This window comes from Podarcis vaucheri (genome assembly GCF_965113315.1).
Source record: "Podarcis vaucheri genome assembly, chromosome: 7".
Classification (NCBI taxonomy): Eukaryota; Metazoa; Chordata; class Lepidosauria; order Squamata; family Lacertidae; genus Podarcis; species Podarcis vaucheri.
The window spans coordinates 88430873-88991072 of record NC_138765.1 but is presented as its reverse complement, the minus strand read 5'-3'; the positions used below and the strand labels follow the sequence as shown (position 1 = coordinate 88991072).

The 560200-nt window shown below is 46.1% G+C and overlaps 10 protein-coding genes and 6 long non-coding RNA genes across 22 annotated transcripts; 11 read left to right on the top strand and 5 right to left on the bottom strand.

Moving 5' to 3' along the window:
• Nucleotides 1–45839: 45839 nt before the first annotated feature.
• RPH3A (rabphilin 3A) lies at nucleotides 45840–165739 on the bottom strand. 3 transcript variants are annotated; one of them, XM_082230047.1, is made up of 20 exons: nucleotides 165441–165739; nucleotides 124444–124539; nucleotides 112062–112205; nucleotides 104028–104157; nucleotides 100909–100995; nucleotides 100160–100310; nucleotides 98070–98111; nucleotides 88256–88417; nucleotides 81800–81886; nucleotides 79032–79091; nucleotides 77517–77747; nucleotides 73556–73635; nucleotides 72236–72310; nucleotides 67819–67928; nucleotides 66311–66437; nucleotides 62742–62798; nucleotides 56816–56967; nucleotides 54312–54393; nucleotides 52535–52631; nucleotides 45840–51278 (listed from the first exon to the last, which is right to left on the bottom strand). In XM_082230047.1, the coding sequence occupies exons 2-20, from the start codon at nucleotides 124518–124520 to the stop codon at nucleotides 51148–51150; spliced, it is 2082 nt and encodes a 693-aa protein (XP_082086173.1). In that variant the 5' UTR covers nucleotides 124521–124539; nucleotides 165441–165739; the 3' UTR covers nucleotides 45840–51147. The 3 variants fall into 3 exon arrangements, with proteins under 3 accessions (XP_082086173.1, XP_082086172.1, XP_082086174.1); XM_082230046.1 differs by lacking the exon at nucleotides 165441–165739 and adding an exon at nucleotides 138956–139053; XM_082230048.1 differs by lacking the exons at nucleotides 88256–88417; nucleotides 165441–165739 and adding an exon at nucleotides 138956–139052.
• On the top strand, nucleotides 161842–164830 carry LOC309536569. Its single transcript, XR_014221631.1, has 2 exons — nucleotides 161842–162328; nucleotides 164602–164830. It is a non-coding gene; the product is annotated as an uncharacterized lncRNA (long non-coding RNA).
• Nucleotides 165740–181835: 16096 nt separating the features above from the next.
• LOC309537600 (uncharacterized protein) lies at nucleotides 181836–184327 on the top strand (the record flags this gene model as incomplete). The annotated part of the gene is made up of 4 exons (XM_082232494.1): nucleotides 181836–181903; nucleotides 183128–183301; nucleotides 183410–183469; nucleotides 183916–184327. 4 exons carry the CDS (start codon nucleotides 181836–181838, stop codon nucleotides 184226–184228), a joined length of 615 nt encoding a protein of 204 aa, XP_082088620.1. The 3' UTR covers nucleotides 184229–184327.
• A 514-nt stretch (nucleotides 184328–184841) lies between these two features.
• On the top strand, nucleotides 184842–186340 carry LOC309536551. The gene is made up of 3 exons (XR_014221610.1): nucleotides 184842–184860; nucleotides 185667–185713; nucleotides 186217–186340. It is a non-coding gene; the product is annotated as an uncharacterized lncRNA (long non-coding RNA).
• A 5605-nt stretch (nucleotides 186341–191945) lies between these two features.
• On the top strand, nucleotides 191946–198308 carry LOC309538054 (nonsense-mediated mRNA decay factor SMG8-like). Its single transcript, XM_082233296.1, has 4 exons — nucleotides 191946–193921; nucleotides 194555–194700; nucleotides 195720–196586; nucleotides 197816–198308. Exons 1-4 carry the CDS (start codon nucleotides 192031–192033, stop codon nucleotides 198011–198013), a joined length of 3102 nt encoding a protein of 1033 aa, XP_082089422.1. The 5' UTR covers nucleotides 191946–192030; the 3' UTR covers nucleotides 198014–198308.
• LOC309538055 lies at nucleotides 198309–199200 on the bottom strand. Its single transcript, XR_014222093.1, has 2 exons — nucleotides 199020–199200; nucleotides 198309–198398 (listed from the first exon to the last, which is right to left on the bottom strand). It is a non-coding gene; the product is annotated as an uncharacterized lncRNA (long non-coding RNA).
• Nucleotides 199201–215237: 16037 nt separating this feature from the next.
• Nucleotides 215238–243862, bottom strand: PTPN11 (protein tyrosine phosphatase non-receptor type 11). Its single transcript, XM_082230110.1, has 16 exons — nucleotides 243689–243862; nucleotides 236586–236708; nucleotides 235472–235666; nucleotides 231488–231680; nucleotides 230061–230177; nucleotides 229005–229118; nucleotides 227712–227808; nucleotides 226163–226242; nucleotides 223990–224148; nucleotides 223580–223711; nucleotides 222310–222464; nucleotides 221928–221995; nucleotides 219804–219955; nucleotides 219425–219537; nucleotides 217151–217254; nucleotides 215238–215999 (listed from the first exon to the last, which is right to left on the bottom strand). The coding sequence occupies exons 1-15, from the start codon at nucleotides 243700–243702 to the stop codon at nucleotides 217182–217184; spliced, it is 1785 nt and encodes a 594-aa protein (XP_082086236.1). The 5' UTR covers nucleotides 243703–243862; the 3' UTR covers nucleotides 215238–215999; nucleotides 217151–217181.
• A 4145-nt stretch (nucleotides 243863–248007) lies between these two features.
• On the top strand, nucleotides 248008–260529 carry RPL6 (ribosomal protein L6). Its single transcript, XM_082230557.1, has 6 exons — nucleotides 248008–248184; nucleotides 248929–249027; nucleotides 256246–256389; nucleotides 256902–256950; nucleotides 258308–258492; nucleotides 260324–260529. Exons 1-6 carry the CDS (start codon nucleotides 248035–248037, stop codon nucleotides 260474–260476), a joined length of 780 nt encoding a protein of 259 aa, XP_082086683.1. The 5' UTR covers nucleotides 248008–248034; the 3' UTR covers nucleotides 260477–260529.
• A 374-nt stretch (nucleotides 260530–260903) lies between these two features.
• LOC309536558 lies at nucleotides 260904–262091 on the top strand. Its single transcript, XR_014221617.1, has 2 exons — nucleotides 260904–261832; nucleotides 261868–262091. It is a non-coding gene; the product is annotated as an uncharacterized lncRNA (long non-coding RNA).
• A 6287-nt stretch (nucleotides 262092–268378) lies between these two features.
• Nucleotides 268379–379343, top strand: HECTD4 (HECT domain E3 ubiquitin protein ligase 4). 4 transcript variants are annotated; one of them, XM_082229627.1, is made up of 76 exons: nucleotides 268379–268895; nucleotides 285851–286368; nucleotides 291728–291817; nucleotides 292656–292786; nucleotides 294361–294469; nucleotides 294740–294878; nucleotides 298025–298195; nucleotides 298801–298993; nucleotides 299368–299529; nucleotides 300776–300889; nucleotides 301774–301914; nucleotides 302903–303135; nucleotides 304422–304567; nucleotides 307160–307230; nucleotides 307938–308043; nucleotides 310125–310245; nucleotides 312134–312256; nucleotides 316586–316710; nucleotides 317768–317921; nucleotides 319248–319348; nucleotides 320339–320537; nucleotides 321430–321549; nucleotides 322617–322721; nucleotides 323355–323518; nucleotides 324321–324554; nucleotides 326202–326394; nucleotides 326579–326683; nucleotides 328802–328890; nucleotides 329125–329300; nucleotides 330355–330490; nucleotides 330601–330742; nucleotides 331697–331863; nucleotides 332514–332660; nucleotides 334225–334409; nucleotides 335312–335465; nucleotides 336726–337006; nucleotides 338059–338248; nucleotides 338333–338414; nucleotides 338647–338849; nucleotides 339811–339946; nucleotides 340330–340512; nucleotides 340741–340911; nucleotides 341652–341821; nucleotides 343084–343199; nucleotides 344560–344663; nucleotides 344863–345045; nucleotides 345187–345335; nucleotides 346072–346151; nucleotides 346258–346421; nucleotides 347449–347686; nucleotides 349507–349643; nucleotides 350476–350602; nucleotides 350982–351119; nucleotides 351732–351868; nucleotides 351979–352139; nucleotides 353365–353546; nucleotides 353747–353952; nucleotides 354898–355028; nucleotides 355359–355564; nucleotides 355939–356118; nucleotides 357654–358957; nucleotides 360616–360823; nucleotides 361560–361783; nucleotides 362007–362158; nucleotides 363640–363746; nucleotides 366603–366726; nucleotides 367494–367684; nucleotides 367852–367998; nucleotides 368566–368685; nucleotides 368826–368981; nucleotides 369960–370063; nucleotides 371781–372002; nucleotides 374516–374682; nucleotides 374807–375002; nucleotides 375310–375532; nucleotides 376469–379343. In XM_082229627.1, the coding sequence occupies exons 1-76, from the start codon at nucleotides 268704–268706 to the stop codon at nucleotides 376603–376605; spliced, it is 13293 nt and encodes a 4430-aa protein (XP_082085753.1). In that variant the 5' UTR covers nucleotides 268379–268703; the 3' UTR covers nucleotides 376606–379343. The 4 variants fall into 4 exon arrangements, with proteins under 4 accessions (XP_082085753.1, XP_082085751.1, XP_082085754.1 ...); XM_082229625.1 differs by having other exon boundaries at nucleotides 312134–312262; XM_082229628.1 differs by having other exon boundaries at nucleotides 268380–268895; nucleotides 312134–312262; nucleotides 344884–345045.
• A 1806-nt stretch (nucleotides 379344–381149) lies between these two features.
• Nucleotides 381150–395541, bottom strand: TRAFD1 (TRAF-type zinc finger domain containing 1). The gene is made up of 13 exons (XM_082230131.1): nucleotides 395405–395541; nucleotides 392980–393047; nucleotides 392309–392377; nucleotides 391221–391356; nucleotides 391080–391133; nucleotides 389755–390160; nucleotides 388708–388965; nucleotides 387662–387729; nucleotides 386210–386431; nucleotides 385964–386096; nucleotides 384828–385137; nucleotides 384173–384230; nucleotides 381150–381984 (listed from the first exon to the last, which is right to left on the bottom strand). The coding sequence occupies exons 3-13, from the start codon at nucleotides 392356–392358 to the stop codon at nucleotides 381937–381939; spliced, it is 1743 nt and encodes a 580-aa protein (XP_082086257.1). The 5' UTR covers nucleotides 392359–392377; nucleotides 392980–393047; nucleotides 395405–395541; the 3' UTR covers nucleotides 381150–381936.
• A 690-nt stretch (nucleotides 395542–396231) lies between these two features.
• LOC309536548 lies at nucleotides 396232–400551 on the top strand. The gene is made up of 3 exons (XR_014221607.1): nucleotides 396232–396547; nucleotides 398649–399132; nucleotides 399799–400551. It is a non-coding gene; the product is annotated as an uncharacterized lncRNA (long non-coding RNA).
• A 4272-nt stretch (nucleotides 400552–404823) lies between these two features.
• On the top strand, nucleotides 404824–442505 carry NAA25 (N-alpha-acetyltransferase 25, NatB auxiliary subunit). 2 transcript variants are annotated; one of them, XM_082229938.1, is made up of 24 exons: nucleotides 404824–404949; nucleotides 412493–412578; nucleotides 414846–414984; nucleotides 415735–415853; nucleotides 417088–417162; nucleotides 418721–418828; nucleotides 420222–420300; nucleotides 421192–421303; nucleotides 424025–424114; nucleotides 425815–425984; nucleotides 430396–430508; nucleotides 432951–433158; nucleotides 433975–434064; nucleotides 435020–435200; nucleotides 435342–435441; nucleotides 435678–435829; nucleotides 436300–436425; nucleotides 437751–437994; nucleotides 438203–438326; nucleotides 439457–439519; nucleotides 440011–440108; nucleotides 440225–440335; nucleotides 441659–441805; nucleotides 442213–442505. In XM_082229938.1, the coding sequence occupies exons 1-24, from the start codon at nucleotides 404889–404891 to the stop codon at nucleotides 442333–442335; spliced, it is 2919 nt and encodes a 972-aa protein (XP_082086064.1). In that variant the 5' UTR covers nucleotides 404824–404888; the 3' UTR covers nucleotides 442336–442505. The 2 variants fall into 2 exon arrangements, with proteins under 2 accessions (XP_082086064.1, XP_082086065.1); XM_082229939.1 differs by having other exon boundaries at nucleotides 439454–439519.
• On the bottom strand, nucleotides 440247–443041 carry LOC309536512. Its single transcript, XR_014221546.1, has 2 exons — nucleotides 442970–443041; nucleotides 440247–440651 (listed from the first exon to the last, which is right to left on the bottom strand). It is a non-coding gene; the product is annotated as an uncharacterized lncRNA (long non-coding RNA).
• A 6242-nt stretch (nucleotides 443042–449283) lies between these two features.
• On the top strand, nucleotides 449284–460360 carry ERP29 (endoplasmic reticulum protein 29). The gene is made up of 3 exons (XM_082230552.1): nucleotides 449284–449459; nucleotides 454896–455034; nucleotides 458930–460360. Exons 1-3 carry the CDS (start codon nucleotides 449316–449318, stop codon nucleotides 459433–459435), a joined length of 789 nt encoding a protein of 262 aa, XP_082086678.1. The 5' UTR covers nucleotides 449284–449315; the 3' UTR covers nucleotides 459436–460360.
• A 4930-nt stretch (nucleotides 460361–465290) lies between these two features.
• TMEM116 (transmembrane protein 116) lies at nucleotides 465291–504186 on the top strand. Its single transcript, XM_082230382.1, has 11 exons — nucleotides 465291–465404; nucleotides 468537–468583; nucleotides 469819–469882; nucleotides 473574–473714; nucleotides 483571–483675; nucleotides 489884–489933; nucleotides 490454–490537; nucleotides 493045–493171; nucleotides 496491–496635; nucleotides 498807–498880; nucleotides 503405–504186. The coding sequence occupies exons 1-11, from the start codon at nucleotides 465339–465341 to the stop codon at nucleotides 503612–503614; spliced, it is 1113 nt and encodes a 370-aa protein (XP_082086508.1). The 5' UTR covers nucleotides 465291–465338; the 3' UTR covers nucleotides 503615–504186.
• Nucleotides 504187–560200: the final 56014 nt, after the last annotated feature.

Below are 560200 nucleotides of genomic sequence, written 5' to 3'. Positions count from 1 at the left end.
AATGATGTTAGAATAGTCCAGATAGTCCAATAATGTCTCATGCAGCTTCTTATAAAATTCTGATTTCCCCTCGTTTGGTGCATAAATTCCTAATATCAAAATTTTCTCTCCTTGGGTCGAAATCTCAATAGCCAGGATTCTTCCTTGTTCATCTTTAAACAAAAGTTTCGGTGAAAGAGTCTCTTTGGCGTAAATCACCACGCCTCTCTTCTTGACTCTGTCTGATGAGATGAATTCTTGGCCTAATCTTTTATTTGTTAACACCTTCCTGTGTACCCTTGTCACATGGGTTTCTTGCAAACAAATTATATCCAAATTCTCTTTCTTTAGGATATGGAAGATCCGTTTGCGTTTTTCTGGGGAATTCGCGCCATTAATGTTCCAACTATACAGCTGCAGAGACATCTTGTATCAATCTGTTGTTACTCTTGTGGGGTGTCCTCTTTTTTGTCCGAGTCCGAAGGTGGTAACTCTTTCCCTAACTCTGGTGGTGGCCAAATAGCTGCTCCTTTCTGTAGGTCTTCTCCGTGATCGTGTAGGAACTTCTGGCAATCCTCTTTCGTTTTGATTTTTATCTTCTTTCCTTTGTATTTAAATAAGACACCTTGTGGGAACTCCCACCTGTAAGGTATTCCGTTACCTCTCAAAAGTCCAGTTAGGTCAGTGTAGTTGGCTCTTAGATCCAGTAATTGTTTAGGGATATCTTTGTAAATTTGTGCTCTTCTATCCTGGATCACAAGTGCTTTATTGAAGTGTAGATCAAGTAGCTTGTCTCTCTCCTGTTTAGTCCTTAAAATAATCAAACAGTCTCTAGGCCTGTCCTTCCCAACGACTCTTCCCAATCTAAATGCAGTCGTTATTTTGAAATCTGTGTCTTGGTTTATACCCCAGAATTTGGAAAATTCTGCCGTTAAAAAGCCGGTCAAATCCTCTTTCTCAATCTCTGGGATAGAGCGTAATCTCAGGTTATTTTCCCTGTTTCGCAGTTCCACCAAAGACAGGTAGGCCTGCTGGTCTGTAATATGTTTGTGGAGCGGTCTTACCTCTCCTTTCAGTTCCTCCACTCCTTTGGCTGCAGCCTCTGCTTTTCCAATCGCAGCCTCCGCCAATTTTCGATTTTCAGATGTTGCGTCGTTTAAGTTTCCAATATCTTGTGAATGCTTGGCCACCTGTTCCGAAAGTTTGGTAATTGAAGATGTGGCTAAGTCAATTTTTGCAGTTTGATCATCCACTTTTTTGTTCAAAATTGCGAATTGTTGTAACATTTCCTCTAAAAGAGTGTTAGATCCTCCAGATGCCATATCCTCACCTATTGGTTGTTCAGCTTCTTCAGCTGGTGTTGTTGGCGAGGGTGCAGTCTGTAAAACAGCAGGGACTGAAGATCTACGTCCCTGAGAAAACAGGGTTGTTTGTGTCAGTTTGCCTTTCCCTGCCTTCGACGCAGCTCTTGTTTTTACCCTGTCGCTCATTCCACACCTGTCTTTGGATTCAAGGTCAGACTGTCAAAAGTTTCATGAGAAAGGCAGGCGCAAGCGTAAACAATCTAACCACAGAAAGACAAAGCAAAGTTGGTTCTCAGGAAATTGTAAGTCCCAAGTTCCACTAGAGGGAGTAATGTTGCAATTCAGGGAAGAAGAAACAAAATTTCAGACGCCATTAAAGTTCCTTAAGTTAAGTAAATTAACGATGATCCTTGGAAAAGACCTTTTCCCTCTAGCAGAGCTCTCACAATATTGCCATAAGTTTCTTAAAAGGTGCAAAGTACAGTTGTTTAATTGTATCCAACAGTAATGCCTCTAAGTGTCCATTTCAAATTTATAAATGTATCCGCAAAGTAGCCTTTTGTCCCACTGCAAGTCCGGGACTGGGGGTTTTAAAGTCTTTAGAATTTAGAAAAGTCCAGTAGAGGAGAAAGTCCCCAAATAAGGTACAGAAAATAGCAAGGAAATAAAAGTAACTTGCCTGCTTCAGTTTCCGACTTTTCCGAACGTATGATGTCTCACTTTAAAATCTCTCCGCACTGCTTCCAGCTTGTCAAATCTTTGCTTTTGATCACTAGCATCCTCGGGAGACGGACTTCCTTTTTCTCGCCTCCCGCTTTCAGCCAAATTCATAAATTTGTAATCCAATTTTGAGTAAATCTTACTCACGAGTAGTTGGTTTGTAATCCAATGTAAAAGGAAGAAAGGTCGGCGCTCATCCGCAACAGCCGCGCGGCTTCACTCCCGCAGAAAGAGCGATGAATCCACAGCACCGCTTCCCCTCCGCGCTTCCGGAGCCCCTTACGGGGTCCCTTCTTCGTTTTGGGGGTCGCTCTAGGTGCCCGCCGGATCCCACGGCCACGAGCTCACTCTGCTCGTGGTTTTTCTTAGTGGGTCGTCGCTTTGCCGCAGCGAACGACCCTTTTCTGCGGAGCCCCTCTTCGCAGCGCAAAGAGGACCGCCATTGCTTGCTTCGCGCCGCCTCCGGAAGTCCGAATCACCTGGAGTTTGGCTAAAGAAGTCAGCCAACTGGGTGGGAGTCTGCATGTCAACATTATAGCCCAGTGGTGGGAAGCCTCCACATTTTGTAGGAACAACTCCCATCAGCCTCAGCTAGTGTGGCTATTGGCCAAGGACAATGGAGTTGCAATCCAAGATTCCCGATTCCTGTATAGCAGGGGGATTGGATTTATTGACCCTTTGGATCCCTCCCAACTCTACAATTCTATGAACACCCAGTGGGCCACAGTTTCCCCATCCAGGTTATAGATTAACTGTTATTAGGATTGCTAGGTCAGGATCATCCCAGGCCCTGAAGTTTCACAGCCCAAACGTGAGACATAGGAGCAGCCTCTGGAGATGGAGGTTAATTGGGAGAGGGGAGAGGAGAAAGGCAGACACCCACCCACACACCAGGGTGTCTGTGTTATCATTTGCAGCTAGCTCCTACTGGAGGGAAGCTTGCAAACTGCACACACAGTCTTTCTTAAGAATTATTATTATTATTATTTAAAGCAGTCTCACCCTCCTGGGAATCAAGATCTCCCCCTGACAGCTGGGGGGGGCAGGGAAAGAGAGAGACATGTGTGGGGCAAGCAGGGGTTGGAGCCTGTTGCAATGTTCTCCCTCTCTGCCCCATTGTTGTTGCACAGAGCCTCTCCTGAAAAGGGTCTTACGAGGAGTGAAAGATGAGTGGAACAACATCCGAGAGAATGCACGGAAATATATTAAGCCAGAAAGGGCATCATCTAAAATTTAAATAGCTGGCTCGCTGCGTTCCCATTCTCCGTTGCTAATGAGCTGGAATGTATTAAAATAGGTTTCCTTTTGAAGTCTCTGAGCCTTTTTGGTGATGTGAAATGTCAGCCTTTTTTCAAAATAGACATTGTTATTCTGGGAGGTAGATAGTTCCTTCTAAGTACGTAACACTTTTAGTGTTGAAAAACTAAAACCGTACTGTTGGCATTTCCAGTGATCTGATTTCTCTTGGGGGGGGGCTGGACTTGGGGGCAACAGAAAGTTGGGGGAGGAGAGAACATCATGTGAAAATAGGCCCCTCCCCTTTCCACCCCCACACTTTGATCTGAGTCGCCGAAGGAGCTCACCACAACTTACCACTAGGATTGCCAGCTTTCAAAACAGCCTCCGTTCCTGTTCCTTTCACATCTTCCCTAAACAATAGCCTGGCATGCAAAAATGTCGAGCAGGGAGCTTTCCTTATCATTTTTATATCCATGCCACGGAAAAGGCAGCTCTTAAAAGCTCTCAGCACCCTTAACAAAATGCATCTCCCAGAATTCTTTGGGGAGAGCCATGGCCATAGCTGTCAACTTACAGATTTGAAATTAAGGGACCAGCAGCCTCGAAAATAAGGGATCAGCAGCCAAAATAAGGGATTTCAGTCAACCAGCTGAAATACAAAGTTAAAAGGGACCAGATAATTTGGGAGAGCAGCGCCGGTTTTTAGCCCTTCGTTTCCAGAGGTTGCTGCTCAAGACACCAGCCGATGAAACACTGCAATTAAATAACTACAAGCAGCAACCACTTTTCACGCAAAACGAAGTCCAAGCTACAAAGATGCTGCTGCAGTTCTGTATCTTTTCTCTCGTGCTCCATCTGCAGCTCTCAGTTCCATCAGGCGGGGCGGGAGGAGGGGGGGAAATAGCGCCTGAAGTAAACCCACAGATCAGACCATCTATGCTAGTCTACCACTACAAATCTATGGGAGAAGCACTTGCGGTCCTTCCCTTGTAGCCTTGGAACACCTGCCCGTGCCTCTGCCTCCTCCTCTTCCTCCTCTCTCTGAACTGCTTTCTCTATGGTTGCCCTCGCTCTCCTCTCAAGGCTCCTCAGCAATTCATAGACCGCACCAGGCTGCCCATCTCATCTAGGTCCTTCAGTGGTGCAGCCGCAGTACAGCCTAGTGGGAGCGGCGGCAGTGGCGGTGGGCAGAGGGGAGGCCCTAGACAGAGACGCTCGGTTTGGCGGCCGCAAGGAGGATGGCGGCGGAAGGGCCCGAGGCTCCCGCCAGTCCCAGCAGTGAGGGGCTCCCAGGGGCTGAGGCTGGTGAGAGGAGACCGGAGGGGGGCGGGCCGGGCAGCCAAGCAACACAGTTGGAGCCTCCCTCCTTTGAAACCCAGGAAATTTAAGGGACATCATCAATAAGGGACAGCAGCGGGACATGGCACTGGGATAAGGGAGTTTCCCGCCAAATAAGGGACGGTTGACAGCTATGGCCATGGCTGTTTCAAGTAGCATCATAGCGCTTAGAATGTGTGGTGTGAACATTATCCGAGGCTCGCTGAAGGCATTCGCCAAGGTTGTGCTGGCTGGGAAAGAGGCTTTGCGCATTCCCCAGCTGCCCAGCCTTCCCATCTCATCAGACTTTAATTGAGTGGCCCCTCTCCAAATGGGATACGCCTTTAATCGGATCTGCGGAGACACCTGTCTGCACAGACGTGCAGATTACGCAGCCTGGTAATGCTCTCGCCGTTTGCCCTTTTGCAAAGTGTCACCCTGGGACCTCCTGGACTCCTTAGCAAACATTAATTAATTAAGCCCTGAGCCACCGTTGCCAGGAAAGATCATCCCTCCGCTACAACCATCGATGCGCCGGGGAAGCAGGGAGCGTCCAAGGATTTCAGCTGCATCACAAGAGACAAGGCAGCAAATGCAAGAGTTCCTTGACAGTTGAGAGAGGCAAGGGAGGGAATGTTTGGGTAGAGAAAGGGAAGCAGTTGAGATAACACTCCCAGGTTAGGGACCTGACGAAATGCTAGAATGACCCATTAGAAGGAGAAGGAATAGAGTCCTGACTGGGTGCTTCATTATCCCCTATCCTTCTAGACGATCCCTGCTCATTCTGAAACCTGGGAGACGTCATCCATCTTCCAATAAGCAGTGACCAGGCCTGCAAATTTCATCCACTTCTGGCAGAAAATGAAACAGATTTTCCTTTGTTCTTTTTGTTTTAAATCAAACTTTCTTTAACTGCCTTCCAGTTCAGCATACATTTAAAGCAGCATTAAAACACTTTAAAAGGTTGTGGCTTCCCCCCCAAAAATCATGGGAGCTGTAGTCTAAGGGAACTGAGAGTAGTTAAAGGTAAAGGTAAAGGGACCCCTGACCATTAGGTCCAGTCGTGGCCGACTCTGGGGTTGCTGCACTCATCTCGCTTTATTGACCGAGGGAGCTGGTGTACATGGCCAGCATGACTAAGCCGCTTCTGGCGAACCAGAGCAGCGCACGGAAACACCGTTTACCTTCCCGCCAGAGCGGTACCTATTTATCTACTTGCACTTTGACATGCTTTCAAACTGCTAGGTTGGCAGGAACAGGGACCGAGCAACGGGAGCTCACCCCGTTGCGGGGATTCGAACCACCGACCTTCTGATCAGCAAGTGCTAGGCTCTGTGGTTTAATCCACAGTGCCAGTAAGAAGGCCCTTTATTCCTATCCCAGAGCTACAATTCCCAGATTTCCCTGTGAGGAAAGATTAACTGTTAACCATGTTGAAAATTTTAGCTCTGTACCTCACACACACCCACTCGGCCCCCAACCACCCACCCCTGCCAAAATGTCACCTGCAGGGGTCAGACAAATGTTGTGTTTATGTTTTGAACTTCCCTGAGATCTACGGGTGGAGGGCGGTAAGCAAATTTAAATAAGTAAATAAGAAGCTTCCTGTGAGATCCCATGTGTGTGGCTAAGATGTGAGAGAAGCGCTTAAAAGGCAGATTCCAGATCTCAGAAAGTACCTTTCAAATAACTTCCAAGCGGACCCGATTCTAAAGATTTCCTTTAGTGGCAAATTATCTATCATTTTGAAATAGCTCCGTAATGCAATATAATCATGGGGGTGCAGGAGTCTGATGTAGCAGGCTGTATCCACATTACGGAATTCACTGGGATGGGTAGATGGCTTGGGAAATGCATTTGGCAAATGTAGAAGGAGGAGGATAGTCCTGTTAAGAGCTCTTAGACCTGATTTCCAGGGAAAACCTCCATGTTCAATGGTAAAAAGGTAAAGGGACCCCTGACCATTAGGTCCAGTCATGGACGACTCTGGGGTTGCGGTGCTCATCTCGCTTTATTGGCCGAGGGAGCCGGTGTACAGCTTCCAGGTCATGTGGCCAGCATGACTAAGCCACTTCTGGCGAACCAGATCAGCGCACAGAAACGCCATTTACCTTCCTACCAGAGCGGTACCTATTTATCTACTTGTACTTTGACATGCTTTCGAACTGCTAAGTTAGCAGGAGCAGGGACTGAGCAATGGGAGCTCACCCCGTTGCGGGGATTCGAACCGCCAACCTTCTGATTGGCAAGTCCTAGGCTCTGTGGTTTAACTCACAGCGCCATGTTCATTGGTAGTCTATCCCTAATTCCCAGGCACTGGGGGCTAGACAACAGGAGAAGGCTCTTGCCTTTGCGCCCTCCTTGTGGGCTTTCCAGTGGCATTCAGTCAGCTACTTTGGGTTGCACTCATTGGATCTTTGGGTTTCATCAAATCAAATTGTGAATTGTGGAGCTGGAAGGTACCCCCAACGGTCATCTAGCCCAACCCCTCTCAATGAAGGAATCTGAGCTAAAGAATCCCTGGCAGGTGGCCATCCAACCTCTGATTAAAAATCTCCAGTGAAGGAGAGTCCATCTCCTTCCAGGGGAATCCATTCCTCTGTTGAACAACTCTTACTGTAAGAAAGCTCTTCCTAGCGTTTAATCGGTATCTCGTTTCTTGTCATTTGAATGCACTGATTTGGGTCCAGCCCCATACCCTCCAACTTTTCTCCGATGAAAATAGGGGTGTCCCATTCCATGATGATGATTTTACTATATATACCGCACCCATCTTACTGGGTTGGACCAGCCACTCTGGGCAGCTTCCAACATATATAAAAGCATAATAAAACAGAAAACATTTTAAAAAACTTCCCTATACAGTTATACCTTGGTTTACAGATGCTTCAGGCAGCATTTTTTCAGGTTACAGACACACCGAAACCCGGATGTATGGATTACTTCCAGGTTTTGGCGGTCCCACATGCGCAGAAGCGCTAAATCATGCTTTGCGCATGCGCAGAAGCGTCGAATCTCAACCCGCATGTGCACAGATGCAGCGCTGTGGTTTGCGAACGCTGCGGGTTGCAAACATGCACGGATCACATTCGCAACCCGAGCGTCCACGGTACAGGATTGCCTTCAGACGGCTCGGGGGTTGGATAATTCCATACCCTCCAACATTTCTCCAAGGAAAATAGGGAAATCCTAAGGGAAAGTGGGACATTCTGGGTTCAGATCAGAAATTGGGATTGCTTCTCTAAATCAAGGACATCCCTGGAAAATGGGGACACTTGGAGGGTCTGTAGCCCTCTGGAGTAGGAGAAAACAAGCAGATATTTGAAGGTGAATTTTCTATCACCTCTCAGACTTCTCTAGGTTTTGAATATTCACAGACTGGACATTGAGGTGGTTTTCCCCTGCCAGTCCCAACTCCAGGAACCTCATTTTTGCTGCTGCTCCTTTTTCGCAGGCGTTCGAAGCTGCTGATTCATTCCTTCTGGCTTGCTGGGGAGGCGACGCCGGCTGCCTCCCCCTCAAAAGTAATAATAGACCAGAATTATGTACTGCTAGGAATGGGCTGCCTCTGAAATATGATCTTACCTGCCCAATAAAACTAGCCCGATGAGCTGTGATGAGCGATTGCCTTATTAAACAGCGCCCAATGGTAGCTGTAGGTTATTCCGAGGCATTATCGATGAGGCCCGTATCGATCAGATGGGAGCTGAGTAAAGCTGCCATTGCACAAGGAAGGGGAGGCAGAGGCGGCGAGGAGAGCCGCGGCAGGTCAACTGCAGCAACACTCCACTTTGACAGAAACAAATTAATTGATTCTCGTGGGTGCAGCTGCTGGAGCAGCAGCAGATCAGCGGGTAATCGATTAGGAGTCCGGACAGACAGTCCCTGAGGGAAGAGGTGGGGGCGAAGGGTTCAGTATTTCCCGAGGAGACTCCTTCAGACTTGAAACACAACGTTAAGCAAAAGCCTGGCATCCGAATGATGGGGCAGGTGTGGCCAGGTGAGACCTCTTTAAAAAGGTAAAGGACCCCTGGACGGTTAAGTCCAGTCAAAGGCGACTATGGGGTGCGGTGCATATCTCGATTTCAGCCCAAGGGAGCCGGCCTTGGTCCACAGACAGCTTTCCAGGTCATGTGGCCAGAAGGGCTAAACCGCTTCTGGCGCAACGGGACATCGTGACAGAAACCAGAGAGCACAGAAACGCCATTTACCTCCCCGCAGTAGCGGTACCTATTTTTCTACTTGCGCTGGTGTGCTTTCGAACTGGTAGGTTGGCAGGAGCTGGGACAGAGCAACGGGAGCTCACCCTGTCACGGGAATTCGAACCGCTGACCGTCTGATCGGCAAGTCCTAGGCTCTGTGGTTTAACACACAGCTCCACCCGTGTCCTTTAAGGGTATAAGAAGCACCCGGATGGATAAGAAGAAAGTCTTACCAAAGAAGAAAGTCTAGTCTTACCAAACCCAGAGCCACAGGATTGCAGCAATGGAAGAGGCTCCAAGGGTTATCTAGTCCAAACACCTGCAAAACAGGGATCACAGAGAAACAATCCTTGACAGATCGCCATCCAACCCATGTTTAACAGGGTGCAGTTTATTATTATTTCTTTTATTTAGACCTGCTCGATCAGGCCAACGGCCCGTCTAGTAGACATCCCCTGATATATTTATTTTTAATTTTAAAAAACCCCAACATTTACAGTGTTATTCTATTCATTTTATTTATTTCAATAAAATGTATATACTGCCAGAAAGAAAGAAAGAAAGAAAGAAAGAAAGAAAGAAAGAAAGAAAGAATCCTCAGAGCGGTTTTAAAAAAGAATAAAGTGATAGAATGATCAGTAAAAAAAAAAAACTGTTAAAAATAGCTCTAATGGTTCCAGGGGTTGCTCATGCGTAAGCCGGTTGCCTGAGTGAACCTTTCCTGTCCGGACAGCCACTCACCCGTGGCTGTCTCAATCGCTGGCAGAATCCGTCAGTGGGTGTTTCTTAAACTTCTTCCAGCAAAGAAGCTCTTTGACGCCTAGTCTCCTCCTACTCTCTGCGCGAAAGCCTTCTGCGCAAGGAGGGCGTAGGCAGCGGAGGACCTCTACTCTCCCCACTGGTCCCCGGCAAGGAGTCATGGGACCGCCTCGCCGCTTCCCCCATCTGCCCCCCTTCTCCACTGGTGCTACACTGATTCTCTTCCCCAGAAGATGGGCTGCCTCTCCCAATCCCGGGATGATCTCTGGAATCCCTATGGATTTTGCTCTCTCCCTCCGGCACTGATGGCAGTTCCCTGAATAGCAATTTAGAACATTTGAATAAAAATTAGAGTCAGCGGTACGTCAAAAACAGATTAAATGCATATATGCAACCTAGGCCTGTCTAAGCAAAGATGTTTTTAGCAGGGGCCAAAGAGTGTAGAGTGGTACCTCGGGTTAAGTACTTACCGTATTTTTAGCTCTATAAGACGCACCAGACCACAAGACACACCTAGTTTTTGGAGGAGGAAAACAGCAGTGAAAGCAGCAATCCCTCTTGCTGTTCTGGCTTCTGTGATAGCTGTGCAGCCTGCATTCACTCCATAAGATGCACACACATTTCCCCTTACTTTTTAGGAGGGAAAAAGTGAGTCTCATAGAGCAAAAAATACGGTAATTCGTTCCGGAGGTCCGTTCTTAACCTGAAACTGTTCTTAACCTGAGGTACCACTTTAGCTAATGGGGCCTCCCGCTGCCACCGAAGCACGATTTCTGTTCTCATCCTGAAGCAAAGTTCTTACCCCGAGGTACTATTTCTGGGTTAGCGGAGTCTGTAACCTGAAGCGTATGTTACCCGAGGTACCACTGTACAGTGAAGACGCCTGCCTGATGTCAACAGGCAGGAAGTTCCAAAGCCCAGGTGCTGCGACACTAAATGATCGATTCCTTACAGATGTGGAACGAGGATTATGTGGCAGCTGGAATGCTGCCAGTTCTGTAGATTGAAGCTTGAAGCTGGAGCACTTGCTCTGCATGAGGAGAGTCCCGAGTTCAAAGTCCGACATCTCCACAGCCGGCTGGAAACGTCCCCTGTCTGAACCCCTGAAGAGCTGCTGCTGCTGCTGCCAGTCAGTGTAGACAGTATTGACCTTGATGGACCAGAGGCTTAATGAGACAGTTTCTTTTGCTCCTGGTCCGATCCATAAACAAGGTGGAAGACATCAGCTGCCCATCATTTCTCCCTCGCCTCCCCGCCCCATGCAAAAGCAGCAGCTAGTAATCTTATATTGATCAAGCACCTGAGAACTGGAAAGGAGCAATTGGAAGCTCTTGGGATTAATAAAAACGTACTTCTCACCCAGGTCGTAAATCTCTCTCTCGCCTCCAGTCTTGCTGCCTTTGTCTACCATTTCCTTAAGCAAGCTATTGATTTGTTTAAAAAAGTGCACCACTGAAGGAGCCAAATGAGTCCACACTGGCAGATAGGTAAAAAGGTGGAGAAAGGAGTCAAGTCTGAGTTCCTCATATCTCCAACCAAGGGAGATTGTCTTTTTTGAAAGAGAGGGAATACTGGCCACGTGGGGAAAACTCAACCCTGAATACCTGGGAATACCCTGGAACACGGCTGCATGTTGTTGTTGTTTAGTCGTTTGGTCGTGTCCGACTCTTCGTGACCCCCTGGACCAGAGCACGCCAGGCACTCCTGTCTTCCACTGCCTCCCTCAGTTTAGTCAAACTCATGCTGGTAGCTTCGAGAACACTGTCCAACCATCTCGTCCTCTGTCGTCCCCTTCTGCTTGTGCCTTCCATCTTTCCCAACATCAGGGTCTTTTCCTGGGAGTCTTCTCTTTTCATGAGGTGGCCAAAGTATTGGAGCCTCAGCTTCACGACCTGTCCTTCCAGTGAGCACTCAGGGCTGATTTCCTTCAGAATGGAGAGGTTTGATCTTCTTGCAGTCCATGGGACTCTCAAGAGTCTCCTCCAGCACCATAATTCAAAAGCATCCATTCTTTGGCGATCAGCCTTCTTTATGGTCCAGCTCTCACTTCCATACATCACTACTGGGAAAACCATAGCTTTAACTATACGGACCTTTGTTGGCAAGGTGATGTCTCTGCTTTTTAAGATAACATGGCTGCATACACCCCACAATTCCATACTAGCACAAAATACCATGCTGAGCACAGGATTTCTTAGAATTTTGGTTTGTCATTTTGGGGGTTTGGGATGTTCTTTTTCAAGTTTCTAGACCTTATGGATGCAAAGCAATAGCCAGCTTTAGAGTTTTGGGTTTAGAGTTGTGAGTTTTAGTACTGAACATCAGGTTGAGGGTACATTCTTTTATATGTGGTGGGCCTGTAAAAGGGTAAAAGAGCATTGGGAATTAATTTATAATGAATTGAAACAAAATGTTAAAAAAAAAACCCAACAGAGTCCTTTTTGTTGGGGATAATTCAGATGGAAATTCCCAGGTGTCAAAAAAGGTTATTTATGTATGCCACCACTGCGGCCTGTGTTCTGTTAGCCAAAAAATGGAAAATGAGTGAGGTTCCAACGAAAGAAGAATGGGAACTGAAACTGATGGAATATGCGCAGCTTGCGGACCTAACATATAGAATAAGACAGGGGTCTGCAAACTAAGGTCCGCGGGCCGGATCAGGCCCAATTGCCTTCAGGATCCGGCCTGCGGACTGTCTGTGGATCGGCGTGGGGATTCTGTTCGTTTGGACTATGCCATTTCTTTACTCTCTCCCTGACGCACCATGGCGGCGCCTCCTCCCTCCCTCCCTCCTCCTGGCTTCTCCCTGCCCTGCCTAAAGGAGGAAGGAGGCTGGACTGAGCTGGCTGAGTGCCATTTTAAGCAGCCCCTCTCCGGAGCCAGACCTTCCGTGCCGTTCCTCTTCCCTCCGCTGCCATGGTGCTCCCGTGAACCAGAGAGTGGAGCGGACGAGCTCACTCTGCCTATCCACAAGAAGAAGCAGCGGTGGTGGCAGTGGCAGTGGTGGCAGCGGCAGCCCCTGGGAAGGTAAGCGCAGCGGCTGGGATTAGGGCTGGGGGCTGGGGAGGAGGCCTACTTGCCCCCCTCACCTCTTCTTCCAGCCCCCCCCCCCCCGGGGCTGCTTCTCCAGCCCGCCACAAAGGTCTGAGGGACAGTGGACCAAGGCACGATTTTCCATAAAAAGCAATGCAAAACGGATTGATCCATTCCAGACTTCTAAAAACCAGTGGCGTAACGTGGGTTGTCAGCACCCGGGGCAAGGCAAGTAATTTGCGCCCCCTAACCCGTGGATTTGCGCCCCCTAACCCTAACCCCCAGATGTTGCGCCCAGTGCGGCCGGCCCCCCCTGCACCCCCACCCTACGCCACTGCTAAAAACAACCCCTAAAACAGCAATTTAACATAAATTTTACTCTCTAATGAGACCACTGATCCATAAAATGAAAGCAATAATCAGTGAACTGTACTATAAAATAAATAAGACAGAATTGTAGGTGATAGGTGTTGGTGCTGAGCTTTAAAGCCCTAAACAGCCTTGGTCCAGTATACCTGAAGGAGCGTCTCCACCCCCATCGTTCAGCCCGGACACTGAGGTCCAGCACCGAGGGCCTTCTGGCGGTTCCCTCCCTGCGAGAAGCCAAGTTACAGGGAACCAAGCAGAGGGCCTTCTCGGTAGTGGCGCCCGCCCTGTGGAACGCCCTCCCACCAGATGTCAAAGAGAAAATCGACTACCAGACTTTTAGAAGACGTCTGAAGGCAGCCCTCTTTAGGGAAGCTTTTAATGTTTAACAGACTACTGTATTTTAATATTTTGTTGGAAGCGGCCCAGTGGCTGGGGAAACCCAGCCAGATGGGCAGCGTATAAATTTATTATTATCTACCCACTTTGGAAGAATGGCAGATGAAGGTGATGGACTATATGGAATTGGCAGAAATGACTGGCAGAATCCGAGACCAGGGAGAAGAGTCGGTGGAAAAAGACTGGAAGAAATTTAAAGACTATCTACAGAAATATTGTAAAATTAATGAATGATAGAATGATGTTGGATAGCAACTAAGGGGTTTCCAGCTGTAATGATTTAAGGGAATATGAAAAAAGGGTTATAAATGGGTTAAAATCTAACAGTAAGGATTTGCTGAACCAATAAATTGAAGTGGAATACAAAAAAGGGAGGTATGAGGAGGTCCGGGAAATAAGTTAAAAGAAAATAAGTAAAAGGAAGAATGTATGTTTTTAACTGTTTTTATTTTGTATTTTTCTTTTTTCTTTTTCATTTTTACTGTTATATTTCAAAAAAATAAATAAATTTAAAAAAGAAATTTATTATTATTATTATTATTATTATTATTATTATTATTATTATTATTATCATTACTTTTTTTCTTACCTGCACTGATGATAGTCATTGTTTGGGTGGGGGGCTTTTATCCACTTCCGCAGTCACACAATCAGTAGCTGAACTGGGTTCCACACAGTGACAAAAACAAATGAACCGAAAAAGCCTCAAAAACAAAAACACAAAATAAAGAGCAAAAACAAAAGCGCCAAACATAATCCGTTCCGGAAGTCCGTTGGACTTCCAAAATGTTCGAAAACCAAGGAGCAGATTCTGATTGGTGCAGGTGCCCTGGAAACAATAGCCAACAGCTGCATTGGACGTTTGGTTTCCGAAAAATGTTCAAAAACCGGAACACTTACATTCAGGTTTTCGGCATTTGGGAACCAAGGTGTTTGAGAACCAAGGTACCACTGTACCTATATTGCTGGGGGTTCGGCTAAATGACCCTCAGGGGTCCCTTCCAACTCTATGTTTCTGTGAGAGTTGATGCCAATCTGAGTAGTCAGTAACTGGACTCAAGGGAGAACTATTCTGACCCAAGATAAAGCAATTCCCCATGCTCTTAAGGCAAGGACCCTGCCTTCCAAAGTCACTCCCGTGGCAACCCGGGTTACAAATCCATTCAGACCCGCCTAATATGTATTTAGTGCCTATGCCCCATTATCACCAATCAATATAACAGTTATTACTTAATGGGCTTCAAAATTGAAATTCTGGTCTCTCCAAATCTGTGCACAACATCGCAGCTAATTGCTGCGGAACTTATTTTGGGATCTTAATGAAAATGCAAATGCGGAGGCATTAATCAAACAATTATTTCTTAACCACGAGACAGGCAATGCTCAACCTAATTAAGAAATAAACAAAGTTAATCAGGGAGCCGACAACATCAGTTAATCGTACATATGCGGCATGAAAAGAAATATTACACGACGATTTATTAACACGACCCTCCCCGCATCTGTTCTCCTGCTGTAGCTCCTAATGAAGCAGTGATGTAGATGTAAGGGAACAAAACGCTTGCATTGTTTTTTTTTTTTTTTTGTTATTCACAAGGAATTTCATTCCTTTGAAGGTCTAGCTGGCAGCGGAGAAAAGAGAGCGGGAGTGAAGAAATTGCACAGACAAAATTAAGAATCGCAGCCATCTACCGAAGCAAGCCTGAGATATGGGGGCACGTGCAGAGAAGGGAGACCGAGAAGATTAAAGGCCTGGAAACTTTATAAGGTATGGCTGAGGGATTTGGGTATGTTTGGAGAAGAGAAGATATGAGATATGATAAAGGTAAAGGTAAAGGGACCCCTGACCATTAGGTCCAGTCATGGACGACTCTGGGGTTGCGGCGCTCATCTTGCTTTATTGGACGAGGGAGCCGGCGTACAGCTTCCGGGTCATGTGGCCAGCATGACAAAGCTGCTTCTGGCAAACCAGAGCAGCGCACGGAAACGCTGTTTACCTTCCCACCGGAGCGGTACCTATTTATCTACTTGCACTTTGACGCGCTTTCGAACTGCTAGGTTAGCAGGAGCAGGGACCAAACAATGGGAGCTCACCCCGACCTTCTGATCAGCAAGCCCTAGGCTCTGTGGCTTAACCCACAGTGCCACCCGCGTCCCTATGAGATATGATAGCTGCCTTTAAATAGCTCAAGGGTTGCCCCATGGAAGACGGAGCAAGCTTGTTTTCTCCTGCTTCAGAAGGTAGGACCTTGTTATGTACTGAGTTGAATAGGATCCAAAACGCAGCAGTCTGATTGGTCCTAGAACAATAGGGCCCAGAATGCAGCAGTCTGATTGGTCCTAGAACAATAGGGCCCAGAATGCAGCAGTCTGATTGGTCCACAAGAGCCACCCAACCAAGCTCCAGGTGGCAGTGAATCCGCAACCTGATTGGCCTGCAGGAGAATCCCGGAATTAGCCAATCACGTGGGGCCCATTGTGTAAATAATGTATATAAAGCAGACGTTCTGAGGGAACTTCCATTCCTCCTCACCGCTATGAGGTGAATAAAGAGCATGAAATCCACTTTGGACTCTGAGTATATTTCAGACCTGAACCAATAGATTCAAAGGACAAGGGAAGAAGATTCTGACTCAACATCAGCAACAACTTTCTGAGGGTAAGAGCTGATCGACAGTGGAATGGACTCCCTTGGGAGGTTGTGGACTCTCCTTCCATGGAGGTTTTAAACAAAGGTTGGAGGGACATCTGCCATGGATTGGGCTTGAAGACCCTGTGGGTTTCCAACTCTTGTTGTTTAGTCATTTAGTCGTGTCCAACTCTTCGTGACCCCCTGAACCAGAGCACACCAGGCACTCCTGTCTTCCACTGCCTCCCGCAGTTTGGTCAAACTCATGTTCGTAGCTTCGAGAACACTGTCCAACCATCTCGTCCTCTGTCGTCCCCTTCTCCTTGTGCCCTCCATCTTTCCCAACATCAGGGTCTTTTCCAGGGAGTCTTCTCTTCTCATGAGGTGGCCAAAGTACTGGAGCCTCAGCTTCACGATCTGTCCTTCCAGTGAGCACTCAGGGCTGATTTCCTTCAGAATGGAGAGGTTTGATCTTCTTGCAGTCCATGGGACTCTCAAGAGTCTCCTCTAGCCCAGAATTCAAAAGCATCAATTCTTCGGCGATCAGCCTTCTTTATGGTCCAGCTCTCACTTCCATACATCACTACTGGGAAAACCATAGCTTTAACTATATGGACCTTTGTTGGCAAGGTAATGTCTCTGCTTTTTAGGATGCTGTCTATGTTTGTCGTTGCTTTTCTCCCAAGAAGCAGGCGTCTTTCAATTTTGTGACAGCTGTCACCATCTGCAGTGATCATGGAGCCCAAGAAAGTAAAATCTCTCACTGCCTCCATTCCTTCCCCTTCTGTTTGCCAGGAGGTGATGGGACCAGTAGCCATGATCTTCTTCTTTTTTATGTTGAGCTTCAGACTATATTTTGCACTCTCCTCTTTCACCCTCATTAAAAGGTTCTTTAATTCCTCCTCACTTTCTGCCATCAAGGTTGTGTCATCTGCAGATCTGAGGTTGTTTAGTCGATTAGTAGTGTCCAACTCTTCATGACCCATGGACCAGAGCATGCCAGGCACTCCTGACTTCATGATAATGATTATTACTATTTAGAATTTATATGCTGCTCATCTGACTGGATTGCTCCAGCCACTCTCGGCGGCTCCCAACAAAATATTAAAAACACAATAAGACTGATGTGATCCACTTTATTGTCTAGAATAAATAAGATTAAATAATATATATAAATAATATATATATACTGGGGGGGGGGCGTTTTGGAGCTCGTAAAACCGACCTCAACCAAGAGGCAAACTTTCAGTCACTCAGTTATTCTCCTGCTCAGATCAAAATCCAAAACAGAGGAGGATTCCCAGCCTCCCTCCAAATTTGTGTTTTTCAAATTTCAAATTACCTCACAGGGAAAATCCTTACCATTATGAAACCCCAGTGGAGGAATCAGGCAGTACCGGACATCTTGAGATATATATATATAAGATCAGGGAACAAATGAATTTGATGGTCTGGGGGTTAAGGATGGCTGAAACTAATCTCAAAATTGGTTGGCTTTGCATCGCGGCAGCTGTTCGTGGCTTCCCTGGGCGGATTTGAAAGTCAGCCCATCGCAGGCAGAAGCAATCTCTAACACGCTCGAGAGAAAAGGACGGAGCAAGATTTAAAACTGTCTCAGCTGGAAGGCTCAGCCTCATGAATACCTGGAGATGAGGCCCATGGAAGACTCTCCTCCATCCGAGAGCCTAGTCTGAAAGGAGGAGGTGCCATTTGTTCAGTTCCGGGGAATAAGAACTTCCCGCTTGCAACAGAAAGGCAGCTACTGTTTGTTTCTCTAGACCAGGGACGGGAGACTTTTTTTAGGACTCCGAATTCCTGCTAACAAGACTTGTGGCAACGGGGGCAGATGGAACCCAGCAATGCCTGGAGGGGCTCCCAGGTACCCCACTCTTGGTACAGGCCAGGGGTTACCCTCTGCTCCGAGGGCAGCCTTCCCCCTTGGCACACACGAAAACACCCTTGGCACATAAATCTCCCCTCCTCAGCTGATCCACGCAAACAATCTTATTTTTATTCATTTCCTAAAATTCGTATACTGCTTGACTATAAACCAGGGGTCAGCAAACTTTCTCAGCAGGGGGCCGGTCCACTGTCCCATAGACATTGTGAGGGGCCAGACTATATTTTGAAGGGGGGGGACAGAACGAATTCCTATACCCCACAAGTAACCCAGAGATGCATTTTAAATCAAAGCACACATTCTACTCATGTAAAAACACCAGGCAGGCCCCACAAATAACCCAGAGATGCATTTTAAATAAAAGGACGCATTCTACTCATGTAAAAAAGCGCTGATTCCCAGACCGTCCACGGGCCGGATTTAGAAGGAGATGGGGCCGGATCCGGCCCTCGGGCCTTAGTTTGCCTACCCATGCTATAAACCTTAGATGCGTTTACAGAAAGGACGGAACATAAAAAGTTGTCCATGAAAACAGTGGATAACAGCTATTTAAAAATTTCAAATGATAATTAAAATCCGCAATAAGCTAAAAACATATTGAAACTTGTGTCTACATTCTGTTTATTTATTATTTCATACCACTTCCATGGTTCATTTTACATATCATAAATCCCTGCATATTTTACAAAGTGCAATATTCCATTATTGCATCCATCAAAACTTGTTTACACTGTTGATTTTATCTTAATGCTGCCAGCATTTCCAGCTGTACACAATTATTTTCCCCATATTCAACAAACGTTTTCCAATCTTCTTTAAATGTATGTTCTTCTGGTTCTCTTATTCTATATGTTAAGTCTGCGAGTTGTGCATATTCCATCAACTTAAGTTGCCATTCTTCTTTAGCTCCTCGCTCCTTTTCCATTTTGGGGCTAACAAAACACGGCCGTAGTAGTGGCATACATAAATAACCTTTTTTGACACCTGGAAATTTCATTCTGAATTAACCCCAACAGAAAAGACTGGGTTTTGAGGGGCAAAGTACTTTTAAACAATTCAATTCATTATGGACCATTTCCCAGTACTCTTTTACCCTTTTGAGAGTTCCATAGTTTAACTAAGCACGGCATTAAATTTTTTTCTTCTGTCTGCCCATTTGGCCACCATCACAACGCACACCTTTTCACCTTAATTTTTCTGATGTTCTTAACAATATCTGAGGAGTCCCTGGTAAGAAAGATAGAAAACAGACATGGAGAAAACAGAAATCCACAAACCACAGGGCATTTCTCCTTAGGACTCAAAGGAGGCCTACTCTCAACAAATGAGCCCAATGGGAAATTTTAACCCTGATAAATATCTCTTTCCAATTAATGGGATGGTGCCCTATTCCTGCAGAACCAAAGCTTTCTATCTTAGTATTGCATAACTGCGTAAAATTGATCCACCAGCATTAGACGTTCCATTTGGGAGATTAACCAGGCTGGGTATGGAATAATTTCCTGAGAATCATTAACCTAATGAGGGCGGCTTTCCATAAACTGCTTAGCCAGGTTGCAGGAAAATGAATCCAGATTTCTTGGGGGGGGGGGAGTATTTTTGGAAGAATTGTAAAAGGTTCTGTGCCATTTGTGACCATCACCTGGTCACTGCTGTGATTGACCTGTGAGAGAGCTACTTATATTCCTCAGGGAGGGACATCAAACTGGTCATTCTGATGAATTGATTTATTGCAATAAAGCAGAAATCAAAAGAAGTATCAGATCATGACATTTCTGCCTCTTGCACTTTGAGGGCTGACTCAAGGTTTTGTAAACAGTGGGTAATACTTGACTTCTTTCTTTTTATTATTATAGTTAAGAACAAGCCTTGTTGAAGCAGAACCAGCATGAACTACTGCACACATTTTGCAAAGCAGGAGTGGGGAACCTTGTGCAGCTTGAGGTCCACATTCCCTTTAGGGCAACTTCCATAGGGCTTTAATACGAAAATATGCCCTTACTCCCTTATGGGGGACACAAGAGCCCTTATAGAGTCCTTTGTACGTTCTCCATTGGTCGGAGGAAAAAACCAGAGGCCAACCAGAGAATACAGTGGGAATGAGGCATCTGATCAAGGCCTGTATTTTAAAATGAGCTTAAAGATATATTTGCAAATGTTTGTATGTTTCATGCCAGGCAGAAACCAGCTGGCTAAGTACTTTGGCAGTTGTTTATCTTCCTGCTCTCCTGAACAAGCCCCCCCCCCCGATTTATAGCAGTAGCAGGAGACAAGTTTCTCAAAGTTGTAAAAGGGAATTACAGGCTGGGAGCAAATGTTACACTGACCCTACATATTACAGATCAAGCTGCAAAAACACTAATTAAGAGTTGGTAAATAGTAAGATTTATTGTTTAACAGAAAATAGTACCATGTGCCTCCCATCAGACTCTAGCCACATTTTCCTAAGGTTTAAGGTATACTGAGAGAGTTGAAGGGCAATAAATTTTGGGAAGAGGGTGGCGCTGTGGGTAAAAGCCTCAGCGCCTAGGGCTTGCCGATGGAAAGGTCGGCGGTTCGAATCCCCGCGGCGGGGTGCGCTCCCGCTGCTCGGTCCCAGCGCCTGCCAACCTAGCAGTTCAAAAGCACCCCCGGGGTGCAAGTAGATAAATAGGTACCGCTTACCAGCGGGAAGGTAAACGGCGTTCCGAGTGCTGCGCTGGCTCGCCAGATGCAGCTTTGTCACGCTGGCCACGTGACCCGGAAGTGTCTCCGGACAGCGCTGGCCCCCGGCCTCTTGAGTGAGATGGGCGCACAAACCCCAGAGTCTGTCAAGACTGGCCCGCTCGGGCAGGGGTACCTTTACCTTTACCTTTAATGGGAAAAGCAGCTGGCTGGAAAAGGGGGGTGTAAACTGAAGAGGCTTCTTTTGAAGCTGTTTTTACTGAGTTCCTTTTTTACTTTGCAAAGGCCTTTTCTTCTAAAAAGCTATCTATGTTATGTATGAGATTTGTTGGCTTAATGTAATTATGCAAAGTATTTAGAAAGTAAGAAATGTTAGATTCTTATGTTATTGATGGCGTGTGAGAATGTGAACCCAAGATCTCTGTTTAGATAGAATTTAATACCATGAGCCATTTGTTTTTAGCCATTTGTTTTGGAATGCAAGGGCAACAAGGACAAAAGGTGATCTGGTAATTAAGGTGCCTTGTCGAGGCAAATGTAAGATATAGGGCTACTTGTCTGCCATTTATGGATAGAAGGAAATATAGCTCTTTGTCTCCCATAAAAGGTAATAGGAAATGGGTGTATCTTTTATGATTGGTTCTAGCAAACAGCCAGTAGGAATTTCAACCAGGCTGATTGGACAGAGGCAGTCAAAGGAGGAGCAAGGGGGCTGGGTTGAGGAAATATAAGTGCTGGCCATCAGGGCTGGAGGGGGGCAGAGCTTTGGTAACCACATACCACTGTGCCTATCATTTATTTGTCTGACAAATAAATTATTATTTTAATTTCTCTATTGCTGCGTTGAATATTTCATTCTAGCTAAGCGTTAACCACAAGCAGGGTGCTACAGTACCTCGGGTTAAGAACTTAATTCGTTCTGGAAATCCGTTCTTAACCTGAGGCACCACTTTAGCTAATGGGGCCTCCCACCGCCACCGCCGCCGTGCGATTTCTGTTCTCATCCTGAAGCAAAGTTCTTAACCCAAGATACTATGTCTGGGTTAGCAGAGTCTGTAACCTGAAGCGTATGTAACCTGAAGCGTATGTAACCTGAGGTACCACCGTATTCAGAAGCAAAGCAGCTTGTAAGCCTGATCTTTATTGAACTGTTGCAACAGGGTGCTCCCTTCACACACTGGAGAAGGAGGAGGACCCAGAACCAAGGTGTGTCCGCCCTTATATAGACATTTTGAATTACCAGCCCTGGAGTCCAAGACCACCCCCAGGAACATCATACCTACATCACAGAAAGGGTGGGGCTAAAGCAGAAATCTGAGTGGGTTGTTTACCTCCTGACTGGCAAGTTACCTATTAATGCTTACTGGATTGATACTCTGGGGAGCCTGGCCAGTCTTTTGTAATGATAAATACCGTATTTTTCGCTCTATAACACGCACCCGACCATAACACACACATAGTTTTTAGAGGAGGAAAATCCGTAGGCATGCCACCCGTAGGCATTCCCTCCATAACACGCACAGACATTTCCCCTTTCTTTTTAGGAGGAAAAAAGTGAGTGTTGTGGTGCAAAAAATACGGTACTTAGTTCCTGAGCCAAGTCACAGGCTCACCCTATTCATACACAGACATACCCTTAAGACAGGATTAGTGAAGGAAAAGACAATGGGGAGGCTCCTCCATTTGACCTTGCAGAGAAAACACCTGGTCAGCCTGGGAGTCAAAATGGCCCCATGGCTGCTCTCCTGTGCAGCTTCAGACATGTGGCCTATATATTTATGTACATGTTTGCTTGGTACATTTATGAACCTTTATTATATACATAAGACCTTCATTTGTTTATTTCAGGCTGCATATCAGTTGTGGGTCAGGGGGAGGACAGAGGCAACAGTAGCACATCCTACTCCTACAGACTCCTACTCCTCAGAGTAGGCTGAATGATGATGAAGTTATTTGTACCCTGCCCATCTGACAGGGTTGCCCCGGCCATTTTCGGCATCTTCCAACAAATATAAAAGCATAATAAAACTTCAAGCATAAAAAAACTTCCCAGTACAGGGCTGCCTTCATATGTCTTCTAAACATGGTGTAGTTTATCTGTTTGATATCTGATGGGAGGGCATTCCACAGGGAGGGGGCCACTACCGAGAAGGCCCTCTGCCCGGTTCCCTGTAACTTCACTTCTGGCAGTGAGAGGAAATCCCAGCCACAGAAAAGTCAAATGTTTATACACATAGACACACTCACCCACCCCTCACGTTCCAGTCTGGCCAAGGCACCCAGGTGAGGAATAGAGGAGGGCAGGTGCAGAGTCCAACCTGAGGCTTTGGAGCATGAGCTCTCCCAGGCTTGTTTTAATGGGGCAGGGACCCCATTTCCTTTTTGTATCTGATCACTAGGGTTCACCTGTCAGGAGCATACCAGCCGCTGAGATTTCAGGACCCAAACCTGAGGTGTAGGGGTGGTCCCTGATGATGTCACAGGGATGGGCCCTGGAGATGGAGGTTAATTGGGAAAGGGGAGCAGAGGAAGGCAGACCCCCGGCTGAGAGTGTCAATGCCATAATTTGCAGCCAGCTCCTGCCAGGCTGAAGCTGACAGGCTGCATGCACACTCTGTCTAATAACAAAGGTAAAAATATTTTAAAGGCACTCCTGCCTGGGAATATAAAAAAGTAAAGAACTTCTAGGAAATGATATATAATGAGATGAAAAAGATGTTGAAATATACATTTTTTAAAAAACCAGAAGCATTTTTACTTGGTATTATAGGTCAAGACATTAATAGGCAAGATGTTAAATTGTTTTTATATGCAACAGCTGCAGCAAGAGTGTTGTTAGCCCAGAAATGGAAACAAGAAGAAATTCCGACGAAAGAAGAATGGCAGACGAAATTAATGGACAAAATGACAGGAAGGATTCAAAACCTGCGGAACCAGAGATTTACAGCAGATTGGAAGAAGTATATGAATTATTTGAAGAGCAACTGTAATCAAGAAATTGCGCTAGTAGGATTACAAGAAGTTTTGTAAGGAGAAATATACGGTGTTACAAAGTAGAAAAAGATAGAGATATTGGTTATGAGTTTGAAATGTAATAGGGAAGATAAGAAATGCATACTGAGAGATTAGATTGGAAAAATTTCAGACAGGATTGGTGGAAGTCAAAAATTTGAATAAGATGTAAAAGTATGTTTAATTATTGTTGAAAATGATGTGTTAAAAAACTAATAAAAAATTATATACAAAAAAAAGGCACTCTTGCCCCGCTTGCTACCTGGAGAGGGCGAAGCAAACCCGAAATCTTCAGGTCAGCCATGGAGGTCTGGCAACTTTACTGATCTCCCTTTCTAAAATTTGATGGGCCCTAGCGACAGCGTTCTCTGTCTCTTCCTCCAAAGTCAACGCCCCACCGCCTCCTCCCCGTGAGCAGAAAGGATTCAAAAGCAATCAGTGTCTCCCTTGCATGTCTTCTCAGCCACAGAAGGGATCAGCAGTTCAACCTCTGCTTAAACAACCTTTAATGACTAAAGCTGGGGCTTAGTTCCTTAATAAGGACAAGCCGGGGCGAAGCAATATCCATTGCATCCAATATATTACCAAGCAGAGAGAAGCTCATATTTAATTATTCAGATTGAACGGGGATTGGGGAAATGAGATTGCAGGGAGTTTAGGGTCTTTGTGCCAGAGAGAGGAGATGGGGGAGGAATCTAGCAGGTCACTTTGAACTCTGATCAGTCACAGAAAAATCACGCACAATTTGTGTAATCCTCGGGAATGCGAGCCGAGGCCTTGTTGAGCAGTATTTGTAAATGAGTATTGACAGACAACAAGAATTGTACATATAGAAAGATTTATTTGTTTACAAACATTTCATGGACAAAAATTGAAGAAGAAGAACTACCGTATATACAAAATGATAAAGACAATGCGAAAAGTTAAAGACAACACAAAAAAGCCAGAAGAAGGAAGGAGGGAAATCAGCTCTGGAGAGCAAGAACAAATGTAAAATGTAATGTAATATGTGTATGTATAGTATGTAATTTAAAAAATCAATAAAGAACATCTTTTTTAAAAAAAGAACATCAAGATACAATTTCCAAGATACTGGAACTCGAGGACATGCGACGAAGCTGAACATTGGAAGATTCAGAAGAGATAAGAGAAAGTCCTTCACGTAGCACATAATTAAACTACGGAACTCACTCCCACAGGAATCAGTGAGGACCACTAACATGGATGGCTTAAAAAGAGGATGAGACATATTCATGGAGGAGCAGAGGGCTGCTGGTGGTGTGATAGGAATTTTATGGTCTTAGATATATGTTAATGTTCATAAGTGTACCAACCAAGCACATACATAGATCAGCACAGGAAGACCGACCTGGAACCATTTTGATTCCTAAACTGAGCAAATGTTTTCTCTGCAAGGTCAAAGTGGAAAAGCCACCCCATTGTCTTTTCCTTCACAAATCCTGTCTTAAGGGTATGTCTGTGTTTGAATAAGGTTCCAGTAGTAGATAGGTAGCCGTGTTGGTCTGCCATAGTCAAAATAAAAAAAAAAATTCTTCCAGTAGCACCTTAAAGACCAACTAAGTTAGTTCTTGGTATGAGCTTTCGTGTGCATGCACGAAAGCTCATACCAAGTGTGTGTATCTGAAGAAGTGTGCATGCACACGAAAGCTCATACCAAGAACTAACTTAGTTGGTCTTTAAGGTGCTACTGGAAGAAATTTTTTTTTTTATTTTGAATAAGGTGTGAGCCTGTGACCTGGCCAGGAACTAAGTATTTATCATTACAAAAGAATGGCCAGGCTCCCCAGGCAATCCAATCAAGTAACCTGCCAGACAGGAGATAAACAAGGACAGGAGAAAAACAATATTAAAATTTCTGTTTTAGACTGCCTTTTCTGTGATGTAGGTGTGATGTATCTGGGGGGTAGTCTTAGGTTACACCCCTTCTGTGATGTATGTATGATGTTTCTGTGGGTGGTCTTGATCTATAGGGTGGGAATTTCAAACGTATTTATAAGGCCTTGCGCGCCATTGTTCTGGGTTCCTCCTCCTTTCCTGCTTGTGAGGGGAACACCCTGTTGCAACAGATCAATAAAGATCAAGCTTACTAGCTGCTTTGCTTCTCAATATTCTCTGGTTGGCCTCTGTTATTTTCTCCTACCAATAGGGAACCTATGTAAGGACTATATATGGGCTCTTGGATACCCCATAAGGGAAAAGGGCAATTTTTGTTTACAACAGTGGTTCCCAGCCATGATGGCTCTGCTCCCTCCTTGAAACCTGGGCAAGCTGCTGCCAGTCAGTGTAGACAATACTGCACTAGATGGACCCATGCTCTGGCTTGGTATAAGGCAGCTTTCTCTGTTCCTCTGCTCTTTTCAAAATCACTTGACTTTTTAAAAATTCATCGCGAAAAGGACTCTGTCCTCACAGCCCCTTCTCAGCTGGAAGGATCTAGGGCTGAATTATTTAGTGGAGAGGAGGCAGAGGGGGAAAGCAGTGGATGTTCTTCAGGTGCACTCCAAAAATCAGGCCAGAGCTGTCCAGCATCCTGCCCTCTCCCTCTCCACCTCCTGTGATATGGATCTTCAGCATCTAAAACCAACTGGGGCTGCAAGCTCTTGACAGCGATGCAGGAAGATGGACTGGGGGGGAAACACCTATTCCTCTTCAAATCTGGAAGCAAGGAAGAATGCCATTGGCTGTTGCTTAGCAACCACTTACAACATCCCTCACTTCCTCCCTGATGGACCAGATGCAAAGGAGAGCATCAGGACTCTTGTAACCTTTGAGGGCTCTACATATGCGAGGGGGGGATTTTAGCCTAGCATCTGCCATCTTCTGGTGTGGCAACTGCCCAAATAATGTCAAATCGCCCCATTCTGCGCCCCCCCTCCACCAGCACAGCCCTTCCTTTCCCCCCTCTGTTCCCCTTAAAATTGGGAATTGTGTGCTAAAATTGAGGAAGAGTCTTTTGCACAAATTTCACGCCAGCAAGATGTAAAATCACCACCATTTCTCCCATTAAAATCCCTTATTATTCTGAAGGGTCAGTGTGGGAACTTGGAAGTTTAAAAATCTGAACATCATTCTACACCCTTTAGTTTCAAAGATATAAGGTGGAAGGATTTCTGAATCTACTGAGTTATTCAGCCAACCATCTCCCTCTCCCTATAGATCCGGCCAGTTGATGCAAAGCAAGCAGCCAGTTCACATTTTTCCATAATGAGATACCTTTAACTTAAGCTCATTAGACAAGGTCATTTTAGTGTTTTGCTGTTTTGTTTATCAGATTGCAATGCCCACACTCAGGCAGTGACCCCACAATTGCCGCCAGGACTTCTGAACTCAAGGACTTCTGAAGGTATTACTACCTTGGGAGACAAGGCTTTGGAGCCTTAGGCAGGGGAAAAAAACACATTTTCAATAGCACGGCTCTGTTCTGGAATGCTTTGCCATAAGCCAAAGCAAGAGCTTCCCTAAGCATGTGAAAAGGGCAGTTATCTTAAAAAAACAGTTTTCTTTACATACCCAGAAGCTGGAGGCAAAAGGAAAGAGTATGGTTGTCTTGGCAAAGACACAATGTAGTGTAGTGGTTAGAGTATCAGACTGGGAGACACGGGTTCAAATCCCCTGACTCAGCCATGAAGCTTCTTGGGTGAGACCATCTTGGAGGAAAAGGAGGATATTAATGCAATAAATAAATAAATAAACTCATACCCTCCAACATTTCTCCGATGAAAATAGGGACGCCCCATTCCATAACAATAATTTTACTCTTTACACTCCACATATCTTATTATTGGGTTGCCCCAGCCACTCTGGGCAGCTTCCAACATATATAGAAACATAATAAAACATTAAACTTTAAAACTTTCCTATACAGGATTGCCTTCAGACGGCTTGTGGGTTGGATAACTCCATACCCTCCAACATTTCTCCAATGAAAATAGGAACATCGTAAGGAAAAGTGGGACATTCCAGGATCAAATCAGAAATTGGGATTGCTTCTCTAAATCAGGGGCGACCCTGGAAAATAGGGGCACTTGGAGGGTCTGTAAACCTATGTTTTCCTCCGGCTGCTAGGTTTCCGAGGAGAGTCTCCAGGAGAGAAATTTGGCAACTGTTACCCCGCTGCAGATGGGATGCAGGTGGCGCTGTAGTCTAAACCACAGAGCCAAGGGCTTGCCGATCAGAAGGTTGGCGGTTCGAATCGCCGTGATGGGGTGAGCTCCTGTTGCTTGGTCCCTGCTCCTACCAACATAGCAGTTCAAAAGCACGTCAAAGTGCAAGTAGATAAACGGCGTTTCCGTGCACTGCTCTGGTTCACCGGAAGCGGCTTAGTCATGCTGGCCACATGACCCGGAAGCTGTCTGCAGACGAAGACCAGCTCCCTCGGCCAGTAAAGCGAGATGAGCGCTGCAACCTGTTACGGAAAAATCTGGGTGCGTATTTACCCTGCCACCCAGCCAATCGGACCAAGTCCGTGGATTCTAGCGGAAGAAAAGGAAGCTCAGCCAGACGCAGGAGCAAAATGCGAAGATCCAAGTTTATTGCGCAACAGGTTCAAGGCGAGATTGAACCCCGAGAATGGGGCGACATAAACTTTTAAAAGTTCCCTCCAAGTCCCATAACACAGTGCGCGGAACGTCATGAATACATTATGGGAAGGTTGGGTTTCATGGATTACATCATGAATATATTACACACGTCATGAATATCTCAGAGAAAGGTGGGGTTACACTAATTTACATTTGAGGGAAGGGAGGGGGGAATATGCAGAGCGAGGGTCATACACAAATACACATTTCATGAGTACCGGTGGCGGTGGGACAATGGGTTACTGATATGCGCTGTCTGCCACCTGGTATTGCCCGGGGGACGGGCTGGGCAGAGCGATCTGACAGGATTAAGGAGTTCCTGTGTACGTGACTTGCCGTCTCGAGGATTATGGAGTCGGCCAACATCATGGAGTCCTGGGGAAACTGAGTCGAATGACACCAAGAGCAAGAAAATTGGAGCTGTGGTTGATTTTATATGAATTTTGAAAGGTTCTGATGACTTTCAGTCCGTTCCGTAGCCTAGATCAAAAGCGGAAGCAGAATGTATCCATTCTTGCAGAAATGGATACATTGTAACAAGGGTTTGACAGTTTTACGAGGTCGGGAGTTTCGGTTCTATTGTTCTCGCCGTGGGGGGCCGTCAGCAGCTCGTCAGGAGGTTAAATGAGGCGTGCAAGAGCTCCCTGAGCTAGCTCCTGCAGGACGAATGCATGGCTGTGATTGGCCAAAGCGCGGCCATAGGAATAAGCGGAGAAGGGAAACACTCGGTCTACTCATTCTAAGTATGGAGCGCAGATAGGCATAGGAAAGGATAGGGAATATATATATATTCGAGCTTATTTCGCTCGGGAAAAGGTCTGGGGAACGTGTGGTGCTTGTGCAACGGTGAAGGGGGTTCGAGGGTGGGTGTGCGGTGGTACCCTTGAGGTCATCGCCTCGGACAGCCAAGAAGAAGGGGGAAATAGGTACCCCCCCCTCGGTCCGTATCAGTCCCCCATTCGGAGATAGATTTGCATTAAAGTTCTGTAAGAACTTGCAAATCCTTTCTCCGCACCATTTGAGCGCTAAATTTCGGTGATCTCGTATTCACCTTCTCCTAAATGCCTCATCTGTACATAGTCTGGGAAAGTGGGAGCATGTCGGGAGCGGGCATAGGCTCGAAGAGGAAAGGAACTAGGAGAAGCAGAATGTCGGAGGAGAGAGCAGCAAGGGGTAATACAATGCATAGTGCAACACAAGATAGAGACACAAAGGAAGACAGTTAAAATGATAAACAACACGACTTTCAATAGTTGTCTGAACCATCCCAGCTTGGGCAACCATCCCCATAAGTCCACATCGGATAGCCCCTCATGCTGGATGCCGTGGAGCTTCCCTGCTAGCTCATGGATATTATTCAAATGTCCAGTTATATTTAAGGTCTGGTCAGTCACGTATGTGCAGCACTCTGTGCCTATTAATGCGCAGGTGCCTCCCTGACTGGACAAGAGGAAGTCTGTCGCGATTCTCGTCTGTAGGCTCAATTGTCTTACCTCGGATAGTTCCGACATGAGAGAGTCTGTGATCTGGGTCGCCTCCTGCATGAACTTAAGGAGGATGTCGGTGAGTCGGAGAATATCCACGTGGTTTGAACCGGCACCGTAGGCGGGGAAGAGTGCTCGGCCTACGGTCTCTCCATTCGCAGCAACGTCTGACAGGTCTGACAGCTCCTTTTGCTCCCTTTTGTTCCGTTGTCTTCCAGGCGGTAGGTGTGGTAATATTCTAATTCCGGGAACGATGTAGCCGATGAAGCAGGATCCGGACATGTGTGGGCTCACCCATGTATAAGCGCGGTGCCCACACACCCAGAATAGGCCGCTGAGGTAAGATTCCATTCGGCCTGAGGCAAAGGTTTGTAGTAGCATGGTGTCTGCGGGTTGTGGCTTCCAGTCCAAGGGGTGTCCAACCGCAGCGGCCCAGGCAACAGTAAGGTTAGGAAAAGTTCGGGAGTCCCTTGTGTTAGAGACAGTGACCAGTCCAGTTGGTAGGATTTCCAGAGTGTTGGTGCATGTACTGGATCCGATGAAGGTTCCTTCCCCTGAGAAGCTGCGGCAAAGGGGTCCCTTCGTAGGGCCGGTGAGGTAGAGGTATTGATGTGTTAAGTTGAGTGCGGTCAGGTTCCAGGAGGTAACATTTCCGGAACGGAACTGTTCTAAGGTCACTGGTACAGGGACCAGTGGGAGGCTCTGTTGGAGATGGCTGGGTGCGTGAGCGCAAATCCAGCAGTCCGGGTAGGGTGACTCCTTCGCCACCTGGCTGAGAAGCTTAATATAGGAGTTTTGCTCCCAGGATGACAGGAGGTCTTCTCCCGGGAGTGCCGGGTCGGCGCCGAATTGTCGGGGTGCTGTGCCAACCGGATGGAGGGGGTCGGTGGTGTTCAGTAGTCGCCTATCCCTGGCGATACCGCCACATCGCAGGGGTCCGACGTGGTCCCATGAGGGGGAGCGCGAGGGGTGTAAAGAATGGTGCCACCCTTCGAGATATTCAGCCCCTCTCCACTCATGAGTGACCCCTAAGTCCCATAGACAGCAGAACCGCCGTAGGCAGAGTCCTTGGAGTTGGGGCTTCCGGGTTTCTGGGGTGGAGCGGAGGCACTGGAAGCCGAAAATCAAGTTTCCAGAGGGGTGGCTTGATTCCGTATAAGCGTGAGTAGCCCCTCCTGTCTCGACTTCGGTCCAGTTTGGGGTTTGCGAGACCTCTCCACTCTCGTAAAGAAGGTAAGTCCCATTTCTGCAGGTCAGCCGGTAAGAGGAGTGGTCAAGAGTGAGAGCCGCAGAGCCGATACGATGTAAATCCTTGTTTCGGATGAAAAGTTCCCAATATTCGTTTTCGGCGAGTTGGGGAACTAGGGAATGGCGCAGCAAGGTCCGGGACTCGGGAAGGCAGAAATCAAAGTCCCCCATTCGATCAGGGTTAGACCTTCCCGTCTCGACCTCATGATAGTCCAAGAAGTGGTAGTTTGTTCGTAATCCTGTGCAATGGTCTGATGAGGTAGACGTGACCCAGGATAAGGTGGCGAGGAGAAGGGCGGTGGTGACCAGGCGCATGGCTCGGATGCGTGAACGAACGAAGGCGCCTGTCAGGGTGAGGCTGTAAAGCGAAGGTATCAAATAGCGCTGTTGAACGGAGCTGTCAGATGAACTGTCAAAGGCGAAGCTGTCAACGAAGGAAGTAGTGAATGGAGCTGTCAAACGAAGAAAGCTGTCAATGGAGCTGTCAATCGAAGCAAGCTGTCAATGGAGCTGTCAAACGAAGCAAGCTGTCAATGGAGCTGTCAAGCGAAGCAAGCTGTCAATGGAGCTGTCAAACGAAGCAAGCTGTCAATGGAGCTGTCAAACGAAGCAAGCTGTCAATGGAGCTGTCAAACGAAGCAAGCTGTCAATGGAGCTGTCAAACGAAGCAAGCTGTCAATGGAGCTGTCAAACGAAGCAAGCTGTCAATGGAGCTGTCAAACGAAGCAAGCTGTCAATGGAGCTGTCAAGCGTGGTTGTCGGCGCGTCTGAAACGTAGCTTGATGGTGTTGGTATCTGGGATGATTTCGGACGTCCAGTTGGGTGTCGCGGTGTCTGGTCCGGTCTGTTGGGCCCGACTTTGGCCCCGATCGGCTGGTCCGGTCTGTTGAGCCCGACCTTGGCCCCGATCAACTGGTCCGGTCTGTTGAGCCCGATCTTGGCCCCGATCAGCTGGTCCGGTCTGTTGAGCCCGACCTTGGCCCCGATCCGCTGGTCCGGTCTGTTGGTCGTCGTCGTCAATATATGAGGTCGGTAAAGCCGGTGGAGTCGAAAAGGTGAAGTCCTCGCCGTTGCTTTCTTCCGTCTCCTGTGGAGGGGGTGAGGACTTGCACCTAGTGTGATGTAACCAGGAATTCTTCTCACCTACTTTCACGGCGGTTGGCGATGTCAAGAGTACTTGGTAGGGACCTTCCCACGCGGGTTGGAGTGGTTCTTTCTGGTAGACCTTGACGAGGATCCAGTCGCCCGGGTGGAAGGAGTGAGCGTGGACGTCGATGGGAAGATTCTGTCCCTCGATGGCCGCGTAGTGGTGGAGACGCTGTAGCTGTGTCTGGAGCTGAATAACATAATTAGTAAGTTCTGCCTCCCCGAGCTCCAGTTCCGATAGTGGGAATAGAGTGTTGTAGACGGGAGGAGGTCTCCCGAATAAGAGTTCGAATGGGGAGAGTTTCAAACGTCCGGTTGGGGCGCTGCGGATGTTATGAAGAACCAGTGGGAGTGCATTGACCCATTTTAGGCCAGTGAGCTCGCAAAGTTTGCCCAGCTGTATCTTTATTTCCTGGTTCATACGTTCCACTTGGCCAGAAGATTGTGGGTGGTATGGGGTGTGGAGGTCCCATTTGATTTGGAGTGATTTGGCCACTAATTGCACCACTTCTGCAGTAAAGTGGGTCCCTCTATCGCTGTCTAGGCGACGGGGTATGCCATAGCGGGGAATAATGTCCTGTAGGAGGGCCCTGGCAACTACGGATGCGGTGGCCTTTCTGCAAGGGAATCCCTCCACCCACGAGGAGAATTGGTCAACTATAATCAAAGCATGCTTAAAGCCTTGGCATTGGGGCAGATCAATGAAATCAAGCTGCAAGTTCTCAAAGGGGACAAAGGCCCATGGTCTGGCTCCTGGCGGCCTCCTTGGTTCACGTTTAGGATTGAACCGCTGGCAGGTAATGCAATTCTTTGATGCTGCTGCTGCAGCAGCAGCTATCCCGGGTGCGTACCAAAATCTAATTACATGTTCCATTAATCTCCCTTTTCCCCAATGTGTCCGCTGGTGAAGAAACCTCACTACTTTTGGAGTCCAGGCCTTTGGAAGGACGGTTCTTCCATCGGGGAGGACCCAGATACCTTGTTGTTCGGTGGCACCTATCGATTCCCACGTAGCCTTCTCATCCCCTGGGGCAGATTTGTAAATTTCTGTGAGGTCTAGGTCTGCTGGCAGTTGGAGGGCTTGGAACTCGGATTCGTTGTTAGGGGTGCGTAAGGCTGCCATCTGTGCGGCTTTGTCGGCTCGTCTGTTTCCTTTAGAAACTGAGTCCCTGCCCTTGGTATGGGCCTTGCAGTGGACAACGGCTATGGCGGCAGGTAGGTGGATCGCTGTGAGAAGTCGCTCAACCAGGGCGGCGTGCGAGATTTGAGACCCGGCAGCGGTTAGAAAGCCTCTTTGGAGCCAAATTTGGCCAGTTGTGTGCACCAAGCCGAAACAGTATTTACTATCCGTATAAATGGTTATCCGCTTCCCTTCACCAATCTCGCAGGCACGCAGCAGCGCAATTAGCTCGGCGGCTTGGGCACTGTACTGAGAGTTAATTGGATTTGACTCTAGTATTTCGAAGTCGGAGACCACCGCGTACCCGGTCTTCCTAACCCCGTCGATCACTTTAGAGCTACCATCAGTATATAATATTAGGTCCGGGTTCTCCAGGGGAAGATGATCTAAGTCTTCACGGGGCTTTTCAGCTTGCCGGACTATAGTGGTGCAGTCATGATGCGGGGTGCCATCATCGGGAAGGGGTAGTAGGGTAGCGGGGTTTAGCGAGTTGACACGTTTAATGGTGACATTGGTTGGGGTTAGTAGGAGGGCTTCGTAGCGGTTGAGGCGGGAGTTTGAGAAATGGTGACATCCTTTTAGGGTTAGGAGGGTTGAGACTGAATGGGGAACGTGGAGGGTGATTTCGTGGCCTAGAACCGTCTCTTGGGCTTTCTCGAGGAGGACAGCGGCGGCCGCAATGGCTCTGAGGCAACTGATAGCCCCTTTGGCAGTATTGTCAAGTTGTAGACTATAATATGCCACTGGCCTCTCTTGGTCGCGGAATGGTTGGGTTAGGACCCCAGAGGCTACCCCCATTTGCTCGTGGATGAACAAGTTGAAAGGGATTCGGTAGTCGGGTAATCCTAGGGCAGGAGCAGATCTGAGTTCCCGTTTTAGTCGTTCAAAAGAGCTGTAAGCTTCATCTTCCCAGACTAAGGTGTCTGGGTGGTCCTGGCGCGTCATGGCAGTTAAGGGCTTCGTTATTTCACTGTAACCAGCGATCCATGCCCGGCAGAAGCCGGCCATGCCAAGGAAGCCGCGGAGCTGTCGCTTTGTTCTTGGGAGGGGAATTTTAGTGACTGCCTCAATCCTGTCAGTGGCTAGACTTCTGGTCCCTACTCCCAAGATGTGTCCGAGGTACTTGACTTCTTGCTTACAATATTGGAGTTTCTTAGGAGACACTTTATGTCCCTTCTTTGCTAATTCTGATAGGAGGCATTTAGTATCTATCTTACACGCCTCCTCACTGGTAGAACATAATAAAATATCGTCCACGTAGAGAAGCAAGGTGGAACTGGCCGGTAAGTGGATGTCCTCTAAGTCCTGATGTAACACGGCCGAAAAAATGGCGGGTGACTCTACGTAGCCTTGGGGCAGTCTGGTCCACGTTAATTGGCTGGGCCCCCAGGTAAATGCAAAAAGAAATTGGCTGGCCGGATCTAGGGGTATGCTGAAGAAGGCAGAACACAGGTCCGCAGCGGAGTACCAAGTCGTCCCTGCTGGAATGGCGTTTAGGAGGGAGTTCGGGTTGCCAACTACCGGGTGTCGGGGAATCACGAATTGGTTCACTAATCTCAAGTCCTGCACAAAACGGTACCGTATAGGTGCCCCCTCCTTAGCGGGCTTCTTGACCGGGAGAACTGGGGTATTACAGGGCGAAGCGCATGGGACTAGAATCCCCTTTTCGAGGAAGTCCTCAATCATGGGTGTTAGGCCTTCTATGGCTTCTTTGGGCAGAGGGTATTGCTTGGTGCATGGGAAGGGTAGGTCGCTTCGGTAAGTGATCTTGACCGGAGTGGCGGAGAGTAAGAGTCCCACTGAGGTTGATTCAGTCCCCCATAGGGAGGGGGGCAAGTCGTTTTCGAGTTCTAAAGGGAGTTCGGGAAACTGTCGGTCCGCTTTAGATTCCTGAACGATACCCTGGAAAATGGGAATGGAGTTCCCTGGCATATGTAGGTAAATGCCATCCGGGGAGCATTTTATGGTGGCATTAAGTTTGCAGAGGAGGTCTCTGCCGAGGAGGTTGACTGGGCTGCTTGTTAAAAGGAAAGTGTGTTCCGCTAGTAATGGTCCGAGGGTGACCTTGGCCGGTCGCGAGAGCGGGCAAGTGCGGGGTATCCCATCCAGTCCCATTACTTTCTTGGTTACTGTCCCTGGTTCCAGGTGACTGTCGGTTAGGGTGGAATAGGTGGCCCCTGTGTCCAGTAGACATTGGTAAGGGTGGCCGTCTATCTCGATAGTACAGACCGGGTCTTCGGGTGACAATGTAAGGACAGGGCAGATGGTTTGGGTCTGACTGGGATCCCCTTCTAATTGTCAATAAGTGTTCTGATCATCGGGAGGTGGTTGGTTTGGAGGGTGCAAGGGAGGAGCAGTAGCATTCGCCCAAGGGTGGGCAGGCTGGTCCATGGCTGGCAGTTGGGTGGCCGGCATTTGGGTCCGGGGTCCCGGTTGTGGTCGGGATTGAGGGATCGGGTTCGAGGCCGCCGGTGGGGTATAAGCCGCTGGGTTGTGGTTGCTGTAGCCTGGGGTTACGTTGGCTTGCGGGGAGAAAGGGGGGTGGGTGATCCGTACAGGGAAAGGCTTAGGCTCCTGTCCCCCGTAGGGTGTCGCATTTAGGTAGGGGCAGAATCTTTTTATGTGTCCCTCTTCCTGGCAGTAATAGCATCCTCCAGTCCCCGGTCCCCATTGCCTATAGGGATTTGGGGTTCCTCCTCCACGGATTCCCTTTCCTCGAGGGAATCCCCTGCCTCGATTAGGACCATAGGCAGTTTCCATGCTTAAGGCTAGTATTTGTTCGACCTCGGGCTTCGTTTCCTTCTTCTTTCTTTCATCCCGAGAGTTGTAGACAGATTTTGCGATGGACAAGATTTCACTTACGCTCTTTCCATCGTATCCAATTTGGAGATTCAGAGCTTTCCTGATATCTGGGCAAGCCTGATCCTTGAAGAACCCTTTAATGATTACTTCATGCTGTGGGTTGTTGGGGTCTATTCCTCCCCATGTTTTAATGGCAGAGACCAATCTAGTGTAATAATCGGACGGGTGTTCATTTGGTCCCTGCATGACCGACTGGACTTTGGTCCAATTAACGGTGCGTTGTCCGGCGGCCTTTACACCGTCCAAAATGGCCTTTTTAAATAGGTTTAAGCACCAAATACCGTTAGTGGTATTATAGTCCCATTCTGGTTCTACTCTGAGACATTGTGCTGTGAGCGCTTGCAATCCCTGAGGCCGTCCCCTTTGGTAGTCAGGTAGTTCTATGGCTTCCCCAGCTTTAGTTAGAATGTCCGCTTTCTCCGCCTCGTTGAAGAGGGCATTCAGAAGGACGTGGACATCGGGCCAGGTGGGATTGTGTGTGGAGAAGATAGCGCTGACCTGGCGGTGGCATTTGTCCGGGTCATCCCTCAATGAGGGCATCTGGTTTGACCAAGTTACCAGGTCTGAGGTATAGAAGGGTTGATGCGTGTAAACCATCCGCGGGGGCCCATCAGGTTCGAGAGGAGGAATGGGCAGGGCCCTTAAGGGCATCTGGACCGCAGTAGAACTCACGGTGGAGCTTACTTGGTCAGAAGTCCCCGGAGTCTCTTTATCGCGGCCCCGGGTCCCTTTTTCGGAGCCTTGAGGTTCCGTGGGAGCGGGTTTATTCCTGACTTGGGTAGAGTCCTCAATGGTGTTGTGGTGAGTAGAGGAGGGGACTTTAGTTTTAGCTTGTCCGGGGTTTTTAACTTGTTTGGCCCCTCCCTTGTCCTTTTTCGCTTGTAGTCGTGTGACCCTCCTATTTTCGGTGTCTTGTGCCTCATCCTCCTCCCCCGTTTCCTCCCCACTACTGGAGTCGCTGTCGCTGGATGTCAGGGCTTGCGGCGGTGGTCCTTGATAGTAAAAGGGGACCAGGGTCTGTCGTACATCGTCATCTTCGTAAGGGGGGGGCATTGGCAGTCGCCCGGGATTTAATATAGGCAATTGGTAAGAGGTTGTTCCCTTTGGGGCTTGGAGCATTCTCCTTACGGCCTCAAAGGTGGCCAGGTATTCTAACTGGCGGGGTTTTTCTTCTATCAGGGCTTTCCTTAGGTGGTTCAAGCGTTCTTCATTAAACGAACCCCCCGGTGGCCACCGCAGTTCGGGTCTGGCGGAGGCAGTCCTGGCGGGCCAGGTTCCGGAGCAGAGGTCCTCTAGTTTTTCCTTAGATAACAATTTGTGGCCAGGAATCGACTTCCAACACGCGATGACAAATTGAAGAGGGGAGTCGGGATCCTTCTGGGAACGGGATGGCTTCCGGGAAGCCTTCCTCCCAGAATGAGTCCGCTCGTGTTTGGAAGCCTGGGTACCCATAGTATATTTCACGCGTGTCTAGATGGGAAAGAGGAAAGAGGAGGGGGGGTCGATAAGGATTTGTGGGTCTAGGGTTATTCGACAAAGGACTAGTAAAATGAAAGGTCTTTAGTCGCTTGGCAACTTCCTAGGGAGGTTTTTAAGAGCTCTAGCTATCCGGTATTCCTTACTTCCTTTTTCCTTAACCATTCACCTGGGGTCCCTTTTCCACTCTGCCGATCCCGCCCAATTCCTCATGGGCTATTCCCTCCTGGCAACCTCCTACCTATCGTCACAACTCAGGAAAAGGGGCCCTACTGAACGCCCGCACCGTGCGGTGCCAGATCGGGTGGTCCCTGGACAGAGGTTTGGGTCGAAAATCCCCCTTGCTTTCGGAAGCGGGCTTACAGTACACGTGGTATTGTAGCCCGACCGGTGCGGCTGGGATTGGGATAGAAAGCAAGACCACTTCCTGCCCCCTAGAAAGGACGCTCGGGAAGATCGGAAAGAGAGCTCCAACCCCTTGCTTTCAACTGGGATGCCCGTTTGCGGAGAGTCGGCTATCTTTCAAGTCGGGTCTCTCCGTCTTACCCTTCGGGCTCCCAATTGGTGCGGCTGGCTGGAGGGTTTAGATAAAGAGATAGAGCTCAGAACCCCCCTTTCGGGTCGAGCAGCGGTCCACGGTCTCTCTCACTGACTGGACCAAGAGAAAGGCAAGAAGGTACGATAGAGAGGAGGGCAGAGAATTCAGTTGCCAGGAGACTTCCACCCCTTCCCACCAGTGCACTGGATTTTCCTATACTCACGCGTCTTCCCGTCGATCCGATCCCGGGATCGATGAATGAGCCGGCTGGATCCCTTTTGCTCCCCGGCTGAACTCCTGGGGCTTCCGATTACCGCCCGGGAGATGGCCGGAGGTCCAAAAGGGTCTTCTCGGGCAAATTGGCCCGCAGCCGGCTGAAGAATTCGGGGCCTCCGGTCAGCAACCCGGGAGAACCGCTCTGCCCCACGTTGGGCGCCAAGCTGTTACGGAAAAATCTGGGTGCGTATTTACCCTGCCACCCAGCCAATCGGACCAAGTCCGTGGATTCTAGCGGAAGAAAAGGAAGCTCAGCCAGACGCAGGAGCAAAATGCGAAGATCCAAGTTTATTGCGCAACAGGTTCAAGGCGAGATTGAACCCCGAGAATGGGGCGACATAAACTTTTAAAAGTTCCCTCCAAGTCCCATAACACAGTGCGCGGAACGTCATGAATACATTATGGGAAGGTTGGGTTTCATGGATTACATCATGAATATATTACACACGTCATGAATATCTCAGAGAAAGGTGGGGTTACACTAATTTACATTTGAGGGAAGGGAGGGGGGAATATGCAGAGCGAGGGTCATACACAAATACACATTTCATGAGTACCGGTGGCGGTGGGACAATGGGTTACTGATATGCGCTGTCTGCCACCTGGTATTGCCCGGGGGACGGGCTGGGCAGAGCGATCTGACAGGATTAAGGAGTTCCTGTGTACGTGACTTGCCGTCTCGAGGATTATGGAGTCGGCCAACATCATGGAGTCCTGGGGAAACTGAGTCGAATGACACCAAGAGCAAGAAAATTGGAGCTGTGGTTGATTTTATATGAATTTTGAAAGGTTCTGATGACTTTCAGTCCGTTCCGTAGCCTAGATCAAAAGCGGAAGCAGAATGTATCCATTCTTGCAGAAATGGATACATTGTAACAAGGGTTTGACAGTTTTACGAGGTCGGGAGTTTCGGTTCTATTGTTCTCGCCGTGGGGGGCCGTCAGCAGCTCGTCAGGAGGTTAAATGAGGCGTGCAAGAGCTCCCTGAGCTAGCTCCTGCAGGACGAATGCATGGCTGTGATTGGCCAAAGCGCGGCCATAGGAATAAGCGGAGAAGGGAAACACTCGGTCTACTCATTCTAAGTATGGAGCGCAGATAGGCATAGGAAAGGATAGGGAATATATATATATTCGAGCTTATTTCGCTCGGGAAAAGGTCTGGGGAACGTGTGGTGCTTGTGCAACGGTGAAGGGGGTTCGAGGGTGGGTGTGCGGTGGTACCCTTGAGGTCATCGCCTCGGACAGCCAAGAAGAAGGGGGAAATAGGTACCCCCCCCCTCGGTCCGTATCAAACCCCAGAATCGTCCGCGACTGGACCTAATGGTCAGGGGTCCCTTTACCTTAACCTTTACTTGTACCCTGCTGCAGAAATTGGCAGTTCAAGAAAGGGGGTTCCAGCTCAAGAAAGGAGAATCCGACTAAACATCAGGAAGAACTTTCTGACAGCAAGGACAGTTCAACAGCAGAATGGACTCCCTCAGAAGGTGGTAAACACTTCTTCCTTGCATGTTCTTAAACATAGGTCTTATGGCCATCTGTCAGGGATTCTTTAGCTGGGATTCCTGCCTTGCAGGGAGTTGGACTAGATCATGGGTAGGCAAACTAAGGCCCGGGGGGCCAGATCCAGCCCAATCGCCTTCTCAATCCGGCCCGCAGACGGTCCAGGAATCAGCGTGTTTTTACATGAGCAGAACGTGTGCTTTTATTTAAAATGTATCTCTGGGTTATTTGTGGGGCATAGGAATTTGTTCATTCCCCCCCCAAAAAAAATATATAGTCGGTTCCCCCACAAATTTTGAGGGACAGTGGACCGGCCCCCTGCTGAAAAAGTTTGCTGACTGCTGGACTAGATCATGGGTAGGCAAACTAAGGCCCGGGGGCCGGATCCGGCCCAATCGCCTTCTAAATCCAGCCTGCAGACGGTCCGGGAATCAGCGTGTTTTTACATGAGTAGAATGTGTCCTTTGATTTAAAATGTATCTCTGGGTTATTTGTGTGGCATAGGAATTCGTTCATTTCCCCCCCCCCAAAAAAAAAAATATAGTCTGGCCCCCCACAAGGTCTGAGGGACAGTGGACTGGCCCCATGCTGAAAAAGTTTGCTGACCCCTGGACTAGATTATCCTTGGGGTCCCTTCCAACTCTATAATTCTATGCTCCACACCAGCTTTGGAGCCATGAGTAGAGTTTTCTGGAAGCCAATTCCAACTGCTCCCTCCTTTACTGGAGATTTCCAAGGGCGGTGCCAAACCGGAAAATAAAGCACTTTCCACTGTATATATTTCCAATAAAATCAGCACAATGCATGGTTAATATTCAGAGCCTGATTAATCAAAAGCCTGCATCCCCCCCCCCATTCTTCCACTTACACTTGCTGTTCACCTTCAACTCCCGTCTTCTTTGCTTGTAAACACGGAGTCAATTGCTACCCTGGATTTATGGCAGAAGCTGAAAGCTACATTCTCTGGTGGTAATAACTTATTTTCCTATTTATGCAGCATACAGTTCTTTTAATAATAGTAAAAAGCCATCAGCAACAACCCATCCAGCCCTGATATTTACTTCCTGGGGATTTGAAAAATTCATAGAGGCACACCTAGCAATTAACTGCATGGGTGTTTATATTTCACAAACGCCGTCAATGAAATGATGAATCTTGTAGGGGGGTGTTGTCTGCACTATTACTCACACCTCAAAATTTCACCCCAAAGGTGTAGCTCCTTACAAAACCAGCCATCAGAGGTTAATAATAATAATAATAATAATAATAATAATAATAATAATAATTTATTATTTATAGCCTGCCCATCTGGCTTGGTTTCCCCAGCCACTCTGGGTGGCTTCCAACAGAATACAGTGGTACCTCAGGTTAAGTACTTAATTTGTTCTGGAGGTCCGCACTTAACCTGAAACTGTTCTTAACCTGAAGACAACTTTAGCTAATGGGGCCTCCTGCTGCTGCCGCACCGCCGGAGCCCGATTTCTGTTCTCATCCTGAAGCAAAGTTCTTAACCTCAAGCACTATTTCTGGGTTAGTGGAGTCTGTAATCTGAAGCGTATGTAACCTGAAGCATATGTAACCTGAGGTACCACTGCATTAAAAACAGAATAAAACATCAAACATTAAAAACTTCCCTAAACAGGGCTGCCTTCAGGTGTCTTCTAAAAGTCAGATCTTTAACATTTGATGGGAGGGCGTTCCACAGGGCAGGCACCACTACCAAGAAGGCCCTCTGCCTGGTTAGAGCTCTGCCAGAAATTTCTCCTGTGCTTATTCCCAACAATTCTCAATAATGAGAAAAGAAATTGCTTCAAAGGAGAGGGGAAATTCTGGTGAAAATCTCAGGGGTGGGATGGAGGGGGTTTTATCGTGTTTGTCTTATGGTTGCGATCTCTGAGTGGCAAGAGACTCCAGGGGTGCCTGAGAGTTTCCCACGGTTCGGTTTCTTTGGAACCGAACGTCAACAGATATATGGTAATATAGGATGTATGGTCTTACGTATATAGTTGGCTCACATCTTATGCTGGAGTTCAGTTTCAAGCATAATGTATGTATGTAAAAGTTGCATATAGCTGAAATCAGGGCTAGCCCAGGATGTTTTAGCCCTTGAGGAAAAACAGAAAATGCTGCCCCACCCCCAGGGATATATTTACCTATTTATTACATCCAAGCAGCTCCAGGTGTGCGTGTGATTCTACCTCCTCCCATCTCCTCCTCCCAGCAAACCTATGAGGTAGTTTGAGCTAAGAGGCAGCGAGTCAACCAAGGTTGAGCTTCATGGCAGAGTGAGAATTCGAACCCCGGCCTCCCAGGTCTTAATCTAGGAGGAGTCTGTGCACTTTCTAGAATTTTAAAGAAATTCTATGAAAATCAAGCAGGGGGGGGAATGCCTTTCTTAGGGGAAGAAAACTTGAGAAATTGATGTGCAGATTTCAGTATCACTGAGCCCTGGAGACAGAGGTTAATTGGGAGAGGAGAGAAGGGTGCGCCACCTTGAAATGTCTATGGAACTTTCAGAGATTGATGAAATTATTTGGGAGGAGGGAGCAGGGAGGGAGGCAGACCCTTCCGAAACAGAGTGCATGCAACAATTTGCAGCCAGCTCCTGTAGGACTGCAGCTGGCAAGCTGTATGCAGTCTTCTGAATTAATGAGATGTAAGGGGGGGCAGGTGATGCCACAGGATCATAGCTGTCAACTTTTCCCTTTTCTTGCAAGGAATCCTATTCGGAATAAGGGAATTTCCCTTAAAAAAAGGAAAACCTTGACAGCTATGCACAGGAGGGGCCCTGGAGACGGGGGTTAATTGGGAGAGGAGAGCAGAGCGGAGCAGATTCCGCCGAAGAGCGTCTCTGCAACAATTTGCGGCCAGCTTCTGCTGGGCTGCAGCTTGCAAGCTGCATGCATAGTCTTCTTCATAATCTTTTACTATCACCCACCTGGAAATTCAAGCCCTCCACCTGCCCCCAGAGGGGGCCAGGCAACCTGGAGACTTCTGGTCAGCTCTGAGGTTTGGAAACCTGAGTCCAGCACTAACCAGGACTGCAGATCCTACCTGCTTTGGCATGGTGATAAGAATATGGGAGAGGCACCAGGACAGGTTGCTGCACAGAGGGGAGGGGGTTTCCTCCTCCTTCCTGCCATCATCAAAAGCAAAACCTATGGGGGGGGAGCCCCAGGGGGAGGGCTTTTGCTCAAGGGGCGTGGCCTTCTCTTTCATGGGCCAAAGGCCAGAGTCAGCGCCTTCTTCATATCCTCAGGCAAAAGTATTTGGTCCCTTCAGTGGCTGGAGCTGCCCTCCGCCCCAATGTAGCAAGAAATTGGCTTTTGTGTCCAAACCGCTTAGCCGCCGGTCTGCTGCTCAGTCCCCCGCCTGCCCCAGGGCCTTTACAACCTCTCAGCAAAGAGCAAGTCTGTATTGATTTCCAAGCGACTAAAACTGTAAATTATTAGTCGTGACAACCGGCTCAGCTGGCTCCAAGATGAGATTCCTATCGATTGGGCCAAATCACATTAGTGCGCAAAAAAAAAAAGGAAGGGAGGAAAAAGGTGTTGGATCAGAAGTCAAGTGTTGTTGGGGAGGGGGTGTCCCCAAAAATGAGGACTGCCCTTTCATATAAATGCAATTGGGCAACATAAGTTAGAGGACTCTAGGCAGGAGCAGGTTGAGCGATGAAATGGCAATCAATGCATTTTGAAATATGGCTGGAGTTTTCTTTGTGGTAAAATCCTTTCCTATTGTGCCCAATTCAACATCCTGGGAGTTTGGGGCTGGAAGTCTTCTCATTTCACTTTCAGTTAAAATTAGTGTTGTATTTCTATGGAAGTCATACTTTCATTATATACGAGGCAGCCTACTCAGAAAGGCCATTAATATTTTTAAAGGAACCTTAGCGCCTGATTCCAGCAAGTGGGCGGCGATCACTGATTAAGGAAGGAAAGGCACTTTGCATAGGCTCAGAGACACCTTTGTTTTTGGCCGTTTTAAATTATATGTCGCTTGTCTGAGTCCTGGTGTTGAAATCAGGTTCCAAAGATGAGCTCTGGTGAGAGCAAAGTAGACCTTGATCCCATTTCTTCTGTGCAACAATGCGAGCGCCACCTGTCTGTCAGAAACATCCACGGCATTAAAAGGTGTCTGAATGCAAGAAGAGTTTTCTGGATCAGGCCAGAGGCCCACCTGTTTTCACAGCGGCCTGTGAGAAACCCAGAGGCAGGATTTGAGCACAATAGCACTTTCTCCCTTCCTGTGGTTTCGAGAGACTGGGATTTAGACGCTGCCTCTGGCTGCATGAAGAAGTCCTTTCAATGTCCTTTTTGAGGCGAGGCAACCAGAACTATATACAGCATTCCAGCTGCAGTCATGCTATAAATTTACATAACAGAATTATGCTATCGGCAGTTTCGTTTTCAGTTCCTTTCCTAGTGATCCCTAGCATGGATTTTGGCTTTTTCGTGGCTCCCACCCACTGGGCTGATTATTGCAGAGCTCTTCCATACCCCGCTGCGTATGTGCACCTGTATGGCTTCCCGGATTGGTGCCTTGCCAGGAAAACTGGACACACACACACACACCATCCCGCCACTGTTGAATCCTGCCCCCCTTCACGCGCTGCTGTCCCAGAGTTTTTGCTGACAATCATCATCGTCTTTTGAGTGTTACTGCCATCTGCTGCACGCTTAAGATGATTACAACAAGGTTCTGATTATTCCTCCCAGATTCCCGAAGGTTTGTTTTGAAAAAGCTCTACCCAAAGTTCTCTTTAAGCAGATTTGAGTTAAATAGGACTCTTCTTCGGACGGGATGCATGTATTTCATTTCAAAAGCTCACATATCATGGACCAACACAGAGGTGCCAGCTCAAGGGTGGGGGGCTGAGCTCTTGGGGGGGGGCTGGGGCTTTTCTTCAGCGGGAACTCACCAGAACTCAGTTCCAGCACCTCTCAGGTGGGTGCCATTGCCATTACAGTGGTACCTCGGTTTATGAACTTAATCCGTTCCGGAAGTCCGTTCTTAAACCAAAACCATTCTTAAACCGAGACGCGCTTTCCCTAATGAGGACTCCTGCCACCGTTTGTCTTCCATTCTTAGACCGCGGTAAAGTTCTCAAACCAAGACACTATTTCTGGTTTTCCTGAGTTTGTGAACCAATTCGTTCTTAAACTGGCCTGTTCTTAAACCAAGGTACCACTGTATAAGAGAACAAGGTGTTCACGGTGGGTTCTGGCCAGGGCCTCTTTCCTCGACAGCCCCAGAGAGGAGGAGGTGGAACCAGGAAGGAAGGAAGGAAGGAAGGAAGGAAGGAAGGAAGGAAGGAAGGAAGGAAGGAAGGAAGGAGACTGAGAGACAACGAAGAAGAAGAGAAGTTTGGATTTGATAGCCCGCTTTATCACTACCTGAAAGAGTCTAAAGCGGTTAACAATCACCTTTCCCTTCCTCCCCCACAACAAACACTCTGTGTGGTGAGTGGGACTGAGAGACTTCAGAGAAGTGTGACTAGCCCAAGGTCACCCAGCAGCTGCATGTGGAGGAGCGGGGAAGCGAACCTGGTTCACCAGATTACGAGTCCACCACTCTTAACCACTACACCACACTGGATCTCTTGGTTATACTGTAGAGTTATACTGTAGTGAGCCAGGCCTCAGACAGGATTGGAAGACTGATCAGATACCTTCCGCCCCACCCCACCCCTCCAACGATCTTGGATCCATCTTATTTATCTATTGAATTTCTAGCCCACCTCTTCCTCCAAGATGCTCAGGAAGTCATCTACATGGTTTCCCCGCTCCACAACCGCCCTGCGAGGTAGGTGCGGCCGAGGCAGTCAATGGCCCTGGGACACCCGGTGTGGCCAAGTGGAGATTTGACCCCTGGTTTCTCCCAGGTCCTAGTCCAACACTCTTTAACAAAACTGCACCGCCCTGGTTCTTGGGAGTGTTTCCACCTCGACTTTTGCCTCAGGTGCATGTTTTCGAGAAATGCAGGTGACAAAAACACAAGGCAAAGTGAGGTTTCCCCCCAGGTTGTTTTCACTTTATTAGGTATGACATGAAGAAAAGTGTGTGTGTGGGAGGGTTTCTTACACCTGCATGCAGCAGAAGGGATTAGGTTTTTGTGTTTTTGTTTTTAGTACTGGTGGTAGGTTGGCTGTTAAATAGTTGTAAACTGTTTTTATTTCTCTGTGAAGTCTCATTGCATGCTTGAGAGAATGCAATTGTCAAGAGAAGGAAGAGGCGGGGGAAGGGAGGGGTGTGTACCATTCCTGATCTAAGATGTTCATGCTTTATTTACAAAGAACGAAAGCGGGCACATTACAAAATGGTCACAAACTGCCAAGAAGTTGAAGGGGTGGAGAGGGGGTGGACATCCGTGAAAATCTGGGAGGGCGGATAGGAAAAATGCAGGTCCTTTCTTGTTTTTTCCCCAACAAGAATCTTCACACCGCGCTGTGCAAAAACCAGACTTTGGAGGAAAACAAACCACTTGCACAAAGAAGGCGTCTCCAGACGGCATGTGAAATGGAGGAGAAGAGAAACGCTGGCGCCAGAGGGGAGGAGTCCCTGTCTGGGCAGTGCTTGAAGGCCTTTGCTCTGCATCTAACCTTGGCATTAAATGAGACTGGCATCAGCCTTTGGGGGGAGACTTGCAACAGGTTCCTCTTGATGTGTATTTTGGAAAGAGACGACAGGAGCAAAGAGAGAAGAGTGCCACGCTTTGCACTCGCCTCTCCAACACCGTCCCAACTCTCTCCAGGGACACACACACACACACCCCACACACACACCACCCTACAAGAGTGCGTTGGCCTGACAGATGCGCCCTTGAAAAGCAGTAATGCATCTCACACGCCAGGATGGAAGACGAGATATTTCTGGTGGGAGGGGTGTGTGTGTGTGGAACCTCTTACATGTTTGTGAAGCTGGAATGTTGCTCATCATACAAAGTTCTGAGGCACCTCTGCTGACTCACTCGTTTTGGCTTCTGGCTCCCACCCTCCGTCGGCAGGTGAGCCCCAGAAGTCTGCCCACATATGGTGGCCCTTGGATCAAAAAACGTTCACCGCCCCAGTCTTCATCCATCTGATGTCCCAACCATCTCATTGCCGTTCCCCAGAATTTAAATGTGAAAGAGAAAACATGCTTTCCTCACATGAACCAGTGATCTTGGTTACATTGGAGGGAGAGCACTGTGAGTGGAAGTCCTGTGTGCTAGCAGGTCCCAAAGATACACCAGATCTGGGACCTTGTCACCAGCATATCACAAGGGATCCATTAGCCTAAAGTTCTGCCAGGTGGTCAGATGGCTACCAGCACAGATAGGCTGCTGGATGGTTCTTGCTGTCTACAAAAGGAACCCAAAAAAATTCCCAGTACGTTTTATGAAATCTTAGAAGATTTGTCTGGACAGATGATTAGATAGACAGAGTTGGGGACGGACGGACTCAAAGAGTCATCTAGTCCAACTCATTGCAATGCCGGAATGGATAGAGAAATAGAGTAATACTACAAGGTCAAGGTAGGTAAATAGGTTTGGCTGCACCAGAACTCTGAGGCTGTGACCTTCTGACAGGCCAACAAGGAAAAACAACACCCTGTTGAAACTCTCATCCAGGACAAGACAGCTGAGACATCTTTCATGAAGCTGTCCTTCACAAATGTACAACTAAGAGTCTATTGGACAAGGAAGATGAGAGGAAGATTTGCTACTGGAAACCACAGGGAAGAGAGGCCATTGGGGCTCTGCTCTGAAACAGCAGACCACTGTCAAGAACTGGGCAGCGGAGGAATGGCAGAGACCATCTCCCTCAAATCCTGACCCTTCCAGGGAGGAGGAACACTGGTTTGCGGGAGGTCACAGAGGCAGATGAGGGGGAAAGTTGGGAAATAATGGGAGAGGAGGAGGCAGAACTGGAACGGCCAGTCTTTAGAAAGCATTCCAGACTCTCCATCTTCCAGGACCCGGCGAGCCTTAAAAGTAGGACAGCAAAGAGCTTAAAGACAGAGGTCACGGAGCAGGACCCGTAGAAGTGACAGATGAGGAAGTGGGAGAGATTCACTCGGGACAATGCCATTATCCAAGAGGCTGGGTTCTCTTTAGCCTCTCTCTGTAATATCGGAATAAAAAAGGACAGTAAGAAACTTTCCCTTGTTTTTATACTTTTTTGGGCAACCAGCCGAAAGCCGCTGACAGCATCCGGACCACCACACAAAAATGGCCCAGGTGCAAACTCGCAGGTGAAGGGTAACGGAACCAGCACTCCTGAAGGTGAGGCAGGTGGACGAGGAAGCGACCACAGCTCAGCGCCTACTTTTTACACAGAAGGTTTGAAATTGTGCCATGCTGAATCCTTCCTGTCCGTTTCTAGATCAGGGTGGCCAGTGATTTGCATGGACTGGGGTTGTGTTGCACGCCTAAAGTCCCAGGTTCAGGGCTCAGAATTGCCAGGTGGGGCTGAGAATGTCCTCAGCCTGAAACCACAAAGACCTGCTGCCTAAACAAGGTAGACCAATGGTCTAATCAATGTTCCTATGTTGTTGGACTCTGTCACGTTCTCTGGTGCTGATGGGGGTCCAGCAACATCAGCAGAGCACCAGGTTTCCAATTCTTGTTCCAGATCATCTTCATCCCATGTGAAAAAGGCTAGTTATCTTCTGACTCTTTCTTATGACACTTGAGGTTGGGGCTGTTTGGTTTGTACAGTTTTGGTTTAGCGGGGTTTGCACTTATCTTACGTACGAGGTGGCCGAGATGTGTCAGGAAGATGTCCTCTTCCATTGCTGGATGAACATCTTTTGATGTCCTGCTGCAACTCTCAGCCACAGCTTCCAGTAAAGCCCCATGAGGTCCTTGGCAACGCTTTCCAGGAAACACAGGGCCTTGCGGTAAAGGTTTGAGAGCCCCAGAGAGATGGCCTGAAGAATGCAAGGACATCAGCAAAGATGACCTCAGCCACCTTGAATGAAAAATGCAACCGTGACCAAAAAAATGCAACCATCAAATGCAACCATCCATGAGAATTCCACTGGAATCTGCCCCTTCCAAAAAAGATTTCTTATCAATGGGGGGGGATTTAAAACCAGAAGCAATTCTAAAGTTCGACTCCTGGCACCTCCAGAATGAACGTACTCAGGAAGCATCTGATGGGAAGGACTGGATCTGGGATGGAGATCCCAGAGCTGCTACCCATTGGACGATCCTGGGCCAGGTAGACCAACAGTCTGAGCTGGTGACGAAGGCAGATCTAGGGGAGCACAGCTGGTTTGGTTGCACTGGGCACGGATCTTCTGAGACACCATTATTTCTGTCTGAGAAAAGTGGAGGGGGTGCCATTTTGTCCTTTGTCTTGAGCCAGGTATGGCTGCCTGAAGTCAACCTAGACCACATCATCCAATCAAAGCGTTGTGATGCCACTCTGAACAGGCGTGGCTTCCGCTAAAGAGTTCTGGGAGCTGTAGTTAAGGGTCCTGGGATTGCGAGCAGACCCCTATTCCCCTAACAATTGCCATAGCTTCCTGGGAAGAGGGATTAAGCCACTCTGGAAATTGCAGCTCTGCAAGGGGAATAAGGTCCTCCTAACAACTCTCAACACCCTTCACAAACCACAGCCCCCAGAATTCATTGGGGGGGAGCCATGACTGTTTAAAGGGGCATCGTAGTACTTTAAATGGATTGTGAACGTGGCTACTACAGCATAGCCCCACATAACACCTAACCAATGCTTTTGTGCTATGGGGTTTTTTGTTTTCAAGTTTCAACACAGGTATAAGACCTAAGAAGTATGAAAATGTTGTATATCCATACAGATGCATGCCGGGTTTGAAGCCACAGCGAACGTGACCTGGGAGATTTCAGGTGGGCATTTTGACGGTGCCGCCACCAACAAGTCCAAGCTAAAGGAGAGGGCTTTAGGGAGAACTAGCTCAACAAGCAAGGAAATCTCTTGAGTGGCAGATAAGCCACATGGCGCTGCCCCTATTTCGCCAAAGCTTCTGGGTCAGGCTTGCTCTTTGCTGTGCACAAGAAGGGCCCTGCACAAATATTGCAAATGCACCACCGCTCCAAGCTGCCTCTACCTCTGAACGTCTGAACCTTAGATTCTGGGTGTGCTCCAAAAACAGTAGGGCATGGTCAATGGCAACACCTCCTGGAACTTCCATGTATCATTGGACTCCAGATCCCATCATCCCTGACCATCGGGCCACGCTGGCTTCTAGGGCTCATGGGAGTTGGACAACACCTGGAGGGTACCAGAGCAGTAACAGCTATCCTAGACAGGCCGCATTAACATGAACAGTACTTTGTCCAACAGCACCACACAGTGGGTGGGAGCAGAAGCACAGCATAATTTCTTTTTTTTTACTGGCCATTCAGCCCACGTAGTTGCCAAACCAGGAAGGACGAAGGTGGTTCTTAAAAGTGTCCGAGATGGCACCAAGCAACGCTGAGAAATGAATCTTGGCGGAATTACATCTATGGCGGGTCACAGAAAAAGGCGAGACCAAAGTGAGGCTAAGAGTCGGAAGCCCAAGCTTTCTACAGCGCAGGCGTTGGTTTCCGAAAGACTTGCGCTATCTGGCTGGTTTGGTCTGGTTTCGTTTCAGCCGCCCCACATGCTCGGAGCAGCCGGATCAAAAAACCGTAGCCGTGCATTTTCCCATGAGCGATGCACAGAGTAGTTTGAATGTGCAAAGAGGAGAATGAGCGCAACCTTCCACATGCCCAGGTGGAGACTGGAGGAAGGTGGGCAAGGAGGTCAATTCAAGGGCACTTAAGAGTACAAAGAGCTTTTCAACAGGTCGGGGAGAAGCACGGCGAAGTCGGGTCAGGTCGGGTGGGTGGGTGTCATTTAGCTGTCAGGATAAGCAGAGGCCAAACGTAAAATATTTCCAGTGCTGGGCTATTGCTTGAAAAAGTCTATACATCAATGCACCCACGGCAGGAGAAGGTGGCGGTGGCAGGAATGGGTCACGATACAAAACATAAAAGAGAACCTTTATCCTTGGCATGGAGAATAGAGGAGAAGCAAGAGAGAAGTTGCTTCCCGGAAGGAGGCAGAAAAAGAAAGGGAAGGAAGAGAGAGAGGGGGACGAAGGGAGCAGCAGCTGCTTCCTGAAGGAGGCAGGAGACGATGGAGAAGAAGAAGGAAAACAAGAAGAAAAGGGAGATGATTAAGGAGGAGGGAAGCCTCTCTTGCGAAAGAGGCAGGAGACGAGAGGGGAGTCTTTTCCCCAGCAGTGAAAGAAAGACATCTGGGAATCTACAAGGAGTTGGGTGGAGGAGGGTTCAGGTATGGTGGGGTAGGGGGTGGTTTCTCCTAATCGCTGGCCACGTGGTTCTCGTTCTGTAAGGCGTGCCAGCGCTCTATCTTCTTGTCCTTGTTCTTCAGACACTCGTACCAGTGTTTCAAGCGCTCGCCTTTGGCTGTGATGCCCAGCTGGCACCCACCTGCAAGAGACAGAAAGGCAGCTGCAGAGAGAGGCGTGCCGTGCATCATAAGGTACCCCTGCCCGTACGGGCCAGTTGTGTCCAACTCTAGGGTTGTGCGCCCATCTCACTTAAGAGGCCGGGAGCCAGCACTGTCCGGAGACACTTCCGGGTCACGTGGCCAGCGTGACGAAGCTGCTCTGGCGAGCCGGCACCAGCGCAGCACACGGAAACGCCGTTTACCTTCCCGCTATAAAGCGGAAACTATTTATCTACTTGCACTTTAGGGGTGCTTTCGAACTGCTAGGTGGGCAGGAGCTGGGTCCGAAAGACGGGAGCTCACCCCGCCGCGGGGATTCGAACCGCCGACCATGCGATCGCAAGTCCTAGGCACTGAGGTTTTACCCACAGCGCCACCTGCGTCCCTCCGTGCATCATGGCGGGCCTCAAACCGGGACCCCACTTCCAGGTTATCTTTTTTTTTCTTAAATCTGACAGTTCAGATCTCATTCAACAAAGACTCAACAGTTGCCCTGGGTTACCTGGCTGAGATGACCCCCTGCAATGCCCACGGTCCCATCAAAGATCCGGTGCCACCTCCCCTAACTGGGTTCCCCCTCCCAGGGGCTGTGGACTGCAACTCCCATCAGTCCCCAGCCAGCAAGGGCTGAGTGGGGCTGCTGGGAATTGTAGTCCAAAAGCATCATTGGGCGGAGGAGGACCAGGAAGACCTTGCACTGAAGATTGTACTGCAAAGCACCTCTTGGTCTCAACTAGGGCCAGGGCCTTTTCAGTATTGGCCCCAACTTGGTGGAATGCTCTGTCACAAGAGACTAGGGCCCTGCGGGACTTGGCATCTTTCTGCAGGGCCTGCAAGACAGAGCTGTTCCGCCTGGCCTTTGGTTTGGATTCTGTCTGACCCTTAGTTTTGCCTCCCCTTATGGTTTTGATCTATGGGCTACTATTAAAATGAGGGTGCATTTTAAATTGCATTTTACCCCGTATTTTTAATTGGTTTCCCCCCTGCCATTATGTTTTTATTGTAATTTTACTGGTGTTAGCCGCCCTGAGCCCGGCTCTGGCCGGGGAGGGCAGGGTATATTAAAAAAATATTATTTATTATTATTATTGAGAAAGAAACCCAATAAACAACCCATTCCTGGATATCCTAAGAACCTAAAACTCATTTTTTTTTACACACCCACACACGTCACCGTGGTTTAATAAACCCTAATTAAACAAGCTGAGAGTCCCCCATTGTTTCTGATAGCACTCACCAATATAATCATTGGATTTGCCAATGTCGTAGTCCCAAACCGATATGTCGAGCTGCTTCTTGGCTAGGTCGCTGTGTTTGATATCGTAGAAAAACTCCTGCCAAAAAGATAACACTCTCCATCAAGGATCAAGTGGTGGAGCTTTGGGGAGGGGGCAGAGAAGGCCTTGGCCCGCTAGCCTCCCCCTCCTTGCTCAAAGCAGGCTTCTGTCGATAACCAGGAAGAAGAAGAGTTTGGATTTGATATCCCGCTTTATCACTACCCGAAGGAGTCTCAAAGCAGCTAACAATCTCCTCTCCCTTCCTCCCCCACAACAAACACTCTGTGAGGTGAGTGGGGCTGAGAGACTTCAGAGAAGTGTGACTGGCCCAAGGTCACCCAGCAGCTGCATGTGGAGGAGCGGAGACGCGAACCCGGTTCCCCAGATTACGAGACTACCGCTCTTAACCACTGCACCACACTGGCTCTCAAACTTCGTTCAGATGAAGCAAGGAGTGGGTTCAGTTCTAGGGACGGATGGAACTGAGCACAGGTGGGTTGACGTGAAGCCAGCCCAGCATTCACTATCTACAATATATACACCACAAACTCATCCCTGTTTCATCACTGCCCATTTCTGGGGATGCCTCTAAAGTACTGCCTTCCTGACCACTGGCTATGTTGACTAGGGCTGATGGAAGCTGGAATCCTATCTGGGCCGGGTTGCAGCCCGGACTTTGGTAGCAAAGGGGTGGAAGGAAGAAGAAGCCCCAACAGTAACGGGCTGGCATAATAAACTACACGAATTTGCTGAAATGGCGCAGTTGACAAATAGCCTGAGAGGCAACTCAAAACAAAAAATTATGGAAAAATGGGATAGATATATGTTCAAAAATATAGTAAAGGTTTGCTATCTATGCTAGCGTTCGATAGACGTTGGAGAGAAATTGAGTTGAGAAACATGATTAAGGGTACATATTGATATAGGAATGTATTAGATAAAATGTAAAGAAATATACAATAATAAGAGTACATTTATTTGTAAAAAAAGAATATACGAGATTGACAGGAAATCCGTAGTGCTGGTACAAATATTATTTTGAAATGGCTTTATGTCTTTGTTTCTTTTTTCCCCTTTTTTTCCTTTCTTTAGGTACATAAATTTGGTATATAAACTTTGTATACATGTTGGAAATTATATTATAATATGCCCTGTAATGTAATATGATAATGTATACATATGTGACATAAGAACGTTAATAATAATAAGGAATCCTATCTGGGCCTTTTCAGTGGTGGCTCCTGGCTGTGCAATGCCTTCCCGAGTGAGGTGCACTGGTACCTCCCTCTTTATTGGCTTTCAGGAGGACTCTGACAACATTCCTGTTTTCACCCAGGCGTTTGGTGGCTGAAAAAGTACTGGATGGAAGAATGTTTTTGAACTTTGCAGAAACTGATTTTAGATGTTTTTAACAGTGTTTTCAGAATGTGTTAAACTGTTTGCTTTGTTTGTTTGTTTTTTTAATGGTACATCTGTTTGTCACCCAACTCCTTGGGGAGGAAGAGCGGAAGGTTAATACAGCACATAGATAATAATGATGAATAAATAATCTGGAGAGCATCAGGCTAGGGAAAGCCGGCGTGTGTGGCAAGCAGGCTCTGAAAATCTCAGATCCACGAATGCACCACATGGAATGTGAGAAGAGGCCTTAGAATCATAGCGTCGTGGAGTTGGAAGGGACCACAAGTATCATCTAGTCCAACCCCCTGAAACACAGGAATCTTAGCCTTGCCTCACCTCATTAAACTCCGGGTTCAACGTCTTCTTTTTAATCTGCGTCTTCTGCTTCGCTTTCTTCCCCATGTCCGGCTTTAAGCATCTGAAAAGAAGAAGATGAGAGCGTTTTTCTCCAGAACTTGGAGGATTGTGAAAGACAGCTGGAAAGCTAAAAGGGGCAAGCATCAGTCCATGCGGAAGGAAAAAGGGTCTCTCTTCTGACCAAGTTTTTGGGATGTAGCGGTGATGCATAATCGTGGAAAGAGACAGCAGGGAGGTGGTTTGCTGAACTGTCAAGCTACCATATTTTCCGCACCTTCTCCCTTCTAAAAAGTAAGGGGAAATGTGTGTGCGTCTTATGGAGCGAATGCAGGCTCCACGGCTAAGCCAGAAGCCAGAACAGGGAGAGGGAGCGCTGTACAGTGCTCCATCTCGCTGTTCTAGCTTCTGGCTTAGCTGCGCAAAGCGTCCGTAGGGCAGGGGGATGAAGGCACCCCGCTGCCCTGCGGAGGCTTCACAGGCTGTCCCAGAAGCCGGAACAGCAAGACGGAGCACTGTGCAGAACTCCGTCTCGCTGTTCTAGCTTCGGGGTTAGCGGAGCAAAGCCTCCGCAGGACAGCGGGCTGCCTTCATCCCGCTGCCCTCCGGAGGCTTCACGGGCTGTCCCAGAAGCCTCCGCAGGCCACGGGGATGAAGGCTCCCTCTAGCTGCACAGCACTCCCTCTAGCTATTCTGGCTTTTGGATGGCCCCGCAAAGCCTCCGCAGGGCACGGGGATGAAGGCTCCCCGTGCCCTGCGGAGGCTTCGCGCAAAGCTAGACCAGCTATCCCAGAAGCCAGATCCCTCTTGCTGTTCTGGCTTCTGGGCTTCAGAATTTTTTTCCCCTTATTTCCTCCCCCCCCCCAACTAGGTGCGTCCTATCATCTGGTGCATCCTATAGAGCGAAAAATACGGGTAATTCTTTGGGGGAGGGGGGAATGAACAGAAAAACAGATTATCCCAGAGGTGATGAATCTGTGACTCTCCACAGGTGACAAACATGTTGGGCCACCGCTCCCACCATAGAAGGAGCAGCTGCTTGGCATGGAGATGGTTCAACACTCCTGCCTGAAACCCTGAAGAGCTGCTGTCGTTCAGTGTAGACAATGCTGAGCTCATGCTGCTGCTTCCCCTCTGCTACTCCTCCTCCTTCTGGCTCCATCTCCTCCCAACAGGGATGGGGCAGAAAGTTGGTCCAGTCAGCATTTTAACCAACCCCATTCAGAGTTCCCAAAGCAATATGCGAACCAGAACACAGCCAAGCCCTAAAATGTGCACTTTCCCATATTTTGTGAGGCGTCCCTCCAGCCAAAACAAATGAATGTTTGCAAACATGGATATTTAGAGGAAAGCGTGCATATAAATGCATGTAAATTGAGGGGAGAACCCAATGTTGCTCTGCATTCTGCTTGGAGAAATTCAGCTTTTCCTATGCTAAAAAGTCCCAAACACTGAAGCCTTTCTTCGTAGGGGAGCCACACCCTTGCCTGCCACTTCCGTCCTGGAAAAAATGGGGTCGGATCGCAACATTTGCCAAGAGTTGCATTATCTCACACTGGTGGCCAGCGGAGCTGAACGATTTGGTAAAGCGGCGAGATTTAGTAGGAATAGGGAAGGTAATGCAAGATTACATGGCAAAGCACCGAAATTCTTGAGGAAAGAGGCACACTTTTCCTGAGCGCACTCAGAATTGCAAGCGACTAAGTAATTAGGGACGTGGGTGGTGCTGTGGGTTAAACCACAGAGCCTAGGACTTGCCGATCAGAAGGTCAGCAGTTCGAATGCCCGTGACGGAGTGAGCTCCCGTTGCTCGGTCCCTGCTCCTGCCAACCTAGCAGTTCGAAAGCACGTCAAAGTGCAAGTAGATAAATAGGTACTGCTTCGGCGGGAAGGGAAACAGCGTTTTCGTGCGCTGCTCTGGTTCACCTGAAGCGGCTTAGTCATGCTGGCCACATGATCCGGAAGCTGTACGCCGGCTCCCTCGGCCAATAAAGCGAGATGAGCGCCGCAACCCCAAAGTCATCTGCGACTGGACCTGATGGTCAGGGGTCCCTTTACACTTTGCCTTTACTAAGTAATTGACAGGGACGCGGGTGGCACTGTGGGTTAAACCACAGAGCCTAGGACTTGCCGATCAGAAGGTCAGCGGTTCGAATGCCCGTGACGGGGTGAGCTCCCGTTGCTCGGTCCCTGCTCCTGCCAACCTAGCAGTTCGAAAGCACATCAAAGGGCAAGTAGATAAATAGGTACAGCTCCAGCGGGAAGGTAAACAGCGTTTCTGTGCGCTGCTCTGGTTCGCCAGAAGCGGCTTAAACCTGCTGGCCACATGACCCACAAACTGTACACCGGCTCCCTCGGCCAATAAAGTGAGATGAGCGCCGCAACCCCAGAGTTGGCCACGACTGGGCCTAATGGTCAGGGGTCCCTTCACCTTTACCTTTACCTAAGTAATTGACAATGCCCAGGTGTTTGTGCCCAGGACATACATTTTCACAAAAGGGTCAGAGTAGCCGTTGGCGTCCATGGCCGCTAAATGGACGCAACGCACGATGCCGACGACAAGGCCTCCTTTCGGAGTGCTGTACATGAGGGACACCAGGATTTTGCCCCGTTCCTCCACGTCGCCCGCTTGGCCCATCTGTGGGGGAGAAAGAGAGAGTCTATATTTTGGGATAGAGTCACAGAATCACAGAATTGTAGAGCCACCTCATGAGCAGAGAAGACTCCCTGGAAAAGACCCTGATGTTGAGAAAGATGGGGGGCATAAGGAGAAGGGGACGGCAGAGGACGAGATGGTTGGACGGTGTTCTTGAAGCTACCAGCATGAGTCTGACCAAACTGCGGGAGGCAGCGGAAGACAGGAGTGCCTGGCGTGCTCTGGTCCAGGGGGTCACGAAGAGTCGGACACGACTAAACGACTAAACAACACCAACAAATGGTCATCATCCGAAGCCCCTGCAATGCAGGAATCACCACTAAATCATCCCTGACTGGAGGCTTGCATATGTCAGTCTGCATTTCTTAGTGCAGAAAGCATTACTTCAAGAGGGTTCTGGAAGCTTCTGGAAGCTTCTCTGTGTGAAGGAAACAAGCAGAAGCTTCATGATGTTTGGGTTATTCCTTCAGAGAAGCTGAGTACAGCTGCTTTAAACTGGTTCTCTTATCTCTTTCTGTCAAGGTGATACTGGCCATAAAAGAAAGGCCATATGGGGCATTCTGGTGTGGTGTTCTGTATACAGTGATACCTCAGGTCACAGACGCTTTTTCCTTCTGGTGTGGTGTTCTGTATACAGTGATACCTCAGGTCACAGACGCTTCAGGTTACAGACTACACTAAGCCAGAAATAGTACCTCAGGTTAAAAACTTTGCTTCAGGATGAGAACAGAAATCGGGCGGCGGTGGCAGTGGCAGCGGGAGGCCCCATTAGCTAAAGTGGTACCTCAGGTTAAGAACAGTTTCAGGTTAAGAACGGACCTCCGGAACGAATTAAGTTCGTAACCCGAGGTACCAGTGTATAGTGTTAAGGTTTAGCCTTATTATAAGTTATTGTAAGTTTTAAGTTGTCTGCTGCAACTGGATTTCTTATAACACAGTGCCAATCCTGAATGTATTGGATTTGTGACCCTTAGGCTCATTTGCCTTCAGTAGCAATAAAGCTCTGCTGGATGAAATATTAATTGCCTCTGGTCTATTTTTGGGGAATCCTGAAACGTTTTTTAAGTTGTTACTCTGCTAACTATACAGTGGACGCTCGGGTTGCAAACGTGATCCGTGCGGGATGCACGTTCGCAACCCGCAGTGTCCGCAACCCGCAGCGGCGCGTTTGCGCACGCACGGGTTGAGCTTCGGCGCGTCTGCACATGCGCATGCACAAAGTGCGATTTAGCATGCACGACCACCGAAACCCAGATGTAACCCGTTCCGGTACTTCCGGGTTTCGGCGGTCCGCTACCTGAAAAAACGCACCCTGAAGCGTCTGTAACCCAAGGTATGACTATACATTGGAATCTGCTCTGGATCAGTATTGAGTAGAATTTCCATAACAAAACAACCTCTACTGAGAAACTTCCAAGGGAGTCCTGTTCTGCTGTCAAACAGTTCTTCCAGGTACTTTAGCTGAAATCTCCTTTCTTGTAATTTGAATCCATTGGTTCAGCTCCTCCCCTCAGGATCAGCCTAAAACCAGCGCTCTGGCTTTGTTGGAATCTGCCCTTGAACTGGATGGAGGAGCGGCAGCTTTAGAAACCTCTAACTCAGCGGTTCTCAACCTGTGGGTCCCCAGATGTTGTTGGACTACAACTCCTATCCTCCTTGACCACTGGTCATGCTGGCTAGGAATAATGGGAGTTGTAGTCCAACAACATCTGGGGACCCACAGGTTGAGAAACACTGCTCTGACTTCAAGCCCCACCCCCCACTCGCATGCGGCCCCTGGAAGGCTTGCCTTTTTGGCAATGTGGCCCTTGGGCTGAAAAAAATGGTGTAGATCATCTAGAAAGATATCAATACGGATTGTGTATTTGAAGAAATGAGCATTAATTTGCAATTGGGTTGGGGGTTTTTTGCCGGTTATTTTTGTTGATTTCCCAAATTGTTACAAATTGTTGCCAAATTACTTCAATTTAATACAATTTCCAATTACCGGTAATCTGCAATGGTGCAAATCTTCTAGGAATTTTTTTCCCCCTGATGGATTTCAATATGAATTGTGGTATATTTAAATCTATTTAATAAACTGATGGTTTTTTATATCTAAAAATTGTTTTTTTAAAAAAAAAATCTGCATAGGGAAACACATTGTCTGCCTGGGTGGCCAAATTCAGTTCTCCCTTCAGTCCAAAGAAGCTTGGGTTGCCTTCACATTGTCATGTTAATCAGATCTACTCTATAAACTACCAGATCAACCGTGCAAACATGAGAACAGCTTCCACCATCTGCTTGGAAGTAGCCATTTGAAAGCTTCATTCACAGGAGCCGGCATGGACATTTCACATACAGTGGTACCTCGGGTTAAGTATTTAATTTTTTCTGGAGGTCCGTTCTTAACCTGAAACTGTTCTTAACCTGAAGTACCACTTTAGCTAATGGGGCCTCCTGCTGCTGCCACGCTGCCGGAGCAAGATTCCTGTTCTCAACCTGAAGCAAAGTTCTTAACCCGAGGTAATATTTCTGGGTTAGTGGAGTCTGTAACCTGAAGCATCTGTAACCTGAAGCATATGTAACCCGAGATATCACTGTATTCAGGTTGCCATTTGAGTGCTGCAGTCATCAAGTGACGGTCTCAGAAGCGGATTTAGGGGGTGGGGTGCCAAATTTTGGTGTCACACGTACCGCTGCTGAAATTTGAGGCCCCAAGATCTGCCACTGATGGCCCGAAAAGCACAAAACAGACCCTTGGGTTTTCAAAGAGTAACTCAGAAAATGCGGTGAAATGTTAAGTGTGACCACATGAGGGCACCTTGTGCAAAAAAAACAGTTCTAGGGCAGGAGTAGGCAACCGAAGGCCCGTGGGCCAGATGCAGCCCAATCGCCTTCTCAATCCGGCCCGCAGATGGTCCGGGAATCAGCATGTTTTTACATGAGTAGAATGTGTCCTTTTATTTAAAATGTACCTCTGGGTTATTTGTGGGGCCTGGCTGGTGTTTTTACATGAGTAGAATGTGTCCTTTTATTTAAAATGCATCTCTGGGCTATTTGTGGGGAATAGGAATTCATTCATTATTATTATTTTTCAAAATATAGTCCGGCCCACCACATGGTCTGAGGGACGGTAGACCGGCCCATGGCTGAAAAAAGTTGCTGACCCCTGTTCTAGGGGGAGTGGGATTTGCTCAGCAAGATTGCCCAGCCACCCTCCTGGCACCCAACTAGTTGGTTTCTGTCCTACTGACCCAGGCTTTCCTCTCCAGATTAAAAGAGTCCTAGATCTCTCCCCCTAAGCTTCACATTTTGCAAAGCCAGTCCACAATCCTCAGAAAAGCGAGGAAACAGGAAAGAGACTAACAGCACTGCAGTCGGGAATTACTAACTGGGAAGACTAAACTAATTCATTCTTCCCCGCCCCATGGATTTCCAAATGTTGAATCTTCCAAAGACCAGCTTAGAACTGGACAAGCACCATTAAAGCATTTTGGACTGCCGTCTTTTAGGAAGGAAATAGAAAAAAAGAACTGAGAAATTGCACAAAACAAATGAAATACCATGAAAATCCCTGAAACGAGAAGTAACAGTCTTTAACATCAGCAGTAACACCTAGACCATGGGAGCGTTCCAGCCCTGTTCTTGAGTTTGTTCAAAATCTAAAACAGCTCTATCTCGTATTCCTTTCTTTGAATTTGTGCAGTTTAGGTTTTTAAACCTTTTTGTAAAAGCAGCACTAGAATTTTCACAGTTGAGTCCTCAACCCTTTATTATTGTGCTTGGCTTTCTTCAAGCTGGGCTTTGTTTAAAACTTGCTATTTAGGTTTTCAAACCTTTTTTGTAAATTCAGTATTAGAAACTGTACTTTTGAGTCCTCATCCTTTATTACTGCGCTTTGCTTTACCTAGCTAGGATTATAATACGTCAGAATTTTTGGGGTTCTACCCTTGTTTGAATTTTGGTCATTAAAAGTTTATGAATAGTTCAGTGAAATGAGGTTTGTAGCCGGCATCCCGTTAAGGCTTTGTTCTATTTTAGGTTTTTCTAAATTTTTTCCCTTAAGCTTTTTGATTTTATTATTTAGTTGATTTCCACAAGATATTATTTCTAGTCGATTACTTCTCGTTTCAGGGATTTTCATGGTATTTCACTTGTTTTGTGTCTTTTAGAAAGGAAGAATACAAAACAATCTGTTCAATGCACTCCACAACTGGCCTTAAGGATGAATAGAAAGACCTTCTCCCCAAATAACAGATCACCTTTCTACTGGTTGCAGCTTGTCTACTGATTGCTCCAAATCTGAAAAGTTTGGATAATTTGCAGTTGTCTGCTTGGAGATGAAAGGTTTGGACTCTGTGGCTCTCAAGGAAAAGCTGCCTAAACAGTTAGCAGCACTGAATGGAAAATGAATGGAAAGCTGTTCTGTAGAAACAGGGTATGCCTTTACCTATCAGAAACTGACTCTGGCCTGCAACCTCTGGCATGGAGGTCCAGGAGGGCTGAATTAACCATTAAATAAGCATGTGCTTGGGACGCGAGTGGCGCTGTGGGTTAAACCACAGGGCCTAGGACTTGCCGATCAGAAGGTCGGCGGTTCGAATCCCCGTGACGGGGTGAGCTCCTGTTGCTCTGTCCCAGCTCCTGCCAACCTAGCAGTTCAAAAACACATCAAAGCGCAAGTAGATAAATAGGTACCGCTCCGGCGGGAAGGTAAATGGCGTTTCTATGCGCTGCTCTGGTTCACCAGAAGCAGCTTAGTCATGTTGGCCACATGACCCGGAAGCTGAACGCCGGCTCCCTCAGCCAATAAAGCGAGATGAGCGCCGCAACCCCAGAGTTGGCCACGACTGGACCTAATGGTCAGGGGTCCCTTTACCTTTACCTTTTTAAGCATGTGCTTAGAGCATCAAGGGGCTGGAGAGCCCCACAGAAATTTTCCATTGCCAGATTTACCATGGACCATATGGTGCCGCTGAACAAGGTTCCACAAAAAAAGGCTCCCACAATAAATGAAAAAAATACATACATAATTACATTGAAAAATAATAATAAAATAGCAACAATAAAATAGTAATAACGATCAATTGTACTAATGATATACATTAATCTTGGGGATACAACAAAATTAGAATCTAGTAACTGGTAAACTAAAGACGCGGGTGGCGCTGTGGATTAAACCACAGAGCCTAGGACTTGCCGATCAGAAGGTCGGCGGTTCGAATCCCCGCAACAGGGTGAGATCCCGTTGCTCGGTCCCAGCTCCTGCCAACCTAGCAGTTCAAAAGCACATCAAAGTGCAAGTAGATAAATAGATACCACTCCGGCGGGAAAGTAAACGGCGTTTCCATGCCCTGTTCTGGTTCGCTAGAAGCGGCTTAGTCCTGCTGGCCACATGACCCAGAAGCTGTCTGTGGACAAACGCCGGCTCCCTCGGCCAGTAAAGCGAGATGAGCACCGCAAGCCCAGTCATCCCCAACTGGCCTTAATGGTCAGGGGTCCCTTTACCTTTACCTTTAACTGGTTAACTGCCACTCGGACCACTGAGGCTTACGTGATCATTCCAGGTCTCCCAGGTCCTGATCTAACCACTGAACCATCACTGCCTTCCCCTGTCCTGCACTAACAGTCTGATCAAGGCCCTGGAAGTAAAAAATATGCTTCGGTCTAAGAGGGCATCTGCGCAGAAAATAATTTAGCGTTTCTCCTCAGCAGCTTAGTTGTGGCCATGGAAAACGAGGCGAAACCTCCCCTCAGTCTAGGTAATGTCTTACCTCATCTTCGTACAACGCCATCCCTCTTGATGATCCAGTTGTACCTCCACGCTTCATCTTGGGGTTAGCGGTGAGTGAAAGATGGGGGAGGAAAAAAGGGTTTCCTTTAATATTGTCCAGAAGGTAGCTTGAGAGACCCTGGGGGACCTGAATTAAGGAGTTCCTGGACCACTTTTTCCTCCTCAAATGTAGCATATTTTTCGCTCTATAGGACGCACTTTTCCCCCTCCAAAAATTAAGGGGAAATGTGTGTGCGTCCTATGGAGCGAATGCAGACTCCTTGGCTTCAGCAATAGCAACGCGAAGCCACCGAAGCGCAGAGGGAGCGCTCCCTCTCGCTCTCCATGCTTCAGGGATAGCCGCCTGAAGCCTTTGGAGCGCAGCGGGAACTCACGCTGCGCTCCGAAGGCTTCGGGTTCCTTTTGCTGAAGCCGGGAGAGCAAGACTCTCCTGGCTTCAGCCGAGAGGGAGAGCTGCGCAGCGCCCCTTCAGCCAAGCGGGAGGAGAAATGGAAGGGGCTCCGTTTCTCCTGCCGCTTCGCTGAAGGGGCGCTGAGCAGAGGGGGGAGATTTCCCCCCCCCCTTGTTCTCTCCCTCTAAAACAAGGTGCGTCCTATGGTCGGGTGCGTCCTATAGAGCGAAAAATACGGTATCTATGACTTTCTCTCCCCCCCAACAACCCCCCACAACCTGTGTTTGAATGAAAGCAGTTTTATTAAATACGCAGGCTGTGGCCCCAAACATTATCTCCCCAGAGGAATTTTCCCACTGAGTTCAATGAGGCTTCCCCCCCCCCCACGTTTGTGTAACGGAAAATTCCTGCCTTAGCTAATTAATGGTACAACTTTCACAGCGCATGCGTTCGCTCACAAGGAAATCCCACGTGTTTCAATGCACAGAGCCACTACGTAAAGGTGCTGAAGACCGCATCCTGAACACATAGCGTCAGAAGACCTCCCTGTAGCTGGATCAGGCCTGTGGCCCAACTGGTCTAGAATTCTGTTCCCACAGTAGCCAACCAGATGCCACAAGAGTCCTCTCCCCAGCTTGTATTCAGACTGGGCACAGTTCGCCATGATCGTGTCTAACAGCATTCTCCTCCATGAACTTGCCTAAACCACTTTTAAGGCCGGCGAAGTTGGCAGCCATTGGCACATCCTGTGAGAGTGAGTTCCATAGTTGAACTACCGTAATTTTCGTTCTATAAGACGCAACAGACCACAAGACGCACCTAGTTTTTGGAGGAGGAAAACAAGAAAAGAAATATTCTGAATTTCAGAAACCAGAACAGAAAGAAGGATCACTACACAACGAAAACAGCAATCCCTCTTGCTGTTCTGGCTTCTGGGATAGCTGCGCAGCCTGCATTCGCTCCATAAGACGCACACACATTTCCCCTTACTTTTTAGGAGGGGAAAAGTGAGTCTTATAGAGCAAAAAATACGGTATGTGTTGTGTGAAGACTCCTTCCTTTTGTCTGCCCTGAGTCTTCCGGCCCCCAAATTCTACATTATAAGAGAGGGGTTTTCTGGCGCATTTTTTCCACACCATACAAGGATTTTTCCACACTATGCAAGGATCACATCACCTTGTACTCGACCCAGGGGATGGATCAAGGCTACAGCGCTTGGGACTTTTTACTTCAGATAAAAGGCAAGTGAACAGGTGATAGCAAAGAAGCTTATAAAATTATACACGGCATGGAGAAAGAGTAAAGAGAGGGAAAAAATGTTTTCTCCCCCTTTCACGGTGCTGCAAGCCACAAGCATGCAATGAAGCTGAATGTTAGAACATTCAGGAAGGGCAAAAGAAACTACCATTTCACACAGCACAAAGGTAAACTATGGAACTCACTGCCACAGGAGGCCGTGATGACGGCGACAAAGTTGGACGGCTTTAAAGGAGGACTTTAATTCATGGAGACGAAAGCTATCTAACTCTTGAGGGCTATGCTCAGCCTCCACAGTTGGAGGCACCAGTGCTCCTGATTATCAGTTTGTTTGCTTGCTTGTTGATTGAATTTATATGCTGCCCTATACCCGGGAATCTCAGGGACTCACAGAATAAAATCAAGATATAAAACCACAAAATACATAATAAAAATAAAAACAACAACCCAAAAGCCTCCCCCAAAAAATAACATTTTAAAAGGGCATAGGATGTAAATCAGATCAACTAACATCCTGGTTAAAAAGGAACGTTTTTGCCTGGCGCCTAAAGGTGTATAATGAAGGCGCCAGGTGAACTTCCCTGGGGAGAGCATTCCACAGACGGGGAGCCACTGCTGAGAAGGCCCTGTTCTCGTGTGGCCACCCTCCAGACCTCTTGAGGAGGAGGGCCTCAGAAGATGATCTCAGGGTCTGGGTGGGTTCGTATGGAAAGAGGTGGTCCTTGAGGTATTGCGGACCTGAGTTGCTGGAAACCACAGGAGGGGAGAGGGTTCCTGAGCTCAGATCCTGCTTGAAGCTTCTCAGTGAGGCGTCTTGTTGGCCACTGTGAGAACAGGGTGCTAAAATAGATGGGCCATTGGCCTGACCCTAGCAGGGTCTGCTTATGCTCTTATCTGTTAGGATATTTCCGTTCCACCTTAAAAGGGAGCAGGATGTTTGTGTCACAGCCTGCGTATTTCCTGTTCACAGGATGTTTATGTTTTGCTATTGCTTTCGTTTCTCAGTCTGTCGGAGACTCTGACGCAGAACAGTCATGTCTCTCTTTGTTCTGATCAACACTGAATAAAGCTTGTAAATAATGCTCTTCTGCAGTGCAACTTTTGGCTGTGCATTATCTGCTGATAAAGAGTGTGCACGAGCCCTGGAATGTGGCAAGGTATTTCCAGGAAACTCGTGTCGCTAGAAGCTGCGTGACTACAGGGATCGATGGATCGTCCGGCAGCCGGCTTGGGGCCATGATGGACAAACAACATCCTGCAGGATCCATCTCACCCGGGATACAGTCTGTTTGCACTACTGCCTTCTGGCAGGAGGTATAGAAACATCAAGTCTAGGACAAATAGACTGAAAAACAGTTTCTATCCAAGAGCTGTGGCCTTTTTGAATGCTGTAACTCGATAGTGAGACCTGGGAGTTTGATGGGTGTGGGTGTGGGTGTGGTTGGAAGGTGGTTTGTTTGGTTGTTGCTGTTGTTTTGCTTTTGTTGTTTTTAAGGGTTGGCATTCAATTTCGTTGCACTTGTGCAATGTTGCACTAGTGTAATGACAATAAAGAATCTATCTATCTATCTATCTATCTATCTATCTATCTATCTATCTATCATCTATCTATCTATATCTCCCTGGCAGTATCCCAACATTATCTGTCTTTAATCATAGATGGCCAGTGATGAAACTGTGGATAGCATTTGCTTCCTTCTCCTTAACCCGCCGTGTTGATTCTTAGTTGGAAAAAGCCATCCTTCCAACTGTCTGCCCAGCAGACAACCTCTCCTACTCTTCCCAACCCAGATTCCCATCCCCTCTGTGCTACAGAGCAGGTCCAAACATGTTCACGTAAGAAAAGACACACAAACCATCACAATGAATGGGACAAGAACATAGACGACGGTGAAATGTACCGGGATGACTCTTTCCAGACAGATGTTAAAATTCTTCTTCTGGTTGGCCTTCACTTTCTTCAGGGCCACCCTCGTCTCACCTATGAACTCGTTGTGGCCAAATTTGTCCTCGTCACACACAGAGATCCTGAAAGGAACAAACATGCATGCTCTGGATATCTCCCGCTTGGACTACTGCAACATGCTCTACGTAGGGCTACCTCTGAAGGTGACTCGGAAACTGCAATTAATCCAGAATGCGGCAGCTAGATGGGTGACTGGGAGCGGCTGCGAGACCACATAGCACAGGTCCTGAAAGACATACATTGGCTCCCAGTACATTTCCAAGCACAATTCAAAGTGTTGGTGCGGACCTTTAAAGCCTTGGCCCAGTAGACCTGAAGGAGCGTCTCCACTCCCATCGTTCTGCCCGGACACTGAGGTCCAGCTCCGAGGGTCTTCTGGCAGTAACCTCCCTGCGAGAAGTGAGATAACAGGGAACCAGACAGAGGGCCTTCTCGGTAGTGGTGCCCAACCTCTGGAACACCCTCCCATCAGATGTCAAAGAAATTAACAACTATCTGATGTTTAGAAGACATCTGAAGGCAGCCCTCTTTGGGGAAGTTTTTAATGACTGCTGTTTTAATGTATTTTTAATCTTTTGTTGGAAGCCACCCAACTTGGGGAAACCCAGCCAGATGGGCGGGGTAGAAATAATAAATTATTATTATTATAAACAGCTGACTGGTAGCAGCTCTCCAGGGTCATAGAATCATAGAACTGTAGAGTTGGAAAAGACCTCAAAGAGTCATCAAGCCCAACCCCCTGTGATGCAGGAATCTCAACCAAAAGATCCATGACAGGTGGCCATCCAACCTCTGCTTAAAAACCTCCAAGGCTGGAGTGTCCACTGTTAGAATTCCTGCTCCATGATTGCAGTCATGGGATTGTTGTCTTTCACATGACGGTATATGTTTTGACTCCACAGAGTGGGAAGTGACGGAGACAGGATGTTTGTGTTACTGTGTTCCGTGAAGTGGGACTATTGTCCTTTGTTTATTTGCTGTCTGATGCTAGAGAGAGAGGGGAGCCATGTTGCAGTGCTCCGTGTGTGTTTATATGTAAATAAAGTAGATTAGCCAAAATGCTGAGTCGCTGAGGTCTGTCACGCGCATGATGCACAAAGTCTGCGGATCCCTAAGTGTGCCAATGTCTGTTGGCATCGGTCGCTGTGATGTTCGGGCTGAAGAAAGCTTTTGAAGCTCCCAAGCGATCGACCAGGAGGGAGAGAACATGCCAGTTGGGCATGTGTCTCTTCCAGGGTCCTACTCAAGTGTAGGCTGAACTCCTGAGACTCCAGAGGGAGACCAATCCCACTGTCACAACAGCCCTAGTTCCCGCCCAGCCCCATCTCAGAAGGACCTTTGAAGACGCTTTGCATCAGGTCACCAGAGGTAACTTTGTGGGTGTAAGCCGGAACGATCCCATCATGTTTGATTCAAAGTTTGACGCTTAACCCTTTGACTTGCCTCAATGTCTTCCTCTGCATGTCCTCATCCGTGATGCCATGGTACACCAGGGTCTCATTCCATGCAGGGTTCCGGGTGTTCCTCAAAGTCTTGGTCCTCAGCTTGTTTGACTGGAAAACAAGCAGAACTATTAAAACATGTATGAGTCTTTACAAACCTCCCTGATCTGAACGCCTTTGAATGGGCCATCGTGCCTGATGGACTATATCAAGCCATATTGGAGTGGTTTGGGTTTGTGTTCGCATACAAATGCGCTATATTTTAATAGGTACCTTTATTCTGCAGGATTTATCAAGGCGGTCTGAGTAAGACACCAGGAGGAAACTTGCAAAACAACCTTGATCAATTGACCCAGCTGAGGTCTTATCCCCATTTAACTTTCCCCTGCTCAGTCCACAATTCAAAGCTCTGTGCCTGAGCATTTCAGAAAACTCACTGGCATTTCCTGTGGGTGGACAAAAAGTTTAAATTTGTTTGGCAAAGGGAAACGCCTCCTTGCTTCAGACTGGGACAATCCTGTCCTCCCTAGAACTTAGTTGCATAGAATTCCCCTTGCCCCACAGAGCACAGCTTGGCAGAGCTGCTCTTTGATACAGCAAAGAGGAAGAAAATCCATTAGAGGAGTTGAGTCACTCGTCAGCAGGTGCTCCTTTTTTCCAAGGTACCAATTAGACCTGGATAAAAACCTTCGCAGCAAACCAATCTTTTTAAACCCCCAGTAATAATTAGATTTTCGGGCAGAGGCTTCACCTCACGGTAACAACGCCACTTTCTAGACCCGCCATTCTCATTAACCTGTTTCCCCCACAGAGTGCAGCTAGGAGCTTTGACAAAGGCTGTGGAACAGGCACGGAAAACTTCAGCCCCCAAAAACTGGGGATGGGGAAAGGTGTTGAAGGGGGGGGGAGAACTGCATTTAATTTAACCATTAACAGGAGTCAGTGGGTGGATATTCTGGGTTAATGAACACAGATGAAATAAGAAAAGCCTGCAAGATCAGGTCTATGGGGTCTCATCCAGTCCAGCATCCTGTTTTCACAGGATGGCCAAACAGATGCCTATTATAGGAAACTCGAAGGCAGGACCCAAACACCAGAGCCCTCTCGCATCCTGCGTTTTCCAGAAACTGGGATTCGGAAGTATTCTCTAGTTATCTCCTGCTTGGACTACTGCAATGCGCTCTCCGTGGAGCTACCTTTGAAGGTGACCCGGAAACTACAACTAATCCAGAATGCGGCAGCTAGACTGGTGACTGGGGCCGAGCACATTTCAAAGTGTTGGTGCTGACCTTTAAAGCCCTAAACGGCCTCAGCCCAGTATATCTGAAGGAGCATCTCCACCCCCATCGTTCTGCCCGGACGCTGAGGTCCAGCTCTGAGGGCCTTCTGGCGGTTCCCTCATTGCGAGAAGCAAAGCTACAGGGAATCAGGCAGAGGGCCTTCTCGGTAGTGGCATCCGCCCTGTGGAACGCCCTCCCATCAGATATCAAAGAGATAAAACAACTACCTGACGTTTAGAAGACATCTAAAGTTCAGGGAAGTTTTTAATGTGTGACCTTTTAATGTATTTTTCATCTTTGTTGGAAGCTGCCCAGAGTGGCTGGGGAAACCCAGCTAGATGGACGGGGTACAAATAAATTATTATTATTATTATTATTATTATTATTATTATTATTATTATTATTATTATATTTCTGTCTCCAGCAACGGAGGCAGAACACAGCTTCTATCATGACTAGTAACCACTGAGGGCTTTCTCCTCTGTGAATTGGTCCAATTGCATTTTAATGGCTTCCAAGTTGTTGTTGTTTATTGAATTTATATACCGCCCTATACCCGGGGGTCTCAGGGCAGTTCACAGAATAAAATCAAGATATAAAACCACAAAATACCTAATAAAAATAAAAACAACAACCCAATAGCCCCCTCCCCCCAAAAAAAAATAATTTAAAGGGGCATAGGATGTAAATCGGATCAAAGGCCTGGTTTAAAAGGAACGTTTTTGCCTGGCACCTAAAGGTGTATAATGAAGGCACCAGGCGAACTTCCCTGCGGAGAGCATTCCACAGACGGGGAGCCACTGCAGAGAAGGCCCCGTTCTCGTGTTGCCACCCGCCAAACCTCTCGAGGAGGAGGCACACAAAGGAGCGCCTCAGAAGATGATCTCGGTTGGTTATCACTATTTCCTGTGGGAGCCATTTCCACGGTTTAACTATGCGACGGGTGGAAAGGTCCTTTCTTTTATCTGTCCTGGACGTTCTAAGATCTGGGTTCGAGTTCTCGCCTTATAAGAGGAGAAAGGAAGCTTCCCTCATGTCTGTCTCTAAACCCTTTATCTGCCCCACCAGCTCTTGAAATGTAAAAGCTGAAAACATGGTGGCATAGATTTCTGCTCTCCTAGGTGAACAGAGTAACCTGACAGGCAATTAAGCTCCTTCTGGAGGTCAGGTGAGCTGGGAGGAATGCCCTCCCTGGTCAGGGTCAGCTGACATCTCTGCTGATCAGGGTCATGTGCCCCGTCAAAAGTGTGTGATTTGCTCGGGCTTTTAAAAGCCGGTTTTAGTACTACCTTCGAGATTTCCTTTATTGCTATGGTGTGTCACTGTGACACTGTGTGCTGCTGTTTGGCTGATTCGACTAAGTTCATAAGTGCTGTAATTACATCGCAGTTGCATGTGCTGTGTTCTGATTTTGGAAAGGAGGGAGGATATTGGTTCATGCCTGCTGCTGCTTTAGGTCTTGGAGATTTCCTTCTCCCCATCTCCGCTGAGATAGGAGTTCGTGCATTTCCCCTTAATTCCTCAAAATGTTTTCATACAGTTTTCATACAGTCAGGGACGGATTTAAGTTTGACGAGGCCCTAAGCTACTGAAGGTAACGGGGCCCTTTATATGTCCAACTGTGCTTTGTCAACAACAAACCGTCGTTGTTTTTTGGTGTTGAATATATGCTATATGGTAATTTATGGACCTAAAGCCATTTGCGCATAACAAAATGTGTATTTTATCAAAGTAATTGTTGAACTGAAATACAATTAAGAAGTATATTTATAGTGAAATACAATTAAGAAGAAGTATATTAATAGTGAAATAATTATTAAGCTCTAACTGTATGTTTTATTTGTTTTTTATCTTATATTTTGGAAATGTACATCCAGGGTGTTTTTTTCCTTTAAATTTTTTGGGGGCCCTCAAGAGAGTGGGGCTCTAAGCTATAGCTTGTTTAGCTTATCTTCTTCTTCTTTGGCGATCCCTCGTAACCAAGTAAGATTGTCTTCCATAAACATGGTTTTAACAATGAGTCCGTAAGTGACTGTGGAGGCCAGTTTTGGATCCACACATCCTTCCACAGTGGGGACATTGGTTTCCAGGTGGGAGTTGATCACGGTGAGGGTTTGCCAAGCGTGCCTTCCTCTTAGCATGTTTCTCCCTTGCGTCCTGAGTTCGAGTGTATTCAAAGCCCATGACACCTTTTTGTTTTTTATCTTATATTTTGGAAATGTACGTCCAGGGGTTTTTTTCCTTAAAATTATTTTGGGGACCCCAAGAGAGTGGGGCCCTAAGCTATAGCTTGTTTAGCTTATACATAAATCCAGCACTGCACACAATCATAGAGCTGGATGTGATCCATAGCTGTCAAGTGTCCCTTATTTGAAGGGACAGTCCCTTATTCCAGCGTCATGTCCTGCTGCTGTCCCTTATTGATGGATGTCCCTTAAATGTCCCTTAAACGATGTCCCTTAAATTTCAAAGGAAGCAGCTCCTCTCCCTCCCTCCCTGCCGGCCAGGGAGGAGGGAGACTCCAACTGTGTTGCTTGGTTGTGTTGCTCACCCAATAAGAAGTCTAAGAACGACTGGGAGGTGGAGCTTGCGTGCCTTGTGTGTGGCTACTTAATGCAAGCTGAGGGGGTTTTTGAATGCTGGACGCCATTTTGTTACATGTGCTGCTGCAAACTTTGCAGTGCAAAGCCAGGCCGGGGAGCCATCTTAAGTTGAGGCTGCATAGGCCTTGTGATTCAGATTCTATTCAGCTGAACCTCTGGTTACAAAGTTGGTTGGACAGTGTTCTCGAAGCTACCCGGTATGAGTTTGACCAGACTGCAGGAGGACAGGAAGACTGGAGTGCCTGGAACAGGTGACGCTGCAGGTCCCTTATTTTGGCTGCTGGTCCCTTATTTTCAAATCTGTAAGTTGATAGCTATGATGTGATCCCTCGAGTTATTTAGTCCAACCCCCTGAAATGCAGGAATCACAACTAAAGAATCTCTGGCAGATGGTCATCCAACCTCTGCTTCAAAGGCTTGGTTTCCAGACCCTTGACCATCTTGTTTGCCCTCCCCTGCACACCTCCCGGCTTGTTGTCCTGGAGACAGTTGCCTCTTATCAAAGGAGGAGGACGAAGGGACAAAATTATCTTACCTTACTGGCCCCTGGCAAAAGGTGCAGCTTCACATAAGGGTCTGCCAACCCATTGGAGTCCATCGGTTTCAAGCCCTGGGCAGGAATAAAATCAGAGCAGGCTCATTAACTCCGCCAGAGGCCAAGTTGTCTTACTGTATTTTTCGCTCCATAAGACACACCTGACCATAAGATGCACCTAGTTTTTAGAGGTGGAAAGGGGGAAAGCCCCATATTTTGGGGGAATCAGCTCACAGTTGTGCAGCTTCTTTTGCAAAGGGAAAAGTCCCGGTTTTTTGAGGATCAGCTCAAAGTTGTTGAGCTTACTTTGCAAAGGGAAAAAATCCTGTTTTTATGGGGTTCAACTCACAGTTCTGCAGCTTCTTTAGGAAAGGAAAAGGAGCCCTTTCTACAGTTTCCAGACAGATAATCTATTCAGCCAGTCACATGTTGCTGGGGAAACAAACAGCCTCCATCTGCAGAACATTCAACAATGGAGGCCTGGGCAAGGGGCCGGGGCCGGAAAGGGAGCCAGCGATTGACCACACATTCGCTCCATAAGACGCACAGACATTTCCCCTTACTTTTTAGGAGGAAAAAAGTGTGTCTTGTGGAGCGAAAAATACGGTAACTCATGCAATGATCAAACGAGGATGGAATAAGACGGGGTGGAGAATCCTTTCGGCTCTGTGGGCCAGATCTTTATCAGGATCTGCATAATGGGCCGAATTTGACGCTGTGGTGGGTCATCCACCTATTAATCACATGACTTAATGTGACTGACAGGCGGGCGGGGCTTTTTGCTCCAGTCTTAATGGTGTGGGGCTGCTTTAAAGCACTTTCCCCTGTGAGAGGGGAAAATCTTCTCTCGCTGCCCTCCGCTGCTGCTAGGGATAGGGTAGAAATTCAATTCAGTTTGCACTGGAAGGCAGATCTATCAAATCTGCACTTTCCAAAACAAGCAGCAAACTGAAACAAGGCTACCCAGATTCGCACCCCCCCCCCCCGTAGAACAACTGGAAAGGTTTGTGCAGAAGACAAATAATAGGCATTGTGGGCCCCCCTCTGAGCCTGATAATCTTCCAGTTCTCTAGCTGATTTCCTCTTGAAGGACCCCAAGGGTGGCGCCAGTCCTGTGGAACACCCTCCCATCAGAAATTAACAACTACCCGACTTTTAGAAGACATCTGAAGGCAGCCCTGTTTAGGGAAGCTTTTAATATCTGATGAATTACTGTATTTTAATGTTTGGTTGGAAGCTGCACAGAGTGGCTGGGCAAATCCAGCCAGATGGGCAGGGTATAAATAATAAATTATTGTTGTTGTTGTTGTTGTTATTTACCTTTGCCTTGATGAGGGTGCATTGCAAAGAGCTGTTCTCCTGGTCGTACAAAAGGCTGAATTCCAGAGCACCAAGAGTAGCTGGGGAGAGAGAAGGGTTAATGCTGACAACATGGTTGGGCCCGTGGTGTTGCAGGAAGGTTAGAGGGAAACAATTCTAGCATTTGTTTTCCAGGAAAAAACGACTTTGGTGGTGGGTGTCCCACTCAAAAACAGATACAGTGGTACCTTGGTAGTCGAACAGCTTGGCTCCCGAACAAATCAGCTCCTGAACGCTGCAAACCCAGAAGTGAGTGTTCCAGTTTGCAAATGTTTTTTAGAAGCCAAACGTCCGGCGCGGCTTCCGATTGGCTGCAGGAGCTTCCTGTGCTCAATCGGAAGCCACAACTTGGTTTTAGAACCGTTCCAGGAGTTGAACAGTCTCCTGGAACGGATTGAGTTCGAGAACAAAGGTACCCACTGTAGTTGGGCATAGGATTTGGTAATAGTTCACCTGTGAGATCACCTTACCCCAAGTATGCCCTCTCAACCGCACCAGTCTGCAGAACTGGCACTATTACAGGGGCCACATAACACCCGTTCTGCGCTGGTAAGAAATCAGTCTTTTAGTATGCTTCCCACAGCCTGGATCTCCTTGCATACCCACTTCTGTCTGCTCCATGTGCCTTTGCATCTGCCACTTCACCCTGCCTAATGGTAGAGCCGGCCCTGAACGAGAGGCTAAGCCAAAGGCTGTGCAAGAGAGATGCGTTTTGGGGGATTTGACACAACTCTGCAGATGATTCACATCTCTTAGGTAAGTCCGAAGATGGAAGATTCCAGTTTTTGCCTTTCACCTCGTGGGGCTCCCCACCCCCACCCCGCGAAAGAGCAGAGCTACATAAGAATGCCTGCAGGCTCCTGGATGAATAATTGAAATCTTCCAGCATGGGTGGGTGTTTTTTGTGGGTGTGGGCAGAGATGGGGTTGTCATCTTCCACCAGAGGAGAAAAACGGTTGCACTCCACCATTCCTCTCCCCAATTACTTATTTACTAACCATTAAAAGCACTTTGGGAGGTTCTGGAACGATGTCACGAGCCCCCAAAGGAGGGCAGCCACCATTACTCTGAAGAGGACAGCAGCCCGAGAAAATCTAGCACACTTTAAAAGTATAATCCAGCCATGAAAAATGCAGGAGACAAAACTAGGGAGCGCAACATGGGACTTCTGCAATGGCGTCTCCCATTGCATCACAAAAGCAAGGCAGTTCAGAATCTTGCATTGAATCACGGCAACACAACCACCAACTTCAGCTTCTGTTCGTTCATGTTGCAGAAATAAACTTTAAAGGCTTATTGGTAGGAGGCTTGGGGAAAGCTCCCAGGGCAGAGAGGCATGGACATTGGGAGATCTAAGAGCTCTAGGATCCCTTTCTGATCCCACCCACCACATCTACAAAAGAAATCAAAGTGATCCGTGTTGAGACAACCAAGATTGCATCTTAGGTGGGGGTTCAGGTCCAAGGGTCCCATGTATATGCAAGAACGCATCGTATTTTTCGCTCTATAAGACGCACCAGACCATAAGACACACCTAGTTTTTTGAGGAGGAAAACAAGAAAAAAATTATTCTGAATCCCAGAAGCCAGAACAGCAAGAGGGATCGCTCCACAGCAATCCCTCTTGCTGTTCTGGCTTCAGCAATAGCTGTGCAGCCTGCATTCGCTCCATAAGACGCACACACATTTCCCCTTACTTTTTAGGAGGGAAAAAGTGGGTCTTATAGAGCGAAAAATACGGTATATACAAATACTCCATAGGGGTATATATTCAAACTGCCCCCATGGAGTCACCGCCTATGTAAGCATCCCTAGCCTTCCTGAGCAGGTGCTCTGAAGGGGCCTTGCCCCCTAGCAAGGCAGATAGCTTAAAAGCTCGAAGCAAAAAGAGCTTTTGAGCTTTCTGCCTTGAGTTTAACTTGTGCGATTTCAGCCGGCCAGCCTTCAACCTTATGCGGTTGAAATCCTGGGAGTTAGATGCGTGTAAGAGGCAATGGGACGCGGGTGGCGCTGTGGGTTAAACCACAGAGCCTAGGATTTGCCGATCGGAAGGTCGGCAGTTCGAATCCCTGCAACGGGGTGAGCTCCTGTTGCTCAGTCCCTGCTCCTGCCAACCTAGCAGTTCGAAAGCATGTCAAAGTGCAAGTAGATAAATAGGTACCGCTCCGGTGGGAAGGTAAAGGGCGTTTCCGTGCGCTGCTCTGGTTCACCAGAAGAGGCTGTCATTCTGGCCACTTGACCTGGAAGCTGTATGCCAGCTCCCTCAGCCAATAAAGCGAGATGAGCACTGCAACCCCAGAGTCGGTCACGACTGGACCTAATGGTCGGGGGTCCCTTTACCTTTTTAAGAGGCAATCAGACCGTATGCTCAGGCATCTGTGTTTGCAAGGCATATATTCCTGGCCTCTTTAGAAGGAGGCACTGCCCTGTAGGCTAAGGAAGAGCTGGATAAGTATGAGCCACTTTGGCTTAGAGTCATGTGGCCCGTTTTATGTGCCCTGCAGAGATAGGGTGCAGGGACAAAGAAAGGAGGTGGCATGGTGGATCCCTGCCATGTTGCAAATTCCATCCTCTTCGACTCTGGTCCCACTCACAGCCAGTGTGCACCCAAACACCTCGAAGCTTGTGACTCTTGGCAGAAATCAGGTCACCTGACACAAAAGTTGCTCATTCCTGCAGTTTTCTTCTCCAGTTTTAAATTACCGTATTTTTCGCTCCATAAGATGCGCCCGACCATAAGATGCACCTAGTTTTTAGAGGAGGAAAACAAGAAATATTCTGAATCTGCGCAGTGCATCTCCAGCAAAGCGGGAGGAGAAATGGAAGGGGCTCCATTTCTCCTCCCGCTTCGCTGAAGGGGCGCTGCGCAGTTCTCCCTCTCTGCACAGTGCCTCTCCAGCGAAGCGAAGTCAGAACAGCAAGAGGGATCGCTGCACAGCGAAAGCAGCGATCCCTCTTGCTGTGCTGGCTTCTGGGATAGTTGCGCAGCCTACATTCACTCCATAAGACGCACACACATTTCCCCTTACTTTTTAGGAGGGGAAAAGTGTGTCTTATAGAGCGGAAAAATGTGATATAAATTTCCCGAATAAAAAAGAAAGAGTCAAGCCATATCCTTGAATCTTGAGTTGCCTAAGGAAGCAATCTTTTATCAATTGGAAATCACTAGAGACTAATCAGTGGGGCAGGTAAAAGTAAAAGGTAAAGGACCCCTGGATGGTTAAGTCCAGTCAAAGGCGACTATGGGGTTGCAGAGCTCATCTCGCTTTCAGGCCGAGGGAGCCGACATTTGTCCACAGACAGCTTTCCGGGTCATGTGGCCAGCAGGACTAAACCGCTTCTTGCGTAACGGGACACTGTGATGGAAACCAGAGCGCACAGAAATGCCGTTTACCTTCCCGCCGCAGTGGTACCTATTTATCTACTTGCACTGGCGTGCTTTGGAACTGATAGGTTGGCCAAAGCCGAGACAGAGCAACGGTAGCTCACCCCGTCGCGGGGATTCAAACCGCCGACCTTACGATCGGCAAGCCCAAGAGGCTCAGTGGTTTAGACCACAGTGCTACCTATGTCCATGATTAGTGGGGGCAATTCTTAATTGGCAGGTCTAAGGTTGGAGCACTTCCTTATCTTTGAAGCCGTGTGCCTCTTATGGGTTCCTCTTACACAGTCATGGATAAGAAAGAAGAAATAAAGAAGGAAAGAAGGAAGGAAGGAAGGAAGGAAGGAAGGAAGGAAGGAAGGAAGGGAGGGAGGGAGGGAGGGAGGGAGGGAGGGAGGAAGGAAGGAAGGAAGGAAGGAAGGAAGGAAGGAAGGAAAGAAAGAAAGAAAGAAAGAAAGAAAGAAAGAAAGAAAGAAAGGGAAATGGCCTCTTTGCAACAAGAAAAAATGGCCTTAGCTCAGTCGTTGGAACTACAACCTACTTGCTTCGTCCGAGTCGTAGCTGTTGGCCTCATCTTCCTCCTCCTCTGGAGGAGGCTGCCGTTGGGGTGCAGGTGCAGCAGGAGGGGCAGCAGTTTGGCTGTAGGGAGCCACCTGGCGCATAGGTCTCTCCCCTGCGGGTGACGGATATCCAGAGGCAGCTTTCTCATCCCTCGATGTCCCAGCGGCAGAGATGGGGGGATCAGCTTGGGGTGGAGCCATGGAAAGACTTCCTATGCAAGCAGAGAGAAAGACAGCGAGAGGAAGGAGACTGGTCACAGGTAAGAGTTCTAGGGTAGATTTCTTTCATTTTTTCTAAAAAAATATATAGTATAGTATAGTATAGTATAGTATAGTATAGTATAGTATAGTATAGTGCAGTGGTACCTCGGGTTACATACGCTTCAGGTTACATACACTTCAGGTTACAGACTCCGCTAACCCAGAAATAGTACCTCAGGTTAAGAACTTTGCTTCAGGATAAGAACAGAAATCGTGCTTCGGCGGCGCAGCGGCAGCAGGAGGCCCCATTAGCTAAAGTGGTGCTTCAGGTTAAGAACAGTTTCAGGTTAAGAACAGACCTCCGGAACAAATTAAGTACTTAACCCGAGGTACCACAGTATAGTATAGTATAGTATAGTATAGTATAGTATAGTATAGTATAGTATAGTATAGTATAGACAGAATCCAAAAGGAAAAAGGAAAAGGAAAAACAAGACATGGTCAGGTTAACAAATACAGTCATACCTCATGTTATGTTTGCTTCATGTTACGTTCTTTCAGGTTACGTCCCGTGGCAACCCGCAAGTACCGGAAAGGGTTACTTCCGGGTTTCACCACATGAGCAGAAGTGCTAAATCGCGCTTCGCACATGCGCACAAGCATCAAATCGCGCCGCGCAGCTGCGCAGATATGGCACTTCAGGCTGTGCTGTTTTCATATTGTGAATGGGCCTCCGGAACGGATCCCGTTTGCAACCAGAGGTACCACTGTACTCAAGACGGCTCGTGCACAGATAAAATAGAACTAGCTAAAAACAAAGAAAAGATCTTTAAAATGTAAACAAACACCAATAGTATTCAAATAATATAAAAAGGTCCGTTAAAAACACAGGCAACAATTTAAAAAACTATCACTGCATCAACCCTTTCCTCAAAAACATTCAGTCCCTTGTTGTTGTTTAGTCGTTTAGTCATGTACGACTCTTCGTGGCCCCATGGACCAGAGCACGCCAGACACTCCTGTCTTCCACTGCCTCTCGCAGTTTGGTCAAACTCATGCTGGTAGCTTCGAGAACACTGTCCAACCAATTCAGTCCCTAGAGCAGTGTTTCCCAAAGTTGGGTCTCCAGCTGTTTTTGGACTACAACTCCCATCATCCCTAGCTAGCAAGACCAGTGATCAGAGATGATGGGAATTGTAGTCCGAAAACAGCTCGAGATAACAGTCTTGGGTAACACTGCCGTAGAGGCCAGATGGAATAGGAATTTGTTAATATACAAATCAAACAGTTTGTACCTTGTCTTTCTGGAAAGCGACCTCCAGGGCCTGTCCCTTGCCTCCCCGCAGCAGCTGGGCCTGCAAAGCAAAAGTCTGCACTGAACTATAGGTATTCCCAACAAGGCACTTCTATTTCTCGCTCTTTACATCTTACATTTCAAAGAGGTGCGTTTAGGAATATCCTAAGGCACGGCCGGGGAAAGGGGGTCGATCTTCTATGGGACAGCCCTTAAGATATTTGAAGATGGCTCTCATATCTCCTCTTTGTCTCCTCCACCTTCCAGGCTAAGCATACCCAATTCCTTCGACCATTCCTCATAAGGCTTTGCTTCCAGACTCTTGATCATCTCTCTATATATATGCACATAGTTTTTCAAATTAAAATTTTACATAGATCTATCAAACATAAATCATAAAAACAAGATTCCAAGGAATCGCCTGGACTTCCATTCTACCCTTTGTGGGTCCTATTATTAATCATTTCTTCCCGCATCTTTGATGATGATCCAAATCTTTTACATCTCCACTGTGTCCAGAATTCACCCTTAAACTACAAGTGATATTCCAATCCTACTAGCAATTTTAACTGTTTACAATGGTCTTTAAGATAAGTTATAAATTTTCCCCATTCCTTATTAAAATGTTGGTCTTCCTGATTTCTGACTCTTCTGGCCATTTCAGCATAGTCCATCAACTTCATCTGCCATTCTTCTCTGGTAGAAACTTTATCTTCTTTCCATCTCTGGGCCAATAACATCCATGCAGCCATGGTCACATACACAAATAGTCTATTCTGCTCCCTTGATGACCCTTGATCATTCTGTCCGCCCTGCACTGCACACCTTCCAGTTTGTCAAAATCCTTGCTGACAAACGGCTCTCTGTCCTTCCTTCATCCAGGTGACCAGAGCTCAAGGGTACATTTCAGCTGGGCAAAACAGTAAAGCAGGAAGGGAAGGCCAAGAAGGGAGGCGGTTTGGGGAGGGAATAGCCTCCAGAGTGCCCCAGGGGGCAGATAGAGAGGCCGAGGGGGCAGTTTTGGTCCTCTATCCCTGTCCTAAGACCAAGGTCTCAAAGGGACATTTCAGCTGGTCGAGGGAATGGGGGTGAATTTCATGGGGCCTGGCATGGTGCTGCCTCGTGAAGCTGCCTTGCCCCAGGGCGTTTGTAGAGATTCAAAATGGCAGCCAGCAACAGGAGAAGAAGAGGGTGTGCCAATGAGTTCACCTGCCTGCCCTCAAGATTCAGCCCCAGCACCCCCAAAAAAATACCTTGGAAGAATGGCAGATGAAGGTGATAGAGTACATGGAATTGGCAGAAATGACTGGCAGAATCCGAGATCAGGGAGAAGAGGCAGTGGAAGAAGATTGGAAAAAAATTAAAGACTACTTGCAGAAATACTGTAAAATTAATGAATTTTAAAGGGATGTTGGATTGAAAATAAGCGGTATTGGTAAAAAGATTAACAAGAATATGTAAATATGGTTTGATAATGGTGGAAAATATATATTTATAATAGGTTAAGATGCTGAGTAATGATAAATGATAGAGGGTAAGGACTTGCTGAATTAAATATCTGAACTGGAATACAAAAGGGGAGGTGTGAGGAGGTCAGGAAACTAGTAAATGAAGAATAAGATATGAAATTATTGATTTTTCTTTTTTCTTTTCTTCTCTTTATGTGTTAACTGTTTTCTATTTTGTAACTTTCATGTGTTTCGTTTTTACATTTTTGTAATTCTTTTTTATTATTATTATATTTAAAAAAAAATACCAAGAGGGCAGATCTTAGCCTCTGTTTCCTTACAGAGCTGCACACATACCATATTTTTCGCTCTATAGGACGCACCGGATCATAGGAGGGGGAGAATGGGGGGGGTATTCTTCTCCCCCTCCAAAACAAGGTGCGTCCTGTGCATTCAAGGTGCATTCACCCAAAGCCTCCGGAGTCCAGCGGGAGTTCCCACTGGGCTCCAGAGGCTTTGGGTTCCTTTCGACCTGCTCTTTGGGACTGGCGGGGGGGCGCGGCGGGGGGGGGAGACCAGGCAGGGGAGCAGCGGGAAGGCGGCGCTGCCCCCCGAGCTTGCGGGGCTGGCGGTGAATGGAAGCGCTGCTTTCCCCCACCGCCAGCCTCCAAACCAGGTTGGAGAGCAGCACAGAGGCGGCACACAGCCTTCCCGCTGCCCCCAGAGCTTGTGGGGCTGGCGGTGGGGGAAAGTGCTGCAGCCTTCCCCCCACCTTCGTACAGCCTTCGTAGCCTCCACAGGGCAGCGGCGTGAAGGCACCCCACTGCCCTGCGGAGGCTTTGCGCAGCTAACCCCAAGCTAGAACAGCGAGACGAAGCGCTGCGCAGCGCTCCGTCTCCCTGTTCTGGCTTTGGGCTTAGCCGCACAGCCTGCATTCACTCTATAGAAAGCACACACATTTCCCCTTAATTTTTGGAGGGGAAAAAGTGTGTCCTATAGAGCGAAAAATACGGTATATCAGGGCATTCAGCCTGGCAGTGAAAACAAGAGACTCTATCCCAGACTTCCTCAACTTCAGCCTTCCAGATGTTTTTGGCCTACAACTCCCATGATCCCTAGCTAGCAGGACCAGTGGTCAGGGATGATGGGAATTGTAGTCTCAAAACATCGGGAGGGCCAAGGTTGAGGTAGCCTGCTCTACCCCTTGTCCAATCCAGTAAGGAAAAGCAGCACAAGGTCTCTTGTTCCAATTTATTCTGGTTTTAAAAGGTACTGTTGGAAGGAGAGAAATACCCTGGAACTCAACAATCACCAGGCATACCTTGTTCTGCTACCTGGGCAGGTGGATTCTGGTGAGAAGCCAGAGACCTAGCACTTGCAGCCTGGGCAGAAGCAGGTTGCTTCACACCTTAAAAAAAGAAGAAAGTATAGTTGTCAGCATATCACAAAGTTCCCGGAATTTGTGTTATTGAATCTGTATTTAAATGAGAACCAGGACCTGGCAGATAAACCATTTTTTGGGATTCTCTTAATGGCAGCACAAAGGGTTAAAAAAAGGTGCATTTTTTATTTTTTTTTACTAACTTTGTTGACATTTTTAAAAACAATTACCAAGCATATAGTGTTGCCTTCCAGGACAGATGTTAAGCCTTGTGTGCAATCATCCTCATGGGCATCAATACAGAAAATCTTAAAACATTTGAAAACTTGAACACTTGATTCAGGAGAGTATGGGACATTGTCGTTAATGGGGAAATTGACCCACAAATGAAGACTGGCAAGAGGAACAAAGCACAAGGATTGCCTTTAACAGTGAAGCTTTATTTCGTTCATAAATTCTCCAGAAAACCCACAGGATTAAACTAGCTTGTGGGTCACTTAATAAGAATGTGTTTTACAGATGTATATGGCTATAAGTTGTGGTGCATGTACAGGAACACATAGATAGATGAGAATAGAAATTGTGCTCCGGCAGCGCGGCAGCAGCAGGAGGCCCCATTAGCTAAAGTGGTGCTTCAGGTTAAGAACAGTTTCAGGTTAAGTATAGACCTCCGGAACGAATTAAGTACTTAACCCGAGGTACCACTGTATGTAAATCTTGCTAATAATCAGGAACGTGACACACCTTGACCTGCCTGGCCCACTGTAACTCCACCAAATGTGTGGTGTAATTTTGACATTTACCCAATGACTCTGACTGCTTTCTTGTAACATCTCCTCAAGTTGTCTTATGAGGAAAGCGACCCCAGACTCAGTGGGAGTTCTCCAAGTTGCCAATCTAGTCACTTAAAAATGAAAACTGATTATCCCTGATCTGTCTGTACCCCCTGAGACTTTGGTCTCATCCACAGATGCCTAGAAAGCACTTTTGCTTGTCCTGAGCTTTCTTCAGCACGAGACCAAGCGGTTTTGAATTTGCTCCGCCACTTTCCCCTGGAAAACCCATTCTTTAGCACTAATCGGAACAAACAGCAATCTGTAGGAAACCCAATTGCCATTTGTTCTGATTCAGCACTAAAGATCAGATTTCCCCAGGGGAAATCAGCAGGGGAAATGGAGGTGTGGATTAGCCCTCTCTCACTACCAACGGGGCTATACCTGATGTGACTACAATTGGATTAAGTCCCAGACCCTTTGGGGGGAAAAATGGATAGCTGGGTGCGGTTACCTGTGGAAGGTGGGGGGGACACTTAACACAATCTCAGAGGCAGTCATGTTCTGCCTATTCTAAAGGCTGACTCGTGGAAATATAAAATACTAGGTTTTGGAGCACAATATTAAGCCCCGGGATTTAGCTACAAAACTGTGCAGTTTTACTCCTAAAGAAGGCAGAAAATAATCTCTCGCTTCCCCCACCAGATAAATAACTCAAGTGGGTCAGCTATATTTAGGATAAAAGGAATAAAAATACAGCCAGCGATCAGAAACTAGGAAGCGGATGAGAGAAACCATGATCAAAAACACCTTTTTAGGTTGTTGTTGTTTTAAAAAAAATATCTGCATCCATTACTCTGAAAATCCCTGAAGAAAAGATTGAGAGGTGAGATGAGAGCTGTGATGGCCTGGGACTCGGGCTTGGACTCGGAACCAGAGGAGACTCAGTCTGCACCGGATCCTTTGCCTCAGGCATCATCTGAACCAAGTCTGGGGCCTGATCCTGAAGAGTCCCAGTCTGCACAGGTTCCTCTGCAACAAACACCATCTGGGCCGAGTCAGGGGCCTGAGCCTGCCCTGGCTCCAGATGCGGGGATTACCTCGTTGCCTCCAGATGGGCCATCACTTACAGCTGCTCCACTACCAGTTGGGTCAGGGGAGGCTGAGGTGGCCCCTGGGTCTAACAACCCACCCATGTCTCCCAAGCTGCAGAGACTCAGGTCTGAGAGAAGGAGAGACGTGAGTACACACAGGAGGAGTGCTTGTATCCGGGCGAAACAGGGAGGTGAGTCGCCAGGGGATCAGGGCCGGCCGTTACCCCGACAAAGATAAAAGGCTGTCGGACTCCCCCCCCAGGTTGTGGGAGCAACATTGCTGTATGCCAGATCCTGCCTGAGATCCTGTACCTGTCCTTGCCTGGTTTCCTGCCTCATGTCCTACCTTGCCCCTGTCAGACTGACTCCTAGAGGAACCTTCAGATTCTGGACTGGTCCTGGATCGCGTTTTTCGGGTTACCACTGGGCCCAGCACAAGAGCCATCTTCAAATATCTGAAGGGCTTTCTCATGGAAGATGGAACAAGCTTTTTTCCTCCTGCTCCAGAGTCTAGGACTCGCACCAGCAGACTCAAGTTGCAACCTTAGCAAGAACTTTCTGGCGTTAAGAGCTGTTCGACGTTGGAGTGGTCCAACTCAGAAGGTGGTGGACTCTCCTTCTTTGGAGGTTTCAAAGCAGAGGTTGGATGGCCACCTGTCATGGATACTTTAGTTGTGATTCCTCCCTTGCAGGGAGTTGGACTAGATATCTCCTTGGGCGTCCCTTCCAACTCTCCAATTCTGAGTCTAAACAGAAACCCCATCAAAGGAAAGGAAAGAATTGCCCAACAGTTTGGTTGTTTTCTCCACCCACCCACTTTCTCAGACTTCCTCTATGCTCACCTGCCTCAAACAAACTTGAACGTGTTATTATCACAGCTAATGAATCCCTGACAGGCGGCCACCCGTCCAGCTTAAAAACCTGCAATGAACAAGGTGGAACGGAATGCAATTAAAAGGATTGATGGACCAGATCTGTAGAGAGGGAGAAAGGTGCCAAAGTGGATTAACTGGGGAAAGACTTTCTGTCAAGAAAAAATGAACTGTTTTCAGCCTGCAAGCAAGATGCTTAGGAATGTGACCCTGTAAAAACAGCAGCAAAGGGAACGAGAAAAGGGACCCAATATCCCTCCGCAACAGGTCTGAGAACATGGATTTGAACGACTACACACGTGAAAGGGAAATATGGAAAACAAAGTGAATACTGTTTGTGAAGTTGTATACAGTGATACCTCGAGTTACATACGCTTCAGGTTACATATGCTTCAGGTTACAGACTCCGCTAACCCAGAAATAGTACCTCGGGTTAAGAACTTTGCTTCAGGATGAGAACAGAAATCGGGCTCCGACGGCGCAGCAGCAGCAGGAGGCCCCATTAGCTAAAGTGGTGCTTCAGGTTAAGAACAGTTTCAGGTTAAGAACGGAGTTCCGGAACAAATTAAGTACTTAACCCGAGGTACCACTATACAGTGGACACTTGGGTGGCAAACCTGATCCATGCAGGAAGCACATTCGCAACCCGCAGCACTGTGTCTGCGCACGCGCAGGTTGCAATTTGGCGCTTCTGTGCATGCGCAAGCATCAAAACCTGGAACTACCCATTCCGGTACTTTCGGGTTTGGCGTGGTGCGCAACCCAAAATTGCGCAATCCAAAGAGTCTGTAACCTGAGGTATGAATGTACTGGCAGCTGTGAGAATGCTTTACATCTAGTGAAGATTTCAAGCGGATTTTAAGAAAAAAGGAAGCGGCAACAACAGACGAGATTGACATATGTTGGCAACAGTAGTGGGAAACCTGATTATTATTTCAAGTATTAAATTAAATAAATTAGGCTTGATTTGTATCAATTTGGAAAACCAATAAAAATTATTATTATTTTTAAAGTAAACTGGAAGCAAAAACAAAAAAACAAAAAACCTGCAATGAAGGAGAGTCCACCACCTTTTGAGGGAGTCTGTTCCACTGTCGAACAGCTCTTACTGTCATAAACTTCTTCCTAGTATTTAGTCAGAATTTCCTTTCCTGTCACTGGAATCCATCAGTTCAGGTCCTGCCCTCTGGAGCAGCAGGGGAAAAAGTTTGCTCCATCTATTATGGGCCAGCCCTTCAGATCATTGAAGACAGCTCTCTGAGATACCTCTCAGTCTTCTCTTCTCCAAGCTAAACAAACCCAACTCTCTATACAGTGGTACCTTGGGTTACATACGCTTCAGGTTACAGACTCCGCTAACCCAGAAATATTACCTCGGGTTAAGAACTTTGCTTCAGGATGAGAACAGAAATTGTGCTCCGGCGGCGCGGCTGCAGCAGGAGGCCCCATTAGGTAAAGTGGTGCTTCAGGTTAAGAACAGTTTCAGGTTAAGTATGGACCTCCGGAACGACTTAGGTACTTAACCAGAGGTACCACTGTACCACGATTTACCCGAAGAGAAGCCCCTGCGGAACTCTAGAGAACTTTTTATCCCCAGCGGACAGATGCAGGATTGTACTTTAATTGAGTTTGCACTGTGGCAAGATTTGGACAGGAGAGATCCTGGCACACAGTCAGCCAGTTTGCTGCCCCAGATCTTGAGATAATGAGATCAAACATTGCAGCATCGTTTTTTGCAATTCAGCCAAGATGAAAGCCAGCAGTCCATATGGCAGGAGGCGAGGGGATTACATGATGGGTATATCTCTTCTGCGGCAGGCTGTTTAAACATTCCCTCCATCGCGGAGGAATCTTGGGTCCTTTCCAGTTTGTGTTTAGCTCACAGGGCAAAAACCTACCCTCTTGGCTCCCCCAGCTAAGACCCCATCAAAAGACCCCGTCATTCCTACAGTTCCCATCTAGGGAGACTCGCTCCTTGACAGATGCTGTCCATCAGCTGTTAGCTTTTTTCTGTACCAGGGCAATTTCCAAGGCCATAGTACACCAAAGTCTAAAGAGACAACGCAGCTGCGAAGCGGGGAAACACAACTGACAGCATCACAAACACAGCAGCTGTATTAATGTCAACTTGTGAAGCTGCAGTCGGTACAGAATGCTGCAGCACGATTGCTGGCAGGAATGAGACCCCAACAGCATAGAACACCTGTGCCCAGAGAGCGGCGCTGGCTGCCAATTTGCTACTGGGCCAAGTCCAAGGTGTTTATATTGGTACATAAAACCTTTAACAACTTGGGACCAGCTTACCTGTGAGAACACCTTGCCTCATATACGCTCCCTCGACTGCTTTGATCTGCAGAGCTGGCATCGCTACAGGTGCCACATAATCCTCGTTACACATTTATAAGAAATCAGTCTTTCAGTATGGCAGCACACAAACTTTGGAACTCCCTCCATATTGACATCAGGCAATCACTTCTTTTGGCACCTGCTAAAAACCTTTTTCTTTAGACAAGCCTACTCAGGTGTTTACAAAGTCAGCGAGAGTTTTAATGCTTTTAGCTTCCTGCTGATGTTAAAAATCCTTTTTCCCCTGTTTTTCAAATAGCTGTTTTCAACTGCATTTACTGTTTCATTGTTTCTGTAAATTGCTTTGAAATTTGTTTGGGGTTTTCTTTTGCAAACAAGTGGCATATCAATTTATTAAGTAAAAATAAATTAAGGCGTTATAAAGGCATTTTTCCTAAAAATCATAGAATTGTAGTGTTGGAAAGGACCCAAATAGGTAGAATGTGAACCTGTGTTTTCATCGGTTTAGGGTTTGCTGTTGGTTTTAATTATTATCTGAATGCTTTAAATGGCTGTTTTTAAGATGGTGACAACTCTTGCCTGCCTCCAGTCTGTAAAGATCTCACCTGTTCTCCCAGGTGAGCAGCATGGGGCTTGGCTTGGGGCACTAGAATATATTATGGGTGGAACATTCTCACATGAGTGCAGGTACCGTATTTTTCGCCCTATAGGACGCACTTTTCCCCCTCCAAAAATGAATGGGAAATGTGTGTGCATCCTATGGGGCGAATGCAGGCTTTCGCTGAAGCCTGGAGAGCGAGAGGGGTCGGTGCACACCGACCCCTCTCGCTCTCCAGGCTTCAGGAAGCTATCCGCAAGCTTGCGGAGCCCGGCAGGAGTTCCCTCTGGGCTCCGCAGGCTTGCGGATAGGTGCTTGCAGCCCGAAGTCCGGGGAGCGCGGCACTGCACACCCCAGGCTTCGGACAGCTATCCGCAAGCCTGCAGAGCACGGCAGGAGTTCCTGCCGGATGCCGCAGGCTTGCAGATAGCTGCCCTAAGCCCGGGGTGCGCAGCGGGCTACAGCGCTGCACTCCCCGGGCTTTGGATAGCAGCAAGCTCCGGGAGCGATGGCGAGGTTGAGCGCAACCTTGCCTTCGCTCCCGGACCCCCAGCCCCGAGGCTAAAAACGAAGCCAAGAGAGCTAGTGGGATCAATCCCGCTTGCTGTCATGGCTTCTTTGCTCTTTGGGGCTTGGGGGGGGGAAATAATTTTTTTTTCTTATTCCCCCCCCCCCAAAAAAAGCGCGCCCTATGGGCCGGTGCGCCCTATAGGGCGAAAAATACGGTAGTTCTCTGCCTGCTTCTCGCTCACCTCCAGGGCTTTGACCAGCTTCATTCTCTCTAGTGTGTTCCCAGTTTTGGGTGTCCTCACTAATATATTCGCTGCCACCAGGCGCCATCTTGGCCTCAGAAGGTTTGCGGCTAATTTGTGGATAATTTCTCCGACTCGAAGCAGCTGTGGTTGGCTCAGCGCCTGCATAGACATCAGAAAAAGAGGGGCAGGGGCACAAACAGTAGGGAAGTTACTTTCCCATCGGAACAGCAGATGCAAAGAAATTCAGCTGGAAGTCATGACAACTGCAAGCAGGAAGGAAATGCAAGAAAACTGCAGACTGCAGAAAGGAGGGCTATTTGCTTCCTGGAAGCTCGCCAACTGACCTGCGGTGAAATCACAGAGAGGGCTTAGCATCCAGTGATGAAGGGAAAGTGTTAAGTTGTGGGTGAACATATCAGACGACACAGCGATTCTTCAAACAGCTCTTGTTTATTCACAGGCCAGAACAGAACTGAACTGAAGGGTTCAGCCAGCCTGCTTATATAGAGCTCCAGTACAACGCAACTGTAACACTTTCTGTAACTATCCAATCACTGAACGTCACTTTCAATCCCTTATTTGCATATGTGGACCTGAGTGAAAACTATCTACAGTATCCCCCTGCTGGTCCAGGGTGAGAACTTCAGTACATAACAGAAAGGATCAGTTGCAGAATGCTGACAACAAACATGACTCCAGTGCAGTGCGAATGGACAATATTTGGGCCGGGGGAATATCTTCATATAACCCTGTTCTAAAACTGTTTACTTTACATATTGCTCAGCTTGAACTTTAGCATATAAAATAAGAGAACAGGAAGAACATACATTTAGAGAAGATTGGAAAACGTTTATTGAATATATGGGAAATTATTGTGTACAGCTGAAAACGTGGACAACATTAAGATAAATTCAACAGCGTAACTAAGTTTTGATGGATGTAATGGTGGAATACTGAATGGTTTAGTTTTTGTAAAACGTGCAGGGATTTATGCTATGCAAAAAGAACCATGGAAAGAGAAGAAGGGAAGTCACAGATATTTTAAGGACATGAAAGTGAGTGTTTTAAATTGTATCACAGAAAATTTAATAAAAATTATATTAAAAATTATATTTTATATATATTTTGGCCTGGGAATAAACAAGTGTGAGTTGATCTCCTGTGCTGTTTCCTCGCTTGGCATGTTGTGTATCTTAAAGTCATTGCCTTGTTTTGTAGGACGCCTTACCCCCAACCTGCAAACTGCCGGTTCTGTAGAGGTCGCTTGTGGCTTTTAAGTTCTACGTGCAAGGAACTCTGCATAGGCCCAGAGGCTCAGCTCTGGCACTGAAAACGGGTTCTAGGGCTAGAGCACTTGGGACCTCTAAGTTCTCTCAAAATCTCTTTTCTGATGAGAGCAGCTTTTGCATCTCATTTGGAAACCAAGGACCCAGAGTCTGGAGGAAGAATGGGGAGGCACACAATGCCAGATGTTTGAAGTCCAGTGTAAAGTTTCCACAGTCTGTGTTGATTTGGGGGGCCATGTCATCAGCTTGTGTTGGTCCACTGTGCTTCATTAAGTCCAGGGTCAACACAGCCGTCTACCAGGAGATTTTGGAGCTCTTCATGCTTCCTTCCACAGATGAGCTTTATGGGGATGCTGACTTCATTTTCTTTTTTTTTTTATAATAATTTTTATTGCATTTTTTCCAAATTACAGAAAGAACAAAAGGAAAGGCAGAATAGAAGAAAAAAAGAAAAAAGAACAGAAAATCACAACCATTTCAACAACTTATTTCAAATTTCCATTGGACTTCCCCACATCTCCCACATAATGCATTCTTGATAATAAAGTTATCAGCAAATTATACCCTTATTTCGTGTGTTTCTTTATATTTTCAGTTGCAATTTAAGTTTAAATCTCTTATTCTCCATTTACTCTAAAAATATAACATAATGTCATTTTTACCCATTTAAACTTTGATTCTTTCATGAATGTTATCAATTTCATAGATAATTAAATTTCATTGCTGGGGCTAACGTTCCAAATCGTACGGCATCTTATGTTTCATACAACTTATAATACTTTTGCAAATAGTCTTTACATTTTTTCCAGTCCTCCTCCATTGCCTCTTCTCCCAAGTCTCGGATCCTTGCAGTCATCTCGGCCAGTTCCATGTAGTTCATCAATTGCGTCTGCCAATCCTCCAGTGTGGGCAAATCTTGGGTCTTCCAATGCTTAGCGATAAGGATTCTTGCTGCTGTTGTAGCATACATAAAAAAAGTTCTATCCTTTTTTAACACCTTCTGGCCGACAATGCCCAGAAGGAAGGCCTCTGGTTTCTTGGGGAAGGTGTACTTGAACACCTTTTTTAACTCGTTATAGATCATTTCCCAAAAGGCCTTCACTCTTGGACAAGTCCACCAGAGGTGAAAGAATGTCCCTTCAGCCTCCTTGCATTTCCAACATTTATTGTCAGACAAATGGTATATCTTAGCAAGCTTGACTGGGGTCATGTACCACCTGTATACCATTTTCATAATGTTTTCTTTCAAGGCATTACATGCCGTAAATTTCATACCGGTGGTCCATAACCTTTCCCAGTCCTCAGACATAATATTGTAACCAATGTCTTGAGCCCATTTTATCATGGCTGATTTAACTATCTCATCCTGAGTATTCCATTTAAGCAGCAAGTTGTACATTCTCGATAATACCTTGGTCTTTGGTTCTAACAACTCTGTCTCAAGTTTCGATTTTTCCACCTGGAATCCTATTTTTTTATCTAGCTTAAAAACCTCATTAATTTGGGCATAGTGTAGCCAATTTTGCACCTTATCCTTTAATTTTTCAAAGCTCTGCAACCTCCAATTACCTCCAATGTTTTCTATTATTTCCCAATATTTCGGCCAATATGCCTCCATATTGGATGTTTTCCGAGCTTTGGCCTCTATTGGTGAGATCCACCTCGGAGTTTTACTTTCCAATAAGTCTTTGTATTTTTTCCAGACCATATATATTGCTTTTCTGACAATATGGTTTTTGAACATTCCATGTGTTTTCCCCTTGTCATACCACAAATACGCATGCCAACCTAACGAATTATTGAAGCCTTCCAGATCTAGGACATCAGTGTTTTCCAATAAGATCCAATCTTTCATCCAGCAGAAGGCCGCAGCTTCATAATATAACCTTAAGTCCGGCAGGGCAAACCCCCCTCTCTCCTTTGCATCAGTTAGTATTTTAAACTTTATTCGGGGCTTTTTGCCCTGCCAGACAAACCTAGAAATATCCCTCTGCCACTTTCCAAAACATTCCACTCTGTCCACGACCTGCAAGGCTTGAAACAAAAACAACATCTTTGGCAAAACGTTCATTTTTATAGCTGCAATTCGGCCTAACAAGGATAATTTCAATCTTGACCAAATTTCTAGATCTTTTTTGACTTCTGACCAACGTTTTTCATAGTTATCTTTAAATAGATTCAAATTCTTAGAAGACAGATTGACCCCCAGGTATTTCACTTTTTTAACAATGTTTAGTTCTGTTTCCTTCTGAAACCCCTCTGTTTCAGTAACCGTCAAGTTTTTCCCTAACACCTTAGTTTTTTGTTTGTTCAGCTTAAAACCCGCCACCCGACCAAATTTCTGAATCAATTCCAAAACTCTTTTTGTACTAGGTTCTGGCTCCTGTAATGTTAAAACCAAGTCATCTGCAAATGCTTTCAGTTTATATTGTTTCGCTCCGACCCGTATTCCTTGTACCTGCCGATCCTCCCTTATCATATTCAGCAAAACCTCCAGGACTGAAATAAACAACAGAGGGGATAGGGGGCACCCCTGGCGTGTTCCTTTTTCAATATGAAGTTCTTCTGTCACCACATTGTTCACTATCAACTTAGCTTTTTGTTCTGAATAGATTGCCTCTATTCCATTCTCAAACCCCCTTCCCACTCCCATCCCTTCCAAGTTTTTCTTCATGAATTTCCAAGAAATGTTGTCAAAGGCCTTCTCCGCATCAATAAAAATTAACACTGCTTTGGTGTTAATATTTGTTTGTAAAAGTTCCAGAATATCGATAATATTCCTGGTGTTATCAAACAAATGTCTACCTGGGAGAAAGCCTGCTTGGTCCTTATGGATTACTTCATTTAATACTTTTTTAAATCTGTTAGCCAAAACATCCGCAAATATTTTGTAATCCACGTTTAGGAGTGAGATGGGGCGGTAGTTCTTAAGTTGAGTCTTTTCAGTTTCCACTTTAGGTATCAGTGTGATGAATGCTTCTTTCCACGTATCTGGTGCCCTCCCTCCCCCCATAATCTGGTTACAAACCTCCATTAATGGTTGTATCAAATAGTCTTTTAACATTCTGTAGTACTTGGAGGTGAGTCCATCAGGGCCTGGAGATTTGCCTAGTTGCATATTCTGAATGGCATCCTCGATTTCCTGTTGTGTTATTTTACAATTCAAGATTGATCTCTTCTCTTGAGATAATTTTGGTAGGCCGTTGTCTTTCAAGAATTGTTCTATCTCAGTTGCTTCCTCGGATTCTTGTGTGTACAGTTTTTTAAAGTATTTCTGGAAACACTTTCTAATTTCTCCCGGTTTCTGAATGTTTTTCCCTTCAACTTCTAAGTTGGTGACATAATTTAATTTTTGTCTCTTTTTCAACTGCCAAGCTAGCAGTTTCCCACATTTGTTCGCAGATTCAAAAGATCTTTGTTTCATTTGTTTGATTTTCCATTCCACTTCTTGGTTAATCAATTTCGCATATTGTGACTGGTGAAATTTGATTTCTCTTAAAGTCTCTTTTGATTTTGGATTCACTCTTAATTTTTTCTCTCCATCTCTTATCTTCTCCAATATCTTGTCTTTTTTACCATTCCAAAGTTTTTTCTTGATCGTATTCTGTTGTATCAGAAACCCTCTCATAACAGCTTTGCTTGCGTCCCAGATTATTCTTTTTTCCACCGAGGTATTCAAGTTAATTTCAAAATAGTCCTTTAAAGCTTTTTGGGCCTTCTTTACAATCTCTTGATCTCTTAACAGGTTGTCATTCATTTTCCATCTGAAGGAGTCGGCAGTAGTAAATCTCATTTCCATTTTCAGAGCGTTATGGTCGGAGCAAGTCTTTGGGCAGATTTCTATTTTTGTAGTCTTAGGTGCCAGCCCTCTAGTTGCCCAAATTTGGTCGATTCTTGTCCATGACAGGTGGGCCTCAGAGAAGAAAGTTCCTTCTTTACCTAGGGGGTTTCTCGTCCTCCATAAATCAATTAGGTCCATATTGTCAGTTAGTTCAAAGAAAGTTTTTGGTAGTCTTCCATCTTTAGTCAGATTCTGATTCTGTGACTTATCCATAAAAGTAGAGACGACCCCATTCATATCTCCCATCATAATGATGTTGGAATAGTCCAGATAGTCCAGTAGTGTCTCATGCAGCTTCTTATAAAATTCTGATTTCCCCTCATTTGGTGCATAGATTCCTAATATCAAAACTTTCTCTCCTTGAGTCGAAATTTCAATAGCCAGGATTCTTCCTTGTTCATCTTTAAACAAAAATTTTGGTGATAAATTCTCCTTGGCGTAGATCACCACGCCTCTCTTCTTAACTCTATCTGATGAGATAAATTCTTGGCCTAATCTTTTATTTATTAACACCTTCCTGTGTAACCTGGTCACATGGGTTTCTTGCAAACAAATTATATCCAAATTCTCTTTCTTTAGAATATGGAAGATCCTTTTGCGTTTTTCTGGGGAATTCGCGCCATTAATGTTCCAACTATACAGCTGCAGAGACATCCTGTATCAATCTGTTGTTACTCTTGTTGGGCGTCTTCTTTTTTGTCCAAATCCGAGGGTGGTAACTCTTTTCCAGACTCTGGTGGTGGCCAAATAGCTGCCACTCCTTTCTGCAAGTCTTCTCCGTGGTCGTGTAGGAACTTCTGGCTGTCCTCTTTCGTTTTGATTTTTGTCTTCTTTCCTTTGTATTTGAATGAGAGGCCTTGTGGGAACTCCCACCTGTATGGTATTCCGTTACCTCTCAAAAGTCCAGCTAGGTCAGTGTAGTTAGATCTGAGATCCAGTAATTGTTTAGGAATATCCTTGTAGATTTGTGCTCTTCTGTCCTGGATCTCAAGTGCTTTGTTAAAATGTAGGTCGAGTAGCTTGTCTCTCTCCTGCTTAGTCCTTAAGATAATCAAACAGTCTCTAGGTCTGTCCTTCCCAGCAGCCCTTCCCAATCTGAATGCAGTTGTTATTTTAAAGTCTGTATCTTCGTTTATACCCCAGAATTTAGAAAATTCTGCTGTTAAGAAGCCAATCAAGTCCTCTTTCTCAATCTCTGGGATAGAGCGTAATCTCAAATTATTTTCCCTGTTTCGCAGTTCCACCAAAGACAGATAGGCCTGCTGGTCAGTAATATGTTTATGGAGCGGCCTTACCTCTCCTTTCAATTCCTCCACTTCTTTAGTTGCTGCTTCTGCTTTTTCATTCGCAGCCTCGGCCAATTTTCGATTTTCAGATACAACGTCCTTTAGATTTCCAATATCTTGTGAATGCTTAGCCACCTGTTCAGAGAGTTTGGTAATTGAAGATGTGGCTAAGTCAATTTTTGCAGTTTGATCATCCACTTTTTTGTTCAAAATTGCAAATTGTTGTAACATTTCCTCTAGAAGAATGTTAGATCCCCCAGCTGCCATATCTTCACTTGTTAACTGTTCAAGTTCTTCAGCTGGGGTTGTTGGTGATGGTACAGCCTGTAGAACCGCAGGGACTGAAGATCTGCGAGCCTGGGAAACCAGAGTTGTTTGTACCAATTTGCCTTTCCCTGCTTTCGACGCAGCTCTTGTTTTTATTCGGTCGCTCATTCCACACCTGTCTTTGGGTTCAAGGTCAAGCTGTCAAAAGTTCCATGGGAAAGACAGGCCTCAGAGTGAATAACCAGACCACAGAGAGACAAAACAAAGTTGATTCTCAGGAAATTGTAAATCCCAAACTCCACTAGAGGGAGTATTGTTCAGTTCATGAAAGAAGAAACAAAGTTTCAGTCGCCATTAAAGTTCCTACAGTTAAATAAATTAACCAATGTCTTTAGAGAAGACCTTTTCCCTCTGGCAGAGCCCTCTCAATTTTGCCACAATAGTTTCTTAGAGGGTGCAAAATACAGTTGCTTAATTGTATCCACCAGTAATGCCTCTAAGTATCTGTTTCAGCTTTGTAAGTGTATCCGCAAAACAACCTTTTGCCCACTGCAAATCCGGGACTAGGGGTTTTCAAGTCTTTAAAGTTTTTAAAAGTCTAGCAGAGGAGAAAAACCCCAAACAGAGTAAACCCAATAGCAGGAAAATAAAGATAACTTGCCTTTCCCTTCAGTTTCCAACTTCTCCAGACGTATGCTGTCTCTCATTTAAAAACCCTTTTGTACTGCTTCCAGCTTGTCAGTTCCTTTGCCTTTGATCACTAAGCACCACCGGGAGACGGACTTCCTTTTTCTCGTCTCCCGCTTTCAGCCGAATTCACGAATTTGTAATCCAATCTCAAATAAGTCTTACTCACGAGTAGTTAATTTGTAATCCAATGTAAAGGAAGAAAGGTCGGCGCTCATCCGTAACAGCCGCGCGGCTTCACTCCCGCAGAAAGAGCGATGAATCCACAGCACCGCTTCCCCTCCGCGCTTCCGGAGCCCCTTATGGGGTCCCTTCTTCGTTTTGGGGGTCGCTCTGGGTGCCCGCCGGATCCCACGGCCACGAGCTCACTCTGCTCGTGGTTTAACTTAGTGGGTCGTCGCTTTGCCGCAGCGAACGACCCTTTTCTGCGGAGCCCCTCTTCGCAGCGCAAAGAGGACCGCCATTACTCGTTTCGCGCCGCCTCCGGAAGTCGGGATGCTGACTTCATTTTCCAGCAGGACTTTGGCACCTGCCCACACTGCCAAAAGTACCAAAACCTGGTTCAATGCCCATGGGATTACTGTGCTTGATTGGCCAGCAAACTCGCCTGACCTGAACCCCATAGAGAATCTATGGGGCATTGCCAAGAGAAAGATGAGACACATGAGACTGAGCAATGCAGAAGAGCTGAAGGTTGCTATTGAAGCTTCCTGGTCTTCCATAACACCTTAGCAGTGCCACAGGCTGATAGCATCCATGCCACGCCGCATTGAGGCAGTAATTGATGCAAAAGGGGCCCAAACCAAGTACTGAGTACATATGCATGCTTCTACCTCTCAGAGGTCCAATATTGCTCTATTTGCAATCCTTGTTTTGCTGATTTCATTTAATATTCTAATTTTCTGAGATTGTTAATTTGGAGTTTTCATCAGCTGTACGCCATAATATCACAATTATAACAAATAAAGGCTTGACATATCTCGCTTTGCATGTGATGAGTCTATCTCATATATTAGTTTCACCTTTTAAGTTGAATTACTGAAATAAATGAACTTTTCGATGCTATTCTAATTTTCCGAGTTTCACCTGTAAGAAAGGTATGAGCCTGGGGGGAGCAGTTACCCTTTATTCCACATGGGAAGGAGGGAGGGAATTTGGAATAGATTGACTTTTTATAGATTTTTAAAGATTTCTTTTTAGATTTTTAGATTCTTACTCACATCAAGCGAATGGCAATTTTACTGGCTCGCTGTGCCAAGGGGGAAGGAGATTCTTCGCAATTAGGAAAAGAGACTTGGCTTTCCAGCTGACAGCTAAGAGCCAGGCCACAATTGCAGTGTGCCAGCGCTTGCGTGCATCATCTGCCGCCACAACGAGCAAACTAATGACTGTCTTGACGGCATCAATCACCCAGCCAACGCCTGGCATTCCCGTGGGTGCCAGGCTCTTCCCTGCGATTTGCAGGCTGATCCAGATTTTAATAATGGGGCAATCACTCAAGATTAGCACCTCCTGATGAGCAGCTGACAGCCCCTCAGAATGACAGCGGAAGACAAAAGCTCATCAGTCTCTCAGGCCCAAATGGTGGGAAGAAGGAAGCACCAGGGAACTCGCCCCCAGTAAAACAGTTGCGTAAGGCCAAACTGGTCCAAGTTACTGGTTAGTTTGCAAGGAGAAAGAGGTGCAGGGGCTGCTGAAAGATGCTGAAAAGTCAGGATTTCACCCACTGAAGCCAGTAGAGAAAATTCACTGCACAGAGGGAGGAAGGGTTCTGACAAGTTCAGTTCCTGTTTCTTATTTTTCTGATCTTAAGCTAGGTTCTCAACATTTTTGCATCAGTTTGTTTAAACTCTTTTAGTGCACTTTTCTCCTAATACATTGGTGCCTTGGTTCTCAAACTTAATCCGTTCCGGATGCCCGTTCCAAAACCAAAGCGTTCCAAAACCAAGGCACGCTTTCCCATAGAAAGTAATGCAAAATGGATTAATCTGTTCCAGACTTTTAAAAACAACCCCTAAAACAGCAGTTTAACACCTAACGAGACCCTTGATCCATAAAATGAAAGCAATAAACAATGTACTGCAGTCACACAATCACTCCATCAATCAGTAGCTGAACTGGGTTCCACACAGTCACAAAAACAAAAAATCCACAAAAAGCAAAATAAATAGCAAAAATAGACAGACCTCAGTGTGGCATTCAAAACGAAGGCGTAACACTCAAAATGGAGCACATTCAGCTTCCAAAAAATGTTCGCAAACCAGGACACTTACTCCCGGGTTCACAGTTTTTGGGTTCCAAGTTGTTTGAGTACCAAGGCGTTTGAGAACCAAGGTACCACTGTACATTCATTTTTGAAAGCAATTTCCCCACGTAGAATACATTGGAAAAGATACAAATGCAATGAAGAGGAATAAATATGCCAAAGAAGTAAGATTTCTTACCATAGGATTCCTGCTCGATGGGGGCAGCTGCTTCAGCTTGACCTTGGAAACAAAAGGAAGGGATTGTTTATTGAAAGGAAGTGAACAGGGCTGTCTTAAGCTTATGCGGCGCTGGGGTGCAAAGCTCCACTTGGCGCCCGTCCCCCTCCCTGGTTGCCCAGTCCCAGGTGCGCAGGAGGGCAGAACCGGCCGGCTGGCTGCCTCAGCATCTCGCTGGCTCGGTCGCCCCCAAACTTGTGGCACAGAGCCGCTCGCAGCAGAAGAGCCCGCCGTGGCACTCCGACTGACGGGTGGGCTCTTCCCCAGACTCAACTCTCGGGCCCCGGACTCTTGGCCTGGTGCCCCTGAAATCCTGGCGCCCTGGTGCTTATGGGTAAGATGGCACTGGAAGCGAATTCATACAACAAAAAGGGAGTTTCAGTCCTGACCAGGTGCTATTGGAGGCAGAGCAAGCACTGCTAAGGGATGCCCAAAGGTACCATCTGTAACTAAGCAGAGCCAGCACACTCTTTGAATGCTGTCGATCGGATCTTTTAAAATTATTGAAAAGTCAATGTAAGCAAACTACTGCATTTGTTCATTTATTTTTCTGAACACAATGATAAATTGCCTTCCATTTTGGAACAACACCGTGGTTTCCAGAATGAAATCAGTAAAAACTGTAAGAAACTAAAAGCAAATGTTGCAGATATACAAAATTTTCAATAGCCAGTACAGTGGTACCTCAGGTTACATATGTTTCAGGTTACAGATGCTTCAGGTTACATACTCCACTAACCCAGAAATAGGCTTCAGGTTAAGAACTTTGCTTCAGGTTGAGAACAGAAATCGTGCTCCGGCGGCGTGGCAGCAGCAGGAGGCCCCATTAGCTAAAAAGGTGCTTCAGGTGAAGAACAGTTTCAGGTTAAGTACGGACCTCCAGAACGAATTAAGTACTTAACCTGAGGTACCACTGTACTAGAGAACGTCATGGCAGGTAAAGGTAAAGGACCCCGAACAGTTAAGTCCAGTCAAAGGCGACTACAGAACTCACCTCGTTTTCAGGCAAGGGGAGCCGGCGTTTGTCCACATACAGCTTTCTGGGTCATATGGACTAAACCGCTTCTGGCACAATGGAACACCATGACGGAAACCAGAGCGCATGGAAACTCTGTTTACCTTCCCACCGCAGTGGTACCTATTTATCTACTTGCACTGGCGTGCTTTGGAAATGCTAGCAGGAGCTGGGACCGAGCAACGGGAGCTCACCCTGTTGCGGGGATTCGAACCGCCGACCTTCTGATTGGCAAGCCCAAGAGGCTCAGTGGTTTAGACCACAGCACCACCCGCTCCCTGCATGGCAGAACACCATTATCATAGGCGCCACAGAATCTCTAGGGGATGGTCATGCCACTGCATGGGGGCCACTGCAGAGAAGGCGCTCTCGCGCTGCAACACCAGGTGAATCTCTGCCAGGAAATGACTAGAAGGGCCTTCTCCAACGATCTCAGGCTGGATCTACACTGATCTAGAAAACGTTATAAAAAAAATAGCTCTCAATGCAATTTCCCATTGGTGACAGATCACTGCTCTACACTGCCCTCTGGTGTCACATTTTTAATAACACATTTTTAGTCCTCAGTGAATGGGCTAGACCAGGGTTTCCCAGACTTGGGTCTCCAAGTGTTGTTGGACTCCAACTCCCATCATCCATAGCTAGCAGGACCAGTGGTCAAGGATGATGGGAATTGTAGTCCAAAAAATGGCTTGAGACCCAAGTTTGGGAAACCCTGGGCTAGACTAAACAACAAGTGTACAATGTGCAGATCAAAACATGTGCACCAATTTTATAAGCAAGGCTGAACATTTTCAGGAAAGGGAGGAGCTTAATATCGAGCCAATTTCAAATCAAGCAGGGCGGGGCACCACAATTTTTAACCATTGCATCTCCCATGCCTCTCTTCTTTCTTACTGCATAAGTTTGCATTGTAAACGCCTTGCAGCAGAGACTTATTATTTTGGAGTTTTTGTTTTTTAACCTATGCTGAAACCTAATCTAATGATATTGTAGATTATCAGCGGTGCAATAATCAGTAGCATATTTTGCCTACCGCGATTCTGCTGGCGAGGATACGGCTTCGAGTCCTGAGCAGGGGCGGCTGCCTCGCTGGGCAGCTGTTTGCTCTTGCTGATGGGCATCGGTTCGGGGAGCATTTGCTTTGGCACCCCCTTGAAGAACCACGCCCCAGAGCGCTTCCATACCTGAAAACAGAACAGGACAAAGACGCGTGAGAACCGTGTGTTCAGAGACGGCTGATGCTGTACAGTTTGGTCACCTGATGGAATGCTCTCGATTCCAGCATTGCAGGTAACTCAACTAAATGATTCTTAATCCAGAATGCGACAGCTAGACTGGTGACTGGAAATGGCTGCCAAGACCTACATTGGCTCTCAGTACATTTCCGAACACAATTCAAAGTGTCGGTGCTGACCTTCAAAGCCCTAAACGGCCTCGGTCCAGTGCACCTGAAGGAGCGTCTCCACCCCCATCATTCAGCCCGGACACTGAGGTCCACTGCCGAGGGCCTTCTGGCAGTTTCCTCTCTGCAAGAAGTGAGGTTACAGGGAACCAGGCAGAGGGCCTTCTCGGTAATGGCGCCCACCCTGTGGAACACCCTCCCAATTTTAAAAATTGCCCGGGGTAGTAGAAGTTGTAGTCCATTGAAGCTGGGGAGGCCAGGAGGTCCTGACTTCTCAAATAGGCATATTAGGATAGACCATCTGAATGAGTGTATACTCTTTGCATCGTTCATGTATTTCCCAGGAAAATGCAGATCTAACAAGCCACTTCCCGACTGACCTCTCTCTGTTCACAGCAGATCTTACACAACCAGATGGAGTGAGGCCGGTTGTTGCTGGTCTGGGTGCCACATTTAGTGCAGACGTTCTGCATGGGAAAGAAAGATACAAAACACTGTGAAAACAGCCAGAAAAGCCCTTATCAGAATGAAGATGGACTTCCATTATGTCTCTGTACGGGTGTCTAAACAGCCCACGTTGGTCTCCCAGATATGGTGCTGGAAGACAGACAGTGCCCATAATCACAACACATATTTCAAATGCTATGGCACTGCTTTAAGCAGTGATGGCTTCCCCCAAAGAATTCTGTGAAAAGTGTTTGTTTCTGTTCTTATCACTGTGGAGCTGCATGGAGTCACAGGACTCTGTTTACATTCCAGACACCTTGCAGTCTCACGGGAAAGGGAGACGGGATGTGACGTTAGTGATTTCCTGTTTCCTTTGTTCAGTTGCTCTCTGCTTTCATAGAGAGAGGATGTCTTTTCTGTTCTGCGTAGTTTAGAAATAAAACTCTTTACAATGTAGCCAAACCTCTCGACTCTTCCCTGTGCTGGGAACCCTGCTGGATAGAATGTGCTTGAGGCCCTATCAAAGGCTCAGGTCATGAAACACGTCGGAGGCGATTTCAAAGGCTCAGCTCGGAGGAAGATGAGGCCTTATCGGCTTGGCCGAGCGGAGGGATTAACTGTCAAACTACTCTGGGAACTGTAGCTCTGGGGGGAGGAATGGGGGGGGGCCTCCTAGCACCTCTCAGCACCCTTAACAAACCACAGATCCCAGGACTCTTTAAAGTGGAATAAGAGTGCTTTCAGATGGGCCAGATGGCCAGGGCATAAATATTGGCATTATTATTAGCAGTGCTTTTTTCTGGGGAGGGGGACGCAGGGGTACGCACACCCCTAAACATTTTGTGAATCTTTGTCCATTTACTGTATTTATTTTTCCCAATTTGAACTACAAAATGGTGACTTTTGGCAAAATGAAAGTACCCCTAAACATTTTTTTTAGAAAAAAAGCACTGATTATTATTATTAATATCATTAATATTATTTGGATGCGGCCTGTCTGAAAGCTGTGCACACACACAAAAACACACACACACTTTCCAATAACAACAATCAAGGAGAGTCACGTTTGTGACAGAAACGGCGCCAGACATTTTTTTGGCCCGGTTGCAGAAGATCGACTGCAGCAGATGGGGGAGCCTTCTCGTGCCATCTGTGCCATGCAGCCCTGGCGCTGCCACTCGCGCCCTTGAGGGGAGGCTGCCTCCAGCTTAATTAAGGATGTCATCTTTCCACCAAATACCTGGCACAGCGAAGCTTGCTTTCGAGATGGCGGGCAAGGAGGACTGCCTGGCCATCTGAGCGAAGCCGCTCTGAGGCTTTGGTGAGGAATACAGGTGGAACGGTCCAAGGCGCAGGGGGCGCTTCCCCCTCCAAAATAAATAAGAACACAAGGAGAGCATCTGCAGGATCAGGCCAAAGGTCCACCCAGTCCAGCATCCTGATCTCACAAGTGCGACTCTGCTCTCTGCCCACCTGTGACTTCCAGCAACTGGTATTCAGAGGCATGGCACTTCTGGCAGTGGCGAAAGATCTGTCAGTTTGCATTTCTTAGTGCAGAAAGTATTGATCTGATGTGTAGATCCTATTCTAATTAATTCCAGAGGGTTCTGGAAGCCTCTCTGTGTGAAAGAAGCAAGCAGAAGCTTCATGTTGTTTGGGTTATACTTCCAGAGAAGCTGAGTACAGCTGGTTCAAACTGGTTCTCTTATCTTTTTCTATCAAGGTCATGCTGACTATAAAAGTAGGGCCGGAAGGAGCCTGCGTTTCACTTTCTCTATCTCTCTTTCCTTCTGGTGTGGTGTTCTGTATACAGTGGTACCTCGGGTTAAGTACTTAATTCGTTCTGGAGGTCTGTTCTTAACCTGAAACTGTTCTTAACCTGAAGCACCACTTTAGCTAATGGAGCCTCCTGCTGCCGCCGCACCACCAAAGCACAATTTCTGTTCTTATCCTGAAGCACTATTTCTGGGTTAGCGGAGTCTGTAACCTGAAGCATATGTAACCTGAAGCGTATGTAACCTGAGGTACCACTGTACAGTCATACCTCATGTTACGTTTGCTTCCAGGTTGCACGTTTACAGGTTGCATCCCGCAGCGACCCGGAAGTATCAGAAAGGGTTACTTCCGGGTTTCGCTGCTCGCGCATGCGCAAAATGATATCACGCGCATGCGCAGAAGCAGCGAATCACGACCCACAGACGCAGGTTGCGTTCTTTTCAGGTTGTGAACGGGCCTCCAGAACAGATTCCGTTCACAACCAGAGGTACCACTGTATAGTGTTAAGGTTTAGACCAGGGGTAGGCAATCTAAGACCTGTGGGCCTTATGCGGCCCAATCGCCTTCTCAATCCGGCCCATGGATGGTCTGGGAATCAGCGTGTTTTTACATGAGTACAATGTGTCCTTTTATTTAAAATGCATCTCTGGGTTATTTGTTGGGCATAGGAATTCGTTCATTTTTTTCCTTCAAAATATAATCCGTCCTATCACATGGTCTGAGGGATAGTGGGCCAGCTCACAGCTGAAAAAGTTTGCTGACCCCTGGTTTAGACTTATTATAAGTTATTCTAAGTTTAAGTTAAGTCTGCTGCAACTGGATTTCTTATGGACAGGGCCAATCCTGAATGTATTGGGTTTGTGACCATTTATGCTCATTTGCCTTCAGTAGCAGTAAAAGCCCTGCTGGATGAAATATCAATTGCCTCTGGTCTATTTTTGGGGAATCCTGCAATGTATTTTAAGTTGTTACTCTGCTAACTATACATTGGAATCTACTGTGGATCAATACTGAGTAGAATTTCATGACAAGATCATCCCCATCCTTAGTGTTTAAAGGGCAAAATGCCTCAGGCCCCAAGTATTTGACAGACCGCCTCTTCCCTCCAGACCCTCTTGGGTGCTGAGGTCGGCTGAGGGTGCCACCTTGGTAGTTCAGTCACCCTCAGAGTCCTGCCCTTTGTCCCAGAAAGCAAAAAAAGCATTGGGCCACCCCTGGAACAAAGCATGCGAGGGCAGGGGGGCCGGAAAAGGGAGCAGAGATTTGGGTTCCTCACCTTTTTGCAATCTTCACACACCACACAGGCTGACCCCAGGCGCCCCAGCTGTTCGCCGCACAGGATGCAGCGGTTGACCCCGTCACCGGCCACATTTCGGCGCATATCTTCCAGGCGGTTCATGAGACGCCTAAAGGCAGGGAGGCAAGGCAGCAGGGTCAACAACAAAAAAAGGGTGCTTTTGGCCAAGTTAATTGATTAAATCAGCCTATTTCCAACCCAGAAGATCCTGTTGCACTAGTAACTACCATCAGCCCAAGGCTGCGTAGCTATGCTCCCACCAGCCTTAGGAGTCACATGGCTGTGCTCAGAGCCGTCTTTCCCACTGGGTTTACTGGCACATTGCGGTTGGGATACTGCCAGGGAAATAAAGTCCATCATGGCCCCAAGCCGTCTGCCGGACGATCCATCGATCTCTGGTAGGCACGCAGTATCATCAATTTAGCGACATGAGCTCCAGAACATTCTAGGAAATATCTTGCCACATTCCAGAGCTCATGCACACTCTTATCAGCAGATAATGCACAGCAAAAGTCGGACCCAGGAGAGCATTATTTACAAGCTTTATTCAGCGTTGATCAGAACAAAGAAAGACATGACTGCCTGCGTCAGTGTCTCCGACAGAGAGAGAAAAACGAAAGCAATAGGAAACATAAACATCCTGTGAACAGGACATGCACAGACTCACTAACTCACAAAGCCTGCTCCCTTTTAAAGTGGAACGGAAATATCCTAACAATTGCACCAGGGCGCCGGCTTCTCAGGGGCGCCCCAGCGAGTGGGGGAGCTGCGCGGCTTTGCCAGCGGCCTCCCCTTTCCTTCCTTCCTGCACACCCGCCAGCTGCACCCCATCAACAATATGAGCCAGTGTGGTGTAGTGGTTAAGAGCAGTAGACTTGTAATCTGGTGAACCGGCTTCGCTTCCCCGCTCCTCCGCATGCAGCTGGTGGGTGACCTTGGGCTAGCCACATATCTCTGAAGTCTCTCAGCCCCACTCACCTCACAGAGTGTTTGTTGTGGGGGAGGAAGGGAAAGGAGATTGTTAGCTGCTTTGATACTCCTTAGGGTAGTGATAAAGCGGGATATCAAATCCAAACTCTTCTTCTAGGATCTAGGAGTCTTGGTTGACCACAAACTTGACATGAGCCAACAGTGTGACGCGGCAGCTAAAAAAGCCAATGCAGTTCTGGGCTGCATCAATAGGAGTATAGCATCTAGATCAAGGGAAGTAATAGTGCCACTGTATTCTGCTCTGGTCAGACCTCACCTGGAGTCCTGTGTCCAGTTCTGGGCACCACAATTCAAGAAGGACACTGACAAACTGGAACGTGTCCAGAGGAGGGCAACCAAAATGGTCAAAGGCCTGGAAACAATGCCTTATGAGGAACGGCTAAGGGAGCTGGGCATGTTTAGCCTGGAGAAGAGGAGGTTAAGGGGTGATATGATAGCCATGTTCAAATTTTATTGTTATGCATGTTTTTATACTGTATTTATGCTGCTTTTACAATTAAGTGTTTTAAATTTGTTGTTAGCCGCCCTGAGCCCGGTTTTTGAACCGGGAAAGGCAGAGTATAAATAAATAAATAAAAATTAATTTATTATTAATGCTATTCTAGGCTGTATCAACAGAAGTCTAGTGTCCAGATCAAGGGGAGTCATAGTACCACTCTATTCTGTCTTGGTCAGAATACTGTGCCCAGTTCTGGGCGCCTTAATTTAAGAAGGATGTTGACAACCAGAGGAGGGCAACCAAGATGATCAAGGGCCTGGAAACCAAGCCTTATGAGGAACGGTTGAAGGAGCTGGGTATGTTTAGCCTGGAAAAGAGGAGACTGAGGGGATATATGGAAGCCACCTTCAAATATCTCAAGGGCTGTCATATGGAAGATGGAGCAAGCTTGTTTTTCTCCTCTGGAGGGTAGGACCCAAACCAATGGCTTCAAGTTACAAGGAAGGAGATTCCGGCTAAAGATCAGGAATAATTTTCTGACAGTAAGACCTGTTTGACAGTGGAATGGACTACCTAAGAAGGTAGTGAATTCTCCTTCAATAGAGGTTTTTAAGCAGAGGCTGGATGGCCATTCTGTAGCTGAGATTTCTGCATTGCAGGGGGTTGGACTAGCTGACCCCTGGAACCCTTTCCAACTCTACAATTCTGTGATTCTATTTTTAAAAAATGGCATAACAAGTGGCATATCAATTGATTTATTGAAAAAAAAACCCTTCAAAGCAATTTAAAGAAACAATGAAACAATAAAATTACAGTGAACAGAGTTAGAAACAGCTGCTTAAAAAACAGAAAAAATAGTTAACACCAACAGGAAGCTAAAAACAGATTAAAACTCGAACCAGCTATATAAACATCTGAGTAGGCTTGTCTAAACAAAAAGCTTTTTAGCAGGTGCAGAAAACAGTACAGTGAAAACTCCTGCCTGATATCAACAGGGAGGGAGCATGTGCTGCCACACTAAAAGATTGATTTCTAGCAAAGAAATGTGGAGCAACGATTGTGTGGCACCTGTAACAATGCCATTTCTGCAAATCAAAGCGGTCAAATGAGCATATATGAGGGTAAGAGGGTCTCGCAGGTAAATTGTGCAAGGTGTGCTCCTGAGATCTAGTATGTAGGGGAGCAGGGGATTTCAGAGAATACGCTGTTCATCTTTCCTTGCACCTCTGTGCATTTGTGGCCAACTAGGGATGAGGGTGGCGCTATGGGTTAAACCACAGAGCCTAGGGCCTGCCAATCAGAAGGTCGGTGGTTCGAATCCTCGCAATGGAGTGAGCTCCCGTTGCTCAGTCCCCTGCTCCTGCCAACCTAGCTGTTCGAAAGCACGTCTAAGTGCAAGTAGATAAATAGGTACCGCTCCGGCGGGAAGGTAAACGGCATTTCCGTGTGCTGCTCTGGTTCGCCAGAAGCTGCTTAGTCATGCTGGCCACATGACCCAGAAGCTGTACGCCGGCTCCCTCAGCCAATAAAGCGAGATGAGCGCCGCAACCCCAGAGTCGGCCACGACTGGACCTAATGGTCAAGGGTCCCTTTACCTTTACTGCTATGCAGCTTAGACTAGGAGGAAGAATCCGACCAAGGCAGAAGGTTCATTTGCCTTTTTCCATTGAGAAACAAACTAAGTAGGGCTTGCAGGGGGGCTGCAGCTTGCAAAAACCCCTACCCCACCTGCCAATTGCACAGGCAGCCCCCTCTGCCAGCAAGGTGGGAGCTTTACAAACGCCCCCAGCAGCCTCTCTCCCTGCAAGTTCGGTTGGGCAGGCATGCTGTGTAAAATCCCAAGCAGATAAAAATAGTGCATGCAATAAAAAATCTATTATTTATTCTGTTCTGAAGGGAATATATAAAGAGAAGGCGGGGGATAGCGGGGAAAAGAGAAGCCCTCTGGAGAGGTTTTCCAGAACATCCAGCCTGCAGGATATTTCATCCCCTCCTGTCGCGGTGTGACCCAAATCTGACAAAACCGTTAAATCAGTGTGCGTTATTTGGGGAAGTGTTGTTAGTGGAGACACACTTGCCTGAGCCAGTCAGCTTATGAAATTAAAACAGGAGCTGCAGGTAAAGGCTTTGCACCAATCCTGACTTCAGTACTGGGCTCAGTTCAGCTTATTTCGCAGTTCTAAGCACCCCCCGTGCTGAGCACATTATTAGCAATAAATGAACAGGTGATTTTTCTCATTATCTGTTCCGCTGATATAGGCGGACCATTTTCAAATAAATCAATTGCAGACTAATTGATTCATCTGAAAATGGCTTACCTATATTAGCAGAACGAACGAGGAGGGAAAACGTGGAATGCAGGATGTAAATTAGCTTTTACGTTCATCAAACAGTGCATTTTTTAAATAAAATTCTGAAGTTAAACGTTTCTGAAGTTTAACATGATTTGAAAAAGGTGGTTTTACATACAAAAGAATATACAAGATTTATTATATAATTAATGAGTATAGAGGAGTTTAGAGGATAGAACTCTGTATAACCGCGATGGGAATCTGATCTGGGGACAGAGATAGCGGAGGTAGATCGGAATAATTTGTGGGCTAAACCACCACCCCACCACCACTAAAATCAGTATCAACTCAGATATGAGGAAATTCATTTACATTATTTATTTAAATTATTTAAATACATTTAAAATGTTACACCGATGGCACTAGGTCTTCCCAGGAGGCCAGTAAGGGGACCAGTTTCTGTCCTCTAGCATCTGTCTATTTTTCTGACTTTTATTATAACAAAAGGTCTCGTAAAGGGACGCGGATGGCGCTGTGGGTTAAACCACAGAGCCTAGGACTTGCCGATCAGAAGGTTGGCGGTTCGAATCCGCGTGACGGGGTGAGCTCCCGTTGCTCGGTCCCTGCTCCTGCCAACCTAGCAGTTCGAAAGGACGTCAAAGTGCAAGTAGATAAATAGGTACCACTCCGGCGGGAAGGTAAATGGCATTTCCGTGCACTGCTCTGGTTCGCCAGAAGCGGCTTAGACATGCTGGCCACATGACCCGGAAGCTGTACGCCGGCTCCCTCGGCCAATAAAGCGAGATGAGTGCCGCAACCCCAGAGTTGGCCACGACTGGACCTAATGGACAGGGGTCCCTTTACCTTTACCTTTAGGTCTCATAGACATCCAACAAAGCTGAAATTTGGAAGATTCGGGACAGAGCAAAAGACTATGCAGCGCATAGTTATAAACTATGGAACCCCCTGCCACTGGAGGAAGCGATGACCACGAACTAGGATGGCTTCAAAGGAAAATTAAGCAAATTCGTGCAGAATTACGCTACTGTAACATGCAAACAAGACCGAAGGACAAGAACACTTTCTTGCGGTTTCCAGAGACTCCTTCTGTGGTACTCAGAAGGAGTGCTGAGCTTCAGTTGTGCAACGCTATTTGTGCGAGGTCGACAGCAGGAGAGGGAAGCCGGTTTTAAATCAAACGTGTTTGCAAAGAGAACACGTAGTTGGCGTTATGTTAAGTTGCAGCAGTGGCAAAATGCCCCCCTCCCTCCAAGAGTCTCTCCCCCCCCCTTTTCAAACAATGTTTCTTAAGCATCCTGGCAAATTCCCATGCGTCCCAGAAAGAAGTCGTTTCCCACTCCCTGTTCCTCGTGAGAAATGGTGCACTGCAGCAGCTTATGGCTGGGAAATAAGTCAAGCGTACCAGCTCCTCCTTGCTGACTGGGCTGCTGGTGAGCAAAGGAGATGGGAGGCCTTTTGCAGAAACACACACAGAGGCCACTCGTCCCACCTATGAGCTCCCTCAGTGACAAAATTCTACATCTCCTGGTGGCCTCATCCTGGGGAGGCAGGGAGGGGTGGCTTCCAGCAGTGAAGGGGATGGGAACTGAGTTCGAGGGCCCCTGAGTTCCCTGTGAAAAGGGACTGGTTTTTAAACCACTCTGGATACTGCAGCTCTCTGGGGGAAGATAGGAGTTGCACAACAAATATCAGCACCCTGGATAAATGACAGGTCCAGGAGTCTTTGGGGGAAGCCAATACAGTGGTGCCCCGCAAGACGAATGCCTCGCAAGACGGAAAACTCGCTAGACGAAAGAGTTTTCCGTTTTGGAGGTGCTTCGCAAAATGAATCTCCTATGGGCTTGCTTCGCAAGATGAAAATGTCTTGCGAGTTCCTGCGGGGTTTTTTCCTTCCCCCCCCCCTTTTCTAAGCCGCTAAGCCGCTTATCAGCTGATCCGATAAGCCGATAAGCCGCTAAAAGCCGCTAAAAGCCGCTAATAGCGCTAACCCGTTAATCCGTCGATGGGCTTGCTTCGCAAGACGAAAAAACCGCTAGACGAAGAGAATCACAGAACGGATTCTTTTCGTCTTGCGAGGCACCACTGTATTTTTTTTTAAGTGTTCTCATAGTGCTTGAAATGCATGTATATGGCCCAACTCTGCATTTTCTCGCTTGCTCCCCTCTCCCATTTTGTTCACATACCTCCTGAAATAATAACAATGGCAATAACAATAATTACAGTCGTAAAGGTAAAGGTAAAGGGACCCCTGACCATTAGGTCCAGTTGTGGCCGACTCCGGGGTTGCGGCGCTCATCTCACTTTATTGGCCAAGGGAGCCGGCGTACAGCTTCCGGGTCACATGCCCAGCATGACTAAGCCGCTTCTGGCGAACCAGAGCAGTGCACAGAAACTCCATTCACCTTCCTGCCGGAGTGGTACCTATTTATCTACTTGCACTTTGACGTGATTTCGAACTGCTAGGTTGGCAGGAGCAGGGACCGAACAACATGAGCTCACTCTGTCACAGGGATTTGAACCGCCAACCTTCTGATCGGCAAGTCCTATGCTCTGTGGTTTAACCTACAGCGCCACCCACGTCCCAATTACAGTGGTACCTTGGGTTAAGTATTTAATTCGTTCTGGAGGTCCGTTCTTAACCTGAAACTGTTCTTAACATTGAAGCACCACTTTAGCTAATGGGGCCTCCTGCTGCCACCGTGCCACCGCCGCATGATTTCTGTTCTCATCCTGAAGCAAAGTTCTTCAACCGAGGTACTATTTCTGGGTTAGCGGAGTCTGTAACCTGAAGTGTCTGTAACCTTAAGCGTATGTAACCTGAGGTAGCACTGTAATTTGTATGCTGCCTGTCAGGGAACTGACATCGGAGCGAGAGGCGAAAGGAAGGCTCCCAGATGATGCTGGCGAAGGACCCAGCAGCAGGGGGAGAAACAGCTCAGTGGAGGGGGAAGCCAATCAGCGCAACACCAGGGATAAAGGGGGGCAGACGGGGGAATTGGAGAGAGGGCTCCAGGACTCTTCACTGGACATCAGTGAGGAGAGCCCAGGTCCTCCGCTGCCCACGCCCTCCCTGCGCAGAAGACTCCCGCGCAGTGAGAGGAGGAGGAGACTGGGTGTCAAACAACTTTTATGCTGGAAGAGGTTCAAGAAACGCCCACTGACGGATTCTGCCAGTGACTGAGGCAGCCATGATGAGAAGGAGCTGTGCAGTCAGAAAGGTTTAACAAGGCAAATTAACCCAGAAAGGGACCAGTTTACGCACGAGTAACTCATACCTATTACACTGCCCATCTGACTGGGCTGCCCCAGCCATTCTGGGCGGCTCCCAGCAAAAATAGGGAAAAAACACAAGACAACATCAAACACTAAAAACTTCCCTGACCAGGGTTGCCTTGAGATGGCTTTTAAAAATCTGGACTACAGTGCCCATCATCCTTGTCTGCAGTCCATGTTGCTAGCAGGGGATGAGGGGAGACGGAATACAATGACACCTGGGGGACCCCAGGTCACCCACCCCTGTTTCTGCTTCAGGCAGAATTGGCTTGTAGTCTCCTAGCTCTGGAGCAGAGAAGACCAGGAGTGCAGAACACACAAAGAGAGAGGTACAAGCCCTCCAACAAAGCAAGCTGCCCAGCACCACAGAAAGGATGTTGGGATGGTAGAATAGTAGAGTTGGAAGGGGTCCCCAGGGGTCATCCAGCCAAACCCCCTGCAATGCAAAGATGCAAACAAGACCTTATGGCCATCCAGATGTTGATGGAATAGAACAAACACTGGCCATGTTGGTTGGGGCTGATGGGACCTGGTGTCTGGGAACATCTGGAGGATAACTTCCATTATCTCCAACCACTGGCCATGTTGATTGGGGCTGATGGGACCTGGTGTCTGGGAACATCTGGAGGGTAACTTCCATCATCCCAACCACTGGCCATGTTGGTTGGGGCTGATGGGACCTGGTGTCTGGGAACATCTGGATGGTAACTTCCATCATCCCAACCACTGGCCATGTTGGTTGGGGCTGATGGGACCTGGTGTCTGGGAACATCTGGAGGGTAACTTCCATCATCCCCAACCACTGGCCATGTTGGTTGGGGCTGATGGGACCTGGTGTCTGGGAACATCTGGAGGGTAACTTCCATCATCCCCAACCACTGGCCATGTTGGTTGGGGCTGATGGGACCTGGTGTCTGGGAACATCTGGAGGAATGCAGATTTGCTACCTCCAGACAAATGCACACAGACCACGACTCCCAACTCACGTGGCCTCCTTACCCAATGCGTTCCTGCTCCAACTCTTCCATCTTCTCGGCGCGAGCAATGACCCGGTTGATGATCTCCTTCTCCTCATCCGTCAGCTCTTCGTTCTTCCTCCCTCGGTCTGGCTGGGTCCCGTGAGCTGACCAGCTGCCGGGGGCTCTGCAGTGGGCATAGGAAAGAGGGGGATCTGGTCAAGGAGGGCATCTGAGGAGGACATGAAAACTGCTGCAAGTGGAACCCAACACAACATATGGGCCAAGGCGGACGGATACCTTCATAAGGGCATCGAGCCAGCTTAAAAAAAATTTTTTGAATAAACTTCTCTACCATTTAATAAAATATAGAAACTCTCCCAACAGGTCACAAGGAATCTAAGTTGTTGACATTTCTGCTGCTCTGCGCGAAGAAACATATTTGATCTCAAAAGGGGACGGTTGAAAGGGGGGGTACCTCAAGTGGCCATCTAGTCCAACTCCAGGACAATGCAGGAAATCCACGACTGCGCCATCCCTGCAAGGTGGCCACCCAAATTTTGCTTTCATGCACACGGACAGCTATTACAAACTACAGGTTTACTTCTAGGACCAAACAAGATGTGACGGCAATGGAGGTGTGTCACTGCATTGCGGTCTCATTTTATTTTATGTTATTATTGTTTTTATTTTATTTATTTTAGGATATAGTCTAGGAGGGAGGGCTACCCCCTCCCACACACTGCACTCCTGGTTCCAGATTGAACCCCCCATTCCCCAGTGCCTACTACCGGCAAGCAAAAATCAAAAGAGAAAGATGCCTTTATGCATCTTTGTTACAGTGGTACTCTGGTTCTCAGACTTAATCCATTCCGGAAGTCCGTTCCAAAACCAAAGCATTCCAAAACCAAGGTGCGCTTTCCCATAGAAAACGATGCAAAACAGATTAATCCGTTCCAGACTTCTAAAAACAACCCCTAAAACAGCAATTTAACATGAATTTTACTCTCTAACGAGAACATTATCCATAAAATGAAAGCAATACTCAATGTCCTGTACTATAAAACAAATAAGACAGTATTGTAGATGATAAAAATTAAAATCATTTTTTTTCTTAGATAGTCATCGTGTGGATGGGGGGGGTTTATCCATTGCCGCAGTCACACAATCAATCAGTAGCTGAACTGGGTTCCACACAGTCGCAAAAACAAATGAACCGAAAAAGCCTCAAAAAACAAAAATGCAAAACGAAGAGCAAAAACAAAAGCACCAAACTTAATCCGTTCCGGAAGTCCGTTTGACTTCTGAAATGTTCAAAAACCAAGGCGCAGCTTCTGATTGGTGCAGGCACCCCAGAAACAATAGTCGACAGCTGCATCACATGTTCGGCTTACGAAAAATGTTTGAAAACCGGAGCGCTTACTTCCAGGTTTTCGGCAATTGGGAACCAAGGCATTTGGGAACCAAGGCATTTGGGAACCAAGGTACCACTGTATTATTATTATTACAGTGGTACCTCTAGATACGAACGGGATCCGTTCCGGAGCCCCGTTCACATCTAGAGGTAAACGTAACTAGCGACACGCGCCGCTTTTTGTCGCTTCTGCGCATGCGTGTGACATCATTTTGAGCGTCTGTGCATGCGCAAGCGGCAAAACCCGGAAGTAACACGCTCCGTTACTTCTGGGTTGCCGAGGAGCACAACTTGAATGCACTCAACTTGAAGCGTATTTAACCCGAGGTATGACTGTGTTGTTGTTGTTGTTGTTGTTGTTGTTGTTGTTGTTGTTGTTGTTCCCTTCACCCTAAAGTCCCAGGGCATGTGTCAGCATTAAAAACAATGTAAAATACCATTTAAAACAATTATAAAGAAAGCCTAAAAATAATTCAAGTGCTTTCATGCATTCCATATTGCCAGGCCTTCCTTTTGCAAGCTGTGAGTAACACACCGCAGGACCAGAGGCGGATGCCAAGAGGGTCAAGGCCTGGGAGACAGAGTTGTCACTCGCCTTTGCTTTTTCCTCATTCAAGGCTTTGCCAGCCAAGGGGTGGGGGGAAACTACCACCAGCAAAAAGGGGGGGAAAGGAAGGGGGGCTGAGAAGCCGCTCAGCAAAGTGCAAAATTACTATTGTTGCCACAAGTCCGTTTCCTTTTAATAATCAGTTTGTCCTCTTGGAATAATAAGCAAGAGCATTTTGGCCGAGGAGCTGTCAGCTTGTTTCCCTTGCGATGGCAGCCTATATTTTGTCGACTATAAGGAGAATTAAGTCTGCAGCCCAACAGCGCCTGCTGCCAAGGAACTCAGGCAACGAGGAAGGGGGTTTGCTGCAGCTAAACTGAGTCACAACCAAGGCAGCGGGCCAACAGCAGAGAAGAATGGCAACACGGGAGAAGCTCCTTCACAACTCCTTGCTAAGTCAACATCACAGAGCAAAAGAGAAAGAAAGTTCAGGGCTAGCCCCAAAGCTAGACACAGAAAGGTCCCAGCTTTCTGGGAGCTCAGGGTACGAGATGCCCATAACTTAAAGGTAAAGTAAAAAAATTCCTTCCAGGAACTAACTTAGTTGGTCTTTAAGGTGCTACTGGAAGGAATTTTTTTATTTTGACTATGGCAGACCAACACGGCTACCTATCTGTTAAAGGTAAAGGTAAAGGGACCCCTGACCATTAGGTCCAGTTGTGGCCGACTCTGGGGTTGCGACATTCATCTCGCTTTATTGGCCTAGGGAGCCGGCGTACAGCTTCCGGGTCATGTGGCCTGCATGACTAAGCCACTTCTGGCGAACCATAACGTCCCACCCATAACCTAGGCACATTTAAATTGTTGTGTGCAATCAGCTTTACGCATATGGAAAGGGGAAGGTGTTCCGGGAGGGGGGGTGACTTTGGCAATCCTACCCATCATTGGACTTTTGGCTATATGCAATTTTGACCTTACTCCCCCTGTGTAAGTTGTGGGCTGGGACGTGGGTGGCGCTGTGGGTTAAACCACAGAGCCTAGGACTTGCCAATCAGAAGGTGGCGGTTCGAATCCCCGTGACGGAGTGAGCTCCTGTTGCTTGGTCCCTGCTCCTGCCAACCTAGCAGTTAAAAAGGACGTCAAAGTGCAAGTAGATAAATAGGTACCGCTCCGGCAGGAAGGTAAACGGCGTTTCCGTGCGCTGCTCTGGTTCGCCAGAAGCGGCTTAGTCATGCTGGCCACATGACCCGGAAGCTATACACCGGCTCCCTCGGCCAATAAAGCGAGATGAGCACCGCAACCCCTGAGTCGGTCACGACTGGACCTAATGGTCAGGGGTCCCTTTACCTTTTAAGTTGCGGGCTAGCTATCCAGACCCTGCAAGTGTCCCTATTTTCCAGGAACAGTCCCAGATTTACCGAAACTGTCTCGCTTTCCAATTTGATCCTGCAACGTCCCGCTTTTCCTTAGAACATCCCTATTTTCACTGGAGAAATGTTGGAGAGTGTGGAGTTATACAATAACCTTATGAAAGAGGCTAGGCTGAGAGGCAGGGACTGGCCTGAGGTCACACCCAGTGTGCTTCATGGCCAAGTGGGGGGGGGAGTTGAACCCTGGCCTCCCAGGTGCTAGCCTGATGCTCTAACCACTGCACCACGCTGTCACTCCCCACATGTTGTTGCACATGAGCTGTGCGCCTGCTCCTGAGCCCCTGTATGATATTAGACCAGCGAGGGAGCCTCCCACTGACCCACCGTCCAGAAAACAACCAGCGTTCCAGGAAATGAGAACATGAAAGGAGCTGTCTTTTTGCAAAAAGACAGGCGGAGAGAGACTGGGCTCGTTCTCCGGATCTGAGGCTGCTCACGCTTTTCATCCTGCAGTGGGATTTGATGCAGCAATTTCCTCTGCAATCCGGGTTGAGAGTGTCTGTGAAATGAGCCAACAAGGTTCTCTCGCTCCCACAGCGCAAGGAAGAAAAAGGAGGAGAGGAGGAACTCCACGAGGAAAACATCTGCCAGCCAGGCATGAAACGCAACACTTCCTAGCTAAGGAGGCCGGTGCTGTGAGCATCCCAAGGCCTTTTAGGACCAAGGCAGGTCTCATGCCTGGAAGAACCTGGCCAAAGCTGCTAGCCCTGCCAGAAAGCAAATTCCTTGTGTTATAGGAATTCTAAGGTCTCATATAAGGGGCGCGGGTGGTGCTGTGGGTTAAACCGCAGAGCCTAGGACTTGCCGATCAGAAGGTCGGCGGTTCGAATCCCCGTGACGGGGTGAGCTCCCGTTGCTCAGTCCCTGCTCCTGCCAACCCAGCAGTTCGAAAGCACATCAAAGGGCAAGTAGATAAATAGGTACAGCTCCAGCGGGAAGGTAAACAGCGTTTCTGTGCGCTGCTCTGGTTCGCCAGAAGCAGCTTAGTCATGCTGGTCACATGACCCGGAAGCTGTACGCCGGCTCCCTCAGCCAGTAAAGCGAGATGGGCGCTGCAACCCCAGAGTTGGCCACGACTGGAGCTAATGGTCAGGGGTCCCTTTACCTTTACCTTTAAGGTCTCACATACACACACACACACACACATAGACATATATATATATATATATATATATATATCCGGGACGTGGGTGGCGCTGTGGGTAAAACCTCAGTGCCTAGGACTTGCCAATCGTATGAATCCCCGCGGCGGGGTGAGCTCCCGTCTTTCGGTCCCAGCTCCTGCCCACCTAGCAGTTCGAAAGCACCCCTAAGTGCAAGTAGATAAATAGGTACCGCTTTATAGCGGGAAGGTAAATGGCGTTTCCGTGTGCTGCGCTGGTGCTGGCTCGCCAGAGCAGCTTCGTCACGCTGGCCACGTGACCCGGAAGTGTCTTCGGACAGCGCTGGCTCCCGGCCTCTTAAGTGAGATGAGCGCACAACCCCAGAGTCGGACACAACTGGCCCGTACGGGCAGTGGTACCTTTACCTTTACCTTATATACCGTATATCAAATGTTGCTAAGGCAAACACATACATAAGTATATAAACTATGTGTCTGAAATAATACAGGAGAGCAATCCTGAAATCATTTTGACTCTCCCAAATTTACCTCAAATGTTTCTCTGCAAGGAGGAAGGAAATGGGAAAGCCTCCCCATTGTCTCTTTGCTCGCAAATCTTAAGGGCGTATTTGTGTATGAATAGGGTGAACCTGTGACCTGAATTCAGGAACTGAATATTTACCATCACAAAAGAATAGCCAGGATGCCCAGGTAAAAGCAATCAGTGACCATTATCAGGTGTCCTGGCAAACAGGTTTTCTGCTGTAGCCAGCCTCCTTCTGTGATATATGTATGATGTTTTGGGGGTGGCCTTGAGCTACAGGGGAGGCAATTTTCAAGTGTCTATATAAGAGCTTGCACACCAGTGTTCTGGGTTCCTCCTCTCTCCTGCGTGTGAGGGGAGCACCCTGTTGCAACAGATCAATAAATATCAGGCTTACTAGCTGCTTTGCTTCTCAATATTCTCTGGTTGGCCTCTGTTATTTTCTCCTACCGACAGAGCAGTGGCGTAGCATGGGTTGTCAGCACCCGGGGCAAGGCAAGTAATTTGCGCCCCCTAACCCGTGGATTTGCGCCCCCTAACCCGTGGATTTGCGCCCCCTAACCCTAACCCCCAGATGTTGCGCCTGGTGCGGCCGCCCCCCCTGCACCCCCCACGCTACGCCACTGCGACAGAGAACCTACTTAAGGGCTCTTAGATACCGTATAACGGAAAGGGAGCAGTATTTTTCTTATAACACTTGAGAACAACATTTCCAGATTTCCATTAAGAAGCAGCCCTCGTAGCGGTGCTCTTCGCTAAATCGCTTGGGAAGGTTATCGCGTTGCTTCACATTTCCCCTTTTCCACTCTGGTTTGTGTCTAAAAAGTCGGTATTTGCAAGGAGACAAACTCTCTGGTGGAAGGAGCCAAACCCCACGTCTCAGTTTCAAATTGCAAGCCAAGCCTTTGGCTGCAGCTCTTATCGACCAAATTGTATTCCATGTACAATCATGCCGTCAATAAATCTCTCCCCACCACACACCCTGCCTATTCCCAGGCCCTCATCTTGGATTACCAAAGTAAGCAGTTTATCCGGCAGATCTTTGTAACCGAGCAGAAATCCCATCAGGTGTTTTTCTCTGTTCCAATCACTAAACCATCTTTGTTTGGATTCCTCGGTTTATTAGATACTCCTCAGAAGGGCAATTAAAAAAAAAACAAGAACGGGTGAACATTCCTGGTCGTAACAAATAGGTCGCAGCAACAGAACCACAAAGCGAGCTGTGGTTCAAGCAACATCAATGGCTTTGGGGCCAAAATCTACCTGAGCAATTGTAGCTTTCTCAAAGCCATAGGTAGGCAAACTAAGGCCTGGGGGCCGGATCCAGCCCAATCCCCTTCTCAACCCAGCCTGAGGACGATCTAGGAATCTGCGTGTTTTTACATGAGAATGTGTCCTTTTATTTAAAATGCATCTCTGGGTTATTTGTGGGGCATAGGAATTCATTTCCCCAAAAAAAACTATAGTCTGGCCCCTCCCACAAGGTCTGAGGGACAGTGGACCGGTCCCCTACTGAAAAAGTTTGCTGACCCCTGCTCAAAACCAGTGGAATCAAGGGCTTTTTTCCTGCCCTGATGTGGATCACTTTGCCAGACCCTCCTAGTATCCCTATTTTCCAGAGACAGTTCCTGATTTACAGAAGCCATCTTTGGTTTCTGATTTGATCCCAGAATGTCCTGCTTTTCCTTAAGGCATCCCTATTTACATCCGAGAAATGTTGGAGGGTATAGAGCTATGTGGACCCCCCCCCCCGCCCGCCCTCTCGAAGCCAAAGAGATAAGTACAGTGGTACCTCAGGTTAAGAACTTAATTCATTCTGGAGGTCCGTTCTTAACCTGAAGCACCACTTTAGCTAATGGGGCCTCCCGCTGCCGCCGTGCAATTTCTGTTCTCATCCTGAAGCAAAGTTCTAACCTGAGGTACTATTTCTGGGTTAGAGGAGTTTGTAACCTGAAACGTCTGTAACCTGTGGTACCACTGTAACTAGACAACCTTTGAAAGACATCTGAAGGCAGACCTGTATAGGGAAGGGTTTTTTAATGTTCAATGTTTTGTTCTGTTTCTATATATGTTGGAAGCTGCCCAAAGTGGCTGGGGCAACCCAGTCAGATGAGTGGGGTCTTGTTGTTGTTGTTGTTGTTGTTGTTGTTGTTGAATAGGATGTCCCTAATAGATCAAACCTCTCCATTCTGAAGGAAATCAGCCCTGAGTGCTCACTGGAAGGACAGATCCTGAAGCTGAGGCTCCGATGCTTTGGCCACCTCATGAGAAGAGAAGACTCCCTGGAAAAGACCCTGATGTTGGGAAAGATGGAGGGCACAAGGAGAAGGGGACGACAGAGGATGAGATGGTCGGACAGTGTTCTCAAAGCTACGAACAGGACCAAGCTGTGGGAGGCAGTGGAAGACAGGAGTGCCTGGCGTGCTCTGGTCCATGGGGTCACAAAGAGTCGGACACGACTAAACGACTAAACAACAACAACAACATTTTCATCAGAGAAATCTTTAAATTGAACTGCATTTTCCATTTTATGGTCACCTTTACATCTCCGTACCTCCTTTCTGAGAGGAGGCGACCAGAACTGTAGGGAACATATTACTGGAGACACCTCATAAAGGGGTACGGATGGCAACCCTCCAAATTCTCTCCGCCTACAGGCTCCCGTTACAATTGGGGAAGGCACAGGGATGAGATCTTGCCCACCCTGAGAGGACAAAGCCCCTTGGGAGCCCCCTCGCAGATCCACACCCACCCAATTGAGCAGAGCGCCTACAGATGGAGCCCGCCCCGCCCCGAATCCAAACTGCCATCTGCATTTCTATTCTGTCAGGAACAAGCAGAAATTTGCAGCTGAATCGAGGAACAAAAGCCAGCCTGCGCAGGCAGGGAGCTAAATAGGCCACGTATAAATAGTGCCAATTGTTCGTGCCCGCTGCTCACATCATGAAATTGAGGGGGGCTTTGAAAGGATCTCGTCTCCCATTCTTCCCCTCGCCAAGCCGAGGCGAGGTAGTTTTTTTTTGAGGGGAAATCTAGACAGAGATGCCTCCTCGCAGGCTGCCGGCGTTAGGAGGGGGTTGGCAGATGAATTTCCCCATTCAAGGAGGTTGGCTCCTTTCAAAGTCTGGCTACGTTCTTGTGATGGCATCCTGGACATTGAGCCAGACCTTTGGTTCATCTACATCAATGTTGTCTACCCGGAGGGCTTGTCCACGCTTAACTTTTGCCCTGCTCTTTCCAGACACAGATCCACACTTTACAACTCCAGGTTCACTGGTGCCATTTTAGGTGGCCCTGATGGCCCGAGTACCCACCCAAAAATTGTTGTGGGTGCTTGGCACCCGCACAGCACGGCCTCCAACGTGACTTCTGGTACATTGCGAAGCACCGGAAGTCAAGTCTGAAGCCACTCAGGGACTCAGAGGTGGTGTCTAGGGTAAGGTTACCAGATTTATTTTCAATGAATCTGGGGACACTTTTAAACTTCAATGGATTTTGTATGGGGACTGATTTGGAAATCCAGGGACTCTCCCCGGAAAACAAGGACATCTGGTAACCTTAGTCTAGGGCCTTGAGAGGCCTCAGAGAGGGAGTCCCAGGACTCACAAAGCCTTCTGACGCAACTTCACACCCTTGATTTGCATACCAAATCAGAGCCTAGGGCTTGCCGATCAGAAGGTCGGCGGTTCGAATCCCCACGACGGGGTGAGCTCCCGTTGCTCGGTCCCTGCTCCTGCCCACCTAGCAGTTCGGAAGCAGGTCAAAGTGCAAGTAGATAAATAGGTACCGCTCCGGCGGGAAGGTAAACGTTTCCGTGCACTGCTCTGGTTCGCCAGAAGCGGCTTAGTCATGCTGGCCACATGACCCGGAAGCTGTACGGCGGCTCCCTCGGCCAGTAAACGAGATGAGCGCTACAACCCCAGAGTCGTCAGCGACTGGACTTAACGCTCAGGGGTCCCTTTACCTTTATCATGGTATTATTTGGCAGTTTATTTTCACTTCATTTCCTACTGATCTGTAACACTTGTGTCCCCATTTTCATCAAGCTATCAATCAGTCCCCACCCACCAGATGCCATGAGTGTATATGTGAACTAAATGCACAACAGATAAACAGAGGACTTACTGTTCTTTTCCACTTCAAAGCAGCATGGGGGGAGGAAAGGAAGAGGAAAAAAGTCAAATACATTATTGCACCAAACAAAAATCATCAAAGGACGCTAATATTTCTCGGCCACAGCTGAATAAGGGGAGGCTGATCAAGTCCTGGACACACGTCTGCAGTTAGTGGTGGTCTAGGTAAGGGCCAATCAACCCAGTCTTGGCTGGGGAGGGTGGGGTATAAATACATGATGATATTATTATTATTATTATTATTATTATTATTATTATTATTCAGAAACATTGCTGACTCCAGCTGTAGAGGAAGGGCAGAGCCATCCTGGCTGGTAGCCATCAATAGCCCTCTCCTCCATGAATTTGCCCAAGCTGGTGGCCATCACTGCCTCATTTCCTTTTATGTGCCCTGACTCTTCTAATATTCACTTTCTTTGGATGTCCATGAGTTCCAGAGTTATCAGACTTCCCCCTCTTCTCTAAACTAAAAATTCTGCAATATCCCTTTCGAAGGGAGGCGGCCAGAACTTTACACAGTTACTCCAAATGCAGTCGTACCATAGATTTGTATAATGGACCCCTGACTTCCAACCTCTGCTCAAAAACCTCAAAAGAAGGCGAGTCCACAACCTCTTGAGGCAGTCTGCATTTCAGGTGTCCATGCAGGAGCCAGTCCCTGTGACCAATAGGACTTTGCAGCGCGGCCTCACAGGTGAGGCCGATTGGTAACTCACAGCACCTGGTGTCAAGAGCTGGGAAGGGATATAAGGTCAGCATTTTCCCTTTGGCTCTTTGCCACAGCAACACATTCCCTGCCTTGCTACATTTGGCTCCTTGTCTCCTTGCTTCTTGATCCTCGGACCCCTGACTTCGTGGCTCCTTGCTTCCTGACCCTCGGACCCTTGGCTTCTTAACTCCCGGCTCTCTGATCCTCGGACACTTGGCTTCCTGACTCCCATTCCTGCTCCCACCCCACCATCTTGCCCCCAGTCCCGACTTCCCCAGCCAGGACTTTGATCGCCCGTGAACCGGACCATGATAGTGTACCACTGATGAACAGCTCTTGGTGTCAGAAAGATCTTCCTGATGTTTAGTCTGAATCTCCTTTCTTGTAAGTAACTTTCTGGAGTAGGAGAAAACAAGCTTGCTCCATCTTCTACGTGACAGCACTTTAGATATGTGAAGATGGTTATCATATCTGCTCGCCGTCTATTGGCAGTTTTATTTTCAATTCCTTGCCTAATGATCCCTAGCGTGCAATTTGCCTTTCTCCCCCCCCCCCAAAGTTGCCACACACTGTGTCAACATCTTCACTGAGCCAGCATGGTGTAGTGGTACAGAGAGGTGGACTCGTAATCTGGTGAACAGGGTTTGATTCCCTGCTCCTCCACATGCAGCTGCTGGGTGACCTTGGGCTAGTCATACTTCTTTGAAGTCTCTCAGCCCCACTCACCTCACAGAGTGTTTGTTGTGGGGGAGGAAGGGAAAGGAGAATGTTAGCCACTTTGAGACTCCTTCGGGTAGTGATAAAGCGGGATATCAAATCCAAACTCTTCTTCTTCTTCTCCTTCTTCTTGTCTACTGTGACCCCGAGGTCTCCTTCCAGGTCTGTCACTGCTAGTTCAGAGCCCATGAATGTGCACATTGGAACTCTGGGACTCCCCAATTAAACCCACGCCAACTTGGCATTTCCCCACGGTCAACCAACAACATCATGGCTATCAGTTTCCTTACGTTCTGTGCCCTCTGACAATGATCTGCAAACAATTTAACATCTACTGGACTCTGTCTCTCTCCCCCTCCCCTCGGGTCATTAGCTGCTCCTGGAATCCAGTCTGATAAGGAGCAAACACTTCTGGCAAGGGAATAGCTGCATACATTATTTAAATTTAATCCCGCTGCCAAGCTGAGGGATGACTTGAGATAGATGGCAGTTTAAGGATCAGAATTAACCGGCAAAATTAAATTAGGCCATGGGTGGCTGGGTGAAGAGAGACTCGCGTCACAATTTTAGCTTTTCCAGCAACGCTTCTGATCACTGCTGGTGGAACAGAGGTGCTGTCGGTGTTTAAGGGTCTCCTCACTCCATACACACACACACACACACACACAGACAGTTGCTGTCAGGACCTGCCAAAGCTGGAATTAGCAAGGCTCTTCTTGGGGTCTTCTTTGAAAGGTATCAACATCCTGCAACCAGACAGGCTTAATTCCGCAACCTGCATTCATGATCCCTGTTTCCTCTTCTTTTGCACAGTGTTCCTACCAATTTGTGCATTTTATTCTGGTTTGCTTTGCTTATCACAGGAAGGAAGAAAGAAGCTCTGCAGAGCACTGAAGAACACACACACACACACACACACAAGCTCCCTTGATCAACTACCTCCTCAGGCTGCTGATATTTCAAAAGGTGACAGCCATAATGCATAATTCAAACAGATCTTTGCAGCATTATAACAACCGTTAATGCTGAGAACTGCTGCAGGAGCTCACTTTTCCCCTCCTCCCTCCCCATCCCCTTTTCCTTGTGTGCCATGTCTTTTTTATTGTAAGTCTTTACAACTGATCTTGCAAACCACATTTTTTTGGCTAAAGAGTGGGGTGAAACTGGTTCTCTAAAGAAATAAGCCTTAGAAACGAGGAATGAAACCTCTGATTCTCTGGCAGCTAAATTACGCAACTGATAGCACATTCTTCCAGGTCCTGTGCATGCCTGTTGAATCACAGCAGGCACAAACACAACACACACATTATTAAGCAGTATGATCATATCTTATGCACAACTAACTTGCACAACTTCAACCTTGCACAGTTGAAAACTGGCCGGTGCAAGGCGGAGAGCTTAAAAGCTCCTTTGCATCGGGTTTCCCCCACGTGGAAAGACCTTTAAAGCTCCCCACCTTGCTTTCCAGGCAAGTCCCACTTGGAGAGGAGCTCTGGGATGCTCTCACAACATCCCATGGGAACTCAGACGGCTCCAGGAAATCTCATGAGAGCACCCCAGAGTCTGTGCGCTGAATGGGCCTTGCCTGGAAAGCAAGGGGGAGAGTTTAAAAGCTCTCTGCCTTGCCTGGTGGGGTGCAGGGATAAGGCCCACTCAGTTTGCCAGCTCTGGAAAGTCAGGACGGGGTGTGCGATTCGGGTATATGTGTTTTTTTGTATACGTGCCACCCCCGGAACGTACGTTCCACACAAGCTGTGATATAATATACAAATCAGCTGGCAGGTGGTTGGCGGAAGTGGAGAGAGTCAAAGGCCAGGAAATCCTCTTACCCGCCCCGAAGAGCCATCTGTCTATCATTCTGATACAACCACTGACCAGTGCTGTTGCCAACGACCGTGTCCGTCATGGCTGAATGTTGAGGCTCCCTGAAAGACAGAAAAGCAGCAAGAGCCTGTAAGTCAGCAGCGAGATCAAGGGTTGAAGAGGTAATGATTGCAGCAGCAAAGAAGAGGGTGTGAGCTCTTCAGAATAGTTGGAAAGGGACTACGAGGGTCATCTAGTCCAACCCCCAGCAATGCAGTGATCTTTTGCCCTACATGGGACTCGAACCCTGAGATTCGGAGTCTCGTTCTCTGCTGACAGAGCTACAAGGCAAGAAGCCCTTTAGGCAGAGAAGCTCCCAGAGAATAATCTTCCTCTTTCATCCCCGTATTTGCAGGTCACTAACAGGTCCCTTCTCAAAGGACCATTGGGCACCATAAGTGGATAGGAAATAAACTGCCTTTCTGGTCTAGAGATATTTTTCCGAGTTGCGATTTTGTTCACAAGGTGGGCTTCCTGAGGGAAAGCAGCACGGGACATTTTATCTGAATCTGTGACCAAGTTAAGGGTGCTATGTGAAGAAATAGTGACAAGGCTACGTCTACTAGCTTGGATATTTTATAGGTTTCATAAAATTTATATACACTTGATCGTAAGGAGGGGGGAAAACCTAAAAGCTGTTTACAAAAAAGAATAAAACAGGAAATTATCGATAAAACCAGTTAAAGCAGCTGTTGAAATAATGCAGTGATGATTGCAATTAATGATCAGTGAAAAACAGATTAAAACACTTGTCAATTTTCTGTGTATCTGGGCAGGCTTGTCTGAGCAAGCAGGAGCCAAAAAGAGTACTGTGAAGGTGCCTGCCTGGTAGCTCAGTTGGTTAGAGCGTGCTGCTGATAATGCCAAGGTTGCAGGTTCGATCCCCCAATGGGACACTGGCATATTCCTGCATTGCAGGGCTTTGGACTAGATGATCTTCAGGGTCCCTTCCAACTCTACAATTCTACGTTATCAATAGTGCGGGTGCTAGCATGCTAAAAGATCAGTTTCTTGGCAACACAGAACAAGTCTTACATAGCAGCTATAATAGAACCTGTTAAGTTGTGGGTGAACATATCAGACGACACAGCTATTTTTCAGACAGCTCTTCTTTATTCTGAGGCCAGAACAGAACTGAACTGAAGGGTTCAGCCAGCCTGCTTATACAGAGCTCAAATACAAAGCAACAGTAACAACTTTCTGTAACTATCCAATCACTGAACGTCACTTTCAATTCCTTATTTGCATATGTGGACCTGAGTGAAAACTATCTACAGTATCCCCCTGCTGGTGAGAACTTCAGTACATAACAGAACCAGTTCCGTAAATCAAAGCGGTCAAGTGGGCATTCATGGGGTAAGGGGATAACCTTCCATCTTTGAGATTTGCAGTGGAGGTGGGGGCACTTACACCAAGCCAAAAGGATTTCCCACTAGCTTACATTAGGAAGTATTATACCAGACCAGAACATTGGTCAACGGAGCACAATGACATAGCCCAAAGGATTTCCCAACCCTCTTGACTAAGCTCTTGTTCACTGGACATGCCAGGAACCTTACATTAACAAAAAATAAAGGCGCTCTGCTCTCTGTGTGTTTTCAGTACAGTGGTACCTCTGGTTACATACTTAATTCATTCTGGAGGTCCATTCTTAACCTGAAACTGTTCTTAACCTGAAGCACCACTTTAGCTAATGGGGCCTCCCGCTGCTGCTGTCGCGCCGCCACCGCGCGATTTCTGTTCTCATCCTGAAGCAAAGTTCTTAACCCAAGGTACTATTTCTGGGTTAGCGGAGTCTGTAACCTGAAGCGTATGGAACCCGAGGTACCACTGTATTGTAAAAACTATATTTACACATCTTCACTTTTCTTTTACATACCAACCGTATTTATGATGCATGTTTTTGGTGGTGGTGGTGTTTTCCAAAGATGTATATCCATACATACAACCTGAGCAGAGGACAGAGGGACTCACAGCATTAAGGCCTCAACAGAACATGCTTCCCCATTAGAATCATAGAGTTGGAAGGGACACCCAGGGTCATCTAGTCCAACCCCTGCAATGCAGGAATCTCAGCTAAAGCGTCCATGGCAGACGGCCGTCCAACCTCTGCTTTTAAAAACCTCCAAGGAAGGAGAGTCCCCCTGAGGGGGACTGCTCCACTGTCAAACAGCTCTGACTGTCAGAAGGTTTTTCTGTATGTTTAGCTGGAATCTCCTTTCTTTTAACTTGAAGCCACTGGTTCGAGTCCTGCCCTCCAGAGCAGGAGAAAACAAGCTTGCTCCCTCTTCATTGTGACAGCTCTTAAGATATCAGGGGTCCAGGGAAGCCTGAATTCACATCCCTTGAGTCCATCACAGAGCAAAACAGGCCTCAGGCCTCTGCCTTCTCAGCTTCCAGCACTAGCCAAAAACTCACGCACACAAGTCTCACATACAAAGCCCTCTTACCATCGTGCCTGTTGGTCTCCATCTCAAGATCCAGGCAGGTGAGTTTGGAAAAGACCCACCCATTTATCTCAATAATAATAATAATTTATTATTTATGCCCCGCCCATCTGGCTGGGCTTCCCCAGCCACTCTGGGCAGCTTTCAACAAAATATTAAAATACAGTAATGCATCAAACATTAAAAGCTTCCCTAAACAGGGCTGCCTTCAGATGTCTTCTAAAAGTCTGGTAGTTGTTGTTCTCTTTGACATCTGGTGGGAGGGCGTTCCACAGGGAGGGCGCCACTACCGAGAAGGCCCTCCGCCTGGTTCCCTGTAACTTGGCTTCTCACAGTGAGGGAACCGCCAGAAGGCCAAGGCAACAGAGCAACCTCTTTGGTAAGTAGCAGTATTTACCTGGTCGGCCAAAGCCAGATTGGACTGCTTCTGCAGTCTCTAGATTTTTAACATCACTGGATGCTGGCTTACAGGCTTGGAAGGGACCCGGGACATCATCCAGACTGACCCCGCAAACCTATAACGGTTTTGTCATTGGAAGTGCATGGGGTGAACAGGTGTTGTGTACATGGGGTGCAGAAGCAAGCCACAAGGCCTGCACAGCAGAGCCCTGAACTCTAAAAACTTACGGGATCTGTGAAGACATAATCAAGTTGATTAATTGGGGGGGGGTGTTTGAACAGCTTCTACTGTGAAAGGGGGCGGTGCACACTTCAAACCTCAACCAAACCTGCCTTCCATCCCTGCCAGGTGAGGATAGCTTTAATTACCTTGCAAAGTAGCTTTGGGGGGAAAGCCCAGTTCACTTTGTGACATTCTCACCCATCCAACAACTTTTGTACTTTGCGCCATGGAATAGCAGAAACACCATTAATACCCTCTCCATCAAACAGCAGCAGGAGACATCCTCACACATGGATCATTAAAAGAAAAAGCTGCCAAGATTTCACCAAGTATCTCGTTTCAGGCATGTGAAAAACATGATCAAAGAGGAAATGATGTTTTCCTTTTGTTTTCTCCGTTCCTCAAATCCCCAGAGTGGGGGGGGGGCTCCGGTTTGCTTCCTGCATCTTCAGAGAACAGATGTAAAGGAGGAAGGAAGGCAGCATCTCTGAGTGATGCCAGCTCTGTGGGGAACAGCCCTACATCTTGCTTCAGCCTTTCTGACCAGCGTCAAGGACTTGGGCTCCAAACTCTTCCATAAGGCAGCAATGGCTGCAGGTTGATGTAAACAAGAAAGGGGGCAGAGAGAGCCTGTGAGAGGGACCAAGTGATGGTGGCTAATAGCCAAAGCAGAATCCAAAGCCATGTTAAAATGGCTTATGGATAATAGTCACATAAATGTAGAATTGTATAGCTGGACCATAAAGAAGGCTGATCGCTGAAGAACTGATGCTTTTGAATTCTGGTGATGGAGGAGACTCTTGAGAGTCCCATGGACTGCAAGAAGATCAAAGCTATCCATTCTGAAGCAAATCAGCCCTGAGTGCTCACTGGAAGGACAGGTCCTGAAGCTGAGGCTCCAATACTTTGGCCACCTCATGAGAAGAGAAGACTCCCTGGAAAAGACCCTGATGTTGGGAAAGATGGAGGGCACAAGGAGAAGGGGACGACAGAGGATGAGATGGTTGGACAGTGTTCTCGAAGCTACCAGCATGAGTTTGACTAAACTGCGGGAGGCAGTGGAAGACAGGAGTGCCTGGTGTGCTCTGGTCCAGGGGGTCACGAAGAGTCAGACATGACTAAACAACTAAACAAAAACAAAATAGCTGGAAGAGACCCCGAGGGTCATCTAGTCCAACCCCCTGCGATGCAAGAATTGCAACTAAGGAATCTAAGGCAGATGGCCCTCCAAACTTTCTTTAGACACCTCCAATGAAAGAGAGTCCATCACCCTTTGAAGGAGTCTGTTCCACTGTCGGAGATCTCTTATTTTCAGAAACATCTTCCTAATGTCTAGTCAGAAACTCCTTTCTTGTGATCTTAATCCATTGGTTCGGGTCCTAGCCTCCAGAGGAGGAGAAAACAAGCTTACTCCATCCTCCATGTGATAGCCTTTGAGATATTTGGAGATTGTAATCTCCTCTCAGTCCCCTTTTCCAGACTAAGCATAACCAGCTCCCTCAACTGTTTCTCACAAGGCTTGCTTTCCAGACCCTTTATCATCTCCCTCCTCCTCTGCACACCTTCCAGCTTGTCAACATCCTTCTTAAATTGCGGTCCCCAGAACTGGACACAGGACCCCTGGTGTGGTCTGACCAAGGCAGAAGAGAGAAGCCTGTACCTTGGTTCTCAAATGGAGTCCATTCCAGAAGTTCTTTCGATGCCCATAACGGTTCGAAAACTTAGGCGCGGCTTCCAATTGGCTGCAGGAGCTTCCTGCACTCAATCGGAAGCCGCAGAAGCCACGTCGGACGTTCGGCTTCCAAAAAACGTTCGCAAACCAGAACAGTTGCTTCTGTGTTTGCAGAGTTCGGGAACCAAAACATTCGAGTTGCAAGGCATTCCAGAACCAACGTATGACTGTATATTGATGATGTTGGTGGTGGTGATTTAACTACCCTCCGCTGAGAGACCCAACTGCTTAAGACTCCAAGAGGGAGCTTAACCTGGTTGGGAGAATGCCAACACCAGCAGCATTCCCACAAGACTAAAGAGAGGGACAGCTTCCACAGCAGTTAACTCTGGGGAGGGTCTACTGCTCAGGATGTCTGCCTTGCATGTCTGGCATCTCCAGCTTAAACAGCTGAACTGAGAAAGCCTTCACTCTGTTCACAGTGACATGCCAAATGTCTGATGCAGTGGAGGCAGTGTGGTGTAGTGGTTAGAGGGTCCGCCTAGGACCTGGGAGAGACCAGGGTTTGAATCCCCACTCAGCCATGAAGCTCACTGGTGGGTGACCAGCCACTGCCTCTCAGCCCAACCCGCCTCACAGGGTTGTTGTGGGGACTAAATGAGGAGGGCGAGGACCGTGCAAGTCATCTTGAGCTCCTTGGGTGAAAAGGTGGGAAGGAAATGCAATAAATAGATATCATAAGCTTGCCAACCTGGTGTCTTCCCGATGTTTTGACTACAACGCCCATCAGCGCTAGCCAGTACAGGCTGATGGAAGCCTGCAAAGAACATTAGGAAGAGCCTGCTGGTTCAAGCCAATGGCCCAGCCAATCCGGCATAGTCTCATAGTCTCACCAACCAGTTGCCCAAAGGGAAACAAGCAGAAGAGCCCCCTCTACTGGCATTCAGAAGCATTGCTGCCTCTGACCATAGAGGCAGAACATCAGATAAAGCGACCCCTGACCACTAGGTCCAGTCGTGGCCGACTCTGGGGTTGAGGCGCTCATCTCGCTTTATTGGCCGAGGGAGCCAGCGTACAGCTTCTGGGTCATGTGGCCAGCAGGACTAAGCCGCTTCTGGCGAACCAGAGCAGCGCACGGAAACGCCATTTACCTTCCTGCCGGAGCGGTACCTATTTATCTACTTGCACTTTGACGTGCTTTCGAACTGCTAAGTTGGCAGGAGCAGGGACCGAGCAACGGGAGCTCACCCCGTCGCGGGGATTCGAACCACCAACTTTCTGATCGGCAAGTCCTAGGCTCTGTGGTTTAACCCACAGCGCCACCCGTGTCCCGAACATCAGAGCCAGGAGCTATAAGGCTAGATGAGCTTGAAATGGGAGTTGCTTTTCCATTTTGCCCTACCGAGAGCTGAGCAGTACCCAGACCCTTGGCACACCCTGGTCCCGTAGGAAAACCTGGAACTTGGGCAGGGGTGCTTCAGGTGCAGTTCCTGGGCACGGCATTTCCAGAGTGGGAGCAACCCGGCGACCAGCTTGTTTCCATCCCTTTCCCAGCTCTGCAATGCAGCTTTCTTAAATATTGAACAGGCTGGCTGATGCAACTCCGGCGGGTAAAGCCAAGACTGAGGGACTGCTTGGCTTTCTTTTCTTCCCCACGTTGAGGAAGCCTGAACGCAATCAATCTTCATTCAGGAAAAGAAGGGGGAACAACCAAAGAGGACGTGGCGAGAGGAGAATAAAAGCAAGGGGGAGAGATCCGCAGAGCCTCTCCCTTTGCACGTGCCAAGAAGGTGTACAGAGGGGCAGGGAAGGCAGTCGGCTTTTTCGGGGCCCATTTCCCTGCGAGGAGAGGGGCACAGGGCTGGGCGACCCTCCAGATGCTGGTGGACTCTCAGGGATGCTGGGTGTTGGGAACTTCTGGTTCACGAGGTTGTTATATAATAGGTTTATGAGAAAATATGCAAGCTGAGGAGCAGGTAGGCACCCAGATGGGCAGCGCTGGGCTTTTAAAGCAACTTCAGCTCCGCACAAAGCGATCTGCCAGGCTGGCTCCTTGCCACCCACCTGCAAAAACACAGAGGCATCTGCATTGCAGGGGGTTGGACTAGATGACCCCCGGAGTAGCTTTCAGTTCTACAGTTCTATTATTCTTCAAGGTGGCGCTGTGGTCTAAATCACTGAGCCGAGGGCTTGCAGATCAGAAGGTCGCAGTTCGAATCCCCGCGACAGGGTGAACTCCCATTGTTTGGTCCCAGCTCCGTTCAACCTAGCAGTTTGGAAGCACATCAAGTGCAAGTAGATAAATAGGTACCACTCTGGCGGGAAGGTAAACGGCATTTCCGTGCACTGCTCTGGTTCGCCAGAAGCAGCTTAGTCATGCTGGCCACATGACCCGGAAGCTGCCTGCGGACAAATGCCGGCTCCCTCGGCCAGTAAAGCGAGATGAGCACTGCAACCCCAGAGTCATCCACGACTGGACCTAACAGTCAGGGGGTACCTTTACCTTTATTATTCTTCACTGGCTATGTTTAAAAGAGCTGAATGCCTTAACTGCAGCCTCCTGAACCCAACTGGGAGAGGGCTTGCAGGAGCCCCCAGCCCCCATTGAATCCCCTCTCCCCACTGTCAGCTATTAACGCCGGAAAGGTAATGTCCACACCTGTTATGACCTTATGGGCATAGCAGGATGAGTTCAGGTCAGCAGATAGATGGTCTTCGGGGGAGAGGTGGTTGCAGGCAAACTCCATGGTCCAAATCTCCCAAGAGTGGGGCAATATTTTCAGTCTGAGGACAACATTTCCTTGTGGGATAAAAAGGTAAAGGTAAAGAACCCCTGGACAAAAGTCCAGTCAAAGGCGGCTGTAGGGTTGCGGCGCTCATCTCACTTTCAGGCTGAGGGAGCCGGTGTTTGTCCACCGACAGCTTTCCAGGTCAGGTGGCCAGCATGACTAATCCACTTCTGGTGCAACGGAACACCGTGTCGGAAGCCAGAGCGCATAGAAACACCATTTCATTGGCTCCCAGTACGTTTCCGAGCACAATTCAAAGTGTTGGTACTGACCTTTAAAGCCCTAAATGGCCCAGTATACCTGAAGGAGCGTCTCCACCCCCATCGTTCAGTCCGGACACTGAGGTCCAGCGCCAAGGGCCTTCTGGCAGCTCCCTCACTGTGAGAAGTGAGGTTACAGGGAACCAGACAGAGGGCCTTCTCGGCAGTGGCGCCTGCCCTGTGGAACGCCCTCCCAGCAGATGTCAAGGCAATAAACAACTATTTTACTTTTAAAAGACAACTGAAGGCAGCCCTGTTTAGGGAAGTTTTTAATGTCTGATGCTGTATTGTTTTTAATATTCAGTCGGAAGCCACCCAGAGTGGCTGGGGAGAACCAGTCAGATGGGTGGGGTATAAATAATAAATTGTTGTTGTTTTGTTGTTGTTGTTTTATTGTTGTTGTTGTTGTTTACCTTCCCGCTGGAGTGGTACCTATTCATCTACTTGCACTGGCTTGCTTTCAAACTGCTAGGTTGGCAGAAGCTGGGACTGAGCAACGGGAGCTCACCCCATCACGCGGATTCGAACTGCCAACTTTCCGACCAGCAAGCCCAAGGGGCTCAGTGGTTTAGACCACACCACCACCCACTCCCTTGTGGGGACCAGGCGCTCATGATGGATAGAGCCAAAGGCAAAGGAGAGGGGTTAGGCAATGGATGTGACTCTTACCTTTTTAAGGAGGCAACATCACAGCCATGCAAAAGCTTCTGCACAGAGAGACCTGCCTACCTACATCAGGGCAACAAGGGGCATTATCAGCCGTTCATAAGTACATTCCAGGCATGCAAAGGCCGAAGAAGGCATGGAGCAGGGTCACTGAAGGTCATGACTTGGGGACAGTCCCAACAGCAAGGGCAAGAAGGAGAGATCTGCTGCCCAATGGCTACTAGCCAGGATGGCTCAGTTTTGCCACCACAGTGGGAGGCAGCAGGGCTTCTGAACAGCAGCTGCTGGAAACCACAGAGAGGGCTCGTGTGCTCGCCTTCTGCTTGTGGGAACAGGATCTGAGAACAGGATACCTGGGTTACGGGCGCAACAACTGAATGTCTACGCTCTTTTTTAATTACAAGAATACAAAGCTGAAAATGAATGAACTGCAGCTAAAATATTATGTTCCTTTTTCATATGGTCTAGTCCAGGGGTCAGCAAACTTACCGCGCCTCGGGCCAGTGTCTCCAGCGCCCATCACGCGGCAGGCCAGAGGGCGGGAGAGCGCGTGCCCATACGCATGCGCACACGCTATTTCCGGCGCACTTCCAGGTCGGAGGAGCACCGGAAATAGCTTGTGTGCCTGTGCACGGCCTCCTCCGACCCGGATGTGCACCGGAAATAACGCTTGTGCATGCGCAAATAACACATGCGCACAAGCTATTTCCAGTGCTCCTCTGACCTGGAAGTGGGCAGCCGTGCAGCGCTGCGCCGGTAAGAGCAGGTAGCGGGGGTCGCCGCGGGCCGGATAAATGAGTTCTGCGGGCCTTATCCGGCCCACGGGCCTTAGTTTGGGGACCTCTGGTCTAGACCTTCCCCTGCTCGCCCCCCATAATATTCTTAAAAGGGTCTCTTCTCCAGTCTTCAGAGAGTAGCTGGAAGTGGGGAGGCAGAAAAAGGTCCTCCTTTCCTTCCACTCTGCAGTTTTAATCTGAAATCTTAAGGACAATACTGTGCCCAGAGCTCAAAAACTGCTTGCCCTAATGAAATTCCCAGTCGCAAAATGCACCTAGAACAATGGGAGTTTCGAACACTGGGCTGGACCCGATCCTACAGGCTCTCCTTACGTTCCTAACCCCAGTCAGAGGCGCCAGCTTCTCAAGATGCTTGAGGGGACCCAACAAGACAGCCTGATGTCACGCACACAACATCGTGAAGAGCCAGGGCGCAGAGTTGAATGCCCTCTGAACATTGAGGGGACCTGGCCCCCTCCCCCCCCAAAAAAAGGTTGTGTGGAATGAAATGCCTCAGCTTCAGGAGCCGGCGCCTATGCCCAGAGCCAACCCATTTGGGTAACTGGAATTTCTGCAAAAACAAAACAAAGCTGTTCTCTACTTCCCCAAAGGGAGGAAAGACTCAAAGAAAGGGGTGTAGCATGGGGGGTACCATGGGAGCTGTGGTCCCAGGCACACAATTTTTGAGGGGGCTGAGCCAGGTGCCCCCATGCAGGTGGCCCCAGCGCAGCCTGGCCCGGTGCTCCTCTCCGCCCGCCAAGGGCTGCGTCGCAGGGGGGGCTCAGCACAGCCCCACTTTGCTCCAGTGGGGGTGGGGGTCACTTCAGTGGCAGTGGCAGAGAGGGCTGGGCTGGCGCCCTGCCCCATCCAGCGCACAAATGACCCCCCTCCCCGGCCCAGTGTGCAAACACACACACAGATGCCCCGGGCACCAGCAATGGATGCTACGCCACTGCTCAAAGACTGCAGAAGAAAAATGAGCATCAGCTGCTCTTCCTCCAGTATGAGCTGGGCATGCAGGCATCAAACCCAAATCCTCTGACTGCTTTGCTATCAATCTCTGCCCAGCATTTTCCCAGGAGCTGGGAACAACCTGCAGATTTTGCCAGTGCCAACACTCCTCTCAAATGGGTGGGGGAGGGCCTCCTCCATAAACAGCCCCCCTTCCTCCTCCTCCTCTTCCTCCTCACACCCTAATTCTTAGTCACCATCTATTCCAGGCACAGGAGGTATCTCAAATTGGCTCTCAAAGATGCCCCACAGCTCCCAATTAGCAATTTAATAAGCCGTTGTCTGGTGCATCCATCTAAGCAAAAAATGTATTTCAGAGAGCACAGAGGTTTCGAGGCCTATCAGCGCACGGCATCTCGCTTTTAATGATGCTCCAGCTCCTCTATCAGAGCCGCGCATCCCAATTAAAACCATGCTCAACAAAGACCCCCTTGGCAGCGAGGGCAGCGGCGCAGGGAGGCATTTGCTGAGAACACAATGCCAAAATGGAAACAGCCGTCAATAAAAGCAGATCAACAGCACGGCAGGACCTGGGGTGCAATTGTCTTCTCCCATATTCTCAGCTGGGCGTTGGCTTGACGTGATTGCTCAGTACCCAAAGAAGGCACTCTGCACACGCTCCTTTCGACTGCTCCACACCGTTCTGCCTAGGCATCTGCCCTTGCAAAGCCGCTGCTGTAGAGGTGAGCAGAAATAGATAAGATATGCCCAAAGAGCTTGCTTGCCAATGGCCCACCTCGTCCAATCTTTGTCAACCTGCTACCCTCCAGATGTTTTGAATTACAACTCCCATCAGCCCTAACCAGCACTGGCTGATGGGCACCTGTCACCTGGCAAAGAATATCAGAAGAGACAATGACCCATCCAGTCCAAATTATGTTCTCACAGTGGCCAACCAGAAGAAAAAGAGTTTGGATTTGATATCCCGCTGTATCACTACCCAAAGGAGTCCCAAAGCTGCTAACAACCTCCTTTCCCTTCCTCCCCCACAACAAACACTCTGTGAGGTGAGTGGGGCTGAGAGACTTCAGAGAAGTGTGACTAGCCCAAGGTCACCCAGCAGCTGCATGTGGAGGAGCGGGGAAGCGAACCTGGTTCACCAGATTACGAGTCCACCGCTCTTAACCACTACACCACACTGGCTCATGGGATGTCCGTGGGAAACTCAGAAGCAAGACCCAAGCGCAAGAGCATTCTCCCTTCCAGTGGATTACAGGAAATGGTTTTCAGAAGCATTCCTGCCTCTGAACAAGAAGGCAGCGCAGAGCCATCCTGGCTAGCAGCCATCAATAGCTTGGGCTACTGCAATGTGCTCTACGTGGGGCTACCTTTGAAGGTGACCCGGAAACTACAACTAATCCAGAATGCGGCAGCTAGATTGGTGACTGGGAGTGGCCGCCGGGACCACATAACACTGGTCCTGAAAGACCTTCATTGGCTCCCAGTATGTTTCTGAGCACAATTCAAAGTGTTGGTGCTGACCTTTAAAGCCCTAAACAGCCTCAGTCCTATATACCTGAAGGAGCGTCTCCACCTCCATTGTTCTGCCTGGACACTAAGGTCCAGTGCCGAGGGCCTTCTGGCGGTTCCCTCACTGCGAGAAGTGAGGTTACAGGGAAACGGGCAGAGGGCCTTCTCAGTAGTGGCGCCCGCCTTGTAGAACGCCCTCCCCTCAGATGTCAGGGAAATAAGCAACTACCTGACTTTCAGAAGACATCTGAAGGCAACCCTGTTTATGGAAGTTTTTAATGTTTGACTTTTTTACCGTGTTTTTAATATTCTATTGGGAGCCTCCCGGAGTGGCTGGGGAAACCCAGCCAGATGGGCAGGGTATAAATAAAATTATTATTATTATTATTATTATTATTATTATTATTATTATTACATGAAGGACTTCGCTTTATCTTCCAATATTCAGCTTTACTGCTGAATTCAAGTGCTATGAGAGAGGGAGAAAACCATTTTCGCCACAATCAACTGGCCCTCTGGAAGACACTAGGCATGCATTTAAAGAACGTCCCACGCGCATTCAAAGCACATGACTACCCCCAAAGAATCCTGGGAACTGTAGTTTGCTATGGGTGCTGGGAATTGTAGCTCTTTGAGCTACAGTGTCCAGCTTCCAGTTGAATTTATGGTGTGGATCTACCCATAGGTAAATGAATTACGTTGCCCAAATTAGAGGCAAGTTCAATGTGTCAGGATAAAGTATGAGCCCCAGGCCCTGTTTTGTGCCCCTGTTGCTCTCTTCCTGCAAACACAGAAGATGGCGGGCCTGGAGTTGCAAGCCAGTGGTGGTGTGGTGTTTAGAGTGTCCGACTAAGGCCCGGGAGATCAGGGTTCGAATCCCCACTCAGCCATGAAACTCCCTGCAATTAATGCTCGCGACTGCTTTGCACTGGCGTTTGCTTTAGGGAAAGAGGTCGCTTTGCTAACAATTTCATGGCATCGCTTGAGTTTGATTTCCTGAGCACTGCCGCGAGCAGGTGTCTTCTTGTTCCAGCGCAGCGCAAAGAGCTGGAAGGGACTTTAAGGGTCATCCAGTCCAACCCCCTGCAATGAATGAATCGCAGCTAAAGAACCCCCGTGTTCCTCTTCTGAACGCAATGCAATCTGGGAGAAGGAGGGGCTGGAATGTGGGGTTAAACCCCTCCCTTCTGCACCATGAAGCCAACAGCAACCAAAGGACTGGCATCACCTCCAGTTTGTTCCCAAGGTCCAAGGATGTGTTCATGGAGTCCTCCTAAATGTGGCCCTCAAGGCCTCTTTCTCTGGCCCCTGGGTCCCCCCCTGGGCCACGACCCTTCCACAAACCACACCCCCTTCCCTGCCCCTGTCACGGGCTGCCCTCAAGTGTTTGTGCCTGGCTGGAAGGTGTTCCTGAACTGCTGTTTTGCCTCTCTCTTGCCCAGATGGAAGACACGAGAAATCCCGGGGGAAGCTTAGTGCACAAAGGGAAGAGTTGTACCTGATGCTCCACCGGGTCTTGCGTCTGGCCCCACCGACTGCAGGCGTTTGTCATTATTTTGCATTTACGTATTTATATCCTGCCTTTCTCCCAAGCCAGGATTCAAGGTGGCTTACAAAGTTTAAAAGTGTTATTGCAAAATATGCATTATTTTATATATATATGTATCTATATGTAATAAAAACACAATACAGTCGTACCTTGGATCCCAAACAACTTGGTACTCGTACATTTTGGCTCCTGAACACTGCAAACCCGGAAGTGACTCTTCCAGTTTGTGAACGTTCTTTTGGAAGCCGAACGTCCGACAGGGCTTCCGCGGCTTCCAATTGGCTGCAGGAACTTCCTGCAGCCAATCGGAAGCCACACTTTGGTTTCCAAATGTTTTGGAAGTCGAAGGGACTTCTGGATGGATTCCGTTCGACTTCCAAGGTACGACTGTACATTTAGAGCCAGCAGTTAAAGTGAAGTTTGCCCTGACAGCAGCCCAGCCGTCTGCACTGGATAACAAGGAGGGAGCTGGTCTGCCCTCTCCTGGGAGCGAATCCCAGATTTGGGAGCAGCCACAGAGAAGGCTCTCTCGCGTGTCACCACCAGCCATGCCTCTGATGTTGATGGGACAGAAGGAAGGAGCTCACCCAAGGATCTTAGCACCCAGGCAGGTTTGTAGAGTCATGCCTCGGGCTACAGATGCTTCAGGTTGCATGTTTTCGGGTTACAAACATGCTGAAACCCGGAAGTACCGGAACGGGTTACTTCCGGGTTTCGGCGCTCACGCATGCGCAGACGCACCGAATTGCAACCCGCGCGTGCACAGGTTGCGGACGCTGCGGGTTGTGAACGTGCCTCCCACACGGATCACATTTGCAAACCAAGTGTCCACTGTATAAGGAAATGCCTGGGCCCCAGCCCGGCCAGTGTCCCTGGGAAAGTGCCCCATCAGGGAATGTGGCCCTTCATCCGAAAAAGGCTCTCTGCCCTAGAGCCGGCGGGAGTGGGGTCCTTTCCCTCTTTCCTGGGAGCCAACCACACCCTGGGCAAACCCCAGTTACACTGCAACAGCAGATCCCAAGAAGCTGAGGCACTTCACGCGATTCCTGAACGGCTGCCCAGCCTTCCTTCTGCTGCGGCAGAAGGCGTCTCGGAGCTGCGCTCTACTCACAGAAGGGAGAGGCAAAATTAAACGAAAACAGCGCAGGAGCTTTTCAATGAAACGCAGCCTTCTTTCCTCCTCCTCCCCCCACTTCAAAGCTCATTCACAACTCACGTTCCATTCTTGAGAACGAGGAATCCAGTGTGTTCCCGTTCCAGTCCGTTGTTGCCAAGAGAGAGCGTAAGGGAGCCGCCTCTGCTGCAATGTGAATTTCCTCCTGCTTGGTGCAGACATCTGCAGGGTGGCGAGCAAATTCGCCAGGCGTGCCCACCCCCAGAAAGAAAAGGGGGGGAAACCCTGCAATTGGGAACGGCTGCAGAGGAGAAGCAAAGCACAGCTCCCCGGCAGGTAGATCGCAAGTCGCTCAGGTAGAGCAGCTCCAACTCCTACCCCAGCCATCATTGCAGGCAATGGGAACATTGGGCATCACAGCCTTTTCGTGCAACCCCCTGCCTAGAGGAGAGGTCTATCAATGGCTACTGCTAGCCTCTGCCTTCCACAGTTGGATGCAACAGTGCTCCCAAATCCCAGTTGCGGAAGCCACAGGAAGGGCTTGTGTTCAAATCTTGCTTTCTGGTTTCGCACAAGCATCTGGGTGGCAGCTAGGAAGCTCGACTAGATGGGGCAGGATCTTCTTATGTTCTCCCTTATGCCTGGAATCCCACCCCAGAATACCTCTGCCCACTTCCACCCCATCCATTCCTACAAGCACCTCAATGTTGGCATCTGTCTGCCTCAATAATAAATAATAATAATAATAAATTTTATTTATACCCCGCCCTCCCCGCCAAGACCGGGCTCAGGGCGGCTAACACCAGGTATAAAAACAATTGATTGAAAGACAACTTAAAAACAAGATTAAAATACAACATTAAAATGCAGCCTCATTTCAGTAGGAACTCAAATCAAAAACTTTTTTTGGGATGAAAACATCAAGTCTTCACCAAGGCCAACTATCCAGACTGGTCCAACGTAGGCCAGAAAAAAGCCAGGAAAGAGGGGAAGGAGATCAAGTTGATTCCAAGCCAAAGGCTAGGTGGAACAATTCTGTCTTACAGGTCCTGCAGATCCCACAGGGCCCTGGTCTCATGAGACAGAGTGTTCCACCAGGCCGGACCCAGTGTTGAAAAGGCCCTGGCTCTGCTTGAGGGTAATCTGACTTCCTTAGGGCCCAGGACCTCTAGGGTGTTGCTATTTCTGGACCTTAAGGTCCTCCATGGGGCATACCGGGAGAGGCGGTCCCGTAGGTACGAGGGTCTGGAGACAAGTCAAACCACTGCATTAGCAGCACCAAAGTGGCAAGTTTGGACAGGGTGGGCAGCCCGGCCAGTCAAAGCTGCTCCTACCGTGTGGCTGCTATCGCATGCTGGCGGTGTCTAGCAGCCACAGGGGAGAGCTGAATGGACCAGAGGGAACCACAGATGGACAAAGTACCCCAGAAGAAGCATTACATGTCCCCTAGCAGAAGGTGAAAAAGCTAAAGGACCCCTGGGTGGTTAAGTCCAGTCAAAGGCAACTATGGGTTTGCAGCACTCATCTAACTTTCAGTCCGTGGGAGTCAGCGTTTGTTCACAGACAGCTTTCAAGGTCCTGTGGCCAGCAGGACTCAACCACTTCTGGCGCAACAGGACACCGTGACGGAAACCAGAGTGCACAGAAACGCCGTTTGCCTTCCTACTGAAGCGGTACCTACTTTTCTACTTGCACTGGTATGCTTTCAAACTGCTAGGTTGGCAGGAGTTCCATCCGTCGAGGGGATTCGAACCGCCGACCTTCTGATCGGCAAGCCCAAGAGGCTTAGTGGTTTAGACCACAAGGCCACCCGCATCTGTTGTCCCCCAGCAGAGGTACTACCCCATCCCTAGTACGCCATACGCCCCCTCTACAAGCACCAATCATTACCAAACTTCAGTCTACTAAAATCTTCCCTCTGCTGCCTTTCTCTGGACCTGAACCCCCTGCTTTTCTCTCTCTTCCCGTCCCTGCCACCCAGATTTGGGGCTTTCTGACACTTTACGCCAGGGGTAGGCAAACTAAAGCCCATGGGCCGGATCTGGCCCAATCGCCTTCTCAATCTGGCCCAAGGGCGGTCCAGGAATCAGCGTGTTTTTACATTAGTAGAATATGTGCTTTTATTTAAAATGCATCTCTGGGTTATTTGTGGGGCCTGTCTGGTGTTTTTTCATGAGTAGAATGTGTGCTTTTATTTAAAATGCATCTCTGGGTTATTAGTGGGGCATAGGAATTCGTTCATTTTTATTTTTTCCAAAATATAGTCTGGCCCCCCACAAGGTCTGAGGGACAGTGGACCGGCCACCTGCTGAAAGAGTTTGCTGACCCCTGCTTTACGCTATGCTGGAAGAAGAAGGCATCCACTCACCCCAGCGCAGAGGAAATTAAGCCTTAGAGATGCAGGACATTGACATTATCCGTGAGGCAACCTCTTTCCCTAAAGCAAACATCATCACAGAGGAGCCATGAGCATTAATTACAGGGGAAACAGAGCAGCTCTCAAAGTACCTGTGTACACAGGTAGATAGGAAGGTAAACAAACAGATGTGAAAAGGAAGAGGTAGATCTAGAACAGGAGGGAGGGGGGCACTTTATCCAGGATAGCTAGACTCTTTTGCAATGGGGGGGGGTCCTCAGAATGTGCACCACGACAGCAGCACTGCAGCATTTTGGGGAATGCCCTCGTCTAAGCTCTCCAGCGCACGGTTCCTGGAAAATACCGTATGTCTCTGGAAAATGTGTCTCTGTGGACCTTGAGTCCTGCAGGGTGTTTTGGGCACCCACTGCAGCGAGAAAGCTGTGGGTGCAGGGCAGCCGGCAGCGGTGGGGGGGGGGGACTCACTAGGAATTAGCCTTAAGGTCTTCAAAATGTCCTAAGGCAGGAGGAGAAAGGAAGCAAAGTCTGCAGTTTTAAAATAGTGCTTTGCCCACCCTTCTCAGGCCCCCCAGCTGGGGAAACAATTAAAAATCATTTTTTTAAAGTGACAGCTGGACCATAAAGAAGACTGATCGCCAAAGAATTGATGCTTTTGAATTATGGTGCTGGAGGAGACTCTTGAGAGGCCCATGGACTGCAAGAAGATCAAACCTCTCCATTCTGAAGGAAATCAGCCCTGAATGCTCACTGGAAGGACAGCTCCTGAAGCTGAAGCTCCAAGACTTTGGTCACCTCATGGGAAGAGAAGACTCCCTGGAAAAGACCCTGATGCTGGGAAAGATGGAGGGCACAAGGAGAAGGGGACGACAGAGGACGAGATGGTTGGGCAGTGTTCTTGAAGCTACCAGCATGAGTTTGACCAAACTGCGGGAGGCAGTGGAAGACAGGAGTGCCTGGCATGCTCTGGTCCATGGGGTCACGAAGAGTCGGACATGACTAAACAACTAAACAACAACAAATACACCCAAATGGCAAGCAGTACAGTAAGCATAAAAATCCATTACGGATGATGAGGCCACCACACACACCTTCCCAAAGCCAGGATGAAGACCTTATAAAACAGCTCCTGGTGCCCCCCCCCCATACACCAAAAAGAGAGAGAACGTCATATGCAGCACTCAAGCAGGCAGAGACAAAGACAGAGATAGTGATGTTATAAGAATTTAAGGTCTCAAATATATAAATTAAATGTTCATAAATTTACAAGGCAAACACATACCTAAGTATGTAAACCACTTGTCTGAAACAGTACAGGAGAACCATCCTGAAACCATTTTGAGTCTCACAATTTTGCCATTTTGGCATAGTCCCTCATCTTCAATAGCCATTCTTCTCACAGAAATAAGGTGGGTCGTGAAAATGGACACCTCCAGTGTCAAGAGCCAGGGTGAAGAGATGTGTCTTCATCAACCTCTGAAAGCTGTGCACTGAAAGCACCAGGCGTACCTCTGTGCAGAGCGAGTTTCAAGGCTCAGGGGCCACCGCAGGTTTCCAAGCAGGAGCTGATCACGGTGAGGGTTTGTCAAACGTGCCATCCTCCTAGCACGTTTCTCCCTTTCGTCCTGGGTTCGAGCATCTTCAATTGGAGTCCTCGCAGGCCAGTGTTACCCAGTTGTCAGGGTTTATACTACATTTTTTTTAGATTTGCCTTGAGAGAGTCTTTAAACCTCTTTTGTTGACCACCAGAATTACGCTTTCCATTTTTAAGTTCGGAATAGAGTAGTTGCTTTGGAAGACGATCATCAGGCATCCGCACAACATGACCAGTCCAACGAAGTTGAATAGTTTTGATGGCACATATATACAGAAGTATGGGACGCAGGTAGCACTGTGGGTTAAACCACAGAGCCTAGGACTTGCTGATCAGAAGGTTGGTGGTTCGAATCCCCACAATGGGGTGAGCTCCCGTTGCTCGGTCCCTGCTCCTGCCAACCTAGCAGTTCGAAAGCACATCAAAGCGCAAGTAGATAAATAGGTACCACTCCGGCGGGAAGGTAAATGGAGTTTCCGTGTGCTGCTCTGGTTTGCGAGAAGCGGCTTAGTCATGCTTGCCACATGACCCGGAAACTGTATGCCGGCTCCCTCGGCCAATAAAGCGAGATGAGCGCCGCAACCCCAGAGTCGGCCCCGACTGGACCTAATGGTCAGGGGTCCCTTTACCCTTTATACGGTGGTACCTCTGATTACGTACTTAATTCGTTCCAGAGGTCTGTTCTTAACCTGAAACTGTTCTTAATCTGAGGTACCACTTTAGCTAATGGGGCCTCCCACTGTCGCCATGCCACTGCCATGCAATTTCTGTTCTCATCCTGAAGCAAAGTTCTTAGCCCGAGGTACTATTTCTGGGTTAGCGGAGTCTGTAACCTGAAGTGTCTGTAACCTGAAGCGTCAGTAACCTGAAGCATATGTAACCCGAGGTACCACTGTAGAACCCCAGCATAGGATGGAGGGGCTCACAGCAAGAACCCCAACAGATCTTGCTTCTCCACAATAGTGGCAGCTATGGATCCAGCACGGAGCAAGCAGGTCTCTGCTGTCTCTAGCCTCCAGTTCACTCTCAACTCTGCTTTCTCACACACAACTTTGGCTATTGTGCTGCTACCTAGGAGCTAGAACAACTCCTTTGGTTATGCTAGTCATGGTGGCAAACACCATTATCAAAGGGGCTTGTTCAAAAAGCTTGTTCTCTTTTGTTCTAACAGCCCTCCCCATACAGAATCCCCAAAATCAGAAGGGACTTGAGGCATCATCCAGACTTGACTGCCCCCAAACCCACAACCTCTGGATCTTTTTTTAAAAGGGGTGGGAACTGTTACAGATCACTGCAGATGGTGACAGCAGCCACGAAATTGAAAGACGCCTGCTTCTTGAGAGAAAAGCAATGACAAACCTAGGCAGCATCTTAAAAAGCAGAGACATCACCTTGCCAACAAAGGTCCGTATAGTTCAAGCTATGGTTTTCCCAGTCGTGATGTATGGAAGTGAGAGCTGGACCATAAAGAAGGCTGATCGCCGAAGAATGGATGCTTTTGAATTATGGTGCTGGAGGAGACTCTTGAGAGGCCCATGGATGGCAAGAAGATCCAACCTCTCCATTCTTCAGGAAATCAGCCCTGAGTGCTCACTGGAAGGACAGATCCTGAAGCTGAGGCTCCAATACTTTGGCCACCTCATGAGAAGAGAAGACTCCCTGGAGAAGACCCTGATGTTGGGAAAGATGGAGGGCACAAGGAGAAGGGGACGACAGAGGACGAGATGGTTGGACAGTGTTCTTGAAGCTACCAGCATGAGTGTGACCAAACTGTGGGAGGCAGTGGAAGACAAGAGTGCCGGGCGTGCTCTGGTCCATGAGGTCACGAAGAGTCGGACACGACTAAACCACTAAACAACAACAACTGTTACATCAAGGATAGCTTACATAGAGACATGCCAGGCGCACGCATAATCTCTCTCCAGCATTTATATTTATGCCACAGAACGCAAACAAAGTCCTTGGCATTAGCAATTGAACCAAATTATTTATCTGTTATCCTCTTAATAGCAGGTGCAGATTGTTCCTCTCCTCGCTGGAGAATTATGTCCTTATTTTGTTATGATGATTAAACCAGGGGGAAAATCCCATTGTAGGGGAAATTCATCACAGAAGAGCACCCCCCCTTTTTTTTTCTCAGACGGCACGGCAGCAGCAGAGTTCAGAAAGAGAGAAAATAAACATTCTGCTGCTCCATATGCTTTGGATTTCTGAAAATGGCAAAGCAAAGCAAGGAGAAAATTCATGCTGGGGTACAACTAAAGGAATACTACCTGTGCAAGCAGATCAGCCATAGCTCAGTGGCAGAGCTCCTGCTTGGATGAAGAAGGTCCCAAGTTCCAGTCTTGGTGTGGTTGGGAGAGACTCCCTGCCGGAAGCCCTGGAGACCCACTGCTGCCTGTCAGTGTAGGCACAAGGAGCTAGACCAGTGTTTCCCAAACTTGGATCTCCAGCTGTTTTGGGACTACAACTCCCATCATCCCTAGCTAGCAATTCCCATTGTAGGGCCATAAGAAACCCCCCCCCCAAGGCCTTTCTGAGAAAGGAGAGGTCCGTCAGGAGAACAAGGCTGGCATAGATGGAACAGGCTCAAATGTTTATTATTGAATGTTGTAAAGAGATAAGCAAACTCAGGAATGCACATGGCCATGGTGTTGTTGGGGGGGCGGACATGGCAGGGAGGAGGGAGATTGCAGGAAGGAGAGAGGCCAAGACCTTAGATGGTAATAGGAACTTACTATAACTTTCGATTTCCCAGAAATCAGGTGGTTTACAAGAAATCAGGTAGTATTGTATTCTGCAAATGTATAAAAAGCTGGCTCGCTCAGAATCCGGGGCGCAGACATCAGGCAAACGCTTGTCTGTACCATTTTTGTCATGACAAAATAAACGATTCTGTTACTGCTGTCATTTTGACTCTTTGAAGCAACGCCCTGATTGCTCCGAGGATCCCAGGAAAAAACAAAACAAAGGAAGGGTCCTTCACATCATCAGAGGTCCTGCTCCCTAGTAGAGCAGTCTTTGCCAACCTGCTGCCCTTCTGATTTTGTTGACCTACAACTTCCATCAGCCCCAGGATGACAGGGCAATGCCGGTTGGGGCTTATGGGTCTCCAGCAGAGAAGGGTCTTCTTCCCCCTGGTACCTTGATCCATGTGTGAAGTGGGTTCTTGGCCTTAGAGGTAGGCTCCTTTTTTTGATCCACTCACACGTCAGGAAGTCCTAGGTGTTCATAGAGGAATGGGGCAAAACACGCCCCCTGAATTTCAGTGGATCCAGTGTCTGGGGCAGGGGGAAGCCCCCCCCCCCAAAAAAAACCTCCACTCATTCCCAAACTGCAGCCTCTGCAATTTGTCCCTCCATGTTCATCATCATCATTCCATAGCATGGCTGTTGAGGACACAAGACAGAGCCTTCTCTGTGGCGGCTCCCATTCTGTGGAATTCCCTCCTAAGGCTGGCTCCCTCTTTGCTATCCTTCTGCTGGCAGGCTGGGAGCTTCCTTGTTCAGACAGGCGTTTGAGGGTCAGAAAATGCTAAGCAGTGGACCGCAGTCAAGTTTCAAAGACTTTTTCCCTGGAAGCTCCCAGTAGATCATGGGAACCGCTGAATTTTTACTTATTCATTTATCTTGCTAGTTCTAAATGTGTTCCGATGCATTTTCACTGCTGTTTTTAACTTGTTTTGCTCTGCGTTTTACAACGATGCTTAATAATAATACAGTGGTACCTCGGGTTACATATTCTTCAGGTTACATACGCTTCAGGTTACAGATTCCACTAACCCAGAAATATTACCTCAGGTTAAGAACTTTGCTCCAGGATGAGAACAGAAATCATGCTCCGGCAGCAGCAGGAGGCCCCATTAGCTTAGGTGGTGCTTCAGGTTAAGAACAGTTCCAGGTTAAGAACAGACCTCCAGAACGAATTAAGTTCTTCACCCGAGGTACCACTGTAACGACATCCCTATATTCATCAGAGAAATGTTGGAGGGTATGTAGTGGTGACGCCAGAAAAACATTTGGAGTGGGGCTCAGAAGGGACAAGTATGTGGGCAAGTTGTGTTCCACATGTGAATATAGATCTCTGAAGTGTCCATTAATGACAGGTGTCCATCGATGGAGGGGAGGGGAGGGGGTGAGCTCCTTTGGGGGGGACACCTTGCCCCCCTCCTCTAGCGCTACCCATGGCCACAGATCTCCAATCATGTAGCCTGTCCCACAGTCTATCTTGCAGCCTCAGAGAGAAGGCAAAATTCGAACCCAAGACTTCCCGGTCTAGCGCAGGGCCCCTCATTCCAGGCCTGAGCCTCGTCTCTTAATAACAGCACAGTCCTAGAGTTATATAAACCCTTGTGATACGCTGCGCTTTCCGAAACACAGCAGTGACCTGGCGGGGGGGAGGGGGGTCTGGAGGAAACCCAAAAGCTGCCACATTGCATCTCTATTATCTTTTACCCCCCCCCGTCGCCGTTCCGAAGGGCCCACCGCCCTCTCCATCCCAAAAGAGCTTCGGAGACAGCCTCACCATGGCAACCACATCCACTCCTCCCTACCGCCCCCCCCCCCGCAAGCCAGTGAACCACTAAATGCCAGAGAAAGCCAGGCGGAGAGATGGAGAGCTGTAAAAATAACCCACGACGACGGGGCTTAGAAGAAATTTGACGCGCTGCAAATCTCTGTTGAAAATCCAAAAAGCGGGGCACTGAATACCTGCTGGGCTGAATTTTAAAATCCATCACAGGCAGTTAAAAGGGGAGGAAAGTGAGGACACCTGCTGGCTCCCCCTTCTCCTCCTCCTCCTCCCCGCTGCACCAATTCCTGAATTGAGCCACGTATCGCATTGCTAAAGATTCGACCAGCAAACCTTCCCAGCTTCGGATCCTCACCTTCCAATGATGGCAAGAAGGAGAGGTTTCAGTTTGTATCCACCTGGTTCGCCCTCCCCCAAGCAAAGCACACCTCTCCTTCAAAATCCGAACCAGTCGAGATTTTTGCTGCCAAGAATAATGTATATAATAATCGAGGTAATATGTAAAAAAATGCATTATATTAGGGAAACTGGCTTGCAAAAAATCTATTAGGCATGGTTCCATTAGGATGAATGCACATGAAAGCGCAAACAAAATTCCACTTTTAAAAAAATAACGAATGAATGCAGAAATTGGGGGAACTGGGTTTAAGATTAGGAAAACGGGAACTGGAGGTATAGAAATGTTCTTCCATCCCTGTCTCCAATCCAGAAGATTATTCTGGATAATAATTTGCTTAATTTGCAATGCTGCCTCCAAAGTATATAAGTATAAAAGGAGAAAGATACTGGAATGGAGAGGGGGTAGGATCCAGCAACAACAGTATGAGAAGCCAGCAATTGAGCAATTAAAAGGAGAGCTAAAAACTTTAATGAGGACAAAAAGGCTTAAAATGCCAAGAAACAAAAGCAAATTAAATGAGGAGAAGGGATCTAAAAACAAGACATTTCAAAGCAGCAAATTTTAAAAGCCTGGGGAAACGTAAAAGTCAGCAGACAATAAAAAGATCTTAAAGGAGGGATGGACAAACGCATCCTTTTCAATCTCTCATATTTCATAGAATCATAGGTTTGGAAGGGACCCAAGGGTCATCTAGTCCAACCCCTAAAATATCTTCATCAGTCTGTGATATATGTTAGTCCTCATGAAAATTCAACCCACATTTTAAGGCACATGTGCAAACAATTTCCCCCAACAAAATTCATTTGTGTATGTTATTTTCATCACCATCTACATATATGCCACTTTACGCATTTTACCTGAATATACATTTTTGTACACATTTGGAGGTTGAAAATTCAGAGAAGCGTGGATTTCAAAGGACGCCTGCTTTGTTTCAGGAAGTACAAATTGAGCAAGTCCACATTAAAGTCAACTGAGCAGAAATGGAGCCACCAGCAAGAAGGCCCTTTGCTTGTATTGCAGAGATCAGCCTGCAGCAACCTGATGCCCCTCCAGATGTTTTGGGAATTGTAGCCTGCATCTGGAGGGCATCAAGTCAGTCGGTGGAATCTGGTACTTGAACGGCTGGATCAAAAAACCTCAGAGGTATTTACTTTTAGGACTAACCGATCAACAATTCCATACCTTTAAGAGGTAGCGTGGTGCAATGGTGAGAATGTTGAGCAAAGGCCTGGGGAGACCCGAGTTCAAATCCCCCACTCAGCCATGAGTATTGCTAGATGGAATTGGACCAGTCACAGGCAGATCACATTACTGCACAGGGTTGTGTGTGGATAAAATGTGACCCTTGGAAGAATATGTGAAGCAATAAAGCAGCAAGGTTAGGTATCACACTGTTTGGCCCTTCCCCATCTCCTTTAGGAATTCTAGAAACACAACACTGGCAAGCCCCTTCCCCACCTGTGCTGCGTTTGGGGGGCTGCGTCAGACAGCTGTGCCTGCAACAGTTTGCTGGATGAGCTCCGAGTTCAAATCCCTGCACAACCGTTACACACGAGACAGAATCAGAGAATTGTAGGATTGGAAGATACTGCATGGAGCATCTAGTCCAATCCCCTACAATCTCAACTAAAGCATTTACGTAACCTCTGCTTAAAAATCTTCAATGAAGGGAAACCCACCACCTTCCAGAGCCTCTTACAGCCAGAAAGTGTTTTCGTAGGTTTAGCCGGAACTCCTTCCTTGTAACTTGAAGCCATTGGTTTGAGTCGCTCCCTCCAGAGAAGGAGAAAACAGGCTTGCTCCATCTTCCAGATGACAGCCCTTCAGATATAGGAAGATGGCTACATATCATCTCTCAGTCTCCTCTTTACCAGGCTAAACATACCCAGCTCCTTCAACCGTTCCTCATAAGGCTTGGTTTCCAGAACTTTGATCATCCTGTTTGGATTCCTCTCCTCAGCACACCTTCCAGCTTGTCAACATCCTTCTTAAATTGGCCGTGCTCACTATATTGGATGCCCCTGAATTAAAGGATCAGTCAAATTTATGGTGGAGATCCATCCATAGCTATGAGCCTCCAGATTCTAAAGCACTATACCTCCAAGTACCAGCGGGAACCAAGAGGGGAAAGCCATCTTGCCATTGTACCCTGAGCTTTCACGGGCTTCTGGCTATGAACTGTTGGAAACAGGCCACTGGACCTTGATTTGAATGAGTAAAGCAATTATTAAGTCCTTTGAGGGGACCCTTGCCATGGATTGATTTTCGGGGTGGGGGGGAGGAATGAGTGGAAGCAATGGGAGTTAAAGCCCATCAACATCTGCAGGTCCATAGACTACTCTCCTGTGATTTGTTGCATGCCCTTGCTCTTAGCCTCAGTTCCCCCAGCTGTGAAGTGGGCATAAATAATGATGCCTCTAGCCCAACAGATGGAGAATTAAAGATAGATAGATAGATAGATAGATAGATAGATGATAGATAGAGATGATAGATGATAGATGATAGATGATAGATGATAGATGATAGATAGATAGATAGATAGATAGATAGATAGATGATAGATAGATAGATGATAGATAGATAGATAGATAGACAGATAGATAGATGATATAGATAGAGATGATAGATGATAGATGATAGATAGATAGATAGATGATAGATGAGAGAGAGAGAGAGAGAGAGATTAGATAGATGATAGATATAGATAGATAGATGATAGATAGATAGATAGATAGATAGATAGATAGATAGATAGATAGATAGATATAGATAGATATAATAGATATAGATTCCAGCCTCCATCAAGCACTTCCACAAAGATGAACAAGAGAGGCCCTTTTATTTTATTTTTGCTGTGGAAACAGTCATTAAGGCGCCCCTTCTTTCCCCCCCCCCCAGCAACAAACTGATTTGCACAGAAGAAATTTTCAGAGCTGAGCTCCTGGGAAAGAAACCCACATTCACTGAAGGGGCTTTTTGGCAGCGAACGCTCAGTCCATTTTCGGCACTGTACATTCTGTATGTGTACAAACTAGTACTAGCTATGTGCGAGTATCTGCATCCATTAAGGGACCCATTTAAGAGCAGGGCATCTTAGAGAGCAAGCAATAGCGCCATGTAGCAAGCCAGATCGATTCCACACTCCTGATGTACCAGAACCACCCCGTAGCCTGTGGCACAAGACCTAGGGGGACCTGCGTGGAAATGTCACGGCTAATTCTGAAATGGATTAAAGCACCTTTCAAGCTCAGTTAGTAAGTGATGTCTCTCCGGGATGAAAAGGGGGAGCAAGCGGTAGCTGCAAGGTTCAACTCGGCCCCTAATTCGTTAGGTAGCCCTAGCGCAGATGATGCTGCCACACACACAAAGACAGCAGTACAGTGGTACCTCGGTTTGAGAGCAGTCCAGTATAAGAACGACTTGGTTTACAAACTCCACAAAACCGGAAATAGTGTCTTGGTTTGAGAACTTTACCTCGGTCTAAGAACAGAAGCCGAACGGTGGAAAGGCACCGGCAGCAGGAGGCCTCATTAGGGAAAGTGCACCTCGGTTTAAGAACTGTTTTGGTTTAAGAATGGATTTATGGAACAGATTAAGTTTGTAAACCAAGGTACCACTGTACATCGCTCAGTCCCCAGGTAGGGCTGGGACTGAACCCTGCTTGAAGCTTCATGTGATAGCCTGAGACAAGCTACTCTCGCTCAGCTTCAATTTCACCATCTTCAGCATTAGAGATCAGAACATCCACTCACTTTACAGCAGATAAAAGGTAAAGGGACCCCTGACCATTAGGTCTAGTCGTGGCCGACTCTGGGTTTGCGGCGCTCATCTCACTCTATAGGCCAAGGGAGCTGGCGTACAGTTTCCAGGTCATGTGGCCAGCATGACTAAGCCGCTTCCGGCGAACCAGAACAGCACACGGAAACGGCGTTTACCTTCCCGCCGGAGCAGTACCTATTTATCTACTTGCACTTTGACGTGCTTTCAAACTGCTAGGTTGGCAGAAGCAGAGACCAAGCAACGGGAGCTTCTGTTCGGCAAGTCCTAGGCTCTGTGGTTTAACCCACAGCGCCACCCGCGTCCTTTTACAGCAGATAAGAACACTTTATACAGATGTTGTTGGACCACAACTCCCATCATGCCTGTCTACTGGAGATCCTGGTTGGGTCTGATGGGATTCGGACTTCAACAACAGCTAGAGAACCACAGCCCTGCTTTGCAAGGCTGCCGTGAGGGTTGCAACTGGATAACACGCATGAAGCACTTTGAACAGTCGGAATAATTATTGCATTCCGTCTCCATCACGGAGTCCCTTGGGCAAGCCTCGGTTTCCCTTCCGCGGTGTGCAACCACCTCAGGCCTTTTTTTGACACAGAAACCCATCCTTTTAATCCCAGATGTATTCTTTCGCAGAACTGTAGCACTGGAAGGTGCATCGCCATTCTAATCCAAGCCCCTGCAATGCAGGAATCGTGGCTTCAAAAATCCCTGACGGATGTTCAAAAACCTCCATTCAAAAACCTCCGAGAAAGGAGAGTCTTCCACCTCCTGAGGGAATCCATGCCGCTGATGATCTGCTCTTACCATCAGAAAGTTCTTCATGTTTGGTCGGAATCGCCTTCCTTGCCATTTGGCTCCACTTGGTTTGTGTCCTACCCTCCGAAGCAGGAGAAAATAAGCTTGTTCCATCTTCCATGAGACAGCCCTTCAGATCTTTGAAGATAGCTATTCCATCACGTCATCCAGGCTAAGCATAGCCAACTCCTTCATCTGTTCTTTAATGTTATACACCCCACCTTTCTTCCATTGGTAGATGGAAGATGGCATACATGGTGAGGCCATTTGGGGGTTAATTCCCAACTGGCCTCTCATTCAGACAATGACCACCCCATCTGCTTAGCTTCAGGAAGGCCTCTGCACTACAGTGGTACCTCGGGTAAGTACTTAATTCGTTCCGGAGGTCCGTTCTTAACCTGAAACTGTTCTTAACCTGAAGCACCACTTTAGCTAATGGGACCTCCCGCTGCCACCACATGATTTCTGTTCTCATCCTGAAGCAAAGTTCTTAACCCGAGGTTCCATTTCTGGGTTAGCGGAGTCTGTAACCTGAAGTGTATATAACCTGAAGCGTATGTAACCCGAGGTACCCCTGTACACACATTCAGGGCCACCGTCTGTGACATGGGCTGTGGTTCCTCCACGGGTGAGAGGAAAACACACTCTGTACATCAGGCATGGCCAAACGTGGCCCTCCTGATGTTTTTGAGACTACAGTTCCCATCATCCCTGACCACTGGTCCTGTTAGCTAGGGATGATGGGAGCTGTAGTCCCAAAACATCTGGAGGGCCGAGTTTGGCCATGCCAGCTGTACATGGTCAGGCGCATCCCAGAAACAAACTCCAGAATCCAGAGCAGGGCCCATGGACAAGCCCACCCGCTAGCTAAGCCTTGCTGCTCTGCTGTTGGAAAGACCACTGCCGTATAACTGCTGCAGACTCCCGTGACAAAAAAGTAGAAGAAGAAGAATATCTTTATTGTCATTGCCCCCTTCGGGGACAACGAAATTACTTGACTGCTCCATAAAAACACTAATTAAACAATACGATATAATACAGCAAGGGAGATTAGATGACTTTCAAAGTCCGGGCTTCCCATTCAGGGCCGAGATCGCTCTGGAGAAGAAGCTGTTCTTAAGACGGCTCGTTCTTGTCTTCATCGTCCTGTATCTCTGTCCCGACGGCAAGAGCTCGAAGAGACAGTGACCAGGATGCGATGGATCTTTTACTATGTCCAGTGCCTTCCTATGGCACCTTGTGGCATAAATCTGCTCTAAGGTGGAGAGTGGGCAGCCAACAATGCTCTCTGCTGCCTTAACAACTCTGCACAACCCCAACCTGTCCTGGGCAGTACAGCTTCCGTACCACACACATAAGCCATAAGTGAGCACGCTCTCAATGGCACAGTGATAGAAGGCAAGCAGCAGTTTCTGCGGAAGATGGTTTTTCCTTAGTATTCTCAAAAAGTACAGTCTCTGCTGCGCCTTCTTCACAAGCCCCCTTGTGTTGACACTCCAGGACAGATCCTCTTGTAATTCAATGCCCAGAAATCTGAACGTTGTTACCCTCTCCACACAGACCCCATCAATCAAAAGTGGCTGGACGTTGCTCTTCTGTCTCCTGAAGTCCACCACAAGCTCCTTTGCCTTCCTTGTATTTATGAGCAAGTTGTTAGCTCTGCACCAGCCAGGCTCATCGGCAGCCTTTTGCACAGTTGCCAACAAGCAGGCGAGGAAGTGTTTCAAAATCTTGAGGTTGGTCAGGAAAATCAGGGCCAGAATTGACAGCTATTGCAATGAGCTCCTTGCTCTCCATGTATGCGCACACAAAGCTTATGACTCCCCAGAGGATATGGTCCACAGAGCAAAAAAAAAACCAAACCCCACAGGTGTGATTCTCAGATGCAGCAGCAAGGCAACAAAGTGGGTCACATGTCATTGTCACGCAGACACGACTTCCATGCAGGGCAGGAGCCAGGAGCCTTTCCTCTGTCACCTGGGGACAGGTGAATTTGTTGGGGACCCAAAATTAGAGCAGAGCCACAGCAAAGGGGGTCAAGGGAATCTCACAAAAAATCTTTCATGTTAGGGTTAAAGACCAGCATCACATAGAACACATTGTCCAAAAGTGTGTCGTAGGATAAAATAAGAATAAAGTCAGGATATTAGGAAGGGCATTGAAGGTGTGAAGAGGAGGACAACCGAAAGGATAGACGGTCTGGAAACCAAGCCCTGGGAGGGATGGTTGGGGGAGCTGGGGGTGTTGAGCCTGGAGAAGCGAAGGCTAAGAGGAGAAGGGCTGTCCCATGGAAGATGGAGCAAGCTTGCTTTCTGCCGCTCCGGAAGGGAAGACTCGAACCAATGGCAAGAAAGGAAATTCCGAGTAAACATCAGGAGGAATTTTCTGGAGGTGGGAGCTGTTTTGACAGTGGAACGGGGTCCCTTGGGAGGTGGTGGACTCCCCTTCCTTGGAGGCATTTAAGCGGAAGGCTGGATGGCCATCGGTCAGAGATGCTTTAGTTGAGATTCCTGCATTGAAGGGGTTGGGCTAGATGGCCATTGGGGTCCCTTTCAACTCGACAGTTCTGTGATTCGTGAAAATAAGATAAAAGGCAGGGAAAGCTTTTTCCTCTCATTTGCAGGGGGCTTTCCCTTCCTTCCATTATTCCATCCATTTCCGTTACCACCCACCCCCCATTTCCCTCTCCTTCTCAGAGGACCAAACAAAACTGATTGCTTGCAGAGGACTTTCCTCTCTTCCATTACTCTGTCCATTTGGGTTTAACACCATCACGACCCCCCATTTCCCAGGGTTCTGTTCTGCCTCCCATTTCCCATCTTCATGCAACTTGGCCAAGGCTCGGACCAGTTTCCCCGCCTAGCACAGAATATCTTTTCCAATATTCTTGCATTCCTTTTTTCTTTTCTTTTATGTATCTGTTAACTCTGCACGAATCCAGTTTAAATAGGAATTTGCCTTCTATCGCACACGCTCCCATGTTAATCATTTCTGCAGAACACAATGCGATGTACAGGAGTTCCCATCGGTTCGTATTGGAGCTACGAGCACTAGAATGTAATATCCAAACCACATTGCACCTGGGGTGCATCCCATTTCCAGCAAGGGCCAGTCAGGCAGCTTAGCCCTTTGTTCCCAGTAGACTACCCCTAAACAGGGAGGCTCCATCCTTAGGGGCTGAACCCCATTGACAGACCTCACCTCTGAGAGTTTGTCCAAGTCTTTACAAGAATTTCCTTGCTGGATCCTAGCAAATGCCCATCTAGCCCAGAATCCTGCAGCCACCAGTAGCAGCCAGATGAATACCTCCGTAGAGCCCAGAAGGCACACGCACACACACCCTTCGTTTATTTCTACATGCCCATTTGGCAATACAGACGCACCTCCTTGGCCCCAGGCCACAGCCACCTCCTTCAGAAAGCACTCAGTCAAGGAAAGAGGGTGGACAGGGCTCCCGTATCATCAATAGATGTGAGGTGGGCTGCTTGCCATTAAAGGTGCAAGAGCCCCGTTCTATTTTATACCTGGCCGCCCATCAGGAAGCTGTCCACCTCCATTCCTCTCAAGGCATTGCAGATCACAGCCTCCTTCATCGTCACCCCTCAAACATATTGCCACTCCAGGTGTACCTAGAATGGGATATGGGCTTTGGCCCTTTCTCGGCTCCACAGCTCTGCGGGCCTGGGGATCAAAGATGAGCAGGGAGGAAACTGCAAGCCCCAGTAAGTCTGCAGCAAAGCGGGGGGGCACCAGCCAAGGCAACACACACCCTCCCGCTCATTTTGAGGGACACAAAGCCAACCTTCCACACGCTTTCCCAAAGCAAGAGAATTTGTGCTTTTTCCTTTCCCATTCACATACCAGAACTGTAGTTCCCCACGCCCAGCACTTCAGCCACAGCACCCTCAACAAACTACTGTTCCCAGGACTCATTCAGGAAGGTGATGCACTTTAAATGTATGGCAGATGCGCCCAGGGATTAGGGAGCCCTTTGCCGCCAGCTGCCACCTGAGACTTGGCTGGCTTTGTTGTAACAGGCCGACACTGTTCAGAAACCTGGCTTGAGATGCTTAATCACAGGGTCGTGGGTTCAAGTCTCACGTTGGGCAATATATTTCTGCATTGCAGGGGGTTGGACTAAATGACCCTCATGGTCCCCTCCAACTCTACAATTCTTTAACACCTGCAGGTCAAAATCTCACTGATCCGCCCCCCCCCCCAGCCCAGTTCAATCAGGTTTCGGGCAATGGAAGGCAGTTCCATGCCCAGCCAGCCAAGAGCCTGTTGCTGGCAAAGGCTTCCTGCGTGCAGAGCAGGCATTGAACCCCAGCGCTAGGACCCCTCCCCATTTGAGGCAGTGGAGGGGGGGGGAAGGAAGAGCCACAAGAAGCCACTTGGAGCATCTGCCCAGTCTATCACAGCAGATCTGCCTCGTATATTTAAAGCACACTCGACGGGAATTTGACTTTCTCTAAAGAATCCCGGGAGCTCCAGTTTGTGAAGGGTGTTGGGAATTGTAGATTGGTGAGGGAACTACAGATCCCTAGATACTTCGGAGGAGCTTTCAATGGGTGTTGAGTGTGCTTCAAATGCTCTGCCCCCCCCCCCAGCCAGACGCCTGCCAGGGAGCCCGCTCTCCTTTGGGGGGGGGGGTTGAACTGGATGACCCTTGGGCCACCTCTTCCAACGCTGTGATTCTTTGCAGGATACCGAGGTGAGGTTGCTGAGCTTTCCCACGGCGGGAACCATCCCGCAAGAAAGACCGTTCCCGTGTTTTCCAGCAGGAGGCGGGTTGGGGAAGAAACGTGGGAATGTCCCTGCCCGCGACCCGCGCCCAGATACCTCCTAAGCGCCTAGCGGCGTCGCCCGACCCGTGACACCCAACCGGCCAGCCAGCCCAAACAGGCGGGCGAGAGCGGCTTACCGTCAAGGCAGGCTAAGGCTCTCCTTGCGCAGCGGGTCTGCGGCAGCGGTTCTGACCGAGGGAGGGAGAAAAAGAGAAAGTCCTCGCTCGCTGGCTGGCGCGCTTGTTCCTCGCTCCCTGCTGAGCCGAACGCGGAGATCAAAGGGAACCTGGAGAAAGGCGAGCGGGGGAGAGGTGACGTCGCCCGGGGGAGACGCCCGTGCGCAGCCGAAAGGGAGAGTGCATGCCCTGCGCGCGCCTCGCCGTCCAGCTGTGGCGCGAGCCCTCGCCTTCCCCGCATGCGCGAGCCGCCCGGACTAGTCGCAAGAGGCACATCAATCGCAAGCCCTGCCCCGCCTGCCAGGCGAGGCTCCCACTGCGCAGAGCTTAGGGGGGGGGGAGAGAGAAAGCGGGGGGGGGGGCGGAGGGACTGGCCAGCCGCGTGGGAGGGGCTGGGGAGGGAGCAGCTGGACAGGAAAGGAACCCGGGCCGGGTGCAAGGGAAACCACAATATACGCGCCGTTCCGACGTGACGGCCAACACGCAGGTTCCTCACTCTCCCGCGCAGGCGGACGCGTAAGCAGTTGCTGTCCTCCGCCGGAGGTTTCTAAGCAGAGGTCAGGCGGCTACTAGCTGCCAGGTATTCTTTAGTTTAGCTGCGATTCCTGCACGGCGGGGGGTTGGAGGGACTGGCCAGCCGCGTGGGAGGGGCTGGGGAGGGAGCATCTGGACCGGGTTCAAGGGAAACCACAATATACGCGCCGTTCCGACGAGACGGCCAACACGCAGGTTCCTCACGCTGACGCGCAGGCGGACACGTAAGCAGTTTGTGTCCTCCACGGGAGGTTTCTAAGCAGAGTTCAGGCGGCTACTACCTGCTAGGGATTATTTAGTTTAGCTGCGTTTCCTGCACGGCGCGGGGGTTGGACTAGATGACCCACGGGGTCCCTTCGAGCCCTACAATTCTGGGATTCTAATTCTGGGATTCTAAGTGCACGGTGTTCACAAACAGCCGTTGGGCTCTTCCCTCGCGAAGGTTTTTTTAATGGATCACACCACATTTCAGCTTTCCGCAGGACGGCAGGTTTGGGGAGGGGAGAGCGAAAGCAGAGGCTGTAGCTCAAGGGGAGAACATTTTCCTTAAATGCGGAAAGTGCCTGGTCCAATCCCTGATGGCGACCCCAGCCTGAAATTCCGGAGAGCTTCTGGCAGTCACTGTGTAGACAATACTGCGCTAGGTGGACCAAAAATCCGGCTCAGTGCATTATACTGTATATCCTAAAAGATCGTCTCAATGTGTCTCAGAAACCCCATCCCTCATTTTTGCTAACTGTGAAGCCTCCTTGGATATATATGGCTTCACAACATATATTTTGCAAAATCTTGGGGAACGTCCCGCCCAAATTCTCAGGCAAATTCTGTCTAAACTTAGACGGCGTCCCTGCCCACAATCTTCTCTCTTGCAACGCTTTCATCCTCCGCCACCCCCAGGTCTCCTGCTGTCCCGCTGCCCCCACCCCTAGGCTGCAGGCGCCCGCTGTTAACTCCTCCATCCTCCTTCCCTGCTCTCCAACTGCATTTTCTTGCATTCATCCCGTTTCTCTTGTCTGCGTGGGGCTTCTCTTGTGCTTGATCCGGAAGCTGCAGTTAGTGCAGAGTGCTGCAGCAGGATTGCTGACAGAGGATAACACCTGTGCTCGGGAACCTTGCACGGTTTGGCTGTTCGCTGCCTGGCAGATTCAAAGTTCAGCTTGGGACCAGTTTAGCTGTGAGATCAACACACCCCATAGATGCCCATTGAACTGCTTTGATCAGTGGAACCGGCGCTGTTACAGATGCCACATAGTACCCATTCCACTTTTGAAAGAAATTGATCTTTTGTGCTCTTTGGAACTCCGTGCCACTTGACAGCTGGCAGGCACCTTCACTATCTATTCCCCCCTCTCCCCAGGGCTTACTAAAAACATTTTTTGTTGAGACAAGACTACCCAGAAATGCAGAATGTTGCCGTGTCTTAATCCGCTTTTAGCTTATCACTTGTTTTAATTATTTTAAAAAAAATATTTAGTTGTTTGTAATCAGTGTGTGTGTGTGTTGTAAACCATACTGAGGTTTTTTCTTTTTTTTACAATCAGGTGGGGTGTTTGTATGGCAGCCATGAAACTTTGTGGTCCCGATTTTAGGGATAGAAAACAGCCCCTTTTAAAAAAAAAAAAAAGTGGGACTTTGTTGCAGAGGGAATGACAACAGCTGCTGCTCCCCCCCCCCCTTTTGAATTCAAACACCTGCCAGTTTTCACTGCAAACGCCTGTTTAATGTTTAGAAATAAATACGAGAGAAAACAGAAGCAAGTAAGGGAATGTTAGCTGCATGGGGACAGAAACCGAATGGCCAAGTGTTACAGCCACAGGCAGTGTGAGGGGGGGGCGCTTTGAGACTGCTACCCTCTGGCTTCTGAACTGTGGTGCGACCAGCTAACTTTAGACAAGGGGTCAGCAAACTTCTTCAGCAGGGGGCCGGTCCACTGTTCCTCAGACCTTGTGGGGGGCCGGACTATATTTTGGGGAAAAACATGAACAAATTCCTATGCCCCACAAATAACCCAGAGATGCATTTTAAATAAAAGCACACGTTCTACTCATGTGAAAACACACTGATTCCCGGACCGTCTGCGGGCCGGATTTAGAAGGCGATTGGGGCAGATCCGGCCCCCAGGCCTTAGTTTGCCTACCCATGATCTAGTCCAGGGGTCAGCAAACTTTTTCAGCAGGGGGCCAGTCCACTGTCCCTCGGACCTTGTGGGGGGGCTGGACTATATTTTGGGGGAAAACATGAACAAATTCCTATGCCCCACAAATAACCCAGAGATGCGTTTTAAATAAAAGGACACATTCTACTCATGTAAAAGCACCAGGCAGGCCCCACAAATAACCCAGAGATGCGTTTTCAATAAAAGGACACATTCTACTCATGTAAAAACACGCTGATTCCCGGACCGTCCGCGGGCCAGATTGAGAAGGCGATTGGGCCAGATCCGGCCCACGGGCCTTCGGTTGCCTACCCATGCTTTAGACCCTGGGCTCAATAGGTTCACAACGATGCCCCTTTAAATAGCTTGGGGGGGTTAAGGAAAAACTGCAACAATTTGTTGCAGACTCACCTGCAAAGTCATGGGCCAAGCCAGGAGCCCAGGACCAAAGGATAAGCCAGAATGGGAGGACAAACTAGGAGGCAGGACCACAGCAGAGTCCAGAGAGACCCTTTGGGGTCCTCACAACTCTGTGGAACGGTTGCAGTGTTTGGGGTTTACGGTTTAGAGAAAAGGCGAGTAAGAAGCGAAATGGCAGAAGTAGATAAAACAATGCCTGGCACGGAGAATCGTTTTTCTCCCTCTCTCCTAACGCTTAGGACTCATGGAGACTGAACGTCGGAAGATTCAGGACAGAGAAAAGAAAAGACTTCTTCCTGCTGCGCTTAGTTAACCTGCGGAACTCCCTCCCACCGCATGCAGGGAACCTGAATGGCTTTCAAAGAGGACTGGGCAAATTCACAGAGGAGGAGAGGGCTCTCGATGGCAACTAGCCATGATGGCTATGCTGTGCCCCCACAGTTGGAAGCAGCAATGCTTTCAAACTCCAAATTGCTGGGTGCCACAGGAGAGGAGAAGGAGAGCTGTGCTCAGGTCCTGTTTGCAGTTTTCCCACTGAGGCGTCTGCTTGTCTCCAGTGAGAACAGGATCCTGGACTTAGATGGGCTGCTGGCCGGATCCAGCAAGCTCTTCTTACGTTCTTAATGCCCCCTTGAAATTGTGATCAGAATTTTGAGGTCTTAGATATACAGTGGTACCTCGGGTTAAGTGCTTAATTTGTTCCAGAGGTCTGTTCTTAACCTGAAACTGTTCTTAACCACTTTAGCTAATGGGGCCTCCCGCTGCTGCCGTGCCGCCAGAGCCCGATTTCTGTTCTCATCCTGAAGCAAAGTTCTTAACCTGAAGCACTATTTCTGGGTTAGCGGAGTCTGTAACCTGAAGCGTATGTAACCCGAGGTACCACTGTATGTTAAATGTTCATAATTGTACCAACCAAGCACATAGATCAGCTCAGGAAGACCAACCTGAAACCATTTTGATTCCCAAACTGAGCAAATGTTTTCTCTGCAAGGTCAAAGAAAATGGAAAAGCCTCCCCATTGTCTTTTCCTTCACAAATCCTGTCTTAAGGGCACATTTAAAATACGAATAGGGTGTGAGGCTGTGACTTGGCTCAGGAACTAAGTATTTATCATTACAAAAGACTAGCCAGGCTCTCCAGGCAATCCAATCAAGTGACCATTAAACAGGTAACCTGGCAGACAGGAGGTAAACAAAGCACTCAGATTTCTGCTGTAGACCGCCCTTTCTGTGATGTAGGTATGATGTATCTGGGGGTGGTCTTGGACTCCAGGGAGGGAATTCAAAAGTCTATATAAGGGCTTGCACACCATTGTTCTGGGTTCCTGATCCCTCCTACGTGTGGTGAGTGAGGACCCTGTTGCAACAGATCAATAAAGATCAGGCTTACTAGCTGCTTTGCTTCTCAATACAGTGGTACCTCGGATTACATACGCTTCAGGTTACAGACTCCGCTAATCCAGAAATAGTACCTCAGGTTAAGAACTTTGCTTCAGGATAAGAACAGAAATTGTGCTCTGGAGGCGTGGCGGCAGCAGGAGGCCCCATTAGCTAAAGTGGTGCTTCAGGTTAAGTACAGTTTCAGGTTAAGAACAGACCTCCGGAACGAATTAAGTACTTAACCCGAGGTACCACTGTACAGTGGTGCCTCGCAAGACGAAATTAATTCGTTCCGCAAGTTTTGTCGTCTAGCGAATTTTTCGTCTTGCGAATCACGAAATCCCATAGGAATGCATTGAAAATCAATTAATGCGTTCCTATGGTCAAAAAAAGTCCAAACAAAGCCAAATTTGTTACAACAACAGTTTATTAACTGCTCTTTAAAGTCACACATACTGTAAAGAGCAGTTCAAAAATTGAAGGGAAAATAAATTAACTTTATAAACATGACAGAAAAACATTTAAAAATCAACCAAGTGCACAGTACAGTACATACATTTTCTAAGACTCTGGGGGACCACTCGAAGAAGGCTCCTCTTCCACTCTTTGCTTCTTGGTCAAGAACCTGTCCATAGTCTGCTGCTTCATCCGCCTTTTCAGCAGCTCCCTGAAAGGCGACATGACCCTCATATCATAAAAGTTCCCAGCGTCATGTGCCATGTGCTTCTCAGGGTGGTGTAGATCTGCAAAAGTCTGCACCTCCTTCCACTTCAGGCAAATGTCCCTCAGTTTTTCGGAGGACGGCCGTTCCTCAGTTGCTTCCTCCTCTTCCAGTGAGGCCTGCTCCTGCGCAGCCTCTGCCTGCAGTTCGACCAGCTCCACGGTGGTCAGCTCGTCGTCGTGCTCCTCCACCAGCTCGTAGACGTCCTTCTCCGTGACCTCCAGGCCCATGGTCCTCCCCAAGGCAACAATGTCCTGCACCACTGTTGACTCTGGTGCATCAGAGTCACTTGGTGCCACACAGTCCGGCCACAGGCTGCGCCAAGCGCAATTCAAATTTCTCTGGCTGATCCCGTTCCAGGCCGTGGTGATCATCTTCAAACAGGTGACGATGTCGAAGTGGTCCTTCCAGAATTCCTGCAGGGTGATGGTGGTGCAGTCAGACACCTCGAAGCATTGCCTGAAAAGCTCCTTGGTGTAGAGTTTTTTGAAATTGGCGATGACCTGCTGATCCATCGGCTGGAGCAGTGGCGTGGTGTTAGGCGGCAGGAACATGATGTTGATGAAGCTGAACTCCTCCAACAAGTCCACCTCAAGGCCTTTAGGATGGGCAGGAGCATTGTCCATCAGAAGCAAAGCCTTCAGCGGCAGGTCGTTGTCCAGCAGGTACTGCTTGACAGCAGGGCCAAAAGCAAGATTGACCCAGTCCACAAACAGCACACGTGTGACCCAAGCCTTGCTGTTGGATCGCCACATGACACTCAGCCGCTCCTTGTTGATCTTGTGTCTCTTGAAGGCCCGTGGGTTCTCCGAGTGGTACACCAGCAGGGGCTTGATCTTCAGGTCGCCGCTTGCATTGGCACAGAAGAGCAGGGTCAGATGGTCCTTCATGGGCTTGTGGCCAGGCAACTTGGACTCCTCCTGAGTGATGAAAGTCCTTTTGGGCATCCTCTTCCAAAACAGCCCGGTCTCGTCGCAGTTGAAGACCTGCTGTGGAATGTAGTCTTCACAACCTCCAGGAACTCCGCTGCAAAGTCTTCAGCCGCAGGAACATCAGAACTGGCAGCCTCTCCATGCCTGACCACGCTGTGGATGCCAGATCTTGTCTTGATCAAACCAACCTCTGCTTGCCTTGAAGTCTTCTGGCTCGGCTGAGGTTCCTGGCTGCTCCCGGATGAGGTCAGCGTGCAAGGCCTTGGCCTTCTCACAAATGACGGCCTCAGACACTGTGTCCCCTGCACGCTGCTTCTCTTCTATCCAGATGAGCAGCAACTTCTCGACCTCCTCCAGAACAGCTGGGCGGTTCTTCACGATCCTGGTGACTCCCTTGGCTGCATCAGTCGCCAGGATCTTCTCCCTCATCTTCAGGATGGTCCCGATGGTTGATGGATTCCTCCCGTACTCCCTGGCGATGTCCGTCACACGCATTCCGCCGTCGTGCTTCCGGATGATCTCCTTCTTCATTTCCAGCGTCACCTTCTCCTTCTTCCTCTCGCTGGCCACCGCAGCAGCAGTCTTCTTAGGTCCCATGGCAGCACAGCTCTTACCTTCGTAAACTCAGAAACAGAAAAAAAAATCAGTGATGTGCTTCAAATCCAAAAAATACAAAAGCACCCAGCCACCCACCACACAGAAATTAAAACCCAGAACCAAGGCCTTGAATCCCAAGCACCCCAACCCAAAATCCAAAATCCAAAAACCCCCAAAAAAGTTTTAAAAGTTTAGCTTACCAAATGGATGAAAGAGAAGTTCTGGAAAAGCTTCAACAATCAATCACCGAGGTCTTCAGAAACCTCAAATGGCTGCAAAATAAGTTTTGGAAAAGCTTCAAAAATCACCAATGTCTTCAAAAACCTCAACTGCTCCCACAGACACCCACCCACCCACAACACAGAAATTGCAAACCCCTCCCCAACTGCTCCCCCAGCCCCTCCCCAACTGCTGCAAACCCCTCCCCAACTGTTCCCCCACCCAGACAAAAAAAAATTTCAAAAAATAACAACATGGCCAGCACTCAGAAATTCAAACTCAGGAAAAAATTTTTGAAAATAAACAACCTTGCCCAATGGTCACAGAAAATCATAAAAATTCCCAAAAAAAGGCCCACAAGCCCACAGATTCCTGCAGAAACCTCTCCAACTGTTCCCCCAGCCAGCCAGCACTCAGAAATTCAAACTCAGAAAAATTTTCAAAAATAAACAACCTTGCCCAATGGTCACAGAAAATCATAAAAATTCCCAAAAAAGGCCCACAAGCCCACAGATTCCTGCAGAAACTTCTCCAACTGTTCCCCCAGCCAGCCAGCACTCAGAAATTCAAACTCAGAAAAATTTTCAAAAAAAATCACCCTTGCCCAATGGTCACAGGAAATCATAAAAATTCCCAAAAAAGGCCCACAAGCCCACAGATTATCGCAACCCCCCCCCCACAACACCAAGTCCTTGAATCCCAAACACCCCAACCCAAAATCCAAAACCCCCCAAAAAAGTTTTAAAAGTTTAACTTACCAAATGGATGAAAGAGAAGTTCTGGAAAAGTTTTGGAAAAGCTTCAAAAGTGAGCAAAGTCTGAGAAAAGGCTACCAAACCACGTGCTAACAGTTGCTCCTCGAAGTCAAGTCGCAACTCCAGCTGTTCAAGCTAAGCACCCTTGGTTTTAACGGTTTTTAGACAAAGGAAACAAAGTCGCGAGACGTTTTCGTCTTGCGAAGCAAGCCCTTAGGGGAATTCGTCTTGCGAGGCAAATCGAAAACGAAAAAACCTTTTGTCTAGCGAGTTTTTTGTCTTGCGAGGCATTCGTCTTGCGAGGTACCACTGTATTCTCTAGTTGGCCTCTGTCATTTTCTCCTACCAATAGGGAACCTATGTATGGACTCTATATGGGCTCTTGGATACCCCATAAAGGAAAAGGGCACATTTTTGTTTATAACAAAGTACCCACCTGAGCTCTGTTTTGCCCAAACACACCAGAGGCCTTGTCCTGCAGATACCCTTGCTTCTTCCTGCATTAATATTCAGCTGCTGCTCCTTCAGCGTGCATCGACTCTCTTCTCCCCAAGAACAGGGCGTCTGAAATTACTTGGCACCCTCCGTAACAGATGAGGCATTGCTTGTCTTTGCTGAAGAACCTCTCCATGGGACCAGGAAAGGCAAGGGCATAGCAGGATGTCTGGAAGCCATGCTGGGGGGGGGGGCGTGGAGTAGAGAACAACAAACTTATAAGCAGTGCCGGATTAACATATAAGTCAAACAAGCTATAGCTTAGGGCCCCACTCTCTTGGGGGCCCCAAAAAATTTAAAGGAAAAAATACAACAGCAGCAAGAATACTCATAGCAAAGTATTGGAAGACACAAGATCTACCCACCTTCGGAGAGTGGCAGACGAAGGTGATTGACTATATGGGACTGGCTGAAATGACTGACAGAATCCGAGACCAGGGGAAAGAGACGGCGGAAGAAGATTGGAATAAATTTAAAATTTATCTTAAGAAATATTGCAAAATTAATGATTGCTAAAATGTTGTGGTTATATAAAGTAAGGGATTACAGCTGTTAAAGATTAAGTAAAAGTAAAGAAAAGGAAAAAATCGGATAAAATCAAGGGGAAGGAGTTGCTGAAATAATTTTGGGAATTGGAATGCAAAAAGGGGAGGTATGGGGAAGTCGATGAAGTAAGTTTAAGGGGAAAAAAGGAGTGGAAATTATACGTGTTTGTTTGTTATTGTATGTACATTTTGTATTGTGTGTGTTGAATGTCTTTTTAAAATTTGTGAAAACTTAATAAATATTTATTTAAAAAAAACAAAAAAATTAAAGGGAAAAAACCCGGGATGCACATTTCCAAAATATAAGATAAAAAAACAAATACGTAAAATAAAACCTACATGCAGCAACAGTGTTTTGTGTTGTGTAGGCTCCTATGATGTAAGTAATGGGCCCCGCCTGCTAGCCTGCTCCCTAAAATATCACATATTTTGTTATGTGCAAATGGCTTTAGATACCTATTAGGCCAGTGGTGTCCAAACTTTTTTCAAAGAGGTCCAGATTTGATGAAGTGAAAAACAACCAGAGTTGTTGACCTTTTTCTAGGATTAGGATTCAAGTTGTTGAGGGTTTTTTTTAAGACCTCAGGAAATAAACTGCCACAGGGGCCGAAACGGACTTTGGGCATGGCTATATTAGGTCCATAAATTACCATATGGCATATATTCAACACAAAAAACAGCAACAATTTGTTGTTGACCAAGGACAGCTGGGCATATACAGTGGTACCTCGGGTTAAGAACTTAATTCATTCTGGAGGTCCGTTCTTAACCTGAAACTGTTCTTAACCTGAAGCACCACTTTAGCTAATGGGGCCTCCTCCTGCTGCAGGAGCACAATTTCTGTTCTCATCCTGAAGCAAAGTTCTTATCCTGAAGCACTATTTCTGGGTTAGCGGAGACTGTAACCTGAAGCGTCTGTAACCTGAGGTACCACTGTAAATGGCTCCATTACCTTCAGTAGCTTAGGGCCTCATCAAACCCAAATATGGTCCTGGTTATAAGGCAGGATTTTGCAAAGCATTGGTGCAAAATCCCAGAGGCCTGATTACGCTTTCCCCCACCCTGCCCATCCAGATACAGTGAGAGGCTAATGAGAACCGGGCACCATCAGGATTTCACCACAGCTGTGGTTCCTGCATTGCAGGGGTTGGTCTACATGGCCCCCGGGTCCCTTTCAGCTCTTCAGATTCAGTGCTCCCAAAGCATTTCTTGTTATGCCTTTGCCAAGTGTCAGGTCTCATCTCTGCACACAAGACCCAGCTCTCCTTTGAAGCAGCTTTTCAAAAGGAAATCTATGCGTGGTTTGACAACTCAGTGGAACTGGGTTGCTGTCCTCCCCAACCCCCCAACACAGGATTTTGCATTCCTGTTGTCAATTAGGAACTCACAGCAGCTATTTTCATGAGACTTAGCCTAGAAAAAGGATTTGGCATCTGTCTGTTTCTCATGAATAAGGAAGGGGGGCCATTCCCCCCACCCCGTACCGCTCCCCCTGCAAGGATGTGTTATAGGAATCCTATGGTCTCACATATATAAAAATCATATGTTCATAAATGTACAAGGCAAACATATACATAAGTATATAAACCACATGTCTGAAATAGTACAGTCATACCTCGAGTTAAATACGTTTCGAGTTGAGCGCGTTTGAGTTGTGCTCTGCGACAACCCGGAAGTAACGGAGCGCGTTACTTCTGGGTTTCGCCGCTTGTGCATACGCTCAAAATGACGTCACGTGCATGCGCAGAAGCGGCAAAAAGCGACGCGCATGTGCGCAGACGTGCCATCGCTAGATACATTTACCTCTAGATGCGAATGGGGCTCCAGAATGGATCCGGTTCGTATCTTGAGGTACCACTGCACAGGAGAACAATCCTGAAGCCATTTTGACTCTTCCAGCCACCTCAAAAATTCTCTGCAGTGAGGAAGGAAATGGGGAAAGCTCCCCATTGTCTCTTTGCTCACAAATCCTGTCTTTAGGGCATATTTGTGTATGAATAGCGTGAGCCTATGGGACGTGGGTGGTGCTGTGGGTTAAACCACAGAGCCTAGGACTTGCCAATCAGAAGGTAGGCGGTTCGAATCCCCACATTGGTGTGAGCTCCCGTTGCTCGGTCCCTGCTCCTGCCAACCTAGTAGTTCGAAAGCACATCAAAGTGCAAATAGATAAATAGGTACCGCTCTGGAAGGAAGGTAAACAGCATTTCCGTGTGCTGCTCTGGTTCGCCAGAAGCGGCTTAGTCATGCTGGCCACATGACCCGGAAACTGTACGCCGGCTCCTTCGACCAATGAAGCAAGATGAGCACCGCAACCCCAGAGTCGGCCACGACTGGACCTAATGGTCAGGGGTCCCCTTTACCTTTACCTAGGATGAGCCTGTGACTTGGTTTCAGGAACTAAATATTTAGCATCTCAGAAGGAATGGTCAGGCTGCCCAGGTAAAGCAATCAAGTGACCATTATCAGTGTCCTGCCAGACAGGATTTCTGTTGTAGACCGCCCCCCTGTGATGTATGTATGATGTTTTGGGGGGTGGTCTTGAGCTACAGGGTGGGCAACTTCAAAAGTCTATAGATGGGCTTGCGCACCATTGTTCTGGGTTCCTGATCCCTCCTGCGTGTGGTGAGTGAGGACCCTGTTGAAACAGAAGTATTAAAGATCAGGCTTAATAGCCGCTTTGACCTTGGTTGATCTCTGTTTCCTTCCTCCGACCGATAGGTAAGCTCTTAGGTTTTCCCGGTGAGCCTCCTACAGGCAGGGAAACAGGTTTACTAAATTCCCTTTTTAGTTGTATTGTCTATAATATTGAGTGCATCCCAGATTCCAGGCAGGGAAAGATTTCACAGATACCTACACCTTTCCAGAGTGCCGTTCTTTGGAATGAACATAAATGAAGACGGCGGTGACTTGAGGACATATAGTTTTTGTTTTTCATTATTTAGTTCATATTATTGATTGCCAGAAAGAAATTAAAAACCTCAAAGCAGCCTATTCATAGGATGGAGGGGTTCGTCAGCATTAATATTGCCGCTTCCCTGTTCGGTTTTCTTTTTTTTAAAAAATATATTTTTATTAGTTTTACAGAATTTTTTAAGACAATACTAACATATAAAAAGACATACAAACATGTATAATTTCGTAGACAAATTTTCATGAACTTCGTTTCTCAGACTCCCCCATACCTCCCCTTTCTGCATCCCAATGCCCAAAGTTTTTCAGCAACTTCTAACAGTTCTGTCAAAGATATGTCTTACTAGTATTTCCTTCAATCTAATATTATCTCGCTGTAACCCTTTCATTCTGAAAGCCTTGACATTTTAACCTTCATCAAGTTTATAATAGTCCTTCAAGTAAGTTTTAAATTTCTTCCAATCTTCTTCCGTCGTCTCCTTCCGCTGATCGCGGATTCTGCCAGTCATCTCCGCCAGTGTCATATAGTCCATCACTTTCATCTGCCATTCTTCCAAAGTGGGTAGATCTTGTGTCTTCCAATACTTTGCGATGAGTATTCTTGCTGCTGTCGTAGCATACATAAAGAAAATTCTATCCTTCTTTGACACCAATTGGCCGACAATGCCCAAGAGAAAGGCCTCTGGTTTCTTAGAGAAAGTACATTTAAGTACCTTTTTCATTTCATTATATATCATCTCCCAGAAAGCCTTAATCTTCGGGCACGTCCACCAAAGGTGATAAAACGTACCCTCAGTTTCTGTACACTTCCAGCACTTATTGTCAGGCAAATGGTAAATTTTTGCAAGCTTGACTGGGGTCATGTACCATCTGTAAATCATTTTCATAATATTTTCCCTGTTCGGTTTTCAGGGAAGCCGTAGGCTCACAGCTTGGGTTCCAGCTCAGAGCAGGCCTGCATCTGCGTTCCCTCAGCTTCTAGCTGCACCCCAGTGAAATAAATTACCGGTATATACTGTAATTTTTGCACCACAACACACCCTTTTTTCCTCCTAGAAGGTAAGGGGAAATGTCTGTGCGTGTTATGGAGCGAATGCCTACAGATGGCGGGGGGATCTGTTGCAGTCGTCCCTCCTCCGTGGCTCGCTTTCAAACAGCAAAGCGGGAGAGGAGCCGCTTACACAGGTGTAAGCGGCTCCTGTCCGGTTGGCTCCTTTAAAACAACCGTGCTCTCTGTCCCTCCCTCCTCCCCACGCAGCTCGTTAAATAGCAGCAAAGCTTTTCAGCTCTCTAAGCCGGGGAGGAGGGAGAGAAGCAGAGCCTGCTTGTTTTAAAGGAGCAAAGCAGGAGAGGAGAGGAGCCTTCTCCCTTATACCCCTCTTCTGCATTATTAGCAGCATCCTTCTCCACATGCCCCACGAGTGCTCCTTGTCCCTTGAGTGCTTTTCCTTCCATCCCCACTTAAAACAAAGCACGGATCCACATGGATCCTCAGGATTTTTGCATTGGGCTACCTCAAACTCACCGTCATATCACATGTCTGTGGCCACAGCATGAACCACAAAAATCATACATCCACTGTTTCGTTTAGAATATTTTTTTTCTTGTTTTCCTCCTCTTAAAACTACGTGCGTGTTATGGTCAGAAATATGGTATATGACATTACGTCTTCAGAGCATGTGGTACCAAAGTTGGGGGTGTGTTTTTCTATTTACAGTAGGAGCATCCAGACGCTCAAGCATGATGGCTGGGGGTGCAGGGAGTCACTTCACAGGTGATTGAGTGAGTCATGGGGCCAGAATCCAGTTTTGCATTCTGGATCCCACCCACCCACCCACCCTCGCCACTAACCACCGCCACCCCCAAAAAATCCACAAAGAATTAGTATAGTTGATGCATGTGGCAGCCCACACAAGAGACACGGGGAGACAGTGATGCCAAAAGGCTCAGTCACAACCATCTGGCTAGCAAATTCACAACGAAGGATAACTTCACAGAAATTGTAATGAAAAACCTGAACTCTCGACTTATTTCCCCCTCCCTCCCAATCTACTTCCCTTTTGTGTTGTGTCTTTTAGATTGCGAGCCTGAGGGCAGGGACTGTCTTTTCCTTTTATTTGCGAGCTGCTATGTGAGCCTTTTTCAGCCCAAAAGCAGGATTGTGTGTGTTTTTTTCAGACAAAACTAGAAGTAAATAAATAGAAATCGTGTTTCCTTTTATACATTTAATAAACGAAGTGTATGGACCACCAGCAAGACAAACATCATTCCAGACAGATCTACTCCCTTGAACAGGAATCTACTAACTTGAAATGGTTTTTCACTCAATTTTGAACAACGGAGGCCAATTGTACTGATTGCTTTTATTGCTAAACAAGGAAGTTTACAATGAAAGCTATATATTTAAACAGGACATGCTCAGAGGCAGATGGGGCTCGTCAACCATATAAGGTAGCCGATCCAGGAGAAGGGAAACTCTCATCCTAAACCACTGCTGTCTTGCGGGTGAAATAAAAAAATTAAAGTCTTATATATATAATAAATGTTCATGGATATGCCAGACAAAAGGTAAAGGGACCCCTGACCATTAGGCCCAGTCGTGGCCAACTCTGGGGTTGCGGCGCTCATCTCGCATTATTGGCCAAGGAAGCCGGCGTACAGCTTCCGGGTCATGTGGCCAGCATGACTAAGCCGCTTCTGGCGAACCAGAGCAATGCATGGAAACGCCGTTTACCTTCCCGCCGGAGCGGTACCTATTTATCTACTTGCACTTTGACGTGCTTTCGAGCTGCTAGGTTGGCAGGAGCAGGGACCGAGCAACGGGAGCTCACCCCGTCACGGGGATTCGAACCACCAACCTTCTGATTGGCAAGTCCTAGGCTCTGTGGTTTAATCCACAGCGCCACCCGCATCCCTAATGCCAGGCAAACACATACATAAATGTATGGGCCACATGTCTGAGGCAGCACAGGAGGGCAGCCCATTTTGGGTCCCAAACTGACCAAATGTTTTCTCTGCAAGATCAAAGGAAAATGGAAAAGCCTCCCCATTGTCTTTTCATTCACTAAACCTGTCTTAAGGGTATATCTTATATCTGTGTCACTAAAAAAGACTGGCCAGGCTCCCCAGGGTATCCAATCAAGTAAGCATTAACAGGTAACCTGCCAGACAGGAGATAAACAATGACAGGAGATAAACAACGCACTCAGATTTCTGTTGTAGACCGCCCTTTCTGTGATGTAGGTATGATGTTTCTGGGGTTGGTCTTGGACTCCAGGATGGGCAATTTAAAATGTCTATATAAGGGCACACCTTTGTTTCAGATCCTCCTCCTTTCCTGCGTGTGAAGGGGGCACCCTGTTGCAACAGTTCAATTAAGATCAGGCTTACTAGCTGCTTTGCTTCTCAATATTCTCTGGTTGGCCTCTGTTATTTTCTCCGACCGATGGAGAACCTGCACAGGACTCTATAAGGGCTCTTGTGTCCCCCATAAGGGAATAAGGGCAGATTTCCATTTATTACACGGGCCATCTTATGGAGAATAAAAGGCGAAGGAGTAAACCTGGCACAAATCTGGAGTGGAGTCCCTAAGGTGGGCTTCATTAGTCTGAGCAAAACCTTATCACAGCGCAATGACATATTCCAGCCAGGCCAAAGCACTGGAGGAAGTGCACAGAGCAGGGCCACTGATTAAGGAGTGTGTCTTGGGAGAGTCCCCGGGGCCAATTAGAGAGGTCTGAAGAGCCACAATCTGCCCCCCCCCCCAGGACTGAGAGCCAAACCTTCTTATTCTGGGAGTTCAGCCTCGCCACCACTTTTTTCTATCTGATGCTGCTATTGGAGGCTGCTTTTTAAATAAAGAGTTTATTCAGCATGCCTCCAGGACCCTGGGCGCTTGCATGATTTAAAGGCAGCAATATCCGCACCTTGAGAATACTAAAAGGGAAGTCTCAAAATAAAATGAAAGGACATCTGGTTCCTTGCAGGCCAGAAGGAATGCAGGAGGAGAATATATTAGAAGACAGCTGTCCCTCTCTCCATAATTATTAAATAAAGTTTCTTTTTGGATGCATACAAATATACTGTTGCACTTACCTCAATCTCCAAACTTCAAGAGACCCCGGCGCTTATCCAGGGTTCAGTTTCCTTGGAATGAAGGTCATTGGAGACTGTGGTGTCTGGTTTTATTTACACATGTAAACAGTCAGAGCAGAGGGTGGCATACCCTCGAACATTTCTCTGAGGAAAATAGGGAAGTCCTAAGGAAAAGTGGGGGGACGCGGGTGGCGCTGTGGGTTAAACCACAGAGCCCAGGACTTGCTTACCAGTTTTTTCAATGGAATAAGCTCATAATCTTTTTTCCCTTTTTAAAGACACACACACAAACAAAACAAAAAATTAAATTGAAAAAAAACTGATTGGGGAAAGAAAAGGACTCTTGGCGGAACCGGTGCTAGCCAATCAGTGCTGTGCACAGTCAGTTTTACTTCATTTCCTCCCTGGGCAGACTGGCTGAGCGAATAAAAAATGTGGCAAGCTTCCATCTGCAGTTTCATCCACCTAGACCCTGCACTCTCATTTTAAATCCCGCTTCCAAAACCATAAGGACTAGGAACCCACTTGGCTTTCAATGATAATCAAAGATTCAGAAGGATGGATTCAGAGAGCCTTATTATGCACGCAAGGCACACTCTCCTTGAACCATTAGAGCTGAATAGGTGGGCTGCTGCTGCTGCTACTGTTCCACATGCATTTTGGCTAACATGCTCTCATTTGTTCTGTTGCCAACTGCAAATTATCAGTAAGCTGTTCCCACAAGTAGGATGAGCATGGCAAGAGACGTCGGGATTTATTGCCATCAACGGAGAAAGAAGGGGAATTATTCCTGGTCTGTTTATGCTGGGTGGTTGGTGACTTTCCAGAAAGCAGCCACTGAGGCCCACGTCACCTGCTAAGATCACTATAGTTTTATGACGCAGACCCACTCCGAGCACAGATATTACCCTAGCCTGCCCCAGGAAAGGGAGCTCAGGAAGGCAGACTAGCTTAGCTTGTTTTCAATATGCCCTTCACATTCTGTGGCCACCAAGCAAGCATCTCTCTTTGTCCTGGCTGCCTCCACCTATGGGACCCGGCCAATGCACTGTACTCAGCAGAGCAGGGAGGTGATTTTCATATTTTCACCTGACAAACTCGGTTCATGTTGCTGTTTAATTACATTAGCAAGTTTCCCGAGAACTTTTTCTGATAATTCAGCAATAAAGCAAGCAGATATGGAGAGGTTCCAGAGTTAAGCAATCTGCAATTATCCTGACAATTGCGTGCAGTGAAGGCAGACCAGAAATTAAACGATCTCTTGGAAACACTTTCCAACTTTTTATCATTAGCATCAGTCGTTTTAGCCAAGGATTTGATTGCTGAAGTCATTGCTCTTTCTGTCTTCTGAGGAAGGGGACTCGGAGGCGTTCCTTCTGCTGAATTTTCTGTTTTCCTGGTTGCGTCCGCGCTTGTCTCCTTCTTTGGATGAAATCACCCGGTCTCTTAGGCCACATCCACACCAGATATTGAAAGCACTTTGATACCGCTTTAAACCCTGTTCCCCTCACTGAGCTACAATTCCCAGAGTTCCCTGTGAAGAGGGGTTGATTGTTAATCCATTCTGGGAATTTTGTAGCCCTGTGAGGGGAATAGTGGTCCCCTAACAACTCTCTCTTTTTTATTTTTAAAGATTCTTTATTACAAAACAATTTACATAGAACATAAACACAACAAAAACTGACATAAACAGACCATAGACACTGACTAACAACACCTCATTTGACATTACATTAGGGACGCGGGTGGCGCTGTGGGTTAAACCACAGAGCCTAGGGCTTGCCGATCAGAAGGTCGGCGGTTCGAATCCCCACAACGGGGTGAGCTCCCGTTGCTCGGTCCCTGCTCCTGCCAACCTAGCAGTTCAAAAGCACAAAGTGCAAGTAGATAAATAGGTACTGCTCCGGCAGGAAGGTAAACGGCATTTCCATGCGCTGCTCTGGTTCGCCAGAAGCGGCTTCGTCATGCTGGCCACATGACCCGGAAGCTGTACGCCGGCTCCCTTGGCCAATAAAGCGAGATGAGCGCCGCAACCCCAGAGTCGGCCACAACTGGACCTAATGGTCAGGGGTCCCTTTACCTTTACCTTTTACAGTTCTGGATAATTCTCTGCCCATCGCTTCATCAGCTTGCTGCAGTTTGTGAGGATTTCTCCCAACAAGTTTTGCAGTGGTGCAGTTTTCCCGCCTGTTGGGCCAAAGACTTTCTTCATGAAAATACTGGAAGACACAAGATTTGCCCACCTTGGAAGAATGGCAGATGCAACTGATAGACTACATGGAATTGGCAGAAATGACTGGCAGAATCCGAGACCTGGGAGAAGAGATAGTGGAAGAGGACTGGAAGAAATTTAAGGACTATTTGCAAAAATATTGTAAACTGTATGAATGTTAGAATGATGCAGGATATAAAGATAATATGGCATTAGTGACATAGCTGAAAGGACTGTGAAAATAATTGGTTTATAAGAACAAAGGTGAAACGTGAATAAAATTATGTCAAGCTTAAACATTTGATAATCAAGGGAAAAATTGGAGACATAATAGCTGAAAAGTATAAATTTAAAATAAGTTTTGAGATAAGGTGAAGCATTGCTGAATAAGATTTTCAAAGGGGAACACAGAGAAGGGAGATGTGAGGAGGTCGATGAAACAAGTAAAAGAAAGATAAAGATATGGAACACTGGATATGTGTTTTAATGTTATCGTGTGTTTTCACGTTGTATTGTTGTATTGTTTTTTATGCTTTTTTTCCAATGTATTGTAATTTCTTTGTTGTTTTTCTTTTTTTCTTTTTTCTGAAATCTTTAAACCTCTAATAAATATCATTTATAAAAAAACAAAAAAAACCACAAAGACTTTCTTCATGTATTCATATAAAGTGTGTTTTTGTCTTTTTAGTTAGAAATCTAAAAATGTAACAGGCAAATGAGGCAAGGGCGCATTTAACAGCAGGTGCGTCAATTTAGAACAAACACCATGAGCAAAATGTAAATTTGGCATGGATAACTATCTATTTTATGACAATTTGAACTTGAAACTATTTAGCGTGTTGGAAGACTTGTTAGTTTTTCCTTTCCTTTCTTTAATTCAAATATTCTTTCTGCTCCTTGCTTTGTTTGCTTGGAGAGAAACACACACACACACACACACACACACACGACTAGAGTGAAGTAGAGGGTTTGTTCTAATATATTCCCCTTCAAAATACTATTTTATTTTTTTAACATTTGGATGGTTGGGGGCCAGATACCCTTTCACTCCTCCTTCCAGACAGTTAAGAAAATATGCCCGTAGAATGAAAACAATGAGTGTTGTTTAATTGGCAAATAGGCAAATAGCTCAGCAGAACAATAGTACCACCATGGTGAGTTTTGTTCATATGTACAGTAGATGGAACCGCCAAAGGCATGTAAGGGAGATGTCTGGATTTTGAAAAGGACAGGAGAACAACAGTGCACGCATGCTCATTAATATACAAATGTGTATGCTAAAAATGGAGAGGAGAGTCAGTTTTATGGATGGATGATTTGTATTTATATTTATATTCCACCATACCTGTTTCTTCTCCCTCCTAGAATCATAGAATCATAGAATCATAGAATCATAGAGTTGGAAGAGACCAAGGGCCATCGAGTCCAACCCCCTGCCAAGCAGGAAACACCATCAGAGCACTATTTCATCCCCACAAAAACGCTGTAAAGTAGGATGCAGCAGGCCAGGATGTCTTCAGCAATCTGCAATGAAGGAGGGTGCCTGGGCGATTATCAATGCAATGAGCACCCATGGGGAGGAATAACTCTATTTCCAGTTGGGAAAAGTGGTCAGGTGGCAGCCTTTGGTCTGAGCCAACCAGGTGATGAGCATGTACCATATTTTTCGCTCCATAAGACGCACCAGACCACAAGACGCACCTAGTTTTTGGAGGAGGAAAACAAGAAAAAAAATATTCTGAATCTCAGAAGCCAGAACAGCAAGAGGGATCGCTGCGCAGTGAAAGCAGCAATCCCTCTTGCTGTTCTGGCTTCTGCGATAGCTGTGCAGCCTGCATTCGCTCCATAAGAGGCACACACATTTCCCCTTACTTTTTAGGAGGGAAAAAGTGAGTCTTATAGAGCAAAAAATATGGTACTTAGAATCATAGAATCATAGAGTTGGAAGAGACCACAAGGGCCATCGAATCCAACCCCCTGCCAAGCAGGAAACACCATCAGAGCACTCCTGACATATGGTTGTCAAGCCTCTGCTTAAAGACCTCCAAAGTAGGAGACTCCACCACACTCCTTGGCAGCAAATTCCACTGTCGAACAGCTCTTGCTGTCAGGAAGTTCTTCCTAATGTTTAGGTGGAATCTTCTTTCTTGTAGTTTGGATCCATTGCTCCGTGTCCGCTTCTCTGGAGCAGCAGAAAACAACCTTTCTCCCTCCTCTATGTGACATCCTTTTATATATTTGAACATGGCTATCATATCACCCCTTAACCTCCTCTTCTCCAGGCTAAACATGCCCAGCTCCATTAGCCGTTCCTCATAAGGCATTGTTTCCAGGCCTTTGACCATTTTGGTTGCCCTCCTCTGGACACGTTCCAGTTTGTCAGTGTCCTTCTTGAACTGTGGTGCCCAGAACTGGACACAGTACTCCAGGTGAGGTCTGACCAGAGCAGAATACAGTGGCACTATTACTTCCCTTGATCTAGATGCTATACTCCTATTGATGCAGCCCAGAATTGCATTGGCTTTTTTAGCTGCCGCGTCACACTGTTGGCTCATGTCAAGTTTGTGGTCAACCAAGACTCCTAGATCCTTTTCACATGTACTGCTCTCAAGCCAGGTGTCACCCATCTTGTATTTGTGCCTCTCATTTTTTTTGCCCAAGTGCAATACTTTACATTTCTCCCTGTTAAAATTCATCTTGTTTGTTTTTGCCCAGTTCTCTAATCTGTCAAGGTCGTTTTGAAGTGTGATCCTGTCCCCTCCCAGTTTTGTGTCATCTGCAAATTTGATCAGGATGCCCTTGAGTCCATCATCCAAGTCGTTGATAAAGATGTTGAATAAGACCGGGCCCAAGACAGAACCCTGTGGCACCCCACTAGTCACTCTTCCAAAAGGGACAAGCTCTTCCAAGTAAATTATTCTGAGCTAGTATTTTGAGAGCACCTCAAACGGGAGATGGATCAGGGTGTTGCACTCCAAATCTCTTCACCACTGACCATTAGCCATGGAAGTCAGGGTTCTTGGTGGGAGAGGAATGCAGGCATTGGTAATAATCGGGGGGCAATCATAACCCCATCATTGTGATTCTCTTTATGAAGAGGTACACGTTCATTTGCTGTTGTTTCCCTGAAATGCCCAGCATATGCGGGAAATTTTGTGAGCTGAAACAGTTTCCTTCTCCCCTAGTTCTTTGCTCAGTGCCCTGAAATCGTTGCTATGGAGACTCCCGCTGATTCTGGCCTGATGAGCAGCGAGCAAGAACGCTGCAAGGTACCTTCTGATGGCACATGAGGGAGCATCAGCCACAGGGCCCAAGGCCTTGCCCAGACAGCGGTAGTAACTGGGAATTCAGCTGTCTGGCAGGGAAGGTAGAAAATTACAACGACAGCTCAATTATTGTGGGAAAAGATCGGCAACTTTGTTTCCTCCTTCAACTTAACCCTCTGGGAAAAGCAACAGCCTGTGTGCTGAGATTAAGCCAACAAAACATCCCCATTGCTTTGTTTCCCAAGAAGGAAAAGAACCAGGAGCGTGTTAGGTCAGGGACTAACAACTGTCACCTGCCATCGTACCCACAAAGGTTATCTTTGGTGACCCTGAGCTTTGGTGACCCTTTAAAATAAAAAAGTTAGGAAGCAAAATGTGGAGGTTGGTGAAAGGTGCTGAGAGATTTTAGAAAGCCCCTATTCCCCTCATATGGGATGCGGGTGGCGCTGTGGGTTAAACCACAGAGCCTAGGGCTTATCGATCAGAAGGTTGGTGGTTCGAATCCCCGCAACAGGGTGAGCTCCCGTTGCTCAGTCCCTGCTCCTGCCCATAGGCGCCGACTCCATGGGGCTTGAGGGGGCTCGAGCCCCCTCAAAAAAATTTTTGGGGGGGCTCAGCCCCCCCAATAATCTCGGGCGGGCGCCCTTCCAGTAGAGCGCCGCCGCCGTCCCCCGCCTCCTCCGCACCTGCTCCTTCGCCAGCCAGCCAGCCGCGCGCCCTAATCGGAGAGCCCCGGCTGCCAAGGCACTGCCGGAAATCCCGCGAGAACAGGGGAATCCCGACTGGCCACACCTCCCAGCCAGCCAATCGGCTGGCTGGGGGGGCGTGGCTTGCCCTATTTAGGGCCGGAGCCACTCTATTTGCATATTCATGAGCTTATTTATTATTCATGAGCTTTCCCGGGCCCCCCCAATATTTTTTCTAAGTCCGCGTCCCTGCTCCTGCCAACCTAGCAGTTTGAAAGCACGTCAAAGTGCAAGTAGATAAATAGGTACCGCTCCGGTGGGAAGGTAAACGGTGTTTCCGTGCACTGCTCTGGTTCGCCAGAAGCGGCTTAGTCATGCTGGCCACATGACCCGGAAGCTGTATGCTGGCTCCCTCGGCCAATAAAGTGAGATGAGCGCCACGGCCCCAGAGTTGGCCATGACTGGACCTAATGGTCAGGGGTCCCTCTACCCTTTACCTATTCCCCTCACAGAGATATACCATAATTCTCAGAGTTCTCTGTGAAGAGGGATTGATTGATTGATTGGTTGATTGATTGATTGATTGATTGATTGATTGTTAAAGCATTATGGGGAATTATAGCTTCGGGGAGGGAATAGGGGCCCGTCTCAGCATACTTAACAAACTATGGCTGTCCAAATTCTTTGGGGGAAGCCATGACTGCTTAGTGCAGTATCGTAGCACTTTAAATATATACTGTGAATGTGACCTTAGACCACTCAGAACATGTGCACTTTGCATTTTATATCATTTATTTAAGTATTTTAAATTTCTAAACTGCCTTGGGTGCCGTGGCAGAGAGGTAATATACAAATGCAGAGAACAAATCAATAAAATTGACTAGGCCTCATTATAGGATACTGCAAGGCTTCCCCTTAAACCTTGAACTCTTACTGAGCAAGACTCACATTTACTTTTGTTTTATTTTGTTAATTTTCACGGTTCAGTGTTTTCCACCACCCATGCCGAGCATACATAAGATATTATTATTGTTTCACCACAGCTAAGGCAGCATGTTTCCCCAACAAACACCATCTAGTTCTGACCCTCCAAGTGTCCCTGTTTTCCAGTGGCGTAGCGTGGGTTGTCAGCAACCGGGGCAAGGCAAGTAATTTGCGCCCCCTAACCCGTGGATTTGCGCCCCCTAACCCTAACCCCCAGATGTTGCGCTCGGTGCGGCCGGCCCCCCCCTGCACCCCCCACGCTACGCCACTGCTGTTTTCCAGGGACAGTCCTGGATTTACAGAAGCCGTCCCGGTTTCTGATTTGATCCCGAAATGTCCCGCTTTTCCTTAGGACATCCCTATTTTCATCGGAGAAATGTGGGATGGTATGGTAGTTAGAGAATAAGACTACCCACCTGCCTGCCTACCTAAACACACTCAGGAGGGAATAATCTATCGATCTCCAGTCTATGCTAGATGCTGAGAAATCATAAAATAGGAGCAAGTTAAACTTTAATTTGGACAACAGTGCTGTATCTGTAAATTGCAAAACTAAATCAAAGATGCTCGTGGAGCATTAAAACAACGCATCAATTGGCACACAGCCTTCTGGGAAAAATCTGATGGTGAGAAAAACTAAACTGGACTCAACTACAGTGGTACCTCAGGTTACAAACGCTTCGGGTTGCAAACACTTCGGGTTACAGATTCCGCTCACCTGGAAGTAGTACCTCAGGTTAAGAACTTTACCTCAGGATGAGAACAGAAATTGTGCAGCAGCAGTGGGAAGCCCCATTAGCTAAAGTGGTACCTCAAGTTAAGAACGGTTTCAGGTTAAGAACGGACGTCCGGAACGAATTAAATTCGTAACCCGAGGTACCATTGTAAAGTAAAGGGACCCCTGACCACTAGGTCCAGTTGTGCCCGACTCTGGGGTTGCGGCTCTTATCTCACTTTACTGGCTGAGGGAGCCAGTGTACAGCTTCCGGGTCATGTGGCCAGCATGACCAAGCCACTTCTGGTGAACCAGAGCAGCACATGGAAACGCTGTTTACCTTCCCGCCGGAGCGGTACCTATTTATCTACTTGCACTTTGACGTGCTTTCGAACTGCTAGGTTCGCAGGAGCAGGGACTGAGCAACGGGAGCTCACCCCGTCGCGGGGATTCGAACCGCCGACCTTCTGGTCAGCAAGTCCTAGGCTCTGTGGCTTAACCCACAGCGCCACCCACGTCCCACCGTATACAGCTGCAAATAAAACATTAGAAGTGTGTTGTAAATTGCATTATACAAATGTGACACTAGATGGCGATGGTGAGCTATGGCAACTTCAATATATATTTTCACAATGTTTTTTTAAAAAGCATTTTCACAACGTTTTTTTTATATGTGTCTAGATTCCACCTAAGTCTCAAAAGCAGCCACCAAATCACCACACAATGAGACCATATCTTAGGGCAGGGGAGAGGAACCTTTGGCTCTCCATGTTGTTCCCATCAACCTCAGCCAGCTGTAGCCAGTGTGTCTGGGAGTTGTGGTCCAGCAACAAACGGAGGGCAGCAGGTTCCTCATCTGTACCTTAGGCTGCATCCCATAATCATTTGCAAGAAATACTGACATCCCAGCTAATGCCTGGAGGATGCTTCTAATCGTGGGAAAGTTCCCAGAGAGTAGTAAATGTGAAAATCACTTCGATTTCATATTCCGGTGATCAATCTGGCATCCTCCTAAACATCCACAGGAATTTCCCCAGGAGCTTATTTAGCAGCCGAAGGGCAAAGGGTCTCAGTTACAGTAGCCCTCTGCAGAAATTACAGCACTAACACCCACTCTTCTTGGGTCCATTACTGTGCTGGAGAGAAATCCCACTTTCCCCACTGAGCAAAGCAGCTGTCAGATAACCCCAAAAACCAAATAGCCCCAATTGCTGCCATTAATAGGAAACCACAGTCGCTGTAATTAAAAGCCTCCCGAGAGAAGGGTTTAGGAGAAAAGGAAAGTCGTTTTCATCCTGACAATGGAGCTGGATTTTCTACAAAGCAGAGGGAGGCGACTGTCTCAGGCAGCAGATGCTGGGATGGGGATGCAGGATGCTGCCTCCAGTCTGCTGTTCTGGAGCCTCCCAGTCATTCCTCATGTGGGATGTAACATAAGTAGTCAAATACAACATTTCCTGTTTGCCTGGAGTGGATATGCAGGGGAATGTTGGTCCAGCAAGTTGAACTTCCTGTTACACCTGGTCTGGAGCATCCTTCCTTTGCATGTGACCAGGTAGGTGTGGGCGTGACCATTCCAGACCTCACAAAAGGTCCGGTCACGCAGCCACCTTCCTCAAAAGGTCCTCACGCAGCATGTGGGATGAGTTCCTATATATAACACATTGCAGTAATCTAACCTAGAGGTTACCATAGCATGAAGAACAAAGGTTTGGCTATCCCTGTCCAGGTAGGGGAATAAATTATTTTGAATGGCAAGTAAGAAATAAAATAAAAACTTGAAGCATGGGAAGTCCCTATAAAAAAATTATAATTTAGGCAGAATATTTGGACTATTTGATATGTATTTGTATAATTTGGAACATTCGATGTGATTTGATTGGATTGTTAAAATGGGAAACTTAATAAAAATGATTTTTTAAAAAAAGAAATAAAATAACATAACCAGACCTCAACAAGCAGTTAATTTCCTACTGTCCTGAAGTCACCAGCAGTTTAAGCTATTTAAGGTTATGTCCAAACTTCAAGGAAATGTGGGGTTGGAGAGACATATTGGTAGGGTTTATTTAGAGCAGAGGGATCTCCGCAGGACCAATCCGGCCCAGGCAAGATAAACCTTGCCGACCCCTGATTTAGAGGATAAAAACAAGAATAATGAAGAAGGGAAAGGGCCCAAGAAAAACTTTGTGCCCCCTTGATAAAATTCCTCACAAAGGCTCTGTGTTGAAGCTTCTTTCAGAAGGTATGGTGCAGTAACGAGTCTTTCTTTTCTTCAGAGGAGATCGCCGTTTGAGAGGCGCAAGGCATTAATTACCCTCTCCGACTTGCAAAGCATCAATCTGAAATCCAAAGCCTCAGGACCACAAGCCCGGGTTACAAGTCACTTGATGTAAGGCACCTCTGACCTTTCTGCAGATTTTATGTGCAGCATTAACGTTTGTCCACTTAGGAAATCTGTATTTTAATTTTCCTGTTTGCTCTTCTTTTCCCCCTCCAGCACTCCTAGCAGAAGCAGCTTAGATTTCCGGAAACACTTGAGAAAAGTCGCTATTGAGAGGTAACCATCTATATAGGGAAGTGGGGGTCATTCTCCCCCTTTTTTCCTTTCTTTTAGCTCACCATATGATCCTGCCCAGACCCCAAGGTCATCATTTGAGTGAGTTCCGGGGTGAGGACAATGAGAGAACAGGGCCTTCTCTGTGGTAGCTCCCATTTTGTAGCATGGTCTCCCCAGGGAGACCCACCTGTTGCCAACCTTGCCCTCACATCAGCACCAGGCAAAGGCATTATTTCTTTCCTCAGGCATTTGGGCAGAACCAATAAATGGAGGCTTTCCCTCTGTGTCTTTGACATATTTTTATGAAAGCATTTTATTATTCCTGTAAGTTGCTTTAGGATATGTCGCTCTGAGAAGCAAAACATGAATCCAGTTAACCGAAACACAAGTTTATGGCTCCCAGCATAGACCGTGTACCCTCTTTATTTTTCCTTCCGCCGCCCCAGGAGCCCAGGTGGAACCCCTTTAAGCAACAAAGAGAACATGGAGACTGGCACAGGACTGACACCCATCATGACCCAGGCTCTGCGGCGCAAATTTCAGGCAAGGATCTCTGTTGGGTTGGCAAAGCAAGTGTTGAAAGGGGGCTTTGAACGCACAGTCCCATCTTCCCAAGTCAGGGGTGGGGAACCTCGTCCCCACAAGGGCCACATTTCCCTTGCAGGGGAAACCTTCCGCAGGCCATATGCCGGGATGGGTGGGGCTAGGGGCAAAATTGGGAGGAGCAATGGAGGTGTGACTTGTACTTTTGCACACTAGTCTACATTCCAACTGCAAAAGACAGAGGCTTTTTGCACGTCTGTATATGTGTGTGTATGCTTGTGTGTATGCACACACACACACACACACACAGAGGCAACCCCCCATTTGCACAGGGGTTATGTTCCGAGGCACCCCATGTTTAATAATAATAATAATAATAACAATAATAATAACAATAAATTTATTATTATTATTATTTTATTATTATTTTATTATTATTTATTATTATTATTTTATTATTATTATTATTATTATTATTATTATTATTATTATTATTATTTATTTATTTATTTATTTATTTATTTATTTATACATACCCCGCCCATCTGGCTGGGTTTCCCCAGCCACTCTGGGCAGCTTCCAATCAAACACTAAAATACAATAACCTATTAAACATTAAAAGCTTCCCTAAACAGGGCTGCCTTCAGATGTCTTCTAAAAGTTTGGTAGTTATTCTTCTCTTTGACATCTGATGGGAGGGCGTTCCACAAGGCAGGTGCCACTACCAAGAAGGCCCTCTGCCTGGTTCCCTGTAACTTGGCTTCTCACAGTGAGGGAACCACCAGAAGGCCCTCGGCGCTGGACCTCAGTGTCCGGACAGAACGATGAAGGTGGAGACGCTGCTTCAGGTATACTGGACCGAGGCCATTTAAGTGAATACCGTATTTTTTGCTGCATAAGACGCACTTTTTCCCTCCTAAAAAGTAAGGGGAATTGTGTGTGCGTCTTATGGAGCGAATGCAGACTGCGCCGCTATCGGTGAAGCCAGCAGAGCAAGAGCGAGAGCTGTGCAGCGCCTCTTGTTCTGCTGGCTTCCCAGCGAAGCGGGAGGAGGAACGGAAGGGAGCCCTTGCTCCACTGGGTTCAGCGATAGCTGCGCAGCTTCCTCTGGCTTTTCAGGGAGGTGGGAGAAGGGACGGAGGGCAGCCCGTCAGTCCCTTCTCCCACCTCCCGGAAAAGCCAGCAAGAGCCGCTCTATCTTTAAAGAGCCACGCCGAGCGAGCGTGTCTTGCTGGCTTTTCTTGTTTTCCTCCTCTAAAAACTAGGTGCGTCTTATAGTCGGGTGCCTCTTATAGAGCAAAAAATACGGTATTTGAAACGGCATTGAAAAAGCCTACAAGCAGTGCTTCCCTCACCCCACCCCTTCCCGTTCCGCTCCTTTTTGTGACATTTTCGGGTCACTTCTGGGTTTGGCGTAATGCACGTTCACATTTTGAACGCGTGTAAATGCGGGATTGCCTGTGCACACTTACTCACAACCCTCCCCATCCTCCCCCAGCCCAAGCAAGAGGTGTTGCTACAATTAACATGCATTCTGCATCTGTACAAAAGAACTTGAGGGCGGGGGCTTTAGGAAGTGTGGGCAGAACGGCGCAAAAACTGAAGTTACAGCCAGAAGGAAAAGTTGAAACCTCTCTCTCTCTTTTCTTGACAGTTGGCTCACCCAAAGAGTCCCTCTCCATCCCTGTTGCCTAAAGCAGTGTTTCCCAACCGGGGTTCCGCGGCACACGAGTGTGCCGTGAGACATCGGCTGGTGTGCCACGGGATACCTGGAGGGAGGCGGGCGAGTCGGGCGGCGAGAGGCGGGGCGGCGGCGGCGAGGAGAGGCCGTGCCTCCTGCTGCTGCCTGGCGCTCCTCCTCGCAGCCGGCAGCGCTGCCTGGGCGCCTCCGCGCGACTCTGCCTCGCTGGGTTTGGTCTCCCAGCAGAGACGGGTCACACGCGCCCCTCCCTCCCTCCCTCCCTCAGCCTGCGCGGAGGGAGAGCCAGAGAGAGGCATCGCTCCTGCGCTCCGAGGCGGATTGAGCGCAGCTGAGAGGAGCTGCCGAGGGAAAAAACTTTCACTTTTGTGCGTCCCTCCCGGCGTGACGCTGCGCGCTGACGTCACGGGGCGGGGCTTTAATGGTGGTGTGCCGCGAGATTTTTTTTCAGTAAACAGGTGTGCCGTTGCCCAAAAACGTTTGGGAAACACTGGCCTAAAGGAAGCAGCTTTGAGGAGCAAAGTTAGCAGTGCATCTCCTGCCTACCTACAGTTCCCCATGCTGGTTTTCTGGACTCTGCTGATGGGCACTACTAATGTGGAAGGAATCTATTTTTCAATAAAATACACTGGGAGCAGGGAGGGGAAAAGAAAGGATGATCTTCATCGTCCTTTAGAATAGAACTCACCATCCCCAGGTGAAACACACAATGGAGAGACAGTATAAGTATTTTTTTCCCCAGCCTACATGCTGATTTTTATTCCTTTATGGATAGGGAAGCTGTGGCCCTCTGGATTTGTTGAACTACAATTCCCAGCAGCATCCAGAGAGCATCCCTCCTTGCTTGACACCATATTGGCAAATAAGAGGTTATCACTATAAAACACCTTTAGGATATAAAATACCTGCATGGGGAATTGGGCATTCCTAACCTTGTTTTATTTGTAACTTACTTGAAATGTTTATATATATATATATATATATATATATATATATATATATATATATATATATATATTTAAAGTATTTACTATTTTTAAAAAAGATTTGGGGACAGTAACATTTAAAAAAACTCCCAGGTTCTTAAAATTCAGAAGGGTGGCAGTTAATCTTGGAAATTTCATCTAAAGTGGATGTGTACACATGAATTTGTGTATGTTTTCTCCATAATAAAGAATACCTTTTTACCTTCTCTTAGAGGGGGGAAGTATATGTTTTCCTCAATAAGGGAAAATGCCCCTTTCTCTGAGGGGGGAAAGTGAATTGCAGAGGAGGTCTAACATGCCTTTGTACCGGAAGAGGCTGAATGTTCAGCAAACCTCAAATGAGGTTTTTGCTTCTGGTTTGAGATCCTGATGCACGTTGAGTCGTTCCTGACACCCTTTTGGTCTGCTGAGAAACAATGAGGTTCTGCCATGATGGAAGAAGTTGGAATCGTCAGCTGGTCATTCAAACACTCCTTTAAAAAATGTGAGTAGCACCTAGAGCTATTTACAGAGTGTACCATTATGTACAGATTGTATCTGTAAGATGGAGACTAGCTTCTGGTTGAAGATGACAGCTATTGTTTTCAAAGTGCTGATGAAAGCGGCTTGTCTTCGGGGGTACAGACTTCTCATCAGTCCTACTCTCTTCGGTCAGACTGGGTTTTGAAGAACTTCAGAACTTGTTTAACTGGAGAGTCATCAAACAGAGGAAAGCTAGTGAAAAGGCCATAGCAACTCAGCTAAAAAGCTGCATCGGCAATCTGAAGAGTGTATTCTTTGCCTTGAGTCTGCTTGCAAGTGCACTAAAAGGCAAAGTAAATTTGCAGGACCCGAAAAGGAAGCTTCAGCTCATTAGTTTTCCAGGGCCGTTGACATGCTGCTTTTGCATCAAGCCCATGAGCAGCTCAAAAGGGCGCCAGCATCAAATGGCCTTGGCGGTGCAATGGAAGGAAATGCCTTAACTTAGATAGCAATCCTTTCAATTCAGACACTGTGGTAAACAACTCTTGGGCGCATAACTCTTTTTAACGTTTATTTCTCCTTTAGATGCAGTTGGGTTAGATCCACACTATACATGTAAAGCACAGGTGCTCCCCACCCGAAAAACACAAAGAATTCTGGGAATTGTAGTTTATCCCCACAGAGCTATTATTCCCAGAAGTACAGTTCCCAAGATTATTTGTGAGAAGCAATGTGTTTTACATGTATGGTGTAGAATGTGGCCTTAGTGTTTTGAAGGGATATTGTGAGCATTTGTGCACAAGTGGCGCCAGTTTTCTCCTGATATGCTTATGACACATTCTTGCATAGCTTGGAATATTGGAGATTGTTCATCTGTGCAAGGACAGGGGCCTCTTATGAGCATCCTCACAAAAGTTCCCAGGGAGAAGCTTTAAAAAATTTGGGGGGGGTGAAGCTTTGTAGACAAGGATCTGGACCCTGTGGTCCTGCCAGACAGTGTTGGACTACAACACCCATCATTCCAGACCATTGGTTAAGCTGCCTGTGGATGAAGGGAGTTTGAGTCTAGTGACACCTGGAGGACCATAGACTCCCCAGCTTTGCTGCAGAGTAAACAGACACCCTTCAGACTGTCCATCTGAAACATGGAGCATTCCAGAAAAAAAAGATTGAACCTTTAATGCTAAGGTAGAGATGGTCAGTAGACTAAAGTGTTCCTAAATGTACACCTCTACATATGCATGCTGCATTATACAGCTGTAACCCAGCTCACCTAGTTACAATTACTTACCAGTTTACACTGTGTTTCTGCATCCGTTTCTTACCCATTACTCATTTTATTGCTGTTTGTTACGTGTCTCAATTCAATAGCTTTGCTGCCTACCTCCTGCACATTTCAAAGACAAATAGCTTCTGTAGCTACCTGTGGCACATTTTGGAGCAACTTGAAACTAAATATTGTAAAGCTGCGCAGACTGAAATCGGTTCAATAAAAAATAATATGGCAGTCTGCTGGCTTTCTTGTTCTGCTCCTCATTCATGTTCTCTTTGCAAAAGCGTATTTTGTTATTGTTCAAGATGATGGGTCTCATCAGAAATGTATTACCGTATTTTTTGCCCTATAGGACACACCGGCCCATAGGACGCACCTAGTTTTTTTTGGGGGGGGAATAAAGAAAAAAAATTATTCCCCCCCCCAGCAGCAGCTTCAGTGCGCCCCGCGCTCTGGGCAGCAGGCTGCGGATGTCTGCCCGAAGCGCGGGGCGCTCTGCTGCAGCACGCCCAGCACTCCAGGCAGCGGGCTGCTATCCGCAGCCTAGGGAGCCCTGTGGGAAGTGGAAGCTGCACGAAGCCCGAAGCTGTGGAAGCTGCCTGAAGCCCGAAGCTTGGGGCGTGCTGAGCTCAACGCGCCCCAAGCTTCTGGGTGCAGGCAAGCTCTCCGCTAGCCGTGGGAGAGCTGCGCGACTTCACGCAGCCCTCCCACGGCTTGCAGAGAGCTGCGCTAAGCCCGAAGCCTGGGGGGGCGCTGAGCTCAGCGCGCCCCCAGGCTTCGGGTGCAGGCACCTCTTCCCCAAGCCGTGGGAGAGCTGTACGACTTCGTGGATAGCTTCCTGAAGCCTGGAGAGCGAGAGGGGTCGGTGCGCACGGACCCCTCTCGCTCTCCAGGCTTCAGCGAAAGCCTGCATTTGCCTCATAGGACGCAGGCACATTTCCCCTTCATTTTTGGAGGGGGAAAAGTGCGTCCTATAGGGCAAAAAATACGGTAAGTGGTAGCCAACGACACCTGGTAGTCCATTTACATGGTTGATGTATGCTTCAAGAAATGGCTGTAGCTCGGTGGTTAAGCAATCAGCGCTGCAATGCAGAAGGTCCCATGTTCAGTCCCCAGCATCTCCAGATAGATGGGGGGGGGGAGAGGAATTTTAGTCTCAAACCTGGAGAGCTGCTGCCAATCAGTGAAGAGGATGCTGAGTTGGCTGACTAATGTGTGGTCAGAGTCAGCAGGACAACAACAAACCTATGGTTACGTAAAACATACTCAATAAACACTCAAGACGTAACCGGCTGTACTTTTGAATAAATAAGGTATACTATTCATTGAACTTTATGAGACTTCTGTTGAAATCTACAATACAATGAAAAAAGCACAAGACCCAGTGGATCAGTTCATTGTCTAGTCAGTTCATGCATAAGGTCCATACATGTAAAAGTATCTCTTCCACCTGTCTGTTCAAAGACTCCAATAATCCACATGAAGGGTTGTTTCAGTTCCACAGAATCCTTTCACCAGTCTAAGACAAGGATTTCTGGAATATTAGCCTTGTTTCGCCATCCTAGGCTTCATCATTAGAGCAGGCTCATATGTAATATTACAGGATAGTGCATCTTTTAGCATAGTAGTGATTGCAGTAAACTTTATGAGACTTCCATTGAAATCTACAATTCGATACAATGAATAGTATATCTTATTTATTCGAAAGTACAGCTGGTTACGTCTTGTGTGTTTACAGAGTCAGCACTTCCTATGTGCTATAACCAAATAGTGGATAATGGGCTGCTGCCTACATAAGAGGTAAGCAAACTTTTAGACTTGTGGGATACGCTAACCAGAGCCACATGTAAATCGGTGGCTTGGCTCAGGTGAGCGTTGCTAATCTACTGTTATCCATTGGCATAACATGCATGCCTCTGGGCCAGGCACCCCCAACTCCCATCATCCCTGACCACTGGTCCTGTTAGCTAGGGATGATGGGAGTTGTAGTCCCAAAAGGGCCGAGTTTGGGGATGCCTGCTCTGTGCAGATCTGCACTTGAGTTATGACAGCTCACCAATTTAAAGACAAAACATTAAAGGTGGCCAGTATAGCGACGCAACAGGCATGGTGAAAAGCAACCAATACATATTTATAGTCTTACAGGAGAGAATCATGGAGGTTGATAGGCATTTGTCATAAGGCAAGCTGTGCTGGAGAACTACTTTACTTGCTTTTGATAAATTGTTGGGAGTTGGAACCTAGTTGCTGCACTGCAGATCGTGCAGAGTTCTACCTTTTTGCTCAGTCTGGGCAAGATACGTAGCCTCTGTCCCCTATCCACCGTCTTCGGACCTTTCTGTCTTGCTTCTAAGGTGGTGAACTGTAGCGCTGTAGGTGTTGGACTACAACTACCATCATCACTGACCATTGGCCATGCTAGCTGGGACTGATGGGAGTTGGAGTCCAGCAACTTCCGGAGGTTCGCAGGTTCCCCACCCTGCTCTTAAAAAGTACTTTAATGACAATCGCCGAGCACACATCTGCATCTGTCAACAGGTGCGCGGGAGGAAATAAGTGGGGAATTCATGGAATTTAGATCATATGTTGCTAGCATATGAAAAGCTGCACAAGGCTATACACGTGTGCAATGCTTAAGGGCCCAATCCTGTGCACGTTGACTTAGAAGGGAGCGCGCTTACGGCAACACCCCGCCTGTAGCAGGTCACGCGCTCCATTCGGAGGTTCGCAGAAAGAGGAAGGGCAGTTCCAGGACGCAGCGCCTTCATAGTGATGTCTGAGCATGTGCAAGGAAAGAGTCCTTCGCCTCCCTGCCCTCACTTGTTTCAAACGTAGACTTTAAAAGCAGACTCTCACAACGTTTCCACCTTCTGGCTTGACTTTGCAGACCTTTTTTTTCCTTTGTCTCCTGCCTGCTGTGTTGGCAGCAGGATTTGGGAGGGTCCTTGGGGACGGAATCCTCGATCCCCGTCCCCACCCCGCGAAAACCAAGACGTGCAAGCGAATATTCCTGTTATTTATTTATTTTAACCAAAATAAATAATATAATTCAATAATTCAATAAGGTAGCTGGGCTGCAGCTCCCATCAACCCCGCATTGCAAGGGGGTTGGGACTAGATGACCCTTTGGGTCCCTCCCTCCCTTTATTTATTTATTTATTTATTTCCATTTATTATTATTAGAATTAGAATTCCATTAACCCCTGTCAACCCGTTCAGTGGTGCGGAATGATGCAGTCCCCGCGGGTTCTCCTTCCTTTAATGGGAAGCCCGCGGGGCTAGACACCTAGTAAGCCTGCCTAGAGTGCAACCTGACAAAACGAAGGGGTGGAGTGTGGAAACAACAGGGGAAATCTCGCCTTCCGACGCTGGGAGTATCCCGCTTCACTTTTTCCCATCTCCACGTTCGCAGAAGGCCTTTTCTTTCTAGCCGCGGCGGCTTATTGGCTGGTGCTTCGACACATATCGCGCTCTTTTTCCTCCCCGCGCCTGCGCAGTTTCTTCCTTCGTGCTTCCCGGGCTTCGGACGGCGGCTGCTCCCGGGGGGCGACAAAACAGCCCTGCGGGGAGGCTCGCAGTGCCGTTGCAAAAGGCGAGGATGGTGGGCGCGACGGCGGTGCAAGGCCCCGTGGGCTTGCATGAGTTGCTGCTGGCTGGAGCGGAGCGGGGAAGCAGCAGCAGCAGCGCTGGCATTGCTGCCGCCACCCCCGCCGCCGGCACTGCAGCCGCTGCTCCTGCTCCTGCTGCCGCTGCCGCCCCCGCTGCTCCTGCCACCAGCAGCAGCAGCGTCGCCCCCGGGGTAGTTACCCCGGGGGAGGAAGAGGAGGTCTGCGTGGTGGGGATCTTCGGGAAGACCGCCTTGCAGCTCAGCTCGGAGAAGGCGGCCTTGGTGAACACGGTGTGCGACAGGCAAGTCTTCCCCCTCTTCCAGCGCGGCGGCGAGGCCAGATCTTCCGCTGTAGGAACTGATAGTGGAGGAGGGGAAGGTGGTGGCGGCGGCGGCGCAGACCCAGGAACCGTTTCCCCCTCGGCTTCTTCCTCCTCTTCCGCAGCCTCCTCTTCCCAGGGCGACTACAACCTCCTGGAAGCCTATTACAGCCAGGATTGCAAGGTGCTCTACCTGGTCCTCACGTCCATCTGCGACAGTCACCAGCTTCTGCAAGCCTGCAAGGACCTGGATGCCATAGGGGACGCCCGAGGGCCTGGCAGCTTGGGGGCTCACCTCCTGGCCCCGGGCGGCTCCCAGCTGCCCCACGCCGAGGCCCACGAGTTCTGGAAGCACCAGGAGAAGCTCCACTGTCTCAGCCTCCTCTACGTCTTCTCCGTCTGCCACATCCTGCTCATGGTCCACCCCACCTGCTCCTTCGACATCACCTACGACCGGGTCTTCCGAGCCTTGGACGGCTTGCGGCAGAAGGTGCTGCCGTCTCTGAAGGCCGCTATCAAGGACTGCCCTGTTGGCAAGGACTGGAAGCTCAACTGCAGGCCTTGCCCGCCCCGCCTCCTCTTCCTCTTCCAGCTCAACGGAGCCCTGAAGGTGGAGCCCGCGCCCGGCAGGGGGCAGGAGTTCTGTGGGCACCTGGAGAAGCCCCCCGCAAAGAAGCACTCTCCCAAGCGGCGGCTCCAGCATGCCTTAGAGGACCAGATCTACCGCATCTTCCGCAAGAGCCGGGTCTTGGCCAACCAGAGCATCAACTGCCTCTTCACCGTCCCGGCCAACCAGGCCTTTGTTTACATCGTGGCCGGCGGGGCGCAAGAGGGCGACGACCCCATTGCTGTCTTGCTGGACCAGCTGCGGAGCAACTGCACCACCCGGGAGGCGGAGGCCTCGCTGGCGCCTGCCTTGGCTGGGCCTCGGAGGTACCAGGCCATGCGGCACGGGAGACAGCAGCTGTCTTTCCACGTGGAGAGCAGCAGCAGCAGTTCCAGCTCCTCGGGGCAGCTGGTGGACTGCACCTTGAAGGAGTTCCTCTTCCAGCACGTGGAGCTGGTCCTGGGCAAGAAGGGCTTTGACGACAGTGTAGGGAGGAACCCACAGCCTTCCCACTTTGAGCTGCCCACCTACCAGAAGTGGGTGGCCACAGCCCTGAAGCTGTACGAAGTGGCCATTGAAGGCAAGGACAGCGACCCATCTTCGGCCATTGGGGAGCTGACCTCTAAAATCATGGGGAGCATCAAGGTTCTGGAAGGCTACCTGGACATTGACAGCAAGTTCTCAGAGAACCGCTGCCAGAAGGCCCTCCCCATGGCCCACAGTGCCTACCAGTCCAACCTGCCCCACAACTATACCATGACTATCCACAAGAACCAGCTGGCCCAGGCCTTGCGGGTCTACAGCCAGCACGCCCGGGGACCAGCCTTTCACAAGTACGCCCTGCAGCTGCACGAAGACTGCTACAAGTTCTGGAGCAACGGGCACCAGCTGTGTGAGGAGAGGAGCTTGACCGACCAGCATTGTGTGCATAAATTTCACTTGCTTCCGAAATCGGGTAAGTTCAGGTCACTCAGGGTTTAGAAGCTCATGGTCTGGACTGTCTTCCTTCCTCCACTCCCAATTTTCTATTTGTTTGCATATGCATCTCACTTAATATACACTCACACAAGTTTGGAATGGGCTCTGCCAGATCGCACTAGGCAGGAAGGCAGAGTCTTTTTGCTAATCTTTTAGGTTTCTAGCCCTCATTGTCCTTCACAATATTGTTCAATCATTTCCTGCTACATGTTCAACTTCCAGAGTGGGGGATCCCTAACTGAAAGGTGAAACTTTCAGCATGTCACATCTTTCTATATACACATATATGGATGGCTAGATAGACACACACACACACACACACACACTGAGGCTTAGGGGTCTTTAATCTGTCCTATCTGCATTAGAAGCAAGTACAAAATATTCAGTATAATGACAAGCACCCTTTTGAATAAAATCTGTGGCAACAAATGTTTTCCGGGATAAAAAGGGCTTGCATCACTTCCAAAATACATGGTTTTTTTGGACTGCAAAAAAGTGGGGTTATGATTCTCAAGTTTCTGGATTCTGTGTTGTTCAAAGCTTTTAAAGAAGCAAAGAAGTCAAAGGAACCAACTGATGGAAGTTTTCCTTCTGTGGCTCTCTTTTTTAGGGGAGAAACCTGAACCAGACAGGAACCCCCCTGTCCTGTACCATAGCAGCCGAGCTCGCTCCACTGGCACCTGCAACTGTGGGAGGAAACAAGCACCCCGGGACGACCCATTCGACATCAAAGCAGCAAATTACGATTTCTATCAGGTAATTATTTGTCACCTTCCTCTTGCCGATACAGTTGTTAGATAGATGGGTAAACTAACAGCTGAAGACTTGTCATTGTGTGGGCCTTTTCATCCCTCTTTAGAGCCACACTCCTCCTGGGGTAATCTGTCAGGGGCTGCCTTCTGCAGCTGGAATCTGGGCCGCAAGTGGGCAGCTTCCTGCCTTTCTCTGTTCCTTCTGCCGGCCCACCCCTGTGCTTTTCCTGCTTCCCTCTTCGTCTCCCCCCAGCAAGTTGCAAGGAAAGGGTTAGATTGCTCTTGCCCAAAGCTTTAAGCCGATTGCTTACAGAGGGCTTTTGTACTTAGGCCAGAGGCAGTAGATTTCCCACCCCTTTTTGAACTAAAGAGTGGGGCCAGGTGCATCTTCCCTTTGCTGCCCAGGAGGGAGAGGGGCACAACCTCCCAGCAGCCTTTGGATACCCAGCTTCCAGGCCTTGGGCTTTTACACAGCATGTTCCTGGAGGCATCTCTATATCGCAAGGGTGGCGAGCCTGTGGCCCCAGGTCCAGGTGTGGCTCTCTGTGTCCCTCTGTTTGGCCCTCAGGACTCTCCCCGAGTCACCCCTGTCCCTTGGGCCACATTCCCATTAGTTGTTTTTGCCTGGCTTGAACGCATTGTTGGGCTGGGACAATTGTTATTATAATTGGGGCAGTTCACAGAATAAAATACAAGATAAAACACCAGTAAATAATTAAACCGACAACCAAAGCCTGGTTGAAGGGGAACAATGACCCTTGCTCACCTAGAAGGATGGAGGGGTGTGTGTCTGTGTGCAGGTTTGGCTGCCTTATGCATGACTGGGCTATGGCCTGTGTTACAAAGATAGGAATCTCATCCATTGCTCTAGCTGCTTTTGCATCTGTTTTGCATCCACCACTGTTATGCAGCCCCGCAGAAGGTTACCTACAAGGAAACACAACCCTCAAGCTGAACAATGTTCCTCACCCGGCTCTAGGTTGCAAACCTTCTCATTTCTACCCCTTTCTTTTGCTTTCCTAGCTGCTGGAAGAGAAATGCTGTGGGAAACTGGACCACATCAGCTTCCCCATCTTCCAGCCAAGCACTGCAGAACCAGCACCGGCAAAGAATGAGACGTCGCCCAGCCCTCCAGAGGGCGAAGCCGAAAAGCTGAAGGAGAAGGAGCCGCAGACTCAGGGGGAGAGCACCAGCCTGAGCTTAGCGCTCAGTCTGGGTCAGTCCACAGACAGCCTGGGGACCTACCCAGTCAACCCTCAGGGCGGAGGGAACAACACAGAATCTCACGGGCAGGCAGCTGACTCCAAAGGAGAGAAGAGGCCCAGTTTGGTTGACCGCCAAGCCTCGACGGTTGAGTATCTGCCAGGGATGCTCCACTCCAATTGCCCCAAGGGCCTCCTGCCCAAGTTTTCCAGCTGGTCGCTAGTAAAACTCGGCCCTGCCAAGGCTTACAACTTCCACACCGGCTTAGACCAGCAGGGTTTCATCCTGGGAACGAATTACCTAATGCCTTGGGACATTGTCATCCGGACACGGACAGAAGAGGAGGGGGAGCTGGACACGAATTCCTGGCCGGCTCCTAACAAGGCTGTCCCCGGGAAAAGGAGCGCAGTCGTCATGGGCAGAGGGAGGCGGCGGGATGACGTGGCCCGGGCCTTTGTGGGGTTCGAATACGAGGATGCCCGCGGCCGGAGGTTCATGTGTTCGGGCCCCGAGAAGGTCATGAAGGTGATGGGAGGGGGGCCCAAAGAATCGGCTCTCAACTCCGACATGCCCCTGTACATCCTGTCGTCCAACCCGGGGCGGGGGCTGAAGCCGCACTATGCTCAGCTGATGAGACTCTTTGTTGTGGTGCCTGATGCTCCACTGCAGATAGTACTGACGCCACAGGTGAGAAGATTATAGAAAAGCTGGAGTGTATTGTGCTGAGGCCCTACTTTTGGGTTTCTGGCATATGTTAGAACAGGATGCTGGACTAAATGGGCCATTGGCTGCTCTTAGCACACATGGCAGGGTCTGGTTCTATAGGTCAGGGGAAGGCTGTGCAGTATAATAAGTCTTCACAAGATAACCACAGCAACTGACGTATCAGTATTTCAACATGTGTTTTAGTGAATGTTCTTAGAACATGAATAGTAGTAATCCATAGCAGCAGCAGAATGCTAGGCCTGTACTAAATGTCTTTCTTAGATTTACATCCTACCTTTCCAAGGCTTGTGGTCAAAGTTCCCCTGCAGTTTTTATCTTTGCACAAAGTCGGTTTGGCTAAGAGGGGGTGACTGGCCCAGGGAGTAGGGCAGTTCTTTTGAAGCGGAGGGCAGATCAAATAGCTTTGTGAATTTTGCCTGTTTGGAGGCACTGATAGTCTTGCCATTTCAGTATCACACATTGTGGCTGGGTTTGGGAAACTTCAGGTCCTGAAGTGGACCTAAGACCTCCAGCTCTCGCTCTCTCTGTAGCCTTTGGGGTTCTCTCTCCAGGCCCCACACCCTTTGCAGTGCTTTTGCCTGACTGGAATGTGTCCTGGGAGAGTGGCAATACCTCTTGTTTGCCTGGATAGAGTGGGCTTATGTAGAAGCCCCTGACTTTTGCATGGCTAGAGTGTAGCCTGAGAGTCACATCCATAGATCACTCACTTTTGCCTGTGACCCCACCCACGACTCACATGTGGCCCCTCAGAAGGTTCCCCACGAATGAATGTGGCCCTTGGGGTGGAAATGCTTCCTTGCCCCTGGTTTATGTCATGTGACCTTTATTTGTATTCAGGGTGTCTTTAGACCACTACCCTTGATCTTAGCCACAAGGCTGAGAAGTGGATAGCTTTAAAAGAGGACTGGGCAAATTCATGAAGGATAAGGCTATCAATGAATGGCTACAAGCCATGATGGCTATGCTCTGCCTCTACAGTTGGAGCAAGTAGTATGCTTCTGAATACCAGTAGTGCAAAACCACAGGAGGGGAGAGTTGCTCCTGTGCTTGAATCCTGGTTTCCCATAGGTATCTGGGTAGCTATGAGCCATTGGCCTGATCCAGTAGGCTTTTCTTATGAGAGACTTGTCATTTTGCTACAGCTACCTGCCTGGAGATTTTGTTTATGTTTGTTTCTCTTTCATTCCTAGGTTCAGCCAGGGCCACCTCCTTGCCCTGTCTTTTACCCTGAGAAACAAGAGATAAGACTTCCTTCTGATGGACTGTGGGTTCTTCGGTTTCCTTATGCCTATGTGACGGAACGTGGACCGTCCTTCCCTCCAAAGGAAAACCAGCAACTGATGAGTTACAAGGTGCTTCGAGGAATATTAAAAGCTGTGATACAATAGGACTTCCTTGACCACACAAGTTGAATTGGCTTTGGAATTTAGTATTTTCTTTCCCTCCCCCCAATCTAAATGATGGATTTTGATTACCAACAGCTGGAATTCACACAGCATCACGGCTTTGGTTTTATTGCACTTAAAAAGTCCTGGTGTTGAAACCATATGTATGTGCCAAGTCCTATCAGAGACACTGGATTGGTGGGGTATATTAATGCAGGAGCCAAATTAAGTTCTAGTTTGTAAAGGTCTGTGGATCAAGATGAAGAAAGGAAAAATAAAACATAAGACCTGCTCTTAAGTCATTACTGTTTTATATTGTATTCAAGTGACTGCGACAACATATTGAAGTATATCCTGACTCTGCTGGCTGGGGCTGATGGAGTTTGCTCTTAGTAGGATGGGGATACAAAGAGATGATATGAAAAATCAGCTAAAATGTGCTGCATTAAAAGGACGTTCTGGATGCTATTTATTATTATTATTACTATTTAATGTTTATATCCCACTCTTTTACCAATAAATACTCAGAGCCGCTTTAAAAAAAGTGGGACACAATGATGTGATAAAGAACAAATAAAGCACTTTAAAAAGGATTAGAAGCAACCAACCATAAAAGGCAGCAGTTAAAAACAGCAGCAGAACTAGATGGTAAATGCCTATTTGCATAATTTCTGTTCCTTTCCGGAAAATGTCAGGGCCAGGCAAGTCACCACAGGGAGGGCAATTCAAAGCATTGGCACCACTACTGAAAAGGCCCTGTCTCTTGTGTTTAGTCACTTTGATCATTCATGCAGGGAGCGGGGCCTCCAAAATAGATCTTAAAATGTGGGCAGCTTTATATAAGAATCCTTGTGGGTAATAATTGGATCTAGCACAAGTCTAGAATTATATTCTCCAGTCATCAGGTGCCCCTAGTAATTCTGGTCACCTCCCTTTGGACCAACTGAAGTTTCCAAATCCTCTATCCAGTTTCCTGGGAATAAATGCCACTGAATTCAATGAAACTTACTTCCGAGTAGACAGCCAAAGGATTGTACTGAAGTGTGGATGTCATGTCCATCTTCTATAAAAGGTGATTCAATCAAAGCTGCTAAAAGGCAATCTTGGCTGAAGCTGGTAAAACATACATCTGGCAGCTAATTGTCTCCTGCTTGACAAAAGGGGAAGGGGTGAGAAGGAAAAACACAGACCATTAGTATATGGGATGTGTTATGTACTGAAGTTCTCACCCTGGGCCAGCAGGGGGATACTGTTTTCACTCAGGTCCATATATGCAAATAAGGAATTGAAAGTGGCATTCAGTGATTGGATAGTTACAGAAAGTTGTTACTGTTGCCTTGTAGTGGAGCTCTATATAAGCAGGTTGGCTGAACCCTTCAGTTCAGTTCTGTTCTGGGCCTGTGAATAAACAAGAGCTGTCGTCTGATATGCTCACCCACAACTTAACAGGATGAACTCAAACCCTCTTCTGTAACTCTAAGCTAAAGCCTGCCTTCAGGGATGCAACTGCGAACTGAATGTGAGTAAACTTCTTACTACTTTTAAAAGAGGACTATTGTGTCTTTATTCTTTTGGGGGGGGGAGTCAAAGTGGTCTCACCAGGAATAATAAAATTTAAGAGATTCTAATCTGCAACTAGCTTTCTGCTGTGTAAAGAGGGGAATGTACTCTGCTGTATGAATAAACTTTCTAGCGTGAGTGAGGAAGGATACTATCTAACCAATATATCCTCTCCTGCTACCCACAGCATTCCCACACCCCATTCATTGGAGGACAGCCCGTCCTGAGCCCCCTAAACTGGGCGGCCACCAAAGCTGGAGAAATATTCAGCTAGCTGCCGCCCTATCTGTTTTATTTTTGGGGGGTCTGGGAAAGAGGTGCCATTTTCTTCTTTTTCACCAGAGGGGGCAAAATGTCTTGGGTGAATCCTGCCTAGCAACCAGGCCGCAGTCTCCCCAGCTACCCCCCGAAACATTTTTTGTCTGCTGCAAATAAAATGCCATGCCTACATTTAAAATATTGGACTGATAAAATCAAAGAGCTAATCCAAGATAAGCCAAGCGAAAGAAAAGCACAAAAGCAAGGGCTGTGATTCTGAGATGTTTTAAAACGACTTAGATATTGGGCTTTAATTGTTGTTAACTTGCCCTGAGACCTTAGGGGGGTGGGTAATTGATAAATAATAGAAATAATAATTGGAAACCACTTCTGTAACACAAATGGAATAAACAAGCTTTTAAACCAAAAGCCATAACAATTTGGTTTTTTAAAAAATGGATACAGAGGCTTTCTTTTTTGCAGAATTGTGGGGAAATTTTGCAGAAAAACCAGAGGGAAGTGGGAAGATGTGTCAAAACCACCTGCCAGAGGCCTGAGCTACCAGTTATTGGAACCTGTTATAAGAAAAACTGCTCTGGGGTATTCCAGAGCCCGTATAGAGTCCTTAAGTGGGTTCCCTATTGGTAGGATGAAATAACAGGCCAACCAGAGTATATTGAGAAGCAAAGCGGCTAGTAAGCATGATCTTTATTATATTGTTGCAACAGGGTCCTCACTCACCACATGCAGGAGGGAAGAAAACCCTGAACAATGGTGTGCAAGCCCTTATATAGACTTTTGAAATTGCCCACCCTGTAGCCCAAGACCTCCCCAAAAAAGCATCATACATACATCACAGAAGGAGGCGGTCTGGCCATTTTTTTGTGATGGTTAATACTTTAGTTCCTGAGTCCAGGTCACAGGCTCACCCAATTCATACACAAACACATACAACATATACTGCGAGAAGCCAAGTTACAGGGAACCAGGCAGAGGGCCTTCTTGGTAGTGGCACCCACCCTGTGGAACGCCCTCCAATCAGATGTCAAAGAAACAAACAACTACCTGACGTTTAGAAGACATCTGAAGGCAGCCCTGTTTAGGGAAGTTTTTAATGACTGATGTTTTAATGTACTTTTAATCTTTTGCTGGAAGCCGCCCAGAGTGGCCTTACCAGCACCATGCTCCAACCGACCAGTGGCGTAGCATGGGTTGTCAGCACCCGGGGCAAGGCAAGTAATTTGCGCCCCCTAACCCATGGATTTTAGCAGGGGGCAGAGAGCTGCAAGTACGAGCGCGCCCCCCCATGTTGCGGCCGGTGCGGCCGGCCCCCCCTGCACCCCCCACACTACGCCACTGCAACCGACCAGGAGAGATGTCTGTTTCTAATTCCATCATCCCATTTCCCTGAGCGCTCATTTTGTCTTCTCCTTTACTAACCTTGCTAGTAAAAACAGCCGCACACACCAGCATGTGGTTGCTTGAGAGCAGGGCGGGGGGTGGCGGGTGCCGGAGAGAAAGCTCAGGTAAGTGTTTTGTGTGCATGTTTGAAATTGCTACAGCATTTAATTGGTTTTCTTAATTGCCGCTTTCCTGCCTGCCTGCTGGGAGTTAATGTACAATGAAACTGGCTTCTGCTCCTCACTGACGGACGGGAGAGATTTTACGCACGCTGTATTCTTTGCAGCAACCAGCCTCTTCTAAATGCAAGTTCTCTGAGCCGCGCTCTGCTCACTCTGCCTTGCAGACAAAGCATGGTGTGTTGCTAAATATACCCCACCTTCCCTTTCTCGGTTAAAAAACAACAACACAAATAAAAACGGTTGTTATGAAATTGGTTGGAAGCTACAGACCATAGCTGTCAAGTTACAGATTTGAAAATAAGGGATCAGCTGCCCAAATAAGGGATTTGGCTTAGTTTATAGAGAAATCCGGCACTGATGGAGCCATGCTGCTTTTGCTGCGACTGACTGTGTTTTGCAGGGGATTGGACTACATGATCCTAAGGGTCTACAACTCCGACCAAAGAAGAGTGGCAGACAAAACTGATGAACGACATCGAGATGGCAAAGCTTACAGGCAGAATTAGAAAGCAGGAAGAGGACCTCTTTAATAAAGAATGGGAAAGTTTATAATTTATTTGAAAAGCTATTGTAAAGAGTTACATGCATTGGTAGGATTGACAGAAAACTTGTAGTAAAAGATTGAACTTTAGATGGACAAATGATTTATAAAAATAGTGTTATGAAAGGGATGCAGAGGGGGAAATCACTACATTAAGATGCTGCACTGGTTGGAGGGGATGCTAAGCAGCACGTCGGGGCTGCCGTCGTCCTGGCGCGAGGAGTTCCATCGGCCCTTCCCCGCCCGAGAGGGAGGGAGGGAGACTCTTGCCCATGCTACCTGCAAGCCCGGTATGAGGTGGTTGCAGTGCCGCGGCGGCCACTGAAGCACCGCCCTTCTGTGTCCTCCCCATCCCTTCCTCTTCCTCCTTCCTCAGGCTGCCGCCTCTGGCAGTGCGGCGGAAGTCTCACAAGAGAGGGGCTGCCTGCCCACTGGCCGCTACCCGTCTCCTCCCTTTCCTCCCCCGAGGGGGAAAAGGGAGAGACAGTGACGCAGCAGCTCGTGCTCTCTCTCTCTCTCAATCTCTCTCTTTTGAGGCGGAGGACCCCGAGCCGCTGCTTCCCTCCTGAGCCGGGCGAGCATGAAACCCAAGAAATTTAAGGGACATCATCAATAAGCGACAGCAGCGGGACACGGCACTGGGATAAGCGACTGTCCCGCCAAATAAGGGACGCTTGACAGCTATGCTACAGACAGATTTTTTAAAAAAAGGACTTTGTCATGCAGCACGTAGTTAAAACTATGGAACTCATAGTGAGGCCCACCACCAACTTGAACAGCTTCAAGGGAGGACTGGATGAACACACGGAGGAAGAGAAAGCTATTTGGATGTTGTCATGGATGCTTTAGCTGAGATTCCTGCATTGCAGGGGGTTGGACTAGATGACCCTGGGTGTCCCTTCCAACTCTACAGTTCTATGATACCACTAGCCACCATGGTTACGTTCCACCTCCACCGTTGCTCTTGTGTTCAGGTCCTGTTTTTGAGCTTCCCTTTGGAGCATCTTTGGCCCCCTCATGAGAAGACTCCCTGGAAAAGACCCTGATGCTGGGCACAAGGAGAAGGGGAAGACAGAGGACGAGATGGTTGGACAGTGTTCTCAAAGCTACCAGCATGAGTTTGACCAAACTATGGGAGGCAGTGGAAGACAGGAGTGCCTGGTGTGCTCTGGTTCAGGGGGTCACGAAGAGTTGGACACAACTAAATGACGAAACAACAACAATTGGAGCATCTTGTTGGTCAGGCTCATCTTATGTTCTTACTTTTGATATAAGTAAAAAAGAAACCTGCTCCTTTTTCCTTTATGGGGTATCCAAGAGCCCGTATAGAGTCCTTTTGTAGGTTCTCTGTCGGTAGGAGAAAATAACAGAGGCCAACCAGAGAATATTGAGACGCAAAGCAGCTAGTAAGCCTGATCTTTATTAACTGTTGCAACAAGGTGCTCCCTCACCCACAGGAAAGGAGGACCCAGAACAAAGGTGTGCAAGCCCCTATATAGACTTTTGGAATTGCCCACCCTCAAACTCCAGACCACCCCCAATACATCATACATACATCACAGGGGGTGGTCTAAAACAGAATCCTGTGTGTGTTGTTTATCTCTTGTCTGGCAAGTTACCTGATTGCATTATCTGGGTTTTGGCCACTCTTTTGTTATTATAACTACTTAATTCCTGAATCTAGGTCACAGGTCACACCCTGCTCATATCTTGAATGTGCCCTTAAGACAAGATTTGTGAGGAAAGAGACAATGGGGAGAAATATTTGAGGTCAGTTTGTTCAGGACCTAATCTGTGGCATAGCTGTCAACTTTCAGATTTGAAAATAAGGGATCATCAGCCTCACCTGTCCCAGGGACAGTCTACGGATATCTAACAATCTGGGATAGCAGCGGGAAACGGCACTGGAATAAGGGAATTTCCCGCAAAAAAAAGGGAAGTTTGACAGCTGTGATCTGTAGGGTTTCAGACATGTGGTTTATATATACAATTATGAACATTTGATTTTTTTAATATATGACCTTAAAATTCTTATAACACTTTGCAGATAGGTCAGCAGGATGGTGGATCAAGGATTGTGGATGTGGATGAACAGAATATTTTTATTTTTTATTTAGCGGGAGGAGGCCCTGCAGACCTCTTGTTTGCAGCTGAAGTTTCAAGCCTCTTTCCCAAGGTCTAGAAAAAAATAACTGGTACCAAACCTACCAGGGACGCAGGTGGCGCTGTGGGTTAAGCCACAGAGCCTATTGGGCTTGCCGATCAGAAGGTCGGCGGTTCAAATCCCCGCGACGGGGTGAGCTCCTGTTGCTCGGTCCCTGCTCCTGCCAACGTAGCAGTTCGAAAGCACGTCAAGTGCAAGTAGATAAATAGGTACCACTCTGGCGGGAAGGTAAATGGAGTTTCTGTGCGCTACTCTGGTTCGCCAGAAGCGGCTTAGTCATGCTGGCCACATGACTCGGAACCTGTACGCCGGCTCCCTCGGCCAATAAAGTGAGATGAGCGCCGCAACCCCAGTCGGCCACGACTGGACCTAATGGTCAGGGGTCCCTTTACCTTTACCTTTACCAAACTTACCAGTGGTCTGGTCCTCTCTCCCTGCCACCCTGCATGTTCTCCCCCGCAGGGCTTTTGTAGGTACTTCATGGCCTCAGGGGCAGAGTCTTATGATGCAAAGTTGCATAAGTATTTGCATATGCTAATTAAGATGAGTTGTAACCAGAGTCTCCCCAGCACTGCACTTTGCAAAGGGCCCCAAAGCACCCTTTAAGGAAACTTCAAAAAAGGGGAGGAAGAGAAATGAGCAGGAGACCTAGGACACAAGCCCACCCCCTCCCTAACAGCACCCCCCCCCGCCTCACTCCTTTCCCCTGTCATTGCTTCCACACATGCAAGACTAGGTAAAGCAGTTTTGGGTTCGGTTTTCCTCTTCCATCCCTACTCCTTTCCCCTTGGCATTTTTTATAATAAAATTGTTTTAGATTGTAAGCCAGCAGGTGGGGACAGCCTTGTTTTCGATCACCTTGCTGGCTGAAAAGTGGGGCACAAACATCTCAAATAAATAAAGCAAACCAACCAACCACGTTTTGCGTTTATGGCATGTTTAAAAATCCCTTCGGGGGCGGGAGAGGTGTGTGTGCGCGCGCATTGCTTTCCCCAGAAAGCAATTTTGCAAGCTAGGGCCAAGGGTCTTGCTGGCAAATCTGCAAGCTGGTGCCGGCATCTGGCTCTGCAAAACGTCCTATTTGTTGTCACCCCTGCCGCAAGGTCTAATTTATCAGTGTTGGCTCTTCAAACAGAGAGGCATCAGTAAAAAGGGACTGGTCTGTGCCCCAAGGTGACATTTCAACAGGGGTCGGGGGCAGGATTCCAGAGGTGTAGCTGCAGTAAAGGCAATTCTAGGTATAATAATAATAATAATAATAATTTATATTTATACCCCGCCCCCTGGGTTTCCCCAACCACTCTGGGTGGCTTCCAACAAAACACTAAAATACAATAACCTATTAAACATTAAAAGCTTCCCTAAACAGGGCTGCCTTCAGATGTCTTCTAAAAGTCGGTAGTTATTTTTCTCTTTGACATCTGGTGGGAAGGCGTTCCACAGGGCGGGTGCCACTACCAAGAAGGCCCTCTGCCCGGTTCCCTGTAACCTCGCTTCTCGCAGCGAGGGAACTGCCAGAAGGCCCTCGGCACTGGACCTCAGTGTCTGGGCAGAACGATGGAGGTGGAGATGCCCCTTCAGGTATACTGGACCAAGGCTGTTTAGGGCTTTAAAGGTCAGCACCAACACTTTGAATTGTGCTCGGAAACGTACTGGGAGCCAGTGTAGGTCTTTCAAGACCGGTGTTATGTGGTCTCGGCAGCCGCTCCCAAGTCACCAGTCTAGCTGCCGCATTCTGGATTAATTGCAGTTTCCGGGTCACCTTCAAAGGTAGCCCCACATAGAGCGCATTGCAGTAGTCCAAGCAGGAGATAACCAGAGCATGCACCACTCTGGCGAGACAGTCTGTGGGCAGGTAGGGTCTCAGCCTGCGTACCAGATGGAGCTGGTAGACAGCTGCCCTGGACACAGAATTGGCCTGCGCCTCCATGGACAGCTGTGAGTCCAAAATGACTCCCAGGCTGCGCACCTGGTCCTTCAGGGGCACAGTTACCCCATTCAGGACCTGGGAGTCCTCCACACCCGCTCACCTCCTGTCCCCCAAGAACAGTACTTCTGTCTTGTCAGGATTCAACCTGATAGCAAGAGCCAGCATGGAGTTTTTCCTGGCCCCACTGAATTCACTCCATCAACCCCAGTCCCTGTGCAGTGCTCTTCCTGTCTTCCAGATAAATAGAAGTGTCAGTTCCAGGTTAAACAGGCCACATCAGAAGCGGGAGGACAACATTGCCATGGCAACCAAGGGACGTTTCTGCCACTGGTATTCACTGACGTTAAATGAAGGCATGAAATGCTTCTTCCAGCCATAAGCAACTATGCTTCTAACAAAAATAGCAGCTTGTTGTTGTTGTTTTGTCGCTTAGTCGTGTCCGACTCTTCGTGACCCCATGGACCAGAGCACGCCAGGCACTCCTGTCTTCCACTGCCTCCTGCAGTTTGCTCAAACTCATGCTGGTAGCTTCGAGAACACTGTCCCACCATCTCGTCCTCTGTCGTCCCCTTCTCCTTGTGCCCTCAATCTTTCCCAACATCAGGGTCTTTTCCAGGGAGTCTTCTCTTCTCATGAGGTGGCCAAATATTGGAGCCTCAGCACAATGGGTAAAAAAGCAAGTTTAAGGACTACAGGTAAGTCAAAACAAAAGAAAACCAGGAACCTGCTAGGTAGGTAAAAATATGTATTGTTATGAGTTTGGGGTGTGTGTCAGACCCTAAATTGTTGTATCCGGTAAGTATTAGAGTTAATTCAAGCCTCCTAAACCCCTGAATCTATCAAGGGTTAAAATAAAAGCCAGGCTAGCTTCCTCATGAGGGAATCGCCTGAAAGGTGAGCCATTCAGAAAACAAAGGGCAGGTGATGGTCCATTAAGAAAGCTAAGGAGAGGGGGCTCTGTGCCAGAGGGCAAATGAGTGGGGGCCCTCCTCAACTCACAGTTAGTTAGAAAAGAGTTTAAAGCACAGTTTTAGAGCTAGCTGTGGAAAAAACGGGGGGGGGGGGAGAAAGAGGGGGAAAGGTTGCAGGCTGGCAAAGGCGGCAAGCTGGAGAGTTGGTAAGAGCATGATGGTTTGAATCCAAGGCTGCGGTGATGGGAGAAACAGGACCCTTGGGGCATGTTGATGCCGTGAACCGTTCCATCGTAGGCTCAGGTTGTATAGATGCGTAAATAAGCCATATATCATAAAGACCCCTGAGTCTCCGCTGTGCCTCACTTCCAAGAGGAAACACAGACGTCTGGAACCTCTAGAATCTCACACCGCCCAGAAATTGGGGTGGCAGGCCCCCACAATCCAAGCGGCAAGAGACTCTTGGGGTCCCAGCACTAACTCAAGGCTGGGTTTCCCTGGAGGTCAATGGGGGCTGTGTTGTCTTTAGGATATATGGTTTTCTTTACACATATATACAAGCTGAACGTAGGATGGAGAGGCTCGCAGCATTAAGACCTCATCTGATTCCCTGGGAGTTCCAGGGAAACTCCCAAGTCACAGCTCTTGGGAGCGGCACATGGCAGACATATCTTTCTCCAGATATCAGCATCAGCCCAGCTGATGCAAACTACTCTCCCATACACAGCCCCTTTCCTCACCTATTGTTCTCCATCCTAGGATGAGGTGGCATCCCACCAGGCGAGGTGGGAAAAGGCCCACCCACTTGTCTCTAAGGCAACAGAGGTCACTCTTGGGATACGGCAAATGGCAGTACAATGGTACCTCAGGTTACAGACACTTCAGGTTACAGACTCCGCTAACCCAGAAATAGTACCTCGGGTTAAGAACTTTGCTTCAGGATGAGAAATCGTGCTCTGGCGGCGCAGCGGCAGCAGGAGGCCCCATTAGCTAAAGTGGTGCTTCAGGTTAAGTACAGTTTCAGGTTAAGAACGGACCTCCGGAATGAATTAAGTTCTTAACCAGAGGTACCACTGTACTTAACTGGCCAGGTGAAGGCCCATTAGCTTAATAAAGACACTGGTTTGTCTTGTTCAGCTGCCTCTTGTTCTAGGTTTTAAGCAGGACTGAAAGGGACCCATGGTTTCATCTAGACTGACCCCCGCCCAAGATAACCCTTGGGGTCTCTTCCAACTCTACAATTCTATTATTCTGGGAAATGAAACACCTCATCGAATTTCTTCACACTCTGTATAGATTTCATAAGCCATTTCTGCATTTTTGTCCAGCTCTAAAATGTCTCTTTTTTTTAAAGCTGAGGAAAAACGGAATCTTACAAGGTGTTCCGGACCTTAGCTTTTCATATTTCTGCCCCCACCCTTCAAAGCAAGTTCGTAGCCTTCAGGGCAATGCTTGGAGATGTGCGGGAAACTGTGGGGTCTAACATTCCCAGTCAAGCCCCGATGATGGAGTGAGTGTTGTGTTTTAATAAGAGGGTTTCTAGACAAAGTGGAGTTTGCACTTCCCAGGAATACTGGATTTCTTCCAGTTCAGTCTTGAGGGCTTGCTCATTCAAACCACCCGGTGGAACTTTGCAAGCCATTTAAAAAACGCCGCACCAGAACCGGTCCAAATACTGGGCAGGTGAGACATGTGTCACATTGTAGATGCTTCTTCTTAGTCAAGTTTCCAAATTGGAAGGAAGGGAAAACGAGGCCCACAGCTCTCTACAACTTCACCAACATTGTCAGTGTCCACGTTTCCTTGCCGTCATGCTCATTTTGTTATATCCTGTCAGGGAGCAAAAGATAAATCTGCCTCTTTCAGTAGAAAGCATAAAGGAGGTTGCCAAGTTTCTAATGCAATCGCTAGATGGAAGATCGGGTACTCATGCCAGACGGGCCGTTTCTCATTTCTGGCAGACAGTAAAACTGGCAAACAATGGTGAGGGCTATGTAAACCCTCAGCTTTAGCTAAAATAAAAATAAAAGTACAATTTGTAGGCTGAAGTCAGCCAAATTTGCTGATGTGGAACCAGCCGCAACCTAAGCCCCAGCCTTTTGTATGGTGTACTGCGAATTTATTCTGGTGTTGCAGTAAACAGAGAAGCAACTCTACTTCTGTGAAGGCCCATTCAGTCTCATGCACTGCTGAAGTATTTTCCTAGCCATGAAGGCTAGAAACTTTCATAGAAACTTGCTCTTTTCCTTTATGATGCTAGCAGGTATCCTCATTCTGTGGTGAGATTTCAGATTCCGCTGGACAGAAGCAGCCCTGTCTGTAGCTCTCAACTTTTGCTGTTTGAGGGATTGTTTCCATTCAGGGGGGAAAAACCAATATCACCCTCTCGGCTTTTGCTGTTTGAGGGATTGTTTCCATTCGGAAAAAACCCCGCAATATTACCCTGTACAAAAAGGACTTTTGGCCAACTATCTTTGGCCAAAGCCCCCACATTAAGTCAAAAATTGAAAGCGAAGACGAGGTTTATTATTAAAAATGGGCATTCGTTTATCTTTTGATTTCAAAAGAGTTTTTAAAAGATTCTAGTCCTCATGACTTAAAAGTGAACAAGTAGCCTGGAATAAACCATTTCTTACCTTTCCTCAATATAGCCTATCCCTCCTGCATTCAAGGGGTTTGAAACCAACCCCACCTCTTTTCTCTCACTCCATGACTACAGTGGTGCCCCGCAAGACGAATGCCTCGCAAGACGGAAAACTCGCTAGACGAAAGAGTTTTCCGTTTTGGAGGTGCTTCACAAAACGAATTTCCTATGGGCTTGCTTCGCAAGACGACAATGTCTTGCGAGTTCCTGCTGGTTTTTTCCCCTTTCCCCCCTTTTTCTAAGCCGCTAAGCCGCTTATCAGCTGATCCGATCAGCAGATAAGCCACTAAAAGCCGCTAATAGCGCTAATCCGTCAAAGGGCTTGCTTCACAAGACGAAAAAACCGCTAGACGAAGAGAATCACAGAACGGATTCTTTTCGTCTTGCGAGGCACCACTGTATTTACATTCCCAGCCCAAATGCACCAAATTCTCCATAAGAAGAAGAGTTGCATATGGGAGAAGTATTTCCATGTAAGAATTCATGTGAATGCACAAGCGCTGTCTAATTTATACCAACTGCATTATCGGGAGTTTTCACGCAGAATTCCCACAGACGCAAACTAACGCCACCCTGCACTAGCGATACAAAAGCATTCAAGAAACAGGTATAAGAAAATGGATTTTTTTTATTCCTATATATATTTTTTAAGTTCTGTTGTTTTACAAATAATGCTTTTACTCTGGATAATAAGCCTTGGAGCAATTGAAAACAAAAGCACAGCACAGCCAGCGACGCAGCCAGATTTCAACACCCATAAATACAGGCTGGGGACAGACAAGACAAATCAGTAAGTTTTCTACACGTGATCTTTTTTCTTCCTTTTGCCTTTTAATGTCACATGATTGCAAAAGGGTCTACAGGATACATGGGCACCGAAGGCAGTGAAGACGAGGGCTTTGAAACAGCGTGGGGGGCGAACCTGCAGGCTTGGCTGGGGACGGCCCAGGCCAAGCGCCTGGCTGTGAGCTGTGCCCCTTCTGGAGAGCAGAGCGCATCTGGAACATGTACACGATTCACATAAAACCTGTTGACGTATGCATTCCTTTTAAAGGAGAAGGCTGAGGTCCTTTTTCTCTCTCTTCCCTCCCCCCTCAATAAAATATTACATTTCATTTAATACTCTGGTACAATACTTCATACATTGCTGGAAGAGGGGGAAGAGAATAAGGAAGGGGGAAAGCTATTTTTCAACCTAGATGAATATAACAGAGATCTTCTCTCGTAGAGCCGTTAGCGTCGTATTTTTTTATATATATAAAAAAAGTCACAGGGTGTTCATAAATTAAAGAAAGAAGACAGGCATTAAGGATTAAAATTTGGAGGAAAAAAGAACAAAAACACAAGACAAAATTATGATATAAAGCCTCCACCCCATCCTAGTATCTGGGGCTGAGAAATACGTCAAATTGCTCAAAATTTCTAGGTTGCGAGTTTTCCAGCTCAGCTAGTTCCCAGTTATTTCATTTATCTTCTCCCCACATAACTTTATCAACAGAAGCTATCGTTTCTCACTACAGAATAACAAAGTAAAATCGTTTTAAACACGAAATTTAATGGGGGGCGGAATAAAACATTTCGTTGAGACTGACAGGGGCTTTCTTCTAAAGAGTCAGTGAAAAAATGGAAGCATGTTATCATCAAACATTCAGTAAGCAATGGCACACCGGCAAGGATCATCCTCAGAGGCCAGGGCTTCCCAAACTCTGAGGTAATACTTTTCTCTTAAATTAGAAAAAAGGAGACATTCTTCACTCACAAACTCCAAAAGCCTTAGAGTATGTGAAAGAATAAGTGTTATCTGCCCTTAGAAGAGCACCAGGCCCCTCGGTATGAGTCCCTGATCTGGAAGTGCTGCCAAACTCATGCAGAGACATGACAAAGAGCCTCCTCTGAGCATGGATAATTTTTTTCTGCCTTGGCAGCAACTGACTGATCCAATCACCCCTGCTGCAGACCTAGCAGATTTGCCAGCAGGTAACTAGCCTGTTACCGTACAGTCCTCAAGAGTCTGGGAATCACTGCCTCTGGAGGGGTCACTAAATTTCACTCGCATGGAGTCAAGGTCAGGAAAATTGGCCATGGAGAGTTCTGAGTGCTCTCCCCCAAATCAGGAGGAGGCGGGACCTGCGCCAGACCAGGGAAATGCAATTTTTCAGTGAAAATATTCCACGTCTCAGATTTTGCAACTTTCCACTTAAAGAAAAGACAGGGCAGACTTTTCAAAAGTCAAGACAATTCCAGAATTAAAGGACATTCCCTTGACCTCCAAAATATGTAAAAAAAAATCTTCCCCGACATTTAAAACTAAGTCATTAGAACCCTTGAAGCCTTTGGCTGTTTCAGAGATCAATTTAGGAAGGATCGTTTAAAATACATTCGATAACTGTTCTGATTCCTCCATGCGCCTTCCATTTGCAAGTCCACAAAAAATCGTCCAGAACTTCTAAGATACAATATCTATGCAGCCACCCCCTTACATCCTGCTACCTGTAGGTCCCATCCCTGGGAAAGGGGGTTGGGTGTCCCTATTGCTATGGAAGTTCATTTAAGTTTTGCTTCCGCAAAAGGGCACTCACAGCGAGGGTCTTTATATTTAAAAGACAGCTTTTTAAAGAAACAAACAAGAACTACAAGAACAGGTCTCCTTTTGGTTTTCAGCAAGGCCCAAAGATCTTATTCAAGTTCTCATCTCAGCACAATCATATTAGAGTTTGTTTGTTTTTCAAGTTTCAGCAATGACATTCTGTAATCACGTGCTCTGAGAAAAATAATAACCGCACATTCAACATGCCACGTTTCCTACTTAAACCAGGCAGGCGACCGAAATCCTAGTTGCAAGAATCACACAGTGGAGATCTTCTTGAACCGTATTCACTCAGGCTGGGGGAGGGGGGCAGATATAAAGATGGGGGGGGGAAACCATTGCATGTATTGATCCTCCTGCTTTAAAAGAAAAGACAAACGCTCTATGTCAAGATTATGACCACCTTGTCAAGAGCCCTATAGCATTTGTGTGCCTGATGGCATATTTTAGCCAGTGGTCTAATAGACATCTAGGGTGGGGTGGGAGAGAAGGGAAGGGAAGGGAAGGGAAGGGATCACAGAGCACTGCATTTTGGAAGGAGATGCCAGACCCGTCAAGTCTTAAGAAAGATAGGGTTGCATCAATGTTCCCTAGAGGCTCCATGCTCAAGGTGGAATTCTGTTCCTTTAAAACTCTCATTTGACAAGCCTTCCAAAACAACAACAATAATAGTGACTGTTTCAGGGAGCAAAAGGGACCGTTGGGAGAAGAGGGGGCAGCGTTCAATGACATCACCAGCACTCCACTCAGTTCTTTGCAGGTGGGAAGGAAGGAAGGAAGGAAGGAAGGAAGGAAGGAAGGAAGGAAGGATTCAGCATCGTTCTTCTGGAAAAAAATAAAATATGTCCACCAGAAGAAGCGCTGAGGATTCTGTGGAGTCCCTTCAGTCACCCCCCCCAAAAAAAACTGAACAAGGTTTCAGCCCCCTCGAAATTGAAGTCAAAGTTCTCAGGAGGCAACACGACGCATTAAAAAGGTGGCAAGCAACAAAGTTCAGGGCACTCTTTTTTTAAAAAGATATCCATCCTATGGGTACGCTTTCACCCATTCCCATTGAGAACCACCTATCAGAAGAAACCCGGGGTGCTGATGCAGGATGGAACTAGGCGCTTCCCAGGAAAGTGAGGTGGCAGCCAAAATTGGCGTCCCCGTGTCTAGTTCTCCCTTCATAACACGCAGCCAAACTGAACTGCGCCCTGGGGTCGCTACAGGTTTCCCTGCCAGGAATACCCAATTATTTATTTTTTGCCGAGCAAAGCACAGCCCACAGGGAAACTTAGCACTGCGACACCAGGAAACAGGTTGAGGTTTTTACTCCGTATGAGGAAGGGAAGGAGGACAACATGAAGCGAGGACCCCGCCTTTGGTCACTGCCCCAGGTCCATCGTAAGGCATGGCCCTGTCCCTTAGCTTGGGTAAGTGGGGTTCAGCTCCTGAAAATTGCTCTTGTCCAACTCTTACACCTCCAGGAGCTTCCTCCACCAGGACCAAATTCCTGGCCCCACCCCAGTACCATCTGCTTGTAGGGACAGATGGCACCATCTGTCCAATGTTGGGGGGCTCTGCCACACACCTTTCTCCCAAACTCTTGGCCACAACTACAACAAAGTCTTTGCTAATGCTAAGGTGAAATTTGAGGACAAGGCAGAAAGGGAGCTTCCTCTGTGGCCCGACTAGACTTAGGCGTAATATGCAAAACTTCAGGCATAGCTGGTTACAGGAGTTCCCAAATTTGAAGTCAGAAGATAGGGCAAAAAATGTGTTTTTATTTTATTTTATAAGGACAGTAAATGTTGAAGATTTCCACTCCTCCTGGCCTTCCATTCAATCAAGCTGAACTCGTAACGAGCATGGCTGTGTGCACACTGTGATACTGAACATGTGCTCCCAACCTCTTGGCCGCAACTACGACAGGGGAGAAGGATTCAACTTCAAGAGAAGCTTTCTTTTGAAACAAAACAAAACCAGACAGGTTTCTAGTCCTCAAGTGCACAGGCAACACAAGCTGAAATCTCAGAACCCCAGTGGGGGGCAGGGGAATCTAATAGCCCCATTACTCTCTCCATAATCAGCATGCCAGTAAAAATTGGGGATGGGGGGTGTAGTTAAAACTATGGAACCAATTATTAGAAGTCAGAGAAATTATGCAAGTTTGCTCCATTTACATCGTTTAGACTGCAGGATGCAGTTTGTCTGGGTGCACAACTTTTTAAAATCCTAATTGTATTTAAGAATGCTGTACGCACAGCCAAGGCAACAAGAGGCTGATTTTCCAACAGCGCTGCCTTAAAATTAGGTTTTTCCAGCACTGACCTAAGCAAGTTAGCTTCCCATGCAGCTTCAAAGGGAAAAGCAGCCCTTGGAGGACATCTCTGGCTTATGCTGCCAACCAAAGGCCTCCAGAAAAAGCCTCCCCACCTCACCCCACTGATCAGAACCTGCCACCCCCCCACCCCCAAACCCTGCAAAGGCTGGCCAAGGAAGGGTGCTGTGCTGCTTCCAGGATGGGCTACAGTTTCGACGGCCGCAAAAGGACCACTTAGAGAAGCTGAACGCCACTCCACCGACAGGAGAAAAAAACTACACCAGCTGGGGAGAGATGCTTTCGAAGCTGGGAGGCAGGAGGGGAAAGGCACTTTGAAATAAAAGGCAGAATGTTAACCACAGAACATCTACGCTTAACGGAATTCGCTGCTAAGACATTTTGGAACCCAGATCTTCCTCCGCCCTCACAAGGCAACGTGAAGCAAGAGCTCCCCTTTCACACGGCCGACGCAACATTCAGGGAAACGCAACTGCCAACGATCTGACCGCTTGCCCCTCTTTAAGGAGAGAGGGCGGAGAACGCAAGAAAAATCCCAGTGGGTCATTCCGGAGGTCAGTTTAGTTCAGTGTCCTGCTTTTAACACACCACCTGGGATGCTCACAGGCAGGGCAGTAAAGGAGATTGCTCCTCAGACGAGCCTCGGATAAAGAGGCTGGGCTGCTTACTCCAGAACGCCACCAACATTGTGACCACGGTATCAGAGTTTAGCTACCTCTCCCTTTCTCTCTCTCTCTCTTTCTCTCTCTTCCCCCCAAACACCCGAACCGAAACACTCAGAATTCAGCAGCAACCATCTTAACAGTTGCCCAGCAGGCTCTAAGAAACAAACGAGTTTTCTCTGGTGCAAACCATGCATCATTGGCAGTTCTAGAGAAGCAACGTCGTTTCCAAGAAAGACAGATACCATGAGGACTACAGTCTTGAACAAATTAACTGATCAACCTGCCCTGTTCCAGAACGGTCACTGGCTCCTCACCAGAAGCAGGGCCAAGAGTAAGGGGGGCAGAAGGGGAGGAACAAATGTCTAATTAGCACAACTGACACACACACACCTCCAACAACAAAAAAAGGATTAGTTTATCACCTGACATGCTACTTGATTTCTTTTTTAAGTATAAGAAACGGATTTTCCTTTAAAAAAAAATATATCTAATTGGAAACAGCTTTAAAACCTCAGCATCTAGGAGAGAGAGAGAGAGAAAAAAAATGTTCAAGTACAACAGAGTATTGGTCTGCACTGGAGGCAAAAGAACCGCAAGTTGAATGGAAACAAAACAAAATCGGGGACTGTAGAAATCAGACAATGTTGAGAAAAGGCATTAGGAGTTTCTCCGAAAGATAGTCTTAAGTTCCGCTTATTACTGAAGGGTTAAAAACACCATAAATAAGAGGCTCTATGCAGCTGTCAAAGTCCACTCCTCTTCATGGGACACTTCTCAAGTCACTTGGCTTCACTTTCTTAGAAAAGAAAATGGTATTTCAGTTCTGTAAAGGGAGAAAAGAAAAAAAGAGCCTTTAAACATATGCTCAGGCTCATCACACACAATAGGAGAGGAACTAGAAGTGGTTCCCAAGTGGCTGACTGGAGCTCAAGTTTGGGAGCCAGGAGGGCAAAACGGGGATGGAGTATTGGAGTGAGGCTGGACAGACCCAGGTTCAAATCTGCACAGCAACAAAGCATGCTGTGTCGTCTTGGACCAGTCTCTCTCGCCCTAACTTACCCCACCAAGTTGTTGTGAAGCTAGGAGATACTACCCTGAGAATAGGGAAGGTAGAATCGCACAAATGCTGGACTACCTCATGCTTCTCTCCATAATACACAGAGAGGGCGCTATAACAGGGGATTGGGGACTGCAACTCCCATACAGCTCTGACCACAGGTCGTGGATGATGGAAGTTATATTTCCAGCATCATCTAGGTGGCCACTCCTGTCCTAGAGCTGTCTGAGCTTTGCAGCTTTAAGGACTGCCACCCTAACCTATGGAGAACCTGCTTCATCTTGAGCCAGATCAATGGCCCACCTCATCATCAACATCATTATCATCATTTATTATTTAAACCCAGCCCATGTGGCTGGGCTTCCCCAGCCACTCTGGGCGGCTTCCAACCAAATATTAAAATACAGTAATACATCAAACATTAAAAGCTTCCCTAAACAGGGCTGCCTTCAGATGTCTTCTAAACGTTTGGTAGTTGCTGTTCTCTTTGACATCTGGTGGGAGGGCGTTCCACAGGGAGGGCGCCACTACCGAGAAGGCCCTCCGCCTGGTTCCCTGTAACCTGACTTCTCGCAGCAAGGGAACCACCAGAAGGCCCTTGGCGCTGGACCTCAGTGTCCGGGTAGAACGATGGAGGTGGAGACGCTCCTTCGGATATACTGGACCAAGGCCATTTAGGGCTTTAAAGGTCAGCACCAACACTTTGAATTGTGCTCGGAAACTAAAAACTAGCAACATGTCTTAAGGGTGCCAGCTGGAAGTCGTTCCCAGCCCTGCTCCCAAGATTCTTTCACTGGAGCACGTGAGAAGTGAATCTGGAAATGCAAGGATGTAGTTTGATTGCAGCCTGCACACACCTGATCCCCATTAATGTGCAACCCTCTGCTATGCCCCGCCACAACCCAAGTTGGACTTGCCTTCCTCACAAGGAACGCTGCTCATTTCATCTCATCTGAAGCTTTTCTGCTGCTGCATCAGACCAACGTTTTCATAGACTCTCATGGCATTGTCTTCCCTCATCCTGGAGGGAGAAGCAAAAGGGTTTTAAAATCCACTGGGAACAGAGAAGAAACACAAAGACAAGGTTGCCGCTGATGCTGTTTCCGTTTGTTTGTTTGCTGGATGGCTGGGTCACTCAGAACAGACTTCGCCAATCGGATCCTCTCTAAATGTTTTGGACCACATCCCCCATGAGCCATGCTGGCTGGCGCTGATGGGAATCATGGTGCAAAACATCTGGAAGGCTCCAGGCACAGAAGAAATGTGCTTTATGTGTCCTAAAGCAAGAAAAGCAGGATTTAAGCTCAGTAAAAAAACTACAAACTTTGCATTTATTTGTTTTTTTTAAAAAAAGCCTGCAGAGACACAGAAAATCTTTCTGTGATGAGACCATTTGTTTGCAAACTTTTCAAGGCACAGGTGTGGGTGGGTGGGTGTTTCCCTGCCCCTTTACATTATAGCTCCAAAAGGTTTGCTCTTCATACAGTGTAAGAGAAGCCTTGCCAAATCTTTCCATGTGGATAAAGCCACAGTGCCTAGGCATTTGGGTAACAAGGAAAGGCAGCCTCTTAATGGTGCACAAGGACAGGAATGAAGCAGGGGAGCCCACCTAATGCATTTTTGCATCCAGTGCAATCCTGGGCCTTCCTCCGCATGGATAAGCCCAGAGCAGTGGAAGATGAAGTCCTCCCAGTTGTGAAAACTGCAAATATACAGCCTTTGAGGTGTCAACACCTGAGGAAGACCTTGGAAACAGAATCTTACCTCAGAAGACCGGGAGAAGTTTATTCAATATTTGCAAAAACTAAGTGATAACCAGAATACATTTGTAAGTTTTAAGGAAGCTCTGTGATGTGAAAATCTAATAATAAGTATAAACAATGAAATTGAAGCTACCAGAATAAATAATAATAAGTAGGATTGTGTTAAAAGTTATAAAATGAAGGAATGCAGACAAATTGAGGGAAGTCAAAAAATGGAATTAAGAGGTAATTAAGAAGTTTGAATGTGCAACTTTGTTTTCTTTTTTTTGTATTTGTAAACCAATAAAAATATAATTATTTTTTTTAAAAAAGGAAACAGAATCTTACCTGGAAGCCTGTCTGTTTTTTATCTGCTTAGATGAAAAACCTCATAACAACAACAACAATACAATAATAAATGAGCCTATATTGGTTCCTTGTAAACCTTGCTGAAATTTACACTTTGCAATTGCAATGGTATTTTGCCATCCTTTGTTGGAAGTTTCTTCTCCTCATTGATATACAGTCGTACCTTGAAAGTCGAACGGAACCCGTTCCGGAAGTCCATTCGACTTCCAAAACGTTTGGAAACCAAGGCGCAGCTTCCAATTGCAGGAAGCCACGTTGGACATTCGGGTTCCCAAGGCAGTTCGCAAAACGGAACAGCCACTTCCGGGTTTGCAGCGTTCGGGAGCCAAAACGTTCCAGTCGCAAGGCGTGCGAGGTACGACTGTATCGCTGTCACAGTCGTGTCACTTGCCGTTGTATCTGGGGGCTGTGATGTCGAACTTTGCCCTTGCATGTGATCTTGGAGAGGGAAGGAGATCATAAAAAAGCCAATGCAATTCTGGGCTGCATCAATAGGAGTATAGCATCTAGATCAAGAGAAGTAATAGTGCCACTGTATTCTGCTCTGGTCAGACCTCACCTAGAGTACTGTGTCCAGTTCTGGGCACCACAATTCAAGAAGGACACTGACAAACTGGAACGTGTCCAGAGGAGGGCAACCAAAATGGTCAAAGGCCTGGAAACAATGCCTTATGAGGAATGGCTAAGGGAGCTGGGCATGTTTAGCCTGGAGAAGAGGAGGTTAAGGGGTGATATGATAGCCATGTTCAAATATATAAAAGGATGTCGCATAGAGGAGGGAGAAAGGTTGTTTTCTGCTGCTCCAGAGAAGCGGACACGGAGCAATGGATCCAAACTACAAGAAAGAAGATTCCACCTAAACATTAGGAAGAACTTCCTGACAGTAAGAGCTGTTCGACAGTGGAATTTGCTGCCAAGGAGTGTGGTGGAGTCTCCTCCTTTGGAGGTCTTTAAGCAGAGGCTTGACAACCATATGTCAGGAGTGCTCTGATGGTGTTTCCTGCTTGGCAGGGGGTTGGACCCGATGGCCCTTGTGGTCTCTTCCAACTCTATGATTCTATGATTCTATGATCTACTTACTCAGGGCAGGTCGGAGTTGGAGTACAGGGTGGAAGAGGACTCTGGTCTCCACTGGCCTGGTCTGCTAAAGAATATTTAATGTTTGTGTACTCGTGGCCTTTTCTCTTACTCTTCTGAAAGGGAGAGAGACAGGCAAGGGAGGTCACTTATTTATCATATAAGTTTTATTAATAATTAAATTTACCAGTTCCTTTTTTTTTTAACCAAGGTAACTAAAATACACTCACAATACGTAAACCAACAAACACAGATGCTAAAACCAGAATACGAAGGAAAATCTGAAAGACAATAATATTTCTAAAAGGCAAGACTGGAACTTCCCGCCCGCTGGGCCCTTAGCCAAAGCGGCCCCACTTCAAAGCCCAGCTCGTGGCGTTACCTGCTCCTCCTCGATCCGACGCTGTAGCGTTTCGATGTAGTGCTGCACGGCCATGTAAATGAACCGGTACTGGGCCTCCGTCTGCACCATCCCCGACCGCTGGGACCGCACCATTTGGATGGTTTTCGGGACGTCAATGTCACAGTCGACGCCTGGAGGGCAGGGAGTAAAAAGGATCAGCAGGAGAGGGATGCCCAGGCAGGACCCGAGAGAAAACCCTTCCAGCTCCACTCATTCCAGCTGAGGTCACACCTAAGCTCCCAAGCCAGCAGCAGCTTATGCTGGCAGCGAAATACTTCCACTTCTGCACTGACATCCGAAGTTCCTGAAGAGCAGCAATCTAGGCTGGGCAGCGTGGGAGTGAGGAGGCAAGGATGGCCTTGTTGGGTCAGACCAAGGACCCACCAAGCCCTTCAACCTCTTCTCCACGGTGACCAACCAGAAGAAGCCTTGAGGAAGTGCCTGTAGGACTTGGGGCTCAAGAAGATACTGCTCCTGGGCCTGGAGGCTCCATTTCGTTCTAATTTCATTTGTTTGTAGGCTCCATTTGAAGCAGCTACAGCACCGTATTTTTCGCTCTATAAGACGCACCCGACCATAAGATGCACCTAGTTTTAGAGGAGGAGAACCGGGGGGGGGGGGGGATTCTCTCCCTCTCTGCTCAGCACCTCTCCAGCAAAGCGGGAGGAGAAACGGAAGGAGCTCTGTTTCTCCTCCCGCTTCGCTAAAGGGGCCCTGCGCAGATTTTCCTCTCTGCGCAGCACCCCTTCAGCGAAGCAGCAGGAGACGCGGAGCCATTTCCATTTCTTCTCCCGCTTCGCTGAAGGGGCGCTGAGCAGAGAGGGAAAGCTGCGCAGCGCCTCTCCAGCGAAGCGAAGCCAGGAAAGCAAGAGGGATCGATCCCTGTTGCTCTCCTGGCTTCAGCAAGCGCAATGCACAGCTCAGGAGGATTCGGGCGGCTATCCCTGAAGCCAGGAGAGCAAGAGGGATCGGTGCGCACCGATCCCTTTTACTCTCCTGGCTTCAGCGAAAGCTGTGCAGCCTGCATTCGCTCCATAAGACGCACACAGATTTCCCCTTACAGTGGTACCTCAGTGTAATGGGAATTGGGCTTGCTTGTGCGTAAACTGCAAACTGCTCCAAGCTAGTCGTATAGCTAAAACTTTCCCTGGTTTGACAGCCCTTGAAACGCGACTGTCTTAGTCACTGGCAGAATCCGTCAGTGGGCGTGACCTAAATTTCTTCCAACATAAAAGTTGTTTGACTCCAAGTCTCCTCCTAGATTCTCTGCGTGGAAGCCTTCTGCGCAGCGTGGGCGTGCCAAGCGGAGGTCCTGTGCTCTCTCCGCTGATTTCACTGGAAGAGTCTCAGAGCATCCCCTCCGCCATACTCTCAGCCTCCCCGTTCTCCCTGGTGTCCCCTGGATTTCCTTCCCCCGAGGAAGTTCTCTCTCTCTCCTTGCTAGTTCCCTCCCCTGCATCACTGGAGCGTCTTACCTCTCCTCTTCCCTCTGATGGCAGTTCCCTGACACTCAGGTTACATACACTTCAGGTTACAGACTCCGCTAACCCAGAAATAGTACCTCAGGTTAAGAACTTTGCTTCAGGGTGAGAACAGAAATCATGTTCCGGTGGCGCGGCAGCAGCAGGAGGCCCCATTAGCTAAAGTGGTGCTTCAGGTTAAGAACAGTTTCAGGTTAAGAACGGACCTCCGGAACGAATTAAGTACTAAACTCAAGGTACCACTGTACTTTTTAGGAGGGGAAAGGTGCGTCTTATGGAGCGAAAAATACGGTAAGTGGAACTGCGAAGTATCTGGACTTTGGAGAATTCAGGGTAGATAAAAGGAAGTCCTTTCTTATGCAGGGCATAGTTAATCTCTGGAACTCAAACTCAGTCCCACAGGAGGCAGTGATGGCCACTAACCTGAATGGCTTTAAAAGAGGGTAGGAGAAATTCATGGAGGAGAAGGGCTATTGGTGGCCCTTCATGGCCCATCAGCCCTTGCCTCCAGAAAGCCCATGCTCCCATCTGCCTCAGCATCATACAGCTGTGTTGGCTGGGAGTGATGGAAATTGTAACCCACCAGGCAGGCAAAGGCTGACACAACAGCAGTGGGACTCACCTTTCTCTCTGATTATGTCAATGAGAATATCTATCACAATGAATGTTCCGGTCCGGCCGATTCCAGCACTAGGAAGGAGGGGGAAAGAGGGAAAAAACGCAGACACACAACTTATATTTATGCTTCTTCCGGCTTTGAAAAATGTTGTGCTTAAGATCAAAGGCATAGCCCAGGGGTCAGCAACCTTTTTCAGCCGTGGGCCGGTCCACCATCTCTCAGACCTTGTGGTGGGCCAGACTATATTTTGAGGGGGGAAATGAACGAATTCCCATGCCCCACAAATAACCCAGAGATGCATTTTAAATAAAAGGACACATTCTACTCGTGTAAAAACACGGGCCTTAGGTGGCCTGCCCCAGGCAGAGCCCAAGCATCACGGTACCTGCAATGGACCACGACTGGGCCAGCATCTGAGATGTTTTCTTGCTTGTGATGAACCTCTTCTAAGAAATCTAGAACTCCTCCAGGATCACTGGGGACTCCATGGTCAGGCCAGGTTCTGAAGTGATACTGCCAGACTGTTCGTTCGGTGTTGCCCTGGAGAGATGGCAGCCAAATATCTTTTCCTGCCTTTTAAGGAGCACTTTGAGGGTGGGGGAGGGTGCGCCACTGGAGATGAGGAGGAGTCATCTCAACAGCAGCACCCCAGTTACAGAAGAAGCCCCTCCCTCAGGAGATCAGACTGCCCACCCCCCAACATTATATGCATTCCTGGCAAACCAAGACCTTTTTTCAGAGGAGAGATTCAAGACAGATAAAACAAAGTCCTTCTTCACACGTTGCATGGACTACGGAACTCACTCCAAGAAGCAGCAATGGCCGAAACTCGGAGGCTTTAAAAGAAAATTGGACCAATTCATGGAGAAGAGAGCTCTCAATGGAGACTAGCCCCGATGGCTATGCTCCGCCTCCATGTTTGCTGAAGGAGCATCTTCACCCCCATCGTTCAGCCTGGACACTGAGGTCCAGCTCCAAAGGCCTTCTGGCGGTTCCCACACTGTGAGAAGTGAGATTACAGGGAACCAGGCAGAAGGCCTTCTGGGTAGTGGCACCCGCCCTGTGGAACGCCCTCCCATCAGATGTCAAAGAAATAAACAACTACCTGACGTTTAGAGGACATCTGAAGGCAGCCCTGTTCAGGGAAGTTTTTAATGTGTGATACGGATAGTGCCGAGGGTGGATTTTACAAAGCCCTGAACAACTTAGCTCCAGGGTACCTCAGGGACTGCCTTATATTCCAGTTCAATCTCTGAGATCACCTTCAGGAGAACTGTTGATCGTTCCCCAAGTTGGCGAGGCTTCTTTGACAACAACAGTGCATTTTGTGGAACTCCCTGCCAATGGAGATTCAGCAAGCGCTTCGTGGTTCAACTTTTAAACAACTGCTAAAAACTTTTCTATTCTGCCAGGCCTTTTCAGGCAGTTAAGGATTTCCAACCGTTAGCTGACTTTTGATTTTATCATTTTTATATGGTTTGGGTTTTTGTACAATTGGTACAAACTGCTCTGATTTATTTTTTTAATGATTAGCCGTATGTAAACAAACATATATGGGACAGAAACGGGCTCTTCTTTAGGTTCGGCTGCTACCACATTTGAAGAATACAAGCCAGAGGCTGACCAGAACTAAAGAAATAACTTCACAGACTTACCTGCCCAACCTTTGAAAGCTTGAGTTCCCGTAACGTGTAATCATGAGCCGCACTCTCTTTGACATTTCGGACACGCATCACACCGTATTCTTTTAGGGCATGTTCATCTGGCCAGTATTTTACGCACTTGCTCTGGAAAACAAGACAGGGTGGTGGTGGGCTCCTGGTTTCGTCAATGTCAGCCAACTAAAGTTCTCCGTATGTATTGGGCTACAACTCCCATCATCCCCAGACAGAGAGGCCATATGATGTGGAGGCTGATGCAAGTAAATCAAATCCACCCTGAGAAGAAAGCTCATACCAATAACAAACTTAGTTGGTCTCTAAGGTGCTACTGGAAGGAATTTATTTTGATATGCTCAGAGGCTGATCAGCATTGCAAGATCCCCTGAGCGGGCTGGGCTCCTTACCTTTCCCCTCTCGACTTCTTTCGTCGTCATAACGATCACGCGCGAGTTCTCCTGGAACACCATCCTCCAGAAGTCGTTGACGGTGTTCTGCAAGCAGCCTTGGGTGGCAATGTAGCTCTTCTTGGGCTTTGCATTGTTGCACTTAGTTTCAAACTCCGGCTGCAAAATAAGAATAATAATTAGGTTTTAAGCCACTTGTCACCTTAAGGGTCTCCAAGCAACTCACAGTGGAAAATATACCGTATTTTTTGCTCTATAAGACTCACTTTTTCCCTCCTAAAAAGCAAGGGGAAATGTGTATGCGTCTTATGGAGCGAATGCAGGCTGTGCAGCTATCCCAGAACCCAGAACAGCAAGAGGGATTGCTGCTTTCACTGCGCAGCGATCCCTCTTGCTGTTCTGGCTTCTGAGATTCAGAATATTTTTTTTCTTGTTTTCCTCCTCCAAAAACTAGATGCATCTTGTGGTCTGGTGCGTCTTATAGAGCGAAAAATACGGTATATGTAGGCATGAATACACTGTCTCATAGAAAATGGGGCGGAATCATATAACACGGGCATGTCCAACAGGTCGATCACGATCTTCCGGTCGATTGCGTTGCATCCATGGTCTTAGTCTCCCCTAACTTTTGCTCCCCCTAAAAAAAGCTCAACAAGTTTTCCTGGCAATGACAATGGGTAGGTCACAGACAGCATTTTAATACTGTGAGCAGATCGCAGTCTCTTGGGAGTTGGACGTGCCTGATATAGCATATTAAATGTTCCATACACCATACTGAGAAAACAAAACACCAACCCCTGCTACAGTAGTAGAAAACATTAGAAGCCCGCAAACACTAGACAGAACAATACTCCCACCCTCTAACTGGAAGATTAAAATGAAATACAAACCTCAACACTGACACCCACCTCCATAGCCCCCAACCATTCCCTTCACAGCCTAGGACCCTCGTACCTACGGGACCGCCTCTCCCGGTATGCCCCACAGAGGACCTTAAATAGCAACACCCTAGAGGTCTCGGACCCTAAGGAAGTCAGATCAGCCTCAACCAGAGCCAGGGCCTTCTCAACACTGGCTCCGGCCTGGTGGAACGCTCTGCCTCATGAGACCAGGGCCCTGCGGGATCTGATTTCTTTCCGCAGGGCCTGTAAGACAGAGTTGTTCCACCTGGCCTTTGGCTTAGAGCCAATTTGATTCACTCCCCCTCTTCCTTTTCCTTTCTCCTGTGATGAGGCTGCATTTTAATATTTTAATGTTTCGATATTTTAATGTTGTATTTTAATCTTGTTTTTAAGTTTTATTCATTCAACTTGTTTTTATTTTTGCTTGTTAGCTGCCCTGAGCCTGGCCTCGGCTGGGGAGGGCGGGGTATAAATTATTATCGTTATTATTATTACTATTATTATTATTATTATTAAATCACTGAGACAAAAGCCTTCAGGCAAAAGTTTGTAGTTTGTCTTAAAAGGGCAAGGCGCAGCCTGGCTGGGCCCCACATCATGTCCCGGGATAGAGACTCAGGATACTTCCACGTGAATTCCCATGACATTCAAGAGTGGAGCAGGGCAGGATTTGTTTTGGAAGACTCTGCCACCAGAAATCTTCCTTCGCACACCTGTGCCACACCTGTCCCAAAAGCAGCACAGTATTCCGGAACAGAATGTGTTCCTGAGTGATGATTTCCAGCAAAGGAAAGGATATTTTATTTGCTTGTTTGTCTCTTGGACAGTGTTCTCAAAGCTACTAACATGAGTTTGGCCAAACTGCGGGAGGCAGTGGAAGACTGGAGCGCCTGGCGTGCTCTGGTCCAGGGGCTCACAAAGAGTCGGACACGACTAAACAACAACAAAATTTTAACTTATCCCAGGATTGGCCCTCCCCTACCCACACCAGACAGGTAATAATGTTGGTGTTGTTTAGTCGTTTAGTCGTGTCCGACTCTTCGTGACCCCCTGGACCAGAGCATGCCAGGCACTCCTGTCTTCCATTGCCTCCCACAGTTACGTCAAGCTCATGTTGGCAGCTTCGAGAACACTGTCCAACCAACAGGTAATTAGGGTCCACTAACTATCTGGTAGGGGATGCCCCTCCAGACTAACCCCTCCACTCAACAGTAAAGATTAAGTCTGCAAGTCTCCCAGAGGCAGGGGGGGGTCCCCACCAACACCCTTACCATGATAATATTGGCATTTATGTAATCAGAAACAGGCTCATTCGGATCACCGTCATGAAGGACAACTCTGGTATGGTCAACTGGAAGGAGGGAAGGGAAAAACAAAGACACACCTTATTAAACAGCTACAACCAGCAATTACTTAGTCAGATATTATTTGTCCACTGCTACCCTGCTGGTTGCCTCGGGCGAACCACAGTTGTGCCCGGGCAACCAGGGAAAAAAGCATTACAGAGGTTTATCCTCTGTGTTAGAGAGAACGTGAGCTGGAAATTTCTCTCCAGGCAAAATGAGCTAATTACACGCCAGATTCCGTGCTAAGTTGAAAACCAGCCTTACCTGTCATGGCTGGCTGAGGTTAGGTGGAATGGGAAAGCAGACAGGAGGAGAAACTGCCTCATTTCTTTTCAATTTCTCCTTCCTCCTCCTACCTGCCTTCCCATCCCTACTCTAAGCCAGCCTGCGATGGTCAAATGTGATAGCCACACACACCCCTCCCAAAGTTACACAGGCCAGAACCTTGTTAGTATGAGTCAACAGTCCTCGGTCTTGTAAGATAGCAAAAGCTTTCTGGGAAATGATTTACAATGAATTGAAGAAAATGTTTAAAATAACTTTTATTTAAAAACCAGAAGCTTTTCTTTTAGGGATAATCGGTTCAGAGTTACCTAAAGACCAAAAAACAAACAAACCACCCCACCCCTGTTTATGTATGTTACTACCGCAGCCGGGATCATTTATGCTCAGAGATGGAAAGAAGATTCTGCACCAACCAAGGAGGAGTGACAGACTAAATTAATGGACTATGCAGAAATGGCAAAACTTTAGGGAGCAATAAGAAACCAGGAGAACCAAAAAGCTTTATCAAAGACTGGGGAAAATTTGTGGATTATCTGAAGTGTTTTTGTACACATATGTTCATTAGCAGGATTAACTTAAAACCAAGCAGTTGAAATTAATGTTAAAGGAAAACCAATTGGCATAATGAAGGAAATGCAGTGTTACGAATTTTAGAAATATAAGAAACTGCAAAAGGGGTGCGGGAAGTCAAAATATACATGTTTATTGGGAAAATATTGGATTTGTATCTTTGTAAAACTTCTTTAAAAAACTGGGGGGGGGGGAATATTTTTAAAAAAATATTTATGAGTCAACAGTCTAACAGTTTGGCCTCGTCAGCAGTCTGGCCACAGCATTCTGGACCAGCTGAAGTTTCCACATCCTTTTCAAAGGAAATGTTTGACCATTGCTTGGCTCAAACTTCCATTAACTCCAGTCAGCATGGCCAATGGCCAGGGATGGTGGGAGCTGAGAGCCCCAGCCACATCAGGAGGGAACAAGGCTGAAGAGGGCCTGCCCACGGCTCTCCAGAGTGGCATGGAAAGGGGCCTCTCCTGCTAGCAGAGACCCTTTTAACTGGAAGTGTCAGAAAAGAAGGCTGCACATTCTCACCAACAGACGTGAAAGCTCAAAGGTTAACCGGGTGAATCTTACTGGCCAGGAATCTTGGCTTTGAGGAAGAGGCAAGGACAGAGCATTCAGTACTCACAGGGCAAAATATTCTTGTATCTGTTCTTGTTCTTGTTCTCCTGCCGCTGCCCCTCTTTACGGCTGTAGAGGAGTTTGCATTCTTGCTGCTGGAGAGTCTGAACAAAGAACAAGGAGGATTCAACAAATCGTGCAAAGTGTTTACCGCCTCCTCCACCAGCCCCAGCCCCGAATTTCACCTGCATGTGCCCACGCCCACCCATCGTGGGCCAAAGACACAAAGGCAAGTGCCAAAGAAAGACGCCACTATGAATATCCCTGCGGGGATGAGGGTGGACCCTGCCTTGTACGCAGCAGCTGGATAACCATGGCCGTGAACCGACGCTAAGCATTTTATAGAATTCCACGGATTCAGCCGCCCTGAGAACATTTCTGCCTAAAGGGTGGGATAAAAAGGTAAAGGGGACCCCTGTCCATTAGGTCCAGTCGTGGCCGGCTCTGGGGTTGTGGCGCTCATCTCGCTTTACTGGCCGAGGGAGCCGGCGTCCAGCTTCCGGGTCACGTGGCCAGCATGACTAAGCCTCTTCTGGCGAACCAGAGCAGCTTACGGAAACGCCGTTTACCTTCCCGCCAGAGCGGTACCTATTTATCTACTTGCACTTTGACGTGCTTTCAAACTGCTAGGTTGGCAGGAGCAGGGACCGAGGAACGGGAGCTCGCCCCATCGCAGGGATTCGAACCGCCAACCTTCTGATTGGCAAGCCCTAGGCTCTGCGGTTTAGACCACATGTCCCCTGGTTTGCCTCCTTAACCAGGTTTTAAAACAAGGTCCTTTTTCGGTCACAGAAAACCAAAATGCTTAGTGGGTCTTTCAAGCTGGGCAATAGCCACTGAGTCTTTAGGAAGAAGAGCCCAGAGAAATCCATCGGTGCCATGGCTCCCTCTAGTGGTGCCACAGCGATGCTATGGAAAGCTCTTACCTTTCCACCTACAAACCAGCAACCTCACCCAGAGGCAAAGAAAGCGTTGGGAGGCAAAGTTCGTTCCTCAGAAGTGCCTAAACTCTAAGAGCAACTCACAACCATTGTTCCGAGTTGCACTGAAAGACTGAACATGCACAAGAAACAAACTGCAGCCCAAGCGACGAGCTGGTAAGTTCAAGTCAATGGCTAGATCAGGCCAATGGCACTTCTAGTCTAGCATCCTCTTCTCACGGTGGCCAACCAGTTGCCCCAATGGAAAACCCTCAAGCAAGATTCAAGCACAACAGCCCTCTCCCCTCCTGTGGTTTCCAGCAACGTGCATTCAGAAGTACTTACTGACTCCGACAGTGGAGGCAGAGGACCCCGCTTACCTCAAATTCTTCCCAGAAGCCTTGTTTAACTTTGTCGGTGGTCTCTGCCAGCTTGCTCAGTTCTTTGACACGGCTCTCAATCTCTGCCGCATTGATGCGGGTGGTGTTGAGGGGCTGTGGAGAAAGAAAGAGAGGCAGGTGAGCATAGACGTTTTTGTGTATAGGCACCATCCAGGGGAGGGACACGGGTGGCGCTGTGGGTTAGACCACAGAGCCTAGGACTTGCCGATCAGAAGGATCGGTGGTTCGAATCCCCGTGACGGGGTGAGCTCCCGTTGCTCAGTCCCTGCTCCTGCCAACCTAGCAGTTCGAAAGCACATCAGAGTGCAAGTAGATAAATAGGTACCACTCCGGCGGGAAGGTAAACGGCATTTCTGTGCGCTGCTCTGGTTCACCAGAAGCGGCTTATTCATGCCGGCCACATGACCTGGAAGCTGTACGCCGGCTCCCTCGGCCAATAAACCGAGATGAGCACTGCAACCCCAGGGTCGTCCACGACTGGACCTAATGGTCAGGGGTCCCTTTACCTTTACTTTACCATCCCTGGGACAGAGCTCCCATGTAAGATCCATTCATACTGTATGGAAAATGTTCATGCGCTCCAAATGATGCACCTATTTCCAAGAGTTTGGATTCAAGACCCATTCATCCAGTTTGGGGGCTGTAAGCAAAGTTGGGGGGGCATGGTGGCACCTGGCCCTTGCATTGACTTCCGAAGCGGCGATATTTATAGCCCTTTCTCCAAAGTCAAGATCAGGGCAATGAGGGGGGAAACGTACATTTAGAACAGCATGTTCTATGAATGTAAAAAAACTAAGTTTCAACTGATACTGTGCTCTGATAGGAGCCAGCCATCAAACGCCAGGGATCTGGGACCTTCTGCAGGCAAAGCAATGCCCTGCCGAGGATCTGAAGCCTGGAGAGGGAAGGGATCCACACGGAAAGGCTCACTCTGCAAACAAGAGCACACAGGCACACGCGCACACCAGGGCCATTGCAGAGGACTGGGGCCGATCCCTCTCCAAAATGCTCATTACCGGGAGTTTTTCTTCTCACCTGCTTCAGTTGAAGGACAGTCCCCAGGGTTTCCACCATCGGGTTCTTCTTGTAATGCTCCACAAGGTCTGTCAAGGAATCAAATCTCTCCCCTCCACCAACGTCATACTTCATATCCTTGGAAGGAAAGGAGAAGAGACAGGCGCTAGTTAGCTATGCACGCGGGTGCCCTGTATTTGCATAATTTATTCTAGGCCAGTCACTTTTAGAAATTATTTTCCATCTATCAATAAAATCAATTCAGGCTGCATAAATCTGCATATGACTAAAACCCCAGCCTCAGCACACACCAAAAAGCACATTTTTTGTTCTTTAAAGATGCAGTCTTAGGAGGAGGATTTCTCTTTCTCTTTCCTTTTATCTTCATTATTCTTTCTTTCTTTCTCTTTTGTTTTCCTTGGTCTCCTCTGCTCTAGGTCTTTATTGGGATTATACAGACACAAAGGTGATGTATGGTGAGTGAAGGACACTGGGTGAAAGATCTCCCAGGGAGGGAGGCTCAGAGAAGAACGAAAAACTCCCAGGTGAGAGCTGCGAGGGTCCACCCTTTCTGTCTGAGACAAGAACGAAGAGCTCCCTTCGAGAGAAGAATCTGCATTTTCTTTTCTTTAGCTGTTTTTATTTAGATCAGCTTGTTTTTGATTGTCTTCTATTATAAAAAAAACTTAAATAAAAAAGGGGGGATACAGTAAAAAAAATCCTCCACTACAGTCAAACCTCGGTTGTCAAACGTAATTCATTCTGGAAGACCGTTCGACTTCCGAAACGCTCAACAACCGAGGTGCGGCTTTCCGATTGGCTGCAAGAGCTTCTTGCACTCAAGCGGAAGCCGTGTCAGACGTTCAGGTTCTGAAAAACGGTACACTTACTTCTGGGGTTTTGGCGTTCAGGAGCCGAAATGTTCCAAAAAAGAGGCATTCAGGAACCAAGATTTGACTGCAATTAGATGCAGAGAGGGAGGCGGGTGGCACTGTGGGTTAAACCACAGAACCTAGGACTTGCCAAGAAGGCCAGCGGTTTGAATCCCCGTGACGGGGTGAGCTCCCGTTGCTCGGTCCCTGCTCCTGCCAACCTAGCAGTTCGAAAGCACGCCAGTGCAAGTAGATAAATAGGTACCACTCCAACAGGAAGGTAAACGGCGTTTCCGTGCGCTGCTCTGGTTCGCCAGAAGCCGCATAGTCCTGCTGGCCACATGACCCGGAAGCTGTATGCCGGCTCCCTTGGCCAATAAAGCGAGATGAGCGCCGCAACCCCAGAGCCGGCCACAACTGGACCTAATGGTCAGGGGTCCCTTTACCTTTACCTAGATGCAGAGAACCAGAATGCAAACTTTCCACCTACATTAAAGCACACCCAGAAATTGCTCCAGCAATTTCCTCCTCCAAGCTTACAGCTTCTTTGCCTAACCCACATCCTCATTCCTTTACCTGGCACCGGATCATGACATGAGTCACTTTGGACTTCCCATCGTTGCTCTCTCCTTTATCATCCCCCGTCCGAACGGAAAGGACAAAGTCTCCCGGGTGGCTCTGGCTCTCGCGGACAAGAAAACTCCCATGTTTCCCTTTTTCTGTCAACAGCTTCTCCGCTTCTTTTCCAGAAAGATGCCCATGAAACCACCTTTGGAAAGGCAGCAAAATGAGGTGAGTCGCATCTGGCCAACACACTGGTTGCCTGCACTCAGCCAGTGTTAGAAACTGGGATAGAAAAGCTAGGAGCCAAATGGCTTCCAGGACCTGGGTTGTGGGCGCCAAAACAGAATGTCTAGTCGCCACTTGGGGGGGGGGGAGTGATGCAATTCACATAAGTGACACAGTTTTAGCAGAAATTGTTAATGCATGCTTAATTTGGTGTTTACAATAAAAATATTGGTACCACAGTTCAGTTTTCAAAACACTCTATTCTTTATTGTTAAACTCCTTAATATATTGTCTATCCTTAACATATACCTCTCTTTTAAATCAGAACCAGTGAAGGCGGTGAAGGTCCTGCATGAGTGTCTGGAGGCGGTTGGAGGATGGATGGCGGCTAACAGATTGAGGTTGAATCCTGACAAGACAGAAGTACTGTTTTTGGGGGACAGGAGGCGGGCAGGTGTGGAGGATTCCCTGGTCTTGAATGGGGTAACTGTGCCCCTGAAGGACCAGGTGCACAGCCTGGGAGTCATTTTGGACTCACAGCTGTCCATGGAGGCACAGGTCAAATCTGTGTCCAGGGCAGCTGTTTACCAGCTCCATCTGGTACGCAGGCTGAGACCCTATCTGCCTGCGGACTGTCTCGCCAGAGTGGTGCATGCTCTGGTTATCTCCTGCTTGGACTACTGCAATGCACTCTACGTGGGGCTACCTTTGAAGGTGACTCGGAAACTACAACTAATCCAGAATGCGTCAGGTAGACTGGTGACTGGGGGCGGCCGCCGAGACCATATAACACCGGTCTTGAAAGACCTACATTGGCTCCCAGTACGTTTCCGAGCACAATTCAAAGTGTTGGTGCTGACCTTTAAAGCCCTAAACGGCCTCGGTCCAGTATACCTGAAGGAGCGTCTCCACCCCCATCATTCTGCCCGGACGCTGAGGTCCAGCGCCGAGGGCCTTCTGGCGGTTCTCTCATTGCGAGAAGCAAAGCTACAGGGAACCAGGCAGAGGGCCTTCTCGGTAGTGGCGCCCGCCCTGTGGAACACCCTTCCAGCAGATGTCAAAGCGATAAACAACTACCTGATATTCAGAAGACATCTTAAGGCAGCCCTGTTCAGGGAAGTTTTTAACGTGTGATATTTTACTGTATTTTTGGTTTTTATGGAAGCCGCCCAGAGTGGCTGGGGAGGCCCAGCCAGATGGGCGGGGTATAAATAATAAATTATTATTATTACTTCGAAGCTTCACATACATCACATACATTTCAGTAATCCTTGAGCGTCGGCCAGGCACTAAAAAATGGCACCCAGACTTTTGGAGGTGCTCGCAAATGGAGAATCTTTAGGCGCAAAATGCTCCTGGCACCCTGCTAACTTCGAACCCTGCGCTCAGCAACTGTTCCACAAACAGGTGTGACGTAAGGGTCAAAGCAGAAGCGCCAAAATTTATGATACATGACGCACAAGCCTTTTAAATATACATTTCTTTTTAAAAAGTGGTTGCTGAAACTGGAAGGTGCACTTAACTCTTATGTAACAGAGTCGTGCACCGGTTGCTGATTTGTTACCAGGCCAAGTTCAATCTGTTGCTATTAATATACAAAACCATTAACCACTTGGGACCTATTTATGTGCCAGATGGACTTACTCCACATAGGCCCACTACACCACTTCAATCTGCAGAACTGGCCCTGGTACTCACTCTGCAGTTGTAAGAAAGCAATCTTTTAGTGTGTTGGCAACTACACTTTGGAACTTCCTGCCTGTTGACATCAGGCAGCCACCTGTACAGTGGTACCTCAGGTTACAGACGCTTCAGGTTACAGACGCATCAGGTTACAGACTCCGCTAACCCAGAAATAGTACCTTAGGTTAAGAACTTTGCTTCAGGATGAGAACAGAAATTGCACAGCGATGGTGCAGCGGCAGTGGCAGGCCCCATTAGCTAAAGTGGTACCTCACATTAAGAACAGTTTCAGGTTAAGAATGGACCTCCAGAATGAATAAAGTTCTTAACCCGAGGTACCACTGTACAGTGGTACCTCTGGATGCGAACGGGATCCGTTTCTGAAGCGAACACAACCTGCGTCTGTGAGGACGCGACTCACGATTCGCCGCTTCCGTGCATGCACATGACGTCATTTTGAGCATCTGCGCATGTGCGAACGGTGAAACCCAGAAGTAACGCGTTCCGTTACTTCCAGGTCGCCGCAGAGCGCAACCCGAAAATGCTCAACCCAAAGCTACTTCAACCTGAGGTATGACTGTACTCCTTTCAGCGCATGCCAGAAACATTTTTAGGCAAGCCTATTCAGATACATATAATGCAGACACTTGTTTTAATCTGTTTTCTGTTTATCACTGATTTTATTTTTTAAAATGTTTTAAATAGTTGATTTATCTGTTTTTACTGATAATTTTTTTCTCTTTTCCTTCATGCAAATCACAATCAAGCGGTACATAAATTTTAGGAAACAGCTAAATTACAGTAAGCCCGCAGGTTACCCGGGGGGTTACGTTCCGGGTACTGTGCCTAAAGCCAAAATCATGTATTGTCAAAACACACAGGGTTCGATGGCAGATGGAATTGCCGAAGTCTTTTTCCCAGGCACCCGTCCTCTCTTTAAAAAAATTATCAACCGTATTTTTCGCTCTATAAGACGCACCAGACCACAAGACGCATCTAGCTTTTGGAGGAGGAAAACAAGAAAAAAATATTCTGAATCTCAGAAGCCAGAACAAGAGGGATCGCCGCGCAGTTGTTCTGGCTTCTGGGATAGCTGCGCAGCCTGCATTCGCTCCATAAGACGCACACACATTTCCCCTTACTTTTTAGGAGGGAAAAAGTGAGTCTTATAGAGCAAAAAATACAGTATTTGTTTGCCAAGCATGTAAAGCTGAATGCACACAAGTTAAATGTGTGTAAGTTGCGGGCTTACTGTATAGCTAAAAATATTTTAAAGGACATAAAAGCAAGGTGAAAAGGCAGTGCATAAGCAGGGTGAGCTACCGCCTGAGTTCTGCTTCGCTGCAGAGCCACCACTGAGGGGCCAAAGGGTGGTCCTGCAGCGTCAAACTCAGGAGGAATCAGATGACCCAAGAGAGCAACAGGGTCTCTCCTAGCCCTGTAAAGCTGCTGATGGGCTTGGTTTACCAGTAGGCCTGACTCAGGGAGAAGCTGGGCCTGCTTGCACCTAGACCATTAATGCTAACACTGGCCACACCCAGAACTTGCAGGGGCTACCTTGACGCCAGGGGCGTACGAAGTTGGGGGCGGGCCACCCCGGGTGCCATTCGGGGGGGGCAAGATGGCCCCTGCATCCCCCCAGCTGTAGATTGGCTGATGGCGTCCAGCATCCGTACGGGCTGCCGCTCTCGAGCACTGTCCATACAGGCTGCCTCACAGCGACCATACAGGCTGCCACGCATGCGCACTCCGTGCAGGATGCCACACATATGCAGTCCGTACGGGATGCAGCACATGTGCAATCCATATGGGATGCCACTTGCGCGGCAGCCTGTATGGTCGCCATGCAAGCGGCACGACTGCGCATGTGCGGCATCCCGTACGGAGTGCGCACACACAGGATGCTGCATGTGTGCAGTCTGTACGGGATGCCACATATGCGCACTCCGTACGGGCTGCCCCACCCCAGGTGCCGGAGAGGGTTCCTCCGCCACTGCTTGACGCCACCACAATCGTCATGCCCTATCCCCAGGAAATCATCCTGTTTGGTGCCCAGCCGCCTCCTCGCACAACTCCCGGCTTTCCCACCTTTCAGACGTGGGGTCAGCACAGTTGAGCGGATACTTCAGCTCGATCACGTCGCCGTTCTTCTCCTTGAGCTGCCCGTGATGTTCCATGTAATACTGCACCAGCTCTGCCAAGGTGGCGAACTTCTCCCCTCCATAGAGGTCGTAGTAGTCGCCTGTATTCTGGATCTTGATGTGGGTGACTGCTCCATTCCGCCTGGTCGAGACAGCAAGAAAGCCGACTTACACAAATGCATATATGATCACATGGAGCTGCCTTGTATCAAGTCAGACCCAACTGTCCCCGTCAGGGCCGGGCTTGGATATGGGTGAAGAGGCCGCTTGGGGCACCAAGCTGAGCTCAGTGCCTGTGTTTTCTGCTTTTGTTTTTAAATGTACTGCCTGCAGTGAGCGAGAGCGACAAAAAGCAAGTGTCTTTAACCTTCTCCCAAGGTTCTACAAGTTTTTTGGGTGCTAACGACAAAGATGATTCTCCTGCAATTAGTGTTCAAGTATGTTCATAGAATAAATACAAAAATTATAGAGTTGAAAGGGACCCTGAGGGTCATCAAGTCTGACCCCCTGCGATGCAGGAATCCAGCTAAAGAATCCCTGACAAGATGGCCATCTGACCTCTGCTTTAGAATCTCCAAGGAAGGAGAGTCCACAACTTTTCAAGGGATACTGTTTAACCGTTCTTACTGTCAGAAAGTCATTCCTGATGTTTAGTCGGATGCTGATGGGAAGGGGAATCCAGCCACACTGGGAAGGCGGCAAGTTTCCCACCGCTTATCTAAATTATCTGATTGAATCATAGAGTTGGAAGAGACCACAAGGGCCATCGAGTCCAACCCCCTGCCAAGCAGGAAACAATTGGCAGTGGCTCTCAAAGGCCTCTGAACTCAGGCCAGGCTCCCTCCTCCCGCTTCGCTGCCCTCTTCAGAAACTGGGCTTCTCAACCTCCAAAGGGAGAAAGGAAAGGGGTTGCTGGTTCACCACACAATGAAACTATGGCTATATTTGCATACATATACTCTAGGCCAACCACCTGATGAAAGAGGTCTTAGTAAGGTTGTCAAATGGAGATTGAATGGGACTGACCCTAGGATCTCCTGCATGCAAAACTATTGACTCACCGAACTGAAAGGGTGAAGTCCCCAGGGTTGCTCTTGCTGGGCCGGGCCAGAAAGCTGCCATCTACTCCTCGTGTCAGCAGGAGGTTCTCTGCCTCCACTCCGGTAATATTTGGGTGAAACCATCTAAAAAGAGAAAGAATGGTGGGGAGTGATATAAATAGAAAGGAATGTAAGCTCTTTTTATATGCAGTAACAGCAGCAAGAATATTATTGGCCCAAAAATGGAAGCAAGAAGAGTTACCGACGATTGAAGAATGGAGGATGAAGTTAATGGACTATGCAGAATTAGATAAACTAACAGGAAGGATTCGAAACCGGCAAGACCAGAAATTCACAGAAGACTGGAGTAAATTTACGGACAATTAGAAAAGTAATTGTGAAGAACTGACAACATTTGTAGGGTTGCAAGACGTTTTGTGAGGAGTATTATTAGAAGTATTGTAAAAATGGATAAGGGGGAGGATGATTTGTTAAGAGATGTAAAGGCAATATAAAGTTAAGAAATGCGTAAGAAGTGGTTAAAACGGTGGATCATCAGAGGTGCTGATGGAAGTCCAAAAAGATTGTATAAGTGATAAGTTTTGTGGTACATTTTATAATTTATATGTTAAAATTAATAAAAAATACCATTAAAAAAGAGAGAGAGAGAAAGAATGGGGTCCCTCCCGCAGGAACAAAAAAGCCACGTTTTAGCCATCTAAGTCATTAGCAAAACCGAACAAATCCTCATACTACTAGTCCTCTTAAAACAAAAACATATTCTTTACACATTGAATATGCTTGTGGCCCATCTGGTTCAATATTGTCTACACTGACCGGCAGCAGTGCTCCAGCATTCCAGACCAGAGCCTTCCCCAGCCCTACCTGAGACGCCAGGGATTGAACCCAGGTGCTTCTAAATGCAAAGCATTGTGCTTCCACTGCAGCACGGCCCTTCCTTTACTTTTGTGTCATCTATGGCACGCTGAAGGGACGCGGGTGGCGCTGTGGGTTAAACCACAGATCCTAGGGCTTGCCGATCAGGAGGTCGGTGGTTCGAATCCCCGCGATGGGGTGAGCTCCCGTTGCTCGGTCCCTGCTCCTGCCAACCTAGCAGTTCAAAAGCATGTCAAAGTGCAAGTAGATAAATAGGTACTGCTCTGGCGGGAAGGTAAACAGCGTTTCCGTGCGTTGCTCTGGTTCACCAGAAGCGGCTTAGTCGTGCTGGCCACATGACCCGGAAGCTGAATGCCGGCTCCCTAGGCCAATAAAGCGAGATGAGCGCCGCAACCCCAGAGTCGGCCACAACTGGACCTAATGGTCAGGAGTCCCATGGCGTGCTGATAACCTGAAAGGAAAGAGAACCAGCCCACCTGCCATTTACAGATGCTCCCCTGCAGGTAGCACCTGATCGCCACAGGCGAGCAGCTGTTTGCATGCCTGAGTAAAGTAAATGCAATGGCAAGACTATGTGGGGCAAAATCTCCCTTCTCTCTCTCTAAGTTATAAGGCTTTCATTTGTGGGAGAAGCCCCATGAAAAGGATTTGCATTGCCAACCGAGACTTCAAACAGAGTAAGACAAACCAACAGGGAAGTTACAACCTCATGCTTCACAAATGCAGCCGCGAAAGCTGATGGGGAATCCACTCCTGCCTTTAGAAGGTTCAGCTCCAAAGGATTCCTCTGAAGCGTTGAGCTGGCAGACTTCGCAAAGACTCAATGCCATCCCAGCCTGGGAATACCTTGCAAGTGCCCTCCATATATCCTCTTGGTCTTAGCCACCCACAACCATCCTTTCCCGTGACTAATATAGCACCTTGCCAGCGAAGGCCTCCACGCAAACAGCACCTTTCACCCAGCGTTTGCCGCCTATGCTGTCAGGGCTGTCTGACTTATTTTTAGAAATACGGCTAACTTGAGCCAACATTTTGGCTTAGGCTGCACTTCCCACCCTGGGGCAAAGACTCAAGATTCCTGAAAAGCCTAATGAGTTATTCTCATTGGTAATTAAGATATTTATATACTGCCACCATTGTGCAGTGCTTAGAGCAGGCTTTCTCAACCTCAGCCCTCCAGATGTTTTGAGACTACAGTTCCCATCATCCCTGACCACTGGTCCTGCTAGCTAGGGATCATTTGTAGGCCAAAAACATCTGGAGGGATGAGGTTGAGGAAGCCTAGTTTAGAGTAACAGAACAAAGCGCCAGGTCCCTGCCCTGATGAACTTGCAATCTAGATTTAGACTTTGGGGATGGGGGAGGCCAGCAAGAACCCTGTTTAAAAAAAAAAATACTACCAAGAAATTCATGCAAATGGAATCGCACAGGGAACTCTACACTAGCTATGTGTGCTCCCCGGTTCTTCTCTCTTCCTTTCTACCCCACTTGTCTTGGGCTTCCACCAGTTCAGTGGAATTGCTTCAGATTTAAAACCAAACCACGGTTTCTCTGATTTTTGAACCAGCACCATCGGGACACGCAGGGGGTGGGTGGTAATGACTTGTAAGTGTATGCCAAACCAGGATCTGAAGCCACAGCCCCTGGAGTTGGCTTGCAGTCCTTTGGGCCAAGGTGTGGTTTAGCATTAATCTAAATTGTCAATCCATGGTTTGAAATGTTGGCTGATATTTGGAATAGGATCCAGGGATCTTTGACAGTGGGTCTTGGACTTTTCATGATGAAAAGAAATGAATGATTCTGAGACACCGTTACTTGAAGCAAATAACAGAAAGCAGAGAAGACAGATGTTAGCATGGATTGAATGATTTAAACACGCCTCTTTTTTATGTAACTGGCAGATGTAAAATTGGAAGTTTTGTTTTTGTATCTTTCTCAAATGTTTATTTTTCTTTTGGCTTTTAAAGCTTATTTTCTTTTTCTTTCCTCTCTTCTTATTATCCATTTCCTTCTTTATTTTCTTCTTTCTTTAGAGTCCTATGTCTGTGGCCTTTATTAAGGTTCTAATTTGTATACTCATGAGCTGATGGAGGGCCCTGGATGAGAGATAGGAAAATGACGGCCTCCCAGGGTGCGAGGCTGGGAGGAGAAAGTAAAGAGTTCAGGTAAGAACTTCTGTGGGTGGTAAGGGCTAAGAATTTCTTTTAAGAAAGGACTTTTTTGTATTTTTTGTACCTGCTATTTTACTGTTTTATTGGGGGAGATAATAAAAACCTCATTAAAAAAAAAGGATCCAGGGATCCTCATGGAACGAAGAGCGAAACTATTCAAGCCACGTGGACCACAAACCATAGCTTAGAATCAATCATTGTTATTTGTTTGTTTGTTAATTTATTTATAGCATTTCTATCCCACCCTTTACAGGATGCAGGTGGCGCTGTGGGTTAAACCACAGAGCCTAGGACTTGCTGACCAGAAGGTCGGCGGTTCGAATCCCCGCGATGGGGTGAGCTCCCGTTGCTCAGTCCTTGCTCCTGCCAACCTAGCAGTTCAAAAGCATGTCAAAGTGCAAGTAGATAAATAGGTACCACTCCGGCGGGAAGGTAAACGGCATTTCCGTGCGCTACTCTGGTTCGCCAGAAGCGGCTTAGTCATGCTGGCCACATGACCTGGAAGCTGTACGACAGCTCCCTCGGCCAATAAAGGGAGATGAGCGCCGCAACCCCAGAGTCGGGCACGACTGGACCTAATGATCAGGGGTCTCCTTTACCTTTTTATCCCACCCTTTAGACAGAAACGTTCTCAGGGCGGCTTTCAAAAATCAAGTGTAAACCATGGGTAGAACAAACTCTGGTTGGAAATTACCGGTAATCTGAACTGGTCAAAACCACATTTCATAAAACCTCACCAGACGTTCCTTGATTACAAAAAGGAATCAGCAACAGCAGGCAAGCTTCAGCTTGCCCATCACAACCAATCTACCAATGCTCAGCATCAGTCTTTGCCAACCTAGACTACAACTCCCACCAGGCTGACGGGAGGGCACCAAGTTGGCAAAGGCTTCTCTATATGAACCACTGAATATGCACCTCGGAAATTCCTCATCATCCTCTGTGGCCTTCAAGACTTCTGATAGACAAATGTTCTTCAGCAGGCAAGTTGATGCAAAATGGGGCTGTGAGGGGCAGGGGGCAGCTTGAAAATCACTTCTCACCATTCCCCACACTGCCCATTCTTTTTCAATACCTCTTTTCCTCTGACCTTCTACCACCCACCATCACAGCCCACCAGCAACATTTTTCCATTTCACAGATTATGAAATGCAAGCTAACAGCACCTGGCAAAATCTTAATGGCTGCCACAGAATTTTGTGGGGGTTTGGCTGTGGGATTTAAAGGAGCCATTTTGAAAACCTGAAGCAGAGACCATAAAAAGCCCCAGACTCAACCCATCTAATGGAACCCAGAGGAAGAATGGGAGTTCCGGCAGTCACTGGCCGAGGTGGCTGCTCTATTTGTAACTTTTGTCCCGAGGCTATCTGGGGCTCCAGGTATATTTGGCTCAAAGTGGGAAGCGGCATTTTGTCAATGGCCAAAAATAGAAGGATTTGGGGGTGTATCAAGTCAGCCGTAGGCCAACAAGTTATGCCAAGTGGTTCCGGAAATGTGATCGGAACAACAGCACTCAGACGTCAGACACTCATTTAAGGCTGATATACCACCCTGATTCTAGGGTCTGAGGCAGGCTATGCCATTTTACAAATACAGAGAAGAAGAAAATGGTGGCGGGCCTGCAGGAAGCATTTTTTTGAAATTATTTGCTAATGTAATCCAATGTATGACAGGTTATACCTCACCTATAATGGGGAATATAAGGAAATATAAAGGGCTCTTATCAATAAAACAAGAGCAGGAATTAAAAATGAATATGCTTGGCAATGCCGGAGTAGAACTGGTATTTAAAAAGAACTGAGATAGCATCCAATCAAAAAATGTGACCAGGAGGGTATGGAATACAAAACTGACAAATTTTAGTATTGGGAGGTGTTTGAAACGAGCCATTTTGCACCTGGCTTTCAACCACTTACAACCAAAATGCCTGGGCACTGTTCTCATTTGCCCATAAGACTTTAATGGCAGCCCTGAAAGATCAGACCAAAGCTGTTTCTGGTCCATCAACCTACTTCTCAGAGTTGGCAGAAAGATGACCACAAGACAAGGCAGGGCATAAGCACTCTCTGTTGTCCCCCAACAACTGACATTCAGGACAGACTGCCTCTGAACCTGGAGATTTCACACAACCATCACTAAAATAATGTGTGGAGAAAGTGTTTATCCAGCTCTCATAACATGAGAACTTAGGGCTGTCCAATGAGGTCAAAAGTACCGTAGGTGCTTCTTCATACATCACATAGTCAAAACTATGAAATTCATTACAAGATGTAGTGATGGCTACCAACTTGTATGGCTTTAAAAAGGGTACAGTAGTACCTCGGGTTAAGTACTTAATTCGTTCCGGAGGTCTGTTCTTAACCTGAAACTGTTCTTAACCTGAAGCACCACTTTAGCTAATGGGGCCTCTTGCTGCCGCCAGAGCCTGATTTCTGTTCTTATCCTGACGCAAAGTTCTTAACCTGAAGCACTATTTCTGGGTTAGTGGAGTGTGTAACCTGAAGCGTATGTAACCTGAAGTGTATGTAACCCGAGGTACCACTGTATAGACAAATTCTTAGAGAATAAGGATATCAAAGAACAGTCATATTAGCTATGTTCTAATTCCACTGTAGGAGGCAGAATGCCTCTGAACACTAGTTGCTGAGAATCACAAGCTGGGAGGATGCTGTTGCACTCAGGCTGTCCAGAAACATCTGGCTGGCCACTGCGAGAACAGGATACCTTTGTTACAGGAGGCAACATTCCAGCAATACAAAAGTCTGAGTTTTCAACACTCCAATAACAGACAAGCGAGGGGCACTATGACAGTTCAATGACACATTCCAAATTGTTCAAGGCATCTGGCTGCCCATTATGAATAGGATGCTAGACTAGGTTAGCTTTTGCAGGGTTCTTCTTCGGTTCTTAATTTGCCTAAAATCCCCTTCTACAGCTAGTGGTCACCACCCCATCTGGCAGTGGGAAATTTTATTAAGACATTTCCACCCTACCTTTTAGGGCTTCTGGGAAATATTTAAAACACCGAAAACACCCAGCACAACAATACAGCAAGAAACAGATTCATAGTTTAAAATTCCACAAATTAGTAATGCATTGCACGAAGAAGGATCAAAAACAAAACAGCCAACCACATTACCAAAACAAGAGAGCAAAGAACAGCCATAGACATTTAAAGATGATAGCCACATCTTGCAGTGAGGAGCTTTTCTGTGAAGAGGCAGGGCAGATCTGCACCATGCCTTTAAAGCACATCCAACACACATTTAAAACACATGACTTTCCCCAAAGAATCATGGGAACTGTAGTTTGCTGAGGGAAACTTTTTGGTGTATGGTGTAGTAGAGACAGGTGAAGTGATAAGAGCACACTGAATTATGCAAAAGATGAGAGAGGATGTAGATTCCCAAAGCCACCTTTCCTTGGAACATGGGTTGCTTGGCTGCCCGTGAACCTTTAAGCCTTGTAAAGCCCCTGGCTTATATGTTCTGGGAACATCGGTGTTCCTGGCCTCCAAAGTCCCCTCCCTCCCCTACACACAGTCCAGCAAGGTCCCCACAAATCTCTGCAGCTGACTCGGCCAAGGAATCTGGCTGCCGACCCACATCAAGCACACATTCAAAGCAAGCACACCATGACTTCCCCCGCCCCCAGAAGGAATCCTGGGAGCTGCAAGTCCAAACACACAGAGAGAGCTACAATTCCCAGCACCCTGGGCAACCTGCAGTTCCCAGGACTATCTCATGGGCTTTAAATGTGGCGTTGCATGTGCTTTTAAATGCATGGTGTGGAGAGACAGAGTACGAGCTCGCTCTCTTCGCCAGGCTTGACCTGGGGGTTGTCTTAATTGCAGGGGGAAGGAGCCTCTCTGCTTCTCCGCCCCCGTATAGCCTGTCCTGCGGCAAAGGAAAGGCCGCCCCCCACCTCACAACTAAGGACCTGAGGGATTGGGGCTACCCCCACCTGTCCCCATGGCAACAGCAGTGGGGAGGGGCCAAGCCCCCATCCCCCACAGGAAGAGCGGAGGGGCGGAGCCTGCCGTTCTTCCCCGCTCACCTCCTCGAGGTCATCTTTCCGTCTCCGGCTTTCTCACATGGGGCCCCTTCGCCTCACGGGGAGCCCGGCCCGGGAGGTGGGGAGCAGAAACCAACCCGGGCCCGGCCGCATTCAGGGCCTGGGAGGGAGAGCCACACAGAGCAAAGCGTCGCAGCCACTAGCGCGTCACACGCCCGCGACGCGGCGGCGGCGGGGCCCGCCCACAGGGGAGGAAAAGGGACGCCTCCTAGAATGACCATAGAGACAGCCGAGGGCAGAGAGGCACGCAGCGCCTCGAGTTCTGGTATTCATTGGGAAGCAGCCGCTCTTGGCGGAAAGCTCTAGACAGCAGCATTTCTATGGTTGGCACCCTTTCCATACTTGCATGTTTTTTCCCTCCTAGTTTGCAAATCTGGGTGGTTCGGTTACCAGCGCCTGATGTGAATGATTTCCAGGCTTTATTTGCATGCGTGAAAGCTGTAGCAGAATTGCTGCAGCCCGTGCTTTTTGCAATTTGGCTTCACTGCTTGAACTTGTCCTTACACCTATATATGACTCTAGATTCAGGTTGGTAGCCGTGTTGGTCTGACGCAGTAGAAATAAATAAAAAAACTAAAAAATCGTCCAGTAGCACCTTAGAGGCCAACTAAGTTTGTTCTGGGTACTGTATAAGCTTTCGTGTGCATGTGTATCTGAAGAAGTGTGCATGCGCACGAAAGCTTATACTGTACTGTACCCAGAACAAACATAGTCTTTAAGGTGCTACTGGACAATTTTTTAGTTTTTTTATTTATTTTGACTATATCTGACTAGCTTCCTAACTTCATATATCTGATAAAATCTACTCTCGATCATGAATACTCAGGCCAATAATAAGTGTATGAGTCTTTAATGTACTATTTTACAATGTAGGATATGAATATAGTATAAAATGTATTTTAATAAGTTAGATTTATTATATATATTCCATAATTTACAAAAATAATATTCATCCATATATCTTTCAGTAATGAACAAAACGCAGCCAGCTTTCAACATTCAGAGAACTGCCAATTTTATTACATTTACTCCCCACCTTTCTTCCATCACAAAACCCAAAGCAGTGGTTCTCAAGCCGTCAACTATCCAAAGCACCAACCAAAAGCTCTCAGACCACACTCTCAAGACCAAAAATTTTGTTATTTATATTGCGTTATGATAAAAGAAGGAAACTTATCATAAAGCATGTTTTATGACAGATGGCTCCTTTTGTAATATTTTGTAATGCTGAATAGGAAAACAGCAAAGACTCTTGTGGAACCCTGAAAACAACCAAGCGTGTTATAGTACAGTATAAGGCAGGTATGTCTGAAGTCTGTTTCGGGGGCCTAATCCAGTCCGCCGGTGGGTTTAATCCAGCCCCTGTGACAGTTTATTTCCTGGGGTATAATCCTAAAAATACCTCAACAACTTGAACCCTAAAAAAAGATTAACAACTTTGGTCGGCCCTCACGGCCCTTCACTTCATTAAATCTGGTCCTCTTTGAAAAAAGTTTGGACACCACTGGTGGTTTTCATGAACTGCCCGTAGTTCCCTGTGACCTGTGGGAGATTTTCTGCCGCAAGTTCCAAAGATCTCAGAAACACGTTCTGCAGTAACTCAGAGCAGGGCTTTAATGTGGCTGTCCCTGTTCTTAGGAAGAGCATCCCTCTTGAGATCGAAAGGCACCCATTATCTACACTTTCCAGAAACTATTGAAGTTTTTTTTTGTTCCAACAGGCTTTGTCAGCTGGATAAATGGGTCTTTACCACTACAGTAGTACTTCGGGTTAAGTACTTAATTCTTTCCGGAGGTCCATACTTAACCTGAAACTGTTCTTAACCTGAAGCAGCACTTCAGCGAATGGGGCCTCCAGCTGCTGCCGCTGCCCCGCCGGAACACGATTTCTGTTCTCATCCTGAAGCAAAGTTCTTAACCCGAGATAATATTTCTGGGTTAGCCGAGTCCGTAACCTGAAGCGTCTGTAACCTGAAGCGAATGTAACCCGAGGTACCACTGTAGTGTCCACTTGTTTGGATTTTAGTCTGGTTTTAAATGCATTTGCTGTATGTATGTTTTAAACTGGTTTTATGTGTAAATTTATCTTATGTGCAAATCGTCTAGAGACGGTGGTTTAGAAGGCAAGTAATAAATTAATTGTAATAATGGAGATGTCGATCCAGTGTACAGCAACCGGGGGAAAGGCAAATTCCTTGCTAAGGATCATCAGGCAAGGAATTGATATCATGCCTATCTATGCTCCTTTCGGAATAGCAGCTACGACCACAAAGTTAGTTGGCATCCGGCTGTCTCGGGACACAATAGTAGAGTGAGCCTTTGGGGCTGAAGTCAAACTGTGCGAAGGTTACAGCACAGTAAACTACATCCCCCAGAATGCCTTGGGTCGCGCGGTGACGTCACGCCCGCTTTCTCTTTACCGCAGAGGTCCCGGATATTGCCTCTTTTTCCCTTCTCCGAAGGTAAGTATGGCGTCGTGGTGGCTTTTCGCTCCTCAGGCCCGCCGTTATAATCCGCTGCCATCCGCCTTAAAGAGGCACCGAGCGAGGTGCGGGTAGGAGCAGGCTCCTCGGCGGACGTGCGGCGGGCGCTGCGGGGCTGTTTTTCTGGTCGGCGGGGTGGGATTCCCCGGCAGGCGCCGCAGGAGTTTTAGGCCGCCGCGGATTCATTCGCTTGGCAGGCCGGTTCCTTGCAGAGGGCTGCCGTATGGCACCGAAGAGGCGCGCGGCTCGGAGGAGGAACACGTGTCACTGATCTTGGGTGTCTTGCGACGGGGGGTGGGGGGGGAGCATCTCGGACCCAACAGGTCGCTTGAAAGGTTTTTCAACGGGAGGAGCTGTCGGCTTCTTAGCCGCAAGTTCTTGAGTCCTTCCACGATCTTGCAAATGGTTCTCGCCCTCTGGGGTTGGTCGTGGCTACGTGGGAAACACTTAACGCGTGTCTCAGGTGTTTCTCCAGGGTCGCGCTCGGCCCATCCTAATACTGTCTCTTCTGGGCCACGATTTCACCAGCCTCGATGTGTGGCATGTTTTGTGGGTGGCCCTATATTGGTGCATTGGGTTGGGTCTTTGAGCATGAGAAAAGGGTCGTGTGTTCAAGTTCGACCTGGGAATGTCTCTGTAGACCAGTTGGCCAGGAGTTCTTTGTGACTTTTGCCACCTCCTTAAAGCGTCTTTTTAATAGTCAGCTGACTTCTTATTTATGAAAAGCAGGAAAGTGTCTATAGGATGCCAGTCGTGAAGTGGGCATTTTGTCTAAATATAATATTTTTAAACCTTTTGGACCAGTGGGGAAGAGTGCTGCTTGCGGGTTTTCCCATCCAGCAGGTTATTCTTCTGTTCTTATAATTCATTGAGGAGAAGGCTATCAATGGCTACTAGCCATGATGGCTATACTCTGCCTCCACAGTTGGAGCAGCAATGCTCCTAAGGCAGGAGGGGAAAGGGCTCTTGTGTTTTGGTCCTGCTTACAGGCTTCCCACAGCAATGTGGTTGGCCACTTTGAGAACAGGATGGTTCCAGCATGCTCTGTTTATATTCTTTAAACAAGCCTGAAGTCTTCCCTCTCCTCTTCTAGGAGACTAGAGCTGTAAGCTTGCTTGGGAAACCTAAGCTTGCTCGGGAAAGCTATCATCAATTACTTTGCTGGTGGTATAAATAAATTTGCATTGGATCTGACTGTGTCTAGCATAGGCATCAGCTCAGGGGGTAAGCTTCATGTACATAAGCTAACTGAAGTACATAATTAAAAGACCAAAGGGGGACTCTGCAACATATCTAGTGTAGCATAGACATCAGTGGTTCCATGGCCACCATATATTTAATGCACATGGCTTCCCCAAAAGAATTCTGGGAACTAGAGTTTACTCCACACAGAGCAAAATTCCAGCACCCTTAACCAACTACATTTCCTGGGGGAATTTGTGTGCTTTAAGTGTGTGGCTGTGTACACAGCCAATATTGCAACATAAGTTTTTGTGGATACAGTCTGCTTCATAGTGGATAATTGCCACCACATACGTGTGTGTGTGTGTCAGAATATATCTGAAAGTTATGATAACACTAATGGAAGAGGCCTGTTATCATTAAAGAATGTGGTCTTTGTTTTATTTCCATGCTACTACTGTAGCTCGTTTTTGATATTTCAGAACTATTCTTTATCCCAATGAAGCAATGCTGTATTGATTGTAACTGTTGTGCAATGTTGAGGGCTAGAAACTTTTTTAAAATTAAAAAAAACCTTAAATGTCTTTTTCCATTGTGCGATGCACTTTTCCTTTTTCTTGCTTATGTTCTGCAATTTGCTAATGTTGATTTCTCTGCTTTCTAGATGGCGGGCGAGAAGAAAGCAAAGAGGGTTCGGAAGGTTCATGCCAGCCGCAACCCAGTGCTGGCCCGGGGAATTGGGAGGTATTCCCGGTCTGCCATGTATGCTCGGAAGGCCATGTACAAGCGCAAGTACAAAGCTCCAGAAACTAAGGTAGGGGGAACTAGCAATCTTTCAGAGCTCATAGTAGGTAGAGCTGCATAACTTACAAGCTGCCATTTAACATACAGAACATTTGCTGGCATGCAGCTTGATGAAGGCTTTTTAAAGGGGCTAGATAGATTTCGTTTTTACCCTGTTGTTCAGTGGAAAAGGAGAAGGAATGAGGAATAAACCCAGCTCGGACACTGGCTCTTATAAGTGATCTTCCTGGCGTGGGGAGGGGAGCAAGACCTCTGCAGCGTTCTCTTTTTTGACCAATCGTTGGGGCCCTTACTGTGATGTACTTCCTGGGAGGCAGGGTCATTCTGGGTCTGATGGCAGATGCCAGAGTTTGCTTTCCTTTAATTCTGCAATTCCTGGCCAACTGATGAGGCTGAATGTTCTTCTACCTGTGAAGGGAGGAAGAGAGCTTGTAGTTGCACCTCCTGTGGCTGTTGAATGACGTCAGGTTAATCTCCCTGTAATAATAAATTCATATCTTGACAGCTGTTGGCCATGTTGGTGACATTGAACCTCCATATTTAAAGGCAATGTACCTCTGAACATCAGGTGCCTGGAACAAGCAAGAGGGGAGGGCTCTGGACTGGGCTCAGCTTTTGTGGACTTAGCAGAGGCATCTGGCTGAATCTCAGCCAGGTCCTAAGTATGAGGCAGCAGAGCTTCTCTTCTGCATTGTATTGAAAGCTAGTTTGCAAATATATTTCTAAAGTGGTTTGTGTTTTGTTTTGTCTTCAGATAGAAAAGAAGAAAAGAGAGAAAGAGCCAGCTACTATCACGAAGCCTGTTGGAGGTGATAAGAATGGAGGCAACAGGGTGGTCAAACTTCGCAAAATGGTAAGAACTTGTCTGCAAGCTGGTGCACTGTAGTGGTTAAGGCTTTCAAGTTTGAACGTGCCATGTCTGGTCTCAAATTACAGTATTTTTCACTCCATAAGACGCACATCCCCCCCCAAAAAAAAGGTAAGGGGAAATGTCTGTGCGTCTTATGGAGCGAAGCCAGCAAGAGCTGCTGCTGATGACACTCTCTGTGCAGCTCTTCCGGCTCATTGTAAAGCCAGCAACAGCCGCTGCTGCTGAGCTGAGCCATCTGTTCCTCCCTCCTCCCCCGTGGCTCCCTTTGAAGCAGCAAAGTGGGAGGGGAGCAGCTTACACTCGTGTAAGCAGCTCCTCTCCCACTTTCCTGCTTCAAAGTGGAGGGAATCTGCTGCAGTTGCAAGCAGAGGATCCATGGCTCCACTTCCTTCCCTCCTCTGTAGCTTGCTTTGAAGCAGGGGTGCAGGGGGGAAAGAGGGCAGGAAATAGATGCTGGGCAGGAAGGCACAACCACACTTTGACCACTGGAAAGTCCACCTCAGCCTCCCCAGATTTCCACTGAGACGGCCAGGCTAATCTCAATGGCCATAAGAGCTGGAAACTTGCATGGGCTGTTTATTTAAAGACGAAAGCATGCATACACATGAAAGAAATCCTCCCAGGTTCCTGGACACAACCCACGCTTGATATTCACACAGGTTACATGGATGGCATTGGCAATTGGAGGAGCAGCATGGTGAAAGAGCAAGTCCTGGTTTCAAGCTTAAGATCAGCTCTTTCATGGTGGCCTCAAACAATCTTTTGGCTGCAAGGGGAATCCCTCCCTCCCTTAATTCAGGATGCTACAGCAGTGTTTCCCAACCACTGTTCCGCGGCACACTAGTGCAGTGTTTCCCAACCTTTTTTGGGCAAAGGCACACTTGTTTCATGAAAAAAATCTCGAGGCACACCACCATTACAGCCCCGTGACGTCAGCGCGCAGCGTCACGCCGGGAGGGACATGAATTGCTAGCAAATTACATAATCACCTCCTTGAGGGCTGGCTCATCTTCTCCGAAGGCAGAACCCCATTAATTAACAGCACAGACTCACACCATAGCCAAGACGAGGGGGGAAAACCTCAGTCATGCACAGTCATGCACATGTGGGGGCTAAATGAGGATGAAGACCGGGCAGAGAGCAGGGTTCAAATCACCCCACCTGGCCAGAACAATCCCTGGGTGCTCCCTTGGGCCACTCGCCTGACCCATCTCGCAGGGCTGTTGTTGCGAGGATAACACGGGGAGAACCACGCGCGCCCCCGGGAGCTCCTTGGAGGAGAAAGCGGGCGATGAATGCAATGCACGAAATATATGAGAGGCGACCAGGTTTTGCAGGTGAGGGGCCCCCGCCAGCCTCCGCTTCCAACACCCGGCGCAACGACGCCGAAGTTTCCCCCCGGGCTCGGCTCAGGGAGCAGCGCTTCTCCCCCCCGGCTCCCCTTCGCCCTCCCGGCCCTCTCTGCCACCCACTGGGGACCCCCTTCACCTGCCAAGTCCGGAGCGCCGGTGGAAGTTGCATGCATGCATGCAGGGCGCCGCGTTGCCATTGCATTGCACTGCACTCCATGCAACGCCTGCACGCATGCATTGCCTTGCACGCCCGCCAAGGGGTCTCCCCGCGGTCCGATGCGTCCCCTCCGGCGCGGATGCAGCATTGCAAAAATAAACACACACCCCCCGACGCAGCCCTACCTGGGGGGCAGCCTCCGCCGCTCCGCCTCCGCGGGGATCCCCGGGCTCCATCCTGCCGCCCGATCTCCGCGGGGGCGCAGGCAGGCTGCGCGGGGTCTGCGCGGAAGAGCCCCTGCCCGGTCGCTGCACTCATTCCATGGCCGGGAGAAGAGCGCTTCAAACAAAACGCCCGGGCCGCCAGGCCACGCTGGGAAACGTAGTTTGCGCACCCCGCGCGGGCGCGGAGCCCAAGGGCGAGGGGACTACGGATCCCGGCAGCCCCCGCGGCGGGGACGGAGGGGGAGAGGCCGGGTGCAGGGATGGAGGGACGGGTGGGCGAGCGGAACAGTGGTTGGGAAACACTGCACTAGTGTGCCGCGAGATGTTGCTTGGTGTGCCGTGGGAAAAATTAAAAAATTCGAAAGATTTTTTTTTTAAAGTCAAATTTTCGATTGGGGCGCCGTCACTAGATGACCCCTGGGGTTCCCTCCCTCTCTGCGCCTCCCTCCTCCTCCGGGGAGGCCCTTCCTGGCTCTCGGCCAAGGCTTGGCGGCTGCCACTCACTCACTCGCTCGCCCACCCGTCCCTCCATCCCTGCACCCGGCCTCTCCCCCTCCGTCCCCGCCGCGGGGGCTGCCGGGATCCGTAGTCCCCTCGCCCTTGGGCTCCGCGCCCGCGCGGGGTGCGCAAACTACGTTTCCCAGCGTGGCCTGGCGGCCCGGGCGTTTTGTTTGAAGCGCTCTTCTCCCGGCCATGGAATGAGTGCAGCGACCGGGCAGGGGCTGTTCCGCGCAGACCCCGCGCAGCCTGCCTGCGCCCCCGCGGAGATCGGGCGGCAGGATGGAGCCCGGGGATCCCCGCGGAGGCGGAGCGGCGGAGGCGGAGCGGCGGAGGCGGAGGCTGCCCCCCAGGTAGGGCTGCGTCGGGGGGGTGTGTGTTTATTTTTGCAATGCTGCATCCGCGCCGGAGGGGACGCATCGGACCGCGGGGAGACCCCTTGGCGGGCGTGCAAGGCAATGCATGCGTGCAGGCGTTGCATGGAGTGCAGTGCAATGCAATGGCAACGCGGCGCCCTGCATGCATGCATGCAACTTCCACCGGCGCTCCGGACTTGGCAGGTGAAGGGGGTCCCCAGTGGGTGGCAGAGAGGGCCGGGAGGGCGAAGGGGAGCCGGGGGGGAGAAGCGCTGCTCCCTGAGCCGAGCCCGGGGGGAAACTTCGGCGTCGTTGCGCCGGGTGTTGGAAGCGGAGGCTGGCGGGGGCCCCTCACCTGCAAAACCTGGTCGCCTCTCATATATTTCGTGCATTGCATTCATCGCCCGCTTTCTCCTCCAAGGAGCTCCCGGGGGCGCGCGTGGTTCTCCCCGTGTTATCCTCGCAACAACAGCCCTGCGAGATGGGTCAGGCGAGTGGCCCAAGGGAGCACCCAGGGATTGTTCTGGCCAGGTGGGGTGATTTGAACCCTGCTCTCTGCCCGGTCTTCATCCTCATTTAGCCCCCACATGTGCATGACTGTGCATGACTGAGGTTTTCCCCCCTCGTCTTGGCTATGGTGTGAGTCTGTGCTGTTAATTAATGGGGTTCTGCCTTCGGAGAAGATGAGCCAGCCCTCAAGGAGGTGATTATGTAATTTGCTAGCAATTCATGTCCCTCCCGGCGTGACGCTGCGCGCTGACGTCACGGGGCTGTAATGGTGGTGTGCCTCGAGATTTTTTTCATGAAACAAGTGTGCCTTTGCCCAAAAAAGGTTGGGAAACACTGTGCTACAGTCTACAGATGCTGTGGCTGCCTGCCCTTTTCCCTGAGCTGTAAAAGCACCTTCAAGAGGGTGATGGGAGGTGACACAGTTATCTTCCAGATGTGGAAAGAACCCCCCCCCCTCTCAACACTAAACATGACAGCAAGCCTCACACTCAGATCTGAAGCATAAATGGGAACCTAGGAAGCTGCCTTATAAGGAGTTGGACCCACTACTCCATCTAGCTTAGTAATGTCAACACTAACTGGCAGCAGTTTGCCAGAGATTCAGGCCGGGAGAAGCCGGGGATTGAACGTGTGGTGTTCTGCATGCAAAGCCACTGAGGTTATAGCTGTTCTCTTTAAAAATAAACTAAGACTGTAGTCCTCATGGTTCTGAAGAAAGGGCTAATTTAAACAGGAACAGAGGGACCTTCCCTGTACCATGTCAGGACCCCTCAGCCCATTTAGCTCAGTTTTGTCTTCACTGATGGGCAGAGGCCCACCAGGGTTTTAGGAGACACACCCTCAGCCCTACCCGGAGAAGCTTTCAAGGACTGAACTTGGGATCTTCTCCATGCTCTCCTCATTGAGCTATGATGGCTCCCTCCCTTCTCCTCCCCTCCTCTGCAGGAGGCCTGTCTCGGCTTGTCATTATAATGTATATATGTCAAGGGCTTTGAGATGCATATAAAGTCAGGCTCAGCATTATTAACTGGACTTAGATAAGCCATGGTTCCCCTTCCTACCCTCCTCTGAGGCTTGCTTTAAAGCAGCAAGGAGCTGCCCACTTTGCTGCTTTAAATAGTTGAGTACAACATTTGCTTCAGAATATTTTTTTTCCGTGTTTTCCTCCTCTAAAAAGTAGGTGCGCCTTGTGGTCAGGTGTGCCCTATGGAGCGAAAAATACGGTACACCTTCGCTATACACTTGCTGGCTGACCACTTTCCTTCTTCCTGTTGCCACTCCCACATAGTAAATGGGGAATAAAAAGTAGGTTGCAGCAGAATTTTTTGCAGGAGGAGATGTCAAGCTACAGGTGCTTGCATGTCATCCATTAAATGCTGCAAATCCCTTATTAATAACTAAGCACAGCAAAAATTAATCAGGCTTGAAAACAGCCACTCGCTTTGCGGGAGTACATTCTGCCTAGTGGGAGCTGTGTGCAGGTGAGCAGCCAGGGTACAGATACAAAAGTTGGTTCTTTTGTTCTTTTTAGGCATAACAGATGACATAATCTGTGGGTAGGCTGACTAATAAAAAAACCAAAAAATTACTTTAGGGTGTTCTCAGTGCTATAGTTCTCTTCAAATAGCTTGATTTTTCCTCTCAAAGAAATTTGGCTGCTTCAACAGTCTGTATGGCAGTATTGGGCCACGGTTAGATCAGGATCTACTGGTAAATCTCTGGAGAATCTGCCGTAGGTTGGCAAGGGCTTTAGGTTCCCAAGTACCCTACTGGACACAAAGCCACTTTTGGGCTACTGAAGTGAAGTAAGTGAACCAGGAGTGGACTTTGGCATGGAATCATTCTGAGCTCCATCCCACCCTGTTAATGGTACAGAAAGCAAATTCTTTGGCTCAGAGTGTGCTAAGAAGCACCCTGTTTTTAAATGATTATTAATACTATTTTTTATAAAACAAGAAAGGTGAATCAAAGGGAGGAGGGATGCAGCAATGTGTATCCACATATAAACACGCATTTTCCAGCTCACAGTGCTGCTCCAGGCAGACAGATTTAGATACACAGCAATATACTTCTGATTACAAAGAAAGTCAGCTTAGGCATATTCAGTAGATGCTCACTATCCAGAACTTGCTCTCTTGTGACAGGCTGCACATACAGATACAAGTGCTTCAGCAAGGTTCTCGCTCTATTACTTGCTTAACAGTTGGCAGGAGTTTGTCCAACTGGTGTTATAGGATCAATCCCTCTGCAGAAGGCCCTTGGATTCCTTCGTATGTTGTCTTGTTGTTAGCTTCCACAACGATAGAATGTAGTCATGTTTCTTTATAAAGTTGATATGGGTTTTAATCTGTTTTTAGTCTGTTTCACTTTTTGAAGGTCTTAAATTATTGTTAATTTTTGTCTTATAATTTTATTTGCAAACTGTTTTGAAGTATTTTTTTAAACAAGCAGTGTGCAAATTTTTATGAAATAAGATACATAAATAGCATACATGCCTAAGATACTTTGGTTCTTCATCCCTTCTATGTTTCCTGTTTTCGATTTTGTTGCTCACTTCGTTTTGTACCTATTGAAAAACAATAAAATAGTTAACAAAAAACAAATTATAGAGGTGTGCTTGAACCTTAAAGCAGTATTTAGTGCCATATTATTGAAACCTAGCCTTTTCTCAAAAGAAAGCAATTACAGCAGGGGTCAGCAAGCGTTTTTAGCAGAGGACCAGTCCACTGTCCCTCAGATCCTGTGGGGGGCCCGGGCTATATTTTTTTTGGGGGGGATGAACTAATTCCTATGCCCCACAAATAACCCAGAGATGCATTTTAAATAAAAGCACACATTCTGCTCATGTAAAAACACGCTGATTCCCGGACCGTTCGCGGGCTGGATTTAGAAGGCATTTGGGCCAGATCTGGCCCCCCAGGCCTTAGTTTGCCTACCCATGAATTACAGGATATGACAAAATTTGTATGTGCCAAATTTGCCTGATCTGTGCAGACTCAACAGCTGATAGCCAACTTAGTAATATTGGATCAAGTGTAATTTAAGTCCCACAGAAACCTTCTGAAATCTGACTGAAATCTCAACTAGTGAACACAGTGCTTATTCAAACTTCAGTAGAATAGTAGCACAGTCTCTGTTCTTTAATTCTGCTTATGTGTCTTTTGTGCCTGAAAGGGGAAGAAGATCCCATGAGCCTGAAATCTGCCCCCTTCCCCCGCTGTGTGCAGGAAGGAGAATAGCATGATAATAGGAACACATCTGGACTTGACTAATTAGGAATGATACAGTGGCCTGCTGCTGTTGCTGTATGATTGTGCAAAATGTGTACGGATGATCACAGGTGGTCTGCATAAATGTTACTACATGTAGCAGGTGACACTTGAATCAAAACAACTGCCTGCTTATTCTCTTGTTTAAGCCATGGGGGTGGGGGGGCAGGAAGATTTGTCCCTCTGGGTATTGTCAGACTCTATCTGCCATTAACCCCAAACTGCATGATCAGTGAGTGTTTGCAGTCCAACGGACAGGTGGCAGGCCACACCTGTTGTAAAGTATAAGTGAGAGCTGAATGTTTTAGGTCCTTGAAGTTAGGCCCTACAGTGTGGTGAATGCTCACCTAATGTTCTTCCTTTGTAATAAGATACATTCCTCCCTTGCAAATAAGCTCAAAAACAATTTGAGATTTGTGCAGACAATTATCATTAAATATTGCATTATCAATTTTCACCATTCCTGTGCAAAGTAGAAAAGGGCCCTTATCTGTGCAGGTGTCCACCTGTCTGATTTTGTGCTCTGTAGGGGTGTTGTCTGTCTTTGCTTTGATATGTTTAAAGACAGATGAATGGAAAACTTCATAGGCAGCTTTCTTTAATTGCATCGGTGCTGTGATGCTTTGCTGCGCGAGAACACATTCAGATCTATAGATTTCAGCATTGGTTGCATACGTGCCAGCACCGTCTGCTGGAGAGGCTGCTAGACCTTTGGGCTGTTGGGCAAACACATGGCTGGGGTTTTTCCACATCAAGCAAGAATGAGTGCTTGGAAGAAAGGGGGTGCTGAAGTCAAAGCTAGACTGCGAAAGCTGATAATTCCTCTCCTTTCAGCCAAGGTACTACCCAACAGAAGATGTTCCCCGCAAACTCCTGAGTCATGGCAAAAAGAATTTTGCCCTACACAAGAGGAAGCTGCGGGCTTCAATAACCCCAGGAACTGTTGTGATCCTGCTCACTGGTCGCCACCGAGGCAAGGTAAGGGGAACTCTGTGAATGACCCACAACGCTGAGCCATTATCTGCTTATCTAAAACAACCTGCAGTTCATAAACCATGGCTTCAGATTGTGGTTGTTAGCAGTAAGCGAGCCAAAGTTCAGCTATGGGCAGTTTTCAGACAAAAGGTTAAACAAGAAAGGTAAAGGGACCCCTGACCATTAGGTCCAGTCGTGGCCGACTCCAGGGTTGTGCCGCTCATCTCACTTTATTGGCCAAGGGAGCCGGCTCAGCTTCCAGGTCATGCGGCCAGCATGACTAAGCCGCTTCTGGCGAACCAGAGCAGCGCACGGAAACGCCGTTTACCTTCCCGCCTATTTATCTACTTGCACTTTGACGTGCTTTCGAACTGCTAGGTGGGCAGGAGCAGGGACCGAGCAACGGGAGCTTACCCAGTCGCGGGGATTCTAAGGTTAAACCATAGTTTAGTGTTATTTGCAGGTGATTGGTGTTCCTTCACCCTATTTACAAACCTCGTCTGTCTTGCTTCTAGCGTGTGGTCTTTCTGAAGCAGCTCGGAAGTGGTCTGTTGCTTGTAACAGGTAAGCTAATCTTACATTGACAGCTTGGTCCTATAACATTTGCTTTCCTGTAATCTCTGCTCACCTGGATTAACTATTTGATGCATTTTGTATCTTGGGACTCTTAAATAAATTTCATTTCCTTCATTAAAACAAATACAGGGGTGAAAGTAGCGGATATAGTAAGTACACCTCAAATATTACCACAATAGTAAACACATAGAGCTCTCTGACCTATTCAAAGAACTTTGCTAACTAGTTGTAAACCTTACACCAGGCATGGGGGACCTGTCACCCTGCAGATGTTGATGAACTGTGGTTTGCTGGCCATGGACCAAGCTGGCTGTGGCTGGTGGCGGTTCAGAGTCCAGCAACATCTGGAGGACCATGTCATGCAACAGCCCCTAAAGGTGAATAACTATTATCCCACATGATGTGAGAGCAGGGGCTGAGTTTGAGAAAGAGTTCCATTTGGTGACTTTGTGCCAGGGGCAAGGTTCAAACTGGGGACCTGCTATACACCAGGCCAGGACTAGCCGCCTGAGAAACAGTTTCTACACAAATGCAATTCTGGTTCTAAACGCAGCATAAGGGGTCTCTAGTATAGTGTATTCTAAAATGGGGTTCCAGAGTTTTTAGGGGCTTTTGAATGTTTTATGTAGTTTTATGTAGTTTTTCAATTTCATTGTTCTGCATGGGACAATGACAATAAAGATATCGTATATATCATATACACACTCGGGAACAAATTCTGTTGATCTCAGTGGAATGGCTATCCAAATAGACTTGTAGCATACTAGGTATCCCTCAAATACATTTCTTACAGTAAACAAATCATGGAATCCCACTATTGTGTGGTGAATCTTAATGGATTTTACACCTCATAGCCCTTTTTTAGCATCAGTGTGCACTGCTTTAGAAAGTACTGTGCAAAAAGCAGTAAATGTCACACCCAAACTTGACAAATGGCACTTCCAGGATTACTTTCAAGACCCAAAGAAACCACACCCCAACAATATCTTGTGCCTCTTCTGAGTTCTATTTCTGTTTCCTTTTTTACCCTGAAATCCACTCTGGAAGTTCTTGAACTAAGGTGGAGTAGCAGGTACTTAGCAATAAATGTGTATTATTATTTTTTAAAAAGGGTGTTTTCCTGTCATTCTCAGGCTGTTCTGCCAGTTTCCTGCGCTGGCTGCATTTTTCTTGAGCGTATTGAATAGCTGGATTCGCTTGTTTTGTTTTTCTTTGGGATGGGCAGTCAGTTGATTCCTTTGAGCAGAGCAGCAATGTTGTGTCCCACTTGAATGGCAGGAAAACACATACCAGTGTGCCTCAAGGCCACCGTATGTCATTCACTTGTCCTGTGTCTTGCCTGCAGGTCCCCTGACCATCAACCGGGTCCCCCTGCGCAGGGCTCACCAGAAGTTTGTCATTGCCACTTCAACCAAGGTTGACATCTCCAGTGTGAAACTTCCAAAGCACCTCAGCGATCTTTACTTCAAGAAGAAGACGCTGCGTAAACCCAAACACCAGGAGGGGGAAATATTTGACACTGAGAAAGAGGTGGGTGTGTTTTCTGGGTGAATGAGATGGGCCAAAGCGTGTGTGGGGGTGTGTGTGTCTGTCTGTCTTGAGCACCCACGAGTTAGCAAATCTTGGAGAAAAAATAGATGTAGATTTGCAGGCCACCACATCTTTGTACAGTGGTACCTCGGGTTACATACGCTTCAGGTTACAGACTCCGCTAACCCAGAAATAGTACCTCGGGTTAAGAACTTTGCTTCAGGATGAGAACAGAAATCATGCTCCGGCAGTGGGAGGCCCCATTAGCTAAAGTGGTGTCTCAGGTTAAGAACAGTTTCAGGTTAAGAACAGACCTCCGGAATGAATTAGGTGCTTAACCCGAGGTACCACTCTATTACCAAGTCTCCAGCAGGACAAACAATATCCCCCAGATAGCATGTCAGAGTGGGGTTTGGCACACCTGACAACTCAAGTAACACCTTGATTAGAACAAACTGCCAAGCTCTGCTGTTGTTCAACTTATTTGCTCTAACCACAGAATGTAAAATATCAGAAGGGGACCTGAGAGTACTTTGTATGTATCTTTGATATACCTAAGTTCATGATATTTATTGAATGAAGAATATACCAGGCTAAAGTGGTGCTTCAGGTTAAGAACAGTTTCAGGTTAAGAACGGACCTCCGGAATGAATTAAGTACTTAACCCGAGGTACCACTGTAGTGACTCTTGGGGGACTGCTGAACAGAAGTGAGTCCAGCATTGTGCATTTGACTGTTGTGATGGTGTTAGTGTGATATATATAGTTTTCTCCAACTTTGGGCCCTTTGCATGTTTTGGATTCCAGCTCCCAATGCCCTGGCTAGCAAAGATGGGAGATGTAGTCCAGCAAAATATGGGGACCTGGCATTAGCACAGTTGGGTTGCCTACCTCCTTCAGAAAAAGACTTGCCTTCCACAAAATAAATAGGACCGGGTTTTAGGTGCAGATTTTATCCGAAGCTTGCAGTAAACAAATTACCTTCTTATGGCAGGGATCAGAAAACTTTTTCAGCAGGGGGCCGGTCCACTGTCCCTCAGACCTTGTAGGGGGCTAGACTAATTTTTTTTAATATTTTTTTTTGGAGGGGTGAACGAATTCCTAAGCCCCACAAATAACCCAGAGATGTGTTTTAAATAAAAGCACACATTCTACTCATGTAAAAACACCAGGCAGGCCCCACAAATAACCTAGAGATGCATTTTAAATAAAAGGACACATTCTACTCATGTAAAAACACGCTGATTCCTGGACCGTCCGCAGGCTGGATTTAGAAGGCGATTGGGCCAGATCCGACCCCCGGACCTTAGTTTTCCTACCCATGTTCTATGGGGATTCATTGGCTTGCAGAGCTCATGCTCGTCTTATTTATTTTTTTACAGAAAAATTAGCCTTTAATCACATAGCTTGGTTGGGAGGGAGGGCGGGCAGCCCAGCACACAAACACCGCTGCTTCCTGTTGTCCTGTGCCCAATTCTTTTTCCTAGACCACGACATATACACAGGTGTGCCGGTACAGAAAGTGAGTTTCCCACCATAGATGGGGAAATAGCAGCCTCTGCTGCTGCTTCCCACCCCCAAGGGAGCTTTTGACAAACAGAAGGGTTTCAGAAGCATTTTGTGAAATGGCATTGGCAAGCGTGTGGAAAGGAGGTTTTCTATTTAAAAAGAATTAAATGTCACTGAGTGTATTGAAGTAGTTCTTTGCATCCTGGTCCACAGCAGCAGCCTAGAGGAAGTGGGAGGTGTTGTAGGCCCTGGGGAGGCTCCCTGTTAAAGCAAAGGGCACTAAAGGGTGAACAAATGATTGACGTGTTGTCCTGCTTTTTCAGAAATACGAGATAACGGAGCGACGCAAGGCGGACCAGAAGCACGTGGACTCCCAGCTCTTGCCCATCATCAAGAAGGTGCCTCAGCTGCGAGGCTATTTGCGTTCAACATTTTCGCTTTCCAATGGCGTTTATCCTCACAAATTGGTTTTCTAAATTTTGTCTGGAGACACCACAGTAAAGTTTGGAGAAAAAAGAACCCTACAAAATAGTTTTACTGGCCGTACTTCCTTTCTATAGACTTTAATTCTGCTTTATCTTGACTTAAAACAGCTAACTATCTGAATATTTTCCTTTTCATTCTCAGTAGACCTACGCTGGGAACCAGCAGTCTCCTTACGGATGGCACTCTTCCCAACTGCCCTCCTTTCATTTTGAAAAGCCTTTTTCAAGTGGGCATGGTCAGAATTCTCATACTCTCATTTCAGTAAACTGAAGGAAAGTCTGCATGGGTGATTCAATAAGGAGCGAGGGAGCTATGGTCTTTGTGGGCTGTGGGCCTACATTTCTCCAAAATTGCAGTTTGAGTCCTGACCCTGAGGGTTTTAACATCACAACCACACACTGCGTCCTTTGCTATTTCTACATTCTGGGTTTTTCTTAATACCTAAACATGATGTGGCATATTGCGGGGTAGCTGTAAAGAGTGAGATAACGGCTGGTTGAAGAATCTTCCTTTGTTAATCTATTTGTTCAATAAGATTTATATGCTGCATAAAGGTAAAGGACCCCTGACCGTTAAGTCCAGCCGCAAACGACTCTGGGGCTGCGGCGCTCATCTTGCTTTACTAGCCGATGGCGCCGGCATTTGTTCACAGACAGTTTTCCTGGGTCATGCGGCTGGCATGACTAAGCCGCTTCTGGCAAAACTAGAGCAACACACGGAAACGCCGTTTACCTTCCCACCGGAGCAGTACCTATTTATCTACTTTCACTTATTGGGGGTGCTTTCAAACTGTTAGGTTGGCAGGAGCTGGGACTGAGCAATGGGAGCTCACCCCATTGCGGGGTTTCGAACTGCCGACCTCCTGATTGGCAAGCCCAAGAGGCTCAGTGGTTTAGACCACAGTGCCACCCGTTTAATTGTAGAAAAAAAATCTCAAAGGGGAAAGACTGATTCCATGCGATCCTGCTTAGTTTACAAGGCCAGCAGTGTCTTTGTAGCAGATCAAGACGTGAAGGAGATAAGATTTCACAGCTGAAGTGGAAATCTCTGCACTACTGTACACAAGGGGTCTGAAGTGTACAGAGGGAGGGGCTGTACCTGTGAGCTATTAAAATGAGGGCCTTGAATGGTACACAGTGTTAGTCATACTCAGGGTAGACCCATTGCAGTGGGCCTAATCAGCATGTGGCTACCACTGAATACTGTCTGTTGCCTTTTCTCTTACTTCAGATCAACTCTGCCTTCATGCTTTCACCGTGTTCCAGCAGTCCAGCTCTACGGTGGAGAGCAAGATTTAATTGCCAAAATGTGGCTGGCCACAATTTGTCAGTAGAGGGAGCTGGTGTGTGTAGCGTTTTGTTGCAGGTGCGCCTTCAAGAAGTAATCTATTAGAACAGGGCAGTCCAACAACTCATACCAAGCGGGCAGCAAGAATAATTTGACACGGAACCCACAGGCCACACACGGAATTAAATTTCCATATCGTTAATTATAAAGTGTTTGCAGTATAGTTGGTATTATTTAATATACATGATATATTTATGTATGTATAACTACATAACTAATAGATTAGATTTAATTTATTAAACAAGTTTAATACACAAACACAGGGTGTGTCACTGGCAGAGAAAGATGCACAGCACAGAAATATAGAAGAACCCGGGATCAGGGTTTGTGAGAGAATCTTGAAATCCCACCCGAGGAAGATCTGAGGTCGGGTATAAGAGCAGCCCTGAAGCAATTGCCACCATGTCCCATCTCTCCCACTCAGTTGCAGTCCAGCCTACCTCTCTCCTTGCCCATCCTGGAGAGGATGGAGGGAAGAGGCAGAAAGTCACAGGTTCAAGATCCTCTTTCCTTACCAATTAATAATAATAATAATAATAATAATAATAATAATAAATGTTATTTATTCCCCAGCCAAGACCGGGCTCAGGGTGGCTAACAACCAATAATAAAAACAAGTTGATTAAAATACAATTTTAAAAAAACAAGATTAAAATACAACATTAAAACATTCGGATGCAGCCTCTTCACAGGAGGAGAAAGGAAAAAGAAAGAGGGGGAGGGAATCAAACTGATTCTAAGCCAAAGGCCAGGTGGAACAACTCTGTCTTACAGAAATCAGATCCTGCAGGGCCCTTGTGTCATGAGACAGCATTCCACCAGGCCGGAGGGGTCTTTGGTAGGGACCATGACATTTATGGTTTTAGGCACAGTTTTGGTTCCCAATATGAGGGTGGGACTCTGTAGCCTTCCACTTGAAGTACAACTCCCACTATCCCTGGGAGCTGATGCAACATGGGTCCGACAGCATCCAAAGTAACTATCCGTTGACATTATTGCTGTGCGAGAGGTGGGCTTCCCGCCATTCAGAAACGCTCCATTTTTTAGCAGTGTGGTTTAATCTGTAAAATTGTGAAGACATCCTTCAGTTGGGATGATTGGCAAAATCAAGGTAAACACTGCCAGAAATTGTGTGAATGCATAAATGGCTCTACATGGGCAATCATTTCAGGTCATCTGCTTTTTTTGAGTTTTGGCTGCTGCCCAGTTTAGCTGACTCATTGCTTTTCGCCGAGCACAGAATGGCTACGATCCTCCCCACCACTACCACCCTCCTCTCCAGCCTTGGGACAGCTAATAGAAAATGTTAGAAAGGTATCTGCTCCCAAAAATAGATGCAAAAACTCCCTGGTGTACTTCATTAACGTCAGATCTGCCTTTGGCAAAACATCTCACTTAAAACAGCAATCGAGGGCAAAGGGAGGAGGAAGGCTGGATTGCCTGAGGAAGCGATGGGAGGGAAGCTTTGGATCAGAGAGGACAGAAAAAGAGCAGCTAAATTATTTTTCTAGTTAGTGTAATTGGTTTTGGTAGTCAACAGGGAGGAAATGTGCTATGGAGCACTTCTTAAAATTTCTATTTGTTCGTCTGCAAGTAAAAGTGGACATACTTAAGCTGTGAGCCCACTAAGCACAGATTTGGTTCAAGAGTGGATTGCTGGGCAGGAAAGGATTGGATCTGACTACCACATTTTTAGACATGCACACTGGGTGATGGCCACTGTGAGTCACAATCACCCAGTGGTTGCAAGGTGAGTATCTTGCATCTTTACAACAGGAGATACAGTACAGGGCAAGGGCCGGAGCCTGAATACAACCCTTAAGTCATAAATAAAATGATGTAACAAGCTGATGTTGCCATGTTGATGAGTCCGGAATGTTGATGAGTCCGGAAGGTTAAGCTATCATCCCTGTGTATATAGGAACGAACATTAGCAAGATTATTTGAATGAGGCCCTTGTTAGTCATCATTAGATACACACACAACGCCTTTAATTTGAGAATTTCAAGGGCAAATAAGTTGAACCTCATAGGCTGCCTGTGTTGCTTTATACTCTTTGAATACCCCAAGGGCAAGGGCAGGAAAATCCAAGCATGAATAAAGATTCAAATACTGTAGAACAATCATGTTTGATAAGAGTAAGAATTGAGAGCAATAGAAGAACCTGATGGATCAGGCTAATGGCCCATTTAGTCCAGCATCCTGTTCTCACAGTGGATGAACAGATGCCTATTCTGGGAAACCAGCAAGCAAGACCCAAGCACAAGCACGCTTTCCCCTTCTGTGGTTTTCAGCAACTGATACTCAGAAGCACTGCTGTCTCTGACCATGGATGGATAGCATTGCTACCATGTCTAGAAGCCAGCAATAACCATCAATTTCTCAAATACTCTGAAAGTCATCCATGCCAGTGGGTCTCTTCCGAACCTGTATGGGAGGCTAGAATCTATAGGAGGAAGCTTGCTGAACCAGCCAGGCTGGTTCTTTTGTTCCTTTGCCTTAGCTGCTCAGCTACCGTATTTTTCGTCCTATAAGGCGCACCGGCCCATAGGACGCACCTCATTTTTTGGGGGGAAAATGAATTTTAAAAAATTATTCCCCCCCCCAGCCCTGGCTGCCGCCCCAAGCCTTGCGCTCGCCTGCCCAAAGCAGGGGAAGCCCTCCGGAGGGCTCCCCGTGCTTCGGGGTGACAGGCTGCCGCCCCAAGCCTCGCGCACCCGGCGGGACCTCCTGCCGGGCGCGCGAGGCTTGCATTCGCCCCATAGGACGCACCCAGATTTCCCCATCATTTTTGGAGGGGAAAAAGTGCGTCCTATGGGGCGAAAAATACGGTAGTGGGGCGAAAAATACGGTACCCCCCCACTTATCGGCTAATGAATGGGGGTGAAATCTTGCTCAGTTCAGCAGGTTTCTATGCAAATCCCTTTTGTGATTCTTTATCTGTTCTGCCAGACCTATGCAGGCAATTAAGAACACATATTTCTACAACGGTTAACCAATATCTGTTTTTAAGTTTTTCTGTACCATTTTAACAATGCTTTTATGTATTTTTGTTGTAAACCACTTCAATATTTTTAATGAAATACTGGCATATAAATATGTTTATGAATAAATAAATAGTTAAGGAAATGTTGGGGAAATGGAGTGAACTGCTTTGTGAATCCCCAGGAACATGACATTATTTATCTGTTTAGCTGCAACTTTGCTCGCTGGGGCTGATGGGAGTTCTGAGCCCAAAACAACTGGAGGGCACCAGATTGGCAAAGGCTGGTTTAACCCACTGGGCATCAGGGACAAAGGAAGGAATGCTGAGTGATTAACTTACACATTTTCAAAGGTTGGACTCTGCCAAAATGCATCTCACCTTTCCAACTTGAGCACTAATTTGCACATTCTCATTAATAAAATGCCAATAACTATTATATTTCCCTCTTGCACCCCACTTTTCATCACTCAGGTACTGCTTGTCTTGCATTTATCTCAAATAACTTCACTCAAGTTTCTCTCATAATATATATGGTGTATAAAAATACGTTGTAATATGATGCCGGCTATTTTTTATTTTCCTGTATATTTCTGGCTTCAGACTTGTATACTTCAGCCTTGGAAAGACTGCATTCCCTCTGCCTCTGGGAGAGAGTCTTGCAGAGCAATAAGCCTGTTATCAGATGGCACTTTGGAGATTTGTAAAGCAATTTAAGCAAAGCAGGATGAGAAAACCATCTAAGGTACCTGATTCTATCGCAGGATCGGTTCTGCTGTGTATTGGAAAGAGTCTCAACATTCTTACATACATACTAAGAGCAGCCCCCTCAATTGCAATAGCATGAGATGAAGCAATAGCATGAGATGAAGTAATAATAATAATAATAATAATAATAATAATAATAATAATAATAATAATAATTATTTATTATTTGTACCCTGCCCATATGGCTGTATTTCCCCAGCCACTCTGGGCAGCTTCCAACAAAGATTAAAAATACCGGTACATTAAAATGTCACACATTAAAAACTTCCCTGAACAGAGCTGCCTGTTCAGCAAGAAGATATTGAAGTGTGAGAGGAAGACCTAGAAACCAAAGGCACAGGAGGAAAGGATAGCTTTGAAGTGAAAGGAGGAATCTAGCTAATTTAGGACTACCCTCCTTCATCTGGAAGATGGAAGGCTTTGAACCTAACCAGACTTATCTGGGAATAAGCCTGTATGAAAACCAGCCAACCTGTGTAAGGCAGTGTTTGGCACTGTTTGAAGCATCTAGAAAGTTTTGTTTAGTGATGCTGAGCTAGAAATAAGAAAGGAATCGAGTATAGAACATGATAGGGAAATCAACACAAATGGGAAAATGACCAGAAACCATTCTAAACCAGGAACAAACGATGACATCAACTTAGAGCAAAATCCTGCCTTTTCTAACCTGACGCCCTTCAGGTTGTTTTGGACTATGACTCCCAAAGCCTTTCCAATACCAGACAAGAGATAAATAATAAAAGTTTATTATAATACTAATAGTGATAATAATTTTATTATTTATACCCCACCCACCTGGCTGGGTTTACAGCATATATAAAACATACTGTAACATCTACATGAAGCCGTTGGGAGAGATCATCAGGGGATTTGGGCTGGGTGTTCATCAGTATGCAGATGATACCCAGCTCTACCTCTCTTTTAAATCGGAACCAATGAAGGTGGTGAAGGTCCTGTGTGAGTGCCTGGAGGCGGTTGGAGGTTGGATGGCAGCTAACAGATTGAGGTTGAATCCTGACAAGACAGAAGTACTGTTTTTGGGGGACAGGAGGCGGGCAGGTGTGGAGGATTCCCTGGTCCTGAATGGGGTAACTGTGCCCCTGAAGGACCAGGTGCGCAGCCTGGGAGTCATTTTGGACTCACAGCTGTCCATGGAGGCACAGGTCAAATCTGTGTCCAGGGCAGCTGTTTACCAGCTCCATCTGGTACGCAGGCTGAGACCCTATCTGCCTGCGGACTGCCTCGCCAGAGTGGTGCATGCTCTGGTTATCTCCCGCTTGGATTACTGCAATGCGCTCTACGTGGGGCCACCTTTGAAGGTGACCCAGAAACTACAACTAATCCAGAACGCGGCAGCTAGACTGGTGACTGGGAGCGGCCGCCGAGACCACATAACACCGGTCTTGAAAGACCTACATTGGCTCCCAGTACGTTTCCGAGCACAATTCAAAGTGTTGGTGCTGACCTTTAAAGCCCTAAACGGCCTCGGTCCAGTATCCCTGAAGGAACGTCTACACCCGCATCGTTCTACCTGGACACCGAGGTCCAGCACCGAGAGCCTTCTGGTGGTTCCCTCATTGCGAGAAGTGAGGTTACAGGGAACCAGGCAGAGGGCCTTCTCGGTAGTGGCGCCCTCCCTGTGGAACACCCTCCCACTTGATGTCAAAGAGAGCAACAACTACCAGGCTTTTAGAAGACATCTGAAGGCAGCCCTGTTTCGGGAAGCTTTTAATGTTTGATGTATTATAGTATTTTAATATTCTTTTGGAAGCCGCCCAGAGTGGCTGGGGAGGCCCAGCCAGATGGGCGGGGTATAAATAATAAATTAATTATTATTATTATTATTATTATTATTAGAGGCTCAAACCTGCAAAATTGGCATTATCAGTGCCACGCTCTAACCAAACAGCCACCCAGGCTGACAAGAATTTTTAAAGTTGGCATGTACAATGGGAACAGGATTTATTGGTTTGTGTTTTGTTTTTGCTTTTGTTTTTATCATGTATCTAGTGTTTTTATCTTGTGTTTTGAACTGCCCTGAGATCTACGGGTGAAGGGCGGTATAGAAATTTAACGAACAATACAAATACTAAATGAAAATTTAAAAGCATGCCCATTTACACAAACAGGGGTGATCGGAACTTTGAAATACATAACTTATTTACAACCCGTTTGGCTGGGGAGAGCCGTTTTGTGGGTTATGAGACTCACTATGAACCCTGGAAGCATATAACAGTATTGTAAAATAAAAAATAATGCCGGTGATGACAGCTAAGTGACAAAAGGACAAAATTTTTATTATTTGCGCTGTGGGGCATGTAGCCTGTGAGGTGACAGAGACATATTTGGAAGCTCCTTGAGGGCAGGGACCCTCTGCACACGGAATAGGTACAAACAGGGAGGACGACGGTTCGGTGGAGAGGGAGAGAGACAAAGAACTCTCCCCTTGGGCCAAGCCGAATTTTTTTAATTTTCTGAGGGAAATTAAAAAAGAAAAGCAGCGAAGCCGCCGCAGGGAGACCAGGCAGGAGGCGCCTGAGGGGAGAGAGGTGGGCGGAGCCAACCGGCTCGAAAGGGGGCGGGCTCCTTATTCCCTGGCGGCCAGTGAGCGGGCCCGGTCGTCGACGTCGTCGTCGTCGCCGCCGCCGCTCTTCTCCCCTCCCTTTCGGAGCGCGCGCACCTGTCAGTCACTCCCGCCCGCTCGCTCGCCGCGGCCTCCCGCTCCCCTCGCTCTCTTTCTATCACCGTTCGACGCGCGCGGTGCATGCTGGTCCCTCCGCCTCAACCGCCCTCCGCCTCCAACATGGCGTCGCGCTGTCACCTGTGTGTGTGAGGGAGAGGAGAGGGGAGAGGGGAGAGAGGCACCGCCTGACTGACTGGGCCCCCCCTCGACCCTCATCACCCACCCCACCCCCCAAAAAAAATCCCTTCGCCCCCCGCTTTCCCCTTTCTCCTCCTCTCCCTCTTTCTCCTTGGCTCGGCTCCTCCCCGCCATGGCGGGGGGCTGAAGGGATCCGCCTCCCTCCCTCAGCAACAGCATCCCTTCCCCTCCCCTACGCTGAGGCAGGTGCTGTCAACGCCGCCGCCTCGGCTTCACCCGCCACCGCCGCCGCCTCCTGATGGGGTCCCCGGCAGGCGCGTTGGGTTCGGCGGCTGCTGTGGCAGCGGCCGCCGCGGCAGACTCTGCGCAGTGGCTGTCGGTGAAGGAGGAGACCATCTTCCTCCACGACGGGCTGATCCGGGTCACGGACCTGGCCGAGCTGCCCAGCGAGATCATCGGCGTGGCCGAGCCGGGAGACGCGGAGCTGGAGGTGAGGAGGAGGGAAACGGGATGCGGAGGGCGCAGGGGGAGGGAGACGGGGACTGGACCTGGCTGCCCTTCCTCCTCCTCCTCCTCCTCTTCAACAATAAGGTGGGGCAGGAGGGGGGAATCTGTTCTTCACCAGCGCCACAACTGTAAACACACACTTTCTCCCCCCCCCCCCCCAGTTTAGGCTTATAAATGGAGCGTCTATGGGGCGAGGAATCAGGTCAGCATCCTCATCCCTGCAATTTAGCGATGGATTGTGTGGGTGGGGTGGAATTTGGCCTCCTCCTGCTTCTTCTTCACCATCATCTTCAGGGCCTGCTCACCTCCGCAGAGTGGGCTTTTAACAATAAGATGTGTCTGGCCTTCATCATCTAGTCTACATCATTATATTCATTGCTTCCCTGTGAAGTAGCGTTAAGATTAGGGGAGTATCTTGTCATAATCATAATTGGGCTTTAACAATAAGATTGGTGGGTGGGTGGATCTGGCATTCATCAGCATTGGTTGTCATCATCATCACCAACATCTGACCTCCTTAAAGGGGCTTTAACAATAACATTTGGGAGGGGATGTCAAGGTGAATGGGGTGGTAGAGAGGGGAGAGATGCCAAAGGGTCATAATGAGGCAGAGGATAAAGAGGAATCTATTCCCCCTTGTATTTCTTTTCTCCTCTCAGTGATGATGATGATGTTTTTAATCAACAATTTATTAAGATATTTCAGAGTTAGGGGGTGATTTTGACATCTTTTACAACCCCAAAGGATAGGGATGGCGGAGGAGTAAAAGACGAGATGTTCATATGTGTATGCAGTACCCTAAATCAAGAGGTTAGAAAAGACAGGGTATCAATTCGGGGGGGGGAGGTGTCTTCAGAATTTGTGATGTTGGGAAGAAATGTGGTGTTGGGAGAAGTGTCGGAATTGGGGGTACCCCCAAATCAAGGCTTTGGAATAAGGTAGGATGTGAAAACTCTGGTATGGAGGATAAAAAATGGTGGGTTACTGAAATGGAGAGATTTGAAAGAATGAAAGAGGACAGAAGAAATATGTGACAGTGGGCATTAAGTTGGAAGGAATATGGGGAAGGGGAATAAAAGAAAGGGTAAGGGATCACAAAGAGCAGTAATTGAAGGTAGGGTGCCAGTTAGTAAAAGGTAGGGTAAGATTGAAGAGAAGGCCAAAAGGGGAGTGGGGATAAGATGAAGAGTCAAAATGAGAAGGGTATAGGTATGCTGTTGGTTAGTGAGCAGACTGGATAAATTGCCTTTAGGCTTTGGTAAAATGTGAGGAGCAAGAAGAGTGAGGAATGGGTGAAAGGAGCTTAGGAGAAGCAAGGTGAAGGTGATGGAGGATATACTGTGAAGTAGTAGGGGATTGTGGTTACTAGATGGAGGATGGGGAGCTGTGAAATCTCAGGTGCAAACTCAATAAGGGGTGGTGATGAATGGTTTTGGGTGGGGATGAGAGAGGAGCACCTGACTGTTCCAAAAAAAGCCTTGATGCGCTAGGATCATAATTAGGTTAGGGGGGAGATTGATAGATAATTAGGAGAGAATGAAGCAACAAGTCATACACATGCCTGCCAGGTCTGACACCCAAATTTGTTGAAATGATGATGATGCAAAGGTGATTCAGCACCAGGGAAGGTGCAGGATGTAAGATGATAAGGCTTTCAGAACCTTGTTTTGAACCAGGAAGGGCAAACCCTCCCTGTCTTCATTGCCCAGAGAGCAGTCTCTTGAAAATTGATGTTATGGTGTTCTTAATTATTATTATTTTGTTATTTACCAATAATTATTTTCACAGTGAAATATCTGGGGTGTTCTTAAGTACTGAGTATCTAAACTAGAGGTTATAATGACTGTTGAAAGGCCGAGGGAAGTAGCTATGATTCTTTTCCACTTCAGCCTCCTACTCCAGTAAATATGGGCAGTTGAACTGTAGTTAGAGAGCAATTGTGTGTTGTTTGAAATATGTAGTTTGGGGAAATTGCTGTCAGTCATTTCTGCTTGCATCTCTTCCCTGGTCTGCATCTCTTTCTCATGCACCTCCCTCCATCACCCCGCCCTCTCCCCCAGCAGTGTGGCTTGCAGTGACACAGGTTCTTTGTCAGAAGCCGGGTGGCGTGAACCGAATGGGGATGGTTCAGCAAGCGCTGCATTGAATGCTTATATTTGATCACCTGCAGTTGTTTAGGGGCTCAGCAGAAGGTTATTTCTTATTGCTAAAAAGAATCCTGAGCAGTAACAGATTTAGTAGCAAGCAGCCTGGACAAAATTATTACTGTACTCTGATGATAGCAAGGTTAATTCCTTGTTCATGCCCTTCAGCTTAATGTGGAAAAAAGACTTAATATTTCTAAACATATTTTCTTTTACTGTTGTGCCCACCCCCCGTGTTATTAAAGTGAATTCTACTAGCTCTGCAAGGCTATGCTTTTGTTACTGACATCTGCTGTTTCTGGGGGAGTTAAGAATGCAATGATTAATTAGTCTTGTGGTCTGGAGTTCATTTTTTTGGTAACAGTACAGCTTATTTGCAAAGATAGAGTTGAACCCATTAGTTAAGCAAACATTAATGGTCAAATCGCATGTCTGGTAGTTGTTATCTGGGCTTATCCATGGCATTCCTATCCATAAGTTGATCATGGACTGTGCCATGATTCCAAGGTTTGCTTAATTAAGCCTCCTGCTGTCCAGGCTTGAAAATTTATGTAAAACTTGCTACAGAATCAAAATGGATATGTGAGGCCTTTTGGTAAGGTGAAAGAAACTGCAGCTGACAGACATTTCACTCTTGTACTGTATAGTATGGATTACGAATTCGACATGGGTTTGTTGGAATAACAACATTAAGGGTTATTATATTTATCTATCACCCCATGATTAAAGGAAGCCATGGAAGGAAGGAAGGAAGGAGTAAATTGGCACCAGATGGAAGAGGTAGCATTGAAGCCCACCAGACAGAGAACAGGAATATTGTGTCTAACCTGAGCCTAAGCCAGATAGTGCTAATTTTGGCACTAAGGTTTGCAAAGCCACTGGAGGCTTGGGATAACTGACAAGGATGGGGGTGGAGTGTCTGATGGTTGTGCCTTGGGTGGGGTTGGGGAGAGTTGACTCTTTTCAGCTCTGTGTTACAGACAGTCCATTGACTGACTACACTACGCCATTGGTTCAGCTTATCTAGAACCTGAGACACTCCAGTAGCTTTCCATTGTACACATAGTATAAACCCTTAAGTGTTTTGTCATTAAATGTGTTTGCTTAAAATACGCCCCTCGCAGCACTTTATGGTGTATTGTTGGCCACTTCATCTTATTTCTTTACTATGCATTTCATACATTGTTTCTGTAAATTTTGTTTGAGCTTGCCCCAGTACACCACTGACACACACTTTGGCAAGAACTTGGGAAAGTTGCCTCATTAGATAGGTCACAGTTAATTAGAGCTCTTTGCAGCCTGTCTCAGTAATTGTGTCATGAAAAGTATTTAAATGGAATAACAAGAAGCTTCAGAAATTCATTCAGGCAAAGAAAGAGTTAGAAGTGATGGTGATGGAGCCAATTCAGGCTTTCACGTATTGGGGGGAGGGGGAGAAAAGGGTTTGGGCACATATGGTTGCAAAGATAAAGCTTCCAAACATTGGCAGACTGTAAATTGGTGCAGCAGCATCTCACTGCCCTATTGTGGTGATATGGAGAGCCCTGGTGGTCTCCCATTTGTGTTATTCATATGCTATGAATTTCAGAAAGAGTGGAGGAGAGTAATGGGACTATTTTGAGGGCAGGGTGTTGTAAAATGGAATAGAGATTACATGTTACCACAACAAGGAGTATGGAGAAATAACACACTTATAAATAACAGATTCGCAGTGTACTAGTCAGGAATAGAGGTTCTCACTCGTAGTAGCAAGCAATGTTGGAGTTTCATTTGAAATATGTTAGTTTCAGGGCTTCTTCAGATGGATTGTAAACAATAGATTTAATGTGGTTATAGCCTGCTATCTCAGGGAGGTCAAATGCACAGTAATAGTGTTTACTCCAGGATCAGAAACATGGGAAATAATAGCAGGAGATGAATATTGTGCTTATGTCCTGCTTGCTGACTGCCCATAGGTATCTGATTGCCCACTGTAGGATACAAGATGCTGGACTAGATAGGCCTTTGGTCTGAAAGGCTAATAAAAAATTGGTCCTTTTTTACTGTCTCAGGGGTCAGCTATGCTTTGCTATAGGTTCATAATCTAGAAGCGACAAGAATGCTCAGTTGTAGCCTTATTGAAAAGAAAATAGTTCTTGGCCAGTAGATACTTGTTTTTGACCCAACCACATATTACCATATTTTCCCGTCTATAAGATGCCCCCATGTATAAGACGCCCCCTATTTTGGGGAACTCCGATTAAAGAAAATGGGGGAAGATGGCCCAGAGTATAAGATGCTGCCTAATTTTTGACATTATTTTTTAGGGGAAAAACCTAGTCTTATACACGAAAAAATACGGTATATTTATGTGAGGCTGTTGGACCTGAAACAATTTTAGTCTATCCCAAACTCCTTAATGTGACTGTGGGGAACCTTTCGCCCTCCAGATGTTGCTGAACTCCAACTCCCTTCAGCCCCAGCAAGCATAGCCAATGGCCAGGGATGATGAGAACTATAGTTCAGCAAAATCTGGAGGGCCAGAGGTGCCCCACTCCTGCCTAAACATCTCAGAAAATGTGCATAGCATATACTGATAACTCCCACACCAAAGGGAAGAAGGTATCTCACACTTTTGTTTGAATGTATGCTTATAGGAGCCTAGACATTTTTTAAGAGGAGCACCTGTTCTCTGGACAGCTCCTAGGGAAGATCAGATTGACAGATACCAAATCCACAACCTTTTCAGTAATGAATCCAGAACTGCAGAATAGCTTTCATGGGAAACTCCTTTAAGTGGGCTTTGAAGCAAGACTTATGAATCTTGGGCTTATATTTTTGTATTAACAAAATACCGTAAATAATATTGTTTAGAAAGACTTCTCTCTTTTAAAGGTAGGATTTAAATGATCAAAATGAATAAATGCCTACTGCATTTGGGCACCCTGTCATTCATGGACCTGTCCCCTGTCATGTGTGTTCCTGAAAATTATGCAGTGATAGTAATTGTTCAGCAGTGCACATAGAAGTATGTAGCCAAACTTGATAACTATGCCCTGGTATATTCTTCATTCAATAAATATCATGAACTTAGGTATATCAAAGATACATACAAAGTACTCACAGGTCCCCTTCTGATATTTTACATTCTGTGATTAGAACAAATAAGTTGAACAGCAGCAGAGCTTGGCAGTTTGTTCTAATCAAGGTGTTACTTGAGTTGTCAGGTGTGCCAAACCCCTCTTTGACATGCTATCTGGGGGATATTGTTTGTCCTGCTGGGGACTTGTTAATAGACATTTCATGACTGACTACAATGTTCCTTGTGAGGAACAGGTTTAGACAGGCTTGGTGGTAATCACAGCCCATCTGTTGAGGAGCAGGCCTGTCATCATCTTGTTCTATACAGTGGTACTTCGGTTCATGAACTTAATCCATTCCAGAAGTCTGTTCTTAAACCGAAACAGTTCTTAAACTGAGGTACGCTTTCCCTAATGAGGCCTCCTGCCGCCAGTGCCCTTCCGCCATCTGGTTTCCGTTCTTAGACCGAGGTAAAGTTCGCAAACTGGGACACTACTTCCGGTTTTGCAGAGTTCGTAAACTGAATAGTTCGTAAACAGGGCTGTTCTTAAACCGAGGTAGCACTGCTTTGCGTCTTCGCTCTCACCCTTTTGTGCTTCTGCCATACTTGCACACATCCTGGATAGTTTATCAGTTCTGTGCAAAACTCTGGTGGAGTTCCAGTGTACACATGATGTCCCCATGCAAGTAAGGAAGAGCTACCCTGTTTATTTTGTAGAACTGTTGTCATGCACACAGAGCTGCTTCCCATATGGACAAGGGAGCCTTTGTTCACATGGACACATTTCCCATGCGATCAAGAAGCCTCTGGATTTGAGGATTTTAAATGCAAGGGAAGAGCTAAGTGACAGCGGCTACCACTCTGTACTTGGTGATGCTAAGCATCATTTAAGGGTAAAAAACTAATTCAGAGGAGCCAAATGAGTACCCTGCAAGTGTGTAAGATGGCCATTTCTAAAAACTGACCTAAACTTTGTTCTATTTCATTTAATCAAAGTCAGTGGTGCATATTTACCTGGAGCTGCTGTAAGCCCTAGGAAGCTTTCATGTGCCTTAGAAATTACTTTTGCTACTAACTGGTGTGGCAACATTCTCCAGAAGTTCTCACCGGTGATTCACCTTTTCAGTAATGGAAGACTGTACAGGGAGGAAATTATAATTTCTTAACTGGCCTCATTTGTATCTCTTTCTTTGGGTGGCAGCATGTCAACCCACCAATTATTTCATTAGGATTTAACTGATAGGTGTCTAATGACTAAGCAACCTGTGCAGATGGAAACATGCAGGAATGCTCTTGGGCAAACAAGGGAGTGATAGTTCAACTGGAAATAAAGTTGAAGATGCAAATGACTTTTTCATTGTGAAAGGTGTAAAGAAGTTTATGACCGATTTCTTAGCAAATATATTATAATCTCTGACTTGGAGTGGGTCAGATATTTTGAGAAATGTTTAAAGTAGCCATTTTAATTTTATGGTGTTTGTGTCTGTCATTCCAGAGGGAAAAGCAAATAGCCCTTTTGGTGCATGTAAGCTCTTGGCCACGTCCAGCTCAGCTCTTTGGATCCTAGCCTTTGTTTTTCTCCAAAGAATTTCATCCCATGTATTCATGTCATTGTCCTTTTTAGCATGTGCTCCATTCAACTGCCAGCTTGTGCAGTGTAGGTTAACTGAAATGTATGAGCATAGACGAACCTTCTTGTTCAGTGCTGGGCTTGGGATGTTGCCAGAGCTCCACAGAGATTATTCTGGCACCTGGGAAGCATCCATGATGGATTAATTCTCAGGCAAAGGCTTCCAATTGCAAACTTCCAGCTGAATGTTAAAAGGTGGCACCATTCAAATTAGTAAAACAAAACAATTGTTGAGAAGGCCAGTTCTGCTTCTTTGAACAGTGGTTCTCTAAGATTAATACATTTCCTATTTGGGAGTGTTTCAGCACATAAAATGAATGAAATATGAAGAAATGGGAAGGGGGGGTGTACCCTGTACTAGACAAGAAACTGTCAACTTGCAAGCTCCAGAGATCTTTTGAGCTGCCAATTGATGAATCCTGGTGAGCATTACCATTATGGAGGAGTTGTGAGTCTTGCGTCCTAAGCACTGTGCTAAAAATACACCTCTTCGTAAGTTGCTGTTTCTTTCCAGGTTGGGATGAGAGAAGCTTTAAGTTATTCTGCTTGTATTATTTTTTTTAATACCTTGGCTTAGCATATGCTTATAATCAATTGCTGCCAAAGTGACTTCACATTGGGTTTCAGTATTTGTGACTTGCTGCCTTGCACTTTGTAAGTGGCACTTCTAAAAATGCTGGTTAATACAGAAGCAAAAACCAGAATCTGCATCTACATTTAAGACCAACCAGTCTACTGGTGTTCCAGGGGCAACACACTTCCATGCTTTGGGCTTACTGAAAAAGACACAGGGTTGTAACAAGAGGAAAGACAATAAATAGGAAAAGCAAGCTTTGTGCTAGGCTTTTCTGCCAGGGAGCCTTGCGTGTTGTAGAAGTGTTCTAGGCTGCACAGTCTGTTCAGGCATAGTGCTGTCCAATCCTCTTGTCCCTTGCTGCAGTGCCATGTGAGTATTAGGGCTGTACTTATTGCAGGCAAATTTTAATAGTATTATGAGTTTTCCAGGAAATCTGTATACCATCTTAATATTGCATAGTGTTGATATGCTAGCCTACCATGAGTGGTTAAAAATGTGGGCTAAAATCCTTTGAAAATAAAATACTGTACTAAATTACTGATAATCACAGAACCCCAGGGTCCCCCAAAGAAGTTGCTGCTCGAGACCCTGAGACAATTTGGTGGTGTGTGTGTGTGTGTGTGTGAGAGAGAGAGAGAGAGAGAGAGAGAGAGACGCTTTCTCTCAGCTTTTGAGATCTCTGGAATATGTTAAAATTATATCTTAAAATGTCCTAAGCTGCATTGGAATCACATGGTCAAAAAGTTGGAGCCATTGGGCATTGTAGTGTCTCGGCAATTTTGTCACGATACAGAGCACAGTTTAATATCTTTCAGCACAGAAGTCTCAGTTTCATGCATGTTTGATGTTTAAGTGCCACAGTACCTAATTATCCGTCCCCCTTTTCTTTTGTGTCATGTCTTTAAATTGTAAGTTTGAGAGTAGGGACTGTAATTTTTTTATTGATCTGTAAGTTGCTCTCGGAGCCTTTTTGGCTGAAGAAAATGCTTTCAATCAATCAATCAAGGCTGCAGATTGTTTCCATAGTTTTTAGACAGATAGAGCTCTAGTCCCCCTGTTTCACAGTTAATGAAGTGAAACAAGTGTCTTTCAGTTCGTCCAGGACAGGGATGGAAATTAAAACTGTCTATCCATTGAGCTAAACATCTAGAGAATCAAAGTGCATAAATCAAATGTGAAATGGGTGTTGAAATGTGTAGACCACCGAAAATATTGACTGTCACTAAGTCCATCTATATTCAGTAGTGGTTCTTAAATTTCACTGGATCCAGGATGAGGAGGACCATTTGACATACCTGAATGAGATCTGCCACCTCTGACATTCATAGAAGTATATTTAATAGCTTTAGAATTTGTGCAGACCCCTTTTGCTGAATTTGGCTAACAGCCCATGGGATGCGTAATCTTGGGAAAATATTGTGACACCAGTGGTAGTAGCAGCAGAGTCACTTGCAGACCATTAGTACAAAGCCTCTTTCAGGAAAAAAGGCATCCCATGCAGGAAGAAAAACCTTGGTGATACTTTCACCATTGAGAGCTGGAAACTGTTACAATTTTGTTATTGAATTTCTTGATCATTTTTTCTGTGGTGTCTGCAACACATACATAGTTTCCTCGTTTTGTCGCTGTCAAAAATGCAGTCTGCACTCATGGTATCAGTAAAGAAAAAGAACTATTCCCCCTCCATTCTCACAAAATTCCTTGATGGCTTTTCAGCTCTCCCTTTTCTTTTATGGCAAAGTGGGTCATTGAAACTTTTCTTCTCTTTTTAGCCTAAAGCATTTTTATAAGCTGCACACAATATAAGCCACTAATTGGGCCATGTTGCTGCCACCAGGGAATCTATTTGCTATGGCCCAGTGTTAGCAGAGTGGTAGCACCTGTTACTTTGTTAATTTCAGTGTGTGCAAAACTGTGGCTTATTTAGAGCATCATTCAAACCTGAACTGAAAGATGTTTAACCATAACTTTAATTAAAATATGGAATGAAAATGAACCTTAATAATTTTGCTACCACATTTTCCCAGTGGACTATTCTTCGTTTTCAGAAGGGGGCATGAAACCATTTAGTATTGTGCTTACCTGGTACAGAACCTGGAAGGTTGCATACCCAATAAAATCTGGCAGAACAGATTTGTATTTAAAGAGTGCCTTCTGGGCTACACTTTTTTGCAGGCTATCTATCATTCAGCATCTTGCCTATGTTCCAGATACCTTTCTTTCCTGTGACACTGAAAAGTCATCAGGTTTGGGCAGGCTTGGAAAATCGTTTGATTTAAGCCATTAGCTCTCTATAAAGCCTCTCTTTTACCACTGTAGGCAGTATCATTTATTTATTTAATATGCTGCCCTGCCTCTCCTGTGCTTGAAGCCCCTTAACAAAATGAAATAAAATGAAGTCCTAATTGGACAGTTTCAGCAGCAGCAACCATCATCTCCTTGCTGGCTTCGAAAGTCGTTTGTAGATGTTCCTAGGTGTAGATGTTCCTAGGTAGATGGAGTTTAGAACATAAGAAGCTGCTTAATAATAATATTATTATTATTTCCCCAGCCACTCTGGGCGGCTCCCAACAGAATATTAAAAACACAATAAAACATCAAACATTAAAAACTTCCCTAAACATACTGTGACAGACCATTGGTCCATTTCGCTCTACACTGACTGACAGCAGCTCTTCAGGATATTAGACTGGGGTCCTAGCTCGAGATGTCAGAGTTTGAAAGTGGACCTTCTACGTGCAAAGCATGCTCTGTCACTGAGCTACAGGCCTTCTCCTAAGTACTGCAATCCCTTCTTGAAAGTGTGTGCTGTGTGTTTACCAATTTACCTTTACAAAGTGACCAATGACTGAATCTGACCAGTGCAGGACTGGCCAATTTGCAGAAGTGACTAAACTGTAACTTGGAGTGGCAGCATATTTAGAAACAGCAAGAGGAAGACTTGAGATCCCTTATAGAAGCTATTGGGGCACAATCTCTAGGTCGTGTTTAGAGGTTGCAAGGAATCTTGGCAAGATTATTGAAGGTGTGGTAGCATCTTAGGCCAGGTTCTGGATGAAACCTATTGGACCCATTTCAAGCAGGTCTAATTTTGAGACTGAGACACCTTTGGTCACCTTGGCAGGTAAACGTGTCAGGAAGTAGATAGGGGCAGAATGTCTGCCAATTTTGCTTCTCGACTGGAGGGAATGGGCTTAGGTGGGAAAGTATCTGATGGCTTTGGTCCTTGCTTGGAGGCCAGTTTCAGTGGATGATGTGGGATTCACCTTGGCCATTGGCGCATAATATCGCACAAGATTGATTCTTTTCCCAAGTTTGAGGGGAAGAAAAGAAGCTGGAGTGTATATATATTGGTTTAGCTGGCCAGTTGAAGCCATCTATCATCTCCTAACAACCCATACACCTCTTTGTCTGGATTAAGCTATACTGTAGTTTACCTCTGGTGGGGGATGTGGCATGCTCCTTCTGGGGTAGTTTGTCTACCTTTGGTCCCCACCCTGTTCTCAGCTCCTATAAGCTGTCAGCATGCAACAGCAGCCACATCCTGAGAAAAGGTACGAACAGGGGATACAAATAACAGAAGGAATCAAGAGAAAAGACTCAGAGAGGAATCCAGAAATGCCACAAGCTGGCTTTCTGTACCATCCATTTTCTAAATTACTTGTTGGAGTAGCAGTATTCACAGTCATCCTGTAAAATCTCTAGCCAGGTACCAGATTATATTGCGATCTATTTAGGTGGCACAGAGATGTAAGTGGAATGTAATTGCACACAGCTGGAAGAGTTGGGCCTATTTCTCACCTTCTGGGATGTAAAATGGGAATCCCTTCTTGTTTGCTTTAACATGACCTTGTAAACAATATAGGCTCCTGTGTGCTTAAGACTACCTGTCTTCTTACTGGACTACTGCTGAAACTTACAGCTATGAGTTTATTGTGAAATCAGTGTTTCTCGTGCATGCAAGTTTTTCACAGCCTCCGTATGACTTCGTTGTCATCAAAATGCTAGGCCATACTTTTTCCATTTAATGTGGATTTCCCCTTACTGTGGAATATCCAATAAATAACTCATTATGCATCTGCAGCCACTGCTGGTGTGGAAGGTCTTTTTTCCACATGTGACACTTTAGTGAGTGACCTTTATTACCACACCTTTGTGTCCATTTGCTCCTCAGCTGAGTACAACCTAGTCATTTTGTTTCTGGGTGATTGCAGCAGGTGATCCCATGTTCATTGTTGTCAGCTCATCAGCTGCTTGTTTGGTTATTCTTCACACTCATGGACTTTAGTTGGTATGGAGCCTCAGACACTCCAGTAATCATTAATTGAAATACCGCTGCTTCAAGTATTTTCTGGTCCTTTTATATATATATGGAAGCCGTGGAAAAGGGGATGTTGAGGTGCTTTGCCCTCCTGCCAGTTCCCCCAAAAGCACAACCATTGTGATGTAGTGGTTTGAGTGTTGGACTAGGGCCTGGGAGACCAGGGTTCAAATCCACACATTGCCATGTGAAGCTCTCTTGAGAGACCTTGAGGCAGTTGCTGTCTCTCAGCCTAACCAACTTCACAGGGCTGTTGTGAGCATAAAATGGGGGTGGAGGAGCTCTTGGGATGAAATGTGAGATACAAATGTAGTAATAAACACAAAGTAAACTATCCATTTCCCCTGTTATGCAACATGCTTACAACATTTGTTCTTTCACTTGGACATTTATTGTAGGTCTTTTTAAAATTTGCACTCACAACACCGGAACAGAGATACCTAAATACCTGCCCAGAATGGAAAAGCTAGTGGAGTGCAAGAAAGGAGAGTGATTGAGGGGAGGGACACAAAACACAACTTGGGGCCCTTCCACCTTCATTTGATTTCAGAGTCACAGGTCTGAGAGGGTTTTTTGTTGTCCCACTGCTTTCCCTGGGAAAACCAACTGCTGAATCGGAACTGGGGAAAGTGGCAGGACAAAAAGAAACCCTCTTGGACCCATGACTTGAAATCATGGGATACATTCTGTCAAGCTCCTTCCACTGGCGTGGATGGCAAGTAGCAGAATTGCAATGAATATGATGACTAGGAAAAGGGGAAGTGTGTAAACACTTGCATGACAAGTGTGCACACAGAAAAATCAGATCTGAACAACTCATTAGCAAGAGAACTCCTCTGTGTGGACACGACCAGTCTTCTGATTGTGAATTGGAAACAGGATCCATAGTGCAAATTCAACAGCACATAGTTACTTGGGCTGTGTTTGGGCAACTCTGAAGAGGTGCAATTTTCTTTCTTTTTTTTAAATAAATTTTTATTGGTTTTACAAAAATTTTTAAAACAATACAAACATATAAAAAGACATACAAACACGTGCAATTTTCTTGAAACACCAGCATTTGCTTAGTAATGTATGAGATGCAGAGAGCTATTTTAGTCATGCCTAAGTCTTGTGCAGATCAGCTAGGCTCTTTGAACAGCAGGTCCCTATTCGTTTGGCTCTTCCTTCAGTTTCAGAAGTGGTTTAGCATATGGTGGGCTGCTGTTCAAGAAATAGAAGTCCAAAGCCCTTTTGGACTTAATCAGTTGCACAATTAATCTACCATCCTATCTTTTACTTGGCCAACAAATTAAACGGGCCTTGTTATTCTGCCATGGTATTGCCTCCACTAGAGTTTGCTTTTGTCTCATTCATTTGTCTCTATGCACGCAGAAAATTCCTAGGCTCCTTCCTCTCTTTGAATTTTATTGTCCTTGGGATAGTTTTGGCTAAGGGTCTTCTGTCACTCTCTGTTCCAAGAATTCTGTCTTGAGAAGATGACAGCTGAGTATCTGGAGTATGTCCAGGCCCTTTGGTGTGTACAGAGTTCAGTATCTTGATCAACCGATTATACTGTTTTTTTGCTCCCCTGACCCTGTACTCCTGTGTAATTACTATTTTGATTTCTCCTCTCTGCTACTTAATTGCCTTCCTCACCTTCATCAGCTTTCAGTTCTGACCACTGCTTTCGTCTCCATTGCCATAACAATCTGGCAGGCTTGGGTGGAAAAAGTGAAGACTGCTGCCTGCTAGAATTTGCATTCCTACACTTTTTCTGTACATCATAGTCGGGCTATGACTTTTAATGGAATGGAGTTCTTTCAGGAATTGTAAGATTCTTAGATTTGAAAATGGGGTATAGGGCCACCTTGGGGAGAGCGAAGTGGGAGGTATTACTGTTTACCTCCAATAAAACTGGCTAGTTCTAGAACTGACAAGGTGCCACTGCAAATTAGTAACGCTTAGTACCGTAATGGATTTTTAAAAGCAATTGTGAATTTTGGGCACTGCTAAATCAATACTTGCAGCAGTTGCTAAAGAGTGTACACCAGCTGATTTCATTTGGTTAATTATCCTTGAAATCCTTTCTAGATAATCCAATTTGTTGTTTGTTGAGTTTGTCCTTGAAAATTATTTAGAAATAACACAAAATGCCATTTAAATTGTTCTGGGGAAAAACCTTGGTATTGCATGTCATGTAATCTCACCTACAAAACCAAAAGAGCAGCTCTTAATGACCAGAACATTGTAAATTCAGAAGAGATAAGATAGCCCTTTAGATATTTGAAGATGACTGTCGCATGAAAGATGGAGCAAGCTTGTTTTCTCTTGCTCTGGAAGGTAGGACCTGAACCAATGGTTCCAAAAAAGGAGATTCCAACTAAACATCAGGAAGATCTTTCTGCTGGTAAGAGCTGTTCAGTAGCAGAGCTGACTTCCTTGGAATGTGGTGGACTTTCATTCCTTGGAGGTATTTAAGCAGAGGCTGGATGGCCATCTGTCATGGATGTTTTCGTTGAGATTCCTTCATTTCAGGGGGTTGGACTAGATGACCCTTGAGGATGCTTCAAACTCTACAATTCTGTGATTCTATTATTATGTTTGTGAGTATGGATCAGGATCATTAAAGAGAACAGGAGGGGAAATCAGCAGAAGAGTTCCCCCCACCCACCCCACTCCTGCAGCTCTGGTTTTAACTGCTTAGCTATTAAGGCTTAGTGATGAAACTGGTGAGGTCAGGAAGTGAATTAAGCTTAGGTGCTTTTCCCAGGGTGGGAATAAGTGGTAGAGCAGGCGTATAAGCAGTGGCCAATCAGTAGCAGGAAATTAGTGTGGTTTATGCAAAAATTATTTGTTTTCTTTTCTTAAAAAAAAATTCTATAGAAGAACAAGAAAAAGATACAAAAAGTGTCAATTTACACAAGTAGTGGGGAACCTCTGGCTTGCGGGTCTAATTAGGCTGCAAGATTTTGAGGGCTGGCCTGCCAAGTGGTTTCAGATAAACCACGCTTACCTAAAAGGAAAATAGGAATCGATTGAAATGGTTTACTCATTATGTGAACACTTGCGTAACATACGATTTCCTGAAAACGCATTGTGTTCAGCTAACGAGACCTGCATGTACAGTGGTGCCTCGCAAGACGAAATTAATCCGTTCCGTGAGTCTCTTCGTCTTGCGGTTTTTTCGTCTTGCGAAGCACGGCTATTAGCGGCTTAGCGGCATAGTGGCTATTAACGGCTTAGCGGCTTTAAGAAAAAGGAAACAAACTCTCAAGAACTTGCAAGACGTTTCGTCTTGCGAAGCAAGCCCATAGGGAAATTCGTCTTGCGGAACGACTCAAAAAACGGAAAACTCTTTTGTCTAGCGAGTTTTTCGTCTTGCGAGGCATTCGTCTTGCGGGGCACCACTGTACTATATTGATACCTCAGAACATTATGAGTGATCTTATCCTCTGTATTCAATAAATGGCTACCAATATATCTTACATCATTTTATTGTCTCTCCCCCTCCTTTAAAACGAATAATAATAATAATAATAATAATAATAATAATAATAATAATATCATAATAATAATACCCTGCCCATCTGTCTGAGCTGCCCCAGCCACTCTGGGTGACTTCCAACATAATAAAAACACAAAATCAGTTCTATAAAGGCGTTTAAATGATACATATGACAACACATTTATACTATGTAAATTGCACATTGTTCTGTTGGTCACGAGCTGTTTAATATAAAAAACATTTCAAGTAATATATTTTTTAATGCTAAGAAATTCAAAGATGGGGATAAAGATAAAACACAGATTTTTCCTTTCATTTGTTTGGGTTGGCAGAGTACGTGTTTTTGTGACCAACATAATTTGCTAAACCAGTATGTGTTGCATTGTATTAAGCTTATCAGATTTTATTTTTTACTTAAAATTTCTTCTCCGTATAGCAAATGAGAAAGCAAAACTGTCACTAAATTAAGTCTCATTAACCTATTGTCTATTTTCTTGGTGAGGTGTTTAGCTGAAGATTAGAAAAAATAGAGAAATTCTGCGTCATCTTTCATGTAATGCTTCTGGTTGTTTTACTCAACTATAAAATGCCACTTTGAAAAACTGTTGCCAGTTAATGAAACTTTGGAAAACTAAAATGATATATGTAGGATATGTTTATTATAGATGGAAAATGTAGTTTGACATACACCACTATGTCATTATCTTGTAACCCTTTGTTTTCGGACATAAAAATATGTGTTTCTTTCTATAGAGTTTCTTATGTCTCCTATAGAATATTTCCCCCTATATTTAACACCTGCTTTATCATGAATCCTTTTACTTGTTTAGTTACTGTTCTATATTTTAGGAGTATTTTATGTATTTTTGATAATATATATTTATTTTAGTGTTTAATTTCTCAATATCTGTTAATTCACTTAATTTACTCTGTATTTGAGCCGGAGGAAAGACCTAAAATACAGTTTTGATACTTAGCAAAGCTAGTCTTTGCTCAGAGGTGTAAGCATTTGCATCACTGTGCTGTTCCAACAAGACAGCTAGCTATGGCTTAATTTCTAAAAAACAGAAACAAGCTAATTAAAGAGGAAATAACTTCCCATGTTGATTCTCTGTTATAATCTTCCATATCATTTTTCTTTGAAGTGGTGTTGCTTGTTCTCAGGAGGAGGGAGGTATGTCATAGCATCTTGTATCTGATGGGAAGCTAGCTGAAGTGTGAGGCATAATGTACAGCTTCAAATCTCATAGCTTTATTTGTAGTGCACAAGGAGAGAAAGTTCTGTCCATGAGTTTTCTCCCAGTGCTAATTAACATGTAGGGTGCAAAATTCTTGGAGATTGTAGCTAGGGAGAAAAGACTAAAAACCTTCCTTCCTGTGTACTGTGATCTGGGTTGCAATCCCCCTTACCCTACATGCTCAAATTTATTTGATGTAAATTTAATTTAGTAAGCATCTTAAAACATTTATTAAATGTGATTACAAATCGTGTTGCAGTTGTTACCTCCTAAAGTGCACAATTTGTTCAGTTAGTCCTGAATTTAGATGACTTGATTCATCTGAAACATATGGTTTTATTTTATTAGAACTTTCTTCCTTTGTGTCATATTTATTTACACATTAGGTACTGAAAGCAAGTGCCTTGACTTGTGCAAAAGTTCTTCTAAAGGCATCCTGCCACATTAATTCATCAGCATGCACTTCTTTTCCCTGCCTAGATCTTAACATTTGAAACCAAGAATCCAACGGAGCTATCAGAGCGCCTGCGTTCTGTCTGTGGAAATCAGAGCAACGCCTATGCCCGCCTGCTAGAATACCGCTTGAATGCTCTGCGGGGACTCTGGAATGCCCAGCGCCAGCTTGCCTTGGAGGAGCAGCATGAACGGGAAAACTCTGGGGATGAGGAAACCCTTGCCTTGCTCAAGCGGCAAGGCCTGTTACAGCAACCTGAACAAGCACCTTTCACTTCGCGGATGGGGCTGCTCTTGGTCTTCCCTCTCATTGAGTCCCAGAGCAGAACAGACCCTTCCCTTTGTAACATAACTGCTGAGGTGCTCTTGACTTGCCTTCGTGACTGTCAGCCCTTGAGCTTGACGAAGGAGCCTGTGGACTGTCTCAATGGCATTGAGTCCTTGCTCTGCTCATGGCTGGAGGAGACGTCCACTTCGGGCCAACAGATTCCACAGAAGCAAAAAGAAAACGCTGCTGCTGCCCTTGTTGCCTTGGCTTGTGCAAGGTAGGAGAGGCGTAGGGTGGGAAATTTGGGCGTGTAGATCTTTTCATTGCTCACCTTTTGTATGCCCACGTTAAACTGTGACAGAAATATTAAGATGTGCCTGGAATTCAGGACTGTGCTCAGGAATGGGTATTTGGCCTTGTTGTCCCATTGCCTTCTTTTCTCCTGTTCCACCTTGCCACAACTTTTAATTTCTAGCAGCAGAGGGAAGAATGTGTACTGGCATGGATTGAGGCATAGGTGGCAGTGCGAGGACGTTGTTTGCTTGAGGATTGGTCTAACACAGCCTTCCCATATCATAAAAGCAGGGGTTCCCCATCAGCTAAGTACTGCGGACCGCCTGTTTTTCAAAAGCCAAGCCATGGACCCCCTACTTTTGAACATTTTGTTATCTCTGTGGTAGTTTTTGTTATGTGAATGGTGCTATGCAGTGCTTTTTTTCTAAGAAATGTTTAGGGGTACTCTCATTTTCCTACTCATATTGAAATACTGCCCCTCAATGAGGCCAAACTTAGATTCACAAAATGTTTAGGGGTCTGCGTCCCCCCAGAAAAAAAGCACTGGTGCTATGGTCCTGCTGGGTGGGTTAGACGAACCCTCAGTTGGGAACCACTAATTTAAAGGAACCTGTACAGTGAGTGGGATTTCTGTTGTTTTGTGGGTCAAGGAATCCATTTGTGAATATTAAAGTACACTAAGGTCCCGCTTTACAAACACAATGCATTCCCAGGAAATCATTTGTAAGGTGAGCATTCACATAATAAACCAATGATTTCCTATGGGAACTTTTGTAATCTGTGATATATCTCTCTCCCGTCTTGCCATGGTTTCTCCTAAAATGGCTGTAGCCAATCACCAAAAGAGAGACAAAAGAAAAAAAGACTTGGTCATGTGAATGTTTTGTTGTAGAAGAGCTCTCTATAAGTAAAGGCATAAAAATTACAAGTAAAATGTAGCTTCCCACATTAGTATACACTGTGCAAAAACAATTAGCAAGTTTTTTAATATTTTGAAGACCAGATGAGTAGAACTATGTTTTCTTAAATGTTTTATAACTAATATAGGCATGTTCTTTGCTCCAGCTCTTTTTTATTATTCATTTTTATAATCCTTTTTTATTATGCTTTTGAGCATCAGTAGGTTCTTTGGATGCAAATGCTAGTCTGACTTACAGATAATGTGTCAGAACGCTCAGGTATATGGGTAGACAGTTCTGAGAAATGGCACATACTAATAATCTATTGATTCCAAAAAAAAATCTGGTATTGGATATTCCTTAGCTGCCTTAGTGCCAGGGAAGGGGCCTTTAGACCTTGGATTGGGATCGGTATTGACCTTGTTGCCCCTGCTGGGATTCCTTTATGTAGCATCACTGGATCTTGTGAAACTGATGGTTTGAACATTGGCTCAGAGAACATGAAATTTCCAACTATGCATACATGGGATTAATGTCATGTAATAATCCTGTGGTCTCATTTTTAATTATTTTTCAGAAGTAGACTAGCAAAGTAGTTTTTTGTTTTTGTTGTGCTTCCACCTCATTTATGACTTAGCAGAAAACAAAACCATAAAGCTATATTTAGAGAACATGATGCCATCATTTTCCAGCCGTGAACCGTAAAGATCGCAATAGATACACAATTTGTATTATACTCAAAATGTTTAAATAAAAACAAACTTGCAGAAAGGGTTACAGTGAGTTGTGCTGGCTTTTATTTGAGTTGCAAAAATTATTAGATAGAAATGGTTGAGAATCCCAGCACTTTTAATGGGCAAATTGAGAACAGCTGTCAAATTAAAATTCTCCCCCATGTTTGTCTCACTGCATTGCCAGTATTTATTCATGGACTCTTCCTGGAATTTTCACTGTCATCTGAATAAAGCACGACAGAATCATTTGATATGCCTGGATGTATGCAGCTTCTTCAAACATTTTAAAAAGTAATTTTTGAGTATAATACAAAAAATGCAGGTAAACCTCAAAACCATGGGTAGGCAAACTAAGGCCCAGGGGCCGAATCCGGCCCAACCGCCTTCTAAATCCGGCCTGCAGACGGTCCGGGAATCAGCATGTTTTTACATGAGTAGAATGTGTCCTTTTATTTAAAATGCACCTCTGGGTTATTTTGGGGGCCTGCCTGGTGTTTTTACATGAGTAGAATGTGTGCTTTTATCTAAAATGCATCTCTGGGTTATTTGTGGGGCATAGGAATTGGTTCATTTCCCTCCCAAAAAATATAGTCCAGCCCCCACACAAGGTCTGAGGGACAGTAGACTGGCCCCCTGCTGAAAAAGTTTGCTGACCCCTGCTCAAGACAATTACATAAAGAAAACAAGAAGAGAGAGACGGGGGGGGGGGCACAGGTCAGTTTCACAGTTGACAGATAACCTAAAGTAGAATTGGGGTAAAAGGAGAGGAGGGAGATCAGGAGAAGGATAACACAAGAGTTCAAGTTCAATGAGTTTTTCAGTGGCTCATCTGAGAAGATGGTGGAATCTGTCCTCCTACAGAATCACTGATGAGGGAGACCAAGGGGAACCAAGCTGTAGCAAAAGCATCAGATTTTACACAATTCATAGCAAGCCAGATGGCATGAGTCAGTTTCTCAGGTAAAGCTATGAAACAAAGGGCTTATACATGCCCTCCAGGATAAAGTCTGAGGACATTTTCCAACTTCCTGCAATAGTCATCCAGACTGCTACAAGGAGAAACATCAACAGATCCTTAGGGAGCAATTTAGGGCCAGTAAAAATGATAACGGAACAAGTACAGGAGACTTAGGAACAATTTGCTTATTATGTTATTATATTATATTATATTATATTATATTATATTATATTATATTATATTATATTATATTATATTCGTTATAGTATAAGCGGGAATTAAATATATTATCCCAGAAATGCTCAACGTAGGGAAAAGCTGCCACACATACAGTGCCTCAGTCCTCACATCCACTCCAACACTTAGGTGACTGTGCCATAATTTAAGCAGTGTGAGGTACCAACAATGAATTAGCTTAAGAGAAGCTTTTTTAATTCCTGCAGAAATTGTCTTAAAAGGGACATGAGTCCACATGGCTGGCTAAGAGTCCTACATTCTACCTATCTTTACTAGAGCTCCTAAACAGTTGTACAGTTTGTGCTGTGTACATCTTATTAAGATCTCCTGCTTTGAAGGTAACTTCCATATAATTTGCAAAAGCTCTCCCCGCATGTTTGTATTGTGCCAGTCTTTCTCAATGGACTTCTAAAACCCAACCAAATACTGGTGCTGTACTTTGCATGATATTTAGCTTCCAGGGCTTTGCTGCTCTTCTGTTGTTAATTCATTCTTATCTATTTTAATATGAATTTTCACAGAAGGTGCATACATCTTCTTTCTGGTGCAGGTTTGACCTCTCACAAATTTTGTCAAATTGTTGAATAACTTCCTCTTTTCCCCATTTTTTCTCTCTTTTAAGTTTAGTAGAGTTGAACCGATTTTTTTGGCCTATTCTTTCTGCCACTTAGATTTTCTTTGAGGCTTATTTTTCATTCTGATGTGATCTTTTAAAGAGTTCTGAATATCACTGCCTGTAGCTCATCTATTGTGGTTGTCTGTGGGAATGTAACCTGCATTGTGTGATTCCTCATTAGTATTATTTGCATGACAGCACAAAACATTGTGTCATTTGAATACTGATAAAGAATGCACAATTATCAGTCCAGAGATGTATGCTGGATATTTCTCCCAGTTATCTACCAGAATGGTTTCACAGACCAGTTTAAAGTGTTGTAGTGTCTTCAGCATTATTACCTGTTTTGAAGGGTTATGTCATCAACTGTCACAATAAAAAGAAAGAAAAAAGAAAGAAAGATACTATGAATAAGATATTTAGGTGAAATGTTTGTTTTAAAATTAATGTTATTATAGTTAATTTAATGTTCACAGATGGATTCCTCAGCTACAGAAATGACTCCATATGTGTTCTCATATGGAAAGGGTTACATGCAATAAACATTACCAAAATGTTCTTATCTGGCTGCCATATTGGAGACAGTGCATTTCCTAATATGATTCTACATCTGATACATTTTGTAAAAAGGATATCTGTGCTTTTGCAGAAGTGGACTCTCTTTACACAACTTAGGCTAATTATTGGCTACAGAAATGTTTTGGGGCAGTGTTAATTTCTGTGTACCTTTATGCTTCCTATCTTAATTATGTTTACAGTATGTGGTAGATCTTAACTGTATTGTAACTGCATTTGTATGATACAGAAACCATACAAATTTTGTAGTCTCAATGACTGAGACTGCCCTTCTGCCCCCCCCCCATTTCTTTATTTGAATGCAACTCAAGACATAAGGCAAGCCAATTCCTTCTAATTCAATTTTCTACAGTTTCATGCCCTTGAATTGATTTTGCTCTGAGTTTATGCTCTGGAAGAAAACTCCTTTGAGTAGGGCTGCACCTGCCTTCCATACTGAAATTCTGTGCTGTGGACATTCCTTTGAATTTCTGAGTTTTGACTGCCCTCAGCCTTACAGGTGCTGCCCTATAAGGTAGCCAGTGTTGATTCCTTCCCCTATGTCTTATCTACCACTGTCTTGCCTTCACTACTGGTTATTCTTTTGTGACAAGTGGGAGCAAAGGGAGTATTGGCTCTGTAGTATCCTTGTGTCTGTACATGTGCAAATCTGCCAGTCAAGTTCACATCAACTCTTTTGTTGTTGCACACATGAGTTTGCACAGTTCACACCATTCTGCTTTGCATTAGTTGCACACCCAATTTTTATCACTGGTGGAATAGCTGCTGCAGGCCAATTTGCTGATGTGATCACCGTACTGGGGGCTGCATGGGGTACAGAACTGTTGTTTTGATGGATCCTTCCATACCAACCATGATATTACTTTAACAGTTCCACTCACGTTCTACCTTGTCGCTTCAAGCATAGTAAAGAGGCAACCTAGGAGAAGAAAACTGATCAGGGTGGAGGCGTTAGCCTATTGTTAAGTGTGTCCATTGTTATCATCCTTCCATCCCAAATTATAATAGAATCTCAAAGGCAGGTGAAAGCCTCCAGGCTCTTCTGTGAAACCGGTAAGGTATCCTGAAGCTTTAGATAATGAAGGTTTATGTAAAAAGGATCTCTGGTATACAATATGGCTATCTACCCCATGTCATTGGTGTTCCAAGAAATTTGGTAAATGCTGAAACACACTCAGAGGAGGTGTGCTCTAAGTTGTATTTCAGGAAGACATATTGAGGCTTTGAACCAGTAAGAGATTGCTTGACTTTTTAAGAGCATCTGTTGGTGTCCTTCAGTTTCCAAGAGTGACTGCTGCTTTGTATTTTAACTCTTTCTTCAGGGGATCATTGAAAACGTTTGTTCACACAGTACACCTTTTACAGAAGCAAACAGAGTTGGGATCCCTGCCTGTAGCTGATGTGTTACACAGGTAGGAAGAAGGCTTCTGGGGGCAATCACATTGCTATAGATTAAAGACTAATCTTAAAAATACACGCATGCATCAATATTGGGATTTTTTTAAAACTTAGAGTGAGCAATTAGAAAAGTCCATTCCCCACCCTTAGGTAAAGGACCCCTGACCATTAGGTCCAGTCGTGACTGACTCTGGGGTTGCGGCGCTCATCTTGCTTTATTGGCCGAGGGAGCCGGCGTACAGCTTCCAGGTCATGTGGCCAGCATGACCAAGCCACTTCTAGTGAAACCAGAGCAGCTCACAGAAATGCCATTTACCTTCCCACTGGAGCGGTACCTATATATCTACTTGCACTTTGATGTGCTTTTGAACTGCTAGGTTGGCAGGAGCAGGGACTGAGCAACGGGAGCTCACCCCATCGCAGGGATTCGAACCGCTGACCTTCTGATCGGCAAGCCCTAGTTTAACCCACAGCACTACACGCGTCTCTTATTCCCCACCCTTACCCAGAGCTATTTCCAAACCGGAACTACACTAATAGTCCTTACTGTTCATACATATGCCATCCACCATTTAAGTAAAGTATTTTTCCATGTATAAGACTAGGTTTTTTCCTAAAAAATAATGTAAAAAATTAGGGGATGTCTTATACATGGGGCCATCTCCCTCCCCCCATTTTCTTAAATCTGAGTCCCCAAAAATAAGGGGGCGCCTTATACATGGGGGCATCTTATAGATGGAAAAATACAGTATATTTTAATGTGCACTGTATGTCTGTCTTTAGCTAATTATTTCCATTTCATAGAAGCATTCCCCCCATTTCTAAACTTTACTTTGTGTTCATTCTCTAAAGGTTGTTGCTTTTGGAAGGGGGGCATGGATCACCCTCTTGTTTGCTTGGGGGCAAACACATAGTGTCCTGGGGGTTTGAAGATATGTTGCCAGCATCTGATGCCAACCCGGGCTCAGGCTCAGAAAATAAAGGTGAGATTTGTGAATTTAAAGAACAATAACATTTCTGCATTGGGATTGCCTTGCCTTTTAAATAACCACAGTCTGAAGTTGTAAGGGTAGACAGGTGACAGCTGGTGCTGCGTGGACAGTCAGAAGGTATTTATTTGTTTGTTTGTTTGATTGATTGATTCATTTGCATCCTGTTATTCAGCCGAAAAGGCTCCCAGTGTAGCTTATGTGGAAAGCCCTTTTTGTGCACGAGAGCAGTCCACTGCAGCAGACACACATGTTAAAATGTTGTATGTACAAAGGTGGGATTTCACCAAGTAGACTGCTAGATATGGTAAAGTTGTTTCCCAGTCTGTAATATGAAAAATCATCAAACAAGTAGGAGACAAATATTGTAGCACTCCTATTCAGGGTTCCAGCTAACCAGCCATGCCCTCTTCAAGGGTACACCATTCCATTTCCCTTCCCACCCCTTTCTTTTTCTGTGTGTTTCCCCTCAGACAGTCAACCAGCTTTCTGTGGCCACTGAGTACGTTCAGTCCTTAGAGAGCTGTTTTGAGAGAGGAGTTCCCTCTCTCAAGTCAGGTCTGGTGTGGGGTTTTTTGTTGTTGTTGTTTGCTACTTCTGCTTTTTTATATACTAATTTTTATTAATTTTAACATATAAACTATAATACATACCATTGCTACTTCTGCTAATACCTTCTGTTGTGTGTGGATGATGCCTTCTTGGCTGCCCAAGGATCAACTCTCTGAGGATGAGCTCACAGTTAATAGGATGATGAGTGCGTGTGATAAACAGGACCTTTGAATATTGGCCCCTGCAGTGTAATTTTCAAAACCGTTTGATGTATGAATGAAGTGTGTGTATGTGGTTTTTTGTCCTCTTTCATGGTCTAGGGCAGCTTTACGTATTGGTACTGAAACTGATACTCAGTCCAGAAGTTGTAAGTAATCTGAGTGAAGTACAACACATCAAGGAGTCTTCTTCTAGCCAGTAGTGTCTGTGTTGTCCCAATAGTTTGAATGGGAAGCTGCATCTCCCCCCGCCACCCTCAAAATATTATGACTTTGGAAAAGGTTGTCTTCTAAAGGTTTGTTTCCAGTGTTCGAAACTCCTATTGTTCTAGGCGCATTTTGCGGCAGGGAATTTCATTTGCGCAAGCAGTTTCTGAGCTCTGGGCGCAGTGCTGCGCCTAAGATTTCAGATTAAAATTGTGGAGTGGAAGGAAAGGAGGACCTTTATTCTGCCTCCCCACTTCCATCTACTCCTTGCAGATTGGAGAAGTGATGGGGGGGGGGCAGGGGAAGGACTAGACCATGTGAAAAATGAACATAATATCTTAGCTGCAGTTCATTCATTTTCAGCATTGCATTCTTGTTATAAAAAAAGCACGCCTAGACATTCCATTGTTGTGCCCATAACCTAGGTTTAAGGTGTCATTTAGCTCCTAGCTTTCATATCTCAGTTTCTTTTCTTTCTTTCTTTTTGGATTTGTTCTTATTATTTTATTGGGTTTTATAAACAAGAATAATGTTATACAAACAAGTATACCAAGTTTTCTCATGTTTTTCTAACACTGTTTCCTCATACAGATGCAGACTTAGGACGCTGCCTTGCAGCAGATGGGCTTTATCTTTATACAACAAACTCAGTTGGCAGAGGAATAAGCAAATTAGGATCTGGATTACATGGTACTTTACGGTAAGCTATGGCATCATTAAATGCTCAGTTTGTTTATATTGTCAATTACTGTATTTGTCATTCCAAACACAGGACAGCAAATGGTGTTGAGAGTCATGTCTGCAGCAGTCTTCTGTTGGTAGCTGCCCAGAGTGGCTGGGGTATAAATAAATTATTATTATTATTATTATTATTATTATTATTATTATTATTATCATCATTCTGATTCTGAACTGTAATAAATAAAGGTGCATCATAATTGAAGTGTAACTTCCCTTCTTTTCCCTTCAGAGGCTTTGTGTACTGCCGTAATGAAGAGTTGGAACCAGGGTGGGTTGCTTTTGGCAATGGCAAGCTTCTTCACAGACCCGTCTCTTTTGATAACAAACCTCACTCCCTTTTCCAGGTTATTGACCAGAATACCCTGCAGGTAAAGTAAAAAATTGGAGCAGCATCTTTAATTTCATATGCATGGCATAGTGTTTTTTTGAAAATGTTTATCAGAGATTTTATAGTCCATCCAGCCACTTTTCTCTGTAGCCACACTTTGCAAACAAATTCTCCTTGATAACACAGTGTTCCAGGTTCACATCAAGACTCTAGAGACCTGCTGCTATTTCCCATTACCCTAGAGCAGAGCTTTCCAAACCGTGTGTCGTGACACATTAGTGTGTCGGCTGCATTGTGTAGATGTGTCGTGCAAACGCTGGAAAGGGGTTAGTTTAACCTTTGGTTTGCTAGTAAAACTGAATTACTGTGTCGAGAAATGATGCATGAGTAAAGTGTGTCACCAACATGGAAAGTTTGAAAAGCTCTGCCCTAGAGGGTGGCTTTGATAACTTGCAAGGCTGCCATTGGGGTGGGAGTGTACAGGTATTCCCCTGATAAATAAAGAAGATGCAGGACATGCCTACTTCCAGAAACCATTTTCCCCTTGTTATTTCACCTTTCTGTCAGTGTCCTCTGGAGACCGTTTGGAGTTTCCAAAAAGAAAAAAAAGAAAAGGGCCAGTGTATGTGTTATCTTTTCCTGTAGAACTTCTTAATCTAGCGATTTAAAAGCTTTATTGACTTTTGCCTTGAAGTGAAGAAATATTACTTGGATCCTGATAATTTCCCCCCACCGTGTGTATTTCAGAGATTACTGTAGCAGTTTCTCTTTGAAGGGTAGAAATCCAATATCAAGAACATCTGTGGCTCAGCAAAATATTGCATGCTAGCTGTATCAATGACTCATGGTCCTGATCCTAAGTCTTGATGTATCAGCAAACAAGTCACTAGCATGTGGTATATAAACTGCTTTGCCTGCATAATGCCTCCAAACAAGATGTTATGTCAGAGGTGCAGAGGAGAAATTAAGCTGGTTTTCCAGGCTGGTATTCCTGTACCAGAGTTGGGATGCGGGTAGCGTTGTGATGTAAACCACTGCACTTCTTGGGCTTGCCAATTAGAAGGTCAGCGGTTCGAATCTGCACGACGGTGATGAGCTCCCATTGCTCTGTCCCAACTCCTGGCAACCTAGCAGTTCGAAAGCACGCCAGTGCAAGTAAATAAATAGGTACTGCTGCAGTGGGAAGGTAAACAGCGTTTCCGTGCGCTCTGGCACTCGTCACAATGTCCCATTGTGCCAGAAGAAGTTTAGTCATGCTGGCCACATGAGCAGAAAAGCTGTCTGTGGACAAACGCCGGCTCCCTTGGCCTGAAAAGCAAGATGAGCACAGCACCCCATAGTCGCCTTTGACTGAACTTAACCGTCCAGGGATCCTTTACCTTTACCTTTTTTTTACCTCAGTCTAGGATGAGGGGATAAATGATTGCTGGTGTTTGGGGGTCCTCTGTTGTTGCTGCTTTTTCTGTCATGTTAGTTCTGTGCTTAGATTCTGTACTTAGAACTTGTAGCCACACATCTCTCTGGCTGTCATCTGCAAGTCTAATTTGAAAACATATAAAGCATTTAAAATCATATTAGTTATGTTCACAGTCAGTCTATTTATATACCTCATTTTGCACAAATGCATAAATGAAGAAGCAAGCTGATCATTTCCCAAATACTGATATTTACACTCCAGCTACCAAAAATTACATCTTCACTTGATGGAAATAATTTTCTCCAGTTTGTCCAGTAACAATCAATCCAACTTTAAACTATCAGTCATGGGCTCTTCATTTTTGTTTGCTCCTTTTTTGTGAGGGTGGGGCTGGGCCAGTGAAGCAGAAATGAAGCAGTTGGGCCTTTGGCCTGATGCAGCAGGGCTCTTCTTATGTTCTGGTTGATTAAATAGAATTGTAGTATTGTACTTGCAAACTGTAATTGCTGTTGGTCGTATAAGAATATGTTAGATACCTCATATATGTTAAAGATACTCCTTTTCCAGTCAAAATGGAAATCATGCAAAATGTATATAGTGGGATGTGAGACTTGGTTGTAAAAATGAAGCAATAGAGTAAATACTCTATTTAGTCGTAAAACAACATGATTTAGCTGTCGGATTTGCACCATTTTCTTAGTAAGCATATGAAGTATCAAAGGGAGACTGATGTAAATAAAATCTTTTTCTTGCTTATTTAAATCATCAAGTCTTTCCCAGTTGTTCCTGGAGATGCTGGGAGCTGAACCTGGGATTTTCTGTTTGCAAAGTAGGTGCTTCACATATCGGCCCTCCCAAGTTCAAGGAAGTCAAGTAAAATCGAACATTGTGAGGATGTGGGAATTGATGGGAGTGCTTATTTGGTTATTGAGTGAATTTTTTTTTAAAAAAAACCCACCATAGCAACATTTCAGTGTGCTTGATTGGCAAATGTAAGTTTGCAAAATGTGAGTGCTTTTGTTTTGTAACAATTTTAGCAAGGTATCTGGACAAAGCAAATTTGGTTTCCAGTACTTTCCTTTATAGTAATACCTCCGTGAACGTCCGCCTTGTCTAGCGTCCATTCCGGTGAACATCCGTGGCAAACCCGGAAGTACCGGAACGGGTTACCTCCAGGTTTGCCGCTTGCACACGTGCAGAAGCGCAAAATCACGCTTCATGCATGCGCAGAAGCGCAAACCACTCTGTGCGCAGACGTGGCGCTTTGCCCTGCGTCCTTTTTGGCTAGTGGCTTGGTTCGCTGGAACTGATCCTGGCCGCAAAACAAGGTACGACTGTATAGGTAGGTATGTTCAACAGTCCTACAAAGCATAAAAATTGGCGTTAATTATAAAATGAGTCTTTTGCAGAATTGCTCAGTGGTAATGGCTTGGCATATTATCTGGCCTCAAGCCCATGGCTTAGATCTCTCTGGATTAATTACAAGATGGTAACCATGAGAGTGTATAGTTGATGGCTCATGGTTTGTCCATGAGAGCTAAACCGTGAGCCAAAGTTTGGATAACATATTAAGCCAACCTATAGCTTGGTTCAGGACAGCACTGCAACAAATTGACCAGGTAGGAGTAAAGCACTTTAGCATTACACATAAACTAGGCCAGTTTATCATGTCAGTGTTCATGAGAGTTAGTACAACATATTTTTTATCCCTTCTCCTCCCGTCTTCTCTCTCACCTTCCTGTCCCCTTTGCTTTTATGCGATGCTACAGGTATGTCAGCTTCTCCCAATGCCAGCAGATCACTTTCCAGTTGGCAGCACTATGACCACTGTGCACCTTTCTTCGGATGGCACCTACTTCTATTGGATTTGGTCTCCTGCAAGCTTGAATGAAAAAACACCAAAGGGACACTCTGTCTTCATGGATGTTTTTGAGCTCACAGTGAGTGCTGTTACAAAGTGTGTGTTTTGGGAGGTGGGTGGGGGGGTGATAGGAATTGGGCTTTACTCTGTAACTTAAGTTAGTGCCTGAGCTTCCTTTCCCCCTCCTCCCTCCTGGTCCCTTTTCCATTTGTGTCGTCTTAGATTGTGAGGGTAAGGGACCATATTGTAAGCTGCTTTTTTGGCCAAGGAGCAGGATGCAAATGCCTTTAATGCTTAAAGCTAGTTACTGCTTGTTGTTTACAGAGTACTTCCAATTTACAAAATATTTTCCCTTCTACGCCTTGTAGCTGTGACTACTCCATCTCTGTCTTCCACTTCTCCATTTTTATTTATTTGCTGCTGAATGTGTGTCCTGTGTACCATTTGATATTTTATTTCTCATGTGTTCATCCCTTTGTTTCATAATTATAAAATGCCCAAAGCCAATATCTTTCTCGTTGCATTGTGATCAACGCTGATGCTGCTCAGGATGGGCAATCTGCGTCTCATAATTAAAGTTCATCCCTCCCCCATTTGAGCCTGTGCTCAGGGACTAGAGTTTGGGGTGCATTCCCCCCCCCCCAGACGTGTAATGCTCTGTGTTGTCTTGGCTCATTGGACTAGGTGGAAAATGGCGCCTGTGTGGCCAGTCCCCTCCAAGAGCGGATAATACTCATGAGGAAAGAGGGGGATTCAGCAAAAAGCATCAATGAGATGCTTCTGAGCAGGCTTTCAAGGTACAGAGCCTCTCCCTCAGCAACCTTGGCTGCCCTGACTGGCTCTACCATCTCCAATACACTGAAAGAGGACCAAGCAGGTGAGGAAGGGGTTTGTTTTAATGATTTTGCACCTTGATTTGCTTTGATAAGCAGAGTCCAGTATTAAGGATAATTTTGCTTCTCATGCCCTATGTGTCAGAGCACACCAGGAGCATCTCCTGCACGGTCTCTGCTGGAAGTGTGGGGTCCTCTTGCTTCAGATGAAGGCATTATCTTGGTAGATGGTGTCTCTTCTCAAGATCCTACATTGTAACACAAGTAACTGTAGGCTTCTCTTTGGGGTTTGAATCTCGCTTGTCCATCCATCCAGCTTTCATCCCAGAATTTAGCTCCCCCCCCCCTTCTGCCTTTTTCATGGGCAACCGCTTTTTTTTTTTTTTTGCTTATCATGATGTTCATCTGATCTTTTCAGCTGCTAACACTAGTTGTGGTCTGCCTCTAAAAATGCTACGAAAGACTCCAATATACACATGTGGGACTTATTTGGTGATGTTAGTCCCACCCCCGGGTGCCTCTGGCAGCTCTGCCACGCGGTCGCTCTTTGGTGGAACAAGTGGCTTGTCATCCTTGAAAAGTAAGTCCTCTCCAGCCTGCCTTCTTGCTCCCTCTGAGTTGGTTTGGTTTTTTTAAAAAACCCAGCAAACTGATTTGCCATGCATCTTGCGCGGCCTTTCCGCTTGGTCCCTAGATAATTCTCTTAATGTATCCAGTGCCATTATATTTATTTATTGTAAACCATTATTTTGCTCCATCTGTCCACCTTAAATAAGGCACTTCTTCCAAGTTTATTTCTCAGTCGTTGATTTGAGCTAGCTGGGTATAGCCTTGAAACCTACCGTATTTCCAGCATAGGGCTTAGTGTTCAAATTTGATGAAAATATATGCCCAGTTGACATATAAAATGGGGGTGAGGGTATGCTTTGATGCAGCAGAGTTCCTTTTCTTGCAGTCGCTTTTCTTTTAGCCCCACTCTGATACTGAAAGATTGTCGGGGAGCTGTAATTGCTTGGGGCAGTGAGCACAGCAGAGGGAAAGAGGGGTGGGTTTCATTCCTCTCATCTCCTTTTCATGTAAGACTAGACACTCCTCCACCCTTGCTTTGCATGTGAATGTGACAGTCACATGACTAAAATACATATGACTGCCCTGCCCCTGTTGAGAGCATAGAATTGTAGAATTGTAGCGTTAGAAGGGACCACAAGGGCCATCTAGTCCAACCCCCTGCAATGGTGGTGCTACTGTTCCTGGACAACATGCTTATATAGTACCCACATTTTTCAGGCCAAGGGGCACCTTCCAGAAGCTGCATATCAGTAGTGGGTGTAGTCAGAGGCAAAAGTGGGTAGTACGGTGGATGTGACTCTTACTGTTGTATAGTAGGCAGGGGTTTCTATGCATACACCACTCTCTGTTCAGGCGAACAAGAGGGATTATCACAGCTCAAGGAGACATTCCAGCCAGGCAGAGGCATTCAAGGAGGTTGCAGAGCTAGTCTGGGCAGAGGGCTTGGCCTGGGGAGAGTCCCAAGGGTGGATAGAGAGCCCGCAAGGGCTTCTTTTGGCCTGTAGGTCTGACCTGCAACATATGGAGGGAGGCTTGGGGTTGCCAGTGACCTGTGGGGCTTCAGCTGAAGTTTGGGAAAAGCAGGTAGTTTCCAGGGCAAAAGGCTTCCAGTTAAGTACAAGCCTCGGTATCTCGATTCTCTCACTGTAGAAATTAAATAACTGTCTGTGTTTAACAATTAAGCTCCTGTGCATAACGCACAGTTCAAATAAATATGTGAGCTTTCAAGGGATTGATTGTAGGCTCTCTGTTTAAAGTTCTGGCTTCGAGTCTGGTGTACAATATCTCAGATGGACAGTTTACAAGTCGAGCGGATCTCATTGATGCTGCTGGGACCTCACTTGGACGTGGTGCTCTTGTTCCTGGTCTTGGTAAGGAATTAATATGCAGTTTTAGATGCAACTTGGTAATGGCAATAATGGCATTTGATGCCCTTGCTTACAGGTTTCTCTGAGAAGTATCTGGCTTGCTTTAAACAGCTAATCTGTTCAGACACACCTCTTTTTTTCTTTTTTAAAGTAACAGAAATAATCTGCCAAAGTAGGAGAAGGCTAATAAAGTTTATAATAAGAGGCAATTAACAATATATGTGTATAGGAGAATTGCTTGAAACTGTATATTTGCTCTAAACCTTGGCTGACCTAAGGTGCCATTGGCAGGGTAATGGTGGTGGGTTTTTTAAGTTAGCATTTGTGGATCATGGCAGAGGGGAGTTCAGAGAGTTGTTTCTTGCTTTATTTTGTACCATTGATAGCAATATCTATAAATCTATTTGCAAAGTAAACACCAGCCTTGGAGTGGTGGACACTGGAGTGCTTGCTGTGGTTGAATGAAGGCAAGGGAGGCAGTCCATTAAAGCAAGCAGATCTACAGGGGGGGGGAGTGCTTTTATCAGTTTCCCCCCAAAATCAGGTAAACTAGAAAATGTGTAAAAATCTGAGTGGCACATAAGCTGCTATCTTGGAAGCATCTCTTATTAGATGTAAGATTCATTGCAAGAAGACCTCCCTAGCCGTTGGCTTAGCTGCTGAGTTGTTATGGAATGCTTAGGAACAGTCTTTACTTCTGAGGAATAAAAACAAAGAAAAGTCCTTTAGGACCAAATGAAGCTGTTGGTGAGAAGGGGTGCAGAGGAGGGAGGAGGTGCATGTGTATGTTAAGAGGAATTGTTACCAACCGTAAAGGCATCTGTCTGGACCTGTTTTGCATTATAAGCCACTTTTGATAAAAAGAGCTATTGATTGTTTTTGTTCAGGAGCGTGCTATGATGCTATGAATAACATGATCTGGACATGCTCGAATGACTATATTGATCATTGGTGCAATCCAGGGAACCAAGCCTTCCATCACGTTTGCCAGAGGCTAGGAGTCAGCCATATAATTGTGGAACCAAAAGGTGAGGGGGAAATCAGCAGTCAGCACTCTGTACAAAGTCATTGTTAGTGAAATGTGAGATGGACAGCCTGGATCAGTGGGCATTGCCTTTGAGCCATGCTGCACCTGACTGAGAAACCAGCAGGGCAGAACAGCTCTTTCATACAAGGTTGGTGAGGGTATATATAGAACAGAACTTCCTTTGATCAGAACCAAAATAATAATCAGGGTGTTTGAAGTTCTCCTGCTTTTGAAGTTACAAACTACAAGATGCTGGGATCTTTCCTTTGAATTTCTGTGGAATTCCGCTGAAGGATGGCAATTGACTATTACAGCTGCAGGAGAAAGCCACAAAACGGTGCTTCTCTGAATGCAAACATTAGCAGTGAAATAATCAGGTATTGATACCACATCATCAGCTATATAGTACAAATTGTAGTATGGGGCAAACTTCAACATGTTTACCCTGTCGAAAGTCTCATGAAGTAGTTTGTTAATTGTCTTCCATTTGGAAAAAAAATGGGTTTGAGAGGTGGTGGCTTGCAAAGGCCAAACCAACAAATCCACGTTAGAGGGATCCAAGCTGTGCAAAATACCCTTGCATCAGCACTGCATGTATGGTTGCTATTCCCAGTTATTTAAAACTTGTGGGCAGCTACACTCAATCTCCAAGCCCTTCTCTTGCTTCCCTTCCATCCATATAAATATATGAAGATGCTTTACTGTCAGACCATTGGCCCACCAAGATGTCTACCTAGTGTTGCTTATTCCAACTGAGAGTGTCCCCCCGAGATTGCAAGCACCAAACCTCACCATTCTACTTATAACCTGGAAACACTGAGGATCAAACCTGGGAATTCTCTGTTTGAATTCCACACAGTTATTTGAATATTTGGGGGTGGGAAACCTTATGTTTTAGACTAGGCACAGTTGAAAGGCACAGAATGAATAAACCTTGATGATACCTTGAAATGCACTTCCAATTTATAAAACGTTTCTTACTGCTTTAGGAGATGCCATAACCACAAATGAGGTTATCAATCAATTACTGCACCATGTTGGTGCTATGTGTATCCATCAACTCAACCTGCTGGCAGCGAGTAACAACCTTCCAATCACAAACTTTCTGGGCAAGCAACACCCAATCGAGGGCCATCATCTTAGCAGCATTTGCGACATTATGGAGAAAGCTATGGTCAATGGGGACACCTGCATTATACGCTGCATCTTGGTTGTCTTCCAGGTGCGTGCTATCCTAGTGTAATTGTGCTATCCTAATGTAATTGTTTGCTTTTGGATTGGGGGTGTGGGATACTCAGGCAAAGTACCGTATTTTTCGCTTTATTGGACGCACTGGACCATAGGAGGGGGAGAACAGGAAAAAATTTTTTTATTGTTCTCCCCCTCTAAGTCAAGGTGCGTTCTGTGCGTTCAAGGTGCGTTCACCCGAAGCCTCCGGAGCCCAGTGGGATTCCCGCTGGGCTCTGGAGGCTTTGGGTTCCTTTCGACCTGCTCTTTGGGGCTAGCGGGGGGTGGGGAGCGCTGCCTCTCCCCACCGCCAGCATCCAAACCAGTTCGGGGAACAGCAGGAAGGTGGCGCTCCGCCTCCCCGCTGTCCTCCGAGCTTGTGGGGCTGGCGGTGGGGAGAAGTGCTGCTTTTCCCACCGCCAGCCTCCAAACCAGGTCGGGTTTGGAGGCTGCTATCCGCCGAGCTTCCCAGGCTTGTGGATATCTGCTCAGTGTGCCCCAGGCTTCGGGATGTGGGCACTCCCACCGAGCTCCCAAGGCTTGCGGATAGCTTCCTGAAGCCTGGAGAGCGAAAGCCTTCATTTGCTCCATAGGACGCATACACATTTCCCCTTCATTTTTGGAGTGGGGAAAGTGTGTCCTATAGAGCGAAAAATACGGTGCCCTTAGTGGGAGTGGTGGGATATGTAAGGATTTTCTCACGCTTCCTGTGAGCAGAGTCAGAAGTGCTGGAACTGAATTGGAGCATTGGCGGGTTCTTTCTCAGTCATGGAAGCTTTATCCAAGAGAGGTGTTCTTGATGGTATTCTGCAGCAATTGTTGTAAGCATTATCAGACCCACCTGTTTCAGCTAACTTGTGTGGTTACGTCAGTAAAGGGCAGCGGAAATGTTCACATTTTATTCTGTTTTTTCTTGAGGGACTTTTGCTTTTTGTCCCTCACCTTTGGCCACTGGAATGAAGCTGGTGAGAGGGGTTGTCCACCTTTTTTGAGTGTATGGTCACACCTGCAAACTGAAGCAATTGTTACAGGCATCATACATGCGCTCTGCTACCAACCACACACTGCAAACTAATCTGTTGGCTCCAACTCAGTGCTTCTTTTAAATCTCCTTTCAGTGAGAGTAGGGACCCTGTGGTCATGGCAGAGACTGCATAAATTATATTAATATCAATAAGTAAACCATCAGATTCCATATGCTCTTTTTATGGTACTCTGTTTCTCATATCTGACAATTCAACATGAGCATTTGTACAAACAGTCCCATGTTTGTCTTTGCAGGTGGTTTTTAAATTTTTCTTCAGCCCTCAAACCGAGAAGAATCGTGACATCGTAAGACGATCCGGCCTCTTGCTTTGGCAGTTACTGATGGCACCAGTGGACCAGATCAGCCCTGAGATTCAGAAGGAGGTCTGCCTGGCAATCAGGTATGTCCTCTTAGCTCACTACAATCAATCAAATCCTAAAAATCCTGTAGTCCTTGTGAAGATAATACTTTCAAGGCCTGACTTGGTAAAAACCACAGAGCAGCCATTCTAAGCTTCATTATAGTGAAGCGTGAATTTTCTGTGCTTTACACTAGGACTTGGCTGAACCTAGCCCAAAGGAAGGCAGCTAGTTTGGTCACCAGTATATGCTAGGCTTCCTCCCTGTCTATTCCAGGTCACTGGGTGTTTTTTTGGGAAGGAACTTCTACTGTCACTTTCCAGCCTGCTTCTTGCTAAAGGTAAAGGGACCCCTGACCATTAGGTCCAGTTGCGGACGACTCTGGGGTTGAGGCGCTCATCTTGCTTTATTGGCCGAGGGAGCCAGCGTACAGCTTCTGGGTCATGTGGCCAGCCATGACTAAGCTGCTTCTGGTGAACCAGAGCAGTGCACAGAAACGCCATTTACCTTCCTGCCAGAGTGGTACCTATTTATCTACTTGCACTTTGACGTGCTTTCGAACTGCTAAGTGGGCAGGAGCTGGGACCAAGCAACGGGAGCTTACCCCATCACGGGGATTCGAAATGCTGACCTTCTGATCAGCAAGCCTTAGGCTCTGTGATTTAGACCACAGCGCCACCCATGTCCCATTGCTTCTTGCTAGCTGAGGTTAAAAATCTTAAAATGAGAGGAGGTTGTGGGTGGGGTGGATATTTGCCAGACAACATCCAAGCTTTGTCATTGGGTTCTGTCTTATACAGGACGCTTGCAGCACACAGTAGTAGAGAATGTAAACCTGTTGTTTAAATGCATAACTTCAAAATTAACCAGCTGGCCAGCCTATTTCCCAGCTTTGGGCATTGCACTCTTAGGAGGCCATCAGTTAAAATGGTCAGAAAGTCCTAGATAGTTGGTATCGGCTATATAGAAGAAAGCAAGCATTTCTACCATCTACTTTAGGGTGACTTTGAAGTTCTGTTGAGAGAGCTACTGCTGCTGGTGCTGGTTGGGCATAGTTCTTTTGGCTAGTTGTAGTTAAAAGGTTAAAGATGGTCCCCACTCTTCTATCTGCCACTTCTTTCATCTTTTGGCCAAAGCATGGGGAGCGTCACAGTCCTGCGTTAAGATAACCAGATAATGTACATCTAAAGGGCAAAGGGCATTCATCTTGGGCAGGCATAGGCAAACTCGGCCCTCAAGATATTTTGGGACTACAATTCCCATCATCCCTGACCACTGGTCCTGTTAGCTAGGGATGATGGGAGTTGTAGTCCCAAAACATCTGGGCGGCCGAGGTTGCCCATGCCTGATCTTGGGCGTCGCATTTTCCTGTATATGGGACACACTCCAAAACTTGAGAACAAAATCTTCTAGAGTAGTTTGCAGATCTATATTTATGAGGCTCAGTGTTCTCAGTTCTGGAATAATAAAAGTGTATTTTGGATCCAAAGCCTGTTTTTTTTTCAGCCATGTTGATTGATGTTAGAGAATTATTAACTGGTTGCTGCACTGTATGACCAGATAATGTTGTTGAGGAAACTTGGTTTAATTCTACACTGGTGAAGTGTAGAATTAAATTTTCAGAGTGTAGAATTAAATTAATAGCCACCCAGCTGAGTGCTGGACTTTGATCTGGCAAACTTGAGTTCAAATTCCTCCTGAGCCACAGGCTGACTGCATAGCCTTGGATAAATTGCAGTTACTTAGCCTCAGATCCTCTTCTATGAAATAAGAGTATTCTTAATTTACTTCACTGGGTACCGAATGCAATAGAGATTGCACATTGTGTAAGTTGCTAGCAAACATTTCAAGAAATACACAGGTAAGCCTTAAGCTAAAATATAATTGCTTCTGCAGTATGATTTCCTTGCTCTTTGTGGCACAAGCAGCAGCAGCAACAACAACAGATAATTAAATAAAGAGGAAAAAATGTGTGTTTTCATTCCTTTAACTGTAGAAGCAATTGCTTGCTTGAACCTTATTTCCCATAAAATAATTCTTAGTTTGAGTCTGGTTACATAAGAGGGTGGAAAAGACTTCCTTTTGATATCCAAAGAGGCCCTTTTTGAACATAGTGGTTTTCTTTGTATATATTATTATTACATTTACGCCCCACCTTTCCTCCAAGGAGCTCAAGGTAGTATACATAGTTTTCTTCCTTGTTTTATCCTCGCAACAACCCTGTGAGGTAGCTTAGTCTGAGATAGTGCAACTGGAAGATTACCCAGTGAGCTTCATGGTTGAGTGGAAATTTGAACCCTGGTCTCCTAGGTCTTAGTCCAGCCACTTCCCCAAACTGTCTGTTGATGGCCTTCTTGCTTAACCATAAACATTCAAAAAGCCCCAACATTCCCGACTTTTCTTTTATACTCAGGAAGCAAATGCTAAAAATTTTCAGAAAGGTAGTCTCAATAGTCTGCAGAAAGGAAGGAAGGAAGGAAGGAAGGAAGGAAGGAAGGAAGGAAGGAAGAAGACAATGTTTATGCTACAATTAATCTGTTTGATTTTAAAGTACCCCAATACTCTGTTGTTGTTGTTGCTGCTGTCTGTCTTTGCAGATACTAAATGTTACCTTTTCTTTTCTCTTCTTTAAGCTCTGGTCTAAATAACCTGTATCCTGGAGAAGTGGAAATTAATAACTTGCTTAAGTTGGTTTTAACAGAAGGTAAGTGTTTTCACTAAGACTGTAATGAAAATTCATTGTAGACAGCTTCCACACTGATATTTTGCTCTAGAGTAGCCATGTTTTCCTGACGTTGTCAACAAATATCTCCCTATCATGCCTTTCCTGTTCAGCTTCTACTGTATTTCAGAGTGCCAAAAATCCACCTCTTTCCCCCCTCCAGATGCCCCAGATGTAGGTGGCCCATTGTGCTGGCTGGTTGTGACCTGTATAGATTATGCTAGCCATCTCATTCTATGGAAATCAGATCTATCAATGTAACCCTTCCTTTTCCAAATCCATGATTATGAGTACAATGAGGCGAGAAGGGAGTACTTAACCATTATTATTATTACTATTATTACTATTATTACTATTATTATTAATTTATTTATTATTTATACCCTGCCCATTGGTTGGGTTTCCCCAGCCACTCTGGGCAGCTCCCAACAGAATATTAAAGACACGATAAAACATCAAATGTTAAAAGCTTCCTTAAACAGGGCTGCCTTCCAGTTTACAGCAGAGCAGCAATGCTTGGTAGCTGCTAAATCATCCACATCGAGAAGCATCTACTGGCTAAAAGTATATGGTCCAGAAAGCATAGTCTGCTGCACATTTAATAAGAAATATTTTCATCTAGCATGAATTTACAGCTGAGGCCAACATTTATATATAGCCAGTTTCCCGCATGAATTATTTCCTTGTAGGAGACAGAAACAGTGGACTTGCTCAGCTTCGAAATGTGATCATGACCAACCTGGCAGAGCAGCTTCAGAACAACAGATTTGGCAGTGAAGATGATGATCATTACAGGTAAGTGACATGGGTCTTCCTGCATGTAAGGGATGTAATTTGCCTAGTGCACATGCTGAAAGCTCTGGATCCTATCCAATCAAGACTTCTCTCAGAGTTGCTGCTTCTGTCGTACAGCTTCCAAGTGTTTCATCACAGCTTGCTTGGGGCAAGTGGCCCCTTTAAAAAGGAATGGAGATGGCACAAATCCTGTGTCTTACTAAGCAACAGAAAAGGAACAATTAGTAACGGTTTCAAGAAACAATAATCACAACAACAGAAGCCTACAAGAAATTGTTTGGGGTTGTTTTTTTTGTAGCTTCAGGCCTGTTGATTTTCCCCTCAAGAAGAGTGTCTAAAAATTGAGTTCAAATCCCAGAGAAGATTTGGCAGTAAGATAAATAATATGGTACATCCTCCAGAGAGCCAGTGCTACAAGGACAGAATCTCAGAAGCTCGGATCATAATATATGTTTTTATTATTTATTTGTTTATTTACTGCTTATCCTTCACCCTGAGGTCTTGGGATGGTTTACAGCATTACAATACAATATTAGAAAAAGATTAAAACAATCCTAAAAATATACACCTCAAGTGTCAAAGCCATGGTAAAGAGTTGCATCTTCAGCCTTCTCTGGAAGCTGTATAATGAAGGTGCAATTCTCTGTGGGGAAGGAGTTCCACAAAATGCCCTATCCCGGGTCCCCAGGGAAGAGGAACTACTAAGATAGCCCCCTCTACCAAGAGGGTATGTAGGAAAGGAGGCGTTCTTTCAGATATTTCAGGTCTGTGTCGTTCAGGGCAATTTATTTTGAAAGTACCGTACTCCAGATCAAAAGAGATACTCAAGCCCTAGATCTTTACTTGCTATACTTACTCTCCATGGACATAACATAAAAACATGTGACTGAAAAACTATGGGTAGTATATTAAACAAACAAACAAACATTAGATTGCAAGACAGATAAAGGAGAGCCAGTGTGGTGTAGTGGTTAAGAGCGGTAGTCACGTAATCTGGGAAACCGGGTTCGAGTCTCCGCTCCTCCACCTGCAGCTGCTGGGTGACCTTGGGCCAGTCACACTTCTGTGAAGTCTCTCAGCCCCACTCACCTCACAGAGTGTTTGTTGTGGGGGAGGAAGGGAAAGGAGAATGTTAGCCGCTTTGAGACTCCTGAAGGGAGTGAAAGGCGGGATATCAAATCCAAACTCTTCTTCTTCTTCTTCTTCCATTTGTTGCAGTTTTAGGAAAGCACATTTGGACTAACCAAACAGAAGTTTGAAAGTGTGAATTTGCAGTCCTCAGCCATTAAATGATGACATAAAATGATCTGTTTTATATTTCCCCAACCACCACCACGCACAACTCTCTTGTGCACAGCAATTATTTGCAACGAGATCCCCTTTGGATCTCTATGGGCAGTGCAAACTGTCAGAAGGCCCAATCCACAGGGAGTTTCCTCTGCTCAGGCATTTGCTAGGTACGCGTTTGCCTGCATCAGAAAGCTTCTCATAAATTTGTGCTCCCATTTCTGGGATCTAAAGAGCTGCTTCAGGCACTTCCGAGTGCTAGAGTGCACCAGTGGAATTTTGAGCTTGGAAGCACAGACCCCCACACCACAGCTAGGGCCAGCCCACCCATGAAGTGGGGTGAAGCAGCTGCCTCGGGTGGCAGAAGCCCCCAAAGCAGCCTCACCTGTGCCTCTGACACTGGCATTGGTGCTGAGAGATCTTATGAGATATCTTGCCTAAAACCAGCTTTGATGCTGGCGCCACTTCTCTGACAGCAGAGACAGGGGTGGTGCTGGCAGAGGTGGGTGGCATGGCAGAGCAAGGTGGCGCAGAGCAGCAGTATCAAAAACTTTTGAACCCCCCCCCCCCTTTTAAGGAGTTGGTTGTAAGGCATAGGGTCCTGCTCTTAGATGTGTGGAACTGTCCTGTACCTGTAGACAGAGGTAAGTTAAGTAAATACAAACATGGTTGTGTCTTTTATGGTAACTACTAGTTCACCATTACCAAAATACTTAATATGCTTGCACATGAGTGTTTTTGTTTCCAGTACTGAACCCTCACCATTTTGCCATATATTTCCTACATTTTTAAAGACTAAACGATGAACTTTTGCACTACATTCTCAAGATCGTTGTCCGAGAATCATGTATCTTAATCACCAAGTGCCAAACTGTATCCAGAGATGAATTTCAAAGGCTCCTCTCAACTGTGCCTGTGAGTAACACCTCCTAGCTTGCTCTTTTTTCCAAAAGGCCCTCTTGTTTTATGGGTACAGCCAGGATAGGGGCAGTGCAGCAGTCTCTGCAAGGTTTAAGGGGAGCATTTGGATTGTCAAATGTTATAGATGAGCCTGCAAACCTCACTGATTGTTTTCTGGATGCCACCTGCATGCCGATGTACTGACACTCTCCTACACAAGAGAAACAAGGACTTATGTACCTAGGAGAGTTCGGAACTTGTGATTCAGATTGTACTAAGGGGCAGCAGCTGCTGATGCTGCTCTTCCAGTTTCTTTCCCAGCCTCACCTAGGAAGAGCAGTCTTATACTTTGTCCTGCCATGAAATTGAGCACCTGGCTAAACTGGCATGAACCTTTCCATGCTGTCTGCTGTGAGTGTTTGGCCAGGTGTCTGATAATGCCTTGCATCCCCATGTTGCCCTGCTCTGTCTCCCTGCCACTTACTTTGAACGTCAACCACAAAAAATAATAATCTTAATTAAGAGCTAATGTTAGCATTGGTAGTTAAAAGTGAATGGCATGATGGGAAGTCCGGTTTAAGTCTTGGCATTAGTGATAAAACTCAATGAACAAACCAGTGTTGATTGCTTTTAATGTGATTTTTTATTTTAGATTGTATTTTAATCACTTTCAAGCTGCTTTTGGTTCTGTCTGTAGAAAACTGGGGTATAAATAAAAACAAATGAATGGATCAGAATCAAACCAAGCCAGTCTGTTTTAGCCTCAGCCCTCACTGTAATAGTGTTTATCTTGCTACATTTTTATCCTGCCTCATTTGCTCAGAGCTTCAGCCTTCCTGCTCATTTCTCTTTGTAACAGTCATGAGAGGTAGGTGAGTGTGAGTAAATGACCCAAGCTTATCCAGTGAGTTTTGCACCTAAATGGGAAACTGAACCTAGTTATTTCCATTGTTTTCTGGCACAGTTTTGCCACTATACCATACTGGCTGCATAATGAACATAACAATCCTGACCTGCTTTACAGGAAAGTCATGGGGTTAGGAAGAAGCAGCCTGAATATTTGGGTTATGACTATTTTGGAAGAATAGTACAAATGGGTACTGGCGTGGGAAGTAGTAGGTGGGGCCAGATTTAGACCAGTGTACTGTGCTAATTGAAATGCTGGGCCCAAGCCATCCAAAGTCTGCACCAAGAATAGCAGAATTCTGTGTCCTCTCTAGGTATGCAGATTTGCATAACTGCTTCTATTTTGCATCATTTTGGTTTTGCCAGTTGTGGAGGAGGGCTAAGGAGTTAGGCAGAGTATTGGAGCTCTCCTGCTCTGTTACTTTCTACTTTCCACTCCTGAGATTTCATCAGACATTTCCTCACACTTTGAAGCATATCTGAAGAGCCAATAAGGGCTAGCAACTTGCTTTAAGTAAAAAAATGGAAGCGTGAGGTTTTCAGGAAGCTGAATTCAATTTAGGTTTTCTGTGCCCCCATGAAATCAAAGCATAAACTATACAGCATTGTTTGAAACTTACAGTTACACTGTGTACTGCAATAAATATGTTGAGATCCCATTCCCACTCTGTTGACCTTTCTAGAATGTATCCATTGATCCCTGTGAATTCAGCTTTGTTTTAAGAATTAATTTGACTGTTACTTGCCTATGTGTCAACTAAGCAAAATTCAGCAATTTGTGACACATCTCTCAAATTTTAGCTTGAGTTAGTGACTCTTTTGTTACATTCTTGTAATGCACTGCAGAGCTGTGACAGTCTAGCAGGGGAATGATTTGACATTTCCCTGTTCGTTTTCTTCCTTTATGTTTCAAAAATAGCACACAACCTTTTTCTGTACTGATTTTCTAGTTGAAGTGTTGAGATGATAATGCAAATGGTGCTCATTTATATTAAAGGCTGCCTCTTCTTGCCTGCGGTATCTGATGGCCGTACAGAACCATCTTCTGAGTAATACAATTTTGATTAAGCCTGACGAAAACGATGACAGTGACAGCTCCTTGCAGGGAGAGACATTGAAGGTACAGGTAAACACCAATATTAAATTCCAGTTCTGATTTCAACAACCCATGCTCTCTTCTGGCCCTTGTATCTCTGCAGTTCAGCTGATGGGTATACCCTCTCTGTGCTGTCTTGTCCCTTCTTGTTGTCTCAGTGTAATTTTGTGACAGCTTCAGCTAGAATTCTCAATGGTGACCTCTTCAGGAGGGAAGGTGCTGTTGAAGCTATGTGTGCCCTAATTCAGGAACTCTTGCGCTTTGCTTTGCAATGTGTGGCTAGGCTCCCCTGTTGACCTCAACCAGAGTAGCATTCAGGAAGACCAACAGAGATTATTGTGTGCTGCTGCTGCCGCCGCCGCCGCTGCTCTCCACCAACTGCAAGTTCAGTCCAGAGGTGGCTGTTCCTCAAGAGGGCCTCTATTTTGAACCAGCAAATTAGTCTGCACTGAAAGACTATCATTACCAGTAAATCATTGGCTGTGGAACTTTTTTTCATAGGATACAGTCATGGCCACCAACTTGGATGGCTTTAAAAGAGGATTAGACAAATGAATGGAGGTACCGTATTTTTTGCTCTATAGGACACACTTTTTCCCCTCCAAAAATTAAGGGGAAATGTGTGTCCTATGGAGCGAATGCAGGCTCCTTGGCTTCAGCGATAGCAACGCGAAGCCACCGAAGCGCAGAGGGAGCACTCCCTCCGCGCTCCGGAGGCTTCGTGTTGCTTTCGCTGAAGCCTGGAGAGCGAGAGGGGTCGGTGCACACGACCCCTCTTGCTCTTCAGGCTTCAGGGATAGCCGCCTGAAGCCTTCAGAGCGCAGCGCGAGTTCCCACTACACTCCGCAGGCTTCGGGTTCAGCGAAAGGAACCCAAAGCCTGCGGCGCGCAGCGGGAACTCGCGCTGCGCTCCGCAGGCTTCAGCTTCCTTTCGCTGAAGCCAAGAGAGCAAGACTCTCCTGGCTTCAGCAGAGAGGGAGAGCTGCACAGCGCCCCTTCAGCCAAGCAGGAGGAGAAATGGAAGGGGCTCCGTTTCTCCTGCCACTTCACTGAAGGGGCGCTGAGCTGAGAGGGGGAGATTTTTTCTCTCTTGTTCTCCCCCTCTAAAACAAGGTGCGTCTTATGGTCCGGTGCGTCCTATGGAGCGAAAAATACGGTGCATAAGGCCATCACTAGCTGCTAGCCGTGATGGCTGTGCTCTGACTCCACAGTTGGAGGCATTCTGAATACCAGCTGCTAGAAACAGTAGGAGGGGTGGGTGCTTTTCCACTCGAATCCTGCTTGCTGGTTTCCCACAGGCAACTATTTGGCCACTGTGAGAACAGGATGCTGGACTAGATGGGACATTGGACTTATCTAGCAGGCTTTTCTTATGCCAGAGTCTCCTTGTTTTAGAGAAAGAACTGTCGCAGATAGTTCTGTATTCCAGGCCTTGCTACAGGTTTTTTTAACCTATAACATTATACTTTATTCCCATTCATTTTAGAATATATCCATATATGGGCCTTTAAAACTTCTACAGTATTTACCTGCCCCCCCCAATGAAATCTTTATTTCTTAACTTCTAAAAGGGTGCTCTGGGTGTTCACATAGAGCAGGCCTCAGGAACCTGTGGCCTCCAAGATATTACTGAACTTCCATGGTTCCTGAGCATTGCAATGCTGGCTAGGGCTGATCTAGAGGGCCGCAAGTTTCCCATCCCTGGCATGCAGGGTAGCTGTGCATTTTCATCGCTTTTTATTCCTGGAGCTGCCCTACCCCCTCCATGGAACCCCGGAGGGAGCCTTTGTCTTGGACGGTTCTACATAGACTTAAACAGGTTTATCTCACGAAAGGTCATGACTTTTCTCACACCTCAGACCTTTGAACCTCTAAATTGAGAATTCTCTGCACCTTCAGAAATGCTCAGGGTTTCCTGAAAGAAGCTGTGCTGCCTAGGGCCAAACTACACATTCTGATAAAATACTCTTTTTAAAAAATGCCCTTAAGCAAGCCTCATTTAAGTTTGAAGAAACAGCAACGGTGGGGCCCGGATCTGGAATTTGCTCCCACTCCATACTGGTGTCCTGCTGACCCCTGAGTAGCAAAGAAGCTGGGGGGATTTTTGACAGGAAACGTGCACAGGACTCTGAGCACTAGTAGATAGTGTGATCCAAATTGAGACCCTTTTTCTCAAAACAAAAGTAAAAATGTCAGGGAGGCCGATTTAAGCCCCCTTTCCCTAAAGGTATGTTTACCGTATCATATGGTTTGGTCCTTAAGTAGGTTTCAAACCTGTTTATGTCTGTGCTATGGATGCCCCCATCAGCAACTCTTTCACCTTTTGACTTACTCTAAGTCAGTGTGATAACCTCTAAAAACTTTGATCCTAAGTGGTTGCTGCCTCAATGCCATTCTAGATGGACCTCTTTACAAACGTGACCGGGTGACTGTCCTAGAGCTATTGCTTTAACTGAACCACTGAGTATTCCTGATAAGGGAAAGCTATCCCTACAGTTTCAAGTACTTTGAAATTTAAACATGTTGCTAGCTGTACCACTCAGGGGGATCTGTGTTCAGCAAAGCAGTGCTGTAGAATTTCTGAAAACATAATCAACTTCACCGCCACTCTCTAGGGAATATTACTTGCTTATCTGAAGAAATGGGGCAAAATATGCTTCTATGCAGGGCCTCTGCTACTTTTCCAGCTGGCTTTGCATTTATTATCTCAGCTGCTTAAGGGAGGAGCAGTGAAGGAAAGGCAGCCCACAGCCCAAGGCTGAACTCTTGGGCTGGAATATAAGAGCAGCTTCCACTTCTTTCTACAGGGCCCTCACAGGAGGCCCATATTTAGTTTTGCCCCTTTATTTTCAATTCTGTCAGTCTCCTTTTTGCTATTCTTTGGCGTACTTGTGTACTTGTATGAAGTAAATGCTGACTGTGTCCATGCCATCTTTCATCCTACAAACACGTTTTTATTTTTTCCAGTTCTTCTCTGCAGTTCGTATCATCCTCTCTTCCCTTCTAAGACTGTCTGTTTCGTTCCTTGTCTGGCCAGCAGACAGGGCTGGATAAACCATTCTGATAAGTACTGTATGCAGTCGGGGCCTAGCCCACTACAGTCCCTTGTCTGCAGTTAAATAGCTGGAGTTTCCCAAATGCAACATGCATGTTTTATTCCTCCCCCCCCCCCCACTTAAAAAAAGAATCTAGGGGGCAGGGAATGACTGTTTCAGTCAGCCATAGGAAAATATCAAACAACGTTATTTTTCTGCAGTATAAATAGCATCATCAGATCTGCAGAAGATTTGCCAATTGGGCAGGATGGTGAGGACAGAAGAAGGGGGAATGTGTGTGTGTGTATGTTCCTGTGCCCACTAAGGTTGCTGCAAAAAAAGGGGGGGGGACTATCTAGTTGTTGTAAAAGGTTTAATGGATTAAATCTGTGTCATTTTGCATAGGAGGAAGAGCAGTCATTCTGAGGGAGGTATTATTTTATTTGGTTTTGGAAGTAAACAGCATCTTAGGAATTCCACCACCCCTGTGTGTGAGAGTGAGAGACAGAGACAGAGACAGAGACAGATATACAAATATAATCCTTCTGTTATGGGTGCCTGCTACTTATATATTTTTTAGTATTTATATTAAAGAAAAAAGTTAACATTTTTTTCACAGTCTGCTGCCAAATGACTTTGGCACTTAAAAAAAAAATCAGTTAATCAAACTTGATTCCTCACTAGAAATTGTGGCCCTTGTGCTCAGCTTCATACATAGACATTGGAAGACACGTTGTGTGTCTGAGAAGGAACCTTCCCTACTTCAAAAATGACCCAATAGGGCTTCCATGTTGTTTTTATCAGGGAGCCCTCCTGGTCAAAATATGTCCTTCATTTTCTGCATAGTGCATCTTGCACTCTAATTAATTAAATTTTTCCTAGTACTTTGGAGTTTAACCTTTTAAACTTCCAGCTGACACAGGAAAAGAGAGATTGTTTCCCTGCAGAGTCAAAAGTGGAGCCATAGCAGCTTCTGTTTTCATGGTGTGTCCACCCATTTCTTGTGTCCCAGTTACATCTCTGATCAAGGTGGATGAGTGGGCATTCTAAAGCACAGCAAAAGACCGCTGGATGGAGATGGGGACCACAAGCAGTGGTGCCCCTCTGACCACCTTCAGTTGTTTGAAGGAAACTATTTATCTCCAGTCACAGTCCTGGAGAGATCTGTTGGTGCCGGCTTCATTGTCATGATCATCACATAAACTTCGGAAGCCCATGCTTATTTTTTTTGTTCTGTTTGCTTGCTTGTTTGTTTTTAAGACCAGCTGTTCCCTTGGTCATGTAAACACAAGTTTCTTTTTAACGTTTTTGTGCCTAGGAGCTTAAAGCTAGTATCTTGGCTCTGGCTACTCAGATGCTTACGGGATGCGATGAAGTTCTAGAAATGCTGCAGCAAGTCACCACTGCTCTGATAAACAGCGATATTCCAGACAGGGAGCAGCGGTAAGTTCATGTACTTCATTTGCTTTGGAGATCCACGCCCCACCTTTATTTTGAAAGGTCCTCAAGGCAGTTTGCAACAGACTGCAAAGCATAAAACAAAAAGACACACAACCTGATACCCCTCAGCTGTCTGGATGAAGGATGGGATCGATATGTGCTTCCAGTCTGTAGTCCCAGGACACTGGCAGTTGGTGCAGAGTGATCTTTCTGGGGAGGGAGGGAGGGAGGGAGGGAGGGAGGGAAGCAAGCTATCTGCAGCTGTCCTTTCTCTGGATGAGAGAAGTAGCCATGCTGCTATTCCCTTTTCCTGAATGAGAGAGGGAGGTGTAATAGTCCAATGGCCCTTGATACTCTGCCTAATAGATGGCACTAGAATGTGCTTCCTTTCAGTTCTGCAAGTTTCTGTCTGCTTCCTTGGCAAAGGGCATTCCCCAGAACTTGCACCGTTTTGCTTTCTCTCTCTTTATCGTTGCCAAAATCAGGAGATTTGGGGAACTGTCATGCAGTTTTTGTGTGTGCTGGAGGACGCAAGCTAAGGCAGGGTCTGAGTCTCAAACTAAAATGTGCAGGGAATAAGAAAAGTCTGAACCAGGGGCATTGTGAGCAAGGATTCATCCTTCAGAGGGTGGGAGAGGTGAGCTGTGTGAGAAGGAGATGTTTGACAACAGCAGCAACAAGGGCAAGCTTCAGGAGGTCCAGAAGAGATGGTGGAAAGTTGGGAGGTGTCAGGGATCTGGGGAACAGCACCTAAGAGAGCTTGTTGCACTGTTGAAGATGGAGATAGGATGTATTTGGGAGGTTAAGGCAGGCATAGGCAAACTTGGCCCTACAGATGTTTTGGGACTACAACTCGCAACACCCCTAGCTAACAGGACCAGTGGCCAGGGATGATGGGAGTTGTAGTCCCAAAACAGCTGGAGGGCTGAGTTTGCCAATGCCTGGGTTAAGGCAACCTGGGGTGGGATTTTCACAGTAAGCCAGTTGTGTGTGGCAAAGCAGGACTGGTAAGTGAGCATGGCAGCAAGATGCTCTAAATCCAGAGGGCCTCTCATTGCAGGTTAAAAGGCCTGGAGCAGGTGATCAAAGCCACCATGCTGGGCCATTTGCTTCCGGTTTTGCTGACCTCTCTGATGCACCCCAATCTCCAAACATTGACCATGGCCGATGCTCTGATGCCTCAGCTGGTGCAGCTAGTCCTCTACACAAGTCAGGTATGGCCTCCTTTTCTTCTGCTGGTGGTTTTCCCCTCCTCCACCCCTCCAAATGGTTTTGTGTTTCTTTTCCTTCCCTTGGAATGATATTTGCTACTGAAAATATTCTTGTGCAGAATGGAGATATTGTTACATTCTACCTTGTAACAAACTTTTTATAATGCTTATTGTCCCACTGGGTTTGCCATAGGGGGTTGCATCCATCCTTTTATGGCAAACAGTATCACATCATTTTCTTAATGTTCATCCCTGTAAAATTTGAGCTCCCACAATGCATTGAGGACACTGAATTACAAAGACTTACACATAGCCATAATACGGTGCTATGTGGAGCACAGTTCAAAATCTGCCAATAAGCAGAACTTCAGGCTGCATCTAGATGGGTGGCTCCTAGCATGACCCAATTATTGCTTTTTCATTGTAAGATATAAGTGAAATTGCAGCTGATTTTCCACCCTGTTGAGTGTCTTGTGCATTTTCTGTGTGTACATTCCACTGTGTTCTGTCCATACCACACCTTCACTAAACCCCTTGTGGTATGTTATAACTGCTGTTTGTTTTCTGACCCCCTATTTATTTCCTTTTGAAATAAATATTTTAGTTATCACTTTTCTGACTATTTTTAAATGAAACATAGCTAAAGCATTATAACACTGTAAGCTATAATATAATTTATCATGATGCTATGGTGTAGTAATATAGTAACACTATACTAAAATAATGCTTTAGCTGTGGAGTGTTGTAGTTCTTTGCATCTTTCATTAATATAGATGGAGAAACATTTAAATAAATACCAAAATAGTAATTAAAAAGGGTCATAAAACAACATTCCCCACAAGTCTTATAATGAATGTGTGTTGAGCTGTGAGACTGCACTGTTGCTTTGTTCTTCCTAAAAGTTGGAGTTTTTGTGGTCTAAGAAAAGATGGAAGAACCACAGGGCAACTACAGGATGACAATATTTAGGTGATAGAGTTGTGTGGGTGCCCTGTAAAAAATGAGTGAAGGAATCATGTTGATGTCATGCTAAATGCCTATTGAGGAAACATCCTCATTCTCCTTCCAGGCAGTAATCTGGACCGGGGAGCTGTGCTATCTTTGAGGGCAATAGCGAGGATTGACAGGGCATCAGTAGCAACAGCAAGTCATAGAATTGTAGAGTTGCAAGGGACTCAAAGAGTCTTTGAGTCCAACCCCTTGCAAAGACAGTCTCTCTCTTTCTCACCTCCCTCCCTGCCTCTCCAGTTTTCCCCCCTTCCCTATTTGAGAGATAGCATTATATACTACTTTACTAATCACAAGCAAACCATATTCATTTTGCTACAGACAGCCTTGCTGCTGAAAACCCAGTCTCCTGTTTTCTCTGAAGCGGGCAGTTCTACTGGAGGGGCATCAGAGCAGAGGAGCAAGCTATTCCCTGATGAGAGGTAATCAACGTAACATCATCCGACTGCCCTTTGACCCTCATCCTTCACTACTTTAATATGTTGAAGGCACTCTCTCATATGCTTGCTGGCAATGTTGCTTCTGAACATAAATCATTATGGAAGAATGATTCAGAGCAAGGAACCCCACAGGGTCCGCGTTGCATTGCTCTGTAAAATTGCTTTGTAGGCTTATGGGGGGGGGGGAATTTCTCATAAAGAGCTGAAAGTTATAGATCCAACTGAAGGTGTTTCTGGAGAGCAAGTTACAGCTTTTATTTCTCCTCCCTTTCCCTGCCACCTTAAGGGTTCTAGAGGAACAGCAGCAAAATTAGAAAAGGTTGAGATTGTTTCAAGAGCTTTATGTTTTAATTCATAATGGGCACAATGTATATTACCTGATCCTGCTTTTAACAACTTATGTCACAAGTAGATGGGATGTTGTGAGATCTGTTAGTGAATCTTGTGTGGTTTTGTAAAACTGAACAGCAGCCATGGGGGTCCCATTACACTGCAGCACTGGGGTAAGGGGGTTAACTCTCCCCGCTTTCCCTATATTCCCAATGGCAAGGACCCTCAAATGCGCTCTTTGTTCTTCAGGAAAAGCTTGTATGTGCCTGTATGAAACGTGTGTGGTTCCTCTGCATGGTAAATATCAGCTTGGAAGTAGATTTAATATTAAGGATGCATTGTTTGAACTGCCTTCCTCATCGATGGAAGTGGCATTTTATTTGTACCCACAGGCTTTGAGGTCCTTCTTGGGTCCATACCCCCACTAGATGGGAATTCAGTAAGTTGAAAAACCTGCCAAGCAAGCCTCTTGAGCAGAGCTGAGCGATTCCTCTTTCAAACTGCCTTCAATTGTCACAGTTGTCTTCAGCACAAGGCCCTTCTTCACATACCATGTGTTTGCTGTTGTGATAGGTTTGTTGTACAAATTCTAGGTTTTCTCTGCTAATGTTTGTCTCTTTTCACTCTTTTCTTAAATGCTAGAATGCTAGAAGAAAAAGAAGAGCCAGGTTTCCTTACTGGCTTAAAGATTCCAGCTCCTTGGGCTGCTGGGAAGACAGTAGAGACAGTCCACCCTGTCAGAGACAATTACAAATTTAAGGAGACAGTGCATATTCCGGGAGCCCGTTGTTTGTACCTGAGGTTTGATAGCCGCTGCTCTTCACAGTATGATTATGATAAGGTTAGTAGAATGCTAGAAAGATCTTCCCAGTGGAAGACAACAAGTCAGTACTGTGGTGCAATTTCCATTTCCTTCAGTAGAGTTTGCACAGGAGTTTGCACTTCTGTCCCTTAATGCTCTCTATCTTTATCACGGACAATATGATTATTGTTATTTATTAATTGCCTTCCACGTGTGTCCAAAATATGGTTTTTTAAAGGAAGAAAATGGCCTCAGTTGTTTCCAGAAAGTGCAGATCATGCCTATCAGACATATTTATAGCACCGTTTTTTGCCAGGAAGAAAAAAATGGGGAAGGTTTTGATCCCAGCCTCTGTGTGGGATCACAGAAGCTAGGAGTGTGTGAAGAGGAGATCCCTTGCAATTAATTTATTCATTGCTGAATGGTGACCGCTAGTTGAGGGCCAAATTAGATGTGGCACCATATATGTCATTAGCCAGTGGCTTTTTTAAAAAAGTGTAAACACCTGCAAAGATAGGATGGAGTGGGCTGTGATCTGGATCAAAATTTGAACTGGGTGTGGCAGAGTGTCTCTTGCTGTGACCCTGATTGGGACTGAAGTGTCTGCACCTGATGTTTGCATTGGAAGGAAAACTTCAGTTGCCAAGGATCAGATCTTTCTCTTGCATACAAACAGCAGTCCACAAGCTCTTATCCTGATCAGGATAATGGGGAGTGGGGTTCAAAAAGGAAAGTGGCCTTTCCTGCCAGGTTCCTGATCCAGATCAGCCATTTGTATTATTGCTTCAGTGATTTGTGTGTAAAACCAGGAAGCCACCTGCTTGTCTCCTTCACAACAATTTGGAATTAACTTTAAATATTCAAACTGCCGTAAGTCTGCACGTTGTATTTATCTTTATCCCACCTAACAGTTTATTTCATGTTCTTGAAGTTGGTGATCTACGCAGGCCCCAACACAAATAGCCGGAAGGTTGCTGAATATGGGGGCAACACCCTAGGATATGGGAGCCGGAGTGTCTTAGGAACTGGTTGGCCCAAAGACTTAGTAAAGGTACGGAGTAAAGATTTTTCTTTTTTAAAATAACAGCAACAAGATTTCAACCAAATCTGAATGTTGTTTGGGAACTACTTTATAGAAAAATGGTTTGTGTTTTGTTGTAGACTCATAAAAAACCATGCAAGGAGGACTGTAGCAGCTGAGTTCAGTATTTATTTTGTAGTGTTAAATGAGGAGTGGTAGGAGGAGGAGGGAAAAGCAAAGGAACAGCTCCAGGACTATAATTGTTGCTGATCTGAACTTCTGATACAGTTATAACTTGAAATGTACAGGGAAAGGCTGGCTATTGTCTTTGTGTTTTTTTAAAAATCCTTTTTTTTAAAAAAAAAAGCTAGTGGTCATTTTTAAAAACAAAATTATGAAATAATAGTGTCATTGTAGTTAGGTTTAAGCATAATCTCTTGTAAGAGAGATGGATTCATAGGCCTGGAACAAATGCAGTTACTTCCTTGTCACCTCCAGTCCTTGTGTTTTCCACCTTTGTCATGGTTCCATGGTCAAGGACCTCTACCTGTTGCAACCTCTGAAATCAGATTATGTATGCGAGTATTATTTGGGTTTTCCATCTCATGTCTGGTCAACCAGAAGAAGGGTGGTTGGCTTTTATATCCAAAGCCAATTCTTGCCCAAGAATGTCCAAGTGCTTTGGCAAAGTCTCTTAAAACACACATCCATTTATTTAATGTTCTGCATTTGCCTCCTACCTTTCCAGGGAGCTCTGAATTGCATAAATTCTTCTTTTCCCTACCTACCTACCCTCCCTCCCAATTGTATTTTCACAATCCTGTTAGATAGGTTCCGTTTGCAGTGCTGGCTGGGAAGACTAGCCAAAGGTTACCCAGTGAGCTCCATGACTGAGTAGGGATTTGAACCTGAGTCTGTCCAATGTGACTTGCTGTGATTTTTAGAGCCATTTCAGTTGTTGTAATGCCTTGCTACCCCACCATACTCCTGAGACCCCCATGGAAAGCCTGCGAAGATAGCAGTGCATGAAAGAGGGATTGCACCCTATCTTTAGCTGCTTGTTTAACTGTTTCTCCTTTGCCCTTTCAAAACATAAGGTGGAAGGGGACACCGTTACCTTCTCCTTTGAAATGCGGAGTGGCCGAGAACACAACACCCCAGACAAAGCAATGTGGGGCTTTGCTTGTACAGTTCGAGCACAGGTATAATAATAATAATAATAATAATAATAATAATAATAATAATAATAATAATAATAATGCTATTTGCTTATTTATACATACCCCACCCATCTGGCTGGGTTTCCCCAGCCACTCTGGGCAGCTTCCAACAAAATATTAAAATACAATAGTCTGTTAAACATTAAAAGCTTCCCTAAACAGGGCTGCCTTCAGATGTCTTCTAAAAGTCTGGTAGTTGTTGTTCTCTTTGACATCTGGTGGGAGGGCGTTCCACAGGGCAGGTGCCACTACTGAGAAGGCCCTCTGCCTGGTTCCCTGTAACTTGGCTTCTCACAGTCAGGGAACCACCAGAAGGCCCTTGGCACTGGACCTCAGTGTCCGGGCAGAACGATGGGGGTGGTGACACTCCTTCAGGTAGGCTTGTGTTAGGTTTGTATATGGGACATTAATGGAGATTTGCTGTAATAACTAAATATGCTGGATTTGAGGGGAGAGGAAGAGGGACAGGCATGTAATGGTACTGCCTAACATATTGTGGGCCCCAACTACCTTGACTACACATTCACATGTCACTCAACTTTAACACTCTTATAAGTATATAAAAACCAATAGCATTAATTGTTGTGTGTGCTCTTTTGCCTTTCTGTGCCGAAGGAGTCATCAGAAGACGTGTCGGGAGGATTGCCATTCTTGGTAGACCTTGCTTTAGGCTTGTCTGTGCTGGCTTGCTCTATGCTGAGGATTCTGTACAATGGACCAGAAATAACCAAAGAGGAGGAAACGTGCCAAGATCTTCTGAGATCTAAACTTTTACAGAGGTAAATAATATATGGATGAATGCAAGGGGGCAGGATGTTAATTCCTTGTCAGATGCCAGAAGCCTTCAAAGCCTTTTTCCCTTGTGTGCAGGTAGCTTAGGACCAAAGCCCATACAAAGTGGTACTCTCATGCTTAGGAATCTCCCATGTCTTCTTCTCTGTTGAAAAGCAGCTGCTGGGGAGGGGGATTGTGGGAGAAGAATCATAAAATCATACAATTGCAGAGTTGGAAAGTTAACATTTCGCCCCTGCACCTTTTACCCAAGTGAAATCACACCTAATGGCAGCTTCGGTGTGTGGTTGATTGTGTCAGGACCAGTCCAGCAGGAAAGGGTTAACATACACACACCCCTTCAGTGCAACCAAAGAAAAACGCATTGGGAATTTGGGTGAGAGACCTCCCAAATCACATCCGGATTGGCTCTGAGTTACAGCAAGGTTGCTGAAATTTGTGGAAGATGGTTGTTTTTCCTAAATTCATGAATCAGATGAATAGCTGAATTGCAAACAAAATGGGAGTAATTGCAAACAAAATGGGAGATTCCAGAGTGTGCGAGAGGGCCCTCATAAGAGATGTCAGAAAGACTCTTAAACTGAAGGCCCAGTTGGTGTTTGTCAGACAGCTTCATGGTGAAGCTGTTTTATGGTTTTTAGAGTTGTTTTGAGGAATAAGTGTGTTTCTCTGCTAGGAATGTGCACTTCAGGTACACTGTCTTCTAATCTGCTTTACTTTGAAAATGATAGATCTTGTTTTGAGGCCTGAAAGGAACAGAAGACTTCCTCCCTCTCTTTCCTTTTCCAGGTGCCAGTGGCAAGTGGAAGCCAATGGCGTCATCTCTCCAGCCCTCACCCCAAGCCCCTCCCCACTGCCTCTCACCATTGATGAAGACCGAGAGTTCACTTATCCCTCCGATATTCTTGTGCCTCCTGTTGGTCACTACTTTGACTTGCCAAGGATCAGGCTCCCTCCTGGAATCATGATCAAACTCAGGGAAATATCTGGTCGAGCTCGGCCTCAGTTCAGACCCAGCATCAGGTGTGTAACAGCTTTTCTTACTCCTTTTTTTCCTTCCAGTAGCACCTTAAGGTAAAGGTAAAGGGACCCCTGACCATTAAGTCCAGTCGTGACCGACTCTGGGGTTGCGGCGCTCATCTCGCTTTATTGGCCAAGGGAGCCGGCATACAGCTTCCGGGTCACGTGGCCAGCATGACTAAGCCGCTTCTGGCGAACCAGAGCAGCACATGGAAACGCCGTTTACCTTCCCGCTGGAGCAGTACCTATTTATCTACTTACACTTTGACATGCTTTCGAACTGCTAGGTTGGCAAGAGCAGGGACCGAGCAACGGGAGCTCACCCCGTCACGGGGATTTGAACCGCCGACCTTCTGATCGGCAAGCCCTAGGCTCTGTGGTTTAACCCACAGTGCCACCCGCGTCCCTAGTAGCACCTTAGAGACCTACTAAGTTTGTTATTGGTATGAGCTTTTGTGTGCATGCACACTTCTTCAGATACCCATGCACACGAAAGCTCATACCAATAACAAATTTAGTAGGTCTCTAAGGTGCTACTGGAAGGAATTTTATTATTTTGTTTCGACTACGGCAGACCAACATGGCTACCTACCTATAACTAGAACTTTTTTTTCTTGTTCATTTTGGATCATATGCACTTGTAACAAATCATATGTTTAAAATAATCTCATTTTAAGCAAACCGAGGGTGGGTTTATTTAATTATTCAATAGCTGTCATTTCATAATATGTCTATGATATTAAGTATGCTTAGTAGTTGGATTTTTGAGTTTAAATGTGATTTTTAAATAAATGGTTTTGATATGTAGGTAGATACTACTTGAGACACTTTTAGGTATGAATCATCCCCTTCCCCCACCACACACTAATATTATTAAAAACTGACCAGTGTTGTTGGTAGATTAAAAAGTAAAGGGACCCCTGACCATTAGGTCCAGTCATGACTGACTCTGGGGTTGCGGCGCTCATCTCGCTTTATTGGCCGAGGGAGCAGGCATACAGCTTCTGGGTCATGTGGCCAGCATGACTAAGCCGCTTCTGGTAAACCAGAGCAACGCACAGAAACTCCGTTTACCTTTCCTCCGGAGCAGTACCTATTTATCTACTTGCACTTTGAGGTGCTTTCGAACTGCTAGGTTGGCAGGAGCAGGGACCGAGCAACGGGAGCTCACCCCGTCACGGGGATTCGAACTGCCGACCTTCTGATCGGCAAGTCCTAGGTTTAACCCACAGTGCCACCCACGTCCCTGTTGGTAGATTACTGGTCCCTTATACAATAGAACTTCGACTTACCACCGCTCCTACTCGCAAACAATTCGACTCGCGACCGCAGCAAACCCAGAAGTAAATACTGGGTTTGCCACGATTCATGCATGTGCAGAAGCGGCTGCTGCTGTCTGCACATGTGCAGAATGGTGCCGCCTAATGCACATGCGCAGAACAGCACTTCTACCAGCGACCCAGATCGACTCACGAACGGACCTCTGGAACGGATTCCGTATGTGAATAGAGGTTCCACCGTACAGCCCTTTCCAACCCTCACAGTGGACCCACACTCTCAGGCCAAACGAATCTACAGAATTGTCATGCCCATTTGCCAAAAAACCTTTTTACCAACTTTTCGTTTTTGATTCATTCTTACCTTCAACAGAGAGGTCATCCAGCCGGACATAATGGAAGAAATGGTAGTTTCGTGTGTGATCAAACATTTGAACCTGGTTGATGCACTCCAGTCCCTCATAAACTTCCAGTATCAAGAGGAGCATGCAGAAGAATATGACTTGCTTTGTAAAATTATGGGAGAAACGTTTAAGAAACTAAATGCCATGGAAAGACAATTGCAGGTAAAAATGCTACAAAAAAAATAAATTTCCGGTGTAGAGAAAGAAGATGGCGGTCCCTTTATAATTAATATGTATATCTCCAGGGGGACCCTTATATTCTTAGCACACTGAGCACATTTCCCCTTACCTTTGGTAATGATGCTCCAACACTTTCACATCCCCCCACTTTTTCTTTTTCGCCCAGAGTGTCGCCGAATTAGAACAGAAATGGCAAAGTGAAGTGGAAGATGCCATGCATGGGAAATTGGAGAACAATGTGCCCTTCTTTTATGATTATCATTTTAACGAGGTGAGTATCATATGTTGATCCCCTTCAGTGCTGGTAAGAACAGAGGAACTCAGGCAATGCTTTCTCTGAATTGCTGTACTCTTTCCCTCTTCCTATAAAACGTTGTGCTGGCTTTATTAGTGCCCAAGAACAAATCATGGGCACTTTGAAGCAGACTGACTGATCGACCCTGTGCTGGAAATTAAGCTGCAAATGCTGATTGCTGTTTCTTCCAGGAACAGCCGGGTTTTGCAGGCATAGAGGTAAGTGAAAGGCGTCTCCAAAGGATCCGAGGGTTTCCTCAGTATGTCAGGGTAATAAAATCGAGCAACTGGAAGCGAGCAGTTTGAGGGAATTGCAAACATAGTTGCCAGTGTTCTACTCCTGCCAGACAATTTAGAAAATGGGTCTGGTTCTGGGTAATTGTTTCAGTATAATTCAAATTCTTTAGACTGAAGGGGAAAGGGAACCTGCAGGTTTGGTGAAGGCAGAACATTTGCCTTGCATGCAAAAGGCCTGGGTATCTTTAGAAAGGCTGGGAAAGACTCCTGCCTGAAACAGTTGAGCTGGGGGCTCCTATGTAGCACCAAGGGGCCCTTGTTTTGTCTGATCGGGGGAGGCTCAGGAGTCGTGGGCAGCTGGCTGTTGCCCAGATTTTTAAAAACTCTGCACATTTATGTTTCACAGGGTGCAAAAGAAGGGCGTTGCACCTTACCTGGCAGAGAAACCGCACGCCTTGCACCCCTCCTGGGCAACGGCCGCCCACCCGCAATTCCGAAGCCTCCCCCAATCTGTCAAAACAAAGGGGGAAGGTCGCAGGAAATCTGTATCCCCGGACGTCCCCGGTTCCCCCTTGGCAATGGCAGTGGCAGCAAGTAGTGAGCAGCTCCTGAAGCCAGCCAGAGCCAACTGCGCTACCAAGCTGGCTCCGGGCTGCTGAGGCTGCTGCTGCCACGTTTCCCAGGGACAGATTTGCAAATCTGGGGACATTCCAGGGACAGAATTTGTCCTGGGACAGATTTGCAAGTCCGGGGGCTGTCCCCGGGAACCGGGGATGTCTCATAACCCTAATGTAGAAGGATGTTGAAGTCAATTAGAGATCTGTTGGTAAGGGGAAGGTGCTCTGCAAAGGCATTGTCTGTGCATTTAGGGCCTAACTAATGTCTGCAGATATGTATTTCCTTTCCAGCTAATATTTGGTGGGAGTTTCCTGCCTTTAGCTACCTGGAGCGTCTTTACCCTTTTGGAACCAGATTCTCTTCCTGATATGTGCTAATCTAGCCTTCCCCAACCTGACGCCCTTTACATGTTGTGGACTCCAGCTCCCATTAGCCCCACCACGATGGGAGATGTTGTCCGAAAGAGCTGGAGGAAGGGGCGGAGGAGAAAATTGTGTTGGTCCACTTTTAAAGTTTACTTTCCTAATTCATACTTCCTGGAACAATATTTTGAACCATAGTGCAGCTGTCTTTCAAAATTCACACTTCTTCAGATTTTGTGATGGAGTTCTCCAACCAAAGAATGTGTACAAAAATATGTGATTTAGAGGAAAACATGCATTAAAATGCATATATTGGTGAAAATAGCATTCAAAATACAGTATATTTTGGGAAATGTGTATAGTAGGAGAAATTCACACTAAAATGCTGGTGAATTTTTATGAGGATTTTTTTTTAAATTGTAAACTGATGCAGAAAGTGTCAAACTGAATTTAAGACTAAAAATATGAGAAACTGGAATTGACTGAATTTGTCCATCCCTATTTGAAGACCACCAAGTGGGTAAGGCTGGGCTAATCAGTCAGGTTGATTCTTAGTTTGGAAATGAAAGGAACTGAATCTTGATGCGTTCTTTGCTTCCTAATGCATCCGGTGTAACTAGCTCAGAGCACCAATGCTGTGCTGGATTTGTCCACTGAAGAGGAAAGATGGATTTTATTTCACAGATGGAAGTGGAGATTTCCTGTCCACATAATCAACAAAAAAATCCACATTATCTCCTGAATCAGATATATTCTATTCTATTTATTCGTTAAAAAAATAATAACCATGCTTTCCTATAAAATATCGCAAGGCACTATACAACCTAAAAATGCAATATCTGGCCTCCCTTTTCAGTATATTTTCCCCTTCTCTCTAGAGCAAAATGAAAGAATTGGAGCTTTTGTGTTCAATGAAAGAGATTTCTTTTGATGGAAGTGATCTCGAGAATATGGTTCTCTCACTCAGGTTAGTGTGGCTGCTGAATTCGGTAGAAATTCTGTCCTCTTTATTTGGGTGGTTTATTTGATTGGTACGTGTGGGGCTGGTACATTTGTAAGTTCCAGTCTGAGGTTTCCAATATCCAGGTTTTCTCCTAATGCAACCTCAGATTTGAATAGCATTGCATGTTCTCTTCCAACGTGTTTCTGAAGATCTAATGGACATCCGACCTGTGTGGGATTTAACTTCACTGCTTTTTAGGGAGAAATTCTTCCAAGAAGTGAACTCTCTGCTTCAGAAGCCTTTGCATCCCATGGGTAAAACAAAAACACTGGTCAAGAGCCTGATGAACCGAGCAGAGCTGCTCTTGCATGTCACCATTGCTGCACAGTCTGGGCTTACCAGGAGTATATCTGGCACACCTGCAGAGACACCAGGTAAGGAGAGAAAAGAATCTGATGTCTTAAAGCGAAAGATGCTCTCAGAGCAGTGTTTCCTGCAATTTGCAAGCTGCTTAAGAGTAGAAACTCAGCAATGAAAGTAGGAAGCAAGAAGAAAGCAGCAGCAATGTTTTTAAGGGATAGGAGGAAAGTGTTGTGGGTTCTTCTCCCTTTTCTTACTCCATTTAATTCTGCTTCATCTCCTAAATGTAAATATAACATGCCATAATACAAAGAAAATCGAATTTACAAGTAACAAAGAGAGGTATAACATATTAACAGTAGTCCCAGCCGATACAAGTTTTTATTAATCAACCTGTCTTTGTTTCTGTTAATCTTATGTAACCTCATTTGGAGCAGGGGTGGGGTTGGGGGGATTGTATGCAGCAGGTACATAGCTTGTGAGTGCTCCTGGATCCATTACTGTCGCTTGAGACTCAGGTGGTCTCAGTAGCGCAGAGTGCCTTCCATCAGCTTCAGCTGGTGGCCCGGCTATGCCCCTATCTGGACAGGGATAGCCTAACTTTCTGGCAACCTCTATGTTGGCTTACTGCAATTGTTATACACGGGGCTGGTGCAAAATTTGACAGCCAGGTTGCTCACCAGAACGAAACTGTTTTAGTATATAACGCCGATCCTGGCCCAGCTGCACTGACTGCCAATTCAGTGTGCTGGTGCTGACCTATAAAACCTTACCTTTCTGCATACAAACTGACACGGAACCTGTGTTTGTCATCCGAGGCTCTTCTTTATGTTCCCACTCTCTTGGGAGGTTCAGAGGATGACAGCACAGGATCGGGCCTTTTCTGTGGTGGCACCATTATTACATGTCTTTAGATGCCAGGCAAAAGCATTTCTCTTTAAATGTGGGGATGGGGTAGGGACTGTTATTATGATTATTTTATTATTATGCTGCATAAATTATGAAATTATGTTCTTAATGTACACAGCCCTGGGATCTTTGGATAAAGAGAGGTATAGAAATAGCAGCAGCAGTAATAATAATAATAATAATAAAGCAAAGCTTCTTTCTGTTCCCTTAACATTACAGCTTGCAAAGCAGCGTCAGAAACAAAGGTGATATCCCATGCTGTTCGCCAGCCTGTTTTCCTCCGCAGTATGTCAGCACCATCTGATCTTGAAATGATTGCAAATGATGACCTAGAGTTCACGCGGTCAAGCCAGAGGTATATGTTGTCTCTCACTTCCTTTAAGTTCAGCCAGTGTTTCGTTACCCTCTCAGTGTAATTGGAGGTGACTGAATCTCCTTAATAAGATCTGTTTTTCCTCTCTGTAGGCGGCGCCATGTGACTAGTCACAGAAGCAGCTCTTTTACTCTTCTTCAGTCTCTCACCATTGAGGACAGCCGAGACAAGCCCACCTATAGTGTCTTGTTGGGGCAGCTGTTTGCTTTCATCGGGACCAATCCTGATCAAGCAGTAAGTCATGCCAGTGACAGAAGTTAGTGTGCCTATCAGACTGTTGCAGTCAAAGAGCATGAATTCTCATACCTGTGCATGCTCTGCAACAAAACAATGTCTCCCAGGGCTGTATAGAATAAAAGCAACAAACACATTACAATAGAACACTAGGTAAAAGCAGTACCAGCGAAGAATCATCAAATCTTCAAAATCCAGCAAGCCATGAAAAGCATGCTTGACCAGCTACATAATGTGCTGGAATGACCAAGCAGATTTAAAAAGTATTTGCCTGGCACCAAAAAGATACCAACAATATCAGCAGGTGAACTTTTCTGGGAAGACTATTCCATAAATGGGAGATCATGACCAAGAGACCCCTTTCCTCATCTACCACCTGCTGAACTTCAGGTGACGGGGTTTGTAGAAACCTTGTAGAAAGGCTCACATTGTCGAAAGTCATTATACATCTGCAGCTGCATTATACTAAGGCCATTGGTCTACTTTTAACTGCAAATGACCCAGATCTGCTGCCTGAGATCCTCTTAGCTGGAGATGCCAGAGACTGAGACCTGATTTCAGAAGTGTGTAGGACTACAAAATATAGCTATTAACCCTAAATCCTATTCAGAATGGAAGGAGTGGCAGGGGTCTAGTTTTGGCATCCAGTGAACTGTGGGTATGTTTAAGGGGACATAGTGCAAGCCAGGAATTGAGCAGGAAGAGTAAACAGCCACTTGTGCATTGTGGCTTTTTGAAGGGATATTTACTGAGACTTGTGGGCACCATAGCACGCTGGCATCCACAGCGCTTCATTGGCAACCCCTGCACTACATACAACTTTTTATTAGTAACCCTCACTTTGCCTGCTTCAAGGAAGATGGTACGCTCTGAACCAGCCAGCCATCACAAACAGAAACATTGCTGATGTCCCCAGCGGCAACGTTACAGGATTCACCCATCCCTTTCTCATAGGTATCGAGCAGCAGTTTCCTATTAGCTGCTCAGACTCGGTGGCACCGTGGAAACACCAGAAAACAGGCCCTGGTGCACATGCGAGAGCTCCTGACAGCAGCTGTTCGTGTTGGTGGTGTGACGCATCTTGTGGGTCCAGTCACAATGGTGCTTCAAGGAGGCCCCCGGTAAGTTCCCTTCAGAGACTCACATCTGGAGAGGGCTGGAGGGGAATGTGGATTGTTGGCAGAGGCGGTGAGGGAGTCAGCCTTCTCTTCAAAAACAGACTTATTGAAGGAACTCTGGAGATGGCCCAAATGGCACTGCTCGTGGCATGAGACCGTATCACAGGGACACCTTTGAGTGGTGCTTGGTTAGACCACCTTGAAATTGATTGCTAAAGCCAAGGTTCCGACAAATTTGAAAGCTGAACAAATTCTTTAGGCAACTGTGTAATAATTGGCACCCCCTTATTGAATGCATTGACCAGAACAACATGTCACAGTAAGTCCAACTTGCCAGTCTGCAGGGTTCCCTGAAGAAAGACCATTCATGTTTAAAAAGCAGCATAAGTCTGTAATTTAACAGGCCTCTGACTCCCTCTTCCCTTCATAATTTTTTTTTTATTCTTCCATCTCTCAGATTGGATTTTGTTTTGCTCTTTTCAAGGGTGTGGGTATTAATTGCAGCAAGCTGCTAAAACGCATGGCTGGCTCAATGCGAAAAAGCCCCTTCTGTCTTACATCGCACCTCACACTTGAATCCTCCAGGGATTTGGAGCAGTTTATGTTTTTGAAAAGTCTGTTTTAATAGGGCCTGACTGTTTAACTTCCCACAGAATTGAAGAACTCACCTGCGGTGGGATGGTGGAGCAAGTTCAGGAAGCCTTTGGGGAGACCATGACCTCTGTGGTGGCACTCTGCGCTCGGTACCCCATTGCATGTGCAAACAGCATTGGCCTGCTGTGCACCATACCATACACCAGGTAGGCATGTTCCACCGTGGGAGAGCTTGTGAGCAGAGTATCCTGTTACATGAGGAAATCTGTCCAAAATTAAGCTTTACCAATAACCTGCAATTGTTCATGGGAAGCATTTTTAAAAATGGTTGGTGATACCTCCCTCACCTTTCTGTGTTCCTTTTCTGGTTGCACTGCTGCTGTTTTGTTATGCCACCCCTTCCCCCAACGCTGGAATTTTGTCTTCACAAACTGAGTTTCCCCCCAATCTCATTTTGAATTACTGGTAGTATTTTTATCAGGTGCAGTTGTGCTAATAAAAAGTTAGATAAGTAAATACAAATTGATTTCATCAGTGCTGCTGACCAGGAGGGAATGATTACAGTGGTACCTTGGGTTACATACACTTCAGGTTACATACGCTTCAGGTTACACACTCCGCTAACCCAGAAATAGGGCTTCAGGTTAAGAACTTTGCTTCAGGATAAGAACAGAAATCGGGCCCCGGCGGCGCAGCGGCAGCAGCAGGCCCCATTAGCTAAAGTGGTGCTTCAGGTTAAGAACAGCTTCAGGTTAAGAACGGACCTCCGGAACGAATTAAGTACTTAACCCTAGGTACCACTGTATAGGAAATGCTTAAAGGGACAATTTCAGTAATGTCTCTCTGAAATCAGCCCTTTAATTGGTTATTATGGGATGGGCGTATAATTCAGTGGTAGAACACATGCTTTGCACACAAAAGGTCCCAGATTCAATCACCAGTGTATTCAGGTAGTGATGGGAAAGAGTCCCGTTTTGACGTAGCTCCCCAGGTTTCCAATCAGTGTCAATGTAATTGAGCTGGATGGAACAATTGTCTGACTACTGGTATATGGCATAAAGGTCTCCCCATTTTGATGCAGTTTAGAGCAGTTCCTGATTCTTCCAGATATCAGCCCTTTAGTTCTTCCCCCACCCCAAACTAGTTCTTTTCTGACCTGGTTGAAGAAGAAACTAATCAAGGGGGACTGGGAGAAATAGAAACTGCTTTAAACCACACCAAACAGGGAGACACTGACACTTTTTTAAAGCACCAAGTCCCACTGAACTGAAAGGAATTTACCTCTGAATAAACATATTAGAATCTTGCCTATGAGAATAGGCATGCTGGGATTATTATGGGGAATATGGGAACATACATTAAATGCTATGTAGAACTGTAGCCGTAATTCAGTTTCTAGATGCTTGTGGAAGAGCAATGCCTTAGTAGCTCTAAAGAGCCCTAGTGTGAAAATGGCTAGAGCAACTTCACATTGTATTGAGAATGCCAAGGCAACCCATATCAGTTTTTATGTCCAAATTTGCCTATAGATAGTTAAAGATCTTGCTCTTCTTTCTGGCCATAGCTTCACCATGGGACTCAGCATTCAGAATATAATTAGAACAATGAAAATAGTTAAGCACAAGACACCATGGTATTATAGACAGCAGCAAAGCAGGAAATGAGATTGACAGACGCTGTATATTTGTTGTGTGGTTTCAACTTGGGTGTGTATTAAGAGGGCTAAAATGTTACTGTCACCCCACTGTCGTGGTTCATGTTTCTGGGCAGGAGTGAAGAGAAGTGCCTGGTGCGGAGTGGCCTTGTCCAGCTGATGGATCGCTTGTGCAGTTTAAGCAGCCAGACCGAATCCAGCTCAAATGAGAAGCAAACAAAGAAGCAGAAAGTGGCCACCATGGCTTGGGCTGCATTCCAAGTGCTAGCCAACCGTTGTGTCGAATGGGAGAAAGAGGAAGGTAGGAGGGGCTTGCAGGCCTGGCCCTGGTTATGTGAACTAAGATGCTTGACAACATATTTGTGCAGTAAAGAGATATGAAAGCTTTTGGTTGAACTGAGTATTCAGTGGCAATAAACTTAGTGTAAAACTCCCCTGGCTCCTTTTTGCTTCATTGTCCAGCTACACTCTCATTTTCCAATGCTGCAGCTCTCTTAAAGCAGACATGGCCAAACTTGGCCCTCCAGCTGTTCTGGGACTACAGTTCCCATCATCCCTGACCACTGGTCCTGTTAGCTAGGAATGATGGAAGTTGTAGTCCCAAAACAGCTGGAGGGCCAAGTTTGGTCATGCCAATAAAGCATCTCATCCCTTTTTGCAGCTCTTCACTTTTTCAAGTTTCTGACTCCTCGACTTTTTCAGACTAGTGTCTAGACTGAATTCTGTACAGCATTATCACTTCCCACCTCAACCCCTTTTAGCTAATCAGGAGATAGACTCTTGGATATGCTTATTTTTCTCCTTGGCTCCTTGCTAGACTCTGAACTTTTGACACTCCTGTGCATAACTTCCTGAGCAAAACATCCTATTACACTTCTAATTCTCCTGTGGACTTTTGACTTTCCTATGCAGGAGGGCATCTAAATCAAAAGCAACCATCTTCTAACTCACGTTTTACAACCCCAAACCCAACAAAAATATCTAAAGGGCCCACTCAGGACTATTTTATGTTGTTTTTATGTTGCTGTACACCAACTGATATTTTATCAGTGGTGGTATTTAAATACTGTTATAAATCAATAAATGTTTCTACAACCTCCAATCTACATTTTTCATTATAGGTGTTCTGCTTTTTCTAATAGCTTTTCAGTGTGTTTTAGCTGGATCTCATCAACTATGATCCCACTTATATTCCTTTTGCAGGTGGATCAACTGAGGCTGTGCACTCAGGTTTGGCTCGCCAGGTCTCCAGTCTCTTAACCAACCACCTGGCACGTGCCACAGAGTGCTGTGGCAACCAGGCAGCTGGGAATGATGCCCTGCAGGATGTGCTCAGTCTCCTGAATGACCTGTCTAGGTACGGCCGAATTCTTGCTCTCTGGATCACACTTTAGACTAGAATGAACTCATTTTAGTAATGTTGGTGGCAGAGCTTTAGAGTAAAAAAAAAAAAAAAAAAAAAACTATTGAAATTTTTGAGTGAATCAAGTATATTTGAGCAGCTTGATATGCTATGCTACTGGACCAAAATCCATTTGGGTGGCAGAACACCCACAGTTTCCTGTAGCACATTTTCTTCTTAGTATGTTGTGTCATTAATGTAAATAGGAAGATTAATTTGAGTTGACTCTGCAATCTTGTTGTGTCCCTTGAATTTTGTGGGAAGTCATAGGGAAGGTTTTGTTGTTTAAAATGACTCAGCCAATTTCGATGCCTTTTATTTTGTCCAAAGCTGTGTTGTTGTGAGAGATGGTCCTCCTGCCTTTTTCCATGGAAAGTGGAAAAGGTTGCCTTGTAATTTGGCTCCCAAAGTGTCATTTTAAACAAAAAGCCAAACAAACCCACTGTTAATCCCAGCAATAGCTGGAACACATCCTAAATAAATGGTTACAGTTCACAATCGTTCCTGATTGAAAATGCATTGCTTCTAGTCTCTTTAGCTCTGTTTCTACTCTCCAGTTGAGAAATCACTTAGAACAATTTTGACAGGCTTGGAACCCAAGTTGTATAGAACATCCTGTTTTCACCTGATTTTGTTTCAAGACTGTGTGTGTGTGTGTGTGTATCTTTATTTGCATCAGCCATTGGCCATAGCAATAAAGCAACAACACAATATACAAAGAATAGAAATAAAAAGTCAGTTATATAAAATACATTTTAAGGTTTTGAATCAATAGTCAAATGGATCTTATTTTAATTGCCCCAGCTAAAAACCTTGCAACCTTTGCTGTCACCTGCTCATCTTGATCTGCGAAGAGAAAAGACACTGTGGCAGTAGCTGGGCGACCTGGAATGGACAATAAAAGAGGGGTGATAACCTCATTCCTCAAGTCTTTATAAAGAGTGCAAGCCAGAAGGGCATGCACCACCAATTCGGTGCTGCCATCTCCACAGAGACATAAGCGTTTTTCGTGTGGAATCTGTTGGAATCGTCCCTCAAGTATAGCCGAGGGCAATACATTCAATCTTGCGAGAGAAAAAGGCATCTATACTTTAGAACTGCTAGGTTATGCAGATAGGGTGCCAGAGAGTTGAAAAGGGTAGGTGCTAGATAGACAGACAGACAGATATTTTTTGAAAAATGCATTCAAAGCTGTTGGTGTTTGTTTTCTTTCAGGAGTCACATTGGCAAAGCAATCCTAAGCCAACCAGCCTGTGTATCCAAGCTTCTCTCTCTGCTCTTGGACCAGCGTCCCTCTCCAAAGCTGGTCCTCATCATCCTTCAACTCTGCCGTGCTGCTCTTCCACTCATGAGTGTTGAGGACTGTGGGAATGTTGAATTGCCACCCTGGAGTTACTCTGTGCCCTCCCTGAACAGTGAGCAGGATGACCCCAGTGACCCAGCTTCTAAAATTGCCTCCCTGCTCTTAGCAAAACTGGCTGATTACGTGGTACCAGGTAGGGAATGCTCAAGATCTTGAGAAACTAATCATTGTTGCATGAGAATTCAGGGAGCATCTTTCACTTTTATGATCCTCCTTTTATAACAGCTTGGAAACCTCCACAAAACGTTACAGGGGTGGGTCACAGAAGCACGTTGCCTCAGTGCTTCCATTGTCTGCCCTGATCTCCCATAGCCTTTTTGGGGGTCTGGACCAGCAGATGCTACAAGCCACTTCCACCCCTATGTTCCAGCTCAGCCTTTAAGGTTGCCTTGGAGTCTTGTCTCAAGCCTCCCATATATGTGCTTAGCTTGGACCTCAAGGCTTTTCAGAGAGATGCTCCCAGTAGCTGGACCACAAGTCTGGGCTTTTCTTCCCCAGAGAACCTCTATTGCTCAAATTGTAAGTCTCAGTCTGCACATGCAATATCCTTAGGACAGGACAGGACCATTTCATGCTGCAAGTTTGTTCTCCAGTGCAGTGGATCTTAAGACGCCACCATGAAATGATTTTCCTGCAGACAGAAATGCCATTTTTGAATGTTCTTTGAAGTAAAAACCATGTGCCAGGAAAAACTAGCAAGGCTTTCTTTTCCCTCTTCCATTGCTCTGTGGTTTAACTTAGCAAAAGATCAGAACTGGGAAAGGAGTCTCAGGAGCTAGCTAAACTTCTCAAAACTTAGATGTTTTTGTCTGACCTAGGCAATTGTTTGTGTTAACCCGTTAGTGTCTCAATATTCCTGTTTGCAGTTTAAAGTATTACAGTCCAAGCAGGACTCTACCATCACGTTTTGCTGCATATGCATATCTATAGACCAAGCCTACACCCATTGGAATCAGTGTGAGACATTTTTTTTCAAACTGACCTTTGGAAGCCTGAGATACTTCAGGATTAGGACAATAGATGGTCTCATCATTGTAGCTAGGAGTTATGTTATTAGCTTGCCCATTCCTGTAGCTTGGTACAGGGCAAACTATGAATTAAATTTCTTTAGTATTTGTATACTACCAGAAAAGGTATAGACTGTGTTTACAGCTATTGCTTAAAGCTTGTTTTCCTCGCTTGCAGGATGTCAGACGGTTCTTTCTCCAACTGCTTCTGAACCTGATACTTCATTGACAAAAGCCAGCCCAAAAGGTTCTCTTAAAGGAGACAAAGATCCAGGAGAAGAGAGTGAGGCTGTGGATGGCAAACTTTCCATTTTTATACATAAGCGGGAAGACCAGTCATCTCATGAAGTGCTTCAGCCATTGCTGAGGTAATTTGAGCTCTGTAGAACGCAGTTAAGAAATCTGGATGCCGCAGCCAACATTTATTCTGTGTTTTATCCTTCCCTTTGTAGTAGCTCAGAAGGTCGGCCATTTCGCCTTGGAACAGGAGCCAATATGGAGAAGGTGGTTAAGATGGATCGAGATATGACCAAAGTAAGGGCAAAATAAATTAATTGTGTGAATAGCTTAATCTGCTTTGCAAAAGTGAAAATAATAATTACAATTTTTTCCCCAGCAAGAAGATTTGGCTTGCCAATTGATGCTTTTGTAGTTAGCCTGCAGGACTAGAAAAAGAGGGATTTCTAGTGTTAGCCTTAGGGTAAATGGCATTGGCCTGTTCATTCCAAATACTGTGTGAGTTGCAAAAGAGCTGTTTCTTTTTCAGAGTGGTTGTTGCGAAGTGATCACGGAGGAAGCAGCAGCTGCTTTGCGGAAGGCCACCAAGTGGGCACAGTCCGGATTGATCGTGAGCGTGGGGCCACCGGTAGAAACGGTCAGTCCCGAAAGCACTAGTGGCCTGTCAACTGGGGACAAAAAGAAAACAGCACAAATCTCCATTTGCAGGGAGCGGAACTCAGAGCTTGCCAGGTACAGAATTCTGGTGTCCAGAATACCCTGATGTAGAGTGAAAGTGGACTGTACTCTTCTACCCTAGGTTTAAGTGGGGACAGGCATATATCTATGTTGCTTAGAGATGGTCACAAAGAGGTGGACATAGGACTTCTCTACTCTCCCTGTTTGCTCAAACTCTGCTAGGAAGAAACTTAAATATTCTTGTAATTTCTCCAAACTGGTTTTAAGCACATCCCATTTCAGCATTTTCTCAAAAGCGCATGCTGTTGCTGCTTTCGTCTTATGGCTTTATCAGCTGCTGAGTCACTAAACAAGGTATTTCTCACTTTTATCCACTAGTCCTTTTTATCAACTTACAAGGTTTTTCTCCTCTTCATTTTTTTCCAAGCACCAAGGTCTCATACACAGTCATCTTCTTTGTAAGTCAAAGGTCTTAACAGCCATAATCTCGGCCACACAATTGGTTTGTCTAATCAAAGGTCACTCTGACCCCTGGTTAGCTTCCCTGTAGACCAGTGGTAGGAAACCTCTTTCAGGCTGTGTGGGCCACAATCCGTTGGGGGCAGTCTTCCAGAGGCTGCATCCCAGTGGTGGTCGGGGCCACAGGCAAAAGTGGATGGTATTGCCTTTGTACAGTGCATCATATTCTACCCACACAAAGGTTGAAGGTTTCTGACATGCACACCCATGTCTCCATCCTTTATCCAGGAAAGCGTTATCACAGTTCAAGGACACTTTCCTGCCAGAAAAAGGCAACGGAGGGGCTAATGGAGTAGGGCTGGTAAAATGTGGGGCCAGGCAGAGAGGCCTTGAGGGTTCTGCTTGAGGTTCTGCTGCAGGCAAAGATGACATGGAGCCAGATCTTTCCACTACTGTCATCCACTTGGTTTCACCTACACTTGCTAATCAAAGAGTTATTTGGGCCTGACAGGGGTGGATTAGCAACTTACAGCCCACCATTCATTTTTCTCAACAGAACCGACCCTGTGAGGCCCTTCATCAGTGGCCATGTAGCAAACAGCATGGCGGCAGAGGTGATTGCTTTGCTCCACAGCTTGCTCATGGCACCAGAATCCAATGCAGCTCAGATATGGACAACCACAGCTGAAAAAGTAAGTCAGGGAAGGATCCTTAGCTTCTTGGGTGTGAACATGAAAGTTGGGGAGTCGCTTGCCCAAACTGGAACATGAGCTTCTTCTGTAAGCATAAAAAGTCACCTAGAATTCAGTCAGAAGACAGCAATTATGCAAAGGTAGGGCCTACCACAAAATATTGGAGTGAATCCAGTATCAAAAATACTACAAGTTGTCAAAGGCTGAAATTGACCAGTTCTCCACACCCCTACCCCTGTCCTTGTTTTCCATTTGCTTTCCTAGCCAAGCCCCTTTATAGAAAAATAAAAGCTTATACCAAGAACAAACTTAGTTGGTCTCTAAGGTGCTACTGGACAAATTTGTCGGAACCTTGGCTTTAGCAATCTCCCATACTCCCTCAGGTCCTTTCGCGTGCTCTGATGTATATTCCTCAGCTGGGAAAATATGCAGAAAGCATCCTGGAGAATGGCAGCAGCAGCGGAAGGAAACTCGCCAAACTTCAAAGGATTGCTCGCCAGGCAGTCGCTGCTCTTTGCGCTCTTGGTGGCTTCAAAGAGACGATCAAAATTGGCTCTGAAGTGCAGGTGACTGGCCGTGCGCCCTTTAATTCCTCACCCCACCCTCTGTTCTGCAAATCAGTGGCAAAGCTTCTGTTTGAGGATATAAAACCCTACCATTCTTTCTGTTATGGCTGCCATGTTTCTCTGTGCCGTGTGCTAGGTTTATTACTTCATCCATAGCAGTGAATTATTTATAGCCCCAGATAAGTCTAACCTTCATTCCTGACTGTTCCCTCTTTCTCTTTTCAATAGGTTTTGGGTAGGGGAATAGCAGGAAGCATTGGAGTGGTGGCATCTATTAATGAACAGGAAGGTATAGCAACGGTCAAATTTCCGCCTACCAGTATAGACTGTAGAAAGACCTCCCAAGCATCAGACATTTTAACTATTCCATTATCTAGGCTCTGTGTTCCAAGATCAGAGGTAAGGTCATTTTAAAATCCAACGCTGAGCGTAATACTTCAACCGTGTAAATAAGCCAACAAAAGTTGCTGGCCTGCAGTTTTATTTTATTACCCTGCTATAGAAACCAGTAGCTTCAAGAGAAGCCTTCTCATCTGTGGCCACCATGGGAACATAGGAAACTAGCCTCAGTTAGTTGTGGATTTGTAATTGCTTCATACCAAGTGGGCTGGGGGAGAAAGGATAGGCTTCCCTTCCTCTGTGGCCAGCACAGAACCAGTGTGGGATGCTGGAGGTGGGACAGAGATGCATTCGTTTTCTGCTAGCCCTCTTACTTCCCTGCATGAGATTATTTGTCACATATAGCTACTGGGTGAGTTGTTGCATGCAAGGCTACAGGACTGAATTGTCAAATTCAAGCTGCAGTTTAAAATCTGAGCAGCTTTTTAGAGGGGGCACTTCATGAGTGGGTTGTTGTTGTTGTTGTTGTTGTTGTTTTGAAAAGCTGACATGGGACAGTTTGGGCATTCTGTAAAGAAGGCAGTTTGAAAGTTTTATTCCAGTGATATGTAATGGAAATCATTGAGCTTTTGTGGCTATCTTGCCATTTTCTTCTTGGTTTGTTACTTTTTAAACTGTGCAATGTGTTTTTGTGACGATGTAATAATGAGGCTATATAACTCCAGGTAATTCCCTCATTTCCCAGAAACTAACAACTTGAATTTAACTTTTTACCGTGCCCCCTCCTCCACCACCACCAGGCATTGCCTCTCCATAAACTGTCCATTACTGAGAAGGTAGTACAGGCAGTCCAGTCCATGTTGCTTCCTCAGGAGGGAAGTCTCTCTATTCATACCTCACTTCCTGCAACAGGAGATGGCTCAACTCCAGTAATGGCAGTGGTGCGACTCCTTGCTGAAATTAGAACCAGGTGAGTGGGGGCGGTTCTGGCAGTGGTTGAGCTGTGGCTGGGAGGCAGGTACCACGAAGGGCTGGGTGCTTTGCTAGGTGGGTTGGAACTGTAGGGTTGCCGTATTTTGAAGAGCAGAAAAGAGGACATAAATGCAGACTTCTACTTTTAACTATGGATCACTATGATGCCTCTACCCATGAAAAAGAGGACATGTCCTGGAAAAAGAGGGCTTATGGCACCTCAGAAGTGAAGTGAAGAAGAGGTGAAGACAGATAGAGAAGACAGAGCTCATGGTGAATCTGATGAGCTTCACTCTTCCTATTTATTATGAAAAGTGTAAAATGAACACTTAGTAATTGATTCATTACTTTATTAATTGTAAGTTCCTTGGGATAGACATTTGCCTAGAAAGCAGCCTACAATATTTTAAATTTTATATGGAATATTATAGCAAAGAAGGGCAAAGCTGCTCCATGGCGACATTGCAGAGGGCAGCCCGTCAGTATCATGGATAGGAGGCTTCCTATTGTAGAACCAGATTTTTTGGAGCTCTGGCCTATAGAGGAAAAGTGCATCTCAGCTGTGCACCACAAGTGCACTTCCAGATCACTCACTGCTCTACGTTATGTCTGTCTTCACCCTTTATTCAGCAAACAGCAAACATATCCACTGGATACAGTGCATGGCTATACTGAAAGGACTTGTGCCACTTTCAGGCAACCTGTTCATTGAGCATTTATTCTGATTTGTTTGCATAAAGTTTGCAAGGAGGGTAACAACTGTATGCAGGCAACAACTGATTTATATGCATCCAATTGACGTTTGACAACGCATACTCGCAACGTGGCAACCTGGAGGTTGCCGGAAAAGGAGGCAGGGCATATCAGGGTGGGGTAGGCTTATGCTCCCTCTGCTGATGTACGCGTGGGTCAGGAATATTTTCCCCGGCCTAATCGGTTGTTGCCTGTGTTGAGCATTCATTCTGATTTGTTTGCAGGAAGGTTTTTATTACGTTGCGTCAACTATTGTTATCTCATGCTTTCTATTGCCTTTTCCCACCACTTTCTTTATCACAAAAAGCCCAGTGAGACCTAATGAACAACGAAAACCAGTAGTCCTAACTAGCAGGCAAGGGATTATTTCCCCCAAGACACTTGTTTCTGCCGGCAACACAGAAGGCATCTGCCAGCAATGCAATCTGTGTAATCTCGTCTATGTTCTGGCAGGATTTTTCAATCCTTCTTGTCCTTTTTGTCTCCTCCTCTGCCCTGTCTCCCAAGAGCATGCCTGGTGATGGCACAGTTGCTGGAGGATAGCTCCTTCTGTGAAGAATTCATCCAGCAGTGTCCAGCTGCTGTGGAAGTCCTTAACCTCGTTGCCCAGGAATGCAGCCCTGGTAGGAACTCCGTCTTACTTAATGCAGCAGTGAGCTTGACCCATATTTAAGATACAGTGTGTGTTTTTGCTGTGGCTTGCGCCCGCAGTTTAATTAAATTAAGGTTGGCAATTAGGTTTGACCAGTCTGAAGCAGGGCAAGTGGCTACATCCTCACCCCAGAAGTGGTCCTACTTACTTACTTACTTACATCTGACAGCTGTGCGATCTGTTCTGAAGGGAGAAAAAAAGGAAGCATTTCTCAGTTTCTCTTTCCTACAGCCAGATGGAGCTTAAAGGGTTCACTTTACCCCCCTGAAGAGCATGATAGCCCAACTAGCTGCCATCTGGAAGCCAGTTTGAGTCCATAAGCTACCAGTAGCTCACTGCTGAAAGATGTTATTAGTCATCTACTGTGACTGGGACACGGGTGGCTCTGTGGGTTAAACCACAGAGCCTAGGACCTGCCAATCAGAAGGTCGGTGGTTCAAATCCCCGCAATGGGGTGAGCTCCTGTTGCTCGGTCCCTCTCCTGCCAACCTAGCAGTTTGAAAGCACGTCAAAGTGCAAGTAGATAAATAGGTACCGCTCCGGTGGGAAGGTAAACGACGTTTCTGCGCGCTGCTCTGGTTCGCCAGAAGCGGCTTAGTCATGCTGGCCACATGACCTGGAAGCTGTACGCCGCTGGCTCCCTCGGCCAATAAAGCAAGATGAGCGCCGCAACCCCAGAGTCGGCCACGACTGGACCTAATGGTCAGGGGTCCCTTTACCTTTACCATCTACTGCGAAAGGGGCAGAAGTATAATCTAACTGGGGAGTCCATGTTGTATATTGGCTAGAGTATCAGCCTTGAAGCTCACTGGATGGTATTGGCTCAGTTTCTTTGGTACAACCCACGTTTGCCATCCTGAGCTCCTTGAAGGAAGGGCAGGATTAAACTAATACAGTGTTATCTCAGTTTACGAACTTAATCTGTTCTGGAAGTCCGTTCTTAAACCAAAACCGTTCTTCAACCGAGGCGCACTTTCCCTGATGAGGCCTTCTGCCGCCGGTGCCCTTCCACTGTTCGGCTTCCGTTGTTAGACCGAGGTAAAGTTCACAAACCGGGACACTACCAGTTTTGCGGAGTTCGTAAACTGAATAGTTCGTAAATAGGGCTGTTCTTAAACCGAGGTACCGCTGTATGAATAAACAGTTGAAACAACATGTCGCAGTCTGACTTCGCTAGTTAACTAGTCTTTTTCTAATTCTACCTTTGAGGTCTTTGAGATCACACTCAGAAGTTAAAAATATGGTTTAGGAGGACTCTGAAGTGAATGGCCCCATTCTCATCTGAAGGTCTGACAGGCACATTGTTGCTGGCTTTGTTTGTGATCTTCTAGGGGAGCGGCTCCTTGTTGTAGAAGTGCAGTGTGAAAGGTTAAGGATGCTGTATCGTGACAGCGCTCGCCCCCCACCGCCACCTCTCCAGGCAGACCGAAGGCAGGTAAATATATATGCAGAGGCTTAGCCTGCCTCCTCCTTGAACTGTTTTGGTGCCTGAAGAAGGCAGATGATGAGCTAGTATTACAGCATAAAATGTCCAATTGCATATCTGTTCATGAATGTCTCATGCTAAGTGTACTTTGGAGTTTGCAGGCAAAAAAAACAGTTTACACATTGCAGTTATGTATAATTAAATGCAGGCCCTTCTCTTCTTGGTTCAGCCCAAGGAAGTCACCTGGAATCCTTCTAGGGTCTTCCCACCTGTGCGAGCCTGTATGTTCTCCTCACATCTTACAGCCGTGACTTTCCTTGCGGATCCCAGCGCCGGTGGAGGGCTGCCTCGTGGCACCTTCATTTACGCCACATCACCAGTCCCGGTACAGGTGAGAACTCATGATGGGTATAGTTGCCTCTTCACCTGTCTTCAAGCATGCACAAATACTGATTCAGAAGGTGCTGGGGAGTGCCTTTTATTCTGGGTTAATCCCTGGATGGTCGTGTGTGTGCTTTGCTCCTTTCTCCAGGCACCATCCTTCTATTGGGAGATTGAGATAGTGTCCTACGGAGATACAGATGATGACACAGGGCCGATTGTTTCGTTTGGCTTTGCCACGGAAGCAGAAAAGCGTGATGGAGCATGGACCAACCCCGTGGGCACCTGCCTCTTCCACAAGTAGGTTGTAGGTTATTGTGAAGCTGTATCAGTATCTAGTGTCAGATATCTTAAGGAACTCATGATCAGGCAACCTTTATTTCTGTTATGAGGGTCCCAGAATGAGACCAGCGAGGTGGGTGTTGGTGTTCTGTGTAACTTCCTCCCGTAATCTGCCCCAGGTATTGAGCGCAAGCCCGTTTACATCCATTTACATTTGTACGCCCTTTGATGCTCCACAAAAGGTCTGATTGTTTTTTGCTATCTCAGTATGGTAACAACTGGGATGTGGGTGGCTCTGTTGGTTAAACCACAGAGCCTACAGCTTGCTGATCAGAAGGTCAGCGGTTCGAATCCCCGCGATGGGGTGAGCTCCCGTTGCTCGGTCGCTGCTCCTGCCAACCTAGCAGTTCGAAAGCACATCAAAGTGCAAGTAGATAAATAGGTACTGCTCTGGCGGGAAGGTAAATGGCATTTCCGTGTGCTGCTCTGGTTTGCCAGAAGCGGCTTAGTCATGCTGGCCACATGACCCAGAAGCTGTACGCCGGCTCCCTCGGCCAATAAAGTGAGATGAGTGCCACAACCCCAGAGTCAGCCATGACTGGACCTAATGGTCAGGGGTCCCTTTACCTTTACGGTAACAATTGAGCATGGGCTTGTTGAAGTTTACTTTTAGGGACTTAATACTCCTAGTGCTCAAGTGAAATATTAATTGTTTCTCCAGCTAATGCTTCACCCTTTCTTCACATGGTTTCAGCAATGGAAGGACTGTTCACTACAACGGTTCCAGTTTGCTGCAGTGGAAAAGTGTGAGACTGGATGTGACCCTCTCTCCTGGTATGTCAGCTATGCTTAACCTGCAAGCATCTTATGAGAGCCACATTAGGAGTGGCAGAGGGATAGAAACAACCTTTTTCCTTTTAACCCTTTTCTTTTCCCCTAGGTGATGTTGCAGGCATTGGCTGGGAAAGGGCAGAAGGCACCCCTCCTCCTCCAGGGCAGCCAGCCAAAGGCCGAGTGTATTTTACATACTGCGGACTGCGGTTGGGGCCATATCTGGAGGATGTGTCTGGGGGAATGTGGCCTGTCGTCCACATCCAGAAGAAGGCAGGTTAAACACCCTCTGTATCTCCCAGCTAGAGTTCAATAGAGCTTGGCCCCAGATCCTGTTCTTAAATCCAGGCCTTTGAATATGTGGAGCAAAAATTATGGCAAACCCCCCTGTTCTTGTGCAGAGTACCTTTCTCCATTTCTCTATTATGTAATCATAAGCAGCCGACACACATCTAAGGGAAGAAATGAAATGTTTTTACACATCTTGTTGTATTTTAGGTTGTTTTCGCCTTGTTTTTGATGTTCACTTTTGAAAGTTGCTTTTAGTTCTGTTTTGAAAAAATATACTAATAATAATAATAATAATAATAATATAACAATAACAACAGCAATAATGAAAAATAATCCAATTCCCCATACTCCCTGACAATTGCTCATGTTTTGCTGGGGTTGATGGGAGTTGGAGTCAAATAACATCTGAATGGCACCACATTGGCTACCCCTATCCTGGCACTGATGTGTTTGTTCTGTAGAGAAAAGTTCTTTTTGTGGTTAGAGAGATCTATAAATAAGTTTCCATTAGGCTTGGCATTGGATTCCCAGCAACAGATTCAGGAGCTTGCCCCTTTTAACCTGGCTGTTCAGATCTTCCTTTCTTAGACGGACTACTGCTCTAGTAGCTTGCTTTAATGTCCTCTCTTGGCTTCATCTGGATCTCTTCTTGTTACTTTATATGCATTATTAAAATTATTTAATTGTATCCTGGTTTAGGCGTCCAGCAGAATTGAGAAGCTGGCTAGAAATAACCCAAATAATTAGATATAGAGTTCAATATTCAATATTTTTAATAGCACAGTGGAGTATCTTTTCATGTTTCCTTTTTCTAATACTAATTTCCTTTTTGGACAACAACTGCATTATTAGTAATACCATTTTAAAAAAATGCTTCTTGGGTTATTGTGCAACAGAAACCGTAGTTCTCAGAAGTATTGAGTAAGCCCAACACAACCCTCTGTTGCCAGAGTACAGCAAAGAGCGTACTCAAGTTGACCCCTTCTGCTTTGCTTCCGTCCCCTTGCAGAACACCAAAGTCCGAGCCAATTTTGGGTCTCGTCAGTTTGCCTATGCAGAAGGCCAAGCTCACCGAAACGCCGCCGACCTCTGCATCGACCTCGCAGAAGAAATCAGTGCCAACTTTGAAGCATTGCCTTTTGCCATGGCTTCCGATAGCGATAACGATGCAGGCACCAGCACCGCCTCCGACCCAGGGACTCATGGGCCACCTTGCCGGATTGCCGCTGTGGCCACAGCTCAGCAGCGTAAGGAGAGCAGCTCCCCTCTAGTAGCAAAACAGGCTAGCCGTGCCAGTGGAGGGTGACTGGAGTTCTGACAGCAAGTGACATTTAAGTGCATGCAACTCTAGCACCTCGGGTTACATACGCTTCAGGTTACATACGCTTCAAGTTACAGACTCTGCTAACCCAGAAATATTACCTCGGGTTAAGAACTTTGCTTCAGGATGAGAACAGAAATCGTGCGGCTGTGGCAGCAGGAGGTCCCATTAGCTAAAGTGGTGCTTCAGGTTAAGAACAGTTTCAGGTTAAGAACGCACCTCTGGAATGAATTAAGTACTTAACCCGAAGTACCACTGTATTATTATTACTATTACTTCTTGAATACCTTAATTTGGAAAGGAATCAAAAACTTTTTCTGGTTAGTTTTTATGATGGCCCTAGGATGTAGGCCATGAACATTCGGCCTTTGCAAATGAGGATCTGAAATGCAAGGCATAGCTACATTGTAGACCAGACCCAGTTTAAGTGTCATGACTTGTCTTGCACCACTTATGAACTCTGGGAATTGTATTTCCATAAAAAGAATTTTCGGATCTGTAGCAGAGAAGCCCACAGTTCCTTAGATGTTGGCATGATATTTTGATTGCAACTGTGCTGTATCTTAAGTTGGAGCAGGGAGTTATACCAGTTTCAATGTTACAAGGTATATTAGCCATTTCTAAACTGTAATCTAGAGTCAGTTTTACTCTTGATCCTCCGTTGATTCCCCGCAGTGTTGTAAAACTCACACACTTGATGTTGTTCCTTTCAAAACTTTGCTGCTGGCAGCCTGCAGAGTGTTACCTTCCAGGTGGATTTTGTCTCCTATCGTGGTTCTAACCCACCTTTTGAGAATCACTTAGATTATTGGCAATCAAAATGATATTTCCCCCTTAGCCAGTAGGGAGAAGCTGTAGTTCAGTGACAGAGCACACAATATGCATGCAGAATGTCTCAGATTTCTGGTAAAATAGGGCTGCCATAGGTCTGGATTTCAAAGGCAGTAATGACATCTGGGGGTAATTTCCAAAATGTTGCGATTTGTCCTGTTTTTTAGGCAATCATAAATCACTTTTTTTGGGAGGGTCCTTAAAAAAAAAGCTCAACAACTTTGGGGGTTTCCTGGTTTTTACTTTTTGAAATATGGCAACCCTAGGTAAGAAAAGAGACTAGCTGGATCAGATGAAAGGCCTATCTTGTCCATCATCCTATTTTCCAAAGGTGATGCCTCTAAGACAGGCATAGGCAAACTCTGCCCTCCAGATGCTTTGAGACTACAATTCCCATCATCCCTGACCACTGGTCCTGTTAGCTAGGGATGATGGGAGTTATAGTCCCAAAACATCTGGAGGGCAGAGTTTGCCTATGCCTGCTCTAAGAAGTCCACAAGCAAGGCTTTCAGGCTTCCCAAGGGCATCTGGTTGGTCCTCTCCCACTGCTGCTGCCTAGTGATTGGTGTTCACAGGTTTGCTACCTCTGCTCCTGGAGGCAACTTCTAGCCATCACAACTTGGAGCTACTGGTGGCATTAACAAGACTGGGAAGTCTTTTCCTTCCCCAAGACCCTGGAGAGATGCTGTCAGCCAGAGTCAGCAACACTGGGGCAGATAGGCCAATTAGCCTGATTCCACATAGGGCAGCTTCACATGTTTGTACTTGTTTGCAGCCTCTCATTAATGCAACAAAAGCACTATCAGGAAGCTTTCGTCTAAACTAAGGGTCATGTTGCATTCATCAGATTTGTTGGTTGGCACAACTTTCTCTCTCTCTCTCTCCCCCCCCCCCCGACGTCTTGCTTGATTACAGAATATGACAGTGACACTTCTTGCCATTATAAGATGGAACTCAGCTATGAAAACTTCATCACATCGGGCCCTGAGCCTCACCCTCCTCCCATTGCAGATGATGAAAGCGATGATGAAGATGATGATGACATCCCAAGGGTAAGCAGAATGCAATGGGGTTCTTACATGCTCAGCTGCTTTTTATTTCAGACTTTCAACATTAACAATAACAAATTTCAACTCACTTCAAATGCTTGCTTCTGGGTGTTCTGGCATCACAGAGCTTCTACATTGCCTCTTTTGTAGACCTCTCAAACTGGTTGTCCATATCCATGCAACCCATACTGGATCTCATATGCGCATCTCCTTGACAGCATCACATGGTTCCATGCTAAGCAGGTTCCAGATTCCACCCGAATGACAGATTGAAAATAAAACAAACAAACGTAGTAGCTTAGGAAGGAAGAGTTTGTCAGGGCAGTCTCCACCTGGTACTTTGTCTCTCTGCCCACCAGTTCCCACATTTACAGATTAGTGTAGCTGCCAGCTGCCTCACTAAATGGATTCCCTCTACTCCTCAGCTTCAATTAGCATCGCCTTTCTTTCTTCGCTTGCCTTCTTATAGATGCTTCCTGCACTCACCCCATAACAGAATTCTGTATTTTTCTGCAAATCTATAGATCCCTGCCCTTTTCTAAATGCCATGATTCACACAAGGAGGGATCAGAGCAAAACTTGGATATACTGTAGATACTCTTGTTTTTCAACACTGCAGTTTGCATGGTGTGCATTTTCTTGGATATTTACGTGTGTGTGTTGAGGTGGGAGGGAGGCATACCTCTGGGTTAATAAAGATGTTTTGCATTTAGAAGCTCTCAGACTTCTTTAGACCTCTTGAGAGCTGCTGCTTGTCGGGATAAATATTCCGTGGCTGGGTGGACTGATGTCCCTCCCTCAATCTGACATGGACATGCTTGGCTTTCCTTGGCAGGAGGATCACTATGCCTTGCTAGTGAAAGCCTGGGAGACCAAAGTATTCCCTACAATTAGAAGGCGGTTCCGCAATGAAGCAGAGAGGAAGTCTGGCTTGGATCAAATTAAAGGAGCTTTGCAGCTGGGTAAGTCCACCAGAAGCATTTCTCTTCTGAATTTAGCACCAATTTCCAGGCCCCTTTGTTAATACCCACACTTATCCCTCTGCTTCAATACAAAGCTGTTGTTGTTTAGTCATGTCCGACTCTTTGTGACCCCATGGACCAGAGTACGCCAGGCACTCCTGTCTTCCACTGCCTCCTGCAGTTTGTTCAAACTCATGCTGGTAGCTTCAGTACAGAGCTAGATACTCATAAAAGGTTTCCCACATTTGCTAGAGATTCTGGCCTGTAGTGACCTGCTCATTCAGCCATTGCCTGAGAGGTCTCGCTCCCAGTGATCCAAACTGCTAGTCTTCAAGCTGTTCCATAGGCTTGCTAAATTGAAGGATGGTCTTTGTTTCAGGAATGGTTGATATAGCCCGGCAAACAGTGGAATTCCTCTATGAGGAAAACGGGGGCATCCCTCGAGACCTGTACCTTCCCACAATTGAGGATATCAAAGACGAAGCCAATAAGTTCACCATTGATAAAGTTCGGAAAGGTACGTTTTGGGAGGGGGTCGGCCTCTGACCTCGGTTCTCCTTGGGTTAGATTAAGGGTGGATTCAGGGCCTCGCCTTGGATGGCTCCAAACAGAATGAGTGAGCCACCTCCACTGAGAAGCAGGCGAAGGTCTGCTTGGGGTGGGTGTGCTGCAGTTACTCGTTCACCCACTCGCATCAGCACAACCACCGTTTTGAGGCTGCAGCCATGAAATGTTGGGCATGGATGTGTGAACACCCACACTCTGTTCCTATAGGCTAACGAAGCAGAAGGAATTTAGCTGCCATCATAGTTGGAGCTAAGTCAGAGGCCCTGCTTCTCATCACCGTGATCCTGTGCTGCTTTCCCGTAGGCCTTGATGCCAACACAATATGGCAAGAAGACATGGCAGCCAGAGCTGACTTGCTTTATGATAACCGCAAACAACAGGCCACAGACTGGGGGATGTACAAGTCCTTATCTACTCCTCACACATTTCTAGCTTGGGATGGTCTGTATAGGCCAGACTTAGGAGCAGCTGCTAGCTTTAGCAAGGGGGCCGCTTCCTTGAGAAGGCCAGCTTCAACTTACCAAAGATCACAATGTTAAGACCACCTTTCTCTTGGTTTCAGGTCTCACCGTCGTCACCCGCTGCCCAGATAGTAACAACGTGGCCACCAATGCCGTAGGAACAGCCCTGCCTAAGTTTGCTATCCGTGGGATGTTGAAGACATTTGGGCTCCACGGAGTTGTTCTGGACGTTGATTCGGCAAGTGGAAGCTATGTTTAAGCTTGGGTGGGGTGGCTCTGGCGTTTTGGCTACTGTAGTCCGTCACAAAGGCGCAGAGTTGTCAGGTGAAAAACATTTTGTCATTTCAGGTGAATGAGCTTGTCCAGGTAGAGACTTATCTCAGGAGCGAAGGTGTCTTGGTCAGATACTGGTACCCTATTGATATGCTTGAACGACCACCTGCTGGCTATAGGAGGACTGCAACAAATGGCCTGGTCTCTCTGGACAATACAAACATTCAGATTCACAGGTAAATTAAGATTAAAGCATTGGGGAGGGAGTGTGCGCCCGAGACTGTTATCCTTGCAGCTACATCCAGAGTCTCTCTGCTGCGGTCCAAGAGGTGTAGCTTTGTGTAATAAAATATTTTCTGACATCCAAAAGGAAACCTGACAGTGTTTATGAAGGACCTTCTCCACCAAAGTTCAACTAACACTCTGATAATGGTTATTTTCCATTTTTATAGAATCTATGTATTCTTTTTTAATTTCGCCACTTAACAGTTCTTAATTTCTGTTCATTCTTTTATTAATTCAGGGTTAGTTGATAGTTTTATTCACAAGTCATCCTGTAACCTGTCCTATTCAGCTGGAGAGGTTTGCCCTTCACTGCCACAGATAGTAAAGGAACAACTATTTCTCAGGAATGAATGCTATACTTTGTCCCTAGATGCTGTTGTAGTGCTGTTTGCTGTCTCTTGGTGCATGCCAAAGCAAGCTGTGTTGCAGTGCCATCTAGTGAAAGAATATAAGCAGTACCACACATATTTAGAATACAGTTGAAGGGAAGAGGGGGAAAGTACACACATTTTTCAATCCTAAGGGATTGCTAATGCCCTAATACAGCTGATTAGACACAGAGAGATGGCAGTGACAGCTGGTGACCACTAGACCTGGTGGGACTGCTGGGGGTCTGGGGCCCAATGAACCCCACGGGGGTGGCCAAGTACTGTTTTTCTCCCATTCTTCCCTTGCAAAGCTACTATAGGAACTTAAGCCCTGCAATTTCACAAATAGAATCATAGAATCATAGAGTTGGAAGAGACCACAAGGGCCATCGAGTCCAACCCCCTGCCAAGCAGGAAACACCATCAGAGCACTCCTGACATATGGTTGTCAAGCCTCTGCTTAAAGACCTCCAACGAAGGAGACTCCACCACACTCCTTGGCAGCAAATTCCACTGTCGAACAACTCTTACTGCCAGGAAGTTCTTCCTAATGTTTAGGTGGAATCTTCTTTCTTGTAGTTTGGATCCATTGCTCCGTGTCCGCTTCTCTGGAGCAGCAGAAAACAACCTTTCTCCCTCCTCTATTTGACATCCTTTTATATATTTGAACATGGCTATCATATCACCCAACTAAACTGAAAAACATCTTACTTTGGTTCAGAAGGTTCAGGGACAAAATATTGTGTGTATACAGAGGTTTTTTTAAAGACCCTTGAAATATGTGTTTTCTTTATCTCTCTTTTTACAGAGAACTTTTACGATGTGAAGCTGCACTCGCTAGGCTGTATTGCCGCATGGCTCTTCTAAATATTTTTGCCCCTAAATCTCCTCACATGTTTACTCACCTGTTTCACATCCCTGCCATTCGGGACATCACTCTAGAACACCTCCAGCTGCTATCCAATCAGCTTCTGGCACCACCTCTTCCTGGTAAAATGGGACTTTAAAAAGCAAATAGTACAGTAGTTTTAACCATATCGATAAATGAGATAGTGTGCACATTTGTTTATTTGTTCAATCAATTCAGTCTTTGTAGCTGTTGAGATCAGTTTGTTCTTGTAATATGATGGAGAGAAAATGGATATCCAAAGATGAGTGAGTTGAGCCATGTCTCCTTTTTCACTTGACAGATGGAACGATCAGCTCCAGCTCTATCCTCCTGGCCCAGTCCCTCCAGCACTGCATACATTCCCAGAACTGCTCAGCCACAGACCTCTTCTACCAAGGCAGTTCCCAAACTGTCCAGGAGTGGCTCACAGTCGCTATTGCTCGGACCCTCCATCAGGGAGAAGAGAGTCTGCTCGATCTGACAAAACAGATCTGTTCCTTCTTGCAGGTAAGTCCCCCCCCCCCTCCAATATCACATTTTAATTTACAGTCGTACCTTGGATCTCAAACGCCTTGGCTCCCAAACAAATAGACTCCCAAATGATCGAAACCTGGAAGTGAGTGTTTCGGTTTTCGAACAATTTTTGGAAGCGTGGCTTCTGCAGCTTTTGATTGGCTGCAGGAGCTTCCTGCAGCCAATCAGAAGCCGCGCTTTGGTTTCTGAATGTTTTGGAAGTCGAACGGACTTCTGGAACAGATTCTGATCGACTTCCAAGATACGTCTCTATTATAGTTTCATAAAAAGCATTCTCAAAGCTATTCAGGCTTTTCTTTCTTTGATTAAAATGCCCATTCGCCATCTTGAAATATATTATATGTTGTATTTATAGTAGATCCGAGAAGGCTCTGAAGTAGGTCAGAGCACAAATGACTGCTAGCTATGCTCTCCCTCCAGTGCTTGGAGGCATTGTGCCTCTGAATACCAGCTGCTGGACATCACAAATGAGGAGAGCAGTACTGCAGTACTGTTTGGCCACAGTGAGCACAAGGTGCTGGACTAGAAGGGCTTTCTTAGACTCCTTCCTTATCCATAGGAGAAAAGAGCTGCTGGAGAGGAAAACACCTTCATCCAGCCTCTGTTCCAAAGAAAGCCAGCCCCTTCCCTTTGAGAAAAGGTCGGGTGATGCTGGAGTCCCTGGCAGGATTGTGCTTTCTGGCTCTTGCTTGTTCCCCTTGTTGGTGAACTATAAGGAAGGGACTGCCTTTTCAGCTCCTCTGTAGCTTAAGAAGGTGGCATCTTCTGACTCCATAAGTTTTTGACATATAGGGTCTCTCCAGATCAGCTCCAAGCTAGCTAGCCTAGCTCAGCATCAGTTTAATTTAGAAATGGTAGAATGGATGGCTGTGTCTCCAACCTCTGGTTTATAACTGTTTAAAAAACTCTGCTTTTCAGAATGCTCCTGAACAGTTCCCATCTGAAGAGTTTCCCATTTCTGAATCCAAAGTCAACATGGACGTGAACTTCCCTGGCGCAGCCTTTATAGTTGTGTCCTGTAAGGAAAGTCAGTCTGGATTCCGCAAAGAGTAAGTCTCTGCGAGCAAAGAGAATGAGGGTGGAGGGAAATCGGCTTTAAAAATCTACCTGCCCACCAAAGAATTCCAAAATACTGATTTTCCCTCCCCCAAGCCACACCACGGTTACAGAAAGGGAGAAGTGTATATCATGATAATGACAGTATCTTGTACAATGTCACTAGCGATACAGTCCTGTTGCCTTACAGGGCAACTCAGGTGACATGATAAATCCCTGCCCCCAAGGAGCTTTCAAAGCAATTGAAGATGAGACTACTGGATCTGTTTTCTTGAAAGCTTCTTCTGCTGCACCGCTAGCAAACCTTCCTTTTTGTTCTGTAGCTCCTCGCTTTATAAGGCTCCCTGGGCTCGGATTCTTGTTTATGGCCTTGGTCACAAAGTGAAGAGGAGTGGCCAGCTGAACCTCATTGAGGCTGTGTGCTACCCTCGAGATGCTTCTCCAACCAACACAGGCTTGACGCCACCCCCCACAACCAATCAGTATCCTTCCGTCATCATATCCACAGACAAGGTCCACATCAAACTTGGTAAGATTTAAAATGCACACACAAAAGCATCTTTGGAATAGGGATTGATAACTGCAGCAGTAGATCATAGCTGCATGTCATGAATAGAGGCTGGAGCAATATTGTTCCGGATCTGAGATACTAGCTTGAGAGATCTTAATTTACCCAAGAGCTATTCTCATCATGTTATAATTGATTTTTTAAAACCCCACTCTTTAAACCTTGCCTTTGAGAATTCTGGAGGTACCCATTGCTCAAGGATTTTTCCTTGGGGAAGCTAAAGGGGTGGGGGCTGATTTTTCTTTACCACAAGTCTCCTTTTTAATAATGCATATAACACCATTGCTGAAAGCGAACTTCAGCGGCTACTCTTATTTCTGTGGGTCTCGTTCAAGGAGTGTCACCGCCTCCTGGAGCTGTGCTCATCCTGCACTCCCTTCCCCTGGAATTTCCCCTGGCGATGGCATTTGCAGAGCAGCTGCTGACCTGGAAACTCGAGAATGGCGACGGAAAATCTGAAGAGGAGCTGGACACAATCCCTGCCTCAGTTCTCTTGCAAGTGGTGGAAATCCTTGGTGAGAATGGAGCTCCTTGTTGTACACAAACAACCATGGGTGGGGAAATAGAATAATGTTTTGGAAACTACAGTGACAAAACGGCCCCGATGCCATGAGCCCAAAAAAACATTAAGACAATGTGCCACCCTGTGGCCACCTCCCTGCTGGGCTGCCCAGAGTTAAAAGCCCCAGCTGGATGCAGCAGAAATCTGATATGTACATGGATTTCTTTCTTTCTTTCTTTCTTTCTTTCTTTCTTTCTTTCTTTCTTTCTTTCTTTCCTTCCTTCCTTCCTTCCTTCCTTCCTTCCTTCCTTCCTTCCTCTCTCTCTCTCTCTCTCTCTCTCTCTCTCTCTCTCTCTCTCTCTTCCCCCATCCCCTTGCCCTCTTTTTGGTAATGGTAATGATGAATGGCAAATAAGGAGAATAAGGAGAATTAGCAGTTGGTAGGATTTAGGATTCCAGTTCTGGTGAATAGGCTTTGGTCAATTTCAGTGCCCTGTTAAAGAGACCCAATTCTTGCCACCCAGAAACCTACACTATGCAACCAACGTCCATGGCTCTGGGGAGGCACAACACCAGCTACCTTATTACTCCATAAGGCGCACCTGACGATAAGGCGCACTTAGTTTTTAGAGGGGGAACTCAAGAAAAAAAATATTATTTAAAGGGAGTGCTGAGCAGAGCCTGTATGCATCCTAGGCTCTGCTCAGCGCTCCCTTTCACGAGCCATGTGGAGTGTGTGTGTGGCTCTTGGGGGCTTCTCCCTCCTTGGGGAAAAGCCCCCAAGAGCCCCACCTCGTAGAAAAGCCCACAGCAGCCACGCACCCTTTAAGGAGCGCGCGGCTTCTGCGAGCTTTTTTACGAGCTGGGAGAAGGGACTGACACAGCCAGCCAGTCCCTTCTCCCTCCTCAGGGAAAAGCCCCCAAGAGCGGCACGCTCTTTAAAGGGTGCGCGGCTCCTGTGGGCTTTTTTACGAGGTGGAAGAAGGGACTGACGTGGCTAGTCAGTCTCTTCTCCCTCCTGGGGTAAAGCCCGCAAGAGTCACACAGAGCTTGTGTGCGGCTCTTGGGGGCTTTTCCCACCTGCCTCCCTCCTGCATTCGCTCCATAAGACACACACACATTTTCCCTTGCTTTTTAGGAGGTAAAAATGTGTGTCTTATGGAGCAAAAAATATGGTATGTCCTATAACATGGCATCTTTTGAGCTCTGGGGAGGCCCAGAGTCTCTGCTCCTGCTTTTCCTTGGTAACAATAAGACTTGTTTTTTTAATGCATGCAGGCTGGAGGCGAGCACTCTTGACATGGCTAGCTAAGGATGGGGTGCTGTCTTTACAGCTTCCGCACAAGCTGGAGCAAAAGAGCATATTCCATTTTAGGCTGCTAATCTCTAAACTTACTTATAAATAGGAGTACATTCTGCTGTAAATGCCGTAACCCCCATTGAGTTTTCTTTTTTTACGGTCAAGTTGTGTATAAATTTTATGAAATAAGTAAAAAAAAAAAAAAACAAAAAAACACCTGACTCCCCATTCTGTTTGCACATTTCTAGGGAATTTCCTGTGGACAATCAACATGGCAGCCTGTGTGAAGGAACTGCTCTTTCATCTCCTAGCTGAACTGCTTCGCAAAATTCATGGGCTAGAGCAGAAGAAGAACCCAGCAGGGTTGTCCTCCTCCATTGCGCTTCAGCTCAACCCTTGCCTGGCCATGCTGATGGCTCTTCAGTCAGAACTGCACAGGTTGTACGATGAAGAAACCCAAAACTGGGCATCTGGAAATGCTTGTGGCGGGTCTGGGGTTGGAGGAGCTGACCAGGGGAGATTTTCCACTTACTTTCATGCTCTGATGGAGGTCTGCCTGGCCGTGGCAGAAGTAACCTTGCCGATCGACATGAGCATCACAGCCAATGTGATGTCCTCGACCAGCGGCCCAAATCTAAGCGATTCTTCCTCCTCCTCTTCGTCGTCTCCTGGGCAGACCCCGCAGAGCCCAAGCCTCCTGTCAAAGAGGAAAAAGGTTAAAATGAAGCGAGAGAAGACGACATCTTCAGGGAAGCGGACTTCATCCCGAGCTGCCGAAACAGACACCGCTCTGTTGAGCATCGGCGGGAGCAAGCCAGAGGACATGTTGTGGTTCCATCGGGCGCTCACCTTGCTGATAATCCTCAGGCATCTAACAAAGAAGGATCCCCAGGGGCTGGGCGTGACCAATGATGCCGTGGCCGATGCTTGCCAGGCCTTGGTTGGGGCAACTGCTCACAGCCGCTTGCTGGTGATTTCGGGGATCCCCACCCACTTAGAGGAAGGTACTGTGCGGAGCGCCATCCGCAAGGCCTGCAATGCCCACGGCGGTGTCTTTAAAGATGAGATCTACATTCCAGTCCAGGAGGAGGAGCCTAAGAAAACCAAGGACAAAGCGGAGGGAGGGGAATGTAAGACCGAGATGGACAAGCCTGTGGTCTCCAGCAGCGTGGACAGCTTGGACATCAGCAGCTCCAGCAGCGTCACGCCTGCCATGAGCATCAGTGCCTCTGCTTCCACCAGCCAAGCCTCTCTTTGTAGCTCCCAGGGGATCTCGCGGACCATTAGCGATATCTCTGTAGACCAGTTTCAAGCTGGCCTGGAGATGGTCATTCCGCCTGGGTTGCTGGAGCCACATGTGGTTTCCAGCCAGGAGAGTTTAGACCTTTCACTCTGCAGCACTGGGAGTCTGGGCAGCCTGGGGAGTCTCGGGGAGCAGCTTGACAATGTGGAAACAGCATCGGTGTCGGGTGTCGGGTCTATGTACGCTGTTACATCTCTGGACAGCCAGCCGATCTCCTCGAGGCCCATCAAGGGCTTTGCAGTTGTGGAGGTAATTGTTTTCCACAGAAGAAGGTATAGCGGTAGGGGAGCCAACCCTTTAGGGTAGCCTTACCAGCCCTTGGAGACCTGCCCTGTTCCTCTTTATCAGCTTCCACCACCCTCTTATGTGTCACCTAGGGCAAGGAGGCAGGATTCCCACTTTTTAAAAGGTGGTCTCCATGAGAGTGAGGAAACAGCCAGCCGAATTCCATATATATTGGTGTTATCACCAGGTTTTTCCTGTGTGGTGCCAGCATGGTGTAGTGGTTAAAAGCGGTGGACTCGTAATCTGGGGAACCGGGTTCGCTTCCCCGCTCCTCCACATGCAGCTGCTGGGTGACCTTGGGCCAGTCACACTTCTCTGAAGTCTCTCAACCCCACACACCTCACAGAGTTTTTGTTGTGGGGGAGGAAGGGAAAGGAATGTTAGCCACTTTGAGACTCCTTCGGGTAGTGATAAAGCAGGATATCAAATCCAAACTCTTCTTCTTCTTCTTCTGTCATTACAAGACAGATCTTGGCAAGAAGGATGTGTCTCCTCTGCTTATACATGATGGGGGGCCTGGGTAATCTTAACATGACAGACAAGGGATAGCATAATTGCACCACAGCAGGTTGATCTGGATAGGACAAGCTGACACCATTGACACAGATTGTACAATTAGTTGTAACTTTGGTACCTCTTAGTGTGGAGTGCAAGTTACCTCTTAGTGTGAAGAGCTGACAAGTATGTGCTTGAGGCAGCTTGAATTAAAAGATTATTGGTAAATCTGTTTGCTTCCTATGACGAACCTGCTTCCTGCACTCTGCATTTGTTAAGATTGTTCCATGCAGCAGGGAGGGAAAGGAGACGTACATCCATCTCTCTTGAGTCACAACAAACCGCATCGCATTTGGAGGCTTGCATGTATGTCAGACAAAACAGCAAAGAGACTCTATGATTCCGTAAAGATTAATTTGTTCTACTATGAAAAAGCTTAGGATGGAAGAGTTCATGAGTGTATCTGTTTAACTAAGCTTCTGCCTTACAAAAGCAGCTCAGGCTACAATGAATTAGCCTATAAGGTGCCACAGAACTCTTTGCTGTGTTTTCGTGCAGCTATCTAACATGATGGGAGGATGGGCCTTGGCCAGACTTTGGCAAATCTCAGTGGATCCTAGGCCTGGTTAAAAAGTAATAATGGTGGCTCTCCTGCCTTGTAAGATGAGGTATATTTCAATGCAAAAGATATTACTATATTGGTACCCAGCCATCTTAAAATGGACTGTGGCGATGCAGCCATTTAATTTCATTTGCATAGTATTCTTATTATTTATCATTAACAAATTTCTTACCAGCACTTCACCATAAAGTCAAAGTGCAGATTACAGCACTGTAAGAATACAACATTAAATTAGATTAAAACAATTTGCAGTTGGGTGGGTCCTAAAATATATAATAGGTTCTTCATCTTGTTTTGGTTTTGTTTTTGTTTTTTTGCAGAATTTGGGATTTGGAAGAGGCAGAGCAGATTGATTATGTCAGAAGTGAGTGGGAAAGGGTAGAGGAGGATGTAAAGCAGGTCAAGAATTCAGAGTCATAAGATCAAAAGAAGCATTAGCTATTGATTGAAAAGAAGTCATTTACCTTCATAAATTTACCTAGATGTTTGTGTTTGTTGAAAATAGATACGATCCCGGGCCAAGATAGAAAAGATCCGAGCCAGCTTATTTAACAGCAGCGATTTGATTGGCTTGTCGAGTCTGGATGAAGAGGATGAGCTCATGGAAATGTCGACGGAGGAGATTTTAACTGTCTCAACTGTGAATCAGAGTTTGTTTGATACACAAGGGAGTCCTGCACTTGAAGACTATTTCAATGACAAGACCATCAAAGGTGTGTGTTCAGTTATGTTTTGAAAGCACTTTGCACTCATGCTACATGTGTCTTATGCGTGTCTGAGAAACAGACCTTCATTTCATTTCATTGGGGTTTGTGCAAGAGGTTTTGCTGCCATTGTGAGGTGAGCCACATTCATGGCACTGCTGGAGTTCAGTTATCCAGACTGTTAAGCTGCGGCCCGATGTTAGACTACAAGTCCTCTCTTCCCTAACCTTTGACTTCGCTGGCCAAGACTGATGGGAATTGAAGCCCAATGCCACAGCCTTTCACAAGAGATACAAGAAGCACACGTTTTCTGGCAGCGATTAACGAATTGAACACCCATTAAATAGTCTTCAGGCCTAGTTCTTAAAAAGATGGGTTTAAGTGTTGGATAAACAAGAAGAAAGCTGTTTTGTACTGGCTTTTGTTTTATTTTTTTTAAGAAAAATATTTTGCAGCTAATTGCTGCACAGTTAATTGCTGCACAAATTGCTGCACAGTTAATTGCAGCACATTACAAACTTGTGTATCAACAAATAAACATGAACCATAATGCAATACAAAAGCTAATTGTTCATTCTGTTGACAAAATTACAATAGACAGCCTAGCCTCTGCACAGAAATGTGAAAAACCGACACAAGAGTAACCTGAGTCCTTAATGCAGTGGGTCTTTCCACAAGTTTCCATGTGTTTGGTCTTGTACTGGCTCTGTCCTATGGCTGTTCTTAATATTTTGACTTCCCTCAGGTGACAAACTTGTGCCAGGTGCCCGCGAAATCCTCACAGAAATATTTACAAGCTGCCTCCATTCTGAGCAAATGCTGAGCTTGACACCTGCAAAACCGACCAAAGTGACAGAGATTTACCTCAGCAAAGAGCAGATTAATGCCCAGACACCAGGAAACCTGCTGCACACCTTCTTCACCAATGTCCGCCCCCCAAAGAAAGTTCTTGAGGATCAGCTCACCCAGGTTGGCATTAAATGTTGTATTGCTCTGCTCTGTGCTTTAGTGGCAGCCGTGCCCAAAAGAGAAGCTCTGCGACTAGGGGAAATATTTCTTTTGTGTTTCCTTGTGTGAACCCTTTTCCTCCTGATCTCAGGAGCCCACTTGGGGGGGCTTCTTTCTGGCAAATGTGCTCAGCCTTGCCTGATAAGTTGCAGCCCTCACCGTTCTTTCCTTCTGTGCTTTGAAGATCCTGAGAAAATACGGGGCTCCCAAGCCAAAGTTTGACAAGAGCAAGTACAACAAGGCTGGCAAAGAGCAGCACCTGGTGAAAGTTGTGAGCACCAAGCGGCCCGTCACAAAACTCCCCGCCAAGGAGAAAGCAGTGCTCAACAGTGTCAGGTGAGATCCTTTGACCACTCTGGCTACGCTCCCAACGCTTTTCACGCAGCTGCCCTTTGAAGCGCCTCTCGGTTTGGCACTTCAGTCCCCAACCGGAAATGCAGGAAGTGGCTTAAGGGGAAGCGGATGTGGGGGGACTCACTAAAAGTCATGCACGGCGTGAAAGCCATCCACTGAGTCAAAGCCTCTTTCTGGATTTGGTCCGGCACTCCTTGCAGTGGGCATCAGGTTCATCTCTTTTTGTAAACTGCTTTGAGGACTTTTGTTTAAAATTTGGTGAATAATAATAATAATAATAATTAATTTTTATTTATACCCCACCCTCCCCAGCCAAGGCCGGCTCAGGGTGGCTAACAAGCAATAATAAAAACAAGTTGAATGAATACAACTTAAAAAACAACATTAAAATATTGAAACATTAAAATATTAAAATGTAGCCTCATCGCAGGAGGAGAAAGGAAAAGAAAAAAGAAAGAGGGGGAGGGAATCAAATTGGCTCCAAGCCAAAGGTCAGGCGGAACAACTCTGTCTTACAGGCCCTGCGGAAAGAAATCAGATCCTGCAGGGCCGTGGTCTCATGAGGCAGAGCGTTCCACCAGGCCGGAGCCAGAGTTAAAAAGGCCCTGTCTCTGGTTGAAGCTAATCTAACTTCCTTAGGGCCCGGGGCGACTAGGGTGTTGCTATTTATGGACCTTGAGGCTCTCCGTGGGGCATACCGGGAGAGGCGGTCCCGTAGGTACGAGGGACCTAGGCCAAGAAGGGTTTTAAAGGTCAAAACCAGCACCTTAAATCTGACCCTGTACTCCACCGGGAGCCAGTGCAGCTGGAAAAGCACTGGGTGAATATGCTGCCATGGCAGAGCCTCGCTGCAGCATTCTGCATCACTCCTGAGTTTCTGGGATAGCTTCAAGGGCAGCCCCGTGTAGAGCAAATTACAGTAGTCAAGCCTCGAGGTGACCGTCGCATCCTGAAGGTGCACATCTTTATCCTGGCCTTTGACCCCTGAAGTGTGTTTTCAGGACCCACCCTATCCCTGTGACGGTTTTCACTGTTTTTAATACTGAATTTTAAATTGTCATAACCCTCCCTGGGACCTGCTAGAGTAATAAGTTTGATTATGATGATACAGTGGTACCTCGGTTTTCGAATGGAATCCCTTCCGAAACGTTTGAAAACCGAGGTGCGGCTTCCCATTGGTTGCGAGAGCTTCTTGCACTCAGCGGAAGCAGCATCACACGTTCGGGTTCTGAAAAACGTTAAAAAACGGAAGCATTTACTTCAGGTTTTTGGCGTTCGAGAACCGAAACGTACGACAACGGAGGTGTTTGGAAACCGAGGTACCACTGTAATTTAACAACAACAACAATAATTCATCATTCTGGGTATTTTCTGGGACTTAAAAAATGCTTTGAATTATCTCTGTGTTCTATATAATTGCTTTGCACAAGTACTCTCTGACGTGAAGGTTTTCCTCACATTAGCAGGACTGCTTTGAGTGAGAAGAAGCCGACTGTGAAGCCCAAATCCCCAGAGAAAAGCAAGCCTGAGGAAAAGGACCCTGACAAGTCTCCCACAAAGAAACAGGAGGGTAGCTGCCCGTTTTCTCTTTTAGGCCTCTGCAGAAACACTCTGCCCAGTTGCTTCTCTCGGCGAGATAAGTGAAAAATACTTTCCAGGCAACACATTTGCAGCATCTAAAGTGCCCCTTGGTGCAAAAGATGGAAATGTCAGCCAGCATTGGCTTACATTCTGGGTGCTATAAGCTCATCTGGCTTCATGCACGTTCATTCAGAAGAGAGTTCCTCCAGCACCACGGTATATTTGCAGCAAGTAGATGTACTTAGGACTTAGGAAGCATGTGACGTCCCAGTCCTTATCTCGGATGGCTTTACAACAACACAATAGCCATTCCCCATTTTCCAGGGTGAGAGCAAGTGGTTTGCTCAAGGTCAAGCCAAGGAACTGGTGTCTGAGCCATGAGTTGGTTCTGTTTCCTGGCCCTGTCATAGAGGGGCCAGAATGCTCCAGTGCTGAGCACCTTAAGAGCAGGGTTTTATGCAGGTTGTGCCTGTGCTTATTTCACAACCCATAAACGTTTGTTTGTTTTTTATTTACATATTTATAAATACATTCTCACAAAACAGTAATGATTGCAAATTATCAGAAAAGGAGGAGTAAAATGTACGCAAGAATCAAATGTTCATTTGGTCCCTTTAACCCAGTGCGGGGGTCGGCAACCTGCGGCTCCAGAGCCACATGCGGCTCTTTAAAGCCTTTGCTGCGGCTCCGGGGCGGTGGCGAGGGGAGGAGGCGAGGGGCGGAGGTGAGGGGAGGAGGCGAGTGGCGGAGGCAAGGAGCGGAGGCATAGGCGCAGACTCCATGGGGCCTGAGGGGGCCCGAGCCCCCTCAAAAATTCGTTTGGGGGGGCTCCGCCCCCCCAATAATCTCGGGCGCCCCTCCAGCATCAATCCCCACGCCCGCGCCGCCAGCCCCCGACGGGCGCCCCCTCCCCGGCTTGCCAGCTCCGCGCGCGCTCCGCCTCGCCTGCCAGCTCGGCTCCCTCCTTCCCTCGTGCAGCTTGTTTTGAAATTCCCCTTCCAGCTCCGCCACGGCTCGCCCGCTCCCTCCGCCCTCGCCGCCGCCTCCTCCTCCTCCTCCCCCAGTCCCCTCCCCTCGGCTGTCCCCGGCACAGGCTGCCTCACGTACGCGGCTGCAGGCAGCCCCCGGAATGGAGTCCCCGCGCGCGGAAGGGAGTGGCGGGCGCGCAAAAGGAGAGAAAGCCGCTGGCGCCCGGAAGGGGCCGGTGGATGGATGGACCGGCGGGCGGCGGAGTCACCTGGCTGGAGGAAGGTGGCGCGCAGCGGAGCTTCCAGGAGCGGCGGCAAGTTACCTGCGCGTCGCCAAGGGTGCACCTGCCTGGCAGCCAGCTGGAGGCTGAGGGCCGCGCTATCTAGACTTTTGGCTTTTGGTCTGCAGAAAATGCACCCACACCCAACAGGGGGTGAGAAAGGCCTAAATAGCTTTTTATTATCACTATATGTATGGTTCACTGGGGCCCTGGTTAATTTTCTTTGGCATTTTGTGGCATTGATTATGCAGTCGCGGTTGCGTGGAATTCCACGTGGAGTTAGTTGCCTGAAGCCCCTTTTTAAACTTAAGCAGGGGAAAGTTAGGTGAAAGTTTGGTGAATTGCTGCCAAGGAGTGTGGTGGAGTCTCCTACTTTGGAGGTCTTTAAGCAGAGGCTTGACAACCATATCTCAGGAGTGCTCTGATGGTGTTTCCTGCTTGGCAGGGGGTTGGACTCGATGGCCCTTGTGGTCTCTTCCACATATGTATGTGAGCAGGTCTTCTCCAACATGAACTATATTAAAAACAAACACCGATCATGCCTCACAGATGACACCTTGCAAGCCTGTGTGAAAATGAAGGTGACGTCTTACAGCCCTGATGTGCAGACACTGAGCACTGAGGTTCAGGAGCAAAAGTCCCATTAACCTGGTTACCTGGTTGTAAATTAAATATTTTAATTAGCTATTAATTTGTCCTTTTTTCTTGAGATTGACAGCTGACTGCACGATCCTGTATATATAGCATTAAGCCAAGAAACAATATATGCAGTGTTATATTTGTTTTAAATGTTGCAATGTTTTTGCGGCTCCCAGTTGTTGTTGTTTTTTCGGAAACGGGTCCAAGTGGCTCTTTTTGTCTTAAAGGTTGCAGACCCCTGACCCAGTGGTTCTCAACCTGTGGGTCCCCAGATGTTGTTGGACTACAACTCCCATCATCCCTGAGCTCTGGCCTTGCTAGCTAGGGGTGATGGGAGTTGTAGTTCAACAACATATGGGGACCCACAGGTTGAGAAGGGCTGCCAGTATAAACCTTCCCTTTGGACGTCTTTTTAGGAGTTTGGTTTTTTTAAAAAAATACAAAAACAGCTAGGAGAGGCTGTTGCAGTGGTGTGACCTGGGTCCAGAATCTTGAAAAGTCACACCTTCTATTGTCTACTGCACAGGATTGCCTCAATGCCCTAAGATGGTCAGAAAAGGTCTTGCTTTGAGTATTATCACCACCAGTTTGAGTGGCCCCCTCTGTATATAACTTTCTAATAAGCCATGTCACTTGCAGTTGCCTGGAGAGCCTTTGCAGCATAGCATGTCCTGCTATCTTTATTTTCAACATCTGGATTAGATTTATTCCTCCTTCTTTGGTGTGGCCCTTATACTTTACTGGCTTGAAATTATTTCATTGCATAATTAAAAAATTTCACATGAATGCCATTTGAGAGCTTGTGTTACAAGCTAGAATAGAAGGAGAGGTGTTTTAACTTGAATAACTAGATGCTGAGTGGGGGAAATGACATGTTAGAGCAGTGGGGAGTCTGCATCTTCCCCCCCACTTCCCACAATCACTGAATACTTTCTTTCCCTTTCACACCCATTTCAGTTCCTGAAGAGAAGTACCTGACACTAGATGGATTTCACAGATTTGTCATTGACCGGGCAAAACAGGACATCCGTAGCGTGTGGCGAGCCATTTTGTCATGTGGTTATGACCTTCATTTTGAAAGGTAAAGAATTGGCTTTCTTCTCCACACTCCCCCTGTGGCGATCACACAGGGTCCCCGGACGTTTCACCGTCTATTGATTCCTGTGCCACCACTTTATTTCTTACTGCCACCACCCAGGCCCTACCTGGGACAATACTGAGTCCAGTCAGGGTTAAATTGAAACATAAACTTCTGTTTATTTATTGCAGTTTAACAAGCGTATGGTTTCATAAACGGTATTGGTCAATCACATTCATGGGGTACCTATCCAAACCTATAACTTCCGCTACCTGCTCTCACTCACTAAACCACCTCTCAGATATTCCTAGCCCCTAACTGTTCCTGACTCAGCTTATTTTGCTACATGCGCTGCTCTGGTTCTCCAGAAGCGGCTTAGTCATGCTGGCCACATGACCCGGAAGCTGTACGGCTACCCACAGACTCTATCCCAACTCACTCCCACTCCAACCAGCCACCCAACTCCCAACGAACTCCTCTACCGACTCCTTCCTTTGCCCCTCCCAGAGCTGGTTTTATAGTCCCACTGACTCCACCCCCTGGGTCCTGACTGGGCAACCTGTTTAACTATTTCACCTCCAGCACTCTCTCATATATGTTAACATCCCCCCCCCCAAAAAAAAATCTTTTGCAAAAGAGGAGCTGAATTCCACTCAACTCACACCTGCCCCATCAAGAGATGAATTTTGGCAAGTGCCTGGTTGAAAACATTTGTTATGATGCACGTGCTCAACAACTGTGCAGGGTTCAATCTGCCCCTGTTCCTCCAGGTGTGCCTGCATCGATGCCAGACATGCCCAGAAAGCATCCCGCAAGTGGTCCTTGGAAATGGACGTCGCCCTGGTTCAGTACATTAACCGGCTCTGCCGTCACCTAGCAATTACACCAGCTCGGCTGCACCCCCATGAAGTGTACTTGGACCCAGCTGACACTGCTGACCCGCGCGTTTCCTGCCTGCTGAGTATGTGTGAAGTTCTGAGCTGTAGGACCTTCTTCCTCCCAGATACTGGGTGCCTGGACCAGTTTTGGGGGCAGGTGTGCTGAGGAGCTCATGGCCCGGCTGGGAATGCCTTTATCCTTTGTCTCATCCCCTTCCTCTCAGTTCCTGACATCTCTGTTCAATTGCAGACGTCCCCGTTGAAAGCCTCCGCCTGCGCTTTGCTCTACTCCAGTCCCTCAACACCACTTTGGAGACGTTCTTCCTACCACTAGTGGAGCTCCGGCAAACGAAAATGTACACCAACAGCATTGCAGCGCTTCTCCAAGAGGCCAAAGGTCAGGGCTTCTCATGGACTAGGTGGCCGGGTGATCCCTGGAGGGTTATAATAATAATCCTATTGCTAACGCAGGAAACTAAAATCATGTCGTTCCCACCACTACAAAGTCCAATGTGAAGAAGTCATTCACATATCAAACTTTTCAGAAACTGCTTTAATTACTCCCATCTTTCCTGTCAGTTCTGCCACTTTTTCATCACAAGGTTTTGGTGCTTCAGAGGTGTCATGTTTAATTTTCCTTTTGAGATGTGATCTTAGAAGCTTTTGACTGTTTTCTGTGTTTTCGGCGCCCTTGTTAGGTTGCTGTGAAATCTTAACGTGAATCAGTTAGAGCTTATCTATTCTTCAAAATACATATCCAGGGAGCCTTTCTTTAACATTTAAATGAGTACTGCTTGTTTTTGTTCCGTTTTCTTTTGGTTAAGGTGGTTTTGTTTCATTACTCTGCTGGAACAGAAGCTAAGGACCTAAACTGCCATCTTGGTCAAGTGTCTGCTTCTCTCTCTCCCCCCCCCCACCCCCGCCAAGGTTAACAAACAAAGAACTGTTGTGTCTATTCCTTTAGGATTCATCTTTTATGATACAAAAGTGGCTGTCATGAACAGAGTGCTAAATGCCACTGTGCAAAGGACGGCAGATCATGCAGCCCCTGAGATCACCCTGGACCCGCTTGAAATTGTTGGAGGTATGGTAGTCCTTCTTTGCTTGTATCTGTAGAAATAAGCAAAGGAGGAGGAAGGAAGGAAGCGTGCCTTTGGAGCTGATGGAATTCAAATTCCTGCCCACACCAAGCTCATTTCTTTGCCTCTCCCTGCTTTTGCACAGGAGAGATTCGTTCTTCAGAGAACTCCTACTTCTGCCAGGCCGCCCGGCAGCTGGCGTGCGTGCCATCCTCACAACTCTGTGTGAAACTGGCCAGCGGGGGAGACCCAACTTATGCCTTCAACATTCGCTTCACAGGCGAGGAGGTCCATGGCACAAGTAAGCAGCTTCTACTTTTCATCATGGGCTGCCAGAAATTTTACTTGCAGCAACTATTTTCAGAAGTAACAAGCCACCAGCACTTAAGTAAGCTAGCGGGGAATATTTAATATGAAAATTCACCTGGATCTTTTTCAGCAAGAAGGCATCAGGGTATATCTCCTGCCTCAAATACAGCCCACTCAGAAAAACGGTGCCTTCCTCCCCCTTTTAGATCTGTCCCCGCAAATATCTGAGAAGACACCTTAAAAAGAATCTGTTGATGGTTCTTGACCCCAGTCCACCTTACACATATAACTAGAATAGGCACCCCTGTGGATTGGAGGGGATATAGCAAAAGAGATACCTGTTGGCGCAGGCCTTGCAAATGTGCACACATTTTGGGAAGAGGCAATGAAAGAAATTTCTGAAATATTAATTGGCACCAGTGCCTTAATACCCCAAACTCTGTCTTCTATCACTTTTTGATGGGTCAAATACAGACCTAACACGTAAACCATAGTAGCTGCCCATTCAATCATATCACGGGGCTGAAAGGAGGTTTTTTCTTTAAATACTTGGTTCAAATAAATTAATGTTTGTTTCATTTCTGAGAAACTGACTCATAAATTAAGGGTTGCCGGGTGTGCAGCTAAACCTATGGATTTTGCCTTCATTTGGCAGCCTTTGGAAAACTGGTTTGCATTCAGGACATTTGCTTTGTGTTATCTCTGCATCAGTTTGTTTTTTGTTGCAACATCTCATTTATTGTGTAGTCTCTTGAGAATGAACTTTATTTTGTAAGGTGATGGCTTTGAACCCTGTTTTTAAAATTTTGTACAGGTTTTTTTCTCTCTCTCTAACAAATGGCTGTTGGCTCCAGCAGCTCAAGTTGAGTTGACAGGTTAAGAGGGACTCCTTTCTGGGAGGTTGTTACCCCAAGCACCACGACTGGCTGTGGCTGCGCAGCTCTCAAAGTTTCATCTTCCTTCCTTCCAGGTGGTTCCTTCCGTCACTTCTTGTGGCAGGTCTGCAAGGAGCTCCAGAGTTCACTGCTCTCCCTCCTCTTGCTCTGCCCCAGCTCAGCAGTCAATAAAAACAAGGTATGCTAAGACACAGGTGGCGCTGTGGATAAATCCTCAGCGCCTAGGACTTGCCGATTGCATGGTCGGCGGTTCGAATCCCCGCGGCGGGGTGCGCTCCCGTCGTTCGGTCCCAGCGCCTGCCAACCTAGCAGTTTGAAAGCACCCCCGGGTGCAAGTAGATAAATAGGGACCGCTTACCAGCGGGAAGGTAAACGGCGTTCCGTGTGCTGCGTTGGCTCGCCAGATGCAGCTTGTCACGCTGGCCACGTGACCTGAAAGTGTCTGCGGACAGCGCTGGCTCCTGGCCTATAGAGTGAGATGAGCCCACAACCCTAGAGTCTGGCAAGACTGGCCCGTACGGGCAGGGGTACCTTTACCTTTACCTTTTATGCTAAGCCATAGGACATGGGTGGCGCTGTGGGTTAAAGCACAGAGCCTAGGACTTGCTGATCAGAAGGTTGGCGGTTCGAATCCCCATGACGGGGTGAGCTCCCGTTGCTTGGTCTCTGCTCCTGCCAATGTAGCAGTTCGAAAGCACGTCAAAGTGCAAGTAGATAAATAGGTACCGCTCCGGCGGGAAGGTAAACGGCGTTTCTGTGCACTGCTCTGGTTTCGCCAGAAGCGGCTTAGTCATGCTGGCCACATGACCCGGAAGCTGTACGCCGGCTCCCTCGGCCAATAAAGCAAGATGAGCGCCGCAACCCCAGAGCCGGCCACGACTGGACCTAATGGTCAGGGGTCCCCTTACCTTTACCTTTATGCTAAGCCAGTGCAGAAGAAGGGGGAGCTGCCTACCGCCACCCTTGTGATGCTACAGCTGATTTGGGCTCTTGCTGCCGCTGCTGCTGGCCACAGGGAGGCACCATACGTTTTGTTGTGATATGGCCAGGGCCGGCCCACTCATGAGGCAAGGTGAAGCGACTACCTCATGCAGCAGGATCACAGGGGCAGCAGATCCAGACTCCAAGGAATGCATCACTTCTGCTGCTGCTGCAGTGGCATCAATGACTGCAGCACACTTCTTGGAGGCTGGATCTTCCATCTCTGTGGAAGGCCCACCCCCTCCATGCCCCGTCTCTGCAGCGGCCTCTCAGTGAATAGGAGGCACTGTTGGTCTCCTTCCATGTCTAGGGAGGAAATGGCATGAACTGCCTCTGGGGTCTCCTAGGGTCTGCACCTGCTCAGCATGGTTCAGAGTGGGCCCCTGCCCACCCCCTGCCCCACGATAGCCTTGGATTCCTATTTCAACTGCTGGATAAAGTTGGTTTGGCCCCTCTTGTTTCCAGTGTGGCTCTTCGCTCACCCCTTCTTCCCTGGTGGTGGAAGCCTCCATTTCGTGGTTTGCCTCCAATGCCAAAATGTCTTGGGCCGGCCCTGGATAGGACATCATTGAAACCCTACCTTTTTTAGTGGAAAAGAGGAATACAGTGGAACCTCGGTTTTTGAGCGTCTCGGAAGCCGAACATTTCGGCTTTCGGACGCCAAAAACCCAGAAGTAATTGCTTCCATTTCCGGACACACCTCGGAAGTCGAACGACTTCCAAGGCATCTTTCTCCATTTTCTCAATGGATTCCAGAGACCATCCATTGAGTCTTGGTTGTTGAACATTTCAAAAGTCCAACAGTCTTCCGGAACGGATTACGTTCGACAACCGAGGTACCACTATACATCTTTAATGAATGAATATATTAATCAGATTCTGCCTTCCTGGCTAATGCTGTTCTCCACCCTCAGGGCAAATACATCCTGACACCCAGCCCCATCAGCTATGGGGAGGAGCAGCTGCTGCATTTCTTCGGGCAACTGCTGGGCATTGCCATCCGGGCAGACGTCCCCTTGCCCCTGGATCTCTTGCCCTCCTTCTGGAAGACTTTAGTTGGAGAATCACTAGATCCAGATGTTGACCTCCAGGAAGCTGACATACTGACCTACAACTACATCAAGAAATTTGAAAATGTAAGTGGTGCTTCCTCCCCTTCCCCTGCTTTTCAGTCACCTGTAGAAGCTGCTGGATGACAGACTATAAAAGGGAGTCCTGATTGTTTCAGCCAAGATCTATCTTGGATTGATTGTGGGTCTCCTTTCATCACTCTATCTACTTTGGTGGCATCCTGGGGAAATTCAGTGGGGCTGAGTGCAGGTCAGACTGCAGGTTGAGAATCAGGAGAGCCAAGCAGCCTGGAGATGTTTTGCTTTACAGTGCACCAAAAAGTGAGGCTAGAAATTTTCAACGTTCTTTTATTACGGGTTTTCCCCACCAAAAGTCTCTATGCATCTACAACCCTTCTTGTGTTAACCACCCTTTTAAATAATCCATAGATTTACAGTGTGAATCTCAAGGCCTCTAAGTGCTCAGATCAGAAAGTGCATGCACCCAAATGATAGAAATGCCCCATTTATCTGTTTGTCTTTAGAGTTTTTAATTTGCGATTTAATATTTTACTGTTTTACAATGCTCAGAGTGCTTTATATGGGCTGAAAGTTGTATAAATAATACATTTCCAAATATATGCACAACATGCTTGACCAGTAGACAGCAAAGAACTCCTAACTGTCAATGCAGATCCACCAGGAATGTCTGCAAAAGCCTATCTGGAAGGAATGGGTGAGAGAGGCTTCCAGGGAACTGTACTGTCAAAAGTTCCACTCAGTTGTAACCAGCTATTTGTTATGTGCGCACTCCCTGTCTCTCTCAGTAATGCCAAACTCAAGATTGCTGCTCCATTTCGCAGCATTTCCAAAAAGCATCTGTCTCTTGGCTCACAACTTAGGCAGAGTGCTGTGTCTTAAAGGAGCAGTTTTTTCTTACAACATGTGTCATAGTTCTGACTCAGCAATTGAGGAGCACCTCCTCAATGACATCACAGATAGATACATGCCAAAGTTATGTCTGTTGTTGTTTAGTCGTTCAGTTGTGTCCGACTTTTCATGACCCCATGGACCAGAGCATGCCAGGCACTCCTGTCTTCCACTGCCTCCCGCAGCTTGGTCAAACTCATGCTGGTAGCTTCGAGAACACTGTCCCACCATCTTGTCCTCTGTCGTCCCCTTCTCCTTGTGCCCTCCATCTTTCCCAACATCAGGGTCTTTTCCAGGGAGTCTTCTCTTCTCATGAGGTGGCCAAAGTATTGGAGCTAGTGTGTCTGAAAGAGAATGAGTGCTCCTGGATGCGACCCAGGAGTCCTAAATGCCTGCCCATCCTCATGGGCCCAAGGCAAGTGGGGCAGGAAGAGATCTGTACAGTGTTTCTGGAAAGGCCCAGAACAGGTTTAGGAAAAATGGATGGACCTTGTCTTCTGTCCCTTCTGGCTCCATCACTCTGGAGGTGCCACTCATCAGGGCCTTAGCCTCCCTAGCTAGTAGCTGCCTGATTCTCCTGCCTGCTCCAGAAGTCCTCTTGCCCTTCTTCTCAGCACCTTTTCCAGTCTTCGCAGTGCCCTAACAATTTTCTCATTTCTGCAAGTCTTCCTTCAGTGAGCCAAGGCCAGGTGTCCTCCCACAGTGCCTGGTGGCTGTTGCCCTTCTGGATATACTCCTGTGTAACATGAACCTGCTCCTCCCGTTTAAGTGAATTGGGAGCCCCATCAATCGGCACTCCGGCTGCACTTTGCAGATCATGTAGGCCAGGGCATTGAGGCATTTGCTTTGCCTGGAAAGACTGAACCAAGCCAGATCCTGTCACGTTCCTCTCTGGTACTGTAATTCGCTCTTGAAACTGTCCCACAAACTCCAGCGGGTGCAGAATGCTGCAGCGAGGCTCCTTACGGGGTCCCTGCCATAGGAGCATATTCACCCAATGCTTTACCAGTTGCACTGGCTCCCGGTGGAGTATAGGGTCATGTTCAAGGTGCTGGTCTTGACCTTTACAGCCCTTTGTGGCTTAGGGCCCTTGTATTTATGGGACCGCCTCTCCTGGTATGCCCCGCAGAGGACCTTAAGGTCCATGAATAACCATAGTTTCAAGATCCTGGGCCCTAAGGAAGTCAGACTATCCTCCACCAGGGCCAGGGCCTTTTCAGTGATGGCTCCGACCTGATGGAATGCTCTGTCTCATGAGACTAGGGCCTTCCAGGATTTAACCTCCTTCCGTCGGGCCTGTAAGACAAAGCTATTCCACCTGGCCTTTAATTTGAATTCAGCCTGATCTTTTATTTTCCTTCCCTTCCCTCCCCCTCCCTTTTATGAAGATTACCTGCTCTGAGACCCCACATCTAATTCTCCCCTGGCCTCCTTGCTGGTCCAAGTAGGACTAATTCAGCCAGCCAGACCTGGTGACTATCTAATGCAGTTTTCCCCAAACTGATTTCTGAACTTTGAATTTTATTGTTATTCATGTTTTATACTGTATTTTATCTGCTTTTACAATTAAGTGTTTTAAATTTGTTGTTGGCCACCCTGAGCCTGATTTTCTGAACCGGGAAGGGCAGGGTATAAATAAAAAATTATTATTATTATTGGTGTTGTCCTAGCTGAATGACGAGTCGGAGCTGGAGGCCCTGTGTGCTGAAATTGCTTCCCAGCACCTTGCGATGGAGAGCCCTGACTGCCCCAACAAACCGAGCTGCAAGTTCACATACCTGACAATGACGGGGGAAGAAGTGGAGCTGTGCACCCGAGGCAGGCACATCCCGGTTGTGTGAGTAGCAGGGGTCTTTGGGTCGAAAGGATTTGCGTGTGGGCAGTAGGGGGGGAGGCTGCATCATGGGAGTGTGGCGAGAGTCTCACCCTGGAGACCTGACTGTCTGCCTCTTTCCCCTCAGGTGGGAGAACAAGGATGTCTATGCGACAGCCATCCGGAACCTGAGGCTACGCGAGCTGCACAATCCAGAGTGTGCGACGGCCGTGAGGGCTGGCCTGGGCTCCATTATCCCTTTGCAGCTTCTGACCATGTTGACTCCCCTGGAGATGGAGCTGAGGACCTGCGGCCTCCCCTACATCAACCTGGAGTTCCTCAAGGTGCGTTGCTGCTTCCCAGGCTGCAGAGTGGAACCTTCCCCAGCCAAAGGTTATGCAAACCTTGTAGCTGCGTCCAGAGGGTTGGAAGAATCCGGTAGTATGGAGCCTTTATTTATTAGATATCGGATCCAGTTTAAAACATGACTCAAGTCCAACAATACAGTGCTATGATTCTGGTAGCAGAGGGTGGAAATGAGCCAGAAGCTTGGTGGGGGGAAAGATCCAGAAGGTTTGGGGTCCTCAGGAACTTCTCCCGCTTGCGTCATAACTGTTCTCCCTCTCCCCCTTTGTCTTTTCTGGTGGGCAGGCACACACCATGTACCAAGTGGGACTGATGGAGACCGACCAGCACATTGAGTTTTTCTGGGGGGCGCTAGAGATGTTCACACAGGAGGAGCTCTGCAAGTTCATCAAATTTGCCTGCAACCAGGAGCGCATCCCCTTCACCTGTCCCTGCAAAGATGGCGGACCAGACACTGCGCATGTCCCTCCGTACCCCATGAAAATTGCACCTCCGGATGGCACTGCAGGTGAATGGGCCACTGGGCTCTGAAAGAGCTTTGTTTGCACCTTTGGGGAAATGAGTATTTTTACCGAATCTCACCAAGCTGAGGACTAAGTTGACAGACAAGCAAACATCCCGAAATGTTGCGATGAGATCAGATTATGCTTCTGACATCACTTTGACTTTCAAAGCAACTGAACCAAATGGGAGTGAAACCCTTCTTGACTTTTGGGGGCATTAATTTGCTTTGCTGTGTTTGTAAAGTTCCTTGATGTTTCATCAGGAAAGTGGTATATAGATTGACAGAAAGGCTTACTGTGCAAGACACACAATGCAAGAGAAGAAAGGGCCAGAGGGAGGGAAGAAGAGAATAAGCAAATACACAAAGTTCTTCTCCAGCTCAGGTGTTGAAGCATCATTTATATATGGGAGTTGCCATATATTTGCCCTGGTTTCCCTCCAGATCTCTCAGTTGTCTGGTTTCAGAGTTTAGAATGAATGTCTTAAAGGTACCACGAGCTAGGTAAAGGTAAAGGAACCCCTGACCATTAGGTCCAGTCGTGGCCGACTCTGGGGTTGCAGCGCTCATCTCGCTTTATTGGCCGAGGGAGCCAGCGGTGTACAGCTTCCGGGTCATGTGGCCAGCATGACTAAGTCGCTTCTGGTGAACCAGAGCAACACACGGAAACGCTGTTTACCTTCCCGCCGGAGCGGTACCTATTTATCTACTTGCACTTGGACGTGCTTTCAAACTGCTTGGTTGGCAGGAGCAGGGACAGAGCAAGAGGAGCTCACCCCGTTGTGGGGATTCGAACCGCCGACCTTCTGATCGGCAAGTCCCAGGCTCTGTAGTTTAACCCACAGCGCCACCCGCGTCCTTACCAAGAGCTACTAAGAAGGAAAAAAGCTCTTGCCCACGGAGCAGATTTAACTGCCTCTTCTTTTCTGCGGTTCTTTGTAGGTTCCCCAGACTCGCGCTACATTCGTGTTGAGACCTGCATGTTCATGATCAAACTTCCTCAGTACTCCTCCCTAGAGATAATGCTGGATAAACTCCGGTACGCCATCCACTACCGCGAAGACCCTCTCAGCGGCTGAGCTGCTGCACATCTTTAGGCAACGGGCATCTCTGTGGAAGTCCTTGGAAGAGGCTCCTGCTAAAAATTGACACCGAACGGCGACAAGGCGAGAGTTGAAGGCTGATTCTTTCCTCCAAACCTTTGCCTCTGCAATGGCACTTGCAGGGAGGCTTCCATTTCATACTTGTAGGCTTTTGTGGTGGATGGGTTGTCTTGTTTGTGAAATATTTCTAGGGTAAGTTTAGTACACAGACTGATGCTCACAAACCTTGAGATCCTTACCTTTCTTTCATAATTAGAAGAGTGCGAATCACTGAATGGGAAGTTAATGAAGCTTTCAACGCAGAGTTCTCCCCGCAATCATTTCTGAGTGCAAAAATGGAACGGCTGCCGCACAGAAGCCATTGGCACATATCAGAATCCTCACTGGGGCAATGATTGAAAATCTTCCCTTCCTGCCAGGGATGCGGGTGGTAACTTCACAGCATTCCACACCTCCAGGTTTTGGTGGCAATTCACACGTTTCATTAAAGAGAGGTTCTATAGAAACAAGTTTCTGGGTTCCATCGCACCACAAGTATGAATTACTCTTTTGCACACAGATGTGGTTCTGTGGCTAAAATCCACTGGCCCTGTCTCTTGGCTCTCTACAGTAAGCAAAGCCGGTGGACGCCCTGTGACGTTTTTGTACTCAGAAATGATCACTCAGAAATTATTACTACTAAAATGTTGCATCCAGAAAGTGGGGGGGGGGGGATGAGAAGCGTCTGACTTCCGAGGTAATGTTTTACTCTTTCTTGGGAAAGCTACAGGCACGATCTGCTCTGTCTTACTGTTTTGTGGCTTTCTTTTTTGCTTCATTGGGCTTTCCACTGGGTTCCTACACAAAGGGAGCTACACAAGAGCGGAGCTGGGTGGAATAGGCCTGTTGCAAGGTGCACCCTGCCTCAAGACCCATCAAGCAGACACATTTCCCCCCCTTTACTAATATGAAGTGTTGTGGGTCCTGAAGAAGGTAGTGTTGCTGGATTGATCCATTTCCGGGTTGCCTTCAAACCCAAGATGCAGTGCTATGTAGGAGTTTAAGTGCCAGTACTTGGTTCTAAATCTTGTTTTTTTGGCCTGCGGAAGCCTCCCCCACAATTTTGCAGGCTGTAAGCTAGGGCCTGGCGGGAGACAAGAGTCAGAATAGTTTTGCTTGTCTGTAGCAACGGAACAGCTGTATTTATTGTATATAACTGTGAATACTGGTAATTATTTGGGCTGCCATGGTGTGTGGAAGGAGCTTGGGGAAGAGTGTGAAAGGAAGAGTGTTTTTAGAGTTAGATCTTGGCTTCCAACTTCCATTGTCAGAGAAGAAGAACTCACACCTGTTTAGGTATCACTTTCAGCTCTTGAGCCTTGCCCATTTTCTGGCCAAAGTGGGCACAATGCATTCAGATGAAAAACAAGTGTCGCGTGAAGGACATGCTGGGCGGAGCTTCACCCAAATCTGGCTGGTTTTGTTTTGTTTTGGAATTGCCCAGCTTTCTCTTAAGGGAACTTCTCGCTCAGTCAAATACCTCACAGGCCTTTCTGTTGCCAGCTGTGAATATGAGGAAGCTGTTGCTGCTGCCGTTCCTGCTGCTTCCTCCTCGAGGACATAGGGACGTTGGGAGTCTCCACCCCTCGGCCCAGAAGCATGTGTGCTGTAAAGTGACTTGATGTATATTTATTCCAACTATTTATGGTTGCATTTAACAAAACAAAATGTCCTCCATGGTGTTTACACCCTGCCCGGCGTAAATGGAGTTTCTGTTTGGGAACATTTTGTATCCAAATCTTAAGCCCTCCATCTGCGTTGTGGATTCCTATTTTGGAAGAGCAGGTAGGGACAAGTTAAAGGGTGCTGCTAAGACTGAGCAAGTGGCAAAGAAATCTGCCCTGGACTTCCTGAACCCATCAAATTGGTTCTTGTTCACTGTATGAACATTGACTATATAGTCTGCAGTAAGAGTGTCTCTCACTAAATACTCTGGGTTGTGACTTTTTATTTTTAACTTGAATATTCATTCCGAATGTAAAGCTGTCCTAACAACAGCAGAGAATATGGATGTTGAGGCATTTAAGCTTACGTTGAGGCATCTGTTTTGCTATTTATTACACACTGTTAACCTGTTTTAAGTGCTCTTGGTCAGGTATGAAATATCCAGGCTAAAAGGGAAATCTTACTACTTGTCTGCTCCTTAATCTTTTGCCTGGAAAAAGCAACCCTGTGACCTCCAAGCTGCATTCACCTACAGAAAGTTAAAACTACTTGAGATGACGAATTGCAGGCTGCCTGATCTCTGGCTCATTTGGAGATGGGTTTAAAGCACTGTAGTTTTTAATTTGTATTTAATTACAGCAAACGTGTAAATATTTTGTACAAAAGGGAAAAGTGAGCCAAGGGATGCCATTCCTCTTGTGCAGAAGGGGCTTCCAAGTTCCTTCTTCTGCCCAAGGGAGATGAGCTACCAAGCTGACAAGTGTGTTTTGTTTGCCTTTTTTTTTTTTGTTAATTTATTCTCTGCTTTCCACACCTTGATTCTACTGCGAAGGTCTCCCCTTAGAACTGTTGTCCCTTCTCAACTATATCAGATACAACCTTAGCTTTCCTCTGTAAACCCACCACAGTGCTTTGCCCCTCGAAATAACATTGCAAGGTTAGTTGCCACTTGTTTTTCAGAAGTCTCTTTGGCTTTTCTTGTATTTAATAAATGCTTACTTTTGGTGGAAGTGTCCTTAAAGCTGCTTTATATATGATCAGCTGGGCCTAGAGCATGTTTGTGTGACAGAGGCTTCCGCTGACCTTCACCAGGCACTAGGAATCACTGGAACCAGAATGCCTCAAGGGGCAGAACGACAAACCTCCCACCCAGTTCTTTTGTGCAGGCTTTCAAAGCAGCATTGTTGATTGTGATAACTGTTTATGTATCTGTACAAACTTTACTGGACCAGTCCCTATGAAGTCAAGAAAGGAGAGGCTGGGCATTTGCTAAATCCACCTTGAAGCCCTTTGCAACGCATAGTATGTGCCAAAATGGCAAGCTAGTTGCTGAGAGCAGAGACTAGAGCTGGGCTGCCTTTTGTCATTTGGCTACTGAAAATAATTACAGAGCGCGCAAAGATCTGTAACTAACTACTGCCAAGGCTCTGTCATACTTTGAATTCTGTTATTAGACTTTTCATGTACCCACTGAGTTCTTCCAGAGGGAGTTCAGGATGATCTTTAGCTGCATTAATAGAGCAGTCTAAGCAGTGAGCAGAGCTACTATTTAAGCCTTCAGTGCTAGCAGGAGCAGCTCTTGTTTTTCTACCGTCCTTTTTGCATCCTCCACTATCTCACAGCCAGGGCTCTGTAGATGAGGGGATTTTGGCAGTTCTCATAGAATTGTAGGATCAGAAGGGATTCGGAGGGTCATCTAGTCCAGGAATATCATTGCCCTATTTTGTGTGGTTTGTTTTTTTAAACCAAGATCAAGGAGTGAGTTTGGGGCTCTGTTTGGACACCATTTTGAAACAACATGGCAGCTTGAACCGGCTGATGCCACCACCTCCCCAAACTGACTTCTGCAAGTGAGGTGCATGTGGCTCAGGCCGCTGTTTCCCATAATGCAGCAGAGGCGGCAGCAGCTGTGATGTGGGAGGTGATGGCAGGGCCTAACCACCACTGAGCTCTGGTGTATTGGGGGACTATTGTATTTAATACAGTGGCACCTCGGGTTAAGAACTTAATTCATTCTGGAGGTCTGTTCTTAACCTGAAACTGTTCTTAACCTGAAGCACCACTTTAGCTAATGGGGCCTCCTGCTGCTGCCGTGCTGCCGGAGCACAATTTCTGTTCTCATCCTGAAGCAAAGTTCTTATCCCGAAGTAATATTTCTGAGTTAGCGGAGTCTGTAACCTGAAGCGTCTGCAACCCGAGGTACCACTGTATTTTGTTGGAAGCCAACCAGAGTGGCTGGGAAACCCATTTATTATTATTATAGCACAGGAGAGGTGAGCACAAGTAGCCCTGGCACAGCATGACCCTTCCTGCAATGTGGCTGGATGTATGTGCAGGGGGAGAGGCGGTCGTCGTCCCGACACACACACACACACACACACTTTTTAATATTTTTTGCCAAGTGTATAAATCTGAATGCTCACAAGTTCGATGTGCGTAAGTTGTGGGCTTACTGTAAAAAGAACACTGGTGATTTTTCCTTCCCAAACTTCCGAGTTTTCAAGTGCACAATGTTAAGGAGCTCAGCCCACCATTTCAAGGGTGCTTGTTAAATGAAGTAACTCGGGCAGAGACCATACGCCCCTTTGGAGGGCAAGTGATGGAGCAGTGGGTCACATGAGGACACAACAGTGACTGCTGCAGCTTGAGAAACTGCTCCTCTGGTTTATATTTTCATATGTGGCATCTAACAAAATGGTACCGGGGGGGGGGGGATTGGTTTTGAGTTCAAATCTCAATCTATTCAGTATATTTTGAAGCCGATTTAAAACAGGTGGAGGATGACAAAAGCTCTGCTACTGCACAGGACGCAAGAATGACGAGATACAAAGTTTATTACAAGAAATTTGAGACAGTCTCCAGTATAGCAGAATAATCAGCGTAAAGAGAATGAACAGAAGCCTGTCTTGGTTTTTTTGTTGTTGTTTTTACAGAAATGAAACTGGGCACTTCTGGTATTAAAGATAGGCTATATACACACACAGACAGTGGCAGAATAATGAAATGTTATGGCTTTTCCCTGCGTTTCTTCTTCCTCCCATTTGGTTACACACTCCTGACTGGGGAAATAGATTGCCAAGTGCAGTTAGAACACCAAAAGTACAGGTTAAGAAGCCCAATAAGTTGAGCTTAAGCCAAAGCAGCAACCAACCCAGGCTTCCTCACAAGGCCTTGCCTGGTAGCTGCTAGGCCAGCCACAAGTCTAAAACACACAATCCCATGTGTCATTAACGGCGCTGCACGCGGACAACGCCTCAAGGCTGAGCATTTTAAGCAGAACTTCTACGATACTCTTAGCTCAGTTTTGACTACAGGACACATTTGAATCTGATCCCTCCCCCCCCTACAGACACACACCCTGGCCCTTACCTCAGAGCACAAGGACATTGCACATTTTTAAAAAGCAGCCCTAAATCAGGAGAGAAGGGTTCCTGCCACCACTTCTCTGGCCTGCAGCTGTGGTTATGATCCCCCACCTCCCTATCCCTCTCCCCACCCCCCGCTGCTAAATCAGTGTCACACTGAAACCAGCCCTACTGCAGCCAGACCTTATGAGGGAACAGAAGCAAAGGCAAACCCACTTCCCCTGGGAAGGCCCTTTCCCTATTGCTCTTTGTCCGGGTAGTCCGATTCAGCTTGCCACGGTTTCACCTGCAAAAGAGAATGGCAGGAATTGAAGGAGAAGGAGACAGAGCAATCTGCCATCAACTAGAATTTTTCTCCCCATTCAGAAGTTCTGTAGCATTGCCTTGTCAGAACTACAGCTCAAACTTCAAAGCATATGCACAGCCATGTCCTATGGGAGTCCAGAAAAATCATACAGAAAGTAAGGTACGATGGCACAGATCACAACTTGCGTTTTAAAAATGAGCAAGCTATTGACCCTCATAGTTGCAAAGGTATGATTGAGTGCATGGGTCCAAGTGTTGGAAAGACCACAGAAGCCAGATGATTGAAAGACAAGATAGATAGCTTCAGTGCCCCCTTCAAGACTTCGAGAGGCAGAATACGTGGCTGCAGACTTTGACAGAAAAAGCTTTAACACACTAAAAGGGCGCTTTCATTCCTTTTTGCTTAAGAGAGGCACTCTTCCCATTCACACAGCAAGGAATGCCTCTAAAATGGCACACAGCATTCAAAAATATAACATCTGAAACAAAGTATGCTTTTTCTTGTCCTACTTGTACAGTGGTACCTCGGGTTAAGTACTTAATTCGTTCCGGAGGTCCGGTCTTAACCTGAAACTGTTCTTAACCTGAAGCACCACTTTAGCTAATGGGGCCTCCTGCTGCTGCCGCGCTGCCGGAGCACGATTTCTGTTCTCATCCTGAAGCAAAGTTCTTAACCTGAGGTACTATTTCTGGGTTAGCGGAGTCTGTAAACTGAAGCGTATGTGTCAGGGTTACTTCCAGATCCTAGCTCACAGAGGATCACGCTAGCCAGCGGTCGTTAAATAAAAGTCTTTATTGAGTTACAGTCTCCATTCTCAAGCTGCTGCGTGCAACCCTACGTCTTATGCTTAGATCGGCGAAGCTCCGTCTGAGTCTCCGCCCCTTGCGCACCAACTTAATATCCTAGCCCTGCTCCACCTTTTCCGCCTGACAGTTCTCCTCTGGGTCCCTCTGCCCCCCTGGGTCTCTTCCTTCCGGGATTCTTCTGACGCTGACCCCCCTGACTCTCCTGTCTCCTTGCGCCGGGCTTTAGGACCTGGCTCCCTTTCCGGGCTGCCTACTGCGCCACCTTCCTGTGCACTTGAACTTGGCGCGCGCGCCCAACCTTCCACTTTCCGTCTAACCGTCACTTCGCTCCCCGATGAAGGTGTGGCCACTCCTGACTCGTGCCCTCCCTCCTGTTGCGAGCTGCCAGCGCTTGATCCCTGGCGCTCTTCCTCTTTCCTACTCTCTGGCGGTGACGCTGGTCCCGATCTCCAACTGCTCCCCTCTGAGTCCCCTCTGGCTCTATCTTCCTGGGGTGTCCCCCTAGTCTCCCCCCTTGCCCTGGCCACTGGTGCTCCTTTTTGTGAATCTTCTGGTTCACTGGAAAGACTCGGAGATCTCGGGTCGTCGTCATCACTCATCCTTTCTTCTGCCTCCTCCCCCTCGCTCTCTGTTTCCTCCCTTGCCCTCGCCTCTGCTCCTGAACCCCTGACAGTATGTAACCCGAGGTACCACTGCATGTGCATTTATGTAGAAACAAGCAATTGCTTTTAACTAATTTGATCAACTAGGACTGCAATGATACGGCCCCTAGGATATGTTGGGTCTTCTTCAATCATGTTGAATCTCTCCTCTCAGTCCCTGTTGTTGTTGTTTAGTTGTGTCCGACTCTTCGTGACCCCATGGACCAGAGCACGCCAGGCACTCCTGTCTTCCACTGCCTCCCGCAGTTTAGTCAGTCCCTGCAGAAACCCCTAACACTTTCAACTGGTCTCAGAACTGATGCAGGCAGGACCAAGGAGAAGGACAACGACAACTAGGAAAGAGCCTGGATCCAAAGCTAACTCAATAGCCCAACACACTCCCAACCCTGGCAGAGATTTAGAGCAGCTCAGGAGCTGGCCTCCATCTCTCCCTCTGATTTCCCTCCCATAATTATCAATGGGAGGGAAATGGCAACAATTTTCTGCCCTGTTGATGAGAGGCCAACAGGGGCCTTTGGGATGAGGCAGTTGAAGTACCTCTGGTTTTTGCTTCCACCTTAGGAATGCAACCTATGATTTATTTGGGGTTGGGGTGACAGCCCTAAAAATGTATGTGCATCAGCGCAGGAGTTTTGATTATTTGAACTCGCAGAGAACCATGAGCCTGAAGAGAGAACTGGAGCCTGCCACAGTTCTTACCTTGGTGTTGTTGTAATGGGAAGGGCTAGCAGGACTCCTGACACCTTCTCTTCTCAAGCTGTGGGAGCAAGGGGGGAGAGAGACAGAGTTAAGGCAACATTTGCCATTGGAATCTAAAACTTCCTTCACTTCAACATTATTAAGCAACTTTCTTAAAAGGTTTCTAACATGACTTTCAGGACTCAACCCTCCCAGGGTAGTTCAAGATTTGTTTTAGGATTTTGTAACAAAACAAAACTACCAATCTACCAAACAGTCCTTGAATTAATGGTCAAGGGCAGCACATCAATGAAGTGCGGACTGTAACAAGAAAGTCTTTAATAAGAACCAGCATCCTCTTCAAGAGATCAGAGAGGAGCTGCTACTGCCTCCAGTCAAAAACCACCTGAGCAAAAGCCCCCACAAAGTATTCTCAGAGGATACCCTAGGATGCTGCACAGAAGTGAGAGCACAGCTCCCCTCAAGACCAGTTAGTGGGGAACAGGCAGGACTCAAACACCACCACATCCACATGGTCCTGCCAATGGGAGGAGATTCATACCAGGAAGTTCTGTACTACAGAGAATTTGGTTCTGTCATTAACTTACAGGCAAGAAACAGATTTGTAGCTTGATAACAAGATAAACAGCCCCTTCCTCAAGCAACCAGCATCTACCTGGGCCGAGCTGGAACTGTGACAGGGAAGCTGGGCACATAGCCACTAGGAGAGTCAGTGAAGGGACAGCGCCTGGTGGGGAGGGCGGCAACTGCATGGTCCCTCAGCACTCTTCCACGACCACCACCAATACCCAGCTCCTTGGGTTTGCCTCGTTCTGAAGGCCCAAGATTGTCGTCTCTTGTGTTGTTGGGAGGGGCCTGCTGAATGTGTCTGGCAGCCACCAGGTTGTTGCGGGAGGGATTCCCTCTGATGGGGTGGGGAGGCTTCTGCTGCCTGAACTCCTCAAGGTACTGAGGTGAGATTTCCCCTGAAGCAGGAAAAAAGAAAGTGAGGAACTGTGCTGGAGAGAAATGGCCACAGATATGAAGCAGGCTGGATCTGGCCCCAAGAGATGACCTGAACTAGCTGCACAGGCTGGTCGATGTTAAAACTGCCCCAGGCACTACAGCCAACAAACAGTTCACCTTCGAAGAGGATGAACAGCAACACTGTCCAGCCACTGAGAATTTTATTTAGAAAGAATTATAAAGCACTTAATTGAAGAGTCATCTAGGTGGTGCGTAATTAAAAACAAAAATAAACTGTAGATAAAAACAGAGCTAAAATCCACAAAGCTTTTGAAAAACTTACACAAAACAATAAATTAAAACAGATTTTTAAAAAACCAGTAAAACTTTTAAAACAAATCTACATAACAAAATCATATGTTTGGGTAGACTTCCTGAAATAAATGCTTTTAGCAGGCATCCAAAACAATACGGTGAGGGCACCTGCCTAATATCAATTAGGCAGGATGTTCCAAAGCACAGGTGCTGCCACGCTATACAAGATCAACTCCTTGAAAATTTAATCCTCTGGGCTTTAATCCAAAGGGTTGCATGTCCATTGGCTGCAAGTATAGAGATACACCAAGCACCACAATAAACAGGAATGGAAACAATCCTGCATATTACTCTACCGCAGTGCAATGAAATGGCAAGTCTCTGCAAATGAAGTGCACAGATGCCCTTTGGCAAACATGAGTCAGATTATCTCCCATTTCCAGACTTGCTGTGGGCAGCAAAGCAGGCTCTCCTCCTCTGCTCTTCTGAGCTCTTAACCTGAGAACCTGCTTGGCTTGCCAATGACAATACCTTGATGCCGGATGCGTCTTCTAGGCAGATCTGGCGAGCTTGTTCTCTCCAAGTTATCCACAGCCGGAGTCCCTTGCTGTGATGGGGCTCTTCCTGTTGAGGGGGCAGTGGCTGGGCGCAAGTCACACTGGTCCTGGATCAATAAACAAAGCCGGTTATTTGGGGGCCCTTCCCAAAGGAGGAGTGAGTTGGCTTGCCTGCAGCGCACACGCCACAAGGGACAAACTCAAGGCAAGCTCTCTGTACCTGGTGATGGAAGAGGATCTCTTCTTCCAGCTGGACGCCACAGAATTCACAAGGGAGCATGAGGCTGCTGGAGGAGTCATGCTGCAGAGGAACGGTTTCCCTGCTGCCAGCAGACTGACTGCTCTGCAGCTGTTCCCAGAGATCCTGAAGACGGTCAGCCTGAGGGACAAAAGAGCTTCTCTTGCTGAAGGATGCCAAAGCGCTGACAGGACTGCAGCCAGTCTGTTATATAGAAAATGGAAAGGGGGGGGGACTTACATTACTTTCCTTCTTCTAGAGATCCCCACAACACAAGGCAAGCAAGCATATCAGACACAGCCAGCAAAGCTATAAGAGGACAGGTGACTCCCAGGAACAGACACTGCTTTTCAGTTACTATCAGAAATATCTGCTTTTAAAGATGAGATTATACACACCCCTTTTGCTTCCAACCATAACAAGAGTTTGCTGTTTCAATTTTGTATCATCATCTACTAATCTAGATAATTTGGGAAGAAAGCCTCACAGAATGCTTTTTTGAAAGTCTCAGATCTGTTTCATGACAGTGTCTCTGAAGGTGATAATTCAGACACTTCAGTTGACAACTAAAAACACAGTCATTATAATACAATACTTTATCTTTTGAAAAGAGGTTTGTCTGACTGTTCTCTATGTGTTAGGACGCCTCTTGCGATATTGTCACCTACATTTTCAACCCTATATGGTTGAGAGGAGGAAGGAGAGACTGAATCTCTTCCCCAAAGCACACTGTAGGAGGGTTTAATCCTGCTGGGTGCTACTTCGCCAGTATGTTCCCTGCAGCCAGAAAACTGTACCCTTGGTGGCCAACTGTTGGTATCCAAACCTAGACCAAAATCTGGTCCTCAAGCTCAGGAACCATCATGCCAAAATGTGCAACAGTATCTTCAGAGTTGTCCAAATCTGGACAGCTTGGAATGGTTCAGCCCACCAACTGGATTTAAAATGGTGTCCAACAGTATCCACACCCAAGACAAAAACTGGCTCCTCCATCTCGTGAACCGTTGCACCAAAGCTATCACAAGAGGCATCTGAACGCAAGGGGAACAGATAAGACAAACCTCTTTCCAAACCAGATACAGTGGTACCTCAGGTTAAATACTTAATTCGTTCCGGAGGTCTGTACTTAACCTGAAACTGTTCTTAATCTGAAGCACCACTTTAGCTAATGGGGCCTGATTTCTGTTCTCACCCTGAAGCAAAGTTCTTAACCTGAAGCACTATTTCTGGGTTAGCGGAGTCTGTAATCTGAAGCGTATGTAACCTGAGGTACCACTGTAGTAGATGACAGCTATAGCTTTGGCCCAGTTGTCATGAACTACCCAACTTTGCCTTCAGTGCCCTGGGGAAGCCATAAGAAAGAACCACCTGCCCCATCTGCCAATTTCGCCCTTCTAACAGCATGAAGGAAAAAAAAAGTGATATATACAAAACCTGATGAAGGATTAGATCTTCCTCAGGGAACAGCTTCTCACAAAACTCACAAGGCAGCAGTGTTTCAGCTGCAAAGCAAGGAAGGACAAGGTTACAATACTTATTTAGCTGCCTCCTCTTTTGAATTTCTATCAGTCACACTCCTGTGCAAGGCACTGTACAAACACAACCCTCTGTAAAAACAACAGAGGCGGCAGGTGACTGTTCCTCCCATTTTATAAAGCCCACTGGCTGATAAGGAGTTACCTTGAGTCAGCCAGCAAATCTGTAGCCAAGAATAGACCTCAGCCCAGCTCTACAGAGCTAAAGTCCAAACATTTAGCCACATTAGTAAATTAACTCTCTGATGCAAAAAGTTTACTTCAGGGCACTTCAGTAAAAAAAGAAGAAGGATCAGAATACTCAGAGCATTCTTCAGGTTGGGGGATTTCACAAGAGCCTTCGACAAACTCAAGCTCCCTCTGCTCGAGGTCAAGAAGTTCCATCTCATTCCAGAAAAAAAGTGATTCTCAGTACTTCTCCACTCATTCCATTCCATTCCCCACCCCCATCACTTAAGGCCCTATTTTCATTATCTGTGCAGAAATCAAGAGATTTCTCACACAGCAATTTCCACAATGCTTAAGATTGGGCAAGTTGTTAAAAAAAAATCTCAACTTGAAGTCCTACCAGCACCTCTATAAAATCAATTTTTTAATAAATAAATATGCATGCCGTTTTTCAAGGCAAGTCTGAGAGCAGTTTACAACCACATCAGCACACAACAGATACTTTTTTTGGGGGGGGGATGTTATATAAAAATATATATTACAAGCAGCACTAAAAGACAAAATGACGTCAACAAAACACAGGCAATCTTGCCTCTCCCTTCTGGAACAGAGATCTCCTGTGCCCTCAGGTCCCCTTCCAACAGTGGCAGCACTTTTGCACCCCTCACAGAAGCCAAAGCCTTTACAACATTCTCCTAATGGTTTCGGCCTGCAACCATTTCATGACATCACAGCACCTCAACAAATGACTCTGAGCAACAGCAAATGTTTACTTGCCTTTGGGCCTGTTTAAAGCATTATTAGCAGGTGCCAGCAAACCCTGAGAGAAGATATCGGGGTCATCTGCATCAACAAAGTCCTCAGCTGCTTTAGCTCTGGCGGGGCAGATATTTTTCCAGAGATCCCTTCGGATCTGTGTGCCACTGTGCTCATGAGAGCTGTTTTCCTGCTGCAAGCTAAGAGCCAGCAGGTAATCCAGGTTGCAATCTGGCTCTCCACCGAAAGGCAAGGGGGCTGTCATCTTTTCCAGGTGGACTTCTTGGGACAAAATATAACCAAATGTTAGAAACAAAGGCAGACCATCATCATGATCGTTGTCTGACCTTCCATTTGTAAAAAGAAGATCAGCACAACATACCCAAAGATGGGCTTACATTTTGCAGAACATGCAAAAAGGTTGCTGGAAACTGTATTTCAAGAAAGCAAGGCAGAGAAGGAGAGCCAATACCCCCTGAAGACAGGTGATTTAAGCATCTGCAATACACCAATTGTGCTGCCAGCGGGGGGGGGGGCGGGGACGGGGGACGGGACCTTAGACCTGGGGGACATATGCAGCCCTCCAAGCCTCCCTAGCTCATCCTCTGGATTCTCCCTGCATACCACATCCCCTCTGCACTCTCCTGGAGTCGTCCCTGGCTGGAATGTGTACTTGAACTATGATGAAGCTACACAACAGAGTCTCTGCTCCAGAGGGCTGAAGTCATTACACCTCAGAACTGCCAGCATGGCCAACATTTCTCCCTCCTAGCTGCCAGGAAACAGCAGCAGGATATTCCAGCAGTAATAAAATGACTGCTGGTTGAATTTAAACAGTCCCAAGATCCATCCACCAACTGCCCATGTAAACATACCCAGAAAGGATAAAATTTAGGACACAGCATGAAAGCATGAAAATTTGGGAAGGGTTTTTGCCACTGGGAAGAGGGGCACAAAAAGGTTAGATTCAATTAACTGAGAATGCACTCTTGAACACTAACGTTGGGGGGGGGGCACATTGTAAAATGCCAAGTATTCTTTTTAAAAGTGATCATTTGCTGCCATTACCTTGATTCTGATCCGGCTGCGACAGAGCAACGTTCCTTCTGTTGCGCTCACTTGGCAGCTGGTCACCCGAGAGACAGTTATAAAGCCTACTTTCAGGAAACCGGCTCAACCTTGGCAGGGATCGTGCAGAGTTGTCTTGATGGAGGACATTCCTGACTGTCCGAACGCTATACAAAACTGGTTCGGAGTTCAAGCAGGGCCGGGCTTGGCTGACTCTTGCTTCCTCAGCCTCCCTCTTGCAGTCCTCAGGGTGTTCCTTCAGATCTCGGAGCAGAATGTTGCGGCTGCACCTGGTGCATCGCTCAGTTCGAGCGCCACAGTAGTCCTCATGGTCCTGGAGTTTGTTGAATGCAAGCTCAATATCACAGTGCTGGCAGGCCATGGGGCGCAAGGGACACTCTGCAGCCTAGAGTAAGACAGCAAGGAAATTGTGCATAAGGTCATCGTCTGAGCAACGTCTTTGCATTTGTCTGGCCATCAGCCTCAGCCAGCACAGGCCGAAGGAATGAACACAGAGTTTTAACATCCTGAAGCCAGCTCACCTGCACAATTAGGATGGTGTAAAGGAGCTGCATTTGCTGTTGTGAATACCAGCATCAGTTTATCAAGGGCACTGAATCAGACTTGCAAGGGGCCAGTGACCATTAGGGTGAACGCATGGCAAAATAAATCCCAAGAGCGAGCTGCAATCTCACTCCTTGGCTGTAGTACGCCACACCAGTGTAGTCACACAATCCACAACACATGGCTGCTTTGCAACCTCCATTTTAGAAATGGATTTCTAATATAGAGTTAGGTGGGGCCAGTGCTTTTTTCTGGGGGGATGGCAGCGGTACACATACCCCTAAACATTTTGTGAATCTTTTGTACTTTTGTCCATTTACTGTATTTATTTTTCGCAATTGGAGCTATAAAATGGTGATTTTCTTGAGTCAAAATGAGAGTACCCCTAAACATTTCTTTTTAGAAAAAAAGCACTAAGTGGGGCCATAGTGCAGGTTGGTAAAAATGCCAACCCAGAGAAGCAGCCCTTAATAGGCACATAAGAAGCTCCCTTACACCAGCAGCTAGCCCTGAAGCCCATCTATGGTCCCCTCTCCTCTGTAGGGAAGAGTCTGGATCCTGCACTATGCCACCAACTCTCTTCCTGTTTACAAAAAGCTCCCCTGCTTGTGATTGTTGCTCTCCACAAAGAACCATGTGCAAGTGCCCTAAAAAAAATCTTAATAGCCTGAAGGCTCACATACATAATCCACTCCTTGTAGTTTTTGTTAGTCCCACCCTGCATCATCAGGTAAAGATGAGTCAATGATATGCTTACTGACCACATGCTCTTGCAAAAGACCACTGTCCATCTTCATGCTGCACTTACAGACAACCTGAGATTGAAAAACAAACCAGCGTGTGATTAAACCTGCCTACCAGGGAGAAGTTGTTTCTAAAGAGGGAAAGGGGCTGCTTGTCACCTGCTTGTGCTCCAGCTCCTGGTGGCTCCTCATTTCCGATTTTGGGAAAGACTCCTTGCAGATATGACATACCCCTATGTTTCGACTGCAATGGATCTCATGGATGGTGAAGTTTGCCGCGGGAATGTCTTTTTTGCTAGAAACAAAACGGACACGGTGCAAAAGATAACAGGAACTTGCAGTTTAGAACATTGATTTGGAGTAGAGCTGCTGGGTGAGGAAGGCGCAAAAGAAATGATTTTTTAAAAGAAAGCTAACCCAAGCAAACTCTGCAAGGTCAACCAGTATTACTTCATATTGCCATCTGCGTGGCACTGAAGCTGCAGCCACAGTCCACAGAGAGAGCATATGGCAGTAAGGGATTTTGCAGTCCTCAGCTCAGTCTTTTGGGCACTATTCAATTCATTCCCCCTTCCATGGACCAGCAGGGATGTTCTCTCAGGAGACAAAGCTCACATCTCCAGAGAGTGAAGGAGAGAAAAGCCACAATTACACACCAGCTCCTGAGTCAGCTGCACTAATCCCATCCTCCACCATAACCAGTCTCTCCGCCGCCCCCGCCCCCATCCGCACTCACACAACCATAAGCCAGGATTTCTGGCTTCTTGTGGTTTACCATGAAGGAGCAGCATGTGTATGCATACTGTACAATCACTCCAGTTAGTGCAAGTATGAAAATAAGAAAGCCATGATTTGTTGTTATTTCCAAATCAGGGATCAGTTTGTTTCTCCCTAGCCAGCTACAATCCATAAACCAATATGAATATTTGCTTAAGATGGGCTAGCAATTGTGCCTTGTTGAGAAGAAACAAACAACAACCCCAGATTGGGACACAATAATTCTTAAATTATTTTTCCTGCTGAAAATTTTCCATTTCACATGCTCATTAGCAGCACTGAATGGATGCCAATTGGAAATAAATATTAAGCAAGGATGACAACTTCCAAGTTCTTAGCTTTGTTTACTAAAACAAGTAAAGTAAACATGATAAATTAGAGCAATGGTTCTGAAACAGAGCTAATCAGCCAACCCAATTGCATACACACAGAGTTGGCAGTTACTGAAACAAACAACTTTCCTTTCTTACCAATTGTTGCAGAGTTGGGTTTCACTTTCCTGTTCCACCACGGCAGCCATCGCCCTGCTATTCAAGAAACTAAGGAGGGAAGAAAAAAGGGCACGATCTTTTGGTTTCCGAGGCATGCTTACTCATTCCCTTCCTACTCAGAATCGCTTTCACAGAGGGCTCCCCTAGTGCTTATCAGCAGGATCCCCTCTTGTCCCTAGAGTTTAAGCAGCAGTCAAACAGCCCTTTTGACAGCAAAATTGCCCTGAAACCAATTTCATCTCATTGAAGCCCACAGGCTTAAAGGAAACACACACAAGCTGTGAGTCTCATCACTGCTTGCCAATTTATGCTTTCACACAGACTTGGAAGGAAAGCAGCAACATTTCTTTTTTTAGAAATAGCACAAACATTGACAAAGCTATCGTTCTTTTCCATAGACTCAACATAGTCCTGCATGGACCATTGTCACTGAACCTTCTAGAACTCTATGAGGTGCATGAGGAATTCTCTCACTCCCCTCAGCTAGGTCTCCTCCTCCATGCCTAGCCTTGTGTTTATGCTGAAGGATGCGGAGACTGTGTCATATGGCACTCTGTCCTCTTTTGTGAAATGTGAAGCACAAGATACTTCCAAAAGTAGCATGCATTTTAAAACACACCAATTTGAAAGGAAACCCTCAGGCAGCTTACCTGAGACGAGCTGACTAAAAAGAGCAGTACAGAACTCGAGTGAAGGCAACTGATCAGATCCTCAGTGACTAAAAGAAAAGGGTAGGAGGAAGTAAAATGTACTTTTGTGACACTTTCCTGTACATTTTAAAATAAATTCTTGGTAATGCAAATATTTTAAGTTAGGAGACTACAACAGACCCACCCTCAACCAGGAACCATAATCCCCATACCTACTTTCAGAGATGGGTATCTCAAACCATTGTGAAAAGAGAGGGGATGTGTGCTCAAGGGCTAAATATGCTCAGGATCTTTGGTAGGTGTGCAATATGTACGGGGGGAATCATTATTCACCCCATGCAGCTCTTCTGCCACAGAGGATGGCCAAATGTGAACCTCTCTCACAGACCCAACTTCCTCCCCAAATACATCATCGCCTGTTTGGCCACTAGCTGTCACAGGGCAGAAATCTGGCACCATCACCACCCTGTACTTACAAGAGTTGGAGGTGAGAAACCTGGACATCATGTTTGTTTCTTTGGTGGCAAGTAGTAGTAGTAATAAATAATAATAATAATAATAATAATAATAATAATAATAATAATAATAGCCTACTGCCTTGTTGTACAATACACTGAGTGCTATATAAAGGCTTAATATTTTTCATTACAGCAACACTTTACAGCAGTTAAGAGTGCTTTGCACATACTATATAGCTACAGGAGAAAGAATCTTTTCTTATCTTTTAACAACATATGGGATGCTGCCTTCCACAGTTTAATGCCGCAATCCTACACATGCTTACTAGAGAGCAACTCCCTCTGAATACAATGGGACTTCCTTCTTAGTAAATATGCTTAGGATTGTTCAGTGACAGGTCCCTAACAGAAAAAAAAAACTTTAAAATAAAATTAACAAAGAATACACACCCAATTTGTGTGTGCTGAGGCGAGAAATATGAGAAACAGAAAACAATTTTTAGAAAAATCACACACAGAGTGTAGTTATCAAAACTCCCCTGCCTTAGAAAAGGGCTTCTCCCCATCACCCCTTCTAGATTAGTCTGGGGCTGGGGGAGGCAACCTTAAACTCACCCAAGTTGAAAGCAGGGCGGGTGGACATCCCCACTCCCAACATGTGCATCCCAACTCTTTTCTTCCTCCGCAAAGGAGTCCCCATACACAATCCCAGCCTCAGCCAAGAAGAGCCTTATATCAGTCACTTCCTCTCAACCTACCCTACCCTACGAGCATAAAGAGAACGTAACCATATCTGCCTCTGAGCGGAATATAACTGAGACAAACTTACAACAGCAACACTACATGGGTGTCAAACCAAGGAGAGGGCGAGCCGGGGCAGATCGCTACCTAGGGACAAGCAGCGCACTCAGCAGCCTCTGGCGGGTCAGCAACCCCATAAGCCTAGCGTTCCCTCCTCATCCAGAGGTGGTATTTTTAATTTTATTATGTTGTAGTAATGGGTCGAAAACACTCTCCCCGGTTATTAGGGGCAAAAAGACTCCACCCGCTTTTATTTTTATTTTTAATTTTATTGTGTTGTAGTAATGGGTTGAAAACACTCTCCCCGGTTATTAGGGGCAAAAAGACTCCACCCGCTTTTATTTTTATTTTTAATTTTATTGTGTTGTAGTAATGGGTCGAAAACACTCTCCCCGGTTATTAGGGGCTGGAGCAAAGACTCCACCCGCTTTTTAGCTGGCGCTTGCAGCTTTCCTATACGCAGTTGCTTTGCCAACCAGTTCTCCAATAAACAGCCTCTTGTTCTGGGCCTTCAAGGGAGAGAGAGAGGCTGTCGTGCACTAAGCAGGAAAAGAAGAGAGACCTTGCGAGGGTCAAAGGGGGCGACCCTAAGCCCCGTCTAAAGAAGGGATGAGGGTGATTACAGATACCTATTGTATTCATAACCCGCCTTTTTCTCCAAGGAAATTAAAAGTGGTGTTGGGGGTTTTTTTTGGGGGGGGGGAGGGGAGGCAGAGGGATGTCCTCAAATAATGAAGGGCGGTATATTAATTTATATTAATATCTATGAAGGACGGTATATTAATGTAATAAATGAACAGAATGAAATCATCATAGAACAATGCAGAATATTTTAATTACTGCATAAAGTTTATACACCGCCTGGTGGAAAGCGCTTTGCGGAAAGAACAAAATAATGGGGTTGCAGTAAAAAAAAAAAACACCCCACAATTAAAACATGTTATTAAAATGATATGAATATGTATAATAGCAATAGCATGGGCCGCCCTTCGTCCTTAAGGTGAAAACAGGTGAAAACATTAGAGAACAAAACTGAAAGGGAGTTTGAAGCGACTCCCAACCGGAGCATTAAGAGGGTCCTAAAACCGCACAAACACCGCCGCCCCTCCCCACATTTCCTCGCAGAGGGGCCCCGTTTCCAGCCCCGGAGGGACGCAGATACCCACCAATGCTTCCCTCACGGGCTTCGTCCGCTCCTTCCACTTCTTCTCCGCCTCAACCCGTTTCCCTCACAAAACCCAGGCAGGATCCCGAAGCCGCCTCAGCGCTTCCTAACCCGCCCTCCGGATCGCGATTGGACGGCGGCGCCTCGCCGGTTGGCCTGCTCCGAGCTCTTATTGGCCTGCGGACCTGCCAAACGGGCCCGCTTCATCCTACCGCTCTTCCGATTGGCCCCTAAAGGTGCTCGTTTAATCGCGTGGAGCGGGGAAGCGGGTGTCCCGCCTCCCAGCTCTTCTTCTCTTTGCTCCTCCCCCTCCCCACCCCTCAGCCGCCGCTCTCGGCTTCGGCCGGGTGACGTCACAGCTCGCGCCGTGCCCCTTTCCTCTCGCCCTGACTCCTGATTGGCCGGCGGCAGGGAGAGTCGCGGGAGGGGAACCCGGAGGGGAATCCCGAGGCGCCGGAGCGCAGCTACCGCCTCTCCCAGCGGAGCGGCGCCCTTTCGCAGGCGGGCTTGGAAATCGCACTCTGTCGGGAAGATGGTTTGCGCCTCCTCCCCTTGATTTCCTACCTGGGGAAGTGAAAGCATCTGCTCCTGTTCCTGCTTCCAGCTGCCTCTGCCCTTGACCGGGATATTCTTCTCGTTCCCACTCCCGTTCTGCTCCCGGCAGGCGCTTGATTGGCCGCTGCAAGAACAGGACACTGGACTGGACGGGCCGCTGCTCAGACCAAACAAGGCTTTTCGTTTGGGCTGACTAAAGTGTGTGTTTTTTTAGAAGACAGCCTGTCTTCGCATGCAGGGAAAGTCCCTAATTGACTCATTGAGGGTTTGTGAAACATCAGCTGCGCCACTTGGTTTAGTAGGCCAGTTGAAGCCGTTTCCGGGGGTGTGGATGCTGTCATAGAGTCAGAATTAGAGAGCTGGCCTGGAAGGGACCCAAGGGTCATCTAGTCCAACCCCCTGCAATGCAGGAATCTCAAAAGGCTGTTTCCCCTCCAATTGGAAACCATACTGGACTCTGCTTAGCTTTGCAAATGTGCTAGCAGATTTATTGCTGCAACACTAGCATGCTGACAGCATCTACTGGTAAGAGCTGAGTTCAGAATGGACAAACTACCCCAAAAGGAGCAAGATGTGTACCCCACCAGAGGCAATACCCCTCTCTTAATACAATGCATAATGTTGTTGTTCTTCTGGTTGTTGTTTAGTCATTTAGTGTGTCTGACTGTTCATGACCCCATGGACCAGAGCACACCAGGCACTCCTGTCTTCCACTGCCTCCCACAGTTTGGTCAAACTCATGTTGCTCAACATGAGAACACTGTCCAACCACCTCATCCCCTTCTCCTTGTGCCCTCCATCTTTCCCAGCATGAGGGTCTTTTCCAGGGAGTCTTCTCTTCCCATGAGGTGGCCAAAGTATTGGAGCCTTAGCTTCAGGATCTGTCCTTCCAGTGAGCACTCAGGCCTGATTTCCTTCAGAATGGATAGGTTTGATCTTCTTGCAGTCCACGGGACTCTCAAAAGTCTCCTCCAGCACCATAATTCAAAAGCATCAATTCTTCTGCAATCAGCCTTCTTTATGGTCCAGCTCTCACTTCCATACATCACTACTGGGAAAACCATAGCTTGAACTATACGGACCTTTGTCAGCAAGGTGATATCTCTGCTTTTTAAGATGCTGTCTAGGTTTGTCATTGCTTTTCTTCCAAGAAGCAGGCGTCTTTTAATTTCGTGACTGATGTCACCATCTGCAGTGATCATGGAACCCAAGAAAGTAAAATCTCTCACTGCCTCCATTTCTTCCCCTTCTATTTGCCAGGAGGTGATTCAGGGAAGTTTTTAACGTGTGATATTTTATTGTATTTTTGGTTTTTATGGAAGCCGCCCAGAGTGGCTGGGGAGGCCCAGCCAGATGGGCGGGGTATAAATAATAAATTATTATTATTATTATTCATAGTGGCCATGATCTTAGTTTTTTTGATGTTGAGCTTCAGACCATATTTTGTGCTCTCCTCTTCCACCCTCATTAAAAGGTTCTTTAATTCCTCCTCACTTTCTGCCATCAAGGTTGTGTCATCTGCATATCTGAGGTTGTTGATATTTCTTCCGGCAATCTTAATTCCAGTTTGGGATTCATCCAGCCCATCCTTTCGCATGATGAATTCTGCATATAAGTTAAATAAGCAGGGAAACAATATACAGTCTTGTCGTACTTCTTTCCCAATTTGGAACCAATCAGTTGTTCCATATCCAGTTCTAACTGTAGCTTCTTGTCCCACATAGAGATTTCTCAGGAGACAGATAAGGTGATCAGGCACTCCAGTTTCTTTAAGAACTTGCCATAGTTTGCTGTGATTGACACAGTCAAAGGCTTTTGCATAGTCAATGAAGCAGAAGTAGATGTTTTTCTGGAACTTTCTAGCTTTCTCCATAATCCAGCACATGGTCTCTGGTTCCTCTGCCACTTTGAAATCCAGCTTGCACTTCTGGGAGTTCTCGATCCACATACTGCTTAAGCCTGCCTTGTAGAATTTTAAGCATAACCTTGATAGCATGTGAAATGAGTGCAATTGTGCGGTAGTTGGAGCATTCTTTGGCACTGCCCTTCTTTGGGATTGGTATGTAGACTGATCTTCTCCAATCCTCTGGCCGCTGCTGAGTTTTCCAAACTTGCTGGCGTATTGAGTGTAGCACCTTAACAGCATTATCTTTTTAAAAAATTTAATAGTTCAGCTAGAATGTCATCACTTCCACTGGCCTTGTTATTAGCAGTGCTTTCTAAGGCCTCTTTGACTTCACTCTCCAGGATGTCTGGCTCAAGGTGAGCAACCAACCTTCCTGGGGTGTACGATACATCCATCTCTTACTGGTATAATTCCTTTGTGTATTCTTGTCACCTCTTCTTGATGTCTTCTGCTTCTGTTTGGTCCTTACCACTTTTGTCCTTTGGTAATCTTTGTATGAAATGTTCCTTTCATATCTCCAATTTTCTTGAACAGATGTCTGGTTTTTCCCATTCTATTGTTTTCCTCTATTTCAAAGCAATACCCTCCCACAGTTTAAAAGGTCATAGATTGCTGATATTGTACTTTATTATTTTACAACTTGAATTCCATAGAAAGCAAAGCTTAAAGAATGAGATAGAAAGCTAAAACAAGAACTATACCAGTTTTAGTAACTGTACCAGAAATGGAAACTATGAAGCGAACAGTAACAAGTACAATTATTTTCTGCTTTTGAACCACAGAGTCCAGGGGAAAGCGCGAACGCAGTCCCCCACTACCACAAATTATGCAGTCGAGTTTCCCGCATTTGGGGAAATCGCAGGGGTCAGTACACCCGAAGTGCAATGGATGAGCCTCACCCTGGGAAAACCACCTTTGTGATCATGGTATCTCCTCTGCCAGGTAAGTATGAATTGAAATGGCAAGCGCGCTTCCTGGCCCTCATTCTCTCTGCTGTTAAGGACACAGCGACCTCCATTCTGCAGTCCCAGTAAGCTCAATCCTGTAAAGCAGCTGTGCTACCAGGGCCCCATTGGACAGTCTATTGTTTTGGGGTGCCCTGTAACCCCCAGTCTGCACCCTGGCTGTTTCTCCCACAATGCTGTAGGGCATGCATATTTGCATACGTGATTGCGTCTCTCCGTTGCCTCCTCCACAGGCCGTTCCTGCCGCTGAGTGTCCATGAGGTGGAGCTAAGGCATCTCTTTCTGCTCACATTCTAGAGCAGTGTTTCCCAACAGGTGTTCCGCGGCACACTAGTGTGCCGTGGAACGTTGCCTTGTGTTCCGTGGGAGGGAGGCGGGCGAGTCGGGCGGTGAGAGGTGGGGTGGCGGCGGCGAGCACACGCGGGGCGGCGAGCGAGCGAGCTCCCACATCCCATCGCTGCTCGCTACTGGGCCTGCACTTCCGGGCCTGCCCCAGGAGGTGGGGTTGCGGGCATCACGCCCTTCCCCACGTGAGCGGGGAATCCCATCTCAGCCCCCGCGAGAGCAGGGGAATCCCATCCGGCCACGCCTCCTGGCCAGCCAATCGGCTGGCTGGAGGGGGCGTGGCTTGCCCTATTTAGGGCCGGAGCGGAGGGGGCTCGCCCTCTCTTCTCCGGCTAGCCCCATCGCCGCTCGCTACTGGGCCTGCGCATGCTCGGCGAGCACACGCGGGGCGGCGAGCGAGCGAATCCCATCCGCCCCCACATGAGCGGGGAATCCCATCTCAGCCCCCGCGAGAGCAGGGGAATCCCATCCGGCCACACCTCCTGGCCAGCCAATCAGCTGGCTGGAGGGGGCGTGGCTTGCCCTATTTAGGGCCGGAGCGGAGGGGGTGTGCCGCAAGATTTTTTTCATGAAACAAGTGTGCCTTTGCCCAAAAAAGGTAGGGAAACACTGTTCTAGAGAAAGCACTCTGTCCCTATATCCACCCACGTTGCTATCACTGTGAAACAGGATTGGCTTTGCTTTCTACAGTGTGAGTGAGGAACCTGTGTCTATTCTGATGCTGCTGGGCTTATGTTTCCATCATCCCTGGTGGCTGGGGCTGATGGTAGTTGAAGTTCAACAGCGCTGGAAGGGACACGGGTTGCTCATCCCTAGGATACAATCACTTGGTGCATGCAATTTTTGGGACATTGCTGGATTTGTTGCACCTTAGGGCTTTATGATGGGGAGGGGACGTCTGACTTTAATTTCCCTTCTGACAGCTCAATTTCTGACTTTAACTTTTGCCACTGAATTCTTTATGGCAGAGCAGAGAAGTAACAAAGAGCTGCCGCCAAGAGCTTCTCATTCCCTGTTCAATCACCCACCCTCATTACAAAAACCACCAGACAGGCCACTCACCTTCCATGCCTTTTTGGTGGATGTGCAGATGTTCTGAAGGGCCTTAGAGAAATAGCATACAGGATAAGGTCAAAGCATCTGGCACTTGAACTCATCCATCTTGCTATTTAATGATGTTTCTCAAATCACTAGCTTCCCAATCCAGGTTTTCTCATACCCTCTCCTTTTTGGAAGATCCCTGGCATGAGAAAATGCTAGCATAATTCAAAGTGCTGTTTCAGCCTATGAAGTGCAAGACAGCTTGGGACCAAGCTACCCATTTCCGCCATATAATCCTTTATTTTGTGTTCTTTTTTATGTTGTAAACAACTACATGGTCTTCATGTGAAGGGTTTCTTACAAAATAAATAAATATTAAAAAAAATAAAAGCTGGTTTGGTTGTCCTCATTGCATCTCCACAGGAATGAGCTGCAGCAAGTGCAAGGCTCTTGTGTTCCCCTCTTCTGCCAATATAGCTTCAAGAAGGTGATCAGAATCTTTCACTTCTATTTTTGGTTATCAATGAAATGACATACACAATGTGAAGAAAATGGAAAGACGGCATGGGGGAAGAGGCTTCCTACCCTCTTTCATAATACAAGAACCAGAGGTCGAAGAACTAAATGGTGGAAGGACTAGCACAGACAGAATGAAGCATTCATTTGCTCAGCACATTTTTGCACTATAGAATTAGTGACCAATTCAAGCCTGGATGGCTTTAACTTGGGATTTGACAAATTCACAGAAAACTGTCAATGGCTACTAGTCCATATGGCCAAGGTCCGTATCAGAGGCAATATGTGTCCACATTGTGAAATTAACTCACCCCAGCAATATAGCAACTACTAACAGGGGCATGTTTCCATTGCCTGCTAAAAATGTTTCTCTTTGCTCAGGTGCTCCCAGACCATTGACGCCTGTTTCCAGCTGACATTCATGCTGTAATGTTGGTGCTTTATTGTTTTCCTGTAAACCACCTTGGTTTTAGAAATGCTTTTAATTTAATAAATAACCATTCGGGATTTCCCTTTGACTCAAGCTGAAGAAAAAAGCAATAAGCTACAGCAGGAAATTTCAGCTGTAATTTAATACCCAACTGCTGCTGATTAAGCGCCACATGGTAGTAGGACTGCATCCAGCAGTAAAGCACAGGTGCTAACAATGCACGCTCAGTTTTCATTCTGTGCAAGATGCAAACTGAGACCCAAGATCCAGTGGTGTAAGAGGAGGGGTTAAACAGCCCCTTAGAAATCCCAGTTTAGACACAAAGCACCCCGTGCCAGCCCCCCACAATACTTAAGGGTGTTCCTTCCATACCATTTACTGAGGCTCTACTGCGTTCCCACCATAGAATCATAGTATTGGAAGGGACCCCAATGCAGGAATCTCAACTAAAGCATCCGAGACAGATGGCCACCCAACCTCTGCTTAAAAACCTCCAAGGAAGGACAGTCCAGCATCTCTCGTGGAAGTCTGTTCCAGTCAAACAGCTCTTACGGTCAGAAAGTTATTATAGTACTTATGTTGCTTGCTCCATCTTCCATGTGATAACCTGTAAAATATTTGGAGATGGCTATCATACCTCCTCTCAGTCTCCTCTTTTCCAGATTAAGCATACCAAATGCCCTCAAACATTCCTCATTTGGTCTGCAGACCCTTGATCATCTTGGTTGCTCTCCTCTGCACATGTTCCAGCTTGCCAATATCCTTCTTAAATTGTGGTGCCCAGAACTGGACAGAGGACTCCAGGCAGGGTCTGACCAAGGTGGTATAGAGCAAGACTATTATTTCCCTTGATCGGGACACTATACTTCTGTTGTCTTTGAGAAACACCACTGGTGTCTGAAGCCATAATCTGGTGTTTGATGCTAGCCACAACCCACGTGTTTCATGTAGTTTCTTGAGAAATACTGCTGATTGATGAGTTTACTCTCCAACCAGCTTCCATTCGATTCAAACTCATATGCTGGGGTTAAGCTGAAGTGTGTACATTTGAGACAGCTGTAACACACGCACAGATAATCGTGCATGCACAGACAGCAGCTTCACTGAATAGAGTTTGGGGAGATGCTGCAAGTGCAGCAAACCAATTAGGTAATGGGGTGCACAGGAACATGAAACACATATTGAAACATACTGGGAGGTTGACAACCACCTCCTCATTTTTTAAGCTACTAAAGTGAGCACTCTTACCTCACAGTGCCATTGTAAGGGTCTACATATGCTACCCCGAGATCACTGATGGGAAAAAAATCTGATTTGAAAGGCCAAGAAAGGAAAACATGGCCTGAAACAGTCACCACCACCATAGGAGTCAACTCCCAGGGGCAAAGGAACCTCCATAAAATATTTGAAGGGACTGCCCCCCACAAGTTGATGGGCACTGCCATTCAAATGGTGTTAACTGCATCTTGTGATTGATTACCTGCCCCCTCCCCCAATATTTTATTCAAGTTGGCCCCCTTGATCACCACTATCTTAACAATCCTCACAACCACCCTGAAGAATCCCAGTATAGTAGGGTATGATTATCCTCCTGTAATAGCTGTGAATGAGAGACAACTCCTCCAGGTGTTTGTTTAGCCACAAAGCCCCATGGGTGACCCTGACAATTCACATGGCTGTTGCAAGGATAAAAGAGTGGGGGGATACACACATCCCCTTGGGTTTCCCAGCTGAAGGAGGTTGGTGAGTAGAATCTGATAAACCAACCAGCATTCGAAACTCCCATTGTTCTAGGCAACCGTTTTGTGATAAGGAATTTCATTAGTTTCTGAGCTCTGGGCGCAGTGCTGGGCCTATGATTTCAGATTAAAACTGCAGAGTGGAAGGAAAGGAGGACCTTTATTCTCCCTCCCTACCTCCAGCTCCTCTCTGAAGATTGGAGAAAGGACCCTCTTAAGAATACAGTGGTACCCCTGGTTACATACTTAATTTGTTCTGGAGGTCCGTTCTTAATCTGAAACTGTTCTTAACCCGAAGCACCACTTTAGCTAATGGGGCCTCCTGCTGCTGCTGCGCCACTGCTGCACGATTTCTGTTCTCATCCTGAAGCAAAGTTCCTAACCCGACGTAATATTTCTGGCTTAGCGGAGTCTGTAACCTGAAGCGTATGCAAACTGAAGTGTATGTAACCCGAGGTACCACTGTATTGCGGGGGGGGCGGGCGGGCAGGGGAAGCACAGGTTTGTTTTGTTGCAGTCTTCAGAGGAGGACTAGACCACGTGAAAAGTGAACATAAGGTTTCAGCTGCATTTCATTCATTTTCAGCTTTGTATTCTTGTTACCAAAAAAAAAGTGCACCTAGACACTCCACTGCAGCGCCCATAACCTAGGTTTAAGGTGCCATTTAGCTCCTAGCTTTCCTATCTCAAGTTTCTAACACGGAAACCAACACAGAATGCTCGCCGCCTGGGTCAACAGCACCAAATAACCTTCTGTCATTGCTGCAACAACCGCACCTGGTGAACTGTTCCTTCGTCAAGGGGTGGCAGAGAAGGCTAAGAGGGGGCTGCTACTGCCTCTCTTTGCCTGCCTCACGCCTGGGTTCAAATCCACTCTCAGCTCCCTGAGAGGCCTACCTCCAGTGCCGGATTTATGTATAAGCTAAACAAGCCAAAAAAAATTAAAGGGGAAAAAACTGGATGTACATTTCCAAAATGTAAGATAAAAAACAAAATAAAACCTACATACAGGAACAGTGTTTTGTGTTGTGTAGGCTCCTTTGATGTAAGTAATGGGCCCCGCCTGCTCCCGAAAATATCACTGGTTTGTTCATTTCTATATACAGTAGTGGTAACTTGGTTCTCAAACTTAATCCGTTCTAGAAGTCTGTTCCAAAACCAAAGTGTTCCAAAACGAAGGCGCATTTTCCCATAGAAAGGTTATTGCCAATGCATTTGCATTATTAACTTTGTTATGAATAAAAAAATCATTTTAAGTTAGAGCTTAACAATTATTTTTTATAATTATTTTTATTTTCAATTTCATTGTTCTGTATGGGACAATGACAATAAAGATACCGTATATCGTATATTTCACTATTAATATACTTCTTAATTGTATTTCAGTTCAACAATTACGTTGATAAAATACATATTTTGTTATGTGCAAATGGCTTTAGATACCTATTAGGTCCATAAATTACCATATAGCATATATTCAACACACACAAAAAAACAGCGGCAATTTGTTGTTGACAAAGGACAGCTGGACATAATGAAGGGCCCTATTACCTTGAGTAGCCTAGGGCCTCATCAAACCTAAACCCGGCCCTGCCTACCTCGCCCGGCTGCTTGTGAGGGGCCAGGAAGACACCCTCCCCCTCAGTACAGCCCACCTCACAGGGTCGTTGTGAGGAGAGTTGCCCCTAAACGAGGCCCTTCAGGCAACCACGATGCCAATGACGCGGCTCGCTGAGGGGAGCTCGCTTACCCGCCTCACAGGCTGAGGCGGCGGCGGCAGCGCCTCAAGGCCCACGAGGGAGGCCGGCGGGGGAGCGAGGACGCCCGCTAAGCGCCGCCTCCTCCACCTCCTCCTCGCCAGTCTTGGCCCCCTCGGAGCGCCTCGCCTCAGCCTCAGCCCGGCCCCTTTCCCCCACAAGGGCCCGCCCAGGCCGGGCCGGCTGGCTGGCTGTGGCGGCGGCTGCGCGCTGCGGTTCTGCGCTCTCATCATGGCGGCGGCGCGGGGCCATGTGCAGGACCCCAACGACCGGCGCCTCCGGCCCATTTACGGTACCGACGCCGCGGGCGTGGGGGGTTCCCCTCCCCCCCTCTTCTCCCTCCCTCCCGCCCCCTTTCCCTAGCGCGCGCGGCCCCGTCCTAAGCGCGGGGCCGCGCGTGCCCTTTCTCCCTCAGCCGAGGCCGCCCCCCCCGCCAAAAGACGTTCCTACCCTTCGCCGCCCCCTCATCTCCCATCCCGAACCAGCGTCCCCCCCATACTTGACCCTTCCCGCCTTTTTCACCTCCTCCCCTCAGAGCCCCTAGTTTGAGGTGGGGGACCGGGAGGAAAAGCGCCTAAACAGGCGGGTGCCTCCCCCCCAAAATGGTTCTTATTGTGGTACGGGGCGGGGTGGGGAGGTTAAGCAGGCCCCCCCAATGTCCATCGTTGTTGTGGTATTGGGGGTGGGAAGGAATGCCGTCCCCTCGTGTTCTCCTCTATTGTGGCATTTGGGGGCTTTTTCATCAGGCACCTCCATGTTTGTCTGTGGTAGGATTTGGCGGGTGGGTGCCTCGTGTTCATTTTTAGTGTGGCATTTGCAGAGGGGGAGGGGAGAGGCTGAGCAGAACCCCCCTCCCCATATTTGTCCCGGCCTTCGTGTGGATTGTAGCGGAAGGAGCTGCCAAGTTCATTATAAACCCTGGGAGAGGAAGAAAAGGGAGATTTTGGGGTCTTACACACGTGGTCAGAAGTTCATCATATCCTGACCATTTCTTTCTCCAGGAGGAGATGGTGGGTTTGGGACCCTCTGCCCCCCTACTCCCTATTCTGGCCTCAGCAGGGTCGCAGGCCATGGTCTAAAACCATTTCTTAATACAGTATATATCATTAGCAGATAGTCTGGGGCTTCATACAATTATGCTTTTAAAAAGACAGGTGGAGCTGTGGGTGAACAAGGGGGTTTCAGCACTGCACGAATCCTTATTATAGAACTCATGGGGCCAAGATGGAGAAGCAGGAGCTTGTGGACCTGTTTTTCCTAACACTAGATTTGCAAGGCTGGACTGAGCAGGGGGCGAGGATTGCATGACGTTCATGCGACCAGTTGCCACAAACTTCATATCCTCCTTAAACCAGAGGAGGGAGATATGAATTGTAAAGTCTTGCCTGCTTGTGTGGCTTACTTAATGTGGCTTGGTGGTGGTGGTAGCAATGGCTTTGTTGTTGCTGTTAATTTAGAGGGGTGTGTGATGCTGGCATCTTTAATCTCATTGAGTAGTACTGTATGGGTGTAGCAGTTCTTTTTGTTTCCTTTGCAAAACTTTAGAGCAGGGGTGGCCAACTCCCAAGAGACAGCGATTCACCCCCTTTTTTGGGGTTCAGGTAAAAAGTTGTTGAGCTTTTTTCAGGCGAGCCTGCTTTAGAGTTTTGGACCATATGACACTTCCAAGCCCCCTCTGTATTGCCTTTGATGCAGTAGTGAGAAACAATCTGAAAAAGGGCATCACTGTCTAGCCCTCACCAGTGCCCTGCTCCAGTCCATTAAAGGTTTGATATGTCTGGATTACAAGTCCGCAAGAATAATTTCTTGATCAGGATAAATCCACGTCATATTTAAGCAGCACTTCAAATGCAAGCCTCTCTTTTGCTGTGTCTAAAACTTGATGCAGCTTTTACAGGCAGTGACCTTTTTAGGTGCATCTGAGATGTGCATGACCACACTTATCGCGCCGAACCCAGACGTGACCTGAAAACATCACAAAAGGGGGCAGAGCGGGATGTTTGTAGGCTTTTCCCAATGGTGTTTCGAATATACACAATTTAACTTAAACGTGCCTTGGAACGTAACCCCTGCGTAAATTGGGAGTCTCCTGCAATTACTTCCTTGCTGCAGGATTTACATATGTTGTATTCTTTATGAAATCTATTGCTACTTTTTACATATTTTCACTTATGCTCAATGAAACTTTTCACATGCTCAATGAAACTTCTGCATCTCTCAGTAAGGCAGGTGAAAACACTTGGAGAACAGTTGGAAATTAGTCAGGCACCAGAAATCTCCACATTAGTCTTAGTCCATTGTTAATACCATTTCCATTTCCAGTGTGTGTTTCTCCTTCTTGCACTGAGACAAATGAATAGTTGTAAGAGCAAGATACAGTCAAGCAGTGCAGTTCATATCGTAGAATTGTAGTGTTGGAAGGGATTCCAAGGGTCATTTAGTCCAACTCCCTGGTGAATAGGCATTCTGTTGCGGCGACTGCAACCTAGATTCACAGTGCCATTTGGCGCCTAGTTTATATACCCAAGTTTCTAACAGTTTATGGAGAACCTTCACTTTCATTAGGCAGTGACCACATTAATTTGGTCGCCCCCTACTCCCCCATTGTAAACTTAAAAAGTTGGTTGTCTGGGTAGGATCCTACTGCTTAAGGAAGCTACTTTGTAATACTGTATTCCATTTTGTAATACTGTATTCCATTTTTTTTGTTAACTCTGCTGAGTTAAATATGCATTCTGCTTGTCAAAAGCTGACCTCCTTTGTAATGCTTCAGGATAATATTTAAGTTTCCTGTTAATTATGTTGCTTTGAATGTATACTTTATATTTGACTTCCTTCAGTAATGTTTTATTCTGGATTGTTTTATTTGGTGTTTTAATGTAGGTTGTAAACTGCTTTGAGATAGTTTTCTTAATATACAACAGTATAAAAATGAAATGAATAATAATTTTAAAAAATGTGTTGGATGCTGTTCCTTTTCAACCTGTCTTAGGAATATTGGCTAGGAGCTCAGGTTGCTTTGTTGTACATGGTACTTGGCAAATGCTGGAAAAGGAAGATAAAATGCTGTACTTGGTTTGAGAGTTTTTTTAATGTTTAGCACTGAAGAAAGTTAAGGCAAAGAAGAAGCAGTTCTTAACTTGCCAATATGAAATGCTAGTCAAGAGTCTTCAGAAGAACTGCTTTGGGGCAGAACTGGTGCAAACTTCATGGTTTAAGATGTGACTATAGAGACACAAATGTCCATGACATTTCTGCACTTTGAAAGAATTCAATGGAATGGTGTGTAACCAAAAGGTTCTATTAGTATCAGGTCTGAACCTAATTCTGCTTGGTTTTAAAACTGAAGAGCTACCTCTGCCTTTCAAAAGAGAAATTCCTTCCACTTTAGCTTGTGCAAATCTGTTTCAAAGATGTGGACTGAAGTTCTGTGTGTTCAGTTCTTTTGAGTGTGTGCATATGCATGAAATTGTGCCTCAGTATAGGATGCGTTTTTGTGTTGGAGCCTTGATCAGTTATGATGGGAAATTAAGTTTGAAAACTAGGTTTGAAAACTAAGAAGGAGAGGTAGGTTTTTTTATTTCTTAAATGACATATTTTCAATGTCTTGATTTTCCATAAGTAGTTTCTGGTAATACTCCTTAAAACAAACAAGTCACGTACAAAAATATATATTTTGACAAGCAACAATCTGCATTGTATTTGGACCTCATAAAGACCTACTGGGCTTATTAGAAGCACGGATAAGTATTTAATTTATTTGTTATTACATTTAAATCCCACCTTTCCTCCAAGGAGCTCAAGGCAATATACATGGTTCTGCTCCCCATTATACCCTTACAGCAACCCTGTGAGCAGCATTCAAAATTTGCCAGGTGCTAGGTGCATTTTGTTACTGGTGCTGTTCTGATTGTGACTTCGTGGAGGTTTCTGAGCACCAGGTTGGCAACTGTCATCTGCATTGAGACAGGTGACTTACGTGCCAGCAAAAGACATGTGTCTTGATCTTCTACACTGCCGCACAAATCATGGACCCCTTGCTGGGAATTGTTGTAAGAGCAAGCTGCAGTCATGCAGTGTAGTTGAGATCATAGAATTGTAGTGTTGGAAGGGACCCTGGCTGTCATCTAGTCCAACCCCTGGCAAATAGACATTCCAGTTGTGGTGACAGCTGTGCCATTTGGAGCCTAGCTTATATATCTGAGTTTCTCATGCTGCTTGTTAGGTAGGCTAGGCTAAGAGGCAATGAATGGGCCAAGTAAGCTTAATGTCTGAGTGGGAATTTGACTGCTGGTCCCCTACTTCTTGATCGAACACCCTAACCTCTACTCCATACTTGCTCTGTAATACAGTGGTACTTCGAGTTACAGACGCTTCAGGTTACAGACTCCACTAACCCAGAAATAGTACCTCGGGTTTAGAACTTTGCTTCAGGATGAGAACAGAAATCATGCTCCAGCAGTGCAGCAGCAGCAGCAGCAGCAGGAGGCCCCATTAGCTAAAGTGGTGCTTCAGGTTTAGAACAGTCTCAGGTTAAGAACGCACCTCCGGAACGAATTAAGTACTTAACCAGAGGTACCATTGTAATAGAATATGTGTCTCTTATGCGACTTGCTTAAGGCAGGTTAGAGATAAACAAAACATACAATATCACAATACAGGGTTTTTTATTGCATAAATTAAATCTCACAGACACCCACCAAGAAAACCCCTTTGAACACAAGTCTGGGCAGAACACAGAACAGTCCCATTCAAAGATGTGGCAGCTGCAGTAAAAATGTTACCTAGCTACTGGCTGAGGAAAAACACGTTAACTATAAAATACTAAAAACCCACCTGTTTAAAAAAAAAAAAAACAGGAAGAAAAGTTTTTACCTTGTACAGAAGAAATGAGTAGCAAGCTCTTTGGAGAGAGCATTCCACAGGTGGGATGGAAGGCACCATCTATAAGGATCCATCTCTTGCTGCCACCCTCAAAATTTTAACAAGAGGAAGCACTTTCATAATGTCTCTTTGTAGATGACTTCAAGCCCCATGTAAGCTTTCTTCAAGTCCTAGGGTCTCAAGGTGTGCAAGGCTTTGTAGGTTAGAACCAGCATCCTGAATTGAGCCCAGGAGCACAGTGACAACCTGTGTAATATCCTGATGACAATAGGGTTACTGTGGACTGGATAGACTGTATATTTTAAGTCACAAGTACAGTAAGTCCCATTAATTTCAACTGGATGAGCTCAAGTTTGTTTACAGTTTTTATTTATAGATCTTTGAAAGTTGGACCATAGTTTTTAGTTATGTACAATCAGGAGTACCTTGAATCAAATTCTGCTTCCATTGTGTAAAGTTTTTCATGTCTTATCTACATGAAATAGCCAGTTTGTAATCAAACATGTATGTAAATGCTGTTGGTTAGAATAAGATGTTGCCCTTCGACTATGAATTGGACATGTGAACATAGTTGCAAACTAATGTAAATGTTTGGACATGTTCTTATTTTTTTCACTTTTCAGCAACAGTCAGCTTATTTGATGACAGTTGACAGTTAAGCATCTTTTACATTTGCTGTTTGCCTTTTATCTTAATTGCTTATATGTTGTACAGAAGCTTAATGAAGTTGTAGTACTATATTCCCCAAGGTCCTCCACCCTTCGGATGAAGTCTAATACTCTGTTCTCAACAATTTGCCATTCTGGTAGCTGAGCTAATTCTGTTAGAACAGAGGGTATTGTCAACGTTTTAGAAAAACCTGGTGAGGTTGTCTAATCATACTCTTTATGCATCCATTTATATTTCTTGTGAACTGCCACTTTTCCAATTGCTGCATAAAGTTTTTGTTATTAAAAATACATAGGGGCTTCAGTCATTCAGCGATGTTCACATTGTGTAATCTCGGGTAAACCGATGCCGAGCACCACAACTTTAAGCCAGTGCTACCACCACGGCACAGTGCCTATTTTAATGTTTCTGCATAATGCTCATGCTCTCTATGTGGGCTTGGAGCTAGGAGTAAGAACCAGAATACAATATAGTATTTGCAACCTGAGCCACATGCTTCCCTGTTCTTTCAGGTGAGAGAAAAAGGGGTGCAGGAGGCTGCTATGCTCCATCTGTGGACCCTCCAGACTACAGTGGTGCCTCGCAAGACGAAATTAATTCGTTCTGCGAGTTTTTTCGTCTTGCGAATTTTTCGTCTTGTGAAGCACGGTCAAGTCGCAACTGCACCTCTTCAAGCGGTTTTAAGAAAAAGGAAACAAACTTGCAAGACGTTTTCGTCTTGCAAAGCAAGCCCATAGGGAAATTCGTCTTGCGAAGCAACTTAAAAAACGAAAAACTCTTTCGTCTTGCGGGTTTTTCGTCTTCCGAGGCATTCGTCTTGCGAGGTACCACTGTAGTCTTTTTCCTGTTGGGTGTCCATTGCCTTCTTCCATTTTTGTTTACCCGTATGTATGTTTGTGGAGAAAAATTGCCTTAGGTCAATCCTTTGCCTGCTTTTAGAAATGGAGCAGTATTTCAATCATGCTCCTCCTGAATGCTAGCAAAACTGCTCTTAATTATTTGCTTGCCCATTACCATCTTGTTTTGCTCCTCTTTGGGTCATTCCTGAAGTACTCATTTATGAACTTCTATTGAGGGCTAGTTTTTTGTACCCAGTCAGTGGATAGAGAGGAGTTGAGTTCTCCTCAGCCATAGACTTGGGCAAGTCTCTGTCCATCCCAGCTCTGAAAGTTGCAGTAATAGCCTGTTACTGAGTAGTTGTGATGATGAACCAAATAAAGGTGGCAAATCCCATTTGATGTATACATAAGAAATGGCAGTAAGGCTAACACCTCTCTGTGTAAAGGTAAAGGGACCCCTGGCCATTAGGTCCAGTCGTGACCGACTCTGGGGTTGTGCGCTCATCTCGCTCTATAGGCCGAGGGAGCCGGCGTTTGTCCGCAGACAGCTTCCGGGTCATGTGGCCAGCATGACTAAGCCGCTTCTGGCGAACCAGAGCAGCACAAGGAAACGCCATTTACCTTCCTGCTGGAGCGGTACCTATTTATCTACTTGCACTTTGATGTGCTTTTGAACTGCTAGGTTCGCAGGAGCAGGGACCGAGCAACGGGAGCTCACCCGGTTGCGGGGATTCGAACCACCGACCTTCTGATCGGCAAGTCCTAGGCTCTGTGGTTTAACCCACAGCGCCACCCGCATCCCAATACCCCTCTGTAATAACCCTTTAAAAAGCATCTGTAAGGTTCTTCATGAGAATGCCTTGCTGGGACAGATTAAGGTTGATCCAGTTCAGCATTGTGACTTTATAATGACCAGGAAGATGACATGAGAAGCGTCAGTAACTGCTATTCTCTCTTCTCCCCACCATCCCCTGCATCCAGAAGTCAGAGAAATACTACCATTGATCATAGAGGCTTGCCATCACTATTAACCATTTAAAGAATTATCTTTCCATAATTTTTCTATTCCTTTATTTTAAAAACCCATCATAAGCTGGTGGTTGTCGCCATACACTGCTGATTGGGTAGATTCTGACATCTAGTGTTGTGCAAGAAAGTAAGGGGGAGGGGGCAGATAAGTTATCCATTCCCTTTTCAGCAGTTATAATCTTAAATACCTCTATTATATTACTCTTTACTCATCTTTCCTTTTTTTGTTTTCCTCTAAACTAACTTAAACGTGAAGACTGCCCCCTCAGAAAATCAGTCTTCAGTATTTATGTATTTTATTTAGTTCATAAAATTTATACACTGCTTGATTGTAAAAAAGTGGTTTACAAAAAAATTAAACAATAAAATTATCACTAAGAATAATGTTTATGGTTTTCCCCTTTCTTACATTAGATTACCTTGACAATGGCAATAATAAAATGGCAATCCAGCAGGCAGACAAGTTGCTGAAGAAACACAAAGACCTTCACTGTGCTAAGGTAAGCTCAGGGTTTGTTTGTTTTAACATGCTAAAAAGTCAGTGTGTTCAGTCTTAAATAAACAAGGCAAGGCTCTTCTCTTTAGCTGTTGCATTGCTAGTATAGGGTGGGGAACTTGAAGCCCTGAGAATTGAAGACAGCCCTCTAGATCTCTCTGTCTCACACTTAGGACTCTCCTAGGGCCATATCCCTCATTGGCACTGCTCTGTGCCTTCCTCAGGTGCTTTTGCCTGACTGGAATATGTCCTTGAACTGTGGAATGTAGTGTGAACAATGCAAAAGTAAGAGTCAAATCCACTGCTCCACCCACTTTTGGATCGGGCCCCACCCACTTTTAAATCTGGCATGTGGCTCCTGGAAGGTTGCCTATGTGGGAATGTGACACATGGACTGAAAGGAGGTTCTGATTCCTGGGATGTTCTGGAAAAGAGGGAAGCTTTCTGCCATGTTTACCCTTGTCAATCATGGGACACATGGGGGTGGGAGGGTGAATGTGCTTTGACCACCACCAGTGCACAACTACAGTGCTTCAGGTTACAGGTTACAGACTCCACTAACCCAGAAATAGTACCTCAGGTTAAGAACTTTGCTTCAGGATGAGAACAGAAATTGCATGACGGCGGCGGTCGGCCCCATTAGCTAAAGTGGTACCTCAGGTTAAGAACAGTTTCAGGTTAAGAATGGACATCCAGAACGAATTAAGTTCTTAACCTGAGGTACCACTGTACTTCTTTTTCAGCTTAACCCATGTTACTCCAGCCTTTCTGTTCCACAAACTCACAACAATGAGGTCAACTTTGCTGCCACGTTAGTCAAGCTGTTGAAGAGCAACAGAGCAAAAGTTAATGTTTTTTCAACTTTTGCTTCTATCTACATTGATGTGGCTCAGCAAAACAAGGCAATTAGGGTTGGTCAGTTGACCAAGTCAAACATACTTAAATACTGTCACATGGTAGGTATAAGACTAATCACAAGAGGGGTGAGGAACCTCTGGCTTGCAGGTGACATCTGGCACAGAACAGGTCCCAGTGTTTCCCCCACACACTTGGTGTCAGATATGGGGCATGTGTGGAAATGGCTGGATTGGTTGCCTGGCCAAGTTCCCCATGGGGAACTTGATCATGCAGCCAATCTCTGCAGAAAGCAGCTTTGCCAGCCGTATGTGCAGCACTGGGGAAGTGGCAAGCATAGGGTCGACAAAGCCCCTTGTTCTGTGGTTCTCAAGTGAGTGAATGACAGCCAGCTTGGAAGCGCTTCACAAGGGAATTTTGACAGGTGGGTAATCTGTGGTCTTTGGGGGTGGAGAATGATAAGGCTCTGACCCACTGGGCCAAGAAGGTTTTCCCACCCCTACAATATAGAGAAGTCTGGGGCAGGCGTGCCTGGTGGACTGCGTATTAGAATTAACTGGCAGTAGTGGCTGTACTATGGACAACATGGCTGGGGGGGGGCTGCTGGGTATTGGGCGCGATCTGCCAACTAATGCCCCTCCAGATACCTGGAAAAATAAGATTGTTTTAATTCTCTGGAAGGGAAAACATCAAAGTCTCCACCTTCCAAACTTTCAGGATAAGGGAATTCTAGCGACACAGCTGAGCAAGTTCTAAGTGCGGTATCCCCTTTCTACCCAGCTTATTAACATGAGGCTTGCTCAGTGTGCTCTTTCTATGAGATCTGCAATGGTAGGTATGTTGTGACCCCAACTTTTTATTACAGTGTTGGCTAGTGATGTGTCTCAAAGTCTGAGCTTACTTAGATTTCTAAGTCTTCTGTTAAGTTAACTAGATGTCCAGTGAACTAAGACTGGGGTGGTGAACCTGTGGTCCTCCAGAGGTTGCTGGAACACACCTCCCATCTCCTTGACTGTTGGCCATATTGGCTGGGTGCGATGGGAGTTGGAGCCCCAACAACATTTGGAGGGTCACGGGCTCTTCATCCCTGAACTATGGTTGGCAGGAGGTGCAGAAGAGAACATAAGAAGTTGTATTATATATAAAAAGACCATTGGTTCCTCTAGCTCAATATTATCCACACTGGCAGCAGCTGTTCAGCGCTTCAACCAGGCTTTCCCAAGCCCACCTGGAGACATCAGAGTTTGAATCTCAGGCCACTTGAATTCAGAGCATGTGCTCTGTCCGTGGGCTGCAGCTCCTTCCTTTGGTACGTGCTCCATTGTTACCACCCGCCAAAACAATTCTGCCCCATTCACTGTATGTATATCGCTGCTGGGAAACCCTTTAAAAGTTGCTTCTTTGATCCATGTACAGGTTTTGAAAGCAATCGGCCTGCAAAGAACCGGGAAGCAAGATGAAGCATTCACTTTAGCACAAGAAGTAGCTGCTCTTGAACCCACGGACGATAATTCGTTACAAGCTCTGACTATTCTATACCGGGAAATGCATCGGCGTGAGTTCTTTGGTTTTCCTTCCTATTTCAGACATTTCAGAGAATGCTGTTGCCAGTGTCCTGCTTACAACAGCAGTCCTGATTCAAAAGCACTAGTGTGGCAGCCAGTCGGCAGCTAATTGATGGGGAGGGGTGGTGAGGTAGCCAGTTAAGCTGCGTTGTTCTCTAGATATAATGTTTCCCATAGTATTTAATTCTGGGTTGTAGAAAATAGGAGGAGTGATGGGACAGGGTCCAGCTTTGATGGTGGAGCCCTGGCAAGCTCACCTAACAGTAGACACAGCACCAGATTGCTGGGTCTTGCTGCCATTTTAATACTTTTACAATGCTTCTGATGTAGTGTCACTCCAGGAGAAATTGGAGTGCAGCTAAACCAAGCAGCTTAGAGTGCTGGGTCAGTGGTTTTTGTTTTGTAAGGGGGGGCAAGGCAGATATTGGGGCCCCAGCAGCTTCCCATGGGAGCAAAGTGCTGACACCAGCCCTAGGGGAAGGATAAAGGTACTCAACACACATTCTGTGACAAAAGGCATGCAGAATGCAAGTCTGGAAAAATCACAAGTGCTGGCCACACAGGTCCCAACAAATCTGAAGCCCCCCCCCGCCCCCTTTACTAGGGCTGAAGCCTCATTTTTTAAAAAACTTTGTGAAGGCTGTTTTGAGTTCTGTACTCTGTACAATCACTTAGGGATTGGGAGAAGTCTATAGGTCCTAACCAAACACACAACCTGTTTCTTAAAATGTCTCATTTAGCGGAGCTGGTCACAAAACTCTACGAGGCAGCTGTGAAGAAAGTTCCCAGCAGTGAAGAGTATCATTCCCACCTCTTCATGGCCTATGCAAGGGTTGGGGAATACAAGAAGATGCAACAGGTAATTTACCTGAATCGGAGCTAGGTCAATTGAGCTTGAGAGTGAATACACCCCTCAGAGAGGCAACTCAACCTAAAATCAGCCTAAAGATCTGTTGACATTCCATGTGTATATGTAAACCTACTAGTAATCTGTTGTGGATAAAGTCTCGTATAGTATATAAGTTGTGTTTACATAGAATTGTAGAGTTGGAAGGGACCACGAGGGTCATCTAGTCCAACCCGCTGCAATGCAGGAATCTTTTGCCCAACGTGTGACTCAAACCCACAACCCTGAGCTTAAAAGTCTCATGCTCTATCATCTGGCCATGTCCTCCACTCATAGTAAACACTTACTCTGAAACCTTTTTGAAAATTTGACGACTTTGGTTTAAAATACTTGTGATTTGAGGTGCCTTTAAGTGCTTTGCATTTGCATTTAACCTGTAATGTTTGAAAAAATGTGTAAAGAGACAGTGTCATTAATGTGACGGATCCATGAAATTAATTTATGGACCTAGTCTAGCAAATCCTTTATCTTGTGAGTAGCACTACTTAAAAGCATCAGCTTGCTATGTGCATTGATAACAGATGCATTCATATCAATATATGCACACTTAAAGGGTATAATCATCTTGTAATATCAGGCTTTGCAAATGTGCAAAATGCAAGTAAGCAGAGGTCCCTGTTGACTTTAGTGTATCCGCACCTGACTATGAGAGGGAGGGGGTGAAGAGAGAAACACCTATATTAAATATGATGATCTAGCTATGTGTTGAGTGCCATTATCAGCAAAATTGAATCCAGAATTCATTTTTGTGGGGAAGCTGTTGTTCAGGAAACTTGTCTTCTCATTAAGGAACTCCTGAAATACTGCCAGTTTACTTGGAACATATTTTGATGGGTTCTGGTTTGTGAAAAGGAACAGTTTCCTGTTGTGGTTAACAGGTTTGAGCAAACGAGTCTTGCATTTAACACTGGTACAAGAATTCAAAGACAAGTAAATTAGTCCATGGATAGTCAAACCGAAACCATTCCTCAGGTGTTTCTAGTAAGAACTTTCAGTGGGTCTCCTTTACCTAATAATAATAATAATAATAATAATAATAATAATAATAATTTATTTGTACCCCGCCCATCTGGCTGGGTTTCCCCAGCCACTCTGGGCGGCTTCCAACAAAGATGAAAAATACACTAAAATGTCACATACCACAGGCTGAAGTATAATGATTTTTTTATACCTCCTTCTTTTTCAGGCTGGAATGGCGCTTTATAAGATTGTTCCCAAAAACCCTTACTATTTTTGGTCTGTGATGAGCTTAATTATGCAGGTGGGTACAGAGTCTCAAGGGAGATAACATTTCCTTGGAAATAATCTGCCCTTTTTTGTTTTATTTTCTGTGTGAAGATGCTCAGTACATTTTGAGGGTAGACTCTGTACTGCAAGTGCATCACACATTGTCAGTACAGTGGTACCTCGGGTTACATACGCTTCAGGTTACAGACTCCGCTAACCCAGAAATAGTACCTCGGGTTAAGAACTTTGCTTCAGGATGAGAACAGAAATCGTGCTCTGGCGGCGCGGCAGCAGCAGGAGGCCCCATTAGCTAAAGTGGTGCTTCAGGTTAAGAACAGTTTCAGGTTAAGAACGGACCTCCAGAATGAATTAAGTACTTAACCCGAGGTACCACTGCATACTGCAAGTGTTGTAAAACAGAGTAGCCAATGTGGTGCACTCCAGATGTTGTTTTACTCCCAACTCCCATAGCCACTGGCCATGCTGGCTGAGACTGATGGGAGGCCCCAAAACATCTGGAGGGCACTACATTGGCTACCCTTATCACAGAGCTTGTTTGCAGGTTGGGACTGGGATTTTGTCATCTTAGATGGGGCATGTTGTGAGATAAACAGAGAATTCGAGAAGTCTTAACCAGATGCCCTTCAATACTCCCTCAGGTCACAGATGGATCACTCCACTCCAAGTATGATTGTAGCAACTGAATATAATCTGTTCGCCCAGGGTATGAGAGGGATTGAGATGAGCTCATAGCCCGCCTCTCTGCCTCTCTCGCTTCAGTCTATAATTGTTCTCCTAAATGAGTTCTGAGATTGTTATTGCATTACTAGTTCATTTCATCTACTGTATTTTTCTCTCTAGAAGACGCACCCGACCATAAGACGCACCTAGTTTTAGAGGAAGAGAACAAGAAAAAAAATATTCTCTCCCTCTTTGCGCAGCGCCCCTTCAGCGAAGTAGCAGGAGAAACGGAGCCCCTTCCATTTCTCCTCCCGCTTCGCTGAAGGGACACTGCGCAGAGAGGGAAAGCTGCACAGCACCTCTCCAGCGAAGAGATCCCTCTTGCTCTCCTTGTTTCAGCAAAAGCAACGCGAAGCCTGCTGTGCTCCAGAGGCTTTGCATTGCTTTCGCTAAAGCCATGGAGCCTGCATTCACTCCATAAGACGCACACACATTTCCCCTTACTTTTAAGGAGGGGAAAAGTGTGTCTTATAGAGCGAAAAATATGGTAACTTGGCAATTCATTTTCTTCATTTTTTGTGTGATGCAATCCCAGGACATAATCAACACTATTTCCTTGTGGGTGAGAGGAGCATGTTTACTGAGCAGAACTTTCAACTAATTTTTCCTAAGTTTGCCAGAATGTTCACTTGTTTATCGGAACATTCACAGCAGCTGAAAACTTTTGACTGGGCCCATAGTTGAGAGGACAGAGCATATGTTTCGCCCCCAGAGAGTCATCCGTTCAGCCTCTGTTATCTCCAGTAGCTGAGCTAGGAAAGAATGGTTGCCAGTCAGAGTGGAAAGTACCATGCTAGTGGAAACAGTGGTCGATTCTGTATAAGGCAGCTCTATATGTTCTTCTTTTTCAGTCTATATCTGCACAGGATGAAAATCTCTCAAAAACCATGTTTTTGCCTCTAGCTGAAAGAATGGTAGAAAAAATGGTGAAGGAAGAAAAAATTGAAGCTGAGGCAGAAGTAAGATATATATTTTTTTTAAAAAACTAATTGATGTAATTAATTCAGCTTCTGCTATCACTGAATTATTACAGCTTGGTTTTGAATAGTTTATTTTGCATGTTACAAGCAAATGGAAGGTGTGGCTTAGAAGAGGCACATTGCTAAGGTAGAAATTAAGGGGTACTTGAACATGTCCCATATTTGGATTAATCCTTCTCCAAACTTGATGGGATTGCACTCTTTTGGTTACAGCTCTTTTCAGGCTTGCCAGGATAATCTGGATATCTGTAAAAGTGCTGGTGGCCTGGGTACGCGACAGAGAAGATCGGAGTACAGTGGTACCCCGCAAGACGAACGCCTCGGAAGACGAAAAACTCGCTAGATGAAGGAGTTTTTCGTTTTCTTAGCCGCTTCGCAAGACGCATTTCCCTATGGGCTTGCTTTGCTAAACGAAGCTTGCCCCGCAAGCTCCGGGGATAGCGGGGAAGCGCAGCGCGTCTTCCCCGCTGTCCCCGGACCTCTTTTGAAGCAAGGGGCGGCAACGGGGAGAAGATCGCTTCTCCCCGTTGCCAGCCCCGCAATCTCCGGGGACGGAGGGGAAGGTGTGCGCGCCTTCCTCTCTCTCCCTGGACCCCTTTTGAAACAAGGGGAGGCAACAGGGAGAAGCGATTCTCCCTGCTGCCCCTTCCCTTGCTTTAAAACTCTGTCCCCGGACGGTCTCCATAGGAACGCATTGATTGATTTTCAATGCATTCCTATGGGAAACCGTGCTTCCCAAGACAAAAAACTCGCAAGAAGAAAAAACTTGCGGAACGAATTAATTTCGTCTTGCGAGGCACCACCGTAGTTTCAAGGGGCCCATAACTGGATCAAATGAATTGGCTTTTGATACAAAAACCTTTCTGTCTTTCCCTGCAAACCCTATGCAGAGAGATGACTACTGATCAGGTGTGAGTCCCAGCTGCTTTTTCTGTTGACCAGAGTGGCAACCCTCTTAACAAGAGTACGAAACAGTGCAGAATGTGGAGTTTTGTTTTTAAATCCTCAGATCTGCCTTGTGTTTTCTGTCCACCTCTTTATTTGGCAGTTTGTCGTCCAGAGGCTTTGGGTTTTGGAGCAAGGAGGCATTTCAACCACTAGTGGGCCACTATCTTTGCAATGCCAGCCTATCAAAATGTAGCAATACAAACAAGTTTAAAGTTAATAGGTGGGTAAGAATAAGATAGAAGAAAGGGTTAGAGGGGTAATGCTAGAGATAAATTATTAGTTTTCTTCCAATTTGTTGGGTAGCATAGATTTTTCACTCCACTTGAATATACTCTCTTTAAAAAGACAGCTGCAGAGACTGCTTCTGGTGGTAACCTCACTGCCTCTTGTTTCAGTTGCATCCTGTTTCTCTTAACCTCCACAGGTTGAGCTTTACTACATGATTCTAGAACGCTTGGAGAAATACCAGGAAGCTCTGGATGTTGTGAGAGGAAAATTAGGAGGTAGTGTATCTCTTTTTCAAATTTGACAACGGGCAAGTCTCAGTGGTTTGTAGACAAAGGTGCAGTTTCCTTATTTGGAGGCAGCGTCCCTCTAAATACCAGTTGATGGGGGTGAAACAGCAGGTGGTGATTGCTGCTGTCGTGTCCCGTTGTAGGCTTTCAAGACACATCTTGTTACCCAGATGCTGAACCAGATAAGGCTTTTTGCCCAGCACGGATAAAAACAAATGATTTTTTAAAGTCAAACCAGACTTCCATATACGTTTCAAATCAGTTATGTGACGTATTCCTTCAAAGTAGCCTGATTCACATTATGTGGGCGCGATAAATCTCTAGTGATAATCTCTTAATTGAATCTATGACCCTCCGTTAAATAAGTAGAGTTAATGCTTTCTTTTCAGCATACGCAATTATGCTGATTAGAGCAAACTACAGACAAAACCGTATGGCTTTGAAATCGAGCAATATAAACACAACACAGTAGGTCATGTTTTGTATTTATTGTGAACATTTAAATAAATATGTAGACTCTTGTCAAATGAAGAACGTGGACATTTACTCCATGTTACAGCAAAGCACTGCTCTGCACATAGTTTGGGCACTTGTAATCCATTACACAAAGGATTGCCAGCCGTTTAACTTTCACTATGTTATCTCACAGACCCTCTGCCCACAGCATTGTTTCATGTGCGTATGTGAAGTTCTCTCCTGCCCACCCTACTCCAGGCATTTTGCATTATTTGGTAAAGTAAAACAGCCTTCTGAGTAAGCTCTACTAAGTTTATTTTATGTTTCTAGCCTGCCTGTGGCCTTATCTGTTTGGGGGCAGGGGGAGAGATTGCTTTTGCGATTAAGACTTTGTGAATTTATGACTCTTTTTGTTCTATTTAGAGAAGTTAACCAGTGAGCTCCAGAGCAGAGAGAACAAGTGCATGGAGATGTACAAAAAGCTGGGCAAGTGGCCAGAGTGCAACGCACTCTCCAGGAAACTTCTGCTGAAAAAGTGAGTGGGAGTTTCAGCTCCTTTTTTTATCCTTAACCGAACTGAAGCAAAAGGTATTATCTCCTCCATCGCCACTACTGCACCATCATATTCCCAAGGCAAGTGGTTTGTGACAAGCCCAATAAGCAAGTGGTTTGTGACAAGCCCAAAGGAATATCTTCTTGTTCCTCCTAATTTAAGAGCCTAAATCTCTTTATATTTCCATCCCCACCCAGCCAGGATGTGAGGGGATGGGATGCTTGTCCTATTAAACAGGCTTGATTGGACCCCCCCCCCACTTCCACTGGCTGAAAGCAGCACTTTCAGTTACAACAAGAGCTGCCAGAGACTTTGATAGATTTGGGGGCAGTTTGGAAAAATTGCCTTCCCTCCTAAGGTCAACAAAAAGGAAGTTTTAGTTTTTTAAAGAGCAAGTAGCAATGGGAACCTTGAGAGAAAGTCTGTAGTTCAGTGGTAGAGCACTTACTTTGCATATGAAAGGTCTGGGGAAGTCTCCCTGTTTGAAAACCTTGAGAACTGTTGCCAGTCACTGTAGAAAATACCGAGCTGCATGGGCCAGTGTGGTGCAGTAGTTAGTGTGTCAGACTAGGACCTCAGAGACCAGGTTTCACATCCTCCACTCAGCCATGAAGCTCACTGGGTAACCTTGGACCACTCACTCTGAGCCTAACCTACCGCACAGTGTTGTTGTGATGATAAAATGTGGAAGAGGAGAACTATGTTCACCACTGTGAACTTCTTGGAGGAAAGGTGGGGTATAAATGTACCGTATTTTTCGCTCTATAGAACGCACTTTTTCCCCTCCAAAAATTATGGGGAAATGTGTGTGCGTCCTATGGAGCGAATGCAGGCTCCTTGTCTTCAGCGATAGCAACGCGAAGCTCCAAAGCGCGGAGGGAGCACTCCCTCCACGCTCCGGAGGCTACGCGTTGCTTTTGCTGAAGCCTGGAGAGCGACCCCTCTCGCTCTCCAGGCTTCAAGGATAGCCGCCTTTGGAGCGCTGTGCTCCAAAGGCTTCGGGTTGCTTTCGCTAAAGCCAGGAGAGTCTTGCTCTCCCGACTTCAGCAGAGAGGGAGAGCTGCACAGCGCCCCTTCAGCGAAGCGGGAGGAGAAATGGAAGCGGTTCCATTTTTCCTGCCACTTCGCTGGAGGGGCGCTGAGCAGAGAGAGGGATAATTTTTTTCCCTTGTTCTCCCCCTCTAAAACAAGGTTCATCCTATGGTCGGGTGCGTCCTATAGAGCGAAAAATACGGTAACAAATAAATTGGTCTGACTTGGTGTAAGGCAGCTTCCTGTGGTCCCTGGTGTAAGCATTAGTAAAGCAGCGTCCTGACTTTTATAATAGATAAGAAAAGGTTTCAGTGTCCCCCCTGTTCTGCCCTGTCATCAGATACAATGGGATCGAAAATATAGTAAATTATGAGATTTTAACTCATTTCTGTGAGATAAGCGTTCTTCCCAGACCATAGCTGTGGAAGAGTCTGGGGACAAGTGGAAGAGAGATAGCTTCCCTCTGAATGTTTAGCTTTCATTAAAAATATCAAAAGGTTCTAGCTCTTTCACACAGGGAGATCAATAAGGAAAAACATGGTCATTGTTCTCCTCAAGTGCTTTGCAAGAAGTCAGCCTTCACTCACCTCTCAAAAGCCTGGCTTGTGCGTAAAGAGGTACTGTTAGGTAAAGGGACCCCTGACCATTAGGTCCAGTCGTGGCCGACTCTGGGGTTGCGGGGCTCATCTCGCTTTACTGGCCGAGGGAGCCGGCGTACAGCTTCCGAGTCATGTGGCCAGCATGACTAAGCCACTTCTGGCGAACCAGAGCAGCGCACGGAAACGCCGTTTACCTTCCTGCCGGAGCGGTACCTATTTATCTCCTTGCACTTTGACGTGCTTTCAAACTGCTAGGTTGGCAGGAGCATGAACCAAACAACGGGAGCTCACCCCATGGCAGGGATTCTAACCGCCAACCTTCTGATTGGCAAGCCCTAGGCTCTGTGGTTTAACCCACAGCTCCACCCGTGTCCCAGAGAGGTACTGTGGTGGTTGACAAATACTTAGACAAAGAACTAGTTTGTTTGTCATTTAATTTATAGGAAAATGTGATTATTTTGTTTGACTGTTTAATTAGGTTACAGTGGTACCTCAGGTTAAGTACTAAATTGGTTCTGGAGGTCCGTTCCTAACCTGAAACTGTTCTTAACCTGAAGCACCACTTTAGCTAATGGGGCCTCCTGCTGCTGCTGCGCCGCCGGAGCACAATTTCTGTTCTCATCCTGAAGCAAAGTTCTTAACCCGAGGTAATATTTCTGGGTTAGCGGAGTCTGTAACCTGAAGCGTATGTAACCTGAAGCGTATGTAACCGGAGGTACCACTGTACTTTTACTGTTGACCTCTCCCCCCCCCCCCCAGCTGTTAAGTATTGAAAGAGAAGACCCCTGTATTCCTAAAGACTGGGCTGGTGACACTATAAAGGCTCAATATTTTCACTGGTGCATTTTTTTGTTAGGGATGCTTATCTTAAGTTGCCTTTTCTTTAAGGCATAAAAGGCAACAGACATGAAGCTGTTCTTATCTTCCTTGCTAGGAGAATACTAGTGAATCTCAGGACACTTTTACCCCAGGTGTGGGTGTTTTGCCTTCCATCCCATAAAAGAGAGAGAGAGAGAGAGAAGTTGTTTTTACACTGTGCTCAGTTCTTCTGCTTGCCTCTTTTCTGCTTTAGCCCAGATGATTGGCAGTTTTATATGATCTATTTCGATTCCATCTTTCAACTGATTGACGCAGCCTGGACTCCCCCAGCTGAAGGAGAGCAGTGAGTGTCTTACTCTCTTTTGAGGGCTTTGAGCATTTGTTTCTTTTTAATTGAAATATTTGCATGGTAAGGGGGCTTTGAGAGTAGAGAAATGGGAGCTCATTTCCTTAGTACACTTGGCTGTTAGTTCCTTACTCCCAAACACAGCCCCAGCTATTGCCTGCATCTGGATCCTGTGTCATCTAGGAAGAAATGTCTTGAGAGGACCAAATGAGTGCCCAGTGCATCAACTCATGTGAAGTTGTATGTGTAAAAATTCAGATGTTTCCACTCATTTCTCCTAGCCAGGGGCATGAGACACTTCTACCTTCTTGAATACTTTAGTAGTTCAGATCTTGATCCAAAATGAGTACTGGGTTTGCACGTAACACTCAGCCATGGCTGACACAAACCCAAGGTTTATAAGAAACAACAAATTATGGTTTACAAGTGTGATCAGTTTGTGGTTGACAAATCATAATTAAGCTCCTGGCTAGGTTTGGACAATCAAATAAAGCATGGTCTAATACCCATAGTTTATTAAAACATGGTGTGGTGTTACATGTGAACCCTGCCAGTGACACCATAGACACCAGCTTTCCTTTCCTCTTAGGCTACCTAATTTTTAATCAGTTTTTGGCAGACACTGAAAGACTAGCAATATTCATTTGTTCGTTCATTCAAACCAAAATTGGTTTGAGGTAACAAGAAAACAGAACCTGCCTTTCATCAGTGGGAACAATCCACACAGCATCGAAACAATATTATACAATGATAATAATAGCAACACAAGTAAATAAAATATAAGCTACAAATTTAAAACCAAGAAACAAAAAGGCATCAGTCTGCACTTTGCTTCTAAGATACCTCGGCAAATAAAGTCTTAACCTTTCACCAAAAATAATGTGAGGCTGGTGCCGGATAGTTCCCCTTCAAGAAGGTATTTTAAAGTTGGGGCGTCAATACAAAAAAGCTCTCTCCTTTGTAATTCATAACATTCCTCTCCTAAAGAAGGTGCTTGGAGCTTCACCCCTAAACTCCCACATGGACATGGGTTCAGACAGAATCTTTTCATTTCTTCCTTTTAATGAGTGTCACAGACACTCCTCTTCATGCCAACTGGGATGTAGGCAAAGTTCCGGTTTGTCACTGTCTTCACCTTATTATACACCCCAGCTGGTTGCTCCAGCTGTCTCTTGGCTTGTGAACACTTTGAGGTTAAAATAAGAGGAGGACTCTGGTCAAGCCTTTGCTGCTCTTCAGATGGGGAGGAGGGTTTAAAACAGGGATGAGAAACCTGCATCTCTCTGGATGTTGTTGGGCTTTCAGCTCCCAACATGCCTACCCATTGGTCATGCTGGCTGCAAGGGCTGATAGGAGTTGGAGTCCCAAGAACATCTGGATGGCCATAATTTCCTCATCCCTAGGTTAAAAGGCCCTTGGCTTGTGCAGGGAGAAATATGGTAAAGAATGGGGGGGGTTAAGGAAGTGGGGGCTTTGAATTGGAGCTATTCTGGGAGGCAGGAAACTGCCATGAGCGGTATTGAGCCCCTGGACCTTCAGTTGCCCATTCTCATCCTAAAAAGTCATGTTTTTTTACATGTTACATACTAGGCTCTGGTGGGCAGGGTAGCAGCAATGCTGTGTCCCATTCCTTGATCAGAATTTCACAAAAAGGCCGTTTGGAGGCCGTGGAACTCATACTTCCTTTTTGTGCGCAGCTCTCTCGAAGGCGAAGTGCATCACAGCACAGAGCAAGCCATGGCTTTCATAGAGCAGAGGCTAACACAAGAAGCCAACAGCGCCCGGCCACTCCGGGGACCTTTCCTCGCCCGACTGGAGCTGATCAGGCGGTTGCGGCACCGAGGCTGCAGTGAAGAACACAAATTGGGTAAGGGCCACTAATGGGATGCCAAATTGAGCCTCACGGGGAGAGGGTGTGAAAGTAGAATCAGGGCTCCGTCCTGGGATTGCCGCAGCTGATGTAAACTCTGCACAAGAATTGCAGAAATCCACCCATGCTTTGGGGAGAGGATTGTTTGTCTTCTATTTTAATCCTTGGCGTGGAGAGGCAGCTTGTGAATGGTAAATATTTAGATGGTAACACACTGGAGCCTCAAGAATTGCTGCAGCACAAGGAACGCTAAAACTAGCTTGGTGTGTGTGTATTATTAGTGCTTTAAGAGTTGTCTCCCTGCTGAGAGTGAAGTAGAATCCCATCAGTAGTTGGAGAAATAGTTCGTGCAGCACATTCTTCACAAACTGTCAAGTGAGATGTATTTGCATCCCTGCTGCTTTTTTTAAAAAGTTAAAAATCTAAATGGAAATTTACTGGGCAGATAGTTGGGAGTTCATGTCCTTTTAAAAAGAAGCAAGCAGGGATCTGCAACAAGATATTGCAGTGTGACCACACCCACTAATATAGCCTGGAACCTTTAGTATTGTTCAGGACTCTTGACTTAAGTGGGGGATGAGTTTCAGGAGTAGGGAAGAGATAAGAATACTTCTCTCCCCCAACTCCAAGGCCTTCTGCTGTCCTACCTGCCCCAAAGATCTCATAGCTTTATAGTGGGGTAGGGGGCATACAGTTCTAGAGATGGACAAGGAATCCTTCCCCCAAACTCCCCACACATACACCAGATATTCGCTATGATATTTGCTTTATTTGTTGGTTGCTTGAACAATTCCTCCTTTTTTTGCCCCCCCCTTTTTTCTTTTGGGAGGATTGTATGGATGGTTCACAGCTATTCAGTGTCTCAAACTACAGACTTTACTTCCACTGCCTTCCTGATTCCTGGTTTCTTTGGGCCCTTTTTAGGAAATAAGGTAAAGGTAAAAGGGACCCTTGACCATTAGGTCCAGTCATGACCGACTCTGGGGTTGCGGTGCTTATCTCGCTTTATTGGCCAAGGGAGCTGGCGTACAGCTTCCGGGTCATGTGCCCAGCATGACTAAGCCGCTTCTGGCGAACCAGAGCAGCACACGGAAATGCCGTTTACCTTCCCGCCGGAGTGGTACCTATTAATCTACTTGCACTTTGACGTGCTTTTGAACTGCTAGGTTGGCAGGAGCAGGGACCGAGCAACGGGAGCTCACCCCATCGCGGGGATTCGAACCACCGACCTTCTGATCAGCAAGTCCTAGGCTCTGTGGTTTAACCAACAGCGCCACCCGCGTCCCTTTTTAGGAACATAGGAAGCTGCCTTATACTATTGGTCCATATTGCTCACTGTTGTCTGCAGTGACAGGCGGTTGATCCTCTAGGTTTCATCAGACTGGTGACATGCCCAGCCTTGCCTGGAGATGTCAGGGATTAAACCTGGGACCTTCTGCATGCAAAGCACATGCTCCACCACTGAACTATGGCCATTTGCATTTTCTCCTCCCTCCATTGTCTCTCTCTCTCTATGCTCAGTTGCAACCAACGATTTGTAAGCTCATAGGCTCCTGTCATGCAGTTTCTGGTTGTTTTTTAAAACTGTTATTTTCATTTAGTTAAGAAACTTATGATTACCTGGAGCCACTGCCTTGTTTTTGGTTTCTGGAGTGCAAAAGCCACCACCGTACTTTTGCCTGGCCCCATATCACTTCCAAAATTATAAATGCTCAAACACCTGAGATTGCTATTAGAGGGAATGGTATATTCCAGTGATGGTGAACCTCTCAGTTTGGCCCATGCAGCTGTTTTGGGCTTCACTTTGCTCACCATCAGGTGCAGGACAGGTTAAGCTGAGGTTACAAAGGGACAATAGGAAGTCTGATTGTTCCTTTGTTGCCCCTGCTTACATTCAGCACTGTTTAAGTTTGGCTATGAGTGCAAGCCTTGCTGCGTTTGGGTGGAGTCTCTTCTACTCAGATCTGCACCTAATGCAAGCAAGAGCTAGAAAGGGACAATAAGGAGGGCGCTCCAAGCCACATGCTCCTGATTGTTCCTTTGGAGCCTCAGCTTGCATTCTGCACACTTTAAATTTGTCACTGAATACAAGCCCTGCTGCTTCTAGGTGGAATCACTTCTACCTGACATCACTTGCCATCATGTAGTTGACAGTGGGCTGCCCTGTCCACCTGTGAAATGTGGCCTCTGAAAGATTGGCCACTATTTGAACTGGCTTGCCTAACAAAAGGATAAAATAATAGTCCAGTAACCTGGTGATCTTATATCCGAGGCCATCAAATCTCTTCCATGTCCCTTCCGCAGTTCTTCTTCATATTTTCCTTTCACTCGTGGGAACTCCAGCTTGGTAGTGTTTTTGACCCTTTTCGACAAATCAGCCCCTTTCTCATAGTCCAGACTAAACTCCATGTGGTATTTTAAAACATGTTTCAAGTAGTAAGCACGTTTCAAATTCCCTCCAAGATAAGTCCCAACAGCTTCAAACCTCTGACAGCCCCTTGCCAGATTCTGAAAGTCCAAACATCCCTGCATAGGGGGGGTCAGTCCAACCCCCCATTTCCAGCCAAACTTTGTCTTTCCAAATCTGGTTTTTTCCAAGTTCATTCATCAAATCAAAAGACTCATTTTCTTGCTGGGCCAAAAGTCCCTCCATCCCTGGCGCCCAAGATTCAACAAGGTCCTCTTCATTCAATTGTTCTGTCATGGCACGCCATGGGCCAGACTAATGGGACGAAAAGGACTGATAATCCCGGGACCGGGGGGAGGGGACACTGGAAGAAGATTGGATTGTCTTTCTTTTCTTTTTTTTATCGTCAGAAATGTTTTTAGGAAAGTTGCAAAAATGTTGAAATGAAATTACTAGGCTCTTGTAAGAATGTTTAAAGAACTAGGTAAAAAGGTAATGGTTATGAGAAGCTGGTAAAAATAAGATTTAAACTTTAAGTTTTAAGGTTTTATATAAGATAAGATGAAAATAGAGCAAGGTAATGTAATGACAGAATATTATGAATTATGGAAAGGATTGGCTGTGACAATTATTAATCAAGATACAAGAGATGGGAGGAGGTCATGGAAAGAAGGTAAAGAAAGTGGAGAATTTGAATAGGATGGTTTTATATATATTTTTCCTGTTTTTGTCTTTTTTCTGTAATTTTGTCTATCTTTTTCTTTGTGATTTTAAAAATTCTTTTTTCAATAAATATCAATAATAATAATAATAATAATAATAATAATAATAATAATAATAATAATACAGTAGCACCTTCTTCAGGTATCTGAAAAAGTGTGCATGCACACGAAAGCTCATACTAAGAACAAACTTAGTTGGTCTCCAAGGTGCTACTGGACTATTTTTTAATTTTTTAATATATTTCTACTGCGGGTGGTGCTGTGGTCTAAACCACTGAGCCTTGGGCTTGCCGATCTGAAGGTCGGCGGTTCGAATCCCCGTGACGGGGTGAGCTCCCGTTGTTCAGTCCCAGCTCCTGCCCACCTAGCAGTTCAAAAGCACAGCAAAGTGCAAGTAGATAAATAGGTACTGCTCTGGTGGGAAGGTAAACGGCGTTTCCGTGCACTGCTCTGGTTCGCCAGAAGCAGCTTAGTCATGCTGGCCACATGACCCGGAAGCTGTCTGCAGACAAACGCCGGATCCCTCGGCCTATAGAATGAGATGAGTGCTGCACCTAGAGTCATCCACTACTGGACCTAATGGTCAGGGGCACCTTTACCTTTACTGCGTCAGATCAACACGGCTACCTACCTGAATCTAACAAAAGCAGTTCTCCATCTTAGTTGTATGCCCAAATTGTTGTATTTATGTCTGTGTGTAGAGGCACGTTTGCCAAGGGTTTACAGAGAGAAGATAACAGAGTTCAGAAAGAGGATAGTGTACCATAACCTGTATTTCCACTCCCTCCACCCCCACAAAGAGTGTCTGTGGCTGGCATGCCTCCAGCACTATAAACATAGCAGGCCAAAGGTGGCAGAGGGCAGAGAAGAAAGCTGTGCTCCATCCCTTCCCCACTTGTAGAACTCTCCATCTCTCGCACCCCCAAGCTAAAGAGAGTGTGCCAACAGAGGATATGTTAAAAATGAAAACACTCAGTTAAAATTGTAAGCCTTACTCGGAAAATGAAACCTCCCTGTTCCAACTTGCTATATTCCTCACATGTTGCCTTCTCAATTGTATGCTTGATTTTACTTCAGTTATTTGGAATCATCTTTGTTTACCACCTAGCTTCCTAATTCATCATGATAGTCTTAAATTACTACTGTATTAAATTTCAAAGTACACTAGGGAGTCATGTTAGTTCAGCAAGAGAAGCTAAGGTGTAGATATGTCACTTCCCTTCAGTTATCTGTTTTACTGCTGAAAAACATCTTAAATCACTGTTCTTATACTTGTAAGGTGATCCAGAAGAACTGATGTTCCAATATTTCAAACAATTTGGGGACAAACCCTGCTGCTTTACTGATCTCAAGGTGTTTGTGGATCTCCTCCCACCGACCCAATATACAAAGGTAAGTTTGGTGGCCATTTGTCTGCTGATCTTTTCTCTTCCTTTCTTTTCACTACAACATGATTGTGTTATTTGTTCCAATGATTGAAATATACAATTAAGGCAACACATTTTGGGTGCAACTTGGGATTATGCAGAAACTTGAAGGCCTGTGTGCTCCTGCCCCAGCTCAGGGCAATCTGACTAAAGATGCTGTTTTATCTATTTTTTTATCTACTGCTTTATTTTTTTCCCCTAGTTTCCCTCTGCTTCCTATGCTGTGTAGGGCAGTGAGGGCCTTGCCCCAATATTCAAAAGAGCAAAAGAGACTTTGCTGTCAGGAGTAGCTGTGCTGAGTGATTTCAGCAGCTGGAAATCCTGGTGCTCAACTCATTGTTCTTCTAAGCCCCTGTGGCTAGAGGGTTAAATGTGCAAAAGAAAAGGGGAAAAAACCCCTGGCCTGTCAGAGGCTGTAAACAAAACTGCTGAGAACTATGGTCCCAGCACTATTGAGGTTAAGAGGGGTTTTTAGTTGTTGTTCTTTTGCTAGCTCCAATGTGGCTCTCGCCAAAGGTCACTGAGCAATTGAGTGTAATCCAGCAGATGCCATTTCTAAGCAGGTTGTAAACATCAGTATATTAAAACAAATCTTACTTCAAAATATTAGGATAGATGTTGCTGCCTTATACCACTTCAGCAGGAGTCCCTATTGCCCAATATTGATGGCAGCAGCTTTCTAGGATCACAGGTGGAAGGTGACTACCCTGCCTTGAAATCCTAACCTGTTGCCTTATACCTGCTGATGGTCCCTTAATTAAAAGCCTTACTGGAAGGGAAAGCATCATTGTAACTCTTTGAAAACTTCTCTCAGACACTTGATGCAGGCTTTCCAAGGCAGGAATTTTGGCTTTCCAAGGCAACGTCATGTGTAGGGTTTTGTCACTTAAGAGTGAAATCTGAGATCTGGTGCTGAATTGAATATTGTGAGTTTTTAGAAATGTTTTTTTTTTAAAGTGTGTTTCTCTTAGGACTGCAGGGAGACTCAAGAAGGTGGCAGTGTTTAAGGGAAGAGGGCATTACATAGCCACCGATTCCCTAGCTCATGCCTCTACATGCCACTCATCTCACTATTTGTTCGTTCATTGGTTTCTTTCATGGTATCCGTGGGGGAGGGGAGAACAGGATGCCATTTGCTTCCCCCACAATGCCAGCTTTCCCCAATTGCTGCCATTGAACAAGTGATATTGTGCAGCGATTTCGAGTATATTCATTGAAAATGTTTGTCCCCAGGCTCTCATAGATGATAAGGATTTGAGAATTCTGCCCTTTCGTCACAATGTTCCTAACCAAACAAGCCTACACCATGCCCCTGCAGAACCCAGTGCAGAACAGTTTCTAGCTGGAAAATTTAGGTGTTTTCTGTTCTCAACCAGGGTTTTGCAACCTGATGCCCTCAAGGTATTTTGATGGGTGGTGTAGTCCAAAACACTTGACGGGCACCAGATTGCACAAGGCTGATGTAGACATACAATCTGCTTATACATTTTGAAACTTTGGCTGCACATTTATCTTCTTAGCACATTTTAGCCTTGCTCTTCAGCTGCAGCGGTTCCCTAAGTGGTTTAAACAATAATTTAAAAAGCCAATACCAGTTTACAGGCTTAGATTATGAAAAATACAAGGACCACCACCAGCTTTATTTATAACAACGGATGTAAATCTTTCCAAGGCAGCTTACAAGTAACATTTAAAATGTAAATGCTTTCTAGTATAACAATGCAAGAAACCCCCATGCAATAAAAATAACACCCTTCCCTCATAAGAATAATATATTGAGAGCAGCCAAATATACCCTGCCATAACGTTGCATTGCCAGAATCAGTTTCTGATATGTAAAGGCATACCCTATTTCTACAAAACAGCTTTCCATTCGTTTTCCATTCAGTGCTGCTAACTGTTTAGTCAGCTTTTCCATGTGAGCCAGAGTCCAAACCTTTCGTCTCCAAGCAGACAACTGCAAATTATCCAAACCAAATTTGGAGCAATCAGCAGATGAGCTGCAACCAGTAGAAAGGTGATCCGTTATTTGAGGAGAAGGTCTTTCTATTCATCCTTAAACTTTGTTGTTCAGGCCAGTTGTGGCGTACATTGAACAGACTGTTTTGTGATCAAGCTTTTCCCCTAGTTTTCAACTGCATTTTTAAAAACCAGAAAACACAATTATCAACACATACAGATTCATTAGAATCCTCTACATAGGGCAGCTGGTGGTAGATGCAAAAGGAAAAAGGGGTGAGGAGGAAAGAAGAAAAGCAGTCTCAGGTGCCAATTCTTAAAGTTTTCATAATGGCCAGGTGGAATGGAAACAGTTCGGGGGGGGGGGAGGGGAGCAGCACTGATGGGATCTCTCTGCCATCCCTGCTAGGTATTTCAAATCTGAAATTTCCTTTTCCCTCCCCCACAGTTCATCAACCAGTTGCTGGGGGTCATCCCCCTGTCTGCACCAGCAGAAGAGAAACTTGCACTACCAGCTAACATCAAAGCTTTGCAGCAACACTTGTGTGTCGTGCAGTTGACAAGGTTACTTGGCCTCTACCACACCATGGACAAAGCCCAAAAACTGGGAGCCATCCAGGACTTGATGTCACGATATCGGCACGGGCTGAATTTTGGTGAGGAGGGCTTGAATCTAGCCTAAATGTCAGACCACTTCACTGTTCTTGGGGGAAATCCTAATAATTACTGTACTTTTCCGTGTATAAGACTTGGTTTTTTATGATAAAAGAATGTAAAATAATTGGGGGTCGTCTTATACAAGGGCAATCTCCCCCTCCCATTTTCTCAGTTTTTAGTCCCCCAAAATAGGGGGCGTCTTATACACTGAAAAATACAGTATTTCCTCTGCCTCCTACCATGTCATTGCTATTGGCTTACTTTAGCCCCCTGATGCATTTCATCCTTCCTCTGAGGAGTAGAGAGGAGTAGAGTCCAATGGATTCCTACTTATCTTCAGGGATGGAACTGCATCAGATATCTTCTATGGTTTGCTTGGTTTTTAATGGATTTTGCTTTGACAAACTGAAAAAGTTACTTTAGTCAGAGAAGGATTATAAGCAGATGTGGTTTAACTGTTTATTAGTTAAATCTTAGGTAAAAGGTCTATGCTGATTTCCAGAAATAAGAAATTGGCTGGCAGTCAACTAAGTTTTACTCAAGAGTAGAGCCACTGAACATGACTAAGGTAGGTTTATTAGTTTCAGTAGCTCCACTCTTAAAAACTTAGTTGAATACGGCACATAGGGTGCAACGCTAGGCATGCTTAACTGTTGGATTATGTCTCATTGAATTCAGTGGGGTGGACTTCTGTGTAAATATGCAAAAAGTACTGTAGCTACTTGCTAAACAATACCTTTTGCAAGCCAGGTGTTGTTTAAAATGCTAGACACACAATTTTTTCAGTTACATTGCTTGACTTTGTTTTTCCATAGGAAAATCTTGTTTGAAAACAGAGTTGCAGTTTTCCGACTACTACTGTCTGCTTGCTGTTCACTTGCTCCTTGACATCTGGCTAGAGGCAGGTATGTCCTTACATGCTCCACTGCATGCATGCATGCAAATAGAGATTTGCTCAAGCATTGGTTTGCAGCCGTATGAACAAAAGCCAGTGTGGTTAGAGCAAGCTTCCGCAACCTTGGCCCTCCAGATGTTTTGAGACTACAATTCCCATCATCCCTGACCACTGGTCCTGCTAGATAGGGATCATGGGAGTTGTAGGCCAAAAACATCTAGAGGGCCGAGGTTGAGGAAGCCTGAGTTAGAGTTTTGAACTAAAACCTGGGAAATCAGGGTTCAGATCCCTACTCGGCCCTGAAGCTCACTGTATGTGACCTTTGGTCACTTGCGCTTTTTCTGTGGCTGCTCCCAGATTGTGGGATTTCTTTCCTCATGAAGTTAGGCTAAAGCCTACCTATTCAAACAGGCCTTAGAAAACGAAGGTGCAGACATTTTTTTTTAGGGCAATCAGCATTTTAATGCTGCATCTAAATGTGTTGTACTGTTTCTAACTACCGTATTTTTTGCTCTAGGAGGAGGAAAGCAAGAAAAAAAATATTCTGAATTTCAGAAGCCAGAACAGCAAGAGGGATCGCTGCACAGTGAAAGCAGCAATCCCTCTTGCTGTTCTGGCTTCTGGGATAGCCGCGCAGCCTGCATTCGCTCCATAAGACGCACACACATTTCCCCTTACTTTTTAGGAGGGAAAAATTGAGTCTTATCGAGCAAAAAATACAGTACTTTGTTTTTATTACTTTGTATTTGATAATGTTGTAAGGTGCCTTGAATCCCATCTTGGGAGAAAGGCGGGATATAAACACATTAAATAATCATAATATTGTGGGAAGCAGTGGGGTGTCCAGCATGGGACATGGCCATGGCTCTTGGATCCTAGCAAAAGGAGGGCTTCTCATCCCTGCTTGGCCATCTTTCCTGCCCCTTTCTCTCGTTCAAGGCTTGAGTGTGGTGTTCTTTTCCCAGGTGAGGAGCCGGCTGCCTGGCACTGCTTGACTTTACTAGAAGAAGGGCTGGCTCACAGCCCCTCCAATGCTCAGTTCAAATTGTTGCTCATCCGGATCTACTGCATGCTCGGGGCGTTTGAACCAGTCGTGGAGCTTTACTCCAGCCTCGATGCCAAGCACATACAGCACGACACCATCGGGTGGGTAGTGTGGTGTTGGTGGTAATTGTGGCATCAAGCGATTGGCAGGTGGGAACCCTGTCCACCTGTCAAATTTGATCCTCTTCAGAGGTGCAGAGCAGCCCTCTCATGGTTACTGTTTTGGTTTTGTTTCTCTTACAGTTACTTGCTGACACGCTATGCCACAGCCTTCGGTCACTATGCTGCCGCGTCACAATCCTGCAACTTTGCACTCAGGTTTTTCCACTCCAACCAGAAAGATGTAAGTGGCAAAGGGACCCCCAAATGTGTACCCCAGTTTCCCCTCAGAGAACACAGGGAATCTCTCCAAAGGGTGTGTCTTGCATTTCTGCATGAGCAGGGGACGCACGCCCAGAACATTTTAGTGCTGCAGAGGCAGTGGGAGGGCTGCTCCCAAGGTCATATGTTTCTTGTGATGCAGAAAATCTGTAGCTCCTTGCTTAATTAATGCTGAGGCCATCCTGTGTTCCTTCTTAGACCTCAGAATACATTATTCAAGCCTATAAATATGGTGCATTTGAGAAGATCCCAGAATTCATTGCTTTCAGGAACAGACTAAACTCCTCACTTCACTTTGCACAAGTCCGCACAGAACGGATGTTACTGGACCTCTTACTTGAAGCAAATATGTGAGTATGGAAGAGTTGATTTCTAATCTTCTGAGTTCTTATCCTGGGGGGCCCTCAGGCAGGTTGTGGGGTGGTAAAGCTGAGAGAGATGTTAGCTTGGAGAAGCACTGCTAGCTGTCTCAATTGACGGACAGGTCCCAGTGGTACTGAAAGATCTCTCGATGAAGCAGAATTCGCTGTCTTCCACCTAAAGTGTTGCACAGTACTCAGATGTGAGAACCCTGGTGCGCTTCAGCTCAGCTGAAGAGTGGGAGTTGTTATATCACTTTCTCAGGCTGAAAAATGCAGCTTTCCTGGGCATAAGATGAATTATTTTTTGCACAGAGCATTGCATTATTTATAGCAGGGTCAGTCTGCTCAAGAGTGCATCATTGCACTGACTGAGTGCTAATGAATTCTGATAAAAATCCTCTTCAGTTCATCCAAAAAGCAGCTGACCCAGTACTTCTGTATTGCTTTTCATGAACTAGATCAGTGAGTTTGGAAGAAAGTATAAAGTCCATGAGCCTAAGTCCAGAAGAGGATGACATTCCCTGGAATGACCTGCGGGACAACCGAGACCTCACTGTCTTGTTTAATTGGGACCCAAAAGACAGGTAGGTACAAAAACCCGCTGCCGTGGTTGTCATTATCTGAAGGCTAAATTTCAGGAATTTTCCCACTAAATTGCAATCTAAAAACGGATTGCCTTCCCTTTTATATTTATGCAAACAGTTATATAACAATTAGCCAGCACTTAAATGTGCTTTAGCTCTGTCTGGTCCTTGAGAGTCCCCCAGGCCACATCCCTCACTGGCGCTTCTTCATGCTCTCCTCAAGTGCTTTTGTCTGGCTGGAATGGGTCATTGAACCGTGATAATGCCTCTTGCTTGCTGGATGGAGAGAACTTTTGCACATCTGGGATATAGCCTATTGTACAAAGCGTAGGAGCTGCATCCATTGCTTTGCCCACTTTTGGTTCTGGCCCTGCTCACAACTGGCTGGTGGCCATTGGAGGAGCTTTTCCACAAGGACGTCCAGTCTTCGGGTGAATAGAATCTTCCCCCCCCACTGTATGGCCTCCCCAATAATCCTTGCACTGTTTACCATTGCTTTTTCATATTTTTTGTGTTTATTTATAAAAAAAATTATTTACTGCTGCAACTTTAAAATGTATCACAGTGGTTTACAACAACATAAAAATAGAAAACTATACAATAAAGTCATAAAAAGTTAAAAACAAGCTAAAAGCAAAGAGAAATTAAAACTAATAATCAACAGACCATTGTACTGCACAGGCTTGATTTCTTGTTGTTGTCAGATGAGCTTCACCAGCTTGGGGAATGATCAAAGACATTCCTGCAGAAGAAGCTGGAATATAAGGTTTCAGGCAACACCTGAGGTATCCTGGACCCAGGTTGTTCAGGACTTTGTAAATCAATAGAAAAACCTTGAACCCGGCTCGGTAGCAGATGGATAGCCAGGGCAGCTGTTTTAACAATGGTGTCACATGTTCTCAACCAGAAACTTCCATCAGCAATGTGGCTGCAGCATTCTGCAGCAGCTGGAGCTTCCAAACCACGGCGGCCCCACATAGAACACATTACAGTAATATAACACCAGATGAAGGCTCTCCAGTCCCGCTCCAAGAGAGAAGGTTTTTCTGATGGTAGTAAGTGCACTTCTACGGACTACAGCAACACTCCCCCACCACCCCTCCAGTCTGAATTGATGTTGCACCAAGAACCAGGACAGGCACAACTGAGTCAAATCAGGTCCACCTAGATCTCGGTGATGCACACCAGTTCGGCTTGCCCATCCACAATCAGATTGTGGCTCAGCATTGGGCTTGCAAATAGAGCAGGGAAGCTTGAGCTTGTACTTCTGTGTCTCAGTTCTTGGGTACCCTCTCCCCTTCTCCCTCCTTCCTTTTCTCTCTCAGGGGCATTTCTGAAGAACACAAGGAACTCTCCTTGGAGGAAGAGACCATATGGTTGCAGATCCGATCTTTGATGTTGCGGCTCATAAGTGGCCTGCCAGCTCTTGGCCACAACGCCCAGCCAAAGAACTCCGAGAAAACCACAGAAAATGGCGTCTCCTCCAAGATCGACATGATAAGAGCTCTGCTGCGGAAGCTGGACACTGCAGTGAAGTCTGGAAAGCAGTTCCTTGAGCAGAAAGTTCAGGTACAGCTAAGAGAATCTGTTCCTGATTTCTTTAAAACAGTTTGTGATTATGCCAGGAGACATAAGAGCTGAGATTCTTCCGACGTGCCAGCATGGTGCTTTAATTGGAGAGCTAATGAGCTCATACCAGGAACCAACTCTGCTTTTCTCCTGTATGCAAAAGGTACAATATTTAATTCTGTTCCCCCCTTTTTTTCTTCCCGCCTAGTATCCGGTCCTTGGCCCCCCACCTTCCCGAATGGCTGGTTTCTTCAACAGTGGGAGCTGCCAGTGCCAGACCAGCTTATTTCACCTTGTTAGTGAAATTTATGAATTAGATACTATTGGGTTAGGTAAGTCTTGAAATTCCTGGGGCCAGCAGCCAATTTAGGTGTGTCTGCTGAAGCGGGAGGGAGGCATACATGGGTGTGCTGCTCTTTCAGATCGGTTTGAAGATATTGGCCTCTTTCAAGTTGCTGTTGATGCCAAAGGCTTTTCTTGTGGAATTCTGAGCTTTTTTTAAAAAAGAAAAAAATCCTAGAGAAAATCCCGATGCTTAAGATTTGAAAAAATCCAATGAATCTCAGCTTGCCATCTGGTTATGAGCCTTCTGACCATTTTCTTTGGAATTTTCTGCCTTGTCTCCGTACTTTCGTTGACTCGGGTTAAAAATGAAAACTACAATCTGGCAAGGCAGAGGTGGGAAACGTGTGGCCCTCCAAATCTTCTTGGAATCCAACTCCCATCTGCCTTGGCTAGGATGGCCAATGGTTTGGACTAATGGGAGTTGTAGTTCAGCAATATCTGGACAGCCACAGAGTGTCCATTCCCTACTGTATGGAAAGAGATGGAAGAATGCCTCTAATTAAAGGAGGCATTCTCTCCTGAGAGCAGGCAAATGCTTTTTCTTAGATCAGAAATGGGATAAACACTGGCTCCTCCAGCTTCCATAGGCCCCAACCACCACAGCCAATGGTCGGGAAATATGGGAGTTGTTGTCCAGCATCCCTGCAGTGAGCCTTGTGGTCCATACCGTGTGCCAGTCCTTGCTCTCCACTTCTTGTTTTGATTTCTTAACCGCCCTTCACTTAAGGTTCCAGGGTGACTTTCAGCCATTAAAAAAAGAGCATTAGAAGAGGTTTAAAACTAATTAGGATTCACAGGAATAGGGTGGGCCCAGAAATATATTGAAGGATTTTTGTACTATAAGGACTGCTTAGCTTAATTGTGACCAAAGATATGTTTCTGTTTTTCATTTTTGGGGTTGGATGTAACCTCAAGGGCTATCTAGTTCAACCCCCGTAGGGCAGCAAATTTAAGTCTGGGGTGTTGTTGTTTTTTGTGATAGTCTTTTTCTTCTCCAGCAGTTGCTTGTTTTCATTGTATTTTTTTCTAATTCTGTCCCTTGATATAGATATGGATACAGATAGATAATTTGACTATTTGTATAAGCCATTTGATAACTTTTCTTTATTTTCAGAAGATTCGGCAGCAATTCAAGAGAGAATAGGAAATAGCTTTAAATCATTACTAGAACAACTAACAGGTAAATCTGCTGAAAATCACGTTACCAAAAGATCTAGCCCACAAAAAATTTTCTCTAGTCCATGCTTATCAGTTAAGCCTATGCAATTAAAACTTCACTTTTCTTTGTATATGAGGGTATCACCAGGAGTAAATAAATTGGCTTGTTTTTTGTGGCTGACTTTCTGGAAGGATGGTTTCCATTCCATGCAGGCACTGCCAAAATAATGCACAGAGTAAAAATGAAACAAATAATTGGAGGGGGGGGCTAAAAACAAAGAAAAGAGAATCCTTAAAAAGTAATTAAGCACCAGTCAAATTAAAACAATATTAATAAAGCTCAATATGTTGGATGGGGAAAGTTCTACCTTAGTTATAGAGTGCATGCTTTGCATGCAGATTGTGAAAGGGGAAGCCACAAAAAAGTGTTTCCCAATATGCTGCCTTGTGTAAGACTTGATTTGTCTCTCTCACAAGTTTCACCTTGTTTCCTTCTTTTTTTAAAAAAAACAGATCAATTCAATAAATGTAAAGGTGATTTGTTGGAAGTCAGGGAAGGCAGGTTCCAAACCCATCCGAATATTTTAGAAAATCTGGTCTTCTTCGTGGAGGTGAGTAATGAGACCTTTGGAAAGCTGGTCCTGCCCCCCCCCCCATTTGTCGGTTGCAAAAACCCATCAGTGCCCCTAAAGTGCCTGCATGACAACCTCTTTTCTCACTCTTGCAGACCATCTCCATTGTTCTGTGGGTATGCAGTTATTCTGACGCCGTCCTCAGGCCATACAGATCAAGCTTGCAAAAAAAGAAAAAGAAGAAAAAAGAGAGTGTTGTAGCAATGGTAGGAAATGCTGGTTTTTGGGACTGCTCCTGATCCACAGGCCACAATTTAAATGGACTGTTGATTCAGGACAGGCAAAATAAAGTACTGCTTCTATTCAATGTGCACAGGCAACCCATGATTTGTGTGGGGCTTGCGTTCCGGGTCATTGCGTGCTTCTGTGAAATCGTGTCTTAATTGAAAAAGCCTGCAAATGCTCCACCCAGCCCCTCTTCCACCCTTTTGGTTACATCTTTTATGACATTTTCGGGTCACATCTGGGTTTGGGTCTGTTCGCAGTCGCTCACATCTTGTTCACGCCTAGAACAGGGGTTTCCTGTAATGATTTAATGGAATTTGCTTAATAGAGGTGTGATGGTCTTAAGGAAAGATTACACTTAAAACCACAGAGAATAGATCTCTTATCAGTTATAAGCTACGGTAGCTAATGGAAACTTCCATGTTTAGTTGTAGCAATGTTCAGAAAGGGTGCCTTCTCTCAGGTGCTAAGATTGTCAGGTAGGCGGGCCTTCTTGGTAGCTCCACCTCAGAGGTTTGAGGGGTGAACACCCAGGAGACAGCATTCTTTGTAGCAGTCCTTACACACCTGAAACTTTCATTATGTGGCTTCCATTGCATTACTTTTTACCCTGGCCTTTAACACCTGAGGTATATATTTTCAGGACCTACTCTTAACTAATTTGTTTAAAACTAATTTTTTAATTACTGTAACCTGCCTTTTGATTTTATGGTGAAGGACAGGTGAGAAATTGGATTAATAATAGCAGCAACAATAATAATAATAATATAGTTTTGATTTGTACTCGATATGCCACTAAGGTAAAAAAGTAAGGTAAAGGACCCCTGGATGGTTAAGTCCTGTCAAAGGCAATTACGTGGTGCGGCACTCATCTCACTCTTCAGGCTGTGGAGGCCGCCGTTTGTCCACACAGCTTCCTGGGTCATGTCACCAGCATGACTAAATCACTTCTGGCACCTGGTGGACCATGATAAGTGATAAGAGCACACAGAAATGCTGTTTACCTTCCCGCTGCAGTGGTACCTATTTATCTACTTGCACTGGTATGCTTTCAAACTGCTAGGCTAGCAGAAGCTGGGACAGGACAACAGGAGCTGTCCCCATTGCACAGATTCGAACCGCCGACCTTCCGATCGGCAAGCTCAAGAGGCTCAGCGCCACCCGCGTCCCTACATTATGCTGCTAAACATATCTATTAAAAAGCACTGCCTCAAAAATAAAAACCTATGATATACTTCTATGGAGAACATTGGACAGAGAATTGGTGGGTCAGGGTGCAACAGCTTTTATTTTTCTCTCTGCAGCCCCCTGTGTTCACCAGCTTTCAGGATTACATTTCCGGTCTCCAGACTCTCATTTCCAATGTGATAGATCATATCAAAGGGCTGGAAATCAATCTAGCTGCGCTTAAACTTGAAGAACTCTCCATAGAGGACAATTTACTGTCGCAGGTAAGAAACTGTTGCTTATACATTGAGGTTCTATGATTTGAGATAACTCAGGATTAAAACAAACTGCTGTTTAGCGTTAGGTGCAATTGTACTTTGAGACATTTTTAAAGGTAATTAAACTGTTTAATTACACTTTGTGTAATTTGTGGGCTCAGTTTTATGGAACTCCCTTCCAGTTGAGGTCAGACAGGTTCTTTCCATATTGAACTTCTGTGCCTACTGAATAATTTTTTATTCCAGCAGGCATTTTAGGTGTAGTTTGATTCAATAGTTTTAACTGATTTTCATTTTTGTATTGTATCTTCGTAAACCACTTCAACCATTATAGTTAAGTGGTATATAAATTGCTTACATAACAACACACACAGATGATTTATTTATCTGTGTAAAAAAATGTTTCTTCCCAGGAAGAAAAGAAGTTTACAAAGACTGTGCTGAGGAAAGTCCAGAACAGTTACCAACATGCGATACAGGAAATGGGAGAACTGCTGAAAAAGAGACTTGATACCATCAAAACTCTAAAGGTTTAAGGAAGTGTGTCCTGGGTGCCAAGGGTCAAGATTGAAATGCCAACAACAGACAAGAAACAGCATCTGCCACCATCCCTTCAACGTTAAAAATCTGGAACTTCCTCATAAATGCATGAAGGACTTTTGATCGTAAAAATAGTTTTTTTTATGTATTAAAAAGATATATTCAAGCTGATTAAATTATTGTACATAAAAACCAGAAGCAGGGACCCTTGTCCGTCAGGTTTAGACCACTTTTTTATACATGTTCATAAGCATATTGTAACAGAGGCAAAAATCCCTAACCTGTTTCACTTCCCTTTGTGGGGAGAGGGGGGCATTCTCCAGAAGCTCTCTGGGGGCTTGAAGTCTTTAGAAGCAGCAATAGAAATCCAGTGTAAAGCATATTTCAAAGGAGTTTGTATTTTTTCCATCACACAATGCAGCATTTATAGTTTTGTGTGCAAGTTTCTTGCCTTAGAAAAGCAGATGTTCAGAGAGCCCAGTGCTCCACTGTGTAACTTATTGGGTGTTCTTTCTTTCTCCCCGTCCAACACCCCCCCCCCCCGAGAACAGTTGTACAACTGCTTGGTGAACTAATTGGCCCAGGACACTCCCCCACTCCCGAACAGTTATTTTTATTCACACCACCAACCTAACAACTGAAGGCACTGCCTGAGTGAGTTGCAACTTGTGTGCCCTTGTGTGTCTTGCTTTCCAGTCCTGCAAGGAAAAACAAAACCAAATCAGAAAAAGTTGGTATCTGCTTAAGTTTGTTCCAAGGTGAAATAATGGCAAAAGAAACATATAAACTTGATTGAAAACTCAACTTTGGCTGCAGCTCAGTGCAAATGGAACTGTTGGCTAACGGCTGAAGGTGTGTATATGTAATCTGTTCCATAAACTCAACACACCTATCTTCCTTTGTGTAAAAGATGAATTGCTGAGGTGGTGTCTGTGCCCTTGGATGCTTCATATTAGGTGTACGGCTGTATTTCAAGCAAGTTTATGTGGTGAGGAACAGGATGCGTGGTCTGAGTTGTGCTTCCTGTTATTCGTAAATCTCTTAAGATTGATCCTGGGCATCGTTAGGGAATGTGCATTAGATAAATTTTGGATGAGACTCTAGAAAATCAATTTCAAATCCTGTTCATTTTCACCATTCCAAACCTTTCATCTTATCTAAAACAGCTTTTGGTGAACATTTGTGTAGGTTCCTCTTGGATTTTATTAAATGCATGGAAATCATCATCTGGCCAAAAGAAATGGCTTTCGATAAAGTATGTTGATCTTCCTTTGCAACCAAATACATGCAAGTGTAGCAGGCTTGATTATCCAGGCACCACCTTGAATATCCTTCCTCCCACTCCTTGTTACTTTGTTCATCATGTTACATGGTACAGGCAGTCCTTGTTTTGTTTGGGGGTACCGTTCCATAAGCCCAGCCCATCCAGCCCCTTGTCATGGCGTCTTTATGACATTTTGGGGCTACTTACGGGTTTAGCGATGTGCACTTCGGCACCATCATGCATCATTCAGACGCGCCTAAACTGGGAGTTGCCTCTACCACTAAACTTTTTTCCTACCAAATTATAGCTGTTTCAGAATCAATGGGTACTGAAAATAGGTGTGGTTTTTTGTTTTTTTTTTTGCAACAAAGACTTCAGGCTTTGGCAGATACCTGGCTAAAGGAAAAACAGAATCAGATAACAAGCTTTAAATTTTTGAAAGAGCTGGTAGTCTTGGGGGATGGCACATCATTTTTCCTAGAAACAAGTGGGTGAGCCGTTTCTTTTGTGGCCAGTCCACAATGGACTCCTTGTGCAGAATTCTAGGCCCTGTGAACTTTTGTGATTAGCCTGTTTCTGCTATTAAATTAGGAGGGATCTGAAGACCTTGACCATAAAATTTTCAGGTGTACTTTTAGGAATGATCCACACGGCTTTTATTTCGCCAGTTGTGTTGATGTGTTAGTACATTCTAGCCACTTCAGCTTGCTTAATCACCATTTTGCACAGCTAAGGGGGACCAGTAGATTTTCCGTGGCCATCTTGGCATTCCCAGGAGAAGTACCTGCTTCTTCCAGGAACAATCCCCACTCTACCTGCTGAAGGAGGGAAAGCTGTTGTGTGAAACCTACCTTGAATAGTTTGGTAGTGTGGTCAACTTGCTCCTCAGAGCAGTGTGTGTGTGTGTGTGTGTCAGTGTCAGTGTCAGAATGATGCCTACATAAATATGTTTTCTGTCCAGAAACCCCAGCACGATTCTTAGACACCACACAATAAATCAGTCTTTATTTATTTTAATCTGGAACTGTTCTTCACTCCAGCTACACATGCAATTTAGTGACATACTGAAGTCTAGATTTGCCAGTAGGATCCATTGGAGAAAGAAGGCCTTCTGTGCTTGCTTTTGGAAGTGAGGCTTTTTTTAAAAAAAAAAAACACCAGTTATAGCAAGAATCAAATAAGGTTCCAGAGACATTTCACTGGCAGCTCCTAAAAGGAGTCCACCTGCATCAAGACATCTTGATTCCAGGTGTTTTCTTTTGTCGGCAGTGCTAGAGGTCACTCAAGGCATAAGCAAAAATAAACCTTTTAAGTCCGTTCCCCCCCCCCGCGCCTTTCTCCATACAGAACAAAAGCAGGGGACAGAACTATGTTAGGCAATGGGGATAACCAAGAAGTATCTCAAAATGGTACGGGTGGTGAATTCTGTTTGCCAAGTTGGGAATGCCTTCGGTTAAGACAATTGTGCTCTTGTGTAACTTGCCTGTTGTGGTGCTGCTTTCTGGCAACATCTTCTGTGTTGGGCCTGGAACCAATTTCTCCTGAAATCCAGGTGGGGCGGGCGTGTCCATGTGAGTAGCAGCATTGCCCTTTAAAAGAAATGGAAAATCCTACACGTTTGAATTTTTTTCTGAAGCAGCTGTTTGCAAAGCTCTCAGGATCCAATCAAGGAAATACATGCCCTGCTTCTCACTCCTTATGATCAAAATACTCCATTACATAGGAGTTTGTTTGGGGTTTTTCTCTGACAACTACATATATATCGGGGGCAGCATCAGATTCCAGCACAATAATCATTTGGGTCCACTACAGGGAGAGAATTTGGCAGAAAAGTTAAATTGTAAGTTTCTGGAGAAACTGATCGTTGTCAACAAAACTTAAGTTCTTAATAAACCAAATGTTTTCGTACCTTCTATAGCAACACACATACATACACACAAACCTCCCTTTCTGAATTTTTGAAATACTGTACTACTGTTGTTTTATCTCATTTTCATGAACTTAAACATGGATAAAAAGAGAGCTACAGACTACTTTTATGCAGTGCTGGGATCATGAGCCAAAATGGTTCTGCAGCTGCTTCCAGCAACCAATTTCTAAAGTTAAAATATTTCATTGTTGTAATCCAGTTACGTTCCTCTCTCTCAAGAAAACTACATCAGCCACCTGTATTGCCCATTTAGCTGGAGGGTGTGTGTATATTTTTAGTAATTTTTAACTTGTTTAAAATTGCATTTATATTTTGCAATTGTTATGTTGAATCATGGAGGAGGGTTTGTCTCTTACTTTGATCTATAAAGGGGATTTCTGTTATATGCAAGAAAGCTTGGAACTTTTTATTCCTTGACTTGTTCTCTGTAATTTATGACTTTGGAAGGTCTGTAAAACATTTAAGCAGCTGACAGAATTTTAAGTGACAAAACTGCTAGCAAATCTGCTTTAAACTGGATGGATTTATAATTTATATATATATAAATATATATATAAAGGTCAGTTTCTTTATAAACAAGTTTTTTTCTGCCTTTTTCTTTAAGGGTGTGGGATTATCATTATTTTGCAAAAATATGAAGGATTTCTAGACTCCCAGCCCTGCTTTTTTAATGCTTAGCTACAAAAGAGGCAGATTTGGCCCAGAAAGTTTCAGAGAAAATTATTACTTATTAAATTTATATCCCACCCTTCGTCTCAAAGGAGCACTATACTCTTTATTTACCTTTGTTCCCCATATTATATTTTAAATTGTAGAGGGACGTGAGTGGCACTGTGGTTTTAATTTAATTTTAAATTGTAATGTGCTGGGGTCTCATAGGGAAGAGTGGCTTAGGAAATACAGTAGCGTGATTTTCCCTTCAGCTTCGCTTGGAATCAGTTTGCATCCACTCGACCAAGGGCTTTGGTACTAAAAGACAATTCACCTTCAGCATTCTTTCCCCCTATAGATTTTCTAAATCAGATATTTTGGGGGAGCACTGTTGTTTTTAATTCAAACTGGATTTGGGTGGCCAGGGATAAGGCAGGATCACATTTATTGACCCCCTGCCTGTTCCCCTCCTGCAGAGCATGAGATTGGCAGCAACTTGCCCAAAGCATTTTTTCCTTGCCTTCCTGCCAATTTTCAAATGGTAAGCAGAGCAGCTTTCTCTGTTCTCCTGCAAACAAAGGATGCTCCTGGCCTAGACCCCTTTATTTTTTCTGCCTTGGGTGCCTGGCTGCACCACCGGGGTCTGGGATCAGGGCCGGATTTAGGTTTAGACACTGAGGTCCAGCACCGGGGGCCTTCTGGCGGTTCCCTCGCTGTGAGAAGCCACGTTACAGGGAACCAGGCAGAGGGCCTTCTCGGTAGTGGCACCCACCCTGCGGAACGCCCTCCCACCACATGTCAAAGAGAAAAATAACTACCAAACCTTTAGAAGACATCTGAAGGCATCCCTGTTTAGGGAAGCTTTTAATGTTCAATAGGTTATTGTATTTTAGTGTTTTGTTGGAAGCTGCCCAGAGTATTATTAATTATTGATGATGCCCTAAGCAACTGAAGGTAATGGGGCCCTTTAGATGTTCAGCTGTCCTTTGTCAACAACAAATTGTTGCTGTTTTTTGTGTTGAATATATGCTATATGGTCATTTATGGACCTAATAGGTATCTAAAGGTATACCTAATAGGTATCTTTTGCACGTAAAAAAATATGTATTTTATCACAGTAATTGTTAACTGAAATACAATTAAGTATATTAATAGTGAAATACAATTAAGAAGAAGTATTTTAATAGTGAAATAATTATTAAGCTCTAACTTAAAATGATTGGGAGCCCATTATTTACATCATAGGAGCCAACACAACACAAAACACTTGTTGCTGTTCGTAGATTTTTGGGGGTTTTTTTGTATCTTATATTTTGGAAATGTACACCCAGTTTCTTTTTCCTTTACATTTTTTGGGAGCCCCAGAGAGAGTGGGGCCCTAAGCTATAGCTTGTTTATCTTGTACATGTCTGGGATACAGAGCTGGGCTTGCTTTTCTTGCATTGCAATGACAAGGGGGAAAGGCACTCTGCCATAGCTGTCAATGTTTCCTTTTTTTTTAAGGGAAATTCCCTGATTTCAAATAGGATTCCTCGCAAGAAAAGGGAAAAGCTGACAGCTATGCACTCTGTGTGAAATAGTGAGGAGGAATTAAAGACCTTTTAATGAGGGTGAAAGAGGAGAGCGCAAAATATGGTCTGAAGCTCAACATCAAAAAAACTAAGATCATGGCCACTGGTCCCATCACCTCCTGGCAAATAGAAGGGGAAGAAATGGAGGCAGTGAGAGATTTTACTTTCTTGGGCTCCATGATCACTGCAGATGGTGACAGCAGCCACGAAATTAAAAGACGCCTGCTTCTTGGGAGAAAAGCAATGACAAACCTAGACAGCATCTTAAAAAGCAGAGACATCACCTTGCCAACAAAGGTCCGTATAGTTCAAGCTATGGTTTTCCCAGTAGTGATGTATGGAAGTGAGAGCTGGACCATAAAGAAGGCTGATCGCCAAAGAATTGATGCTTTTGAATTCTGGTGCTGGAGGAGACTCTTGAGAGTCCCATGGACTGCAAGAAGATCAAACCTATCCATTCTGAAGGAAATCAGCCCTGAGTGCTCACTGGAAAGAAGAGTTTGGATTTGATACCCCGCCTTTCACTCCCCTTAAGGAGTCTCAAAGCGGCTAACATTCTCCTTTCCCTTCCTCCCCTACAACAAACACTCTGTGAGGTGAGTGGGGCTGAGAGACTTCAAGGAAGTGTGACTGGCCCAAGGTCACCCAGCAGCCCAAGGTCACTTCAGGACAGATCGTGAAGCTGAGGCTCCAAGACTTTGGCCACCTCATGAGAAGAGAAGACTCCCTGGAAAAGACCCTGATGTTGGGAAAGAGGGAGGGCACAAGGAGAAGGGGACGACAGAGGACGAGATGGTTGGACAGTGTTCTTGAAGCTACCAGCATGAGTTTGAGCAAACTGCGGGAGGCAGTGGAAGACAGGAGTGCCTGGCGTGCTCTGGTCCAGGGGGTCACGAAGAGTCAGACACAACTAAACAACTACATGCACTCTGCACATGCTGCTTGAACCTTGCGTTGCAAGCGTGGGCCTTCCTTGCTGCAAAACAGGAGACGGGAGAGAAGGCATGAGCAAAGCAACATGGGTTGCCCGGGCTGGATCCTGGGGCAAAGGAAAGCCGTGCCTCTCTGCAACATAGTAAAGGTAAAGGGATCCCTGACCATTAAGTCCAGTCCTGGCCGACTCTGGGGTTGTGGCGCTCATTTCACTTTATTGGCCGAGGGAGCCGGTGTACAGCTTCCGGGTCATGAGGCCAGCATGAGTAAGCCGCTTCTGGCGAACCAGAGCAGTGCACGGAAACACTGTTTACCTTCCCGCCGGAGCGGTACCTATTTATCTACTTGCACTTTGACGTGCTTTCGAACTGCTAGGTTGGCAGGAGCAGGGACCGAGCCCGACCTTCTGATCGGCAAGTCCTAGGCTCTGTGGTTTAACCCACAGCGCCACCCGCTTCCCTTCTCTGCAACACTCTCCCCAAAAAAAGGAATCACGCACGCCACGCCCCCCCCGCCTTAAATGAGGCGGCCCTTTGAAGTGCCTGGGAGGGAATTCAGCGATTGGTCACGTGGCCATGCCCAGCAAAGCCCCTCCCTCCCTGTAGAAGCTTCCACATTCGCCCAGAAATGCACCGGGTCGCCATGGCTATGGGGTTCCCTCGGCGGAGCGCCCTGCTGCTCCTGTCGCTGCTGCTCTGCTTGGCCCTGGAGAGCAGCTGCGCTTTGCACACCAACGGCGCCCTGCCCCTCGATGCCATCACCTTCTACAAGGTAGAGCAAATTGCCTTTTATTTCGTTTTCTTAAGGGGAGGGGTGATGCTGGAAACGACACTTGCATGCTTTTTGGGGGTAGGATGAACTGGGGGGGGGGCTTCTGCTCCGATTCCTCCCTCCTCTCGGCGGACATAGGGGCATCTCTCTCAAATCATGCCCAAAATTGCAAATTGCATTTGCAAAAGTCCGGCGTTGCGCGCCCGATTTGCTTCTTGGTTAAAGCGATTTGCCCATCGCGCCTGCTGTCTTGCTTGGGATGGCGCGCCTGAAAAGGGATCAGCTGCGCAACACGCCCCCTCCCCATATTAGTGGGTGGCAGAGGGCATAGTCCAACTCGATTATGGGGGGGAGGGGACGCGCCCGTTGGCATGAAGCAGGAAAAAGGGGAGGGGGTGTTGGAGAGGACAAAGGCGACCTGGAAACAGGCTAGGTGCAGCCATACTAACGAGAATCCCCGCGCATGCAGTATTTGCGGTAGGTTTTTATTTTTATTTTATTGCTTTTAGACCCCACTTTTCATCCAGGATACGCTCAAGGTGGCATGGATAGTTCTCCTCCCCCTTTTATCCCCACCGCAACTCTGTGAGGTAGGTTAGGCAGAGAGTGAGAGACTGGCCCAAGGTCACCCAGTGAGCTTCAGGGCTCTGTGGAGGATTTGAACCCAGGTCTTAGGCCTGCTTTTTGCACACACTAGCTTGGCATCACATTTTCAGGACACAAAAGGCCTCTGAACACAAGATAAATCTCACCCTGAATTATTTTAGCCCCGCTGTCTTAAATTATGTTATCTGATCATACAGAATCATGCATGTTGATAGCAGTAGATTGCAAGATTGATTCAATGGATTGGATTAGATTAAAAATAAAGCCTTTATACCACTGTTATTATTGATATTCCATTAATATCCTGTGTTTTTGTTGGGGAACCTGAAGGAGTTATTCTGCCTGTTTTCTTAGAACTAACCTCCACTGTCTTCAGTGGAATTTACTCCTGTGTAACTCCACAAGTATTGCAAGTGGGGCGTTTCACTCCCACTTCTTTCTCTGCCCTTAGTTTCTGATATACAACCTGCAGTTTAATTGCAAAATTTGTCTCCTTGCTCCACCCAGGCGAGGGAGGTGGCTTCAGACAGTCACCAATCATGGTTGTCCAAGTGGATGACAAGGGCAGTGCAAACTTGCTTTGCTTTCCAGGGTGAGGAGGGGCACGATTCCTGAATCAGCACCAAGGATTTCTCCCCTGAGCAAAATGAAGTGAGAGTACCCCTGAGAATGTGCAGAGGGCTCATTTCTAAGCAAGCATATGGAAGGATCAGTCCTGGAGTGGTGGGTGGAAAATGGGTTCAAGAGAAATTAAGAGTCCCAGCAACTCATTTTGAATACACATACACAACACACACCCTCCCCATTGTATATTCCTAGCCTCAGAGGTGTACTTCCTCTTGATATGGAAAATTTATTTTCCTGTAATATATAATGTAATATATTATAGTATATAATATATAGGGACGCGGGTGGCGCTGTGGGTTAAACCACAGAGCCTAGGACATGCTGATCAGAAGGTTGGCGGTTCGATTCCCTGTGACGGGGTGAGCTCCCGTTGCTTAGTCCCTGCTCCTGCCCACCTAGCAGTTCGAAAGCACCTCAAAGTGCAAGTAGATCAATAGGTACCGCTCCAGCGGGAAGGTAAACGGCGTTTCCGTGCTCTGCTCTGGTTCGCCAGAAGCGGCTTCGTCATGCTGGCCACTTGACCTGGAAGCTGTATGCCGGCTCCCTCGGCCAATAAAGTGAGATGAGCGCCACAACTCCAGAGACAGCCACGACTGGTCCTAATGGGCAGGGGTCCCTTTACCAGCCAGCAGTAGACCTCTTCTTCCAGCAAAACGTTAAGAACATACAAAGATCCTGCAGGGTCAGGTTAATGGCTCATCTAGTCCGTCATCCTGTTCTTGCAGTGGCCAACTAGGTGTCTGGGAAACCGGCAAGGAGCTTCTGATCACAAGAACCATCTTCCTTTCTGTGGTTTCCAGAAGCTGGTTGTCAGAAGATTTGCTGCCTCCAGTTGTGGAGCCCAGAGCATAGCCAATTGGCTAGTAGAAGCCATCAGTAGCCCTCTCTATTTCATTCAGGTATCTGAAGAAGTGTGCATGCACATGAAAGCTTATACCCAGAACAAACTTCTATAAAGAAATAATAAATTTTTATTTATACCCCGCTCTTCCCGGTTCAGAAAACCGGGCTCAGTGCAGCTAACAACAAATTTAAAACACGTAATTGTTGCAACAACAAAAAACAGCATAAAATACAGTATAAAATGTGAATAACAATAAATTCAGAATTCAAAAATCAATTTAGGGGTGAAATCCAGCCAATAAACATTAGCTGATCACCAGGGCTACCTGGCTAAATTAGTCCTATTTGGGCCAGCGAGGAGACCTGAGAGAATTAGCTGTGGGATCCCAGAGCGGGTAATCTCATAAAAGGGGAGGGGGAGGGAAGGAAGGGGAATAAAAGATCAGACTAAGTTCAAATTGAAAACCAGGCAGAATAGCTCTGTCTTAAACTTAGTTGGTCTCTAAGGTGCTACTGGACAATTTTTTAATTTATTCTTCTCTTCCATTAATTTGTCTAATCGTCGAATCATATAATTGTAGAAGGAACCCAGGAATATACATCTGTCCTATGCGGGGATCAAACCAGCAACCTTATCAGCGCCACACTCTGACCAACTGAGCTACAAACCTCCCCCACCCCCCCGCCCTAAATTACATTTCTGAAAAGAAGTAAGGGGAGGGGAGGTAACCAGAAATGGATTTTTGTGCGTGGAAGGACTGTGAGGTCCATTCAGTTCTGCCACTCAAAATAAATTCCCGGGCTCATAATTCTGAATGAAAGATCTTTTGCTCCCAGCTCTACTCAATGGGTCTCCTGGGAGTCTAGTTAAAAACAAAGCAGATCCCATGAGCATAGCATCTGTGCACCCCTGCTAGATCATATATGTTAGATTATATGTAGGGGTATTAATGCACGTGTGCTTGACTTCAATTTCAACCTGCTTGAAGAGCTTATTATGCTGAGGAATTGAATGGAAGCTCCAGGGTGCAACAACTTAGTAATTTTTGGAAAAGAATTTAGGATTCCTATCTTGCTAGCTGCATTTCCAGAGTACGTTTGCGTGTAGTCATAGCCGCTCAAATTTTATTAGCCTACTGTTAAACACGCAGCACTTCTGCAGCAGAGTCCAGGCATTTTGCACTTAATACCTTGCTAAGTCAAAATTAAGCAAGGCTGCCTCAGAGGCGTGGGAACTGGAGCGTCTCCGCCTGAAGCCTGGGAACTGTGCAACTCCAGACAAGTCACATCCTGCACTTTTGTGCCCTGCAGCAGTTCTGTCCGATAAGTGAGGTGCAGCAAGAAACCCCACCTCCATGCAAACATCATATTTCCCTTTGCTCTTTTCTTGTTAAATGGGACTATCCCTGGAGAATAGCCTGTTTTACCCTTCTGTAAAATGAGCTCAGTTGACAGCCAACTCTGCAGATTCACATGAGGATTGCACCTTAGAATAGCATTTTAAATGAGATGCTTGGCGGGTAGAAGGGTTTCAGGTGGGCACCACTCCGGCCTGAGGCCCTGGAGAACTGCTGCCAGTCCGTGTAGGCAACGCTGGCGAGATGGACCAATGTCATGGCTCAGTGCATTACTGGAAATGTGACATATACTGTATTTTTCGCTTCATAAGGTGCACCTGGCCATAAGGCGCACCTACTTTTTTGGGGGGGGGAATTCAAGGGGAAAAAAATGTGGCTCTTGGGGGCTTTTGCGGGAGGTGGGGAAAGTGAGAGAGCCTCGCTCTGTCCCTTTCCCCACCTCCCGCAAAAGCCAGGGATAGCCGTGCGAAGCCTCCCCAGGGTAGCGGGATGAAGGCTCCCTGCTGCCCTGCGGAGGTTCCGTGGGCTACCCCAGAGCTGCTCAGGACCTTGGTGGGGCTGGCGGGGGAAGCCCGGGTTTCCCCCACTCGAAGCCCCAAAGAGCAGGTCAGGGCTGGCAGAGGAAGCCCAGGTCCCCCCCCCCAGCCCCAGGGGACCACACATTCGCTCCATAAGATGCACAGACATTTCCCCTTAGATTTAAAGAGGGGGGAAAGTGTGTCTTATGGAGCAAAAAATACAGTATGCTATTAGTATATAAAGCCAGTAGCAACTGGGGACCAGATTACCTGTGAGATTGCATTACAGCATAAATGCCCATTCAACTACTTTGGTATACAGAACTGACACAAGTGCTGCATAATACCTGTATCTGAATTGGTAAGAAATCAGTCTTTTAGTGTGATAGTCAGCATCCTAAAAGCACTGCCTGTTGAAAGGCGCCTTCATTGTCCTCTTTTTGGTGCCAGCCGGAAACCTGAAGGAGCATCTCCACCCCCATCGTTCATCTCAGACACTGAGGTCCAGCTCCAAGGGCCTTCTGACGGTTCCCTCACTGCAAGAAGCGACGTTACAGGGAACCAGGCAGAGGGCCTTCTCGGTAGTGGCGCCTGCCCTGTAGTGCGCTCTCCCATCATGTCAAGGAAATAAACAACTATGTGACTTTTAGAAGACATCTGAAGGCAGCCCTGTTTAAGGAAATTTTTAATATTTGATGTTTTTTGTGTTTTTAATATTCTTTGGGAGCCGCCCAGAGTAGCTGGGGAAACCCAGCCAGATGGACGGAGTATAAATAAATTATTATTATTATTATTATTATTATTATTATTATTATTATTATTATTATTTAGGCAAACACACCCACCAATGTAGAATGTTGACGTGTTTTAATCTGTTTTTCTCATATCGTCAATTTTGAAATTTTGAATGCTTTAAACAGCTGCTTTTCAACGATAACACAGAATCCTATTAGCTGAAGATATTTTAAGACTGAATTAATTTGTATTTGTAAATTTATATAAGATTACTTACACAATATTGTTTTTTTGTTGTTGTTTTGTTTATTTAGGGTTTTTTCTCTATGAATTTCAATTAAGTGTGGTTTTGAAAAAAAAGATATTTTAAGATCTAGAGTCAATTGACTAAATTATTTCTGGAGATCTAGGAACTTAGCTAGAGTTGGGGGTCAGCACTGGTGTTTGAGAAGGAGCCCCACAGTGCCTCTCTCTTTATAAGCGCATGCTGAATTCCAAAGGACCATTCCCACTCCCCATCAATGACCAGTGGTCAAGGATGATGGGACTTACTGCCCAGTCATTATTGAGGGAGACAGGCAGGGTGGGGACAGGTTCCCCATCCCAGTTGTAAAGCTTGAGTGACCACTGACAGCCTCAGGTTAGATGTTCAGTAGTCAGAATGCCCCAGGTGTTTTGCAGGTGACTTTGGAAACCAGATCGCTTCCAGACAGTGCACATTCAGAGCTTTTGTGGTGCTTTCCTTTTAGGTGATCCCGAAGCACAAGTTTGTGCTGGTGAAATTTGACACCCAGTATCCTTACGGAGAGAAGCAGGATGAGTTCAAAAAGGTGGCCGAAAGCTCAGAATCCAGTGACGATTTGTTGGTGGCCGAGGTGGGGATATCAGGTGAGATGCTTATGGCGGACTTGTACACAGATCATGAGGTCTATAAATTTATCTTTTACTTCCCTTCTTTTTTTAAATGGATGCCAGATTAACTGTTGTATCTCTTAACACTGTGCAAACACCAGTAAAGGAGGCAAGGCTTTTTGCTTAGGATAAGCTGATCAGAATGATGCCTTTCCTCCTGAATCTCTGCAAACATCTTTTCCTCCTGGCTGATGCAACATACTGAGTTTAAAGGTAAAGGTACCCCTGCTCGTACGGGCCAGTCTTGACAGACTCTAGGGTTGTGCGCTCATCTCACTCAAGAGGCCGGGGCCAGCGCTGTCCGAAGACACTTCCGGATCACGTGGCCAGCGTGACAAGCTGCATCTGGCGAGCCAGCGCAGCACACGGAACGCCGTTTACCTTCCCGCCAGTAAGCGGTCCCTATTTATCTACTTGCACCCAAGGGTGCTTGCGAACTGCTAGGTTGGCAGGCGCTGGGACCGAGCAACGGGAGCGCACCCCGCTGTGGGGATTCGAACCGCTGACCTTTCGATCAGCAAGCCCTAGGCGCTGAGTCTTTTACCCATAGCGCCACCCGTGTCCTCTATACTGAGTTTAGCAGAGCTTTAATTGTATTAACTGGTTGATGTTGCTGAATATTGTGTGTGTGTGAGAGAGAGAGAGGGAGAGAGATGGTCTTGTGGATTATTAAGATAAAAAAATTCCTTCCTGTAGCACCTTAAAGACCAACTAAGTTAGTTCTTGGTATAAGCTTTCGTGTGCATGCACACTTCTTCAGATACACAGTGTATCTGAAGAAGTGTGCATGCACACGAAAGCTTATACCAAGAACTAACTTAGTTGGTCTTTAAGGTGCTACAGGAAGGAATTTTTTTATTTTGACTATAGCAGACCAACACGGCTACCTATCTGTAACTGGATTATTAAGAAATAGGGAGTAAACTCACTGACTAAGATATTGAAATTTTTGTTTTTCAGGGGGGAGGGAAAGAATTTATGTTGAAGATGCTTAGAGGGAGGCAGAAGAGACAGGCATGGCTTCAATTTCCCCTTTCCCCCTGTGATTGCCCAGTCCACAGGAGGAATTTTTCCTACGTTCCCCACTCCCTTGCATTTTGATTTGAGCAGGGAAATCATGGGAGAGGGGGCTAGTCATTACTGATTTTTATGTTATATGGTGGATTGAGAAAAGGTGCTACACACAGCCAGAAACACAGTGTTTACCGTATTTTTCGCTCCATAAGACGCACCTGACCATAAGATGCACCTAGTTTTTAGAGGGGGAATGCAAGGGGGAATTTTTTTTTTTTAAGGGAGTGCTGAGCAGAGTCTGTATGCATCCCAGGCTCTGCTTAGCGCTCCCTTTCATGAGCTGCGTGGAGCGTGTGTGGGGCGCTTGCAGGCTTTTCCCCAGGAGGGAGAAGGGCAGCTCCGCGTGGCTCGTGAAAGGGAGCGTGGCTCTTGGGGGCTTTTGTGGGAGGTGGGGGAAGGGACTGAGGGGCTGCCCTCTGTCGCTTCCCCCACCTCCCACAAAAGCCCCCAAGAGCCGCACGCTCTTTAAAGGGAGCACGGCTCTTGCGGGCTTTTCTACGAGGTGGGAGAATTCCCCCACCTCCCGCAAGAGCCCTTCTCCCTCCTCGGGGAAAAGCCCGCAAGAGCCGTGGAACATGTGTGCGACTCTTGGGGGCTTTTCCCCGAGGAGGGAGAAGGGACTGACGGGGGGGGGAGCCCCCAAGAGCTGCACACATGCTAGGCACGGCTCTTTAAAGAGCACGCGGCTCTTGCGGGCTTTTCTACGAGGTTGGGGAATTCCCCCACCTCCTGCAAAAGCCAGCAAGAGCTGCGCGCTCTTTAAGGGAGCACTGCTTTTGCGGGCTTTTCTATGAGGTGGGAGAAGGACAGCCCGTCAGTGACAGGCTGCCCTTCTCCCTCCTCAGGGAAAACCCCGCAAGAGCCGTGTTTGGCTCTTGGGGGCTTTTCCCGCTTGCCTCCCGCCTGCATTCGCTCCATAAGACGCACGCACATTTCACCTTACTTTTTAGGAGGGAAAAAGTGCGTCTTATGGAGCGAAAAATACGGTGCTTCATTATTTCTAAACTTGCTTTTTTTGTGATGGGGTGGACGAACTTGGACCTTTAGAGAAACAGGGGACTTGGTTGCAGGGAGGTGAAAGCAGCTTGCAAAAATGGTGGGCACTCTCATTCCATTTACCTGCTCCTTATCAGAGAGGGAGAAAATGTAGCAGCGTAAGAAGTTCGCTGCTGGATCAGGCTATCTAGCTCAGCATCCTGTTCTCAAAGTGGCCAGCTTGATGCCTCAATGGATCCGAGCACCTGCAGTTCTCAGCAGCTGGTAGTCAAGTGCATGATGCAGATGACAGCGGAGGTACAACACATGCCATAGAATTTGTTGTGTCTCCTGCCGGTTTGCAAGTTGCTGATTGCGTTTTGCTTTTTGCAAAATTTGCTTTTTGCAAAATTATTCGTGTTGACTGCACCAATGAATCGCAGGAAACCCTCTGTGTGTGTGTTTGCTTAAAAGGAGCGGGGATTTGGAGAGAGAGAGAGAGGTTGCAAGGCTTGCAATGTGTTCAGTTATGAGGTATGGGGTATTTTGAGGAAGCACCCCATTCATAAGACTGGTGTGTGTGTGTGTGTGTGTGTGTGTGTGTGTGTGTGTGTCTGTGCATGCTCCTTTCTGCATCATCACTTTGCCTGGAAATGTGCAAGGCATGTTGCGTGACAAGTGTTGTTTGCCAGCCTCACAGGTGTCTCCTAAGCACACACACAACCCCCATCCATTTTGCTATGAAAATGGGAGAAGCCTTTACCGGCCCAAGGGAATCCCTGATTTTACGCAAGTGAGCAGTGATCTCCCATTGCAAGCAGGGGGGTTCTGATACGGAATTCTCCCCTCTACAGGGGACAGGCTTTCCCTACTGGCTAGATGGGTCTTTACCATGTGTTCACTGGTCAGGATTTTAGCATTTCATTAAACGTATTTGGTTTTGTGTGAGTGGTTTTATCTGTTTTGAATTATTTTACGTGTGAATCGCCCTGAGACAGTGGTTTAGAAGGCGATTAAGGAATTAATTGTAATAATAATATGGTGCTTCCCCAGAATAGAGATCCCCACTAAGTTAAGTTAGGCCTAAACGGCCTTGGTCCTGTATACCTGAAGGAGCATCTCCACCCCCATTGTTCAGCCCGGACACTGAGATCCAGCGCCGAGGGCCTTCTGGCGGTTCCCTCATTGCGAGAAGTGAGGTTACAGGAAACCAGACAGAGGGCCTTCTCGGTAGTGGCGTCTGCCCTGTGGAACGCCCTCCCATCAGATGTCAAAGAAATAAACAGCTATCTGACTTTTAGAAGACATCTGAAGGCAGCCCTCTTTAGGGAAGTTTTTAATATTTAATGCTGTATTGTTTTTAACACTCAATTGGGAGCCGCCCAGAGTGGCTGGGGAAGCTCAGCCAGATGGGCGGGGTATAAATAATAAATTATTATTATTATTATTATTATTAAGTGGCGCTTACTTCTGTGTGGGTATAGGACTCAGCTCCTCTGTCCCGCGTCTAGAACATTTCAAAATGAAAAACGATACAGTCCAGATTTTGACACTTTAAAAACCCACAGGTTTCAGTGAGAAAGACTAGCACGTGTTTATTCACTGAAACCAGGGCGGTTAAACCGCAGCTCTCCAGATGTTTCTGAACAACACTTAATAATCTTGATCATGGACTATACTGGCAGTGGCCCAGCTGTCTGGGAACATGTTGCATGAGTTTTTGGGTTTCCCATTGGGCATTGTAGGATTGCAGCCATAGCCTTAGGCAGCCATAGCCCCATTTTCAAGTCCTACTGTTTTATTATCGGTCTTCTGTTCGCAGATTATGGTGACAAGCTGAACATGGAACTGGGGGAGAAGTACAAGCTTGATAAAGACGCTTACCCGGTTTTTTACCTGTTCCAAGATGGCGACCTGGACAACCCTTTGCCTTACCCTGGGCAGGTCAAAGCGAGCTCCCTGCAGCGCTGGCTGAAGAGCCGGGGAATCTACATGGGGATGCCGGGGTGCCTGAAGGAGTTCGACACTTTGGCCAGCAAATTTGTGAGGGCCACGGAATTGCTGGAGCGCCAAGCCCTCCTGGAAGAAGGGCGGAAACTCCTGGCCAGGGCGAAGGAGACAGAGCAGAAGTCCTCGGAGCAGTACGTCAAGGTCATGAGCAAAATCCTCGCCCAGGGGGACCAGTTTGCCGCCAGCGAAGTCTCCCGGATCAGCAAGCTCATTGAGGAGAACAAGATGAGCGAGGGCAAGAAGGAGGAACTCCAGAAGCGCTTGAACATCCTTGCTTCCTTCCAGAAGAAGACCAAGGAGGAGAAGGAGGAACTTTGACATGCTAGAAATGGCGTGCTCTGTGGAATCTTAAGTGGGTCGAGGTCCCCATCTGGTGCTCCTTCATGCAAGCAAAAAAGCCCCGCTCTCTTTTAACAAATTCCCCTCATAGAGAAGCTTCCCACATACACACATGCACACCCTTTTAAAACTTTTTATTTTGAACGAAAGGCATCCCTTAGGTGCCACTCAGAACAGTACGGAGACTGCCGTGGTTCCCAGCGCTGTTGAGAGAATTGCAGGTAGAAGATCCGTTAATCCTTTGTTTCAAAAGGCAAAAAAATAAATAATTTTCCTTTCCCTTTTCTCCTCCTCTAAGAAAAAGGCTTCTCCTCACAGGTGTTGTCCATGCCAGTCATGTTTCCAAGATGGCCGCCCTCAGGACTTGGCGCAGCTTCTTCTTCACTGGTGGGGTTTCCAAAATGGCTGCACTTGGAACACGAGGCGACCGGTTGTCATTGCTTGAATTCTCAAGGTGCAGCCAATCCTGGCCCACCAGGCCTGTAACGTTGTGGACCGTGCCAGCTGGCCCACAACCAAAAGAGAAGGCTTATTGGGTCATTGGGTGGGGAGAGTTGCCAGATATTCATGGCGGGCTGGAGTCAGCGTGGTGAGCTCAAGATGGCCGCCCTCAGAATGGTGCTTGGTGTTCTGGCGGGCAATGGAAGAAGATGGCCGCCCTCCCTGTTTTTGTGTGATCTGTGCTGAGGAATTCAACCATCCAAGCAAGCAGAAGGTGGAATCATTTGTGTGTGTGTGTGTGTTTTTGGGAGCCCGGGTTTGGCCAGAGCAAAACATGCATTTGAGATGGGGAGGCAAAAATGGCGTTCGTCTCTTTACTGACCAGTATTTGCAAAAACGTTTTTTGGAGGGGAATTACATGGGTACTTAATTTGCTAATAAAGGTTATTGGGCGGAAAATTCACAGTCGGGTTATTATTTCCCTCCCATTTCTTGCTGCTTTTGTCAACAAGATTAGCGTTGCCCTCTGTACTGAGCGAAAGAAAATGGAGCTCTCATTCAATCTGAACTCTTGCTCAGAGTAGTTTGCAATTTGTGAGAACTGACTGTGGAAGTTGGCACTTCAATATGATTGATTTTCCTCCTTTTTTGTTTTAAATAAACTTTTAAGTGTTTGAGAACAAACTGCCCGACGTGGGAATGCTGAGATTGGAGTTCATGTTCTTCCCTTTATTAAAACCAGCCACAATGGGGGTGGCAGTTTGGATTGGGGCCCTGAGAGAGCGAGGCAAAAGGTTAGACCCTCTCCCCTGTGCTGCAGCCTAATTCAGATCAAGCATGCAAATCTGCAGCTGCTTTTTTTTTTTTAGATTGGGACTTCTGGTTGGGGAATCTCCCATGTGCTGTCCCTAGCTTGGCCCTCTGTGTAGCAGGGGAAACCTTCGGACACCACCCTACTAATGTCTGCGGACCCGACTCGAGAGCCCCGATCTCCAGTCCTCTTCAGTTTCACCAAGCTTCAGAGCCGATCCGTACCATCATATGATCTAGAAACTTGTGTGTGTTTTTGGTGACGCTGAAATCTTTGCCCAATACCAGATCCCCACACGTAAACAATATGTGTCCACCTCACTCTCAGTGGGGAGAACTGGGTTAGCAGGGGGCTGAACTGCCTCACTTGCCCAATTCCTTTTGACTGCCCCCTGGAGTTCCTCCTTAAGGATGTAACTGGCCGTCGCTGCCTCCTGTGGGAGAGAGTTCCACAGGCCAGCTATGCGCTGTTTGAAGAAGTGCATCCTTTTAGCTGGCCGCGTCTACTAGCCATGATGGCTGTACTGCTGAAAGCAGAAGGAGGGGAGAGTTGCTGTCAGGGCCAGCCCACCCATTAGGCAAGGTGAGGCAGCAGGATCCACACGGGCAGCAGATCTGGCCTCCCAAGGAATGCATTGCCCGCTGCCACCGCTGCTAGTGGCAGCAACGGCTGTGGCACGCTGCTTGAAGGCGTTTTGTGGCTTGCCTCAGGTGCCAAAATGTCTTGAGCTGGCCCTGGTTGTTGTGGTTGAAGGCTGCTTGGGAGCTGTGCTTTTCTTTAAAAATTAAATACTTTTGACAAGAAAACAGCCCTTGGGCTAGGAAAGGATAGCTGCTCCTGTTTCAGGAGACTGAACTGGAGGGACGCTTGTCCAAACAGACAAAAGACTTGTGTCGACTGCTGGTTCTTCCTGGTTCAAAGGTGCTCAAGAAGGGTAATGAGTCTGTGGAAAAAGTAACAGATCTGATTGACAGCCTGAAATTGTCCCCCTGCCCCAAAGCAGCAGGGCTTCTCCTTTTTAGTGTTCATTTTCCACTGAAGGACACTGGCTCATTTCAAGAAGACACAAAAGACTTGCTCACTCAAGTAGAGTCACAGGTGCCTATTTTGGTGAGAGAGCGGTGAATCCAGGTTGGCACATCTCTCTGCTGCCCTTTCATTGAGTTCTTTTTAAGTTTGCAAAGCCTGGATCTTATTTGTGATGTTCTGAAATAACAAGTACCGTATGTTCTGGTGTATAAGACGACTTTTGAACCCCGGAAAATCTTCTCCAAAGTCGGGGGCCGTCTTATAGGCCGGGTATGGTTGTGGCAGGCGGTGGCGACTGGCTTGGAACGGCGACGGGCAGAAGGATGGTAAGAACCGTCCCCCACCTCCATCTCTGGCCGCCTCCGAAGCAGCAGCAACCGCGGCAGCCTCCCCTTCCCACAGTGAGGTGGTGCGCGGCTTCGGCCAGGGCTCCGAGGAGCTGGGCATCCCCACAACTGCCAGAACTACCAGCCGGTGTGCGCAGCGCACCGCTTTGCTGGATGGCCGATCGGGGCTTGCTCGCCTCGCCTCGGGCTGCTGCTGCGACGGCAGAGGCAGTGGAGGGGTGCGCGCTCTGCCCCTGGCGGCACTTGGCGGGCTTTAGGTTGGGGGGCTGCCTCTAGTTGGCTGCAGGTGGAGGTAGTCTTATACGGTGAGTATATCCCAAACTCTATATTTTAACAGGAAAAGCTGGTCGTCTTATATGCCCAGTTGTCTTATAGGCCGGAAAATACGATATTAGGAAAATTTTCCCTTCGGTACTTCCTTGCAATTATAAATATTTTTGATTTTCAAAAAATACACTCGCAATAATAGGAAGCAGAGAGCAGGACTATAGGGGCAGGTCTCATATAGTTGGGACTGGTGCTTTTTTGTTTTAACTTGTTTTTACTGGGTTTTGAAAAGGGGGGGGGGATTCCCAAATCAGTATTTCCCTTTAATTCTTAAGAAACAGTTAAGCAGAGGCGCCTGCCTAAAAAGACCCAGTGTGTTCCCTTAGCTTTCTTTGAACCTGGACTAAGATTGGTGTACAGTGGTACCTCGGATTAAGTACTTAATTCATTCCGGAGGTCCGTTCCTAACCTGAAACTGTTCTTAACCTGAAGCACCACTTTAGCTAATGGGGCCTCCTTCTGCTGCGCCGCCGGAGCACGATTTCTGTTCTCATCCTGAAGCAAAGTTCTTACCTGAAGCACTATTTCTGGGTTAGCGGAGTCTGTAACCTGAAGCGTATGTAAGCTGAAGCATATGTAACCCAAGGTACCACTGTACTCAAAAATCTCCTTTTTTGCACTCTTCCCACCCTCCTCATCCTTGACAATTTTGTTGAGCAAGCCAGTCATTCACTGGCATGTTACAAAACATTTTTGTCTCGCACCCCCTTAAGGTAGGTGCTTATTCAGAGCCCAGCTGCGTTCTTAGGCCACAGGCCCATCCGGGCCAGCGTCCAGATTCCTGTTGTGGTCCAGCAGGCTCACGAGCAGAGGATGCTTAGCTGCCTTCCACTTTTGCACCCAGCAATGTATCTGGAGGTACACTGTATTTGTCTGTGGTTGGATTTCAGTGGTCAGCAAACTTTTTCAGCAGGGGGCCGGTCCACTGTCCCTCAGACTTTGTGGGGGGCTGGACTATATTTTTTGGGGAAAAAAATCAACAAATTCCTATGCCCCACAAATAACCCAGAGACGCATTTTAAATAAAAGGACACATTCTATTCATGTAAAAACACACTGATTCCTGGACCGTCCACAGGCCGGATTTAGAAGGCGATTGGGCCAGATCCGGCCCCCGGGCCTTAGTTTGCTTACCCATGGATTTAACTATTCAGAGTCCTACCCTAATTTGTCTTGGACATATATAGTCCGGTGGGATGCAAATTTAACATTAAAGCCATATGTGGTGCCTGATTATAATCACCACATTTTGTCAGGGCAAAACTTGGTGGCTGAGGTCTCTGCGGCCCCCCCCCCACCAATTTGGCAGAATCGGTCCCTCTCACAAACGCAACAAGGCTAGCTTACTATGTTTTGAAATAAGTGGTGCACATTACAAGACTCTTCAGTCCAGATTCTAAAATCAGCCAACTACCCCAGTTAATTCAGATCCCAGAAATTCATTCCATGCCATGTGAATAAGTCCCACTCCCCAGCGGTAGGTTTAGACCAGGGTTTCCCAAACTTGGGTCTCCAGCTGTTTTTGGAACTAGAACGCCCATCATCCCTAAGCTAGCAGGACCAATAGATTTAATCAACCTTGGCCTCCTTACGACATTTGCCTAATCAGCGCAATGTTCAGAAGATATGATTAATCCTGGTTAATAAAAAAAAACCCTCAAGTGGTCTATTTGTTGTTGTTTAGTCGTTTAGTCGTGTCCGACTCTTCGTGACCCCATGGACCAGAGCACGCCAGGCACTCCTGTCTTCCACTGCCTCCCGCAGCTTGGTCAAACTCATATTGGTAGCTTCGAGAACACCGGCCAACCATCTCGTCCTCTGTCATCCCCTTCTTGTGCCCTCCATCTTTCCCAACATCAGGGTCTTTTCCAGGAAGTCTTCTCTTCTCATGAGATGGCCAAAGTACTGGAGCCTCAGCTTCAGGATCTGTCCTTCCAGTGAGCACTCAGGGCTGATTTCCTTCAGAATGGATGCGTTTGATCTTGCATCCTCCAGCACCATAATTCAAAAGCATCAATTCTTCGGCAATCAGCCTTCTTGATGGTCCAGCTCTCACTTCCATACATCACTACTGGGAAAACCATAGCTTTAACTATACGGACCTTTGTTGGCAAGGTGGTCTATATTTATTAATATTATTTGTCGCAGAGATGACAGGGAAAAGGCGACAGTGGCATAACTGCATTGGAGAGCATTGCGCGGCGACCACCAGATGGAGATATTGATTCATTAGAAGGCACCACAGTTTAAATTCAGGGAATTGTAGCGGCTGGTTTCTCCTCGTATTCTGGGGGATTGTGAAAAACGGGTAGGTGGCTGGGGGTGCTGTGGATGCGCAATAAATTCTGGAGAGCAGCAAAATAAGAGTCCTTCTCCCCAGGCGAGCGCCTCTGGAATGGATGGCATAGGCGCAGCTGGAAAAGGGGTGGTCCTGGAGGGGGGGGGGCTTTACCCCTGACGCCGGGTCCGCATGGAGGCTTAGAGATCGTAGACCCATAGTACTGTAAAGGATTCCAAGGGTCATCTAGTCCAACCCACGGCGATCATAGCCCTGGGGCTGCTCCTGCCTTTGATCTGCAGAGAAATTTCCTTGCCGTTTCTTCCCACTTTTATCGAGGGTCTTTTTTCCTTTTTATTTGCTCTTTGGTTTGTCTAAAAACCCTCTTTTTCCCCATTTCACTACTTCTGACCTTTTAAAATTTCCGGTCCTTTTTTCCCTTCCATCATCATCAACAACAGCATCATCAAACCAGTAACTTTCTGCTTTTCCCCCTCTCTCCACTCCCCGCTCATTGCCCGGTTTCCCCTCCTTTTCTCCAAGGGGGCGCGGAGGTTGCGCGGCTGCGCCTGGGGCGGGACCAGCGAGGGCGGGCGGGGAGGAGGAGGGCGCTGGCCGGCCGCTCCCGCGGCTGCTCCGCCTGGCTAGGATGGCTTTCTCCGCGCCCGGCGCTGCCCCCGGGGGGCTCCGCACCCAGGACGCCTGGTCGCAGCAGGTAAGCGAAGCCCGTCCCTCTCCAAGCAGACCCCGCACCTCTTTGACGCCAGTCCTTCCTTCCTTCTCGCCAGCCCAGGATCACCCTCGGTTTTCCCCACCAGAAGTCAGCCCCCGCCCCCCCCCCAATTTGCTTTCTGAGCAAAGAAAAGACCCCTTTCTGAGCAGAATGGGGAATTTTGCCCCCCAGAAGAGTTACCCATGCCTTTTCCAATGGAGAAACCCACCGCTGCTTCTGGAGTCCCTTGTGCAGGCTCCTTGCGGCTCCCTGCAGCCTAATCAGGTTTCTAGTCCTCTGCGTGGAAAGATCCATCCTTCCTCTGCTTAGCTGCCCCTCCCTCTCCGTTCTGTGCTCACGTTTGGCCATCCATGGCTACTAGTCATCATGGCCATGTGCTCTCGTCAGGATCAGAGGTATAACATTCTTTATACCTTTAGCAACAACAGCACGCCCTCAGCTACACCGGCAATATACTCAGGCTGACGAAAACGTGCAATGGTTTGGAGGCTGTGGGGAGAATATAGGTGCCCACCCAATCTCTTAAAATGCTAGAACTTCCAGGCAGCTGGGGGGGGGGCGGGGGCGGCGGATATGTATCCAGAACAAACTAGAGGAAATTGGGCGGCTAAGACAACTTTCCTCCTGCTAGATTTCCCTTGTGCATTTTGTGGTATTCTCCATCAGTGTTCCCCAATTTGCTTTGCAGGAAAGACTCTGTGCAAACATTAGTAGGATGACAATGAGTGAACATATCCTGTTTGAACTTAGAACTGCTTTGAGCCCTTAAATGCTTTTAAAAGTACAGTGCTACCTCGGGTTACATACGCTTCAGGTTACAGACTCGGCTAACCCAGAAATAGTGCTTCAGGTTAAGAACTTTGCTTCAGGATGAGAACAGAAATCGTGCAGGAGGCCCCATTAGCTAAAGTGGTGCTTCAGGTTAAGAACAGTTTCAGGTTAAGAACAAATTAAGTACTTAACCCGAGGTACCACTGTAATGCACAGCAGCTGGAAAGGTTCAAGCTATGCTTCAGTTAGCAGAACTTGTATTTGAGTCTATCTTCTGTTAATGAGGCAAATATGGAAGGTTGCATTTTTAAGTGTTGCCTTGTTTGTAAGCATCCTGGGGCACATTTATCTATTGGCAGGCGGCCATGAAAATCTAAATAGTAATAAAAATGATAACTTACTCGGGGCATAACTGTGGAACTCACTGCCACAGGATGCCCTGGCATTGTGCTGCCTGCTGGCTCTGATGTTTTTAAAAGTGGATTAGCCAAATGCATGAAGGATGGGGCCACGAGTAGGTTATTAGCTCAACAGAGTCTTCATTTCAAGGACATCAGAAGAGCCTGACAGCGACTCAGACCAAAGGAAGGCCATCTAATCCAAGTCCCATAGAGGCCAGCTGGATGCCACAGTGGAAATCCCGCAAGCAAGAACCTGAGATCAGTAGTCCTCTCCCTACTTGTGATGCTCACCAGGGGAATTCTGTTAGTTCCCAATGCTGGCATAATACAAGACCATCATTGTCAGTAGCCTTAAAAGGTAAAGGTAAAGGGACCCCTGACCATTAGGTCCAGTCGTGGCCGACTCTGGGGTTGCGGCGCTCATCTCACTTTATTGGCCAAGGGAGCCGGCATACAGCTTCCGGGTCATGTGGCCAGCAGGACTAAGCCGCTTCTGGCGAACCAGAGCAGTGCACGGAAACGCCGTTTGCCTTCCCACCAGAGTGGTTCCTATTTATCTACTTGCACTTTGACATGCTTTTGAACTGCTAGGTTGGCAGGAGCAGGGACTGAGCAACGGGAGCTCACCCCGCCGCGGGGATTTGAACCGCTGACCTTCTGATCGGCAAGCCCCAGGCTCTGTGGTTTAACCCACAGCGCCACCCGCATCCCATCAGTAGCCTTACATTCCACCAATTTGCCTAAATGCCTTTTCAAGCCATCCATTACTACATCTTGCAGGAGTGAATTCCATAGTTACAGTTCCGTGCCGTGTGAAGAAGTCCCTTATTTATTGCATTTATGTCCCATCTTTTTCCTCCAACAAACTCAAGGCGGTATGCATGGTCCTCCCCATGACCACACTGGCTCTGAGAATATCCACATGTTCAGCCCCTGACAAAGTGCAACCCACAATGCATAGAATCATAGAATCATAGAGTTGGAAGAGACCACAAGGGCCATCGAGTCCAACCCCCTGCCAAGCAGGAAACACCATCAGAGCACTCCTGACATATGGTTGTCAAGCCTCTGCTTAAAGACCTCCAAAGTAGGAGACTCCACCACACTCCTTGGCAGCAAATTCCACTGTCGAACAGCTCTTACTGTCAGGAAGTTCTTCCTAATGTTTAGGTGGAATCTTCTTTCTTGTAGTTTGGATCCATTGCTCCGTGTCCGCTTCTCTGGAGCAGCAGAAAACAACCTTTCTCCCTCCTCTATGTGACATCCTTTTATATATTTGAACATGGCTATCATATCACCCCTTAACCTCCTCTTCTCCAGGCTAAACATGCCCAGCTCCCTTAGCCGTTTCTCATAAGGCATCGTTTCCAGGCCTTTGACCATTTTGGTTGCCCTCCTCTGGACACGTTCCAGTTTGTCAGTGTCCTTCTTGAACTGTGTTGCCCAGAACTGGACACAGTACTCCAGGTGAGGTCTGACCAGAGCAGAATACAGTGGCACTATTACTTCCCTTGATCTAGATGCTATACTCCTATTGATGCAGCCCAGAATTGCATTGGCTTTTTTAGCTGCCGCATCACACTGTTGGCTCATGTCAAGTTTGCTTTGCCTGGTTCCCTCTATACATTGCTTTGCCTGGTTCCCTCTATACATGCAGAACTACACCTGCCATCAGCCCCAGTGTCATGTGGCCATGCATTCTGAGGCTGATGGGAGTTGCAGTCCAACACATCTCAATCTGGAGGACACCAAGTTGTTGAAGGCTGTATCATAGAATCATAGATCTGGAAGGGACTCTGGGGATCATACAGTCTAAGCAATGTAGGAATATGCAGCTGTCCCGTACAGGGATTGAACCTTCAGCCTTGGCCATACCAGCACCGACTGAGCTATCCTGTGGTCATGCAGGGATACATCTCATTTTGCTCTTTCTTCTCTCCAGGTCTTTCCTGTCATCCACTGGATCCAAGCAGTCATGGCTACTTTGAGGTACTGCAAAGCTTCTTTTTTCTAAAGATGTAACCTGGGACTGATGGAGAAGCTCCCGCCAGAGGCTGGTCTCTCCTTTTAGAATAGCTCTGAAACTCTTTGAGGATTTATTCTCTTCTCTTTTACTGGCCATTGCTGATGTTCTTTATTTACTTATTTTGAAAGCCTGTTGTGAGTCACCTCAAGTGTCAGAGAGGCGGAAGATGAACGTTTTGAATGAATGAAATGAACATGTCATCAGCCAGGAGTTTTGACAAATTAAAACATTTTCTCTGTCCCTGTTGGTCTTGAGGTGCATTTGTGCAAAGACCTCTATGCATGCTGTGGGTTTCTACATTATCTTTGTGCCATGAACTTCAGCAAAAGTTGGCAGGTGCAGATTTTTTGCAGGATGGAGAGAAGTATTTTTGGTTGCCTTCTACTGAACGCAGATCAAGCCGCTGCTAAAAGCACAGTAACAAGGCTTGGAAAAAATGTTGGCAACCCTTTGCATATGCCAGTCCTTTTCATTCATTGTCTAAGGCAGTGGAAGCTGGAAGTAGCAAGGAATAGGCTGTGTGTGTGTGTGTGTGTGTGTGAGAGAGAGAGAGAGAGAGAGAGAGAGAGAGAGAAAGAAATGCAAAAGCAAGAGCTCAAGCGGTCATCAACTTCTTTTCCTGGAGATGCTCCTACGCCAGGGGTAGGCAACCTAAGGCCCATGGGCCACATGCAGCCCACGGGGGTCTTTAACAGGCCCACGAGCTGCCCCTGAACCGAGCCACCCACTCAGTGAGTCCCCGCGTGCTGCGCTGAACCAGCACGGTGTGGCACAGGGACTCGCTTCTGCAGTGCCGGAAATCGTGTTTGCACCGACGCCGAAAATCATGTCTGTTGGAAATTGCAGGCACACACGCAATCTGTCCCCCACAGGGATCTCCACTGGAGTGAACCGGCCCAGGCGAGGTAAACCTTGCCGACCCCTGTCCTACGCCCTTTAAGCAGAAATTCGGCAGATAAACTTTCTCCATCATGCAGGCTCAATGATGCAGAAACTGTCACCTACAGAATTTCTGACGGCCACCTGCTGTTCAAGGCATGAGAGCCCCACTAGAAGGAAAGTTGGCAACAGTGGTGGACCTTGGCGTCTCACATTTCAGTGGCACCCTGTGCAATGCCAAAAACTGACACGCACCCCCCATGCACCTACTCCTTTCCCCCTGTTACCTGCTCAACCAAGCAACTCTTTGTTCCCACAGCGTAATAGGGTCCAGCTCACTGATCGGTTATGCAATGCTCCAGAATACAGCCAGATCCCCCCAGGTAAGGGAATTTCTTTTATTGCTTTTTTTAATCTTTCTTTTTATTGATTTTTTTTAAAAAAGAATTAAGCTCAATTGCACTTTATGTAAGCAGTTCAGAAGGGAGGGGCAGCAATCTCCATGAAGAATGTTTAAAAATTTCAAGGGCATTCTTCCCTCCTAGTTGCTAAACAAATATTTTACTCCAGAGGCTGAATCATCATCTTGTTTCCTTTCAGAGCAGCAGTATAGAGCCCTGTTATAAGCTGTGCAAGAGCAGAGCCCCTGGCGGAGGTCTTCTCCTCTGTTGGCCATTAAGTACTGTGTCCAGTTCTGGGCACCACAATTCAAGAAGGACACTGACAAACTGGAACGTGTCCAGAGGAGGGCAACCAAAATAGTCAAAGGCCTGGAAACGATGCCTTATGAGGAACGGCTAAGGGAGCTGGGCATGTTTAGCCTGGAGAAGAGGAGGTTAAGGGGTGATATGATAGCCATGTTCAAATATATAAAAGGATGTCTTATAGAGGAGGGAGAAATGTTGTTTTCTGCTGCTCCAGAGAAGCGGACACGGAGCAATGGATCCAAACTACAAGAAAGAAGATTCCACCTAAACATTAGGAAGCACTTCCTGACAGTAAGAGCTGTTCGACAGTGGAATTTGCTGCCAAGGAGTGTGGTGGAGTCTCCTACTTTGGAGGTCTTTAAGCAGAGGCTTGACAACCATATGTCAGGAGTGCTCTGATGGTGTTTCCTGCTTGGCAGGGGGTTGGACTCGATGGCCCTTGTGGTCTCTTCCAACTCTATGATTCTATGATTCTAAGTGGCTGCTATTATTATTATTATTATTATTATTATTATTTTCATCATCATCATTTGCATTAATATTCCACTTTTTTATCCAAGGAGCTCAAAGTGGTGTGCATGGTTCTGCCCCCCTCCCCACAACAACCTTGTGAGGGGGGCTAAGCTGAGAGGCAGTGACTGGCCCCCAACATCACCCAATGAGCTTCACGGCAAGGAGACCAGGCTTCAAATTCCCACTCAGCCATGAAGCTCACTGAAGTGACCTTGGGCCTGTCGCTGCCTCTCTCAGCTTAACCCGCCTCACAGGGCTGTTGTGGGAGTTCAATAAGGAAAAGGAAGAAGCAAACCACTTTGAGATCCCTGGAGAGAAAAAAAGATGGTTGTATAAATGCAATAATAGAAAAAAAAGACAAAGCCTTTCACTGCATGCCTGTGCAGAGAAACTTCTCCTGTCTACTTTCTGTCTGTCATGCCACCTATGTCTGTGTGTCACACCATAGAAGCTGGCAGGCAACACACACGGTGAGCGAGGAAACCAGCAACTTTATTACAAACCTTGGAATTACAGCCAAAAAAATGGGTTTTTATTTCATTCTTCATCCTTGAAGCATGACACGTGGCTTCAATGATGCTTTAAGCGCAGGTTCCCACAATTTCGGACCCTTCAGATGTGGGTACATTTTTAAAATATATATTTATATAATTCGAAATATTTATTGCATTTTTCAAATTCCGCATTCATGCACGTTCGCATCCTGTTGCTACACTCAGCATCTACATAGAAAAGGCCACATTGGCACCATACATTTAAAGTGCTAGGGTACCACTTTAAAGAGTTGCCTGCTTCCCCCAAAGAATTCTGGGAAGTGTAGTTTTTTTAAGGGTAGCGAGGGATCCATCACAGAGCTACAGTTCTCAGAGCGGTTTAACACTCAGTTCCTCTCCACAGGGAACTGTGGGAATTGTAACTTTGAGAGGGGAATAAGGGGGCCTTCCTAACAACTCTCAGCACTTTTAACCAACTACAACTCCCAGAATTCTTTGGGGGGGGGAACCATGGTTTTTTAAAAGCGGTATCATAGCGCTTTAAATGTATGGGGTGAATGTGGTCAAAGAGCCAGAAGACAACTTTGGTGCATGTCAAATGTGAAGGGCCTCTTTTCAGCCCCCCATGTTAAACTATGCAGTTTAACAGTTTCCTTACCCCAACAGAGGGATTTCAAAGGATGCTTGTAGGATTGGAACTCGTGTCCAAAACTGCTTGGTTATGAAGGGAGGCGATGGATTCCTCTCCCAATGAGGGTCCTTCCCACATTTCATGACCGTTCAAACTCCGCTTACAAGTTGAAACTTTATTTGCATCAGCCATAGCAATGAAACAACAATACAATATACAAAGGTTAAATATCTGCCGACCGAGAATCCATTTCCTGCCCCTGATGAAGTGGACTTCGGCCACAAAACCTTGTGCTGTAATAAATTGGCTAGCCTTTCATGAGCCGCAAGACTGCTTGCTGCCAAAGACTAATTCATGTAATCTTGAAATGCCGCAGTTGTTCCTGCTAAAGAATGAAATTATTTTACTTTATTTATATTACTCACATACCATCATATCTTACCAGAGTGACCACGAGGTCCTTTCTGGGAAGGCTGTGTATTTGTGAGAACCAGCTCAAAGGGACAGATCTTAAAGCTTTGGCAAATTTGATAGGTCAATAGCAGTATTTTAACTGAAACCCAAAGGGCCGGTCCTATCATTAGGCAGAGTGAAGCCCCTGCCTCAGGCAGCAGGTGCTGGGGGCAAGCAGTAGCAGCGCCTGCCTGTTCCTGCTGGCTGTTATCCCACCCAGCCAGCTATTTCCCCTTGGTTGCCACCCAGGCCGTCCTGGACCCCCTAATCCAGTGGTGGCCAAACTTGGTCCTCCAGATGTTTTTGGACTACAACTCCCATCATCCCTAGCTAACAGGGCCAGTGTCAGGGATGATGGGAATTGTAGTCCCAAAAAGGCTGGAAGGCCAGGTTTGGCCACTACTGCCCTAATCTAACCTGCTGCCTCAAGGGGTTGGGAGCAGAAGATGCTACCCCATCATTGGGGATGAAGAAGCAGGATTCAACCATTGGTCTGATTGGCTTCTGTACGTGGAATGGGGAAAGGGCACCAGAACTTAAAGCAGTGCATAGTTAAAGTACGGAACTCCCTCCAGCAGGAGGAAGTGATGGCCACCACCTTGGCCGTCTTTAAAAGAGGACTAGATACCTTCATATAGGGACGCGGGTGGCGCTGTGGGTTAAACCATAAAGCCTAGGACTTGCCGATCAGAAGGTTGGCGGTTCGAATCCCCACAACAGGGTGAGCTCCCGTTGCTCGGTCCCTTCTCCTGCCAACCTAGCAGTTCGAAAGCACCTCAAAGTGCAAGTAGATAAATATGTACCGCTCCAGCGGGAAGGTAAACGGTGTTTCCATGTGCTGCTCTGGTTCGCCAGAAGCAGCTTAGTCCTGCTGGCCACATGACCTGGAAGCTGTACGCCGGCTCCCTCAGCTAATAAAGCGAGATGAGCGCCGCAACCCCAGAGTCAGCCACGACTGGACCTAATGGTCAGGGGTCCCTTTACCTTTTTCGATACATTCATGGAGGAGGACAATGCCACAGCAGTGTAGCGTAGTGGTTAGAGTGTTGAAATGGGACCTGGGAAAGACCAGGGATTGAATCCTGAACTCAGCCCTGAAGCTCTGGGGGGCAGCCACTGTCTCTCAGCCTAACCTGCTTCATGGGGTTGTCATGGGGATTAAATAAGATGCAGGCGAAGAAGCCATGGGCTCCACCTTGAGCTCCCTGGAGAAAAAGGTGAGCTGTGAATGCAGTAAATAAGGAAATACCAACCACTTCCTCTGCTTCTTCCCCAGGGACGGCCTTTGTTCTACTTGAGCCTCTGGGATCTCTTTCTGGGCATGAGCTGGCTGTTTGGGGCTCTCCTCTACAATGAAGAGGCTGCCACGTCCGCAAGCCAGGAGGCTGCTTGCTACAACCTACAAGCCACAGCAGAGGTAAGAATGATGCCGGCACTTTGGCCTGTTTCAGGGATGGAGAGTGGGTTTTTTGCCTGTGGCGCTAGCGGCAAGCTGCCTAGGGAGCCAAGGTGCTGTAGTGGTTAGAGGGTTGGACTAGGAGAGACCCAGGTTCAAATCCCCTCATAGCCATGTTCCAGAGTCTACGCCATCTAGACAAAGTTCAAGATAACTTCAGTCCCATTTAAAACGAATACAGTGGTACCTTGGGTTACATATGCTTCAGTTTACAGACACTTCAGCTTACAGACTCTGCTCACCCAGAAATAGTACCTCGGGTTAAGAACTTTGCTTCAGGATGAGAACAGAAATCGTGCTCCGGCAGCAGCAGGAGGCCCTATTAGCTAAGGTGGTACCTCAGGTTAAGAACAATTTCAGGTTAAGAACGGACCTCCAGAATGAATTAAGTACTTAACTCGAGGTACTACTGTAGATTACAGGTGGTCAAGCAGAAGGTCATTAGAGGCAGGGCCTTCTATAACGTGGCTCCATTTTCATGGAAAACACTCCCTAGAGAAGCCAGTCTGGTCCCATCACTGTTAGCCTTCTGCTGTTTAGTAGGGATGTGGCTGTTGTCCCAGGGGGCATTTGGGGTCCTAATTCTATACTAATTATGCTTGGTTATTTTTTCCTGCTTCTGATACAGTTTTATTGGGTTGTTTGTTTGCTTGTTTGTTTCATGGGGTTTTGTAACTGTGGACTTACTAGTGCTCTAAGATAACTGGTCTTCCTTCCCCTACCCCATGTTGTTAGCCGCCATCAGGTTTTCCTGTTCCCCCCAAAAAGCAGAATGCCGTATAAAAAATAATAATTGACATGATTTGAAGGCATCTGAAGGCCTGAGATGGTCTGCTGGAAATTGACTAGTGATCAAGTGGTCAGTGGTCCACTGGTCCACCTTTGGAGAATCAGGACTTCCTTGGACAATCTTTACAACAGCAAGACAGTCGTCCAATTCTGAGACTGCCCTCGCTTTTCTGGTGCTTTGCTGACCGGAGTATTGGGAATTTCTCCTTGGTTGCGCCAGCTGGAATGTGTGCTGGCTGGGTGCTGAGCTGTCACAAGAGGTGTGGTTTGGTAAACATGTCAGGCAGCCCTGAGAGGGCAGGGGTGGCTTCAAGGAGCTGAGACAGCTTCTGAGTAGGCTCTTCTAGACCAGAGCTTTCGAAACTGTCCATCGCAACACGTTTGTGTATTGGTGTGTCGCGCGAATGTCCCCCACGCTCCTTCTGGGGCTGGAAAGGCGTTAGTTTAACTTCTGGCTTGCTAGTAAAACTGAATTACTGTGTCGCGAAATGATGCAGGTCTAAAAAGTGTGTCACCAACATGGAAAGTTTGGAAAGCTCTGGGTTGGAGGCAGAAGACAATTGCCTCTTTGATTAAAACATAGCTGCTCGCCCCAGAAACTTGCAGATCAGAGCAGCGGTTGTTGTAAGGCTGTGGGGTTGGTTGGGTTTTGCCAAGTGTTTGTTGGAAGAAGCCTTATGCTAAACCAGGAAAATAATCTGCCGAGCCCAGAATTGTCTGCTCTGACCGGGGTCTAAGGCACCACTTGATAGGGGAATTGCAAAGGTCTCTTGTTTGCTTTGGGATAGAGCGAAACCATAACATGGGTCTGTGCCAATAGACTTTACCTGGCAGTGAGCAGGTGCAAAATTGCAGTGCACTTCCTGGAACGAACATGCAAAACACTCTCTCAAGGGAAAGCAGTAACTGGTGTTCCTGTGCTGTGCTGATGTGTTTTGTGCTTTTGATCCCGGGGTCCAAAGTGCCTGTGATCCCAGTTTGGAAGCTAGAGCTAAATGCTAAATACCCACCTCACAATTGTGGGTGGTGGTGGTGGGGGTGTATTCAGAGCTGGTCAACCCAATATTCCAGCATCTGAAATTTCTCCAGGCCAGGGGTAGCAGGTGTGGCACCCTCCAGATGTGGCTGGGCTCCAGCTCCCAGCCAGAATGGCCATTAGCCCAGAAGGATGGGGGCTGGAGACCAACATCTGGAGAGCATCACATTGGCTACCCCTGCCCTAGATCCTAGGGAATCCTATTTATTAACATAAATAATAATAATCAATCTGTACAAACTATTGAGATTTCTAGCATATAATGCATTGGGAGGAGCACAATTTATTTCTTTATTATCTATCACAAATAGCCATTCCCAGGGAAGACTACAGTTCAGGTCATACTGTTCATGATAGCTATACATCCTATACACTTTTAAAATGTGGCTCTTTTTTAGAGTGGTTATTGGGTTGTTGTTCTTACAATGGTGCCTCGCAAGACGAAAAGAATCCGTTCTGTGATTCTCTTCGTCTAGCGGTTTTTTCGTCTTGCGAAGCAAGCCCATTGAAGGATTAGCGGATTAGCGCTATTAGCGGTTTTTAGCGGCTTATCTGCTGATCGGATCAGCTGATAAGGGCTTAGAAAAAGGGGGGAAAGGGAAAAAAACCCCCGCAGGAACTCGCAAGACATTGTCGTCTTGCGAAGCAAGCCCATAGGAAATTCGTCTAGCGAAGCACCTCCAAAATGGAAAACTCTTTCATCTAGCGAGTTTTCCGTCTTGCAAGGCATTCGTCTTGCGGGGCACCACTGTATTTTTATTATATAGAATATGGTTTTTATGTTGATCTTTTCTGTGAACTGCCCTGAGACCTTCGGGTATAGGGTGGTATATAATAATAATAATAATAATAATAATAATAATAATAATAATAATAATAATATTGGCAAAGATGCTTTGATGAGTTTATCTTTAAGACCAATTTGTATACAGTGGTACCTCGGGTTACATACGCTTCAGGTTACATATGCTTCAGGTTACAGACTCCGCTAACCCAGAAATAGTGTTTCAGGTTAAGAACTTTGCTTCAGGATGAGAACAGAAATTGTGCTCCGGCGGCACGGGCGCAGCGGGAGGCCCCATTAGCTAAAGTGGTGCTTCAGGTTAAGAACAGTTTCAGGTTAAGAACGGACCTCCGGAACGAATTAAGTACTTAACCTGAAGTACCACTGTATTGCCCAAAATGCCACCATCTTGCATAACATGTGCCCAGTTTTCTTGTCCTTTTTATCACTCCTGTTATGAGTTATTTTCTCACTGGTAGCCAGTCTCCAGATACTCTTAAACTTTAAATCCAGGGATATTCCTGCTGGCCTTCCAGGTTCCAGAGTGCTGTTCCTTGTGAAGAGGGAGTGATGGTTAAAGTACTCTAGGAACAGTAGCTCTGGGAGGGGGAAAGGAATCTCTTAACATCTATCAGACCTGTCACAAACTACAGTTCCCAGGATTCCTTGGGGGAAGCTATGACTGTTTAAAGGGGTATCATAGTGTTTTCAGTGCATGGTGTGAATGTGGTCTGACATAGGAAGAACCTGGACTACTACTTTGCAAGCCCCGCTATAGGACTCCCTGGTTAGAATCACTATATTCTTTCTTTTTAAATGACAGTGGCCTACTGGTTTTCCAAACCTTTAAGCTTATTGTTCCCCATGTATCATCAGTCATGCCAGGAAATCCGATCTTCCTGTTTCTGTGTTTTCATTTTTTCCATTTGCTGGCGTGCAGCACATCTGGTCTTTCTGACATTTCCCCCGGTCCCTAGTTTGCTCTTGCCTTTAAGAGTGCATTTGAATTATTCTGAAACTGTTTACACATCCAAAGGAAGTTGGAGCATCTTGCCTGTATACAAAAATTGCCCACAGGCCTGTTTAGAAGCAAAATGCTGAATAAATATAGGCAGAGCGTTTAGCCAAACCACCTTCCTGGGATCGGCACCCAGAAGTTCGTCTTTGAGGCCCTTTGTAAACTGCCTCCCATAATCAGTATGCGAAGGGTTCATATGTGTCTCAAATCAAGTTAAATCTGTATCTGTGTGTAATTTGTGTAGGTAATCTTGCAGAAGAATCTGGTTTGCCAAAGTGGGAAATAGGCTACTGGATGCCTTTGGTCTGAGTCAGCAGGGCGCTCTCTTCTTAGGTTCAGAAAGTGGTCAAATGTAAAAAAATTGTTTGAGAAAAGCAAATACGTTTCCTTGAATTCAAAGTTAATGCATGTGTTGCTTTCAACTACCAAAGGGCATGTTTGTGGAGCAATCTAGCCAGCACTTGTTTGTAGCTCTTTGTTTAAATTAATTCCACCCCCTAAAAGCTGAGCATTTTCTTTGTTCTCTCCCAGCTTGTTGAGATACATCTGCCATTTTCTCCCTCTCACCTCCACTCATCCTGTCAATAATTCCTGCATGAATAAAGCCTTTGAACTTCAGAAACTGTAAGCGATTATTCCCATCTAACTGACCCAAGCTGCAAGGTCTGCTAACAAATTTTGCCAGGAAATTTGTTATGTACTGAATTGAATAGGATCCAAAGTGCAGCGGTCTGATTGGTCCTAGAACAATAGGATCCAAAATGCAGCAGTCTGATTGGTCCTAGAACAATAGGATTCAGAATGCAGCAGTCTGGTTGGTCCTAGAACAATGCAGCAGTATGATTGGTCTGCAGGAGCCACCCAATCCAGCTCCAGACGGAAGTGAATCCACAACCTGATTGGCCTACAGGAGAATTCCGGAATTAGCCAATCACGTGCAGCCCATTGTGTAAATAATGTATATAAAGCAGATACTTTGGGGAAAATTCCATTCCTCTTCACCACTATGAGCTGAATAAAGAGCATGAAATCATCTCTAGACTCTGAGTATATTTCAAAATTAAAGGCAGGAGACAACTTTCTCTCCAAGTTCCTTGCAGTACCTGCTGGACAGGCATGACTATGGCTCAAATTCTTGAAAGGGCACTTCCTTCCCTACAGGCCTTCTTGGGGGTTGTGATCAGCAGAGGGGGCGCTCTTGGCAGATCCATCACTCTAAGAGGTTCTCTGAGGTGTGTGTGGGGGGGGCGTTCTGGAGTCTAGCTCTAGATCCATATGAAGATCCTGCTTAATCCGGCCAATCGCCCATCTATTCCAGCATCCTGTTCTCATACTGGCCAACCAAATGCCTGTGGAAAACTACCGTATTTTCCCATGTATTGGACGAGGTTTTTTGACTCAAAAATCATGCCAAAAAACTGGGGTCATCCAATACACGGATAGTGGCATGGGGGTGGAGCGGCGCGCTGTCAGCCATCCGGCGACACCGCACATGCGACCTACGTAGCAACGGCCCACCCCGGGTTTCACAACACCTTCATTCGCCCCTGATCCCTAGCTAGCAGGACCAGTGGTCAGGGATGATGGGAATTGTAGTCTCAAAACATCAGAAGGGCCGAGGTTGAGGAAGCCTGCTTTAAACCAGCAGTCATTGTGGATTTGATTTAGAGATCAAATCAATTTAAATCACTAGTCTGTAAGACTTGATATAAATCATTTTTTTACAGACTCATTCTTGCTGGTATAATCTTAATATTTACAACCAGATGAATTTTTTGGAATAATAATTTTTCAGAGTAGTTTTTACAGTTATATCAAAAACTACTGATTTGGTTATACTGTACAATTAGAAATACATAGACAGTGAATTATGAAATTATTGTGAGGTTTCATAAGTAAATTGCTTATAATTGGCCTTTATTGGAAGAAGAAAAATAATCATTTCCTTAATAACAATTTAAACAGTAACATTATAGCATATGTATCCATATTTGTTAACTGATGTGGTTAAACGATTTAAAAAAAAACTTCGAGTGAGTTTTAGCACACATGAAAAACTTAAAACAAATCCTTATTTCCTGATGAATAGCCTTTGGACTATAATGTAACTTAAATATTTAGAAAGATTTTTCCTCCAAAAGCATTTTATTTTTAAAATCCGATTTAAAGCAAAAAAATCTGATTGAAATAAAAAATCTGATTTAAACAAAAAAAAAAACCAATTTAAATTTAAAAAAATCCAGTTGTTTTTTTTAAAAAAAACCCTCATTGATTTTTTTTTTATAATATTTTTTATTAGTTTTACAAAAGTTTTTATAACAGACAAACGCAAAAAACAAACAAACAAACAAACAAACAAACAAACAAGTATAATTTCATAATGTCATTTCATAAACTTCTTTCCTCGGACTTCCCCATACCTCCCCTTTCTGCGTCCTCATGTCCAAATTTTATAGCAACTTATAAATATTTTTTCCAACTCTAATTCGTCATAGTCCTTTCTTATTCTAATCTTATATTACTGCAACCCTTTCTCTCTATCGAATCTCGATATTCTAAACTTCCTCAAGTTTATAGTAGTCCTTAAGATAAATCTTGAATTTCTTCCAATCTTCTTCCGCAGTCTCCTTTCCCTGGTCTCGAATTCTGCTCGTCATTTCCGCCAATGTCATATAATCAATCACTTTCATCTGCCATTCTTCCACGGTGGGTAGATCTTGTGTCTTCCAATACTTTGCGATCAGTATTCTTGCTGCTGTTGTTGCATACATAAAAAAAGTTCTATCCTTTTTTTGCACCAATTGGCCGACAATGCCCAAGAGAAAGGCCTCTGGTTTCTTAAGAAAGGTATATTTAAATACCTTTTTCATTTCATTATATATCATCTCCCAGAAGACCTTAATCTTCGGGCATGTCCACCAAAGATGATAAAAAGTACCTTCAGTTTCCTTACATTTCCAGCATTTATTATCAGGCAAATGATAGATTTTTGCTAGCTTAACTGGGGTCATGTACCACCTGTATACCATTTTCATCACATTTTCCTTTAAGGCACTACATGCCGTAAATTTCATTCCGGTGTTCCACAACCTTTCCCAGTCAGCAGACATAATATTATGACCAATATCCTGTGCCCACTTAATCATAGCTGATTTAACTATTTCATCTTGTGTGTTCCATTTCAACAGCAAGTTATACATTCTTGACAAATTCTTAGTATTGGGTTCTAGCAGTTCTGTCTCGAGTTTTGATTTTTCCACCTGGAAGCCAATTTTCCTGTCTTGTTTAAAAACCTCCGTTATTTGATAATAGTGGAGCCATTCTTGTACTTTGGGTTTTAGTTTTTCATGGCTCTTTAATTTCAGTTTCTCTCCATCCTGTTCTAAAATCTCACAATACTTTGGCCATCCGACCTCCATATTAACTTTCTTATGGGCCTTCGCCTCTAAGGGTGACAACCATCTAGGGGTTTTGTTTTCCAACAGGTCTTTATATCTCATCCAAACATTGAACAACGCTTTCCTTACAATGTGATTTTTAAAGGCACTATGCACTTTGATTTTGTCATACCATAAATATGCATGCCAACCGAATGTGTTATTGAAACCTTCTAAGTCCAAGATATCTGTATTCTCAAGGAGCATCCACTCTTTCAGCCAGCAGAATGCTGCTGCCTCGTAGTACAGTTTTAAGTCCGGCAGGGCAAATCCCCCTCTTTCTCTTGCATCTGTTAATATTTTATATTTTATTCTGGGCTTTTTGCCCTGCCAGACAAATTTCGCAATATCTTTCTGCCACCTCTTGAAACAGTCCATCTTGTCAATAATCTGCAAAGTTTGAAACAAAAATAACATTCTAGGCAATTGATTTTTATCCACCCTGCCAGCAGTCTAACCACACTATCTCTTTCTGCATGCCACTGCAATATATTTACCAAACTCCAGCAGAGCCATCCCTCAGCAACACTCCCGGCTTGCTGTCTCTGCTTGTTCCCATGTCCTCTTCAGTTGCCTGTCCAGAGTTGCCAAAGAACCATTTGTGTTTTTGTGGATCCTCTCATGACCCCATCCAAACGTGAATTCCATGCTCCACTGTCATGCAACAAGGTCCTTGTGTGGCTGTTGTACAATTTATCTGCCCCCCCGCCTCCCCACCCTCAATTAAATCCAAATGGCCTAGAAAGCTTTTAATAAAATTCCACTCCATTTGGCCAGCACAATGGATGGGAGGAAAGCAAAGCAGTTATAATGATGGGCGGGAAAAGGGCCGCATACACACTGACCCCGTTTGGAGCACTAAAATGAACTTTCAATCCAGAGCATCTCATAGCCATCTGCAGCATGCTGTTTTCAATCCAGATTGGTTCTAGATAGCAGTTACTTGGTGCACTTTTGAAAACCCTCCTCCTGATTATCTTATCCATGCCTTTCAATTCAATTTAATTTGTTATTTCTACCCTGCCCATCAGGGATGCGGGTGGTGTTGTGGGTTAAACCACAGAGTCTAGGACTTGCCGATCAGAAGGTTGGCGGTTCGAATCCCCGCGACGGGGTGAGCTCCCGTTGCTCGGTCCCTGCTCCTGCCAACCTAGCTGTTCGAAAGCACGTCAAAGTGCAAGTAGATAAATAGGCAGGAATCTGGCAGGAAGGTAAACGGCGTTTCCGCGCACTGCTCTGGTTCGCCAGAAGTGGCTTAGTCATGCTGGCCACATGACCCGGAAGCTATACGCCGGCTCTCTTGGCCAATAAAGCGAGATGAGCACCACAACCCCAGAGTCAGTCACGACTGGACCTAATGGTCAGGGGTCCCTTTACCTTTACCTTTACCTTTACCTTTACCCTGCCCATCTGGCTGGGTTTCCCCAGCCACTCTAGGTGGTTCCTAACAAAAGAATAAAAACACGATATAAACATCAGTCATTAAAAACTTCCCTAAACAGGGCTGCCTTCAGATGTCTTAAGTCAAATAGTTGTTTATTTCCTTGCTATCTGGTGGGAGGGCGTTCCACAGGACGGGTGCCACTACCGAGAAGGCCCTCTGCCTGGTTCCCTGTAACTTGGCTTCTCGCAGTGAGGGAACTGCCAGAAGGCCCTCAGAGCTGGACCTCAGCATCTGGGCTGAACAATGGGGGTGGAGACGCTCCTTCAGGTATACTGGGCCAAGGCTGTTTAGGACTTTCAAGGTCAGCACCAACACTTTGACTTGTGCTCAGAAACGTATTGGGAGCCAATGTAGGTCTTTCAAGACCGGTGTTATGTGCCTTTTCCTCCCCACGCTTGCACTGCTTATAGAAAAGTTCTTATGATCTTTCTCTCCTGTTGGAGAACAATTTGAAGACACCAACAGTTTCAGGGTTGAACCTTGATGTTTCAGGGACTCATGTATTCCACCCTATTTGCAGATGGAGGAGAATGCCAGGGTAGGGCCAGGTACCACGGACTGTGGCGTAAACTTGCTTATAGTAGTAAAAACTGCTTTCCAGAAATTACAAGCTTTTTTACAGGACCATCATAAATGACACAGGGTACGTCTCTGCAAATGCTTTGTTTTGTCCATCCGAAATCTACTGCCAGTCAGCTGGTCCCCCGGGATTCCGGTGTTATGAAAGGAGGAACTTTAACTCTTCTTCCTCATGGTATTCATAATATGATACAGTTCTAAAAAGTTCCTTTGTTGTTGTTTTCTTAAAAGGATACTGGTGGGTAGCGGCCGCCAAATTATTTCTGCCCTCAGCCCTTTCTGCCTTCAAACTCCATGCTGAGACAAGCCTTGGCCCAAGGCCGTTTTAACAATAATATGCAGAACTTTTCTTCTTATAGGAACAGTTATTATGGCAGGTGGGTGCTGGAAAAGCCATTTTAAAATCCAAGAATATGCCAGTCATTTTAAAATGCAAATAGCCACTTAAAACCTCATATTCTGCAATTCTGTGTCATTTGTGTACAGCTCCCAAAATTCAGCATCCTGAAAATGGGACGTTTTATTTTTATTTTTTAGAAGCAAGTGGCTTCTAAAATGATGAAAATCATTTTGTCAGCATGCAGGCAGTTCTTAGTGAAATCCCAAGGACCTGGAAGGAGCTTGGCTGAGTAGAGGATTCCATACTGGCACAGATCCCAATCTTATACACAGTGTGATTGCAGAATTGTGGGTCATGTATGTTGCCCAACCATGTTCCTCCTTTTTCCAGATCTTCTATGTTGCCTCCTTCTTGTATACTGTCAATTACACCTGGCACCTTTACATAGACCTGAAGATGAAATACAACCAGAATCTACAAAACCGGCCACCCCAGGTAAATTTCGTTTTGGTAGCAGCTTGTATATTTTTAATAATAACTTCGTACACCGCTTGATGTGGCAAAAGCTATGTGATTCACACCGATTATGACAAAGAAATCGCAAGCAGAGAGTCAGTGCGTAATAGCAAAATGCAAAATATTAAAACAGATACTGATATGATACCTGTGGGCTGTTATGATGGTTTGAATAAAAAGGCAGAGCGGTCCACACTGACCCTAAAGACTCACTGGCAGGGAAGGCAATACAGTGGTATCTTGGTTTACAAACTCAATCCGTTCCACAAGTCTGTTCTTAAACCAAAGCATTATTGAACCAAGATGTGCTTTCCCATAGCAGCGGGGGGACTCAATTTACAAATGGAACATGCTCAACAGGAAGCAAAACATGTTCTTATTCCAAGGCAAAGTTCACAAACCAAAGCACCTACTTCCGGGTTTGCAGTGTTCTTAATCCAAGTTGTTCATAAACTAAGTTGTTCTTAAACCAAGGTTACGACTGTATTGGGAAAGGTGGGCAGCTTCATATAAGATAAATGTATATGGGTGTAGGTTTGTATTGGCGTGTAGGTATGTGGTGCATAATGGTTAGAGTTTTGGACTAGGACCTGGGAGACAAGGGTTCGAATCCCCACTCAGCCATTAAGTTCACTGGGTGACGTTGGGCCAGTCCCTGCTTCTCAGCCTAACCTATGTCACAGGATTGTGGTGGGGATTAAATGACATGGGGAACCATGTACGCCACCTTGAGCTCCTTGGAGGAAAAGATGGGACCTAAATGCAATGAATACACACACACTTAAAATTAATACCGTATTTTTTGCACCATAACACTCACTTTTTTCCTCCTAGAAAGTAAGGGGAAATGTCTGTGCGTGTTATGGAGGGAATGCCTACGGGTGGCATGCCTACGGATTTTCCTCCTCTAAAAACTACGTGCGTGTTATAGAGCGAAAAATACGGTAACTAACAAAATTCATGCAGTACTATGGAACTCCCCACAGGAGGCAGTGATGACCACCAGCTTGGATAGGTTTAAAAGAGGATTAGACAAATTCACAGAGGAAAGGTATCAATGGCTACTAGCCACGATGGCTATGTTCCACTGTCAGAAGCAGAAATGGTCCTGTAAATCAGTCGCTGGAGCACACAGGCAGAGAAAGCACTCTTGTGTTTGGGTCCTGTTTCCCACAGGCACCTGGGTGGCTGCTGTGAGAACAGGTGCCAACCGAGGTACGATACGATAATCTTTATTGTCATTGTCCCATACAGAACAACAAAATTGAAAAAAAATCTACATCAGACATTCAAAAGCCCACAAGCCTGCTATCCCAGCTATCCCAACCTGGTTAGCCCCCTAAAAACTCTAATACCCCATTTTTAAATACAATATACTCCCATAGAGACTCCTTACACTGCGTTCAAAACCAGAATCGTATTTGGATAGAAACTGTTTCTTAGGCGGCTAGTCCTAGCCTTTATAACCCTGTACCTTCTTCCAGAAGGCAGAAGCTGAAAGAGATCATTTCCGGGGTGCGCACTATCCTGCGCTATCTCTGCAGCTTTCTTATGGCAGCTGGAAGCATAGATTTGATCCAAGGTGGGAAGAGAGCACCCACTTATTCTCTCCGCGGTCTTTACAACCCTGGACAGCATTGGTTTTTCCCTGATCCAAAAGGCTCTTCAAACATTCTTAGAGAACATGGATTTGATGCCTGCAAATTCCGGGAGTGATTCCCCTCTATTTTCTTTTCATACAGGGCTGGGGACATTTTTTGTGAGGTTGTGGTGTGTATAGGTGTATAACCCTAACAACATGGTGCGTGCCCATGGAGGCTCTCCGAAATTTCATGAACACCTTTCCTGCTTGTACTTTCTCTACCTTCCACCATGGCCTGTTCATTCTGCTATATTGCTGGCCAGTTTGACACCTTGCTTGCTTTCCTGAACACAGAGTTGCAGGGAGCATTATTAAAAAAACAAATAAGATGTTTGCTCTTTTGGTTAACGATCTACTAGGGGGGAAAAACCATAACTGGCCTGAGACATACAATCATATGACCTGCATCATGTGATACAGCCTCCTACATCAGGCTACTACAAATACTTTGGATCTCAAGCACTGATCCTTGATGTGAGATTCACGCTGTTAAAAGCAGAAAATTCTGAGTGTCTGTTGGGGAAAAGCCATGGAGTCTGGGCTTGTCTTGTACCTGCTAATCCGCTCCCTGATGGGAAAGTGACGCATAGACTTGCATCCATGCATAGCCATGGAATGTTTGGTGGCCGTTGTCTAGGGTGGTCTGCAAAGGAATGGTTGCTGTTTGTGGTGTCAGTAACCTGAGCAGAGCAGGTTGTCCTGGAAGAGGCGGACGCAAAATCGCTCCCTTGCCGTCGTCTGCCCTCGAACAACACTCTTGAGGAGCGAGCGTCACTGTTTGGGAACAGAGGGACACAGTTCTGAGAAAAAGACAAACCTAAGTAAATACTTCACCTGCTCTGTGATCAGCAGTCCCTCCACAACTGGCTCGACTCAGAACGGACACCGCTGTCTCAAGGAACACAAGGAGCCCTCTGTGTACTTTCTGCAGGTGGAGGCAGCTGCACGATTTGTGAGCTGGATTGCTAGGTTGGTAAAGCAAGGGACAAGGGTGGCGCTGTGGGTTAAACCACAGAGCCTAGGGCTTGCCGATCAGAAGGTCAACGGTTCGAATCCCCGTGACGGGGTGAGCTCCTGTTACTCAGTCCCTGCTCCTGCCAACCTAGCAGTTCAAAAGCATGTCAGAGTGCAAGTAGATAAATAGGTACCGCTCCGGCGGGAAGGTAAATGGCATTTCTGTGCGCTGCTCTGGTTCGCCAGAAGCGGCTTAGTCATGCTGGCCACATGACCCGGAAGCTGTACGCCGGCTCTCTCGGCCAGTAAAGCGAGATGAGCGCCACAAACCCAGAGTCGGTCATGACTGGACCTAATGGTCAGGGGTCCCTTTACCTTTACCCAAAGGGGAAAAAAGAGAGGGGGTGGAATAGGAAAGAAGCAAGCTTATATTTGTAAACGTGAGGATGGGGGTAGGAAGGTGTGTTGGTATGTATTGGTTTTTTTAAAAATAAGTAAGTATGTTGGACTTTTCAGCTGAATTCTGAGCCCACAGAATCCAGGGGCGCATTTAGCCAGTTGAGCACCGCAACTCCAGAGTCGGCCATGACTGGACCTAATGGTCAGGGGTCCCTTTACCTTTACCTAAAGCATTTCCAGTTACCTACCGGTGGCAGCAACCAAAGAGCTGGCAAAGAAACATTTCTCTCCCTTTCTCCTAACACAAGAACTCGTGGACAGCCAATGAAGCTGAATGTTGTAAGATTCAGAACAGATACAAGAAAGTCCTTCTTCGCGCAACACATGGTTAAAGAGTGGAACTCACTTCCAGGTGAAGCAGGGATGCCCGCCAACTTGGATGACTTTAAAAGACAAATTGGACAAATTGGGGAAGAGGAGGCCTGATGAGGGTGGAGTTTGTGAGTTGTGCATTGGGAAGAGTTTGCATTAAAATGCAAGGAGTAGCAAATTTCTCCCCCTTCGTTGTGAACTACAACTCGCAACATTGGCCAGACTGATTGAGGCAGGTCTCTCTCTCTCTCTCTCTCTCTCTCTCTCTCTCTCTCTCTTCTTTCTCTCTCTTTTCACCTTCACTTACTTCCTCTTTCTCTTCTGTCAACTTTTGCCTCCTCACTCTCATGAGTGCTGCCCATAAATCCAGGTCTGAAAGAGAAAGAGAAAGAAGAGGGGGGGGGGAGAGAAAAACACTCCCATTGCATAACAAGTTATTTGTCTCCTTGGTGTGGGATATTCCCTTGTCAGCCTCTTCCTCCTGGTTCCCAAGCATCTACAGTGGTACCTCGGGTTACATACTCTTCAGGTTACAGACTCTGCTAACCCAGAAATAGTGCTTCAGGTTAAGAACTTTGCTTCAGGCTGAGAACAGAAATCGTGTGGCGGCGGTGCGGCGGCAGCAGGAAGCCCCATTAGCTAAAGTGGTGCTTCATGTTAAGAACGGACCTCCAGAACGAATTAAGTTCTTAACCCGAGGTACCACTGTACTACCCACCCACACCCCTTCCCCCCCAATAGCTGGAGATGCTGAGGTCAAGCTGCCCCCGGGCACCTAAAGATTCGGGCCTGGACCACAAACCCACAGTGTCGTGTGTGCCTGGGCACCCAAGGCAGTCACAAGACTCAGGAGGAAAGGGTCTGCAAACCATATGAGGAATGGTTGAGGGAGTTGGGAATGTTTAGCCTGGAGAAGATGAGTCTTGAGAGGAGATACGAGAGCCATCTTCAAACATCTGAAGGGCTGACATATGGAAGATGGAGCGAGCTTGTTTTCTGCTGCTCCAGAAGAGAGGATCAAATCAATGGGTTCAAATGGCAAGGAAGGAGTTTCCTGCTAAACTTCAGGAAGCACTTTCTGAAGGCAATACATGTTTAACAGTGGAAAGAATTAGTTTAGAAGGTGGGAGACTCTCCATCACTGGAGGTTTTTAGGCAGAGGTTGGATGGCCACCTGCCAAGGATTCTTGAGCTGTGATTCCAGAATTGCAGAGGGTGGACAAGATAAGCCTTGGGAATCCCTTCCAATAGTATAATTCTCTGATTCTACATTTTCCTGTGAGGAAGATCTCTTAGGACAGAAACACCAGATGTTGGCATTTGGCATGGCCTGGAAACCCAACACTGTCAGCCCTTACTTTGAACTTCCCAGTGGCTGGAATAACACCTATCTTTACCTCTGTGTAAGCCTGCTGCATGTTCCTGCAGCCTGCTTCCTTGCTTTGGCTCATGACCCTTCCGTGGGATGAGTGATGGATGAATCTGTCAAATCAGTGTCTCTTTTCCCAGTACAGTTGTACCTTGGTTAATGAATGACTTGCGAGTCGAACGTTTTGGCTCCTGAACGCCACAAACCCGGAAGTGAGTGTTCCGGTTTGCCAATGTTCTTTTGGAACCTGTGTGGCTTCCTTGGTTTCCGATTGGCTGCAGGAGCTTCCTTGGTTCCCGAACGTTTTGGTTGCATGGCAAGTCCCCTCCCCCATGTGAAATGAAGACACTGGACACATTATTTTAGGTTAATGGGCATAAAAAACACTGAACCCCTGCCAATGCCTAACCGCCAATACCGCAGAAGTTGTGACGATTGCTACGAGGTAGGCGAAAAAACCAAAAGGCTGACAGTGCGCCAAATTGGAAAAATTCCTACCAGGCCCCTTGCGGCGACCAACCCGGGCGTACCTGGCCTTAAGTATGCTAGGCCACGCCTCCCCAGCCCGCTGATTGGCGGGCCGAGTCGCAGGCACGCCCGGGGATTCCCTGGATCTCGCGGGGGCAAAAGGCCAGCCCCCGCGTGTGTGGGAGGGGGTAACCCGCAACCCCCTCTCCTCCCAAGGTCGGAAATGGCTAAGTCAAACGGACTTCTGGAACGGATTCTATTTGGCTTCCAAGGTACCACTGTTCAGTCTTAAGTTCAGTTCCCTACAATTCTGCATGTGTGTGTGTGTGCTTCCCCCACCCCCTTTAAAATGTCATCCTGAAAATTCATCAGCATATGAATAGCTAGGAATTCTCATGAGAAATCTCAGATTGCCCCATGAGATCTCACGAAAGCATGCCAGAACTGGCACACTGAGAAGGCCTTGCTCTTCCAAGCAAAATGGAGAGTTTAAAAGCTCTTTTTGCACCTAGTAAACAGAGAGTGCACAGTGTAGAGAGAAGTGCCTTGGTGCATCTGCAGCAACACAACTGGACACCATCATCTGCCCCAGCTGCAACAAAACATGTCTCTCCCACCTTGGTCTCTACAGCCACAGCAAGCACTGCAAATTTCCAACAGCTTGACTCCATCCCCAAAGCTTCACTCCTCCATTGTCTCCCAAGGTAGATGGAAGCCAACAACTAACCTGGTAGGCCCAAGCAGGCTCAGCGTGGAAAGAGCTGCTAAGCTCTCCAACTTCCTTGAGAATTGACTAGTGCAATTTGAGCCAGCCCACCTCCATCCGTGTGTGGTTGAAATTGTGCAAGTCAAATGAGCGTGAGATGATGGATTACTGTCACACGCAATTGTTTTATGCATATCAAAACGGTGACTCACCGTCTTGTGTCAAAACTATACAAAGCAGTTAAATCCCTTGTGTGTGTTTCCCCCCCCTTTTGTAGATTCTAAGCTACGCAAATCACATTGGCCGAACAGCTATCTTTTTGTCTGGGTAAGTTTAAATGGTTTGGAATAGGGCTTCCTCCATTCAGAGAGAAAGGTTTGGTTTTGTTTTTTAAAAAGCAAAAGTAGTATATATTTAAGCAGCCAAGCAAACAACAATGTGGTTAATGGAGAAGGTTGGTAAAGAAAGATTTTTCTTCCTCTCTTATTACACTATAATTCCCAGAGTGGTTTAACAGTTAAGTCTCCATGCCCAAGGAACTCTGGGAATGGCAGCTCTGGGAGAAGAATGGGGGTCTCCTAATAGCTACCTATCAGCACTCTTAACAAACTACAGCTCCCATAATTCTTTGGGGGAAGCCAAGATTGTTTAAAGTGGTAGTGCTTTAAATGTGGTGCTTTAAATGTATGGTGTAGTCAAAGGTGGCCCAAAGATCTGATTCCATATGAAGCAGATTCGGATATCCACTCACTCTGGACTGTGAGCAATCCTGTTTCTTTGTTGTCCCTGGAAAGAAGATTTACGGGAGGCCTGTCTTAACTGGGACGCTGTCCATTTTTTCTTCCAGCTCTGTCCCTCTCTTACTGATGGTTCCCGTGTTTGGGCTGGGCAACTATTACGAATGTTATCAGAACTTCACTGCGGAACATGGGTGAGTCAACCTGACCGCACTTCAGTTGTTGCTGAATGAATCCATATCTATAGTTATCATTCTGTTGTGGCTATTGGGTCTATTGTCAGTCTCTACCTCCGATTCTTTAATCTCTTTCAATGTCTGGCTCATAAGATCAAGCCTCTTGATAGCTGTTTGTTGCTCTTCCTGAGGGAGATTCCTAAACGAGCTGAGAAAATCCTCTTCCAAAGGATTTACAGAGTGCTCAGATTCCTGAAGATGAGGAATTGGCTGTTCTTTTTGGCTCACCTGGTTATTTTGATGTTGGGCATGATCCTGCGAATTCAACTCAGGCATGTCTGTTTCTTCCCCACCTGTCAAGTTTTTGTGTGATGTCATGACTTCCATTGGGGATCCAGGCTTTGGTTTTGTGGACCCCTCTGAAGCACCAGTCCTCATCTTACATAAGGGTGCAACAATAGAATTGCGAAATACCTGCTGAATGAATCAAGACTGCACCTTCCACAGCACTGAATGGAGCCCTCTAACAATTAGACATTTATTTAGCCATTGCAAAACTATCTGCATACCGCAATTTTATTTTTTAAAAAAATCAAAGCGGTTTGCATCAATGATAGTATATTAAAAGCCAAACAACAATTTAAACACTTTGTCAGCTGACTATTACGGAAAATGCTTCTTAATTTTCTTCATAAGCAGAATACCAATTCCTTCCTTAGCATTACTGAGGATACAGGGTGGTCCAAATAAAGATGGTTTGGCTATGGAATCGAATATGTATTAATTGTTAGAGGCCAGGAGGGCTACCACAAGAAAATGGAAGTATTTAGAGGGATTAACTAAGGATTTATGGTATAGCTAAATCTGGTCTGCAGTTACTGCTGAAATAAATAAATCAATCAATCGAGGCACAGTAGAGGGCAAACAAAAAAAAGCTTCATTTTCAAATACGTTGCAAAATTTAATTTTGTATATTAATGATTACAAGGTCCAAATGACTCTTAGGAATCATTGAATCATAGAATGGGACCCCAGGGGTCATCTAGTCCAACCCCCTGAAATGAAGGAATCTCAGCTAAAGCATCCATGACAGATGGCCATCCAACCTCTGCTTAAAAACCTCCAAGGAAGGAGAGTCCACAACCTCTCGAGGAAGACCATTCCACCAGCTCTTACAGCTTTAAGTGAGAATTTCACTTATATTTATAAATAAAACATCTTTGTTTACATATCTTATTACCACCCCCACAACACCAATCATATATTTTCCCTGCAGAATGTGAATGAAACAACCAAATTTGAATTTTTTTTGTGTGTGTTTAATTTTAGTTTTCATTCAATTTTGTTGTTCTTCTCTTCTTGTGTGTTGTTGCGGTGTATGTCCTTGTTTAAATAAATAAAAAGAAAAATACATTTTTTAACAGAAAGGGGGAAAAAGAAAGCCTGGCTGCAAATAAAAGTTTTCAGTAAACATTTGAGAATTAGTATAAAAGGTGAAGGTTGAATTTCTCTCGACAGAGCCTTACGCAGGAGCTGGCTAATGACACTAAAGGCTCGCTTCTGTGTCGATCTCAGATGAGCCTCGCCAACTACGACGCTCCTGCAGGTGATCTCAGTGATCAAGCTGGGATATAAGTGTTCAGATGGCCCCTGAGATACCCTGGACCTGTGTCATTCAGGGCTTTGTAAAATAATACAAGGAGCTGGAACCTGGCCGAGTTGGAGATGTCAGCCAGGGGCCCCATCAGCACTCTGGCCACCAGCAGAAGCTTCCAAGGGCAGCCCCACATTGAGCGTGTTGCAGTAATCCAGCCTTGAGGTTATCCACTCATGGGCTATAGCGATCAGGCTACTTGGGGTGCCTCTAATTGGGTGCCTCCTTTTGACAATGGTTGGCCCTGCCGGTGTGAGCCTCTGCAGCCTGTCCCACTGGACTGTGAGTCCATATTGTGCTTTATCAGGGACCAGGGTCCCCTTCTAATAATAAATAATAATAATAATAATGTATTTTATTTCTACCCCACCCTCCCCAGCCAAGGCTCAGGGCAGTTAACACCAGGTATAAAAACAATTAATTTAAATACAACATAAAAACAATATTAAAATACAACATTAAAATGCAGCCTCATTTCAGTAGAAACTCAAATCAAAAACTTTTTTGGGGATGAAAACGTCAAATCATCACCAAAGTCAACTACCCAGAATGGTCCTGTGTGGGCCAGAAAAAAGCTAGGGAAGTCCCCAAATAGGAGTTCCATCACAGAAGGAGAAAGGAAAAGAAGGAGGGGGAGGGAATCAAGTTGATTCCAAGTCAAAGGCCAGGCAGATCAACTCTGCCTTACAGGCCCTGCAGAAAGAAATCAGATGCTTCAGGGCCCTGGTCTCATGAGGCAGAGCATTCCACCAGGCTGGAGCCAGTGTTGAAAAGGCCCTGACTCTGGTTGAGGCTAATCTGACTTCTTTAGGGCCCGGGACCACTAGGGTGTTGCTATTTATGGACCTTCTATCTCGTTTCTGTCCGGCAGGTGCCTTTTGATGCACACAGAAGTCAAGTTCATCACGGGTCCCCATCAACATCCTTGCGGTGTGATGTTCTCTTACGGCATCGGAGTGTTTTTCATCTCATTCCTGGCCAGCTTCATTGCTATCCTGGTAAGAGACACAGGTGCTGATTGCAAAAAAGGTGGCCTCAGGAAAAGCAGAGCTGGGCTCCAGGTGATCTGGAATTGCAGGTGTGGGCAGGGAGGTATTCTAGAAGCCAGGGTGGGGTCTAAAACAGGAGGGATTCAGTTACGGGTAGGTAGCTGTGTTGGTCTGCCGTAGTCGAAACAAAATAAAAAAATTTCTTCCAGTAACACCTTAGGAACAGTTGGTTTGTTATTGGTATGAGCTTTCATGTGCATACACACTTCTTTAGATAAGGTATCTGAAGAAGTGTGCATGCACACGAAAGCTCATACCTTATGGTGCTGGAGGAGACTCTTGAGAGTCTGCAAGAAGATCAAACGCATCCATTCTGAAGGAAATCAGCCCTGAGTGCTCACTGGAACGACAGATCGTGAAGCTGAGGCTCCAATACTTTGGCCACCTCATGAGAAGAGAAGACTCCCTGGAAAAGACCCTGGTGTTGGGAAAGATGGAGGGCACAAGGAGGAGGGGACGACAGAGGACGAGATGGTTGGACAGTGTTCTCGAAGCTACCAGCATGAGTTTGACCAAACTGCGGGAGGCAGTGGAAGACAGGAGTGCCGGGCGTGCTCTGGTCCATGGAGTCACGAAGAGTCAGACACGACTAAATGACTAAACAACAACAATGTGCTACTGGAATAATTTTTTTAAATTTTATTTCGAGGAGGAATTCAGGTTCTGAAACAGCGAGAAGGGCCAGAGATAGGGGCATAGAATCAAAACTAGGCAGAGATCAAGACCCAAAGCAGTACCCACAGGAAAGACTCAGGCACAAGACAAGTTGGCTGGACTGGAGAGTCAAGCCTTGAGGCCCTTAGGATCAGCTGGCAGAACATGGGACGCTGCCTTGTACAGATCATTGGCCCATCTGGGTCAATATTTCCTACACTGACTGGCAGCAGCTCTCTGGGGTTTTGGACTGGGTTCTCGCCCAAGCCCTACCTAGAGATGCTCTCGGGGACTGAACCTGGGACCTTTTGCATGCAAAGCAGATGTTGTATCTGTTATGTGCTGAAGTTCTCACCCTGGGCCAGCAGGGGGATACTGTAGATAGTTATGCAAATAAGGGATCGAAAGTGACGTTCAGTGATTCAGCTCAGTGATTCAGCTTAGAGAGTGGCTGCATCTGGCTGTGCTCTGGTGTCCATGGATCCCACCTTCGTCGCCAGTGTTAGGTTGTGGGTTAACATATCAGACGACACAGCGATTCTTCAAACAGCTCTTGTTTATTCACAGGCCAGGACAGAACTGAACTGAAGGGTTCAGTCGGCCTGCTTATATAGAGCTCCAGTACAACGTAACTGTAAATTTTCTAAAACTATCCAGTATCACTGAGCTACAGACTGGTGTTGCAACCCAGAGGGACCGTAGGGCCTAGTCCATCAGGCTTAAAATGGAAAGGGGGAGCAGGCAGCGCAGGTGGTGAGACTTCAGGGAACCCCAGTTTGGGACAACACTCCCCACAAACTCCCCCCAGTAGAATCATGGAATCATAGATATTTTTTTCCTGGGGTGACATCACTCCCCCTGTAATCCTGGCAGCCTCCCTCTCCCAGCTCTGCTATTGCTTTTTGCAAACCAGCGCACAGCTGGAGTCTATCCCCTTTCTTGCCTGAAACTGAATGTCCCGCCTTTTCTGCCATCGCCTGTTTTTGTTCTTCAATGTCGGCACCTCTCTCAGCCAATCTCCTGAGGAAGCTGGCTTGACTTATTTTTTAGGCCTTGCCAAATCCTTTAACCGAACCCCTCATTTACTAATTTCAGAAACTGTGGGGAGAACCGGGCACCCAGGAATTTTAGGAGACCCTTGCTCCCTGCAAACCCATAACTATACAGTTTATGCTTACCCAACAGTTTCATAATGTGAAGGCAGTCCTCTGTTTTCATTTTTAGCTGTGTACATAATAAAGCTGTTCCTGTCTATTGCAAAAGAGTCTTTGTGATTTAAATCATGTGTGAATTTTATTCTGTTAGTCAATTTTTCCACAAGTGCTGCTTAACATACTTCATTGTACCAGTTTGTCAAAGAAGCAGCCCCCCCCCCCCCGATTCTTCCAGCATCTCATTATTACAAGCCTGGCCACCAGGGGTTTGAACTGTAACTTAGTGCTACCTCGTGCAGAAAGGCTGAGCAGAACCAACTCTGGACATTTAGACGTGTTTGGTTCAGTATTTGCTTTTATTTCAACAAATTTTGTGCTGTGTATTCCTGATGTGGAAAGAGCTTTTAAGCACCCCACGTTGCCTACTGGGCTTTGGGATGCTCTCACAAGATTTCACGGGAACTTAAATGGCCCTACGAGATCTCGTGAGAGCATCCCAGAGCTTGTGTGCTAAATGAGACTTGCACAGTAAGGAAAACAGAGTGCTTAAAAACTCTCTGTCTTGCTTGGGGGGGGGGGTAAGGTCTGCTCTTGTGCCGGCTCAGGAAAGTAAGAAGGGTCACAGGAGGGCAGTTCAAGTATATGTGGTTTTGCATATATGGGGCTGTGCAATATCTGGTTTCCAACATCGCAATATATCACCAGCTAAACATAGCAATATACCGATGTATCATGCTGTCTGAAATAAGGCTGGAGCTATGTAGAGGCATTGGCTGGCTTCACGGTTTCCCCCACATTGTGATTTTTGCATAGCACACACACACACATCACGTTTTGCGATATATTGCCAGGTCAAAAACTATGATGCCAGTATCACAGTATAGACTTCAAACCGCTTTTGGACGCTGTATCAATATATCGCCCAGACCTAAATGTAACTCACATGCCAGATGCGATTTTGCTGTATTTTTAGTGCTACCTGTTTCATCTACTTCATTGCTATTATAAGCAGAAGGTTGTGCTGAATTTTATTTTATTTACACATTGAGTGTATTGCTCATGTTAGTGAGATTTATAGCAACACCTTCCTCTGATGAAGTCAGGGTGTATTTCATCCTGGGCTTCATTGCTGCCTGGGGCTTAGAGCCCACACCCTCCGCATTAAACGTGATCAGAAGGAACTACAGTGGAACCTCGGGTTGTGGACGTAATCCGTGATGGAGGCACGTCCGCAACCCGCAGCGTTCGCATCCTGAAGCGCCGCATCTGCACAGGCGCAATTCGGTGCTTCTGTGCATGCACGATTCAGCGCATGTGCGAGCGGCGAAACCCAGAAGTAACCTGTTCTGGTACTTCCGGGTTTCTCGCAGTCTGTAACCCGAAAGCACGTAACCTGAAGCGTCTGTAACATGAGGTATGACTATAGTAGATTCTGATAACTGGTTTTGGTTTTTCTGCAGGTTTTACTTATCCAAGCCAGAGGGCTATACAAGAGGTTTCTGAATTCAACTGGCTATGTGGGCGATCAGGAGTGGGCGATGATTAAGATGGTAGAGCAAAGAGTGTTTTTGTACCCCATGATATTTTTTTGCTGCTGGGGTCCAGGTAAGGAAAGCTGGGGAATGCCCTGCCTTTGACAGTCTGCCTTGTTACGTGTCTAGAAAGTCAATGAGCGTTACTCCCGGATAAGTAGATATAGATATATATGTGGCTTGTCCTCTCAGATAAATTAATTTAAAGGAAATAAATAAAACAATGTTCCTCCTTACCTTTTCTCCCAATAACCCACAAAAAAGGCATTCTGGAAAATTAGGGGCGGGTAGTGCTGTGGTCTAAACCACAGAGCCTAGGACTTGCTGATCAGAAGGTCGGTGGTTCGAATCCCCGCGATGGGGTGAGCTCCTGTTGCTCGGTCCCAGCTCCTGCCAACCTAGCAGTTCGAAAGCACGTCAAAGTGCAAGTAGATAAATAGGTACCGCTCCGGCGGGAAGGTAAGCGGCATTTTCCTGTGCTGCTCTGGTTTGCCAGAAGCGGCTTAGTCATGCTGGCCACATGACCTCGGCCAGTAAAGAGAGATGAGCGCCGCAACCCCAGAGTCGTCTGCGACTGGATCTAACGGTCAGGGGTCCCTTTACCTTAGAGCTTGGAAGCTCCAGAAAGGTTTTGGGGGGATGCAAGTTGGATGAAAGGGGAGGGGAGCTGGAGACTGGAAAATGTCCTTCTGTGAACTTCCATGTCTGTCTAATATGCTAAAACTCTTTCACCAGTGTTATTTGACATTCTCGATTATTAATAATCCACAGACTTTTAAATCCCCTCCAAAAAACAGATAAATAAACACAACTATTTTTATTCCATACAATGTTGGGGAGGGGGGAACCCACTTAAAGACCCACCAAAAATACATGGTGCAAATCCAGTTTATGTGGATCACTTAGATTTATTTGCTTTGCTTCTGGGGCAGGGCAAGTTGTGCTAAGCACATTTCCTTCAGAGCTAGATTCCCCCCTGTGTTTCCCTTTCCTTATCACTAAATTTTGTTTAGAAGGAGCCTGAAACTCCTAAGGAGTTTATGGATTCAGTTTTTCAAAGTGACAGGGCATTTTCCATAGACTTGCGGTCTAAATGCAACAAGTACCCAAAGGGGTACGCGGGTAGCGCTGTGGGTTAAACCACAGAGCCCAGGACTTGCCGATCAGAAGGTCGGCGGTTCAAATCCCTGCAACAGGGTGAGCTCCCATTGCTCGGTCCCTGCTCCTGCCAACCGAGCAGTTCGAAAGCACGTCAAAGTGCAAGTAGATAAATAGGTACCACTCTGGTGGGAAGGTAAACGGCGTTTCTGCGCGCTGCTCTGGTTCGCCAGAAGCAGCTTAGTCATGCTGGCCACAAGACCCGGAAGCTGTACGCCAGCTCCCTCAGCCAATAAAGAGAGATGTGCGCCGCTACCCCAGAGTCGGCCACGATGGACCTAATGGTCAGGGGTCCCTTTACCTTTACCCAAAGGGGGGGAAAGAGAGGGGGTGGAATAGGAAAGAAGCAAGCTTAGATTTGTAAACGTGATGATGGGGAGGGGGAGGTGTGTTGGTATGTATTGGTTTTTTAAAAAATAAGTAAGTGCGTTGGACTTTTCAGCTGAATTCTGAGCCCACAAAATCCAGGGGTGCATTTAGCAACTTGGATTCCTCAGTGGCTCGGGTTAATTGATAAAGCTCTCAAATTATTGTTAAAACATTGGGCAGTGGGGAAAGGGTGTTGTATGTAAATCAGGGGTGGGTGACCTTTGTCACCTTGAGGGCCGCAGTCTCTGATGGACAGCCTTCCAGGGGCCACTCACTATGAATGCCTCCCTTGTTCTCTTATAATAGCAATGGCGCCCACCTGAGAGGTGCCGTTCCATCTGAAAAAAAGCCCTGGTTTAAATTGTTTTAAAAGTACTGTATTTTCAGTTGTATTATTTAAAGCAGGCTTCTTCAACCTTGGCCCTCCAGATGTTTTTTGCCTACAACTCCCATGATTCCTAGCCAGCAGGACCAGTGGTCAGGGATGATGGGAATTGAAGTCTCAAAACCTCTGAAGGGCCGAGGTTGAGGAAGCCTGCTTTAAAGTTTTGAAGTTTGCTACCCTGGGACTTCTTTGAGAGGATACAGGTTTAATAAGTAAAACAAATAATTGGCTGGGGAAATAAAAACACCTACCTGTGCCTTACTGAAGTCACTTTGGGGCTACAGCGATGCGATTTTATTGGTGACTGAGTCCTCCCCTTTTGATTTTCCCAGCCTTTATCCTTGGAATCTTCAGACTGACATCTTTGGAGCACACCAGGCCGTACATGGGATTTTGTGTTTTAGAGGTAAGCATTGTGCTAATCTTTGAAGCCCTGAACAACTTAGGTCCAGGGTAACTCAGAGATCGCTTGAACCCTTGATCACCTGCAGGAGAGTCTTTGCTCGTTCCCCGAGTTGATGAGGCAAATTTGACAACAACAAGAAGCAGAGACTTTAGTGTCATTGGCCCAGTCCTGTGGAACACTCTGCCACCAGAGATTTAGCAGGCACCTTTTTGTGCCAGGTTTTCAGTGCCCGCTGAATTTTTTTTCTTTTCCATCAGGCTTATGCAGGCAATTAAGAATTCACACCCCCCAACAGTTATCCGATTTCTGATTTTAACATTTTTATATGGTTTTCATTTCATGGTTTTATGCACAGTTGTTGTTTATTTTTAAATTGAATAGGGTTATAAGAAATACAAATTCAAATGGGAGCAGCCCTGTTACCTTGATGAAAACAAGCAGGTCTGGGGCTTGTCAGTGCCTGAGCAGGTGATTGTGGGAATGTTCAAGGTGGCAGGAGAGAATATATTGTTTATTAATATCCTTCCTAACTTGTGATAGCAAGTTCCTTTATTTAGCAGAGTTTACATTCCTCTTTTCATGCACAGCAGATAACTGGTTGCAGGCTCGTGTGAGCCTCTCACTATTATACAATTCAATCTGTCTCAGATTGAATTGTACGTTCCTGGTAAATTCCCTTGAATCCCTCTTAAAAAGAATAAAGATGCCACAATCTTATTCAAAGAGGATAAAAATAAGTTTACTCACATCAGTTCACAGTTGGATCCCTGAAGGCAAACTTAGTTACCAATATGTACATGTGGATCTACCCCATATGGGGTAATAATCCCAGTTTTGCTGCTAGCTGAGAGCTAGCAGAGCAGTCCTAGCTAAAAGCTGATCCAATGAAGAAGGAAATCAAAGAGAGAGAGGGATGCTGCGTGAATTGTCCTTTTGTTACCTGGACAGGTAAGGTCACGCTCACCTTCTATCACATGCAAAAGGAAGGATACTCCAGCCAGGAGGAGCAGGAAGTTTCAACTGGCTGGACCAAACATTCCTTCACATGTCTTCTCTAACATTACAAGGAATCAGTAGTAGATAGGTAGCTGTGTTGGTCTGCCATAGTCAAAATAAAAAAAAATGACAGTTCTCTTTCTCAAGCTCTGGGAGGAAGACCTTTCATTGCCTACAGACAGCCACCCAATCTTAAACAACTCCTAACCCACAATAATACTACAACCAGACTTAACACAGACACTGGCACCAGAGCCTGCAATAAACCCAGATGCCAACTTTGCTGCCACATACACCCCGACAACACCATTACTGGCCCCAACAACATCACACATACCATCTCGGGACTATTTAATTGCTCATCGTCTAACATTGTGTATGCCATCAAATGCCAACAGTGTCCTTCAGCTCTCTATATTGGACAAACAGGCCAAACCTTACGCCAAAGAATAAACGGACATAAATCTGACATCAAGAATCACAAAACAGAGAAACCAGTAGGAGAACACTTCAATCTCCCAGGACATTCTATACAAGATCTCAAAGTAGCTGTTTTACTACAAAGGAATTTCAGAAATAGACTGGAAAGAGAAGCTGCTGAATTGCAACTCATTACCAAACTTAAAACCATGGAAAGACCTGGGCTGAACAAAAACATTGGATTCTTATCTCACTATACATGACTAAACCATTTCTCACCTTCTCACCCCTTGCCTTTTCCTGTAAGACCTATTACAGTCGTTAAGAGTCATCAACAGGCTCTCTCAGCTATCTGCCTATCTCCCATTCCCACCACCCTTCTGAGTAATACCCCTCCCCACCTTCTCACTATATAGAAGGATCTGGCAACTTCTGTTTCAGTGTATCTGAAGAAGTGTGCATGCACACGAAAGCTCATACCAAGAACTAACTTAGTTGGTCTTTAAGGTGCTACTGGAAGGAATTTTTTTTATTATTACAAGGAATGTTGTACTTGACTGCTTCTCAGTGATTGCAAGGGAGCTACATTTGTATCCCTCTGGCCTCCGTGACGGAAGCTGTCAATGCAAGGAAAATAAATAAAACTAAAAGAAACAATGTGAGCCTCAGGTCAACCCCTGACAGCACCACTGACATGACCAGCGCTGCGGACAATGGGATCTATGGGCTAGCCCTGCAGGGTGGGCCCTTTGCCCCGACTGCAGCTGGGGTAATCAAGCCACATTAAAATGAATCCTAAAAACTGATAGCAAACTCATTCTCCACCTGCCAACTGCAGCGTCCACCTTCCGAGAGGGAGGAAAGCATCACCCAAGGTTTGCAGAAGTTCAGAAAATACGTTGGGGTAAAGGTAAAGGGACCCCTGAACGTTAGGTCCAGTCGTGGCTGACTCTGGGGTTGCGGCGCTCATCTCGCTTTATGGGCCAAGGGAGCCAGTGTACAGCTTCCGGGTCATGTGGCCAGCAGGACTAAGCCGCTTCTGGCGAACCAGAGCAGCGCACGGAAACGCCGTTTACCTTCCCGCCGGAGCGGTACCTATTTATCTACTTGCACTTTGATGTGCTTTCAAACTGCTAGGTTGGCAGGAGCAGGGACCGAGCAACGGGAGTTTACCCCGTCGCGGGGATTTGAACCGCCAACCTTCTGATCGGCAAGTTCTAGGCTCTGTGGTTTAACCCCATTATGTTGGGGTAGGGGAATGCTAAAACAGCCCAGGGAAGACAGAACAGGTTTGCCTGTCATCTCCAGCCTGGTGAGAGTGCCTTTTTTAAAAACGATTTTTTCTGAAGACAACTCTGCATGCAGCTTGTTCGCTTCAGCCCTGAGCAAGCTGGCTAGAACTTCTTGCCTAGGCTTGTAGGGTCCTGCCCGCCTCCACTTCCCCCTCTTTCCATCTTCAGGGCTCAGCGGTGGGCGGGAGGGCAGAGATAATCACCTGCACCCCCTCCTCCTCCCAAGTTTGGGCCCTGAAATTTCGCGGGACGGGGCAAGTGTACTGAGCGTGTTCAGGAGCTACACAATGCTGATCAGCTTTTGCTTTTGGGCAGGTGGCTTTGTTTTTTTATAGAAAAAACAGGATGGAGAAGGAAATGGAATTGTCATGCTTAACTAGGCCTTTTCCAGGAGGGGAGGTGAAAGGGGCTGCAGTGTGCTGAACCCCGCTGCAACATTTTGTTGCAGGTTCTACTCGTCTTTCAAAATGGCACTGGATGCTCCTTCTGAAAAGCAAATGGGGATTTTTTTGGGGGGTAGTGAAGGTGGCTGCTCTTTGGGCCCACTCGGTTTATGGGATTTCTACCCCCGTATCTTCTCCGATGACAATCTACACTGTCCCCCCTCCCTGTGTTGCCATTTTATTCTCACGCCAACCCTGTGAGCTATGTCAGGCTGAGAGGATGAGCAACAGGTCCAAGACAACCCGAGGAGAGCCGTGGGCAGTATTCATGTTATTTCATGTCAAAGATTTATATTGGGGAGGGGCAGCGGCAAATCACCTGGTTTCGAATGCAGAAGGTACGAAAGGGGGGGGGGCTGAAGCAAACAATTTCAGAGGAGGCCTTTTAGTCTGTTTAAAGATGTGGATAAGGAGACGGAATACATTTAAGGGAGCAAAACAGGGCGATAGCCGAAGAAAAGCACAGTAAGCAGCAGCAACAGTGAGGATAGGAGACTCCAGAGAGGCTGGAAACGGACTAGGCCTAAACATGAAAGCAAAGTACCATATTTTTCACTCTATAGGACGCACTTTTTTCCCCTCCAAAAATTAAGGGGACATGTGTGTGCGTCTTTGGCTTCAGCGATAGCAATGCGAAGCCTCCAAAGCGCAGAGGGAGAGCTCCCCCCGTGCTCTGGAGGCTTCGCGTTGCTTTTGCTGAAGCCTGTAGAGTGAGAGGGGTCGGTCAGCGAAAGGAACCCGAAACCTTTGGAGTGCAGCACGAGTTCCCGCTGCGCTCCAAAGGCTTCAGGTGGCTATCCCTGAAGCCTTTGGAGCGCAGCAGGACCTCACGATGCGCTCCAAAGGCTTTGGGTTCCTTTTGCTGAAGCTGGGAGAGCAAGACTCTCCTGGCTTCAGCCGAGAGGGAGAGCTGCGCAGCGCCCCTTCAGTGAAACGGAAGGAGAAATGGAAGGGGCTCCGTTTATCCTGCCGCTTCCCTGTAGGGGCGCTGAGCAGAGAGGGGGAGAATTCCCCCCCTGTTCTCCCCCTCCTATGGTACAGTGCGTCCTATGGCCCTGTGCATCCTATAGAGCGAAAAATACGGTATTTCATGGAGTTGGACCAGTAGCTTTCAGGCAAGGGTTCCTCCCACACCTACCTGGAGGTGCCAGGTTTCGAACCCAAGACCTTCAGCATGCTGATCAAGGGCTTTACTGCTGCGTTGTGTTCCTTCCCCCAAAAAGTAAATTAAGGTGCTAGACCGCATGGTCTTGAGGGGGGGGGAGAGCTGATTGAAATGGCACCGCTGGATTCCGCTGCTTCAACTGGAATTTTGCTGTTCTCCAGTTCTGCTGCAGCCACTGACCCTGTCCATCTCCCCATCTCTCTCCTAGGCTCTGACGGCGTCATCCCAGGGCCTCCTGAACTGCGCCATTTACTGCTGGACCCAGCATACGTTCCGCTGCATGAAGCGCAGGGCCTGCCAAGACGGCGAGACCCAGACGCCGCTCCTGCGGTCCCAGAAGAGGTTCTACGAAAGCACGCTTCCCGCCGCTGGCCGCCAGGCAGAGGCCAAGTCCGCTGCGGGCTCCACGGCGCTGTGAGCAAGGGAGCTTTTGGAGTCCCTCTGGCTGAGCACCCGAAACTCTCTCCTCCCACTCCTTTGGCACCCCCTCCTCGCTGCCACGTATTGCCAGAGGGGAAGGTGGGCAGCCCAGCCCCCTTGGCCCACCAGGCTCCCCACCTGATCCCACCCGTGCCCTGCCATGTTCAAGAGGCCTTATCCAGTCCAGCGCCCTGTAACCTACAAGGTGGGAGGGAACGGGCAAGAACTCTGGCATTCAGAAAAGGACAGGTCTACACAAGGAGCAAGACCGCGACTGGTCAGCGGCGGCAGCAACGGCACCCTATCCCCAATGAGCCTTTTGGTGGAGCAGGAAAGCTGAGGCTTCATCATGGGACCTGGATGGTGTGTTTGACAACCATTCTTTCTATGGGCGAGGGGGAGCCTCTTTGAATTCTGCAGCAGTTCCTGTACAGGAGATTATTCCAGGACTGTGTTGGAATCTGGATGTGGGTGAGAATAGGCTGCTGTGGGGCCGACCTTTTCTTCCTCAGAGCTGCTTGTTTTTGTCGTTTTCCACTCAACAGTAAAGACAAAAGGGAACATGTGGCATTTATTGTCTTGGATATTATTATTATTATTACTGTTAACATTTATATGAGCCAGTGTGGTGTAGTGCTTAAGAGCGGTGGACTCGTAATCTGGTGAACCGGCTTCGCTTCCCTGCTCCTCCACATGCAGCTGCTGGGTGACCTTGGGCCAGTCACACTTCTCCGAAGTCTCTCTGCCCCACTCACCTCACAGAGTGTTTGTTGTGGGGGAGGAAGGGAAAGGAGATTGTTAGCCGCTTTGAGACTCCTTAGGGTAGTGATAAAGCGGGATATCAAATCCAAACTCGTCTTCTTCTTCTTCTTGTATCTCATCTTTCCTCCAAGGAGCTCAAGCTGGCTTACCTACAGGTTAGGCAGAGATACTGTGACTGGCCCAAGAGCCACCCTGTGAGCTCTCCCAGACCTAGTCCAGCTCTCTAACTACTGCGCTATCACTGACTCATACACACACCACACCAGTGTGTGTTTGTGTGTGTGTACGCTTGTACACACCGAGGGGGCCCTTTGAATACATTGCGAGTTGTGCACATCTCTGCATACTTACTTGGAAGCAAGTGCCACCCCTGCAATGGGACTCCCTCCTGGGCCAGTTCGAGCAGCCATATCAGCGTGCCTCTCTTCCATCATTTGCTCAGCCTAAGCTCAGTTTTGGCCAAGATGGTGTCCTCCAGCCGCTTTGAACCAAAACTGCCCTCAGCCCTGGCCATCCAATTGCAAGAAAAGACTCTTGTGCTCAGCTCCTGCTTGGGGGTTGACCGCATGCCTCTGTTTGGCCACGGTAAGAACATGGGGTTGGACTTGATGGCTCATTGGCCTGACTGGCAGGACTCTTCTCATGTTAGGTCTTGGCTGTTTCCCCCAGGATGAAAAGGGCGAGGGAGGGAAAGCCAAGTTTGTACACATGGTTAATTGTTCCTAAATGCTAGTGAAATGACACTTCACGGTCCTTGAAGTTCTGAGTTAGTCACCCAACAAGGATAAACTGTTTTATTACTGCTAGGTTACATAGCACAGAGTGAAACATTTGATTTCATTAAACTATTTCAGTGCATTCTTCTTAAGGCTTTTGCAACTGGGGAAAAATGCAAATTTTATTAGAGCAAAGACCGTATTACAATTGCTCCTATTATAAGGACTATATACAGGGGGAATTTATTTCTGGGATGAGGATGCCTTGAAATGTCCACAAGCATTACTCTTTGGAATCTGTAGAGTTCAATCCTGCCTTTACTTTGCAAGAGCGACAGGAACCAACTTTGTCAACATCTGGAGTTAGGGTAACCAAAACACTGTCCGTCCTTAAACCTTTGACTCTAAAGGCCTCCACACCTTTAGGGCCTAGGCGCCACAAGTTTCTCTTCTCAGAAGCTGTTGTGGTCACCTTTCCGGGTGATAAGAAGGACCAAAAGAAGGAAATAGTGGACACCAGAGAGAGGAGGATACCCCAATAATTATATTCCTCTAGTCCCAGAAATTCTCATTTAATCTTCTAAAGTGTATTTCCAGAGACTTCTAGATGACAAAGGAGACGACAAAGAGGGAGGAGGAACCACCATACCGGTTCAAATGTCCTCTCCTGTGGTGGGAAATTCCATGACCAGGCTAACGGTTTCTCATGCTTTTTTGAATGTGGACATTCCATCGGCTGAGGCAGGTGGGCATTGGAAGGGCATTGAGTGCCTTGGGTCACGCCGGGTCCCCCTTTCCGCCCTCAGTTCTTTTGCCTGACGCTTTGCAACTGGAGCTCTCATTCCACACATACAAGGCTTTGGTTCGTTGATCAGGTAGAGAAGGTGCTGAAAAGCTGAAGAATCGTGGAAAGGCTCTATGCCATAATTTCTGTCTCTGATACTTAGGAATCCTGTCAAGCCAGAGCAGGTCTTAAGAACCACAAGCGAATTGGCTACGCCATCCACATGCCCTTCGTGGTAGCATTCAACAGGGATGTAGGGATGACTTTCGATCCGTCTGCCCTGGGAACTGTATGTGAAGAGTGGAAGGTTTTTGACCAGGAAGTCATCCTTCCTGGGCTTCAAGTGAATGACGTAGTCCTTTCCTGATACATTGAGGATATAGGAAAGGTCATCCTTCTTGGCTTTCCCTCCAAAAAGCACCAACTGCCTTGGGGTGATCACTTCATACCACGTATACTCAGGAGCAGGAAATGAGCTGGTGGGAAGGAGGAACCCCAGCAAAATAACAGGATTCGTCAACTGCAGAACCAACCATTTGTGGAGGCCACCGCTGCCCCGTGCCATGATTTGCTTCCACTATTCACTATCCTTAAACAGCCTAGAGTAGAGAGGAGAGAAATTGAAATTCAAGTACAAGGAGAGAAATTTTTGATTGTAGGAATAGACTGGGCTTTCTGACTTAACATCCCCACCAATCATTAATTCTCAAGAGGCTTTTTTAGACTTGTCAGCGTGCTCAAGAAAACCCAAGGCAATTCCTGCCCCTGCCACCATCTCTCTCTTGACAGTCGTCAACATCATTTGGTTGTGAGAGAGTTTAAAAAGGTGAAGCGCCCACTGCTGTCTGGCATATGCAAATGGAGTTAGGGTAACCAAAACACGGGCCGTCCTTAAACCTTTGACTCTAAAGGCCTCCACACCTTTAGGGCCTAGGCGCCACAAGTTTCTCTTCTCAGAAGCTGTTGTGGTCACCTTTCTGGGTGATAAGAAGGACCAAAAGGAGGAAGGGTGGACAGCAGAGAGAGGAAGATACCCCAATAATTATTTTCCTCTAGTCCCAGGAATTCTCATTTAATCTTCTAAAGTGTATTTCCAGAGACTTCTAGATGACAAAGGAGACGACAAAGAGGGAGGAGGAACCACCATACCGGTTCAAATGTCCTCTCCTGTGGTGGGAATTTCCATGACCAGGCTTTTTTGAATGTGGACATTCCATCGGCTGAGGCAGGTGGGCATTGGAAGAGCATGGAACACGGTAGAGAGCAGCTGTTTGCTATTCTCGATGTGGATCAGGAACCACTTATTGCTGGAATCCTGGCCAAGAGGGCTAACCTAGGCCAGTGTTTCTCAACCGGTGTTCCGCGGCACACTAGTGTGCCGCCGGACGTTGCCTGGTGTGCCGTGGGAGGGAGGCGGGTGAGTCGGGCTAATCCTCCGACGAGCACCACCTCCAGACCCATTGCTCAAATCCTTTAACCCAGGAAGGCAGGAGGGCGGGGAGGGGGGGGGGGAGAAAGAGAAAAAAGAAAGGGTGGAAAAAAAGAAGGGGAAGAGAAAATATTTTTTTTAAAAAAGGAAAGAGAGAGAAAAAAGCGAGGGATGGAGGAAGGGGAAGGGGGAAGTAGATGGGGGGTCTTTGTGTATAAACAGAAGGGGAGGACAATGAAGAGGGGCGGGGCTTGGCAGGCAGCAGATAACTGGGGAGGGGGGCGCGGCTGGCGGCGGCTCAAGGCAGGAAGGGAGGAGCTGCCTCGCAGAGAGTCTTGGGCTGCAGAGATTTCCCGTTCAGGAGCGCGGGAGGCCACGCCGTGCATGGGAATCTCCTCCTCCTCTTCCTCCTCCTCCTCCAGGAGAGAGGGTGGTCCGCCCCACCGAGTCGGGCCTGCTCAAGCGTGGGAGCCTATAGTTAGAGCTCAGCTCCTTTTCTTGCCTTCCCCCCCCCCGAGCACATTTTCCTCGCCCCCCAACCCCCGCATGTAGAATAGAAGTCCTCCAGCCTCCACGGTGCACAAACTCTCCCCTCTGCAACGAAGCGCTTTGTTGCATATCTTTGGTGAGGTTTTTAGGCAGTCTTGGTGCACCTTAAATCAGCGCTAATTGTGCCTGGACGCAGTATTTACTTCCGAGTAGGCCCCCTTCTCCCCCCCCCGGTAGCACCTGACGTTTGTCAGGTTTGTTTGTTGATAATTTAATTGTTTTAAAAGCATCATGCTAAAGAGCTCTCTCCCACCCCCAGACCCTTGGGCAAAACAGAAACACACACATACACAAACACAGAGATTGAGCCCTGCAGGTTTTATGAAATGAATGGATTCTGAATGCCTGTTTCAGTGGCTTGTCCGCCTTAGGCTGCTGGGCCAGACACCTGTTACACGGTGCAGTCCGTAAGCTGTGAGCGCTGCTACCTGCCGCCGAGACCACGTAACGACAGTCTTGAAAGACCTACATTGGCTCCCAGTACCTTTCCGAGCACAATTCAAAGTGTTGGTGCTGACCTTTAAAGCCCTAAGCGGTTTCGGTCCAGTATACCTGAAGTAGCGTCTCCGCCACCATCGTTCAGCCCAGACACTGAGATCCAGTGCCAAGGGCCTTCTGGCAATTCCCTCACTGTGAAAAGTGAGGTTACAGGGAACCAGGCAGAGGGCCTTCTCGGTAGTGGCGCCCGCCCTGTGGAATGCCCTCCCATCAGAAATCAAAGAGATAAACCAGTGTTTCCCAACCGGTGCGAGACGTTGCCTGGTGTGCCGTGGGAGGGAGGCGGGCGAGTCGGGCGACGAGAGGCGGGGCGGCGGCGGCAAGGAGAGGCCGCCCAGCGCGGGGCTCTCGCCGTCTGCCTGCCTTCCTCCTCCCGGGTCCTTGAGAGCGCGGGAAGCGGCAGCGCGAGACCGGCGTTGAGCCTGGTAGGTATTGCGCTTGCCAAGGCAGTCATTTGGGAAATGAAAACTTGCAAAGCAAGCAACCAGTTCAATCTGAAGTATGTGTATGCTTAATATCCTGTATCTGAAACCTGTTCTGCCCCCTCCCCCACACTTGGTGCCATTTTCATCTACACATGCAGCAGAGTAAGTTGACCCAGAATAGTACCAATTCAGATGGCAGATGGGAGAATGACAGTGCTGAATGCTTTCCCATGTAGAACAGTCCCTGCAAATAAAAACCTAGCATATTTGGAAGAGGGATGCTAGCCTAACCATTACCTTCTATGCTGTTACTATTTTTTTATTTTTTTTTTCATAAGTAAAAAGTGACCTTTCCCCATCTGGCATGGTGGTGTGCCTCGAGATTTTTTTCATGAAACAAGTGTGCCTTTGCCCAAAAAAGGTTGGGAAACACTGACCTAGGCCACATTCACACTGTGGGTTTAAAGGGGAATTGTGAAGGAAGAGTATACATGAGTAGCCAACTGTGACAGGGGGGAAGGTCAGGCGGGCTAAAGCTCAGAATGATCTCAGGCTTGCAAGAGAGGTGAAAAATAATAAAGCCACTTCCGAACTGAAGAGGAGGTGGGGTTGCGGGCCCACACCCTCCCCACGCACGCGGGTCTGGCTCACAGCCCCCGCATGAATGAGGGAATCCTCACGCGTGTCATCTCCCTGCCTAGCCAATTGGCTGGTCGGGTGTGTGTGTGTGTGGCCTGGGCTATTTATGCCCGGCGCGCCAGAGGACCGCCCTCTCTTCGCCTCTCCATCTGATAGCCAATAGGCCTAAGCCAATACTGCTCAATTCCTACAATCAATAAGACGGCAGAAGAAGAATGGAAGAAATTTAAAATCTATCTTAAGGACTATTATAAACTTGATGAATGTTAGAATGTCGAGGTTTTGAGAAAGAAAGGGTTACAGCGATATAAGATTAGACTGAAGGAAAGACTAAGAGGACATATGTTTGCAGAACTATTTAGAGGTTGCTGGGAAATTTTGGACATTGGGATGCAGAAAGGGGAGGTATGGGGGAGTCTGAGAAACAAGGTTTATGGGGGAAAAAAGAAGTTATGAAATTATACGTGTTTGTATGTCTTTTTATATGTTTGTATTGTTTTAAATTTTTTTTGTAAAACCAATAAAAATTTATTTTTTTAAAAAAATCCTACAATCAATAAAGTTGTGGCTGTTTTCGCCCATTAACCTTAAATACCGTGTCATGTGTATTTATTTCTCAAGGGGGGAGGGGAACTTGCCACACAATAAAGGTTTATTTGGCTATGTTCAAAGCAGCAGGAAGAACAAGCAAGTCCTCTGAGGGGAGAAAACGGAGAAATGCTATTGAGGGACAGAGAGAAGGTGGAGGCTGCTCCTACTTGACCTCTATCCAAAAGGAAAGCCGTGCCCAACCTGGTGATAACACAATAAGCAATGCAAGGAGGGAACTGCAGCCCAATATAGGAGAAGTGGTGGGAAAGGAACACCTAGCTACGTTAAACAAATTCAAAGCTCCAGGGTCTGATGAGCTGTACCCAAGGGTACTAAAGGGGTTGGAGAATGTAATCTCAGAGCCTCTGTCTATAATCTTTGAGAATTCCTGGAGAACAGCTGAAGTCCCTACAGACTGGAGGCAGGCAAATGTTGTCCCTGTTAAGTTGTGGGTGAACATATCAGACGACACAGCGATTCTTCAAACAGCTCTTCTTTATTCAGAGGCCAGAACAGAAACTGAGCTGAAGGGCTCAGTCAGCCTGCTTATATAGAGCTCCAGTACACATAATTGTTACAACTTTCTAAAACTATCCTATCACTGAACGTCACTTTCGATCCCTTATTTGCATAACTATCTACAGTATCCCCCTGCTGGCCCAGGGTGAGAACTTCAGTACAGAACAGTCCCCATCTTCAAAAAAGGGGGAAAGAAGACCCAGGTAACAACCAACAAGTGAGCACCGACATCAATACCAGGAAAGGTCCTAGAACAGATAATTCAAAAGTCAGCCTATGAGCATTTAGAAAAGGATGCTGTGATTACTAAGACCTAGCATGGGTTTCTCAAAAACTAAGTCATGCCAGACAAATCATGTTTCTTCTTTTGATAGAGTTACAAGCTTGGTGGATTGGGGGAATGCTGTAGACATAGTGTATCTTGATTTCAATAAAACTTTTGACAAAGCCCACCCATGATATTCTTATGAGGAAGATGGTAAAATGTGGGTTGAATTAGGTTAACAGGTGGATTTGTAGCTGGTTGTAGCTGGTTGACTGGTTGACTGACTGAATGCTGGGTCTGGTGAGACACTTGCATGTTTGCATGTCTGGGCCAGTTCAAACTGCTCTGGGCAAGTTGGAATCTACCTGAACCTTTTCCAACTGGTTTGGGCAGGTTTGAACCTCTTGGACTGGATCCAACTGGTATGAACTGGTTCCAACTGCTCTGGGCTGGTTCCAAGTGACATAGGCCTGCCCCAACCGGCCTGGACCTGTTCTAACCAGCTTGGGCCAGTTTCAAATGGCCTGCACCTGCTCCAACTGGCCTGGACCTGCTGGAAGCTGTCTGGAACTGTTCAAACGGGCTTGGGCCGGATCAAACCAGCCTAGACCTGTTTAAACCAGCCTGGACCGGCAGAAAGAGGCCTGTTGTTGTTGTTTAGTCGTTTAGTCATGTCCGACTCTTCGTGACCCATTGGACCAGAGCACGCCAGGCATTTCTGTCTTCCACTGCCTCCCGCAGTTTAGTCAAACGCATGCTGGTAGCTTCGAGAACACTATCCAACCATCTCGTCCTCTGTCATCCCCTTCTCCTTGTGCCCTCCATCGTTCCCAACATCAGGGTCTTTTCCAGGGAGTCTTCTCATGAGGTGGCCAAAGTATTGGAGCCTCAGCTTCAGGATCTGTCCTTCCAGTGAGCACTCAGGGCTGATTACCTTCAGAATGGATAGCTTTGATCTTCTTGCAGTCCATGGGACTCTCAAGAGTCTCCTCCAGTACCATAATTGAAAAGCATCAATTCTTCAGCGATCAGCCTTCTTTATGGTCCAGCTCTCACTTCCATATATAACTACTGGGAAAACTATGGCTTTAACTATACGGACTTTTGTTGGCAAGGTAATGTCTCTGCTTTTTAAGATGCTGTCTAGGTTTGTGATTGCTCTTCTCCCAAGAAGCAGGTGTCTTTTAATTTTGTGACTGCTGTCACCATCTGCAGTGATCATGGAGCCTAAGAAAGTAAAATCTCTCACTGCCTCCATTTCTTCCCGTTCTATTTGCCAGGAGGTGATGGGACCAGTGGCCATGATCTTTGGTTTTTTTTTTTTTTTGATGTTGAGCTTCAAACCATATTTTGCGCTCACCTCTTTCACCCTCATTAAAAGTTTCTTTAATTCCTCCTCACTTTCTGCCATCAATGTTGTGTCATCTGCATATCTAAGGTTGTTGATATTTCTTCCGGCAATCTTAATTCTGGTTTGGGATTCATCAAGCCCAGCCTTTTGCATGATGAATTCTGCATATAAGTTAAATAAGCAGGGAGACAATATACAGCCTTGTCATACTCCCTTCCCAATAGGGATTTTTTTAAAAAAAGTTGTTCAGAGGTCGAGGGCTAATTCTGTTTCCGATGATAAACACCCATCTGTTTCCATGGAAAAACCTTTCAGGGGATCGTTTGTAACAGTTTGCCAACATTTTTGAGTGAATTGCAGAACGTCAGATTATTAGCAGAAAATGTGACTGCGTGGCTTAGGGATTTTTTCAAAAAAAGTTGTTCAGACGTTGAGGGCTAATTCTGTTTCCGATGATAAAAACCCATCTGTTTCCACTGAAAAACCTTTCAGGGGATCGTTTGCAACAGTTTGCCAACATTTCTGAGTGAATTGCAGAATGTCGGATTTTTGCTGAAATTGTGACCGCGCGGCTTAGGGTTTTTTTCAAAAAAAGTTGTTCAGACGTCGAGGGCTAATTCTGTTTCCGATGATAAAAACCCATCTGTTTCCACCGAAAAACCTTTCAGGGGATCGTTTGTAACAGTTTGCCAACATTTTTGAGTGAATTGCAGAACGTCACATTTTTGCTGAAATTGTGACCGCGCGGCTTAGGGATTTTTTCAAAAAAAGTTGTTCAGACGTCAAGGGCTAATTCTGTTTCCGATGATAAAAACCCACCTGTTCCCACCGAAAAACATTTCAGGGGATCACTTGCAACAGTTTGCCAACATTTTTGAGTGAATTGCAGAACTTCAGATTTTTGCTAAAATTGTGACTGCGCGGCTTAGGGATTTTTTCAAAAAAAGTTGTTCAGATTTCGAGGGCTAATTCTGTTTCCGATGAGAAAAACCCATCTGTTCCCACCGAAAAACCTTTCTGTGTATCGTTTGTAACAGTTTGCCAACATTTTTGAGTGAATTGCAGAACGTCGGATTTTTGCTGAAATTGTGACCGCGCGGTTTAGGGATTTTTTCAAAAAAAAGTTCTTCAGACGTCGAGGGCTAATTCTGTTTCTAATGATAAAAACCCATCTGATTCCATCAAAAAACCTTTCAGGGGATCGTTTGCAACAGTTTGCCAACATTTTTGAGGGAATTGCAGAACGTCACATGCAAAAAAAGTTGTTCAGACGTCGAGGGCTAATTCTGTTTCCGATGATAAAGACCCATCTGTTTCCACCGAAAAACCTTTCAGGGGATGGTTTCCAACAGTTTGCCAACATTTTTGAGTGAATTGCAGAACGTCGGATTTTTGCTGAAATTGTGACCGCGCGGTTTAGGGATTTTTTCAAAAAAAAGTTCTTCAGACGTCGAGGGCTAATTCTGTTTCTGATGATAAAAACCCACCTGATTCCATCGAAAAACCTTTCAGGGGATCGTTTGCAACAGTTTGCCAACATTTTTGAGGGAATTGCAGAACGTCACATGCAAAAAAAGTTGTTCAGACGTCGAGGGCTAATTCTGTTTCCGAACGTCGGCTTAGGGATTTTTTCCAAAAAACATGTTCAGATTTCGAGGGCTAATTCTGTTTCCGATGATACAAACCCATCTGTTTCCACCGAAAAACCTTTCAGGGGATCGTTTGTAACAGTTTGCCAGCATTTTTGAGTGAATTGCAGAACATCACATTTATGCTGAAATTGTGACCGCGTGGCTTAGGGATTTTTTCCAAAAAAGTTGTTCAGACGTCGAGGGCTAATTCTGTTTCCGATGAGAAAAACCCATCTGTTTCGACCGAAAAACCTTTCAGGGGATCGTTTGTAACAGTTTGCCAACATTTTTGAGTGAATTGCAGAACGTCGGATTTTTGCTGAAATTGTGACCGCGCGGCTTAGGGATTTTTTCCAAAAAAGTTCTTCAGACGTCGAGGGCTAATTCTGTTTCTGATGATAAAAACCCATCTGATTCCATCGAAAAACCTTTCAGGGGATCGTTTGCAACAGTTTGCCAACATTTTTGAGGGAATTGCAGAACGTCACATGCAAAAAAAGTTGTTCAGACGTCGAGGGCTAATTCTGTTTCTGATGAGAAACACGCATCTGATTCCACCTAAAAACCTTTCAGGGGATCGTTTACAACAGTTTGCCAACATTTTTGAGTGAATTGCAGGACGTCAGATTTTTGCTGATATTGTGACCGCGCGGCTTAGGGATTTTTTCAAAAAAAGTTGTTCAGAGGTCGAGGGCTAATTCTGTTTCCGATGATAAAAACCCATCTGTTTCCACCGAAAAACCTTTCAGGGGATCGTTTGTAACAGTTTGCCATCATTTTTGAGTGAATAGCAGAACGTCACATTTATGCTAAAATTGTGACCGCGCGGCTTAGGGATTTTTTCAAAAAAAGTTGTTCAGACGTCAAGGGCTAATTCTGTTTCCGATGATAAAAACCCACCTGTTCCCACCGAAAAACCTTTCAGGGGATCACTTGCAACAGTTTGCCAACATTTTTGTGTGAATTGCAGAACGTCGGATTTTTGCTGAAATTGTGACCGCGCGGCTTAGGGATTTTTTCAAAAAAAGTTGTTCAGATTTCGAGGGCTAATTCTGTTTCCGATGAGAAAAACCCATCTGTTCCCACCGAAAAACCTTTCTGTGTATCGTTTGTAACAGTTTGCCAACATTTTTGAGTGAATTGCAGAACGTCGGATTTTTGCTGAAATTGTGACCGCGCGGTTTAGGGATTTTTTCAAAAAAAAGTTCTTCAGACGTCGAGGGCTAATTCTGTTTCTAATGATAAAAACCCATCTGATTCCATCAAAAAACCTTTCAGGGGATCGTTTGCAACAGTTTGCCAACATTTTTGAGGGAATTGCAGAACGTCACATGCAAAAAAAGTTGTTCAGACGTCGAGGGCTAATTCTGTTTCCGATGATAAAGACCCATCTGTTTCCACCGAAAAACCTTTCAGGGGATGGTTTCCAACAGTTTGCCAACATTTTTGAGTGAATTGCAGAACGTCGGATTTTTGCTGAAATTGTGACCGCGCGGTTTAGGGATTTTTTCAAAAAAAAGTTCTTCAGACGTCGAGGGCTAATTCTGTTTCTGATGATAAAAACCCACCTGATTCCATCGAAAAACCTTTCAGGGGATCGTTTGCAACAGTTTGCCAACATTTTTGAGGGAATTGCAGAACGTCACATGCAAAAAAAGTTGTTCAGACGTCGAGGGCTAATTCTGTTTCCGAACGTCGGCTTAGGGATTTTTTCCAAAAAACATGTTCAGATTTCGAGGGCTAATTCTGTTTCCGATGATACAAACCCATCTGTTTCCACCGAAAAACCTTTCAGGGGATCGTTTGTAACAGTTTGCCAGCATTTTTGAGTGAATTGCAGAACATCACATTTATGCTGAAATTGTGACCGCGTGGCTTAGGGATTTTTTCCAAAAAAGTTGTTCAGACGTCGAGGGCTAATTCTGTTTCCGATGAGAAAAACCCATCTGTTTCGACCGAAAAACCTTTCAGGGGATCGTTTGTAACAGTTTGCCAACATTTTTGAGTGAATTGCAGAACGTCGGATTTTTGCTGAAATTGTGACCGCGCGGCTTAGGGATTTTTTCCAAAAAAGTTCTTCAGACGTCGAGGGCTAATTCTGTTTCTGATGATAAAAACCCATCTGATTCCATCGAAAAACCTTTCAGGGGATCGTTTGCAACAGTTTGCCAACATTTTTGAGGGAATTGCAGAACGTCACATGCAAAAAAAGTTGTTCAGACGTCGAGGGCTAATTCTGTTTCTGATGAGAAACACGCATCTGATTCCACCTAAAAACCTTTCAGGGGATCGTTTACAACAGTTTGCCAACATTTTTGAGTGAATTGCAGGACGTCAGATTTTTGCTGATATTGTGACCGCGCGGCTTAGGGATTTTTTCAAAAAAAGTTGTTCAGAGGTCGAGGGCTAATTCTGTTTCCGATGATAAAAACCCATCTGTTTCCACCGAAAAACCTTTCAGGGGATCGTTTGTAACAGTTTGCCATCATTTTTGAGTGAATAGCAGAACGTCACATTTATGCTAAAATTGTGACCGCGCGGCTTAGGGATTTTTTCAAAAAAAGTTGTTCAGACGTCAAGGGCTAATTCTGTTTCCGATGATAAAAACCCACCTGTTCCCACCGAAAAACCTTTCAGGGGATCACTTGCAACAGTTTGCCAACATTTTTGTGTGAATTGCAGAACGTCGGATTTTTGCTGAAATTGTGACCGCGCGGCTTAGGGATTTTTTCAAAAAAACTTGTTCAGATTTCGAGGGCTAATTCTGTTTCCGATGATAAAAATGTTGGTTTCTGCTCTCTTCACTGTGCAGCGAAGTGCTTGTCACAAGACAATGTTTACATTCCACAGTCAGAGTACTGTTGGGTTTTCCCACGGGAATGGGAAGCTGGATGTGACGTACACTGGTTTCCTGTTTTTCACTTCTCTCGGTGTTCTTCGTTCCGAGGAGAAGGACGGTTGCTTCTCTGCTCCAGCAGAGGCAAGATGCATGTTTGTAATTTCTCAACAATGAACTGAAAATAAAGCAACATAAAGCATGTGGCACGTACTGTTCATCTTTCCGTTGTGCAAAGGACTCTGCAATTTCAACATTTTGGTTCCGGGCCCAGAAGGACGTAAATCAAACTGAAGATTAAAGACTCCAGAAGCTGAGTCGGAATGCCGGCAGAGGTACAGAGAAACGGATCGGGGTTATCTGCTCTGCGCGTCAAGTTTGATTGATGAAGGTATGTGCTCATGCTCCGGGCAGCCTGCCAGTTTCTAATAAATGGCTATAAGGCACAAGCTCACAGGCTTGATGGCTGGAAAAGCGAAAGTACTTTTTACAAGTGCTTTTGGAAGCTGCTGTACAGTGACGCAGCTTGATTAAAGCAGCAATGATGGCTAATGCAAAGCTGGTTGAAGCTTTTGGGATTCCTAAGCTCAATAAGAAAAATTACACGGACTGGGTGCAGTATGCAGAGGCAATTCTGCGGAAAGAGGGTCTGTTTAATGTTATTACAGACAACCCCCCAGCTCCTATTACAGCTGAATGGAATGCTAAGGATTCCAAAGCAAGGGGAACGCTTACGTTGATAGTATCCCCAGAAGAGCTCTGTCTGTTGCGTGGAAAGACCACAGCCAGAGAAATTTGGGACACTTTAAGACAAGCTCACTTGAGGACAGAAGCTGGTTCCTCAATGTACTACTATGCCAAGTTGCATGGCATGGCTCTTGCTTAAGGTGGAGATGTGCGTAAACACCTGATGGAGATGCAGAATCTGAGACATGAGCTGCAACAGAGAGGACTCAACTTTCCAGAGGCTGTGTATTCCTTCATGATACTACATTCTTTGGGTCCAAGTTGGGAGTCCGTTGCCACTCAGATTGCTGTTCAACCAACTGCTCAGCTCACAGTAGCCTATGTTACTGCCGTGATCCAGAATGAAGCAGATCGCCGGGGTGCTAGCTGCATGGGTAAAGGGGAGTCTTCACAGACGTCATCCCAGAGTGCAGTGGAACCACCAGAGGGCGCCAAAGCTTTGAAGGCAGTGAAATGCTACTCGTGTGGACGTCTAGGCCATATGAAGAGGGAATGCAAATATCCCAGGGCCAAGACAGAGCAGCACAGCGGAAGTTCATCACGTGGAAAAGGCCAAAGCAAAGGCAAAGGTCCAGTGTCCAGGACAACGCAGCACAAGGCAATGGTCTCACGCTTCACTCCAAAGGTGGCAAAGGTCCAGAAGACGTCTAGATCTTTCTTCGTTGTTGATTCAGCAGCTACCCACCACATGTGCAACGATAAGAGACTGTTCGTGTCTTTTACACCGCAGGAAGGTGCGATTCACCAGGCGGATGACCACACGATCCCCAGTCAAGGCTACGGAACTGTTGTTCTTCACAGTTTGGACTTATCGATACAGGATGTACTTTATGTTCCGGATGCCACACACAATCTTCTAAGTGTGATGCAGCTGAATGAACGGAACATTGACGTTTCCTTCAAGAACAAGAAATGCACCATCACAAAGAAAGACGATTATGTATTGCATGCTGAATGTGTTGATCGTTTATTTGTTTTGTATTATGATGATGTTGTGCAGAATGATACTTGTTGCATTGCAGGTTCTAACAAAAGTTTGCATGCAGGATGTATTCATGATTTTCACAGGAAATTTGGTCATTTGCATTTTGAGGCAGTATCTAAAATGCCTGCCTTGGTTGAAGGTATGACTATTAAACCCTGCAAGTACCACATGAAGTGCAAAGCATGCGCAGCAAACAAGGTGAAAATGGCTGCGAAAGGTAAGGTGTCTAGTAGGCAAGCTACAGAACCATACCAGATTGTTCATGCTGATTTAGTTGGTCCACTATCGCCCTCTTTGGGTGGAAATAGGTTCTTCATGGTTCTCATTGATGCATTTTCCAGGTATATTTATGTGTACAATATCAAGCAGAAATCAGAGGCTTTTCAAAGGTTCAAGGAATTCTGTGCTTGGTTGGAAAATGTGCATGGTAAGAAAATAAAAATTCTTTTCACAGATCGCGGGGGAGAATTCACTTCTCAGCAGTTTGAAGCTTTTCTGACTGAGAAAGGAATTCAACACGATTTGTCCACTCCTCGCTCGCCATGGCAGAATGGGCTTTGCGAAAGGGCAAATCAGACATTGCTTCAAGGGTTAAAAACCTTGCTGCATGATGCCAATCTTCCAGAGAGTTATTGGGCCGAATCTCTCTCATGTTTTCTTTACAGTTACAATCGCAGGTTATCTTCAGCGATTGGTTGTACCCCCTATGAAAAGATGTTTGGCAAGAAACCATACATCAAACACATGAAAATTTTTGGTTCTGACATGTGGATTCACTCACCACAAGGCTCCAAGTTAGGCAAACGTGGATTGCATGGTATCTTTCTAGGTTATCAGAAAGGTTCTTACAGAATAATGATGACTGACTCTAAGACAATTAAGCTCACAAGAAGTGTTGAGTACAATGCCAAGTGGGGGGAGAATGTGGGAATTTTCCAATGTTATCCTGATGACAGTGATGAGACTGAGGATAAGCAACAACAACCCACACCCACTGATGAAGGTTCTGATTCTGAGTCTGAAACTGAATCGGATAATTCAGAGGATTTCAAGAGTGCGAAAGGCTCTATGCGACCCTCTGAAAGCTCTGATCAGGAATTGGAAGAACCATTGTTCACAATAGGTCACTTTTCTCCTAAGAAGGAAGAGGAGAGTGTTGAAGACCAAAGGCTAATTCGCAGGTCACAAAGAGCCACAAAAGGCAGACCTCCTAAGAGATTTGCTGATGAATTTGCTAAGACAGCAGTAGCAGCTGTTAAAAGCTCCAAGAAGGTATTTGAACCTTCAAGTTTCCAAGAAATCCAGGATTTGGATTCTAAGGAAGCTGAGCCATGGTTAAATGCTATGAAGGCTGAGCTTGATTCCTTAGAAAGGAACAAAACATGGGAGCTAGTTCCAGTAGTTCCAGGAATGAAACTGCTTGGAAGCAAATGGGTCTTCAAAGCGAAGACAGATCAAAATGGCAAGATAGTCAGACACAAAGCCAGATTGGTAGCCAGAGGTTTTGCACAGGTACCAGGTGAAGACTATCACGAGACCTACTCACCCACTGTGAGATATGAGAGCATTAGGCTTATGCTCAAGCTAGCTGCAGAGGAGAATCTACACATTAGTCACCACGACGTGAATACAGCGTTTTTGTACGGATCTCTAGGTGAATCACTTTATATGCTTCCACCTGATGGCGTACAGGTAAAACAGGGATTTGTTTGTGCTCTGAAAAAGTCCCTTTATGGTCTCAAACAAAGTGCACGGAGTTGGCACACAAAACTCACTGAAGCATTGTTTTCTCTAGGTTTTCAACAAGGGAAAGCTGATCCATGTGTGTTTGTCAAAGAGGAGGGGCAAAAGAAGCTGTATTGTTTGTTTTATGTTGATGATATTTTATTCTTTTGGAAAGATGTTACAATGTACAATAATGCCCTAGCTCAACTGAAAGAGCACTTTGACATGAAAGATCTTGGTGAGGTAAACAACTACCTATCCCTGGAAATAGAGAAAGATCAAGATGGTAACATTCTAGTACACCAGTCAAGGAAAATTGCTGATGTGTTAAGCAAACTAAACCTGATGGATGCTAACCCTGTAGACACACCGATGACAACAGGTTATCAGGTAGAAGACACTGAAGAAGCATTTTCTGACACTACACTGTACAGAAGTGTGCTAGGTAAGCTAAACTTCATTGCCAGATGTTCAAGACCTGACATTGCTGTTAGCTGTAATTTGCTAAGCAGACAAGTTAACAATCCTACTGTTAAGGATTGGAAAGCTCTGAAACGCATAGCACGCTATTTGAAAGGCACTATGCATTACAGACTGAGATTTAACAATCAGAAGTCTGGTGGTCTTGAGATTTTTGCAGATGCAAGTTTTGGAAGTGACACTACAGACAGGAAAAGTACGTCTGGAGTTTGCTACATGTACAATCAGGGTCTATTTGATTGGTCATGCAAGAAGCAAACAACAATTAGCTTAAGTACTTGTGAAGCTGAACTGAATGCACTGTCTTATTCACTTAAGGATTGTGAATGGTTGTTACAATTGTGCAAAGACATGAAAATTCCTGTCAAATGTCCAATCCAGGTTTACCAGGACAACAAAGCATGTTTGGCTTTGCTGAATTCGGAAGGTTGTAAGCAAAGCACGAAGCACTTGCAATTGAAGGTGCAACATGCTAGGGAACATATTCAGAAGGGACTCGTAACGGTGTCCTATATGCCAGGTAATGAAATTCCTGCTGATGTATTGTCCAAGATTGTATCAAGGGATCAACACTGTACCTATGTACAGAAGTTGGGTTTGTACTGATATTGTACGAACACGCTGCCCAGTGATGTTCACAGAAAGGGGGAGGATGTTGGTTTTTGCTCTCTTCACTGTGCAGCGAAGTGCTTGTCACAAGACAATGTTTACATTCCACAGTCAGAGTACTGTTGGGTTTTCCCACGGGAATGGGAAGCTGGATGTGACGTACACTGGTTTCCTGTTTTTCACTTCTCTCGGAGGCAAGATGCATGTTTGTAATTTCTCAACAATGAACTGAAAATAAAGCAACATAAAGCATGTGGCACGTACTGTTCATCATTCCGTTGTGCAAAGGACTCTGCAATTTCAACAAAAAACCCATCTGATTCCACCGAAAAACCTTTCAGGGGATCGTTTGCAACAGTTTGCCAACATTTTTGAGTGAATTGCAGGACGTCGGATTTTTGCTGAAATTGTGACCGCGCGGCTTAGGGATTTTTTCCAAAAAAGTTGTTCAGACGTCGAGGGCTAATTCTGTTTCCGATGAGAAAAACCCATCTGATTCCACCTAAAAACCTTTCAGGGGATCGTTTACAACACTCTGACAACATTTTTGAGTGAATAGCAGGACGTCAGATTTTTGCTAAAATTGTGACCGCGCGGCTTAGGGATTTTTTCAAAAAAAGTTGTTCAGAGGTCGAGGGCTAATTCTGTTTCCGATGATAAAAACCCACCTGTTCCCACCGAAAAACCTTTCAGGGGATCACTTGCACCAGTTTGGCACCATTTTTGAGTGAACTGCAGAACGTCAGATTTTTAGCAGAAATTGTGACCGTGCGGCTTAGGGATTTTTTCCAAAAAACATGTTCAGATTTTGAGGGCTAATTCTTTTTCCGATGATAAAAACCCATCTGTTTCCACTGAAAAACCTTTCAGGGGATCGTTTGCAACAGTTTGCCAACATTTTTGAGTGAATTGCAGAACGTTGGATTTTTGCTGAAATTGTGACCGAGCGGCTTAGGGATTTTTTCCAAAAAAGTTGTTCAGACGTCGAGGGCTAATTCTGTTTCGGATGATAAAAACCCATCTGTTTCGACCGAAAAACATTTCAGGGGATCACTTGCAACAGTTTGGCACCATTTTTGAGTGAATTGCAGAACGTCAGATTTTTAGCAGAAATTGTGACCGGCTTAGGGATTTTTTTTAAAAAAAGTTGTTCAGACGTTGAGGGCTAATTCTGTTTCCGATGATAAAAATCCATCTGTTTCCACCGAAAAACATTTCAGGGGATCACTTGCAACAGTTTGCCAACATTTTTGAGTGAATTGCAGCACATCAGATTTTTGCTGAAATTGTGACCGCGCGGCTTAGGGATTTTTTCAAAAAAAGTTGTTCAGACATCGAGGGCTAATTCTGTTTCCGATGATAAAAACCCATCTGTTTCCACCGAAAAACATTTCAGGCGATCACTTGCACCAGTTTGCCAACATTTTTGAGTGAATTGCAGAAAGTCAGATTTTTGCTGAAATTGTGACCGCGCGGCTTAGGGATTTTTTCAAAAAAAGTTGTTCAGACGTTGAGGGCTAATTCTTTTTCCGATGATAAAAACCCATCTGTTTCCACCGAAAAACATTTCAGGGGATCACTTGCAACAGTTTGCCAACATTTTTGAGTGAATTGAAGAACGTCAGATTTTTGCTGAAATTGTGACCGCGCGGCTTAGGGATTTTTTCAAAAAAAGTTGTTCAGACGTCGAGGGCTAATTCTGTTTCCGATGATAAAAACCCATCTGTTTCGACCGAAAAACATTTCAGCGGATCATTTGCCACAGTTTGGCACCATTTTTGAGTGAATTGCAGAACGTCAGATTTTAAGCAGAAATTGTGACCGGCTTAGGGATTTTTTTTTAAAAAAAGTTGTTCAGACGTTGAGGGCTAATTCTGTTTCCCATGATAAAAACCCATCTGTTTCCACCGAAAAACATTTCAGGGGATCACTTTCAACTGTTTGCCAACATTTTTGAGTGAATTGCAGAACGTCAGATTTTTTAGCAGAAATTGTGACCGCGCGGCTTAGGGATTTTTTCAAAAAATGTTGGTCAGACATTGAGGGCTAATTCTGTTTCGGATGATAAAAACCCATCTGTTTCCACCGAAAAACATTTCAGGGGATCACTTGCACCAGTTTGGCACCATTTTTGAGTGAACTGCAGAACGTCAGATTTTTAGCAGAAATTGTGACCGCGCGGCTTAGGGATTTTTTCAAAAAAAGTTGTTCAGATGTCGAGCGCTAATTCTGTTTCCGATGATAAAAACCCATCTGTTTCCACCGAAAAACATTTCAGGGGATCACTTTCAACAGGTTGCCCACATTTTTGAGTGAATTGCAGAACGTCAGATTTTTAGCAGAAATTGTGACCGCGCGGCTTAGGGATTTTTTTTAAAAAAACGTTGTTCAGACGTTGAGGGCTAATTCTGTTTCCGATGATAAAAACCCATCTGTTTCCACCGAAAAACATTTCAGGCGATCACTTGCAACAGTTTGCCAACATTTTTGAGTGAATTGAAGAACGTCAGATTTTTGCTGAAATTGTGACCGCGCGGCTTAGGGATTTTTTCAAAAAAAGTTGTTCAGACGTCGAGGGCTAATTCTGTTTCCGATGATAAAAACCCATCTGTTTCGACCGAAAAACATTTCAGCGGATCATTTGCCACAGTTTGGCACCATTTTTGAGTGAATTGCAGAACGTCAGATTTTAAGCAGAAATTGTGACCGGCTTAGGGATCTTTTTTTTTTAAAAGTTGTTCAGACGTCGAGGGCTAATTCTGTTTCCGATGATAAAAACCCATCTGTTTCGACCGAAAAACATTTCAGCGGATCATTTGCCACAGTTTGGCACCATTTTTGAGTGAATTGCAGAACGTCAGATTTTAAGCAGAAATTGTGACCGGCTTAGGGATTTTTTTTTTAAAAAAGTTGTTCAGATGTTGAGGGCTAATTCTGTTTCCGATGATAAAAACCCATCTGTTTCGACCGAAAAACATTTCAGGGGATCACTTGCAACAGGTTGCCCACATTTTTGAGTGAATTGCAGAACGTCAGATTTTTAGCAGAAATTGTGACCGTGCGGCTTAGGGATTTTTTCCAAAAAACATGTTCAGATTTTGAGGGCTAATTCTTTTTCCGATGATAAAAACCCATCTGTTTCCACTGAAAAACCTTTCAGGGGATCGTTTGCAACAGTTTGCCAACATTTTTGAGTGAATTGCAGAACGTTGGATTTTTGCTGAAATTGTGACCGAGCGGCTTAGGGATTTTTTCCAAAAAAGTTGTTCAGACGTCGAGGGCTAATTCTGTTTCCGATGATAAAAACCCATCTGTTTCGACCGAAAAACATTTCAGGGGATCACTTGCAACAGTTTGGCACCATTTTTGAGTGAATTGCAGAACGTCAGATTTTTAGCAGAAATTGTGACCGGCTTAGGGATTTTTTTAAAAAAAAGTTGTTCAGACGTTGAGGGCTAATTCTGTTTCCGATGATAAAAATCCATCTGTTTCCACTGAAAAACATTTCAGGGGATCACTTGCAACAGTTTGCCAACATTTTTGAGTGAATTGCAGCACATCAGATTTTTGCTGAAATTGTGACCGCGCGGCTTAGGGATTTTTTCAAAAAAAGTTGTTCAGACATCGAGGGCTAATTCTGTTTCCGATGATAAAAACCCATCTGTTTCCACCGAAAAACATTTCAGGCGATCACTTGCACCAGTTTGCCAACATTTTTGAGTGAATTGCAGAAAGTCAGATTTTTGCTGAAATTGTGACCGCGCGGCTTAGGGATTTTTTCAAAAAAAGTTGTTCAGACGTTGAGGGCTAATTCTTTTTCCGATGATAAAAACCCATCTGTTTCCACCGAAAAACATTTCAGGGGATCACTTGCAACAGTTTGCCAACATTTTTGAGTGAATTGAAGAACGTCAGATTTTTGCTGAAATTGTGACCGCGCGGCTTAGGGATTTTTTCAAAAAAAGTTGTTCAGACGTCGAGGGCTAATTCTGTTTCCGATGATAAAAACCCATCTGTTTCGACCGAAAAACATTTCAGCGGATCATTTGCCACAGTTTGGCACCATTTTTGAGTGAATTGCAGAACGTCAGATTTTAAGCAGAAATTGTGACCGGCTTAGGGATTTTTTTTAAAAAAACGTTGTTCAGACGTTGAGGGCTAATTCTGTTTCCCATGATAAAAACCCATCTGTTTCCACCGAAAAACATTTCAGGGGATCACTTTCAACTGTTTGCCAACATTTTTGAGTGAATTGCAGAACGTCAGATTTTTTAGCAGAAATTGTGACCGCGCGGCTTAGGGATTTTTTCAAAAAATGTTGGTCAGACATTGAGGGCTAATTCTGTTTCGGATGATAAAAACCCATCTGTTTCCACCGAAAAACATTTCAGGGGATCACTTGCACCAGTTTGGCACCATTTTTGAGTGAACTGCAGAACGTCAGATTTTTAGCAGAAATTGTGACCGCGCGGCTTAGGGATTTTTTCAAAAAAAGTTGTTCAGATGTCGAGCGCTAATTCTGTTTCCGATGATAAAAACCCATCTGTTTCCACCGAAAAACATTTCAGGGGATCACTTTCAACAGGTTGCCCACATTTTTGAGTGAATTGCAGAACGTCAGATTTTTAGCAGAAATTGTGACCGCGCGGCTTAGGGATTTTTTTAAAAAAAACGTTGTTCAGACGTTGAGGGCTAATTCTGTTTCCGATGATAAAAACCCATCTGTTTCCACCGAAAAACATTTCAGGGGATCACTTGCAACAGTTTGCCAACATTTTTGAGTGAATTGAAGAACGTCAGATTTTTGCTGAAATTGTGACCGCGCGGCTTAGGGATTTTTTCAAAAAAAGTTGTTCAGACGTCGAGGCCTAATTCTGTTTCCGATGATAAAAACCCATCTGTTTCGACCGAAAAACATTTCAGCGGATCATTTGCCACAGTTTGGCACCATTTTTGAGTGAATTGCAGAACGTCAGATTTTAAGCAGAAATTGTGACCGGCTTAGGGATTTTTTTTTTTTTTAAAGTTGTTCAGACGTTGAGGGCTAATTCTGTTTCCGATGATAAAAACCCATCTGTTTCGACCGAAAAACATTTCAGTGGATCATTTGCCACAGTTTGGCACCATTTTTGAGTGAATTGCAGAACGTCAGATTTTAAGCAGAAATTGTGACCGGCTTAGGGATTTTTTTTTTAAAAAAGTTGTTCAGACGTTGAGGGCTAATTCTGTTTCCGATGATAAAAACCCATCTGTTTCGACCGAAAAACATTTCAGGGGATCACTTGCAACAGGTTGCCCACATTTTTGAGTGAATTGCAGAACGTCAGATTTTTAGCAGAAATTGTGACCGCGCGGCTTAGGGATTTTTTCAAAAAAAGTTGTTCAGAGGTCGAGGGCTAATTCTGTTTCCGATGATAAAAACCCACGTGTTCCCACCGAAAAACCTTTCAGGGGATCACTTGCACCAGTTTGGCACCATTTTTGAGTGAACTGCAGAACGTCAGATTTTTAGCAGAAATTGTGACCGCGTGGCTTAGGGATTTTTTCCAAAAAACATGTTCAGATTTCGAGGGCTAATTCTGTTTCCGATGATAAAAACCCATCTGTTTCCACTGAAAAACCTTTCAGGGGATCGTTTGCAACAGTTTGCCAACATTTTTGAGTGAATTGCAGAACGTTGGATTTTTGCTGAAATTGTGACCGCGCGGCTTAGGGATTTTTTCAAAAAAAGTTGTTCAGACGTCGAGGGCTAATTCTCTTTCCGATGATAAAAACCCATCTGTTTCGACCGAAAAACATTTCAGCGGATCATTTGCCACAGTTTGGCACCATTTTTGAGTGAATTGCAGAACGTCAGATTTTTAGCAGAAATTGTGACCGGCTTAGGGATTTTTTTAAAAAAAAGTTGTTCAGACGTTGAGGGCTAATTCTGTTTCCGATGATAAAAACCCATCTGTTTCCACCGAAAAACATTTCAGGGGATCACTTGCAACAGTTTGCCAACATTTTTGAGTGAATTGCAGCACGTCAGATTTTTGCTGAAATTGTGACCGCGCGGCTTAGGGATTTTTTCAAAAAAAGTTGTTCAGACATCGAGGGCTAATTCTGTTTCCGATGATAAAAACCCATCTGTTTCCACCGAAAAACATTTCAGGGGATCACTTTCAACTGTTTGCCAACATTTTTGAGTGAATTGCAGAACGTCAGATTTTTTAGCAGAAATTGTGACCGTGCGGCTTAGGGATTTTTTCAAAAAATGTTGGTCAGACATTGAGGGCTAATTCTGTTTCGGATGATAAAAACCCATCTTTTTCCACCGAAAAACATTTCAGGGGATCACTTGCACCAGTTTGGCACCATTTTTGAGTGAACTGCAGAACGTCAGATTTTTAGCAGAAATTGTGACCGCGCGGCTTAGGGATTTTTTCAAAAAAAGTTGTTCAGATGTCGAGCGCTAATTATGTTTCCGATGATAAAAACCCATCTGATTCCACCGAAAAACCTTTCAGGGGATCGTTTGTAACAGTTTGCCAACATTTTTGAGTGAATTGCAGAACGTCGGATTTTTGCTGAAATTGTGACCGCGCGGCTTAGGGATTTTTTCAAAAAAAGTTGTTCAGACGTCGAGGGCTAATTCTGTTTCTGATGATAAAAACGCATCTGATTCCACCGAAAAACCTTTCAGTGGATCGTTTGCAACACTCTGACAACATTTTTGAGTGAATAGCAGAACGTCAGATTTTTGCTAAAATTGTGACAGTGTGGCTTCGGGATTTTTTCAAAAAAAGTTGTTCAGAGGTCGAGGGCTAATTCTGTTTCCAATGATAAAAACCCACCTGTTTCCACCGAAAAACCTTTCTGTGGATCGTTTGTAACAGTTTGCCAACATTTTTGAGTGAATTGCAGAACGTCACATTTTTGCTGAAATTGTGACCGCGCGGCTTAGGGATTTTTTCAAAAAAAGTTGTTCAGACGTCGAGGGCTAATTCTGTTTCCGATGATAAAAACGCATCTGTTTCCACCGAAAAACATTTCAGGGGATCACTTTCAACAGGTTGCCCACATTTTTGAGTGAATTGCAGAACGTCAGATTTTTAGCAGAAATTGTGACCGCGCGGCTTAGGTTTTTTTTTAAAAAAAACGTTGTTCAGACGTTGAGGGCTAATTCTGTTTCCGATGATAAAAACCCATCTGTTTCCACCGAAAAACATTTCAGGGGATCACTTGCAACAGTTTGCCAACATTTTTGAGTGAATTGAAGAACGTCAGATTTTTGCTGAAATTGTGACCGCGCGGCTTAGGGATTTTTTCAAAAAAAGTTCTTCAGACGTCGAGGGCTAATTCTGTTTCCGATGATAAAAACACATCTGTTTCCACCAAGAAACCATTCAGGGGATCATTTGCCACAGTTTGGCACCATTTTTGAGTGAATTGCAGAACGTCAGATTTTAAGCAGAAATTGTGACCGGCTTAGGGATTTTATCAAAAAAACTTGTTCAGATTTTGAGGGCTAATTCTGTTTCCGATGATAAAAACCCATCTGATTCCACCGAAAAACCTTTCAGGGGATCGTTTGTAACAGTTTGCCAACATTTTTGAGTGAATTGCAGAACGTCGGATTTTTGCTGAAATTGTGACCGCGCGGCTTAGGGATTTTTTCAAAAAAAGTTGTTCAGACGTCAAGGGCTAATTCTGTTTCCGATGATAAAAACCCATCTGTTTCGACCGAAAAACATTTCAGGGGATCACTTGCAACAGTTTGGCACCATTTTTGAGTGAATTGCAGAACGTCAGATTTTTAGCAGAAATTGTGACCGGCTTAGGGATTTTTTTTAAAAAAAGTTGTTCAGACGTTGAGGGCTAATTCTGTTTCCGATGATAAAAACCCATCTGTTTCCACCGAAAAACATTTCAGGGGATCACTTGCAACAGTTTGCCAACATTTTTGAGTGAATTGCAGCACGTCAGATTTTTGCTGAAATTGTGACCGCGCGGCTTAGGGATTTTTTCAAAAAAAGTTGTTCAGACATCGAGGGCTAATTCTGTTTCCGATGATAAAAACCCATCTGTTTCCACCGAAAAACATTTCAGGCGATCACTTGCACCAGTTTGCCAACATTTTTGAGTGAATTGCAGAAAGTCAGATTTTTGCTGAAGTTGTGACCGCGCGGCTTAGGGATTTTTTCAAAAAAAGTTGTTCAGACGTCGAGGGCTAATTCTCTTTCCGATGATAAAAACCCATCTGTTTCGACCGAAAAACATTTCAGCGGATCATTTGCCACAGTTTGGCACCATTTTTGAGTGAATTGCAGAACGTCAGATTTTAAGCAGAAATTGTGACCGGCTTAGGGATTTTTTTTTAAAAAAAGTTGTTCAGACGTTGAGGGCTAATTCTGTTTCCGATGATAAAAACTCATCTGTTTCCACCGAAAAACATTTCAGGGGATCACTTTCAACTGTTTGCCAACATTTTTGAGTGAATTGCAGAACGTCAGATTTTTTAGCAGAAATTGTGACCGTGCGGCTTAGGGATTTTTTCAAAAAATGTTGGTCAGACATTGAGGGCTAATTCTGTTTCGGATGATAAAAACCCATCTTTTTCCACCGAAAAACATTTCAGGGGATCACTTGCACCAGTTTGGCACCATTTTTGAGTGAACTGCAGAACGTCAGATTTTTAGCAGAAATTGTGACCGCGCGGCTTAGGGATTTTTTCAAAAAAAGTTGTTCAGATGTCGAGCGCTAATTCTGTTTCCGATGATAAAAACCCATCTGTTTCCACCGAAAAACATTTCAGGGGATCACTTTCAACAGGTTGCCCACATTTTTGAGTGAATTGCAGAACGTCAGATTTTTAGCAGAAATTGTGACCGCGCGGCTTAGGGTTTTTTTTTAAAAAAACGTTGTTCAGACGTTGAGGGCTAATTCTGTTTCCGATGATAAAAACCCATCTGTTTCCACCGAAAAACATTTCAGGGGATCACTTGCAACAGTTTGCCAACATTTTTGAGTGAATTGAAGAACGTCAGATTTTTGCTGAAATTGTGACCGCGCGGCTTAGGGATTTTTTCAAAAAAAGTTCTTCAGACGTCGAGGGCTAATTCTGTTTCCGATGATAAAAACCCATCTGTTTCGACCGAAAAACATTTCAGCGGATCATTTGCCACAGTTTGGCACCATTTTTGAGTGAATTGCAGAACGTCAGATTTTAAGCAGAAATTGTGACCGGCTTAGGGATTTTATCAAAAAAACTTGTTCAGATTTTGAGGGCTAATTCTGTTTCCGATGATAAAAACCCATCTGATTCCACCGAAAAACCTTTCAGGGGATCGTTTGTAACAGTTTGCCAACATTTTTGAGTGAATTGCAGAACGTCGGATTTTTGCTGAAATTGTGACCGCGCGGCTTAGCGATTTTTTCAAAAAAAGTTGTTCAGACGTCGAGGGCTAATTCTGTTTCCGATGATAAAAACGCATCTGATTCCACCGAAAAACCTTTCAGTGGATCGTTTGCAACACTCTGACAACATTTTTGAGTGAATAGCAGAACGTCAGATTTTTGCTAAAATTGTGACAGTGCGGCTTCGGGATTTTTTCAAAAAAAGTTGTTCAGAGGTCGAGGGCTAATTCTGTTTCCAATGATAAAAACCCATCTGTTTCCACCGAAAAACCTTTCTGTGGATCGTTTGTAACAGTTTGCCAACATTTTTGAGTGAATTGCAGAACGTCACATTTTTGCTGAAATTGTGACCGCGCGGCTTAGGGATTTTTTTTAAAAAAACGTTGTTCAGACGTTGAGGGCTAATTCTGTTTCCGATGATAAAAACCCATCTGTTTCCACCGAAAAACATTTCAGGGGATCACTTGCAACAGTTTGCCAACATTTTTGAGTGAATTGAAGAACGTCAGATTTTTGCTGAAATTGTGACCGCGCGGCTTAGGGATTTTTTCAAAAAAAGTTCTTCAGACGTCGAGGGCTAATTCTGTTTCCGATGATAAAAACCCATCTGTTTCGACCGAAAAACATTTCAGCGGATCATTTGCCACAGTTTGGCACCATTTTTGAGTGAATTGCAGAACGTCAGATTTTAAGCAGAAATTGTGACCGGCTTAGGGATTTTATCAAAAAAACTTGTTCAGATTTTGAGGGCTAATTCTGTTTCCGATGATAAAAACCCATCTGATTCCACCGAAAAACCTTTCAGGGGATCGTTTGTAACAGTTTGCCAACATTTTTGAGTGAATTGCAGAACGTCGGATTTTTGCTGAAATTGTGACCGCGCGGCTTAGGGATTTTTTCAAAAAAAGTTGTTCAGACGTCGAGGGCTAATTCTGTTTCCGATGATAAAAACGCATCTGATTCCACCGAAAAACCTTTCAGTGGATCGTTTGCAACACTCTGACAACATTTTTGAGTGAATAGCAGAACGTCAGATTTTTGCTAAAATTGTGACAGTGCGGCTTCGGGATTTTTTCAAAAAAAGTTGTTCAGAGGTCGAGGGCTAATTCTGTTTCCAATGATAAAAACCCATCTGTTTCCACCGAAAAACCTTTCTGTGGATCGTTTGTAACAGTTTGCCAACATTTTTGAGTGAATTGCAGAACGTCACATTTTTGCTGAAATTGTGACCACGCGGCTTAGGGATTTTTTCAAAAAAAGTTGTTCAGACGTCGAGGGCTAATTCTGTTTCCGATGATAAAAACGCATCTGTTTCCACCGAAAAACATTTCAGGGGATCACTTTCAACAGGTTGCCCACATTTTTGAGTGAATTGCAGAACGTCAGATTTTTAGCAGAAATTGTGACCGCGCGGCTTAGGGTTTTTTTTAAAAAAAACGTTGTTCAGACGTTGAGGGCTAATTCTGTTTCCGATGATAAAAACCCATCTGTTTCCACCGAAAAACATTTCAGGGGATCACTTGCAACAGTTTGCCAACATTTTTGAGTGAATTGAAGAACGTCAGATTTTTGCTGAAATTGTGACCGCGCGGCTTAGGGATTTTTTCAAAAAAAGTTCTTCAGACGTCGAGGGCTAATTCTGTTTCCGATGATAAAAACCCATCTGTTTCGACCGAAAAACATTTCAGCGGATCATTTGCCACAGTTTGGCACCATTTTTGAGTGAATTGCAGAACGTCAGATTTTAAGCAGAAATTGTGACCGGCTTAGGGATTTTATCAAAAAAACTTGTTCAGATTTTGAGGGCTAATTCTGTTTCCGATGATAAAAACCCATCTGATTCCACCGAAAAACCTTTCAGGGGATCGTTTGTAACAGTTTGCCAACATTTTTGAGTGAATTGCAGAACGTCGGATTTTTGCTGAAATTGTGACTGCGCGGCTTAGGGATTTTTTCAAAAAAAGTTGTTCAGACGTCGAGGGCTAATTCTGTTTCCGATGATAAAAACGCATCTGATTCCACCGAAAAACCTTTCAGTGGATCGTTTGCAACACTCTGACAACATTTTTGAGTGAATAGCAGAACGTCAGATTTTTGCTAAAATTGTGACAGTGCGGCTTCGGGATTTTTTCAAAAAAAGTTGTTCAGAGGTCGAGGGCTAATTCTGTTTCCAATGATAAAAACCCATCTGTTTCCACCGAAAAACCTTTCTGTGGATCGTTTGTAACAGTTTGCCAACATTTTTGAGTGAATTGCAGAACGTCACATTTTTGCTGAAATTGTGACCGCGCGGCTTAGGGATTTTTTCAAAAAAAGTTGTTCAGACGTCGAGGGCTAATTCTGTTTCCGATGATAAAAACGCATCTGTTTCCACCGAAAAACATTTCAGGGGATCACTTTCAACAGGTTGCCCACATTTTTGAGTGAATTGCAGAACGTCAGATTTTTAGCAGAAATTGTGACCGCGCGGCTTAGGGATTTTTTTTAAAAAAACGTTGTTCAGACGTTGAGGGCTAATTCTGTTTCCGATGATAAAAACCCATCTGTTTCCACCGAAAAACATTTCAGGGGATCACTTGCAACAGTTTGCCAACATTTTTGAGTGAATTGAAGAACGTCAGATTTTTGCTGAAATTGTGACCGCGCGGCTTAGGGATTTTTCCAAAAAAAGTTCTTCAGACGTCGAGGGCTAATTCTGTTTCCGATGATAAAAACCCATCTGTTTCGACCGAAAAACATTTCAGCGGATCATTTGCCACAGTTTGGCACCATTTTTGAGTGAATTGCAGAACGTCAGATTTTAAGCAGAAATTGTGACCGGCTTAGGGATTTTATCAAAAAAACTTGTTCAGATTTTGAGGGCTAATTCTGTTTCCGATGATAAAAACCCATCTGATTCCACCGAAAAACCTTTCAGGGGATCGTTTGTAACAGTTTGCCAACATTTTTGAGTGAATTGCAGAACGTCGGATTTTTGCTGAAATTGTGACCGCGCGGCTTAGGGATTTTTTCAAAAAAAGTTGTTCAGACGTCGAGGGCTAATTCTGTTTCCGATGATAAAAACGCATCTGATTCCACCGAAAAACCTTTCAGTGGATCGTTTGCAACACTCTGACAACATTTTTGAGTGAATAGCAGAACGTCAGATTTTTGCTAAAATTGTGACAGTGCGGCTTCGGGATTTTTTCAAAAAAAGTTGTTCAGAGGTCGAGGGCTAATTCTGTTTCCAATGATAAAAACCCATCTGTTTCCACCGAAAAACCTTTCTGTGGATCGTTTGTAACAGTTTGCCAACATTTTTGAGTGAATTGCAGAACGTCACATTTTTGCTGAAATTGTGACCGTGCGGCTTAGGGATTTTTTCAAAAAAAGTTGTTCAGACGTCGAGGGTTATTCTGTTTCCGATGATACAAACGCATCTGATTCCACCGAAAAACCTTTCAGGGGATCGTTTGCAACTGTTTGCCAACATTTTTGAGTGAATTGCAGAACGTCAGATTTTTAGCAGAAATTGTGACCGCGCGGCTTAGGGATTTTTTCAAAAAAAGTTGTTCAGACGTCGAGGGCTAATTCTGATTCCAATGATAAAAACCCATCTGTTTCCACCGAAAAATATTTCAGGGGATCACTTGCAACAGTTTGGCACCATTTTTGAGTGAATTGCAGAACGTCAGATTTTTAGCAGAAATTGTGACCGCGCGGCTTAGGGATTTTTTCAAAAAAAGTTGTTCAGACGTCGAGGGCTAATTCTGTTTCCGATGATAAAAACCCATCTGTTTCCACTGAAAAACATTTCAGGGGATCGTTTGCAACTGTTTGCCAACATTTTTGAGTGAATTGCAGAACGTCAGATTTTTAGCAGAAATTGTGACCGCGCGGCTTAGGGATTTTTTCAAAAAAAGTTGTTCAGACGTCGAGGGCTAATTCTGTTTCTGATGATAAAAACCCATCTGTTTCCACCGAAAAATATTTCAGGGGATCACTTGCAACAGTTTGGCACCATTTTTGAGTGAATTGCAGAACGTCAGATTTTTAGCAGAAATTGTGACCGCGCGGCTTAGGGATTTTTTCAAAAAAAGTTGTTCAGACGTCGAGGGCTAATTCTGATTCCAATGATAAAAACCCATCTGTTTCCACCGAAAAACATTTCACGGGATCACTTGCACCAGTTTGGCACCATTTTTAAGTGAATTGAAGAACGTCAGATTTTTGCTAAAATTGTGACCGCGCGGCTTAGGGATTTTTTCAAAAAAAGTTGTTCAGACGTCGAGCGCTAATTCTGTTTCCGATGATAAAAACCCATCTGTTTCCACCGAAAAACCTTTCTGTGGATCGTTTGTAACAGTTTGCCAACATTTTTGACTGAATTGCAGAACGTCGGATTTTTGCTGAAATTGTGACCGCGCGGCTTAGGGATTTTTTCAAAAAAAGTTGTTCAGACGTCGAGGGCTAATTCTGTTTCCGATGATAAAAACGCATCTGATTCCACCGAAAAACATTTCAGGGGATCACTTGCAACAGTTTGCCAACATTTTTGAGTGAATTGCAGAACGTCGGATTTTTGCTGAAATTGTGACCGTGCGGCTTAGGGATTTTTTCAAAAAAAGTTGTTCAGACGTCGAGGGTTATTCTGTTTCCGATGATACAAACGCATCTGATTCCACCGAAAAACCTTTCAGTGGATCGTTTGCAACTGTTTGCCAACATTTTTGAGTGAATAGCAGAACGTCAGATTTTTGCTAAAATTGTGACCGCGCGGCTTAGGGATTTTTTCAAAAAAGGTTGTTCAGAGGTCGAGGGCAAATTCTGTTTCCGATGATAAAAACCCATCTGTTTCCACCGAAAAACATTTCAGGGGATCGTTTGCAACTGTTTGCCAACATTTTTGAGTGAATTGCAGAACGTCAGATTTTTAGCAGAAATTGTGACCGCGCGGCTTAGGGATTTTTTCAAAAAAAGTTGTTCAGACGTCGAGGGCTAATTCTGTTTCCGATGATAAAAACCCATCTGTTTCCACCGAAAAATATTTCAGGGGATCACTTGCAACAGTTTGGCACCATTTTTGAGTGAATTGCAGAACGTCAGATTTTTGCTAAAATTGTGACCGCGCGGCTTAGGGATTTTTTCAAAAAAAGTTGTTCAGACGTCGAGCGCTAATTCTGTTTCCGATGATAAAAACCCATCTGTTTCCACCGAAAAACATTTCAGGGGATCACTTGCAACAGTCTGCCAACATTTTTGAGTGAATTGCAGAACGTCAGATTTTTGCTGAAATTGTGACCGCGCGGCTTAGGGATTTTTTCAAAAAATGTTGGTCAGACATTGAGGGCTAATTCTGTTTCGGATGATAAAAACCCATCTGTTTCGACCGAAAAACATTTCAGGGGATCACTTGCAACAGTTTGGCACCATTTTTGAGTGAATTGCAGAACGTCAGATTTTTAGCAGAAATTGTGACCGGCTTAGGGATTTTTTTTAAAAAAAGTTGTTCAGACGTTGAGGGCTAATTCTGTTTCCCATGATAAAAACCCATCTGTTTCCACCGAAAAACATTTCAGGGGATCACTTGCAACAGTTTGCCAACATTTTTGAGTGAATTGCAGAACGTCAGATTTTTGCTAAAATTGTGACCGCGCGGCTTAGGGATTTTTTCAAAAAAAGTTGTTCAGACGTCGAGGGCTAATTCTGTTTCCGATGATAAAAACCCATCTGTTTCCACCGAAAAACCTTTCTGTGGATCGTTTGTAACAGTTTGCCAACATTTTTGAGTGAATTGCAGAACGTCACATTTTTTGCTGAAATTGTGACCGCGCGGCTTAGGGATTTTTTCAAAAAAAGTTGTTCAGACGTCAAGGGCTAATTCTGTTTCTGATGAGAAAAACCCATCTGTTTCCTCCGAAAAACCTTTCAGGGGATCGTTTGTAACAGTTTGCCAACATTTTTGACTGAATTGCAGAACGTCGGATTTTTGCTGAAATTGTGACCGCGCGGCTTAGGGATTTTTTCAAAAAAAGTTGTTCAGAGGTCGAGGGCTAATTCTGTTTCCGATGATAAAAACCCATCTGTTCCCACCGAAAAACATTTCAGGGGATCACTTGCAACAGTTTGCCAACATTTTTGAGTGAATTGCAGAACGTCGGATTTTTGCTGAAATTGTGACCGTGCGGCTTAGGGATTTTTTCAAAAAAAGTTGTTCAGACGTCGAGGGTTATTCTGTTTCCGATGATACAAACGCATCTGATTCCACCGAAAAACCTTTCAGTGGATCGTTTGCAACACTCTGACAACATTTTTGAGTGAATAGCAGAACGTCAGATTTTTGCTAAAATTGTGACCGCGCGGCTTAGGGATTTTTTCAAAAAAAGTTGTTCAGAGGTCGAGGGCTAATTCTGTTTCCGATGATAAAAACCCATCTGTTTCCACCGAAAAACATTTCAGGGGATCACTTTCAACTGTTTGCCAACATTTTTGAGTGAATTGCAGAACGTCAGATTTTTAGCAGAAATTGTGACCGCGCGGCTTAGGGATTTTTTCAAAAAAAGTTGTTCAGAAGTCGAGGGCTAATTCTGATTCCAATGATAAAAACCCATCTGTTTCCACCGAAAAACATTTCAGGGGATCACTTGCACCAGTTTGGCACCATTTTTGAGTGAACTGCAGAACGTCAGATTTTTAGCAGAAATTGTGACCGCGCGGCTTAGGGATTTTTTCAAAAAAAGTTGTTCAGATGTCGAGCGCTAATTCTGTTTCCGATGATAAAAACCCATCTGTTTCCACCGAAAAACATTTCAGGGGATCACTTGCAACAGTCTGCCAACATTTTTGAGTGAATTGCAGAACGTCAGATTTTTGCTGAAATTGTGACCGCGCGGCTTAGGGATTTTTTCAAAAAATGTTGGTCAGACATTGAGGGCTAATTCTGTTTCGGATCATAAAAACTCATCTGTTTCGACCGAAAAACATTTCAGGGGATCACCTGCAACAGTTTGGCACCATTTTTGAGTGAATTGCAGAACGTCAGATTTTTAGCAGAAATTGTGACCGGCTTAGGGATTTTTTTAAAAAAAAGTTGTTCAGACGTTGAGGGCTAATTCTGTTTCCGATGATAAAAACCCATCTGTTTCCACCGAAAAACATTTCAGGGGATCACTTGCAACAGTTTGCCAACATTTTTGAGTGAATTGAAGAACGTCAGATTTTTGCTAAAATTGTGACCGCGCGGCTTAGGGATTTTTTCAAAAAAAGTTGTGCAGACGTCGAGGGCTAATTCTGTTTCGGATGATAAAAACCCATCTGTTTCGACCGAAAAACATTTCAGGGGATCACTTGCAACAGTTTGGCACCATTTTTGAGTGAATTGCAGAACGTCAGATTTTTAGCAGAAATTGTGACCGGCTTAGGGATTTTTTTAAAAAAAAGTTGTTCAGACGTTGAGGGCTAATTCTGTTTCCGATGATAAAAACCCATCTGTTTCCACCGAAAAACATTTCAGGGGATCACTTGCAACAGTTTGCCAACATTTTTGAGTGAATTGAAGAACGTCAGATTTTTGCTAAAATTGTGACCGCGCGGCTTAGGGATTTTTTCAAAAAAAGTTGTTCAGACGTCGAGGGCCAATTCTGTTTCTGATGATAAAAACCCATCTGTTTCCACCGAAAAATATTTCAGGGGATCACTTGCAACAGTTTGGCACCATTTTTGAGTGAATTGCAGAACGTCAGATTTTTAGCAGAAAGACTCTCCTCCCTGAAAGAGAGGGGAGTGGTTGTGGGCGGGAGCCCGAACACCGCTCCTAGCAGGGGGCGTTGCCCCCTGCCTCCAGCTCACCTGGCTGGCACTCACGCCCCCCCCTGGTGGCCGCCCAACCAGGTGCCATGGGGGGGGGGGCGTGTCCAGCAGCCTTTATGCTGCAGTGCCAGCCTCTCCCCGGCCTCATTTCTATTTGTCGTCCTGAGCGAGTCAGGAGGATACTCTCTCTTCAGTGTTCCTGCAGCGAGAAGCATGGTGCTAACTTGGAAGAGGACTTCTGAGAAAGGGAAGCCTTTAATTCCTCCTTTACTTTACCCCCTTTACTTTGCCTTTTACCTTTACTTTAATCCCCCCACCCAACTCTGCACCTTTAATTCCCTCTTTACTTTTTTCCAAATACCTCCTAATTGTTCCTAATTTCATCTCTGATCCCGAAGCCTTTACTCTGTGTGTGTGTGCTTCTCCGACTTTAAATCAGTCACTCTGTGTGTGCGTGCTGCTCTTCAGGCTTCAAAACAGACACTCTCTGTGTCTTTGCGGGCAGCATCTCAGCGTGCTTGGAAGGGGGGAAATCTGAGCCTTCACTAGTGGGCTCCGTGGTTTGGCTTGGAGCTCTTCCTCCCCCTCTCCCCACGTGCTGCCTTCTCCCTTTGATGTTGCTCCCCCACGCCTCCGCGATTTCAGGGGGCGGCAGCTCCATTTAAAAACTTCTTCAGACAACTGCATTGCCCCAATTTTGCTATTGTCCCATTTTGCTGCTTATTGCTTTACCTTAAACCCTTCCTGGAGCTCCCTCACTCCACCCCCCCCCCGCTTGGTTTAAAAGCGGATAGTATTTCTGGGTCTGCCTGGTGTTTCTCTCCCGCTGTTGCCCCATAGTAATAATAGCTATCGCTGGGTGTTTCTTTATCCCCTTTAGTTTTAAAACTTTTCCTGTGCACCGGACTTGCAATCCCCCCCCCTGCAGTTGGATAGCACAGTTTTTAGAGCATGAGACTCTTAACCTCAGGGATGTGGGTTCGAGCCCCACATTGGGCAAAATATTTGTGCATTGCAGGGGGTTGGACTAGATGGCCCTTGTGGCCCATTCAAACTCTACAATTCTATGATTCTGTGCAGCCACAAAGATGACCCCCCCATTATTCTTCACCTTCCACTACCCCCCCACTCCCCTTCCCCTCGCATTGTCCTTTGATCACCAGCCAGGGTTGCTTTGTTTTCCCTTAAGCACCGAATAGCTGGGCAATTAACAGCCTCCTGGTCTTACAGAAGGCAGCTTATGCCTTAGCTGCAGAACCAGTTCTCTTTTGTTGTTCTAGTAACACCTTTACTGCCACCCCCTTGCGTCCCCTTTGTCTCCGGAAGGGGCTGCTTTACCTGCAGTCGTCTCCGCCCATTGCTCACAGCAATTGAGTCACCTCAATATAATTGCTGATAGGATCAGTAGTTGTTGAAATTCAGTTTGCCAGATATATTGCAGATTAATTGAAGCAGGCCCCCCTGGTGGAGGCAGGTTCCTTAATATCTGATATCTAGTGGTCAGCGGTGGTCTCAATTTGCTAATTAATATCTGCAACATATTATTTACATCTATTTTAAAATATCAATCAGGTAATTTGATCAAGCCATTTGATTTGCACCAACATATTCAGTAATTGATTAGAGTCTAATTTAAGAGGCTTGAGATTTTACTAACTGGGGATTACATTAATTTTATATTATTTTAACTGATTTGAGATGCTTGAATAAAGTCTGAATTTGACCAGTTTATTTGACACAATAGGGTGCTAATTAACCAGTAGCAATAGCTAGTGTAAATTGATAGCGGCTTTATAGTAACATTAATTACATTGTAATAATTTAAATATATAAATTTAATTAATTAATTAATTAATTAATTAATTACATTTAAAAAACAAAAAAAAAACAGCGTCCCCCTCCCCTCAGCCTGCAGAAGAGTTTTATTTCCTTCTTTCAGTCTGACTCATTCTGCTGCCTAGTTTAAGAAATCCCTTCACAATTGTCCTGGCTTCCAGGCAGGATACATTGTCGCTTAAAGACAGGCAGTTCGTGGTACATTGTTAATTCAGGTACCTGGCAGATGGCCAATCAAGGATACATTGTCTTTGGCAGCATTTTCCTTCTGCTGGGGCCTTCAGCATAACCTTTTGTTTTTCAAACTGTTAGTTAAAGGGACATTTCCCAGAGAGCGATTTTCTTTGATTCCATTTGATTGCAGTGTGTTCCTATTGTTCCATCCCTATATGCTTGTGAGTTATTTAGCTGTGTCTATCTGCCTGACCCTTTGCTTGGTGGCAAATAAATAAATTTATAGGCAAATACAAACTAAACAGTCAAGTGAAGAATAATTATTTCATATCATCATTAGTTATGGTAGACAATTAATAGCATCATCAATTAATTCTACATACAGTGGTAATTATTTGAACAAATAATACTGGAATAGATTGTAATAAATAACAATAACAATAAATAATAGAATAATAACAACAACAAATAAATAAATAAAAATGAATAGATAAATAATAGAATAAAATACTACTAATAATAAATAAAATAAGTGGATGTAATTTATTTATTTATTTATTGAAAAATTATTATAATAAATATATATTGATAAATATACATTAATAATAATAAAAGAGAATAAGTGGAATGTTGTCACATACCAAGATTAAATTGATTAATTAATTAAACAAATCCATAGATAAATATATAAATAAACAAATAACATTAGAAGGGGAAAAAAATTCATTAATAACAAATAATTTACATATATTTCGGAACCCACAGTTGGTTAGACCGTGGTGACAATAACGCCAAGGTTGCAGGTTTAATCCCTGTATGGAACAATTATATATTCCTGCTTTGCAAGGGGTTGGACTAAATGACCCTCGGGGTCCCACACAATTCTAGAGAGCCTGGATAGCTCAACTGGTTAGAGCATGGGGCCGATAATGCTAAGGTTGCTGGTTTGATCCCCGTATGGGACCCTGGTATATTCTGCGTTGCAGGGGATTGAATGAGATATTATAATATGAAGTAGGAAGCATCTTAATTTTTAAGAAAAATTAAAAAAATAAATAAATAATAATAATAAAAAATATTAATATATATAGAGAGAGTAATAAATAACACACGGAAGCACATACAAATGGGATAAACAATTAAACATTTAACTGAATGCTTGAGAATCATTGTTTTAAGTAAAGCAATCATTAATTAGTATATTTGTTTCAGAATCAATAACATGTCCCTGTACAACCGCTTGTAAGCGGTGGCACGTGTTTGTGGCAGTAGCTTTAGCATGTTATCCATGGCGCCTAAGAGGAAGCGCTCTGCAACAGAATCTACTCACACCTCAGGCTGCATGGGTGCATATAGCCGTAATTCATCGGGGGTGCCACATGGACGGGATAATAACCCCAAAACTATTTCACACTGCCTAAATGCATTTAGATCGTTCATTGATGATTATGAGCAGCGTTTTTCCCGATCAATCCCCTATAATGAATAATTATTTCATATTATCGTCAGTTACGGTAGACAATTGATAGTATCAGTAATTAATTCTACTTACAGTGGTAATTGATTGAACAAATAATACTGGATTAGATTTTAATAAATAACAACAATAATAAATAATAATAACAATAAATGGATAAATAACAGATAAATAATAATAGAATGATAACAACAACAATAAGGGGGTATAGCTTTGTGGTAGAGCATTTGACTGCACATCAAGAGGTCCCTGGTTCATATCCGGGTGCACCTCCCACCAGCTCCCTCCTCTCCGCATTCTTCGATTGAATTCTTTGATCGGGCACTAAGACTTATCCAGAATTTTGGTTACGAGGCACTCTTAGCAAAATGTGACATAGTCAGCCTTCTGTCTATTGCCAGTTCATCCCAATGACTCTCATTTGCTGGGATTCAAATTTCAAGGGAAATATTACATTGTCAAGGCTATGCCGATGGGTTGTTCTGCAGCCGGCTTGGCCTTTGAGACATTTAGCACTTGTTGGGACTGGGCCTTGCGCTACAGAACCAACTCACCTGGGGCGACACGTTACCTCGGTGACTTTTCTACTCATTGGGAAACCCAATACTGGCGAATGTGCCTCCCTTCTGGAGGCCTTCTCAGCTTTGGCCCAGGAGCTGGGAGTTCCCCTCAGATAAGGCGGACCCTCAACGCATCTTACTTGCCTGGGTATAGAGCTTGACACAGCAGCTCAATCCGCCCGCCTGCCAGTGGGGAAAATAGTTGCCCTTAACGAAACTATTTGTCAAACCCTTCCCGAAATAATAATAATAATAATAATAATAATAATAATAATAATAAAGTCGCTCTTAGACAGGTCCAGTCCTTGCTAGATCATTTCAACTTCGCATGTAGAGTAGTTTCACCAGGCCGCCCATTTCGCTCACCCTTAGCCAGGTTGTCAGCGGGCCTCAAGCATCCGCACCATAGAGTAAGACTTATCAAGTCGGTCAAGGCGGATTTTGAGATGGGGATCAGATTTATGGAACACTACAATGGAGTCTCCCTATGGCTGGAAATCCTTAATTTGGCCTTTGATTTCCAGGTCCACTCCAATGCGCGTGCCCGCCTAGCCAGGCTGTCAGTGGTCTTAGACACCCGCACAACAGGGTCCGCCTCCCCAGGTCGGTCAAGGCAGATCTGGAGGTGTGGACGACTTGTCTGGAGATCTATAATGGGGTATCTCTATGGCAGGATGTCTTGAATCTGTCATCAGACTTCCAGGTCCAATTGGGTGCGGCTGGGTCCTTAGGCTTTGGCTTGTACTTCAAGGGGCGCTGGTGTGCACTACGATGGCCGACGGCATGGCAAGGTCAGGCCATCACGTTGGATCTCACCTTTCTTGAGTTCTTTCCAATAGTGGTGGCCGTTCACATCTGGACGGAAGATTTTCGAGACCACCGCGTGTGCTTCCGACAACCTGGCGGTCATGAACATTCTAGCCAGGCAGTCATCTCGGTCTGAGAGGATCTCCTCCCTTCTGCGGGCGTTCGTCCTCCGGTGCCTTGAGTTCAACATAATATTTTCAGCCAAATTCGTACCCAGAGCCAATAATGACATTGCCGATGCCTTGTCTCGATTTCAGATACCTCGCTTCTGGTTGCTTGCACCTGGAGCACAACTGTTGCCCGAACCCTTTCCGGAGCGCCTGTGGAATGTGGGAGACGCAAAGTGATACAGGGAGTATTGGCATCCATGGCACCCTCCACTCTCAGGTCCTACAAGAAAGCCTGGTGTGATTTCCTTGGTTCCAGGTCTGGGTTATCTGGACTCTCACATGACGTACCTCCTACCACTGACGATGTCTTGCAGTACCTTTCCCATCTCAATGATCTGGGACGTGCTCCTAAAACCTTAAAGATTCACGTAGCCGCCATCAGCTTCTTTTCAAAAGCTACATTTGCTCATGACCCGGGTAGCGACTTCTTGATCCGTAGAGCCATTGAGGGTTGGGGCAGGTTACAACCTCACAGGGCCGAGGGCCATAAGCCAATTCTTACGGGTTATCACAGATACGCATAAAACTCAGGTCAATTTGCTGGTGCAGGTTCGAAACACGTCTCTTTTCCGCAGCATACGCTATCGCCTTTTTGGCGCGCTTAGAGTTGGTGAGGTGGTGTTTGAAGTTAGTGCACGAGGTTCAACACGCGGCCTCCTGTGCAAGGACGTGCAGTTGTCCGATTCTAATGTGACAGTGGATATACGTTAGTCCAAGACTTATCAGGCTGGTAAGGGTGTCCTAGTTAAACTCACGGCGTCGGCACAGCAGGGCCCATGCCCGGTAGAGGACACTAGGCGGTACCTCTACCTCAGACCGCCCGGCCCGGGTCTGTTTCTGGTCCATGAAGATGGGTCACCCTTGTTGAGGCACCAATTCACCAGAGTACTTCGCAAGGCTATTGAGGCTTGTGGTCTATCCTCCCGGGAGTACGCCACGCACTCATTTAGGATGGGCGCCGCAACCACGGCCACGCACCTGGGGCTACCGGCGGACAGGATCAAAGAAATGGGCCGGTGGAACTCCAATGCTTATAAGTCTAATATGTGACCTGCAGCTTTACCCTACTTATCTGCCTTTTCTTTTCTGTCTTTTACCCCCAGCTATGCTCAGGAGAAGCGTGTGGATTTGCGGCCACAGTATAGTTCATTGGGCCCACGTACGAGCGGTGAGCTGCGGCCTTGCATACAATCTTGGCCTTCCACATGGTGTTCGAGTTTCCTGGCTTTCGAGAAGAGGCATGCGTTGGGAGGAGCTTATGCCATTGCTGTGGGAGAAAGTAGCCAAGTTCGGCCCTCCCGACATCCTTGTAATTCATTTGGGGGAGAATGACCTCGCTAACAGAGGGAGTGTGGACTTGTTGTGGAGCATAAAAGAGACCTGAATGCATTTGCAGCCTTGTGTCCCAGAACAACGGTGTTCTGGTCCTCCTTCCTGAAACGAACTGTTTGGCGCGGTGCGCAAAGCTGTATGGCCATTGAAAGAACCAGGAAACTCTGGTCCTTGAAACGAACTGTTTGGCGCGGTGCGCAAAGCTGTATGGCCATTGAAAGAACCAGGAAACCCGTAATTCGGGCGGTGGCCCGTTGGGTGCGCTCTATGTATGGCCGAGTCATTTATCATGACCGTATCCGGATTGGCGACCAAGCTTTATACCGGAATGACGGCGTCCACTTATCGGATCTGGGGAACGACATTTGGTTAGCTAGTGTCAGCAAAAGCATCTGGGATTGGTTGCAGCTTTGAAGATATTGGCGGCGAGCCTTTAGCTCGGGTGGCGGTTAGGCATTGGAATAATGTGTTGTGGTGTGTCGAAGTGCTAGGTGTGGCCATCGCCTATGCCTTCAATTTATAGGGGTATTCCGTTAAAGGAATCTGGCGGTCGTGTATTCCGTCCGAAGCCTGCTTGGCGGGAGGCCATGGCACGACCCTCGGTGACATCAGGGGTGAGCCCTGATTAGCATCAACAGGTGTTGACCCCCTGGTGAATAAACCCACTTGTTTCGCGATCCAATGCCTAAGCCAATACCTTTTCATTGCTGTAATCAATAAAGTTGTGGCCTTTTCTAGCCCATTAACCTTATATCACGTGTCCCTTTGTCTTCATTTTACTTCACGGGGGTCGGGTCCTCGAACCACAAAGACTCTCCTCCCTGAAAGAGAGGGGAGTGGTTGTGGGCGGGAGCCCGAACACCGCTCCTAGCAGGGGGCGTTGCCCCCTGCCTCCAGCTCACCTGGCTGGCACTCACGCCCCCCCGGTGGCCGCCCAACCAGGTGCCATGGGGGGGGGCGTGTCCAGCAGCCTTTATGCTGCAGTGCCAGCCTCTCCCCGGCCTCATTTCTATTTGTCGTCCTGAGCGAGTCACCCACCCTCCACTCCCTTTGAGTTAGGGCTTAGGTCATTGGCCTTGCTATGGACCTTAGGTTGGTCGCCCCGGTTGCCCGGGGGGCCTGGTAGGAGTTTTTCCATTTGGCATTAGGCTTTTGGTTTTTTCGCCTACCTCATAGCAATCGTCACAACTTTCTGGTGGTATTGGTGGGTAGGTTAGGCATTGGAATAATGTGTTGTGGTGTGTCGAAGTGCTAGGTGTGGCCATCGCCTATGCCTTCAATTTATAGGGGTATTCCGTTAAAGGAATCTGGCGGTCGTGTATTCCGTCCGAAGCCTGCTTGGCGGGAGGCCATGGCACGACCCTCGGTGACATCTGGGGTGAGCCTATAGTTGGATTAGCATCAACAGGTGTTGACCCCCTGGTGAATAAACCCACTTGTTTCGCGATCCAATGCCTAAGCCAATACCTTTTCATTGCTGTAATCAATAAAGTTGTGGCCTTTTCTAGCCCATTAACCTTATATCACGTGTCCCTTTGTCTTCATTTTACTTCGCGGGGGTCGGGTCCTCGAACCACAAAAACACATCTGTTTCCACCGAAAAACATTTCAGGGGATCACTTGCAACAGTTTGCCAACATTTTTGAGGGAATTGCAGAACGTCAGATTATTAGCAGAAAATGTGACCGCGCGGCTTTGGGATTTTTTCAAAAAAAGTTGCTCAGACGTCAAGGGCTAATTCTGTTTCCAATGATAAAAACACATCTGTTTCCACCGAAAAACCATTCAGGGGATCGTTTGCAACAGTTTGGCACCATTTTTGAGTGCATTGCAGAACGTCAGATTTTTAGCAGAAATTATGACCGCGCCTTAGGGATATTTTCAAAAAAAGTTCTTCAGACGTCAAGGGCTAATTCTGTTTCCGATGATAAAAACCCATCTGTTTCCACCGAAAAACATTTCAGGGGATCACTTGCAACGGTTTGCCAACATTTTTGAGTGAATTGCAGAACGTCAGATTTTTAGCAGAAATTGTGACCGCGCGGCTTAGGGATTTTTTCAAAAAAAGTTGTTGAGACGTCGAGGGCTAATTCTGTTTCCGATGATAAAAACACATCTGTTTCCACCGAAAAACATTTCAGGGGATCACTTGCAACGGTTTGCCAACATTTTTGAGGGAATTACAGAACGTCAGATTTTTAGCAGAAATTGTGACCGCGCACCCGCGGCTTAGAGATTTTTTTCAAAAAAAGTTGTTCAGACGTCGAGGGCTAATTCTGTTTCCGATGATAAAAACCCATCTGTTTCCACCGAAAAACATTTCAGGGGATCACTTGCAACAGTTTGCCAACATTTTTGAGTGAATTGCAGAACGTCAGATTATTAGCAGAAAATGTGACCGCGCGGCTTAGGGATTTTTTCACAAAAAAGTTGTTCGGACGTCAAGGGCTAATTCTGTTTCCGATGATAAAAACACATCTGTTTCCACCGAAAAACCTTTCAGGGGATCGTTTGCAACAGTTTGGCACCATTTTTGAGTGAATTGCAGAACGTCAGATTTTTAGCAGAAATTGTGACCGCACGGCTTAGGGATTTTTTCAAAAAAAGTTGTTCAGACGTCAAGGGCTAATTCTGTTTCCGATGATAAAAACACATCTGTTTCCACCAAAAAACCTTTCCGGAGATCCTTTGCAACAGTTTGGCACCATTTTTGAGTGAATTGCAGAACGTCAGATTTTTAGCAGAAATTATGACCGCGCGGCTTAGGGATTTTTCCAAAAAAAGTTGCTCAGACGTCGAGGGCTAATTCTGTTTCCGATGATAAAAACCCATCTGTTTCCACCGAAAAACATTTCAGGGGATCACTTGCAACAGTTTGCCAACATTTTTGAGGGAATTGCAGAACGTCAGATTTTTAGCAGAAATTGTGACCGCGCGGCTTAGGGATTTTTTCAAAAAAAGTTGTTCAGACGTCAAGGGCTAATTCTGTTTCTGATGATAAAAACACATCTGTTTCCACCGAAAAACCTTTCAGGGGATCGTTTGCAACAGTTTGGCACCATTTTTGAGTGAATTGCAGAACGTCAGATTTTTAGCAGAAATTGTGACCGCGCGGCTTAGGGATTTTTTCAAAAAAAGTTGTTCAGACGTCAAGGGCTAATTCTGTTTCCGATGATAAAAACCCATCTGTTTCCACCGAAAAACCTTTCCGGAGATCCTTTGCAACAGTTTGGCACCATTTTTGAGTGAATTGCAGAACGTCAGATTTTTAGCTGAAATTGTGACCGCGCGGCTTAGGGGTTTTTTCAAAAAAAGTTGTTCAGACGTCGAGGGCTAATTCTGTTTCCGATGATAAAAACACATCTGTTTCCAACGAAAAACATTTCAGGGGATCACTTGCAACAGTTTGCCAACATTTTTGAGTGAATTGCAGAACGTCAGATTTTTAGCAGAAATTGTGACCGCGCGGGTTAGGGATTTTTTAGTCGAGGGCTAATTCTGTTTCCGATGATAAAAACCCATCTGTTTCCACCGAAAAACATTTCAGGGGATCACTTGCAACGGTTTGCCAACATTTTTGAGTGAATCGCAGAACGTCAGATTTTTAGCAGAAATTGTGACCGCGCGCCTTAGGGATTTTTTCAAAAAAAGTTGTTCAGACGTCGAGGGCTAATTCTGTTTCCGATGATAAAAACACATCTGTTTCCACCGAAAAACCTTTCAGGGGATCGTTTGCAACAGTTTGGCACCATTTTTGAGTGAATTGCAGAACGTCAGATTTTTAGCAGAAATTGTGACCGCGCGGGTTAGGGATTTTTTAGTCGAGGGCTAATTCTGTTTCCGATGATAAAAACACATCTGTTTCCACCGAAAAACATTTCAGGGGATCACTTGCAACGGTTTGCCAACATTTTTGAGGGAATTGCAGAACGTCAGATTTTTAGCAGAAATTGTGACCGCGCGGCTTAGGGATTTTTTCAAAAAAAGTTGTTCAGACGTCAAGGGCTAATTCTGTTTTCGATGATAAAAACACATCTGTTTCCACCGAAAAACCTTTCAGGGGATCGTTTGCAACAGTTTGGCACCATTTTTGAGTGAATTGCAGAACGTCAGATTTTTAGCAGAAATTGTGACCGCGCGGCTTAGGGATTTTTTCAAAAAAAGTTGTTCAGACCTCGAGGGCTAATTCTGTTTCCGATGATAAAAACCCATCCGTTTCCACTGAAAAACCTTTCAGGGGATAACTTGCAACAGTTTGGCACCATTTTTGAGTGAATTGCAGAACGTCAGATTTTTAGCAGAAATTGTGACCGCGCGGGTTAGGGATTTTTCCAAAAAAAGTTGCTCAGACGTCGAGGGCTTATTCTGTTTCCGATGATAAAAACCCATCTGTTTCCACCGAAAAACATTTCAGGGGATCACTTGCAACGGTTTTCCAACATTTTTGAGTGAATTGCAGAACCTCAGATTTTTAGCAGAAATTGTGACCGCGCGGCTTAGGGATTTTTTCAAAAAAAGTTGTTCAGACGAGAAGGGCTAATTCTGTTTCCGATGATAAAAACACATCTGTTTCCACCGAAAAACGTTTCAGGGGATCACTTGCAACAGTTTGCCAACATTTTTGAGGGAATTGCAGAACGTCAGATTTTTAGCAGAAATTGTGACCGCGCGGCTTAGGGAATTTTTCAAAAAAAGTTGTTCAGACGTCGAGGGCTAATTCTGTTTCCGATGATAAAAACCCATCTGTTTCCACCGAAAAACATTTCAGGGGATCACTTGCAACAGTTTGCCAACATTTTTGAGGGAATTGCAGAACGTCAGATTTTTAGCAGAAATTGTGACCGCGCGGCTTAGGGATTTTTTCAAAAAAAGTTGTTCAGACGTCGAGGGCTAATTCTGTTTCCGATGATAAAAACACATCTGTTTCCACCGAAAAACATTTCAGGGGATCACTTGCAACAGTTTGCCAACATTTTTGAGGGAATTGCAGAACGTCAGATTATTAGCAGAAAATGTGACCGCGCGGCTTAGGGATTTTTTCAAAAAAAGTTGTTCAGACGTCGAGGGCTAATTCTGTTTCCGATGATAAAAACACATCTGTTTCCACCGAAAAACATTTCAGGGGATCACTTGCAACAGTTTGCCAACATTTTTGAGGGAATTGCAGAACGTCAGATTATTAGCAGAAAATGTGACCGCGCGGCTTAGGGATTTTTTCAAAAAAAGTTGCTCAGACGTCAAGGGCTAATTCTGTTGCCAATGATAAAAACACATTTGTTTCCACCAAGAAACCATTCAGGGGATCATTTGCAACAGTTTGGCACGATTTTTGAGTGAATTGCAGAACGTCAGATTTTTAGCAGAAATTATGACCGCGCCTTAGGGATTTTTTCAAAAAAAGTTCTTCAGACGTCAAGGGCTAATTCTGTTTCCGATGATAAAAACCCATCTGTTTCCACCGAAAAACATTTCAGGGGATCACTTGCAACGGTTTGCCAACATTTTTGAGTGAATTGCAGAACGTCAGATTTTTAGCAGAAATTGTGACCGCGCGCCTTAGGGATTTTTTCAAAAAAAGTTGTTCAGACGTCGAGGGCTAATTCTGTTTCCGATGATAAAAACACATCTGTTTCCACCGAAAAACCTTTCAGGGGATCGTTTGCAACAGTTTGGCACCATTTTTGAGTGAATTGCAGAACGTCAGATTTTTAGCAGAAATTGTGACCGTGCGGGTTAGGGATTTTTTAGTCGAAGGCTAATTCTGTTTCCGATGATAAAAACACATCTGTTTCCACCGAAAAACATTTCAGGGGATCACTTGCAACGGTTTGCCAACATTTTTGAGGGAATTACAGAATGTCAGATTTTTAGCAGAAATTGTGACCGCGCGGCTTAGGGATTTTTTTCAAAAAAAGTTGTTCAGACGTCGAGGGCTAATTCTGTTTCCGATGATAAAAACACATCTGTTTCCACCGAAAAACATTTCAGGGGATCACTTGCAACAGTTTGGCACCATTTTTGAGTGAACTGCAGAACATCAGATTTTTTGCAGAAATGATGACCGCGCCTTAGGGATTTTTTCAAAAAATGTTCTTCAGACGTCAAGGGCTAATTCTGTTTCCGATGATAAAAACCCATCTGTTTCCACTAAAACATTTCAGGGCATCACTTGCAACGGTTTGCCAACATTTTTGAATGAATTGTAGAACGTCAGATTTTTAGCAGAAATTGTGACCGCGCGGCTTAGGGATTTTTTCAAAAAAAGTTGTTCAGACGTCAAGGGCTAATTCTGTTTCCGATGATAAAAACACATCTGTTTCCACCGAAAAACCTTTCAGGGCATCACTTGCAACAGTTTGGCACCATTTTTGAGTGAATTGCAGAATGTCAGATTTTTAGCAGAAATTGTGACCGCGCGGATTAGGGATTTTTTCAAAAAAAGTTGTTCAGACGTCAAGGGCTAATTCTGTTTCCGATGATAAAAACACATCTGTTACCACCGAAAAACCTTTCAGGGGATCGTTTGCAACAGTTTGGCACCATTTTTGAGTGAATTGCAGAACGTCAGATTTTTAGCAGAAATTGTGACCGCGCGGCTTAGGGATTTTTTAGTCGAGGGCTAATTCTGTTTCCGATGATAAAAACACATATGTTTCCACCGAAAAACATTTCAGGGGATCACTTGCAACGGTTTGCCAACATTTTTGAGTGAATTGCAGAATGTCAGATTTTTAGCAGAAATTGTGACCGCGCCGCGGCTTAGGGATTTTTTCAAAAAAAGTTGTTCAGACGTCAAGGGCTAATTCTGTTTCCGATGATAAAAACACATCTGTTTCCACCGAAAAACCTTTCAGGGGATCGTTTGCAACAGTTTGGCACCATTTTTGAGTGAATTGCAGAACGTCAGATTTTTAGCAGAAATTGTGACCGCGCCGTGGCTTAGGGATTTTTTCAAAAAAAGTTGTTCAGACGTCAAGGGCTAATTCTGTTTCCGATGATAAAAACCCATCTGTTTCCACCGAAAAACCTTTCCGGAGATCCTTTGCAACAGTTTGGCACCATTTTTGAGTGAATTGCAGAACGTCAGATTTTTAGCTGAAATTGTGACCGCGCGGCTTAGGGATTTTTTCAAAAAAAGTTGTTCAGACGTCGAGGGCTAATTCTGTTTCCGATGATAAAAACACATCTGTTTCCACCGAAAAACATTTCAGGGGATCACTTGCAACAGTTTGCCAACATTTTTGAGTGAATTGCAGAACGTCAGATTTTTAGCAGAAATTGTGACCGCGCGGGTTAGGGATTTTTTAGTCGAGGGCTAATTCTGTTTCCGATGATAAAAACACATCTGTTTCCACCGAAAAACGTTTCAGGGGATCACTTGCAACGGTTTGCCAACATTTTTGAGGGAATTGCAGAACGTCAGATTTTTAGCAGAAATTGTGACCGCGCGGCTTAGGGATTTTTTAGTCGAGGGCTAATTCTGTTTCCGATGATAAAAACACATCTGTTTCCACCGAAAAACATTTCAGGGGATCACTTGCAACGGTTTGCCAACATTTTTGAGGGAATTGCAGAACGTCAGATTTTTAGCAGAAATTGTGACCGCGCGGGTTAGGGATTTTTTAGTCGAGGGCTAATTCTGTTTCCGATGATAAAAACCCATCTGTTTCCACCGAAAAACATTTCAGGGGATCACTTGCAACGGTTTGCCAACATTTTTGAGTGAATCGCAGAACGTCAGATTTTTAGCAGAAATTGTGACCGCGCGCCTTAGGGATTTTTTCAAAAAAAGTTGTTCAGACGTCGAGGGCTAATTCTGTTTCCGATGATAAAAACACATCTGTTTCCACCGAAAAACCTTTCAGGGGATCGTTTGCAACAGTTTGGCACCATTTTTGAGTGAATTGCAGAACGTCAGATTTTTAGCAGAAATTGTGACCGCGCGGGTTAGGGATTTTTTAGTCGAGGGCTAATTCTGTTTCCGATGATAAAAACACATCTGTTTCCACCGAAAAACATTTCAGGGGATCACTTGCAACGGTTTGCCAACATTTTTGAGGGAATTGCAGAACGTCAGATTTTTAGCAGAAATTGTGACCGCGCGGCTTAGGGATTTTTTCAAAAAAAGTTGTTCAGACGTCAAGGGCTAATTCTGTTTCCGATGATAAAAACACATCTGTTTCCACCGAAAAACCTTTCAGGGGATCGTTTGCAACAGTTTGGCACCATTTTTGAGTGAATTGCAGAACGTCAGATTTTTAGCAGAAATTGTGACCGCGCGGCTTAGGGATTTTTTCAAAAAAAGTTGTTCAGACCTCGAGGGCTAATTCTGTTTCCGATGATAAAAACCCATCCGTTTCCACTGAAAAACCTTTCAGGGGATAACTTGCAACAGTTTGGCACCATTTTTGAGTGAATTGCAGAACGTCAGATTTTTAGCAGAAATTGTGACCGCGCGGGTTAGGGATTTTTCCAAAAAAAGTTGCTCAGACGTCGAGGGCTTATTCTGTTTCCGATGATAAACACCCATCTGTTTCCACCGAAAAACATTTCAGGGGATCACTTGCAACGGTTTTCCAACATTTTTGAGTGAATTGCAGAACCTCAGATTTTTAGCAGAAATTGTGACCGCGCGGCTTAGGGATTTTTTCAAAAAAAGTTGTTCAGAAGAGAAGGGCTAATTCTGTTTCCGATGATAAAAACACATCTGTTTCCACCGAAAAACGTTTCAGGGGATCACTTGCAACAGTTTGCCAACATTTTTGAGGGAATTGCAGAACGTCAGATTTTTAGCAGAAATTGTGACCGCGCGGCTTAGGGAATTTTTCAAAAAAAGTTGTTCAGACGTCGAGGGCTAATTCTGTTTCCGATGATAAAAACCCATCTGTTTCCACCGAAAAACATTTCAGGGGATCACTTGCAACAGTTTGCCAACATTTTTGAGGGAATTGCAGAACGTCAGATTTTTAGCAGAAATTGTGACCGCGCGGCTTAGGGATTTTTTCAAAAAAAGTTGTTCAGACGTCGAGGGCTAATTCTGTTTCCGATGATAAAAACACATCTGTTTCCACCGAAAAACATTTCAGGGGATCACTTGCAACAGTTTGCCAACATTTTTGAGGGAATTGCAGAACGTCAGATTATTAGCAGAAAATGTGACCGCGCGGCTTAGGGATTTTTTCAAAAAAAGTTGTTCAGACGTCGAGGGCTAATTCTGTTTCCGATGATAAAAACACATCTGTTTCCACCGAAAAACATTTCAGGGGATCACTTGCAACAGTTTGCCAACATTTTTGAGGGAATTGCAGAACGTCAGATTATTAGCAGAAAATGTGACCGCGCGGCTTAGGGATTTTTTCAAAAAAAGTTGCTCAGACGTCAAGGGCTAATTCTGTTGCCAATGATAAAAACACATCTGTTTCCACCAAGAAACCATTCAGGGGATCATTTGCAACAGTTTGGCACGATTTTTGAGTGAATTGCAGAACGTCAGATTTTTAGCAGAAATTATGACCGCGCCTTAGGGATTTTTTCAAAAAAAGTTCTTCAGACGTCAAGGGCTAATTCTGTTTCCGATGATAAAAACCCATCTGTTTCCACCGAAAAACATTTCAGGGGATCACTTGCAACGGTTTGCCAACATTTTTGAGTGAATCGCAGAACGTCAGATTTTTAGCAGAAATTGTGACCGCGCGCCTTAGGGATTTTTTCAAAAAAAGTTGTTCAGACGTCGAGGGCTAATTCTGTTTCCGATGATAAAAACACATCTGTTTCCACCGAAAAACCTTTCAGGGGATCGTTTGCAACAGTTTGGCACCATTTTTGAGTGAATTGCAGAACGTCAGATTTTTAGCAGAAATTGTGACCGTGCGGGTTAGGGATTTTTTAGTCGAAGGCTAATTCTGTTTCCGATGATAAAAACACATCTGTTTCCACCGAAAAACATTTCAGGGGATCACTTGCAACGGTTTGCCAACATTTTTGAGGGAATTACAGAATGTCAGATTTTTAGCAGAAATTGTGACCGCGCGGCTTAGGGATTTTTTCAAAAAAAGTTGTTCAGACGTCGAGGGCTAATTCTGTTTCCGATGATAAAAACACATCTGTTTCCACCGAAAAACATTTCAGGGGATCGTTTGCAACAGTTTGGCACCATTTTTGAGTGAACTGCAGAACATCAGATTTTTTGCAGAAATGATGACCGCGCCTTAGGGATTTTTTCAAAAAATGTTCTTCAGACGTCAAGGGCTAATTCTGTTTCCGATGATAAAAACCCATCTGTTTCCACTAAAACATTTCAGGGCATCACTTGCAACGGTTTGCCAACATTTTTGAATGAATTGTAGAACGTCAGATTTTTAGCAGAAATTGTGACCGCGCGGCTTAGGGATTTTTTCAAAAAAAGTTGTTCAGACGTCAAGGGCTAATTCTGTTTCCGATGATAAAAACACATCTGTTTCCACCGAAAAACCTTTCAGGGCATCACTTGCAACAGTTTGGCACCATTTTTGAGTGAATTGCAGAATGTCAGATTTTTAGCAGAAATTGTGACCGCGCGGATTAGGGATTTTTTCAAAAAAAGTTGTTCAGACGTCAAGGGCTAATTCTGTTTCCGATGATAAAAACACATCTGTTACCACCGAAAAACCTTTCAGGGGATCGTTTGCAACAGTTTGGCACCATTTTTGAGTGAATTGCAGAACGTCAGATTTTTAGCAGAAATTGTGACCGCGCGGCTTAGGGATTTTTTAGTCGAGGGCTAATTCTGTTTCCGATGATAAAAACACATATGTTTCCACCGAAAAACATTTCAGGGGATCACTTGCAACGGTTTGCCAACATTTTTGAGGGAATTGCAGAACGTCAGATTTTCGCGGCTTAGGGATTTTTTCAAAAAAAGTTGTTCAGACGTCAAGGGCTAATTCTGTTTCCGATGATAAAAACACATCTGTTTCCACCGAAAAACCTTTCAGGGGATCGTTTGCAACAGTTTGGCACCATTTTTGAGTGAATTGCAGAACGTCAGATTTTTAGCAGAAATTGTGACCGCGCCGCGGCTTAGGGATTTTTTCAAAAAAAGTTGTTCAGACGTCAAGGGCTAATTCTGTTTCCGATGATAAAAACACATCTGTTTCCACCGAAAAACCTTTCAGGGGATCGTTTGCAACAGTTTGGCACCATTTTTGAGTGAATTGCAGAACGTCAGATTTTTAGCAGAAATTGTGACCGCGCCGTGGCTTAGGGATTTTTTCAAAAAAAGTTGTTCAGACGTCAAGGGCTAATTCTGTTTCCGATGATAAAAACCCATCTGTTTCCACCGAAAAACCTTTCCGGAGATCCTTTGCAACAGTTTGGCACCATTTTTGAGTGAATTGCAGAACGTCAGATTTTTAGCTGAAATTGTGACCGCGCGGCTTAGGGATTTTTTCAAAAAAAGTTGTTCAGACGTCGAGGGCTAATTCTGTTTCCGATGATAAAAACACATCTGTTTCCACCGAAAAACATTTCAGGGGATCACTTGCAACAGTTTGCCAACATTTTTGAGTGAATTGCAGAACGTCAGATTTTTAGCAGAAATTGTGACCGCGCGGGTTAGGGATTTTTTAGTCGAGGGCTAATTCTGTTTCCGATGATAAAAACACATCTGTTTCCACCGAAAAACGTTTCAGGGGATCACTTGCAACGGTTTGCCAACATTTTTGAGGGAATTGCAGAACGTCAGATTTTTAGCAGAAATTGTGACCGCGCGGCTTAGGGATTTTTTAGTCGAGGGCTAATTCTGTTTCCGATGATAAAAACACATCTGTTTCCACCGAAAAACATTTCAGGGGATCACTTGCAACGGTTTGCCAACATTTTTGAGGGAATTGCAGAACGTCAGATTTTTAGCAGAAATTGTGACCGCGCGGGTTAGGGATTTTTTAGTCGAGGGCTAATTCTGTTTCCGATGATAAAAACCCATCTGTTTCCACCGAAAAACATTTCAGGGGATCACTTGCAACGGTTTGCCAACATTTTTGAGTGAATCGCAGAACGTCAGATTTTTAGCAGAAATTGTGACCGCGCGCCTTAGGGATTTTTCCAAAAAAAGTTGCTCAGACGTCGAGGGCTTATTCTGTTTCCGATGATAAAAACCCATCTGTTTCCACCGAAAAACATTTCAGGGGATCACTTGCAACGGTTTTCCAACATTTTTGAGTGAATTGCAGAACCTCAGATTTTTTGCAGAAATTGTGACCGCGCGGCTTAGGGATTTTTTCAAAAAAAGTTGTTCAGAAGAGAAGGGCTAATTCTGTTTCCGATGATAAAAACACATCTGTTTCCACCGAAAAACGTTTCAGGGGATCACTTGCAACAGTTTGCCAACATTTTTGAGGGAATTGCAGAACGTCAGATTTTTAGCAGAAATTGTGACCGCGCGGCTTAGGGAATTTTTCAAAAAAAGTTGTTCAGACGTCGAGGGCTAATTCTGTTTCCGATGATAAAAACCCATCTGTTTCCACCGAAAAACATTTCAGGGGATCACTTGCAACAGTTTGCCAACATTTTTGAGGGAATTGCAGAACGTCAGATTTTTAGCAGAAATTGTGACCGCGCGGCTTAGGGATTTTTTCAAAAAAAGTTGTTCAGACGTCGAGGGCTAATTCTGTTTCCGATGATAAAAACACATCTGTTTCCACCGAAAAACATTTCAGGGGATCACTTGCAACAGTTTGCCAACATTTTTGAGGGAATTGCAGAACGTCAGATTATTAGCAGAAAATGTGACCGCGCGGCTTAGGGATTTTTTCAAAAAAAGTTGTTCAGACGTCGAGGGCTAATTCTGTTTCCGATGATAAAAACACATCTGTTTCCACCGAAAAACATTTCAGGGGATCACTTGCAACAGTTTGCCAACATTTTTGAGGGAATTGCAGAACGTCAGATTATTAGCAGAAAATGTGACCGCGCGGCTTAGGGATTTTTTCAAAAAAAGTTGCTCAGACGTCAAGGGCTAATTCTGTTGCCAATGATAAAAACACATCTGTTTCCACCAAGAAACCATTCAGGGGATCATTTGCAACAGTTTGGCACGATTTTTGAGTGAATTGCAGAACGTCAGATTTTTAGCAGAAATTATGACCGCGCCTTAGGGATTTTTTCAAAAAAAGTTCTTCAGACGTCAAGGGCTAATTCTGTTTCCGATGATAAAAACCCATCTGTTTCCACCGAAAAACATTTCAGGGGATCACTTGCAACGGTTTGCCAACATTTTTGAGTGAATCGCAGAACGTCAGATTTTTAGCAGAAATTGTGACCGCGCGCCTTAGGGATTTTTTCAAAAAAAGTTGTTCAGACGTCGAGGGCTAATTCTGTTTCCGATGATAAAAACACATCTGTTTCCACCGAAAAACCTTTCAGGGGATCGTTTGCAACAGTTTGGCACCATTTTTGAGTGAATTGCAGAACGTCAGATTTTTAGCAGAAATTGTGACCGTGCGGGTTAGGGATTTTTTAGTCGAAGGCTAATTCTGTTTCCGATGATAAAAACACATCTGTTTCCACCGAAAAACATTTCAGGGGATCACTTGCAACGGTTTGCCAACATTTTTGAGGGAATTACAGAATGTCAGATTTTTAGCAGAAATTGTGACCGCGCGGCTTAGGGATTTTTTCAAAAAAAGTTGTTCAGACGTCGAGGGCTAATTCTGTTTCCGATGATAAAAACACATCTGTTTCCACCGAAAAACATTTCAGGGGATCGTTTGCAACAGTTTGGCACCATTTTTGAGTGAACTGCAGAACATCAGATTTTTTGCAGAAATGATGACCGCGCCTTAGGGATTTTTTCAAAAAATGTTCTTCAGACGTCAAGGGCTAATTCTGTTTCCGATGATAAAAACCCATCTGTTTCCACTAAAACATTTCAGGGCATCACTTGCAACGGTTTGCCAACATTTTTGAATGAATTGTAGAACGTCAGATTTTTAGCAGAAATTGTGACCGCGCGGATTAGGGATTTTTTCAAAAAAAGTTGTTCAGACGTCAAGGGCTAATTCTGTTTCCGATGATAAAAACACATCTGTTTCCACCGAAAAACCTTTCAGGGGATCGTTTGCAACAGTTTGGCACCATTTTTGAGTGAATTGCAGAACGTCAGATTTTTAGCAGAAATTGTGACCGCGCCGCGGCTTAGGGATTTTTTCAAAAAAAGTTGTTCAGACGTCAAGGGCTAATTCTGTTTCCGATGATAAAAACCCATCTGTTTCCACCGAAAAACATTTCAGGGGATCACTTGCAACAGTTTGCCAACATTTTTGAGTGAATTGCAGAACGTCAGATTTTTAGCAGAAATTGTGACCGCGCGGGTTAGGGATTTTTTAGTCGAGGGCTAATTCTGTTTCCGATGATAAAAACACATCTGTTTCCACCGAAAAACTTTTCAGGGGATCATTTGCAACGGTTTGCCAACATTTTTGAGGGAATTGCAGAACGTCAGATTTTTAGCAGAAATTGTGACCGCGCGGCTTAGGGATTTTTTTAAAAAAAGTTGTTCAGACGTCAAGGGCTAATTCTGTTTCCGATGATAAAAACACATCTGTTTCCATCGAAAAACCTTTCAGGGGATCGTTTGCAACAGTTTGGCAACATTTTTGAGGGAATTGCAGAACGTCAGATTTTTAGCAGAAATTGTGACCGCGCGGCTTAGGGATTTTTCCAAAAAAAGTTGCTCAGACGTCGAGGGCTTATTCTGTTTCCGATGATAAAAACCCATCTGTTTCCACCGAAAAACATTTCAGGGGATCACTTGCAACGGTTTTCCAACATTTTTGAGTGAATTGCAGAACCTCAGATTTTTAGCAGAAATTGTGACCGCGCGGCTTAGGGATTTTTGCAAAAAAAGTTGTTCAGAAGAGAAGGGCTAATTCTGTTTCCGATGATAAAAACACATCTGTTTCCACCGAAAAACGTTTCAGGGGATCACTTGCAACAGTTTGCCAACATTTTTGAGGGAATTGCAGAACGTCAGATTTTTAGCAGAAATTGTGACCGCGCGGCTTAGGGAATTTTTCAAAAAAAGTTGTTCAGACGTCGAGGGCTAATTCTGTTTCCGATGATAAAAACCCATCTGTTTCCACCGAAAAACATTTCAGGGGATCACTTGCAACAGTTTGCCAACATTTTTGAGGGAATTGCAGAACGTCAGATTTTTAGCAGAAATTGTGACCGCGCGGCTTAGGGATTTTTTCAAAAAAAGTTGTTCAGACGTCGAGGGCTAATTCTGTTTCCGATGATAAAAACACATCTGTTTCCACCGAAAAACATTTCAGGGGATCACTTGCAACAGTTTGCCAACATTTTTGAGGGAATTGCAGAACGTCAGATTATTAGCAGAAAATGTGACCGCGCGGCTTAGGGATTTTTTCAAAAAAAGTTGTTCAGACGTCGAGGGCTAATTCTGTTTCCGATGATAAAAACACATCTGTTTCCACCGAAAAACATTTCAGGGGATCACTTGC

Bases quoted from the DNA above. Each gene is read 5' to 3' on its own strand.
- RPH3A (XM_082230047.1), bottom strand. From the start codon at position 124,520: ATGACGGACACGGTCGTTGGCAACAGCACTGGTCAGTGGTTGTATCAG. The intron at 88,418-98,069 runs GTAAGAAATCTT...ATGTCTATGCAG, and splicing joins CATCGAGCAGGAATCCTATG to GCGCTGAGCCAACCACAGCT. The intron at 81,887-88,255 runs GTGAGCGAGAAG...TCTTTTTTTAAG, and splicing joins AGCTGGTCAAAGCCCTGGAG to GTGTGAAGCAACCTGCTTCT.
- LOC309538054 (XM_082233296.1), top strand. From the start codon at position 192,031: ATGGTGGGCGCGACGGCGGTGCAAGGCCCCGTGGGCTTGCATGAGTTG. The intron at 193,922-194,554 runs GTAAGTTCAGGT...TCTCTTTTTTAG, and splicing joins TCACTTGCTTCCGAAATCGG to GGGAGAAACCTGAACCAGAC. The intron at 196,587-197,815 runs GTGAGAAGATTA...TTTCATTCCTAG, and splicing joins AGATAGTACTGACGCCACAG to GTTCAGCCAGGGCCACCTCC.
- PTPN11 (XM_082230110.1), bottom strand. The intron at 227,809-229,004 runs GTAAGCGGGGTC...TTCTTTGTTCAG, and splicing joins GCTTCTGGGAAGAATTTGAG to ACTCTCCAGCAGCAAGAATG. The intron at 221,996-222,309 runs GTACCGTGATGC...CCTCCTTCCTAG, and splicing joins CCAGTCGTGGTCCATTGCAG to TGCTGGAATCGGCCGGACCG.
- RPL6 (XM_082230557.1), top strand. From the start codon at position 248,035: ATGGCGGGCGAGAAGAAAGCAAAGAGGGTTCGGAAGGTTCATGCCAGC. The intron at 249,028-256,245 runs GTAAGAACTTGT...CTCTCCTTTCAG, and splicing joins TGGTCAAACTTCGCAAAATG to CCAAGGTACTACCCAACAGA. The intron at 258,493-260,323 runs GTGGGTGTGTTT...CTGCTTTTTCAG, and splicing joins TATTTGACACTGAGAAAGAG to AAATACGAGATAACGGAGCG.
- HECTD4 (XM_082229625.1), top strand. From the start codon at position 268,704: ATGGGGTCCCCGGCAGGCGCGTTGGGTTCGGCGGCTGCTGTGGCAGCG. The intron at 343,200-344,559 runs GTAGGAACTCCG...GTGATCTTCTAG, and splicing joins TGCCCAGGAATGCAGCCCTG to GGGAGCGGCTCCTTGTTGTA. The intron at 366,727-367,493 runs GTAAAGAATTGG...CTGTTCCTCCAG, and splicing joins TATGACCTTCATTTTGAAAG to GTGTGCCTGCATCGATGCCA.
- TRAFD1 (XM_082230131.1), bottom strand. From the start codon at position 392,358: ATGGCTGCCGTGGTGGAACAGGAAAGTGAAACCCAACTCTGCAACAAT. The intron at 386,432-387,661 runs GTTTTGTATATA...TCTATATAACAG, and splicing joins AAGATCTAATCCTTCATCAG to ACTGGCTGCAGTCCTGTCAG. The intron at 386,097-386,209 runs GTACAGAGAGCT...TTATTGATCCAG, and splicing joins AGATCCTCTTCCATCACCAG to GACCAGTGTGACTTGCGCCC.
- NAA25 (XM_082229939.1), top strand. From the start codon at position 404,889: ATGGCGGCGGCGCGGGGCCATGTGCAGGACCCCAACGACCGGCGCCTC. The intron at 417,163-418,720 runs GTGGGTACAGAG...CTTCTTTTTCAG, and splicing joins TGATGAGCTTAATTATGCAG to TCTATATCTGCACAGGATGA. The intron at 421,304-424,024 runs GTGAGTGGGAGT...TTTCTGCTTTAG, and splicing joins AGGAAACTTCTGCTGAAAAA to CCCAGATGATTGGCAGTTTT.
- ERP29 (XM_082230552.1), top strand. From the start codon at position 449,316: ATGCACCGGGTCGCCATGGCTATGGGGTTCCCTCGGCGGAGCGCCCTG. The intron at 449,460-454,895 runs GTAGAGCAAATT...CTTTCCTTTTAG, and splicing joins ATGCCATCACCTTCTACAAG to GTGATCCCGAAGCACAAGTT. The intron at 455,035-458,929 runs GTGAGATGCTTA...TTCTGTTCGCAG, and splicing joins GGCCGAGGTGGGGATATCAG to ATTATGGTGACAAGCTGAAC.
- TMEM116 (XM_082230382.1), top strand. From the start codon at position 465,339: ATGGCTTTCTCCGCGCCCGGCGCTGCCCCCGGGGGGCTCCGCACCCAG. The intron at 490,538-493,044 runs GTGAGTCAACCT...TCTGTCCGGCAG, and splicing joins AACTTCACTGCGGAACATGG to GTGCCTTTTGATGCACACAG. The intron at 498,881-503,404 runs GTAAGCATTGTG...TCTCTCTCCTAG, and splicing joins TGGGATTTTGTGTTTTAGAG to GCTCTGACGGCGTCATCCCA.